This window comes from Andrena cerasifolii, chromosome 2 (genome assembly GCF_050908995.1).
Source record: "Andrena cerasifolii isolate SP2316 chromosome 2, iyAndCera1_principal, whole genome shotgun sequence".
Classification (NCBI taxonomy): Eukaryota; Metazoa; Arthropoda; class Insecta; order Hymenoptera; family Andrenidae; genus Andrena; species Andrena cerasifolii.
Window position 1 is genome coordinate 13,045,736 of NC_135119.1, and position 549,266 is coordinate 13,595,001.

At 38.7% G+C, this 549,266-nt stretch overlaps 20 protein-coding genes and 1 long non-coding RNA gene across 45 annotated transcripts; 10 read left to right on the forward strand and 11 right to left on the reverse strand.

Annotated features, from left to right (window-relative positions):
* Positions 1-50,206: 50,206 nt before the first annotated feature.
* On the reverse strand, positions 50,207-53,163 carry LOC143378807 (uncharacterized). Of its 4 annotated transcripts, none has more exons than XM_076830788.1 (9): positions 52,792-53,155; positions 52,616-52,699; positions 52,252-52,387; positions 51,932-52,159; positions 51,702-51,848; positions 51,515-51,623; positions 51,280-51,438; positions 50,914-51,149; positions 50,207-50,799 (listed from the first exon to the last, which is right to left on the reverse strand). In XM_076830788.1, the coding sequence occupies exons 1-9, from the start codon at positions 52,887-52,889 to the stop codon at positions 50,563-50,565; spliced, it is 1,434 nt and encodes a 477-aa protein (XP_076686903.1). In that variant the 5' UTR covers positions 52,890-53,155; the 3' UTR covers positions 50,207-50,562. The 4 variants fall into 4 exon arrangements, with proteins under 4 accessions (XP_076686903.1, XP_076686904.1, XP_076686905.1 ...); XM_076830789.1 differs by having other exon boundaries at positions 52,616-52,712; XM_076830790.1 differs by having other exon boundaries at positions 52,616-52,716.
* Positions 53,164-54,406: 1,243 nt separating this feature from the next.
* Vps2 (vacuolar protein sorting 2) lies at positions 54,407-56,848 on the forward strand. 2 transcript variants are annotated; one of them, XM_076807230.1, is made up of 5 exons: positions 54,407-54,569; positions 54,641-54,886; positions 54,956-55,131; positions 55,224-55,358; positions 55,435-56,848. In XM_076807230.1, exons 2-5 carry the CDS (start codon positions 54,719-54,721, stop codon positions 55,637-55,639), a joined length of 684 nt encoding a protein of 227 aa, XP_076663345.1. In that variant the 5' UTR covers positions 54,407-54,569; positions 54,641-54,718; the 3' UTR covers positions 55,640-56,848. The 2 variants fall into 2 exon arrangements, with proteins under 2 accessions (XP_076663345.1, XP_076663344.1); XM_076807229.1 differs by having other exon boundaries at positions 54,408-54,569; positions 54,695-54,886.
* Positions 56,849-58,821: 1,973 nt separating this feature from the next.
* Positions 58,822-68,199, reverse strand: LOC143366278 (putative fatty acyl-CoA reductase CG5065). The gene is made up of 8 exons (XM_076807209.1): positions 68,043-68,199; positions 63,936-64,228; positions 61,974-62,290; positions 60,886-61,133; positions 60,260-60,443; positions 59,514-59,699; positions 59,172-59,432; positions 58,822-59,077 (listed from the first exon to the last, which is right to left on the reverse strand). Exons 2-8 carry the CDS (start codon positions 64,191-64,193, stop codon positions 58,999-59,001), a joined length of 1,533 nt encoding a protein of 510 aa, XP_076663324.1. The 5' UTR covers positions 64,194-64,228; positions 68,043-68,199; the 3' UTR covers positions 58,822-58,998.
* A 5,129-nt stretch (positions 68,200-73,328) lies between these two features.
* Positions 73,329-135,911, reverse strand: Dsb (scavenger receptor class B member debris buster). 3 transcript variants are annotated; one of them, XM_076807208.1, is made up of 10 exons: positions 134,886-135,911; positions 105,217-105,963; positions 82,539-82,630; positions 79,335-79,495; positions 78,082-78,220; positions 77,586-77,789; positions 76,767-76,911; positions 76,105-76,359; positions 75,135-75,253; positions 73,329-74,685 (listed from the first exon to the last, which is right to left on the reverse strand). In XM_076807208.1, the coding sequence occupies exons 2-10, from the start codon at positions 105,395-105,397 to the stop codon at positions 74,254-74,256; spliced, it is 1,728 nt and encodes a 575-aa protein (XP_076663323.1). In that variant the 5' UTR covers positions 105,398-105,963; positions 134,886-135,911; the 3' UTR covers positions 73,329-74,253. The 3 variants fall into 3 exon arrangements, with proteins under 3 accessions (XP_076663323.1, XP_076663320.1, XP_076663322.1); XM_076807205.1 differs by having other exon boundaries at positions 105,217-105,968; XM_076807207.1 differs by lacking the exon at positions 134,886-135,911 and adding an exon at positions 106,318-106,431 and having other exon boundaries at positions 105,217-105,968.
* On the forward strand, positions 99,029-270,689 carry LOC143366286 (annexin B9). 3 transcript variants are annotated; one of them, XM_076807225.1, is made up of 7 exons: positions 99,029-99,041; positions 265,556-265,607; positions 267,609-267,990; positions 268,367-268,519; positions 268,755-268,928; positions 269,769-269,950; positions 270,257-270,689. In XM_076807225.1, exons 2-7 carry the CDS (start codon positions 265,578-265,580, stop codon positions 270,308-270,310), a joined length of 975 nt encoding a protein of 324 aa, XP_076663340.1. In that variant the 5' UTR covers positions 99,029-99,041; positions 265,556-265,577; the 3' UTR covers positions 270,311-270,689. The 3 variants fall into 3 exon arrangements, with proteins under 3 accessions (XP_076663340.1, XP_076663339.1, XP_076663338.1); XM_076807224.1 differs by lacking the exon at positions 99,029-99,041 and adding an exon at positions 265,165-265,427; XM_076807223.1 differs by lacking the exon at positions 99,029-99,041 and adding an exon at positions 265,165-265,421.
* Raga-b (Ras-related GTP binding A/B) lies at positions 146,316-149,424 on the forward strand. The gene is made up of 7 exons (XM_076830600.1): positions 146,316-146,625; positions 146,726-146,831; positions 146,933-147,032; positions 147,103-147,487; positions 147,561-147,776; positions 148,264-148,379; positions 148,445-149,424. The coding sequence occupies exons 2-7, from the start codon at positions 146,820-146,822 to the stop codon at positions 148,534-148,536; spliced, it is 921 nt and encodes a 306-aa protein (XP_076686715.1). The 5' UTR covers positions 146,316-146,625; positions 146,726-146,819; the 3' UTR covers positions 148,537-149,424.
* Cahbeta (carbonic anhydrase beta) lies at positions 150,153-156,677 on the forward strand. Of its 3 annotated transcripts, none has more exons than XM_076830548.1 (5): positions 150,153-150,289; positions 151,221-151,445; positions 154,160-154,347; positions 155,110-155,301; positions 155,887-156,677. In XM_076830548.1, exons 2-5 carry the CDS (start codon positions 151,385-151,387, stop codon positions 156,094-156,096), a joined length of 651 nt encoding a protein of 216 aa, XP_076686663.1. In that variant the 5' UTR covers positions 150,153-150,289; positions 151,221-151,384; the 3' UTR covers positions 156,097-156,677. The 3 variants fall into 3 exon arrangements, with proteins under 3 accessions (XP_076686663.1, XP_076686662.1, XP_076686664.1); XM_076830547.1 differs by having other exon boundaries at positions 150,155-150,289; positions 151,361-151,445; XM_076830549.1 differs by lacking the exon at positions 150,153-150,289 and adding an exon at positions 150,305-151,140.
* On the forward strand, positions 200,344-211,871 carry Ich (zinc finger protein ichor). Of its 2 annotated transcripts, none has more exons than XM_076807201.1 (2): positions 200,344-200,425; positions 208,142-211,871. In XM_076807201.1, the coding sequence occupies exon 2, from the start codon at positions 209,290-209,292 to the stop codon at positions 210,649-210,651; it is 1,362 nt and encodes a 453-aa protein (XP_076663316.1). In that variant the 5' UTR covers positions 200,344-200,425; positions 208,142-209,289; the 3' UTR covers positions 210,652-211,871. The 2 variants fall into 2 exon arrangements, with proteins under 2 accessions (XP_076663316.1, XP_076663315.1); XM_076807200.1 differs by lacking the exon at positions 200,344-200,425 and adding an exon at positions 203,348-203,360.
* Dally (division abnormally delayed protein) lies at positions 206,575-485,734 on the forward strand. Of its 2 annotated transcripts, XM_076807204.1 has the most exons (9): positions 206,575-206,579; positions 283,115-283,395; positions 299,459-299,599; positions 352,288-352,858; positions 359,735-359,936; positions 435,932-436,212; positions 475,775-475,919; positions 483,133-483,334; positions 484,449-485,734. In XM_076807204.1, the coding sequence occupies exons 2-9, from the start codon at positions 283,167-283,169 to the stop codon at positions 484,553-484,555; spliced, it is 1,878 nt and encodes a 625-aa protein (XP_076663319.1). In that variant the 5' UTR covers positions 206,575-206,579; positions 283,115-283,166; the 3' UTR covers positions 484,556-485,734. The 2 variants fall into 2 exon arrangements, with proteins under 2 accessions (XP_076663319.1, XP_076663318.1); XM_076807203.1 differs by lacking the exon at positions 206,575-206,579 and having other exon boundaries at positions 282,497-283,395.
* LOC143378615 (uncharacterized) lies at positions 238,256-240,698 on the reverse strand. Of its 5 annotated transcripts, none has more exons than XM_076830458.1 (5): positions 240,551-240,698; positions 239,575-239,856; positions 238,957-239,430; positions 238,659-238,890; positions 238,256-238,540 (listed from the first exon to the last, which is right to left on the reverse strand). In XM_076830458.1, the coding sequence occupies exons 1-5, from the start codon at positions 240,612-240,614 to the stop codon at positions 238,393-238,395; spliced, it is 1,200 nt and encodes a 399-aa protein (XP_076686573.1). In that variant the 5' UTR covers positions 240,615-240,698; the 3' UTR covers positions 238,256-238,392. The 5 variants fall into 5 exon arrangements, with proteins under 5 accessions (XP_076686573.1, XP_076686572.1, XP_076686571.1 ...); XM_076830457.1 differs by having other exon boundaries at positions 238,957-239,433; XM_076830456.1 differs by having other exon boundaries at positions 239,545-239,856.
* Positions 243,927-246,371, reverse strand: LOC143378653 (uncharacterized). The gene is made up of 2 exons (XR_013088330.1): positions 244,661-246,371; positions 243,927-244,203 (listed from the first exon to the last, which is right to left on the reverse strand). It is a non-coding gene; the product is annotated as an uncharacterized LOC143378653 (long non-coding RNA).
* On the reverse strand, positions 246,625-249,354 carry LOC143378651 (synaptotagmin-1-like). The gene is made up of 8 exons (XM_076830533.1): positions 249,254-249,354; positions 249,000-249,179; positions 248,674-248,864; positions 248,404-248,597; positions 248,219-248,326; positions 247,989-248,109; positions 247,543-247,889; positions 246,625-247,459 (listed from the first exon to the last, which is right to left on the reverse strand). The coding sequence occupies exons 2-8, from the start codon at positions 249,140-249,142 to the stop codon at positions 247,154-247,156; spliced, it is 1,410 nt and encodes a 469-aa protein (XP_076686648.1). The 5' UTR covers positions 249,143-249,179; positions 249,254-249,354; the 3' UTR covers positions 246,625-247,153.
* LOC143378652 (histone H3, embryonic-like) lies at positions 250,713-251,956 on the reverse strand. 2 transcript variants are annotated; one of them, XM_076830535.1, is made up of 4 exons: positions 251,803-251,956; positions 251,496-251,532; positions 251,212-251,378; positions 250,713-251,126 (listed from the first exon to the last, which is right to left on the reverse strand). In XM_076830535.1, exons 1-4 carry the CDS (start codon positions 251,826-251,828, stop codon positions 251,024-251,026), a joined length of 333 nt encoding a protein of 110 aa, XP_076686650.1. In that variant the 5' UTR covers positions 251,829-251,956; the 3' UTR covers positions 250,713-251,023. The 2 variants fall into 2 exon arrangements, with proteins under 2 accessions (XP_076686650.1, XP_076686649.1); XM_076830534.1 differs by having other exon boundaries at positions 251,493-251,532.
* Nd-13a (NADH dehydrogenase (ubiquinone) 13 kDa A subunit) lies at positions 252,611-253,337 on the forward strand. Its single transcript, XM_076830558.1, has 3 exons — positions 252,611-252,784; positions 252,890-253,066; positions 253,145-253,337. The coding sequence occupies exons 1-3, from the start codon at positions 252,650-252,652 to the stop codon at positions 253,208-253,210; spliced, it is 378 nt and encodes a 125-aa protein (XP_076686673.1). The 5' UTR covers positions 252,611-252,649; the 3' UTR covers positions 253,211-253,337.
* On the reverse strand, positions 253,282-255,951 carry Sys1 (Sys1 golgi trafficking protein). 6 transcript variants are annotated; one of them, XM_076830554.1, is made up of 3 exons: positions 255,708-255,924; positions 255,182-255,342; positions 253,282-253,971 (listed from the first exon to the last, which is right to left on the reverse strand). In XM_076830554.1, exon 3 carries the CDS (start codon positions 253,868-253,870, stop codon positions 253,388-253,390), a length of 483 nt encoding a protein of 160 aa, XP_076686669.1. In that variant the 5' UTR covers positions 253,871-253,971; positions 255,182-255,342; positions 255,708-255,924; the 3' UTR covers positions 253,282-253,387. The 6 variants fall into 6 exon arrangements, with proteins under 6 accessions (XP_076686669.1, XP_076686671.1, XP_076686666.1 ...); XM_076830556.1 differs by lacking the exon at positions 255,182-255,342 and having other exon boundaries at positions 255,819-255,951; XM_076830551.1 differs by lacking the exon at positions 255,182-255,342 and having other exon boundaries at positions 255,751-255,924.
* Bys (Bystin) lies at positions 256,600-258,501 on the forward strand. Its single transcript, XM_076807216.1, has 3 exons — positions 256,600-256,835; positions 257,080-258,005; positions 258,083-258,501. The coding sequence occupies exons 1-3, from the start codon at positions 256,692-256,694 to the stop codon at positions 258,309-258,311; spliced, it is 1,299 nt and encodes a 432-aa protein (XP_076663331.1). The 5' UTR covers positions 256,600-256,691; the 3' UTR covers positions 258,312-258,501.
* On the reverse strand, positions 259,072-263,841 carry LOC143366287 (ribonuclease H2 subunit B). 2 transcript variants are annotated; one of them, XM_076807226.1, is made up of 5 exons: positions 263,441-263,841; positions 260,763-261,001; positions 260,343-260,628; positions 259,961-260,181; positions 259,072-259,877 (listed from the first exon to the last, which is right to left on the reverse strand). In XM_076807226.1, exons 1-5 carry the CDS (start codon positions 263,526-263,528, stop codon positions 259,785-259,787), a joined length of 927 nt encoding a protein of 308 aa, XP_076663341.1. In that variant the 5' UTR covers positions 263,529-263,841; the 3' UTR covers positions 259,072-259,784. The 2 variants fall into 2 exon arrangements, with proteins under 2 accessions (XP_076663341.1, XP_076663342.1); XM_076807227.1 differs by having other exon boundaries at positions 263,362-263,495.
* On the reverse strand, positions 270,862-276,251 carry LOC143366272 (uncharacterized). Of its 2 annotated transcripts, none has more exons than XM_076807198.1 (10): positions 276,066-276,251; positions 274,737-275,154; positions 274,354-274,584; positions 273,311-273,726; positions 272,948-273,219; positions 272,635-272,789; positions 272,377-272,524; positions 272,075-272,303; positions 271,775-271,974; positions 270,862-271,270 (listed from the first exon to the last, which is right to left on the reverse strand). In XM_076807198.1, exons 1-10 carry the CDS (start codon positions 276,089-276,091, stop codon positions 271,230-271,232), a joined length of 2,136 nt encoding a protein of 711 aa, XP_076663313.1. In that variant the 5' UTR covers positions 276,092-276,251; the 3' UTR covers positions 270,862-271,229. The 2 variants fall into 2 exon arrangements, with proteins under 2 accessions (XP_076663313.1, XP_076663311.1); XM_076807196.1 differs by having other exon boundaries at positions 272,933-273,219.
* Positions 277,043-280,985, forward strand: Mcm7 (minichromosome maintenance 7). The gene is made up of 10 exons (XM_076807195.1): positions 277,043-277,228; positions 277,319-277,527; positions 277,851-278,014; positions 278,090-278,270; positions 278,337-278,474; positions 279,090-279,275; positions 279,360-279,573; positions 279,661-280,138; positions 280,208-280,359; positions 280,440-280,985. The coding sequence occupies exons 1-10, from the start codon at positions 277,189-277,191 to the stop codon at positions 280,853-280,855; spliced, it is 2,178 nt and encodes a 725-aa protein (XP_076663310.1). The 5' UTR covers positions 277,043-277,188; the 3' UTR covers positions 280,856-280,985.
* A 21,886-nt stretch (positions 485,735-507,620) lies between the features above and the next one.
* LOC143366517 (uncharacterized) lies at positions 507,621-517,996 on the reverse strand. The gene is made up of 6 exons (XM_076807656.1): positions 517,703-517,996; positions 514,425-514,566; positions 512,470-512,781; positions 510,829-510,979; positions 510,039-510,313; positions 507,621-509,013 (listed from the first exon to the last, which is right to left on the reverse strand). Exons 1-6 carry the CDS (start codon positions 517,909-517,911, stop codon positions 508,801-508,803), a joined length of 1,302 nt encoding a protein of 433 aa, XP_076663771.1. The 5' UTR covers positions 517,912-517,996; the 3' UTR covers positions 507,621-508,800.
* An 18,715-nt stretch (positions 517,997-536,711) lies between these two features.
* On the forward strand, positions 536,712-548,338 carry LOC143378690 (sialin-like). The gene is made up of 9 exons (XM_076830601.1): positions 536,712-537,271; positions 540,675-540,919; positions 542,118-542,354; positions 542,876-542,960; positions 543,938-544,043; positions 545,888-546,149; positions 547,208-547,582; positions 547,702-547,979; positions 548,056-548,338. Exons 1-8 carry the CDS (start codon positions 537,262-537,264, stop codon positions 547,939-547,941), a joined length of 1,560 nt encoding a protein of 519 aa, XP_076686716.1. The 5' UTR covers positions 536,712-537,261; the 3' UTR covers positions 547,942-547,979; positions 548,056-548,338.
* The last annotated feature ends 928 nt before the right edge of the window (positions 548,339-549,266 follow it).

A 549,266-nucleotide genomic window follows, 5' to 3' on the forward strand; every position in this document is an offset into this window, starting at 1 on the left:
TGCTCCAGTTGTCCTGCTATGGTCTGCTGGAGGTTCAGGAACATCTCCTGCATGGTGAGGTCTTCTCCTGCTCCTGAAGAGGACCTCGCGCACATAGCGGCACCGTGACCGCGCATCCCACTTCTTACAGCAGTGTTACACTTTTGTGTAACGGGGGTTGCTCGGTTTGACATAATAGTGATTTAATACAGGAACAGGGAATAAAATGTAAATAAGAACAATAGGCGGAAAGCAATGACTTATATACAGAAATAGTGTAATCTCAATCCGTCTGCTCGCAATGGCATCTGGCTTTCGAATGACAGCATGACAGGAGATCGATATCGCGTTCGTCTCCTCCGCCGTTTTCTTATCGTTGTCGCGAGCACCAGTAGGAGGCCTTGGACTCTTGTCCACAGGGTGCTCGCAACAATATCCTTTGGATGCGAACGTTTCCGAATCACTGAGGCATAAATATGAAGCAACACGAATCTGTTACTATAATTCATAGCGCAACCTCAAAGGGGATGATTCTTAATTCATAAATAAGTTAGAAGCGCAGAATGTTTCCTGAGCTTCGATGGCAGAGACAGGAAAATTTTTTATTTAAATAAAATTTCGAATAACGAATAATAATTAACAAATTATTCGCCATGTGTCGAACGAAGCTAACTCGGGTTAACAAACGAATGGCGATTTTTTTTTAACTTTTATTCCTTATTCCAAATTTTATTTAAATACAAATTTCGCCCATCTCTGGCTCATGGGGAATCCGAGCAACTTCCCTAAGCTTCAATTGTCGACTTATTTTTGTACCATGTAGATATGCCACATATTGCTACGACCACACAGCGCAGAAGAGTAAAGATATGTAGAACTATAACTTCATCATCGGTGACATAGATTTTAAAAAGTAAATCTCCCGTGGTAGAAGTCGACGCACCGGCTTGAATAATCGTATGAACAATGCTTTAATTGTCGTTAAAGCTGCGTGACACCGCGCCGAGGCCTTAGAGAATCGGAACCAGCAGGGAGCTGTTCAGCGGACAGCAGGGAAGCGGACGTGATCGCAAATTAGGAGCAAATGAAAAAGCAGCTCCGTTGAAAGGCGTGTTAAACCGACAGTTACGTCGGACCACGTGCCCGATGACGGCGTTCCCTATCGGCGTGACAAAAAAAAGAGGACAGGAAATTGTATCAAATTGGAGAGCGTTTGGATTAAGGATCCCTCGAAAGCGGGAGCGTGGTTCGCCGAGCGGCGGGTTCGCACATGCCGCGCTGATCCGACCATTGTTGTGCAAATCCAACAAAAACCAGCCCTCTAATCTCGCGAGCCCACTTGAGATCGCAACATGCACCCCGCAATCGTACAATTAATTTATATAGGTATCTAAAGTACTTGCGTCGCCATCCCCTTCCCCGTTCCCCTAGCTATTACCAAACGCGGAGCTTCCCGACCCTGTTTGTCCGTTGCATCGCTGATAATCTTAAATAATCTCCCAACGATCCTGCACTCGAAAACGCCACTTCTGCCCAGATAAGTTCCCCTCCATTGTATACACACGCGACAACTGTTTCTCCCCACGAAATTATTAAAAAATCGTAAGATATAATTCCTCTTCCGACGCCTGTACCTATCGCTCTTTTGCAGTACGTTCAAAGCTTCAGAGAGTGACAGAACAAAGTTATCATTGAATGTGCAAAAAATTTCGTGTAAAAATTGCTGAAAGGATAACTTGAACATATGCTGAGGGCACAAGAAGGAATAATAAATTGATTTCAGAATAAAAATATGATTGACGAGGTGACTCTGTTTACCTTTAGGAAGTTGTGAGTTTTATTAAGCCAACATACTTGGGTGATATTAACCGGACAAATAACGTATGTAGGTATCTACGTATCTCCTATGTTCTGACTTTACCTTTATTTCGCATGAAAAATACATTCATCTGGACCATATTTTCACATGCTAATATTTGTTGATTAAATATCAGGAGGAGCAGCAGTAACCCATTTTCCAGTGTAGGGGAGACCGGGGCTGGTAGGCCAGTTTTTCAGGCTTTGATTTTTAATAAATTATGTGGACGAAATACCATTAAACCGGTTGGTATATTTGATAGGGCATACATTTGGCTATCTGATTAAATTATTAAAGTTGACTCAATGTGAAAACAATTAAGGTACTTTAATGTTTTTCTAACACCTTCCATGCTGGTCAACCAACCCCATGATCGGGGTTGACTGTAGGTACAATCAGTTAAGAAAATGTTATTAGCAACTTATATCAGTGGTAGTAAAATAACAAAATGTCACAAGAGTTGTTTCATTATAAAATATTAATTTCTTTCTTTTATATTTTAATAATAAACTGAAAAAAAATTCAACTTAAACATAAATTATAATGTATTTATAACGTAGTGAAATTTAACCAAAAAATAAAAATCGCTTTCTGAATAACAAAATAACAATTTAATCCTTATTGATGTTATTAGTCAACCAGCCCCGACCGATCATTTTGACGTCAATAATCTATATAACCTTCAATGATTTATGTATAAACAAAAATACTACGTCAATGGATCGTCCAATAAACAAACTTTAAAATAGTCCCTTAACATTTATTCTATTGTAACTATATAGAGCGTGAACAAATAGAATTTTTAAGAAAAAATATTTACTTATATACTCAATATTTCGACAAACGCTGATAACTCTTAAAAAACGTGCGATCGCGGGGTCCGACATAAATGCATGCCATTGTAGAAGTGACTTCTTTCTAGAGTTAATCTTTCCCATTAGAACATATGTCGGTGCAAATTTATTAACAATTAGTCAACCTACCCCTTGAGACAACCAGCCCCGGTCTCCCCTATTGTTTTACATATTTTGCAATGAAATATTATACGAACACCGTTGACCGATGGGCGACGGCCTTTCCCGAAAGTCACGGTGATTGATAATTTCCACATCGATTATAATTTAGAACAATGTTCCATGATGCAGCCGGGGAAAACACGCGTTATGTAATTAAAACTAATATCGATTTATTTGGGTATTTCGTATAACCAACGTATCACACCGGTCCCGTTATAAATGATTTAATTAAACTCTCGCGTTGTGGTTACCACCGCGTTAATTTGATAACACGTTTAATTAACGCGGGATGAGTTGTCGACGGTACAAGTTGCTAAATCGTCGGCTATGCGGATGGAAATAACGATCGGAGTCGTTAAAAATGGGGACAAGAATAAATTATGATCTCGGGGGATAGTAAGGTCATACTTCGCGCGGAAACGGGGACGAAATGACGCAACGGTACCTACTACCGAACATCCTTAATACATTTTCATACGATCTATGTGTCGGACCTACGTTGGAATGTCTTGAAGCTGACGCGACAGTACCGCGAAGCAGTACGTATGTGATTCGTGACATGGCTCTTGCTCCCGATGCGTCCAATTTCGTATTTACATTCCAAATAATCCGAAATCGATGGACAAACCACCCGCTGTTCCCGAAACGTCATCGCACGACACATTTCGTTACGAACGTAGAAACGCAAATGTCGCTCGGCAAATACGAATAATCGGCGGGGATATCAGCAGCGGACGATACAAAACTCTGCCGAATTCTAGCGAGCGTCCCGAGCTTGCGCTTCCGGATCGGAAGCTGCGTTAATCGCAGCCAGGTGCCTTATGCGCCCGTTTAAACGACTATCGTACGGCGGCTGGTATTCGCTGCACGATAAACGCAGCCCAGCCGAATTACGCACGGTCGATAACACGAGCGTGCAACGGTGTTTGCACCGACGTCGCTTTAAATCGCGATCGAGCAGTCGTTGCCGGCCCACGCGACACGGATTCATTTCCGAATGGCATGCCCGCCATTCGCGACACTATCTAACTTTTCCACCGTGTCCCCGATTCTCCCGCCTCCCGTATTTCCACTTGTGCCAGGGAAACCCTCCTCCGTTCCTCTCCTATCTCAAACTTCACCCCTCCCGCCGTTTTCTTCTGAATATCTGCCCTTTTCGCTCTGTCCTGTCCGCCACTTGACTCTTCACCCTTCTTACCCTTTTTTCTGTACTTTTTAATTTCCCTGCCTTTGTGTTTTCTTTTCTGTGCCTCGCGACCCGCCTCCCCCGAAACGTTTCAACTTTACCTTCTCTTAACCCTTTCGCTCCCTTCTTCACCACCCCCGCGCTCCTCCATTCCCTCTCAGTCCACTTCGCATTTTCATTTAACTCCTTTCTCTAATTCCACTCCCCCCTTGGCCCTCTTCAGTTCCGTAGCTGCTAGCTGCTAACTGGTTCCACCTATATCCCTCGCCCCCCGGACCCACCCTCCGCGCTCGCCCTTCGTGATCCTCTTCTCTCTCCCCCGCAAACACGTCCGCGCGAAGTGTTTATACACGGTGTTGCGAGGGCGTGTTTATCGAACGTACGGCGGCCGTGTATCGCCGGGCACGAAAGCGACACGGTAGTGGCCGCTATCTTCCTGACTGGTTGGAATTACACCATTATTGTGCAAATTAGCGAAGACCCGTGCATGATAGGGCGGCCGGACGTCTAGCGGGATTAGAATTAACGCGGCTGCCATGAGCACCGGCGACAAACGCCTCGTGATTACTTCGGGATTGTCCGTTCTTCCCAGGACCTCTGGCGGCGATCGATTAATCCGCCAAGAAATAGAAGGAATCTCATTACTTTGATGATCCGGCTCGATCTGTTCGACAGTGGATGACATTAACGAGTGTACCAGTGAATTTCGGGGGTCGAAAACATTTATGATATCGGTTTCCGTTCCGGTTCTACAGAACCGATATTAAGGTGAACGTCCCAGTTTCTGCTCGCGTTTCCATTTCTGATTATTTCGTATTTTTTCTTATTATTATATGCGTTACGTTTGTACTATAGTTGCAACAAAATAATTCTAAATTATTTAAACATTTACGCGAGTGTTGCGCGAGCTTGGGGCAACACATACATCGCTATTTTTCATGAGCAGAAATAAGGATGTTTAGAGCATTATATATTTAATTACAAATTACTAATAGTTAAACATCTTGAAATATTTTTCTTAAATAGTTTTTGAATTGGTTGATTTATTATTGAAGAATTAATCAATTACTCTGCAAATTTTCATCGCAAACAAATTTTTTACACCTTCTTTATGACGAGTTACCTCTTAAATCAGCAGGTTGTATAGGTTCCATAACCGATATGTTCAATAACGGTTATACATAGATCGATTACACAGTAAACTCTCGTTATGGGCTGGGGCACTACGACTAACATTAATTTAACACTTAATTTAAAGTATTGCTAACACTAACAGCAATAACTTTCCTAATATGTACAAACTTACTACTAATTTAATATTAATTATGAAGATTATTCACTATTTTTTTTAAACGAACACAATGTCTCGTGAACGAGAACGTCAATTGTCGTGAAATATAATTCTTTTTGTATTAAATTCGAAATGCTCGCCACTTACTCAGGAATACAGTTGACTCTGGCCCATTGGTCTTAAACTCTCCAACCCAAAGACTTGATCTTCGCGTTTGTTTATAACAGGCCCGTTCAAATTTTGCTCTTGCCTTCGAAGAGCAACTGCGGGAGGTTGCGAGCGAAGGCAAGAGCGACGGTTGTGCCCCACCATTGAGACCTTTCGCTCTTGAGGAGCGCGAAGGGCCTGGCTCGATGCCTTCAAGAGCGAAGAGCAACTCGCGGTTGCTCGTGCGAGCAAATCCCTGGACAGGCCTGGTTTATAAGAGCCTTCACTACTGAGCCTCTCTATCAAGAGTCTCCCTTTTCAATACTTAATTTACAGGTGCTGTCTTTCATTTCGGTTCTTTCTGCATGGAATGAAGTTTTGAAAAGATAGACTCCTGGTAGAGAGGCTCAGCGATAAAAAGAACCCATAAACAAATAGAATTTCCATTAGAGAAATGTGACATTGTTCGTAAATATTTTGAAACTTGCGAACCGTATAGAACCGTAACCTAAATCGATATAGTCAGAAATTTCGTTTCCTTATAACAGTTATTCAGAATATCGGTTCTTCATAACTGTTTTAGCCAGAACCGATATATAACAGTTTGAAACAGTTATTTTCGCCACCGTTTCAACCCCTGGTGAATTCCGTAGGAATTAATTGCGATGAAACTATCAGGAGGAACTGTTAAAAGCAAGAATGATTAACCTTGAAATAGTGGCTCGCGATATTCACAATGTACGAAATGTTCAGGTCGGGAACATAAAATTCACGGATCTCTTAATTGCGCGTGGGATGTTCCCCGCTAAATTATCTCCTACCTGCAGGCTATTTATACAGTATAAAGTAGCTAACACGTGAGATCGGAAACAATTTCTGGGACGCCCGGCAACGATCGCGATTGCGGATCTACGGTGTTTTTCACTTAAAGCACGCAAATAGAATGCTGGATCGCGATCCCACTAATTCAGGAACGAGCCCGAAATACGAGGCACTTTTGCGCCCGCTCTCGTGCCCGCGCTACATTCGACCCTCGCTTCCGGTTCCCGGTTATCTGGCCGTGATTGCGCTTAAAATTCCAACGACGCCACTGCCGCCGCTGTATCGGGCTAATTATGCATCCCCTTGCTTTAACAGCCAACTAAAATCCTCCTTACGATAAACAACAACTATGTAGCGTGCACCGAGGAGAGGAAGGATTTAACAAGGATTTCCGTGGGGCGGACTCTTTCTCGTCGCCAATGGATTTCACTTCGCATTATAAAAATCTAGAAAGTACCACCCTGGTGAACAAGTGTTCTATCGATTCGGCGGCTTTCTCGATCTTCGACGAATAGAACAGCTCGAGATAGAGGGGGGCATTACTCGTCACTCTCGAGTAACTTCGTTTCATTCGCAATTCTAATTCGGGATCGCTCGATTAAAAATCTAGTCGGATAAAAATTTATTCGTTATTCTCGAGTGACTTCATTTTATTCGAAATTTATATGCGAACAATGCCCATCTCTGCTTCAAGATTCTGGCACACTCGCGCGACGCAGTGGAAATATGACTTATCAGCGTAATCGTGACGGCTCGCGTTCATGGGTCGTTGGGCGTTGCAGGGAGAGGGAAAAATTCGGGCACCGGGGGTGACGGACGTCGGTGCGTGTCCTTTCTCGGCTGCGGCCACAACTGGCAGGCTCACCCCTCCCTCTCTGCGCAAAAGTGCATTGTCCTATTGTAAATATAAACTGTGCATTCCGCAAACCATTTTCCTGACTATTTGTCGCGTTTCAGAACATATTGCGCGCCACGGCCATTTAACCGTACGCCTGCTTATTGTATAGAGACAGCATATGGCGCGAAAGTAACGTCTCTATTATGCGCCGCTGATAAATGGCCGGCCGTATTTAACGTGGCTAATCGTGCTGGTATAGGTAAGGAGCGCGCGTGGTTATACATTTAAGTGGCTGGCAGTTTTTAAAGGCGTTTCATTCGGGGCATCGGTCGTTAATCTTTCCAGCTGCGAACTCAGGTCACGTGATATTTTCCCGCGCCCGAGGAGATATTAAAGTCGCGAGTCCAGACGTCGTTTAAATGAATGAAACAAAAGTGGGACACCTTCTGTAGATAGATATTGCTAAATAGGTAAGCGTGACACGATTCCACCTACGTTATTTAAATAGACAGATGTACCAGCGATCAAGGCTGCTGATCCAAGGCTAGCGATCCACTTGTTAACGGCTGATAAAAATCCTGACCGACACCTGAACAGTTGGATCGGAGAGCACGTGCTCGTCCTTGTAACCGTGGGCTCCGATCGTCGAGGATCCAGCGAGTAGCGAGCCCAGGTGGTTTAGCAGCGAATTAATGCGCCCCGCGAAATCAGAGGATCCGATGTAACGTGCTTCTCATTCGTTTAATAGCGATACCAGTCCCGCGTGCAATCACGAAGGAGGATTAATATACGAGCACGCCCATCCAGCCGCTAATTGAAAGGGAAAGGACGCGCGGGCCGTGCACATTGTCGACGAAATCCAATAACACCGGTCAGGAGGATACGTACACGGGGCCGCGGTTTCTTTCGTATCGCGAAATCGAATTGATATACCCCGGCTGCCCCCCCAATGTATACAAGCGTGCTGTATGGAATCGGCACGGACAGAGACCGGCCTCTCCCCGCAACAAGATTATGGTAATTGACTATCCGACTTGGAAACCCCCATCAGGCATATCAATTACGTACGTATGCATCCCAACCGGGAATTTGCCTTTGATCCGCTCAAACTCGGAGGTAACACAATTCACGCCTGCGTCTAATCTCAAATGGGATTGCCTGATGGCACAAGGGACATCGAAATGGGCTTTTCCAACTTCACAAGAACGCGACGACCGTTCCGATACCGCGCCCGTGCCCCGGATACACCTCTTACGGCCGACGATAATCCGGTTACTTCTTCCCTCTGTGGGCGACGGCCGCGCGTATTCAGCGGGGAAATGATTTCCAGGATTTTCCTGGGAAGCTTCCTACACGGCCGTCACGCCTCCGTGCCCACTATGGGAGATTCTCGCGGATCCGCTGCGCGCTGCAACACTCGTGAGTAGAAGACGGATCGAGGGCCGATCGCTGTTAACGCGCCGATGAACAGCAACTGCGAGGGCTGCGACTCTGACCTTTCATGGAGGACACTGCCAGTGGTATTGAGTGATTTGCAGGCTAGTCCGGTAAGTGCCCCTGGCAGCATCTTGGAGTCTTCAGTTGAAATTCTTTGTGAATCCACAGTGAAGCGTTTCTACACTCGCTAGGAAATATCCTACTGTCAGGTATTGATGTTTTTTAAATAATAGAAAATAATACGCGACGCGTAGTAAGAAAGTAAGATAAGTTGTATAGTTTTGTCTCTAATTACGCACGGGGCAAATGTATCAGGTGGAAATAGAGGAGAATAAGGGGATTGTTGGATATAAATTATCCTTAGTAGAACTTTTTATTTTTAACATAATTATCGAACCTTTCTCTTATTTGCTCACCAAACAGGGGAGATAATGCAGGCGTTTAATAAGCGATAATAGTTAGATAACTTTGAGCTGCGAAAACTTGGTATTTATGAGGAGACAGAAAGATAAGGATACAGGGATGTCTCATGCGAGATAAGTTTGTTTCTTCAAAAACAGCACGACTGTTAATCTTATGCATTAATAACGGGAACTTCACGAACAGCCATGTGAAATTATCAATAGTTAACTATACACTTGAAAACACCTCGTGCTAACTGCTAATATACTTCCTGCAAAGCAAATATGATAATTGTATTAACACTTTTGTCAAATCATTCAATATACCTTCTAGTACAAAACAAATATGAAAGCCATTAAAAATTGCTAGATAAGCTGCAATATCTTCTTTATTTTATAATAGATTATACATAATACACTTTAGCATCTTTGTGTATTATTATATTTGGCACCGTCATGTATTAAGGCCTGCAGCAAACAGAACTTATTATGCAACTTACTATGCGTTGTGATCGCGCAACCGTGCGCACCGTGTACTGGCCATCGTGTAACTGCATAAACCGATGGTGCATTATACAATTCATATACATGGTTGAATTCACAAAAAAACACCACATATTTTAAGTTATTACGTAAATGTAAAAATTGTTAAAAATAACGCGAGGTCAAATTTTTCTTCTAAGAAAAAAAACTTTTTCAAGTATTTTGTTAACGGAAGTTTGTAACGCTTATTGCACCATTAAACTTTTGTTTGAAACACTTTTCTCTGTCTGTTGCACTTTGAGAGTTATACGGGAGAAAGTGGAAGTGCAATTTGACTTTGAGGTTGGTTTTCACCCCCTTAAAGGGCGACAGGGCCCAAATGAAGCACACCGTTGTTCTTGTTTCGAGTCCCTCCGAAAACCCACAAAGTTGCGTCCCAATCGGTGAGTCCGGGTTCGCGGTGTTCCCTTGTAAGTAATTAAAAAATTAGTTCGATGGCCGTCGAAATATTCTGCTCGATGTCTTTTAACAGCTGGGTACGTTGTTCGTTGGATGCGTGGGTAATGCATCCATCGCAATTGACGAAAAAATTTAAAGTCGATCTCGAATGATATATCATCTCAGACCACGTTTTCATATCGCGTTCGCCCGCAATCTTCGTCCATTAAGCAAAATGTGATAGCCAGTCACAAAAGCAGTGACAGTTATTTATAATAGTAGTTTTAATTAGGGAATCCAAAGATGCATGTGGCCGTGGGTCGGTAGTTCCTATGAATTGATAACCCTGTACTGATACCCATTATCTCGGTATTAAAAGAACTCTTTCGGGCGGTCGTTGTTTCATTTCAAAGACACCGCGGACACCGGGAATATGGCACGGTTCATCATTTTCGCGACTCTTCTGACCGCGCAATTCGCCGTCGGCCTTTCGGGTAAATCAACAGATTTATGGTTCTTCCCCGGCCCCACCCTTTCTCTGTCGGAGCGTAGCTATCCTCCCTTCATCCCTGCGCCACTCGAAGCGTCCCTCTGCTTTGCTCCAGATTTATTGCTCTCATCTTTCGACGTGAAGCAACTAAATCCAGCTGGAAAATGCGTGCCGCGTTCCCGATTCGACAGCTTCGCCGACCAACCGCGCCCCGATTTTACCCACTAATTTTGACGAGAAATAATAGCGAGGGACCAGTGACAGTGCAACGAATCAAATCGCGTGCTTCCAGAATATTTGGTGATAAGCCGTTGCGAGCAAGACAGAGTCAGTCTAAAAGTGGAAGGTGCAGCGGAAAGTTGTCTAGCCCAGCAGAATAACGATGCTCCATATAAATATACCCCAGGGGATTGGCGCCGTCTTCAGCAAAATGTGTGGTCTTTGGAGGGGTCTAACACCTGTACCCTCAAAATACAACCTGTACGACAGGAAAACACCGGGAACTGGACAATTACGACGTTCCTCGCACCACATAATACTGCCAATACAACCTCCTTCAAAGTTTGCAGAGAAAAGGTACCGTAACTCTTTGTACAATAATAGTACATCGATTCTCCAAGTTATTCTGTGACAGTTTTGAAGTTTCTGAAGAGTCTGACCTTGAGGAAATGCTATCTCGATGGAGCTAAGGGCGTATTTGAACTTACAATTTTTCCAAACGTCACGAGCAACAGTTAATTCAAATTTACGCGATAAACCAGCCCCGCTGCAGACCCCCCGTTCGTACGGCGAAATTAGTAAATCAAGATGAGGAAGCGAACGTGAAGCATACGCGCGCATTGTTGCCCGGTGACAGTGCCGTCCGCAGTGAAAAGAGTCGAGCAACAGGGAAGCCGTTTTAATGCATTTATTGCCGCGGTAGTTGAATGTAACAGCAGACATAACATTTTACCGCGAGAACCTCGCGAGAATACACTGGACGCTTTGTCCCGCGATGAAGCAGTGCAACCACGGCGGAACGGGCAAATATACGGTGGTCCCGCGGACTCGATCCTTTTTCCTTTCTTGCTCGTAATGCACCCCGGGCAGCCCAGCAGCGTTTTAAACCACGCCACTGCCGCATCTTACGCGATTCCTATATGCGTCCTGTTCTCTGCAGACGAGGCCGTTGATTCCAGCGAGCGAGCTCACAGTGTACGAAGGCTACTACGCGGTCGTCAAAATTGACACAACGGACCCGGCAGAATGCAAGGCGACCGCACCGAATGTGCGTATCCTATGTTTACGCTTTAAGCCGGAAAAATGTTCATCCGTTGAGAGCATGGTCTTTATTTCAACGTTAATTTATGATGGTATACTAGAAAGTAAATTCAATGTTTTAATGTAAAGTGACTCTCATTAATATTCGGACACTTTTTAAAATCGCATAACTTTTTTAGAATTCGTCCAAACAACTTGAGTTTTTTTGAGAAGCTAGAAGGATTAGTTTGCTAACTGACGCGATTCGTCGTTTTGAAAAAAAAATGTATTTGGTTGGAATAGCGAAAAGAATAGTAAAGGTCGATTTTTAAACTTTTTATGCTGATTTCGGGAATTTTCGCGATTCGCGACCTTATTCTGCGATCTTTAAACTTCGTAGCTCGGAGCAAGGTTAACCGATTTTGATGAAATTTTAGGCACGTTTACAACTTACTGCAATCTACAAACGGGTTTTTTAAAATTTTCATTACAAGCTCACAGAAAAAGTTTAAAAATCGACCTTTACTATTCTTTTCGCTATTCCAGCTAAATACATTTTTTTTTTCAAAACGCCGAAACGCGTCAGTTAGCAAACTAATCCTTCTAGCTTCTCAAAAAAACTCAAGTTGTTTGGACGAATTCTAAAAAAGTTATGCGATTTTAAAAAGTGTCCGAATATTAATGCGAGTCACTGTAAGTCGAGAAGTATGAAGGGTTGCAAGTTCCTACGAACAAGCATGCACCCTGTCCTTCAATGTGCCACTTGTATAAGATATAATTGCTTTCACTTTTCGAAGTAATCTAGTATTTAGAGTTTAGACTATCCGAGGAGGAACGTTCGCAAAGAATTTCACAGAAACCTGCGAATATTTCAGGGCACTACAATCGATCTATTAAACCTGGACAGACCAGACTTCTACAGATTCGGCCAGTGCGGTTTCCGTGCTTTACTGAAGAGTGTCGATTCCGGCACATGGACGTTGACTGCGACTGAAAAGGCTTGCATGATATACACTGGCGAAATTTCAATTGATGTGCTCCAGGAGATGGACGTAAACCGTGTAATGGTGAGTCGAAATGAGAATTGGGGGAAAGCGCAACGTCTACGTGGCGCGCGAAGAGAGGGTTGAAAATTCAAGGCAGCGCACAGTGGTGTATAAAACACCGAATATTCCTGCGCGAAGAATAATCACAGGTGAAAAATATCTGGGTTTCCATTGGATTTAATAAAACGCAAAAATACACTGGATCGGAAGCTATCAGGGATGATTGAACTGCATTGTATATTTTTGGCGTGGAATTGCCTGCATATCGATACTCGAAACTGTTTACAGGGCGAGCACAAGTATGTAGGTATTTACCGTCAAAGTTAATATCTAACATTTTCGATCCCCTCAGCCAGCGAATATTACTACTCTTTCCGCCTTTTTAACTTAACCAGCGCGCAAACTCTGAAACCATTTATTATACGCATGCAGAAATGGCGATTATTTGCAAGGCGATAAGGTTGCAGCCGCGGTGGCTGTGCACTAATAGCGTAGCTATAAGCTATGGCAAACTAACTGTGCTCGATGAACTTGACCGCAGCTACCCGGTCCAAGATCCGATCGATATTCCCAATATTTCCTGCATTGTCGACTAGTAATTAAAGCTCTCCCGTTGGCGCTCTAAATTAACAGTTTCATTACGAGTCACGCTTATTTGAAATCAAAGCGGAAGGTATTACGAGACGGTGCGCGGTATTTAATCGACTCGTACGATCCACGCCTAACCCCGAGGGGCGAACTGTTCAGCTTGGAAAAGGGGAAAAATATCGAACGTTCGCGTTTGACGGGAATTCCTTGCGTATCGAGGCAACTTTGTTTTGTCGTGCACGATATCGAGGCGAAAAATATTTGTTACGCGTTTATCGTTACACCCAGTTATCGGAATTCGTGTGTGTGCGTGGGTGGGGGAGGTTAATAAGTTTACGATAGGAAGCAAGCTGCCCAAGTAAATCACTAACCGCATAATTATCGTCAGTCGTAGCGGCAATGTTAATCTCGGTTTCGGTAACTACAGCCCCGCGTATCGACATCTGCTCTGTTTGGTTTTGGCAAATACCGCATCGAGTTAACTGAAGATTATAGGTATTCAGCAAGTATCGATTATCAATATCAGACGGTTGAGTCCGTGCAGGGTGAAATCGTTGATGGAATGTCACTTTACAGTCGCTGGCAACGTTTAGGGAATCACGATTTCAATTCTACCGCCCGTTCGGAGCCCAGATATATATTCAGAAATCATTATCATTCGATTATACAGGGCGGGGGGTTTAACCGACACGCGCGTGAATGTTATTTCGAATACATCGTAAAGGGTTTGTAGGAATTAGACAATTAGAGATGCGGAATAATGTATTTATTCCACAGGTCAAACGAAACTGTTAACTTTTATGAATAAAAGTTATTTATCGAATTTTTAAATTTTAAATCGTTTCTTTTCAGTTTTATGTCAACTTTGTACATTAATACTTCAACGCTGTTGTAAGAGTTCAGTTTTAACTGTTACTTTATGTTTCATTAATAAAAATTCTAGACGATCACATACCTTTTGAACAGATATTTAAGGATAAAATATAAAAGTTGGGAATCTTTTAATAATTAGTAGCCCTTATTTAAGGATTTAGGAGCAGGATAAATACAGAAGAGAAAGTACATTTTAATTTTTATATAACTATTTTCACCGAACGGTTTAAGGTTTCATTATCATATGTATTTACCCCACAACATTTCCAGGAAATCTGCTCGTCAGAACTTTAACATTTTCAGAGCGGAATAAATGTTCCTGTTTAACTAGAACTTTTTTCCTACTTCGCAGGAAATAAAAGTTTCTTAGTTAAACATAAATGTATGGAATAAAAGTTTCAGTTAATACACTGCATTTTATAACAGCTTTCCCGGAACAGAAAAGATAATATTCATAAAATTACACAGCCAGATATCTCGTTGGAACGCGGAGATAAAGCGGAACTGTATGTAAACATCAGAGCTAGGATCACCTATTGCCAGCTGGAAGATCCAACCGGGCTGGTGTTACCCATAACTCTCGGGTCCTGTAGGTACACGATACCAGTCGTCACAACTAGTCACGCAGGTGACTGGACCGCTCGTTATGGTGTATTGGGAAAAGCAGAATCCACGGTTCTACGCTTCAAAGTTATTACTTACGGTAATTGTTTCGTATTCGTGTTACAAAATAAATAAAAAAAAAGGCTAAAGAGGCAAAGTAAAAGTGCACGAAGTGTAGCTTGCGACAATGCGAGCCTTGCACACGCAAGTACAAAATTTGTATCCACCATCGAGTTAAGGGGTTGTGCCTACCTGCAAGGTCTGAAAACGCAAGTATATTCGGGATTTTTTGTCTTCAATTTGAAGACTTTTTTTTAAATTAACGGTAGTATATTCGAAAGTATATATTTTAAAGTTCTTGTAGTTTTTTTTGCAATGCGATAACTAAATAAATAATGGAATTATAAGCGATCTCCCGACAGCGATTTTTTTATCACGGTGATCACTATAGCTACGACCTGGTTCATCAGAAATAAAAAATTCGACCAAATTTAGTCAGTATATTAGCTTAGCTTGTCCTTAATCGTGGGTTTTACATTTCCGTTGGGTAGTTGTTATTTTACAGATAGAAAATGATGAAACATGAGCGCGATTCTGTGGTGAAAATCGATACTTTTGCTGTGAGAAGTTGCCATTTTGTAGCAAATTAATATCTTGGGATAATAAACGATTAAGGACAAGATAATCCAATGTACTAACTAAATTCCCGCGATTTTTTTATTTCAGATGAACCAGGCCAGAATTAGAACGTTCACCGCAAACTACTGACAAAAAAATCGCTGCCGAGAGATCGCTAATATTTTTTTTTTATTTGTGTATATTTTCCATCGCAAAAATTTCCACAAGTAGTTTAACATACACCCTTTCGAATACACAAAGGTTTATTTAAAAAAAAAGTCTTCGAGTGTTTGAAAAAAAATCCCGAAAATACTTGTGTTTTCAGACCTTGCAGGCAGGCACAACCCCTTAAGGTTGTTTCGATTGTGCTTACAGATCCGCAATCTATGGACAGCAGTGTTACAGTAATGGAGAATAATAGTATTCAGCTCCTCTGTCACTCTTTCAGCAGCACGCCAAGAACGTTACCATACTGCAAGTTTACCAGACCTGATGGATACGTATTGAATCTGACTCCTGGGGTTGGAACGGACTCGTACGTTCTGCCATTCACGTAGCCGTTAACTATTTTCAGCACAGAGGAGACAGTGCGGGCTCATATTTATTTGTATATTTTAGAAAAGAAAGGCGATACTATTGGTATCGGTGAAATATTCAGTGCTTCATTAACGGCGAGTCGCGGCCAGTTTGTTACAAAGCAGCCTGGCGGTGCAGGATATTGCTTAATCAACGTATTTTCCTTTCCCTTCCATAAACTTCACTAACTTGTATTCCGCGATACGCGCGCCTCCGACAAAATCGCGCTTACATATTTCAAGCCCGATCGGCGGGCAAACCGAGCGAAAGAAAATAATTTATTCAAAACTAAAAACACGTGTCTGATGCAAATGAAATTGGTTTATATACACTGGCGTGCACGCTCCTCGAATTTGCTAAATGTGACACATTTATTATGACAAGCACGACTTCACCGTATCCTCCCTGCGCGTTGATTTTTTTTTTATCCGCATATACATATTTGCCATATCCTATACCGTACTACCGAGTATTTTCCCTCGTTTTTATTTTCCTTTTTTTTTCTACTAGATGTTACGTGCCCTCCACTACACAATAGCGTGCCGTTCTATTACGTGCCACGGTCAACAACCCCTACAGCGTTTATTTATCACCGCATAGATTATTATTTACCGGAACAAACGGCTGCGCACGAGCGTTTCTGGCTTTTAAAAATTCGAATGGCTGTGCACTCCAGTCTAGTCATACAGGCTAAGTGCTTTACAATACAGCAATAATTATGGATCGACGCGTTACCAACGAACAGCGCCGCTCCGATCTAACCCGTAAATCAGAGCGAGCGTTCGAAATAATCCCAGTCGTCCAAGGAACCGAACGAGCTTTTAACCATTTAATAATTACGTTGCCTCGAAGGAAAGGAAGGAAAACACGAGGTCCTAGTAGATCCAATGAACCTTCAATTCTTACAAAGATATCAGATCTTATTTAAAGAACCACTTTGTTGTCCTCTGAATTGTCAGTTTTGGTCTAAACGATCTTATTCTTTGTTTTCTAACAGCTACAGCGGTTTTAACATGTCCTATAGTCCGTGGTCGAGTTTGGACTTGTACTGCGGTTTAATCATCCACAATCCGACAGGCAACGATTACGGAAGCTGGAAATGCGACATAGGCTCCGATGGTGACGATTACGCTGTTTTGGTGTTCCGCGTCCCTGAAGGCGAAGTGGGGGCAGATGTCAAAGTGTCCGCAAGAAATGTATCGGTGCAGAAGAACGACTCGTTTGAGGTAATTTGCATTGGCATTTGTTTACTGCTGGACTCCCGTTGTCCGGAAAAAGACGCAAGAGAATTGGTTCCAGGGAAATGTTTTTAACCGACTTCAAGAAGGAGGAGGATATAAATTCGACCCGTATGTATTCTTTTTTTCACAAAAAGGACCGATTTTGATGATCTTTTTTTTTATTCAAAAGAGGGCGATCCCATCCTACACTGCGTCAACATTGGCCCAATATTTTGCCAGTTCTAGTTAATGATAAATACTATTGTCACATAATTTTTATTGTTTTTAAAAAATTAAAAATAAAAAAAATTGAAAAATTAAAACCAACTTTAAAAAAATAAAAATGCACTAAAAAGTAGAAAATAATTTATATATATATATATATATATATATATATAAAATATATATATATAAAAGTATGAAAGTTGTAGATTAAATAAGGGAAAAAATTATTTTTATATATATATACGCCTTTCGTATGGAACTGTGACAGCAGCGTGTATATACGCCTTTTGCAGGCAAAGGGTTAAAATTGAAAAGTAAATGTCAAGTCATCCAACCCCATCATATTTGTCAACTACCCCCACAGCCGGGGTTTGTTGACTTATTCGTCTCACTACTCTAAATATAATAAAAACTACGACCTAGACACAATTAAAACAATTTTAAAAATTAAGCCTATATACATAATGAAATTTGTAAACTTTTGGCGTGCAACAAGTCAACAAAATACCAATGCTCTATTTATAAAAATTAGAAATGTTAAAAATTAGTCAACTAGCCCCGGTCTCCCCTTCATTTTAATTTTTTTGAAGTTGGTTTTAAAATTTTTTTAAATTGTAACGTTTCCAGATTAACTGTGTCGCGGACGCGCCGCTGAGCTACTGTTGGTTCCAAAGTCCCGATGGAACAGTTTATCCTGTCTTTAAGAGAACGTCGCAAACACCCTCCAGTCTTCCTTACGTGGGCTCTGGCTTCCTTTCCGGCGAATGCGGCGCGAAAATTGCCCATGCTGATGTCACGCATCGGGGGATTTGGACGTGCAATTTGGGAATTGTTAATGGCACCCAGAAAAATCGGACATTTTCTGTCACCGTCAATAGTAGGTCCAACTGTCATCAAAATCCCTATAATTTTAGTAAACATATAGATCCGCATAAATCTAGAAACATTGCCTTTCTTACAAGGGAAGTTAGGCAACCCGGAAATTCAGAAAATTATGCAACTTTGTGTGCGAGTAGAGTAGCTGATGCGTAAGAAAAAAACCTATTTTTGTGGGTGCCATAGTGCGGCTTTGAGGGAGTGAAATCAATAATTGTCTTTTCTAGTTACTCCCACCACCAATCCTTAATTCAATAATTACTTTTACGCAGTTTTTTAGATATAAGTAGAAGGTGCAACTTTTGTTTAAACTTCTTCTGAATATCTCTCACCGTTCTCGTTATATTCCACGAAAAACGAAATTCTGCTTTTTTCCAAGGGTTGATTGCACCTCCTAAAACCGCATTATAGCATCAAAAAAAAAATAGATTTTTCTTACGCACTCACTACTCTATTTGCACACAAAGTTGCATAATTTTCTGAATTTCCGGGTTGCCTAACTTCTCTTGTTAGTAAAAGGTACGTATTTCATTACAAAATAAGGGAAAGGAGGACAGTTAAAAGAGAAAGCATTCTTGTCAACCTTGTTCTTGAATTCTTATCATTGATTTGAAGAAATTACAAGTGTGCATGTTGTATAACCTTGTACGCCGTCACTTTGACATTGTCCATCAAAAACGAATTCCCCTTGTCAACTTTGCAGAAGCGTACATCACTGCGAGCCCGTTTCATCTAATGGCCACAAGTCAGGGTCGCATAACCCTGGGTTGCTACATGTATCCGACTGTAACGGACAGGGCAGTTCGTTATTGCCGGTGGGTACGGCCAGACAAATATGGAATATACGTTAGCAGTGGTCAATACACGACAAGAACCAACGTCACGGGCTGCGAATTAACCATCGCATGTAAGTATCATCTCTTTGTACATCCTCACTGTGTTCGCTAGTCGAACAGGGTCATGTCTACAGTATTACTAGCTTCACAACCCGGCTTCGCCCAGAATTTAAATTTTGATTTTATAAAACAAAGATATATTTTTCTCTGAAAATAGTCAGATTCATCTGGATTGGCCACGCATAAAAATACTCAGGCACATTGCGTGGCCCCAGAGTTTACTGTTCGAATGTCTTTAGGCGACAGACAAGCACACAAACGTATAAACTTTCTGCTTTCATTTTAAGATACGCGATCGTACCATTTACTTCGTACAACGAATAGACAGACCTCAAAGAGATAACGTGAAACGCTAGTTGCGTCTCCATTTAATACACGAAACACAAATTACTTAATCACTTTGTCAATAACATGGGCAAATTGGTGATAATGCGGTGCTCTCCAATCAGCATGATTAAAGTAACAAATGCAGTATCTCGCTATGTGTATCGTTACATAACCGTGACACGCGTTAACTTTGTTTGGCCTCCGCTAGTCTCGCAGCTTGCGACGTTTCTCGGGAATTTGCACGTTGCAAACTGTCCGCTCTTTCCACACGTTCAATGAAATTCGTATAACTTCGCGCGGACCGATCGTACCCCGTCCTCTGTTGCGCTTCGTCGAAAATTGGCTAATAAATTAAATCCTAGTGTCCGTTACAAAATATTAATGCCACGTTCCAGTGCTTTTAAAGTATTAACAGGCAGCTCTGTGCATGGAAATTTCATTACATTCAACGGTATATTAGAGGTTTATGTATTTTTGCGCGCGCACTTTCCTCGATACCACTTTAATTACCCGCGATCGCGATTTCTTTTATAAAACAGCGACGGTTATTTTATTTTGTGAGTCGTGTTTGCAAGTTCGTTGATTGAGATCGAGGAGCGCCGCAAAAATGATCGCCTCCGCGTAATATCATTTTTAAAATGGAACGACATTGCATGATCCAAGTAATCCTGCCCAATGAAAATGCACGTGAACGGAGATTTGGAACGAGGGGCGCCAAAGATACGAGAGGAGCGTAACGCTAACGTTACTGTTGCAAAATCGTAAAGAACTTGCTCGACGACCGAATAATCATGATTGTTACCTACCATTCCCTCGGTGTTCGACTTTCTGCCTTAGCCCGGAGCGGAAGTTTCAAAGGCACATACGTTTGTTCGGAAATCAGACGGAAACAAGTAAAGAACGGGGGCAGAAGTATCCGAGACCCACGCAGAACGAATACCGAAACGGTTCCAATTTGCAGACTCTTATCTCCTCGAAACGCAACATCACTTACAAAGAATCACCAATTTCGTTTTCCCTCCCCACCCCCTCCTATCCCGACGTCGCGGAAACTTTTTCCTCCCTTCATACCGGAATACCAACTACCACTTGATATACGCGAACACGCTCGAACAAAATCGATTCCCCGGAAGCATAAAGTACGAGGTCACTTCTCTCTGGCTGGAAACTCAAATTTCCACGTGGGCAGAACTTCTCATTGACCGTTCTTCGCCCCTAAGCTTCGGGAGAATCGAAGAAAAGACGGGGGGTGTATCGATCTCGAGAAGTTTCTTTGAAAGGTGCAATCTTGTTTTAACGAGCTTTTGTACAGCGACAGGGTGTAGATGTTTAATTGCAACGTGTTCGAAGAATTTAATTTTCCATTGCATACCTTCGCATTTGTAGACAGGATTTCAGGCTGGATTGGAAGCGTTGCAGGGAAGATATTTCTTTGAATTGTGAGACGGGTCGATTTTCGTTTCAGCTGTCAACTACACAGTGGATCTCGGCAAGTGGATATGCGTGGCAGGATTGCTCGGCTTGGACATGGAGGAGTCGCGGGCGACAGTGATCGTCACGAAAATAAACAATAACCTGTGACAAAACCTAAAGTATTGAAGTCGAAAATAACATCGTTTAAAAAAAAAAATAATGATCTTGAGAAGATCGCACTGTATTTACTGTGGCGAAAAATTCATTCGCCCACTTTCAGAGGATTGTCCGAGAAGAGTGGTGCCACGAGAATTGTGCTGATAGAGGCGGCAAAAAGCGGCAATTGTCTTCCGATCTGTGTGCTAAGTAGTGTCACTTGACTTCACTGTCATTAAATTAGATTTGTTTCAATTGATTCTAAAGGTTTTGTTAAGAAAATTTTTTTCAAAGATTTCTGGGTTATCCAGTTTCGGGACGAATCGGATATTTTTCACTTTTTTAAACCATTTTATTCAGCGTCGATCCTCTGTTTGTATGTATGGTTCAAATGTGATAACTCAAATTACACGTTTTTATTAAAAAATGCACTAAAAACTAAATTGAAATGCATTAAAAACTAAAACCTTTTTTAGTTTTTGAATCAAAATTTTTTAGTTTTTAACTAAAACTTCTTTAGTTTTTAACTAAAACTTTTTTAGTTTTTAACTAAAACTTCTTCAGTTTTTAACTAAAACTTCTTTAGTTTTTAACTAAAACTTCTTTAGTTTTTAACTAAAACTTCTTTACTTTTTAACTAAAACTTCTTTAGTTTTTAACTAAAATTTTTGTAGTTTTTAAGCAAAACTTTTTTAGTTTTTAAGTAAAACTTTTTTAGTTTTTAACTATTTTTTTTAGTTTTTAGTGTTCGTTTTTTGTTTTTAAAAGAAAGTTTTTTATGTTTAGGTTTAATTTTAATATATTAATGTTTAAGCCGAAGGTGTACCTACTGGTCCCGAATATAGGTAATACAAAATTAGCTTTTTAATGTTTTACCATAATTTTTTTACCATCAAACACAAAGTGATTCGATTCGCCCCGCTCTACCCTACAATTGTAATACTGCGCAGTGCGCAAACCTAAATAAACGCTCATTTTATCCCGACTGGTAAACACGTAGGAATTACGAAATCTATTCCCATAATTTCAATCGGCGTCTCATTGACCGCTACAATGATACTCATCGATTGATCTTTGTCCTTGGTCCACGCCCGTAGGACACGGCGAGCGCTGCCGAAAGATCCGCCAGTTTGCACCCCCGAGCCTGGTCTGCCACCAAAATGCCCAAAGCCAGAGTACGCCTCAAAAGAATTTCGATATTGATCCCGGCCGCGGGACGTCGACGTTCTCACCGACGCGACGTGTCGATGCCTGGCCGGTCTCAACGAATCAAAGTCCATCCTGTAATTGGAAACGGCAGCGACTCCGTTCGGCCGGAAGATTCACGACTGAATTACCGTAAGAACACAATTTACTGGGGAGCTATCTCGACGACGCCGGGGCTATACCTTCGATATTCTCCGGGAAGGAAATATGCTAACGATCTGCAAAGAGAAACGGGGCTGCGACGGGAGTTCTGCCTCGTCCCCCTCACTTTCTCTCCCCCTTCCGCGTTTCTTCCGCCTCCGGTCTCCGTGGCGATTTAAAATGTATAAGCCAAAGTGCTTTCCCGTAAAAATGTAAATAAAATTGATTCGATGCGTCCCGGGACGGCGCGGCGCTGCGAGGCTCCCGCCTTACGTTCCGTTTGTCCTCCGCGGCCGATCGTTAACGGCGGAAGTAGAAACGCGCCCGCCCTCCGCGGGGCCGGGCCGAGCGGGAAACAATTAAGGGTTGCGTGAAAATGAAATTATAACCGGTATATACGCGGCGGTTTCCCCGCGGGCCCGCGGAGAGCTTTCCCCATTAACGAACTCCGTCGCGGGCGAAAATAATTTCAGCGCAGACTGTCGTTGACAGTTTTTGTGCGTTCGTTAAGAACCAGATTTGTAAGCATTCGTTTTCCGTCCGAACTCGATTTTCTTTGCGCGGACGCGACGCGACGTGCCGGCGGGGGAGAGAGAGAAAAAAAAGAGGAGAACCCTCGGCAGGCGCGACGCGGCGGATGGGGAGAGAAAAAGAGGGAACAGCCGATGGGATGTTCGCGAGGATTTCAGGGCGGCGGAATTACTTCCATTTACAGCGGCCCGATAACGAGTTATTGGATTTCGAAAGATTGAAATTGTTATCTGACGTTCCTAAAGGCTTGTATTACAATACTTTTCGAAATGGCTGACGCCCGGAGCTGCCCCACAGATTAGCTACCCGCGTGATGTTAAATATATTAATGACACCCCCGGCATATCCTTTCGGAGACCACGATTTACCGAGATCGGCGAGCTTTTACCAAGCCAAGGTTTCCGCATTCGACGCCAGTAATATACATCCATTACGCTTCTTGTACCAGTCGAATAAATCCACCCTTGTGCATACCGTGTGCCAGTTAATTTGTACAAACGATTTGCCACGCGAAATACGAGACTGGACGCGTAATTGAGATCGAAGTTCGGGGCTGTTGGTCCATTTCGCGTTCGTTCCGCTAGGCTCCCAGCGAATCTTCGACCGCGATATGTTGGACGAATCCACGAGGAAGAATAATACCGATACCGGGGATCGCCTTTCGACGTTCGTCAACGGAGCATCCAGTGAACCAATTACAGGAGCGAACACGTAATCCGGATGTCCGGGACTGCATGGCTTTGTTGCGTAATATCTTGGAGTCGCGAGAGGGAACGTCGTTTGGTGGTTGAAGTGCAGGTAGGTAGGGGAGACCGGGGTAAAATGAGCTTCTTTAATTTGTTCTTTAATAATAGAATATATTTACAAATTTTGGTGATGTAATAAATGTATGTAATATAAGAATGATAATTATGCACATTCAGATATCGAAAAATGTAAATTCATTTAAAAAGTTTGAAATTAATGTTTAGAGACTTCCGATTGGTTTTCTTTTCCACTTAGTTTTTCGGGTAGATTAGTCATAAATGTGTTATTTTAACTCCAATTTTTTTCCGCGTGTTTAAAACAAGCTTATAAACATACACGTACACGCGTTTGCGAAATCATTGATCCTAACATTATTAAAGAATTAATTTTCCACTGAGTATATATATTCGGGGTAAAGTGACCGGGGTAAACTGAGCTGCAAATGGCTGCTCAGAACCGATGCGCAAATGATGTGCGCAATATCATAACCTGTTAGCTGGCTAGTAAACCACGCGGCGTGGTGGAACAGAAACTAACCCCCAAAAAATGAAAAAACTGTCACAGTTTTTGACAAACACGGTGCAAAAAAGCCATAAGCTGCCGTGCTGAACATGTCATCCCAGCGCAAGGGTTTAACATTTACTTATATCCTTAATTAAAGTTCTTATTTTATTTCAGCTCACTTTACCCCGGATAGGAGTTCACATTACCACTTACATAATTTCTTTCAAGTTGAAATTTAATATACTCTAAGTTTATTTTAAGTTCTGCTATTCGTCATTTATCAACAGTAATGTTTAAATTACATTATAAATCTATCACCACGCATTTTTATGGGAAGGAAAAAAAAAATTTTATTCGTCTTCAAACTTTTTCGGGCTCACTTTACCCCGACCTCCCCTACAGTGTTACAAATTGAAAATTTGCTTGCCAGTAAAGTATTCGATTAGCAGAGGCGCGGCGCCGTTACAGTGACTTTTCTTACGACCGATCTTCAATTTCAAAGCGCCTCAAACCATTGCTCCCCATTCAATCGCGTTGAAGTACGTCGCATGGAATGGAAAGGGTTCCTTGATTCTATTCTTATCCCGAGTCGTTCCACGGGCACGCGATACGCATTAAACAATCGGATTCGTTGCAGGACACCGCAATAAATTGCCGGGGAGGAAAAAGGGAAGGATAGAAGGAGCGTGTTCCCTCCTCGTGCTCGAATTACTGAACTTATTTGTGTGTCGGTGTGGTCTAGCCGTTGCTGGGCCACCGTGATTAAGACCCGGACGCCGGGACGGCCGATAGCAATAAGTTCCCCGATTTGCGAGCGAGTTTGTCGCGGTGTACGAGCATATTCGCTCGTTTCATTGCGGGTCTAAATTACCGGGGACACCGGCGGACGGGACAAACGCGTCTTCTTGCCCGAGCCCGGCTCGAAGCTCGCCGCGACTCGATCATGTTCTTCCCACACTCGCGTTCTTGTTCCCTACGCGCAGCTCCATCCCACGCATTCTAATGCAGCGATACTCGTCGATGGTGCCTTGGTACAGTTACAGACAAGCAGAAGAGAGGTAGTTCCGAGCTGTTGCCACGGGGAACGGTGGCTCGCCGCGAAATTATTCGGCTCGCTCTAATTGTGGACCGTTAAGTGGAAAATTTGTCTCGAGACACACATTGGTTCCTCGAGGGCTCCAGTTAGAGTTCCAATTTATCGAGTGTCAAAGCGGTAGCTCCCAGCAGCGGGTCGCAAGGCACAGAATCCACTTCGTGTTATATACTCTTGAGAACAGCAGTGCACAGTGCTCTGGAAAGCGGCGTTTTGTGGCCAAAAGTCAATTTTTCAACTTCAATGTTTACAGAAATTTTTTTTCTTTCTATGTATTGATAACCCTCTAAACCTTCAAACTCCAATCATATTATATATTTCAGGCAATTCTATAATCAGATATAGAGTTATAAAGTGTAAATCATTAAATTTTAAGTGAAACTAATTGTTGTAATTACTCAACAGTCCATAAAGTTATAGTACGTGGGAAACAAATTTTAGAAAAATGTATTTTACTTCGAGAATATTTATCGGCAGAAGCCGCGGAATCCAAAAATAAATGTTACAAACACGATAGACAGTTCCATGCTCGGAAATCTAGCCGAAAAAGTAATTTAGAAGATATATTTAACAGGGCTATGGAAACCTCCGATCCATTTATATTTGATATTAGTTTAAACAGCAGGATCTATAAACAGCAGCTCAAAAAACTCAAATTGCCTCCTGAAATTTTATTGTTGCTGCGTTCTCCATCTATCAAAGAAAAAACATCGACATCAAATTCTTCAACTTCATCTTTCGAAGAAACGACTGACGATGATGAGGATTCAGATGAAGATAATGAAGAAACATTGCCCATACTTAGGCATTTAAATAATTTAGAATTATATTCAGAAGACGTATAATAATCAGGCATTTATATGTATATTTCAGCTATATTTATCAATCAGTTTTCGTCTTACTTCTTTACTCGTACTTTCGTTTTACGTTCTTTCTTTATCTTTTTAATATTGTCTACTTTTCCAAAAATGCTAACTTAACTAAATGTAATCGAATTTTATTATAAAAGCAATTAATTTCGACTTACAAAATAGCCATAAACATGTCTAGAATTTAGCCGTGATATTTCATTCTTTTGTGCACAGTAACAATTACTATTCTTTTAATAATTCACTCTAAATAATCGTATTACATCACAATTAGTATAAACAGTCGTAATAGATGAAAATACGTGTGGAAAGAAATCGATATAAGTATTATTTGAATTTTGGCCACGAAACGCCGCTCTCCAGACTACTGTGCAGTGGTTCAACGGGCAGGTCTGAAGAATTTTCGTGGCGGCAACTAAAACACCGAATGCTTCCTGTACAGCTTCCTTGAGAACGTGGTTGTTCCTTCGGATTGCCGTCGCCTGTTCCCTCCGAGGAATTACATAGTCGCAATTGTCACTTTGCAGTCAAGGAACGGATCCGAAAGGAAACGTTGCAATTTCAATTCATCCGAACGCGAGCCATTCAATTCAATGAACGGCTTTAAAGAATCCCACAGCACCGTCACGCTAAGTCCGTGGAAAAAAGATTAACCTCCAGGCAACGGAGTACGGCGGACCGTTGATCTAAATTACAGGAAAAGCCGGGCAAACGGAGGGAAGAAGCGAGGAACGTGTTCTGTTACCAATGCCTCCATTTGCCCGCCCTGTCTCTTTGCCTTATCCACCCCTTATCCGCCGTCCACGAGGGATGCGCTGACATGACCATTCGGTCGAATTTACCGCGCTGATACCGCGTTTCTAAATACCTCCGGACACTTCCTCTCAAATACGTAATGAGTCTCGTCGCTCGGATGTCTTCAAAGTTCACCCACAAAATTAGCCGTTTAACTGTGCCAGGATATTGGAACTTGGAAGTCATCACTAATTCCATACATTTCTATTTCCCGCTTCCTGAACTTATGGAATATGTACGAACTATAAATGGTTATCGTGCGTGACAGAGCAGAATTATTCCTCACAGATACCACTGACCTTTCCCCCGACAAACTACACACCCGCCAATCCTACGCCCGATAGGATTTATTAAGTTCACGAGGGTCCTCAAGTGATCCCGGAAGTCAGCCTCGATAGGAGCCGTGCTAAGGCTAATTGGCGGATCAGCCGGCGAAATATTTGACCGGGGCGAAATTATCGTTAGTCAGTTAGTAATCCGGACGCCGGTGTCTCCGTGGTTAGCCAATTAATAAATTCGTGCCGCCGTTCCGAGGGACCGGAGGATTCCCGCGGGCTCGCTCGTTTTACGATCGAGCAGCCGCCGGGACGGCCGGCGATCGAACAGCGATATCACGCACGCGTACTTACCGGACGGACGTGCATACAGGGCGGTACAAAAGGGGACGGAGTCGTCGGCGGTCCAGGGGATCCGGCCGAGCCTGGAGTCGTAACGACGGGGCGGGACCCACGGTAAATCCCGGACTGATATCTTGAGCCCCGGGTTAATCCACCGCCTAGATTACTCCTCATTGCTTAGCGCGCCGCCAGCGTCGAGTGTACGCGCGTGTACGTGCACGGCGCGCTTATATGCGAGGCCCGGGCGAGTTAGAGATTGCGAGGGCAACAAAAAGGAGCTGCCACGGAAAGCGAAAGATTGCCGCCGCGCTAGTAATTTCGCGGGATTAATATTTAATATCCTGAAGAGCGAGCCGTGAAACGAGCGGGGGCTGCGGGGTTGGGGACGATCGCGACCCCCTTTCCCCGCTCGTTCAACTCGTGATCACCGTATCTCTGTCACCGTTCGGGAGCGAACGATAGGACGCTGCGCAGCCCCGTTTCGGTTCCTTCGACGCCTAACCCTTGACCCACTGTCGCACCGGGTCCCCGGGAAACAATGAGACAATCTCAAATGAGGACCGATCGAGCCTCGTGACGGCGCGTAATCACGCGCTCCCCTTGCGCCGCCGCCTTCTTCAGCGTTCTCTAGCTTCTTGCAATCATACGCGGCCTCAGCCCGCGCTCCTAGCACCCCAGCTCGAGATTGGAATGCCTTTCGACGTAGGAAACACTCTGCGCGGTGGCTGGGCGTCAGCGGAAACAATGAGGCGCCACTTTCGGTTTTGCTCTTTGATACCTGTGCCTCGTTTGCTTACTTCTATCCGTCCAAGTATGTGTGTCAGTGTGGTCCCGCTTTGATTCTTACTCTCCCTTTACCTTTGCTGGCACCTCTGGTAAGCGCGTAGATAAGAAATGGTCGGGGAACCGTAGAACGCGCGGCTGTCGGAAGGATTAACTCTAGCTCGCGAGGGTGGTTTAAGGAATTTAAACGATCGATTTATGAAACGGAATAGAATTCGATCAGCGCGGAATCCTCTATGACAGGGGAAATACTATGTCGCGGAAACAATTCGACAGGATGGAATTGCTGACCGATGAAACGGAAGTCGATCGAACTTTTCTCCATTCGAAGCTCCATGCAATCGTACGCGTTCACCTCCCCCGCCCGTCGTTCCCCGGGCTCCAATCACCAAATCCGACTAGGTCTCCGGTGCACGGTCACAAGTACCTACTTCTGCAAAAATCTTGGCATGTCGGTAGGTAGGTAGGTGGCTCGGCAGCACGGGAATTCGAAGAAAAGCGCGAGCGGAACGCGCGCGGAGTTATTTCAAGCGCAGATTATCAGCGATCTCTCGCGATTTAATCTAGGACCGCGTATCTAGGCCAGGCCGTTTCATTTACTCCGGACATTCCGACGAAATTCATTCCTATTTTTTCCGGCACGTTGTTCGAGACAAGAAATTCGTGCCCGTTTCCGTTAAATACAGAGGCGAAACAAGGAAACTTTCACTGCCTGATTCGGCGCTTTAAAACAAACTGCGAATTGATAATTAACCGCGAGATTACGGTGCACCATCATCGTATCCTACAATTTCACGAGGGATTTTATAAAAAGTTCCAAACGAACAGAGTCTTTTATAACAATGCCGAGCACTATTCTTACTCTCTACCTGTTACTAGATACTTCTAAGGGGCGTATATTCAAGAAAGAAAGATGTAAAAGAAGTGTCACTCGTTACGTAACCACAGTTACTTCAACATAGAATAGAATACAGCACCGCGACAAATGCACTATACTTTTGGAAGGTGAAAAGCATACTGTTAAGTCACCAACGTGGACGACGTTAAGGGGACAATTCAATCCCGCCACGGGAAGCTTGTAAAGGGAGAAAAAAAATCGTATTACCAGCGAGAGTACAATGCGAAAGAGTAATACGTGAAATGCATCTTCAGCGCCGTTTTCCCTGGGGCTACAAAGGAACGCAGAAATCGGTCTACGCCGGGATATCAGATTAAATCTCTGTCGAGGAGCGAAGATCGAACAATACCCCGTTGTACGGTGGTTCACAGGCGCCATGGCCACGTGGACAGGGGTCACGGAACAATCGAATCTCGTAGGAAAACCGATCAGACCGGGCGTCCCCCCGCGCTTGCCTCCTAGAGCAGTGGCGAGCAACCTTTTGTCAGAAGTGGACCAGAAGTGGAAACCTACTACTCTACGCGGGCCGCAATATTAAATGCATAAATATAACTAGTGAAAGAATTTTAATTTATGGGCTGAATTTGTTATTTCTGACATTGATTTACGATAAAACGTTTTTTTTTTTAACTTTGATGTACTATTTATTAGCAATATATACACATTAATATATACTTACGTATTATAATCTAAACAGGTGTATGTATCTATATTTTTCTAATTAAATGAACGTAAATAACCACTGAGATTTAAGAGATTTAGATCTCCATTTGGAATTCTTCAGGAATTCTTTTAGCTGTAGCATTTATATTAAAGGGTGGTGAAAAAATATCAAAACTTATTTGATTTTCGCGGAAGTTTTTGAACCGCAAACTGAAATCTTGTAATCTCTGTATCTCCTCCGCATATTTCTTCGTTTGAGATGGATTTTCTTTTTTCAGAATTGGAAAATGAACCGTATTATTTGATTTTAGTTGCCGATTCCAAATTCATAGTTTACTTTCAAGGGTTGCTTTTATCTTATCGAACATTTCAGTGATAACTTTGTTTTGCAAACAGCACTGTCCTTTATGTAAGTAAAAAAATAATCATATGTCCAACTTTCGTGAAACTGTCGATTTTCATTTTCAACTTTGCGTTTTCTACTAGAATTTGAACTCGTGGTGAAATAAACAAAATACCTGCATTAAAAATACCTTGATTTTTAGTGAAAATCAATCTTAACATTATCAACCTTCACGTTTGTTTTAGTAACTGAAACTAAATGAGGTATAAACTATAATGTAAATTGCCTAGCGACCAGAGAACCAACAACTTCAAGCCATTGAATGTGGTACTTAATATTTTCTCATCACCCTTTAATTTTAATATAAATGTTCAAAGAATTCCCGAAGAATTTCAAATGGAATTAATCGATTTACAAAACGACACAGAATTAAGGAATAAATTTCAGAGTGCTAATCTTATTGAGTTTTATAAGCGTTATTATCCGGCTAATAAATTTCCATTGCTAGCTACCCACTCCAGGCAAATAATGAGCCCATTTCACAGTACGTATGCGTGTAAGCAACTGTTCTCGAGAATGAAAATTTAAAAAAGTGATCGTCGTAATCGACTCGCTGACGAGCGATTAAATAATTGTCTTAGAGTAGCAGTTTCAAATACCGCGCCTAATATTGTCAAGCTCGTTCATAAGAAACAGATATGGCGATGTTCAGGTGGGCCAGAGGTCTGCGGCTGGCGGGCCAAACGTGGCCCGCGGGCCGCCAGTTGCTCATCACTGTCCTAGAGGTCGAGGGGGCGAAGTTAAAGCCGCTTTTGTAAAATTCCGGCGGCCTTGGTTCGCGGCGAGAACACGTGTGGAAAGCGCGTTAACCGTTCTCCTCCCGCTCTGCCCCAATTTCAATTACCTAATTGAAAGTGACGGCACCCCGACGCTTCACCCTCTGACCTATCTATCCCGTTTCCATTCTCCAGCGGCTCCGTGGCTCTCCTCCCGCGTACGTGGAAAAGAACGACCGCCAGGACCAGCCCCAAATGTAACCTCCGATAAATTGCTCTAACCTAGCCGGGCCCTTCTTCCACGAGCAACGACGCAGAAACAGCCACCGCCGGCCAATAAGTGTTAAGGATTCCCATCTGCTTTGTTCCCAGCACGAACGGTGACCAATGAAGGCAATAAGCGCCGCTGGAAACGCGTGTATACGCTTTGCCGGCACCGTTGTCCGCGCTTCCAGACCCGCAATTACGATCCACGCTGCATTACACGCGGCTTACCCTCGTTTCCGCCGCCTCTGTAGCGTGCACCACCCTTCCACACCCTAACGCCACCTCTTTCTTCGCGTCGCCTGCGTGCACATCCATCTCCAAGGAGGATCCTGCCACGTTTGCCCTCCAAGACCTCGCCGCCGCGTAACGGGCAAACTTTTCCGCTAGACTACGCGCAAATCCCGCCCGTACATCAGCAGCAGATACACCCTGTTTGCGATCCTCACTCGTGAGATCCGCTCCGCGGCGCGACGACCTCCCGTCGTTTATGGTTCCGTTGATTAAGAGCGAGGGTCCTTCGCCATCGAGTTGAACGCGCTGACACAGAAGCCTGCCAGACGTCTGCGGGCGAATTTTACTCGGGATTGCTCGATTCGCCTGAACACCGCGGTCGAATCACTCTGGTGAAGGATGTAGAACAGCGTTATGTTTGTCGCGGGGGTTTTCGACCAACGTCGCTGTGCAACGTTGTTAGGATCCTCTTGCTCAGAAGAACTGTGCGAAACGAAGCACTTATCTGACAAGGAGAGTATTTTAGGTGTCCGTCTCCGATCATTTTGATTTTTGGATATGTTATAGAGGACCGAAAAATAAGAAGTACGTGTTTTTTTATTTTTCCCCGTTTTCATATTTGGGGGGTGAAAACTGCGTTCAAAGTTAGGGTTGAAAAATCATTTTTGTGGAATATCTCGAGAACTATTAGAGATAGGGGAATAGGGTCAATGAACGAATTTTGTGTCTTTGAATGCGAAATATGACTGACTCGCCAGATTTTCAAAAAGTCAATTTGTTTAAATAATACATACAAAATTGTTATTTTTTGTTAATAATTCTTGTAAATCTTCATCTATTTTCATGCAAATTTATTTTCTCATACTTCATAGCCGAACCGAAAATACGGATAAATCAGAATTTGTATTTCGTACAAATTAAGAAATATAATTATTATTGAAGTTTACTTATAGTAAGGCGTCCTCCTACAGGGAAACGTAGTTCTCAAATTATCTAGAAATAAAATTCTAAACAAAACATATCTAATACGCATATAATTTCCCTTTGTATACCAGATATTACTTGTAGCGTGAACAAAATTGCCATCTTAATTTTGGCTCTTTTTGGCTTTCTACAAGGACTCTTCGACTGTTTCTCAGTAATGTGCTGTTGCAGTGAGTATGTCCAACTGGGTAAAACAACCACGACGCGCTCTTCCATCCGGCATCTCTCTATAGACTTAACTATGTTCTTTGACATTCAGCAGGACATGTTCAATCTATTCTATAGATCTGACTTTATAGAATATATCTATTCTATAGATCTGACGTATGTCCTCAGTTTGGTTTAAAGTCGCTGGTCCTATAGTATTCAATTGTTTGTATTTAGAACGCATCGGGCGCTTCAGTGCACTGTGCGCTAGAAAAAGGAGGCGACTCTGTAGGTGTTCAAAGTGCAGCGCAGAGGAGAACGTAAGGACGCAAGGAAACGAGGAACAAACAGCTGGAAACTTCGCTGCTAAGCTACGCGCGAATCTCGCGGTAGTTTCGCGCATACCTCGGCCACGATCCTGCTCGGAGAATTTTGTTTCCCAGAAAAGACGCGGTTACTTTACACCGGGATATCTTTCTTTAGCGCGCATCCGCGGAAGTGCATTCTATTACGGTGTTTCGTGCAGCACGCGCAGCTTCAGGAGGAATAGAATTTAAACTTAGCTGCGGGCGGCAGATCTATTTCGAATACTGGCTCGGAGGACACAAATCTATGACTGACCTAGATAGGCGCACACGATCGAAGCAGTCGTCCAGCAAATGACAGACGCAGGCTCGAATTCGAAAGTGAATTGTTCGGCCGATCCTTTCCCCCAGTATACGATACTCGATCGCGGAGCTTCCATAGCTGGAAGATAGAATAATACCCGAAGCAAGAAACAATCGAGACTTGATCAGAATTCGGAGGGCGGTAATCCGCGGCGTATCAAATTCATACGTTCAGCGGCGACGGGGTGCGCGGAATAACAAAAAGGGGGCGTATAAAAATTCACGTCATGCCGGCGGGAACGTTAACAAGAAAGTGTATGTAATCAAGAATTTCCGAGCCAGTCTCCACCACCGTCACGGACTCGCATTAGGTGCTTCCCTTTATTTGCTGCAACCAGACTCGCCCGTTCTCACGAAACCGAGAGACAGTCCACGTCCAGGAGCGGTGAAATACTGTACAGTAATGGAGGCAAAGACTATCGCGAAGCTTACGGGGCGCAATTCGGAGGAACCCGTGTCCATTCTTCCATTAACAGATTGAAACGGGCGGTTTCATCGCGGCACGGAGTGCTGATAGAAATGAACGACAAGTTACGAGATGTTCGTCGTTTAATCGCAGAGTAAATGATACGCGGGAAGAACGAAGACTCTGGTAAAAATATATGGTAAAAGAGAAACACCCTTTTGAATTGAATTTCGCTCGTTCACCTTACACCGATCAATCGACCCGAACGGCGCGAGAATTCTAGCGGGCGTTCGCGTGGTGCAATCATCCCCCGTTAGCTCTAAAAGCGAGCGAAATAAAAAGCAAAGTGCGAGGGGGGAAAAAGCGGGGGCAGAAGCGAAACGAGACACGGGGCTGTCTCATCGGTTGAGTTAATAACGGTGTTCATCGACGATATACTTCGAATGTGGGGGGCTTCCTCCCATAAACATCGAGCGTAGTTTCCAATAACAGGGCGCGCTGCGCTGCCCTTTTTTCCGTGTGTTTCCGGGAGCAGTGGCTCTGTGCGGGAACACCGTGCAAAACAGTCAGGAAATGTCGCGTGCAATTCGACGCGCCGCTGAAAAAGCTCTGTCCCGGCTATATTTGCGAAGCGCGTTTCCGTGTGCTTTTACGGTGATCAGTCCTGGCTTTCGCCACCCCTCCGCCCTGCCTGTAGCCAGAAAACACCCCCGCCGGGCCGCGACGCGGATGGGAGCGTGGCATTAAACGCAGATGGCGTCAGTTTTACGCGGCGAACGTACAATTCAGCGAGCCGCGTGGGAGAGAACACCGTGGGGGCGGCGAATGGTGGGTGGTGATGGAGGGCGGCTACGAGAATCGAAGGAAGAAAGTTCATCCTCTTTTCCCTACCTCTCCACTGGATTCCACCGAACCCCATAGCCGATCCCCCCCGAAAGTACGCAACCAACTCGAATTATCGTTGGAGCGAGAGATTTTTGTCTGCGCCGGAAGAGACCCTCGCGTTCTCTGCTCTCCCCGCCCGCGGAAAGGGTAAACTTTACCGAGCCGGGAGACACGTATAGAGGTGTAATAAAAATTCACGTTGCGTTTGGCTACACCGCGCCCGCTGTATTAACCAGCGCGCTGCCTCGAGCGTTTTTCGCGGGAGCGCGTGCGTGGCCGGTGAATAAAGCGAATCCCACCCCTCCGAGCGACGATACTCCAGCTTAATTTTATTAGTCGAGCGTTCGTCGTGCGCCTTGGACTCCTTTTTTCCCCTCGTTCTTTTATTAAAATATCGAATTAACCCGAGCAAACGAATTTCATTTCCCGCCGATCCCTTTGTTCCTCTCGCTCAAGGATCCTTCGACTCGCGAGCCGCCTTCCTCCGAACGTCTTTTCTGTTTTGTCCGCCGCAGCAGCGCTAATTTAAAAGAGTAACAAGACCGGCGTGTCTTCGGTTTCGACGGTCGACATCGAGGCGTGAATATTTATCGAGAACTCCGGGTCGACGTGCCGATGTAATTGAGACACGATTTCCCCATTTGTACTCGACCGCCCTTGTGCCGGGATCCAACGGTTCGCTCCTCTCTCCGTGGCCGGGCTTGGTTTTCGCGGCCTACTTGGATTATCAGCGAAGCGGGATTCTTTTGTCCGCGGTGACGCGGCGGAACGGGAAGCAATTCGATCGCATCTCACGCGTCGAGGGCGCAGACAGATGCCCGGGGCGAGCGCGGGTGAGATACGAAAATTCGCATTACCATCTCGCTGGTTTATCGGGGGATTAACATTCCTCGTTTAGCAGCTCCGCTAAAAATCCCATTTACTCCTCCACTGTTCGGGGTGCACCGTTGCGCGAATTCTTCCTATCAAGGGCGTTCAGGTGAATGCTGCCATCCGTGACCTACTAATCTCCAAACAGGAAAAAAAAAAGTTAACGAGCAACTGTTGTTTATAACTTTCCGGCAGCATCGTTATAGATTTATGTATCGCGAGAGCGCACCGCGAGCAAAAGTTTCCGCATCGGCGGGAACGTTATCACGACGCCCGCCCCGTTATTATCAAACACCGTTATACCTACCCTTCAGCCAGCGCGCCTCGCTCGGCCGTCCGAAATTTTATAACGTATTAAAAGCACCGATAATGTGCATACATAATTACATGATACAATATAACATAATGCCATCGTTTTAATAGCCCCCTACCCCCACCCCCAACGGTATCACCTGCAAGCGCGCGCGACCGCGTACGTACGCTCGACGTAACGCGAATCACGCGACCGTTAACAAGCGTGAAACAGTGCACGAGCTTAATGGTAACTTGCCGTGGAAACAAACTTCAAACCTCGATCAATTTCGTAGCCGAGAGAGCAAGCTACGGGGCTAAACGTTCTTACGTACCTCCTGCCGCCCCCCCCCCCCACACCCTCCGTTTTACGAGCTAACCGTTGTTTATCGAACGTTCGCTGTAAGTAATTGCGCGCTTTGTTGTCATTTCACCTTTCCACGATCTACCAGCAGTTTATCTAATTTATCTTCGCGTTCTTACACCCTCGGCGGCACACGAGCGCTGGTATATTTGGCACGTGACGCAAGTTCGTACACTTGATGTTTGATGCAGGCTGGCCACTCGATGGACCAAGTTCTCTTAATAGGTGTAACTAGTGTTCCTTCTCGAGAACGCTTTCTCGAGAATTTCTCGAGAAATTTTATAATTGCTTATTTCTTATTTCTCGAGAAATACTATAATTTCTCGAGAAACTTAAGTCTAGGAAAAATATTATAAATCTCATTTATTTTCGTAAATGAATGTATTAGTAGTTAATCGCGAACGTATAAACACATGTGCAATTTATAATACATCTTATTAATAACATTAGAACCTATATGAATTCTAAGAAAAAATCACAGTACAGAAGATTCGATATTAGTAACTGCTGAAGGTGCTCTTAAATTCTTATTTACAAATTTAGAAAAATTGTATACTGAATTAAGTACCTAATGAGTTTCTTGTGACTATTAAAGAAGAAATATAGAAAAGAGAAGATAAGACGATTGTATCCCGTATAAATTTCTTGCACTATCCAGAATTTCTTCCAAAAGGGTCAAAAGACGCATTTTTTCATTTAACAGCCAAGATAGATATGTATAAAACGTCAAAATATAACAGTAAAAGATTTTGTCACAAAAAAAGAAATAGATTCGCTGAATTAGGCGCATTGTGCTATTTAAAAATAAATTTTAGAACCAAAAAGTAATGTTCCGCTTTGTACAAATTTTGTATTAAATAAATAAATTTACCAATTATATTTAATATCTTTTTTTTTCATTTACACAAGTTTTGTACAAATTAGACAGGAATAATCATTTAGTTAAAGTTTTCTTGTGTTTTTGATCAAAATGTTTTAGAAGCGATTTCTGGAAAAATTTTTGTTTCTATTTTTCGTTCGATTTATACGGTCTTCTCCCCTTAAGATAATTAGTATTCTTCATTAGTTACTTTCGTACCCTCAGTTACGTTGTAATCAGTCCACTGTTACAACCGTCGCTACTATAATTTATTTGAAAACATGCTCGAGATTCTATGTAAATCTTGGTTGAACCTCAACATCCCCGAGAATCCTCCAAGCGAGAGTTCTTCGTAAAGGCCTAACGGGGAGTGTACGGAGATCAATATTTCTCCTCCGCGTTCGACAAACGTCAGAATATGGTCGTTCAAGTCCAACGAGCCGATATTCCTTCGCCCGTCGTTTCTTTCGCTTCCTGTCGCATTCTGATTCGGATCTCCCCGAAGAGAGGCTCGCATGTACGTCGCGTTTCTTCAGTGCTCAGCCAGTTTCAGCCACCCTACGCGAGGGGAAACCGACAGCGGTCCAGAATATCCAGCTAGAGCAGGCTAAGAGCATCCTAATCGCGTCTTAATCTAGTAGAGGATGCACAGGACTCGGCGTGATCCATAGGACCTACGGCTCGCAGGGACAGCAGTTAGGATCAAGGATGTGCCACGCCTACTCCATCTGCAAGGGCTAAGCCCGGGGTTTCATCCCTCGCACGTAAAACTAAGTCTCGAAATAATTCAATAACAACATTAGTAAGCAACGCCCCTTCTCCCCCTTGGCGAGGCGCGTTCCCTCTCGCCAGCACCGTCACGGACTCGTGTCCCGCGTCAGCCGAATTATTACCGGCCACCCCCGTTCTCTCGTCAGAGTAGCACGTCTCCCCCGAGATGGATTCGATGCTAATACTGGCCGACTAATTGCACGCTACTAAGAATCAGAAGGAACGCGGCGTGACAGCGTGCGGGGAGTCAGTGACGGCTCGCGTCAAACCATTCATCCTTCATAGGGGATCCACTGATCTCTTATGATGCGTAACGATTGCACTTGCTCTTTCTCCTCCCGAGGAAAGGCATACCGAGCGCTTACAAAGTTAAACGGCTGTCAAAGAGGAATCGCGACCGGGCAACAGTGGAAATTGTTATCGGCGGTAAAAGGCCGAAGCTTAAGAGTTTTGGAGTCAACCTCTGAGAGGCTCTGACGAGCTTCGCATGCTCGTACTCGACGCGTCGATCCCTCGCGGGCAGCAAGTGATCGAACGACTGATCAGAAATTTCCTTCCATTGAGCCAGGATCGCAGAGCGTCCCTCTGTCGAGCCGAAGCAAATAGAATATAGATGCATATCGTGATATATGAATGTGAGGAAGTGGAGCAATCGCATATAGCCGCGATCCACCTACAGGCACGTAAGTAAACTGTCAGCTCTCGCCAGGCACAATAAATCTAAGAAATGTCGGTAACCTGAATTTTCACAATAATGCGCCTCGAGCCGCGCGTGGGTGGATGTATACAAGAGCGGAGTGGATGCATTTCGCCGTATCAGGAACTCCGCTCGTGCATCACTCGCATAAATGTTCGTCAAATTACATATCGCCGTGCCGCGCCGGGCCCTAAGACATCGATCCGTACCGATATTGCTCTTCGATGGATGCACCGTGTGCACCTAATAATCCTGCCCGACGCGCCTGCTCCCTGGTGCACGATCGTCGGCGAGCGCTCAGCCTTTTGTAGTCGATTCTCCGTCGGGTTTGACTGTCTTAATTGAAGACACGACCGCTAGAAGCGTCAGCTCTGCGGTAGATCGCTGTCAGAGGAATCGCTAGCGCGCATCAGTCTTCCTCGGCAGGCAGGCCGCCCGGCGGAAACCGAAAGCGCCCAGCGCTAACAAGAAATTGCGCAATCGCCGCCGTACGTCTCCGGCCGCGTACTTTTGATCCGAGCCGGTTTTTGTCTCATAAATAGCACCGCTAGACAGAGTACAAGCAGGCAAACACATGGCCAGACAAGACCACCAGAAAGGCTCTCGTCCTGGGCGGCGCACACTCGGCAGCATCTGGTTCTGCAGTGACGATAGCCTCGTTAGTCACACCACTCTCGCTCTCTTGTAATCTTATTATGGCCCGGGCAAGCTGGCTGCGTCGAGGCGCCACCGCTTCCAATTTTTATTCCAATGCTTCGGCCGCTTTGTCATCCGAGCCAGACTCCGTGCGCGGCCCCTCCGAACTCAGAACTGAGACGTCCCGCACTTTACCTACTGCATCTCTTGGGTCCACTTCAAGGAGCCACTCGCTCCTTTCCCTTTGCCACCACAATGACACGCATACATATACAACTACGGTGGCCCTTATTTACTCTTCGTGAAATTTCCTTCCAAGATTTTCTTCGCGGCACACTCCGGAATAGTTGGAATTAATAAAAAAAATCTGTGTAAAGCTTGAGCCCGATTGGATAAGGGGGAAAGGAGCCCCTGGGGGTTTGAACATTTAAATAATTACTTAACCCTTAACTGGTATACTGTTTTTGGCAAACGTGACTGGTATACTGGGGTCGTGGCAGACCCCAAATAAAAAAGGACAGAGAAATTTGTAAAGTCGACACTAGAGCAACCGCTATGAATATTTTCTTCTTAGGTAACGTAGAAAATAATAGAAGCGTAGAGAGTTAAACTATTGTTTTAAAATTAATTAGAAATTCAGTTCACCAACTTAGACAACCGAAAATTGTACATCGAACTTTGGGTGCTTGGGGTCACGAGCGACCCCAGGATACCAGTTAAGGGTTAAAAGCGCACAAACGCGATTTTATTTAATTAACCTCTAAGTTACTTATCCAATCGGGTTGAAACTTCACACAGATTTTTTACTTTTGGAACTATTCCGGGAGGTGCCGCGAAGATAATTCAAAAGTGGAAAGTAAGAGCCACCCTAATGTTCACTTGGCATCCTTGTCTCTCGGCGCTGTAGAACCATCCGACGATGATATCGTCGGACGTGTCAATCATAGCTCTAACAACATCAACTGGTCGCTCAAGATCATCTGCCCGACTGTGAATCAGGACAGAGGAGCGACTCGGTGAGGAAAGCAGGAGACACGTGTGCCTGAAGTCAACAGTCCGGGAATTATGCACCTATCTACAAGTCAGCTGCTTCTGTCTTTTTCAAGTGTAATTATCGAAGTGGAGAGGTGGGAGAAATAATTAAGGGAATTGATACTGAAACGGGTAGCCCTTCAGTCGACCTAGACCGGTACACAGTTGATTCTGCTCCGAGTATGGATGCCCGTCGCGACGATTGCTTTCTAAGAGCGTTCTATCACTGTCTAAGGGACAAAGTGTCTTAATGACCGGTCGTTAGTATGCTAATAGACGGTGGCCTCGCATAATCCGGGCGAAGTATAAGCCGAAAGAATGGGAGGAAACAGGACAAGATGGCCGAGTCGATGTTCGACGCCTCGGGGCGATCCCGGGCGATTAATTATCGCGGCCAGACTGTCACGGCCGCGGATGAGAAATCATTAATTTCTTCTTGAAATTTTAGCGCGCGCCGCCAGCACGCCCGGCTCTAGACCCCGGGACGACGAACGATGCGTACGCGACGGGGATGCGCGAGATTCCACGGTGGATATTAGGTTGAGGTAATTACAGCCATTAGTTCGCGCATACATCAATTATCGATGACACGATGACATGAGTCTGCCGCTCGGAGGCATCCCTCACGATGGGAATGCCTGCGCGCTCTCTAGGTATACATCATCCGCACGGAACCGCTTCTCTCCGCGCATCCTCGTGCTTCGTATCCTCCATCGTAATGACTCGCCGGTATTGCAAAGCGAAAATGTGGTTAACCATTAATGGTATCGCATAACACAGTGAACGGAATAGTTCTTTCGCTGCAATTAATGGCGTTTAACGAATATCAGCTTAAGGGGTTATGCCTACCCGCATGGTCTGAAAACTCAAGAATTTTCGTGATTTTTTTTTTTAAATTTAAAGAAGTTTTTAAATAAACGGTTGTATATTCGAAAGTATATATTTTAAAGTTCTTGTAGTTTTTTTTTGCAATGCGATATGTAAATACATAATGGAAGTATAAGCGATCTTCCGGCAGCGTTTTTTTTTATTACGGTGATCACTGTAGCTTTGACCTGGTTCAACAGAAATAAAAAATTCGACCAAATTTAGTTAGTGTATTAGATTATCTTGTCCTTAATCGTGGCTTTTTCGTTTCCGTTGCGTAGTTTTTATTTTAAAGATGAAAAATGATGAAACAAGAGCGCGATTCTGTAGTGAAAATCGATACTTTTGCTGTGAGAAGCCGCTATTTTGTATCAAATTAATATTTTGGGGTAATGAACGATCGAGGACAAGATTATCCAATATACTAACTAAATTCCCGCGAATTCTTTATTTCAGATGAACTAGGTTAGAATTAGAGTGGTCACCACAAACTACTGAAAATAAAATCGCTGCCGGGAGATCGCTGATATTTTTTTTATTTATTTATATTTCCCATCGGAAAAATTACCACAAGTAGTTTAACATGTACACTTTCGAATACATACAAGTTTATTTAAAAAACTCTGCAAGTTTGTTAAAAAAAAATTCCGAAAATACTTGTGTTTAATAAATTTGTTGTACATCGTCTCGTACCTTTCTTTTGATTTCGACGGCAGCAAATTTTCCTCCGTCGCTTTTGCAGCTTCTGCTACTTCGAGGGGCGTGTGGTATCCCGTATCGCTATCACTCTCATTATTACTCATTTTATCTTCGAATAAAAAGGGGCGCTGTGACAGTTGTAATATCAAGATAAAGCACACATGATCGATAGCGATTTGTCGAACAATTGCATCTTCATACCACAGGGTAAAGGCTGATTCAGACACGTCGAGCAATTTAATCGAGTAGCGAGTAATTTAGTACTTTCTCGTGTGTGAACACTAAAATTTAGTCAAGCAGTTTAGTAAAACAATGGTAAATTACTAAATTACTCGCCACTCGACTGAATTACTCGACGTGTCTGAATCAGCCTTAACGCCAAACTCCAGTTTCCTTGGGAGCAAAGTAAAAAATCGCGAATACGCATGCGCGTAAAGTCTTTTTCCCTTCGGAGAAAAGTAGAAGACGCGAATACGTCTGAAATTGGCCACTTTGCTCCCGCTCGGCAGGCGTAAAAAAACACTCATTTTCATGCAGGTGTTGAAAAAAATTATTCTTCTCCTATTTAGTACAATTGAATAGAAGCATGTTTTTAAACAAAATTTTACTATAAATTTTTACAATTTAAACCGCAAGCAAGAATGTAGTCTCAGTTTATCTGCTTCATCTTATCGTTCCACCCCTAAACATTCATGACTACAGCAGGAAGAGTTACGTCTCTCGGCCCCAAAGATTACCCGAGTCTGATGAAAAGCTCATTAGCCCAAGTCGGAATTAGAGCCGCGCAACTAAAACACGTCTAATGGCGCTCGGCCCACTTTTCTTTATCGAGTCATTAAAAACCAATTTCGGCGCGTTCTATTAATCATGCGGGGTCGGAGCTCCGTTTCAACCGTGATATCTGCGACCGCGTTATTGGATGATCCACGTCCGTCTAAAAAAAAAAAAAAAAAAACACTTTTCCAGTCCAGCTCTTATCGCACTCGCTTCTCTGAATTTTTGGCAATTATTCTAAAATCGTGGTACCCCAAGATGGAACCACGAAAATCTCCATTGCGTTCGGATTATCAAATAAACTGCGAGAAGAAGATAATCCGACAGTGGAACTGAGGGTTGTTCTTCGATTACCTCTCGATGCCGTGCGACGTCCAGGTCTTCTTCTCGGTTTCCGGTCTCCGCGGTACGTGTAGCGCAAGTTGCGTGACCGAGGATGATCGTCGCCGGTTGCACGACTGCGAACCGGTTCAGCGATATTAAACTATCTTCCCATATTATACCTAGATGAGCAAGAAACCAGCGAGGTCCGCGTTAAGTCGTGCGGGTATAATTGGCGCGGGGTTCACTTTCCCGTATTTATGTCCCGGCTGACGGCGGAATTACTTACTTTGGACTCGTATAAACCGGTCCGATTTCCTGACGTTTAATCGCCTGCCCGGCCGATCGAACGAAATAACCGCGCCGCGGTACGACTAATTCCAAACGTCTATACCACGGCATTGCGGCCGACATTTATCACGTTTGTCCGCGCGGCTCGATTCTACGAAATTAAACGTCCGTTGTTAACGTATAATCACGTCGGTTCCGCTTTTACTCCCGGGCCAAGATAGCGCTGTGCCTCGCGTGGCTCACGGGGCGAAGAACGGAACGTCCCGAATTGGCGTCAGTGGATTTTCAGCCGCTCCAGCCCCGCTGACCTCCTCGCCCGCGGCTATTTCTTCGCCGTGTCCGAGCAGCCGTCAATAATTAGGGAAAGAGGCTGTCGAAGTCCGGCCACGTTTACACGAAGGCGTTCCACGATTACGGAACTGGCCCCGCTGGGTGAATAAACCCATAGATATAATGGACATCCAGTCGAGCAAGCCGTGCGATAAGATATAGGGAGACGCGGTACACGAAGTCCCCTGGGACCAGTTGAGGTCTTAATTACTACCCTCTCATGCTGGAATGCGGCGTTATCGTGCGGTTACTTTTGCCCGGCCCGTGGCACGTCCACGGGTCGGACAGTGAATTACACTTTCCTTTTTGGTTGGACCTTCTCCGACGGCATCACCGTCGGATAAACGTGTTAATTACACGTGACACTCGAGGGCTCTGGGAAAGAATGGGTGCCTAGTCGCGCCATGGTATTTAGGGACTCTGAAAAGGGGGTCAATGAAAGGAGTCGAGAAGCAAGTAAATTGCAGAGGGCAATTCTTAATTGCACGTTGATACCTCGGGGGGCAAATTTATAGGATGAACGGGGATAATACTATATGAAAGTTAGGTTGTTTGAGCTCTATTGTTGGTGATGAAGCGTCACAGAGGGAGTAGTTGATGCCGAATACGTAGAAATTGGATTTGAAGAATAATCTTAAGCGTTTCTGGCGTTTATATATTTTTTGGGGTTTTAACATCAAACTGAATTTGTCTGTGAAACGTTATACTACAAAGACAAAGTGATTCTAATCAACTATATGTAACACCAAGGCAGCTTTGATCTCAGGTACGAGGCTTGTCAATCGCCAGCTTTAATGGTCCACAGAGAAGCTATCTCGATATAATATTGCACAGAGTCGCGGCAGTATCTGTTCTTGCTGAAATTATTTAAGCCGCGGTTAGTTACAGACATCCTAAAATGCAGAATAATTGAAGGGTCGGATGCAATAAGGGAATAAGCGCTCGAAAATGGGAAAAATTAGTGTCCAAACGCTAAGATTGGAAAATTAAATGTTGTTAAAGGGGCGCGTTTGGGGGCGCGCGAGATTTATATATATCGTCATATCTTCTACAATTATTTATTAATCAGTGTGAAAATTAGTGAAAATCTTCCTTGTATATTAAGAAAAAACTTTGTCGCTGCAAGTTATATGTACCTCAAAATTGCCTCGATACTTTTTAGCGGCGAACGTTGAAAAACATGGCTTATGTCCAGTATTACTTTTTAATGAAATATTATTACATTTTTTAACATAAGGGTTTTGTGCATACATTTTACGGCTTCGCTAGAGTTTTCTGCATTTACTCAAGTTATCGCAATTTATGTTTAAAGAAATAATGATTTTGGACGATGAAAAATATTTTGTTTATAATTTTTAGCTCGAATAGTAATGATTGGATAAACAAACTGTAAATAGAAAAAAATGTGTGTCATGACGAGCTTTACAACACTATATTTTTAAAAATTCAATTCACCAACATTTAATTTTCCAATCTTTCTCAGCGTTTGGACAATAATTTTCCCCATTTTCGAGCGCTAGTCCCCTTATTGCATCGGACCCTTCAATTGCGAAGACAATCTACAGCCCGCTGGATAATATCTGCAAAAGATCCGCGTCCATTCTCACTCGCGGTCAAATATTAAATTCAACAAGTAAAGCTGCGATACAATCTATATCGCGCCCGTTGCGTCGTCTTGGTGCGGGATGCATAGTATTGATGCTGACAAACGCGGCGGGATCGTGTCGCACGTTGGTAATAGACAGTTTACATTCAGCAATTCTGGTGAACAGCGAAACGTTTACTAGCGGCAACCGATCGTTACACCCACCGTCCGTTTCCCTATGTCCAGCTCTCTCATGAGTTACCGAATCCACGATCAGCTAGCACGGAGCGGCGAAAATTTACAGGTTGACGATCAAAGCCCCGCAAGAACCAGCCATCATCCATATCTCGGTGGCCGCAGCGTTTGCGGGAACCGGGCGCGCTCTACGCTGCGCGATCGCTCACAGATATCACAACAGAACTTTATGTCCACGGCGTCGCGAAGAAGAACAATGAAAGAACGGCATTAAGATCGTCGGCGGCATATTCAGGAACGAAGTAGATACACCGCTCCCGGCTGGTCCCTCTCCGGAGGCAGAGGAAGTAAATCGGTTAAAACTTTGTCCCTCTCCTTTACCTCGCTTAATTATGTCCTAGCTAGGTATGCATTATGTATCTCGCTGTGTAGAAGACATTCGAGCGCCTCTGGAAGTTTGTCTTCCTCAGGAAACTTCGCTGTCGAGTTTCAATTGTAACGGCACCACTTAAAATGAATTATCGATAACTTCCTTCCGAAAATCTCCTTGGGAAATGCCTGGCTGGCTATCGATAGCGGGCGATCCAACTTTCCTCGATGCACAGAGCGGGGGGAGAAGCCCGCGGAGAATCGAGGTCCACGGTAGCCGGGGACTCGGATACGTAGGAATAATGGGGAGCAACCGAGCGATGAGCCGAGCAACCGCTGCGTTATTTTTGCGTCGGCCATGGTATCTCGCGGATCGATGATCGATTCGACGATCGTATTCGAGCGCACTGAAGGGGAATGCTTTGAGGAACTGTTCGCAGCGGACGCTGAAGGGCTACCCGACGGCCGCGGCGCAGAGCCAGCGGGCCAGGCGTTCGAGCTTCTACCAATTTTTCGCGGCTCACCGTCGACTAATGGCGGACCCAGGGACATCAATGAGGCAGATGCGGGGAAGGGTCGCTTGGCTTTCAGGTGAAAAGACCCTACGGTGCACGTGCACAGGGCCGATCTTGGTCCGTTTTAGACGCAGCCAGGCGCAAGTAAGGCACTTTGAAATGAGATAGGTTCGTTATTTTGATAGCCTGCTCGATGCTCGCCCCGGTGCGGTGCATCCAGGAGATCGTGGCCCCGCTTTAGGCACCGCGGAAACGGATTAAGCCACGGTGCAGTGAAGTTTCACGAAGTCGTCAAAAGTTTGCAGACTCCTCGCGCCGGTGTTCCCGGATGCTCGTTTGCCGCTCGTAACGTGATCGATAGGCGTAGCTGCTGAAACAATGGGGAAAAATCGTCTGTCGGGAGTGCGGTACGTGAAGTAATGAATTGAGTCGACTTTCACGTTCCCCGACTGACTCTGAACTTAAATTCGCAAAGCTCGGTACGATGTAAGCAGCTACTCAACGATCGAATTGATATTATAAACGCGGGAAGGTTCCATGCGCCTGTGTATTGCGAAATTGGAATACTGAATGTTCAAACAAGTACTTGGGCGTATTTGCGGTTCCCGTCATTGAAGGAGTAAGCAAAACGTTGGTAGCCTTCTTTGAGAAATATAACACACGGCGGGGAAACGACGGTGGTTTGCGGAAGCAGAACTAAGGGCTGAACATGTTAGTACGTGCGCCACGACCGCCTCTCTTAGGTATCATGTCAAGCATGTAATACATCTATAGCCCTATGGACCGAACCAATCCCCTACCCTAAATACGTATCCGTCTCTCGTAGTTGTAAACACGGCTGCCGTTTATGGGTCTGTGAACAATTTGAAAAAAGTTCCCGTACCGTTGTTCCATCCGATCGAGTCGTTTTAAATGTTTTAGTTGCCCAACTCCCTCGATTTTTATATCGAGCCAATAGCCACGCGCACCGAAGCATTGCATCTACATGTTACATCGATGTTTCCCCCTTTTTTCAGGGACCATTCAACACGAACCACGCGGAAACTGTAGCATTGAGAACAGTTTTTATTTTTTTTTTATTTTTTTAAGAGAAATAAACTCTCTGGTGTTTTTAAAACAAACCGTCTCCTTTATCGGAGCTAAGTGTTAAATCGAAATATTGTATGTATTTCTGTTTCTCTGGAGGAAAGGAAATAGTTATGAATTATTTGTGAATTCAATTCTTTGGAGTTTTTAGTTTGCTTCGTCGGGAAGCGCCTGTGGAGGAGCAACCGTCTTACAGTCCAGCGAGGCGGGTATTCAGTTGCTTTGACGTCAGCTGACGCACATGGGTGAAAGATGGTTGCCCCTTTACAGGCGCCTCGGGTCATGTTTTATGGAATACAGAGCAGTGTGGCGTGAGTAAACAATTAAGCGTTATCGCGCACATTTTCTTTAGCACCCTACACTCGTGACAATTACCAATTGTAATAATGAACATTTACAAATGATAATTCATTATTCGATCATTTAGGAGTGGCGTGCTTCATTTCTTAACAATACGGCTGTACGCTCCTCTTCAGAAACACCACCTACAGCCTACAACTCGTGTAATTACGAAAGTGCAGACGTTACACGGGCAGCAAGTTTCTGTTTACTCGCTGATCATTAAGCTGAGCTTGCGTTATTGTCCGTATTCCCTTCTGCAGATGGTAACCCATTGAGTTGCACCGGCACGGACGTAGGATAGACATAACATTCAATGTAAATTTTTGTTACAGGGGGGCTTCGGGAAGCCCCTTTACCATTTCCATATCGCATTCCACTCGAAGCAAAGAGATTTCTGGGATTTTTAACATATAAGATCCATTTACCCTATTTAATTAAAGCTCTTTGCCATCTCCAGCGTTCCGTGTCATGATTTCTAGAGAGTGTCAAAAGAATTGAAATCCAACTCTACGCAATACCCACCTAGTCCCAAAACCAAGTGCACAGCAACACTACTGGTTCATTACTTCCACAGAATTACCTCGCGATGTCTGTGCGAGTCCCACAACTTTCCTGCCTCATTGCTACTCTGTTGCTACATTACACTGCTTCTGCTCCACCCCACAGGTCATACATCGCAGTCCACACCGCATATCTCACATCAAACTTTAGGCAATACAATAAGTACTTATTTAACTTCCCGCAAAAAGCGCAACAAAGTTGCAAATGATCATTTTCAATATTGTTTCAATTGAAACCGTCGCGTTCGAGAAATACAGTGGCGTGCAAAAGTATTCGGCCGCCCTTTAAAATCGCATAACTGTTTTAAAATTAATCCAAACGACTTGAGTTTTTTTTTTAGAAGTTAGAAGGATTAGTTTGCTAAGCGACGTGATTCGTCGTTTTGAAAAAAAAGAATTGGTCGGAATAGCAAAAAAAAATAGTAAATGTCGGTTTTAAACTTTTTTTTGTGAGCCTGTAATGAAAATTAAAAAAAAAACCGTTTGTAGATTTAAGTAACTTGTATACGAGCCTAAAATTTTATCAAAATCGGTTAACGTTGCTCTGAGCTATAAACGCTTAACGATCGCAGAATAAGGTCGGAAATCGCGGAATTCACGAAATCAGCGACCCACGTATACATTTCGTCTCGACGAATCTTTTTGGGAGGACCACATACGCCCGGCGAATTACGATCACTTCGTGGACGTATGGTAATCTGCGAAAAAATACAGATAGAGCGTGGAAAGTGGCAATCACTTGTAGCGTGTGATTGAGAAGCCCCTAGATGGGAGCGACCCCTTATCCATAGTGTATACGTGGTTACCTGGAATGATTTATCGAGACACTTTGTACCACGAGGGTAAGAACACTTTTTACTTTACCGAGTTTACCGACTTCTGTAATTCAGTTGAATATAGTTCCCAGAGTCACCATTGTTTGTCCTAATGCGCGTGAGAAATTCATTGAATTTTCACTCGCACGGACGAGTTATAGGATAGACTTATCACCTTATGGATGTTTGTGTCGCTACCCAAACTGTATTGCCGACCCATAATTTGAGGTCTGAATGTAGTGACATCTGTTCATGAACAGCGTCCAACTCAGCAACTAGTCTGAAATGTGTTGAAATGCTGAAAGGTGTGTGCGTACTTGTATAGGTGTGACTTGTTTAGAGAGAGAGTTTGACATAGAGGGTTCGTGTCGCCACAGACGAGGTATTAGATAGACCTATCGACCAATGCATTTTTCTGTCACCGGTTTGGTGGGTCCTAGAACCCCCTTACCATTTTTGTGTCGCATGCAATGTTACCGATGAAGCCTCCAAACAGATTGTAACGCTACGCGTGGTAGCAATTAGAATTCAACACGTGTAAAACCACAGACGAGGTATGAATAAATTTTAAATTCGCGATAGGAGTTTTAATATTGCGTTTGAAACATTCTAAACTTCTTTTCTTTAATTTCACAATCATTCAGGATGCTTAATGTTTTGGATACGAGTTACATTTCTGAAGTTGAACTCTTTCGTGTGAGTTCTTTCTTGAATTAGCACAAGATGCTCGGGCACGATACACTCGCCTGTGCAAATTGTCGGCTTTGTGGTGGGAGCGCGTATTGCAGCTGCATGTGATTTAATTATGAGGCGGGCTGCTGTGAGTCTGCCCCTCAGGCGCGGCCGCGAGCGGGGAACTCCCGTTAATGGGGGGGCTGGATGAATGGTGGTCGCGTATTAGCGTTTTGTCTGTGCAACTGCAATGCGCGAGTGTATCGAGCAGCTCGAGATCTCTCGCGACGGCGAATCCGTGTCCGTTTGTCAATTCTTTTTCTATCTCTGCAATGAGATACTTAGAGTCTATTTGTCACCTCTAAAATATGCGAAAGAAATTGTAATGGCATATGTGTAGAAAGATCGACGAGAACCTCTCGTCTATCTTTCTTACGCGCGCATACTAACCCTTTGGACTTTAAAGTGAAGTTTTTGGAAATAATACTAGTAGTCTTTTACCTTATACTGCAATCACAGCATGCATTGGTTGATAGGTCTATACCTCGTCTGAGTCACTAGCATAAGTCGGTATTTTAATTTGTCGGATAAGAATTCCCATAAAATGCGAGGTCTAACTCACTGCTTGTGATACAGGTCATTGATATCGAGATCAATTAAACATCATAATTTCGTAAAAAAGTATGTGTATATTTAAATATTATCGATACAAGTACACTTATTTTTATATAATACAGATTCTTTTATTTTATTCTACAGTGCGAAGCGTATTAAAAACGTTTTTATTATGGTCATGATAAAAGTTTAAGGATAATGTCAGATGAATCATGGCATGAAATTAGTTTCTTACAATGACTTTTTGTAGCAACCGTTATAGACATAAGTATTATATATATTAAAATCGATAAATCTTCGAACGCAAAATTATGATAACAACTTGCAATTAAATAGTTACTTACTATATAAATAAAGAATATACTATGACAAGCGATGTACGCGGGCAAATTGTAATCGAAGAAGAAATATTAACCGTCCCCACGTCCATCATTCTTGCACATTTCGTCATTTTTATCATTGCTTTTCGAGAGTACAGTATTTGTTCTTGTATCACCACAGGATAAATCATCGTAAAGTTCGTGACAATCCCTTTCCTCGATAATAGTTTCTGCTTCTTCAATATTATTCTGTGGAATTTGGATAGCTTTCGGTTGTTCGATACTTGATGCACTTTTTATCGCTGGCACGCTGGTGCCCTGAGGGACCTAGAAAGTTTATCTTTTTTTATCGATGAATAGACGCAGAAGGGCGTAAATAAAAATGTGTCGCACGTATTTGAAGACATATTGCTAACCACGTTTAAGGGACTATGTAATTACCTGTAGGATTATTTGTATGGGATCTCGTTTGTTTACATTCTCTAATGAATTACCTTGTCTGTCATTTGTATTTTCCTTATCTTTTTTACGGCAATCGATTCCAAATCTGAATAGTGGCCCCAAGATTACACTGATAGAGGCACCAGATATACAAATTGGTAATATTATAATAACGAAACCTACACACAGGTAGAGTATGCATTTAACAAGCCATGCGTATGCCCATGGAAGGTTATCTGAAAGAGTAAGATAAATAATTAAAGACTGAAGATGGAAAATTATATTCGTAATAATGATAGATATATTTAAATGTATTTGATTCTTTCTACTTGTCTTTTGTGAAAATAATAACCATTGCATGATTACCTGTAGCATTATCTATAAAAACAGATACAACAGTTCCCATATGCGTAATTGGGTGGAGAATTACAGTGGTAATAAAATGCGATAGTGCGAATGCGGGTGTAATTTTTAATTTTGGATTAGACATTATTGCTTGATAATACTTTTCACAATCTTCATTGGCTGCAAAGAAACCACATGCAATAAAAAATTCGAAAAGCATTTCAGGATGTACTAAGCTTTACAACTGTACACTTACAAGATATTAATGAAACAAATTTGTCCCACATGCTCATTTTATCTGGCTGACACGAGATCGGTACATTTGCAAATTTCATTTGTGCTGCAATAGACGCAATTTCAGCTTCCTTTTAAAACATAACGTATAAGTTTAGTCACCGACGACTATACTTCTACAGCTTCAATTATCAATTAATGTCATTTACCTGTAGAAGTTGCCACCACGTCATAAAAAAGCTCATTACAAATATAATTTGTATAACAATGAACATAGGGAATCCTTGTCCCCTTTTAATCATTCTAAACATCAAACCAAGCATTATCATAGCAAATACTATTACAGCACTGTCAGGCTGAAACATTAAACCCATAAGATTCATATTAATACACATATAAAAACCACATAACAAGACAAAATATATTGAAATTTTCCTACATGCTGTTGTATGATTTCAAGTGCCACGCTGAACGATTTCAGTAATACATCAAAAATATGCACAGCCCCAGCTAAATGATCTGGTTGAGGTTTTCTTATAATGTTACTTAAAATTTCGTCGATCTCTCTTAAAGATATCTTTTGAATTTGAAAGTTTTGTAATATCTCCATTTGCGAATGAGACACCTCAATTTCCAATATTCCTACTGTTGATACTTCATCCTTTGCCTAGTTTCAAACAAAATAATTAGGTATCTCCTCTGTTTACTTCTTTATTGCTGATTTTGAGTTTTCAATATAAGTATTAATCATGTAATTACCAGTATTTTCAGATTAGATAACAACATATTAACAAGGCGCTTATAAAAAATTTTTTCACGACTACTATGATCATCTGTTTCTTGAATAGGTTTAACGTTTTCAATGTCAGTATATACTTTTATAGAATTTGATCCCCTGAAAATGTTAATATTCATGTGGTCTACAAATGTCTATCATTATTGCGTAAAACATGGACTTATTGGGATAGAAACGAGTTATGAATCATTCTAATGATACCTTGCTCGTTCTACTAATTAAAAAATTTATGAAACGACCAACATAATGCTTTCATGACGCCTTAAAAAATTCATTACTAGAATGTGCAGTTTGTTATCCTAATACAGATCACATGTTTATACATACGTTTCCACATTTATTTCTTTGACCATCTGCTTGCTGTGCTTATCATAATAAAATGAGTGTGGATCTACCATTTCATCTGAATTTCTGCAAAAGATTTCTTCCTTGTCCATTCGTATACAGAAGTAATGATAATACATTCGTTTATCGCAATGACAATGACTTATTAAAGTACTTACATTACATCTTCAAAATAGTTTTCGTCTTTACACTGAACTACCCAGATAATGGCAGAAACATTCATTATTACACAAATATAACCACTTAAATGCTTCATGATCACTAGCAGATAAATTTTAAGATATATATTACTGAAACTAAGTAGGTTCGGTTTGTAGCAACTCTAAAAATATTGATGTCGTCAATTATTCCGTAACCTCTCTTATAGTTTTCATTAAGGACACTGTATGTATATACGACAAAAAGACAGTTCTTGTCATAAAACTCGTATTTCCAATTTGTATTCCAAGCAAGTGGTTACAAGTGCTACCCACGTCAAGTGGTTCAGTTTCAAATCACAAATTGTGGTAAATTACGGTTGACAAAACAGTAATACCATACCAAAGATACCAAATCATTGAACTATAGAATACCATGGACCTAAAGGACGGTGCATAAAGTATACTTTAGGTCCATGAGAATACTGGAATGCGAACATCGTACGGAAAACCAGAAAACCGTGGACAGGCCGGGCCGAGGAAAATTATAGCGAATTTGGCAGACACGCACTTGCACTGCACTAGTGCAGCTCCAGCACCAGAACAGAACAATGCCAGTGCAGATTCCCTAGCATCGATTACATTTGGATTACATACGACCCAATCCTGTATCGTATTCGGCGACCAAGAGCTGCCCTGATGTAGTGTAAGCTTTGCATTCGGATCAACGGAATGACCTGCACGAGTGCAACCTTTCTGGCACTGAGGTTTTTGGCAGTGCAGTCAGTGCAGTTTGATGGCACCGAATAACCCCCAGATTACTTTCAAAATGAACCGAAATTTATTCGTTATGGAATTATTGGAAACGAGTATTAGCAATGAAGACACAGAAAATGTACTTTTAAGTTATCCAAAGGATTTTTTACTTAATTAATATGTATGTACTTTACAGAAGTAAATAAATTGATAATTATCGTTAATTATATCATAAAAGCTTATATTTTTATGAAAAAATAGCAAAATGAGCACTTTTGAAACGTTTTCGTATTGTTTAAAGTGAAGCCTCTAAAATGGACAGGGTTGTAAAGCTTGTCCGTATAATGTGCTCCCTCTGTACCTGCTAAACCTAACCTTATTTTCCTATCTCAGAAAGAAACGGAACGCTAGGGCTTTTAGGGAACGCTATTAAAAAAGGCACCATATTTGGGACAAAAACATGTACTTTTATTTCAATTAAAAAAAATAAGAAACATTAACATTTTTAACCAGAAAAAAATGGCTTAATAAAGAGAATAGTTTAAAAAAAATCGCATTCGAATAAAAATCCCCACGAGATCGCACAACAGGGGCAGCAACAGAACAGCACTAAAATAATTCAATTAAGATCAAGAATTACGATCACAGTAAACAATTCACTCAAGTTAAAAAAATCACAATTACGGTCGTGATTTAACTTCAATCACCACCGTGATTGTGATTCTGCGATCACTGTGATAAATCACTGTTAGTGATTTTGCACTCCATCCCTAATCCCTACTCATCACTGGCTCTGCGGTAGAGACGGCACGGACGGCGAGAAGTTGCATCAAAACCAATCAAAACGGCACTGGCATGCATGTGTATGAAGGTGGCGCGTAGGCGCTTCTGTAAGTGAGTCATCGGCTTGTCAGTTTTGAGTGATCAGATTGTATCCCTAATACTAAATTTGTAACCTAAAAAAGTCAAGTTCCAAGAATAACACTCTGACAAAATCTCTTTTTCGTGGATAGCAGCACCAAGATCGTACTTCGAGAATTTAGGTAACATTTTTATATCACGAAAGTGATGTAAATTATTTTTTATGCGTACAAGTCAGTGCTCACTCTTACAGTGAATTGCAAATATCGATACACAGCAGTTTGTTTCTGTTCATTTCGGAGGGTAGACCCAGCAGGACATTCTCACAGCCATGGAGTGGTTATTCGGAAAGAGGGTCACTCCCGAGGAGATGCTCAGGAAAAATCAGAGAGCTTTGAACAAAGCGATGCGTGATCTCGATAGGGAGAAAATGAGGATGGAGCAGCAGGAGAAGAAAATCATTGCGGATATAAAGAAGCTCGCCAAGGAGGGGCAAATGGTACTATCGCTTCTTCCCATGAAACTTATCAATCCCCTTGCCTAACAATTACCATTAATCATCCCATAGGATGCTGTGAAAATTATGGCTAAAGACCTCGTAAGAACTAGACGCTACGTAAAGAAATTCATGCTGATGAAAGCGAACATCCAAGCAGTTTCTTTGAAGATTCAAACGCTACGTTCGCAGAACACGATGGCGCAGGCAATGAAAGGAGTCACTAGAGCGATGCAGAACATGAACAAGTGAGAATATTCCTGTTTGATTATGATCGTAACTTGAAATCTGCTATGCACCACTATTGTTCAGAGTACATGACTATGAGACATTTTTACAGGCAACTGAATCTTCCTCAAATACAGAAGATATTGCAAGAGTTTGAGAAACAGTCCGAAATAATGGATATGAAAGAGGAAATCATGAACGATGCTATAGACGATGCGATGGAGGACGAGGGCGACGAAGAAGAAAGGTAATTATAACAGTTCCAGAATGTTGCGAACGTGTGATTACTAGCCGTTCTGATTGCACTTATTCTGTTCATCCAGCGACGCCATTGTGTCACAAGTTCTGGACGAGCTGGGTTTACAATTGACAGACCAACTGTCTGGCCTACCGCAGGCCTCTGGCTCGCTGAGCGTAGCTGGTTCGAAGCAGCCAGTCGCAGCTGCTGCAGGAGGCGAGGAAGGTGGTAACCTCGCGGATGCGGATGCTGATCTGCAGGCTAGACTCGAGAACTTGAGACGTGAATAAAAGTGCATAAAGTTTCATAGTTGAAAGATTGTATAAAGTATGTAAAAAAGGAAAGAAAACATTTATACGTAAGCATGTTTGATTTTATACGCTCTACAGCTTTAGATACAGGTACTTCAGCGTAGCGCATGCTTCTCCGTTTACTAATTTATATGGATAATCTGTAATATACGAATGGAAATGTTTCTACACTCGCTCGAAATGATACCTTGTCAGTTCATAAGACACTGATGATTCGCAAAGAGAGGAGCCTGCATTGCCTCGAGTATTTATTAACCGAATACTATTTTTTTTTTATAAAAACGAAGCAAACTTGCGATAATGTAAGGTCAGTGCATCTAAGTGTTCCTGTGCATATTTTCTCGCACAAGGAAATTTGTATAAAAGAATGTTATGCTGAAGCGCTTACTGAATATATTGTAACAAATACGTATTGTATTTTGATAATTACATGTACATAAGTTTACTTGGGAACTTCATAAGTTACGTACATGTACATACGCTCTTATTTTTTTAGCACGTATTGTACACTTATTGTAAACGTATGTAAGGAACAGTTTAATGATTTTTATAAGGGAGAAAAAGCGACTTGTATAATCGTCTGTGCATTAAGAGAGATATGATAAGCGACAAGGCTTCGTCGCCGTGTTTATTGAAACTTAATCTTTCAATGCTCGGCGTGATGCTTACCATCAATAACCGTATAAAAACTTTACAATTCAGACACTGCGAATGTACTAACGAAATTTATTTATAGACTGCACTAACCGCAGCGAAAGAACTTCTGTGCTAACAGGACTATCGAGTAATTCGCTAGTGAAATGTGGTTGTGCGATAACTTTGTGATCCTATACAGGGTGGTACTCTACTGAAGTCAATATTCTAGGGGGTGATTATACAAAGTGACCAAATTGCGGTGAAAGCTTCGTTTTCGAGAAATTCAAAGTCAGTTTTCTCGAAAACGAAGCCTTTACCGCAATTTCGTCGGTCTTGATTTTCGTCTTATTTTCGCCTGTATAATTATCGCTTAGGGTATTGACTACCAGTAGAGTAACACCCTGTATACTAAATATCTATAATGAATAGCGTATGTGTAAATATATATGTTACACATACATGAATTGCTTAATTTGAGAAAATGTTACTCCGAACGATGGAAAGTGTTTTAAAATTAAACGGATCAGTAAATAAAGCATTAATGTACAACAATTTGTGTGAGCTCATTTTTGTAGTACTTAGATCAGCGTTGTCGAAGGTCGCTTACACGTAAGCTCGGGGTTTTCCCACTCTCATCCGCGTTGTCAGGGATACCCATAGACTTATATAGACGGAGCGGAAGAGAGGACTGTGGGCGAGGGGAACATGAGATCGGAGGGGCAAAGACAGAAACTATATAGGCAATTCGGTGGTTAGCTTCGGATGCATACGGTTCGTGTCGGTTCGGCATTCATGACTGTGTTCGAAATACATAACCACTCTTGCCGTTCTAAAGCATCGTAGTGGTCCTGGTATATAATAATCATACATTAACTGAGTGTAACAATAACTTATTGCGTAGTAAGCGGTTGTGCAAATCGCAGAAAAAATAAAAACTACGAACAGTTGGAGAAAGAAAATATACTCAAAAGAAAATAAACTGAACGACAAACTTAACCATAAAAAAATATAAAACCGAATTCCGAACTCTGCAGAGCACAAAGCTGTGGGGCCTACGCTCGTGTCAGTAAGGGGGATGCATGATACAGCGCATGTGGTGGTGGCCGATCGGTGCTTGGTTAATAAAAGTGACACATCATTGATAAGAGGCATTGCCTGTTTTATATTTTTTTATGGTTAAGTTTGTCGTTGAGTTTGAAATGTTAATACGTAATTGCAACATTATATTTTGGTCTCTTGAGACTTGTTAAAACTTATGCCACTCGTCAGTTGAGGGGCTCATATGTAAGTACATACATATAAGATATAAGTATACATTTATATACATAGTTTTTTACATATAACCATATTTTAATACACCCTATATAAGCATTCCGTTTCAAATAAAGCACGACGCATGCGTACTACTCTGCCAATCACAAGCTGTCCACCACGACTTCTCTCCTCCCAATCGACTGGCTCGACCCCCTCGTCCATGTTGAGACTTTGTGCTCAGTCCATTTAATTCTTAGGTCCATGTTTTTTCTTGCCAAAAGCGAGAGCGAGTCTGTGGGACTGATGGCGGCCGGGGAGCAATGCGGGGCGGACGCAGTTGATGCTTTGTCTCGTTCTGTCTTTCGGGCGCGAGATATTCTATTCTTTACGTGCGCGATGGAGTATCAGGCATGAGAGGGACGGAGTGAGACGGGGTGCCAGCGCGCCGACTGCTTCGTGCCGTACCTCATTCGCGTTCGGCCAAATCTAAGTACTGTGGCCCGATGGAAAGAAGACGGTTGAAATGTCACAGGGGCAAGAGGGGTTCTTCGCTCGCATTGGCTCCCGCCGCCCGGGTCCCGTTTGCTTACTTTGTATTCGTCGACGTTGTTGCGCCGGCCAATAGGGATACACTATTCGGACCTGATATTCGGACCCTAGAGTTTCTCGACCGACTACTTTCCATCGAGGCACAGTAGTTTTAACGTTTAAATTCTGCACTCGGTCCGAAAGTAATCTCAGGTACGAACATCCTTTGTCTCCTCGACGCTATATTTATTGTTCGGATGTTGCTTTTAGTTTTGAAATTATAAGACGAAACATTATCTCCCATTTTCGTCACCCTTTTCGTAACACTCGACTTTTCGCGCATGCCCCCCAGTACTGTAACGATTTTAAAGACGTATTCACGTAAAAAATATAGTCCTTGCTCCGACGTAGAACGCAACGATATTAAAAATAAACAAATCGTCACGATAGCGTGTTTATCGTCGTAGATATCTCCCGGTCCTCATGATATGTTAGCCTAGGCTTCGATCCTCGCCACCCTAAGAATAGGCTACACACCATACGTCTAGGAAAAGCTTCGCACCCGACGAGTTACATTCATGTTTCCTTGTACAGTTTTACCGAGCATAGACTGGACAAATGGTTTTTCAAACTGTCTCGGGTAAAGAACGGTAATTACCCAGATTACCCTTGATTATCATAGACCTAACGAAGTTGCACACTTCGTCTCGTGAGCCACGCGTCGGGGGTTGAAATAAATCAAGTGCCAATATGTATTTTACTATCTATCTAGAATATCCACCGATAAGTTAACGGCAATGTATTCGCTTATAATTAATCCGGCGTGAAGGCGACGAGAACGAGTCACCAGGTTGAAATTAGATGAAAATTCGTTCTTCTCCAAAGGTTTTATCCTCTTTGGCCTCATCGAAGGAACGTGGTCAGTGAACGGCGAGCTTTATCATCGCCAATAAGATGATTATACTCGACACTTGCAGGAGTCGATGGACCCAGTAGAGCCTGAAATGAACGAAACCGAACTTGATTCACCGAACAACAATTAAATTCGCTTTCTACTCCGCTTGGCACGTGTTGCCAATATTACCATACGTACTTCAATAATCGGCTGCGAGCATTGTTTATGGTCTCCATTGTTTCGTTCAGAATGTACTTCCTGATCCCTAACGTGTAGCTGCTAACGTACGTGTCCCAATCGAAGCCGCGCATGTCGGTGTTGAATCGGCTGGAGTCGTTGAGCGTTTTCACTTTCTTCGACAGATCGTCCATATTCTCCCTATCGAACTTCCACTCCTGGGTGGAGAAGAAGGCGTAGGTGTCCATCGCCCGCTCGAATCGTTCCACGATCTTCATCAACCTGAAAGAACCCGCGCGACTGTTGCTTGTGACTGTTAGCTCGATATTGCCCCTCTCTACCGTTCGACGGATGAATACTTACATGGGTTTCCTGCCTAGAAGCCTTAAAAGAAAGTCCCCGACAAACGCCGGGAGAACATGCAGGATGGACGACATAACATTGTGCATAAATTTGTTGGTGCTAAACGTGACACCTGGGTACCACATCACGTCATTCGACGGCCACTTTACGGCGTATTTGTTGATAAGATCCATGGCCGGCCCCCATCTAAGCCAAAGAAATCAAGAATGTTCAGCATTCATGTATGGAGCTCGACTATACAGGGTGCACGTTGATTGGTGGAACTCGAATTAGTTGCGCCAGTTTCGTTTGTCTAAGGAATGCCAGGATGCAGATGTGTTTCTATAGTTCTATAACCCTCTGTGGTCATTGTACCATTTTGGAGTTGCCATTTCCGTATCTTTAAATCTTTTAACTTTTCAGTGATAATTGTACATTCGTAATAATCATGCAATCATGCTGCAATAGTCCTTTTGTAGAAATGTAAATTCTGATATTATGAAATTTGTAGTTGAACAAATAGTTGTGGAAGGAAGCGATTTTTTTTCTTAAAATTCACCAAATTTTTCAATTTGAATATTAAGGTCTAAAAATTTACAGCAATATCGGCAAGGAAAAGAATTTGCCTGGGGTGCGATACACCCCGCGTGACCACGAAGAGTTAGAATAGGCTCACTGATGAAGGAATACCCCCTATATTTTAATTCGCTAATCCTTACGAGTTATAGGGGTGAATAAAGTTGTTTTCTGTAGATCAAATCAGTTACCTGATTGCTTCCACGCTGGTCGTACAATTATATACTTTGATAGTGTTATTATGCTGCATTGTACTGTGCCACGAAGCGCATATCAACGTGTCGACGACGTAGTCGATAGGCACTACGTCCGGATTCAAATTCGAATCGCATATGACGGTCCTGACAACGCCTCTGCTAACCGCCACCATGATACCTGTAAAATATGAAATAGGACTGACATCCAACAGAACAGTCGCAATCTATTCAGGGATAAACAAGATACACGAACTCTAATTACGAGTCTAATAGCAATGAACAGAGTCTTCGCGACTGTTGAATGGCAGTGACCCCTGCTCTTAATTCTTCGACGATGGAACGGAGTTAAATGGATTTCAGCTTAGCAAACCGATTGATTTAAGCGCTGCTCGTGCTGTTCGACACATTGACTAACGTCGACGTGTTTCCACGCCGAGGACTTCGCGTCGATATTTCTGCAAATCATTGAAAGTGTTGCTCTGGAGTCCCTGAATGTTTATTTTGAACTTGTGCACGTTTTGAACAAAACTTTCCTGGTTGGAAAACCCTCGGTGGTGCGAACCCCCTCCGAGTATTTCCAGGTTGCATACAGTACTTTTATCGAAATGACGTAATAATACCTGTGATTGCGGAGAGACTGTCCACCCATCCGGGAAACGGTTCTTCTTGGGCGGCGCAGATGATGCTCGGCCGTACTATCGCTATTGGCAAGTCCTTCGCCTTCGTCAGGATTAGTTGCTCGGCTAAATTCTTTGTGAACGTGTACGTGTTGGGATGATTCTCCAAAATCTTCTTCTCGAGCATTTTCAGCGTCTCGTCGTCCAGGCTCTCGCACATATCGATCACCGTGGATGGTTTCACCTTTGTGCTGCTCCGTCATGAATAATACGCGAGTATCCTTATTAGACTGTAGCCACGAGAGTCACCAACGCCAGTTTTTATCAAGCACAAAGGGGAGCAAACGGGAATGGAAGAAATTTACAGGAAAGTGTGATAATTACTTGCAACATTACTTTATCGACACTTTGGCGATTTTTAATTAATTTCTTCGTAAGCGTATAATTACTATGAAAAAGCGTCTGGCGAGATTCAGTTGAGAGGGCAGATTTATATGAAGGGTAAAGGGAAAAGCAGGGAATGTTACAAAACAATGAGTTTATCTGCATTCTTCATAACATGAAGGCATGAAGCGTATACCCCAGCGCTGTCCAGCGTAGGGGCCCCTCACGCGCCTGCTTCCCCTTCCAATGTTTTTCTCGCACAGTGTGCCTTCCGTCGTCAAGGAGACCGCGCGACGCTAAGAAGGCTGCCATGACTGACTAGCGTCTTCGCGGTTAGCGTCGCGCGGTATCCCTGACAACGCGGACGAGAGTGGGAGAACCCCATGCTCCCGCGGGAACGACCTTGAACAGCGCTGGTATACCCTGATTAGGCATTAGAAAAAATAAGCAATAAAATAATAATTGTTTTACATTATTTTAATATTTTTTCAGATTTGAACAGGGCAACATATTGAAACGAAATAAAAGATGTCCACTTCTATTATTATGAAAACAGGAAAGCCACTCATTTTATTAATTGTGATTCGATTGTTATTTAGTCCCAGTTGACACCATCAAAATATTCCATAAATCGCAAAATCACAAAAAACGGACGTTCCCTGTTTTTTCCCCTTACCCTTCAGATACGGAAGGATATTTATGCTTACGTATAAACCGATTCCTTAATCTCGTGTAGATTCGCGTTACTGTAAGCTGTGCTAACGTGGATAATGCTAACTAGATTTTTCATATCCCTGCACAGCTCTAGGACAAGGTCCGTGCCCTTTGTATTCAAATTAACGGCCACTTTCAACGGTTCGTCGAATCTCACAGTGGCTGCACTGTGGAAGACTATGTTAACGCTCTGTATCAACGTGTTCCTGTCCTCTGGCGAGAGACCCAGGTTCGGTAAACTTACATCCCCTTGCATCGGGTAGATCTTATTGAACGCATCAGGCAACTCTGTTCGAATTCGGTCGAAAACCTGCGAACAACCATTACAACCTTATTCCAAACTTCAATTCTTCCAGCGTATTCCTATATACAGGAATGATGCGTCATATAAAGCAGCGCTGTCCAGCGTAGGGGCCCCTCACGCGCCTGCTTCCCCTTCCAATCTTGCTTTCCCGCAGCGTGCCTTCCGTTGTCAAGGAGACCGCACGACGCTCTAGCGTCACGCGGTATCCCTGACAACGCGGATGAGAGTGGGAGAACTCCGAGCTTGCGCGTAAGGAACCTCGGGCTGGCTCTGCTTTTGTTTTCCTAGTAAAATCTATTTTTTAACAGTGGTGGATTTAACGGGCGGCCGATGAGCAGATGACGCCTGGGCCCCTGCCCTGAAGGCCCCACGGCCCCATCCTCCAAAAAAGAAAAGTATGATTTTATTTAAACACCATATTTTTTTCTGTACTTCTACACTTCTTCCTTTTTTAGTAAACTACTCTCTACACCCCCACCCCTCAGAACTTTACCACCTGGGCCCATTTCCTTAAATCCGCCACTGTTTCTCAAATATACTTTTCCAGCCATCCGCATGCCTCACATTCAATTCGAAATCGAAGGTGCACCGAACAATCTTTCGAACGTCTACTTTCGAAGATGTACAGATGATTTTTACGTCCCTAGCCAAGCAAATAGTTATACAATCGTAATTTCATAATTTGTTCCACACATAACTTTGTGCGCAGGTATATCCAAACTTTTATATCCTTACTTGGCAAGTATACACTAGGGCGGCTCTTATTTTCGAGTTTTCAATTTTCTTCGCGGCATCCCCCAGAACAGTTTCAAATAATAAAAAAAAATCTGTGTAAAGTTTGAGCCTAATCGGATAACGGGAAAGGGTGCCCCTGGGCCCTTGAACGTTTAAATAATTATTTAACAGCTCGCAAAGTCGATTTTATATAATATCCTCCAAGTTATTGATTACATAAAAAAATATATCAAACAAAAACTGCAGATCCAGACAAGTAGTATCTTTAGTGTTTTATTACTTTTTCTCGTGCGACAAACGGTTCTCGAAAAAAGTCCGAAAAACTACAAAAAAATATTTTTATTTTTCAATTTTTGAAAGTTCAAATCCTTCTCGAACACTTTTTATTTATGAAGGCGAAAAAAATGTAATTTTTATTATCAAGGACTATTTTTTAAACATTTAAGGGGTGCATATACCGAGATATGCCAAAAAGATAAACATGTTTTTTTCATATTTTCAGTGTTTGATATATCATGAACGTTTCCTGAATATTTGGAACCGAAATTCGCAAAAATATCGAAGATATAGACATCACAGAGTAAATAAGAGCCACCCTAGTACACATAGGTACACGCTATGTAATCGATCGCACCGTGATTTTACCTTTTCTTTACTAAATTCTGTACTTTGATTACTTTATTAATTATAAGTCCATTTGATTAAACCAAAAATGGTGACAGCATGCTTTAGACAAGAATCAAAGTGTTTTTTAGCGTTCCAAAATTTCTGTATACAGTTACAGACGCGTTCACCAGATATTCTTCGACTTCGTTTTGACACACATACGAACAGCGATGGCTTTCTTCGATTAAACCTGAAGAGGCACGCCCCGCGCCCGGGGCGTGCTGTAAGCGATTCATAGAAATGTACGAACGGAATTTTCTAAGAGCTTTTTGTATCGTTGCTCGACTGTTTGGCCTTTCTTCGGACGGATCAGTATAAAGATCATTGCCAGACGTGGGCACGAGCGCAACAGCTTTTCCAGTAATGCTTTCCCCAGGAAACCGGTCGCCCCGGTCAGCAGTATCACCGAATTGGCGAAGAACGCCTCGATGGAACTTCCGTTAATGTACGCGTCGTCGTTCCCATGCATCGAGTTCGTTTGTGCATTGGTCTTACCACTCTTACCCATTTTGGAGGCAGTTCAACGAGCGCCGCTCCAAAACTCTGCAACCAAGAGAACGGACACGCGATGGTCTTGAGAAACGGCAACGGTTTCACACTTTCTTGTAGGAACGGGATAGCCCTAAGTACTCGTAGCAATTAAAGACGTTTTCTTTCTGTCACTCATTGCTTTGTAACGATTGATGACTTTGAGTGTAAGGAAACACTTTCTTTTTTACAATAAGAACATGTTCACACGCCCTTAAAGTCTGCTCGACTGTTTTAATTGAAATTTCTGAGGATATTGGTGTTGTTAGTTGGAATTAATTATATCAACGAAAAATGACTTCATGGTTATCACTGATGGCCGTTTTTCGTTGATAAAGTCGAAACCATACAATGGAAAAAAATCCCTCCGTTATTCAGTAGATTTTTATATAAAAAAAGCCCACAAAATTTTAGAAAGATTGGTGCAGTAGTTTCTGAGATATCGTGCTCACCGTTTTTAAAAAAGCTTCTTGCATGTCGTTGTATTTGTATTATAAACGTAAATGTTTTTTACAAAATAATTGTAAAAAGTTGCTCTTTTAAGTGCAAAAAGTTCGGTAAAATTATATGCTTCCGCTTTTTCAAAAAAAAATCACAAACATTCGCCTCTTCTCGGCCTCCTCACTAGGTATAACGCTTGAAGAAAAGAAAGTAGACCGACAGTCTTCTGCCAAGTGTATAGATAGAGGATAATCGTTACCATCAGTATTGATACACCGACCTGACTTATATTTAACACGTCGGGTTTTGTTAATTTGTATCGCAGTCTGGATTACTGATCCAGTAAAGAGACTAATGGTAAAGCTAACAGTAAAATTCCGCTGAAACGGATTGATTTATTATTAAAATTTATGTGCAGAAGCACGTTCATACACGTGTCCGCAAACAAATTACCAATTATCGATCCTTCTTTTACGTTAAACCAAGCAAGTAGTGCCTCTTGCATGAGAAAAAAAATAGATGAAAAAGCTTAGATGATCGCCAGATCGTTATAAACATATTCAAATTACATGTACATTATTGCAAGAGTTGCTAGTGGCACATAGGCCTGACAGTGTTGCGCGTTAAGTATGCAGCTTATATTTTTGAGAGAGTCGGTGTTGGTCGTGGTGGCTAAAGGCTGCCGTTCCAATGAGCGGCTGGCGACTGCGCCACTAGTGCAAGGGAGAAGTATGCATCTGTTTCTCCCTTGCACTAGTGGCGCAGTCGCCAGCCGCCCATTTGAACGGCAGCCTTAAGGCGGCTGATCAATGCTTAACGAATCCAAGGCCCAGTTTCCGAGGCACTCTTTTTTTTCGCTTACATTATGCACATTTTGCGTAATTACACTTGATTTAAATGCGAATGGAAATTAGGGCATTTTACCATATACATGTTGCAAACCGGAAAACTGTTACATGTATCTCATGAAAATACGAAGGTGGAAATTAAAATGTTAAGTAGTTCAAAGCATTTAACGTTACAAATTGTGCTTTTCTGTGATTACTCTGCTTCTTGAGTGGAACATTTAATTGTATATTCATCTGGGTAGTAAGTGTCGCTACTAATGGATTTTGCTGGCAAGTAACTGTGTGAAATATTAACTGGTGTTAATATCACTAGTTTACAAAATCCAAACGCTTATTTTTTATTCAGACGCATTGAGATCAGTTTCTCTTACAAGGAACCAGTTGTAGTCTCTCATCATTGATTCATCACAGACTCCTTGGTAGCGTTTCTCAATAGTTTTCATCTACTGATGAAGTCTCTCGCCATGTTCGTCGCTTACAACGCCAAGATTTGGTGGCAAGAAATCCAAATGTGAGTGGAGGAATGACATCATTCTTCCACCACTGCACATTATACTGGGCCTTATAAAAAATTTCGTCAAAGCATCGGACAAAACAGGTGTTGCATTCATATATTTGAAGCCCATTTTCCCGAAACTTTCCGACGCCAAGATCAAGGAAGGCGTTTTCGATGGGCCGCAGATCAAAAAGTTGCGGAAAAGTGAGCAATTTGAATTGCATTTATCGCGAAATGAAGCTGCCGCGTTCAATTCGTTTCGATTGGTCGTCGGTGGCTTTCTTGGCAACAATAAAAGTCCAGACTTTGTGAAAATCACCCATGATTTGCTTAAGAACTTTAAGAAAATTGGTATGTAGTGCTGTTTGTAATAATTTCATTTGTATCGACCTTCTGCTGTAATATGCTTTTTACTTCTTTATTCTCTCAACATAGGCGTTAACATGTCTTTGGAGATTCATTTCCTCCACTCACATTTGGATTTCTTCCCACCAAATCTTGGCGCTGTAAGCGACGAACATGGCAAGAGATTTCATCAGCAGATGAAAACTATTGAGAAACGCTACCAAGGATTCTGGGATGAATCAATGATGGGAGACTACAACTGGTTCCTTGTAAGAGAAACTGAGCTCAATGCGGGCAAAAGAAACAGAAAGAGCCAGAATTGTTTTAAAAAAATGATATAAAATGAAATAAAATATATTTAAATTTGTTTGCATTGAAGACAAATACGTAATTCGCTAAAAACGGGAAGAAATGCAAAAATAGGGGAAAAGTTGAAAATAGACACTCCCACTCTATCGCCCGTAACTTCCTTATTTGAGCATGGATTTTGCTGAAATTGGGCGTATTTTCTTCGTAAAGGTGCGCACTCTACGTAAAAAATAAGAAACTGGATAATTTTTATGTCTTCCAGGCTATGTAGTGAATTTTCGATTTCAATTTCGGCCCCAAAACATTACATTTTTCTTAAGTTTCGCTCGATTCCGCCTAAACTATGGGTCCGATTGGAAAACACTGTAAGAACGAATGGAACGAAATTTAATTGCCTTTAATTTAAGAATTGTCGCGATCAAATCGGTCAACCCTAACGCAAGATATGGCCAGAAACGTCGGGTCGTCTTCTTAAAAAATTACCAAAATATTCATCGGGCGATATCTCAAAAACGTACCCATAGGATTTTTTTTCATGTCGATTTTTGAGTTTAGGGGACCACCTTACATAAGAATTTCATAGTGGAGTCTGGATGAAAAATAAGTGTTTGGATTTTGTAAACTAGTGATATTTGAAAGGCGAAGTATGCTGTATATAATATTAATAAAAATAATTAATAATTAATCACTGCATAAATCATGTTCAATATATCTCGATAGATGTAATAGTTGTGAATGACAAGAAAAATTAATTAACCTCAAGAAAGCAGAAAAATGAATATTTGTTTGTACTTTCTTCTCAAATATTAAAATAAACTTTGTTTTTGCATTTATTATATTTCTTCACTTTTCTATTCATTTCCTATACTAATCGCCCGTGGGTAATTTACTTTTTGTTTGATGTATTCTTTCTAAAACGTGAGCACCTCTCCTAACGACAAAAACCATTTCTCCCAGCAGCTCGGGAGAGATGGTCAGATCTCATGACTTCAGTTTGCAACCTGATTTTAAGCAAGTATTGGCTTGAAGCAAATATCGACCAGTTTTTTTTTTGAAGTAGCATAAAATTCTGAATATATTACGTTTATATTGATAAAAGAAATAATATCATTATTATTTTTAATAGCCATTTTATGGTAGGTCGACCGACTGCCCCGGAGTTACCCTAATGCGATTAAAGCGCAGTAACTCGAGGGAGTTGTGTAACATTTGCAGAACAATAACGTAAGGTAATAACGTAAGGTAGTGTCCTTTCTGATCAAAGTTCATCATTACTTGTAAACAAAATGCTAGTAAATATAAATCCAATCTCTAATCCATAGATTGGTTATTAAGCAAACAAATGGTAAAAACACAGAATAATATAATGATATTTTAGCAATTCACTTACAGAAAGAAGTCTAAGGGTACGTTTATGCTCGAGCTGCAATAGAAACGATAAGAGCGTCGATCAGAGCGGCGATTATCAGCGGTTGGCGGTTGGTCATCTAGTAGGCGATGTCCTGCTCGCTGCTTTAATATAACCACTTCAAATCAGAGGTGAGCAGCATATTATTCACCGCGTCGTATGTGCATTTACAGTATGTCGTAAATGTATGTATACAAATGTCGTTTTTCCGACCATTTCATACGTGTCATTTGCCGCAAATGTAGTAAATAGAAAAATTCATTTTTTCAAGGTTTGAACAATTAAACTGCTACAGTTTTTTTTTTTAAAAATACGGGAAAGGGATATTGTTTTCAGGTATGTAATGTCAAAAATATAATCTTAGAGGTGCAATATTAAGGGGAGGTTCCGGTCTAAAAATCGATTCTTTTCTAATTTCATTTTTCGAATTTTCAACCTTTTAGGAATACGTGTTTAAAAGGACTTTTTGAAATTCATAACATTTCCGAAGTTATAACAAGTTGTAACACCCGGCCACTCGGCACTGGCGTAAAACTTTAAACGTGTTTTTCTCGGAACAGTGGTTCAAAATCGGTGGAATCTGTATCTCCAAGTGTTATTATCCTCTTCGACTGAAACTTTTTTATTTTGAAGAATATACTTTCGGCTCGTGGGCAGACCAGTAAAATTTAAAAAAAAACTGAAAGTCTTTGAAATCGATGAGGAGGTAGCTTTTCGACAACTTTACCAAAATGTTTTCATGTTTTAATCGGGACATGCCCTTAATATTGATATTCAATCACTGAATGATGAAATGTTGCATACAGAAAAGAATATTCAAAATTTTATGATTCCATAACGCTCATCAGAAAAATTGACACGCAATATAAGATTAATTTTGAAATTGGCGCCAAAACGTTAATCTGTCATACAGAAGAAACGTGTGCTGCCGTCCCACTTTCTCTTGGTTTCCTACTGTACCGTCGAAACACTTACTGCACAGACGAGGTATAGAATAGACCCATCACCTTATGGGACTTCGTGTCGCCACCCAATCTGTGTTACCGACCCATAATTTCAGGACTGAATTTAGCGACCTCTGTTCATGAACAGCGTCCAACTCAGCAACTACTCTGAAATGTGTTGAAATGCTGAAAGGTGTTGCGTACTTGTATACGTGTGACTTGTTTAGAGAGAGAGTTTGACATAAGAGGGTAGGCTTTTGTTACGGTATGCTTTGGCTCGGTTGGTCAACGACTCACGCGGATTTCTCTCCGAAAATCCATTTCGTGGATCAAGACACTATGGCGTTCAGAAATGGCATTTCTTCAAAGCCCGTGCAAGCTATAAATTGCAAGATGACATTGTTTATTAGCACTTTGCGTACCCTTGCGAACCCTTTCACGTATCGTGCGCCGAAAAAAGTATTAAAAATTCACGCTGTTACTGATATTCCCACAAGTTTCTAATGCACTGTTTAATCATTCCAGTGAAGTAATAATAATTGGATTCCGTTTGCCCCTAATATTAGTTTACCGCCAACACTGAAATTTACAGTAAAATCTAATTTTAAAAGTCTCGCAGAAAGTTGCATGATGCATGAGTGTCTTGTGGTGCATGGATGCAACTGCAAATCGAGTTACTTTTGAAACCCGCATTGTGAAATAAAAGTTTGTCTAGCCCTGAGAAATTCATCGGTTCAGTGAAGTGTGTGCATGGCATAGTGCATATTATCTCGTGATTTCTCAATTCGCGCATCAATTTCATCGATTACTGGACCATGTGGGAGGCCTTTTAATTTAACAGGATTCCATTCAGATATACCCGTTACTTAGAAGACTTTTTCAGAAACTGAAGGATGTTTAAAAACAGAAAATGATTTTGTAATCGTGTGCAACGCGATTGTTGAGTCAGTGCCTGTGCCTGCCAAAAAGTGTTTCATAGAGTACCGTGCCTCTACGTGTTAGTGATGTGAACGCGAATTCCCATAAGGTGATAGGTCCATCGTTTTAGCCTATACTTCGCCGATGTTAGTAACTAAGGGGGAGAAACAAGTATCTCACTCATATTTCTCCAAATATTCCTGCAACTATTCACTTACACTAAGTTCAACTAAAACGTATTTATACATTATAAATAATACTACGTGATATGTATAAGCATTAACATTAATGTATCGAACGATTAAACATTGAGAATAAAAGAGAATTCAGTCGGCGCAGAAAATCATTTGCAAATCCAAGGCCAAATGTTACAAATTGCTTGATATCTCGAGTTCTATCGATTATAGTTAATAATAATTTATACTGGGCGGTTAGTGTAAATGTTGTTAACATTATTTGTCACAGCAATAGCCACTGGAATGGATATTTTAGCCGAAAATCCATTTTTGCCGAAGAATTCGCTGGATTTCGCAATTGTAACTAACCGTCGACCTTGTTTTGATCGGGGGACATCATTCCTCGAAGTCTACATAAGGAGCTCACAGATCTTCATGTACTCAGTCGTCGTCGGTCCTCCGGACTTGAAGGACCTCCGGGAACCCTGGAGCTGCCGAGCCACCTGGATCCACTGGACTTCCTGGGGACCTGGTTCTTCCTCCCCCTCCCCCCTGGAGCTGCCGAGCCACCTGGATCCACTGGACTTCCTGGGGACCTGGTTCTTCCTCCCCCTCCCCCCGGAGCTGCCGAACTTGCTGGGGACCTGGTCAGGATTTCAACCCTGGTTCTTCCGCCAGCCTCTCGCCTCTCTGGCCTGGGTTCGTTTATTCGCTTGGTGCTGATGAAATTTTGGGGTTCGGTAAGTCATTTAAAATTTTATTGTTTTGCGAATGTCAAATCTGATTTCTTCGGTCGTTTTCCATCATCTGTCCTATTTCCATGCATACTTTCGAAAATTTTGCGCGAGTCGTTCTATTTTGTGTATATCTTCGATGGGTTTGCATGATTTATTTTATTTCATGCATTTCTTCGATGGGTTTAAATGATTTATTTCATTTTCGTGAATTTCTTCGATGGTTTTCTCTGATTCATTTCATCTCGTCGATGTCTTCGATGGTTTTCCCTGATTGATTTCATGTCTTCGATGGTTTTTCCTGATTTATTTCATCTCGTCGATGTCTTCGATGGTTTTCTCTGATTCATTTCATCTCGTCGATGTCTTCGATGGTTTTCCCTGATTCATTTCATCTCGTCTATGTCTTCGATGGTTTTTTGTGACTTCTGTCACTCTGTCATGCATCTCATCGATGGGTCTACATTCTCTGCTCTTTCCTTCAAGTACTTATCTCTGCGGTGGTGTTGCATGCTCGTGCGTGCTCTGCTGTTGGTCGAAATTATCTCGATCGTCTCCAACTCAATAAGCTTTTCCTTAATTTCTTTCCAGGCCGACCACACCGTTACTAACATATAGTAGTTGATTGTTTCAGCTTTTCAGGTTCACCGTTACTCGGGGAATGGAGTTAATAACACGATATATTTAAAAAGAAACTAGTGAAAAGTGATAGTGAAAAGTGATCGTGCAAAGTGACAGTGAAAGAAGACATCTAAGGTAGGCTAGGCTAATTTATTATAGTATGAAGTATTTAAGGTCCCATGTAAAATTGCCAAGCAGTCACTAAATCATTAACTTTGTTGTTCGTTTATTGGCTCCTCATGTGTGATGAGGAGGTTACCGCTGCTTCCGTTTGCGGAAGCAAGTGACTGAGCATGGAATCGGTATGGGTGGATCAGTTTCATCCCTTGGTGTTCTTTTCCAAAGGGAAAAGTTTCGGGCGTAGGGGGTGCACCTTTTGGTACACTGCCTGCGTAAGTTCGATTACCCAATCTCCGTGTTAGACGGCTTGAGTCAGGTCAAGTGTGTGCTCCTGACGAGTCGCATCGGAGCAACAGGAATCGTCTGGGAGGCGCCGAGCGCTTTTCCCTTTCGACTTGGACAGCAGGGTGGTAGGAACTGCGCCGTCCAATACTTGTTTCATGCTTACCCTTCGCCTTTCCTTCTTTCCTGAATTTCTTTTAATCGAGTGATTGCTTGGCAGTTCCCTAGATTCTATATCTAAACCGAAGGGATCGATGGAACTTTGTTTCCATCCATCTCTTTGGTTTAGTAGGCTTCATGTACAGGGAGATCGATGGAACTTTGATTCCATCTATCTCTCTACGGGTCTCCAAGCGCAGCTACCTCCTCGCGGTGAGACCTGGTAATCGGTGAGAACCGAGCCGATGGCTGCGATTGTCAAATATTCTAGTCGTATATAAGAATTTCTTTAACTTGCAATACTATGTAACTTAAAATGTTGTTCGATTGTTCCTACCGAACCCCAGAATACGAATATAGTGTTAAGATGGAAGAATAAGTGCAAGTTGGAATATTTCAGCGAGATACTGGAACTGTTGAGTTTTTCACAATTTTTAAAGTCCTCTCTGCTTCAACATTTTATTGAAATATACAAAGTTACAATTCCTTTGCGAGGTATTCCACGTTACATCATGAAAGCATGTCTTCCACAAATAATGTTGTTGTTTATATAAATTTGTATGTTAAATAAATTTGTTTTGCGTTAAATAAACCGGAATAGAACAGCAAGGTTAAAAGACGAATGTGATATCGTTTTATTTTCTTCCTCCGTTCTCTTCCATTGAACGAAATATGTTCATAAGACGATTTTTAAATTGTTACTCTAACAGAAACATTTGTAAATCACGGGCATTGACTCTCAAAACATAAACTTGTTTTACTCGTGCTTAATTCTAGTTCCTACCACGCGTAGCGTTACAATCTGTTTTGAGACTTCACCGGTAACGTTGCATGCGACACTAAAATGGCAAGGGGGTCCTAGGACCCCCTAAACCGGCGACACAAAAATACATTGCTTGATAGGTCTATTCTATACCTCGTCTGTGATATTATTTTGATTTAGAAGTGCCAACAGTGGTGGGGTTCGGTTAGCTACAGTCGATCAATTGAAATGGCGCGGCGGTGGTTCAGCAATCCCCTCGAATTACCTTCGTGATTCGCGGATTCGTCTTCCACGTAAAGCGGTTGCCATCCGAGGAATTTCCGGCGCGATTCGTGGATTCGTTTTCTCGCTAATAACGGCTGTAAAAATAACAATGCACATGATAGGTACATTTCTAATTTTTGTTAATTTAATGACCTACGCATACGGCGTATGTTGCTCGACGTATCCACGTATTTGTTCATATTTTTTAAAAATTATTATAATTTCGTAACTAAAATGATGATAAATTGTTCTGGTTCTCGGACCACTTTAAAATCAATTTAAACGCATTTTCATATACAATAACATCTTTTATTATAAACACAATCTGTATAGGAGTAGTATATTGTTCTCATAATTTTTAAGGAATCCAATTGTTCCAATACGAAAGCTTATATTTAGTACATATTTTCTATAAAGTTATATTAATTACTTCCCCTATTTTCTTTAACATTCGACTTTTGTAAACAGATTTTACTCGCCACCAATTACAAAAACATTACGCACGATATAACATAGCATACGCCATCTCCTTTCATCACTTAACTCGGAGTATTAGTAACATTAGATTTTACTCGTTTAAGATTAGACCCAATTAGAATTAGAAATCCTTGTCCAAAATTGGAAAATCTACAATTTCGTTTCTCTTCGAAACTCTATAATGAACAACTACTGTGACAGGCACAAAGGAGCAAACGTTGAAATATTTCCAACGTGCCGTTCGAATGTTCCGCTTGGTAATCGTTCATATTAACACCTAGCACCTAGCACTAATATTGCACTAGATTTTGATCGTGCATGAGCTGCTCGTACAGAGCCATACGGTAAATGTTCCTATAAAATGCACACTAGATTATTGAAGTAAACAAACCCTTCGGACGGCTTCCTGCCTTTCGTTACCCTTCTCTGCTCGTCCGACCGCGATCTGTTTCATACAGCGGTATATCGACAATATATAAATAAGAAGATGAAATCACAGATACGGAAAAAGAAATTAAACAACATTGAACGCCGTTCGTGCAGTTGTTCTCGGATATCTGCCAAAATACGTGCTATTGGATCATACGCGTCGTCGTTCTCTTCAGGTAATCGGAAGGAAAACTTTGGTGTACAGTATAAAACGATTATACGATATGCGAAGCTACCTCGACACCGCATAACGCAATATCACTTAAACGTATATCGGGCACTATCCACGCAATTATACTAAGCGAACTAGACCTCTGTCCTCGCTGGGTTTTTATCGTTATCGTGACCGAGCAGAACGTACGATTCCCGTGCGGCCAAGAATTTGTACTGTCCATTGACCAGCAACATCGAACCTCTTCTGATAGTCTTCTTGCCTAACTCGATGGCTTCGTGCGTGAATACCGTGTTGTTGTAGGCCTTCGCGAAGACTGTGACGATGATTATTATACCGACTAGAATTAATCCATACGAGGCACAAGGGACAGCGATATCGCTGAATGTCGTTGCTAAGTAGACCCATCTGCGGATAGAAGGTGTCAGCTCCTCGATACCTTCTTCCAGCCACATGACTGGGAACACGATGTCGGGGAAATTCGACACGACGCCGATGTATGGCTGACGTTCGACTTTTAAGTTCAATTGCAGGCGAACCTTTCCTTCTAACGGGACACCAAGCTTCTGTAACAGGAAAGAATCGTATTTTAAATATAGTTAAAATCATGGCGTATTCACTGATCTCCTTTAAGGAGGTTCGATACCGGAGCAAAAGTAATGGGAAATCTTTGAAAAGCGTTTTGATCTAATGTCCAAAGTGTAGTCCGCATTGTGTTAAAATTTCAAGTCGATTGACAGCACGGCTTATGAAAAAATTGAAATCAAAGTTGCGCTCTTGTGTACAGGCTGTTATGGGAGAAGCGATAAAATTTCTATAAAATGTTACACAGAGTCCTTAAAAAATGTCACAGTGGCTTCCCCCTTAATATTAAATCGGACGCTATCACCTGAATCGTAACAATCGTTCTTACTTACTTCTAATTTTCAGGAAGCTAACGATAGTCATTGAAATTGATTAATCCGACTATATTAAATCGATCTTCTAGGACAAACTATTATGAAACAATACTTACCGATTGAATTTTGAAGTAAGTTCCATGCATTTCGGTGTTTGGATTCAATCCGTCAACAGCGTCTAATAACTGACGGTCCGATTTATAGAAGTGTGGAAAAGAAAGGTAAACTGGCGCAGCTGGAAATAGAAGAAATATATACCTATTATAACAATGTAATTGCTGCTATATTTCATTATTAGTGCTTTGACTGTAACTGACTGCTTTGGCTGGTTGACTGGAAGAGCTATTTAATTTTTATATTTGTGATACACCGATATCTTGTGACAAACTGATATGTATCACATATTCGTGATATCGATAATTTTATATTTTACGTCCAATAAAACAATCGAAGTCTATTTCCTTGAAGTGTCAAAATCAGACACTCTAGGGGCCTCAGTGGTGGATTCAGGAGCCTTTCTTGGAGGGGGCGAAATATGTAAAAGTACATAAGTACATTTTTTTAATCTTATTTTGCAAGATTTAAAATTTGCTTAAAATTTATATTTTAATATCTCTATATGAAACTATAACCTAAATAATTATATTCACATTAATTATTTATACAGAATAGTACACAAGTGTCATAATATTTTTCTATTTTATTACTCTTGGGGGTGGGGTCACCCCTATCGCCCCCCTCTGAATCCGCCCTTGGGGGGCTACGGTACAAGGCTGTTCGAGTACTCGAATATTCGAGTAGCTTGAATTTCGGACCGAGCCGAGACTCGGTTTCTGAGTCGAGCCGAGTACCCGTAAAAACCGAGTAGCTCGAAAGAACCGATCGGCCCGAAAGAACCGAGAAACTCGATTTTTTTTGAGCGGTTCAAATATTATACTTGGAGCAGATCGAAATTTTCTGTGTCGAGTAGCTTGAAGCTTGAAGCTTGAACGTTTCGGGCAATACGAATGTTTCGAATACTTTAGGTTACGAAGAAAAAAGTAAGAAGACAAGAAAGATAACATAAAGAGTATACGTAATACGTACTGTACTGGCATGGACTAATATTTTGTAGTCCGCCTGAGGGACAAGTCGACATGTCGTCAGAGCAAAAGCATTCATTTTCCGGAGCTGTTTCGTTAGGTCGTCCAAAGACAACGTCGGAGGGAGTATAAAAGTCTGCTTTAATTCCTGATTTCTCAGTAGGGCCGCGATATTGTAAAGGTAAGGTGCGGCAAATATCCTTGTCCCAAAGATGAATGACATCGGCACCAGTTTTTTCGCGGGGTGGGAAGAAGGATCCTGAAATATAAGAACTATATTGCAATTAATGTTATAATAGTAATACAAGTAATAAAGTTGCTTTTACTAATGTTCGGGTATTGTCAATTTTAATTAGAACGATTGTACACAGAAAGAAGCGAAGCTTAAAAAATGTATAAATAGCATTTCTCTCGAAACTTAATCAAAAACTTGAACTAAGTAGTTGTGGAGAAAACACTGTATTTTCAAAAATTATAATTTAGGACTTTGCATGTAGAATGGCACTTTTCCTGAATAACAACTTTACTACTGCTAATTAGTGGTAGTAGGTACCTAGTGAAATGTAAACAGAAGACAAAACTAATGTTTTGCCAAAGTTTGTATTATTAATAATAGCTTCGCATAATTCTCTCTTTGCTATACGTCGAAATAAGTCATAGTATTACCTTCCGAAGCTCGTATAGAATTACACGGTGCATCTGCCCAATATGGCAGACGATCTAATCCATTCAACCGATTTATTAATCCAAACTCCTTCATGTCTGTATGTCCCGTGAAAATAGTAGACACTTCGTTTAATGTGCCATTTCTCTGCAATGATAATTATTATTATTTCCTTGCTTCTTAATCATCGTGTGTTTAATATACATGATGCGTACATTCGTTAATACAGTTCATATAACAAGTATGTATGTACATATTTTTGTAGAAAATTAAAAAAATGTGAAGAAATCTAATACTTGTGGCAATCTTTTTGTTTGATAAGGAAATGTTTGTTTTTAAATGCTGCATGTATTAAATACGGTGATTAAATTACATTCGGTTTCTTTCTCATTGCTGAGAAACATCTATCGCGAAATAGTAGATATAGAATTATTCAGATTCGTGTTTAAGGCCATTATATTATCCAGGATTTAATTTTCTAAACTTGACATAAGGTAATTTATATGACTACAAAAAAAGGGTGATTTGTAGTATAAAGTAAAACATACAGATGTAATATTGAAAACATTAATAGAAGTTACTATAGTTTTCAAATTTTAGTAAATGCAATACTCTGAAAGAATACCATTCTGTGCATTCTGGTGCTTTGCCATAATTATAAATTAAGATATTACCAAGATTTCGAGATTATATTAATATTTCTTAATATTATTAAATAATATTAAGATTTCGAATAAATTTTTTATGCACCTTGATTTGGTCCATGATTTGGTCCCAATTATGGACCATGATTTGTTCATAAATAATAAATTGTTACCTACCCCAAGAAGGAGCCCCATTTGACTCATAGGACGTCGCGTTTTCGGAAAGAATCGGTGCGCAATGCTAACTAATGGATCATCGTATCCGAAAACTAGTTCTTGAGCAGTTACAGGAACAAATGGACTCATGTGCATGCCACTCAAGAACACGGATAATCCTACAGTAAGAAATCGAGGTAGGCTCTTGCTTTGTGTTGTCAGAGTCTAAAAAGTACAAAACATGTTAATCATAGAGAAATTTTCATCAGCATGCTGATAAATGTTACGTGATACACGCGTTAATAAAACAAATATTTTCATTCTTTGTTTGTGTGAATTTTCAAACGGTGGGCTGCTATGTAGTAGTGCTGCTACAAATCAAATAATTAAAATTTGCAGTAGATAAAACAGATGCGAATATGACGCAATAATTGATAACACTGGTTTATATAATTAAGCCATTACAAATACTCTACGATGTCATATATATAGATACAATGATAAAAAATTCACTTACGAGTAAGGGAATGTTTGGTACCATTAGCTTCACGTCTTTGTCCTTGGACAATTCTGGTACAAAATTCAATATTTTTTTGTGTTGGTAACTGACTGTACCATTGTTATGGAAAACGATATTGACTTTCTCCATATCCTCTCTATAAAGTAGAAAGGGTTCGTCCATTTATTGGTTTACTTTCCCTTTTCTGAGGTTACAAATATAAAAGCTAATAAAATAACTTGATTCCTGTGCAAAGTATTTACGGTTCTAAATTGTGATGTAATTAAAATTAATGTAACTAATTATCGTCACAGAAACATTCTGGATTTGACTTTTTGGTACGTGCAGCTTTAACCATCCATGGTCGCATGGGGTTCGCTGCACCCCAGCGTCATTTTTGAGTTAGCATTTTCGTATTTTTGAATATTTTAACTTTTGAGTGATAATTGTACATTCGTAATAATCGTACAATCATGTTCTAAGTCTTTTTCTAGAAATATAAATTTCGATACGTTGAAATTTGTATTTGAAAAAAATAGTCGTGGCTAAATGAGATTTTTTTTTTGTTAAAATTCCCCAAATTTTTAAATTCTATTATTAAGGTCTAAAAATTTACAGAAATATTGGCAAACACATATACTGGGGTGCGATACACCCCGTGTTACCACGAAAGGCTTCAGTGTCTATGACCAATCGTAACTTTATACTATATCAAATAAATTAAAAATTTATGAATTAATTATTTCTTATGCAAGGATTATAAAGCATCATTGAGTAATAAAATACGTAGTAGAATGCGAATACACTGTGGATGTTGCTAAAGAGTAAGGGTGTTGCGACACTTAATCTGCTTAAACTGCTTTTTATATGAGGAAGTAATAAATTGCTAATAACGGTTGTTGTGCCTCGATGATCTCAAAGAATTTCGAAATATTTCGAAACAAGAGCATCATTTCCGTGTAAATATACAATCTGATACGAACAGGAAACCGGAAATTCTTGCATCCAAAATTTACAAGTTAAACCGGAAGCAACTGATAAGCTACACATAGGTAATTTTATTAAAGTCGTGTAGTTATCATATTTAATTGATGCAACCAAATATTCATTATATTACGCAACGCTTAAAATGCGGTAAACGTATTAAGAAAAAAATCATTAAAAAAATACAACATTCTAGTGTACAAGAATAATATCGAATATTGAAATGTGTATTTTATATTAATGAACGTATGACTTCGTTAACTATAATGTATGTTAGACAAACGTACCTATAAACGAACGGACCAATTTCTTGCAGTTTTGGTTTCTCATTGAATTGCAGGAAATTTTCGGTGTTCGTCACGTTAAATATGTAGACTTTGGTCAGTCGAACAACGCCAGGCTTTTGCCAATAGTGAAAAGAAAGTGAGCCATTCCACAATCGCAGTTGCTGAAAAAAAAAATGTAAATCACGTATATTTGCTAATTATTGAAATGTAACTAAACATAAAGCAAATACATACTTTCACAATGTAAGAATAAGTATTGTGTATATTGCAATTTTTAGAGGCAGACTAACAAGCACGAATCTCTTATTTTATTTACCATTTTAAATTAAAGGTCAAATTTTTATGGTGTGAAGTGAGTATTCTTATACTTGTGTATAGGGTGTTTAAAAAAGGGTTCAGGGATAGTTGGGTAGGGAGAACTCAGCAAATTAGGTAAAAACGTGGTTAGTGACCATAAGAATTAATGTAAGCAGAGTTCGAAATTAATTTTAGTAATATAATTTCTCCTTGCATATCAACAAATTACTAAAAAAGTTATTCTAAACACACTTCTTCAATTTTCGTGGAGGCTTCACACTTTTCAGTCCTAGAATTCCAATACCCCTTTATAAATTCGCGGCTGGGGGTGACAACATTTTCCACTCGCCGTAGCAAGAAAGTATTATTTTTGTAACATTACAAGGTCACGAGACCATAAAAATTATTAATTGTAATATTTAATAAACGGAACTGTTAACTATGCTTCTTTACTTTACAAAATTATAACATTCATTTTATATGATTAAGACAATTAGCTCGTGACTCTGGTAATGGCAATCCCCACAAAATTACCTTCCTTAACAAAAAAAGGTTCAAAAAAGTGCGCCAAGTATACGCGCAGACGAACAAAAAGAAAAACTGTCGTAAATTTATTAATGTGCTATATTTAGCTTTACAAAACTAATGATATACAAAAATTGCGCCAATTATAACAACGACTATTCGTACAAACAATCGGATTTAAATTGAATAAAAGATTCATCATTGGAAGAAGCAAAGAAGACAATAATATTAAGCAGATATATTTTTATGGAAATAAATATTGCAATACCATTAGCTCGTGACTCTGGTAATGGTAATTTTCCAGCCTATTATCACTAAACATTATTTACTTGGAATCAGTTCGGGAAATATTACAGTTACGACGAAACTAATATCGTACGTTTTCAACTTAAATCTGAACTGAATAATGGCAGTGCTCTCAAATCCATATTAAATCTGACTTTTAAGTTGTTGAAAGGCAAGATGCATCCCAAATCTCAGAATATGCAACAGACTGACACGGTCTGATTGCAGACGAAGAATTGGGTCATGACTTTCTTCCGCCGATGGAAGCAAAGTAACATCAAGGAAAGATTAAGGATTATTCGCTTGTAGAAATATAGGAAATCGGTACCTCGAAGCTGCGAACGCAAAAACTGGTCTGAAAATTTAATAGCCACGATTAATGGCACACATTGTGAGTGAAACGTGTGAACTGCGTAACTTGTTCCTCGAGAAAGTGCAAGGCCGATAACGGAAATCAATTCTGTTTCCTCTTGATACTAGTAATTCGCAACGTTACGTGTGCATCCACTGTACATGGTGTCCCATTTTAATCGAGCTACGCTGAATGCCATCGAAATAGTTAGTGGTACAGAAGAATTCCAATTATGCGAATTAACTCAAGGACGCGATATTCAAATAAGAGATTCCTTTGTAGATAACCGAACGATTAAACTTTCAATGGAATGTCCGTTTATTTCGTAATGGTGCATTTATAAGTCTGAAATTAAATAAAAATTCAATGGCTTCCATCGTTCAAGGATATAGGACAGCAATCCTTTTAGGCGACTAAACCGCAGAATTTTAGTATAGGTTTCAGTATTGCAATCATCATTCCATTTGTTTCTGCTCAATTTCATTACTGCTTCTAAATATTGTTTTTGAAGTCGACAGCTATTTAAGCCGTGCTATTTTTCGGTCGAATTTTTCTTCAGCTTTTTCCGAGAACTGACGATCGGATGACACGGGTGAATTATAAAAGAATCTAACGAATTGACCGCCGAAACATTCTGCTCGAGGCTTACAGCTGTCATCGCCTCGAATTCCCATAGATCACGCTTACGGATGTACGTACCACGAAAGGCACCCCGTGGAGCTCGTGATTTATATCAATTCACACGGTTCGGACACGGAATTGACACGCGCCTGACACGGAAGTGATATGTGTCCCCAGATCCTAAAGGTCCAAACACACTAATAAACACAGTGGCAAGAAGAAGAGGGGATGGAGATGGAGGATCTCTTCTTCTCACCACTGGCACTAGGGTTTATACAAAAACCGACTTTTGGAAAAAATCGGTTTTCTAATTCTACTATTTCCCCCGAAAAAGGTAGAACCGGTTTTCGAATTTTCACAAAAAAGTAATTGAAATAGTTAATAAATGTTTGTACTTATTTTAAAAATTTTCGGTTTTTTTAATATTTAGGTATGGAATTACAAGAATATAACAAAGTAAAATATACTCTATCTATACAAATCCAAATAAATGAAAACAAATTAAAATAACTAAAATCCGTACAAAATATAAATTATAAATCTTTATTTCATTTACTATTTTTCTTCCGAAAATATGAACTCATGAAGATTAGTTTTACAGTAAACTGTTGCCTACTACAATACGCTTGTGTCCGAGGCGATTTCAAGTAAAAATGTTAACGTTTTCAATTAAATAATTAATTCATTTTTACATATTAATTATAGTATACATATAAAACCGTTTTTTTTTAAATTTAAAACCGGTTTCCAAATTTTACAAATTTATAAAAAAGTTGTGTTTAAACCATTTTTAAGAACCGTGTTTAAAAGCCGACAAACCCTAACTGGCACGAAACTGTATGTTTCTGGACACTTCTTAAGGCAGTTCTTTTATTGAATAACATTGTTGGGATAATGAAACTTCTACTTGCGAGGTTTTGTAGCTAAGTAGTTGTTAGATACTTAAAATTCTACTGCATTAAGAAGTATTTCAGATGAAAATTAATGTTATTACGAATTGACAAATAATAGTCGGTAGCATACAAAAAATAATCGTATACCAATATTGGTATGACGCTCACTATGGGAATTGTTTAAGTAATTTGTTTTCGTTTAATTCGATGAAAAGTAATTATTTTACGTACCTTCAAAATAACATAATCCACCCAAGGTATGCTGCTCAAGATAATACCGATTACCAGCGTTAGAATTCCAATAAGGATTGCTGACACTCTGCCTGTAAAACATAAAAACAGACCCTTACTTTTTGTTTATTTTCATTTACTTTGTTAATTACCATTGCTTCTTAAATAAATACTTATGAAGAGTGCAATAAACAATACTGTTTCTTGTACCTTTGTCCTAAATACATTAACCCTTATGTCAGTAACCGGGTACAGCTATACCCACCTAACATTGCATCTGAAAATTTTTTGTTCCCGTTAAAAAAAATTTCACCCTGCCAAATCGTCGTTATTTAAGTCTTTCGCTATCAATATATGCCCCTAATTCTAAAATATCTGGTTTGAAAATATTGCAAAAGTGCAAGCTTGGGTTAACAAAATTTTGAAAAAAATGTTTCTTTCGTCAGGCATTTTTTTCCAAACTGTATTGAAAATTTTCTTAACGCAAATTTGCAGCGCTTATTGCGCGATTAAACTTTTGTTCTGCCTCTTGTGCTTCAGAAGTTGTACGCGGAATAACGGGTGTGTCTATTTGACTATGAGGTTAGTTTCTACATCTTTAAAGGGCAGTAGGGCATGAATGAAAACATACCGTTGTTCTTGTCTTGAGTCACTCTATAAACCCACAAAGTTGCGTTCTAATCGTTGAATACGGGTTTGCGGTGTTTCCTTATGAGCTCGAAAAACTAAGCAAGAGACCGTGAAAATAACTTTAAAGTCCTTTCCAGGTACACGTGAAAAGTCCTGTATACCTGATAAAGGTCCCCCGGCTTACCTCAGGGCTGCAGAAGTCAAGTACGATGCAGAGTGACTCCTCTAAAGAACCTTAAATAGGTACATGATTTCACCACGCGGGTACAGCTGTAGGTACACCGGTTCATTGAACAACGTCGTAAAGTTGGTTATTGACATAAGGGTTAATAAATCAGTATGAAGACATTTTGATACTTTCGTCATGTGCGAGTTCCAACACGTGTGTAATTTTAGATTTATTGTCATAATATTATATTCTCATTAGATTGCACGATTCACGACCAGTATAAGGGATAGAAATATCTTTAGAGACAAAAGTTATTTTAAAAATTCCCTAAATGACCATGTATGTATATAATATATTTCCAAACACTTTCAAGTAAAACTTGAATATAGGTTTGTTATAATTTAATATATAATTTAATTATACATATTTGAGGTAGCCAGTACGCAACAGTAGATTGATAATAACCTCTTACAACATGCAAATAGGAGTTAGAGAATAATTTACATCCTTGTTATAAAAAGAGAAACTTCGAAAGTGGAGTTCAAGTGCTCGTTCAGTTTAAAAAAAAAAAACAAGACTGTCAAGAGTGAAAAGGACATGTAAGTCTTCGTAAGGTGTAGGGCACTCCTTGCTGACAGATTTGCTGATAACATTGCTTTACGGCTAATTAATTTCCATTTTTTTTTTCAAGCTGTTATACCCACAGCCTCATTAGGAATGTCACAAACCCGTGTCAGTGGCATGAATGGGCTGCTTAATCTGCAAATGGGTACCTTTTTTTTCCTCTTTTAATGACTACAGCAACACACGATGAAGCTAACACAACTAATGAAGCAAATCATGCTCGAGCAATTTCCTAATTTTGACATTTGAATAAACGTGAATTCATAGGGAAGGTTAAAATTTGAGTATTTTGAACTTCGCTTAAGGGGTTATACCTAGTCAGGCGGCCGAAAAGAGACGATTGTTTGTGATTTTTTTTTGAAAAAGCGGAAGCATATATTCTTATAGAACTTTTTTGCACTTAAAAGAGAAATATTTAAAGAACAGGTATAAAGTCTCTTCGTGAACTTCGTGCTGTAAAATATACGGTTTCGTTACAACCCAATGGAATATAGAAGAATACAAATTTCTGCACAATTCTTATAAATATAATTCTGAAGCACGATAGATTTGAAGGTTACTAGGATTAAGGATCTGCGCCTGTTGCTTGTATTAGTTTACATTTGGATGTCCGTGTGAAGAAAGTAGGATAATATGAAGAAAGTATACGATCAGCATCCGTCAATGCAATTACATTGACCTGGTGTGCCCATTTGTAATTTGCAGCAGCGAAACACGCGGAAGACTAATATATTGTTACACTCGCTTCTAGGTGGTTTCGCTCGCTAAATATTAAAATGGGTCGAAATAAAAAGACACCTATTTCTTATTTTTCAGTCCTCTAAAACACATCCAGAAACCAAAGCAATCGGAAATGAACACCTGAAAATTTTATAACTTTGGGGGTTAGTTTCACCCCCTAAATATGAAAACGGGCCGCTATAAAAAACACCTATATCTTATTTTTCGGTCCTCTAAAGCATATCCAAAATTCAAAGCAATCGAAGGCGGACACCTGGGAACCTCTCCATAGCTGGCATAAGAGATCTTGTAAAAAAGTTTGACGGTCCAGGTGGAAATCAATCTTGTGACAATAATTTGAATTATAATACATACGTTGAGATACATTAAATAATAATTTAGGTAACATTTCTGGCTTGAACAGTGCATTGTGAATGTAAATTCACTGCCCTGCTTTCAGATTGCCTGCCAACGCTATTCCAATGCCTGGTCAGTGGGAATTGTGAATTTCCGATCCTTAATTCACTTTCAACGTGTTTTACTCTCACTTCAAGGTCGATTAATAGAAACCCAAAGAAGGACGATGAGATATTTCATACAATTTTTTAGGGTCCTCCAGACGCGTTTCTTTTTCTGCTAAGAGTGCCAGTATTTTAAGAACCTTGGATTACACAATATTCGCTGTACAACGCACCCACCAGGACACCGTAGGAAATTAGCCTAATAGATTATGCCAAGGATCTTTCGTTAACTCTGTATCAAGGACGTTACAATTCTGAATATTCAACTACTTGTTTGCTGAAATTGTTACCTATTTGCGCATTCAGCAAAATGCTGATTTACTCAGCCTGCGTAAAAAAAGAACACGACGAGGCAACGCACACGTTATATAGGTATATTAACCGATAGAAATCAACAGACACTTAAAACACATCGTGTGAGGCTTGTAGAGTGTTATCGACTTCATTAGAATTGAGTAATAAATCGTCCTGTAGTTGAAAATGAATCCGATGGTAAAAAAAAGGTGAACATGTTAGAAGAAAGGGGAATCACTTCTGTAATTTTGAAGGGAGAAGCAAGATGGTTAGGAAACTAGTCTCCACTTCATTAAAATAATAACTTTTGGGGAAGAAGATCGAAGAAATTGGGATATTTATTATTCTTCTGTAAAATATCTTGGGCGACTAGATTTATGTGTGTTAGAAGAACTTAAAAATTGTCACACTTAAAGCCCATACTTTCCTAATTTTTACTTACACCTCGCACGTTTATTTTTCCTACGAAGTGACAGAATAGAAACTTTTGACTTTCAATTGTAAAAGTTTTATAAACAAATAGCTAGATGTTTGTACACATGTAGCTCTGTATCGATAAGCTTATTATAGCCCATTTTGTTGCATGAGTGTCGAACTACGTGCCTACCTATGTTTCGAATGAAATCAATGATGTAGGTGTGTGTTTCGGCAGAATTTCGAAGAAATAGGGTGGCAAGCGCCAAGGAATAACGTATAAATTACTGACTCCAATGCCAGACAAAAATGTCAACATTACTTTTCACAGAACGGAAATTCCCACATTCTTACATCCTAATTAGAATTTTGAGAACGTGATGTAAGTGTGCTTAACTCTGACTCACTCCTGTGTACCGTCATCTCTGTTAACGACGCGAAAGTTTCCACGCGGTGTGAAAAAGAGCAAGACTGGATACCTATATCCTTAAGTTTAAAGATTACAATATACTAGCTTCACTATCCGGCTTCGCCCGGAATATAGATTACGATTTTATATAATTTTTTTTTGTGAAAATAGTCACGTTTATTTGGATTGGGCAGGGACAAAACTAAAGAGCTACGGCACCTTTCGCGAACCCAGAGTTTATCGTTCGAAAGTTGTGAAAGAACGCACAAATATATAAACTCTTTACTTTATATGTTAAGATAGTAATGTTATTGTGGTATTTAACTCCTCGCACTGTAAATTATCTGCTCGTCCATCGACCACAGGTCTTTTACTGAATGCTGCACTTATTAAATACAAAATTTCTGTACAGGAAAACCGTATAGTACAGTGATTTTTCATTAAATAATTCATTTGATTCGACAAATGAGAAATTCTTCTTCCACAAGACAAAGTAAACTTGCCTAAATCGTATCCATTAAGAAGAAATGGTTATTACTTGAAAAATAACAGGGAAATTGAAACAAAATTAGTGGCAATGAACTTTAGAACATTAGCTTCAACCCCTTTTTTATGGAATTCCAAACTTTTAGAATCTAGAAACTAGAACAACATTTGCAAGGAACCCCCTGCCATAGAATCTTTTGTGGTGGAAACAGTGATTGAGAGACTTAAATAAATGAAAATTAGAGGGTAAATTATCAAAAATGTATGGTGGGTGTCGAAACGTCTGAAGTTTAAGCTTCAAACCCTATAGTTTATCATACATCATTTACTTTATGCGTGAATAAGCATTGTCATACAGAAGGACTTCTTCTCCCTTAATCTTTTACGACCAATATCTTCTTATCTACGTCACGCGGGTAAACAGTAGTATTTTATGGGTATTCATAGTTTTATCCATTAAATGGAGCTTCATAGTTTAACTTGAAGTTCGGCCCGACATACCAGGATCAAACTTTGCGCATCAATACCTGTAATAATATTAGTGTGTAATTTTAATTTAATTTAATACTTGGAGTGAAAAGGGTTGACTCCTAGGTTCTTGCTCGATTCAAAATCCCGGCGCAAATTAAATCAAAATAATCCTTATGGTGTAATTGAGAGAATGCTAAGTAACTTGTTACTTAGAAAGGTGCGGTACATGGTGTTCCTTAGCCATTCGTGGTATAAATTATCGTAGCCGTTGCATAATTTTACGATCTCTCCTTTCTCGGACGCTGCTGTTCACCGCCTTCGTTAAAATTCATTTTCTTCGCGTGTCCTCGAATAAAGGACTTCGAGATGAAGATCTTTCGGCCAGTCGTGTCTAAATGCAAGCCTTCGAATCGTCGTTATGTCACTTCCAGAAATTTGTTTATCGTGCTTGACCAAGTATTTAAGGGTTGGCTGATATTCACAAAGTGGGATATCGATCTAACTAATGATTATATGTTCATAGTAATGTAATGTAATATTGGGTTTTTTGAGAAGTTGGCAATCGAACTTAAAAGTTTCAGTTGTTTCAATATAACTTGAACGAGAAACACCGTACGAGATAATCGACGAAAGTGACGGGATCATCAACAATCGTGCATTATTTCATTGCAGTGAAGAAATAGGTACATAATTTTATAATTTTACGAACTTAATAAATACTTATGGAGAGCATTGTAATGCTGCTGTCGAAACTTTAAAAAATGATAATATGAACTGATCGACTAAATGAATATTTCAGTTTTAATGGATTATTTATAATTATACAATACTAAATAGATATAGGTATTGTCCAACCTTAATGACCAGTATCTATTGAACATTATTAAAGACTATGTCAGTGTAATTACTGCAGTAACGTTCTAAACATTTGGTAACTAATTATATGTCAAAATGTAATCTGAAAATTAACTTAGTTTCTACTATTTTTCTGAACACTACTATCTGAACAATAATACTACATTTTTCTAAATAGTAAGAATTAATATTGATTAAGAACTATATCGATATCGAATTTGAACACATTCTTCCCTTTATTCTATGTAACATTATTATTTTTCGTAGTGCTTATATAGAGTTTCTGTACACATATTGTGCGAAGTCTGAATATTATTTACGATAGGCTTCGCCCCATCACTAAATAGCTGTTACTTAAAAATCTTTCCACAGACTGCGTCGTAAATTAGCCATTAGTTACATCTTCTGCATACCTAGCACATAATACCTATTTCTCATTTTTTAGCACTATTGCACAATTTTATGCTTTCCCGAACGAAGGAACTGATTGCGCACAGTGAGATATCTTCGCGTTTTACGACCACTCCGCATTAAGTGGACCGCCCATTATCGTCCAAATGCTGAAAGCTAACAATCCAACAATTCCTGTATCTCCAAAAGTTATTATCCGATTCGACTGAAACTTTTTTTACTTTGAAGAATATACTTCTGGCTAGGAGGGAAACCAGAAAAAATACAAAAATTGAAAATTTATAATTTTCAAAGGCGTTAAAAGGACGACAAAATATAGGGGAAAAGTGATATCAAACTTCAAGTGTCGTTGTTTTCTAAAAAAATATCATTTTTGTAACTTTTTCTGACACCCCCCTCCCTAGCCAGAAGTATATTCTTCAAAATAAAAAAAGTTTCAGTCGAATCGGATAATAACTTTTGGGGATACAGGTCCCACCGATTTGGATGAAGTTTTTGATACCTTGACTTTAACGACTCCCCAGTGCCGTCTGTAGTGATTAATTATGAAACAAAAAATATATTTCTACAATGTAAGACATCCTTAATACAATGCAAAAAGTCCCATTAAATTATATATAGTAGTTTCCCTTTAATTAATTCCTAAAGATCACCTATTTTTTGGGGCTCTAGACCCGAACCTCCCCTTAGGGGGTCATTCTACTTTGATCGGCCGAAAAATGAAGACGTTTGTAAGGATTTTTTTCTGAGTAAATACAGCATATAATGAAATAAATCTTTTTAGTACTTATTAAGCTACTCTTGTATTATACAACAAAATTATTAAAAAGAATTTTTGCAGTTTGTTTTAATTGTTTTTTTTTACAGTATCAATATGGCACCTAAAAAAAGAGGTATGATGAAATTCAATTTTATTTCTGTTTCACATAATACTTAGTTTTAGTGAAGTTCTAGTTTGAGAGAAGCATCAGCTGTGTGAATGACGGTTTTATATAGGGCAATGTACAGTTACTATTGTAAGAAAAACAAAATGAGAGAAAGACGCTGTGCGTAGGCTACAGATGATGGCATTGGTAATTTTATTATAAATTTGGCATTACGTCATTAGAAAGTTAGATGCCGTGAATAATTCAGTGTCAGCTGGATATGGGTATCTGCGAGGACTTATTGATTATTATGCACGCCCTAATTTCTCGTAAAATGCGGTGTTGCCCCGTTAAGAGAACGAGTTCTCCGTTCCGTTAAGGGGACCAGTCAGATCGCTCGAAAATCACGTATTTTTTGCGAATTAATTACAAGGAGATGAATAGAAATTGTGACTAGTACTTTTAGGTAATGTTTGTTAATATTGTAAACAGTAAAAAAAAATATTTGAATAATATATATATTATTCAAATAATTATTTTTTTACTTTTTTTTACTTTTTTTTTTACTTTTATATATATATATATATATATATATATTATTATATTGAACATTCCTATCCCCGCTACTTCTATAATCGCCGCAGCGAGTGCAAGAGACTGATAATAAGCGAGCGGGTACGCGATACCGACAAGCCATAAATTTCGTTCAAGATAGCGGCGATATCATATGTATTACTGAAAGAAGATGACAAAGAGAAAAGGCGAGTCGAATACATAGTATACCAAGACCCTTGTGCCCCGAGCGGCGTTCTTACAACGGGACACCACAGTACACTATATTTCAATTTCATTAAAATCCCTGACATAAAGTGCAAAAGGTGATAAACCTTTGTTACAAGTATTATTATGGATTCTCCACTGTTGAAGTATGAAGTTTTTGATTAAGAATTTTAATTCAGACAGTAAAGTAAATTTATTGAATAAATTTCTTAATAGACAAAGTAGCGAAGCTAAACCTTACTTTATATTAGACACATTGAGTCAGAGCTCCTAAATTTCACTAAGCAGCCAGTTATTGGTACAAGTATTGTGAAAGGAGAATGGAAAACCCTACTTAGTCTACGTGTGAATATTTAATATCAATATGAGGCAACAAGGTTGCTATAATTTTGTATCGATCAATAAATATACAAGAACGATGAATATTTCTAAAAACCTATACGTTTCTCTCTTTCGCACAAACGGTCAATATTTGCAATTTAAAGCGTCGCAATAGAGCAATATGAATAATACGTGGAAACATTAGGCAAGATATTAAGAAATTCGTTGATTTTATTTTACGTCATTGAATAGATACATCGTCCAAGTTAATAAAAAATCATTCTATTGTATTTGTAACCTATTAAATCATTCCATTTCCATACAACATATGGATAATGCTATTCCATACTATTTACCAGGAATTACCATCCGAAGCAAATTATTCACGTTATGCGATTATGTTCATACAAGTTGCGGTAATTGGAAAATTATAATGCGCGTGATATCGATGCTGTACAGGAGTAAGTAATTATTCAGTCCACTCCATGTGAGGTAATTTTTGTGTAATGCACTATTTACTGAAAAATGAGGAGAACGAAACAAGAGAGTTTCATGCAGCTACTTATTCACCGACAATTTGTTTGAAGAATAAGAAAGAACAGTTAGAGGAAGACTTTTTACTAAGAAGGTTGTCATTCGACGTGGAATTCGAAAAGAAAAGGTGGATCGAGTGTAACCAAGATCGTCCACGAAAATTGCTCACTCGTCAAGGATCGCTGCACGGAAGCTACGTTTGCAATCATTTTTGCATGCCTTAGGGTCGATGGTCTCTGGGGAATGAAATTCACAGTTCACTTACATTTTATGATATCTTCCATTTTACATCAACCGAGATTACTTTACTGATATCACTGGCAGTGCACACAATTAGTTCCAACTTGTTGTTAGTAAAATATTTTTATGAAGCTTGTGTAAAATATAATATCTTAGTATTCAGTTAGGTATGCATAACAACTGACAGCAATTTAATTGTGAATAATAAAACTGAGGATGATAATATTTTGGTCAAGTGAATCTTTTGTGTGTTATATTTCCTACCTACGTTTGTCACCGCGTTAACAAATTATAAATGTGTCGATAATAGTATTGATAAAATATAGTATTAGTAAGGAACGAATAAGAATAACAAATGATTTTTCAGTCGTTAATGATCGAACCGAAGTACATTAAAAAACACTGATCATTGAAAAATAGAAAGAAAGTTTGTTAACGTACAAGTGTATTGAGATAAGCAAACTGTAAATAAAATAGATTGAAAGTGTAGTAATATACTATGGTAACAGTACAAAAATTTAGTTGCTAATAAATTGTCAAGAAATTCCATATTACTGTAACAAATTGAAATTTCATGATTTTAAAGTTGGATCCTGTAGGACTCTATCCACATAGTATTAGGATTTTATGAACATAATATTAAAAAACGTTTTTGTAATCAACGAACGTAGAGAAGAAAAACTTGTTGTTCAAACATACCTAATTGAATAGATATGTGCATAATTAAAGAATAACATTGTAATAATGCAAAACTTTTTTCTTTCCAATCCAAGTGCATTCAACTTAGACTCGAAATATAAAAAATTGATTTCTTAGTCAAACATATTTAAAACTGTACGGAAGCTCTTGGTGATCAGTCTCCGTGCTGTACGGAATGCTAATGGGCAGAGAGGATGAATCACATTCCAGTACCTAATAAAAGGTGTAGACATCAATAACTGTTCAATTATGCCGCACGTCTACATTAATTACGGCGTACGTACATACATGTATACCGATCTTTATCTGTTTTTATCGAGTGCAATGAGGTACATTCATATCGTACTCTGTGATCTTTAATTAATTCAATAAATTACCATGCAAATAGCTAACAGAATTGTGTATTTTTTATTCCATATTCATACTGCAAATAACTGTTAAAGACGTAAATGTAATTCTTCCTTCCTGTGATACTATTTTGAATACGCCTCAAGTCCACCCCCTCTTAAACCCGAGAAATTTTTATATTATTAATATATATATATTTTTTATTCCCCCTTAAAATGATTGAACTATATATATAGAAGATTTTCTTTAAAAGGTCATAGTTATTTATTTTTTGTCTTATTTTTAAAGGTGATATGTTAATAATTAATTTTCCCTACATATTCCCCCTTAAAATTATTGAGCTATTACCCAAAAAATTTATTGGGTTATATATATATATACAAAATATAGAATACCTATATGTCTGTATATTCCCTATTAATTTCTAAACCATTTGACTGACTTGCGCCTTGGGTCTAGCCGGGTAAGCATAGTGAAAAGTGCCACCAAACCAAACGGAACTTGGTGTATAGCAATCGATAGGTTGTTAAAAAAACTATTCCATACGAATAGAAATGTAATTTAATTCGTATGGAAATCGAATCGTCATTAAATTTGAGAAGAAATATTCATTCGAAATCTATCAATTTTCTGTTAAACAAAGCGATTAAAAGCCTTTATTGTAAATTTAATCCTTAAAGATACTAGATACTTAAAAGTATAGCTGAGCTGTTATACTATTCTGCATATGTATGTAGGAAATCGTAAAAGACACCGAAAAAATATAAAATACAAAGCTTTATAGTTCCGAATGGCATATGGTGGTGAAGAGTTTGTGAAGAAAAAATATTTTCTCAGAATTCACCCCGATCATACATTTCTTTCTTCTAAACCATTAATAGCATTAACTATGCTCATTCTCTTACAAAATCTACTATTAACTCTACGCGGCAAATCGTAAAAGGTTTTCAGAAAGGAAGTGCATTTCTATGCGGCCTTATTATTGACTTTAACGTCGGTAGTTCCGTAGAAAAATGGCGTAATGAGGAACATCCTCGAGGAAGTCACGTGTCATTTCCTGTACCCATAGGCAGAAGTGGAGTGTTATCTTAGAAGTATGTATGACTTTTTATTGTAATAATACACAGATCACTAGTCTCACAAAATTACGTTTCTGCAAAAGAAAAATGGAAAAATGTTCACAAACCCTTACATGTCTTTTTATCATGTAAATTGCGAATAAATTAAGAATTATATTTAGATGAAGTACCTACACCCCTTAATGATACTATTTAAATTATTCTACACGATAATGAAACATAAAAATCCCTAATAAACATGTGTAAGGCTTTCTTGGTTAAACAAATTTCAAATACGAAGTGCGTAGCGTAATTATTTTGTAATTTTATTATTATAAATGGCTTTCACCTCATTCCACACAGTTTTAACTGGTGATTTTTACCAATAACACTGTCTTCGACTAATTATCACGATGGAAGCATATTTATTCTGTGTTTCCATTACACTATGTATAAAAGCGCGAGAAAGTTGGATGGAGGGCGGCCTCCGAAATGTTGAAAATGACACACTAATTTAATTATCTTTTCCTTATTGATTCAATAAATGTAATGGCTCACCTTGAACTATGACATTCTTGTTCTTTCCAAGGCTTGCAATTAAGTTAATGAGAATCAGTTGGGTAAATGTAAAAGTTCGGTAAACGTGTAACACAGCTACGTAGCAACCCTAACGTATTGCATTGCGTTAGTTTTCAATTAAGGTCTAGAAATCACAACTACTTATGCAATCACGATTGTAATTAATTAGGTGCCCGTTATCGTGAAACAATTTGGTTAAAGCATTCTTGATTTGCAGCTTTATAAACCGTAAATAGGCCACAAGTTCATGACTCTGAACACAGAAAACATACAAAATAAATTTCGTGGAATATAGCTCGTTAGAAACTTTTAACATTCGTAAACTTTCACGACGTACCATCTAATTTTCATCATCCAGAGTCATTTATAACAGGACAACAATTAAAAAAGAAGCCGCAGGTTGTTTCAATGGACTCGTATGCAAGATATAACTTATTAACATATTCGACCCACCTTTCTAAGCGCGTTTTACTAATTTTGCGTGGAGTAGATATATATTGCAATATTTCTAAATTCTTTACTTCACACTTTTTCTTTACTGTTATCATTTTTTTAACTTTATAGTACTCTTACGAGATTCAGAATTAGTTTTAACAATTGTGAAAAGCTGTCGCAATTAGGGCTGGGACTATTCGAATAATTTAATATTCGAATATTTTACAAGTATTCGAATGCTACGAATAAACTTCGAATATTTGAGTATTCGAATGTTATTATTCGAATACTATTCGAATATTTGTGTATTCGAATGTTATTATTCGAATACTATTCGAATATTTGTGTATTCGAATGTTGTTATTCGAATACTATTCGAATACTGATGTAATATCCAAGTATTCGAATTCTATTCGAATATTTAAGTATTCAAATACTGATGTATTCGAATAGTATGGTGTGAAGTGGATCAAAATTAGCTTACAAGCTTTCACCCTGACAAGTGAACCTAAAGAACTTGATTTATAATTCACACCATACTATTCGAATACATCAGTATTTGAATACTTAAATATTCGAATAGTATTCGAATACTTGGATATTCTAACACATCAGTACTCGAATACTTGGATACTTGAATTATATTCGCCAAATAATTGAGCAACTGAAGTATTCGAATATTCGAATACCGAAAAATTGGACAAATAGTCCCAGCTCTAGTCGCAATTAGAAGAAGGCGATTCTGTACAGATACAATGTGTTTTTATAAGAGAATATTCGAATAGTAGAGTATTTGGTTAAAGTTCTACTGTCCTTCGAAAAAATAAAAAAATAAGCGAAACTTTGCGAGACACTGTTCGTTGATATTCTTTGCTATCAGTAAAGCTATAAAGTCGTTTTTAAATGATATCTACAAAGAAAATGGTAAGCATGTATTAAATATTTATCTGTGAATTGCGTTACAAATATATTAAAAAATTTTCTAAGTCATAACCGTTAATTATATTAAAGGAAATAGTACTTCTTCGAACCGAGCTATTCGACGGAGAAACAGTTTTGATTTTCTAAAATTAACAACGTGAATAAAAAATTATATTTATAATGGACTACTGATTGATGCTTAATTTAATTAAAATACATGTCTGATTACAATTATCAGCTTGAGGGGATCTTTTAAAAAGTATACAATCTCTGTGTGCATTTTGCTTACCAATTTCTGCGTAAATATGTAGAAGTAAGTTGGCGCAAAAATTGAGAAACCTGTAACTATAGAAAGTGTGGAAGCTTTCAAGAGGAATAACGGTCAATGTATTCAAGAAATTCTTGTGCAGTAAATTGCTCGTATTTCATTTGTTACACACACCGTCTATGTCGAATCGTTCTAGATTTCCTTTATCACGCATTCAAACAGCATACTGTTGCAGAATGTTTTAACAATATTACAGAACGGTTTTATTAACCAGATGAACAATAAAATAAAATTAATGCAACACTCGACGATGCACTTACATGAAAGTTCATAATGGCATCTCGCACATGCATTTTATTTCGAGGGACTTATATTTACGATCACTTGTTTAGTATACTTTTTCCTTCCAACTTTATGAAAGTTCAATTTGAACCTTCGACGCTTCCGTTTCCGGAACGTCCAGCTCGTTAAAATTTTCACTTCCGTCGTTTACAGAACACATCACAATTTCCAATGACTTCCGTTACAGTTTCGTCGCCTATCACAATTCAATAATTCCACGATATAAATCCCCATCTTACGTTAATTTTCTGCTCATCCTACGTTCATTAAAGTTATTGACTTCTACCTGCAACGAGTTTATTGACGTTGAAAGTAATATTATATTATCTGCTCATAGTCTGGAAAATTAGATTCAAATGCAGTGAAACGAGTTAAACAATCAAATTGAAATAACGCGACATGCAATTAACATTGGAAGGATTTATATCTTTACTGCTGAGCACCTGCTCTCCTAAAATATTAGAAACAGTATGCTGTAAAATTGTAACTAAAGTATATGGATTTTATTTTCATACATTGCATAATCCTTTATGTAGAACTTTTAATCCTAATAATTCGCGAAGCAATTGGTAAATTACTGATACTAAATTATTATTAATTAATATTAATACTAACGATTTCTTAATATTTGTATTACTATTTGTATTATTAATTAATATAAGCAATAATTGGTAATAATATTGTTATTGAAATTATTGAATATTATTGAAGTATTTTCGTTTATTTCGTCGATTTTAGAATGGCAGGATCTAAAAAATTCTGGTACAAAGCACGTAGCTAAAAAAATTCATGCTACTCTGATGAAAAATCGTCCAATTACACTGCACCCCGAATACTTAGTTACTTTCGTCATGGTATAAAAATTTCGTCATTCGACGAGCAGACTGCACGTGTACTGCGTTACACTTCAAAGAATTCGAAGAGCCTTCATCTAACGAATCTAATCAGTATTTATATTCCAGCTCCTCCGTTGCTCGACATTGAACCATGGAATTACAGAAATTTCAGTGGAAGATCGTTACGTTAACGATATAACGCATTAGCATTGTAAACCGTAGGTAGCAGCATATTACCCAAGGAACGGTCAGCTGAACGTCAACCGATGTTGCATATTACAACGTTATCTCATCAGTGCGGTTACTTAACAGCCATCGAAATACGTAATATCGAAGACGTGGCGAGTCCAGTCAACCGTGCCAAAAATGGCCGGGTTACGCTGGACCGTGTTTCGTTCAGCGTTTCTCCGAACGGGCGAGAGTGAAAGTGATCTCAAAATTGTTTAAGCGCGCATACATGCGTGCCCCTTGGGTTTCATACTTCATAAGTAACGGCTCCCACGTTTTGCAACCCGCCGTGTAAAAATGTTTGGACAGGTGCGGTTTTGTAACCCTGACTGCATTCCGCTGAAGGGGTCTGCCATTGATCAGGGCACGAACATTTCGAGGCAACACGGCCCATCGTGAACTTTTTTCTCGGTGATTGCCAGTAGTTTTAAGGTGACTAGGGTGGATGTACCAGTAAATGAACACGTACCAGTGAATGGACGTTTTATATTAAAACGAGTAAAATAAGCTACTAAAATAAGCAATTAATTAATTAGAGACTTCTTTTAATTCCTTGCTTCATATCCAAACAATTTTTGCAGCACGTGGAACCAATCGCGCTGCAAACATAATTTTATAAAAGTGTTCATTCATTAGCCCTAAGTGTTCATTTATGGGTGCGTTTACCCTACTAGCAACGATATATCGTTGTAATTGTTCAATGTTACAATACAAATTTTGTTCAATGTTACATAAAAAATTTTAATTCTCTGAGAAGTTGGGCTGCACTTCTCAATTCTTTCGCCACAACCCTCATCAGCCACGAACACTGCCTCTTCGTTAGTTTTTGATTTTCACATTGGGAATGATTGTTACCATAGATCTTCACCCATGTAATTATTTATAAGAGTCTATGATTTATTGATTTTTTTGCAATTGTACGATCAGAACATCCCTTATCCATATGAGTATCAGTGGATGCCTTTTCCTCACTTTATAATAATTTTCCTCGTAAAAACAAAGCTCAATTCGAATAAATGGTAATTAAACACTAACTATTAATATAGAAACAGAGGAGAAACTGCTGTTAATTTTGATTTTATTTATCTAAAAACCATGAGGCGTTATAGAAATTCTATTATCACAGTTACTATAAATTCTATTATCACAACCGATCTATATGCTGTTTCTGAATTCTCCCATAATGGTCTGATACACAAATTTATCCATACCTACCTAGTATGGAGTAAATATAAGATTTTGCCAATAAACATGGTGGCTTTATGGAAATTTCGGGCATACTACAGTTTTACTTGAGTTCGCTTTTGCGTACAAGACCGCTCGCCGAAAAAGGCCTGTTCTTATACAGCTTTGCCGAAATGTATTTTAGTTACAGGGTGACTTGTATGCCACGTCCTGCGCGAAGTTTAAAAAGAAAAGGAATGCAACGGTGACTAATTTATTTTTTTAGCAGTAGCCAGGCTACAGTTATCAGTTAAAACAGTTAATGACTTATGGCCAACAGAAGACTGGTCATCCAACACTCATATCTCTAAACTCTGTTTTATTAAAATACATGTGCCTTCTTACACAGGCTTCATCCTCTCGGCTTTTCATTATTTCACCGGTGTCTCGCAGCAGATTTTCTTTCCTATTGCGTGTCAGGCGTCTATCCCTCATTTTCACATCCCGCGCCTCGAGCGCTCTCAATCACAAAACCCGTAATTATTTGGAGATTCGCGTGGGAATAGCTTTAGAGGTCACACATTTGCCGATGTTTCGACAACCGTGAAGCACGTCCTCCACCCGTTTGTGCGCTGTCACTGACATACTCACCGGCATTTGACATTTCCCTCGAATAGATTATAAACTTTGTTTTACGTCAGACGTCTATTAGGATCGCAGTTCAGTTTCGCTTTGTTGTGAAAACGAACAGGTAACGCAGTCTGTTTGCGTTCAATTAGTGTGTTTTGATCGCATTCTTACCGTCGCCGGCATTTCCTCCGAGTGATTAAAAATATTTATAATTGGGACCACCGTATGCTATTAAATATACATATCTATAGTTCATCCTAGCGCTCTTCAGGCTGACGTAAAAGTAAGAAGAAGTTTGTTTACAAGTATTAAACACTGGTATTGGAGCGTTACGCGTCTATGCTTGTGCTTCTAGGGCTAATTCTTACAGAGTTGCATAAAAGGATTTCATACCGTGTACATTTTTTTTATTTTGTAAAATTAACGGGAGAAACTTGAACAAGGAGATGCGAGAAATAATACAATTGGTGATGTTAGGAAATTTAACGAGAATCAAAATTTAGTTTCTAAGTTTATGACAGTAACAATTGAATTAATCTACAAAGTGTAAACAGTAAATAAAAATATTCTGTAACTATTGAAAATAAGTACTAAATTTAAATCTCTCTTTTTTCATCTTTTTCTTATTCATATACTTCTTTTTATTTTATCTTTCTTTTCTTCTTACGTTTCTCTTTCTTTTTGCCTTCTTTGTATGAGTTATATTTTTGTCGCGTCGCTGTTAACAAAGGGTGTTACAGATTAGTAGATATTGTGATCTTACATTAATTAAATAAACAAATTAAATTGGAAAAATGAATATTGCAAGATCTAGATATTCAAACATTTGCAAGTACCTCATAATCATTTATTTATTTCCCTTGTTAACAGTGACGTGATAGAAATATAGCCCATACGATGAAAGCAAAAAAGAACGGAAAAAAGTAAGAAGAGAAAAAAAAAGATAAAAGAAAGAGAAGTATGATGAATATGTTCATACATACATGAAAAGGATAAACAAAGAGAGATTTGAATCTTCTACTCATATTTGCAATAGTTACAGAATATTTTCATTTACAGTTTACATTTTAATTATTCGCATTATTTAAGGACAATTATTTACATTCCATTAGATAAACGTTGTTTAAAATATTCGAAACATTCGTACTGCCCGAAACGTTCAAGCTTCAAGCTAGCCGACACAGTCGGACTGCTCGAGGTATGTACCTACTTACATTATACCTAGATTCGAGCCGTTCGAAAAAATTCGAGCTACTCGGTCCTTTTCGAGTCGCCAGATTTTTACCAATGTACGACTCGGCTCCGTTCGGATTTCCGGTTGCCCAAATATTCGATTATTAGAGTACTGTAGTACTAGTACCAGAGTACTGGAGGCTGCTAGAACAGCCCTAATTGTACATGATTGATGAAAAGTGGACTATAATTTACGTTTTTAAATCCGCTTTGTACCCCACCATATGATGGACGCGATAATAATATGTAGTTATATATAAAAAAAACGTAGGTGACACTTAAATCTCTACAACATGATTTCAGAAAATGTCCAAGTCTCACAGCATATCTTCCGGTCAAAACGAGTGACATTCATGAGAACAACTTATATCTTCAATAGCTTATGAAATAATTATGCGTATACACGCAACAGGAAATGCTGTAGGTATATTATAATGTAATTCAAATTAATTCAAATAATTTAAAATATATTTCAACGATATTAAAGAAGGAAATGCAAGCAACAGCTAAATTTTCTCCAAAATTTACATCTCGTTTTGTATGAAATTTATAGTTAATTTATGTATGCAATAAAAAATGAATACACTAATACCTATTTAGGGATATTATTAACGTTCACAACTATTAAACGCTTTGGAATGGAATTTTTGGTTAATATCTCCCATTCCGTTCCAATGTTTGTAATTTCAGATTCAATATTCAAATTGAACAAGCAGCAAGCCACTATAAAACTAATATTTCTTTAAAATTAAGGGAAGAATCCTATTTTATGGACTAACAACATAGGAAAATTTAGGAATTTTTTTTTAAGAAACTAGCATTTGGATTCATCTGAAATTTGGATCATGTTTTGATGCTTCCTGGAAGAAGTTGCAGTTTTTTTATTATTCATTTTTAATGATAAATATAGGAGTTATTGCGTCACGCCGCACAAAACTCGTCGCCCGCTGGTGTGCATGATATTTACCTTCCAGGTAAACTGAAACAGAAAAATGAAACGGCGTTTTACTTTGCATATATGTAGCTTCAATTTGATGAACCAGAATACCGCTAAGTTCTATACTTCTTTTGTTACATAAGAAAATTGGCGCAAAATCGGATTGCAAAAATTAAAAGTTCAAACCTTTCAGTTTGAAAACTCTCCATACTGCTCAATAATTATTTTTGTTTTTTGCTGGTTCATCAATTTTAAGCTACACATGTATAAAATAAAACGCCGTTGCATTTTTCTGTTTCAGATTACCTGGTAGATAAATACCATGCACACCATGGCGAATTTTGCACGGCGTGATAGTCGATCATGCATAACTACTATATTTATGGTTAAGAATTAATAAAAAAAAAACTGCAGCTTCCTTAAAGATGCGTCGAAATATTGTCCAAATTTCAGACGAATCGAAACGCTAGTTTCTTTAAAAAAAATCTTAAATTTTGCTATGTTCTTAGTCTAAAGAATAGGATTCCCCCTTAAAAGAATTCTACACTATTAAAGCAACATGAATCGGAATATTATTATACTCAAAATTATAAGTTTTCCCAGTACCTCTATACCCAGTACCTCTACATATCACTGTTCCTCTCATAACGTAATATTTATTTCACTGAGAAAACTGTTGCTATATAGTGGATTTAACGTTGTAATATATAACAACGCCAAAAAAACTTGTACACCGTTGTCACTAAAGCATTCCAAATGGAATTAAATAACTCCTTATGGAAAATAAAATTTCATTGAAAACTATTAAAATATTCTCAATTACTTTTAAAGGCTATTAAGACAATAAACAGAAGAAATGGCTTCTCGCATCTGAATAATTTTCAAGGTGGCAACTTCGAAGGCGCACGCGGCTTTGACCATCCAGGAAAAGTCACGAGTCACAAGTATGACTTCATAGATCTCAATCGCGTTTTCTCTTTATACATCTCCAGTGGACGTGGACCATTGGCCGTATCAGGCCCACTGGTTTCCCAGACTTATCTCCTAGAAATTCCTATTTACTACTTAGTTTACTTTGCATCAAGCACAGGTGAGCAATATTCTCGATTTTGAACTATACAGGCTGCTGACAATGATAAAAAATTTAATAAAAAACAAGTCAAATAGATCAATTATTACCAACAAGACAATAAATGGTAACACGAAATGCATGAACTCACAATCAGCTGTATTGAAAGCACTGATTTATTTATATGTATAATCGAACCATTGCAAATTCTGTGTGTAATTTATTTATGATGCACAGAGGAAGGTGAACTTATATTAACATACAATAAAATAACATTGATAAACATGTAATGCCATACTGTATTTTTCTACTGCACTTGTAAGCTGCCACAAGAAATTATTACGAAGAAAAATAATGAGAAAGGATTTAACGAAACAAATTGTACAGAAAATTGCTCGCCGCAATTGGTTCTAATACGGTAGTTGCTTGTTGTTCGAACGCATTGAGAATGCACCACTGGGAAATTACACCGATTCGAGCAGTACCAATCACGAATAAGCTACACTTGTTCCTCATCATTAGTATTGCTTCTTAAAGAAAATAAAAATATTAGACCGGTTGATTTCCCAAATCCCTCATATATTCAGCCCGTCTACTGAAGAATATCCACGAAGACACTGTTTCGCAAAATCAACTCACTCCAACCACCAGCTCGTGGATCGGCCACTAAGATCGCGCCACAAAAACAAGCAGGCATTCGGACAAGCGTGCAATCGAGACCCGCATTCTTCTACGCCATTATACGGTTGCTCTTGGAAACGGAAAAGGTGGCATTTCCTTTCCGATCGTGAAAAGTTTAACGTCATACCGTCACACTTCTGCATCCGATTTCTTTCCAATCGGTTTCATTAAATACAATCTCGTTTAAGAAAGCGTCCATGAACGCATACACTTTATTTAAAGCTCTCCCAGTACCTACTCCAACATCTTGTTCCTTTACACGAATCACGCATTGATATTTCAATTGGCGTTAATAAAATTCCAAGAACTAAAATGAAGAATCATAATATTTCAATCAACGAATCCACCACTTTCACAACCTTGAAACGGATAATCGAACTTCAATGTCCGTCTTCGAAGAAGGACGCCTCTATGGAGAGATTGCTCCAGCAGGAAAGCGCTAATTCGTACCAGCAAGAAAGAACCCTTGTCAGCAGCTGCTGTCAAGTGAGGTTTCTAGAAATCGGCGGTGGCATTTCTCCTTAATATTCTCACGGAGAGCAATGGACGATGGCTGTCGATCGGACAATATTATATTGACAACGTGTAATAACGGAGGTCGGGGTGCAGTGGGTTAGTGAAACAGGTGATGGTGGTCGATTGCCCTACTATCGCTCGTACCGCATCGGCTGGATTATGGTCGGCTATCGCCAGCACACTTTACAAGTAGGATCGCCGTCTCTAGCTGAATACGATGCCACAGGTACTAATAGATACTGGTTCCGTTCTCTTCAGGCTGTTCAATCGAACCGAGAGAAACTCTCGGGAATAGCTACTTTCAATGAATGGGTAGCTTAAATAAAGTCGAATGATAAAAAGGAAATAGAAACGTCGAAGGAATAATATAATTCGGCACTTGTCGATAATGGTGCGTTATTATACGCTTCGGTTCATATTTTAATGTAATTTAACTCGTTGTTAAATTAGGGTGTTTTCTATGGAATTTTTAGCCATTGTGAATTTTGAAGAATGCGGGATTCCTTGGTTACTTTCATCATCGCTCTTTTATGTTTCGGATAAGTTACGAATTATACGTGTTGGTAATTATTAGGGACATTAGAGTGATGATTGCGCGGAGTAAAAAGGCTGAGTGTGCGTGAAAGGTCGATTTCAAGTTCATTGAAAAAATGTTACGTATGGTCGATCAAGCTTGTTCGTTGAATCAGTTCGTAAGCAGAAACCAGGTAACAGGTGCATTCGTTGCGGTGAGAAAACGAGATCTACTTATGATAATTCAAGTTTCTCTAACAGAGTGAAGAATTTCTTCCTGATTTCAAGGTAGGAAGGAGGAAACTGATGCCATTAGACATTTTAGAAGGAAGTGAGGACGTTAAAGAACTATTTCTTCAAACACTGTTAATGACCAAAATTTTTTACACGTTTAACTATGTGAAATATATATATTTTTTAATTAAATTGAATGGAAATTTTATGGTAAAAAATGGTGCAGCTTTTGAACATTGCAATATTTCTCCGTATTAATTTTATAATACTTTATAGAAGCGTGTATAATAATAATTATACTTTATAGAAGCGTGTATAATAATAATTATACTTTATAGAAGCGTGTATAATAATAATTATACTTTATAGAAGCGTGTATAATAATAATAGTAATACTTTATAGAAGCGTGTATAATAATAATTATACTTTGTAGAAGCGTGTATAATTATTATTATTAGTATTGCTCAATCGCTTATAAATCTTTTACCTATTCTGATTATGTTGTTCTTGTATAGTACCTCTTTAAGTTCTGCAAAAAGACAGCACTTTGAAGTATAAAAGTTGAGAATACTTCATTTGAAGAAAGTGAAATAAACTTTATTTTACAGTGTGTAGAGTGTGTCATTATATTGTTTATAATCCTTGAAATGAGTTTCTCTAATGTAAACCAATTAAGTATAAATTATTTCTAGCCAGGGGTACACAGGGTGATTCCGGAAAATATATCAAGCTGCAACTCTTTTTAACGTGATACTAGAGAAAACGAATACGGAGAAATATTGCAATGTTCAATAATTTGTATCTTTTTATGACCATATTTTTTCAAGAGCTGTACGATGCATCTCTACACGTAGTCCTTTTTTAGATTGAGTTTCTTCGGCGGTATGCGTACGAAAATATTAATACTTCGTGAGATAAGCTACTTCGTACCTACTATCTCTAAAGTCTAGATAGTATGCAATTTTCGATAGAAAATATAACATTGAATTCCGATTTTCCTTTAAATCATTATCCACCACCCTGAAATCATTTCAATTTCATCTTCAGCGCAGCGTTGAATGTTATTGCATATTACTGACATTCAAACAGAGATACGATACCTCGACCGTAGTGTTTCGCTTTGCGAAATTGTAATCACAGTACTTTCGCAATACAAGCCACGCGTTAAAGTCTCTGAACGGCATTTCAGCATAGTATAATGGAATCATGCATTCGGTGTGTATCATCAGGGCGCAACTTACCGTGTTTAAGCCTCCCGTTCTTGGAAATGAGGAGAGATAGTGGTTCGGGCACCTTTTCTGTACACACACTGTCACATTGATCTGTCCTTAGACCGAATAAAGCGTTCCTGCCCACTTTCATGTACTGCTTGCCCATCGTCTTGGGCGATCTGATCCCGAACAAAGACCCTATCAACTTCATCTTGAGCTCTTGAGCAACTGAAGACTTTTAAAAACCACACAGATGTCTACTCTTCTTCAAGCTTTATCACTGGCAGACTGGCTCATAACCGTACTCCTCCTTGAAGTCGTTTGGTGCCGCAATATCTCAGGATCACGAGGCTGATAACACGAATAATTCTTTCCTCTTTGCTCCACTATTGAGTTGCGATAATTAAGTTAATTGGCGATTTTGTGCTCTGTTTGTCGTTACGCCGTAGAAATCTCGTCACAGCTAATCTACGATGTGTTACGTTTGGAAAGTATTGGCTCACGTCACTTCTCCAAACATCGTTCCCAGGGGTACATGCGGCCTGCCCTTAAAACACAGTTAGCAGACATTTCGTTTTCTATATTTCCCTGTGATCTCGGCTGTTCCACCCTGACTTTTTCTTATTCCCCTCTCTTCTGGCTAATTAGTTTAATCAAATTGCACTTTCGATATAGTCTTCACTCAAGTACTGGTTGCTCCTCGCTTAATCGCTGTTCAAAATTGCTTCGGGGCTTCGGTTCCGACCTCGTTAGCTGAGTACAGATCCTTGAACTATTCTGTCCTGAAACATACAAGCAAATGGATACTATTTAAAGAGGGTTGTGGTCTCGAAGTGGTTCGAATGCGCAGTGTTTCAAACTGATGAAGTACATTGTCTTCTTTATTGAATCTTCCTTGCCAATCAATTATTATTTTATAAAAAAAAGTAACGCTTCTTAGCAACCAGGGAATAACTCTTAATATTGAGTTCTAAACTTCGTAACTCTATCGAAAAGACGGCAATCCCTCAATAAAAGAATGAATCAAAATCGCACAATAATATTCTTTTCGTCTGAATTTTAGCTTGAAATGAATTGGTTTTGAAGATTTATCTCGTGCATATGCACCTGGGGCTACGTTAAAGTAGTTACCGTTAAAGCGAGTAGAAAACTTCTGGAGTTGGCACCTAGCACAGATCAAAATGTAATGACTGATCGAATGTCTCTGGTCAACTGGACAGGTGTCTCAAGTTGACTTTACTAATTAATTGTAGCGTCTTGCTTTCCTGACTAATAACTATCATTCATGCGCATGTAAACGTATAGCTAGTTAAGATAAATGGCGTTCTAACGTCATCATAATGGAAATGTTTTCTACTGAAAACAGTGCCAGTTCGAAGTCTATTCATTATATAAAAATTAAGTTTCACAATACAATAATAATCTTGTTATTAAGTGACGTAAGAAATTAAGTGTTCTCCCTATAAAACACACCCATCACTCCGGAAAAGAATAGCCTCTATTAAGCACGGAAATCTCAAAGTGAGCATTTCTAACGTAGCTTCTAACAATAATGAGAACACAAAAAACGGCATGCTAGATGAATTCTAATGCCAAATGTTATATTGTGTCGTGTTAAACTTTGTTTCCCTAGAAAACGAAACAGTGGTAACATCTTACACCACCAATAACTATGGTAACCTTGTAATTATGAAAACGCGACGCACTTTTGACCATTCGATACATTTCTAAAATGTTCGCCGATGCTTCACTTCAAGAATAAATTACTACAATCCTAAAATGTAAATGATTTCAGGACCTCAAGTTTTGCCATTGTGATCACGTTGACTGCATACCTCAGCGAAATTGGAACAACCATTTTATCGCATTCTCAGTTTCACAATTATTTATGTAAACGTAATACCATGGATGGCGATGTACACAAAGCATTACATGTGTTCAAATATAAACAATGCATTGGCAGAATGCAATATTAAATATCGCACTACCGCCGATAAAATCAATCCTTGCGTGACAATAATTCGAAATTGTTGAATAACGTTTTTTTTCTCAAGAAAGTTTCATTTTAGTGAAAATTGCTGCAATTTTTCTCAAGAAGAAACGAAGCCTCGTATAACACATTCTTTTTATGTGTTCTACTTAATTTTCCAGTTCAATTACTAACTTTCTAATTGCACTATCCATTACTAGATATACTCTATGAAGTTAATCTTTCAGTATATATACTTGACTTACAGTGGGTAGCCAAAATATTATACCCAAATAAAAAGGTTTGCGATTTTGTAAGTTTAAACGATGCAGCGGCTGTATCTCTAGGAAAAATGGTCGCAAAAAATATTAAAAAAAACGCATTTTAACGCTTGAAGTTTCTAGTTTGTGAATCAAGGACTCCAATTTCTTTTCATCCACTATGGTACTCTTTTATCAAAATGAAGCGCAGGAAACGAAGTCTCAGAAAATTTTTTCTAGTTTGAACGTATGTACGAGCCAAAAAAATTGTTTTCTCGTAAATCCAACGAAGAGCTCTTATAGACCAAACATTTCTCCTTAATTTCGTTTTTTGAGTTTCGTTGCATGATACAATAAGTACTTTTCACTTTGAACACCTGTAACATGCGAACTCATGATCGTAAACAAAATTTCATGAGTGTTTTAGAAAGCTAACAAAATGTCCTTTCAGAATCTTTACTTGCTAAAGGATTATAAAGTTCAAATGTCCCCGTAAGAAAACGTTAAAGATTTGGCATACTGGTTAAAAACAGGAGATGTCCACTCTGCATTGGGAAAGAATACGGAATGTCTCCACTCTTTGCGTAAACATAAGCTTCTGTCGTTAAGGTACAACAAGAAATGAAGGTAAGGGAACGGAGATCTGTCTTACGAAAAAAAAATTGTCAAAAGATACACATTCCCCCATTCAGTATGCGAAGGAACTGCGAATATTATGTGATATTTTTATCGAACCATCTACAACGGTTGTTGGTCGAATACCCTCGTCACCATTAAAAAAGAAGACGAGACGGTAACAGAAACAAAGAGAGTTTGAACTTCCCAATAGAGCATACAAAGAACTGCTGCATATTTTCAAAACAATATGTGAAGATCGTATTGTCTTAAAAAAAATTTAACGATCCTAAGGTTCAGCGATTTTATGAGACGTTGTCTCGTGCATACCAACTAAATGAGAAGCAGAATATCTGACAATAAAATGTAAAAGTAGCTTTTCTAAAGTAGCTTTCCTTGTTTTGATAATTATAGCAGTGGAAATTTCTTATTTTGCTTCAGTATGCTGTCCTCTCCAAACTTGAAATAGTATTATAATAATGCAAGACAATTATTATTTTCTTACTTATTTTTGTCTGATACCTAAGTGGGGTATAAGCTTCATGTTACGAAGAATGCAGATAAATTCATGGATCCTTGTTTATTTACCAGTGGACTAAAGTATTGAAACTTATTTTTCTCGATAAAGCTGTTTTGTGACATTCCCTGAAAAATAATCGGGTGGCCCTGGCGTTGACGAAAAGTGCTGCAAGAGTTATCCGAAACACAAAAAGGAGAAGAGATTCTTAAACTACATGAATGTGGCTATGGGTGGTAGTAGATGCATTAAGAAATATAAAAAAATGTTAAAATGGCAGCCTTTTGAAAAACATGAAGCGTTCTAATAGAGTCTGAGAAAGGTTTTGCCTTAAAATCGGGAAAACTTTTTTAAATAAAATAGGACAACATTCATATACACATTCGTATAGTTTAAGAATCTCTTTTTGTGTTTCGGATAACCATTACAGTATTTTTCGTCAACGCCAAGGCCACCCGATTATTTTTCAACGCTCTCTCTGTATCTGCCATGTTTTTCTTTTCACTGCCACACAAAAATTCAGAACAATAGTTCACGATGCAACAACACAGCCTGCCAAACCTCAAATTAATTTGTCGCGCCGTTTTTGTACAAAAAATTCACAAAGAATAACTTTTTTTCGGCCCAACAAGGCGCAATCCCCCTTAATGAGATTAAAAGACAAAAGAAGGTAACGAAGGTTCAGAGTAAACAATTCGAAACGCTCTTCGTTTTCGATTACATCAGCAGTATGTAGTATGTACGTGCATACTACTAACTGGACTGAAATTTTTCTGTGACTGCTAGGCATTTTGCATTTATAAGGCATAAAGCACTATGCTTAGTATCCACTAATTGATCATTCAAGTGTAAACCGCAATGCGTTAAAGATATGCAGCCACGTAATCACTTATGAACTATGGTACTGCTGCATCCGTATAACTTTCGTTCTGAGAAAGAAAGTTGTCTGTCCTTTATATTATATAACTGCCTTTGGGGGTATCGATTCTGCATCGCATACGCGATTGCAGGGATCAAGGATTATCCAATAAGCGTCCAGCGGCCATTTCTTACAATATTATAAATTCAATAAACCCTGTTTGTAAAAATAATAGAAATACGTAACAGTATTTGTTACATTTTTTTTTTTAATTTATCATCATGATTTACAAAAGACTTTGAAATACATATTTAAATTACATTGTAAAAATGTTGAGAATACGCGAACCTGTCGCTTATAGAGCACACAACTTAATAGTTACTATTAATAAGATTATGTATGTATATGTATATGTATACACTCGGCGGTAGGCAAGGATCACTTGTATACATATGTACAAATGTGTACATAATATATATTTGCTTACTTATTTATAATAATTTTTCAACAATTTGGTTACACAGAGTAATCTATAGTTGTAATATGTTGTGATTTCATTTACTGTAAAATTCTGTACAATCCTTACAAGAATCGGTTCTATAACCGCTTTGTAACTTATATAGAACCTAAAAAATAAAAGTTATAGAGCTATATAGGAACCGTAACTTATACTTATATAGTCTTTAGGTTCTTTATAACGGTTATTCCGAATAAAGGTTCTTCATAACTCTTTCAGTCAGAACCTTTATATAACAGTTTGAAACAGTTATTTTCGAAACCTATTCGAGCCCTAGTTAAAACCATTGCCCTTGTGCATAATTTGATTACAGGAAGTATGATATATTGTGAAATCAGTCCCAGATTATGTAAGACCCGCCTTTTTGGCAAACTAGGGTATATTAATTAATTCGAAACAGAAAAAGTAGATTTATACATAAAATATCAGAGATAAGGTGCAACTAAACAGTGAAGCATTGATCGCGTAATAACTCAAAACTTTAGGAAACGTAGCATACCTGTTTGAAAAAATGTGTTCCTCAGTGTATAGTTCTCGTTACAGAATATCAACATTTTGACTCACAAATTTCTTGAAAGAAATTTCTGCATCAATAAATTTCGATTATTTTCAAGTTTCGAAATGAATTTGTGTGCTATAGGTATAGAAGATTAAGGAAACTATATATTACTTTGAATCAGACAATTGAGACTATCAATAACGGTTTCACTTTTGAGATTGAAATCTTTGTTTTACGGCTTGTAAGCTAGCTTTTCCTCTCTTATATAAGTTCCCAAAATTAACACACAATTTCCGCATCGTTTGCATTGGAATTAAATAAAGATTTGTTTAAAAAAATTCATAAGTGTATGAGTTGATAATTTTACCCCGGATAGGTTGATACAAAGTCATTTCCACTACCATTTTTTGCTTAGTTAGGAAGTGGAAAATGGGAACCTTCTAGACTGTTCGGGTACTCGAATATTCGAGCAGCTTATAATTGGGACCGAGCCGGGACTCGGTTTTCGAGCCGAGCCGTAAAATCCGGGCGGCTCGAAAAATCTGGGTAGTCCGAATCGTTTCGGGCGGCTCGGGAGAACCGGGTAGCCGGAATTGTTTCGGGCGGCTCGGAAGAAGGGGTTAGCCCGAATTGTATCGGGTGGCTCGGAAAATCCGAGCGCCTCGAATGTTGTTCGAGCCTTCGAGCAGTCCGACTGCGTCGAGTAGGTGAATTATTTCGAACGGTATGGAATGTTTTAAGAAATATTTTTCTGTATATACCTATATATATTTTCCTGTGCATATATACATGTACAGAAAAATATTTCTTAAAATATTCCGTACCGTTCGAAATATTTCACCGAGTATCACGAAAGTATAAAGTATAAAAACGAGTTCAGAAACAAGAAAGAATATTCGGCAATAGGACATAGTCGTGAAAAGTGAAAATCATTTTTTTATAGCGCATGAAAGTTACTTAAAGCCAAATAGTTTCGTCCACAGCGACGTTATAGGTTGAGTGAAATGATATTCGACAGAGAATTCGCTATGAAAAACAAACAAACTACGAAAACTGGTAGCACTCACACTTTCACTACTTATTAGCACAAGTACTTAGTATTTACTCACGTCCTACATAGTTCCGCATCTGAGAAAGTAGCCACACACATTTCTCTCACTATAATACAACATCACATTATATTACATAAGGCGTCAAAAATTTTAAAAATATTTAAAAAAAATTAAATCTGTTACTTTAACGAAATTTGTTACCTGCAACATAGTTAATAATTGATTCTTATGATGCACATATTATCACACAAGTATTGATTTCAACAATGCTATATAAATGTTCTATCGTTTCACGTAGGTAGTTTATGGAACGTCACGCAGAGTTCAGGATTGTTTTTTTTTTAATTTTTGGTTCATTTAATTATAAATAATCGTGCATACAGAATACAAAGTATGGTGTCCCTGTTATGATTTCAATCTTTTTGCGGAACGTAAATCCTACTATAAAGCATTAAGATTCTTTCGAGATGAATGTACTTTAAATAAATTACGTATAATACATATACCTACTTACCACGTTGTGGTAAACTTTTGCATTAATATAACGGCATTGCTGTTGCGAGCATTAAACTCTTTGATGTAGGTATTCCTATTATTTTTATTCTTTTTAAGAAGCAAAGGGTTTCAAGTTCATTTAACACAAGTGTAGTAAGTAAATAATTTCTATAATGAGAAAACTGATAATAATATTTTTAACAAGTACCACCTAACAAATAAGCACATAATTTTGTAGGAAACATTTTTTATTATCAATAAAAAAATCTATATTTCTTTATAATTATAACGAGTCTTGCTAATAAGTTAGTTTGAAGCTAAATAGTTTATTATAGTCAGTAAAATTGATCAAATACTAAATATTTTAATACCTTCTGCAGAATTCTATCATATCTGATTTACTGCATAGATTATACTATAACATCATATGTTAACTCTTTTGCATTCGCGTGTGACAAATCTGGAAAGAATTATAAACTCGAAGTAACTATTGGAATGACTTTTTAAGTTTTGCAATTAAATATATATTTACTTAAAACATTTTCTTTTTATTGCGTATTTTACATATAGAACCAATATTAGAAACAAAGAAGCAGAACAGAACATAAAACAGGAAAACAGCAACACCTATTAAGGATATAACCCTTAATTATCCGAAATTTTTTACCACCCGTTAGAAAAGTAAGCTAACACTGAATTTAGAGAATAATTTCAAATTTCCCTATAAACTATCTCCTCTATGTTGAGATTCTTTAATGAAACGAAGATAATAAGCAGCTTTAAGCAAAATCTATCATAAAACTGACCAAATTATATTATGTTGTTGATAAGCACTGTAACCAATTGATGTGACATTAAACATCCACAAGAAAGAAATAAACGTCGAATTGCAAATACGATCATTAGACGAGAATGATCCTTACTGGACGATAACCTTAACTCTTTTATGCAGCTAGTAATTACGAGAAAATAATGGTTTCGCTGGATTATTACTTAACTTAGTTTTACTACGCTCTTTAGCTAGCATAATACTTGTGTAACAAAATTATGACGCAAGTGAATTATGCATGTACCTACATACGTCTGAGGAATCTGAAATAAACATCGGTTTGCCACATACGAAATATTCGTTTTCAATTGAACTTCAGATTGTTTACCAGCTCCCACTCATTTTCATAATTATAATCAAAACTTTTCACACTTTCTCCAGCAATGAGTTAGCTTCATTATAACATTTTGAATAATATGCATATGCTGATTTCGGGAAATTTCGCGATTCTCGACCTTATTCTGCGATGTTTAAACGTTTGTAGCTCGGAGCAACGTTAACCGATTTTGATGACTTGCGATTAAATACTACGTATTAATCCAGTGAAACTTACTAAACTGGAAGTACTACAATCATCACGGTGGAAGATATATTAATATTCACGCGGTAAATAATTTTTTTTTTATACGAAGTCAGTGCCAGTTGATAAAATCTGCACATTTATCGAAGGTTTTTATCGTACTGTGATTCTTGTTTGTACCGTATTAATCACGTCCACGGTCATTAAATAATTTTCATTCTACAACCAGGTGGATATGGTGACCGCATCGCCACAGTTTGTAACAAAAACAACTGTAGTAAACAATAACATAAATTAATCGTACTATTTTTGTGTTTACTGGGGTTATTATAAAGCTTGCCCCTATAAATAAATGAGTAAGTGTTAATTATTTTGGAGATACCTAAAAAAAACAGATGTTGCTTTGCATCTTACTATCAGTAAATTCGTCATATTCGATCTAGTAAATTAAAAAGTGGAATTTACCTTGAAGTTTATAAGAACCGTCTTTAACGGAAATTCAAAAATACTTTATTTCTACGCGTGCCTCGTATCCTACATTGCTACTCCTAACTTTATTTTAATTTTAAACTATATTATTGGAACGTTTGTGCATCGGTACACTTTACAATTCAAATAACTTCGCGTGTACTTGAAGTATAATTGATGTACCCATTATTAGTGACATTAAGCACTCGATTCACCACATCCACAATTAATTATGCATCACAATGCGTGGATTATGTACATCGTATGAATTATTATCAAGGCTATTTTTTTCTGCATTTTAAGTTTATTTTTTACAAACCATTTTCTAAATCCAAAAAATGGTATTCAAAAATGATTTAACATTACCTTCGATGCAAGTGTTTAAACTACATATGTACATGCGTTGCATATTAAGTTTATTGAGTGTTAACACTCACCATCAATCAAGTTCATCAATATCAAAATAATTTGTGCAAAAGTTTTCTTTTTGGATGACAAATTGTTTTGGCTACTAAAAATGTTGACGTCCAAGGCTAATAGCATCCACTATACTCTATCATTTTCTTGAATTTTCATTAAAAATATCCGTATAACGACAGAATTCTTATGACAGCAAGCTTTGAAAAACATGTTCGTCATTTTCTGTGGACTTGATGAGTGGAATTTCGGCTGAAAGGGGAGTAAAATTTTCTGTTGTAATTTTTTTAATTTTTACTAATTAGTACCTGATCTAAAAATACGATACAGTGCCTGGTTATATCATTCATACAATTTTTACTGTACACAGCACCATAAGCTTTTTACCCAGGAATACATTTATTGAAATTTTAGCACTAATAAGCTAATTACCTGAGCACACAAAACTGCCGTTTTGTACCATTTACATCGCCCACCAAGCGGGGAAAACTGTTAATTTTAATATCCTCGTCATGGGAAAACCTATACGTAATGCTTTATAACACGGCATAATTTTCTTTCGAATACTAACAAATTAAACGTTACATTGTTGCTAACACTGAGGAACTATTCTCTTAAAAGAAACGTCACCTTTTAGCACATATTAAGCTTCAGGTACAAACGGCAGACAAATGTGATTCATATTACTACAAACCACTTGGGTAAATATAGTATACGCCACTTTCCATTTTAAAAACATCAGTGATTTTCTTTCTCTTTTGTCTCTAAAAATGTAAATAAATAAATACAACTAATAACTCGTATCTCAACCAATGTGAATATTTTTGTTGCAAGAGATATTTCGAACTAAAACCGCTGCTCTTCATATAGTAGGTATGCATGTTCTCCTTTGCCCATCAGTTTAGGAATTATCCAAAATGCTCTTAGACTATAAGGATACGAAATGTGAAGAAAGTGACTCCTTTATAAAATTGCTCATGTTTTCATTATTTCCTCCATTTCGTGCAAGAGTGCAATGTGCATTTAACGAGACCCTATATAGAACATTCTTCCTCTACTTTCTTCCGTGTACATGCATTAAAGTTCAAGACACGTGCACCAATGTAAAACACATTCGCAACTGTCTTCGTACGTAAATTTTATCCATTTTTATTGAGAGCAGCATAATCTCAATATATGTTCTGTTAAATTCTGTGAGAATACATTTGCTAAAAATTACAACATTTTTATGAACTCCAGCTGATCTAGAAAGTGTTTCTGTCTCATCTATGGACGTGGTTCTTGAAATTATTGTACACCAGTACCTACGCCACGACAGTTAATGATGCAAAAGGTGATGCGCGTTAAGTGCATACGAAAAACGTTATTAAGTAGTCCATTCGTTTCACGTAAACATCATTTCTGCTGCATGTGGAACAGCAAATATCAATCCTGTGTGTCCCTGAGGATGCATAAATGTGTAAACACCGAGCAAAACATGGGTGATCTTTAAGTTCTTCAAGAATCACCGTTACCACTACATCAACATTATACTAATAGACATTCTGCCTTCTTATTTGCGTTACAAAATAATTTCACAAGGAAATAATACGACATGAATCCGTACAGTTTCAGAAATCTAGTGTCAAAGTGTAACGGGTTTCCTGGGTTCCTTCAAGCAATGAATGGCACTTGACTTTCAGAAATGCTTTCTTTATTAGCACAATTTTCTTCACACGAAACGCCAAAGTGGCGGTATTTTTTGGTGCCACGACTATACGTATACTACTTAGCTGTGATCTCTTCATATTTCTACCGAAATGCGCAAAATAATTTACGCGATACGTAAAATCAAAATACGGGTGGTAATATGGCCCAGAGCTGAAAAGGTAAAAAAACACGTAACACATAGTCATTTTACACAGATATTGTATTTTAATATTAAAACAAATTTTGTCCGTGTTTAGTAATTACATGTCAAATTTCAAAATTTAGTTGGGCAAAAACAAATGAAAATAGAGAAACAGTCATCAAAATTTGAACTTCATTAAAAAAAAATATGGTAAATTAGTGAAATTTATCACCGCGGTCCATGTTGCCATCTCCGGCCTTCTTTAAAAAAAACCTATAAATCTCGCCGTAGGAAAGGTATTTCCCAATAACTAAACAAAGCATTTTGTAGCTCCACCTTATGACTAATTATGCCTCTATAACTAGCATACTACATTCGTAAATTAGCGTGAGAAAAAAATTAATTATTCTTACTACGAAAAACTTTTTAGACCAACACTTTCACTTTTTAGCTAAAGTAAACATGCCAGTCACACCAGTTCCGCCCGGTGGTGTTAGAAGACACTAATTGTTGGGTTCATTTAAATTCCCGACATAGCCCAACACTTACCGGAGAAACAAGCACTTGGTCCGTATTACAACCCTGGTTCAAATTTACACCTTCTCCCCTACCCATTTATTATGGACTTATTTTATTACAGACACCTCAAATTCGTTATTAAAGTGTGTAGTGTATGATGTGAATTAGATAAAACAAAGCTTCTATGATAAATGCCCAATGTTTGTTACCATCAATCATATTATTAGGAAATTTGAATTATGTTGCAGTATTAGGCACGCGCGATCATTACAACTAATTGCCATGACTTACGCATAAATCAGATGCAATCTAGATGCACACGTCACTGTATTACGTGATCATCATGGGCAAACCATGTTATTCTACGCTGCTGGACAACATTAAAGGCTTACTATAATTTTCTGAAAATTTTCATCAATTTGAAATATCTGTACCTCCGCGAAAATTGGTCGCAAAAAATATTTATAAACAGCAATTTAACGCTTGTAGTTTCTAGTTTTTGAATCAAGGTCTCAACATTTATTTTGCATCCATTGTGATATTGTTTCAGTAAGACGAAGCGCAGAAAACTAAGTTTCAAAATTTGTTGTCTAATTTGAACGTAGCAAATCAACATCTTTAAATTAATCAATTTTTTTCTCAAGTTATTGCATGTATGATATGGTTCACTCGTTTCGCGATAAAATACATAATACCACGGACTACTGAATTTATTTTATAAGAGTTTCTGACTTCCTCTAGAAGAGTATGTGGGCACTTTTATTGTTAAAAAAGAAATGGTAAAATACTGAGAAAAAAAATTATAATTGCATCTGATTTGTTTTATGAAACTATTCAATATTTGGGTGGCTCTAAACATTGTCTTTCGACAGATTTGTAGAGCGAACATGTTTTCGAATTCTGAGCGGAGAAAGAAAATAATTAAGACCGGGCAGTAAAAAACTTGTCTCATATATCTCTGCCTATGAATAATTCAGAGGTATATATTATCGCTTCCAGAGCCAGCATCCCAACAAGATACAAACAAAGATAAAAAACCTTATTCGAGAGTGATGACAAAGGATTCCACAAACAAAGAGAAGTATTTTCATTCACAAGACAGATCGTCAGCGGCTGAATCAATTCATCCGTTACTCACGAAATAAAAATAACTAGAATTACCTATTCGAACGTTTTAATAATGAAAAAGATGAAGTATCTGTTGTTGGTATTTTTATTTAAATTATTCTTTGTTTACATAATACCCAATTCTGTTTTCGACGAAAACATACACGTTATACCAAACAGCAGGTCGCAATTGCGCTGAATGCTTTACAAGACTCGATGAATTAGGGAAGAGTTACGTTGCATTGCTTCAAGGCCTTCAGAAAAGTTTAATGACATATACGTGGCTGCTACAAATACCGATTGCAGTGAAGTATGCGCGTACATATTAATGTATACATAGAGTAAAGCCGGGTGAATCGGTCGGGCAGGAGAGTTGGTCGAGTCGCTATATTTCAGACTCTATAGGTAAGTAAAAGCGCGTTAAGGTACAGTGATTTGACACGAGGTATGATAATGCTGAATTGGGATATATTCTTAGGAAAGGGAAAAGAAAAGAAAGAAAATGAATAAGGAAAGTGAACTTTTATTGTTAGTATAATGGAGCATTTAAACAAATGCAAAGAAAATAAAACAATATTGTATTGTCCCTTTATTTGTCTTCTCGGAAAGAAAAATTACTTATCGAAGAAGGGAATGAGTGTGCCATGTATGTATAGTACATAATAATATAATAGTAGAATAGAATTTGTAGGAAATTCTTACTGCAAAACTCTTACAAGTGGCTCAATATTCTCATTACGTAAGAATAATTTCATGAAATATCGGAATCGTAGTTGGATAAAGATCTCGAATAATTGTGCAATAATGCATGCCTACAATTTCTGCATTGAATGGGCATAACTCAACTCAAGCCCACTTCAATTATTCGGCACAATGTGTGACATCAATATTATTTCACTCTGATCGTATCCAACAATTCAGAGAAAGCTGTAATGCATGGCTGCGCCTGATTTCTGTCATTTTTTACGTATCTGGAGCGTAAACGGTTTCTGAAAATTTGGCAATAACCATGATCTTGTGCAACACATTCCAACGTAGTAAGTTCTGCCTACACCTACTGTTACAATTGTAGCGTAAAGTACTTTCAATGTTTAGCATCATAATTTTGAAAGACCAACAAAAATAAAATAAAGGTAATTATTTACAAGAGGGTAGTTCTCGCCAATTTCGATGATCTTGGGAGTATGTTGTCGGGGGCATTATTCTGAACAACTTTCCTGTGCATGTTGCTCGGCTTTAGTTTTCGAAATATTGGCAAAAAAAAACTGTGATGGGTAGTTGATTTGGGTTAGATGGTTTAGCGGCCCCCTGTGAGGTGAGCCGCCAACATTTCGGAGATTTACACACTTTCTTATCTTAACATCGGCGGGGGTCCGCCAAACCATCTAACCCAAACCCAACTACTCATCACATTTTTTGTTGTTGCAAATATCTCGAAAACTAAACCCCAGCGACGGTTGCAGGTATAGGAAAAAGACGTTCAGAATATTAACCTTGAGAACATATTTCAAGGTTATCGAAATCGGAGAAGACTGCACTTTTGTAAATAATTACCAAAAGAAATAAACGTCGTTTGAAGCGGTCGACCTCTATTATTCTTTTCGCAACCATTCAGCTCGAAATGATTCATGCTTGCTTGTAAATCAAAATCTTTTGAGAAAACCTGAATGTTTCTTTCGGACAAAATGTAAACGATGAGAACAGTAAGAAGACGCAAATCATCGAAACAGTGCATTTTAATATATTCATCTATCAAAACTAAGCAGAAATATTAATAAAATATCAACAGTAACATTTCACAAAATACCAAGTACTAAGTAGCCATTTAACGTTTTAACCCGTTGGCTTACCATTTAAATTCCGACGGCCCGGCCGGCGCCAAATCAGCACCAGGGTTCGGCTCAGCGTCCGAAGTTGTCAATCGCACACGTCTTAGCCCCGTTACGCAGTTGCGACAAAGGTGCCGGGAACTTAGCTAGCGGGGCTTGCGATGTGTAAATACATGTGTGTACGGCCAGGAATAATTGAGATGAAAAGACATCAGCGAAAAAGTTGAGTCGTAGTATCTACTAACCACGAGCCTGACCCTTGGTGTTTAAGTTTCGCCCGACCGACGTACCCCGGGTCTCACCCGTGCTTTCCATCTTTGGCCCAATCGACGTGCCACGGGGATCACCGGTGCTTTCACGAAAAAGAAAAAAAATCAAGAAATATAAATGTCTGTGTAGTGGGTGCTTTTTTTAATATATCGTCCACCACGTTGAATCGGCCATTGTGAATTTTGAAAATCTAAGTTCAAATTCATTGTTAGCAGTCAGCAAAACTCACAATGGACGATTCAATATGATGGACGGTATTTAAAAAAGCATCCACTACACAGTCATTTATATTTCATGATTTTTTTTGTGAATTTTGAAAATCTAAGTTCAAATTGGTTGTTAGCAGTCAGCAAAACCCCAGGAAATAATTGTTTAAATTATCGGACTGACATAAAAGTCCGTAGGTACATCGAAGCGTATGGGCTGCCGCGTTAACGAATTTTCAATTCTTTCACCTCCCATATCTCAGAAACTATTTGTCACCTGAACTTGAAAATTTCGTGTGATTGATGTCACATCGTAAGGCATCGTTTCGCATAAAATTCTGTTCCAAAATCGTGGGACCAAAAGAGGCTATTTTTTGGGTCACTCTTTCGGGCGAAGTCGAGTAGTAAAGCTATTTAGTGCTACATATTACATACCTAGTATTACATTTACCTACCTAGTCCCTTTGAACGACTGTAACTATTAAATTACGACAACAGATTACCACATATTGTCCGATGCAGAGGCATTGTCAAATACCTAATAAGCTAACTTGTCTTCCCTAATTAATCAGTTCATAAAGCTGTTAACACACTTTTGACCGACAACTTTATGCAAAAATTGACCCGTGCCACTGGCCAGTTTTCCATAATTGAATATTAACACATCAGCAGCGTGTTAATGGGGGTAACTAGATAGCAATAGTAACGAGAGTAGTTTCTTATTTTGTACTACGAAGCTCGCTAGGTCTCATCACTTCTCAATTCGTAAGTAATAGGTACTCTGCTGTTGAATGAATTTCGCGGAGATTAGAAAGTGATATTACAAAAAAATCGTAGGTAAGTAAGTAGTCATTGCGATCAAACTCAAACTGTTTTGTCTGCGTTTCATGGTCCGCACTACGGAAACATAATGACCGCAAGGACAAATGGACTGCTCGGCATATAGTTCCTGGCCATCTACTTACGAAGAAGGAACTCTGACTTCAGACTTTCCATTCGCGTCGAGGGTGGAAGGGGCAAAAACAAGTATGACGCACATTTCCTACTGTTATTGCATCGCGAACTTAAACCAGATCGTGCTTTCACAACCTTTCGGCGTTTCCAAAAGAAGTGAAACCATACGGGGTGATATATGCGTGCAACGGAACAGTTCCTTGCTATAATAATTTTTGCGAAATCGCTGAGACTTCCTGGCGTAAAGTGTAATTTAGAATAAAACGATACCAGCGCTCGAGCCAGGACAATAAACCTGCAAGTGATACAGCTATGGAACACCGGGATAAGTCTCCGCTGTACTGCTATTCCAAAACGGACAACTTCGACCAAAATAAAGAAATTTCTACATCAGTTTTTTTTTTTATAAAAATTTTCACATTATTTTATGGAAAGAAAAATTATTCGCATACGAAATTAAAAAACAAACTTGGGGCTGAAGGGGAGGAAAACATTTTTCTATAAATAATATTATTGAAAGACACAACCAAATTCATAGCTCGAACTTTACACTATTTATTTGAAATTTCAAATAGAGGCACAAATAACAATAGAAACCTTATTTATTTATTGTACGTGACAGCTTAATCCCGGTACTTAGTAAACTTAAATATTTACGTCTGTAAAGTATGTTTCGAAAAATAAATATTTATTTAGAAATATGCGAACTGACAGAAGTTTTTAGAACTACTCGAATTTTTTCTACGTATTAATATATTCGAGTTACATACTTGACGCGCTCAAACACTTAAGGGTACTAAGTAGGCAGTCGTTTTTGCCGAAATTGAAGCATTTCTATTTCAAGGAATTACAAAGAAATAAATTGAAACTGAAACTTGTTCCTTGGTAGAATGTTCAGTGACATAGATCATAAAAGAGGCTGCATAAAAAAAGTTTCTTCTGTTTTTCAGTGATAACTCAAAAAGGGAAGTTCCGATCGATTTAAGTCAAATTCGAACATATTAACAAAATGTATAGTTTCGGCCTGAACCTAAATTGAAGTTATTAAAATCTCTTATCTTTAATGAAAAGAAGCTAAAACCTCATCTTTGTCTAGCGAGTAACACACTTTTTTGAAAAATTGCCTTTTCGTAGGTACCTGTCGTTTTCATGATTTTGCTTCATTTATAGCGTCAGTGCCGAACCAGAGGTGTTCTGAAGAAGAATTTACAAGCAGGTCTCTGAATTTCGTTTCGTTTTATCGAAATCGCTGCAAAACAAAAGAAACTTTTTTCAAAAGACTCTTTAATGTTCCATCTGTAGCGTCATCTACACTGCCCATTTTTGGCGAAACAAACATGTTTTCCCAGAGTTTAGGACGTTATTAAACATTGTGCCGAAGAAAAAGTCTCGGCTTCAATATATTTCTTTGTTCATTGAAAAAGAAATGCTTCATTTCAGAAAAGAATCGCTGCCTAAGTAGTACCCTTAAGTTGACACAGATTTTAATAAAAAAAACTTCAATTTTCTTTTCCTGCGTTATTGAATATGTACATTTCCTGTGCATCAGTCATATAAACTGTATAACCAAGTTAAGATTGTCCATTAAAACAATTGAAAACCAAATATGTACATATAATAGATTATTTGGCAAAGGCCTAAAATGAGCGAATTGTTTAGTGTAAAAATGTAAACCACGTATCTCTTTTAAGAATTATATAAAAAGTTCTACCAGCCCTATCTTTTCAAAGTTCTATATCACCTGTTGAATAAATTTATAAAGTAGCAACAAATTAATAACGTTGAATACAACTTAAAATACTATAATACTTTGCTTATATTGCACGTTTTCAAAGTATTTGAAAAATCCTAGCCATAATTTTAATAACTTTTTATTTTGTTTAGAAATTCAATACGAAGTGAATTGATTCTTCGACGGCGCCCTTTGTGCATTAGGGCTAGGAGTATTCGAATAATTTAATATTCGAATATTTCACAAGTATTCGAATAATTTAATATTCGAATATTTCACAAGTATTCGAATAATTTAATATTCGAATATTTCACAAGTATTCGAATAATTTAATATTCGAATATTTCACAAGTATTCGAATAATTTAATATTCGAATATTTCACAAGTATTCGAATAATTTAATATTCGAATATTTCACAAGTATTCGAATGCTACGAATAAACTTCGAATATTTGAGTATTCGAATGTTATTATTTTAATACTGATGTATTCGAATAGTATGGTGTGAAGTGGGTCAAAATTAGGGCTGGGACTATTTGTCGAAGTTTTCGGTATTCGAATATTCGAATACTTCAGTTGCTGAATTATTTGGCGAATATAATTCGAATAGTATTCGAATACTTGGATATTCGAATAGTATTCGAATACTTGGATATTCGAATAGTATTCGAATACTTGGATATTCGAATAGTATTCGAATACTTAGATATTCGAATAGTATTCGAATACTTGGATACTCGAATAGTATTCGAACAGTTGGATACTCGAATTATATTCGCCAAATAATTGAGCAACTGAAGTATTTGAGTATTCGAATACCGAAAAAATCGACAAATAGTCCCAGCCCTATTGTGCACACCGGAATTTCGCTATCAGATTGCATATTGCCACGCATTCCACACTCAGGTGTTAGGCCAATCGAATATCTCATTTACATCGTGCATTAGCATCCGTTCGTGCTACCGCTTGGCGGCAAATTGTACGTTGTGATGCAGTAATAATCTGGCTTAACGTACACACCGCAGCGTTTGATGCAACTCGTTTCAGTATGAGTAACGATGGGAAGAGAACACTTTACGATGGTATTAATGATAGAGCGGTTTGAGGAGACATTACGAATCGTTTTTCGCGAGATTGCAGATTACTTCGCAAGCACTAGTTTTGAAATCGAGAAATCCCAAATGAATTTGGTAACGTACCTATACTAATTGAAATCTTAATTTCATAAGGGGGTTATAAATGGAAACCTGTTAAATGAAAAGTAACGATACTGAAATCCTTACATATTTGTACCTTCATTTTTTAGTATAATTAATAATTGTTTGTATTTTACTAAATATATATTCTTGATAAAGGATAATTTAAAATGTGACTATTAAAAATGTTAAGATACACCACGGTATACTATTCTTTCTTCTTAATCTCTTATCTACTATTTCCTTTTCCAAATTTATTGAACGTTTATGAAAAATTGACACTATTTATAAATTTATTTTATTTATTTATGACTGAATATATTAGCTCTTGATTCCATAGAACTATCGATAGTCATCATATGCGCGGTAAATACTGAAAAGGTGAAATTCCATTTGAAAGTAAAAATAAGAAAATTTACTTATTTATAAAATTCTTGCTGATGTAAATTGAACTACCACTGTTTCAGTTAGAAATGAACGTTATACCTTTGCTCAGAATCTAATGTGTTTGTTTACGAAACCATAATGTATAGCATTCAAAACACATGTGCTCCATTTATTTTTAAGTTTTCTACTAAAAAATGAAGACTCGTACAAACAAATTTTATTTAACAGCTTTTAAATATTTTTTCGGAAGTCATCACTCTTTTCGAGTTGTATTACCTATTCTAAAGTTTCCTTTTAGTTTATGGATGTTTTTTAAACTTAAAATTTCTCAGATTTACATTACACGAAATAATAACGGTTATTTGTCAACGATTCAATGAAAAATGTTCAGTCGAATGGAATAAATGTATGTTCGTAAGGAGCTACGTAGAATATATCTCGTTCAAGAAGTAAAAAAATAATTTTAAATTTAAATAAATTAAAACCAACTTCAAAGAAAAAATCGTTAAAAAATAAAAAAATTATTTTGTTCCTTATTTAATCTACGACTCCCAATTTGTGTATATCGGCGCCTCATCATTTGCACTGTGTAAATCTGGCGCCGACTTAGAAAAAAAATTGTGAGGCGTAGATTAAATAAGGAATAAAATTATTTTTTACCTTTTAGCTGATTTTTATTTTTTTTTTAAATCAGTTTGAATTTTTAAATTTTTTTATTTTTTACTTTTTAGTTAATTAAATTATATAACTACATTTAATTAAATAACGAAGTCGGTTAATGAAGCTGATTTCTTATTTTTTATGTAACTTCAAAACTACTTAACCGATTTTGATAATTCTTTTTTCATAACCTAAGTTGATCGAAGCTAAATTAAATGCAAGAAGTTTCACTAAAATCGGTCCAGTAGTTACTGAGAAAATTACGGACAAACATACATACGTACATACACATCAAACGTAGAGCCTGTTTCTTTTTGAAGACGGTTAAAAATAGAAATTCTACGTGTTTCGCGGAGGACTAATACGGAAGCATTCATTCTGGGCTTGTGGTTTTGATCTGTAGCCGCGGGCTCAGTATTTTTACCCGACAGCGGCGCGCAAAGGAGGGTATTGTATTTATAAGTCTACTAGCTTTAATACTCGGCTTCGCCCGGAATTTAGATTTTGATTTTATAAAAAAAAAAAAATTTTATTTTTTTTTAAATAGTCACATTCATCTGGATTAGTCAAGCATAATGAGTTGAGGCACATTTTGTGATCCCAGAGTTTATCGGTCGAAAGTTTTTAGGCGACAGACAAACACATAAACATATTAGAAGCTTTCTGCTTTATATATTAAGATGTATCAGATGTATGTCCAGATGTTACGCTCTAGAGCCTCTACGGATACAGTGATTTGGACAAATGAGGTGTCTTTAGAATTGGCAAGACCTTTCGAATGTCCCACGATATATAATTTTCAAAATTGTAAGATAGAAATAAAAAATGGGTTGGACTCGCAATTAGTGACCTGGATCCGAGGAAAGTTCTTAACAACCCTCACGACAGTGTTTCCCTTAACGAACTAAACAGGCTGCGGTCCTTGCCATACAATATTGCTATACATAACTAAAAAGTACAAAATAAAAAAATTAAACAAATTTTAAAAACCCGACTGCTTAAAAAGCGAACTAAAATGACAAAATCAAGACTTAATTTATTTACACCTTAAGATTTAATTTATGTATATATAGTATATTATTTATGATAAATAGGATAATAATAAGATGGCAATTTAAATTAACTCAATTGCCTGCAGTCGGAGGCCTTAAATCTTTTGATGCTCTTCTACCCCAAGCATGTACCTGCCGCAATGACTAAAGAAAGTGCTGCAAGCTGGTAACAAAAAGAGGTGAACAACATCAATTCCAATTATGTGTCAATGTCTCTTCACGCGTGACAACTTTTACAGCTTACTCAGAAGTATCAACCCATCAGAAGCGTATAATATATTTTACATATGCAGCCAATATTAACGCTAAAATTATCAATTCTAATTCACGTTAGTAGGAAGCTTGATTAATATACTTTCAATTAATATCGTCTATCAAAGAAATGCTGGAATAAATTTTGATAGAAGAATGTAATAAGGTGAGAACGAATTCAGCGAAAAAATTAGTTCACTCTAGATATGTGTAGCATACTAAACTTTGTAATAAATTTTTGTAAATATTTGTGTAAAGTAAATACTGAATTTGGTGGAATATTTTTGTGCACGTCCTTCGGTGTTTCCACGAATATCGATAATTTTTTAAATAAACTGAATATAATTATTTAATTGGACGCCTTCTAATCTAAAGTGTATCAATCAAAGTTTATACTAATATGAATTAGGATTGGCAATTCTAACATTAACAATGATTACACATGTAAAATAAACATGAAACATTGTGTAACAACATGTTAAGTATTTGGTGGACAGATTCTTTTGTGAATAACTGTATATTCACTTGACACAGGAAACGCTGGTTTGGAGAATACAGAATATAGAAAAGATGCGTTGAATAGAATACAATTGACTGCGAGGGACTACAGACGTACCTATACAATTAGTTATAACACGTATCATAAACTGAGGAACATGTTTGCACATTGGCAGTTACTTAGCATGTATTAAAGAATAAAACAAATAAAAAACATTTGGATGCATTTTGACACTTGTAGTACAATCACAAAAGATGCAATGTTGTGATAGGATAATTGAAGCAAATGTAGAAATGTGAATTTTTATATTACCTATCTAGTAAAATGTTCCAAAAGCATGCCAATGTTCCCCCAGTTTACGGTAGGTTATTAAACTTATAATTTTCAATTTAATTCCTCTTTCTGCTTCTACGCAACTAAAATCAATTGACAAGTAACAGTTTTTCTACTTCGAAGCTGTGAAAACACAGAGTTAATCACGTCCATGTTTGTAGTCTAACAAGTTAGCTTCTACTGCTTCTAGGAAGAAACTTCTTGCATTCTTTCTGTAGAATTAATTGGATCGATCGACAACTTTTGGTAGAAAAATGAGCATCAGAAAAAAAACAAAAGCAACAAAGTTTGTCACAAAAAGTTCAAGTAGCATAATTAAGCACTAACGTATTATCGCAATGTCGTCACTGGATGTGGTTAGTTTGCGGCATTTACAAAAAGTCGAACGTAATTACGAATATGTTACGGTAATTTCTACCAAGAAATTTGTTTGCCACCGGCACTAAAAGAGTTGTTTTTGCCCTCTGTTGAAAACTGCCACTGTATTGCAAGAAATTTAAATCAATGAAGCTGCAACGTGAGACCTGCGTATGGCATGCCGTTGGTAAGCTAAAAAGTTGTCATTTCGCGAGCCTCCTACTCACGTTTCGAATTTTCGTAAGTGAAACAGTACCCTAGTAGCATGTATTCTTGGCATTTTGATGGCCAACTAATTCCCAACTTGGGGACACTGTGAGCCGACCAGAAATGCTACTAGGGTAAGGTTCGACGTTTCATTTGTGTTGCACAACTGTCTATAAATTAATCACCTCACAGTCAGCTATGATTTCGAGCGTCCACGATAAATTGTTTAATCCTTTACACTGCGAACGATGGCCTCTGATTTAATGAACTTTCACGAATCGTTATGTGATCAAATAAAGTCCGATTGGTTTGTGAGCGTGAATTTTGTTAAGAACGTTTTCAAGATTTTAGTTTAACGAATATTGAAGATTTTTAAAAATATTTCAATGAAATTTATTGTAATACTCGGTAGAAAGGGGACGATGTGTAACATTAGGTAGAGTAAAGGTAGGTAAAAGTTCGCACTATGCGAATTTCATTGTTTGAGTTGCGGCAGTGGCCAATGGTGATTGACAATCAATTGCCAATCAAGGTAGAGTCACCAGTGTCGAGTTGTGTAGCTGTGCTTCGTTTTGTTATCGTACAATGCGGTAAGTACTGAATTCGTTTGTTCTGATGTAATATTCTCATTTTTAGAAATCAATATTATTCCTATAAATTAATCAGTAAATACTTGAATTCATATGTCGTCTGAAAGAGCTGAAATTCTTCTATTCCAAAGTGCTAATAGAAGTTTTCAATTCTCCTCATAGATAACAGGATAGATTAAACAATGGAAAAGTAGCTGTGGGGGCAAAAGTTCGCACGATGCAAGAGTTCGAATGCGAACTTTTGCCCGAAAAGAATTTGACGGGTGTTATAAATTCATTAAACTTATTTTATTTCTAATGTTTGCTAAATTAATAACGAAAACTGATTAAACCGACTATAAAAAATAAATTTCAAATTAACTATCAATCACAACATGGAGATTAATTTTGAGTTTATGATAGTTGAGCCACGCTGATATCAGCTTTTCATTTTTTTTTTTATTAATTTTTATTCCACAATATTTTTCCAACATCCTTTTTAATTAACTTTTTGATTAAAAAATCAGCTCGAAGTAAATGAAACAATGAAAAGAAAATCTGAATGCAAACGTGCAAATAAATAATTAGAAATTTAAAAAAATCCCCCAAAAATTACGTCTACTTCTGAAAAAGTTTGAAAGCAACAAAACGAATCGGTTCCAAAAAGAGAATTTGTCCTGCGTGCGAAGAAGAATACACAGATCCTCCAGAAGGTGGATGTGCGATTACTGTTACCTTGATTAACACAAAATTAATTTTAAACTATTAGTCCTTTTGCTATATTACCACGACTATTGCATGTTGGAAAATAAAACACTTTTGTGGAAGTTTCTCGTTCTGTTCTTTTACCCCGTAACGTGCGAACTTTTGCCCCACATGTCGGGTAAAAGTTCGCATTCGACACTTCTCGGAAATATTTATTTTATATAAGTTGTGACAGGTAAATTTACACGAAGTCTCTGCCTATCGAATAATAAGGGATAGTAGTCATTTCTCACAAAATGATATGTGCTATCAGTGTAATACCAAGGATTTTAGGGAAGTCTAAACTTTAAGTGCGCACTCTTGCCCCACAATACTCTACTCGTTTTTTTTTTTTTTCGGTAGCCACATCTAAAAGGGATTAACTTCAGTTTATTCTATTTATTGTAGTATCATCCGTTCTTTCAGATTTTCTATTTTCCCAACATAAATTCAATAATTTCTAACGTAACAGTATTGGATACCTATCTAAACAGATTATTTCATTGATAAATAGAAAATTGTTGATGCAAATCGTTTTCAATGAAGTTGTAATGTACTTGACAAATGATTAACTTGCTTCATACGGTACTCGGTTCCAGCATTGAGAAATTCCAGTATAATCGATTATCTCTTTCATCAGTGCGCAATTCACTTGATCCCTCTGCGCTCGCGTGTTTTTGCAACAGCAAACAAAATAGTCTTTTTCTAGAAAGTAAACGTGTTTCGTAAGTACTCCCAATACCGTAGCCCTCGTTCTATCTTACATCGCAATGCTGGCCAAGATCGAGATTTTCTTTTACGACTATGTTGAAACTATGGTGTCTGGTTAACGATATTCCAGCATTCCTCTGCTGCACACATCAATTCCAGATTTCTGTAAATTCTAGTGTTTATTTCCCCACTAATCCACCTTTGTTTATATACAACTAACTTTACCATCCGGCTTCGCCTGGAATTTACATTCTGATTTTGCATAAAGAAAGTTTTTTTTGGAGTGAAAATAGTCACATTCAATTGGATTAAGAAGCCGAGGCACATTTCGTGATTCCAGAATTTACCGCTCGAAAGCTTTTAGGCGACAGACAACACGCACGAAGATATAAACTTTCTGCTTTACATATTAAGATACATCGTAACACTCGAATTGCAGAAAAGTTAATTCAGTAGTATTCAACTGAATGATAGAAAATAAATGAGGCATATTTCGAAAAGTTTACACTTTATTAAAGTCAAATAATTAACAATAATCTATGTGAATTTAAACAGTGCAATTTGCATTGAATGAATATTTTGGATAAGATTCTAGAGGTGAGACTAAAAATTCATGTTTTTTTAACACATCCAATAAGTCCGCGTTGGAAGCATGTTAGACTTCGAAATGGAACTATGATTCTGTGCAAAATTAAAACATTAACAGTAATACTAATTGTTCGTTTCCAATTGGAGAAGTGAAAATTAACATAAAAATGTCTCTTTTTGAACATTATCTAACAGTTACGAATAACGACAGCAGATTAAATACTGCTGTCTGAAGAAAACGTATTTTAATAAAAATCCAAAATCTTTGAATTCACTAAAATTCATATTAACTGAGTTAATAAGTTTGCAAAATATTTGCGTGCGAATTCCCCTACTAATTCCTGATTAAACTTGTATAATATTAAATAACGCTTTTATTTCTTAGCCCTTTAACGAAATCAGTAGCAAACATGTAAAATATTTGGAAACTGTTATATTATTTGCTAACGTATTAATGAACCCCAGTAATTTCAATGGAGTATCTCTGTTGAAGGAACTCATGACAAAATGAAGAATTGAGACTGCAACGAGGAATGTAATCGTGAGAGATACAATTATCCTCCAAGCAGAAAAATACTCGACGGCATTAACTCCACGGAAGGGAACTTTGTAGTCGTTCAAATACCAACTGGTTCTAACGACAAGTTAAATTACACCAAGACGTACGGAAATAATTTTCGTAAAGATATATACTTTCCATGCACGTGTGGCTGATAAACGGTAGATCACGAAACGTATGTACAAACATCTTTTGGATGAAATCAGATTTCAAATGCAGAATCCTCTGAATATAGAGAAAACTTTAAGTAGCAGCTTCTGGTGGTTACTTAAAAAATATTCTCTGCTGGATCGACACACATTTCCTTCATTCTAATTGAATACTTGATTAGAAACAGATTTAAACACAGTATTGCTGATATACCCACCTATGTAAAATATTACCCCTTAAGAATTAAAATTTCATAAATTATTTATTTCTACACGGGGCAACTAACAGTAAGTAGCTGTTAATTCCATTTCCTACAAGTTTGTAACCACCACTTGCTAGTACCACAGATAGCCACATTCATATAGACTAAGAATCTCTTTTCTTTTTTGCGTTTCGGATAAACCTTAGAGTACTTTCCGTCAACGCCAGATCCACCCGATTTTTGATCAACGCTCTCAGTCAGCACTCTGTATCTGCCATCTTTCTTTTTTCACTGCCACAAGAAAATTCAGAACAACAGCTCAGGATACAATAAAACAGCCTGCCAAACCTCGAAGTAATTTATCGCGCCATTTTTGTACAAAAAATTCACAAAGAATTGCCTATTTTTCGGTCCAACGTGGCGCAATCCTCCCCTTAACGATCTACTATGTCCTATAATTTAATTACGTGATCGTAACTCTGCACCATTTTATGAAAATCTGTTATAAATTATAAAGTACAATCACCAGAATTAAACGACGAATAAACCAGTGCAGTTGGTAAAGTGACGTCAAAACCTTGTCGTTGATTAAAATCGTGTTCTTCGCTCGTGATGTGTCTGCAGTGCAGGTTATATAAGGGGACGTAATTTAATACGCCAAAATCATTTCGTATAAAAAACGAGAGAGGTCGAAAAGCTGCGTTGCGTTACCGAGGTACTTAAAAATAAAGAGAAAGTCGAATTTCTTCTTTTTCCCTGAATGTTGCTTTACCTTCATCTTCATTCCACTCATTTTATGTAACACGTGATATCATTTTGATATAATACTTGTGTACGTTTTCAAAATCACGCCGGTTACATAAATATTAATCACTTAATACTGTTCCATGGCAATTGATTATGCAAATTCGCGATTGCAATATCATAGTGGTATTAAAATAGGACTAAAAGTACCAAACCCATTAAAATCATCGATTTCTATGGTTTCAATCGTCCTGCCATATGAAGCAATCATTTATAATAAAATTGCAATCTTTAGTAAGCGTGTTAATAGGAAATAGTATAAACCACGTAAATAAAATTCCGTTCAATTCTAAAAAAATTCTTTGCGTACTCTAACATGCAAAAATTGATGCGCTTATATTCGCGTATACTTCGATCGCCTTCATCCTTTCTAGATTTCTGAATTTTCATCCGAAATTTAAGACGACTTGTAATTTTCCTCTCAAACTCTACATCTTCTACGAAATACAAAGAAATATCTTCCTACTGTAAAAACTTAGAAGAAATACATTTGTATAGGTAATTTTAGAAGGCAAAAATTCTTTGTCCTTTTTAATTTTATCAGAAATATATTTTTATTAATTCTCTCTCGCAAAGCTTAAAGCAGCATGGACCGTTTTAACAGCGGCGACCACGAGACTTGCAATTACGTTTAAACTGTTGGAGGGACCTGATGAACGCTGCGAGGCAGTTGAACTTGCCCTAAATATCAAATAATAGTTCCAGTAGCTCGACTCGACGTACCGTGTAATAATGAACCAAAACATGTCCGGGCAAAACAATGTGGAGGAAAGTGCGCTCCGATAGTTTCTTACAAAATCACCACAAGAACGCGTGACTATTCCCCGCTGACACGAGATACTGTTACACGCGAAAGAGCAGCAAGTGTTTCGCAGATAATCCGATCTTGATTATAGGGACCTTCAAAGATAAAATGTAGAGGAATAGTTAATGGAGAAAGTAAGCAGGAGAAATTGTAAATTGCAAATGTAAATTAGAAATGAAAGTCAGAGCAGAGCATCAAAGAGAATGTACTTTTCTCTATTAATTGTAGATTTAGATCTCTATTGATTCAGAATCAAGAGTGTCGCAAAATATTATTTCGCTTCTACTTACAGCAAGTCAATCTAACTTTTTCATGTTTCGATCGAATCAATCCTTTTGTGTATTCAACGTATGTAAATATAAGCGGCAAATTATTTTCTTCTTAAAGTTCTTATTACGACATATTTGCACACTAATAGATTACTTCGCGTATATTTTCATAACGCGACATCGAAGCCAGTTTTCCTTTTCATTACTCCGAACAAAAACGTTACCTGATTGTAACAGGGAAAAGATAGCGAAGAATTCATTAATGAATGCGTTCATTCATCGAGTACGCGTATGCCTACTCCGGATTGACTAAATCCCTAATTTTCAGAATCTCAACGTTTCGCTATTTTAATCGAATCAATTAGAACAGTATAACTCCTCGTATATATCTTGCACTTTCAAACTGAACGACTCAATTATTCTTATACTTCGAGTCACTGAATAAGCTCCAGAATGTCGTTATTTCAGTTTAAAGCGTTTGCTTGAACTCGCAGGAACGCAGGCAATAGCAAAACGTAGTACTACTTAGAAAAGAGCATACGAAAGTTTGTTGTAAACAGAAATTTTACTTGAACTTTACAGTGTTCGTAATGTGAAAGGTCACCCTCTGTAACCTGTTGCGTGTAACACATACGTAACGTAATGCTTAAATCTACGCCGAAACTTCACATTTCAGACTTGTGCAAGAATTTTACTAACCATACGAACATAAATCCCTTTAGGACCTGTCTACGAGAACCAAGTCGCTCTTACAATCAGACCATCTAAATGGCCCTAAAAATGCTCCTTCGAAGGTACCCTAGCTGTTCTAATACCCAACATGAACGAACACTTTCAAATACTCGAATAATAAATATAAAATCAAGTCAGTGTTCTATGATGAAACTTTTACAGGAAGGGCCACCTAAATTCTTAGAGGCTGTTTCCTAGAAAACTATTGGCCATACTGACTCAAATTTTTTGCTACGTTGTACAGCTCAGTGGGGCCTCTTATGTGATATATAAAGTACAGAGTATCAGTGTCATCACCTCTGGGGACGATGGGAACCCAACTTGCGTTGTTTAACTAGTAACGGTATATAAATCTTTACAAATTTGGGTAGCTTTTTTAGGGTCGAGGAAAGTGTATTTAAAAACTGTTTGCATAGTTTTTGCATTTCTTTGCACACGAATTCCTTCTGATTGTAAGTCGACGAAGACGTGAGAAAATCGTCGAAATTTTAGTTTGTATTTCAAGTACATGCATTTATCCATCAGCGTATCATTTAAAAATATCAGGAATTCAATAAATTACCCTTGAAAGTTTCGTTATATAATAATTGGAAACATAACACTGGAAAATTCAACTTAAACAACGAACCATAGTTCGTCCCCTTCATTTCGAAGTGTTTTGCTCTATTTTGAATTAGCCAACAGACTACGGAAACTTTCTCTGAAAACGCAGATGTAACTGACAAAACGCAGGGGTGTTAGGCACAAAGGAGGAGACATAAACAAACAGAGCAACGATAAACAAAGCAATTATCAGATTTCTGTAAACTGTTGTGAAATACTGATACGTAATGGATGATTGCCCCTTGTGTGATCCATCCTCGTGCTAAACTGGCATCAAACAATATCCACACATGCCCGAACACAAAAAGAAGAAGTGATTTACAAGCTTAGCAGCTGCAAAGGACTTCTTTCGTTCGTAAGACGGGCAAGTCTCCACTGATACATTTATCGCAGTGGTGACATCGGCTTCGCGATTTTAATATGTGAAGGACCAGGGACGTGACAGTCATTTGAAGATCGCGGTCTCATACGCAGCATCGTATTCGTTGCTCCATCCTGCGCAATTTCCACATTCTTCACCACTTTCGGATAAGAAATTATGCATATTTACTTACGTAAGGTCGCTGACAGACGCAGCCTACATGTGTGCACGACCGGGTTCATTAACTGGCCAGTAAAATCCGCGTTTATGTAACACACAACAGTTCTATGGTGGCGAGCGAATGAGAAGAAGAAAACCACGAGAGACAAGTTTCTCTATCGCCAAGGTGCTGCACGAACAGTTTCGTCCGCCGTGCCCGTTTAGAATGCGATTGCCATTTCCCTCGGTCACGATATCCTTTCGAGTATTTCCTCTTCAACGGCTTCCCATCATTTCCACGCTTCGGCGAGGTACGGTTATCACGGTATTGTCAGCCGGTTCCACTTCCACCGCCCGATGATTGCTCTGCGCCGTGCTGAAAATCCGCACCCCCGGTCAAAGCGTCGGCATTGCGCACCTTGCAGTCAACACCAAAACCAACAACTTTCACGCTGATAGGATCTCGGTCAATCGTCAGGGAACGCGGCTAGTGGCTGCAGCTCGAAGAGGGTGACAGTTAGGTGCTCGGCAAGTGCCGGGCGCTAAATCGCGACTGACGAATGAAGAAGAACGACAGCCAAGGTGGCGTTCGATTCGTCCGAACCCCCTCTGATTACACGAAGTCCCAGGATTATTCTCCCCGCGTTCGTTCCTTCCTTTTTTTCTCGTGCACTTCCCCAATGAGGACAGAAGCTTGAATGTAACTAGTGAGCAACACTTCGTGCCTCGTCTGCGATCAACGAGATCACCGATTAGGCTCCAGAGGGGTGGACTCTGCGTTGAATCGGTCACTTTCGCGTTACGAACATTTCGAAGGAATCTCGCGCTCCTGCTGAAGTCCGCGCACCGTGGGCTAAGGGTTACGTTTGAACGAACGTTCGCTCGTTCCCGAAAGCTCGAGTGTTGGAGCTCTAAGGTGAGCCCAGATACGCGCGTGCTCCTCGATCTTGTCGAATCACCAAGTGAATGAGGAGATAGTAGAACGGTAGTGCAGCGTGGACCACGGTAACGAGAACGCACTGCCCACCAAGCGGCCAAAGAAAGTGGTAGGGACGCCAGGTAAACGTACGACCCGTGGATTGCCTATATGCGCGCATCGAAGCCACGGCTCTGGTGGCGGCTTCTCTGTCGCAAAATGAATGACTTGTGTCGTTCGACTCTGCTGACTAAGTATACTTCGACCGATACACACTGGAATTTCCTCTGTCGCATACGACGAATGTAACCGATTTCACTAACACGTCCCAACCCTTGGAAGGTCGCGTTGCGGTTCCACGGAAACCCGCGGACCTTCTCTCGCACACGCCACGAACTCGAGTTACGTACAGCTCGGCCTGAACTTTGCGCTTTGAAAGCGTGCGGTCTGTGATTTTGACCGCTTGGCACGATTCATTTCGTTGGTGTTTATGTTACATTTTTGCAAAAGGTTTGCGTAAAGTGGACGTAGCTATGAGCTGCATACAGCTGAAAGTGGTGGATGCTAGTTTTCGGCTTATACACGTTACTTTAATGAACCTAAAGAAACATCTTTAATCTGTAAAAACATATTTCGATGCCTGTCGCTTGTTTCTGCAGCAAACGATTTCGACGAATTCTTCAGCATGTATGCAACTTAGGGGAGGCCGGGGATTGTAGGCCAGATTTTCAGTTTTTGATTTTTAATCAATTATGTGGACGAAATACCATTAAACCGGTTGGTTTATTTGATGGGACATACATTTGGCTGTCTGGTTGAATTATTAAAGTTGAATCAATGTGACAAGAATTAAGGTATTTTAATGTTTTTCTAATACCTTCCATGCACGGGGTTGGTTGACTTACACTTTACAGTATGGGGTAGGTTGACTACAGGTACGATCGGTTAAGAAAATGTTATTAGTAACTTAGCGCAGTGGTAATAAAATAACACAATGTCGCAAGAGTTGTTTCATTATAAAATATTAATTTTTTTCTTTCATATTTTAATAGTAAACTGACATTTTTTTAACTTAAACATATATTATAATGTATTTATAACACAGTGAAATTTAAACAGAAAATAAAAATCGCTTTCTGAATAACAAAATAATAATTTAAACCTTATTAACGTTCAATTATTTATGTATAAACAAAAATACTATGTCAATAGATCGTCTAATAAACAAACTTTAAAATAGTCCCTTAAAATTTATTCTATTGTAACTACATAGAGCGTGAAAAAATAAAATCTTTAAGAAATAATATTTACTTAGGTGGTCAATTTTTCGACAAACGCTGATAACTGTTAAAAAAACGTGCGATCGCGGGGTCGGACATAAATTCATGGCATAGTAGAAGTGACTTCTTTCTACAGTGAATCTTTCCGCAGTAGAGCATACGTCGGTGTAAAGTTATTAACAATTAGTCAACCTACCCTCTGAGACAACCAGCCCCGGTCTCCCCTACTGAGCTCTACAAATGGGATATTTAAATTTTCGTAACATGCTGAGATCAAAAAGTTGAAAAAGCGATATTCACTATTTATCTCGCTATTTCGACCAATTGCCATTTTTTTCATAATGATGAAGCACGTTATCTAGTAAACTACTACTTCTAGCTTCTTACGAAACCCAATTTATCATTTAAGGGGTCATTCTACTTTGATCGGGCGAAATATGAAGCTGTTTTTAAAGATTTTATCCTGAATAAATACTACATATAATTAAATAAATGTTTTCGGTATTTGTTAAGCTACTCTTATACCGTACAAAAACTTTAAAAGGAATTTGTTTAATTGGTTTTAATTGCTTTTTTACAGCGTCAATATGGCACCTCAAAAAGTGGTATTTTCGTGACGCATCCGTGATTTTGGTAATTAATATTCCAGGTTGATGATACTTCCAGGTGTCCGGGTGCCAGGGCACAGTTTTATATTTTAATTCACTTAGTACCGCACAGTTATGTGCCACACAGGATTGACTCTGTCATTCTGATAGTGAGACGTTCCGTTACATGTTTTCGTACTCATCATTAGTGTACTGTGTGCTAAATTCCCCTAATCTCGTGGGACTTCGTTCTGATGTTTGCCAGCCAAGCCGCGGAACAGGGTTGAGAAGTTTTCGATTACTGTAAGAAACACGGGCAATAGGAAGCAACAATCAATGAAGAGTTTTACCTGTAAATGAGGTTGCAGAATTTCATTAATTTCCTAGCAGAAATAAGGCCAGAGATAATGAGTTTCTCTTCTGACAGTCTGAAAATCTGGCCAATGCGATAGACTCATATTTGCGATCATATCGACACGAAAGATAACCCGCTTTACGAACGGCAGAGTAGAGAAACTTAAACGTCTGCGCACACATATTTAGTTCAGTGGCGGCAGTGTTAGTGGCACGAAATCGTTTCCCCGTTTTGGAGTCAGCAATTCACACTTACCCATGCCAGCGATGTCTTTTTCCTTCAGTGTCGGATCCATATTCGTACCTCTAAATTCGCAGGCCACTATATTCTGGCTTTCTGACTGATATTCTCTTAAAATCGGTTGAATGGGGGCATTTTCTATGACCTTGATAGGTACTCGAATCGAAGCTATCGGACGACGCTCTTCGAGAGCCCTACAAACTGGAGTCATATAAACAGAGACATCAATAGGCCATTTAGTATTGAAAATGACAATTCCTATATTTCGTAATAGATCTTCATACAAGTATCGCAATGGATTGCTGGTGTTTTTCTGGTAAAAATGATACCAAACCTGATATAATGCTGACTGTTAAATGATTTTACTTAGCTTCGATCCTCTGTATGTATGTTTGGTGTATGGTTCAAATCTGCCATTTCAATTTTCACCCACTTCCATCAATCAAATTGTTTTGAAATTTGGCATGCATGCGTAGATTGGATGACAATACAAATTTAAAAATAAAAGTCAACAATAAAAAATATAAAGAGAAATGTTTAAAAAATTCACATACACTAAAAACCAGAAAAAAAATATTTAAAAAAATCCACAAACACTAAAAACCAGAAAGAAATATTTAAAAAAAATCCACAAACACTAAAAACCAGAAAAAAATATAAAAAAATCCACAAACACTAAAAACCAGAAAAAAAATATTTAAAAAATCCACAAACATTAAAAACCAGAAAAAAATATTTAAGAAAATCCACAAACACTAAAAACCAGAAAAAAATATTAAAAAAATCCACAAACACTAAAAACTAGAGAGTAAAAAAACATGAAAAATGCATGCGGGCGTAATAATTTACTTAATTGAAAAATAAATATAAACAGTTTGTAAAATTCAGGCTTGAGAAATTAAATTAATGTTGAGGTATTTAACATGCAGCCTGCGCTATTTAAAGTTAACAAAATTCAGTTTATTTATTTTTATGGTTAATGGCAGACTTATATAATTGTTGATAACTATAGTAAAAATGCATTGCTACAACTTTTCTTCTCGCTGACTGTTGCGGACTAGTCCGCAAAATGAGATATCGGAAATTTATGAAATCTAATATTTACTCTCTAAGAGACGTCATTTTGTAGTTTGCTAATAATGAATGATTTCATGCGACAAAATTGTATGGTAAAGTTGTCCAACTGAAAAAAAGTGCTAATATGAACACAATATCTCAACTCTCATTTCCAATTCACGTAGAAAACGCCAACCAGAAAGGGTTTCTTGGAAAAAGTATGTACTATCGTAGAATAAACGCGTAAAACAAATATGGCTACGAAAACGAATTTGAACGGTGTGTTCTACATACTATGTAAAATTTCGAAATAAAACACATCACCAAATAATGTGGCCAAAAAACAATGAACGCAACCAACGCCTTTTTATTTAGTGGAAACACATTTCAAAATATGGACAGTTAATCGTTCATTTTTTATTGTTAATTACCTACGTTTTGAAATTAAATTAAATTGACTGCTATTTGTACTCAATTTTATACCAAGAAAAACTCTATAGAGTTTTTCTAGATATTTCGGTATTAAAACGTCACAAACATAATGGCCTCTTATCCAAAAAATGAGAAATTTAAAAATAGCACGTATTTACATAATCAATACCACTACGGTAAAACTTATTTTATCAGAATATGTAGAATATGTTAACCTTGAGTAGAAAGAAATGTCAGAATCTTTTTGCTGAATTTCCTATAACATTATCCTTGGGGTAACCGCAAAAATTTTAAAATAAAATATGCACATATTCGAGGTTGCGGTTTGACACAGTATCATATATGATGTATGTTTACAAAATTCTAAAAGTAAATTAGGCGAGAGAGCCAAACGTTTTTTTTCACAAAATCCACGAATGTTTCCTCGACAAAACCAGAAATTTTTAAGTAAATTTCAAGGTCACAGTTAAACAGAATTGCGCGTGTTCCTTTTTTACGGAAAGATTAATATTTATAATCAAATTAGAAGTGGTCGTTGGACATCTTTTTTACAAATCCCCGGTAATACTTTTTTCTGGGAAAAATCGTGAAGTTTTCGGACAAAGCAGGTAGCGCTTTTTAAATCTTCGTGTACTACAGTGACGTACATTACGTTTATACGCGAATTGTGTGAAGTTTCAAATTAAACTAAAAATGAAATTTCAAAATTCTTGGACGAATTCTTCGCGCACTAGAATAATTCACATTAGAATCTTCCTAGAATAATTGACTAAGCCTCACGTGTTCTTCTAAGTAAGTATGAATTTCATTTATCCGTATGTTTTTTCCAATCGCGCTGCTTCTGTTAAGAACAATTATTTTAAAGACAATTCTTGACAGATATAATAGTAAGTATTTAATTCGTAGGAAACATGGAATACTATAATCGATGCAATATTAGTTTGTTAACTATATAAATGATTTATGAATAATGTGTCTACATTGCCTTTAAAAATTTTCAACTATCACGTTTCTGTGACTTATAAAGATTTTTAACTAATGAAATTTTGAAAGAAAATGCATTTACATATTTAAAGATACTTAACTATGTCAGTCCGATCCTGTAACTTACATTCGAAGAGTGAACTGATAAAATGGCACTTCACCACACAAATTGCACGATACTCGCGCAAATGCAAATATTTCTTCCTAATTGTACATTATAAAAAAGTTGCGTAAAGAGATAAAGATTCTTCAGTTATAATACGACAGTTAAAATACTCTGGACCAAACAAAAATTTCGAACTGCAAAAATGTAATATTTAATATTACAGATTTCTTGTTTCGCTTACTTTAAATTAAGGAACTAACGGAATATTTATCCATTAATAAAATTTACCTCATATCACAAAAGAGAAATCGTCTCAATTACTTTCTTCTTTCGAGCAAAATTATGCGCTGTTCCGGGAATAAAGATAACCGATTGCATATAAGCCTTAGTTAATAATTTCCTGCATTAAATTTACAAATTTCTATTTCAATATGTTTTACGTGAGAAACAAAAGACATTAAAGACTTTTAAATCGCATGGAGACTTAAAACTTTTGCGGTTTGAACAATATTCGAAATGATTTGAGACAGGACACATATTGCGTTGATTAAACATTTAAAACAGAGCAAATTAATCGCCCATTACTACGTTCTACCAATAGGATGATTTATGAATATAAGTCGTAAGAGAGGAAGAAAAATATGTAATATTTTTTTTAATTTATCGCGTTGTTTTCGAGAAAAATGGTCTTTGAACATGAAATTAGTATAGAGTACGATAGCCATTATTAGTAAAATACTTTTGCGGCGTCGAGGTATCTCTTATTAGTACACACAGTATTCACGACAACTACTTTATACAATGCAATACTAATTCAAGTGTCTGACGGTTAATTAATAGCAACTAGAGGTGTGCGAGAACCCGAAAATTCCAGGGTTCCCGAGAATGTACGGAATTCTCTAGAGGGACGGGATTCTCGTGAGAGTCGGAATTCTCGAGAGAGTCGAGATTCCCGAAAATTCCAAGGACCCGATTGCCGTTTCGAGTCTCGAATTTAATGAATGCGACATCATACATTAAACACATCGTAAGAAAAAGTGTAGAGACATTGTTGATTTACCTGCAAACATCAATCACTTCCGGGAATCCCGACACTCTCGGGAACCCCGAAACCCTCGGGAACCCGTTCCGATCCCGAGGAAAAATCTCGTCCCGACCAGACCCGACATTTTCGGGTTCTCGCACACCTCTAATAACAACTTCTTGTGGTCTTTTCCGTCGGTGTTTTAAATTTTAATGCGAGCACCAATGGGCCAGGAAATTACACTCGATGATCGCAACAATACTAACACCAACTTTATTATAAATTATAGAAGATACTTTACCCAGAAATTATTAGAAAGAATTGCCATCTCAAACTTCTAATGCCAAAAGTATGTATATCAGTGCACTCGTGGTTGCTGCATTTCATGTTGAAAGACCATTAAAACTATACCTAGCGTAACAACAAATGAATACACTATTTGGTGTGGTACAAATAAATATCATAAAATTGTCTAAAGTTTACACTGTAAACCATAATCACTTCTAATAAGTATTTCACTGATTGAAAAATATAACTTACAAGTATACAACAACTTATTCTGACATTCAAAATTGTGTTTTCGGAAATACGTATAAGGTAAATAAAAACACTTTATTCTGTAGTTCTTATCGTTTTTATTGTTTATGTTCTTCTTTTATCTACACATATTTTTATTGGCTCCGCGAGAAACCACCCCTTCGTCGATTATATGTTTTAGCGAACATAATATATAATTATTCGTTAGAACTATTGAATGAAAACGTTTTATTATAACGCACTTGCTTCGCATATTAACTTATCGGGAAAGCAGAGGTGAGTATACGACAATAACGCGTTTAATCGAGGATCTATTCTGTGTCAGTCACTAGATTTGGTTACTTAACACAGTAGATTCAGCTGAAACAAAGTGGACGCCCTCGTCTAACAAGTCATTCTTATTGCCACATGCAGAACTGATGCTGCAGATGACGTGGACGGAAATTCCGCTTGCTGTTTGCAGACTTACAAGTTGTAGACTCAGAAAATTCATAGATCTGATTCGTGAGTATCAATTATTATGAAATGTATAATGGAATAAAAATAATCACTGCTCAGTTATCGCAAATTTTCTGCTTTTAATTCAATTGGGCTCGGATTAATTCAGAATTTATAGCTTATCATCACTTACAGTTAGTGTGCTTTATACTCTAAATTACATATGTTACTTTAACTTAATTTGTGATAAAACCACAACGGAAAATGTTCGAAAACTTTTAATGATACACGTAGAAATCTTTAGCTTCATCAAGTTCATGCGTCACTCGCAGTGACTATCAAACAGAGATATTGTTGTTGTTTTTTTTAAATTTCAGATCGAATCAATCGTTCGTCCTTGCGGTCCCCCCGAATACAACTTTCCTTTTTTAATTACATTAAAAAGGTGAAAGTACATCTCCACTTGCAGGTGTTCTTACGTGTATTGTATAATCATGATCCTTATTCGTAACCTACTTTTCAGAGGTTCAATGCGAACCAGGCAGATTTATCGATCACATTTTTACTTTATTTTCCACATGCATTACGTCTTCGTGCAAAAGTTGTTCGTAATTTGCGTGTTCGTCCCACCTGAGTAATTATTGAAGATAATTCATGAACCATAACAGGTTTTTTTGGAACCTCACTGTACTAGGTCACGATATATTAAAAATTAAACTTGAACATGTACATATCAAAAAGTCGTGGATCCAGAGGGAGGCGATAGAGACGACCGCCCCCCACCCCGGAGTAATAAAATAGAAATATATTATTACATTGTGTAATTAATGTGAATTTAATTATTTAGGCTATAGCATCAGCTAGAGATATTAAAATATAAATTGCAAGCAAATTTTAAATCTCCTAAAAGAAGGTTAAAAAATGTACTTATGTACTTTTACATATTTCGCCCCCTCCAAGAAAGGTTCCAGAATTTGCCTCTGCAGAAAGCCAAGTTCAGCAAGTAAACCAGTAAAGCTTCTTCAGATGTAAAAGTAAGAATCGAATACCTGACTCGTACAGTAGTTGTAAATTCAGCACATAAGGGATGTAAAGATATGAGGATAGAAAATTATATTCTTGGAGGGAAGAAACATATTTATAATAACTTAGAAATAAAAAATCATAGGTACCCTTTTAATTTGAAGTTAACAGATCTTGAACTTTATAGATATAGGAGACACTAAGGGGGTAACAGTTGTAAGTAAGGAATTATTAATTTAATAATACAATTACTTATTACCCCATTCAGCAATTGATTTATTTAAAGAAATTATTAAAAGATTAAAGTCGAAAATATGTAGTACTTCAAACACTAGGGGATATGAATGGGGGGCAGTGTTGACTATATTGACACAGAGTTAAAGGCCCCTGGGATGCATGTGATATTTATTTCCGATATTCAACTACGGTGGTTCATAGTCTGAATGAATGGCGCATGAAAAGTCCTCTCACTCGTTTTTGTTTTCTTACTCTCGAGTCTCGGCCTCGGAAATTATCATCGCGGGCTGGGTGTCGTCTATGTACATGTAGTCAGCATTTTTCTGTAGAGTACTCAATACTCGAAATGTTAAATGACAGACAGTATTGAGACTAATGCTGAGCGAAGGTTTAACTGCCATATGGCACCGAGAAAGGGGCCTCGGTCGTATGACATAAGAAAATGTAGGCTCGTTGCGATACTCGAACTGGTTCGAGCCGATGTCGGTCTTAACGGGCCCATTGAAGGGATGGCACACTGACACAGCGTGAACAACTGTAGCGGTACACCCCCTATCCCTTGTGCCACCATAACTTGCTGTCACCCATCCGATTGTAGAAGTCAAATAGTTAAAAGCAGCAATATAGGTAGCTCGAAGTTTCATCTATTCTTCAAATGCTTAAAATTCTTCTAAAAAATTGAATAGGTTGAAATAATTGGAACAGTATTGGTATATTCGTCACATTTATTCGACCTGAAAAATTGAACCATTTTTTCATGATTTCTATATCACTTTCTAATAAATAAATCGATATATTTCAATTGCCGTTCAGTGCGATTAGTTTGGTTTATTCCACACGTCTCGCATGGCATGTTCGTACTCCGAGAAGTAAAAATGCGATCTAGTGGGACACCCCTTATATACACAACTTTTACACTTTATCGGTGATAAGGTAGAAATATTTTCTCGTATACCTCGAAATATCATTTTCGTGTCGAGTGCAACTTTATGAATTCAGAGTGGAATTCCTTCTACCGGTTTTCGGAAGTTTAGCCGAATTTAAACTGAATACGATGAAAATTGCTACGAAAAACAGATGCGATGTCGCATCGCGGATCGCAACGGGGAAGATGCCGCAAAGCTCGGCGCAGAGGGCGCCACTAGCGCATGTGCCGTGGTTTTGCATGAGTACGCATGCGTGAATGGTTTGGGCGCGAAATTTTCATTTGTGGAATGTATGAAGTTGGTAGTTACATATTAATGTTTTATAACACACCGTTGACAAGTGGCACGTGCGCTGATGACGTTACGGGTGGGAAAAAGTTGCAGTCATCTTCCCCATTCCGACGCGAATGCAGATATCGGATTTACTTATCGGTGCGTGGCTTGTTCGATGCGTTTTCGACCACGGTACACACGTACGTTACCGTCTGTCGGGGAATTGGAGCCATCATCGACGAGGTATTGGGATTTACTTATTGCCGCTACGCAATCTGGTGACGAAAATTGAAAGCGGTTATATCGGGTTAGCTGTCACATCACAGACTTCGTCGATGCTTCTATTGACTTTACCGGCTTCTATAATTGACTTGAAGATAGTTCCCAAAGTCACCGTTATTTAACGTAGAGTGCGCGATATAACCATTTAAGTTCGACGAAGTCGATATTTCAGTTCCTGGGGCAGGAACTCCCATAAGATGTTAGGTCTACCTTATACCTCGTCCGTGGTGACATAAATTAACAATAGATATTAGGTCTATCCGATAGCTTATCTATGATTATATCTTTAAATTTGAAATTATGATTGGTTAATAATAAAATTTTGAAAATTTCTATACCAAGACCGATTTGTTGTCACGTTAACACAGCTGTATTCAAACATTGAATTTAGTTTCTACATAATGTATGTACTTACTACTACGTACTTAATACTACCTACCTATACTTAGAATTCATAAAGAATATTTTAATTGTTATTCATTCTATGAAATACACGAATCGTGAGAAACTTTGAATATTTATATAAGATTGTTATTATTATAGCAAACCTTTTATTTTCTAATATGATTAAAACTGAATAATTAAATGCAGCTACGGTTATATTACGATATCTGAACACCGAAATTTCAAAAAGATGGCATTTCATACGCACTATAGCGCTGATAAGTCCAGAATAGAAATATATTTGTTTAGGATTAATTTATCATTTAGAACAATTCGTGCCACCATCGTTCCTTTCTGTTATCACATACTATCTCTGTGGCGCTGGAGTGGTGACAACATGTGCGAAGTTAGCTACTACAGTTCATAATTATGTAGCAAGAAAAATAGAGGATAATCGTAATTTCTACATCACAAGACTGTTTACTATTGATAGCAATCACAATCCATGTTTCTAACGACCAATATTTTTTTAACAATCACATCGTTCTTAATCGTACTTGGCACTGTTTGGTCGTGAATGAAAAGACTGTTGCGTTTCAATTATCTGTCACAAAGTCGTATCTACATTTCTGATTCATCAGATAGTTCGCATATAACCTCGATATGAAATTTGACATTTGACCACGCATTTGACGTATGTATGCGAGCGATATACTGCCATAATGAAATTGGAGGAAGTTGTTTCACTGGATGACTACGTTACATTAGTCAGTGATTTGTTCCATTTGTTACAGGCAAGGCAGGACGACTGATTAATCGTTTGTCACGGGGGAACGATCATTTATATAAACTTCGATTAAATTCTACGTTTAATATTATTAATTCAAGATGAAGAAGAAGGTAAACATTTTTACTTCTACGAAATTAGAACGCGTAATGCTTGTTTATATTTAATTAAATTAAATTCCGCGATCCGTTTCCTTAACTATAAATTCTTTTAGGTCCTTCTAATGGGTAAGAGCGGCTCAGGGAAAACTAGCATGCGTAGCATTATCTTCGCCAATTACATCGCTCGCGATACTCGTCGCCTCGGAGCAACGAGTGAGTACTACTAACGTTAACCTTCCGTCGTTGTATTACGTATATTCTTATTTCTTTGCGCTAATTGCAGTCGACGTTGAGCACAGTCATGTACGATTCCTCGGGAACCTGGTGTTAAATCTTTGGGATTGCGGTGGCCAAGAAGCATTTATGGAAAATTATTTCGCATCGCAGCGCGACAATATATTTAGGAACGTAGAAGTGCTGATTTATGTTTTCGACGTAGAATCAAGGGAACTAGATAAAGACATGCACTATTATCAAAGCTGCTTAGAAGCGATACTGCAGAACAGCCCGGAAGCGAAAATATTCTGCTTAGTACATAAGATGGATTTGGTGCAAGAAGACCAGCGAGACATAATATTTAGAGAGAGGGAAGAAGACTTAAAAAGGCTCAGTCTGCCACTTGAATGCACTTGTTTCAGAACTAGTATATGGGACGAAACGCTGTACAGGTATGCGTTCGTAATTGCATGTTCGTTTCAATTTATAAGGACCCAGAATCTCATGTAAATTGTTAACATTCAGGGCATGGTCTTCGATCGTGTACATGTTAATTCCTAATGTTAAAGAGCTTGAACAAAGTTTGAAACAATTCACAAACATCATTGATGCTGATGAAGTACTTCTGTTCGAAAGAGCAACATTTTTAGTAATTAGTTATTGTCAAAGGCAACACCACAGGGATGTACATCGATTTGAAAAAGTCTCCAATATAATAAAGCAGTTTAAGTTAAGTTGCAGGTAAATTTGATAATAGACACATTATAACGATATTAATTTAACCCTTCATGGTCACACTGGGTCGTATAGACCCGCTTTTTAACTTTCAAGCTTCTATTCGCGACTATTCTATATTCTGCAATGTTCAAAGTGTGTATTATAATTTTTGGGAATCGATTGGACTGATACAGTTCGTACGGTAAAGGTCTACGCACACATATCCGTTCTGTATCCGTCGTGCCAGTGGTAAGAAGAAGAGAGGCGTAGAGGGTCTCTTCTTCTTACCACTTACACAGACCTAATCCAGACCTTAAGAAGAAGAGACCCTCTACGCCCCTCTTCTTCTTACCACTGACACGACGGATACAGAACGGATATGTGTGCGCAGACCTTTACTGTTTAAAAATCGGCTGGGTCCGTCGAACCGAGTGTGACCACCGCGGAACTTTACGGAAGTGTGACCGGGAAGAGTTAAGTTTAAGATATGACCGAGTAATCATAATTCTAGCAAATTGGCTGCGCAATTTCAAAGTATGGAAGTTAGAAACACGAACTTCGCCGCTTTTATCGATGTATTTACGTCGAATACATATGTGATGGTTATTATGTCGGATCCTGCTATTCGTAAGTATCCTAAATCACAAATTTCCTTCCAATATATAGTAACACGATTTTCCTCGATGTTTCAGCGTCAGCAGCAACGTTAATCAATATTCGTAACGCACGAAAGCATTTCGAGAAACTGGAACGTGCTAGTCAAAGCTCGGCATTAAGTAGATAGAAGTCAGTTCGGCCCAGGTGCGTTGTCGCCCGGGTCCAAGCTGTCAATCACTGTTGAGTCTAAGAGTTACTTTGAAACGGAGTCACCAGAATGCAAGTGCAGTTATACGAGATTTTTCTTATTTATCAATCAACGCGTATTGATAGTTTTTGCCAATGAACTCGTAATTTCCATGTGCAATTTGTGACATAGACCACCAATAACGATATAACGATGAAGTTTTCCAAGAGGCTTTTATTATTTCCCGATAAAGAAAAGAGTTTTAACGTACATATTCATAGTTTAGTTGATGTTAAACCTAAATGCATACATATATGTATAAACGCATAGGAATGCAATGATAAATACGAATGCAAGGAGTCCACCGACAATGCTACTCGGAATTTAACTATTGATATTGTACTAGGTGAATATATTTCATTATTCACTTGTGGCGAATGCTCTCTTTCTTGGCTCTTAGATCATGCATGGTTTCATGGGTTAAGCAACTTTCCTGATCCCATGTTATCACACATCTCATTTCTGTACAGCAATTATTCTGGCCTGTTATAAAGACATATATTTTCCTACGTTATATTCACTTACTATAATAGCGTACTTATTATAGCGATTGTACTACTCTATTACGGTTAGAATTAACTGAATCGCTCGCGATTGTATCTTTCAATTTATATAAACGATAGTATAGATGCTATTTGTACAAAATTTTCGTTCTATGATACTTGTAACATAAGGGAACGAATATTAAACTGATAAGAGTTTATGTATAGCTGTATCTATTAATAATACTTGAAAAGATAAACGCCGTATAATAAGAAATTATGCTTAAACATGTATTGTTAAACTGTATTTTTTAACTGTACGAATAAAGAGAAACGTGGAAATTGATTTGTTTCTGATATGTTTAAATAAGAGGTGAAATCTGTTAAGTTGAGCAAGCTCCGTCTAAATTTTAACAGACTTATAATTAAGGCTGATTCACACACGTCGAGTAACTTAGTCGAGTGGTGAGTAATTTACCATTGCTTTACTAAACTACTCGACGAAATTTTGGTGTCCACGCGCGGTAAATTACTAAATTACTCGCTACTAGACTAAATTACTGGACGTGTCTGAATCAGCCTTTAGCGCCGATCAGGACGAATTCCACTTACGCCCAAATCGCCCGCAGTGCCCGTGGTTTTCGTTTAAAAATTTATGAAAATCTCCTGAAATATGGAAGAGAAATCTGTGAAAGGGTCATTATCGGAAAATACAAGTCTTTAAATATAAATTACGACTCGAAAACAGGAACATATGATTTATGATATTCATTTTACTATAAGAACGGAAAATTCCTACGATCGTGGGCGCGGGCGATTTGGGCGTAAGTGGAATTCGCCCTGACGAGCGATGCGGCGTCGTGCGATATGCCAATACTACGGCAAAAAATTGAGTCGCGTGTAAATCTCTCTATATACATATGAGTATGTACCGGTGTGAGATCGCAACGAGCGACGCCGCATCGCTCGTCTGAATCGGGCCTCATTGTCAGTTTTATGCATTCCCAAGTGAATTCGAATTTCCCGCCATTCGACTGATAATGGCGGATTTATGTACCGTCACCAACCGTCACCATTTCAGGTTGACAAGTGCAGTTGGAGTGTTCACAAACGTTACTATGGATAGAATAATCAAAGGTATAATGCAATATAGAAGATGCCATAGAGAAGGAATGGTGAAACAGTTTCAAAAAGTTCGAGATCATCCTGAGGTACGAAAAGATTGTAATGTTCAATTCTTTCTTGTTAAGTTGTCACATACTATTTCTTGGTAACATAACATTAGCCTTAAAAATCATAGTTATCGTTTCTACTAAGAGAAATCGTGATTACCATTTTTGCCAACAATCGCGCGCAAAATTTAATACAAATATGTAAACAAATCTAATAAAAATAAATATCAATTGTGTGGATTGAAATACTTGTAGAATAACGCATTTTCACAACAGATCAAGTGTCTTACGATAGTGCCCTAATAGTTTGTCCTTGAACCAGGGAATGGCTGATAACGGGAGTCAAATATTTGTACACGTGCATTCAAAACGCTCGTGAAAGCGCGAGTTGATAATTATGCCTTGTTGGGTGTATTGATTAATCAGGAATAATTTAAGATATTAAACAAAATCAGACTCAACATTCGAACGAAAGATTTTCAAAACTTACGTTATGTTCGTTACGGTTTAAATGCTTTTAAATAGAATTCAAAGTATTTTACTACATCTGAAACGAGCAACTTGTGATCGATATTCACAAACGTTTTTTACTGTTTCGTGCGACTGATTATTATGCAGAATGTCTGTGCCGTTTTCACTTTTTCTTTTTTATAATAACACGTGGAGGTTATGTATACGTTTATGTTCAGTGTTGACGTTTTGTAATAAAGTTGCACCTGAAATAAAATCTGTGTTTAAAAAATTCATTAGCGAAGTGTGATTTAAAAGATTGAAACGTTGACACTATGGAAATATATATTGAAGTATTTCGCGCCGCATCTGTTACCGAAATTTGCTTATAATTACATTTTACAGAAATTGCTATATCTGAAAATGCACTCGATATCTTGGTATGAAATATTAATTGAAGACTTGCAACATTTTGAGCTCCGATTACGTCAAATGTTAATATCCGTTTTATTTTTACTAGTAAAAGTATCGAAAAAAACTCGTAATTTTACGTGACCGGCAGTTAAGCGAGAATATGGAAAATCGTATTTTTACTGGACCGGCGCAAAACGTGTTAACAATTACTGCCGTAATTGACTTGTGTCGTTACTCTTACCACAGCCAAAGGCAGTATTCTTTACCTGCATGGACTCCCGGATGATCCCAACTAGATTTACGGAAACGAACGTTGGAGATATGTTTGTCGGTACGAGACTTCACTATGACATTATTCAATTGGACGTGAAGTTGGCTTTTTTGGCATTCTCATGTGGCAGCACATTTCACTGTTTTCACGCCGAACCTAAATACGGGCGCTTCTTAAAAGCAGCCTTTCTCAAATAAATACCGCCGGGCGTAATACGATTCTGACGAAATTTGACGGAGAGAATTTAGGGGCCGAATGATGATATTCTCGAAAATATATGATATTAATCACTGAACAACTGTTTATATGTAAATGATATATTGAAAATGTTTGCAAAATAGTCTATTGCGTGGCAGCGAAGAGAGTCGAAGTTTGAATCTTGCCAATGCAAAAAAATACTCGCTCAACGTTTTTGTTTCAAATATTTCAATTTTATACAACTTTATTTTACAAATATTGTAACTCTTTTACGTAAACGTTCGCTCACAAATACGTAACAAATGTATGTAAGTGGTGCTCCTAATTTCGCCTATCCAAATTCAAATCGTTCTCAATTGAAGGGTAATTGATATTTATGTTTCTGATTAGTCTCAGATAAAAAAGAAATTGTTTGTGTTTCATGTACGGCAGGTTAGAAGTGTTGAAATCTAAATTTTCAATCGCGACTACAAAAAAGGAAGACAAGCAAAAATCGGGATCTTGGAAAAGTCCACATAACACACTCCTATCTGAGAAATATTGATTAATTAATTTATTTATGGGCTTTCTTGCCAAATATTTTTTTGGGGATTATGTTTAAAAAATGTCTTTATTATAAAAGTAAAGCAATATAATTTCATAATATTTATATTATTTTTTTAGACAATCGCCTTTACATGCCGGGCAAACGAAGGTCAGTTCTGTAGCTCCGCAAATTTCGTGTCCCCATTTGTAGCAAATACCACACTGAAATCACTCACTTGATGCCTAGGCTGTATTGAGTACACGCTGGTCAAGACACAAAAAAAAACTGTTTCCGTTAATAAAAATGTTGAAACCGATTAAATTGCTCAAGCATGTCAGTAATTAAATACTCCCAGTAAATATGCATGCATTCATAGACTTCTTAAACTTACCTTCTCCCAATGTGATGTAAAGTTATCACGGTTGAATAAATTTGTAAACTATCAAGAATCGCTAAAATACTTCTACTCTAGGACATTGCTCAAGTTACGGTGCAGCGTAGTATGTATATGTATCTCTACACATGCTTGCTTATTAATTCAGTTCATTACTAACACATGTCAGCACTTACTACACGAGATATTACGAGTGGCGATATTAAGTGCACTTACCCTATACTTGCTACAATGTAGGTTGCACATTATAAACTTAACCATAGAACACAAACGTTAATCAATATTCTTCTAACACAAACGTTCGAAAAATTTACTACTCCATCCGGCTTTTTATTTTTACGACACAATATTGTAAGTTTTATCTTTGCTTAATAGTTTTATGTTACAAACATACTATTTGAAACAATTAGTACCTATATACATATGACAAGCTTTGTCAGTCGTAAAAATGACGAGCCTTTATGTTTTAGGGTTAATATGAATTTTTCTTTACAATGAGTATATAATATAAATATACACGTGCATATTATATATAGCGAACAATTGTGTAAAATAAATACAATGTTTAAATAAAGGAGTATAAAATTTAAATTTGTGAAGCAAAAATTAGAGAAAGTATTTCGCGGTGACAGCATGCGAACCTCGGACTTCCCGCTGACGAAGAAGCAACCACCCTTTAACTTATATACGTATCAGTGATTATTAATAACTGTTTATAAAAAATGCACCTGTGGCACAAAATATTCATCATTCGATGCCTAGATTCAATCCTCTAAATTTCATGGAGATCTCTGGGGATGCTACACATATTGCAACATATGAGGGTGCCTCACATAAAGTGTTATAAGCTGATTTTTCGAAAATTGTTGGGGATAGCACAAAATTCATATTTTTATAGTTGAAAGTTTTCTGAGGCTCACTGTGCCACACAAACAGGTGGTTTCATTACCAGGTTAATTTTATTTATAGGGGTTACGGGTGACGATTCAAATATTTTTTAAATGAAATAGTGCAGTAAATCCTTGTTATGAGCCCGTTTCTACGCGTTTAAAGCCCGACGACTATCCCCACTATTTCTTGGAATCCTTCGGACGAGAGTGGGGGAACTTTCGCTCCTGTGTTTTCTCACTCGCGCCATTGGCCGCGCGGACTATTTAGTGTCCACAACGCGCTACGAGCCCGCCGCCGGCCCCGTTTGTCGGGCTCATAACGAGGATTTAATGTATACAGTATTTGTGTATTTTTAGTATCCAACGAGTAGAAGTAACAATTATGAAAATATCGTAAGCTGATTTTTTAGAAATTATTTGAGAGAACGGTGAAGATCTGTTTTTATATTCTGGAGCTCATTTAGGCCATTAAGCGCCATTGATGTCACTATATGTCTGATAAACTTTGAGTGGGGAATAATAACCCCATCAAAGTAGAAAACTTTATTGGAAGAAGTATAGGCGAGTCCTTAACAGTTTTCCAAAGAAGAGCTGCTAACGCTTTGTATAAGATAGGCGGCGTAATCAAATTTCTTATATCGATACATTGGTAACGGGGGTGGAAGGTGTTCAATTTGAGAATAGCCAATTTGGGGTACTGTTAGTCGCAGTGATCTTTTACAAAACGCTAAAATACCATCGATTTTATTCCCGTTTTATTTTTCAGTCAGGAACGCCGGCAACGTTGTTCCTCACTCTCAGCATTTCGTGGACGAGCTGACCATGTGCGAGCCGGCAGCTTTAGAGCTTGGCTGCGTAGTAAACGACATAAGGCATGTTATAGTTTGCGGGCACAGCGACTGCAAAGCCATGAATTTGTTGTACGCTCTGCGGGACGAGGAATTTGCGTCTAAAGTAAGCATCAGTGATCAACTTAATCCCCTACAGCATGAATCCGTTTGAAGCGCGATGAAAACGCTGTTGTTAATGCGAGCATAGCTTGCGATGCTTTAAAATTTTAAACTATGTATGAGTTACGACAATAAGTTGGTACAGAAGTGGGAGTCAGAGCGGCGTGCGTGCGCAGGTGCGAGGCAGGCTGCCTATCTCCAGGCGCTCAGGCATCTAAAAGCAGGCTCTCACTACGCCTCGGCTCATTTTATTCTTCCCATGCTTTTCTTATGTAGTTTGACAATTCGACTCACACTGCGCCTCGCCTCGGCGCGACTCTGAGCCACGGATTCTTGATTCTTGAGAATATTTTGAGGAAGAGAGGCGAGGCGAGGCGTAGTGGAGGCAATGCCACCGCACAGGAAGATGTTCTCTGAGCAACTGACCAAACACATAAAGCGAGGCAAGCTCAGATAAAGAAGAGACCTCGCGGGGAAGCCTCGCAAACTCGATACGCACCTTAACTTCAGGTACGGAAAAATTAGAGACGACGCGAGCCTAGGTGTGAGTGCTAAAAGAAGTTGCGACGAGGCGAGGCGTAGTGAGAGGTCTTTATTCTCAAAAGTCTGTAACTTCTTTATATGACGTCATATAGCAAAATGGAACTAAGAAAAAGTGTTTATTGTATAGTCCACTACAATACCCTACATTTATAACACGGTGATCCGGTTAAGTGTACTTTATTTTGATTCGTTTGTCGACTTCAGAGTAATATTTGGTTTGCAGGCAAATCGGAGGATATCACCATTAAGAGCGTGGCTGTGCGCACACGCTAGCAGCAGCTTGGCGAAGTTTCAGCAGCTCGAAGTCACCGGCTTCCATCAGCCGATACTCTTCCAAGCGGAGACGCCATTACGGAAGTTCGTGGCTTACATCGACCCCGAGGATAAATTTGCTATAGAGGACAAATTGTCACAAGTCAGTATAAGCATGAGAGCGAGATTAATTGAAATTTAACACGTTCACGGCTCCTGGCGCCTGACTCTAGGGACATTTTCAGCCCATTTTTTGTTCACTTTGATGGAAGCAGTTATTATTTTTATAAAAATCGTATATTTTAAGAAGTGTTCATTTTCAAAATACACGCTTTAGTAAGTACACACTTCTTATTCTCTAACTGTATCGCTTAAAAGACCTTATACGTGTATTGAGATTTTTGGTAGTACCTTTGATAGTATCTAGTTTATTATAGTTGCGTTTTTGACACTCTGTTTATGGGACTTTTTTACTCCATTTGATTGTCCAAAACGAATTTAAATAAATCATTATTTTCTGGGACATTGTAGATATATGCGATTATGTGTGATAATAATAACGTGTAATGAATATTAGTGGTAGAATTAATTAATGTACAATCTCGGATGTGTGAACGTGTGAATTCATTGATACGGTTTCTGTAACCAAGTTCATCTTGTCGAACACTCGATTAGGGTAATATTTACAACAGATCTATCCGCCAAGTGTAATTTATTTTCAACGTAGAAATATCGTTTTTAATTTCAGATTAATACTCTCCAGCAACTGCAAAACGTAGCTTCCTACGGGTTTCTAAAGAAACGTCTGGAAAGGCACGATCTACACATTCACGCGCTGTGGTTCGATATTTATACTGGCGACATTTATTACTTCAGTAGGGCGAACAAAAGATTCCTCGAAATAAACGAAACAAACGAACCGTTCTTGCTCGGGGAGATTAAGAAATATTATTCTTAAATGGTTTCGCTTATCAAAGGAGAAAATATCTCGTAACTTTAGGGATCAAGACTGAGCAAGATCAATTCCTCGAATTCGTCAAGAATGTTCGATCGTAGAGTAACTACGGGCTTAGATGTTCGTCCTATTGAAGACCACATAATGTACCTGGATGTGAAAGTAGTGAATTCTCTATCCCTTTTTTTTCATCGAGATTCATATTACAAACTTGTTTGCACAAAATAGACGACTACGGTGCTGTCAATAGTATTTATAATAAGTAGGTATGCTTGGCGTAGATTTATCTCGAGTAATACATGGTGTATAGCAGGGGTATTCCATTGTGTATCATATTGTTATTTATATACGAATTCTTGCGTGGCGTATGTTTGCAACAAATACTACGCGGGAGGAAATTATTTTTCCCTTCTAAACGAATGATAGAATAATAAGTGAAATATTATTTTTGGACGTATATAAATGGTATAATATTTTACATATTGTATATTGTATACAAAGTATATTTTTCACGATTTATATAACTCTGTATATACCCAGCTCTGTAACAGTACAAAATATATTTGTTGTTTCTCCGCTTGGGATCCTTGTCTCGATTCATTTAACGATTCAGCTGGCTTTCCACCGATTTGGATCGGTATACTTTGCGCGTGAATCGCGCAAAATTCAAGCCGAGAAACAAGAGGCGGAGGACGTACCGTACTGACGGATGGACGGTTTCGTGGCCAGGTGAACTAGAGCATGCCACTCCCGAAAGAGAAAGCAAAACAACGAACCAAGGTGTAGAATTAGGATGATGATAAGTACGGTATTGGACGTTCGAGTCAATTTATTGACGCAACATACTACAGGTATTCGCACCTGTTGCAAAATATTTTTATATTATCTATTTCCAAGATATTGTCCTTTAAATTAAAATAAAATCAACGGCGGATTTATTCCCGCAAGTCCGCTGGTCTCCTTGAGTCTAACCGACTTGAAATGATTTTTATTCGCAGGTACAAAAACAGGAATTTCAGAAAATGGAAATATAATAACAAGACAAACTCAGGAAATTTTAGAACAGCCTTTCCATCAGTTTTGTATATGCAGTAACAGCGAATAGAAATAATTTTTAAGCAAACAGGCTTTAATAAATAATCGCCAATTATTTTATAATGTAGGAGAAATTGAACAAAAAATCAATTTTTGTTTCCACTTTTTTAGAGTTTACTATTTTAAGAAATAAGTAGTTCAACAGTTCTTCGGCTGTGAGGCGGCCATTTTTCCCCACAATCGGTTCTCTTGAATATGTCCTCGGAAATACTCGGTAACTATTTATCCAATAGATTTGATTTTTTATCTTTATGTTCATAATAACATTCTCTAGATTTGCACTCTCGGATTTTTTTATTCCTCCATGATTTTTCGAAAATCCTTTCGAAGGGAAAGGATTTCTATTTGCGCGTATCTTATTACTCTTCTTTCTTCAAAAGCATGCTAACTTTTTAACAAATCAACAGTATAAAAAATTAATAAAATTCGAATTTTGTGTATTTCTCACCATGTTTACCAAAATGACATGTCCAAGGATAACACAGCACATCAAAGCGTACGTTAGATTGAAATTCTCATATTGCGTACATTCATCAAACCTTATATTCTCACAAAAATTGTTTAAAAACGGATACTTTTAACACTTCAGCTTAAAACGTTAAAAGAAACTTACGAGGGCTAAGTAGGCAGTCAAATCGCTCGAAGATGAAGTACTCTTTTTGCAAATTAATCCCAAAGAGATGAATACAAATTGTGACTAGTACGTTTCGGTAATGTTTATTAATACTATAAACTGTAAAAAAAATTATTTGATAATATATACATGTAGATGGCGCTGCTACAGTCGTCTGAGGTGTAGCCATTTTTTCTGCGGTTTTGCCCAGATTGTGAAAAAACCGAGGTTAGGATGGACTTGAAATTTTTACAGCATGTTCAAAATATACTCCCTTTTGAAGTGTACCTCAGCACAAAGTGTAAAAGCAATTTGAGATAATAAAACAGCCCTCTGTGCACTCTGAAAATCGAAATTTATTAGACAAATCGCCTTCTCCTAATCGCTATTTTAATAATTTTGGTTCAATTCTTTTTTCAGGGGTCTGAAAAAGACTGAAAAAGGTTTTTTCTCAAAATTTTCAGATTCTCTTTTCCCCTCCAACATTACAGGTTCTAAAATCTAGGAGAAACATATTCCAACGAAACCGTTGTGTCTTTATTTTTAAGCTGAATATCAAGGCAAGACCAAAGACACTTTTTCTGAGCCACTGTATAATGAACCTCGTGTGGCGCCATTCGTAAAACAGATATGTAAGCAAAAAAAATTTATTTTACTATACGCGATAGTAATAAACATTGTGTAAAAGGAAAAGTCCGTGCTTGCTTTCGTGTTCCTGTAATTAATTCGCAAAAAAGTACTTGATTTTCGAGCGATTTCACTTCGGACACCCCTTAAAAATTGCGCGCATCAGGATCTACATCCTGTATAGTCTATCAACAAACAGCTGCGCAAGTACGTACATACTCGTGTTTGCTGCTAGTACCTTTACGAAGCAGCCAGGCATCCCCAGATCCCGTAGCTATGCGCGAAAAACGGTTCGAGTAGCTCGCGCTTTTCAGTGTGTTTCGCGGTAAAAGTGAAGAGGACTCGCTTCTCTTTTCTAGGCGAATCGTTGAGTTGGGCCGGTTAGGCCGGTCTAAGGACTGTGACGAGCGCTGTGTACAGCATGGTCGCCGCGAACCGGAAGGCGCGGGATCAAACAATCTACTTTGGTCTCGGGAGACATACCGTGCGTCCTTCTTCTCCTTTCCGTTGGTATCTCGTACCTCGGACCCCGCGAGTCATGGTGGCACACTGGCCTGGATTACTCCCCGGTATCTATGACGGTGGGACTGAGTGCGCGCTTCAAATACACCATGGGATGTACGCGCGTACATTAAAAAGTAAAATCGTGCAAACTCTTCTCCTACCAACGGGAGCGAGAAGTTTTTGTCGAGCTAACAGTGCTTGGTTCCACCGACGAACGTTATTTTAAATAAGTTTATAGAAATAAGAAATAAGTTTTCAAGTAATTTTGTTATCTGCTTATTGTTAGCTAAATGTTCTGCGAAACCTTTATCGTCTTTTAGGATAATTAAACACCCGCGCATCTCAGACTCCTCAAATACTTCAGTTTGTAATGGTCCCTTTTGTTCCAAGCTCTTTGTACTTCCAATGAATTTTCGACAAGTATGGGAGGCTCTAGTTTTATGTTTCTTTTAACGATTTACCATTGAATGGTGCCTTTCTTATTTACAAATAGACAGAAGTAGTTAATATGAAGTCTTACCGCACGCAACAGCTACTGTATGCTTTTATTTCAAACTCTTTCAATTTCGTTCAAAGTTATTCGTAACGAATAATTTGAACAAATTGAAACATATTCTGAGGTTTGTAAGCTCCAAGAAGTGTTTTTATGTTTACGCGAATAAAATCAAGCTTATCATACAGCGGTGTAAGAGAAACCCAAGATTCTTATCTATGAACCTACGTCGTGCACATTTCTGCGGTTAATAAAATCACTGTGCCACGTGGAAAAGGAAGCTATTTTTTATTACACTGTACGAACGCACTAAAAATGCATTCTTCAAAGAGTCAAACAACACTGAAATCATCGCAAAATATTAATATAACAAAATATTAATACGACACTGTTTTGTCGTTGTCAAGATTTATCAAGATCTAAAAATGAACACATTGACATCAATTTTTCATGGTTTATTCTAAGATATATTGTTTAAGTAGGATCGTGATCTTTTCTTATTTTATGCTCTGTTCCCAGTTTATATTAAAAAAAAAAAAAAATGTTGAAAAATTTTATGTGAAAAATGAAAGTTTCATATTTCCGTGGTAGCTATTTTGTTGTAAATTATTGTTTCGCAATATGCACGTACAAAATGATTTCTTCTCGTACGGATCTCGTCCTCACACTCCGAAGAATGCATGTTTATTACATTAACGAACGACAGTAAAGAAAATATTGTCTACCAAACAAAGAAATAAAACGCACAGTTGACTTTATCTTCCGAGCCAAACACAGTGTTGGTTACCTCTCCAAATGCTTCTTTACTTTTCCCAGACCGCTGGCAACTTTTGTCCGACTAAACGGAGCTTTCCAGAATCAAAGATAGAAAGTTAAACATGGCCAGCAGGGAAGAAGTACCCACAAGGAAACGTTCCCAAATCGAGAATTCTGATTGTAATGCCACTCGCTGTGAATATAGACCACGTTGAAGCATGCAAGTGACATTTTTTCTGGAGAAATTCACTCTGAAAGGGTGAAATCAACCCTCAAAGTCATAGTGCTTTTTCGTTTTCTTAAATATAACTGTATGTTTCTTTCGATAGTTTAATAGAGTATAAAAAACTGAACAGTTCTTATACTTAAAGTTTTGTTCTACTTCGCACCGGTGCAAAGTTATAATTAAAAAAACGAAAAACCGCGATAACTTTAAGGGGTGATTGCACCCCTTCAGAGTGAGATTCCGCAGGAAGAAAATTGCTCTTTGCATACTACAATATGCTCTACACGCACACGAAGGTTCATTGAAATCAGAATTTTCGGATTGACAGAATTTTTGGATTGACCGTTTCCTTTGTCAGTTTGACCATAAGAAGTGTTCCCTCCCTGTCGAGCACCTGTACGGAATTACCCAGGACGGAATCGCAACAGGCGTTTTAAAGCGTGCACACGCCGACGAGCTTCCGTGAACGATGTCACCCTTAAATTAGATTCGGTTGCGAAATTCGGGTACACGGTAGCCCTCGAGTCCGTTTACCTGGCCCGCGGGGGACAATGTTGTTTACTGCACCGGATCGACAGACAATTTGCGCAGTTCTGTGGCCGGGCTAGGATAGCTAGAGCCACGGGGGGTGCTCCTCAGGTGAACCAGGAAGTCGAAAGAGAAGCTATCGGTCGTCTTTCAACCCTCTGTTCACCGCAATTCCACAACGCGCCGCTTCCGCGTCCGTTTTTGCCATTGTTCTGTAAATGGGCGGAACGAGTTTCACCGAAATATTGCCCGACAGTGGGCCTGTGAAAATCTCAAGGAACTGGGTAAAGGCCCAAATGTAAAGGGATGGCTCCATGATTAAATTTCTATGCTCTCCACGGAAACGAAATCGAACAATGCCTCTGCAATGCGAACTGGGAAAAATTTTATTAGTTCGTTAGTGATGGTACACCCTGAAGGCGGTGTTATTTCAAAAGTGTGGAATGAAACTTCTGCAAATGGGACCCTATTTTTTTTTAGGAAAAATGCCATTGTGCTGTGAATTATAAATTGGTAATGTAACATGTCTCATTAGAGACCACGTAGTACTTTCTTTTGCTTACAAGTAATATCCCGGCTGTTTTTTGGATTCCAAAAATCCCGGGATTTGATATAACTAATCCCGAGAATTTCGGGATTTTTTAAAAATGTGATTTACTTCATGAACACCTGAAAAATATAAAAATAAACAAAATAAATAAACATAGCCATTTCATAATAATAATAAGGATAATAATAATAATAATAATGATTTATTTAAATAATAATATTAAGTCGCATATAACTAGCTAAACTATATTTATTTTTAGAATGATATTCTCACTCCCGCTATTTCGAAATCGCGCGAGTCGCAAATCGCAACTTGTTTGACCACGTAAAGTCGAAACACTGTAGACATGTACATTAGGTGCTTTGCTGTTTCTTAGTTCGCATTTCCAAATATCCTCATAATGGTTTACTGATATTATCTACTTATTGAGAGTTTATTAATCTTTATCGATCTACTGTTTTTATTGTTAAAAATGATTTTAGCTTATGTTTCAGACTAATGATAGAAAGTAAGTTTGTTTGCGTTAAATGAAGATTTTAAACTTTAACACATAATAAATCATTTTAAGTACTGAAATTTTCTATTACCCAATTCCGGGGTTAGTCCCGGAATCCCGATACAGACTTTAAAAAATCCCGGGATAGTAAATAATGGCCGGGATTGTATTCCTCAATAATGGATTAAAAATATATTCGATAGAGGATGCCATAAATTAATTCATCTGACACAGTTGTGCATACAGTACCTATTTTCAAGAATCTCTATATTAACAAAGCTAAATTTCAAAACCGGACACGCAAAAACAACCCATTCGTATACAACTAAGTAGCCAAGGACCCGGCACCCATCTGTACTAATTGTAATGCTGTAATTACAGTGGAACACCTATTACTATTCTGTGCTAAATACAGAATGTATCGCGGCCGCCATAAGATCACCCCACCCCTGCAGGACAATTTCGACAAAGATAAGATAGACTACCTTATAGAATTCTTAAACGATCCAAATTATTAAAGAAAATACTATAATCTGATAAAATAGCTGACCCCCTCCCTACAGAAAAAAACTTACTGTAAGTAGCTGTCGCTAGTAACCAAGCAGTTGATGCGATTTTAAACTACTATTTAAACAAAGACAGCTAAATATCTGCGATTCTGTTCGTAAACAGAAACAAGCAAGACACTGCAACAGAATTTGTTAAATTATCTTAAAGCAACTGCCTCGCAATGACCACCCCCACCTTCTCGATATTTGTCTTTATAAGTCCCAAAGAAATGATTTGAACCTTCAGAATAATACAAAATCATGCTATTTTTCAGCAACAAAATTCTAAACTCGAAGTCGTGCCCGATATTATTAGACTCTCGAGTTCTTAACTTCGTAAAGACTGGTCGTTTGTTCCGTCCCGAACAGAAAAATATTCCTATTGCCATTTGGTCGATTTGCCGCGCATTCGATCAAACGATTTTCGCAGAAGGGATTGGATCATGCTCGTCGTACGAATTTACTTGGTAGGTTAATTAATTACGCGGCTAAGACGTCGTTAATTTTTCTACGGTCGACGGGCCTTCCTCGCCGCGAAGCACAGCGCTCGTGTAATACGGATTCGGAAAAATACACGAGCGTAACGAAGTAGTAATGCCATCGGGGGCTGTAGCGTGTTACGCTTCGACACACACCACTGGCCGTGCACTCTTTTTCTTCGACCGGTCTAAAACGAAAGAACAAAAAAAAAAAAGGAGATCGTGCGAAATCGTGACATCGTTACTGTCTCCCGCGCTTCGATTGTCAGCCGATACCAAAAATGCCAATCCGATCGAGAGCGCGTTTGACAAACCATTGCCCGATGCCGAAAGAAGCAAAGGACTCGCATGTTCCAGATGGCGCTGCCGGTTCCTTTTCTTATGATTCACTCGTGGACTAAATAGTTGAGTTCTTTTTTTTTTTTAAAGGATATCTAGCTTATGATGTGCGAAAACTGTGTTGAATGTTTGGTCTACTTGCGTTGATATTGTTACTGCGCAGAAGGCAATTTACTTTTTAACTGACCATCGCGAGGTCGAAGCCGGAACTAAACTTTCGAATCCTAAGAAAGAAGACGAATTTAAGGTCTCCTGGTTTCTGTTTCGTTGGTGTTTTTATTTGTCCCTGAAAATTCTCCATATTCTCCAGCGCACATAATGAATATTCTTTTACTATTGAAGATTCAAAGAGTGATAAGAACAGAGGAATTCGTGAGATCTTGAAGATTCGAATTTTAAACATAAAGTTAGTTGGCAGTGGTTGCTGTGCTGATTTTTGGGGAGGTTGATTAAAAATTTACTGTCTTATTTAAAATCGATATGTAGAATCTGAGTGAAACGTGTACGGTGGCGTTCAGTGAGTGGGGCGGAGTAATTGGAAAAATAAAAGAGAGGTTTTAGATCGCAACGAAAGTAACAATGAAAGTAATAATGAGAATAGTGAGAGATCAGTCTTACGTACTTCGGGAGAAAATTATAGTATCAGACGTTCAATTATCGTGATGAATTTTCTATTTAGTATCCCCTAATACACAGTGTTTAACAAAAGGGACTTTAAGAGATAAATAAAATAAAATTCAAAAGTGATAAAATGACCACGATTTTATAAAAAGGAACTATATATTCCTCGCTCTATACGACATATGAGGCATGGAGAGCAAAAACGGACTAACCCACATCGAAAAAAATTAATTTGTTCTATTTTATATGATTAGTACAGCCCATTGGAACACACTATTACTATTACCGCAATTTCACAAAAATGTGGGTCAGTCAATTTTTGCTTCCAATTTCTCGTACAATAGTACAAGAACCCCTTCGGCAAACGAATGATGCCAACATGATAATCAGAATCCAATATTAAACCCATTTATACACATACGTAAAAATATCAATTTTTAACATTCTCTTAATCACCTTTCTACCTATACATACTTATGTGTCGCTCATGGTGCGTTACTGTGTGCTCCTCTTCGCCATCCCCGCCATTTTCATATGCCAAATGTCAACGGTTTTGACAGAAATTACACTCCTGTTACTTACAGAATATTAACTCGCCTGTGAAGTGGTTGAAGAAGTGACACAAAAAACGAGAGGAGGATCTTTGTCCCAGTGGCCCTGCCAGAGGTGAATCCTTACGTGTCCATCAGTGTGCCCGTTTTCAGGCCCGTTTTATGCTCGAGTAAAAGTGAGTCCCAGATAAACAGTACATAAAGCTGTAAATACACGTGTCGAAGCATTAAAAAGACCCATATGGTTCCGCGATCCCCTCGTGTCTCTAATTAAATAAAAAAGGTGCTGGGGGGGGGAGGGATAAGGGGCAAAAAAATATTCCCCACGCGAGAGCATTTACGAACCATTGCCCTTTGCGCCTTTTCTCTCCTTTTCGTTTCGTCGTTTCCCCCCTTTGGGCCCCACTAATGCGCCTCGCTGGATTTAGGTCGAGGAAGTCACGAACAGTGTGAGTTTGACACAATTTTCTCTATTTGTCGGTCGAATGTCAAGGTGTAGGTTCCGTCATCGGGGCCCGTGTACCGCGTGCGTGCCTATTCGCCGCCCGTCAAATGCCCGAAATTCTGGGCACGACCGTTAGGCCAACGTTTAACTGTATAATCGTGGCGCAACCTGTACGAAACCTCCGCCCTCCCCCCCCCCCCACCATTCTTTCCCTTGCCCACTCGCATCGCCCTTTCTCTGACGTTCCGTGAATTAATGCGCGCAGAGTTCTCCGAAAATAACATCCGGAGGCTGTCGTTCTCCTTATAGGTACAGTGACTCACAAAATTATTGGCACAGATATATTTTTGGTTCCAACTCGCCGTTTACTTTCGTCCATGCTTGCTCGTGATTATCTGATCATCAGATAATAAACTTGTTCGCGTAGCGGAATATAAGATCACGCCGCACGCCAGCAGGATTCCATATGTATCCTTTAGCAAATTTTAAGTTGCTCCTCTTCTATTAACGATACTCGAGTACGGTTCTCATTGGAGTAAAAGTGTTTCCGCGGGTCTACCAGGCAATCGCGCGGTCTTTGCCACCTTTGGGGCGGGGATTTAGTATTTTTATGGAATCTTGAAAAAAATATAGTATTTTCAGGGAAATTTAGGAAAATAAAAAGTACAGATTTAGTTTTTTATTTTACTTATTTTTCCCAAGTGTACTTGTTGTTAGCTTGTGCTTTTAGTATCAAGGAATTATCTTTTACAAAGTAACTGTAAGAGTTCCTGCATTCCATGTTCCTGTTAATATAAACTAATAACTCATTTCTTATTAATTTAATTGTAGCTTTATTTCTTGCTTCTCGCCGTTTAATATTCATGTAAGAAAAACTTGACATTGACAGCTAACCTGAGCTGACAAAATAGATGTGTTACAATTTACCCCGGGACTGGGGCACATTGTAACAAAGCTTCAGAATTGTTTAAGATCAAGCTAGATGTCTAAGTGTCCGAGATTTTGTCACGCACTTTCACGCAATTAGTTCACCACGTATGTAAGTAGTGAATCACGCAAATTATTTCCTGATTGAGGAAAACACTTGCGAGAAAAAACTGTGAAAACTTTCTTACAATCTGCCCTTCTCTCCCCTAATATATTTTTACTTTCGATAATGATTTCGGTGCAATAAAGCGAACGAACCCTTGCAACGACCTAATAATGAAAACGAAGAGGGGGAAACCATTAACACTAACCTCTAAAATTCTTTTTTAAAAAAAGACGGTGTCATTAACATTGATCATAAACAAAAATTCAAACTCTTTGCATCCAAGGAAAATATCATTTTCCAAGAATATATCAGAGCCCAAAGTTCATTGAATCACGCGATAGAGAAGCTATATGCCGCGAGGAATAGAATGGCGATCGAAGTTGATATTTTTTTACGAAATATGTAGAACGTCCTTGATAAGTCCTTGCAGCGCGGGACGTTGCAAGCAGCCGAAGGACTCGCGCTCGTTGTTTCGCTTCGCTACTGTTCGTATCGAGAAAACATGATCGTATTTGTGTAGATCAGCGGCAATTGGCCAATTCCCGCCAGCGCGCTGCGCTGTGTCGAATGTCCCCCAATGATATCGTTTATTTTTGCGCGCCACTCGCAGAACGTAACGGTGGCGTAGCCACGGCGTAATTATAAAATGTTGCAACGCCAGCCGGTGCAACGAACTCACGAATGTGCCGTACCACGATTCTGCCGGTGAACAGTCCAATTGTTATGAAACATCTTTCCATACGTTTCGGGAACGCTTGCTTGACAATAGAGTTCGCCGCCGCACATATACCTACACTAATTGTAGAAAGTCTTTAAAGTCACACTCCGCCTTCCTTCATGGTCCACAAAATTTTGATCTTGCATATGCGCGAAAGAAAGTTTGAAATTGATATTTTTATACGCCTTAAACTGCAAGTCATTTTTCACAAATTTTTCAGATGTCTGTACACTACGTAAGAAAAGTTTGTTTTTAAAAAATTCATAAAATCTGGAATCATTCACCTTCTGTTATTTAGTCTTAATCGAGACTGTGTACACCATAATTTGCATGAAATTATTCAACTGGTGTGTATTACACAGTATTCTACTTTGGTGCAAAGTTAACCCTGTACCCACCACCACAATATTGGTATAATAAATCCCTCATAAACGAAAGATGCACAAAGGAAAACATAGAAAACGTATTTTAACATAAACTTTATTTATTTAAACTGAAAATTAACTTTTTTATTCGAGAAAGAATGTGTAAAGATTGAAGAAATTTTTCCAAATAACCCTCGAAACATTTAATTAAATTTTTAACTGAGACTTTATTTTGAAAGATTGTTAACACTGGAATAGGTACAAAATAAATTAAAGCCAGTTGTCCGTCACCTAACTTCTATTTGTATGTTCACGGTATATTGTAACATCGGAGAAAAATAAATGCCACAGCATGGAAACCAATATTACAGATATCACCACGATATACTTGTGAGTCAACTCTGGATTATGTATTAAAAAACAGATTTCAGCATGTTTTGAAAGTGGTGCAAAGTAAGTAATACCATAGCATGGTGCAGAGTAACAAGAAGTTTAGAAAATCTTCAAGAGGTGTTATTAGTTGATTTTAAGAAAAAGCTGATTATTAGAATTGGTAATCAAATAAATTTAAAAGAATCTGAAATCGTAACTTACTTGGTGAAATTACTTTGTATAGGTATAGATAGGTACATAATTTTTCCGCACATATAAACAAGATTTAATAATGACGTATTATACAATTAGTTTAAATACTGCTTTTGTTATAACAGATGCTATGTGGTCAATTTGTGACCGTATTCGGGGATGGCAATTTAACTTTTAACCTGTTTATTTTCCGGTATCAATTAGATTCAGTAAGGGGGCAGTATAATTATTAATCTTTTTATGTAAAGTAGCTTTAACAGGAGATACTGTTTACCATGTTAGTATCACTGGTCTGCTGGGGATTCTGATGTGCTAACGTGTTTAGTTCCTTTTCGCGAAATTATGGCACCCTTGTTACCGTTAGCTTTTAAACTCTCTTTTGGCCATCATTGTGCAACGTTTGTTCAGGGGTAATACAAAATCCTCTTGATTTAATATTAATGATGGCAGCCACGGTTTTAAAGGAATGATCGCAACTGTGCACGTCTACGATTTCGTATGAAATCAGCCTCGTAATCAATTATCTTCCAAGCCGAACGGGACATAAAACTTTCTAAAAATTCTGTATACGCAGTGTATCGCGGTGCACACTGCGTATGAATGAGTTTAACAAAGGTACTGACACAGGATATCTGTATTCCAATAATCGTCGCGACGTATCTTCGAATCTATCGGATCAAGAATATTTTGAGTAACAGATACGTAAAATTTTGTGCTTTCGAAAACTGTGAAATTTGCTCAGTTTCTCATTGAATGTGATGTTTTCCAAAAGGTAGGCACAGCCAGTGTAAGTCGCATACTTGACACAGACGATGGCGTTTTATCAACCCTTAGACTGCCGATGAGGGGGCAGTATTCGGCCCATAATATAATTTCATTCACATAGGTACATTTACATTGGATCTTGATCTTGTTAAGATCTAAAATTCTTACTCATAAAGAACTGATCAGTGGCGGATTTAACGGGCGCCCGATGAGCAGTCGACGCCTGGGCCCCTGCCCAGAAGGCCCCCACTCCGCTGGCCCCATCTTCCAAAAAAAAAAAATTATGATTTTATCCAAACACTATATTTCTTTTGTTTCCCATAATTGTCATACCACGCGCGCGGAAATTTATTTGTAATTTATGTTATGTATACAGGGTGTCCCAGAACGTTTGCCACCTGGGCCTTTTCCCTTAAATCCGCCACTGGAACTGACACTAATATGTAATAAGTAACAGAAGTAGCATAGTGTACATACAGGTTGGGTCCAACTCAAGGTGGCCATTTTTTTCTTGGAGTTTCCGGGAACATGAGATTTTTTTGGGACCACTCCTCGTACACTTGGTTACACTGTTGCCAAATTAGTAAAATTTTAATAGCAAACTCGTGGCTTCGGTTTCATATTGATTATTATCATTATCATTAAACGTCTTTACTGCGCAACACAAGCAAATAAACAAGAAAGAAAGAAAACAAAGACAAAAGCAAATGCGAAGTTCAGTCGGAGACTGTTTTTCAACCTAACCTAATTTTGTAACTTTAAAGAAGAAATAGAGAATCGGGGAGAAGTCATTACCTTAAATTGAGAATTGGGGACCAAATCGAGGACAAAGGTTACCGCTCACACAGATCCTGTCCCGGGGACTGCCCCGGAAATCGGGGCCGGTTGGTCCCTTATCCAAATGTCTCCTTTCTCGCCAGGCGGGGGTGAAACGATGCTCCGGTGATTCGATGATTCTGGAAAACCCGTCGAATCGTTCGTTTCGTCAATTTCATGCCATCTGCATGGGCCTGCCGACATGCTTTCACTTGTGCACGCATCTAACACGCGAAGCTGACATAAGGAGACGGATGAGAGCCGAGAGATTAGCAACCTTCCACCTAGGATCGTGCGGTGACATTTTCCTTTGCGCTCGTCCGTAAATGCGGCTTAAAGTAGGTACGTCGCCGATACGCTAAAGGGGGCCCGATCGGGAGCATATTTTACTGGGGGGGGGGGGGGGCGATCGTGGCGCAACGTGTGGCTATGCGGGAACGAACGACGTTATGTAAAATCCGAGCAAAAATCACCGCGGCTTACAAAAAGCGCGTTCTGCCGCGTTGCTGGGAACCTCGAGGATACCTACTTGCCTAAGCTACCGAGGAATTGGGCACCGACCTGGCCGATTGGTTACGATCGTTCGTTCGTGCCTCCTCGAATCGCCGCTACTTTTTTCGCTGGTTTCGTGGCGCGAATTCGTTGCTGCAATATATTGCGGCGCTCACGCATCGCGGCTCCGCACCTCGAAAGAAGTTCAGTCTTCGGCCGCGTATGCGTGGTTTCGCGATTCTCATTTGCCACTTTCCGTGAGCCCTAAGAAGTCAATTCTATTTCATGTTTCTGTCCCCGAGAAAGCTATAGCATTCAAAGATTTATATCCACGGGTGGATTTGGAGATTTGGCGCCTCTAAGCTGACAAGTATCTGCCACCCTTCCGCAGAAATATCATCAGATATTTTAATTTAAAAGAGTCGAGGCAATTTAAAAATTAATTCAATGTAGCAAATTATTGAGGCGCAGCTAGTAAGCTGTTACTATGCCTGATCTTAATCACGTGTTGGTTGACAAAATCAAATGGTCAAGTAACTTAATTAACAGAAAATAATGTGTAATCACTTACGCAATTACAGTTTAATCGTAATTTCTAATTTGTAATTAGATTACATTTTGCCAAAATCTGAGGAAATCCCCTACATATTCACAAAGTTTCAGGGTTTTTTTTTTTTAATTTCCGGGTTCGGGATCTTCCCTTGTCAACCCCCGCGTTTAAACCTTTCCCAATTTCTTTCGCTCGGAATTTTTTCGCTCCTCAAAATTTGTCGCCTCTAAAATATGCCGCCCTAAGCTACAGCTTACTTAGCCTATAGACAAACCCACTCCTGTTTATATCCCATTTACGATACGCTGTTTTCGTGGTTTTAAAAAACGAATGAATAGTTAGGAAATTTGGAAATGATCGACGTAAGTGTTCCCCAAAATTATAAGTTGTGTATTGAAAGTGTGACTCGGTCGTTCAAGCTTCTGAATTTTCACGATCATCGCGAGATGAAGTTAACTGTTTGACTGGCAGCGAGAATCCGGAAGTGGGTTTCAAGGCTGACACGCTTTTTCGCACGTTTATTATCTGCAAGAAGGCACTGTCCAGCTTAATTTTTGACTGTCAGCCTAAACCTCATTAAACTTAGGCGCTGCATTAAGACAGCTTTCGCTTCAGACAAGTTCAGCTACGCCAAAACTGATGATATCTACGTTGTAGTTAACGGTGGCCTCGAGTGTCTCTATTGGCGTGGAAACGCGCTACTGCCGGGGACGGAATGGAGACTTTTGACGCGAAAAGGCATCACTGCTAGGCAAAGACTTGAGAAGAGTACTACCTAGGCAGTGGGTTTTGCGGGAAATGAAGCATTCCTTTTTTAATTAATTACAAAGAAATCAGTTGAAGCTGAGGCTTGTTCTTTGACACGATGTTTATTAACATCATAAGCTTTAAGAAAACATGTTTGTTTCGCCAGAAATATGTATTATAGATGACGCTACGGCTGGGTCATTCAAAAGGCTTTTTAAAAATAGTTTCGACTACCTACTTAGTACCTTTAAGAGCTGACGTGAAGTGGTTTCAATGCAGCGCTATAAAACCTAGCATTAGGCATTTAATTGATGTACTAACGAAGGAAACTTCGTGTGCTTCTCTAATGCTATATGTATAGTTATATGCATCTGCTGAGTAGTAATTAGTTGCGCGTTTAGCGATAGATTCTTTTGAGGCTATGGCTCAGAAAAGAAGTCCTCTATGCATATATTGGAAAAAGTGGAGCATTTTGTAACTCAAATGTCCAATAATAAGGAAATATTTTTCTCCAAGTGGGTACTGTGAAATGCGGCTCCTGTGTCACAATTTGATAACCAAATGTAAAGTGCATAAACAACTGACATATTACAGCATCGATTCCTCCTTCATCGACGCTGGAGATCTATTTCGAATTTAAATTAACGCGTCGATCTCCGCGGGAGACCCAAAATAACAGTTATTTAAAAAAAAAAAGTGGAAAAGATCATTAAGTAGAAATTAATATTTATTTAAATGGTAAGCAGTTAACATTACATCTTCAAGGAATTTTTCAAAAAATGAAACTATTAAAAACATTAAGTCCTAACTCTTCTGATGACGAACAACCATTACAAATGATTAAAAAAATTGTTGGTTATACTGTTAATCATTATTGATAACGGAAATTGTTTTTGGACACGAATTACCATTGTTGACGATGGAAATTGTTTTTGATTACGAATAACCATTATCAATGACGGGAATGTTAGTTCGATTTTTTTTTTATAATTGGAATTAAGTTGCATTCTTGGTCGTTCAGCGTTAGTTTGGTAACATACGATCGTCGAAATTTCAATTAACACTGACCCTGGACCACCAACCATGCAACTTATCTCCAGCAAATTCACAAAAACTTATATTTGTACAATTAGATGCAGAATTTACACGTTAAATATTAATATACACAAGTGGTGAATAAAAATATTAAACTACAATATCTATTATTCTATTCTTTGTTGATGGATGCCAATCACCAGTAATGTTAATAACAACCGACGGCAGTCGGATGTGCCTAAAAAAAAATTTGGCCATTGATAATGATTATCGGTAACCAAAATAAAATTCCCGTCGTCGCGGATGGTACCCTATAACCAACAAACTTTAATCACTTATAATTTAAACAAAGCCATTAATTCTTATACCATAACTTTTAAAACTTGGGCTATAACAGTTATGGTCTCTGCTTTGCATATCTTCCTCCTATTTTGTCCCGCAGAAATCACCCCCTAAATGAATGACCATCAGCACTGGAGCACCCAGTATGCCACGCAGCAGAGTTTTGTAGTACAACGAAAAGGTAACGTTTACGCTACGCAACGACTTCCACATTTTTTAACGATCTTTCTACAGTTACAATAACGATCATATTGTACAAAACATCACTCACAGAGGAGCATCGAATGTAACTCGCACAGTGAACCTATTAAACGCGTAAAGTTACAATGATTAACACTCCTAAATACCGGACGCTGAAATTACCATTCCCACAGATCTCTCCCTCGTCTTACCGCAATTCGCAGGACATAAATTTCATCTGAACCGGTGCCCTGAACCGTCTTACGCTATCGGTAGAATCAATAGGCGGTGCACGTAAATCATTAGCACAATATGGTGATCGATCAAACCCGATGAAAAGAAGAAGTCCCCGGCAAGCTCCGAGCGGGCCCAATTTCTCCTTTATCAGGGGATCGCGCCGCTTGTCCCTGCTGCCTGGCGTGTAAAGGATACGAGAAGAGCCCGCGGACGCGTGGCGGTGCGTAGGTCGTCGGTGCGTGAGCGTGCAAGTTCAAGAACAATGGCACTTCACGATCTGTATAATGTAGGTAGGATTTTGCCAGGCGACGGTGCCGGCTGATTGTGGTGGCGGAGGCGGTGGCGGTGGTGGCGGGCAGGCTCTCGTGCCACTGACCCACAAACACACTTACCTATGTTATACTATGCCTGCTGTACACGCCGTTCTGCCGTTGTCGCTATGCCTTAATGCCCGTGCACACCGTGTTTCCGCCTCGCGGGAGCGCCCGCGTACGTCGTCCTTGGAAGATTTACTCGCCCGGCCTGATCGTGCTCCCGATGCCGCCTCTTGAATTTTTCATTCGTACGCCGCGCCACCGTGAACCGAAAGTGACTCGTTACCGAAGGGAGTCGGGTAATTGTATGCTAAATATCCGTCAGCGGCAGGACGGCCACGTTCGAGCGCCCCCTGTGGCCCGAGCACGTCGCGCGGATTAGAATTCCGGAGCGAAACAACAGATCTTGCCGGATCTGCCACGAAAGCTTTAGTTTACTTATAAATTTGTTTTACGTCCGTAAGACAGTGGTTACCGTGAAACGTCACCCCCTACGGCGGCATTGAAGTCCCCGCGAGACAGGGCGGCATTGAAGTCCCCGCGAGACAGGGCGGCATTATTGCACATTTACGCGTGTTCCTTCCTTGCGTGGGTTTAACCGTCGCATCGCTTGTTTCTGCGGTATCGTTCTTGCATTTGCTTTTGCCAAGGCAATTCTACCGAGGCTCTTAAAACGGTCTGTGGCGAGGTGGAAATTCCAGAGTCTTGGTAGGATTGTAAAAAGTGATGAGAAAAGTAAACTGCGATATTCGATTGTACAGGGAAGAGTGGTTGTGTAATATTCGCCATAGTTTCAGCTCCTTTTTATTCTAGTTTGATTTCGACGCACAGTGGGGAAATTTTGCGATTTTACGGCCAAAACTACAGAAATGAAATTTTTGAATTTCGCAAATTTAGTAGAAATGTCAATTGAAGAACTATATTCATTTTCGTGGTGAAAACCTGAACACTTATTTTTAATATATAAAATTCGGCACTTTTACGTTCTAATATATGAGAAACTAAATCATCCGAAAAGCGGCACTTACAGAAATTACGAACGAGAAAGATTTTTTTATTATTTACATTTATACACTTTTTTCTTTGTTAGAGCATGCCTACAGTGCAGCAGGGCATAGCAGAAGGGTTATCGCTTCTGACGACAAACAAGCATACATAATACAAACAATCAAACAGAGAATCGAAGCTGAATAAAATCGTTTAAAAAAGAATAAAAATATAATTACAAGATAATTACAAGATTAGCAAATATTAGCAATTAATAATTGCATTTATAGAATGAAAGTAGTCCAACGTAAAATAGGAATGAAAATCTTTGCAGGATATTATGGGATTGATAACTATTTTATGTATTGAAAACTGATTCTTTTATGAAAAGGTTATTTCTATAACACTACTTTAAAAATTGTACAAATTACGTATTAAAAACCGAAACATAATTATTTTGAGGACAAAAACATATCTTACGCACCAACAGGAACTCAATCCATGGCTTGAAATTGTTTTCAGATCTTTGGATAACACAATATAAGTGTCTGAAGCAACTTGAAAATCTGGATTAATTCTTTGCGATCGGTCTAACCTCGCATGAACATAAATTTATTTTAACATTAACTAAAATCCGCACAATTTTTTAGTTCATTTAATATTTATGGATCTACAAAAATATAACACAATAAAATACACTGCATACAAAACCAAATGAAAAAAAATAAAATCCCCACAAAATATAATTTCTTTACAATTCCCCAAATTATAAATCTTTATTCTATTTAGTATTTTTCTTCAGAAAATATGAACTCATGAATACAGTTTTACAGTAATGAGTAAACCGTTACAATACGCTTGTGTCCGAGGCCAGTTTCAAGTCAAAATGTTAACGTTTCTAATTAAATAATTAATTAATTTCTGCATATTAATTCTAATATACAAAACCGGTTTTTTAAATTTAAAACCCTGTTTCCGAATTTTACAAATTCATAAATAAAAACCGGTTTTTAAACCCCGTTTTTAAAAACCGACAAACCCTAAACGAAGGCTAATTTATTCCGACACATTTTTTTGACGATAAAGTTTGTCGCTGGTTTACTAGTGCATAAATTTAAAACAACACGCCATCTTCTTCTAACTAATAATCGATAATTTAAAATAGTGTAATCTACGTATCAGATGATACACTATTTACTTTACCTGAATTTTGTTTAACTTTTCGCGTGACCGATCGGCAAATAATAATATGCAGGGCTATAAAACATAGTACAGAGTTGTGTTTCAATATCTCCTCCTATCCGAATCAAACTTATTAAAATTGCTGTAAAAACCTGTTCAGTTTTATATTATAGGTCGGTAATAAATCTCCTCCAAAGTCCAACGGTGTTTTCACGCTTTATATCAAGAAGTAAAATTCATACCGAAAACCAATTTTCCATCGTTTCAGTCTGACGGTAATTTCATTCCAATGACCGTATCGAAGAAATTACCCAACTCTTGACTTCGTCCTTTTTCAAATCGCGCATCCTTTAAAGCGGTTCATAACGCTTCAAGTTCGATGTAAAAACAGGCGCTCAGTAAGAAGCTGTACAGATGCCTCGCGCAGATGAGAGTACAGGCGCGCGAGAGCAAATTCAGACCGCGTGAAACTATCGCGAAAAACACGAGCCCGTGAAAATTGCGGGCAACTGCGTAACTGTGCCTGCAGAGACGCGTACGCGTGTAATCCCCGTCTGCCGTCCTCCCGCGTTTTACTCTCCATCTCGATTGGCCCACTTGGTAAACAGGACAAAACTGGAAGAGCAAGGCTGGTCCTGCCGCGGCTCGGGGTTGCGGGAAAAGGGGGGCAGCCGATCCGCTCAACTTTTTGCCATCGTCACGAACCGAAGACGAGGAGCATCGCGCTGGAAGGAGCGACTCCAGGAAACGGCGGGGCGGAAGAGGAAACCCACGTTAAAATCGTGAGCGATTCGTTATCGCCGCCCCACAAGCTCTGAATGCCGCGACCCACTCTTGGTTTCTGGGGGAAAATAAACTGGAAGCAACCTCCACCCGCCACCTCCTTACCAACCTCTCCTCGACTTTGCCCTCCAGTCGATCAGGCTGCTGAGGAACAAAAGCTTCGTTGGTCTCGATAGACCACGGGCCGGATATAATCGCGCGTCACATTCGAGCAGAAAGCAGGCGGCGCAATGTTGATATAAAAATCTGAAATCTTCGTGCGTCGCGCTGCTTGCGTCACCATTTTCAAAATATGCTGTGCATACTTGAGTTTAAAAAGTTTCATAGTACCAACTTGGCGTTTTCACTAGCCACAAGTAAATTTCAATCGGGGGTGGGGTTCGATTTTCCCCCCCGCAACGCTCTTCGTTCCACTTCAAGTTGAGATTATAATTAATAACGAACGGTCGGTGGTCTCCTTCCTTTATCGTGGTATTCGGGACACTTTTTGCCGGCGGTTCTTGATAAAAAGATTTTACGAGAAGCTGCGGCGCCGCCATGCTTGGGGTTTACCTTTACGATCCCGCCGAGCGACGCCGCATACCAGAGATTGAACTAGTCATGCGCGGGTTCCTTCGTTCGCTCGGTGAACCCAACTGGGTCACGTTCCCGCCGCCCTGGCTAGAGCAATAGACGACCGACGGACCTTCGGCTGTTACACTTTCGAAAATTCGGACAGCGCTACCTCGCGCCACTTTGGGCGCCGCTCCGTTGCCCAAATTTCTCCCTCCTCCGCGCCGGTTCTGTCTACCCAAATCCGGAACCTCGTTTGGTGTACACCCCTCCCCCCCCCCCCAGCCGCCCACCCCCTCCCGCCCCACGCTCCACGGAATGTCCTCATTTTTTTCGGGAGGCCTCGGGGGCCTCGAGGATCGCGTGACTTCCTCAACGTTGTAAACGGGGAACCGCGATGTAGCACGACGTGAGCTTTCAGGCAAAACAGCTTTTTCCCTTCGGACATATCCACCTTCGATTATAGTTCAGTGACTCGGAGAGGAATTCGTTGCACAAGTGTCGTTAGTTGAAGTTTCGAGGGAAGACAATTTATACGAGGATAATTGCTTTTGGAATCGAAGTGGTTCCTAACCTCTAGTATTATTGCGTTTAGTATTATCTCAGTGCTTGCAACTGAAAGGCTTAGTATCTACAGAATTTATAATATGTATGTGGGTGTAAAGGTTCATATTTTGTAGGTATAAAGTTGTATGGGTATTGAAAGTTCACTTATTGTTTTTGTGGTTAGGATAATGATACTTTAAGGTTAGGTTAGTTACATTACTGCATGTGAAGCTACGCTTTTGAGGGATTTACAAGTTTTGTTATTGATATTACTGGACGGATATAAAGGATATAAAGGCGAATAAGTATGGCTGGTTTGCAAGTTTATCTAAAGTATTGTGGGGCAAGAGTGCGAGCTTAAAGTTTAGACTTTCCTAAAAATCCTAAAGAAATAGCTATTAGGGTAAAGGACCCAATTACTGACACCTAACCAATTACTATCACCATAAGCTATTTTACTTAAAATAACGAACAAATAAACGTTGTAAAGTCATACACAAAAAGAATTATGTAATTCAACCTATAATCTATACTGTAGATTATATACTATACTTTATTTATTCGTTATTTTAAGTAAAATAGCTTAAGGTGACAGTAATTGGTTAGTTGTCAGACAACACAATTCGACACTGATGACTCTACCTTGATTGACAATTGACTGTCAATCACCATTGACAACTGCCACAATTGAAACAATGAAATTCGCATGGTGCGAACTTTTACCTACGTCTACCCTACAAAGTTTGGAAATTGAAGAACTTCCAATTTTTCGGTTACAGGCTTTCATTGAACGTTTAAAATTTGTAATAGTACTATTTAGAAAATTATTATTGCTATACCTTTAACTATAAGTAGAACAGTGGCCGTCCAAGGTGTCGAATATATGTGAGACATATTTTTGCTTATTTAAACCCATCCGAAACCCAATACACTTACCAATGTCACTCATACCTTATCAGTGTCACTGGCTTAAGAAAATGAGAATTTTACATCACATTAAAATCTACCATAAAATCCTATTCTCAGAATAATATGAACGATATTATACTATGAATCAAAATAGACCCCGTAACCGCCATGCAGGAATTAATGCCGTTTTATTAAATATTAGACCTCATTATGCAGCAACTCTGCAAGCTACTGAATGAATGCCAATTAGTTTGCAGCGCGAGTGGCCAAACTTACGCGACGACGCACAGTGGTTCGAGTATACTACATAATATATGCTAGCTGTACAAAATTATTTTTTCGCGCATGGGGTTCAAATTGTTAGAAAACAAATCTGATTCATATCACAGTTTATTATGTCACTAAAAATATTAATAGAATAAAAATATAACTAATTTAATAAAGGAAAAGAAAGCAAAACGACAGTATTATAGTTTAACTGTAACTATAAGTGTGCCTTATAACTATTAATTTCTTGTTAATTACAATACACGCTAATCTTATTCACTACTTGAATCATCCGAGGAACATTCAGTAGAATGTGATGATATCTCATCTTCATCAAGCGGAATGGTGCTGGCAACTTCTCTTTGCAGAGCAGTTTCAGGAAATTATTCGTTAACAACTCAATTATTTCTGGGGTTAGTGAGCTGAGCTTCTTTGGGGGGGCATTTACGTATAGAGTCTGAAATATAACAACTGCGTCTCTCCTGCCGAGTGTCGCACTCGAAAACAATTCACAAAACATAGTTTTGAAAATTGTTGCAGATCGATCATTTGATTAAAACAACTAGAAAGTCTCCACTTTCCGTACAATCAACCCTTGTTGCGTGGAACATATAGTAAAACACTGTTTTAACAGTGACGCAGAGAAAGCTGGTTTGAAAAACCAGGTTTCAAACTTCAAAGCTCAGAAATTACAGGAATAGACAAACGTTATAACTGATAATTATAGTTAAAGTACAATACTGTCCTTTTGTTCTTTCTCCTTTACTGAATTAATCATATTTTCATTCCATTGATATTTTTAGTGAAACAATAAACTGCAATAAGAATCAGGTTTGTTCTCTAACAATTATGAACCCCGTATAAACCTAATACCGCGAGAAAATAATTTTCTCCAGCCAGTATGTAGTATACTCGAACCACTGTGCGACGGCGCGATTCTCATTGTCAGCCGAGTGGCGTCGAAACCACCGGCAGAAACAGCGAACCAGCGATCAACGGCCGACCGTCTCGGCGTGATAAACAATTACGAAACGGATTGTTAAAAAAGGAAGCAATACGGCTCGTGCATATTTATGTAACGGCGGTGGAGGCGCAGTACCCACGAGCGTGTAACGGCAACGCGAGTAAGTTTCCTCGTAAGTTCGTGGTAACATCCGTGTCGCGGGTGCGCGTGTGTGCAAGCGCCCACCCGGGGCACACCAGCGTCGTCTACCTGTTGCTCTTGCCAACACACCTGTACGCCGGCACGTAGGCCTAGCTGCCCGGTGTCCACGTGTGCGTCACACTTAACGCCTGTCTCTAGTCACCGACGAACGTGGTAGGATCGTCGCCGGCGCTGGTGTGCCGCGAAAGAAGTTTCACTCGGCTACGGTCCCTCGGTGTTCGTACGTATCTACGTCCGTGCCCGATACGTACGGTATATACGCGCACACGGGAACGTGGGCAGACATGCGTGCTACCGGGCGCTCGATCGGAGAACGGCCAGCCAAGTCCTTGGCAAGGCCGATCGAGACATCATCCGACCACCTTTTTCCAATTAGCGGACTTCTGGTAATCGACAACCGGCTTCCTACGAACCCGGCAACACTATGCGCGCCTCTAGTGGCTCTAGTACCGCCGAGACGGATCTGACACTCGTGAGTCAGTTGCGCATATAGGTACATTCGGGCACTGCGCACGCGTCAGCTTTTCTGGCGCTTGCCGCGTGTAGCTGTTGAATCATGGACTTTGAACACGATGACTGTATTTAAGGGGAGGTTCCGGTCTGAAAGTCGATTTTTTTTTTATTTCGTTTTTCGAATGTTCGACCTTTTAGGAATGCGTGTTTAAAAGGATTTGTTGAAAATCGTAAAATTCCCGAAGTTATAGGCATTTGAGTAGCGGCAAATGCATGGGTAACACCCGGCCACTCGGCACTCACGTAAAACTTTAAACGCGTTTTTCTCGAAACAGTGTTCTCCAAACGGTGGGACCTGTATCTACAAAAGTTATTATCCGATTTGGCTGAAACTTTTTTTATTTTGAAGAATATACTTCTGGTTCGTGGATAGACCAGTAAAATTTAAAAAATTTTATAATTTTCAAAGGCTTTGAAAGGACAACAAATATAGGGGGAAAGTGATTTCAAACTTCAAGTGCCGGTATTTTCTTAAAAAAATGTTATGTTTGTAATTTTTCTGGGTTCCTCTAGACAGAAATATATTCTTCAAAATAAAAAAGTTTCAGTCGAATTGGATAATAACTTTTGGGGATACAGTTCCCACCGATTTGGATGAATTTTTTGACGCCTTGACTTTAACGACTCCCCAGTGCCGTCTGTAATGATTAATTATGAAACAAAAAATACATTTCTATAGCTTAAGACATCCTTAATACAGTGCCAAAAGTCCCATTAAATTATATTTAGTAGTTTTCCTTTAATTAATTCCTAAAGATCACCTATTTTTTGGGGCTCTAGACCACTGTGCATAGCCTTACAATGAAAGTCGTCAACAGTTACTGCGAAGACAAAGATTTGTGTAACTTGACTGCAGTTGGCGACTTTGTAAATTGAACTAAACACTAGATAATAACTAAAATATAGAAAGAGGTAACTGAAGAAGCAGCAGAGAGTAAGGGAAGAAATATCATCATCGGCTATTTGTCGTAACCCAATAACTTCCACTTATCAATCCTGAATTAGCTTCATATCAATAACTCGTGCCTCTGAACTGAAATATATGAACTATACCTTGTGCAATATACCTTACTTACCTTGGCATCGAAAAAAGATTATCGCAGGGAGCAATAAATTTTTCCAAGAGCTAGGGACGGTGGAGGTACCGAGGCTCCGATTTGCGAAATTTATGGCGGCGATCCGCGGGGTTCCTCCTCGTAGCAGGCACTCGTCAAAATCGAATTGGCTAAGTGCACAGCTTCCTGGGTGTCGTAAAGCGCAATGAAAGGATGCTCGGTGGCCACATCTAGGCCCACAGACCGTTTTCGGTCGATTTACTACGGTAAAGTTTTACAACAGACCTGCGCCGTTTGCGGCAGCCGCGAGATCTCCTCGATTCTCGGCACCTTCGTCCCTCCACTGCTAGGGAAACATCATACTGCTACTGCAAAAATCTATGAAGATTTCAATGCTTTCCGCAGGTACTTATAAAATCAAAATAGCTGATATAGTAACATCAAACAGTCATCCCTGACCACACTTTTCTCCTAGATCTACCTGCAAACTAAATAGAAGTATATAATGATTCCTCCTCCAATTAAAATTACACTTAACTCACTTTACATGAATCCGTTCCTCCCATTGCATTTTGTAGATATCAGCTCTATTGCCAGCTTAGGTGAAGTCAATATTTTCTTATTCCCCATTAAGGGGAGGCTCCGGTTTAAATATCGATTTTATTTTATTCCATTTTTCAAATGTTTAACCCTTTAGGAATACGTGTTTAAAAGGATTAGTTGAAATTCGTATAATTCCTGAAGTCATAAGCATCTGAGTAGTGGAACATGCATGGGTGACACCCGGCCACTCGGCACTCACGTAAACGCGTTTTTCTCGAAGCAGTGTTCTAAAAATCGGCGGAACCTGTATCTCGAAAAGTTATTATCCGATTCGACTGAAACTTTTTTTATTTTGAAAAATATACTTCCGACTCGTGGATAGACCAGTAAAATTTAAAAAAAATAAAAACTTGTAATTTTTAATGGCGTTGAAAGGACGACAAATATAGGGAAAAATTGATTTCAAACTTCGTGTCGTTTTTTTCTGAAAAAATGTCATTATTGTAATTTTTTCTGGTCGAATCCACGAGCGAGTTTCATGCCCCCTATTATTATCCGGCATTACTTTTTATTTCAGACCAATGATTTTAGGATGCTTAGGTGCTACAGGTTCCACCGATTTGAATGAATTTTTTGACGCCTCGACTTTAACGACTCCCCAGTGCCATCTGCAATGATTAATTATGAAACAAAAAATACATTTCTATAGCTCAAGACATCCTTAATACAATGCAAAAGGCCCCATTAAATTATACGTAGTAGTTTTCCTTTAATTAATTCCTAAAGAACACCTAATTTTATGGGTTCTAGACCGGAACAACCCCTTAAAGAATGGTACACTGACAAAAGTACTAAATTCAGCACATTGGAAAATAAAGACCTGGTAGGTAGGTACTTAATTCAAAAAGTAGCATTTGCAACGAGGAAACTCTGAATATCAAGGCAACGTTATCTTTCCGCGCAGTATCTCACAGAGTCGCAGAGGACCGCTTTTTACGATTCTTTATGATATTCGTTGGAAGTGGCACATTATCCCTTGGCCAAGGTCACGGGATTCATATTGTCAGGTGGATTCATAATGGCGGTGCCGAAATGGTGTCCAGTGGCCAGATCGAGGGCCGCAAACCGTTCCACCGCGCAGAACCACCGTAAATTTTCAGACGCGTTTGCGGATGGAACGTCACTGTTTCGAAAGCCGAAATTCTCCTGTCGTGACGGCCGAGAAGCGTCGGGGGATTTAAGTGTCATAGAGACCTGTCGAATTATTTACGGCCATCTCTTCGAAGTAAGCACAACTGCGGCCTTGTACCTGGACCGAATAAATAGCCGACAGTCGGTGGACCATTTTATTTCCGCGATACGATGGCCGTTTGGGAGTAGAGCTTGCAGGGATATCAGTAATTTACAAACTGCGTTTCATGCTTGACGTTCTATTATATACAGTTAGGAATCGACTTAATCCTCGGTTGTCACACTGGGTAAAATTGACCCTGCAATTTTTTAAGCAAAAAACTTTTTGTCGGAACTCTTATTGCTTCAAACTTTTTTTTTTAAGCACGATGACACTTTAAATGTCGACTTTCAACGATGGGCATATATTCTACAATGTTCAAACTTTATCTCAGAATTTTTGAGCCTTAATTTAACAAATAGTTTTTAAATAACAACTGATTCGACGTTCGAAAAAGTAGGTGTGACAACCGAGGGTTAAGGGGGGATTCTCGTCTAACAGCCCCAAAAGTAACTGGTATTTAAAAATTTTTTTTGAAAAAAACTGTTAGTCATATTGGATTAAACTCTTTTGGAATATAAGGAGGCATCTTTGAACTTGCAGAAAATATTTTTTTTATGTTAATCCTTCTTAGTATTTATTAATTATTGTGGAATATTCTCCACCTGTTCGACGATGTAACTCCTGTTAGCGGGATGTGTAGCACCCATCGCAGTCACCTGATTGCAAAAACAATGGAAGTTTCTTAAAGTCAGATAGTTTACGCTGGTATTAGCCCACTTTAAAGAAAAAAAAATGAAAAATTTAAATTTATAGCGTTTGAAAGAAAAAGTAAGTTTTTTCCTTAGACAAATTTTTCATATTATTCTTAATATCGATGAAAAAAGTATCATAAATAAAAACTAAAATTAAAATTTTAGGTCCACTCCCAGCGTAAATTATTTAATTTTAACATCGTCGAAGAGATTAACACGATTCCACAATAATGACTAATAAATAATAAGAAGGATCGACATGAAAAAAATATTTTCTGCAAATTCAAAGATGCCTCCTTATATCCCCAAAGAATTTAATGCAATATTAACAATAGCTTTTTAAAAAAAAAATCATAAATTTCGGGGGCTGTTACACGAGAATTCCCCCTTAAAGGCTTGTCAATTTCTAATCAATTGATTGTTCATGTTTCGCGTAGGGAAATTTGTTAAAATGGCTGTTTTAAGTTTCTATCTGTAATTACCACAATTATTTCATGGGAACGTATGGATATATCTTGCTTTAGTCGTTGGAAAAGTAGGATACTTTGGGTTTTTTTTCAATTAAAAGCCAACAGGATATCTTTTACTTTTTCCTTAGACTGCGAGATGTTCATAGAATTATATCCCACAGATTTAGCATTTAGGAATAAAGCATTGTAAGGATCGTTGAAACGAAATAGTCAATATTTAAGCACGCTCACATTCAAAAAGTTATTTCAATTTCTAGGAAGCTTTTGACTATTTTAAAAATGTGTGTTATTCGCAGGCTGCGCACCATAGAATACAATTACTTAAAGCACGATTCACACTTGACATTTTCGCACGCGTGTAGCTTTATGTATGCGAACCTACTTTCCTGGCGTCGTAAATTTGTGATATCGCTGTTCGTAACGATAGACGGTCCATCGTTCGCCGTCGGCTTTCTTTTAGAAATGACTGCTTTCAACGATGACGATGCGTATTTATTGAAAAACGCGAGCTTCGTAAAAAAAGTGCATCGATTTTAAATGCAAATAACACTTGTACCCTTTCTTTAAATAAATTCTTTTTACCATTTGCTACATGAAAATGCAAAGGGATGATCACTGAGATATTTTATAAATGTTATTTATCACATTACATTGAAATTTGCAGTTGCGCGGTTTCCTCGAAGAAGAAAATTATGTGATAAGAAAGCGCCCTTGTCAGATAAAAAGATGCAAGATACACTGAAGTGAATGAAATATACTAAAGAGACACGCGAGCAAATGCTGAAGGGACGTGAAATAATTTTTAGACGACAATTTAGAAACGTGTAGGCGAAGGATGTAGTAAAAAAAGTAGGGTCGGGGTGAATTAAAAGAGACTGAAGGAGAAGAGGGTTGGAATACGCTAGAAGACTGTAAGAAATCCATAGTTACAAGGTAAATATGAAAGCACTAATTTAAAGAAAACAGTAAATAATTTGCAAATAAAATTATCTGTAGGTTTAAGTTTACATCTAAAAATTGAGGATAAATGATAAAAGGAAACGATACAGTTACTACTACTGTATAACGACTTTCAACTCTTCCCTGTACCAATTCTTCTTATCTCCCTGTAGAAAGTTGCCTGTTCGATTTTTTAGAATCACCCTGCTGTATGTACATACAAACCACTTTAAGGTTGAATAATCTACTGAATTCAAGAATTCTTTGAAATTTCGTGCAAAACTAATTTTGAATGCAAGAAACCCTTGTACAAAATTTAAAATCGATTTACCACATAGTTATCGAGAAATTGTTAATTAAAATTAATGCATTTTAACACAGTGGCATGTGGCAGAGTCGAAAAAAGGGTTATAGTTTCAGTTTCTCTTCTGAAACAGGAAAACTATATTCAAGAAGTGCACCAAAATTGGCAGCAATGTGCATCGAAGTGTCAGCAAATGAATTTATTAATTTCTGCAAAACTGACCGCATAGTTTCTTCGTAAATGCCCATAAAAAATAGGTTTACGTGCAAATTTTTCAGCAACTTCGTACCGCAGTCAACGTGGCAACGTCGCACTATCGATATGTTTAGACATTTAAATAGCGAACGACGATTCAAATTCGTATGGAGGCTAATCATATTGTAAGTCATTAGTTACCCGAAATTTGTAGATAAAATATTAAATAACATAATCGTCACTTCAATTTATTTACTGTTGTTAAACAATTTTCCCAAGTTTGTCGAATTTCCTTTTCCAATATTATTTTTTAAATAAATTTACCTTCGTAACGAAACCTTTCTGACATTTTGGTTATAAAAAACGCCCCCAATGAATGCGACGTTGCCAGATCTGCTGCTCCAATTCACTACGCTAACCAATTCAATATTCTATTTTCGTATTACAATTATTTATATTAACATTGAACTATTTAAAATACATACAAATGATGTAAAAAATTATTATTATTATTTCTTGAGTATCACACTACTTTATATTTATCATTTATTACCCAACTCTAATTTCACTGCCATAGTTGCTTATAAACTATCTTAAACAACGTGTACATATCTGCTTCCAATGTCAAGATCGCGACAACGAAGCTGTCGTCGGTTTCCAGACGGGGTCGGTTTCGAAATGTGAAGCATTGAAAATGGCGTGACGAATGCCGCGTGGCAAAATATTTTCGGTCGCGGACCATTGGAATCCCCGCAGCCGGGGCCGACCGTAAGAAATCGCGCCTCGCAATATTTAGACTTGTACTACTTGCCGCGCATGTAGGCGAGTCCCGTCGGCGACGGCCGATTATCCACGGCCCTTTTCGTCCCGTGACTTTTCGGGGTGCACCCGGAAGAGGCTCCCTTTCGGGTTCGTTGCACCGACAATAAGGAAGTTTCGGCGCGTTTCGCAGGTAGCCTCTCGCCCCTCTTTCTTCTGTCCACGCGGAAAACTTCCGGGTGGTCCACTGGCCCGAACTACTCCGCACATTCCACTCGTATCTTGGGTAATTGGATCAGGCTGATGCTTCGAGTCGCGCGTTGATTTACTCTCGCGCTTCGCTCACAGGTTTCTCACAAGTCCCTGAATCAAGTATAGGGAACACTAAACTTAATGGAAATTATGTGTAGCGTATGTTGTGGTATCGGTTCGATCTGAACGCAGTATTTTATACCGAAAGCTTGCTACCGGCTTTACGTGTGTGCATGGAGGGATTCGTAAAACAGCCTGTGCGAATAAAATATGTGTAATAGTAATCTACGAACGTGTTGTTGCTATTGTATAGTGTTATGCAAAAATCCAGGGGTTGTGGAATAATAATGCACGTGAAAATAAGTTGAATTTGAATTTAATAGTAATGTGAGATGTTCACTTCTACTTTTTGTTACTGTAGGATCGTTGATTGATTTTACTTGTGTAAATCCTTCTTCTTTCGTAATTCTTTAAAATTCTTCTCTTACCTACTTTGTGGTTTGTTTTGACACACAATTTGAAATGTGCGAAATATTTAATTGACCAAGTCAGCAAACTGTTTTCAGATATTTTTCAAAATATTTATCTAAATTTAATACCTTTTGCTTCCCACGTTTTTTTTTTTTATAAAATTAAAGGTAAACGCTGTATAATGTTCGGCCAACGAAGGAATACTATCAGTACGTCCAAAATATCTATCAAATCTACTGAAGTGTTCAACTGCAGATTTGGAAAAATCCCTGGCAGTAATCCACTATTAACGGTGTCTTGAGTTTAGTGCATTTCTTGCTGAATATTCGTCGAAGGAGAGGACGTAACAAAGATCAATTAAACGCAAATTTCCAAGCGTTTCGTTGCTCGCAATATGACTTCCTGGTTCGTTTGAACCACGCCTAATGGCCTGAGTTAACCGAGTCAGAGAAAATTATAGAAATTGTTGCGATTTGCGAATGAAGGAAACGCGTTTGATGAGTAAATGTTGATTTGTTTGGCCTGAATTGGTTTTATCGCCTCCACCTTGAAGCCGCATGTGAATTGTCGTTTAATCGCTTCGGCGATTATTCGAGTCGCCTCGATTTGTTTAATTGTTTCCTCGTGAGGTCCTTGTTGCGTTCCACGACACGAGGCTAACTTATCCTTCGATAGTTTTTACGTCTCAGGCGCGTTATTCTGCAGCTTATTGTTTACTTTACATCTTACTTTTTCCTCGATCGTAATTTTATTTTACTATTATTCTTCGATTCTGGCCCGGATTTGTTCGTTCTAGTGTTTTTTTTAAATTTTCTTGCGCAGTATTCCATCATTACTTATGTTCTATTCATTTATTTTACTAATATCAGGTATATAATTTCAAATCTTTATTTTCTAAATTCAAAAGTACTTGAGATTCTCAGCGCAATAGTGGCATAACCCAAAACTTTTGTTCTGAGATAACGGCTAATGAAATTATTGACGTTTTAAAGTCGTTGCTAAAATATTCTATTTTTAGGTACATAGGTATGATTTTTTACAAAATATAATTACTGAGGATGTATACTATTAGTATATAAAATAATGACCAGTGCTGCACAGGCCATTGCGCGAAGTAAATCAACAAAATGCTCAGTGCAAAAACACGTTTTTGTGCTGCCACTGTATGTATGTTTTTTAGGGTTGCTCAAGACACTATAGAATTAAAATTTTGTTGTATAAGAAGTGGTTTAGACTGAAACATCAATTCACCCAAAATTGTGGGTTACGCCACTATTGTGCTGATAGCCTCATTCATAATCCGTGGGATCAATATTAAACAAGTCATTGGTAATTCTTTTGCATTCTTTTATCAGATATTTCCGCACCATAAGAATGTTTATTGGCTAATTCTTTATAGGGAACTCTTGAAATAGATGCCTTTAGCAAACAGCATAAAGTATTTTATAAACAATGCATCTATATACCTACTTACATCTTCCATTATAAAATAACATCGTCCAACAGCCAAACATTCCAACTTCTACTTGAATCGTTTGAAACATCCGTAAACTTCATTTCATTACATTTCTATCGACTATTAAAATTATGTCCATTTACACTCCATAAGGGGCGAAAGAATGACGGCTGTAAAGTGCCATTCAGTTGGGAGCATCCATGGGGAAGCACGGGGCCTCGCGTCAGAGGTCCGTAGCATGTGGGAGAGGAGAACAGGGCCCTAAAGATTTTTACGGAATACCCAATTCCTCGCGGAGCGTAAATATTTGGAGGAAGTCGTCACGCCCGTCGTATATTTGACGCGTGACCATTGTAAACGCTGAAGGATTCGCAATAAATATCGCACCCTCGTCTGGGACACACGTGTTTCCCCGCGCGGACGGGCACGCTTCGGGTCGTACTTCCAGGATACCGTCCACGTGTCACAGGTCATGGGCACCTTAAGCCCAAATGCGTTTCCCTGAACAATACCTGCAATTCGTCTTCTCATCACCACCAGCAGGCACGGGCCAGGTATAGAGCGGACGTTTCGTTGTTCAGTCTCCAACGCGGCAGCTCGACTACCCCGCAAGCAGGGTGCGCGACGCGAGTAGCGAAAAAGTTAACGAGTCCGAAATGGCAAAGCGTAACAGCAAAAATTTGTAATTTTTAAAGGCATTGAAGGGGCGAAAAATATAGGGGGAATGTGATTTCAAACTTCAAGTGTCATTATTTTCTCAAAACATGTTATTTTTTAGTAATTTTTACTGCTTCGTCCACGAGCGAGTTCCACGCCCTTTAATAATCTGGCATTGTTTTTTATTTCAGATCAATGGTTTAGGTGCTACAGGTTCCACCGATTTGGATGAATTTTTTGACGCCTCGATTTTAACGACTCCCCGGTGCCGTCTGCAATGATCAATTATGAACCAAAAAATTGAAATTTTCTATTGTTTAAGAGATCCTTAATACAATACAAAATGTCCCATTAAATTATATTTAGTAGTTTTCCTTTAATTAATTCCTAAAGATCACCTATTTTTATGGGCGCTGGACCGGAACAGCCCCTTAAGAAAACTGAGCAGACTCAATGCTAATATCAAGGTGGTGACAGATCTCAGAGATTACCTTAAGATCCAGCATCAAAGTCATTTCTTTATTAATCTATTTCAACAACTGAAGCTTTGAAAATACCCTGCACTGACAAGAAGGGGAGGAATTAATCGAATACGATCATCCATGTACACCCTTTAAAACTTACTGTAGAATCAGTCCCTGTGACCATACGTTGATATATCTGCACTTGGTCCAAAATATTCTTAAAATTACGGTAGCGTTACGATGTGGTTCGAAATTTATGTTTACCAGGAGGAAATGCAATTAGCTAATTACGTTTTATATTCCACGGGTCAGGGTTGTAGATAAATATCCACCAATCTCGTTTGCATACAATCAAATAAGTGGGCGTAGTCGTAGGCGCGGGTACCTAGGGCATAAGGGTACCTAAATATTTTGACAGTGCCACCTCGGGAGATCCCGAGAGGGCGAAATTTATGGTACCCCCTTTTGCAAGTTGCTGTGTTACGGTCACCCGGAGGCCCTTCGAAGGACTCTACGAGCTTCGGAAGGACCGTTAGGATCTGCCGATTGCACCACTTTATTGGCAACCATAAACGCGTCCCTGCGCTGCCGTTTCTCTTGACTTTTATGAAGAATCACGAGTGATCCTTACTTATGCCCCCTTTTCAGCGGGTCCATTCTTGCGTCAATCGTTGAGAACGGCCTAGGATAAAAATTTCCCGCCGTAGCATTCATTGTCTTCGGCGATAGAATTAAAAGAAGCAGAGTAAATTACACGAAGGTGAACTTTTTACTTGTTTTCGTCAGGGCAGCGCGTCAGCTATGTATGCCGATCACTTGAAATGGTACTTCAGTAAGATTTCAATTAAATGATATTTGATTCGTAATATTTAGCTACACGCCATGTTTCATTTATAAAAATCTTGCGCACGATTTAATTTTTTGATTTTAGACATGGGGAGAAGCTGGGTTTTTTCTACGTGAAGCAACAACAAAAAATGATGGAGAGATAACTAGAATATCATAATGAGGAGTATCTTCTCGTAGAATCATTCATTTCTCGTGTGTAACAGTGGAAGCGTAATATGCACGTCAATCTCAATGTAATCTCCCGAAGAGCTACCCTCATGAAATCATAACTCATTGTGCAAGAACGATATTACTTAGTATCTACCTTTCATTCGAAAAGACTTCTGATACTCGCATATAGCAAACGTGAAGTATTGGGTCGAACATTACACAATTATTACATAATTCCTTAGTAATTATTCTTTTGTTCTTCATAACCTAATCTACTATTCTATCACGTGCCGCGTCTATATTCATATTTTGAGTGTTGCATTTTTTTTTTGTTCTAAAATCCGTCCAAACATGTCAGTTAGAAAAGTACATATTCAACAGATACCACTTTATGAGTTTCAAAGAGACACAGAAAAGAAACTAGGGTAAAAGAAACATTTGCGAAGTTTATAGAGGAGGTGACATTAAAGTTCGAGTGTATCAAATGCGGTTTCAAAAAAGTCCGATCTGGAGACTACGGGTTAGACTGTAACCGTTAGATGATAAAGGCAACAGATGAGGTATCACTACTAGAAGTACTAGAGAACTCGTAATGAAGTTTAATGCGTCTCTATGAAATGGTAACATAGTGATCTTTGAGAGCAACATAGCGATATATATAAAAGAAAAAGTCCTGACTGACTGACTGCCTGACTGACTGACTCATCAACGCCCAGCTCAAACCGTTTAACTTATTTAGGAACGTGAAATTTGGAAGGTACATTGTTTCCATGACATAGGCGCCCACTAAGGAAGGATTTTTGGAAATTTCATCCCCAAGGGGTGAAAAGGAGTAAAATATATTTTCTCGGACTCCCTAATATCTCTTAAGCCCGATTAGATATCAACGTGGTTCTTACTGACAAAGATTACCCACACAAATGCCTAAACAAACAATTTCAGGCTTTTTCCTTAACCAACCCCCGAGGAGGTGAAAAGGGGTGAAATATATTTTTACAGATCGCTCAAAATCTCTTAGGCCCTATTAGATATCAACTTGGTTTTCACTTCGAAAGGTTACCAACCCAAATACCTAAAAACCAATTTCATGATTTTGTTTCAATCAACCCCTAAGGAGATGGTGAAAATAGTTGAAATATGTTTTCATGGAGTCCTTAATATCTCTTAGACCCGAAGCGAAGCCGCGGAGGTATTTTGCTAGTATCTAATAAAAGAAAAGCACAAAACCTTTCCGTTCGAAACGGAGTGTGCACGAACCCTCGTGAGCACCACGTTCACATCCGTTCGCCACTTTGTAACACCAGAGTGTCCACCTCGCTAAGGAATAAACGTGAAGCGATCATTCAGGGAAATATACTGCTCGTGGAAGTCGAAGGAACCGCGGGAACCTTCCTCGAGCGCGGCCCAACGCCGTCTCTGACTCCACAAGAGTAGTCTCTCACGGTTCACATACTTTAAAATAAACTTGGAAACAATTAGGTCGATCTGGTTAGCGATCCCCGGCGGAGGAGGAACGCGGTCGAGTGGTACCACTAGTCGCAGCAACGAAAGTGTAACCGATTCGCGCAGAAGTGGGGCCCCCGTTCCTTCGAATCGACGGCAAAAAATGGTGGGGGACGGGGGAAGGCCCAACGACGAACGATCGCCTGTCTCGTCGTTACGTTGCGTCAAGGAAAAAAGGCCCTCCCCGACGACGCTCGGCTGTGGGGAGGAGGGGAGGAACGCAGTGGCGGAGCTGGGGCATTATTCGACGCCTAATTAATCGAAAGTTATACAACAATTATTATGACGCAAATGGCTGCGATCCATGGCAAGCGCGACGGTTATGCCGCGGCTCACCCATATCGCAATCACAAACGGTAATTAACGTTTGATTCAGCGATGCTCGTTAGAATAAATTGGGCGCCGCGGTGTTCCTGCCGGCAGCCGACTTCTTAACAACCGTGCCGGCCGGAAAAGTATGGCGGGAAAACTTGGCCGATGGCGAGTCGACCTTAATAATTTCGTTGGCGGGTAGAACGACTCGACGAAGGCTCCGGGTGCCTTTTGATACTTGCGGAAACTTTGGTCAATGTTCCCCCGAGCTTCTGGCTTGAAAGTGGTTACGCAGTTTTCGTGTCCCCCGAAGGAGCCGCGCGGTGCAGGACGATTGTGCCAACGCGGTACGGTACATACCACGGATGGTTCGTCTTGCTGGATTAGGTCGTAACGCTGGCGGACGGGAAAAAAATCTGACCGGAGATCCTTTCGTCAAGGACCGTGCGGATAGGCTTGGGTTACTGTATTTTGCAAACTAGCGGTGCCACGCTTTTTTTTTCATCCCGAAATCCTCGAAAGTCCCGTTTTTCATCTGGCAAAAACGGACGCAACTGTCACGGATTGTAGGGTAACTGTAAAAGGATTTCCCGTTGAAGGGTTACTGGCTGCCTTTTTTTTTAATGTCAACCAGGACTCTGTTACCTGGCGTGCAGTTTACTGCCTTCGGGGACCGACTTCGTCGTAGAGTAAAATTTCATGGAAATATATGGATTTCCCCGCGAAGATACAAGAGACTTGTTATTAACAAACTTCGCCTTTTTATAATCATTAACAATGTTACTCAGGCGATTCTAGAACTACTGCAAGGTAAGTCCATCACGTGAAGCGACAAATAAAATAATTAAATTAGCGTTCGATATTATGAATCATAATTCTAGTGTGGTATCAGTGGCATAGAAGTCACGAGTTAATGAATAAGCTTGATCCATTATTTAAGGTCTTTGTGTGGAATTTTCTAAATTTATTGAAGATCAGCGATTTCTCAACCAACATCTACTGTTTCGTCGCACGGAATAAAACTATTACCTTAACGTGTTGTACTAGAAAAATATACCGCGAAAGCATGCGATATTAATGTTTATTAATATCTGGTGCACTAACCGAACGCGGCGCGTCTTGGCGTTCAATACGAGCGTGCAAAAGCGCTTTGAATAGTTGCAAGAAATGGCCATGACGAGGTATGTAGGCGTTAAAAGCGCAGGAACGTCCCTTTGATCCTTGGACCTCTGTGTAAGGATCTATATCGTGAATCCACTTTATCGATTTCGACAAAAATCCACGAAGTGTATTCGCGCAGAAAGAAACACTTAATATGTCCAAGAGGTACAAAAACCGTAACTTTAAATGTATCTGTCATTCTTTAAGGACGGACACGTTTTTCCTAGCTGTCTTAAAAATTTGATGAGTTTACTCATCCAGATTACGAGTCTTAGAACAGGAGTTCTGCTTAAATGCTGTGAATTTAGAAATAAAAAAGGGCGTAGGGTGTAAATGTCAGAGTATAGAATATTGGTGAATTTTAATTCTAGTAGAGAAATTGGAACGACCAGTTTCGATTTTTAAAAAGATCTTAATAAACATGAATTCTTGGTGGAAGAACGTTCCTTTCCTAATATTATAATATACCGTTTATTTTTTTATATTTTTATTAATATTCTTTAAAATATTCTAATTAATTACACTACTTTACGTATTAGTAGTCTTCTGACGCACAGAATAATTATAATGCAAGAATTACGCGTTATAATACTTGGCAAAGACTTTTTGATTTTTACCTCTAGATATTAAAAATGCTCTCATTGCAGAATAGAATATCTTTGTGATTCTTGTAACTCCTACTCATTCGTACTACTTATTAACAATAATCGCGCATGTGTATACACGTGATATATACACGTCTTCAATCGTTTCATCAGAAATGGTTTTTTCAAAAAAAAAAAAAAAAACGTTCGAGCATTGCATTTAGTTTAGGAATACCGATTCTAGGATTTACTTTTACCTTTCGCACTACAAGACGCTCTTCTCATGCATTTAATAACTTCTTCTACGACACAGCACTGCTTCCTACTGTTCTCCCATTCTAATATCTTTTTATGCTTCTTACAGTACCAAAGTCGCTTTCTATCATTCCTTCCATTTCTCTGTATCGCTGACTGTCTTCTCAATGCGAAATTACAATGCTCGTTAACCATGGTAATATGTATTTACTTATTTAAAAAAAACTTTTACAGACCGTCATTACTCGACATCACTCAGTAATTTTCTAATCAGCATCCAACCTCCAGAGCAACGAGAAGAAACAGATCCAGAAGCTGCAAGTTCCTTTCTTGCTGAAACTTGCTACTTTCTGTCATTTACGTTTTATACAAAGCAATATCGTTTCGTTGCGCATATTTTAGAAATCTTTTATCTGAAACTTGTTCAGCAATCTTCTGCCCATGTCACTAATTTCATGATTTCGCCTATAACTTCGGTAATTTTAGGAATTTCAAAAAATCCTTTCAAACAAGTATTCTTAAAAACGTTGAACATTCGAAAAATGAAATAAAAAAAAATCGATTTTTAGACCGGAACCTCTTAACTACTGTAGCTACGAAAGGGTTAATTTTTTACCTGTGGACTCCACATCGCTACGAATATCGACGCCAGATTTTAACTGGACTTGAAACAAAAAGGGCTAACTTGGCACGACGGGGAGCCGCCGACGAACAAAAGAAATTGTTGTAAATCGACGAGCGCGAGGAAGGGTGATGCGTGTATGCGCTTTTACGCTTTTCCCTGCCCATTCGCTCGCGGCAGATGCGTGTAGGTGCGCGTCGACGTGCCCGGTGAAGGTAAAAATTGCGAAATCCTCGGCACTGCCAATTAGATTCAAAACTCGGACACAGACGGGCCGCGGAGCAAGCGCGAATTCCTCGTTGGCCAATTCGCGCTAGCCCGACGGTAACACGCGCGCCAGCGCGTTCGCGAATTTCCATCGCCGCGACTTTATCGATCTTCCCGTTCTGTCTGTGTCGAAACGAAGAAGGCGTATGTAGGTATCCACGATTTTCGGTACGACCGCGAAACTTCCGTCGAAAGCGTCGATCCGCTCGAATCGGTACCTCGAGGCTGCTTGCCGATCAGTCGCGCTACCAATACCGTCCACTTCTGGATCAGACAAATATTTAATTCATTTTTTATTTACACTGTTTCGTCCAAAGCAAAGCTGGGTATATGAAGTTCTAGATCATCCGCTGGGTTTAGACAGAGTTGGGCATTATTCGAATGATCTCGAATAAAAATTTATTCGAATAATGCCCAACTCTTGGTTGAGTGTCTGCCTCGATATGTAATTAAATTGCAGGGGCTGATTATTGTAATTGATGTAGTAATGCAATTCTAGGTTTACGTGTCGATTTTACCTAATTTTTAATTACTTCTGGGATTAGTTAATGAAATTGGCCTCTTTCTCAAATTAGGGAAATCGAGGACTACTCCCCGATTTATCCTAATCATTCGCGGGAGGATCTGGAGAAGACGAAACTTTGAACTTATTTTTCACGCGAAATGTAGAGTGCCACACTCTATATTCTTTTAATGCATTCTTGCGCATGGCATGGACGAATCGTATTCGCAATTTTGGCCAGATTAGCGAGCCTTGTGCATTCTCATTATTGTAGCTAATGTGAAGAAACCGGGCCTAAGAATTTGGAATCACTCGGCAATTTTCATTAAAATCTTATATGGTATATGATGAACTTTATTTGATTCGAAGTTAATATTTTCAGGGACGACTGCAGTGTTATTGAATTTAATAGCTATTAGTATCTCATCGCGTTAAATAGTTTCTTTCAATTTCGTGTTCAAAAAACAATATTCCTGCTTCCCTAAATTCACGGGCTGATTTTAAACATCTGGGCGGTCTTCAAAATATTTTCGGTGCATTTTGTGTTTTTTTCTAGGTTGCAAAAAATTCTATGTTTATTAATGTTCTTGTCGTTTTCTTATAAACTTCATTACGAAGTTGAGATTCGATAAGTGGAACACCTCTATAAGACGAAAATTCTCCTCATTCCCGTCCGCTCTGCTGTAAACACCTCTGGAACTGGAAATAAAGCTTCCTTAATTCGAACTATATTTTGCACGTTAAATTATGTATTTCACCCCTACAACTCGAATTTAGAAGAACTCCGACTTTTACAAGTCGAACTTCACTTCTACATATGTATTACGAAATTTTGTAGAAAGATCTGAAAATATTGAGGGAAATGTTTTCTCTGCATTATTCACGATTGAAAATGCTATTAATTTACGATACACTAAGAGAGTAGCACAAAGCAAAATCAATTTTTTTTTAAATATGTAATAAAGAGTAATATTTCGAGTATAAAATGTGTCTTATAATTATTTGTATATATGTTTACAATAAACAATTGCCCTTTAAAACTTGAATTTTTCTTGCTTTTCAGCTTCGCAAGTCGAAAAAATAACAGTCCTAAAAGTCTCTATAATTCGACTTTCCTTTGTTGAACCTGTCTCACTCGAAAACTCGATAAGCCGAAACTTCTATAATTCGAAGATTTTTTTCCTTCCCTTCGGATTCGAGTTATCGAGGTTCGACTGTAGTACTAAAACTCTCTGTACAATGTTCACGAGTATTTATAAATTTCTTTTGAAAGAAAAATGCGTAGACACAGAGAATCACACACAAGAATACGTTACGTTTTGTACACTTACAATTTGGATCTTCCCTAGATTTTTTAACAAACTACTTTAGACTGTTTATATAATTTACAAAATAGGGTCTGCTAATTAACTTCCCTGAAATATGCGTTTTAATTGTTGTAGTTGTTCTGATGCTGCTTCCGTAGATACAGAATTTTTATATCTTTTAAATAATCCTCGCACAATTTTCATTCAGAGCTGAATAAATTATAAAATACAGATGGGTGTCCTGCTGCATTTTATAAACCGCGAGCAACCTGAAAAATCAACACTATCCAATGTTTTGTCGTAGATAACACGAACATGTGGATTTTCATTCGCGGTGCCTGCCCGAGTCTTTACTGTTTTTAACGTGGCATCATCATTGCTGCCAAGCATATAAATGCCATGTTTGTCCTTCCATTTCGATGCCACAGGTTTCGTTCTATGACAAATTCCTGTTCCACTTTTTAATAGTTCACAAATACAATTTACATGCTACTGAATCACTGGCTATCGCTGAATGACTCGTGTTTGACACGCATGTCACCTAAATAAGTGGCAAGGAATATGGCGAGTGTGTTCATTGAATATCACCACACGAACAACTGTAAGCAACAAGTAAACCTCTCTCCACCCCTTAAGGGGCTAAATGAAAAACACAAATTAACTAGCGATTCGAAAATGCTTCCATATCGGGGGAGACGAGTCAACTCGTCGCGAAAGTTGAATAATTACGCTCGCACAAAAAAAGTAAATACAGTCGCGCAAAATGAATTCAGTTATTTCTAAGTACAGAGAGAACGTTTCTAGCTAGGAAAGTACATTGACAATCAAGTATTTTATATACAGGGCGAAGCACATCACACGTGGCAGTGGAATATTTTAAAAAATATTGGTTACATCAAAAAATTCTAATTTGGCAAAGTAAAAGTTATTTAAGAGGCTTATTTTTGTTCTGAATTCATTTTCATTTTTGAATATTATGGTTCAAGAATATATACAAAGCATCGATGTTTTTTTCCAATGAAACAAAGCAGGTACTTGATCTGCTATATTACTATTATAGTGCAGAAGAAGACGATCTCAACGGGATGTATACATAAAAATTTCAATTAATTTGTTTTGCACACGTACGACAATGGTATCGCAGTAAGTGTTGATAATGGTCACCGTTTACATTGAGAAAGAATGCCACTGTTTGAAACTTTTTTTTGTCACAAAAATAATGTGTTTACTAAATCGAATTTTTTTTCTATTTATTAATATGTGTTTTGAGAATACAATTTTATTTCTCATATTTTCTTAATGCTTGCTTGCCCCAAAATAAGGCGGTGTAATACGCGTTAAAAAAAGGCCTCGACTTACAAATCTTTTCGGTTCTTTTGTTTCAAACACACGGTTCCTCCAAAATCTTCCACGCAGTCGAGGCATCTTTTATTTTACAGCGATTGCACCCACTTATTTTGGCGGAAGCAAGCATTAAAAAAAATATGAAAAAATATGTTTGCATTCTCAAAGCACGTATTAATAAATAGAAAAAACTTCAATTTAGCAAACACATTTTTTTGTATAAAAAAAAAAGTTCCAAACAGCGGTACTACATCAGGACGTCACAGTGGAAAGAACCCTTAAACAGCGTCCAACGCGTAGCCAAACATGTAAATCTACATTTCACACACCCTCATGTACCCTTTCCGAAGGATTTATCCCCACCCCCCGCTGATTGATCAAGAAATCGGGAAAACCTTTATTCGCCAGTGGTAGGTACACTCCATCGACGTCACGATGCGATCCGATGTCAGAGGGAATCGGCAGACGGTGATTTAACACCGGTAGTGGACGATGCACGAAACGCCAAGGTGGTGGAAGAAGAGCAGCAACGGGGAGGAGGGTGTCGGGGGAGGGGGGCCGTAACGAGAGGGAAGGGGGTAGGTGAAGTTTGAGGTGGGGGGTCCACGGTCCCCCCCGGCTCAATACGCAAGGAGGCCTCTCGAAGTAGGGGCCCCTGTCGGTCGGCAGCACGTAAGGCCCCTCGCAGTAAGGGCCCACAGGCCATCCAGTTCGTTTCTTCCTCGCCTACTTTTAGGAATTAGTCGCATCTCGTCCGGCGCCAGGCGAGCGAGGCCTCTCTCCTGCTCGTGTCACATCGACAAGGCCTCCCTCCTTTTTCTCTCTCTCTCCCCCTATCACTCTGTCTTTCTCTTTCTCCCTATCTTCCTTTTCTCTCTCTCTCTCTCTCTATCTCTATCTCTCTCTCTCTCTCTCTACCTCACTCTCTCTTTCTCTTTCTCTCTCTCTCTCTTTCTCTCTCTTTCTCTCTTCCTCTGTCTTTCTCCGTTTTCCCCGACGTTATCGACTGGAACGTGAAATCGGTCAGAAGTCACGGGACAGAAGGAACGAGAGGAGTGTGCACGTTTCGAACCGAGGGGGCAGCCGATGCTCCTGTCGACGAATTTCCGCGCGACAGTGACCGTGATCGCCGATCTCGCGCAAGAGTGTTCCGGCGGGGTCGATCCACCGCGAGATAAGGATCGCGAGTGATCGTGCCCGAGGGACCGCGCCGATTCTGGGTCGCGATCTACGTAGCCGGGGATCGAAGGCAGCAGGGCAATTCCAGAGGTGAACGGTGCGAAAAGGGGGTGGCCGCGGATAGAGAGACGGCGTAGCGGCCGATGAAGACCACCGGGTGGCTGATGAACGATCGACAGTGCTCGTGGTGGCAAGGGAGGAGACTCTGGGCAAGGTCAAGGACCCTGTCCCGCGGGAATTCCTCTTCCTGATCCACGGCGGATCGATCACGGGCCCCGAGCTCGATTTGCGCGCCACGCTCGCGAAGAACGACGCGTTCCACGGCTCGTCCGGAGAACAGAAGAGAGGAGACGAAGAAGAGGAAGAGCGTCAGTGAAAGTTTCGTGGTCCTCTCCTAGCTTCCGGTTCTCTAGGGGAATCGGACGAGGTCGTTAATTGTCCTCGATACGATCGATCGACCAGTGCGTGGACCGACAGACTGACAGACTATTCGGTGATCTTGTGCCCCTCTTGACCCTCGTTGCTGGTTTATCGCGACAAAGGAAATACGTATATACATATATAAATATATATATACACACACGCAAATATACATCTTGCTGGCCTCTTCACGCCTCTTTGGTCGGTGCCGCGCCGTGAGAGGTGAAGTCTGTATAAAGTGATCTTATAACGAATCGTTGTCGAGGGAAGCGGATCCACCGGTGAACAGTGTCTCGTTCTGTGGATAGATTATAAAGAGGAGGTCCTGAGAGAACATCAACAACTCCACTCTGGATACCACGCTGCTCATATGTAAGTTAACAATGCCACGGCACCTCACGCCTTTCCTTTTACCATTCGTACACTCTACGCTGCCCCACGTTTCTTGCTCCCATTTTTGCTCCCAAAAGGAATTGTGTAAATACTTTTTATCCGCGCTTCGAGCCCCGGATACAACTCGAACGCCAACGTTTTATGCTTAATCGTAAATTAAAGCGTCGCAATCCCGCGAATATCACCCCCCTCTCATCCCCCCACCGCCCCGATTCGATTACATAATTGTTCCGCGGAATACCAAATTGTAAGCGACACCCGCTCGGTGCCGCAATATGGCCACTCGACGAACATTTAACGGCGGTGCCCTCCCCCGAAAACAATCGGGATACGATTCCGCGAACGTTTTGCAAAAGGTTGTTGCATTTTTATGAATCGATTCCCGCTCAGAATTTCTTGTACCACATACGTCACTCGAGTTACCACGCTTTCTAACGATAGAACCCGTGTCTCGTATTCACGATCGAAGTCGCGGATTCCGGTCGACTTTTTTTTTCCCTCCTCCGCTCCACTCGCGAGGAACTTTAACCAGTCTCGTTCAACGGCCGCGACCGGGCCCGTCTTCGCGTAGAAGAATTAAATCGTCGCTGCCCTGGCTGTCCTTGGCCTTTCGCAACGGCCGCGGACGGTATCGTAAGGAAGGTCAGGTCTACTTGTTTGAATGGACTAGAATTCTTCCGGAACAGAAGGAAATTCTTTAGAGAGTGCTCTACCGATGCGACCCAGTAAGAAGTCGAAGACACTGCGGCTTGGGAAATCGAGGGATCGCGACGCGCACGACCGTCGACTAATCGACAACACGCATTCCTTTAAATCTTCCGATTTTCCGAAGTCACTATAGTAGACGCAACCAGCAGCGAGATAAACTGGGCATTTTAAGAGAAGCTGGTTCTTATTATTTCCGTCGAAATGAAATATAAAATATTTTTGAAAGAGGCTAACTTTCGTAGTGGTACTTTTGGCAACTCGGTTCCTCGCTGGACGAAAGAAATAATCGGAAATACGTACATCGTTATCCTTCGAATGGTTTCGAGAGGCCGCTCGCAACGTGTCAGTGGGACCTGGCACTAAAACCTAACAGTTAGTAACGGGTACTGGTAACCGTGTCATAAAGGAGGATCCTCCGTAGCACGAAAGCATTTCGGTATTTCGGACCGCGTGTACTCGGTACGTTAACGGCCGAACTGCAACCTCGTCGTAAAAATTTGCCCCGAGGCCTGCGTCCGTCCTAGAGCGATGAAAAAAAAAAATCGCTAGCCAGAGATCGCGTTCCCGTTCCCGTATTATCCACGCGCGGATAACAGTATTCCACGCGTCCGCTTGCCGAAAACACTATTCTGCCCTAGTATCCACGCCAATGGCGAGTTTTAATCGCGCCATGAATGGGACCATATATTTAGTTAGGAAACCCGCGGCGAGCGCGCGAAGGGTGTCAAACTTGTTGCCCACGGTTGAATAATAACGAGCGTAATACGTTTCTGGGAGAAATTTATTTAACGAGCACCGCGACGTGGCGCAACGGTAGCCAGACGTTCCGAGCTTCTCGCCGTTTCTTCGGACAACAAATCATACGCGTGCCCGCGGAGGAACGTTCCGGGCCATTTTCCATCGAGTAAATTTTAGTCGCCGCTCGCGGGGTCCCGTATAAATCGTACGCCAGCGATTGGGCCGTATGTCTCGCGGCCGGGCCGGCGAGCAAACGTGGCGCTCGAGCACCGCGCGAAATTCAAATCTGGATGGACGTCCTTGCCCTTGGCCGAGACCGGAGCTTTTGGGGCCTCGACTCGAGGAACGCGAACGGATCTCCCCGGCACGAAAGTTCCCATTGTATTCTCTGCGCGAGCCGCGGCCCCTTGCGTCTCGTCAGTGGTGCTTTGACATTTAGAAGCCGACTCGGCTATTAGGTATTGGAGTATCGACGACGAAGAGGAGGACGGCCGCGTATGCACGTACGATGGAGGCGACGAAGACGGAGGCTGCTCGGTTCGCGGTGAAATTTCTCCGCGGCGAGTTGCCCGGCTGTCGCGAGTGGGGAATCGACGTGTTGGCGCGAGGTTGTAGACATCTCGCAAGGCGGTTCGTTGCTCCTCCATGGCAATTCACGATTGGCTCGAGCCAGTGTCAGTGTCAGAACGTCGATTTCTCGTGGCCACGATCATCCTTCGAAAGCTTCCACTCTCCAGCCAGCCGCTGGTCGCCGCGAAGCGCGGACAATCGCGACGGAAGGAGTTGACGAATCGCTCACCCGTTAATAACCCTATAAATCGCCCGCTATTATATCCACGTGATCGTGCCCGTTTAAGCGGAAACAGCCTCGCTATGCCTTCTTTCCCTCGCCCATTTTTTCCCCGACGAAGCTCGGGATACTGACAATTTCCTTTCCAGCGTTAATCATTTCCTGCGCGTGCACGTCGCGCGCGACGAAAACCTCGCCCGTTCGACTCGCATTTACGATTCATCTGCTGCTAAACACCTGCAGCTCCATTTCCCATGGGAAGCCGGTGCGTAGCGCCGATGCGACATCGAAGCATTCCAACTGAGGGACCGAAACCACCCAAACGCTTCCCACCCCAAAATTCAATCTCTCAGTATTTCCGTAACTAAATGGACCAGAGAAGATCAGCGGAACGGCAGGTATTCGAGTCCCTCTTTTTACGGGACGAAGAACCAGGATACGAGCGAATTATTCGCGGGAGAGGAAGAAACGAGAGCTAGGACTCTCGCGCGAGAGAAAAGGGGTAAAGCCAGGGGGGAGGGGAGTGTTACAGCGAGACGCAGAAAGGGAATGCCAGTGAGACGAGGAAAGAGAGAGGAACCGAGCAGCGAGAGAGAGAAGCTTGCGGGGGAGAGAAGGACGAGAGAATAACAGTGTGGTGGGGTACTACCAGTGGTACCCGCGGTGGCTGGAGAGTAGGTCAGTGTACCACATTAACCGGTATTCCCGCAGAGTAGGGGGGCTTCCGACTCGTCAGTTCCGCAAGCGCCTATAGTCGTATAGATATACCTACTCGCTGCTCCGACCACGGTCGCGTCCATGCTCGCCTCGCTTCTGCATCCACGGACATAGCTAACTGCTTTGTTCAGTTGCATGGTCGAGTACCGGTGCCCCGACGTACCTGCCCGAAGTGTAAGCACTCGTTGGAGACATTCCCGAAATGGTCCATTGCAATTACCACTGAAAAAGCAACTCTACCGCTCCAAGGAATCTTTGCGCTAGTTCCCTATGCTTTGGAGGACCATTGCGTCCCGCTTGGTTTTCAAGTCCAATGTATTTCCTTTGGGTACCTATATCGTAAGGATCTCAATCGTCTCTGAAGTTGCTCGTAGACGTTGCAGTATTCGGCGATAGCACTTCACGAGATACGCCCCCTTCGCGTCGCTCTTCGTCTTCTTTAATCTTTACCTTAATGGTTGCCGCACTTTCTCCGTTGGCAGCGCGGTGCCAGGCTCCCTTGTACACGCTCGTATGTAAGTACGCGCCTATGAGCTACGACGCATTTTGATGTCCACGCCATGAGCAACGTCCAATTTCCCTGGATCGAACGCCCCGATCCGAAGGGTGCAGGTCTTTCTCGAATCTTCTCGTCGTCGACCGTGCTTCGCGTCGTGAAACGTTGCTGATGTAACCTTCCGCTCCACGTTGAGATCCACGATTGCCATAGATGCGCGTTGAATTTTCTAATCGTATAGAAAAAGCGAATTTCAAGGGTTTCAAGCTGACACCCTTTTCGTCGTCCTTCGAGTTTCGCGTTCGTCCATGTACAGCTGGAAATTGTCTCGTGCGATCGCAGAATTCCGTTCGACGGAATATTAATGAGTCGTTACGAGCATCATGACTCAAACATGAAGTATCCGCGCGAGGAATGCGAAGTGTTGCGGACGTTGCGCTTAGTGCCGGCATTCAAATCTCCGATTTCCATGCGCGCGTAAATAAGTTGCCGCTACTGGGACGGATGTCTGGGAGTCCCGACGCCTTTGGGAATTTCGTTGGTCGGTACCAAGCATTCCGGAGCGTGATAGAAAGTAATCGATCGTTAGCACGATGCTGGAGGCGCGTACGTTCCACCGATATTCCTCTCGTGCCCACATAATGACGCTAATCGGTCGGCGAGTACTAATGAACGCGCTAAATATAACCGTGTTCGAGTATACCGCTATAATAGATAAAAGATAGTACCCTCATTTCACGTGTTTGCCTTTAAAGCGTATTAATGCGAAAGTCGACGACGAGACTGATCGGCGCGGTGCGTAGCTGTTGCCGTCCTGCATTCCTCGCCAATGGAATTCGAGTAGCCAACGCAAAGTGACTTCCGTCGTTAGGAAAGCTGTTCCTTGCTGGTATTTCCCAGGAAATCCTTCAAGCTTCGCTACTCCCTATTCCGTACCACCTAATCATTTCAAGAGCATACAAGCGACCCACAGTTTCAGAGGAGGATCAATTAGTCCTGGGAATTTCTAAAATCTCCAGGAGGCATAGAAGAAGAGGAACGGCGATTTGCATGCGTTTGTTGCACGCTGCCGCTATTACCATAAAATTTCGTGCACGTTGAAAAGCGAAAGAACGGGGTCGACCTCGTAAATTCGTCGAAACGCGCGAGCAATTCGTCATCCATGTCGGACGCGGAAGCGCGCGGAAGTGAATTTCACGTTTACTCGTTTCTGGTTTTACGTGTTACGGGGGACACGCCGTGTGTCGCTGCCTTCCCCAGCGTCCGCGGTGCGCCCGTACAGATCGAGACGCGCCAACTCGTTCCCCGTATGTGGGTCACCGTGGGGAACCGCGATTCGCACGCGCCATTTTTCGCAACGAAAAGGAAAGCCATGGCTCACGCGCCTAGCAAAATACGACTGGTTTTGCGTAGGCCTCCTCGCCGTCGAGCGCAACGCGTAACGGTGCTTCGACCTACTTCCGTTCCCCACTATACCACACGCTCGGATATAGTTTAGCCGTGTATAGTAGCGCGAACAAGTGCCGCCGTGTCACGTGACCACGCGCGTTCCTCTCGTCCAACTGTTCCAGAAAATCGAATTTCAAACATGCGCGTTCCTATTCACCGTTTCAACGACGCCCGCGCGAAAGATTTTTCTTTCTTAAAGATCATTTGAATATCCTGTAAAATGAGGGTTCTCCTTGCTCCTCCAAGCTTCCCAAGCGATAGTTCCTCATGGGAACGTAAAAATTTAACGACGTAGGAAGAAGAGCGATTAAGCGGAGATCCTTGTGTACAGTGGGTCAGAGGAGCCTTCTAATGTTGGCATATCGGCCGGCAAAAGTGGATCAATACGGAAACCATGGCTCGCACGCGCCATTTTTCACAACGAAAAGGAAAGCCATGTGGGCAAAATCTAGCAGATTTGCGTAGGCTTCGACCGTGCAGCGGGCTGTAACGGTGTTTCGGCCTACTTCGGCCCCCACTATACGCGAGAACGAGCGCGGTATAGTTTCGGCGTATAGTCACGGGCAGAAGTGCTCGCGAGCTGGGACCAACGATGTATGTAGGTCCACCTCGCTCGTGCACCAACAGCACACGTGCGTGCACTGACGGCCGTTTAATTTCGGTAGGCCAACACGTGTATCGTACGCGATCGACATCCTTGGTCCTCCTCCATTTCTATCGGTCACGATAAATAACGTAACGCGAGGCGAAATCTTGAGTACGTAACTACTCCATACACATATGCGTTACAGAAAAAAGTGGATATCAAAAATGTCCACATTCCCCGATCATCGTAATCGCAAAGGCTCGCCGCCGCCTCAGTGGAGCGATCGAAAACTATACTCCCTCCCACCAAAAGGGGACCACTGAACCGGCTACGTCCGAGATCTCGGCCGCGATCGTCGCCAAGAAATTCAATAAATACGTCTGCCAACGCGGACGGGTCCAGCTGGCGACTTAATGGGAACTCAAAACGCGCGCGCGAGACACGAGCACGGGCGCACGACGCGTATAGGTGGGCGCATCGTAAACCTGGATCGTGGGCCCCGCGCGAATCGATACGGCCGAATTGGTCGCGTCGCGCGGATACCCGGTGATCCCATTGATAAGTGGTTCACCGAGACATTGTCGTAGGCCCGAAAAAAAGTGGGACCGCGGCGCACGCGCGCGGAGCGAGCTGCCCACCGCCGGTGCCAGTGGTGACGGAGCCTACGAGGCTTCCTCGAGCGAGTTCACGCCACTGGATAACGGTACACGGTGAACACGTCACGGCTCGACGGGACCCCCGTATCCTCTCCCCTTTGGTCCCCGAAGTGGGGACCTCCAACGCGTCTACCATCCACTGGCAATCGACAAGGACGGGCTCTAACCGGCGACAAGGACGGACACGGCGGGTTCACTCGAACAGAAAGGGGCGGGAAGCACGAGGAGGGAGGTTGTAGTGGGGGGGAGGCAAGGAAGGAACCTCGTGGCGGGCACAGTCGGGGCCATATGTGTGTGCCGGCGACCATTTGCATGATTCCCATGATGTGGCTCCTACGGCCACGCGGATATGTCAATCGGAACGAGAGGAGAGAAAGACCCGATTCGCGTTTTTCGTGGCAGGATGTGGAGATCGCGGCCGCTTCTACGTCGATGTAAATAAACGTCCTTTTGTCTGGACACCTCGAAAAGATTCGGTTGTCACTGATCAGGAAGTGCGGTTAACTTCGCGGTACCGTATCTGGAACGATGTTCACGGATTGTGGGACTCGTTATCGCGGCTTTTGCAACACTTTTGCGGCGGAGGATGCGCGTACCATTCTGGGAGGCGTTTGCAGCCGATAGAAAAGAATCGTCCGGTTAGGTTCTGTCTTCTTATTAATTGCTTGTTGGGTATAGTAACTAACAAACGTCTACATCCGGTATTCGCGCGGCACGGCTGAGAATGAGACTTTCCGCGAGGCAGATAGGCGCGCGCGCGGTCTTTCGAGTTCGTGTTACCTGGAATGAGCGTTTTTAATGTTAATCTTGCCGTTTTCCTGATTAGCAATAGTGTATAGGACGGTGGTGGCTCGCTATTCGCAACACGAAAATGTATTTTTAAACGTGGCAATTTGGTTGGTCGAGTGTACCCGGCCGTGGCTGGCTAGTGTGCCACTAACCTAGTTAGCGGGAGCAAGTCCCTTTCTTCTTGAGAGAAGTGGTATCTGCCTACTTAACTTCACGATACACGCTGATATACATATGTATTTATACGTACGTGTACTGTACACCTTTATCCGTGGATACGCTTGATGTACATAAAAAAATGTCGTTTACAATGCCGTCGTGCAGACACGCGCAAAGGCACTTCGGTATATGTACACGAACATAGAAACTTATAGCAACCAGTCCACCACACGATGTTACTAGTATCATTCGCGACTATACTGTCTGATATCTTGACGTATTATCCCATTAAATTTTTAGATCTGTTTTCCGCTCGTCCTTTTGGAGATGAATTTACTGTTAGACTTCTTACGTGTCTTTTAGCAATGAACGTTGGCGTTGACTTGGAAATTCCAAGCATACTACTACCGTCTCCTTTTTTTTAACTCCCATTTAACTTTCACCTTCGTGTAATCTATTTCTCGATCCAGTATCACGGAAGCAAGAAACCTCTCTAAATGATTTTTAATTTATAAATCGGGCACTTCAGAGTTTCCTCGCATTTCACAAATAACGAATCGTACTTCAATTGACTTGTCCCTCTCCAAAGTCGAACTTCATGTTACAGGTCCCCGCGGCGCCGTTGGCGGTTGCAGCACCCCCGGCAGTAGAGTGGATCCCTGGTGGAATCCTGGTACCCTCTTCCCCTCGACCCCTGGGCCCCCAAGGATCGACGAGGGGGCACCGGATAACGGTAGCGGTGGTTTTCAGTTCTGCAGCCCACCGAGCCGTACCGCGAATAGTCCGTCCCAACAGACTCACCAGCACCATCAGCATCACCCCCATCAACGCCAGCAGTCGCAGCATCCTCAGAGTCAGCCGAACGCGGCCAGGAACGTCTGTACGGCTTACAGCATCGCCTCGACCTCGGCCTCTTCGTGCTCGTCGTCGAGCCTCGGTCACGTCGATACGGTAGCGCGAGGTGCTGATGCCGTAGGTTCGCCTGCCAGCGCGTACGGCATCGCCTCGTCGTCACCGGAACCATCCTCGGCCAGCAACCTCATACTCTCGGCTTTGTTAACAACCGCGTCGTCGACAGAGGGCAACAGCCAAGCGTCACGGAGCGGTCCAACGACCACTGGCCACGGCAACGCGTTAGCGTACACGTCCGCAGCATCCCTTAGCTCCGCGAGCACACGAAACATCTACAGCAGGAGCATCGCGTCGGCTGATTCCTTGAACGGAATCCTGTCGTCTCTAAACGTCCGGATCAAGACGGAGGAATACCCGAAGCTACGCTCAGAGGAGCGAAGAGCGACAAACGCGACACTATCATCAGCGTCACCGTCGCTGTCTTCATCCTCGGCGTCCACCTTCAACACCTCCCTGCTCAGCTCACTGCTGTCCACGTCGCGCATCTCGACAGGCCCCTGCAGAAACGACAGCGACGATATCCTCTCGAGGTCCTGCATCAAGCTAGAGTACCCGTCCACGGACACTCCGCACAGTCGTGACCAGCCGGAGGTGCAATCAGTGGTGCGCAGCATCAAAGTAGAGTACCCACTCAGGCAATCGTCGCGAGACGTTCTGGACGCCGGTGAGGAAGAGGAACTAGCTGCCACGTCGCCGTACGATATAATCGCTGGGAACCCTGGTCGGTGTTTACCGAAACAGACCACTTGCGGCGGTAAAAGCCAGGCGAGCTCGTTGGTGAAGGACGTCACCGTGCCACCCTGTACGAACATCGTCTCACCAGCCTCAGATATCGTGATCGAGATGAAGTACGAGACCCAGTCAGGCCCACCGGCCGCTCCACCGCATCTGACGTCCTCTGGGGTCGAGCCACCTCACAGTAGCCAGGGGACGGGCATCGTCGTCGGAGGTTCGCCCGCTGAAGTGGTCGGCGTCGACAGTTTGCTGCTGTCGCCCTGGGGAGCAACTGGGCCAGATTTTCTCGAGCCACCCGATGTCAAGCAAACGGCAGCTGGTCTGCACGATGCGTGGGACACTCTCCTCCTCGGCTCGTCGGTCGGCGTAGCCTCGGCGCAGTCGTTGGCGGAGCTGAAACCTCTTCCACCCTTCACGGGATACACGGGCCACCTGAGCATCAACGGAATACCCGGCCATCACTATCACACGATAGCGTCGTCCGCGCAGAGACCCTCGTTACCGTCCTCATCGCCGACATCATCTTCCAATCAGGAGTACTACGAGTCGCCAGTCGTGTCCTCCAGCACGCCCTGTCCCCAGGGTAGCCAGAAGCAGCAGCAGCAGCAGCAACAACAGCAGCAGCAGCACCAACACCATCAGCACCAGCAGCAGCAACAACAACAGCCACAGCATCATCATCACCACCAACAGCAACAGTTGCCGCAGTCTACGCAGCAAGTGGACTACGACATCGAAGACATAGCGGAGATCATTGGGTCCGCGATAGCAGACACGACGGTGCCCGGCGGTGGTAACGGGGCAGGCTCGGAGCACGATCCTGACGCGTCGCGCGATTGGATCGACATCGCCGAATGGATCGACACCGCGTGTTCGCCGAAAGCGCAAGAGACCACGTCACCCAGCCCGTACTCGCAGATATACGCCACCGCGACACCCTCGTCACAGGCACAGCAGCACGGCTCGACACTGCAGAGCTTGCTGACGCACGGCTACGCGCCGTTGCTGAACGCCAGGCTACAGTCAGCCAACGCTGGCCTTCAAAATGCATCCTGCGGGGAGACACCGTCGTCGACCAGCCCTTATCCACCTGTCAGCCCACCTGGCAGAGTCTCGACCTCGTGCAGCCCCGATCACCTGTTGCACTCGTCATTCGCCGCGCCGTCGCACCCCAGAAAGAGGTCACGACCAACTCCCGGCTCTCAGAATCCCTCCAAGAAGAGCCCAGGCACTGGAGCGACGGCTCTACCTTACGGGACGGAGTCCGGGCTAATCGGTGGCAAGGAGAAGCCCGTGCACAGGTGCTCCATCTGCAACCGTGGATTCCTTAACAAGAGCAACATAAAGGTGCACCTAAGGACCCACACGGGCGAGAAACCGTTCAGGTGCGAGGTCTGCGGGAAAGCATTCAGGCAGAAGGCACATCTGATCAAGCATCAACAAATTCACAAGAGGATCGGTAGGGATTAGGCTCGCGACGATCCTTCCCTCTGTTCTGGGAGTATGTTTTGGATGTACCTATATTACCGTAAGTACCTATGACGAAGTAACGTCGAAACAGATGTGACCCCCGATCGGAGATGGAGAGAGATTGGCGAACTGATCGTCATTGTCCACTGCGATCCGCGGATCGACTCGCTCGATGGCGATCGACGACAAGCTTTCACGTCACTGATGTTGCGCAGGGGGAGGAGGGCTCAGGCGACGAATCTGGTGAGTCGATGCACCCCGAGAAACTGTCCAGAACGCCGGTCGACATCGCGGAACAGGAGTTGACAGTGCTAAGTCCCAGGTGCAATATCGAAGGAAGATCGAGGCTTTCGTAGAAACAGGTATGAAACCTTCCAACGGGGGCTCGATCGCGCAGCGGTTCTTCTATGGGGCCATGGATGACGTATGAGAACGAGACAGGTAAATGGTGAGATGATCTCTCGTGCTGTGTTATAACGACTACTCCTGATAGCACGGTGTGTACATATATACGTATCGACGATAACAGAGCACACGTACGCGGGTACGTGCGTATATACACGTGGGAAGAAGCGAGAACGTTTAACGTTTCAAGAGAGAGGATGTTTGAAAAACAGAGTATATATACATTCATATGTATACATATACATAGTTAGGTTGTAACATATAACAGACGTAGAAGGAAGTGACGAAAACTACGCGAGGCGCGGCCATGCGCATGGCCTCGCTACGGATGTACCTAAGCTCTTCCAAATACGTTATCGTGTAGACTCTATCGCTTGTTCTTTTTTTTTTTTTTTTATTTATAACGCTTTTATATTATATATTTTCACGGTCTCATTGTCCGCAGTCCTTTCTGTTTCTTTGTTATTTATTTCCATTCGACTCGCCTACCTTTCTTGTTGGCTTGCCTCTTTGTAAGATAGTCGATCGTTTTGTCACTTCTTATTTAAGTTTCTCATCCTACCCTTTTCTATATTTCCTCCAGCCTCCCTGTTAGCTTTCGATCGTACGGGCGCACCGTACCGTTACATGTACGACGACAATTTCATAGGATCGTTCAAGGGCGTGTATACTTTTCGAAGTCGTTCGAACGATACGACGCTACGCTGTTCCCCTCTGTACGACCAGTCGTGTCTGTCGAGGCTTCTTTACGGGTTCTTTCTTTCCCCCTTTCCTCTCGACGAAGAAATTTTCATCCAAGGCAAGAGAAATCATGTACCCAGCGTATCTTCTACCCTTGAATCGTCGTCCAAGGACGAACTTCGAGATTTCGATGGATCGACCGACGGAGGATGACGACGCCCGCTAAATGCCGTTTCCGAATTCGCGTTACTTCAGAGAAATAATACTCATCGATCGACAGGAGTCGGGCCCAGGCCCTAACATTAACTTATTCGCTCGATCGTCCTTCCTCATTCGATCCAACGAATTCTCGTCGACACTGTGTCCTGCGTTGCAATGCTCGGTGGCTGCGGAATTGTAATTTGTATAAAGTCAGAAACATGTGGATTATTTAAAAAACTGATGTTCGATTAAATGATTGTTACCGTAATACGAAGTTTCCAGCTCGTTTTTCTTTTCAATACCTTCCGATCCCTTATTCATAATCTCCACCGATCCGTCTCCTTCGAGCAACGCCATTTCCCCCACAAATTCCGAATCGATCGTCTCAGAAGCCAAATTCGTCGATTCCATTTGAATCTCTCATTTTTAGTACTCAAAATCTGTCCTTAACTTATGAATTTTCATTTCATGGATTTGATCACTTTGGCTTCCGAGGTGCTCAAGTTAAGCACAAAGCTACTTCTTCCTATGAAACACCTACTATGTATTTCCTTGCAGAAAGTGGACAGAAGAATCAGAGTCGAAACGTGCGCTGATAATTTCCGAATCGTAATTTTAACACGTTATCCTTTGCTCATCGTAACAATTGCCATTTTTCGCGCAAGCTTAATCGAAGCGGAGCGCGTCGACATTGGCGAGGTGAAAGTTAGCAAGTTATAATCAGGTTGTAATACTTGACGACGAAAACGTACCCTCCGCGCATTTTATGGAACTAGCCAATCAGAAACCCCACAAACATCTCGGCTCCTCGTTGCGTGTCCCGCGCATCCGGATCTCCTCTCTCGTGTATGTGCTCGTTTTCTTACTTTTATTTCACTTTAAGTGTGGCAGCGGCGCGGAGAGGCCGGCGTCCGGATTCTGCGTTTACTTGACATAATGGTCACGTTGCCTGTATTGATTTCTCGAAAACCAGACTCCCTTCGACATTCAATTATAGCTATCAGTAATGGTCGAGCGACTAATTGAAGACTTGGATCTTTTCAGGGCCTAGAAGCCGGAATCACAACTCCCGATTTAATAACGAAGGTTACTAAATGGCATATTCGAAAAGTGAAACGAAAATTGGTGTATCACAAGCATATTTTCTGGAGAAAAATGACAAAAGTTGGTATTAGCTTTCACGGCAAATGAATCGAAATTTTACGTAATTTCGAACACTCACATTTTATTAGTATCACGAATATGAGTAATACGAAGAGTACGTTGCAAAATTCTCGATGTTTAATACACATTGATCGCCTAATTTTTCATTTCTGGCAGTTAGAACTTATATTGCAGTGAAAGTCGTGTCTTTCTTTCTTCTTAATACATAGGCATGCACACGTTCGCTAGAATCAAGACGATCTATCGGTGATGTTAATTATTCTACTCAGTCTCAGAAAAACGAAACCCGCGATGCGTTTAACCTCCCTTCATTTTACCCACAAACGCGCACACGATTACCTATTCCCAAAATCGTACATACATGGCGTCTTTTCTCATTTGTTTAACCGATCGATGAAACGATCATTTCGTGCCACTGATCACACTCCCCTGCACTCTGAATTTTCTTCTCAACCCCTACAAATTCGAATCCAAATTCGTCACCTAGGTCACCGCTAGAAACTTTTCCTTCAATTGCCACATTACCACTATTATTAGGTAGCCTTGCATCATTCAGTTCCTCCCACATTTATAGAACTGGTTTCGCTAATGTGGAATCTCTTCCTCGATCCCTTGATCATCATTCCCGGAACGTTGCAAGCTCATAGTCTTGCTATCAACGAAACGAGCCTACTTCTGCGTCGCGTGGTGTCACCGAATCATCGCGCGCGTGTCCCGCAAATTACGCGGGAAGTCATGACAGAAGAGTTGAAGAAGAAAAGGATGAGATCCGGCTTCGGCAACAGGTTGTAGAAACGGTGCATTGGTTAGAATAAAGACCGCGGACCATTGTTACATGTAATAATATAACGGGGTTACGGCTCCAAAGGTTATAAGGCCCCTCGTGGCGTTGTCTCCGCGGGTAGATACGGAGATTAAGGCAAAAAAGGAGCAAACAAAAGGGGAAATGAGACGGGCTGATATCCTTATTTTGGCCCGCCTCCCGAGACCCGTTAAAACCACAGGCGCGGATTACAGGTATGTACCTATGTACTATAATATACACAAATGGGCGCTTTGCAGTTCGTGTGGTGGCAGATGTCGTGCATTTGTAACGACAGGTTCGTATCAAACGCGGAGTGGAAGTCTGTCAACAATAACAAAAACAGATGGCGTAAAAAAAAATTGAAAATTTGAATTTATCACTTTTTTCGTATTTTTTAATGCGCGCGAAGACAAATGCCACTTTTATAACCGCCGGCTCAAATATTGAAGGATAATTCAGAGACTAGGGTACGCCACACTGCTCATTTTAAACGCTCCAGTTAACTCCAGAACGACTTCTGCGACATTTGACTTCTCGGACACTTAGATTTCGTCAGGTTTGAATTAGACGGATTTGTAGTATATATAATCCAGATATTGATATTTCTTGTACATGATACACGAGGCACTAACTGAGGGTAGTAAGTAGTAACGATCGAGTGGCCACGCGATATAAGTATTCGACTACTTTGCCTGACAAATTCTGCACCAGTAAAGTGCAAACTATTTCTGCAGGACTACCCAGAAGCAGTAGAAATAATTTCATAAAGGTGTTCGTACGTCGTAACATTCCGGAATAGTAGCAGTATTTAGCAGCAGTAAGAAGCTAATAAATCGAGGGAAGCCAAGCAAGTTGCGAGTAATATCGAAGTATGTGGGGTCAGTAGAGATCGTAGAAGTTGCCCTAGGGTTAAGTCAGTAACGCAGGAGCAGGAGATGGAACAGTTGGCCAGAGAAGGAGAAGACAAAGAGGGACGAGAAAAACATGGGATGGAACCAGAGGAGGTTTGTGATTCCGAACAGTTAGAGGCTAAACCGTGATGGAGGAAAGGGACCGGTGGTACCACGAGTCCCATCACGGCTTACGTAGCCCAGCCAGGCCAATGACCTAGATTTTTGGGGCCCGTTGGGCCAGGTAGGGCTTCCCACTCGCGATCGCTGGGTCAGCTTCGTAACGCGCGTTACGCCTATTCTAGGAGACTGGTTCCTTGGCTCCTGTAGCGCGGCAGCGTAACGTAAGAGGATTCCAGACGCTCCAGGAAATCGGGGCCTCGGAATTGACGGCGAACTCGACGCCAGGTCGATACGTTACTCGCTGCTCGATACATATCGGTGAATTCCGCTGCTCCCCTTTCACCGTTCCTTTTCTCCAGAAAATTCACACCTACCGGAGCCAGCAACACCGTCTTAATTAAGAAGCCGCGTTAATCGAGAAACAGTGCTCGATTCTCCGGATTCAATTACGACATCAGTATCGCCAGCGACGTTTCGCTGCAGCCGCGTTCGTTAGAATTACGAAAGTTCCAGAACACCCAGCTGAACATCTGATTTACTAGCTGGAAAGTGGCCTGGCTATGCACTCGTACTCGCGATTCACGCAACTCTGCCCACATTCCATTCCCTCTTATCGATACCTCCACAAAATCTCCCCGCAGAGGCCCCCGTTCCTCGCTTCTAAACCACCTTGCTACCCTTTCGGTAAACGCGCCACCATTTCCGCCGTTGGACCCCGAGACCGTTCATTTGGCAGCCGTCCTCCGCCAGTACGTTCGGGTCAGTGGCGGCAGCGACGCGCGGAAGTGGATGTAAGTACCATTTTCGTCGCGAGGATCCGCAAAAGTATCGCTCGTCCAGGAAGGAAGGGACGGCGAAGCGGATGCGCGGAAGATCTGGCTCGATTATGGCCTCGCCGAGAGAGACAATGGACATCCTCTTGTGCAGCTCGATAGACGGGTTTTACCATCGGGCAAAACGTGGCAGACGGTAGCGTGCCGGGCCCTCCGCTCGCCGCGGAGCCACCTTAAAGAAAGTCTTTCACCGTGTGTATACGCGGGCCCGGCTCAGGGGGAGTGCCCCGCGAGGGGCAAGGTGCCTGGGGAAGGGGAGAGGAGGAGGGTGGCCGGTGGTGGAAGGGCAAAGAGGAACAGCGAAGGAGGAGGACGATGTTATACTACGTTGGTATACTTGATGGTCGGTACCAGGCAGCGATGTTCCACTTACACGGCACACTTAGCAACCCGCCTCGGTTCAGGATCCTGAAGAGTGGGTCTATCCTACGGCTCCGATCGCGTCGCTTGCTACTCAGCCGTGTACAGGCCTCGGCTGTTCCGACGTGAAATTCGTGATAGAGCTCGAGAGAGGCGGCCGGCACGACGCGGACGCTTCCTTAGGAAATGACGAACTCGCCGCTAGAAACTAGGGGAATTCGCGTGCACGCGCGCTTGGGATAAAGATGGTTATCGCTGAGATTCATACTCGGTTGTGCTGAATTCTAGTTTCTTTCTTCTTCTTCTTCTGCTTTTTTCTGGTCGCTCAGCCAGCTATACAGAGCCAAACGTTTATAGGCTTATAGCGAGCTCGGGCTTCTTACGGGAGAATATTCCAGCGGCACACGCGAGCTCTTTGCGCTTTTGGAGAGCGACCGGTTGATGGGATCGTGCTTTTGTACAGCGTGTTTGCAAATTCGTGGTGGAAACTTTGCGTCTAGAGCTGCTCGGAATAAACGGAAAAGTAGAGTAGAGCTGATGGATCGCTAGTTTCCTTGGCGAGTATTGTCCTATCTTTCGGATTTTGGCGATTTAACGAGACATATGGAAAGGAGATATGATTTCTTCTTAAATTCACACGCGCTATTCGGTTTTATTAATTGGTAAATTGCACAAGTTTTTCGCAGATTTTACTGTGTGGAATCGGATAATAGCAACTCGTCTTGTAAGGCCATGAATACTTTTAAGATTTTACCACAGCTGTGGTAACGATATTTAACTATTCTAAAATTAGTGCTGTTGGTTATGAAAAGTTGTTTTCAATAAGGATATGCTCTGTTCAAATAACAGAACATTGAAGTAGACGAGTTTTGGTTGACAAACGTTCGGGTGATCGGGGCTGCATTAACAAATACCAGGTTGAAGATGAAACCCCTCCAAGTTATAAAATACAAATGTATTTATTTATCATAGAAGATATTCGATACGTTTTCCTTTTACTTCAGTGTACAAACTCAGCATGTTGCTTGATTAAAAACGATGCAGGCTCAGAAACACAAGATTTTCCCTTCGTCCCTCAATACCAACCCTAAATACTACAGCGATATAAAAAATGTCATACTTATTAACTGTTGCCTAACAGAGAAGGCATACAGAAAATTTTAATATATAAAGCAGAAAGTTTATATGATTGTGCGTTAGTCTGTCGCCTAAAAACTTTCGAACGGTAAACTCTTGGATCACGAATTTGACTTCAGCTCATTATGCCTGGCTAATCCAAATGAATGCGACCATTTTCACAAAAAAATAAAAATATTTCTTTTTTAAAAATGAGAATCTCAATTCCGTGCGAAGCCGAGTAGTGAAGCTAGTATTTTATAAATTCAAAACGTCTGATTTTGTGATCCATGTTTATTATACATTTATCTCTACTACGACCAATACACCACGCACTTAAGGGTTGTACTATGAATTTGTGAGCACTCTGTACAATATGGTATTTACAGTGACTCGCATTAATATTCGGACACTTTTTAAAATCGCATAACTTTTTTAGAATTGGTCCAAACGACTTGAGTTTTTTTTAGAAGCTAGAATATTTGGTCGGAATAGCGAAAAGAATAGTAAATGTCGATTTTTAAACTTTTTTTTGTGAGATTGTAATGAAAATTCAAAAAAAAATCGGTTAACGTTGCTCCGAGCTACAAACGTTTAAAGATCGCAGAATAAAGTCGAAAATCGCTGATTTCGGAAATTTTCGCCATTTTTTGGTTTTTTTTTAATTTTCATTACAATCTCACAAAAAAAGTTTAAAAATCGACCTTTACTGTTCTTTTCGCTATTCCAACTAAATATATTTTTTTTCAAAACGACGGAACGCGTCAGTTAACAAACTAATCCTTCTAGCTTCTCAAAAAAACTCAAGTTGTTTGGACCAATTCTAAAAAAGTTACGCGATTTTAAAAAGTGTCTGAATATTAATGCGAGTCACTGTATATAATTTTATATGTCGTACTTATACATATAGTATGCTTTGGTGGGAACTTCGGCCATCGTGTAATTAAATACACAACGAGATGGATTTACAAGGCGCGTCCAGTGATACTTGAAAATTAACTGGAACATCATTTAATTCGCGTGTAAAGCGCAGCTGTAATTTGCATCTACAGAGTGGCTAAGCATACATCGCCACGCTGCAGATGCATTTACCATTTACAGGTTGCAAATGATGCGCAGCTCCCGCGATAGACGCAGCGCGATTAGGCGAAGAGAGATTATTGTGTTACGAGCTGAACGTAATGTACATACGAACTGATTCTCACAGGTTGAAGGTTCTAGGGCATCGCTGTGTTTCGGTACACGAAACGCGCGAGGTAATTAACATAACAATTGCGTGTCGCAGAATGACGGCAATGTGTTCTTGCTCCAGTGGTTGCGTTTCTATACCGCCGTCTTTCGAAATTATGTGTAGTACGTGCATCAGATATAGTTGTATACAAATATGTCAAATTAAATTGCATTGAGAAGATCGCTTTTTATTAAGATTGTTGCCATTTGGATTATAACTATTAGGATTACTTACACTGGAATTACTTTTCTGTACTAGGGTCACTTATACATATTAGGATCGTGTACCTACATTCATTAAAATTACTCTCAATCAGATTACTTCCATTTGCATTACTCCTGCTTGATGTAAAATATTACAGTGGGTGGCCAAATTATTATACTAAAAGAAAAAGGTTTGAGACTTTGTAAGTTCAAACGATGGAATAAAATAGATGTCTCGGTTTTAATATTATAGTATTATTTTTTAATACTAGTACATGCATTTTAGAATGCAAATTAAATGCATTTAGAGATATAGGTTTAAGACTATATCCTGCGAGAAATACAATTACTCGATATTTGGTGACTCCGCCTTTAGCTTTTATGACGGCTTGGATTCGGCGTGGCATGCTTTCAATGCGTTCTGTGGCTACTTCCTGCAATTTTCGAATATTCTGCCATACTCTGATTTCTGTCTTATTTGTATCAATTTTATCCCCGCGCTATTAAAAACAAATGAGATTTATGTGTTGAAAAATTACTCACAATGTTGCCAGATGTTGTAGCTAATCAATAAATGAAAAAAAAGCAATAACATTCGTGCATTGTTACTTTAATTACAGCCACGACTTTCACAGATTTTGACGAAAATGTTTTGTATATAATAATTTGGCCACCCCCTGTAAGATTTTATTTACTCCACTTTCAACATATCAAATCCTCGCCGTACCATTCAAAAAAGCTTTCTTTAAATTGAAGACAACTTTTATGATGCACATACGTCATCAGCACATTACTCTTTTTGCAAAGAATTTTCTTTTAAACTAATATATTTCCCTGTTTCATGTGAAAATATTTTATATGAAATATCTTGCTTTGCATTTAAACAGCAAGTACATATCACTAAATTTCCCTTTAATTTTTCTGTAATTTAAGGATTAAACAAAATATACGATTTCATTTGAAAAACCACCGATGATCCTGAGGACTCAAACATGACCTTAACAAGAATGACCTTCGGGTCGTCATATTTTTCCAATTAAGACATTAAGGTGAACTTAAACAGAACACACTGCATATTTTTTTTATATTATATCCTTCCAACTCAAAGCTCGTTATTTAATCCCGACGCTACAAACTTTCAACGTTCCCTAAGTGATTACAAACTTTCATTAGACAAAACTGCGAAAAACGATTCGAGCAAAGATTTCAGCGGTTAGGAATTCATAATCAGCGACGAGGAAAACGCGTGCTGCGTCCGAGTTGCGGTCGGTCCGCGTCTCGAAGATTATACAGAAACTAGGCCAAGACGAAATTTGACACACTTCTGGCCGCGCGTTCGAATTCGAGTGGTTCCTTCCTCATCGTGGAACGCGCATTTAGGCATTATTCGAATAAATATTTATCCAAGATATTTATCCAATCAATTCTACCACGTTCCTTGAGCAATTCATCATTGATTAAACGAATAATTCAATCGAATAAATCATTCGAATTATTGAACAAAGCTAAGGTAAACGGTTGTTTATATAAAAAAAAATATAAAAATCCATGTAAAGCTTTATAACTTTCTATTGAAGGATTCTTTGAACCCAAATAAAAAAAAACATTCGAATAATTATTTAAGAATTATTCAAATAATCATGCAAAGAACAAATAATAATGCGAATGACGAATAAATAATTATTCCACCTGCCATGTTGTTAAAATAAATTCTAATTCAATGAAGAACTTATTTGTTTGCTGCGAAAAACTTATTCGTAGGTCTTGTCCTTTATTCGTCGTGTTAAGGAAACTGAGGGATGTTGGCTCGATAATGGGCGCGGCGCGTTCGACGATGTTCGGTGGCGTTTGACGGACCGCGGTGTCACGACGCGATGAAACAGCAACATATTTCGAATTCCCGCTGAGAAATCGAAATTACGTCGAATCGCTCGTTTCAAGTTCGACACGCTTTCGACCATTTAAAGAAAGTCTCTGGCAACGCAAAATTCTCTGCAGCCCGCGAGGTAGGTACTCGAAATTGTGAAACTTGAGGAAGATGTCGATACTCGTTGGTGCTTTCAGAATAAAGACTACCTTGGTCTCTGGCAGAAGCAAATCGTTTCTGTCGAGTTTTCGTTTGTACAGAGTTTTCTCAAAAGTTAACCCATAAGTTTGAATAATGGCAGTGCTGATTGAAAGGGGTGGAATTTTATTTGAATAATGTAAATCGCCTATTTGTTTCTTCATTGATTGTGGTATGCAAACTGAGAATTATTGTATCGTATTGCTTTAATGAGTAAATATTTGCTTGATTTCTATTATCCACTCCAATAAAAGTAGTCATTTTTTTTTACGAAATTCGATGATATGAAGATGTCGAGTACGCACTGAAATGGAAGGATGACGCACAGAAAAGTCAGAAAATGTAGGAGGTAGCGATTAATTCTATTTAGATATTGTGAAGATGTTTCGTCCATTTTAATGACTCCAAATGGATTTAAAATTAACTGGGATCAAAAGTGAGAAGTCACTGCATCGATATCTCACACTATACATAAGTGTGTCTCTAAAACTATTCCACCAAACAGTTTAAAATTTGTAGGGGCGGTTTTTTGTTGAAACTGCCAATTTTACACAATTTGAATAGACAGTTTTATAGAGCATAAAAAAACATTACATTTAATTTACAGTTTCTATTACAGTTTTCAAGATATAAACACAGAAAAACAGGAAAACACGAAATAAACATTGAGAAATGGTTTCACCCTGAAGAATTAAAAACTAGGAGAAAGAAATTGTCTGGAACTTCTATTGAGGTACCCACAAACCTGGGAAGTTGAAAAAAAAAATTCGATTACCGAAGTTAATAAAAGAAAGTAGACAATAAATGCTCAATCACAAATTGACCACACTAAACCTGCAACTTATCACCTTTCTGTCAAATGATCCACTGCACTATGATATTTACAAAATTACAATAAATGTTAAGTGAACCCTTTGCTCCTATTAAAAATTCTCAACCCCCTTCAGATTAATCATTCAATACCACGTGTGAAGAACAATTTCAAAAACATTAAGAAAATCTTCAACATATTAAAATTCCTGAAAGAATCTCAACTACTAGACAAATTACCAAACAATGAAATCACACCAACTGATTCAGGCGAATAATGTCTCGAATAATCACTGTGTACTAGCAGCAACTGTAACACTAAATCTCATTTAGAAAAAAAAGGTAGAAGAAGTAAGCACCTAATAACATTTAAAAAATTCAATAAAATTAAGTTAGCATTTCATAGTCAGTGTATTTTTTCTACTTTTAAATTGCATCTTCGCAACGCGTTAAAAGGGGGGGAAAAAGGACGCTTGCCCCGTTCATCGCCCCTCCATCCGTCCGTCGATTGCGCGTGCAACGGGGTAGGAGGGAAATTTCGCAAATGGACGAATAATCAAAGGCGATTCGGATCATGTGAGTGGCGCTGTTCACACAATTACGTTTTGAGTGCCTTCTCAATGGACGTCGGCGGGTTATGCCTCTTAAAGACGAAGATGCGCATACACGGCTGCATGTATGCGCCTGTGCATAGGCCCCCATCATACTTCTGGCTCCGTAATAGGATTCTCCATTCCCGTGGTAAAGTTCCCATCGCCTGGCGTATCGTTCTTCGGTGCTTTCAACGCAACCTCGCTCCGAGATTGTGTCAAAAGATTCGTGACACATTAGGCCACGGGTCGAGCAGAAATAAAAAAAAAAGCCAGCAAGATAATAGTTTCGCCTAGTGAGCGGTCATGTTTCACCTTTGCCTACCGGATACAGGATCTATTTCCACCCGTTCCTTACATACGAAGTGCCCCTGAAAATGATGGCCTCCTTAAGGGAGAATTAGGGCAGGCAAAGGGAAGTAAAAAAATCTCTTATTAAAATAGCGTCGAAAACGTAGATATATCTAATCAGACAAAAGTTACGTGAAATTTTCAATACGACCACTATATCCTCTTACGCAGAGCTAAGTCTGCTGTAACATGTCTGCAGTACTACTTTTACTTACAGCTACGATGGAATTCCATAATTCCTCTTGATTTTTTAACGCGTTTGTCTTAACTAATTGCCTCACAGTTTACCAAGTAACATTTACTTAATTAGATATGCGATTTCGACGGTATGTTGATATAAGATTCTTCTCTTCCTTGCAAAAGTCTCTTTCATGCAAAACCTGTATATCAAACTAATTATTTACATTCGTTACTTTATAACTTAATTTAACCTTTCTTTTGTTTGAATATATATATATATATATATATTAATTGGCGTTTAAGATGCCTTCGATTACTTCTTTGTACCTGGTACAACGATAAGGAAGATCCTTCCTTCTCTTTAGGCCTAAATTCTATGAAACCACATTGGATTGCCTTGATCCTTTTCTCACGAGTCACTTATTCTCTCAATAACGATGTCGGATTATGATCCCTGGATTTCTTCTCAATTAGGTGGTACCTACTGTCAGATCTTTCAGAAATTTCACGTAGAGAACTTTTATTAAGTATCGCGATTCCTGAATATACCTATTTTCTTGAAATGGCATCTTCCATCGAATGCCTCAATTGCAAAGGACCCACCGCGTAGCGCCCCGGGCATTGCCACTTTATTAAAAAAAGATCTTTTTAATCTTCAAGAGGTATCTATAATAAATGCCAACAATCAAATTTTCTATCGAGTTCATTATTCAAAAGAACAGAATTGCTAAATGAACATGATTTTCATGCATCCATAATGGCAGCCCCCTTAATCAAGGTTTATATTAATGTGAATAAGAATTGCCGATTCTTACTTTGAAGTCGATTTAATATGTAAAACTTGAACCATATAGAGTGGGCGGGTACTTTTGTGAGTAACTGTATGTCGTTGAGGATTCTGCTGTTTTTACAAAATTCCATTACGTCTTCCTGGTACGATACAGATCCACATAAGCAGGACCGGCGGAGCCCATTATGCAAGTTATGCGCCGCATAAGGGCGCCAGCCGAAGGGCGCGCTAAAAACCTATATCGCACACTTAATAATAAAAGAATCCGACTCGCACATAAACAAAATGTGAATATAATTCTTTTTTTTTTAATTGTACCTCGCAAAGACAAAACATATTAACTAGAAAACAGGTGCAGAAATTTGGGGGCGCCAAAAAATTTCCTGCTTAAGGGCGCCAACCATCCTCGCGCCGGCCCTGTACACAAGTACGTACATCGGTGGGGTTATCGTTAATATTACAATTTCTTCTATCTTGGGACTAATTTTCAATATCGTCTCTCGAATAGTTGAACCAAGATGCGCCACTCCGTAACCATCATCCGTGCCCCGTACGAGCAAACGGCCCCGTTAATTTTCGGCCTTACCGTCCCATCATCAGCCAGAGTTTTAGTGTCGCTGATAAATCTCCACCGTCAGCGTTCGAGTCGCGGCAGTCCCTAATTAAAGCGCCATTAAGCGTTACCACGAGCTTAGGTGGAATTAGCGGTGCGCCGGCTCGTGAATGGGCCTTAGAATCGGTGTTTGAGGCTGATCGCTGGGAACGGGTTTGGAAACGAGGGAGAAAGGGTGGGGTAGAGGCGAACAGAGAAAATACAGTTAAGAATTCGTCGCACGTGGAATGGCTATATCTAGCTGTTCTTGCCCTTATCTGATGCTCCATTTAAATAAGAATTCCTAATTACCATTGTGCGCCCTCCCCTCCACACGGGCCCCACGATTTGCCGTGGATCGGCGTATCCACACGCGGAATGACAACGATCGGCCGTCGGGCCGTCGTCGGCGTCGTTTAAGGGCCCCTGCGTCGACGGTTCTTCGAACGGCGTTCCTTTTTTTTCTCTCTCTCTCTCTCTATCGCCTCTAACGGTACCCTACGCGGGCATTAGCACATTTTAACGCGCGTGTAATGGGTAATTTATTACATTACGCGTGGCCGAATGATGGACGATGGATCAGCCATCGACCGAAACCCTTGATCGATCGTATGCTAACGAGGAATAGGATTGCCGGTTGACCTGTTAGCCGAGGAAGAGGAGGCAATTCGTCAATTAAAAAATGCCTTCAATTCGGGCGAAATTAATGAATTTATCGCGAGAACTTAATAATCAGGCTGCTGTAAATGGGGGAGGAGGATAATTTAGTAAGTCCTATGCGGCGTTTGGTGTCGTTAAAACGAATTAATTCGCGGCTGATCGCGTTTTAAACTGTACAAGTAACAGGTTAATGGTGCGGAGGATTTGTTTGAATATTAAGTAATTGAAATATACAGGTACGGGTAAAATACTTGTATTTTATTCGTGTGAAAATGAGCGTGGCTCATTTGAATTTGTCATTCGTTGAATTTGTTATAATCTCTAGAATGTAATACAAAAGGAATTTCGTGGCCCTATTCCAAGCATTTGGGGTAAGATCGATTCTCGAAGAATGGGAGAAGTATTTCCGAAATTTCTGCAAAAGACAAAATCTGTTTCTTGCAACTCGTTTTGCTACACGTCAAATATCGACACTAATGTTGGTCATTAAAATACAATTTGTGGTTTTATATATCCTGCACTCTGCATTCTAATTATTGTAAACTAACTTCACCCAACACGATACTGCAGGCATTTCGGGCACGCTACACTTGCAGTAGGTTGATTGTGTTTCAAACCTGCTAAATGCTGTGCTGTAAAATTATCAGAAAAAATCTTGAATGTACCTGCATACTGAACGATTAAAAAAAGATTTGCTTCTTGTCCGTGACCTTTGAAAACAATCTTGTCGCCAGAGCGCCTGTCGCGTTCCGTTGTGACATCTTAATGATCGATGAGATTAATTGTGAGTCCGCGTGATTCATGGTACTCGCTGAAACGCGATACGCGCGTTAGCAAATGTTTTAAATTGTTTCGATCTAGCGTGTGGTCAATGAACCAGTGATTCTATAACGATGTCTATCTAATTATTTCGAGTTGCATGGTAGGTTTCTCGCGTGTTGCTAAAATCTGCGATTTACAATAAAACGGAAGTAATGAAGTGCGTTAAAGCAATAGGAGCAACGTCGTTAATAATATTGCGCTACTCTTGGGGCATACGTATAAATCAGGTAAAGTTTTTGGTGGTCTCATACAACAAAGACAGGACGTTGCAATATATTCAGTTTGAGAAATCTGTTTCATCTTAAGGGGACTAGGCAGTCGAAAAATTGATTTTCTTTTATTGCATTTTCCGAAGGTACTATCTTTTTTTAATAAAATGCCGCTTGGTTTAGAATAAAATTCGCAAAATTGTAGATTTGGCAGCTAAAAACGTCAAGCGGCAACCTATAGCGTCGCCTTTGCCCAGAAACATTAAACGCGTTTCTCTCGAATATTTTGCTCTCTTCGTTTCTTCCCGATTGCGAACGAATTGAGGTTCAGATCGACTTGGAAAATTTTTCGACTAGGCAGTCAAAGAATCGATTTTTTTTATTGCATATTTTGATTTGTGCAAGGTACAAACGAGGGCCCCTCTTCCCTCAACTGACTAGGGGAATTAGGATGCGAAAAGTATTCGGGAAAAACGCGTTTAAAGTTTCGTTCGACGTCTTTAGGTGCCAAATCTACAATTTTGCGAATTTCACTGTAAACCAAGCCGCATTTTATTCAGGAAAGATAGTACTTTCGGATAGTGAAAAAAATCGATTCTTCGACTGACTAGTCTCCTAAGGGTCTAGCTGGGTAAGCACAGTGGAAAGCTCACGCAAACCAAATTGAACTCGGTGTAGGTACATCATCTTTCAAAAAATCTGAAAAAATTACACATTAATACCCATACGAAGACACTAAAACTGTAAAAACATAAATATCGTGCCTTGATAATTTGCATTAATTGCACTGTCTCTGCCAAGTATCAACCCGTTATCCTTACTACTAGGGTAGTTACGGGGTGAAACGTAATTTGCAATTTAAGCTCCATTACTTTTGTTCTAGCGAACAGAAACTTATAAAAAAAATCAGAGACATTCTACCCATTGGTGTACATGTCTGCGAATTTTTGCAGAATTTTCAGCTGCAAAACCGAATTTTATAAAATTCGAAAAAATTAAAACTGCCGATTTCATATGCAAATTATCAAGGCGCCATTGTTTATGTTTTTACAGTTTTAGTGTCTTTGTATGGGTATTAATGTGTAATTTTTTCAGATTTTTCGAAAGATGATGTACCCACACCGAGTTCAATTTGGTTTGGGAGCACTTTTCACTATGCTTACCTGGCTAGACGCCTTGTAAAAATAGGTTCTATATCTACGTTCACTATGGATGGTAAATATTATATACACAAATTTGTTACGAAAGGATAATAGTGGGTGGTTCTAGAGACTGAGACAAGCTGTGGCCCTTTTCTACCGCGAAATACAAAAGATTGATATTATGGAAAAGTTGAATTTCATAATGAGGATTATTTTTTCATTTTCAGCGAGTAACATAATTTTTTGCTTGAATACAACGGGACAAGTACAATGTGCACTGTTGTGCTACGACTTGCACTCTCGTATTCAGGAAATAAATTCTCGTGAAAAGATAGTCCACGTTGTAAAACTGAACATTTCCAGCAACCAACTTTTCAGCACCTACGCGTAAAAGAGCTGCAGCTTATTCTAGTATTTATAACCACCCTGTATGTCAATAATATATATACATAGATTTACAGGGGAAACGTGAATTAAACAGCATGAAGTGAATGTCGCAAAATAAAATACTCAGAAAATGTAAGTATGTATTTACATATAAATTAGTTGCAGGAAAGGAGATATTTTTACTTGGTAAAAGAGAAAGAATGTTTACATATGAAAAGTGAAGAAAATTACCGTTTGTGAGGCAGCGTATGTCCACAAAGAACAGAACAAATAACGATGGTAAGAATCATAGAATAATAATCAAAATTTGCAATGCGGAATACGCAATAAATTAAATGTATGACATTTCCCCTATTAGATCACTACAAGATTGTAACTTGATATTAAATTGGAATTGAATTAGGTTGTAACACTCAGACGTTAAAACAAAGAGTTGAAATGTCGAAGAAGAAATGATTTTTCTCACCTTGCTCTACAAGGTACCCGATAACTTTAATAATTACTTTAGTAATAGATTTATTTATGATTGCCATTTGCTACATTCAAAAATAGAACGAGAGAAACACAACAAGATTTAAGATTGAGCGCTAGTGAGGCAGATAAAAAAAGAATAGCAAGACAATACAAAAAGAAACAAAATAAAAACAAGCATAAAAGTAATTCGTGAAAGATTAGGAGTAGGTAAAAGAATTTCAACCGTATAATAATAATGGCCAATGGGAGTAATAGAACTCTCGATATGCGACGAGTGTAAAGTACATCTGCAATCGTCTAACTTTCGAAACCGATTCGATTAGTACTTTTTCTCTCATCGCGCGCGAATGGGAGACATTTCCTTTTTACTTTCTTTGCCTCGTATACATTTCGTACAAGATATTGGACTCGACATATTTGTCGATACTCGTATCGTATTTCTCTAGATTTCACCGACGATAATATCGTCACAATGGTTTCAACCTACATGTTTCTATAATTGTGTACGACAAGTGTTTAGTAATCGAGTACATCTGACGATGAATTACATCGCGCAGAAGTTCAATTTGCAAGCTATTAGGGAAATTGCTATTATCTCTTAGGAACTTCTCTTTTCCTAGACTTGTAACAAGAATACATGTACTCGCATTTAGATTCAGCTTTCAAAATCTTTCCCAACAAATACCTTCTCGAAACAGATTCTGCTCCAAAGTTAGAATTCTGTGTTAAATTGGGACAATCTTGATTAGGAATAAGAAGAATTTCATGCATCAGATTATTTATTAGTAAGTGTTAAATGTAGGTATTTATTATTGGGGTATAATCTTTGTGAATTTTTAATTGGATGCACGTGTATTTTATGAACAGCCAAACTCAGTTTCTTTGAAAACCAGACGTTGTATGAAGAAGTGACGAAAATGTTTATTTCACTTTGGATTATGTTGAATTCTATCATGATCACCAGATGCTCCATACAAGAGGAAAAAATTATTCAATAAAAATAGTCTAAAGATTAAAAGTATTTTAAATTGAACATTGTGTAATTCAAAATCGAGAATTTTAAATTTTTAACTTTAAGAATCAAGAATTTAAAATTTTAACTTTGAAAATTGGGAATTTAAAATTTTTAACTTGAAAACTCAAGAATTTTTAATTTTTAACATTAAAACACAAGAATTTTTAATTTCTAACTTACAAACTCAAGAATTTTTATTTTTTAACTTTAAAAATTAGAACTTAATAATTTTCAGCTTTAAAAATTAAGAATTTTTATTTTTTAACTTTAAAACTCAAGAATTTTAAATTTTTAACTTTAAAAATAAAGAATTAAAAATTTGTAACTTTGAAAATTAGGAATTTAAAATTTTTAACTTTAAAACTCAAGAATTTTTAATTTTTAACATTAAAACTCATGAATTGTTAATTTTTAACTTTAAAACTCAAGAATTTTAAATTTTTAACGTACAAGCTCAAGTATTTTTAATTTTGAACTTTAAAAATTAGAACTTAATAAACTCTCAACTTTAAAAATTAAGAATATTTATTTTTTAACTTTAAAACTCAAGAATTTTAAATTTTTAACTTTAAAACTCAAGAATTTTTAATTTTGCAGCTTTAAAAATTAAAAATGTTATTTTCGGACTGAACATGACATTGAAAGATTAAATATTTAATTTCAAACTTGAAGTAAAAATGTTTAAGGCACCGTTCCTCCCTCATACTATTTAACTTTTCATTTTCCCCGAATGTGGCGCTTTTTATCACACAAGTCGCGATCGTCGGTCTCTCAATCGTTTGCCCCGCGCGCGTTTTTGGGTTTCGCCCCACCGTGTGACAGGGCTCGTACCTCTTTGGTCTTTATAGCCCGTTCTTGTGCACGACAGAACAGCCTCGATCGCGGCTAATGGGCCGAGCTCACGTCGCGGCTCGCTTAACGATCAAGTTCGATTTCTCTTGGCACCGTGGCTACCATGCGTGCACACGCACGGTGAAAATCCTACGGTGTGCCGTCGAAAATTATTACCGTTTAAGTTCACACGTGAACGGACCACCTTCTGCGACTAGGAGCACCTTGGGCCCCTAGACACTGTCTCACAATGATGATCAACCCCGATCTTGATCCTTTACCATTTAACACTTTGACTGCCGTGTCGCCTATACGATTCGGAATAGTTCAATTCAATTTGAATTTCAATTTATGAAACATCATTTTTGGGCCCATTTCAATTCTACAAAGACAAGTTTCTGTTGAATTTTACAAAGAAAGATTTGTTGACAAATATGCGTTTACTTTATTTCACCTCCCCTACAATCTCCTTTAAGGATACCATCTTTTTCATACTCAAATAAGATTTATATCCCAGTAGAAAATATCGCTTCTCCTACTACAAATGCACGGCGAAGAATGTCCAACTTCAGATAGTTGTTATCCATTTGATAAACATTCCTACAACGGAACCTAGTTCGTGGGTTTGCGTAACACCAGATTCTCGAAATATTATACACGTGCTAGTGAAATGGATGTCAGCTATGTGAAGTGTTATGTGAACTACCATTTGTAGTGGTTGGAACAATATTCTTTAACCCTTTCGCTGTGTATTTAAATTTTCGGACGATTCTTGAAAAATGTCAATTATTATATCAATTATTTACAGCAATAAAAAAAGTTTTTAATTTTAAACTTTTTTTTACATTTTACATGTTTATCATAGTACAAGAGAATACATTTTTTTAATGCGTGGACTATAGTCGAAAAACGCAGCGAAAGGGTTAACCGACTATACAGTTATAAGAGTCATGGTGCATATTTTATAATTTTTCATGAATTGGTAAAAAACATATGTGTCCCAAAGTGTAGCCACTGCGAAACATTGAAATTACCTACCCCCCGCAGCGAACGTGTTAATAAGACTTTTGAACTGAGGCTATCAGAATGAAAAGAGCACCGCAAAATTCATAAAAAATGAATTTAAGACAGGCTTATGTGAAACCAGAATCACTGTGCACATTACATTTTCTAGAATAACATCTTAATTTGAAAGTGCCATATTACAGAAGATTAATTGCAGCTTGTTTAAGGAAAACGTATAAAAGTGCCCTGCAAATGTGCAACCAGAGTTACGTGGTCTATTTTAGTAGCAGTGAAAGTAATGCACTTCGCTGCATACGTACATAGTTGTTTTGACGATGATAAACTCACAAAGTAAGGTGTTGCTGCATTAATCATTTTAATATACAGGTTGAAGCACCTGACATTAAACTGTGTTTCTTACTATTAATTAGTCGAAAGAATATTTATAGAAAAAGTCTTTATTTTAAGATATTTTCCAAATGGGGAGCATAGTTTCATCACAGGAGTATTGAACTGATAAAAAGTGAAATTTAACCATGTACCTTAATGTTACAATAAGTTATAATTTAATATGGAGAGGCGATATCCGTGTCTATTTAATTATTAAAAAAATTTGCCTAACACGGGAACACTGGCACTGCGTTATTTCTCGTTTAGTCGCATCCTTTAATTTATAAAATAAGTTCTACTTTTTTAATTGTATTCGTAAATATTATGCAATATTTAAAATGTCATTGGTAGTGTTACCAAATATTTTGTTATTTTGATCCCCAGCTTCAACCAGAGACAGTATGCACATTAATATAAATTCTATTTTTTAATATCCTTAATAAAAAAAACCTTGTCATGTTCAGATCAGGTGAATGTCTCTCATTAATCGTATATAATATCATGCAACCATGATGGGAAATGTAGTGGTAGAGAATGATGGATGACTAAAGCTATGATTTAAATTGCTCGTAAACAGAAGATAACGATGGTGTTGCCATGTTTAATTAGAACTCTTCTAAAATGAGACAGACGTATACATTGTCCCTGTATAATAAAAAATGATTTATTCTAAATTACGATAGGTAGTTGAATTTCTATTTTCCCAGCTATAACACCCTATTCATAAAAATATTAGAGCCTCTGAAATCGTGAAAAATGTAATGTCAAGAAAAAATATTTCGCATCACACAATTAGCCTCCTTAAAAGAAAGATTTTGACATTTTTTCGTGTCACCAAAAAAAATGAAGATATTTTGGATCTGTAAAGTTAGATAACTGCATAATTCTCTACCCTTGTAACACAAGTTGAATATTTCTGTGTGCAGGTACTTCATGCATACTTTGGAAATGACAAAAAAATAACTGCTACTCAAGAAAGTAAAGGCACATCTGAATTCAACTTTGCTGCCATTTTCTCATAATGTCCTCCAAATAAGTTACACCCTCGTATAGTTTTTCAGTTATCCCTGGCGCCAATTTTGAAAACGTGGTTTCGAGAAAAGCGCGCTGACTCGCTAGGCTATATTATCAATTCGGAGTTGAATTTCGGCCTATAACTTTGAGAATATATTTTTTAAATGTTTTAGAAGCGATTTATGGAAACATTTTTGTTTCTATTTTGCGTTAGATTTATACGGCCTTCTCCCCTTAAAGCCTGGATTGCGAACTCGAGCAAAAGGTAGAATTATACCAAAAGGAATGCGGATTTCAATAAAATGCGAAATCAATTTAGCGATTAAGTGACGACGTGTGGAGTATTTCATCTAGTGCAACCTGCACAATTTCTAAACCGCTAATATGCAGAAATCTTAAGAAGAATCGAGTAGAGGGAGTGTCTCGTGCTATAATTCAGACTGTGAGAAGACCACAAAAGGAACTTAATTGCCTTTTAGCAAATACATATGAAAAAGAACAGAAAATCTTCTCAACTTCGAAGACTTTCAAAATAATTAAATAAATTCACTGTCATCCTGAACAAATACGTACATTCAGATGAAATACTAGAGAGTTCTCAAATTATATTAAACATTCATCCCCATGTAATGAATGAAATTCCTTTGCTTCGTTATCAAATGACAAAATATTGGTCATGGGCCCAACGAAGTCTCAAATTGAATTTTTAACTCTAGAACGTCCCCCAAGTGGATTTAATTGCACGTTTGGTCTTTTCACCCTTATGTAAGACTGCGGTGCTTCCCCTTCAATCTACAAAGAACCGATCGTCATTCAAATTCTAAGGCACGGAAATAAACCTAAGTTGTCGTTAAACTACAGTCTAATCACTCTGGCACGACGTGTAAGATGATAGAGAAACTAAATAGCAAATAGCAGACTTCGTTAGGCATTATAACAGTTAAACTCCTTAACTCTGCCAGAGTGGCCTTCGTCAGTGGCTAATCCACATTAGATCAGCTTATTAACCTAGAACCAAACATCTGCGAGGCCTTTGCAAACGGACAACGTCTAACGGTTGTCTGCACGGATACTGATAAGCGAAAATTATATTAATTGGACTAGCAATCCCTTCGTTCTGCTTAAATCTGCACTGACTGCAAATTCTTTTGGGTCCTATTGTGTACGAGGAATAGCATAGAAACGAGAACCCCCTGAATATTCAAGGGGCGATCTTATCCCTAGTAGCATTGCTGGATGGCCCTCAGTATCTCCAAGTTGGGAATTAATTGGCCATCAAAATGCCAACAATAAATAGCGCGTTGTGTTTATCAAGCTTAGTGGCGCACTCAGGATTTAATCTTGGGGCGTGCCGAGTTGGATGGATAAAAATACTTTTAATGTAAATTCAATAAAGTTCATTAGGTGCTTATAAATATTTATTTAAAGAATAAAATCCAGTTTTCTTTGCTTTTTACAAAATTGTTGAATTACTTCAGTCGTGGTTACTCTCCTTTCGTGATTAATCTCCTTTTTCCTTTTTCTTTGGGGGTGCCCCCACCCCCTCCCCTCTGGGCGTGCCGCTGATCAAGTACCTATACATCCCCAAAATGCCATAATTTATCGAGCAGTGCCAAGTAATTCGCATGTGCAATACATTATTTGTTTTCACAAGCACTGCAAATTCCTTAAATGAACGTTAAGCCTGTTTCACACGAAAAAATTGTGCGGCTTATAAACGCATGTAAAACAGTCGGTAAAAACAGAGATATTTAAACAATGTGGAAAAAAAAATAGAAAGCATGGAAAATATCAGTCGTGGTTTACACTTTACAGAAGTGTGTCTTCCAACCGGGCGGCCCTTGGACTTCGAATTAATCAACAGTGACGAGTATCCGTGCTGAAGTTGGCCCCACCACTAGACACTCCATATGAGGAGACAGTACGACACGAATCGTTCAGAGAAATGTGTGCCAATAAGAGAAGACAACGTTCTTCTCCTGCGATACTATTTGACTTTTTGTTTCCATAGGATCGAGCGCTATTGTGCTCACACACGTACACGCACGAGAGAGCGCGACGCCGCGCGTGTGCGGGTCTATGGAGGTGTATACCAAGCGGGGCCCGAGTTAAACGTACTATGTTCTCTCGTGCTCCTCGTGCTGGCGGGACCTTGTTTCATGACCCACATAAAGCAAGGCCGTTAACACTACTCAGGGCTCGCGAACGTATGGGTGCGGGCCACTGCGAGCTACTCGCCGCTCTATGGGACCCCACGTGCCCCCTCCCCGCCCTCCCACCTAACCGCAACGTCAGGAGGCCCGACCTGCCCCCACCGCTCCCAGCGATACGCTACCAGCATGTGCCTGCATGTACCTGCACGTACCTTCGTTATTAGTTGTACACTGATAAGCGTGCATAAGATGAACCAGAGAAGATGTATCCTTCGTGGTGATCCTACGCGTGAAACAACTGCAGCCTCGTATAGCGTAAGCGTCTATCAGCGAGAGAGTTTTGCGGGGCCTTGCGTACAGGTTCCATGACAATCGCCGAGAATAATGCTTAATCCTCTTCTACGGATTATGACGGGCCGATGCATGCCTCCCCAGCGAATCGCAGGGAATTCGTACTAATTAGCAGGCCACCGGAGGAAAGCTTGAGAAATGTCTCGAATAGCCCTGAACGCAGAATCGCGTATCCGAGGATCTACGGGAGACGAAGGAGGGGGAATGCACGATACTGGGTTTCGTGGATTTCGAGCTGAACGTCTGGATCCGTTGAAAAGAGAAATTACTGTTTCTGGGTGTTCCTTATATCGCGTGGAACGGCTCCGCGATGCCTAGCGCTGCGCCAAGAACGGCGAAGGAATCCTCCGTCTCCTCTCGGGAGCTCCTTAAATTACAGGGAATCTCGAAGTGGCGCGTGTCGAATCCGACTCCATCGTTTAACGATCGATAACGACGATCGGTCGGCGTGTATGCACGCTCTTCCCCGCCAGGGAACGTTCCGATCGCTATCGAAATTCCATCGCGCAGACATTCCGATTTCCACGGCGAAATCAGTGTCACTGTTACGTTTGCCAGGAGGCGATGCAATAAAGGATACGTAAACCGAAAGTCGAGCGGGGAGGAAAAATGTCGCGGCGTGTCCTGGGTGTTGTTCGTGCACTTATGTAGCACTTATAGGATGTGTGCGCTGAATGTGCATCCGCCTATGTATGTGCGCGCACCTGACGAGTTAGTAGGTCACCCAGACGTAAGTCAGGCGGCGAGGATGCCTCGGTGTGCGTGGCGCGCGCACACGCCAACACCAACGGGGTATTATCGTGCCCATGGAGAACTGTGACTTCGAACGAGGCTCCATGAGGCACCTTGATCTTGACTGGACGCAAGGTCCATTTCGCTGTCGACGCGCGTTCAATATCGCATTGCTTCTGTGTATTTAGTTTTGCGGTGCTCGCATCGACGCCATGTGCTGTACAGTAACCGTGCGCGTTGGGATGAACATGTCAAGAGATTACTGCTTTCTTGTACAATGATGATCAAAATGATGATTAATATGTTGACTGCCAGGGATGGGTACGTTGATGGTCTTGCCATAACGTGATATGTGCACCAGAATTGGTGCAACTGTAAGGTGCATACTGGGCTATATGAATAATAATGTATAACAGTTAGTCTGTTATATAAGTATTACTATTTGACCAAAATTTTTATCGATGGTAGGTATCCATGGCAGTCAACGTTAAATCCGATAATTTTATATATGTATGTAATTAACTTTAACACTAGGTTTGTCCATATATATTAGTATTAGTTGTCTTTCTTAGGAACCGCTTTTACTCTATGCGATAAGAATAAGTGTATAAATTCTCCTAGTTAGGTTATGGTATTTTTTTTTATCTTCACATCGTTTTTTTCGAGCACCGTTGTAAACTGACAAGTTTCTCGAAGAAAGTGAATACGGTAATAGAAAAGGTTTGATCACTTTGCATTGCAGCAGGGTGTAGTAGAAATTTTGTTAGTCTTTCAGTTTGCATCTTCTGCAATGTATTCAAGTTCTTTATAAATGGTGCACACGACAAAAAATAAGTCGTATGAAACTACCCCAAATGCATGAAAGCAAAAGATGGGGAAGATCTCCCTTCTCCCTTCTCCCTTCTTAGAGATATTTCTACTATTTTTTACGATTGATTATACGAAAAGTTGGCGCACATAAAATCAGTAGGCTGAGCTCTTAGGAGTGCGGATCACAGATACTGTAGTCTGTTGGTAAATCAGTGACTAACAGACTACTGTTTTAATTCATATTAAATCCTTCATATTTGAAAAAGTGTTTCTTAACTATATTTATATAACAAATTTCTCATTTTGTAACGATGATTTAATTTTTATGTATTGCACTCAAGGTGAACATAAGTTTGAATTTTAAGAATTTCTTATCGAAGAACTTAATAATTATCATGAATAACAAGGGTCGTAAGGAACAAAATCTACCATAGTGGATTTGCGTAAGGTGTACGCAACGACATCTTCCACGTAGAAACGAACAAGTTTAGCAGATACACTTCTATACCGATAAGCCATCGTACTGCACTAAATTTCAATTCGTGCCTCTTATATTCTATGTTAGCGATATGTATGAATCAATGTATTTGCGGCTGTACTTCCGAAAACCGGTCAAACCCGATTAGGCTGAAATTTTGAAAATAGCTTCATTTTGCATAAAAAAACGTTTGCAAGAAGGATTTTTGGCGACTCGAATTTTTTTTTGTAAGCACTAATTGTAAGCCATCGATGTACAATAGGAAATTTTTTTTAATGTAGGTTAGTCCGTTGTTGTTCTAACTGCCTGAATTACTATGACATAAATACGACAGCGATTTCAAGTGATGTATATGTAACGATAAAAGCGTTAATTTAGTAAATGTATACAATTCCCAGCAGTTCATATGTCAATGTATGCCTAAAATGAATATAACCACAACCTACAATCGTCCGAAAATGCATACATTGACTCCATCATGCTTTTATTGTGGCTCGTATATCCAGCTATCGCTTCAGAGTAGGCGCCATCTCGTATCCACTAGCTGAACTAAATTTGTCACGTGACTTGCTCTGTATTATCGCCAATATGGCGGAATTCGTATTTGGGAGTGCAGACACGAGAATACGCTTTTCGTCCTTATATGAGCAGATTTTGAGCTGGGTGAGGTCTCATTCGAAAGAGGAAGGTTCGGTGCAGCGCGCTCTGATCATCGTTTGAGTCACAAAACTCTTTTAGTGACCTAAAAATACTTGGATTCATGCGGGTGTATTTTGTCGACTTTTGCACTACTTTGAACACTCAGATTATTAGATATCAACACAATCTCGGCGAGCCATGACCAGAGCGCGCTGCACTGAACCTTCCTCTTTCGAATAAGACCTCGCTGGGCCCAAAATTCGCTCATATAAGGACGAAAAGCGTATTCTACTAAACCCATGTTTCGGGCCAGATTATGTCGGTATACAGCGCACTGCATTACCCGTGTCTACCCCCGTAAGGCGTCTACCTACAAGAGAGAACAATCGCGGTCGCTGGTCCCGTGACTCGCAGGAGAATAATAAAGAGAATGCATTGAATAACTGTTGTATCCGATTCTCCGCTCTGTCGGTAAGTTAGGGAACGACATTGAAACGGTAAAAAAAATTCGAGTCTAAAAGCATACAAAAATGTATTCATACGAGAATATCGGAAGGATTCGGAAGGTTATCAAGTGACAGAAACATATCGAGTTTATTATCGTCATTCAATTAAGAATTCTTTCCAATTATAAGTAAAAGTCCCCCCGATAGTCTTTGGGCTAGCATTTTTTCAAGATTCGAGTGGATCGGAAATCTGTAATCAACTACATCTCTTTTCAATGCAACAAATAGCCTTGAGAACATGATTTTATCGACTCGGTAATTGCAGAAATGTAAACGCTTTATTAACGTAATAACACAGAATAAATTGCGTTTATCTGGCAAATTGTGGTAATCTTTTATTCTGTTGCACGAATCTTCTGCATATTCATACTAGACGAGAAGCGATAACGTTGCCGATGTGCGAAACAGTGGTTTGATTAGCAGAATTAGCGATTCGCATCAACTCCTCGCGAGCTGTACAATATACATTCAGCTCAAGGCTTAACAGATACAGAGAACTTTTATGTAGAAAGTTACGTGTCAAGCGGGTGACACGCTACTGTTATTTGCGGTAGGGTAGCAGGGAGCGAGTGTAGGGGTGAATAAAACTACTGACGATTCGTGCAGTTTGCAGATGTCTTGTGTAGTTGATCGCAGGCAAAGAGTCTGGTTCACTCTAGTAGACAACGGTCGATGGTAGATGGTAAATGAAACAATAAATCCCTCGCAGCTTTCACGATCCGCGATGTCCGGTTTACTTAATCTTGCCCGCTCCTACTTTGTACGTGCCCTTGCCGCTGGAATCGATGTTGGCTGCACTGCTGCTGTAGACTCCCTTGGCACCGCTTACGGTACCGCTCTTGTCCACACCCTCGTCGATATCACCCATACGGTTGAACAGACTAATTCAATGATAACAGTAGAATTAATCGTTTAATAGTTGATTGAGTTGTTTCGAGTCCGTGACAGGCATACAGAATTAGTCGGTATGCTGTTTAAGCGCAAATGATTGATACTTACTCTACTCCATGGCCGCCGTTGCCATTGTAACCGCCTAAGCCTCCGAAGCCTCCAGCGCCAGCGTTTGCGTTCGCGTTGGCACTCGCGGATGCACCTGCTTGAGCGTTTGCGTTCGCAAGAGCGTTTGCATTTGCATTTGCATTTGCACTCGCGCTAGCATAAGCGTTCGCGGTGGCACTCGATCCACCGTATCCACCCTTGCCGCCGTACCCACCGGCTCCACCATCGTAGCCTCCGCTTCCAGCCCCACCTGCCCCACCTCCGTAGCCTCCGCTACCAGCTCCACCCGCTCCACCACCGCCGTAGCCTCCACTTCCAGCCCCACCTCCGGCGCCGTCGTAACCACCGGCGCCAGCTCCACCTCTGCCACCACCTGCGCTACCACCGTATCCACCGGCTCCTGCTCCACCTGCGCCGCCACCGTATCCACCGGCTCCTGCTCCACTACCGGCTCCACCGTAACCACCGGAGCCACCACTTCCACAGCCTCCAAGACCACAGCCGCCACCTGGGCTACCGCCTGCTCCGCCACCTCCGTGACCTGAACCTCCATTTCCACAGCCTGCGGGGCCGCAACCACCACCGGATGCTCCGGCTCCACCTCCAGCACCGGCGCCCCCGTAACCTCCCACTCCACCTCCTGCTCCAGATCCTCCAAATCCTCCAGCGCCACCTCCAGCACCGGCTCCGTGTCCTCCAGCGCCAGATCCTCCGAATCTTCCAGATCCACCGCCTCTGCCGCCACCTCCACCGTGACCACCTCCAGCACCAGCTCCTCCGTGTCCTCCAGCTCCACCTCCAGCACCAGATCCCCCGAATCCTCCGGATCCACCGCCATTACCACTGCCTCTGCCGCCACCTCCACCGTGACCACCTCCGGTATCACCACTTCCGCAGCCTCCAGGGCCGCAGCCACCACCGGGTGATCCGCCGCAATTTCCGGAGCTGCAACCACCTCCCTTGGAACCACCGGCGCCATAACCGCCACCGAAACCGCCCCCGGCACCACCACCGCTTCCAAATCCTCCGCCACCACCGAAACCTCCTCCACTGCCTCCTCCGCCGCCACCACCTCCGCCGAATCCTCCACCGAATCCGCTCCCTAGTCCACCACCTAGTCCTCCGCCCGCCAACGACTTCAGAAGATTCTCCGCTCCGTTAAACGCGATTGCGTTGCGTTTCGCCCTCGTCTCTGCATCTGATTCGACGTTTACATATTAATTGTGAATGACGGGCTAATTTTAGCAACCACTTAGCAGGTAAAACGCGAGACGCGTACTGCAACAACTTTATTCATATCAGTCTACCAGGTCTACCTCGTCGCATCGTGATGTAATTAAAAACTGATGTACGTTAAAAGTAATCACTGTTATTAGCAGACTAAGATTGAATTACAATTTCCCAGATAAACGGTTAAACGGAGGAGCGCGATGGTACGCGGTGTCGCGTTGGCAAAGGTATATTCATCTTACTACCTCCTTAGGTATATCTTCACCCGGGAAATATGGGCGACCGAGGGGCAAAAGGGGCAGTTGCCCTCTGGCTTTTGGGAAAAAACGTTTATTTTTAAAAATTAATCTTCATTAAATTTATACTAAAATAGTGAATATTTTGAAATTTTCGGGTTAAATTTGTAATGAAATCGGCACTACAAAATGGGTTTAAAGAAGCAAGAGGGATGCCCCACTCGCACCGTGTGTTTCATGATCCGATTCGTCGATGTCATTGCCAGGGGTTGTTTTTTCACCACTGGAAAAAAGTGTACGGACACCGTTGCCGGGAAAGGGGTGCACAGACTTCGTTTCTTCGCAATAAGAAAGACGCGATCGACGTTACGAAAGATTCTAATGTATGTACGGAGAACGCAAAGAAAGAAACGTGAAAAAGAATACCTTGTGCGTGGACGCAGACAAGAGCCATCAGTGCGAATAGCACGTTCACCCGATACCGCCACATGATGTAGGATCGATTCTTCTATTCCGCTTGTTCGCCAGCCGCTCATCTTTATATAGTCCCTCCCACTCTGATTTCCCGCGGTTCTTCCTCAAACTATGGCGTTTCTTCGAACGCGGATCTAAGCGCAAAATGGCAGGGAGGGCAAAAAAACACGTCCGTTGGCCAAGGCTAAGGTAACTACTGATCGTCATCCGCTAATCCCGGCCTCTGCCTTGTTTGCAAGCATCCTCCGACAAGCGAACGCGAACGCGATCGCCTCCAGCAAAAGCAGACGTCGTTGAACTTTCAGATCCACGCCGACGTCGGCCTTGTCATACGTGTTACCGTTTTCTCTTTCCTCCTCGAGCAAAAGCTTCCGATGCCGAAACGGCTGGAAATTGGCACAGTGAAAAGTTCGCAATTAGCAGAGGAACCCGAGCATCCCACGCACTTGCGTCGCGGCTTTTCTGCCGACTCGAAATCCTTGAAGCTATGTACATACGTAACGTCAGACAAGTATCCTTCTACTTTCTCGCGTCTGCTTCGTCTAAGCATTTTTATTAGCATAATCAAGAGACGCGGGAGTGTCTGGCATCAAGTTCACGCGCAGCGCCACGCAGCGCGAGACACCCAGTGCCTCTATTACGTGAGTCGGTTTTTTCAAGAACACTTCGATTATCGAATCTCAATAATGGTTGATCCGATTAATTTTTTAATGTTCTCAATGGATAGCTTGGGTTCGATTTGCATTAAAAAAGTGTCTTAGTTTTGTTCCTACGTGCATTACGAGCGGAGATATTTCGATGCAAAGTTCTATTTTGGCGAATTTGCGATTAAGATACTCCGTTTTCGTCAACGTCAAGTGTGGGCAAGAGGGGTGCGTGGAAAGTTCTCAGTTCTTTCGGCCCGCTCGGTTCTCTTTGAGCCGCTCGCAAAAATTCGAGTTCTCAGTTCTTTCGGCCCGCTCGGTTCTCTTTGAGCCGCTCGCAAAAATTCGAGTTCTCGGTTCTATTCGAGCCGCTCGGTTCCCTTCAAACCGCTCAGTTCTCTTCGAGCCACTCGAAAAAATTCAAGTTCTCGGTTTTCTTCGAGCTACTCGGTTCTTTCGAGCCGCTCGCTTTTTTCGAGTACTCGGCCCGGTTCGGTTCTTCGAGCCGACTCAGACTCGGCTCGCTTTTTCCGAGTACTCGAACAGCTCTAGTAGCTAGTCGCATCACGATTTTCGTAAATACACAATTTATATCGAGACTAAGGGGGCTAGCCACACCTGGCGACTTCGGCGCCCAACCCCCCGGGGGTTCGCTTAGCTCGCCCCCTTCGTTACTGGTACACTTTTTGGAAGAAACACTTTTACGTTGCGCAGGTGTTTACGTTTGCTGTTTTTTATATAGACAGAAAATATAAGCTGTTTTAAATTCAGAACATCTTTATTTACAATACTTCATTCCAAACAATATTTTCAATAGCTTTTGAACTTTGAATTTGTATACTATTTTTTGAGCGGCATCTTGACAAGGCAACATATAATTGTCCGTGGCTGAATAAAGGCCTGTTGAGGTATATTCCAACATAATCAAAACTCTGTCCTTGAGACTTATTAATAGTTATATCAAATGCTAAAACTGTGGGAAATTGCCTTCTGTGTAGCACGATTAATAACTTGCTTGCATTTGTATCGCCTGTATCCAATTTAATACGTGGAAGGAACACAGCTTCTTCAGCATGATCACCAGTCATAATTTTGCCGGTAATTAAATGCTTATGCAATTTAACTATTTGTAAACGTGTACTATTGCAAAGGCCATCCTTAATGCTTAAATTTCGAATGAGCATGACAACTGATCCTACTTTCAGATGTAATTTATGCACAGGGAATCCAGGAAAGTTTAATGAATTCAAATATTCAATCTGATATTCTAACTGCATATCTTCATCCGTTTGATCACCTCCTCGAGGTTTAGCTGTATCTATACTCAAATAGGTATGATCTTCTCCATCAACCAGTTGCAATATTTTCTTATTCAGTGCGCGTATATCATCGTTATAGTAGGCTAATATAATTCTGTCAGAAAATCAGTATTTCAGGAAATGGATTTGTATATATCACGAATGATGTCTAATGATTTCCAGGATTCTTGAATCTCCAAATTTTCAATAATGCCGTTGCCGATATCTAATAACCAGTTTGCATGTTCAACATCAGACGATCTCATATTTTTTGATAACTTTAATTGGGTACATTTGGAACATATTGTAGTTGATTTTAAAGTGGACTTTACAATTTGTAATGGTGGGGCATATTTTATAACAGGTAAAACTTGAAAATCTCCACCGAAGATTACAAATTTACCACCAAAAGACCTGCTATCATTACAGAGATCTTGAAGTAATTCATCAACCATTTCCAGTTCCCTACTTGGAAGCCTCGTCCCAAATAATTACGTCTGTTGCATATAAGTAAATTTTATCTTTCGCATTTTTGAAATAGCACTTTGAATACGTATCTATTTCTATTGGCAAGTTAAATACACGGTACGATGTTGCCTCCTGACATCAATATTGAAGCAATTCCTGTCTACGCAACAGTGATAATTTTTTTGTCGTTTGCACACAGAAAATGTATCAAACAATTATATAGATACGTTTTACCAGTTCCTCCAGGTCCATTCACGCATAGTACTGCAGCACTGATACCTGTTTTATGGGGTTGCACTGCGTTGCTACGCGCGGCGTCGCCGGAGCGAGCACGAGTGCTGTGAGCGGCGATGGGGAGGAGGCGGGAGAATAAGTTCTCTATAGAACTACCTGCCGTTTCCTCCCACTAACGCGCGAAGGTGGCCGTGGGGTCTTCCAATTAGTGAGTAAACTGCAAAAGTCCCACACTAAACCGACGCCTCCGTGCGAAACCCTCCCGTGAAACAGTCAGGGTCCTATGAGGATTTCCCCACGTAAAAATACGGGCTAGAAAGGATCGCCGATTTCTACATTCACAAGATTGCCTCACCAAAGCGACTTTTCCTCTTGGAACCGTGAGCCGCCTGGCTCGGTCGCTGCAAGCAGCGTTGCCAGGAAATTTTTCTACCCTAGAGACGAGGTGGCATTACACACAGTTACATAGACTACACTGCATTCCACTTTAGAGTAGACTCGTTCTGCGCAGGGATATACTGTTGATTGGTAGGGAACCGGCAAGGAAAGTGCTACGACCAATCGCGTGTGTCAGATCCGTGGGAGCTGCGCAGATCGGTCGCAAATCCGTAAGGGCGTAAGTCTATTCTTATATGGAATGTAGGATAGAAACTAAAAGTACATTAATGAATTATCGCTAGCGAATTAAAAAGTAAAAATAATGTAATAAATTCAATACTATAAAACTAATGAATTAATTTTTAAAAATATTTTCCTGCTGCTAGTAAGTAGATACGTATTGCTTAACGCTCGATCACAGAGTGACGAGTATCCACGCTCTCGTCACTGATCTCGAGAACAAATGTTCATTTGTTTATATTCCGCCTCCACTTTATCGCTGAGCCTCTCTGTTATTCCTTTCTGACATAAAGGACGTAAGAGAGACGATATAAGGCGGCACCAAACTACGTCGCTATAGGTACTTGGCGTTTGAGATCGACGTTCCGACGAATGTGATATTGTAACGTCGTGTTCGTTTTCACTCACGATCACACTATACATATTACCAGAAAAATACTGGTAATTTCTTTGGTTTTCATTCTCCGCTTACAAATAGCTTGAAAATTGTAATAGAATAGGAAAACCGAAAAAATTACCGGTAAGTATAGGTTAATATACCGGTATTTTCGGTATTTCGGTTTATGTGAGGGTTACGAAGGTACAACCGAAAAATATCGGTATTTTACGTACCGGTAGGAGTCTCTGCTTGTGGCGACGCTACTCCAAGCATGAACCTATCACAGGCCCATGACTCCAAGAGCAAAGAGCAACTCACGGCTGCTCGTGCGAGCAAATGATTGAACGACTCTTAATGGTTCCCAAAGTCATACGAAGAATAACTGAAAATTATGAGAAATATTTGTTAATCAGTTAGGAACTCTACAGAGCCACGAAACCAATAACACTATAAAATTTTGCTTAACGAACAACGAATCCTTAATTTCTTAATAAAGCTTTAATACACCTTTTTATCTTCTTGCGTTCCTAAAGACGCTCTACAATTTAGTATCAAGTTTTCGGTACACTGTATGTATATATACATAGGAATGCATGTTATATGTATACTAACAAATAGATCAACGGCAGAGCAAGGCTTCTTGGAACAAACGGTCACAGCGTAATTCTACGTGTAAACATAAATCGAAGATGTAGAATAAAAATTCTTTCGTATGGCGCTTGGTTCTCGAACAATTTAAATTTGTAAATTCGTTGAGGACGCCTACATTTCTAGGACTCTCGAATCTTAACGGATTCCACTATACACGAATACGTCAACAATGTCATGAAGTATATTAATTGATAGGATATTTAAGCAATTCTAATAATCGTATTTATTAACCTATTACATTTAATAATTATTGAATTGTTGCATTTAGTTTCACGTACAAATTGTTGCGCAACGAATAAAAAAATTATAAAGTGATTTCATAAATGATAATCCGCCATCCCCGCTACTTCTTTTAGAGTTGCCGCGGCGAGAAAAACTGAGAATGAGTGAGAGGCCACCGTAATTTATGGCTTGTCACTGTCACCTGCCTTCTCGGTCGTTCTCAGTCCCTCTCACGTGGCGCGGTAGAGAATAAAGGCCAGCTGAATAGATTACCCGACTTCACAGTTGAAGCTGTAATTGGGATCTGACATGGGCGCGGGGCCTAGCCAAGATGGCGCCGATATGGGTACAAGATACATGTTTTATATGCGATAATGTAGTTTTTTGCGAAAATATTCCTTTCTATGCAAAGTATTTATGATTGGGCAGGTTCAAATCCCGCTCAACGGAATTTCTGCAACGGCACGAGAACAGGCAGGGATTGATATGTACCCAACGAGCGCTTCTACTTTCCGCCACCAGATGTCGTGGTGACGGATGTCAGATCCCAATACTGTATTTGTTTTATTTCAATTGAGATCCATCGCAAAAGTTGCATTGATATTGATAATTCAATCGATAGTGAGTTTACTTAGAACTAAGTAAACTCGACAAATTTTCGAATTTGATTTTTCCGAAAACGAAACTTCATACCAAGTATTATTACCTTGTATTTTCGACATATGTTTAAACGAGGAATGATCCCCTTGTTTGGTAGTAATATTTGTCCCGCCAAACTGTATATTTTGTCACACAAAAATTCTCAAATACTGTCCACTACATGCACATTTAAACCACATATCAATGACTTTCCTACGAAGTATGGATATCTAACATAATATTAAAAAAAAATTGCACTATTTCCGGGCTTTAAGGTGTTGTTCCCCCTTAATGTAATAACAGATCCTTGATCCAGAATAACACATGTATAACAAACCTGAACTTTCAAGTTTTCCATGTCATCATAAAATTGCAAAATTCTTTACTCTTTCCTTAGAGCATATAAACATGGAGGAAGCATGCAATGAGCGAGAATGTGGACGGCGGTAGAAAGAGAAAGATATACATTGGGGACACCCTCTCGCTTTCTAACATCAAAAGAAAAACACTGCCGCCCCTGGCACTAGAAATAGAGAGGCTGTCCCCCGTGTATATCTTTCTCTTTCGACCGCCGTCTACATTTTCGCCTATTGCATGCTTTCTCCATGTTTATATGCTCTAAGGCCGGTATTCCTAGTCGCTATTTATTCTTAAGCAAATGCTTAAGCATTCGGCATCCTTTACTAGCTACTAGGTTAGTAGAGGATGCCGCATGCTTAAGCATTTGCTTAAGAATAAGTAGCGACTAGGAATACCGGCCTTAGACTCTTTCCAATGCTCTTTTGTTTTACCTGTCTCATAGAATCAATGTTAAAAAAATTATTCAAAAAATTTTGTTCAATCTTAAATGCAACAAAAGTTAATCGAAATATGTACCTTCCTAAATAAACACAGTAGTAAGGTTGCAGATTTCTGGTAAATCTAAAATAAAAATGAGAAAATACACGTTCAAAGATTTCTTCCGGTGTGCAGTATCTACGAATATATTTAACGATAAATTTTTAATTTAGACCCTCCTTGATTTATTTGCATCGAAGCTAACTGACGGTACTGATCGGCCACTACATCAGGAAAAATAACGTTTTGTTAAATGTACCTCCTTTTAATAAACTTTCTAAAAAGATACTGTTTGTATTACTATGTACAATCATTTTTATATGCTCTTCAACAACCAACTTAACTTAGAACACTGTCGATTTACGAAAATTGTAACGTTAAATATGTTAGTAAATAATGCACATTCACACACGCTTGATCACGTGTCCGATTATTTCTCGTTTTTTAACCCCAGCAGTAAAAAAAATTGACTAGAATTTGTGATTGCGCTGTTAATTAACCATTTTTTAAGTTAAAATATATGACTTTTCTAATTTGTAAGTGGGACGGTTTCTGTACGGAGTTTTTAATCTTTCGGTTCAGTAATATCACCACAATAAGTTTCTAGTTCAGATAATGGTAACCATTGTGCTGATGCACCCTTTCCTGATAGTACACGATAAAAGAGGTCTGTCTGACACTTGTTAGACACCTCACATTTAGCCACAAGTTCACCGTTTGCTCGTAAAACAATAAATTCTATTACACATTTTAATAATACTTTGCTATGAATATCAAAGTTTAAAATATCATTCCATACAGGACTAATTGTTTCACGCTGTATACTAGATTTCTTCTTCTTAATGCTTTTGCCGTCTTGAGTAATTTTTACCTAAAGGGATTAAAATGTGTAAAAACTACATGAATTAAAACATTTACTTTTTCATAGAATATCTGTAAATATTTTATACTTACTTTTACGTATAGACTCATATTTCTGGAGTTATTAAGAATAGGTAGGTGCTTTGCTCTGACAACTATAATTGTTAATTTCTCTGCAGATGGTTGATACGAGAGAGAAACCATAAGTTCTCCATGGACTAGGGGCCTGGCTCCACATTCAATATCGGATCGGAGGATCGGTTTTGTAATAAGGGTTACAGATGCATGCAAAAGATTAATCACTGAAGACAGAGGGAGTTGTACGTAACCCAAACTGCGATGTCTAGAGAATGCATCGAAGTCATAAAGCAGAATTTCCAATGTCCTTGCAGCCAATGATGACTCGGGCATAATTTCAAAAACGAAATCCTCGTCAAACACTATTAATCATAATTAAAAATATATTAAAGTTTATAATCATATAAATTTATTTCCGTATTATACATACAATTTACAATTTAATTTATATGTGTACTTACCAGGGTTCAAAGTCCGCCTATGTATTCTCGTTTGCCATACGTTGCTTCGATCAGGTAGCAAACGTACTTTAGCATAAGGATCTGCAATGCCACTTAGTTCTCGGGCATGAAGATCATGAGCCTGTATAAATTGAAAGAACTTTATATTTTTTTTTACTATATTAATTTGAGAATCTACTGTGAAGAATATTAAAAATAAGTATTTATGCAAACGATCATTGGAACATTACCTCGATAAGCCTAACAGTAAGAATACCAGCACTTGCATCGTAAATTAAACCCATTCGTAATTCACCTCTAATTTCATCAGTTGAAGACGTTGACGAAGAAGAGGACAGCTTAATCACATAAAAGATTAAAGTACAAATAAAAGCATGCTGGAAATATTGTTTAATCGTCGAGAAATTTTTCTTACCTTCTGACGCGAAGTTGCCTCAACTTCAATGTTACTGAGCCTGGAAAATGAATCAGTTAGGCTTTTCGGTGGTGGCTTTACAATTACCATACGCTTTTCCGACGATGCCACCGCTCCTTCCGATAATAGTGGTAGTGCAAAAGAGCTAATAGGTGATATTGAAATGTCTTCGGATTCTGATAGATATTGTAAAACTGAAAATAATGATATATCAAAGGTAAGTAAGAGAAATAATAAAAAGATTGTTATTCGTGTACTCGAGACATTTACCTCCTGTAGGTGATTCATTTGCGGTGTTATTAAATGCATAATTAGATTGGCATTCTCGAACGTCAGAATCACCGTTTTGTTTTAAAATGTTATTCGCATCACTTAGAATAACAGTAGATCCCACATTTACAAAGACATCTTTTGACGACTGTTGTATTTCTTCTGCTCTATTTAATAGATCTTTCTCAAACCTAAGATATATACGTAAATTTTAGAATTTATGTATTAATTTTAAGCAATACATTCATTTTCATCGTCACTAAAACTGCTTTGATTCCTCTTTAAATTTCTTTGAAAAGTGTTTGATATTATTAAGAAATACATGCCAATTGAGGGGACCTCTGCCTGGACTACGAGGCAGTCGTCTATGTCTAAGACAAAATGCATAGACAATAACTGCGGAAATAGCTCCAGTAGCAGCCCCGATTGTTCCCAAAACAGCAACAATCCCAACACCATGGACATCCATTTTCAGTTTAAGTTTGAAGCATAATTATTTTGTGAGCCTGCATGATTTGATTTTCAGTTAATAAAACGCAAAATATCTTCTAAAACTGTTTCACTTAATATGTTCATTTACGCTTCTATTTATATTAAGTTTTCACAGAGTTATTCTGTATGTAGATAAACACCCCATAACAAGGTATTGAACGTTCTACACACAGAAACAATATATTGTGCGATCCTCACTCTTATGTATGTGTATGTATTGCACGAAGGTAGTTGTAAGACATCGGGATATCGAGGTCCGATGTAGTGCGAAATTCAAACTCCTTTTATATGGGAAAGTAAGGCCGTCTGTCCACGAAGCGTCGCGCCATAGACGCGTACGCGTAGAGACCAATCGTACGCCAGGCATCTTGACAAATACACATCAATCCGTCGTACGATTGGTGTCTACGCGTACGCGTCTACGACGCGACGCTTCGTGGACAGACGGCCTAAGTAATTAAGTTACGGGCATACTGTATGCGGATTTAAAGCGAACAGCGCATCTGGGAGGTTTTAGATAGAGTCCAAATGGGAGATGGTAGAGAGGTAATCTGCTAGGAGTCATAAATACGTAGTGTGCGTTAATATCTTTTGGAAGGCTTTATTGTCAAGTTTCGTTAACGTGTTTCTGTGGCGTTAACAGCCGTATCTTAATCCGGGATGCATACAAAGGCCTAGGAGTGTATGGAAGTTTTTGAACTGGCAGTTAGCCTCGGGTGCAAACAATGGATAACGTTAGGTTGCCAAACCCTGGGTTGCCGAAATCCGAGAAACAATGAAGCCACAATCTGTGTTGGGAGTCGTTCTCCGATCCTAAAGATGTAGCTATCGCGAAGGACAGCCCAAAGAGGGAGATAGCATCGTTTTGATTGGACGAAAGGATCCGAGGAAGAGCTCGGAAGGACACGCCAGAATCGGAAGAGTTCAGAGTAGGGCGCTCGATGGCGCTCGACGGTTAGTAGCGCGGGAACAAGTTTGTACAAATGTCAGATCGATCGTGTGAGCGAGCTCTCTAATAGCTTACTACATATCTTGTAACAAATATACCGAATCCAAACTTTAGTCTTATCAGATCCTTTGAAAATCCGCACGCAAAGTCGCGAGCTGAATGCTTCAGTGCTCCACGGGCACGAGCCGGGCTTTTATTAGAAATCCCCAGTAGATCGTGCAACAAAATTGGTGACAACGGTGGGATATTCACAATTAAATCATTGGCGGGATTAAAGTGTGGGTGAAAATTTTAAACGGAAGTTTTCGGGCACGTGACTTTGCGGCTCGTGAGTGCACCTTCGAGGAGTTTATTGCGATTGGACGTTGAACTTTGTATTTGTGCGCGAAAAGATGTGATTTAATGTGGATGTTGCGGATATGGACCATATTTTCGGCAGCTAACCAACTTATGAAAAGTTCGGACAAATTCGGTACGAAGTGAAATTTACGAAGCTTCGACGTTTAATGTTGTAAGGATCCTGCCGTAAGAGTCGACGAAATATATATTTTACCAAAGTTTCGTAAAGTAAAAATAAGAATTTTATTGGACGTTTGAATGTTTTTCACAGAATAAATTTTATTTAGCAACATATTACTAGCCTAGTTGGTCATTATCACACATTCTCCTTTCAATGTTTTATTACACACCCCATGGTCAAATATAATACATTTTACAGCTTATGGGTATTATAACTATTAACTAGGTGAGAAATATAAATATCGTCATGAAAAAAAACATAGTCCATAAAGTATAGCAATATTAACGTTACATTCAATATCGGAAATACACATCACGAATCTGCTTTAATTTATGAACCTAGGAATTAAGATAGGTCATGTATTTATAACCTTATCTTGTGTCTTAAGCTCACGCTTTTTTTTGCATTGACAGTAATGTACAATCTTCAAAGAACTGAATTATATACGCTTCAGCTGCCTCTTGCAGTGCCTGTAGTGCACTAGCCTGCAATCTACGTACGCGTTAAACTGCACTGATACAATGTCCAGGGGATATTGAAAACATAGAGCTGGGTATCAAAGTTCTGATAAGCCTACCTGTTGACGTTCTCCTCTGCACATAGGTTCATTAAAATCTCTCTCACTAAACGGGTGAAGGGAAGTATCGGTATGAGTAACTTTATGGAGCGTCTCATATACAGAATTTCTTTTAAGACTGGGGCTTCTCTATGAACTACCCTGCGTCTATTCACTAGAACACGAGTCTGCGAAAACATTTAGAACGAATAATAACAACATCTAGATAGTATTATTCACTATATATTAAAGTGGAACAAAAGTGGAGCCGCAGAAGAATTTTCGACAATACCCGTACTTACGACGTTACATTTCTCACCACGCCAAGTACTGTCACGGGAACTATAACAAAAATGACAAATTTTTGCTGGTTCCGTTTCACAGATAACACTAACGATAATATTTCACGTAGTAAATACACGTATGACGCTTGCGATAATTAAAAATGACAGGCTTCGTTCAGTGGAATGTACAAATTCACACGAAACATTGTACTTTCCCGAACGTTAAATTCCAAAAGTATATTTTTCACCGACAGTATTGTTATTTCATACATATTAACTTGTTAAGTATAACATCGCATGTCCGTCAATGAAGGGACGGTTAACTAACCTCGCTTCACTTTTGCGACGCACCATTTTTCTTGCTTTTAACTTCACCCTTAGACAGGGTAGCAAGCAGTGATCGGCGGAAATCCCGTACGCCCATCAGTGATGCCAGAACCGTGGATTTCGCCCACGAGCACTACCCCCCATTCTACGACCAAACGTACCCCCTCCTAGCGCCTGTACCGCAGCACACAAGCATACCCGTCCCTCTATCCGTGTGCCGTACGCGCTGCCTGACCGGCGCTCTCCGGCGAGAATTCGTTTTATCGATATCGAAGCGCCTGGGTCACAAGCCAAACGTCCAGAGTTCAAATCCCAGCCCGGATATTCTACTTTTTTTCTTTAATTATTCTCTAATTTCTCTTTCTATATTCTCAGTAGAACAAAAACTTGAAAACTGTTAATTTACAAAACATTTTCGCAAGTGGCTAATGTATGATGTTGCTCTTCCGCCTTTTTTATACATAAACAGAAATAAATCTTATTTATGTATAATATTAAATCTCTGTTTACGTATAAAAAGACAGAAGACCAACATCGTCATTAGCCAGCTGCGAAAATGCTTTGTAAATTAATAGTTTTCAAGTTTTTATTCTACTGAGAATATAGAAAGAGAAATTAGAGAATAATTAATGAAAAAAGTAGAATCTTCGCATCGGGATTTGAATTCCCGTTTGTTTTCGAGCGATAAGAAAGGAGGCGAAGACAGATTTCGAATGTAATAAACTTCATCCTTAACTCTTTAAAGTTCGAACTTCGCGCTCCAAGAGCTTGCGCTAAACGCCGCTAGAGCGAGAATCGCATCACAAAGCGACTTCTCAAGGGGAAAATGGACAACGTTAAAGGCAAACATGGCGAGTAAGAAAATCGTTGGGCTTTTTGGAACTTCCAATAAAACTTTTAAAGTTTCCTCTGCAAATGTAATAACACGAAATGTACACGATGTAATATCGAATAGTGGTAAAAAAGTGACGCATACTGGTCAGGTAATAAAAGATTTTTAGAAATTTATTTAGATTTCTTTCTTAAAAATAATGTCACATAACATGGATGCTTTATTTATACTAAAATACATGTATTTTTTACGATAGATATATGATGAAGATGATTATCGTAATGCTAGATTCGTAAACAGGCCAAAAGAAGTTAATAACAATTGGGCTATAAAATTAATAGCAGAAGTACCACCTGCAGCTACAAAAGATAGAATTGTGGCTTGCAATGGTGGTGGTGGACCCCTGGGACATCCAAAAGTTTATATTAACTTAGTACGAATTAAAATGATTGCTTATTATTGGATTCACATAGTAATATCATATTTTACATATAAATCTGTTTTTCTTTAGGATAAACCTGGCAACCATACTTGTGGTTACTGTGGTTTACGTTTTTATAAAGAAGATCATCACTGAGCAACAAACTACAATGAATGCAAGTAGTGTTACATTTATGTATAAATAATGTAAATATATTAAAAGACACATTTTGTAATCAATAGAAATGTTTATTTAAAATAATAACAATATTTATTTAATCAGATTTGTTTGTGACTTTGATGAAACTTAAACAATTTCTGTATGAATTATATTTTACAACGCTGTCTTATGACTATTCATACCTAATGGTATGGCTTGTAATTCAGTTTTCATACAAAGGAATTCACCGCATACACACATGATACTTAAAGATACAATGTTCAAACACCACCAACTAAATGTTGAAGGGAAACTTGCATTGTACATCCAGCAGCATAATAAATGTATCAGGTGTGCTGTACATGCAAAATCCATACATTGTTTTGTTCGTTGTACCAACCACCACAATGTGAATGCTCCAACTAACGCATTTGCAATGAAAATGATTATAATAAGTTGACCAGCAAAGTCGCGTACATGTATTTCCTTATAATGAAACGCATAATCTAATGATTTTGTTGATCCAAGGAACGAAGCAACAATCCAGATCCACAATCCAAGGCAGAAGTACATGACAGTTTGGACAGCAATTATTTGAGATATTATAAGAAAAGGATCCCATATTGTTTTACGAAATTGGCCAGAAATATTATTCATTGTCTTTCGGTTTAAAAATTTTATATCTGTTTACTCAAAAAACGGTTCTCTCTTATCTTGTCTGCTTTGTGCTGTACTGTCATTTTAATTTTTCATCCAATCTAAAATAAAGGGTATTTGATGTATGAAAATCAAATTCTATATATCCAGGGTGAGGCACCTAATTCAACAACTTTAAATTGCTCGTAAAATGTTCGTTCTATGACCAAATGTTTCAAATAAAATTTGCATTACAATATGGGGTGTACATAATCCAATAGTTGATTTTTTGCTAACCTGTATTTTTATCCGGATACACCATTGGTTCTTTGGGTAGAACACATTAAATGATATATTAGAGTTTGAGAAAAGTATGAAATGCTTCATAGAAGGTATTAGCATGTATATGGTTAAAGATACAGAGATATCCATTCAACCATGATTTAATTTTAACTTGAGTACCATTACGAATAATTCAATACCTTCTATGCCTATATAGCTCATACTTGCTTACTCAGCATTAAATACTTTCTCTGGAATTATTCGGAATTAAAAAAAACGAAGGTAACCTTTGCAGTTCGATTGAATAGCAAAATAACGGAGCTTTTAGTTTACAGAGTTTCAATTTCATCCAAAGTTTATTTCAAATATTTTTTCACAAAACGAAAAGTTTTTAAGTATAATGTTAACTCGTAATTTGAGAAATTAAGATTTTAATAAATTCAAAAGCGTACTCCAAAATATTTCACTACGTGTCAAAAGAAGGTGGATACAAAGCCATACATAAACAAAGCACACTAAACGAAGAATAGTTGTCTGCCAAAAAATTTGTTTGTATGAACAAGCAACAGAGAATGATGCGTTTTTCCTATACAAGAATAAAGTAACATGTTTTAGTTTGCTAAGTAAAAAAGCAATGTAGCAGACCTCAAATGAGGAACACATATTTATGGCTTTCAAAACCGATCATGAAATGCAATGGCAAAAATTTGATCGTTGGAAATTATTTATCGACCCTTGAAACGAGTAAATTAGTTTACATTGGCAGTTTTAAATGAAAATAAATATTTAGTCTTTAAACTATAAAGTGAGCTTTAAATTGTATGAACACAATGATCCAAAACACAAATAAAGAAATTGTGAATAGTTCTACAATATTTGTTATGGTACTGCCTGTAGTTATAACATTCTTTGCAATAATCATCACATTTAAATCTGATTGAATATTTATGGACTATTTAGATAGTAGAGTTTAGGTAACAGCCATTAGCCCAAAAAAGAGAACTAAAACTACAAATAACAGAAGAGTTTGAATGTGTTATGTTGGATTACCTAAGAAAAACTATTTCTAGCATATTCAAACATTTGAAGCACATTATTATTGAACAAAACAGATAGTTAAAATATTACACTTCCTGTGATTTTGTTAATGCATACGTTTATTGTATATTAAGGTATTCTTCCATGAAGAGTGCCTGACTGTTTTTGTGATGCTAAAATTAGTATATAATAAATCATAAGTTTATAATAAATAAATGAAGCAATAACATACAGTATTGTCCCGTCAAGAGCACGGGTCTTCCGTTCCGTTAAAAGAACATTTCTATCTCCGCTATTTCTTATAGAGTCGCCGCGGCAGGTGCGAGAGACTAAAAATGAGCGAGAGGGCACGCGACACTCGCAAGCGACAAGCGACGCATAAATTTCATTTGAGATAGCGGCAGCCAAAGGCGAGTCAAATAGCATAACGTTTCGTTAAAAGACCGCCGCACTGTCCTCCCCGAGCAGCGTACTTACAACGGGACACCACTGTACATATTTATTACCACAATTCGAGTATTAACGCAAGTCACTGTACCTGTGAATAAAAATATAGGAAAAAAATATATCCTAAAAATTACCACATGGACACATCGACACGTTAATATTGACTATTTACACTAACTGCAAATACGTAATTAAATCGTACTTTTACAATATCCTTCTAGTTTCTTTGGGATGCGATAGAATATGTACAGTGTGCAAACGATGTAAACAATTCTCGGCCACACAGAGGATGTGTTCCATTTCGCGCATTGAGTGCATAGACTGCAGGCAATGGTGATTGGTGGTTCATACGGTCAGTGAATAGACTGCACAACCTAATTCGTAGAATTCCCTAGAATCCTCCAACTTTTAGCACATGATGCGTGCAGAAACTAATATACATCGAACGAGGGGCAGCCAATCATCGACATAGACATATGTTTAGGGACGGAGGAATAATAGTGCAACTATTGGCAAGGGGAGTGATACGTATTTGAGGGCGGGGGGAGAGCACCTACATCTGCCTGGATTTAATTGGTTGCATTCTACGCATGCTCCGTACCGCTAATTATGAAAAAGTGTTTGCTACAGATTAGTACATACAGACGTCTAATTGTAAATATATACTAACGAAGTGATTATTCACGAATATAAATTGTAAAAGTAATGAAAATTGAAGAGAAATATACATCTATAATTATTAAAATATATGAGGTGAATACATGGACATAGGAATATATGAGACGGATGAATAGTTGCGGTGGGTGATATCCTTGCGGGAGGGGCGACGATGTAACCCATGCCTTCTTTCTATTGACTGCTGCTTCGCACAAGCGCAGTGATGCGTAATGATGAACGTTTGCCGCGTCGCAAGTATAGATAGTGGCAGCCATATTTGAAGCGTTTCTCGTAGGTGTTTCCCCCTCCAATCACGGCAATTAATCGCTATGAACCTGCTTTTACATAAATATCTGTGAAGAGGTTAGATTTATCTCACATGTTTCTATTAATCCTGTAAACATAATTGAAGTGAAAAATGGGGAAGGCTAAAAGAGTAAAAGTTTCGAAAGGTGAAACGAAACAACAAAAAGTGCCCTTGGCAGAACAGATAGAAGATGAAAAAACATTGAAATCAAAAAACAGAAACAAAATTAAAATACGCACGGACGAAGATGAAGAGGTAACATTTTATAGCTTAATAAAATTTTCGGGATAATACAAATACATATTTCATTGTTAGACGTACTGTCTATAGAACCAAACAATAATTTGCATGAAGATAAGTCACTAATCCTGTTTGTTGTAGTATGAAATAAATACCCTAAGTCAGATTATTTATATTATTTCAAATAAAATTATTAAAACCTTTTAAAGATTTAATCAACGTGAATTTTAAACATATCTTTTCACTCTAAATTGTGTAGTTTGTGGACCCTACCCTCACAAGGAGGATCTTATCACAAGCCAGGCAACAACAATTAGAAATTGACGGAGAAAGTGAAATGGGACACGCATCAGATTCTAAGAAAAAACTACAAGTAAAGCTTGACACAGAATTTAGCGATACAGAGGAACAGTCAAGCGAAGATGAATGTAATGATTTACAGTATTATGAAAATATTGAAATTAACGAAGAAGATGAACGTGCTATACAAATGTTTATGTCTAGAAATTCTGCACCTATGAAAACATTGGCTGATATAATACTGGAGAAATTAACAGAAAAGAAGACAGAAATTGAAACTCAGTTTTCAGATATAGGTTCTGTGCAAATGCAAGAATTGGATCCAAGGATTAAAACGATGTACGAAGGTGTTAGAGATGTTTTAGCGAAATATCGCAGTGGAAAATTACCTAAGGCATTTAAAATTGTTCCTAGTTTAAGAAATTGGGAACAAATATTGTACATTACAGATCCTCCGAAATGGTCTGCTGCTGCGATGTACCAAGCTACAAGAATATTTGCATCTAATCTTAAAGACAAAATGGCACAGAGATTTTATAATTTGGTATTGTTGCCTCGTATTAGAGACGATTTAATAGAGTACAAAAGATTAAACTTCCACTTGTATCAAGCATTACGGAAAGCATTATTTAAACCTGCTGGTTTTATGAAGGGGATTCTACTTCCGTTATTAGAGTCTGGAACTTGTACATTACGAGAAGCTGTGATTGTTGGATCTGTAATCGCTAAAAATTCAATACCAATTCTACATTCTTCAGCAGCAATATTGAAAATTGCAGAAATGGATTACACAGGCGCAAATAGTATTTTTCTTAGGATATTTTTGGATAAAAAGTATGCACTTCCATACAGAGTTGTAGATGGTGTTGTGTTTCATTTCCTCAGGTAAAAATTATATTAGTATTTGAATTATACAGTCTTAATTAGTATTATTATATGTTGAAGATAACATTTGCTTGTAGGTTTGAGAGAGATCCTAGAGAACTTCCAGTACTATGGCACCAATCATTATTAACATTTGTACAGCGCTACAAAAGTGATATTAGTTCTGAACAAAAAGAGTCTTTACTAGGGTTATTGAAGAAACAATCGCATCATGCAATTACACCTGAAATACGACGCGAATTACAGCATGCCAAATGCAGAGATGTGGAAGCTACAGAACCTAAATCCGAACCAATGGTTTATTGAATCGTTAAACTATTTATATTTTATATCATCAAAATTGTAAATTAAAAATCTGTAAAGTCAAAACTGTTTCTACAAATTATTCTAATTTGATTAATTTCTATAGATTAAGTATGCAAACGTTCACACTTGCTAGCAAAAAAATTTCAATATAAATCACAAATTTTGTTAGCATTACAAATTGAAAAGTAAATTTTACAAGTAATAACAATTTGTGAAAAGTTATTTTTGAATATATATAAAAGCAGTGAACTAATAAATGGACAAGTAGTTTCGCATTAACTAGATTCTTAAAGTACAATATACTAATTCGTTCGTGCCAACATAAAACTGACCTGTAAATGTTGTATATTCATGACTTATATTTATATAAAAATTTTCTCTCTTCATTCAAATTCTATATACACATTTGAGTTATACTGAAAAAAGCTGCCGCATGTGCCTTATTCTTACGGTTCCCTCCAAAAACGGCAAAACACCTTTTCCTCGGATCGACGCGAACGAGAGAAATTTGTACACGAAAAAGTTCTTTGTACTCAAATCTTTCAAATTACCATCAATAATGAAAGTAGTTACTAAGGTCACCAACTTTGTCCGAGGAGGGACAATAATTTATGAACTGAATTTGAAAACTCGTGGTGTCAACATTTTTAAGTAATTACAATTACATAAATCAATCACAACTGTAAAATAAATATGGATACTTCTACATGTTGGCATAGCTAAGTACTTAACTTTTTGTAGATATATAAAAATACGAGAATCCTGTGACATGTCAAAATTTTATTTCACGGTGATAAATTGCGCGATCATAATAATATATACTAATTTTCAGAATAACAACATAATACTATTTAAATATACAAATGGACAAATATCGTTTAATATTATGTTGTGTTTGTTAAGCTTTTAAATCATACGTAAATTAAAACCATGATTCTTGACTATCACATAGTAAGTATACAGTTACAAATCGTTCAGAATACTGCTCAGTTTTGTTTCCAGGTTTTAAACATTTACACTTAACGTTAAAAACACTAAAATACTAAAATAAAATTAACTGCTTTCGTACCCTAAAGTAATAAATTGTAAAATAATACAAGCATTCTTCTTTTCACGTTTGGGATCTTATTGCTAGATTGACACGTTTAACTATTTTTATAGTACCTTCTTGCAATATATTTTATATATATACAGAATTTAAATATAATATTCAGTTAAAATAAATGTTTCTTGCATTTAAGTGCCCAGACATTGCAATGTAAAAGTACCTACCAATTAAGTATAAAAAAATTATCTCCCTATTCTTTAAATATTTGACAAGTTATTTTTTTATATACTGTTACATAAAATTTTATACTTATTCCTAAATAATCATGGCAGAAATCAATCATATTGCAAACCACACGTATACATTACAGCGCTCGAAATTCCACAAGTTTGAGGGTACTTTCAATTTCTACAACAGTTCAAAGTTTATTTTTTTTTAAAAAAACTGGTAATACTTTTGGATCCAGCTGCTGCTTTTTGCCTGCTTAACTCCTTCTTACTAATAGTAGTTTTCTGAGGCTATGGGAAATAAACATAATAAAGATTTACCATGGAAATATATGGGTACGTTTACACGTGCATAAAAAAAAAACAAATTTTACCTTTTCCGACTTGGTTAAATCGAGAGTTTTTGGTTTTAATACTGATTCGTTTTCAGTTGTATCTTTCTTAGGTCTCTTCTCGTCAGTATTTTCTTTAGGACTACTTAATTTTCGTTTCTTAATTTCAGTTTCGTCTGCTATATTTAAATGCTGTGCCAATTTTTTTGATAAATCTTCTGAAAGATATTCTGAGACTATACCATGTGCATACTTTAAATATTCTAGACAAAGAAACAAACATATTACGTACATTATTTTAAATTTCTATACATAGAAATATTTCTTCTCTTCACGAACTATTTGTAGAAAGATTAATTTCAAACTCGAGATCTAACGGCACTCGATTCATTTCTTAAGAAATAAAATGCAGTTTATTCCTTACCCATCTCCGAAGCATTCTCAAGCTTAGTACTTTTAACGTACGTAGCACTAATAGCACCTTGCGATACATGAATACCCTTTTGCTTTAATACATCGGCTACTCGTTCTACTTTCTTTTGCAACCAGATTAACGTCTTCTCTTCGTTAAATTTGAAGGCTTGCAACGACTCGTCTCCTTTACGATCAGCGATTAGCGTTAGCTTTAAATTCTGACACTGAGCAAGGCGAGCTGTCTCCGGAAAGTCTTCATCCCAAAGACATTGATCGAGTGGTTGCACTTGCTGCGACTACGAGTGCAATATTCAGATTTACTAAAATTTAAGGCTATCAAACCTATATAGTGAAGTAAATTGAACCACTATATTCTATTGAAACAGATCGACGCGTACATTAACATATCAAACGTTCGCCACAAGATTACCTGTCTTAAATAAGGCAGTACTAAAAATATTGGATCGATAGGAGTGGATAAATGCATCTTCCCATCGGACTTCACGTTATCATCTATAAACCATGATCTCTTATTTTCGTCGAATGTTAAAACTTCTTGTACTGTGAAATTGCCTGGGCTAAATACGAACATAGCAGCCTGATTCGTAGCCGGATGCCTTAACTTAATTACGTCAGGTGTACCTCCATCTGTACTATCTAAGCCATCACCTGAAACACACAAAGCATTTTATTATTATTATTTATTTAAGTATATCAACGGGATAAACCCTTTGTTATAAAGAGTACAAATCGCAGTCACACAAGTGTAGAACTAACAATTAGAAAGCACAAAACAGAAATAATTAAAAGAAACAAAAGCAGAGAAGTAAACGCAAAAGAACCATTAATGATAGTGACAAACTGGATATAAAAAATCATAGTAATAATAATGGCAGCAAACATAATAATAAGTAAAAGTTAAGGGGCATGAGAACTACGAACAGCGATCAGAACAGAGTGACTGAAGGAATTATAGGAATTATTAAAGAAGTCAACAGAGTTACAGTACCAATTTGAAGTTATTAGAAGTCGATTAAGAGGGTAGTGGACTATTGTATACGTAAAATCCATAGTTTCTTTGACGCTAAATTACTTTGATACCAAACAATCGTTATAGTCATGCTTTTGACAATCTATTGTGGGTATGTTTGCGAGTCTTTACAAAAAAAATCGTCGGAATGTATAAAATTGCCGAAGTTATTAATCGTTGAAGATAGTCCTGTACAGCGTGCAGCTGCGGGTGTTGTACATCGATTTAGGTGAACCAATCATCTGAAAGCAAAATGCTTTGAGGTGATTATTCTATACTCAAATATCTACAGTGTGGAAACTTGCCGATGAATTTGAACAAAAATTGTGGAAGTTACACACTAATCAATTTTCTTTCCACATTTTTACGGGAAAAAATCGTCTTTAATCAGTTATAAATTGTTTTACAAACATCCAGTATTGATGCAAAATTTCTACACGATAGAGAATGGAATTCTACAGCTCCATTTAAAATTTTAAGTGAAAATATTCATTCGTTCAAGAGTTATGATGTACACCGTTTCTGAAAATGGTGTTTCAAGAAAACCGGCTTCAAAGTTCGGGGTGTCACCTTTATCGGCGGTACACTGTGTTACGTTCGCTGCTATAACTTCGACAATTATTTGAATTTTTTCATGAACATTTGTTTAAAATGTTCGTAAAGGATAAGATTTTCAGAAGCAGTAAAATATCGATTTTTTTTAAGCTGAAATAGTCTACTACCCCCTTAAGACTATTATAGTAGCCGTAGAGTGTCCGATGTGCCTCAGGAAGGAAGAGAGTATGCTTTCTATAGCAATGCTCCGCTGCATAAAAAGTAAGTTTTTCAAGGATTCGAGGGCTTGAGATAGAATCAGGGATTGAAACGGTTCTGAAAATAACTGTTTCAAACAGTTATATATCGGTTCCGACCGAAACAGTTATGAAGAGCCAATATTCTGAATAACTGTTATAAGGAACCGAAATTTCTGATATATCGATTTCGGTTACCGTTCTACAGAACCGATATTATATCGGTTGTAATGGTTCTAAAACCGTTATTTATTCGGTTCTAGAACGGTTCTGGAATTGACTCTCACATCGATTTTACAGGAATTGAAATAAGTAGATATTACGCTTGCAGATTACTGTATATTAAGAATTTATTCTGAAGAAATATTTCTAAGAAATTCAATAATCTATAATTTCATCAGAAATGATGTTTCTATTTTATCGCATTGTTTCAACTCTCGGATGGCCGTGCATAGGTTTCTTTTGTGCAATAGCATCTCCAAACATCTCAACTCGCGATGATTGGCTGAAGCTAAAAATTGTTTACGTTAGGCCCATTTCGAAGTTCAGCGAATCGTCTGCGCTACGCGTGCGGAGCAAATTGCCTATACATCATATAAGAGCATTCGTCTGCCTCCGCACCACATGATGACTTTGAAACAAACGCAAGCTTTCACACTTTCACAGGCAAGCGGATTCCGCCAAGAAGTGATAAACAGCTACACATCAAAACACTGACGCAGATACGCTACTGAGATGTTGGCTAAAGCAAGAATAGACGTCTGCGTTCAAGTTGTGTTGACAAAATGAATCTATGCACAGCCATCGGGAGAGTTAAAACAAATAACAATTTCGTAGGAACAATATAAGAATCAATTTACCAACCGAAATGAACAGACTCCAGAAACGTTTTAGAACCGAAAAAATAACGATTCTAGAACCGTTATAACCGATATAATATCGGTTCTAGAACCGTAACCGAAATCGATATAGTCAGAAATTTCGGTTCCTTATAATAGTTATCCAGAATATGGGTTCTTCGTAACTGTTTGAAGAACCGAAGCCGATATCGTAACTGTTTTAAACCCCTGGATGGAATGGTTGATGAGTTCATATACAAATGAAAGGTAAAGATTTTAAAGTAATACTTAAGAAAATAACGCTGTAATAAAGGAAATAATCGAACTAAAAGGTATATTCAACACCAGAGAAGCAATCGTAGAAATTACCGGCAAATCGTTAACTAGCACAACAAACACATGCTACGGGAATTAAATGGGTAAAATCAGATTTTACGAATTCAGTCACCTTTCATAAGAAACACCCACGTATTTGTGCCTGGATATGAATTAGTTGTTTTGACGCATTTTTTTGGCGATGCTTTGGTACGCGGCATATTTACGCGCGTTTTACACGATCGATATCACGTTAGGTTATTTACTCTTCCCGCACGATTTTCACCATGTATTAATACATATACGTAAAAGAAATTTAGCGATCAGCCATTCTTGGTAAAAGAGATAGTCTTTAATTTTTTATTACTCTTCGATTGTAACACACTACGCTGCGTATCTCTTTCAGTAAACGGGCACGTTAAACGCAACATGCCGCCAGCGTTCTACAGGATAACATTTGAAATCTCGATGTGTAGTCGAACGTCAGTGAATGGTCGATCGGAGAACCGGGCCGTGAAGAGGCGTTGCCGCGCTACTAGCCATCTTTTGAAAAAGAAAAGTCCATCGAAATCGTACTCTAGCGTGAAAGATTTAAACTACAACGCAAATACTTTCTATCGATAAAAAATATGGTCGATTTGAATATTTTATTTTAATATACGGTAATATTTATATGTTTACATAACGAAAATCAGTCTACATCTTGATTATAATGTATTTCAATTTAGAAGTACGTCTTGAAATACACTATTATGAACAATGTCCTTTTATGCTTGTTCCTTCTTTGTACGTTTATTGCACGTTGCAATACAATAACCTTTATCGCTTTGTCGAGTTATTATTTTTATTATATGTGTATACATTTACAACAAATAGGTTAAACAATTTAAAATTGCTCGGTAGATTCAGATTTTGTAAAATGTTATGGGTAAAAGATTATGACATATGTAGATAGAATTTGTTTTCATATATTAAATACATGCTTTACTACTTGGCTTCGCCCGAAATTTAGATTCTGATTTTATAAAAAAAAAATTTTTTAGGTTTTTTTGTGAAAATAGTCACATTCATCTGGGTTAGTCAGGCATAATAAGCTGAGGTACATTTCGTGATATATATTAAAGATATATATATATATATATATATATATTCCAACATTTCAAACATTATACATTTTGTCAACATTAAGTAGAAATATTTTAAATATACAAAACTTAAATTTCTATGATATTATGACTCAGTAGTGAATGGGAGCGTCGTTTTTGTTTATAAAATTGTTTTCATAGTATGTTATTATAAAAATATAACGTTACTCTAAACAAGATTTTCTTATCTAAACGAAGACGAAAGCGAAGATTTATCGACAAAATATATGGCATTTCAGTTTATCTCTTTTTATATTGTTCCGTACATGTATTTGAATTTCTGATAAAAAGGTATCGCAGATATTGTGGCAAATACATATGTAGCTTAAAAAAAGGCCACAAGAGGTTATACTATATATGCACATTAACATTCATACATAATTATTACGCATCATTTATCGATGAATCATTCCACACGAATGCGAATGCACGATAGAATAAGCAAGGCAAGGGATCCTACATACATATACAGCAAGGGATCGCTGTGTATTAGTTTCAGGGGTATAGGCACGTATACTCTACTATTATAGATTCATATAATGTAGATGCAAAGAACTAATGTTTTTTAATACAAGAATATATTGTACCAAAAAGTGTAAACAAATGCCATAAAGTTATTACATCATTTTATTCTTAATATTATTCGAATTTTAAATTCGCACGGATATAATTAAGTGGATACACACATACGCGCACGCACGCGCGCGCTCACAACGTTTATATACATATACATTATTGAGTTCTTGCTGGAAGCATCGAGGCCTCTTTTTTTTTACTCATTACGGTTTCGTGCTGTTTTGTCAGTAATATACAAGGCACCTTGTGGCACCTTGAAAGAGTTACGGATGACGTGATGCGAAAGTGGGTGTGCCCACTATTGACGAGCCGGCTAGCCAACGCGTAGGATCTGTCTGTTTCTACTTAACGAAGGCAATTCTACAGTGAAATTTTCTTCGACATAGATCTGTCGTAAGTGTACGATTTCATCCGTTCTGAATAAGCTGAAATTATTGTGGAAGAATAAAATAATGCGAACTCTCTGTGTATATACATATAAATGCACAAGCAATCGATCGGTTGACTAGAATTTTTATAAATTCCAGGTTGTCGATTGTATAAACAAACATGTCACAACAACAGTATTACCCGTTTAAAGTAAGTACATTCTTATTATTTGCGTGGACTTTTAAAAGAAATTTCTTTACGTGACTACAATTAGATTAATCCATTTCTGGCTTGGGGTATTGATCAGTCGTATTTTTAACGGTGCTTCACTCGACAGATCAACCGACTCACGTCGGTTCAATTTATGCACGTCTCGTAGCCGCGTCATAGTACAACTTTCGATCAGATTTTATGAAAATGTATATTTAAATGACATTTAATTCCAAAACCTTGTTCAACATATTACACGAAATTAAATGAAATTCACATCTCTTTTGTATGAAAAATTTCTTTCAAATGCACGTTGTGAATTTGCAAATCGTTTTGCACGCTGTGAAAAGTAAAACTTTCGTAACACTTCCTTATAAGGTTTTATATATAAATGTTACAACCTTGATTAGTATGTATTTAATACGATAATGAAGCCACGGATATGGACAATACATCGATCTTAATTTTCATATAAAAGTTAATTTCTTTGCATATGTATAGTGATTCATACTTTATCGAATAATGTGTGTATATAGTTTCTAATATATATAATTTAGCAGTAGGGGAAAGGTGGGATAGATGATCACAGTTTTGCTTTTTATTAAAATAATAATGGTTTGCTTTGTTTGCATTTAATTATGCAAGTTGTGATTCATAGAGTATTCTGAATATACTTGCACAAATTTCAGAGCTGAAAACTAATTTTAATGACTGAATTTCAATATTTTCTGGCAGCGATGTTATGCACAAGTATACTCCACTGAAGGGGTTATGCCACCCTGAGGTGGCCGAAATGACATCAAAGTTTACGAATTTTTTTCTACGAAACTACGAATATGACAATTACTTCATTATTATTTATGGTTAGGGCATACATTAAAGGACATATCGTGTAAATTTGACAGAAAAATATTAAAACATGGCCGAGCTATCCGTTATCCTGCAAAACTTCTGCGTCAGGACGCTCGCAGACGGTGTAACGGATTGTGATGCCTAGGACTATCTGAAACTAAAAAACCCATAGTTTTATTGTTCATTGATAAAATATCTAACGTGTAGCATAGGGATTTAGAGAAAAAAACATTTTTGTACAAATGCGACCAACGTGAAAATGAACATTAAATTTTTACCAAAAAAGGCAAAATTCAAATGATTACTATAAACAATTGGGATATGGCATGAAAAGAATCCTATGTTGCATGATAGATAATACTATTAAGAATATGTGTACCAAGTTTGAAATCAATCGGACAAATAGTTTTGGAGATATTTGGTACACCGCTCACGCGGAGAAACTTCACGGGATAGCAAATAACTCGGCTATTTTTTATTTTTGTATAGTATTTATACAATATATGCACTAATACATGCTTTACGCACAATCTCCTATAGATACTTCTGTGTGAAACATTTTTAGCTACAACTAGCAATTTCCAAGAAATATTTCAGGTTTCAATTTTGGATGACTCGCTTTGTAGTTTGCATATATCTTGCACATATGTTTTATATTACGACATATTATATGTGCATAAACATCCGCAGTCTACTGATCAAGAATCCCTCAATGCACTCGATTTGAAAAAGATGAAAAATGAGACTTACCTTAAATATTTAGCTCAATCGATAAATAGCATTAATAGACCAGAAATTACTGGTTTTACTTAATATATTTCAAATCGTTGAAAATGCAACATTTATTCGAAAAGGAGAAAGAACAAGCAGACCGAAGTATTTACTTTTTGGCTGCAAATAAGATCGAAGCTTCTAACAACATTATTCCATGCTTCCAAAAGTAAAACTGCGCCATGAAGTATTACGAGACAATGTAAACATTACCACGATAGCGTGACAGCAGGCACAAATTGCCAATATATTAATTAAAAACTGATGTAATTATGTATCCCTGCGGATCAACTATCCCACCTTTCCCCTATACAATAACTAAATTAATAATTTCTTTGGTGTATGAAGGATATAAAGACTATCTACTTTGTATCTTAGTGTACCCCTACAGTATATCCTGCGGAGCCATTCGACGCAAATGCAGATGCCGGGCTGTTGCGTAAAGCAATGAAAGGCTTCGGCACAGATGAAAAAACTATTATCGATGTGCTTACAAGAAGAGGAATTGTTCAGCGACTGGAAATCGCTGAAGCGTATAAAACATTATATGGAAAAGATTTAGTTAGTGATCTGAAGAGTGAACTTACAGGAAAATTAGAGGATATTATGCTTGCTCTTATGACACCACTGCCTCATTATTATGCTAAAGAATTGCATAATGCGATTAGTGGATTCGGGACTGACGAAGAAGCTATTGTAGAGATGCTGTGCACCTTAAGTAATTACGGCATACGTACTATCGCAGCATTTTATGAAAACTGTAAGTTTACTTGTTGGTAATCCTTTTTAAGATGAATGTTTACCAAAGTTTAAAATACATAAACCACAGTGGTTCCGCGATAAAACAGGATTCCCTTGATCCAAGCCTTTTTTTAAATAATTTTATTTAAAGTAATAATTCGCTTACTTTAAGGTAATTCTGAAGGAGTGTTATTGTTGTTTTTCTCGCAGATATATTTTTTTTTAGATAGTTTTTCAGATTATTTAGATAGTTATTCAGGTTATTCTATAGTAACGCTGTTTAATGTGGTAATAGCTTAACAAACGAGCTGTTCTTCGTAAGAAAATTGAAACATGCTACTTTTCTTAACGCACATCGATATAATAATGTTATTTGTGTGTTTTGTTATTAACAGTGTATGGAAAAACACTTGAGAGTGATTTAAAGGGAGATACTTCGGGACATTTTAAAAGACTGTTGGTTTCACTCGTCCAAGCGAATAGGGATGAAAATCAGGGTATAGATCATGCTCAAGCTGCAGCAGATGCACAGGCACTTTATGACGCTGGTATGTATTTTATACTTATTTTCATAATTGTTCTATATTGCTTAAGAATGCATAAATGTGCGTGGAAAGGAATGCGTGTGGTAAATTTGACGAGGAAAGTACTATGTATAATTTGTTAATGTTAAGAAAATGTGTGGATGATAAGAAAATATTATGATAATTAAAATTAGATAAGTAAAATATAATTCTGAACGAACAATTGTATTCACTTAATACATACTTTATTTTATAATAGGTGAGAAACAGTGGGGTACAGATGAATCTCAGTTTAATGCTATTTTAGTAACACGTAGTTATCAACAGTTAAGACAAACTTTCATTGAATACGAAAAAATATCTGGCCATGATATTGAAGTTGCTATTAAAAAAGAATTCTCTGGAAGTGTTGAGAAAGGTCTTCTTGGAATAGGTCAGTATCTTCATTTATACAACACAACTTGTAAGAGTTTTCAATATTGAAAAAATGTTTAAATTGACTTACATATATCTATAGCAGAGGTGCATAAAGAGCCGCTCAGATCCGGCGCGCAGAATCGCAGAGCTCTGCGGATCCGAGCGGCTCTTTGTGCACCTCTGATCTATAGGGTGATTCAGTAACTATTCACATTGTGCTTAATTTGATTAGCTACTATCGCCTAATATTGAATCCAGATTATGTATTATTGGATCATCCCCTATACTTTTTGCTTAATGTTATCTCGCAGAATATCTTTATAAATTTAATATTTGCATGTTCTTTTGAAAATCTTATCTCAGGCATTAGGAGTGTGCGGATCGTTCCGAGGCTCGGGTCCCCGGCCCTCGGGACGGGTCGGAAAATTTCGGGCGGGATCTGGCGGGATCCCGATAGTTTCATATTGCTCGAGATCCCGAGACTCGATTCGGGCTACAAGCATGACCGCCATGAGTGGGCAATTTGATTTCAGGTCGGCTCGGCAAAACTCGGACGCGATCGGCTCGGAAGCCAGCTATTAACACGAGACCAAGACGGAAAGAATTATGTATCATTTATATCAATACCAGTGATAAGTTTTTACCTTTCTGTCTTCTGTTGAATCATAATTGAGCCGACCTGAAATCAAATTGCTTGTAGCCCAAATCGAGTCTCGGGACCTCGAGCAATACGAAAGTATCGGGATCCCGCCCGATCCCGCTCGAAAGTTTCCGGCTCGTCCCGAGCCCGAAATGTCGGGTGCCCGCACACCCCTGTCAGGCATATTAATTAAACATTGTACCCTTTGTGTAACAGTGAAGTGCGTGAAATCGAAAGTTGGTTTCTTCGCTGAACGATTATATGCTAGTATGCATGGCATAGGCACAAAGGATCGAACGTTGATTCGCATTATTGTTTCTCGAAGTGAAATTGATCTAGGTGATATCAAAAAGGCCTTTGAAGAGCGATATGGAGAATTATTGGAAAATTGGATTGCTGTATGTATTTTTACGTTTCGCTAGCTAATTTTTTATACTACGTAAGCTACAGGTCATTTTATAAAATACTATTGTGCAGGCATAATAGTATATTAATAACACATATTTAGAATATTCTGTGTATTTTATAAATATTAATGTCAAGACTCGTCAAGATGTATAACAGTTAGATTTGATTATTACACTTTTAAAAATATTTTACATTTTTAAATACAGCTACTAGAAGTGGGGTAGTGAACAATTTTGGATTACGAAAATTTAAAATATGTTTCTCCATGCACTAATTCGTGAAATTTAATATTTTAGGGTGACACGTCTGGGGATTACAAGAAAGCTCTTCTATCCCTTGTTTCTACATAATTGAAGCAAAATACTTCGTGATAAATCAGAAAGTTTTGACAATTTTGTATAGCACGTATGGATTGTATGGAAAGTGTTTCCTATAAATTTTAGAGTAATAAGTTTGCTTCAAGTGCTTATGTACACCAATTATATTAATCCTATACATACATGGGCATTAAGATTGTGCCGTTTAGTATAGTTTTACACGATTTTTGAATTTCTACAGCATGCTTTTCATGATAATACTAAAATTTATTTTTGATGAAATGTTCTACTAAATCGCATTGTTATACTATTTTTTTTATTAAAAAAGTGTTCACAAAGTTTACACTAAGAATCTCATATTTATACAAACTGTTGTAAAATCTACATGAAAATAAAAATATTACAAACGTTACCTTATATGTTTAATTGTTTAAAAATATCAAATAGTTACACACATTCTAAATACAACGCACAATTGACTTACATTATTGCAAAGTTCGTTTCAAATTATTTTTATTATCGATATTGATTTCGATTGAATTATTAAATGAAGTAAATTTAATAACACTCTCGTTAAATTAAAATTCTTTGTCCTTGAAATTCTTACTAATATTATTAGATTGAACTTGTTTTTTCTCTTTGTTTATAATATTTTACATCTTTACATACTAACATGCCATAACAGGTTTACAAACGTACAATTATATGATTTATATGTGCCAGTGAAAATAACGGAAAAGAATGAAAAACAAAATAAGTTATAAATTCGATTTGTCAGATATTTGACTTAACTCTGCGGCACCCGTTGGGCGAGAGTTAATTTAAGAAAAGTTGACTATAGCAATACAGTCTCATAAATGAAGTAGAAAAATATATTTCACTGTAAACGTTCATGAAATCAGATAACCTTTTAAAAAAATATTCAACTTACATCTGAATTAATTATTAAATATCATTTCTTTTTTTTATTCCTCAAACTTCTGCGTACCATTCCTAAAAAAAAAACAACTAAGAATCAATACATAGTTACAAATGTATATAAAGTACGAATTATAAACGTGGGGATCAATATATAGGTGGCAAAAAAATCTCTCCGTACAGGAGTATAGCGTCGGAGTCAACCTTGTCGTAGCTAAAATGTTTGAAATTGAGACAGGTACGAGACCAGTCGGTTTCAAAACATTGTTTTCAAACCTCATTACAGTAATCTGGGGTGCGAGTGGTAAACCGATCATAAAAGCGGAGAAATTCCGAATAGCTTTTTGGGAAGTTAATTTAAAATTATATATATAATAATTTAATAATTAAAAAATATAAAATATAATAATATAAATAAAAAAATAAAAATAAAAATATAATAATTTGTCTAGCAGTCACTGGCAGCTCTTCGAACGCCGGGCGGTGCATGGTTGTAGTGGAATGCGTCCGTTAAGCGTCGTTGCCATTTTATATGTTCGTCCGACCACACTTTGCAAGATTAAATGACCCTGTACATACCTGTGTCAGATTTTTTTCCTTTCGTAGGTTTTCTGTTTCTTGGAAATATTTTACCAATTGGTGGGTAAAACATGGCTGGCATTCTCTCAAAGCATTTATGCAATGGTGTTGGTATTATTTTATCCAGTGCAATCCAAGGAGGATTAAGTAAACTATGGAATTGTTCGTTATAAAGTGTTTGAATGTCAAAAATATTCTTTCTGCGAACAAGAATGAAACAATCAAAGTTAAAATAAATACCTCCTGTATGTTGAAAGAGTTAAGTTAAGCATATTTTACATTCTTCTGTAATCTATTTACCCTGGACTTTCCACTTCTTTATAAACAGCTGCAAATGCTCCATTCCTTACTGTGTGCCTCATAATATAACGCCCCGGGGATAGGCTTGAAAGACACTGAATAACATTATGCAAAATTGTCAAAGAATCTTCGACTTTTACATTATAAAGCCTCTTGATTTCATTGTTTATCGACATCGCTGTACGATGTTCTATCTGCAGTACTTCCGACGTGCTTGCAGATATTCGAACTACAATGTAAAATTGTTATATGATACTTTTTGCTCCATACATTTATAATTTTGCAGGGCATACATTTTTTACCTCGTGCAAGAAACGTGACAGGTCTAAATATGAGAGATATCCATTGTTTCAATGCTTCTTCTAACGTTACAGATTCAGCACCAAGATCAGCTTGATATTCTATTTTTGGTGCTAATATTAACAATCTCTGTAGATCTGTTTGCAAAGTCTGTAATAAAAATAAAACGTGTTATTCTAATATTATTCTTTACATCATATTGTATCACGTTTTCTTACGTACTATTTAACATTCGCAATTAATCACAAATATATACACACCTCAAACCCATCTGTTTTTGTTCGAACTAATATTTTATATTCTTTGATGACATTTTTCATCAATTCATTTTGCTCTGAAGCCTGTGAGCCTATGGTAAACAGTTTATACGATACATTATCTGCAGTATTTGCTTTACAGCGTTTCTTTTCTACACCTAATAATGACAAAAATTAATTACTTCATATAATCTTGTTTTTAATATCTTCCATTTTATTGGTAATTAGTGAAGCTTATTTGGTGGCTAATACGACCTATTAATTTAATTGTATTTTAACTATGACAATTTGTATTACAAACCGAAAGTATCTTTACCTTTGGCATTTGCTGTGAGATTAGAACTATTGCTATCTGAAATAGTATGCGAAGGTTCTTTACAGTTTAATGTTACATCTTGAGGAGTGTCTGTGTAATTTTTTATATCCTGTTGGTTTGAAGTATTCGCAGTACTCTGATGTTCTTCAAGTATATTTAAATATGACTCATTGCCAACGTGTGTAGAAGTATTTTCAGGTTTTTCTTCCAGTTTTAAGAGGTCTTCAGAATTAATGTCACCAAACATATTGTCATCGTTATATGTTTTAGTACTGTCATTACATATTTAAATGTATCAATTAAAATGTTACTAAACGATGAAGTAAAGTTTATACACATATAAAGAATTATTGTTCACTTTACCTTTCCGAAGTAAGATGCTTTGTACGGACAAAACAATACTTAAGAATGTACTTATATACCCAACTATTTTTTTCTGGTATAGTGCTGGTAACTGGTGGTGCAGGTTTATCTATATAGATAACATTTTTATCATTATGCCTTTTTATGACTAGGGGTAAAATCCAGGAATTTGAATAACTTGGTCCAATGTTATTTACTAAACAATTAAGACCACCGGATGAAATTATTAAATCCACATTATTACTTTCAGCCAATTTTTGACAATTTGGATCTTCACTTACTGGTAACTTGAAAGAAACTGACGATTCATTGCCAAGATAGTTTTTAGGAAGAAACCTTTTTTGTAATTTTTTAGAATTTATACGTAGAATAAATGGTTTTGTTAAAGTTGGTAGAACTATTTTTGGCAATTCACCCTATAATAAAAGTCTTTCATTAACAGTAACATGCACAAACACATTAACATATTAAATACATTAATAGATATATACATTAGGCTGTCCTGAAAAAAATGAAAATAATTGTAGCGTTAGGCCTTAGTGCGGGAAAGTTGTGTCTTGAGATCAATAACAACTGTGCGAAATTTCAGCCCTGTGAGTTAATATCTTCTGTTCTGGCAAGAGCCTTGAAATTTCGAAATTTGAGTAAAAAGTATAAAAATGACCTTGCAGCCCTTCGCCCACCCTATGGCAACAGAGTGAGTCAGAACTCACCACGTGAAGGTGGCTCCATGTGGAATTCCTCCCTAGCCCACCGCAACCACCTTAACTTGTGGACTAGAAGTTGAAATTTTATAAAAATGTCCTAATCACGAAAGGAGACTCGAACTCGGGTTTATAGACTTGATGAAGTGGAACAACATAATTGGAGCCGACGCAAGGGATGGCTTCATTCAGGCCTTGAGTCGCTCAGTCATATGCCCGCCTTGGAGTACAAATCTCATGTTTCCACTACAATCATTTTCATTTTTTTCGGGACGGCCTAATATACATGCATGTATTAAACATTGTTTATTAGTTTTATATGATTATATATTCACTCACCATCTGTAAAGGAACAGAAAGAAATTTTACTTCGATATTCTTATCTGCTACAAATGGTACATTTGTAACTTCAGCATAATATCTAGGTAATTTACGAATATATTGTATTTTTGATTTCCAACGTAAATTTATATAATCTTCGCACATAACTGTCAATGATCTCTCGTGCCATTTACTTTTTGCAAATTCTAAAAATTCATCTTGCTCTTGAGATATGATTTTTTGTAAATCCTATAAAAGATCAATTGGAAAAACTGTATATGTACTAAAGCAATTGTTAAAGTCTACAACAGTGTTGTTTTTAAACGCAGACATTGAAAAACATAGTATCGAATATATGATTAAGAATTTTTTTTTAATAGCAGTATATGTATTTTATTTACCATATATTTTTGTAATTCTTCTCTTTCTGTTTGAGTTATTTTTGGTTTATCAGATTCTGAAAATCTTAATAAGACTCTTAAACACATTGCTTGCTGTTCTTTGTTTAATTTCGACATTTTAGGAAACTTAAATAGTGGTTTGACGATACCAGGCACATAGCCCTTGTGCTTTTTTGCTTTTTTCGGTTCATTTCCTTTTTTCACTTCAGTGGTTTCAATATCATCACCATTATCTTCTTTATCCGTCTCGGATTCTATATCCCCCATTAAATGAGGTTTAATGTCTCTATAATCATCTTCAATATTTTTGAATGGGTCAACAAAAGTCCCAGTCATAATTTTATGCATAACACTCTCCTTTCCCAATCTTTCACGGTTAATAAAGGTATTGTTTAACATATCTTCCAAAGGAGGATTCCTAATGAATTAAACATAATCGGTAAACTCACGTGATAAACTATGCACGATTTTGATGATATTATTGTTGGCTGAACAGTAACCATTACTGTTTAAAATTATCATTGAAGTATTACTAACGGTCATAGAGACATTCGATAACAAATTATATCAATAGGTTTAAATGAACAACAATGTGTGATGAAACTAAAAAATTCATTAAAAGCTTATAAACAAAATATACATTAAATTTTATAAAACTTCTTAATTGCAAAGGTTTGATTTGAGTTAAAAAATTATTTTCTTGTATTTCCATTTAAATAAATGATGGATACAACGTGTGATATATTAACCCTCATCCATTCTTCATTTCACAAACTGTTCTGTCCCTTGGTGTCAAATTGACACAGTGGTAAAAGATCGATGAAATGACAAGGTAAACAGTTATTTTCAGATATTTTTTTTATGCAAATTGATAAGTTAACATTTACATCATAGATTTTTCACAACTTCCGCATAAAATAAAACGATGCGCAGGATATACTGCTTGTTTACGAGAATCACAAATAACAGAACGGTATAACTTATTACGGGAAAACTGTGTCAAATTGACACGAGGGACGGATGAGGGATAAGTATAAATGTGCAGTAGAGTATCGTAAACATTACGTCTAAGTTCTGCTATCAAGCACATCAAAATAAATTCATAATGTACATGGACTAATTGTAATCCTAATTTACAGAGATATAAAAATTAACTCCCATGTTTAAAAATGTTATGCGATTTTAAAGAGTGTACGATTTTGGGTGTGAGGCCTCTGTACATTACTATAAACAAACGTCAGTCATCACAACGTACAATTTTGTATTCGTACGTATATACGTATGTTCTTGTAAATATTACGTTAAGATATAATACAACTTTATATTTACCAATCAATATTTAAGAATCTATCCATGGTATATAAAATAAAACGAATCCTTGATGAACTATAACAGATTCAACGTATCTTTCAAAATTAAATTTCTTTTTCACAACATGGTTGACACATCACACAACATCAACGCATCAGCCTTTCATCCACTTCGGCCAACTTCGGTCAACTTCGGTACTTATTCCGATTCCCGTTAGTGTTGGCTAAAACCGTGATTTGTGAATCACGAGTGATCCGATCACGTTCATTCTCAATCACGGTGATTTTTCACAGTAATCCGTGATTTTCGTGATCGCTTCTGATTGGTGCAGGCAGAAAAGTGATCCGTGATGTTCGTGATCGCTTCTGATTGGTGCAGGCAGAACAGTGATTTACGATTTTCGTGATCTGATTGGTGGAAAGCATAACTGCTCTTGGCACGCGCCAAATAACCCCAATTTCTAATTTCTCTCAAAACATTCTCAAGTCCTCACTGTGCTCATAGAATCTCAATTGTATATTTTGAACCAATGTAATCGTTCTTGATCTATTTAAATTAACGAATATTTCTTCGCTTTAGGTAAAAAGTATAATGTATATGTGAATACTTTAGCCAATCAAATCAGTGCGTGCACACATTGACTATTTATGAATGTATATACTAGATATATATTCGCTGAATTAGCACGCTTTGACTGTAACACAAGCTATATTGAAGTATTTTATAAAAAATTATTCAATCAAGATAAAGAATTACGATGACAGTAAACAATTCACTCATGTTAAAAAAATCATGACCACGGTCGTGATTTAACTTCATTCACGACCGTGATCATGATTCGGCGATCACTGTGATAAATCACTGTTAGTGATTTTGCACTCCATCCCTACGAGTGACGCCTCTTATTATATCTCCTCTTTGTATTTGGCTTGAACGTAATATTTCAAGTTGGCGACCCTGATGTAGAGAGCCGTAAACATTCGGCCACAGCCGGCTCAGTTTAGGCGGGAAGAGCACAGGATAACTTAATGAACAGTAATCGTGTTTAACGTTATATTGTAGTTCTAGCAGATTGATTTATTCAGAAAAACGAACTGTGTAAATTAAATTTGAAGTTGGTTGTAGAAGTAAATTTACAAAAATGCCACCAAAAATAGCGCAGGATTATACGAAAGCTAGAGGTGAGAGCTTATATCAATTACTCTCTAACCATTGAATCTGTATCAAGATTTTTATAATTTAAACATATTTATTTTTGCATGTTATACTAGAGCAATTAAAGACGTTCTTAACCGAGTTTGTAGTAATAAATGACACGACTGGTGAAAAATCATTCAAATATAGAAAGCAACTCACTAATGTAGCGCATCGTGAACAAGTAGAATTTATCATAGAGCTAGATGATATTCATGAATTTGATGATGAATTAGCGATATCTATTGCAAGCAATACTCGAAGATATATCAATCTACTTTTAGAAGTAAGTACACACCTGATAGGGTGGAGCGATACTATATAAGCGAAAATGTAAATTTGAATTTTCAGTTGGTATGATTATATGATCATTTTTAGGAGAAATAGGAACCTGCAGACATGAATATTTTCCAAATTTTTTTTACAGTGGTGTTTGGTTAATCAAAAACAACTATCCCGCACCTAGGTCAACTGAAAATTCAAATTTAAATTTTCCACTCCGCCCTAACGTCTAATCAGTTATATGATTTTATATGTTTCTATAAAACAGTTTGAGATTAAGTTTCGTTTATCATAATGAATAAAAAATATATATTTACATATATGTAGCTTATTCAAGAGATGTTGCCCGATTTCAAAGAAAGACCTGTACCACCAAAAGATGCTCTAGACGTATATATTGAACATAGATTGTTGATGGAAAGTCGTAATAGACATCTTGGCGACCAACGTGACCCGAGGAATAAATATGCTCCGGAACTTATGAGACGCTTGTACGTTGAATATGTGTTTCTATTTTATCTTTATATAAACTTTCCTTCCATTCATATATTTTTATATATTTTTAGCGAGGTATACTTTAAAGATTTCGATGCTGCGAAAACATACTCAGTGAGAGATATAAAAGCGGACAAAATTGGAAAATTAGTTACAGTGCGAGGTATAGTAACTAAATGTAGCGACGTAATGCCATTGCTTGTCGTTGCCACGTATACGTGTGATCAATGTGGTGCTGAAACGTTTCAGCCGGTAAGGAAGTAGTAACACGGTAAAGTTTAATTCTAAATGAAAGTTTACTGACATTAAGACTTTTAGGTACAATCCCTGAAATATATGCCGCTACGACAATGTCCCAGCGATGATTGCCGTATAAATAAATCAGGCGGTGTACTAGATATGCAAACGAGAGGATCGAAATTTGTGAAGTTTCAAGAATTAAAAATACAAGAACATGTAATGTTTATGTATAAATGTTTACAAAGGGAGGACATCATGAGGAAGACACCGATTGTGATGAGCCTTGGCACGATGAATCTATGTCGAAAATAAGTAAACAGGTGTCCGAGCGTTTCTGCCAATGGGCCCTAATAATAGAGATATTTACATAGAAATTATTAAAAATTTCATAGTGGCCGTGGGGTTTTAGTGGGTAAAAACCCCACGCTACCCTGGCATCCGCGGGAGATTCCCTTGTGGAGGTGTTGGGATGCCTTTTGAAGATGTCTCCACATTAAAAAAAAACTTTATAATTTTTTTTTTTAACTTGGGGAAATTTTCAAAAGGCTCCCCGACTCCTTCAGAGGGGAATCCCCCGGGGCGCCAGGGTAGTGTGGGATTTTTACCCACTAAAACCCCACGACCACTATGAAATTTTTAATAATTTTCATGTAAATATCTCTATTATTAAAGCCCATTGGCAGAAGCGCTCGGACACCTTAAAATATTTACTTATTTTCGACATAGATCCATCGTGCCAAGGCTCATCAAAATCGGTGTGTACCTCATGGTGTCCTCCCCTTGTTAGTATTGGTAACTGACGTGTTATAATAATTACTATCATTGTTTCAGAGCGACCAAGTTCCCGTAGGTCATATCCCTAGAAGTCTAACAGTTTATTGTAGAGGCGAAACAACGAGAAAGGCTTTACCTGGTGATCATGTTCTTATTACGGGTATCTTTTTACCTATAATAAAATCCGGATTCACTGCTCGAGTTGGTGCAGCTCTTCTGAATGAAACATACTTAGATGCGCAGGTACCAGTTGGCAGTTTCGACGACGTTGTCTATAATTGGCGATATGTATTATTTAACTGAGCATAAATATTTTGTACGATCTAGAGAATCACTTGTTTTATGAATATGCAAAGCGCAGATGACGCTAGCGCTGAGTTGACAGACGCAGAATTGTCTATATTAAGGGAGGATGATTTTTATGGTAATTTAGCTCGATCCATAGCTCCAGAAATCTATGGCCTTGAAGATATTAAAAAGGCCCTATTGTTACTTCTTGTTGGTGGAACAGATAAGCACAGAGAGGATATTAAAATTAGAGGTTCATTTTTTATATAATTATACATATAATACTATGTGTATATTGGTTTGATTACTTCTACATGTTGATGTGCATTACTTATTATAGGTAACATCAATATTTGTTTAATGGGCGATCCAGGAGTAGCTAAGTCGCAATTACTTTCATTTATAACGAGGTTGGCACCTCGATCTCAATATACGACTGGCAGAGGATCATCCGGTGTTGGTTTAACTGCCACTGTTATGAAAGATCCTCTAACAGGTCAAATGATGCTTGAGGGTGGAGCGTTAGTATTAGCTGACGAAGGGGTCTGTTCTATCGACGAATTTGACAAAATGGCTGATGCAGATCGAACAGCTATTCACGAAGTGATGGAACAACAAACCATATCGATCGCCAAGGCCGGAATTACGACTCGCTTAAATGCGAGAGTTTCGATATTAGCCGCTGCAAATCCAGCTTACGGCAGATATAATCCAAAAAGAACGATTGAACAAAATATTCAGTTACCTGCTGCTTTATTGTCGCGATTTGACTTATTATGGCTGATTCAAGATCGAGCAGATCGTAGTAACGATTTAAAGTTAGTATTTACATAATATATATCAATATTCCTTTGTAACACAATAATGTAACTAACATACTTATTCAGATTGGCTAAACACATCACTTATGTTCATCAACATTGCATACAACCTCCCATGGAATCACAAGCGCTCGATATGAATTTGATTAGAAAATACATTACTTTGTGCAAAACAAAACAGCCTGTTGTCCCGGAGGATTTAACGAAATACATTGTTGGTAAGTGTTTTATTGGATTTCGTAAGTATCAATGCAATAACATGATATTTATAATATTCTTATTTAATTATTATCCTCAGACTCGTATGTGGAAATGAGAAGGGCGGCGCGTAATAGCCAGGATAAAACTTTCACGTCTGCACGTAACTTACTAGGTCTACTTCGTTTGGCAACTGCGCTAGCGCGACTAAGATTAGCAAATGTCGTTCACAAGGACGATGTCATGGAGGCGAACAGATTAATCGAGATGTCCAAGCATTCCATTAACTACTTCGAAACATTGCCAACAAACGCACAGCAAAATCCAATGAATCGAATCTTCCATCTGATCAGAGAGCTAGCCGGCGATAAGAAAACTGTCAAGGTATCGGATATTCTGGAACGATGCACCAGCAAAGGATTTAAGCCTGATCAGATCAACGATTGCATCGAGGAATACGAGGCGCTAAACGTGTGGCAAGTGAATCAAACAAGAACACAAATTACATTTATTTAATTGTTCTGTCTACAGTATACTTAGTGTGACGATATGTAAGATATTATTTTTTATACCTTGATACTTTCGAAAGTATTCTTACATATTTATATCTGTTTTTATAAATAAATTTCTTACGTTACTATTCTAACTATCATCTTAGAAACTACATAGTTACAAGGGGAGGACCGGATCTGTCCCCCGTGGATTTCAAACAAATTTTGAAGGGTGGTAGATCTTTAGCAATGAATACTTTTGACTTGTATTTTGGGCGCAGATAGTTAAAGTTGCTTACCGCTGCGCCACAACTGTTGTGGTTAATGGATCTTGCGCACAGGTACCTAAATGCCTGAACGGCTATTTCTCAACCTTAACCTTCATTTTTTTCGAATTCGAGTTGCCATCTGCGGCTAGAATAATTGACAAAGGTCTTCATTGGTAAAGATCTATCACGCGCCAAAATTTGGTTGAAATTCGCGTAGTCTCGGTCTTTCCTTTGTTAGAAATATGCTCCAGCAGAAAAGCCACAAGTTAGTCTTTTCGAAGCACTATATAAATATGGTATAGAATGCAGAGATTATATCCATCGTTACGTACAGTTCTGAATGGAAATTATGCAAAAATTATTGAAAAAATATAAGGATTCTGCATCCATAACAACTGCACAGTGGCGGATTTAAGAAAAAAGGTCCAGGTGGCAAACGTTCTGAGAAGCCCATTTCTTCGGGAAAATGAAGAGGTTTATTACTAAAAACTGGGCAAGTGTAGTAGAACTAAAAAAAAAAACATAGTGTTTGGATACCTACACCTAATCATAATTTTTTTTGGAGATGGGGCCCTGGGGGGCCTTCTGGGCAGGGGCCCAGGCGGCAACTGCTCATCAGCCGCCCTGTTAAATCCGCCACTGCAACTACACCAAGACAATTAAAACGATTTACAACAGATACACCAAAAATTGTGCAACTAGGTGATGCAGAGTGTTCCGAAGTATTGTTTGCTGTGCAGGGATGAGCAGTTGCAAAGGGAGCAATCAACTCCGTTGATTCCTCTTGACCCCAGTTTCAACGCGATTCGATTTGTAGATGTGACGGTTTCGGTCAATAACGAGAATCCGCGTGGCAGGAGGTAGGACTATTAGACTCTAACCAACTATTATACGTTAATCAGACCAGCATTCCTTTACCAATCCAATATCTCATCTCTGCACAGTAGTTTTGCCACTTTCGTGGATATTTCTCCACAATGTATAAAATTGCTTGTACACGTCAGCGAGCGAGAATCTCTGTAGAATAATAAGGTAAGGCCTTACGAGTAGACCGTGTGTCATTGGGGTGTCAAATTTCGTTCTTCACCAGCGCACAAGCGAAAATTGTTTTTGCCCGCTTAAGGGGTTGAATGAAAAGAAGTGGGTTATCCTGTACAGAGGGTAACCGCCAATAGCCGGTGGCGGCACACGACGTCTTCAAAGGGCATCAGAGCACCGCCGCGAGGAAGGTACCTGTCGTTCGGGTAGGTAAGCGAGTGGGTGGGCGAGTGGTTCGGAGCGGATTCAAAGTTAGGTGGGAGCGGGTATAGGGTAGCGAACGAATGTCGGCGAGGGGCGGGGGGAGGGGGAGCGCGATAGTAGTGGGAGAGCCGTCGGTCGGTCGAATTGTGTGAATACGCGGGTGCCGCTCTCGGCCTTCCTTCAGTCGCATCGAGCCACTCGTGGAACGCGCGTCGTGTTGTGCATGCATGCATGCTTGCTTGCGTGCGGTTAAACGTGCGTGCATGTGTGTGCTCATTATTGTGGTGTACCCGAAGTGGTCGGGTGTGCATGTGTGCGGGCCATAACACGGTGTCGCGCGCGCGATCTCGGCAGTACATGTCGTGATTACCAGAGCCGTCGTCTCGTCTGTCCGTCCATCGCGCGATCGCATCAAATGCACGTCTCGTGCTCCTCCTCGAGATCACGCAGCAGTAACACCCGCGCCCGTCTTTATCGCCCCGCCGTTTGACAGCGAGGGTGGCCGATTCGAAGGAGCAAGGGGAAAGAAGAAGAGCCGCGTCTTGTCTGGCGGTTGGTGACTCTTCGAACGATCGTGCCGAATACGCGACTAAGGAGTAGGAGGAGGAATTGAATCGTCTCGCTGCTCTGTACCCTGTCCTTCCCTCTCTCTTTTTCTCTCCCCCCCCCCCCTTTTCGCTCTCTCACTCTCTTTCTCTCTCTCTTTCTCTCTCCCCCGTTGTGTCTCTTTCTTTCTCTCACGATCACGATCGCGGAACTCACCGGTGCCCCAGACGGTTCCTGTTTTCCCCCGGCCGTTTCCGTGATTCGGACCATTCCGCCAAAATGAAAATAATACAGAGGTACCGCCGCGCAGTCCTGGCACCTGTGTCGATCCTGATACTATTGGGGGGCTGCACCGATTTTGCCTCGTCCCGATCGCCGCGCTCCGCCGAACGTCCAAAGAACGATACCGACTCGTCCGCCGACTGTGAGCATGTGAAGCCGTTCTTCGAGAGCAAGAACATCACGATCACGATTACCAAGGGAAGCACACCGGAGGACGCGGCGAAAAGTAAGTGACCGATTTCAATTGTTACAGAGATTAAAAAGGCAACCGGTGCCCCCTCTACGATCTGCGGTGTGCCAAGCTGTGCGCGAGTGTTTTCGATTCTTCGATTAGTTTATCGAGGCGACTAGGATCGCGCCAGAATTCAGCGGAAGTAATCTTATCGAATCGGGGCGAAGCTTTTACGTTTCGAATTACCCGGCGTGGCGCTGTCACGTTGGCGGATCGTTCTAATAATCCGCATTTCAGTGGGGGATGCCGGGAATCGAGGAAACTTGGCGGTGTTTCGCTCGCCATTGGAGGGAACGAACTGGAAGCCTTGATTATACCCGCTTGATTCTAATTACGAAGTTTTATTTGGTAGTCCTCGAGAGTCGTTACGTTAACCGACACTTAATGCTATTGCATCAAATAGCCTCGTTTGAGGACTTGTGAAAACCTACTTCAATTGACGTGAGACCGATAAATCTGTCTTAAGTCGTAGAAATCTTTTGCGGTGTGCGGCTTACCGTATATTCGTTGGTATTCATCGAAAACTTGACGCTACAGGTAACCTTGGAATGTTTACCTTCTTTAAAATTTTTAGGCTGACGGACGATTCGAGTCTTTCCCAAAATGTAGGCCAAATTTTTACGCTCCGATGGTGAATCTATGCCACTCATTTGTTAGTTTCAGGTCACGTAGGTTACTCCAAACCGTCGGAGCCATTGGTCACCATAGTGTATAGACTTTAGTGGGCAGCCTGGCGTAACTAGCTGAAAATCGAGGCATTTTTCGGGAATTTTTTTTGAAGAAAGTACTTAATCGATCTTTCTGAAACTTTCAGGATATTTTATTATCAGATTAAGGTAGATAAAAAAAAATTTGTATTAAAAAAGAGCGGCAAATAACGGAGTTATACGGGCTTATGTCCAGCCCGGTGGCGACGCAATTCTTCCACTGCGGGCAACGTAGCGTCTACTGTATTCATCTGAAACCAAACATCGAACAATTTTTGTTTAGTTTACGAGTGCGCGCACGAATCCTATAAATTCATAACTTAAAAGATGCAAAATTGAACAAATGGCGGCCTCTTGAAAAAAAGGTTCACTTTTTCCAACGAAATTTTGCCTTAGATGTGTAAAAACAGTTATTTATTTAAACAATATCATTATACCAATAGCTAAGCTCTGTGAAGAAAATGTTCACAAATATCCGTACACAAGGTCATGTCGATTAGTTGAATATTTTTGGAGTTACATTGCCCGCAAAAATATTTAGTTTGTTGGTTACTCTGACGATGAAAAATGGGGGAAATCACTCTGGTCTGCAGTTCTAAGGTTGATGTTATAGACAATAAGGGTGCGATTTACTCCTTAAACATAGTAGATTATAGGTACCCTAGTAAAATTCTTCATTGGGGTACCTATAATCAGGAACGAACCGCAGGCACTTCACTACTTAATTAATTTTATAATTAAAGTTTTAAAACGCATAGCGAAAGAAAGTTTAAGCAGGATAAGTGGGCGAAACGGGCGCCTGTAAAAGGGATATTTAAAGTTAGTAATTATCTAAAAGATAGATCTGATTCATTAACAGAAGTACAATAAGTAAGAAGGTACTTTGAATTTTTGCCCGATAAAAATAGCATTTTGGTTATTTATTAGTTGAAAAATTCCTTATTTAGAATCGATATTAGCTCGTAGCAATGGCAAAAATGGTTATTCCATCAAATTCAATGACCAACCTTTACCTGTAAGAGATTTTTTTTTTACTTTTCCCGTTTTTTTTTTTATTTTAAACCGAAGTCGTTAAAATAATTTAGAACTGCGAAATAATGTTCCCGTAATATTATAATAACACGCACCAATTTTCATATCGCTGCCCAAATAAGGGGATGATGTTTTTCAAAAGGGAAATCTATTCTACGAATGTTTTACTTCGTCTTCCGATTTTTTTTTATTAAAATAGTAAAGGTACAAGCGTACAGTTGAAGCTTACTCTTAAAGTTGAAGAAAAAAAGCCAATTATGAATTTTAATTGCATGGTACTGCAAATGGAAAAAAAGTAGGCAAAACATGAAGTACTTACTTTTCATCGTACGTTTTGTAGTTATATTAAGGATGTATCGGACGTATAATATTAGACAAAAGTATATGAAACTTGAAGTACTTGAATATCTTCATGTTACGCATAGTAACTCTAGATGTAAGGAACTCGAACAACAGTTGGAATCTTATTTTTACTCCTGGGAAGGTATTTTTCACTTTACAAATGCTTTCTCAAGCTTTATTTGCAAAACTTTTGGCAGTGAAAATGCCCTGAATGCACAATTTTCTCAAGTAATAATTTACTTCTTCAAAACGGTCTAGTGAAAACAATTGAAACTTGGCAGATATTTTCATCCACCCGTATACTACATGTAAAAAAAAATTGAAAACATTGGTAGTATATCTTCAACATTTTTTCAGCTGTTTTATTTGTAAAGGTCGCCTCTTTCCATAAGAGTACGTGTAAAATCAGTGGAAATTAAAATCGTTATAACTCAGCAATTAATTAGTGAATTCGTTTAAAATTTTTGGAGCACATCAGGAAGATTAGAAAGAACAATCTCACAAATTTTCATCAACTTGGTATGGTTTTGAAGATAGGTGCAATACACCCTTAGAGAGCAAACAATTGCGTGTTTAATCTGATGCATCGAGTTGAAGTTACGAGGAATATTAACAGAATTAAAAAGTCTTTGCCAGAGGATCGTTGATCAATAAATTTTACCGTTTTAATACTTAAAATGAACGAACGTTACTTCTCATAGAATAAATTTATCCGCTATCCAATTTTCCCTAAACGTGATTACGTAATGAACATTTGCAGGGTAGCCTGCAATTCGGTCGATATTCCTGTAGAGTTTTCCGCGTTGTTAACCAGCGTTGTTAGCTGGAATCTACCGCCAATTGAGTATTCTACGCTGCGTCGAGTACAAATTGACTAATTGCCTGTGTAAAATTACGATGCCAGATCAATCACCTTTAGCCAATGTCGATGAACATATCTTTAAAGATTTAAATAATTCAATAAACCTTTCAACATAGCAGACAAATTGTTCTCTAAACGTGAGCAATTATTCGTTAAAAAGTTTGATCTTCTAATTATAATAACAGCCCGGGGTCGCTTCCTACATTGATCTTTCTCACGTAAGGTGAATGTCCCAGTTTCTGCTCATTTCGAATTTTTCTTATTATTATAAGCGTTACGTTTGTACTGTAGTTGCAACGAAATAATTCTAAATTATTTGAACATTTACGCGAGTGTTGCACGAGCTTGGGGCTAATCAAAGTGCAGCATAAGAAGCGAGCAACTTTTAAAATGAGAGACACATGATTTTTCGACCGTGCTCTAGCTCACAAGGGAAGATCCCGAACCCGAGAATTCAAAATATTCTGAAACTTTGTGAATACGTAGGGGATTTCCTCCTGATTATAACGCAATTTTTGTTTGCTGCCCAAATTTACTCGAAGGGGGTGGAATTAACCCCTGAAAATTTTGCTATTTTCCGATTTTGCGTTATAACTCGCGAACTGTAAGAGATAGAAAAAAAGTTTTAAGACAAAAGTTACTTATTTTAATTAGATCTATCATCTGGTAAAACAATTATTTTACAGTTCACGAGTTATAACAAAAAATCGGGAAATAACCGGGTTTCCAGGGGTCAATTACACCCCTTTAGAGTGAATTTGGGCGACAAAGAAAAATTTGCGTTATAATCAGGAGGAAAATCCATACATATTCGCGAAGTTTCAGAATTTTTTGAATTTCCGGGTTCGGGATGATACCTTGTCAGTGATGAGCAACCCGCGGGCCGCATCTGGCCCGCCAGCCGCTGACCTGCGATCCGCCTGAACATTGGCATATATATGTTTTGAACTGTAAAAGATATCCGAATGCATTTTGCACCAAAAAATAAGATAGAATTATCCCTTTCTAATGTTGTATAATTTTACATTCTTTTTACGTTTATTTATTTTTTTCTCATTTCTGTTAATTATGATAAAAAAAATGAAAACTGTTTATTTGGTACTTTGTTTAATGCCCTTTTAAGTGGTTTCTAATACAATTGTTTAATCGTTCGTCATCGAGTCGATTACGACGATCATTTTTAAAAATTTTCATACATATACCTGTTTATATTATAATATGTAGGTATATGTTACTGTGTATATATTACTAATAAACAGTACATCAAATTTAAAAAAAAAAACGTTTTATTGTAAATCAATGTCAGGAATAACAAATTCAGCCCATAAATTAAAATTCCGGTCCGCAAAAAAATCCGCGCAGAAAAAGCTACCGTGCGTATGAACAAAATTGGGCATTGTATCCAGACCACAATCCTGTGCAATCATACAAACAAATCGTCAAGCCTCTACCTCAATTTTTTTCTGATTGCGTCACTTACGAGATAAAGTCGGAATGGAAGACTGATTGCCGCTACACACGCTTGAAAGAAGTCGTAAAAAGCAGACGAGTCATTTACTTGAGAGTGTGCAGCAGCCTTAAACGCAAATTCTAAGAACGTTTTTTTAATTCATAACAATTTCCTAGAAAAATAAGTGGGATTAATTGTTACAATTAAAGTTAAGTGAAGATTTTTAAGGAGGCAAAATTGTGTCGTGTTAGATTAAAACGAATCGTGCAAAAAGAGAATTTAATTTTTTTCTAGACCCTGTTAAATCAGAATCAAGTGTGTTGTATGTAAGTTTGGGTGCATCCTCTTATGCAGAGTTACCAGCTTCTGAATTGTACCAGAGAGATACTCTGTATGTATACGGGCAGAGAAGTTGTCGCGTGGCACGAGCAGGTTTCGAAGGCTGCGAAATCGCGAGTCACATAGTATTATCCGCTAAACCGATCGCATGCCGATTTCTGGTATGCTATTAGCGGTCGCGAGAGGCTGAATGAACGAATGGCTCTCTCTCTCTATCTCTCTCTCTCTTCGAACGATCGTATCCTAGCCCACTTTACACGACTGTAACCACTCGTCGAATCGAGGGCGAAGGGTCGCTGATGTAGCTTCCGGTTTTATGCACTTCCGTGCGTCAATTGCCGTACATCACACCTAACGGTGAAAATGGGGAGAGATAATCATCCGCAGGGTATCCAATTGGAGTACAATGAAGTTAAAGGTCTTAATTTAGGGGCGAATCTCGTGTAACAGCCTCAAAAGTAGCCGATACATGTTTGTGATTCATTTTTGAAAAGCTATTGTTAGTATTGGATGAAAATTTGGGACCGAAATTTGCAAAAAAATAGACTCTATATTTTTACGAATACCGGTCTCAAATTTTCAGGAAACATTCGTGACATATCAGACACTGAAAATAAGATTTTTTTTCGCATATTTCGGTATATGCCCTCCCCAATAAATGTTTAAAAAATAGTCCTCGAAAATAAAAATCCCATTCTTTTTGTTCGCCTTCTAAAAAGTGTTCTAGAAGCGTAAACTTTCAAAATTTGAGGGGAAAAAGTTTTTTTTAGTTTTTCGGACTTCTTTCGAAAACCGTTTGTCGCACAAGAAAAAGTAATAGAACATAAAAGATGCTCCTTGTACGGATCTACAACTTTTGTTTGACATATTTTTTTATTTAATCAATAACTTTGAGGATATTATATAAAATCGACTTCGCGAGCTGTTAAATAATAATTAAAATGTTTAAGGGCCCAGGGGCACCCTTTCCCGTTATCCGATCGAGCTCAAACTTTACACGGCTACTTTTTTTTTTTAATTATTTGGAAATATTCTGGAGGGGGCTCCGAAGAAAATGTTGAAAACAATTTTTACCAAGAGTAAATAAGAGCCACCCTACTGCTGTACCTATTGTCTGTTATCCGCAGTTATGCTCTCGTGTTAGGGCGCGGCGTGTTTAAAGATTGATCTTTAACTTACACGGGAATGAAGATGGGGGAACTCGACTCTCTGGCGGTCGACTGCTGCTTATTGGTCCGAACTTGATGCGCTTTATTCGCGCTTCGGTGTGTGGAATGGTAAACCTAGAAATACCGTAAATTGGAGTTTAACACGTGTTATGTCACTTGCCTTACCTTGTTCAGAAAAGCATGAAGTACACTTTCGATAATGTTAAGGCTAACATTGACTTTCACTGATGGATTCTGTGGTACCAGTCACTGCAGCTTAGCTCTTTAATACCTTCTTTATTTTTCATATTATAAGGCAAGTGATTTATTAACGAAGCACATGATTTTCGTCACTGCCCCATAATTATTTTTATATTATTTTAAATGCTACGATATTTAAAATTCTAAAGTTGGAAATAAATCTAAATGCCCCGAAATAAATCAGAACTCTTGGCAGATTCGGTATAAAAGGTTCATTTTTATATTGCAATATTTTAAGACCGTTATTTCATAGTATTTTTAAGTCGAAATTGTTGTTCAGAGGATTTATCTCACTGCTGTGTAAGTTCAAATGATTGCTGTTTAGTCAGTATGGGAAAAGTATTACAGCGGAGTGGGTACGTATCAGTGAACCGAATCTCGGTAAACCGAGTTTCGGCATAGATTCCGAATTCTGCTGGAAAATAGATAGCGCTAGCACCGTTCTTTTTGTGGATAGCTTTTTGTTGTTCAAAGTATTTTCTGTTGCACTGAATGTTCGTGAGATATGCGTGTTTAGTTTAATTCGGGAATCTTGATAATTCGCTGGTTTGGGCCCACTTACATCGGATCATTCAGGCTCCATTTCATTTACAATAACATCTTAAAAGCTGGACGAAGTAGCAGAGCAAAGAAGTGTTGCACCGCACTTGATATCGTGGATCGGAAACAGTCTCTGAAGTAAAGGTAGGAGGTTTACACCTGACGAGTGACTCGGCCGAGTCATCGGTCTGCTCCTCGGCCGAGTGAAAATCTTCCCCGCCGGATTACTCGGCCGAGTACTAGAATATGCGTTCAGACTAGGCGAGTGCTCGGCCCAGTGGGCTCACTCGGCCGAGCACTCGTCAGGTGTAAACTCAGCATAACGGAGTTCAGTAAATCGTCAGGGATCAACAGCTATTCTTCCTAATAACTAAAGATTCCAAACAACAATCGATCTTTTAATCGACCTCCTTCCTTCTCAGAAATTACTACCCCCTTAGAGTTTCAAATATTCTTTCAAACAAAAGCAACTTGTTGAAAATGCATTTATTAAAGCAACTACCACAGATTTTTTAACGCAAGAGAATAGAGTAGTCCACCGCAAACAGTGGCACACGTTGAGCACGGCATTTTAGATTCAGAATAAATCTGCAAAGAAATCTGTTTTTATTCAGTCTCTGAATATCGAACTGATAATAACATGTAACAACTTCTAAAGCGTAGGACATCCCGTTCCAGCTCTGGAGCAGATCCTCTGATAATTTGCTCAACATGTAAGACTCGCTAATTAGAGGTAGAATCTAGACTGCTCTCGGATTGCAATTATAAATTTCAATTTTCTGCAATCATATCTCGAACGTGTATAATTTAAAATTCTTTATGCGCGGATGTGCCATAAGAAAAGGGAAAAACGACGTGACGCGAACGCCGTGAGAACGGAGACGTTTGAAAGTTTGAACCGCGATGAACCGCACCACACCCTGACGCATCGTAAACCGTTCTTCCGAGGCATTCTCACTGTCGGTCCCTTTTATTCCTCTTTTTCCTCCTTTTCTATCTCTATTCGTGGCGCCTCCGCCATTTCGAATGATTCAGGGCGGAACTCGTCGCACAGGTACAAGGATTCTTGTCCTCGAGACATTAAAGAGGACCGATATACCTACATATATATATACAGGGTGTGTCAGAACTACATATACAGATTTTGCTGATTAATAGAGCTTATAAGGATAATAAAAATGTTTGAATGAACGCGAGACCATCGATTAATTGTTTTCGAGATTTTCGGTTTTTTTGGTTGAAAGTTAAAGATTCTGTGTATGATGGCATTCGCTGTATAGTAATCTAATATTTTTTGGAAAGGTGAATATTAAACGCAGTTTGCAAGTTCCAGAGATCTGTAGGTGGATCAGTAGGTTGTATATTTAGAAAATTTATTAGGAATCTGGAAATTTTGAAAATAAATTCTAGGGATTAGTGTTCCTTCTCGAGAAAGCATTTCCGAGAATTTATCGAGAAATTTTATAATTGCTAAATTCTTATTTCTCGAGAAATAATATAATTTCTCGAGAAACTTAAGTCTAGGAAAAATATTATAAATCTGATTTATTTTCGTAAATGAATGTATTACTAGTTAATCGCGAACGTGTATATATAACCACATCTACAATTTATAATACATCTTATTAATAACATTAGAACCTATATGAATTCCAATAGAAAATCACAGCACAGAAGATTCGATATTATTAATGGTGCTGCTGAAGGTGCTCTTAAATTCTTATTCAAAAATTTAGAAAAATTGTATACTGAATTAAGTATCTAATGAGTGTTCTATTAAGTATCTAATGAGCTATCAGTAGGGTTTGTCGGTTTTTAAAAACCGGGTTTAAAAAACGCGTATTTTTTATAAATTTGTAAAATTCGAACACCAGTTTTTAAATTTAAAAAACCGGTTTTGTATACTAGAATTAATATGCAAAAATGAATTAATTATTTAATTAAAAGCGTTATAATTTTTACTTGAAATCGCCTCAGACACAAGGATATTGTAGTAGGTAACAGTTTACTCTAAAAATAATCTTCATGAGTTCATATTTTCGGAAAGAAAATACTAAATGAAATAAAGATTTATAATTTATATTTTGTCCGAATTTTAGTTATTTTTTTTTCATTTGACTTTGTATGCAGTGTATTTTATTGGGTTATATTTTTGTAGATCCATAGATATTAAATGAACCAAAAAATTGTACAGATTTGTACGGATTTTCGTTATTTTAATGTTTTTTATTTATTTGGTTTTGTGTAGATAGAGTATATTTCTTGTTCTATTTTTGTAATTCCATAAATATTAAAAAACTGAATACTTTTAAAACAAGTAAAAATATTTACTTTCTATTTTAGTCATATTTTTTTGTGAAAATTCGAAAACCGTTTTTTTCAAAAGTCGATTTTTGTATAAACCCTAGCTCTCAGGAAGTTCCTTTGTCAATTCCTATGAGTATTAAAAACAGCTTCTCATATTTATTAAAACTCGAGACCGTTTAAAAAATTGTTTAGCAAAGAATGAATATTTTAAAAACAACGAGTCCATCGACTTCCGTTTATTAAAATATTCTTGACTTTACGAAGTCTATTATTCGAGTTGAGCTTGCTATCGGTAGTTCTGAGACACCCAATATACATACGCGACAAGCAAAAATCAGTACCAGTCTCGTTTTTTGTACGCCTCTTTTAGATCGTTTAATTAGACTCTGTTGAGATTAGTTTGGATCACGCCATTTTCTCGAGTAACCTGTAATTTTACCTCTAACATGATACACTATAAATTACAGTTTCAAAATAAGCGAAATGCGCGAATAGGCCGTTAGATATCCCGCAATGACAGTCAGGTTGTCACACAGGTTTCGGATAGAAAATATTTCAGTGAGCAAATTGGCTAAAAAAACGTTGATTAAAAATTCTCACGATTTCATAGAAATATAAAGGGGATGCGTGCGGTGGTGGTGGTGGGGGGGGGGGTTGGAATGTTTTATAGATGGGTCAGAATTTTGATTGCATTTTTATTGGAGACGCGGATCGTGTGTTTTCACGAGAATTAAAATACAGCAGAAAAGCTTCGAACAACAATTCCTGTACGGTTGTACGTATGTAGAGAATTGAACTAAAAAACAGGGCAAAACGGGGGTCACTTTATTTACCCTAGAGAAACAGTCGACGGAATTTTTATGTAATAGGCAACAGATGACAGAAATTTATCGAAATTTTCACTTCACATTTATTGTTAGTACCTACCTGGTACGTTTTATTTGGACAGCGACAGTGAGAGCTGCACACCACGCTGGAATATGTATTTGTTGAAGCTGGAAAGCAGAGGTGAACAGGGAACGTGGATATTTTATGTAAAAGTGTAAATAATTTGCACCATTAAGGTTTATGAAAATGAAAAGCCAAATTTAATGAAGGGGCATTGAAGTGCTGTAACAAGGCATAAAAAGTAACATCGTCTTGTTCGTGTCACCCGTGTAACGATTTACATAATACTTTGACAGTTTTATTGAAATTGTGATTGTATTATAATTTTTGAAAAATATTAATGTCTGCAGGTTCTGTTTTCTTCTAAAAATCATCATATAATCATATAATCATTTTTAGGAGAAAAAGGGACCTGCAGACATGAATATTTTTCCAAAAAGTTTTTACAGTTGTGTTTGGTTAATTAAAAGACAACTATCCCGCACCCAGGCCAACTGAAACTTCAAATTTAAATTTTCGCCTATGTATAGTATCGCTCCGCCCTAATATACATATAATCAACAATAATTAAGTTATTCTTCGTTATCCGAAACAAAATTAGTTCTACCCTGAATGTCGATGCCACACGTTCTCTTAAAAAATCGAACGATAAGTCTTCGTTTTCTCGAAGCTGAGAGGGGAATTCCAATAAAACCGGCGTGGAATCGTAAAGTTTCTGTCACGAAACACACCGTCCCGGTGTCCTTCCCTTTTTTCCGCACCCCAGACTTTTTGTATTCGTCACTATGAGTGCCTTGACCGACCTTAGGTAGCACCACACAGAACGCCCAGGTACCAAGAAAAACCTCCTTTCTCTCTGTTTTCGCCTCGATTTTTCATGATTCATCGTAACCTTCTATTGTTTAATATTTCTGGCAGACATACCTATCGGGCACCCATTCACCAATTTATCCTTTTTATTTTGTCTGCGAATGATTCATTAGCACAGGCGAATAACAGGGTTGATGTAGACTCGCCGTTTTACACCTGTCTTAATTATCTCCCCTTTTTCGATGCAAAGTGTACAAAAATACAAAAGGCTTGTATGCGAAAATACAGACTAATGAATCAGGATTAGTAATTGCAGGCTTGTTTAGTTTCATTAATTTCCTTGCCTAATTTAATTAACATCTACTTGAGCGTGAACATAGTCTTCCTCGGTCTAATTTATTTTGAATGAGTTCAGTAATTTTGAACTCCCCCCAGAGATGTAGTCCATCATTTTTTCACAAGGATGGAATTTTTATTTGGAAAGCGTAACGCAAAGTTGGTCGTATAAATTTTGCTTGACAACAATCCGATGATAAAAGCACACGCATGTAGGTCTATTTAATTTCGCTTATGATTAGTTAACAGTAACAGTGATTAGTTAACTCTTTCGCTTCAATTCCAGGAATTTATCACAAATCATAAACGCTCGCGTAGTTTTATCATTGTCTTTGTGCGGTGTTCGTTAAACGACTCCAAGAGGAATTAAATCAAACTGCACGTGGAGTTGTCATATCTAGACGCAGCAGGCAATTCATATCTGTGCGAGGTGTTGTGTTCTTTTTATCGCTCTCTCCAGTAGATGCAGTCATCTGATAAAAAAAGATGAACACGATATACCTCCATTTATGCATGTGGGTTCACTTAATTTTGCTTAACACTCTCACAAATAATTGTTAAATAGTTATGTGCAACGTAGGTACGTATTATCTGCACAAAAATATTTTTACACCTACTTATGCTTTCAGTATAAATATTTAGCGAATGTTTTATTGGATACAGCCAGAATTCTACACGAAAGTTCTAAGGTGAATGTCCCAATTTCTGCTCATTTCGTATTTTTCTTATTATTATATACGTTACGTTTGTACTATAGTTGCAACAAAATAATTCTAAATTATTTAAACATTTACGCGAGTGTTGCACGAGTGTCGCTATTTTTCATGAGCAGAAATACGGACATTTACAGCATTATATATTTAATTACAAATTACTAATAGTTAAACATCTTGAAGTGTCTTTCCGAAATAGTTTTTGAATCGGTTGATTTATTATTAAAGAATTAATCAATTACTCTGCAAATTTTCAACGCAAACAAATTTTTTACACCTTCTTTATGACGAGTTGCCTCTTAAATCAGCAGAAATTGGGACATTCACCTTATTGTCTTCGTGTCATACATATTATTCGTTTGTACCTATAAGTGGGAAAATGATTTTATCAATTTGCTGAATTTTTATGCAATTACCTTTGGAAATTTACCTATTATATTATTTGGCCACCTCGCTACATTACCTCTCACCTTTCGCGCTAACCTGCAGGCAAGCTTCTCTGTCCTTCAAGCGAATGGAGTACAAAGCTGGCACGGTATAAAGGTGGGAGTCATGTCTGGCGTGGCTCGCGGTGGGAAAATTAGGCTTGCGTGACCAGTTGATTTTGTACTGACTATAGTCCTGAAGTTCCCTCGCATTTTTGTTTGCTAATATAGTAAAACAATACTTATTAATATATTCTTCTGTAAATCGTCAGCCTCTTTATCCCACAGTTGGAAAGAAAAACTTATAAATGTGTAATGCAGTATTGCATCTCCTACGTTTCTTTTGCTGTAAATATCATGTATTATAAATTTTACACAAAAGATTTACGTTTAGTTTTTAACTTGTTTTAAACATTGCAAGGAGGAAGCATCCACTTTAAATTACTATATAACTATCGCACTTTAAATCCATATTATTAAGAAACCTCGCCCATCCCACATTTTCTTCGTGCAGAAGTTTTTCATGCAAAAAATTCGACCGCGCTACTTTTTTCCACTCTCGAGAAACTAGATTTTGCGCTTTGACCGTAGGAAACGCGAATTGTACGAAAACACACGCTTGCTATTGGTAGGTACTTATGCAAGCAAATTATTGCGCGTGCGCACGTAGGTGCAATAGGTTTGGAAAAATGGGGCGCACGTACGTTTGCAGTAAGGACGAGCGGGTCGGTGGTGGATAGGAAGAGGTGGATGAAAAGTAGAATGAGGCCAAAAGGACCTATTGAAACGAGCCAGGACCTCTTGAGGGTCCCGTTAGCCTCGTTCCATTTGTCCGTCCGTGACCCCTGCGACATAGATGCGAGTCTATCGTATTTTATCCAGCAATCGCCGTCGCACCGTAATTGTACGAGGCGACGAGACGCGAGCCGTCCTTCTCACTTTTTTATGCCACGCTAAATTGGGTTGTAGAAAGGAACTGTCGAACGATTATTGAAATCGTTTCTCCTCGCTCCGCCATCGATTAACATTTCACGGCGAACGAGTAGTTAAGTGTCTATGGCCTTTTCGAAAACAGCGAGCTCTTTTCGCTAAACTTTCGATAGAGCACAGCAATACGTTGAACGTAGGGTAGCTACTTTATGGTTTTAATCGTGTTACGTAAGTATGAGTTGTACGCTATCAGTCGTACCGAACGAACTTACTTTCAATGTCGTTTTAAGCCCCAACAAACGCAATGTCACAGCGGAACAACTTTGTTCTGTAAATTAGTTTTTGAGTAGGTACGACGCGTAGAACTATAATCATAAATGATAGTTAACATTCAATGATTTTGGACAGCTGTAGGATAGGATTCGTGTTCTTTAATTGCACAAAACAGATTTGTACAGTAAAGGCTCGACATTAAAGTTGCAAGCAAAATAAGCACGATCGATTAAGTGAATTTTTTTATTGGGAATTTTTTTTCCATGTCTTAGGTCTCAGGATTTTAATTTTGTTGCGGTAGGTTCGACGACAAGCCTGGTTAAGTTATTTATTTAAATCATGGTTTATCTTCTTTACGGGGTAATGCCACTGTAGAGACCGGAAAGACAGCCTCATTTTGAGAATTTTTTATGCGAGTATAGTGGATGGAATACAAAATCAGTCCGGAGGCGTTTATTGTACATATCTTGAAGTATGATCAAAATTAATTTGTAATTTTTTTAATACAAAATGGCGGCGCCCAAGGGCAGCGAAAGAAGCTTCTTCTGAAAAACAGTGTTCCGCGGCCGGAAAGATTTCTACTTCAATTTTTGACCTAGAACAAAAAATCCAAACTTGTTCAGTTCCATATAAGATTATCTCGGGAAGTACGCGAGGAAAATAAAAAAATACTGTCTTTTGTAAGAATGGTGCGTGATTAGATAAAACGTTTCAACAATTTCGAGGTTGTGGCAGTTCCATGTTTTGTTCAATCACAAACCATTCGTACAAAAATCAGTACTTTTTAATTTCCTCGTGTACTTCCCGAGATAATCTTATATAGAACTAACAAATTTTCGGTTTTTTGTTCTAGGTCAAAAATCGAAGGAGAAATCTTTCCGGCCACGGAACACTGTTTTTCAGAAGAAGCATCTTTTGTTGAATTGTGGCGGCGCCATTTAGTTTTAAAATTTTTTTTAAAAAATTGAGATTACACTTCAAGGTGTGTGCAATAAAGGCCTTCGAACAAATTTTGTATTCTATTCACAATACTCGCAGAAAAAAATCTCAAAATCAGGCTGCCTTTCCGGCCTCTACAGTGACATCACCGTCTAAAATCGAGAGGCTTTCGGATATGTATGCATAACTTCCGAAAAACAATAGTTTTTTAATTGAAACTTTTTTTATCAGTAGTTCATAATACTGTGTAAAGATAGGGAAAAAACGGAAAATGTTTATCAAGCCGTTGGGTTGTAAAAAAATCCGCAAAATGTACACATTCTCCGAGGGTTCAAACGGGTATACTCCCCTAAATGAAAATAAACGAGGCATTCTGCGTTTCGGGATCGGTCAGTCTGCTTTAGTTTTCGATTTTAATACAACTTTAATACGTGTTACATGAAGATTGGCGTGTGTTTCCTCTAAAGTAAAGAGAATATCACAGGACACGTTCTCCAGAAGATGTTTTCCTATAATGACGCCGGCTATTTTGCCCCAAGAATCTACTGGGGAAACTTTTAGCAATAAAAACAGCAAAATTGCGAAATTCGGGACATGAAATCCATAAAGGGAATGGACTATTTTCTTGAGGATAAACGAATGATGAACGATATTCTCAGCAGATGACTGAGCGGGGCTGTGCAAATATAGCGTGTCGTGCATTTCGCTAACGATGCATAAAAGATGTTCAAACATTATACAATCTTATAACCGTAATAGATCAAATTTGTGTACTTACAAAATATAGACTACCCTTATTCCCGAATAAAGTAATACTCGAATGGAGGAAAATATATTTCCTTGAAACTTTACACTGTCATGTCTAATCCAATATAGATTTTTATTTAGTGAGACCGCATTGCACTGTGTTTAATTATTTGTTACAAAATATTACACGTGGAGAAGGTGTAAAAATGGACAGGGGTGGTTGGGTTTTTTTTTAAAAAAAGTTTAAGCAATTATTTATTTTCTACTGTTCCTCATTCTCTCTTCTCATTGTCAACCTGTTGGGGATTTTTACTCCAATTTTAAATTTTTTAATTTTTTGTGTCTAAATAATTTTGGAATTTTAAAATTTGTTTTAATCTTAAAATACAAAATCTATATAAAAAAAAACTATTTCCTACGTGTTTTTCTACATTTTCAGCTCTGGTCCATATTACCAACCCAATTTCTGAAACCATGTTTCTGACGAAATTTTGTAGAAGCTTCAAAATAGTTGAATTTTATCTCAGATCTATGAGCTACCACTTCCACCATTTGTTTATGCAATTTTTACATTTCTAATATGTGTCTTCCTCGAAACAGGGGCCGATTTGGGATTTTCGAGAGGGGGGCTAGGTCTGAGAAATAAACCAGGGACCTTTCACGATATTTTTCTGCTAAATGAAAGTGTTTTTTTTTTGGGGGGGGGGTATCAATTTATCATATTTTCTCTCATATTGCTAAGTTAAAATAATATTTTGCAAATTAAAATAAGTATTTTTCCCTTGAGGGAGCCCCTCCCCCCTGAATCCACCACTGCCTCGAAACAAAAAGAGTGGCCCATATTTTCATCTACTCCCCTACATACTATATAGATAATTGCATGGTTAATAGAATCCGTATTTATTAGTATTATAATATTCTATTTCTACACTACAATGGCCGTTCGAGTAATAAATCCTGAAAATCTCATAGGTGCTCGGTGTTCAAGAACGATTTATTTTATTTCAGCGAGTTGCAATGGTCTGTGCTGCAATCGAGGGACTGAAGAACTGCTAAGACATCAGGCCAGGGCAGATTTTCACGACTTGATTCATCACCACAGTAGAAGTCTGCAAGGCCTTCTAGCAACAACGGCGGATGCACTGAGAGGTTGGTCTAGTTTATTTCATCACCGTAAACAGAATAACTGAACCTTATTGCATATATCAGGTTTGGAATATACGGAGCAGCGATAAATTCAGAGTGCGATAAAAACAAAACGCAAGCAGGGGATGTTACCGAGGAAATTAATTTAAAAAAAAAATTAACTGGTATTGATATCGGTCCTGGGAACATGTTGTTAACGTTATCGTGTTTACATGATGTCGATACAATTTTTACGATTAAACAAGAATGTGATAAGTTTAGTTGTTTTATTACATTGCAATTGAAGACGCAATGGCATTGGTTAATTAACAGGGTAACCGCACGTAATATGGAACACTTGATTTTAAAAGCTTGCCAAAAATAAGGAAACGTTTTTCTGATTTAATAAAACCAACGTCGAAAGTGCGATAAAATTAATTGAGATTCATATGTAAACAGTTGAGGATGTAAAAGTTTAAATGTTTTGAAATGATGGTGGAAAAAGTAAAAAGAGTCCAATTTGGCGATTCGAAAAAATGGTATCTAATGTGGAACACCTAGGGAATTTGTAAAGAAAACTCAAAAACATTTATTTTTGCTATTAAAAATGAATATTTATTTAAATAAAAGACACAAATATACAAATATCTTTTATTTGTTACAATATATTTTAACTTTCTTGGTCTTCTATGTACTTCCCCGTTGGGCACGTGAATGACGCGCCTGAATCCAGTTGCTTCGACACGAAAGTAAGAATTATACTACGCGGAAAATAAATTTCACGGTAAACTACTTTTGAAGAATCAAAAAGAAACATATTTAATAATAAATCATACAAGAGTAATATTTTTATCGTCACTAACATATTCAACTATTTGACTGAATTTTCAGAAACTTTTGAACACCTTGAAAAACAAATATGTTTCCCTTTCCACGGCAGATTTTTGACTGAAGCTCAAAGGTCAATATGTCTGCCTTCTGTCTATAAGGAAGTTATAACTCACATGGTTCCCAGCTCAGTTCATTACTTATACCTGTCGAGATCTTGCGGTGTTCCATTTTACGTGCTGTTCCATATTTCGTGCACCCAACCTGTCTGCCAAAGTTTCATTTCTTCAAACACTTCAGCAATTTTTCTGTCTTTAACCAAAAGTACAGGTCGGGAGAGGTTCGATGGGGTGATTTCCTACTTTACTGGGGTTTGTCGGTTTTTAAAAACCGGGTTTAAAAGCCGTATTTTTTTTTTTATAAATTTGTAAAATTCGAAAATCGGTTTTTAAATTTAAAAAACCAGTTGTATACACTAGAATATATATCTAAAAATGAATTAATTATTTAATTAAAAGCGTTACAAATTTTACTTGAAATCGCCTCGGACCGTCATTTCATATGTTTTCACCACCATTGTTTTGTATTTAAATCCAATAGAGCAACTAGATTTGTCGATGCTTGAGAAATCAATACTTGTAAACGTACACAGAAATGGAAGAACTGAGTTGTAGAAGAGTGAACCATATCGTTCCCAGTGGCAGCACGTGAATGCAACGCGACTTTCTAATTTAATTTTCTGCAAACTAAAGTGTCAGATACGAAACACATATCTTTGCTATTCCGAATTGCTGTTTCGGAATGTAGACAAAATTGTATCCACTACTTTCCCAACACTTTAATAACACTAATATGCTATTCCTATAAATTGAGTGCTCGATTACAGCACCACTTTACTTTACAAATACAAGGTAGGTATGCACGCATATACATTTCGACCCCCCCCTGAAATTCGTCTTACGATTAGTCTCGAAAATTATTCAGGAACTCGACCCCAGTGGTTTCGAGGCGGTTCGCATTGGCGGTACAGTTTATCGAGGGTTGGAATTTTTGATGAGGCGCGTGTATTCCTTGCGTCGATACGGAGGATAGCAATAACCAGCAAGTTGACCCTAAACGGCGGAGGGTAGAATGAGGAAAGAGAACAGTAACGACAGATCGTTCGAATGGAGCATTTTGTAGCCGTGCAGAGAGTTCCAGAAATGGGATTGAGCGAAACGGTTTCTTAAATTGGCAAAACCCAGCCGAGGTTACTATTTTTACGTGCCAACTGGAACGTGCGCTCTCTCCCTCTTTCTTCCATCCCCCTCTTCTTTCATCTCATTCTCCTCCATTGCTCCTTATCTGCCATTGAGACGTGTCATTCGATCTCGACTTTCGATGTGTTAAAGTTTGTGAATTATTAGATCTTTTTGTTGAGCCTTTAAAAATTGGTATTATTATATATACATCTGTGAAGGGAAAGAAAAAAAAGTGTTCCTTAGTTTATCCCCATGGATGATTTTCCTAGATTTTTGCCAGTTAGAATTAGACAAGTGCCTCGACAAATATGCTGTTTATGTTGAAAAGTAGGCTAGGCATGTGATTACATAAATTGGATAAGCACTTAAATTTCACCCGATTATATTAAAAAGGAAGGGCATTACTGGGAATTTTATTTATTGATTTCCTCTTGTCTCCACAATAAATATATATATTTATATATCTATATATAAATATAGATATTTATTGTGGAGACAAGGGGGAGTTGCACTTTGATTTTACTGGAACTGCTTATTTTTCGTTAGGTCACTCCGAACAGACTCCCCTCTCTAATTGGAGTATTTATACAAGAAATTTAGAGACATAGTTTAAATTTATATTCTTCTAGTAGTATAAACCATTTAACCGAACAGAAGTGTGAATCAATTACTTAACGTATTTAAACTCTCTGCAATTTAATAAACAAAAGTGTGTGGGGCACGTAAATCTTTAAGAAAATCGTTTCTTGACATTAGTGTCTTTATTTTTTTTAGGTATGTTACGTTACCTAGAATATAGAATTATCGGTGCCAGAAAAGTGAATATTCTATTAGTTGGAAATTTCGTAATTCGAACAGATATTAGATAATGTAGTTTAGTCAAAGAGTAACTTAAATAACTAATTATCTTTAAAAGGGTCCTTCACGGTCTTTTGATGTAAGAAACTGCATCGAATTAGCCTGTATCGATCGATGCACTTTGCTGATGACACGATATCGTAGATTGTTAGATACCAGAAATTTACTTACGCTTGCAAACACGACAATGGCAAGTATAAATAACAATGTATATACCAGAGATTACGTGTAATTACGTGTGTAGGTGCAAGCAAGACTTGGTAAATTAAATATTAAATACTACCATTTATACTAATAATGGTCTTTTCTCCAATAATGTCTTGTAGGGGAGGAAAAATTACATCGTTTAAAATACCGAAGGGTATAAACTTACATTCATAATCAGTGCCACCACTGTAGCCTCGCCTTTACTCTTTTTGTCTACGCTTGTAAATTATTATTATTATTTATTTCCACGGGTAAATACCTTTTAGTATACAATAACCGTTCAAAAGTTAGCAAGTAAACAATGTAAAAGAAAAGAAAAGAGAAGAAAAGCCAGTTCATACATAAACAAACAATAATACAATAAAATAATGAAACTAATAAATAAATTATGCGTTCTCTTTTCCATTAGATTAATAAAGAGGATTAATAATAACAACAACAAAGAAAATTAAAGTGCATTCGCCCGTTATAATTGCACAATTGTATACAACTACGTAATAGGAGAATGAGGAGCATATGAAGCATTTATAGGAAAATTAGTTAGAAATATAAATGTCAGAGTGTGTACGCGATGCACCGTTTGATGGTGAACACGATTCCGGACAGATGAATTACCTAAAACACAAAGTAAAGGCATTTTTATCATCTGTAAGACAGTCTCCATCTTGTGCAGGAAGCAAAATTTCGATGAGCAAATTAATACAATTTTTACGTTGATATTTCTGATTTTATCCTTTTTTTTTGCTGGAAAAATATTTTTATCTTTTTTTTTAAAGAATTTATATTGAAAATGTGCTTTTAAATCACGCAGGGGAATAGTTTCCTGCAGCTCCCTGTAAATTTTCATTCAAATCGTTGAAGCGGTTTTCGAGATTTTATGTTCACCGTTTTGGAAAACGTAGTTTCTGGGAAATCGCGTTTAAAGTTGGACATCGTTATCCGATCTCATGTGCAGGCTCGTACATTGTTTGCTGTAATTCCTTCAATTTTCAGAATTTCGCGGTCCGGTTGCGCTTAAAATACGTAGAGAAGATGTAGCTAGCGGAATATGCGAACATCCTGAAAACCAATTTTTGAAAATTTTGAGGGCAACCTACCCCTTCAATCAGGTTATGTATACTTTTGGGGGTATTTATTAAATTCTTAATTGAGAGCACATATCATGTACCTCCAATTTTGTTTTTTAAACTGTGCAGGTTTGTGAAGAACCTCGATAGAAGTATCAGGCGATTTTTCGTTTGTGCCCATTTTCGTCATTTCCTATTTTCCTGTATATCTTTAAAACCATGGTAGTTATATAAAAAAATTATTACAATGAAACCTTAATTTTATGCCCTACAGAACTATGTAATCGAAGTGATTTAAATTTGTAGTGAGGAATGTTCTTTTATTTAAACCACAAGATTTTTAACAATTTCTTAACAAAAACTTAAGATATCCAGGAAAGTAGGAAATCACACATTAACCCTTATCATATACCTCAGCTTAAAATGAACGTGATATAAGAGTTTCTACTTCCAACATTTTTTCTACGAGGGTTCACCAGTCACTTAGGGTAATTTTTAAAGAATCACCGTCTATTTTTTTTAGAGAATTTCGAATATCTCGCCACCGTTAATGAAAGCAACCCCGAAATGTCCATCATCGACGAGCAATCCATATGAACCTACACACACTTACGCCTTAGAAATCGACGGAACTCTGACTTCTGAATCCGGGAACTCGAATTTCTCTGGTCGTTTATTTTTTTTTTTATGGGCGAGCGTAGCTAGGTCGCGTCAGGATATCAGGGGAATCAAAAGCCGTAAAGGCTTTGAAGCGTCTTGGCGGGAAACGAAAACTCGTACGGTTAAATACGAATCGAGCTCTCTCGATACGAACGCTCCGCGGACTCGTACCGTCGGCGGTGGTTTTTCTGCCCTTTTCTTCCTATTTCTCATTCTGCCCTAGGCTCTCTGGTTTTCCCCTTCTATTCTCTCTTCCTTTCCAGACACGTACAGCTCGCGTTGCAGCTTTCGAAGTTTTTACTTTTGCCACCCTCCACTCTTCGTTTTTACCCTTCTTTCCAGCCCCCCGTTCCCCTACTGCCCCTCTCACCCCCTTGGCCTTTGTCGCCCCCTCTTTAGCGTGGCAGTCTCTCCTCCTCGTTCGCTCGATTCGTTTCCTGATATGACGTAAAAATGGCGCGGAGTATGTGGCCGAATTTCACGGAATAGTCTCCGTAAACGCGTGGCCGAGATAAATTTAAATTCGTAAGTAGGAACGGCGGAATAGTGAAGCTGGAATGGCGTGATTCCTGGAATAAGAAGCGCGTGCACGGGCGATTTTGGAAGTCTCGCACGCTCTTTTCGCGGAGGCTCGCGTTTGGATAGCAGCAATTTGGGGGGCGACGGGGAATTTTGAGGACGGATCGAAATAATTTTGCTTCCAGGGAATGTATGTGACTTTGATCGCGTATGGAATACTCAATGACGTATTGTAATTTATTGTGAGCTGGTTAGGGTTTGTCGGATTAAAAACCGGTTTTTATTTATAAATTTGTAAAATTCGAAAACCGGTTTTGAATTTAAAAAACCGGTTTTATATACTAGAATTAATATGCAGAAATAAATTATTTATTTAAAAACGTTAACATTTTGACTTGAAATCGCCTCGGGCACAAGCATATTGTAATAGGTAACAGTTTACTGTAAAACCACTCTTCATGAGTTCATATTTTCAGAAAAAAATACTAAATGGAATAAAGATTTATAATTGGGTACCGCCTTTTAAAAGATTTATATTTTGTACGGATTTTAGTTATTATAATTTTTTTATTTGGTTCCTTATATAGTATATTTTACTTTGTTATATTTTTGTAATTCCATAACATTAAGGAAACTGAAAATTTTTAAAATAGGTACAGGTATTTATTTACTATTTTAATTTTTTTTTTTGTGAAAATTCGAAAACCGGTTTAACTGTTTTCTTTTTTGGGAATAGTGGAATTCGAAAACCGGATTTTTCAAAAGTCGGTTTTTGTATAAACCTTAGAACTGGTCCCTTGAAAACTATCGCGCGTAGGGGTTGTATAGTATAGAAATTTCTTTACTGTTGGTATCTCTCGTCTTTATGTAAATTTTTATGACGTAAAGAAATAGTGGCCCCGATTACTTGTTAATGGACTATTTCGATTCTTTTTAATTGCTCAATTTTGTCTTGCTGAATAAGAATTTATGAACTTGAAAATATAAGGATTCTTGTTTTTGAAGAATCAAGCAACCCAGTTAAAAGTGTCGTATCGGAAGGAGAATAATTGTTGGCAGCGTGCTGTTTCGTGAATAGGATTTTTCTTGGAATTTTTTAAAGAAGATTTCATCGTTCTTACCCGCTGAGATGTTGTTTTGATTTCGTGGCTGAAGAATGCTTTGGGGATTTTCATGGTAGAGTCCGTTCGAGATCAAAGTCTTAAAGAGCAACGTTAACAGGCACCTTACAAATTAATGAAAATAGAGGCTAGGAAGGATAGAAAACGAAGCACAAGAAACAAACCGAAAATAGTCTGCGTCTAATCCTGGCGAAGTTCTTGCGTAGGTTCTCTCTCTTGACGTTCCATCGCAAGAATAGAAAACCTTTGTGAAGCAAAGATTGGGGATCTATTTACCTCCGTTCTTTGTTGCTCCTTTTACTTTAAATTCTTTTGTCGTTCCTTAGTTCTGTTCTCGTTCATAGCCCACTATCCTAGAGGAAGTTTTAAAGTTTAATAGGTACACACATTCACTTTGAACTTGTGTCAAATTTTAGCTCAATCTGTCCAGTAGTTTTTGAGAAAAATGTGCGCCCGATTTAACAAAAATTATTTCGAAAAAAAAACGCGTTTAAAGTTTTTCATGCAGTACGACCTATACGACTGAAGTTGCGGTAGATAACAACTAATTTCTGTAACTTACCCCTAATCTGCTATACCAGGACCGTAGAGGAAACCTTCCTCAGCTTCAAAAAAATCATGTTGCACAGCTCTCTCTTCTCTGCTAGCAGTCATAGCCTCTTTAGACACAGGGGTCGAAGGAACGATTGCCGGCCACGCTGTGGCCTTAAGCCTCTATAACTCTGGGAGTTTCTCGAATTTCACCTTAACAGGTGTTTTAGGGAAATATTTTCGAAGCCCTAAACTATTCGAAAATCAAAAAAAAAATCGAATTTTTGGGTAGAATACCCCCTTAAACCACGCTCCGTCCGATGCACCCGCCTCAGGTCTCAACTCTCGAAAATCAGGCTATAGCTCCCAGAGCTAACAAACGCAAGAAGATGGAAAAGGGAGAACCTACTCAACCTCCACGATAGAAGAGCATAACGCAAATAAAACCCGTTGCAAAAGCCAAAGGAACCCTACGTGATTTCCACCAGCCCCGATTAATTCTTTACGAATGTGTATTCCGTTCGAATCCCACGGCGCGCGGCGGTCGAATAAACGAATGCATCCCGCGGTTGCAGCGGCAGCGACCTGTCGATTGCACCTGGTTCAGAGAGAGGCTGTGAGAGTGGAAAGGAGAAAAGGTGAGCCGTGCAGTCGCACGCATACCAGTTCGGGGCTGCACCACAGCATATCTGGTCCTGTTTGATGTCCAGGACCAGGTTCCACGGTCTGGATCAGGAGGGTTGGCCGTGGAGAAGGGAAGGACGGAGGGGCCAGGGCTCGGTTTCTCGTATCCGTGGCCGTATAAGGCTATGCGTGCATTGCAATTTGTAATGCTGTTCGATGCTCTCTGGAAAGTGCAGCTTGCACGAAACCTCCGGGCCACGAATTCGAAACTGGCCGGTCCATTCGGCCACGAAATGTGCTAGTGGTAATTATCGCGAGGAGGCTGCTTCGCCCAGCGGTCGTGTGTCTGCTGTGCAACGCGAATACGCCCGCGCGGACGCGACTTACGTCTTGCTAGGTGGATACCCAATTAAGCAGATATTTTCGGGTGCTATTTCGGGTTCTGCGTAAGAACGATTACAAGACCGAGGAACTTGAGAATCTTAACTTAATATAAGAGTAGCAGTGAAAAATATTATGTGGTGAAATGGCAGCCTTGTACAAAAATATGGATGGTTTTTTGTAATCCGTCCGTCTTCTAGTGATCGTATAGAAAGCTTTTGCAAACGTTGGGTTAATTCTGTTGTCAGAAGAACTAATTAGAAGAACATCATTCCGCGAAGGACGCATTTAAGGGGTTACGCTCAGGAGGCCGGAAAATGTGTGATGTATGGGATTTTTTTTCTCAGAAACTATAATACTTTATTCAGAAAACTTTTTTCTGTTTGAAAGGTAGTACATTTAGCTATGTCCCCGAATTTTGGCGTTAAAAAATATTTATTGATAACAAAGTTATTTACAATCTAATAGAGTCCTGTTCGAAAGAGGGGTGTTCGATTGTGGTCGAAAATCGACATTTTACGTTTGAACATTTGCCATTTTGTCCTAAATCAATATTTCGAAACACTCTTCGTCGAAGGACTACATAATCTAATGTATTAACTAAATTTTTTGGAATTTTCGATTTTAAATAATCCACTTCCGGGTTATCGTGGTCACCGCAAACCCCAAGTTCAAACACGACATCTAGGAGATTGTAAATAACTTCGTTATTAATAAATATTTTTTAACGTCAAAATTCAGAGACACAGCTAAATCTACTACCTTCCAAACAAAAAAAAGTTTCTTGAATAAAGTTTTATAGATACTGAGAAAAAAAATCCCAAATATCACACCTTTTTCGGCCTCCTGACTGAGCGTAACCCCTTAAAGTAATTAATGCCACGAAATCCCTGTTTCCCCAACACAAAATAACAGCGAGCCCAAAAATCCAAAACACGTTCTTTCGTAACAAGCCCCATTACACACGTAATCAATTTTATGATACTGAAAATGTGGATTGCTATACAAAATGTATAGTAGCATTTTTAACAGCGTGAATCGCGAGGCGATCATGACTATTCAGAATTAAACCCGTTCGGTATTTTTAAAACGCCTTTCGCCACCCAACATCGCGAACCCGGTTCCCCAAAACGACCTCACCCATTCGTCCGCCTGATACATATTTTTTCGCCGCGAATAATAAGATTCCACGCGCAATTAGCCCGCCAGGACCCCCTTGAACCGTGAAACATCGGTGGCGTCGGCGTGGTTCAAAGTGTTGGTCTTCCCTGGCGTCGTTCTATTCCGTTTTCGCACGTGGGGTTGTTAAAACATCAACAAGTACGACCGCTGCGATTCTAAGTGCACTCGCTGTCCCGCCCAGCGGGAGGGCGTTGCTATTATTGTTGCTGGAGCATTCATGAACCCCCGACACGCGTGAGACACGTTTTATGCGGACGATATCGAACAATGGCAATCTTGCCTCGCTGGTAGGAAAATAATCTCGAGATCGAATTACATTAATGTTTCCAGCTTGTGTTTACGATCGACCTTGCGCCGGGTTCTACCGATATCGTCACGTTTCAAAAGCGATTTTAATGCCTATTTAGGGCCGGATTATTTTGGGAACGAGAATCCGTCTGGTTCGAAACATCCACGCGTTCCGAATGCGATTTTAAGGGGTTGTGCCTAGTCAGGCGGTCGAAAAGAGGCGAATATTTGTGAATTTTTTTTGAAGAAGCGGAAGCGTATATTTTTACAGAACTTTTTGCACTTAAAAGAGCAACATTTAAAGAACATTTGGTAATTTTTTCGTAGGAAAATATTTACGTTTATAATAAAATAACAAGCGACGTCCAAGAAGCATTTTTAAAAATTTGGTTTTGCCGTGAGCATTACCATTCGGAAGCAGGTTATCTAAAATCAAAAAACAAAATAGATTTCGTTAGTATATTAATGTATCCTCAGGTTGACGGAGAGATTTTTCCGAAATATTAATTTAAAACAAAATGGCAGCTATTTAAATTTGAAATTCTGATTTTCTCGCGTGATTTTTGCAGGAAAAAATCAGGATTTCAACTTTAAATAGCCGCCACTTTATTTTAACTGACGTCGTTTTTGTCGAACGAATAACACAGACTTAACGACGTCGTTGATGGATGCAATTAAAACTCAGCATATTTTTAAATAAAAAGTGAAATTGTTTTATTTTTTACGAAATATAGTGTAATTGTTTGATTTTTGCAGGCGCATAATTTTCGCTACAATGATTTCCTAAACTTGAAACTTGTGTTTTTAGATTCTACTCGTCAAATACTATCAAAAGACCCAAAAATTGATTAGAAATTTTGGGTCCCCCAAAATGAAATTTACCCTCAATTTCTATCGTATTCGTATCATTAGGCAGCACATATATATGACACGCGTAAGTGTGTGGTGACGCGCACGTTTGTTTGAACTTGCAGGAGGAAGTTTAAAGTTGGATTTGGGATACCTAAGCGTTTTATAGATAGAGTGAGACTTGAAATGTAGAGAACGACGAATGTAAACAAGTCTTAAAATATTAGCACGAGTGTTTAATTGAGAACGTCAAATACTTCCTGCGCGAGTTCTCATTTTTGAGAAGATCAGTTGTGTACGAAATATAAGAAATTCATTTATGATACTTGATACATGCGTTTGTTAATGAAAAAATTGTTGGATGTAGCTTCGCTTGTAATACCCACATAAAATTATTCCCCAGTGATATAACTTATTCTCCAGATATTCCAAGATCTGCATGGAAGAATATTATGCCTCTGTTCATTTTAAAAAATGCAAACCAGCATGTACAAAAATCCGTGCAACCTAAATTTAACTTACACATTTGCGGGTTTAACCCCTTCGCTATCTGGTGACGAAAATTAGAACCTGAAAGAGTAGGTCACTGGTTGCGGTTACATGTAGAAACTGTGTAAATAAGTAATTTGAAATATACATTTTATCTTGTTTGTGGTAAAATTTTTGCTTATCAATTTTTCTGCTATAATCAATTTACTTACACTGCGTTCCATATAAGAGTGTACCGACGCCCCTACCGATTTGCGACCGAACTGCGCAGCTGCCACGGATCTGACACACGCGATTGGTCGTAGCACTTTCGCGATTGGCCGCAGCACTTTCCCCGCCGGTTTACTGCCAGTCAACAGTGTATCCCTGCGCGAAACGAGTACGCTCTAATGTGGAACGCAGCGTAGCGTCTACTTTCAGTGACTGTAAAAATTCTTCGTTTATTATTCGCCAAGATGTTTTGTAAATTAATCTTTCTTCAAATTAGAACTACCTTGGTAAATAAACACGCGGGATATCTCGTCCGTGGCGTCGTGCGAACCATATTTGTGTCGCGGGATAACTCGTCCGTGGCATCGTACGGACGACATAATGTTGCGGCATAACTCGTCCGTGGCATCGTACGACAGATACCGTGCGGCGAGATATCTCGTCCACGGTCGCGAAGGGGTTAACGAATGTTCCAAAGCCATTTCCTTCTGTTAAAATTATAAAATGTCCCTCGCGAGAAAAGTTTCATTCCACATTTTACTACAAATTGCGGGACATGCCACGCATGTCCCTACCTACTCGCATCAAATGCATTGCAACAAATTATTAGCGTGCACGCTCCGCGGTAACGCACTCGAGTAGGCATCGTCGGTTGACGAGGGATATTAACGACACAGTTAAGCGTCAAAGTGCGACCAGCCGTGAAACGTTTCTAATTTTACGATCGCGTTATCCCTGTTGGCAAGTTTTCCAGACAAAGTGAACTATAAAAGTCACAGCGGCGTTTGAAAAACGATTGGGCAGGTCGTAGAGCGAGTTTACGCTTTCGAATTAAGGAGGAGCGGTTTGAGTGCTGTCGATGGGCTGGAAGTGCTCTTAATTAGCATCCTTGTGACCGAATCGTGGTGTTACGATGCCTTCGGCTCCGCGTGTGGCGCGAGGCAGCGCTGTTAGAGGGAGAAAAGGATTTTTGCACGTGCTGGGCGGGCCAGGTCATCGGCCTGCATCGTGGTAATTTATTTTAAACCCATGACAGAGGGCGTCCAACGAAATTTCTCTCAGACATTACGCAATCCCGCAAGCCTCGATTGCCCGCGTCGCGTGTATTTATCGTTTTGTCGCGACCAATTAGTAAAGTCGGGAATAAGACAGGCATATTTTACGTTAATCGCCGGGCACTTTGTGGCGTGGATTTGGAATTTCTCTCGGGTTACCAGCAGCGTATTAAGGTGGTGTACCCGTTTGACTCCTCGGAAAATGTGTACATTTTGTGGATTTTTTAACGAGTCAACGGCTCGATGAAGATTTCCCGTTTTTTTACTATCTTTACATAGTATTATGAACTACTTATAAAAAAAGTTTCAGTTAAGAAACTATTGTCTTTCGGAAGTTATGCATACATGTCCGAAAGTCTCTCGATTTTAGACGGCTAAACGGTGGGTCTGGAAACAGCTGTATGACGTGTCTGACGTGAAAAACAATAAAATCTTCTTATAAAGTATGTCAATAGCTATCGTCCAACGGGGCTGATTTTGAAAATTTTGAAAAATAAAGAAATGGTGAGAGATCAAAGGTAAAGTTTCATTTTTCTGAGAGAAAAGGCCACCTTTTTTCTTTATAAATAATAAACGGAGAATCGGAATAAAAAAAGCCCTCGTTGGGCGATGTGGAATCTTATTACGATCCTGCATGCAAAATTGGAAGTGAATTGGTTGAACGTAGCGCGAGTTTTTAGGCCCACCGTTTAGCCGTCTAAAATCGGGAGACTTTCGGATATGTATGCATAACTTCCGAAAGACAATAGTTTTTTAACTGAAACTTTTTTTTTAAGTAGTTCATAATACTATTTAAATATAGTAAAAAAATGGGATATCTTCATCGAGCCGTTGACTTGTAAAAAAATCCACAAAATGTACACATTTTCCGAGGGTTCAAACGGGTATACCCCCTTAACACTCGCCCACATTTAGACCTATTCTAAACAGCAAACTACCCGAGTTATCTGAGTATTACTTCTTAAAGAAGATAAGATTTTCAGATCGCAACTGGGTGAGAATCTATTACAAAAATTTATTTTCAGGAGTGCATGAATGAACATGTAGATGAAAACGGACCCTGTATTAGGTACAATCCGTTACGAAAGCCATTACAATAATTTTTAGATTCTACGGTAACACCGGTGATTTTAAAAAAAATATTCATTTTTGAAGGGATGCCAGACTTTGGAAGAAAAGGTATAAAAATCAACACGTTATTTCAATGTTACGATTAGACGAATTATTCAATCAAAACGCTTGTACCATTAACTCTCTACCTAACTCTAAACAATATATACGTGAACTTTTCGGGCGATTGACACCGAGTCACCTTTGCGTGCACTCGGTTCTGATCGCTGCGCTATACATACAAAACTTTCCGTAGCTCCCAGATTTTTTCAAGATCCCCTTTGAAACTGTGCAGGTACATTTTCGAGGTCCCAAGCAAAAAGTTTCACAGCGACTTCCCTCCTTGAGACGGTAACAAGTCGGTTTTATCGAAAATTTGGTAAAACAGGGCACGAAACGCGGTTGTAATAAAACGAAATAGAGATTATTGAAAGTGGCTTCGTTTAATTGCGGCAAATCTCTTCGGAGAAAGTAGAGCAATTAATGGAACGACGTAGTAAAACAAAGGGTACCGAAACGATTAAAACTTTGTTTAATCTACTGTAATTAAAGCGCAACGCATGACAGCTCAGAAATTAGGAATGCAATTAACGAAACCGTATTATCGTTTCATGACGAGATTGTGAAATACGAGAATGTTTCTGCAGCTCATCAGAGGGTGAAGTAATTAATTGCGTATATAATTGAAGCGTGGTAAACTATTACTGTTATACATCTCGGCTTATAATTTCGATATTGCATTCCGTAAACTGTTAGATAGATATCGAAACATTTTCAAATTCCTCGTGGATAAACACGGAAATTAATTTTTCAAAATATTAACGTATAAACAGAATGTACGGCACGTTTCATATAAAGTATTCCACTGTATCGTCGTGGAAGAAATATTCCGTAAAAGTTGGACGACATTTTTAGCGCAGATTTTTCACTTTAACGCGTCGATCGGCCAGCGTGAATCGGTGGAGTTTCTCCCGGGGCCCAAATAATTAGAAATAATTTATCGCAACTAATAAAATGTTATATAATATTTTAAAAACAAATTTAAATGTGGTATAAGTAATATTCTTAATTTGTTTACTTTATATTGTGTATACTCGTAATTGTGTTACAAATAAAATTATTATACCTAAATTACCTCCAAAATCGTGTTTTAATTAGACGAAGAAGAGCGTCACCCGTGACGGGGCACCGCGGCATCAAAGTCGTCACCCAGATATGGGTGACGTGGCTACCAACCTGTTAATCACGCGATCGTTCGTACGAAATGTCTCCTGTTTGTCAAAGTGGATCGAACACAGTTCACGTGATAATTTTGTTAATATATGGGGACGACGGAACTTGGAATGTCAAGCTGGACTTCTAAACTACGCACCTATGCTCTACAAGAATGGAGAGAAGTGGAAATATGTGTTCAGCACTTTCAGCAGTGCAACGATATAATTAATTATAGCCGCTGCAACTTGGTAACAGAAGAATAAAATTACAATCAAACTACACTGATATGTTGGCTCTAATATGTTCAAATAAAAATAAATAGATTTTGAATGATTTTATTACAATTAATGCGTTGCATTGTACCTCAGTCGCTTCAATTCGTCTATCTTAACGATATTATCAACGATAAATATCAAGGAGATATCGATAATTTATTGATAATCGATAGTCGCATTAAATTTATTGTTACCTGCAGTGAATATTAATAATAATGACACACGCGAATTATTTATCTGTATTTCACATTACACACGAAGAAAAATACAAAAAATACAAAATGTTAAAAATAAAGTCACATTCAGAAGGGAACTTCGGTAAACCGAAATTTCCTTTTTTTTTTTTTAAAAAACATTGCAGGTTTTTAGAGGATCTCAATCGAACAGAACCACCAGGAAATTATTCATTTGCTACTTTTTGATTCTTGAGGGTGGTATCACCCCTTAAGAGGGTATTTTCGTCTAAAGGGACGAGATCCTCTATTCTTTTTAAGGACGACCCACAACATAACGACGCAATATGCATGTTTCAATCGAACGATATAAAATAAAGGCGTAAACAATCGCGTGGACAAACATACTTAATTTTCCCATTCTCGCTAAAGTTGTACCAATATTTTATCATACTTTATTATTAATAATCAGTATACTTACATACGTCTACTTGAAAACGAAGATGCCTGTTGTTTTGTAACGTGGATCGAGATCTAGAATTGACACAGTGATTCATAAAAGCCAGCTGAATGGAAGAAATTAATTATCCTTCGCGCCAAGTACTCGCCTGCTCGAAATAGTATGTTACCTGCTACTGAGATCGCCAGATATACAATTCACGCGCGAAGTAGTACCTGGGGGTGCATTCTCTTGCATCGAAGAAGCGAAACGTGGATCCCAGCAGCAACAATAAATCATTCACTTTGAGAATTGACAGCGTTGCAGGTTTCTGGAACGATAAATGTTCTGTTACAGACGTAAATCATGTTCTGGGTAAAGCACGACTATTTCCATGATTTATGGAAGTGACATAGCGCAGTAGATTGCAGGCTGTTTCAGACTAAGTAGTCCTTCGACTGGTAATTTTTCTCATAAATGCCGCGCTGATCAGAGGGAAGAAGATTAAGAACCTGTTCGCACCAGACATTTTTCTGGCTCGCGAGTGGTATTTAAAAAAAATTCGCATATTTCCCATCCGATTAGTCCTTTCTTAAAACTATTGTTATCTCCGCCAAGTAAATGTACACCACCGTGGTTCAGGACTTTTTATAGTTATCACGCGTGAGCTACATCTGTAAAGTGAATGTACCTGGAATACTAACACATATTACATAGTGACAAATAGAAGCGTCTTTCGTGGAAAGGCCTTTAATGTCGCTTGCATGCCATTTCTGGTTCGACAATCATGCGACCTCTCGCAGACATTACTAAAGAAGCTATAAAACATAAGAGCCCTTTCATACGAGTCGTTTCTGTAGCTCCCAAATAATATATCCTAATATGTAATAGAAAGGTACTTATGGCACTTATATTCCCCAGTATCTGTTCCTTAATAACAGTTGGACCACCTACGATATTTATCAGAAGTGACGTAACAGTGAACTATTACTTTTCTGTAATCGAATACCACAATCCACTTTTCTCGGCACTGTTCATAATCCTACAACAAAAAAATCCGAATTTTCACCGTGGCACGGAACGTGTCAGCGAAGGTAGAAACTGTGCACGTCAATGTGCCGTATGAAAAGGCCTTAACGAGAAAATTGTGCTAATACGGCGTCAGTTAGGGATAAACGATGGAAAAGGAAACGATGAAGGGAGGATCGAGTGAATTCGGAGTGCAGCGTGTCCGTGAAGCAGTTTGGCTGATGAAGTGGATGGGATCGATGAAATAAAAGGGATTCATGGCTACTGCCAGGGTAATGGCCGTGACGCGTGACCAAGTTGCTCTTCGAGGCTGCATTCGGATTGCGAAGGAAGGGAGGCGAAGGCGCGTCTTCCTTGTGACGGCAATAAATCGGTACATCCGTGTGTTCACGTGTCTTGGCAACTCTGAAGTCGTAACCCTAAAACGCCTCCCCCCCCCCCGCACCTCCCTTGGTTTTAAGTATCGTCTTAACCAACATCAAGGATCCCCGACGTTGAACCAAGTGCCTATTTCGTCACGGCGCACGAAGGTACTTGCGCGATGCTCACACAGCTGGCAGAAATGGCGGTAGAATTTTTATAGTGGCCCGATGTGCACCTGTTTTCTTGCTCCATTTATTGTCTTCCTTTGTGCAACGGAACAAATTAAACGACAGAATGAAAAGAAGCGATTCGGGGCAGAGAATTTGGAATACTATGCGTGCGATGATGGAATATATTAATACAGTAACTGAATTGTAGAGTTCTATGCTTATTTCTGAAGGAGTTCCTTTTTTTTTAGCAGTTTACTATTGTATTGTATGTTTGAAATGAAATGTGGATGTTCGTTTCTAGAAAGAAAGGCATTTAACGGGAGAAAATAGTGTTACTGCATTCATAAATTCGAAGATGGGGGAAAATTATGTAACTCCTAGAACCTTTTTTGTAGAGAATTTCCTAGGCTATAAATTGTATAATAACTATTTCTGTCGCAAGACTGCTGGATAACGAGATATTCGCGAAAAACAGTAGTTTTTTTTCAACCCTCTGTAAAATTTTTAGCGGCGGTCGGATCGATGAAGACTTTTGATATAAAACGATCAAATAAAGGCACATACCAAAATTTAGCTTGTTGGGAATTATTCCGTAGATTCGGCAGATTTCCGTCTAATTTTACTGCACTACATCATTCCCTCGTATCAAGGACCCCATCTTGCCTGAAACCATCGTTTTGCATAGACTGATGTTAATTGTACAACAAATAAAAAATATTGCAATTTTTAATATTGTACATTAAAGTAAATAGAATGGAGATTATAATGTAACAAAAATAATTAACTTGTCGTTTTTAAATATATGTATTTATTATAAGTCTTTTTGGTACACAAAATAAGATCCACGCAGCATGTGGACGATTTCACAGCTCTAAACTAAAGACGCGTGCTCCCACACTCATTTCTACCAACGATCTAACTGTTACAATACAATGGTTTCCTTTTGGTACTTTCATCAAATGTCTAGCATTTTGCTATTATCGTTTTTTTTTTACGATACCCCATCTTACCTCGCTATCCCATCACGCCCCTCCATTCCCCTACCTACTATACGAGGAATTTCTACATGAATTCATGTCGCATACATTAATATACGAATGTTCCATTATCGGCAATTATAATTTAGAAATCACAAACGTTTATTTTGCAATAAAATGTTTCTTAAGTGGAATTCGCCAGCCAATTTACATTCGAGTTATTCTATTATTCTTTCCCCAAATAGAACACATTGAGTTATAGAGGGTTAACGTTGGCGACTGCATAATTTTCATTTTGATTCTACGATCTTTAAAGACTGATAAAATAATAATAAAATTCGTTCGAGCGCGAGAGGATTACATTAAAAAATATCTGCTTACCTTTCATTTGTAAATGGAATCTAGTACTTCCTGTTGCTCGATGAATCCATTAAACGATCCAAACATACGAAACAACTGCAAACACGGGGCAAGAATCTGGTTACGAAAGGCGAGACCAAATACGTAATTGGGTCTCAGTGTGTTTTCTGTGTGTACGTATAATCAGTGAAATGCTCGAGGAACATAAAAAAGGACACGAAAGATGTTTAGAGCGCATACAAAAGTTGAACAAATAGTTCACCCCTGAAGATTAAGCTTATCAGGTGACTGTAAGATACTGCGCTCATGCGGACAGGTTTATTCTTCGACAGCATATCTTGGAGAACACGAAAGGTATATCAAAGTTTGCTGTGTACACCCCCGTGAACAAAAATCATCCAGCTACAGGTCGGGAGTTTGAATTCAACAAGTCCAAAATTACACCTACTTACTGCCTTTATTATTTCTTCCGAGTCTCTAAAAACTACAACTACATGGTACATAATTTATTGACTACAGGTTTAATGTAAATACGAATAATTTAAATAAAAAATCAGCCCTTCGTAGCAACGGGCAATATCATAAATTATTCCCATTATTTAGGCCAAATACTATGTAATGCCCAACCGTAAGAAAACTTTTCAGAGACTTTACAGAACATCTCCTTTGTCACAAAGTAAAGAAAGTCTCTTCTGTATTCGGTAACGCTATTCCCCTCCAGTTTTCTGCATACCAGGAGGAGGAAGCAGGCACACGTGGAAGGGTGGAATGAATTCTCTCCGCGGAGAACCGTGACACTGATTCACGCTGTAAGTTTGGGCGAAGCGACTTGCGGCAGACAGATGCAAAAGAACATGGCAAATTAGCGGTGTGTAGCGTGTAATGGTGATGCACGTAGCCCGCGAAGCTGAGTGAGAACTGAGAAGCCAATGTAGTCGTCCACCCTCGAGACGTCTCAGGGTCGGGTCGGCTCGGTGACGATTTCACAAAGGCATGCACCTACCACGCCGTGGACCAGACAGAGGAGGACGAAAGCAGAGGCAGAACACGAAAGAGTCTGACTAAAGAACGGTCAGCAGAAGGGTGGAAGTGGTCAAGGAATCCGGAACGAACCGCCTACGCGACCGAAACTCTCGTACAAGGAATCTCCTATCAAAACCTCCTATCCCGAAGCCGTGCACTTTTCTACGTGCTTGCTCCCATTTCTTCTGTGCCCGCCATCTGGTCAATGGAGACGCGTTTTCGTGTTGATTAATTAGTCGTCGATGAGTTTACGGGTTTCATTCATAATAGTTACAGGATGAAAGAGTTTGATGGGGTGAACAGTCTGAAGCAATTTGATACGTAGGGAGTGGTCTTCAAAGTGCCCTAATCTGTGACAGTATTGATTGTATAACAGTAATCTGTAACAGTATGACGTAAACCACTTGTTCGTTGTATGCGATGACCTATTATACCTGTTGTGTAGTTAATAGTTGGGTGAAAATTGTGGTTTTAATGGGCGAGAGAAGTTGGGAATGCAGGGGAGTGTTGTTTACAAGTCGTATGAAATTAGTCGAGAAGCTTTTTCTAATTATTAGAAAAGTTCCATTTTGCTGATGATCCTTGATACCTACACAGCGCGAATGATATTTGGTAAATGCGTCAGGAACTTTAGAGGTTGAAAATTTGGCGTAGGTACTTTTACAATCACTGTGTTCTCCTGGTCTATTACCCTGTGATTTTCATTTTATAACTGTGCCTATTATAAGAAAGAATATAGAATAATTGTGAAAATATTTATTGATTATAGTGCTAAGTCTATCGTAGTTAATAAGGTACCTGGAAGACGAGAGAGCATACGATCACGTGTCAGTCAATTTTTTTTATAGATAACCAATCAAAGGATTCCAATTATATAGATATAGATATAATTTTTATAGAGATCCAGGTAGCTAACTATTTCAAATCAATAGTTAGTTCTCTTTTCTGCACTAGTGCACATAAGCTTCGTAAACGAAAACAATTGCAAGACCCATTATTATGGATTATTGTGGACTTTGCTAAGCATCATTATAAATTGCAACCCTTGTATGGAATTCCTGGAATTTACCATCTGCAATTCCAGGAGCACCCTTAAAAAGGGATTCCCTAACAATGTACCAAATTGTCCACTAAAATTACCTCCATCAATCACACTTCACTCTTGCACATGGAACTGGTTCTGACAAATAGCATTTCACGTTTTGTAATACCTCTTGGTCAATCTTAGCTCGACACACATCCAAGTAACATTTAGACGACGAAAAAGGGAACAGTGCACGGTTACGTCTGAAACGCTGAATATTACACTTCAATAATTCTCAAGTACTTATTTTACCTGTTCTCATCTACACTTTTCAATGGCTATCATTCAATTCAGTCAATAAAAAAGAAGTTAAGTCTTCTTGCTCCTTATATCCTAACACGACAGTATCAACGTAACTTAACTCAGGTTGGGCTGAAAAACAGTCTCTTTGCTGAACCTCAGCTTTGTGATTCTCTTGTTCTTTTTCTGCTCGTGCTTTCTTACATATATTTGTATATATATATATACCTATATTTGCTTTTGTAATAAGGACGCTTAATAATAATAATAATAATAATAATAATAATAATAATAATAATAATAATAATAATAATAATAATAATAATTAATTCCATTCCGTTTCATAGGTTTCCAACGGAGATAGTAAAATAGTACCTACCTGTTACTGCACACTATCATTTCGACATCCATCAATAAAATAATATTTACTATAGAAAAGTAAACAGAAATTCACGTCAGCTGGAATGTTTTTCATTTTTCACAATATACGTATTCTTGATTTATTTTATCGGAGCTATCAGTTTACATTTATCAGTAAATAAATTTTATAACTCTGTATACATACTCCGTTTTTTCTTTCCTTCTGTATCACCCTTCGTTTTATCGATTCAAGGATATTTCATTTTTACAAATTTCTCGGTCGTTCGCAATATTAATAAGTCATTAAATAATATTATAACGAATTGTATTTGTATTTTGGCGGAGGAAATTTCTCCTCGCGCGGCTCGGAGAGAATTTGTCTGAGCCTTGCTGGACGCGTGGAGGATATATCGCGTACCCTAAAAGCACATTTATAGATATTTGTAGAGTCGCGGAGCCATATTTTTCGATCTAGCGTCGCATCGACCAAACCTACCTATACATGCATGCATGTCCTCCACGTCCGACGGGAAATTTACTATCAGGAAGTTACTTGCTCATATAATATAACCTGTCCACCGTCGAAACTTTCTATGAATTGTATATGCACGTGATAGAATATACTTTATGGGGGAGCGAGTATCAACGACAGGGATAAACTGCAAAGAATAAGGTAGGGGGCTGGCTCTCAAAACGTGTTCCCCGATCTGCAACTGCTTCAAGAGTTTCGAAGTGAAAATGTATCATTACGTAAAACAGTATTGGTCAGATTCCTCCGGACAGAATCACAATTACCTACCTGCTGGGTATTTACATGCATTCCCGATGCTCTAATTTCGAAACATATTGTATAAGTTCGTGAGAAACTTTTGTTGATTCCACGCGCATAACGTTTAACCCGTTCTTTACGGACGTGGCAATTTATAATTGGTAGGTACCCTTTTTAATTGAGGGCTCGGATGCAATAAGGGGACTAGCGCTCGAAAATGGGAAAAATTATTGTCCAAACGTTAAGAAATATTGGAAAATTAAATGCTGTTAAACTGTATTTTAAAAAATATAGTGTTGTAAAGCCCGCCACGACACACTATTTTTCTATTTACACCTTGTTTATCCAATCATTAGTATTCGAGATAAAAATTATAAACAAAAAAAAATTCTTCGACCAAAATCATTATTTCTTTAAACATAAACTGCGATAACTTGAGTAAATATTAACGGATCGTTATGAGACTTGAAACATAAAACTCAGAAAACTCTAGCGAAGCCGTGAAATGTATGCACAAATCTCTTATGTTAAATAATGTAATAATATTTAATTTAAAAGTAATACTGAACGTAACCCATGTCTTTCAACGTTCGCCGTTAAAAAGTATCGAGGGAATTTTGAGGTACATATAACTTGCAGCGACAAAGTTTTTTCTTAATGTACAAGGAAGTTTTTCACCAATTTTCACACTGATTAATAAATAATTATAGAAGATATGACGATATATATAAATCCCGCGCGGCACCAACAGTCAGCAACTGCGTACAATCGCGTCACACTGCAAAGACATGACGTTCTCACTATTATATATTACAAAAAAATATTGCAATATTATTTTCGAAATATTTAGTAACATTTTTATTATAGTATTTACACGCAATATTTACAATATTTACACTGTTTTCTTTACAATTTTCTGTTCTTTTATAAGTTTTTCTTTTTCTATTAATGTCCATTCAACATATTCTGGCAAGCTGTCCCAAATTTGGCACCAAAAGGATGCAAGTATCTCGATGAACTCACTACAAATACTAAAAGAAGAAAACCCTTGCTGAAAAGAGCATACATTTTATAGTTAAGTGTATGTAGATGAAATTGGGCATGTAGCTTATAAATTAAATTACACTTTGATCACGTAACACGGTCACTAATAACTTACAAAGATGTATGTGACGTTGAACATTTATAATAATAAAAGAAAAATGTTGTGTTTATGCTTTTATCACCGCGGCGCTATTGGATACCTGTTTTTTTTTTTTAAATTAATAGATGATAATAAAAGCATCTCCGATATGTCCACTTCGAAGAGATTGAACGTAAATCACTGCACGTGTACAATTTGATGCGTATCACGCCGATAGGAATGCATGCTCCGCATTTCAATTTAATTCATTCGCTATTCGAATTCGTAATCAACGAACGTATGGATAATACGATTTTGTATTGTTTGACATTTTATACTTGGAGAAAACATAGGTGTGCTTATATTTCTTCTTTCCTTTCATATCCCATGTCAGCTGTTGATGGAATCATTTAAGCTTGAGCCATAATTAGAACATATCTGCCAGATTGCCAGAGAAAATTCTTGTCAGGTAGGATAAAGTCTGTCTCTCTATGAGCATCGTTCACTTGATTCTTTCATTTCCAAAGAATGGAGCAACGCACAGTGAAGACGTAACAAAAGTATATACAGGACAAACCCTTTTCCTGAAGATGAGTTCACATACAAATGTACGATGATATTGGCAAATTAATGGTTTGCATCTACAGTTTCTTCGACCGAAGAAAACAAATATTTCACTTTTATTACATATTGGTGAACTTCAGAAAACTAAATGTCTTATCTTCGCATACAGACCAGTTGTAAATTACTGAAAGTACGAGTAGATAGTAACACAGGGGGATTAATAGAGAAGTTACGAATGATGTAATAATCCTTCTTCTAAACACAGATAAAGTGGGAGATGATTTGTGCTGCATTTTACTGCAAGAATTGTTCCTTAACTGTATACGAACCCGATAGAAATTCGAAGTTTCTCATTTGGAAAATGGAGCTTTACAATCTTTACCTACATGCAGGAATCGCATTTTCCAATTTCGATGAATTTTTCTCACATGAACTCATTCTAGACTTTCTTACTATACAGTACCTACTAATCGTAACTACACGCGACAGCTATCCCATTCTGTGTACAGTGCGCGTGTAAAGTCGTCGTGAAAATATAATTTTTCAAGCAAATAAGACCTAGAAGAGTCTTGGAATGTGGATAGAGAAACGATAGACTCTCTAGAATTGTTCGGAGTGTGCGGAGCCTTGCGACATCTTTACCGTGTCCCGATGAACATGACACACGCCTATTGCATTAGCAGGGAATCGTGGATCGACTTTTAAACGGGCTATCCGCCGAAGGTGTCATTATTGCGCAGAAATAATCTACGGTTTCATTATTCATTAGAGACTGAAAGAGATGCAGCACGAACCTCTTTTAATTCTTGTCTGGCGGATAGCTCAACCTTCGACAGCAGACACGGGGTCCATTTTGAACCATAATAGTAGTATGTACTTCGTTAATACAATTCTTGGAATAGACTTTTATAGTAGATGCTGATTTTGTTAATGACTGATTCGAGCAATGATACTAATAAGTAACGAGTAACATACGTAGTTTCTCATGGATTTAAATGGACCCCGTATCCGCCACGCAAGGGTTAAAGTGCTTATTAGGGTGGCTCTTATTTTCGACTTTTGAATTTTCCTTGGAGCACCCTCCAGAATAGTTCCAAATAACTAAAAAAAATCCGTGTAAAGTTTGCCCCTGGGTCCTTAAACATTTAAATCATTATTTAACAGCTCGCGAAGTCGATTTTATATAATATCCTCCAAGTTATTGATTAAATCAAAAGATATGTCAAACAAAAGTTGTAGTTCCGGACAAGGAGCATCTTTTTTGTTGTATTACTTTTTCTCGCGCGACAAACGGTTTTCGAAAAAAGTCCGAAAAACTAAACAAAAAAATTTGCCCTTAAATTAGCGTTTATACGAACAAAACAGCATACATACTTAATTATAATGTACGCTCATTACCGATGAAATTAAAATACGTATTGTTGCAACAGTTTCATGTTAAATTAAGATTTCTATTGTAGGTCTCTCATTAAGTTGCTCCATTAAATAGAAGAGATTCGATAAGAGGAATGAAAATTCAAAAGTATGGCTATAAAAGATTTATGAAAATGGAGTCTATCCATTTCTCCAGCCTTTGAATGTTAAATAAATCAAACAGCGCGTAAGAAGTTATTTACCAAAAGTGAATCTTCTGGCATCATTGTATTTTTCTTTTTGCTTGCATTAAGAGGCTAATAGGCCTGTGTGAAATATTCCTTCACGTGGTTTATCTGAAACGTTAAACGTATAGTCAGCGTAGTTGATCTACATTATGAAAGTTGAGCTTATGAAGTGCAATTATCATATTAGAACGTTGAGTACGTTGTTTGCATTTTTGTATTTGCTTACTAGAGCGCTGCGTTCTACATCGTTTATCTCTTCCTTTTCTTGCGTAAGTGTTGACTTAGCGAGTATGATGAGAATGGCTGTTAGCACAAGCGACAGGCGCATCCAGAAAATGATTACAAAAGAAATATCAGTTACGTTTAACTGCGAACAAAGTACCCAACTTTCTAATATGATAATTGCACTTCATACATTAACTTCGTTTATTAGTGGGGTATGTTACCCTCGATAGCCCTAAAAAAGGCCTTTTTTCAAACGCAAATTGCAAAGTGATAAATAACAGTAGCGTAAACGTTTTCATTTGTATTTTTAATCGTTATTTTATAAGGTTTAACGCTAAAAAAGAAAAGTCTAAATATCTCTATGTACGTAAACGTTGTGAGTAGAAACGTAAAGGCGTGTACCCGGTGTACCGTTTGATGGTGAACATAAAATCTCGAAAACCGCTCCAACGATTTGGTTGAAAATTTAAAGAGAGATGCAGAAAACCATTCCCTACGATGTGCCGGGAGCAGATTTTCGAGATAAATTCTTAAAAAAAAAGATAAATATTTTTCATACAAGAAATCAATAAAATCGTATTTTTCAACATAAAAACTGTATTATTTTTTTTCTCGAAAATCTGCACCCGGCACATCGTAGGGAATGGTTTTCTGCATCTCTCATTAAATTTTCATCTAAATCGTTGGAGCGGTTTTCGAGATTTTATGTTCACCATCAAACGGTACACCGGGTACAGGCCTTTACGTTTTTACTCACAACTTTTATGTACACAGAGATGTTTAGACTTTTCTTATTTGGTGTTAAAGCTCATAGAATAACGATTAAAACTAGAAAAAAAACATTCTCGCTACTGTTATTTATCACTTTACAATTTGCATTTGAAAAAGACCTTTTTTAGGGCTATCTAGGGTAACCTACCCCCTTAACTCCAGAACTGAAGCGACATTACATGTATAGCAGACGTTGGAAGTCAATTTTTTTTTAAACAAAACCTGGAATGACATATTTCTTTTATATATCCGACGTAGGTACTCATGCACAAGTAATTATCTTTTTTTCAAGTTACAGTATGAATTTATCTTCGCCCTGTACAAATAGAACTGATGAATTCTGAACCGATCAATTAGGCAAATCGCAGTGGGGTGCATAATGTGCCTTATGCAGTTTAAGACATCGTCAGCACCTATGTATTTCGCATGGAAAAATTTCTGACGTGTATTTTCAATCTTGGTAAAAATCGTAGTTATGAACTTCATTTTGTCCTACATAGAAAACCGAAGAATCTTTATCAAAATTCAACCACCTTGACAAAATTGGTGTACATAAGTACACAATACTTTCTCCATTTAAATTGTCCAGAAACATGATTCCTCTTATTACATCCTGAGAACAACTAAGGATATTGTGCAAACCGCCCCAGTTCTCGACTTCCCTGTGATCAGTTAAATCGTTTGCCGTTCGAGGGTTAATAGTTCTCGTTTGCTAAAAATAAGTGATGGTTTCGGGTGCACGGTGGCTCGACACAATTGGCCGTATAGGATAGATCGGATCCTAAGGAAGGAGATTTAAACTCCAACTTTATCAATGAACGTTCTTGCCGTCGTAACTCTCTTGTACACGCGACGCAAGCTTTCTGTTTTCGTCGGCTTCTAGTCCTGAAACACTTTTGGCTGGGGATTCTGTTATCTAGCTGGGTAGATCAGCTTGATGAATGGTCCAAGATTACAAGACAACGAAATCCTCTCAGGAAAATAAATCCTATGCTAACTTCTTCAGCGGATTTGAACATTCCGGAAAGCTGCGCGCGAGTGTCCACGTTGGTTCCACCTGCACCTCTGGGTCAATTGGTTTATCTAGGATAGAGCCTAACTATGGGTCACTCGCAAATGGCCGTAATAGCTGGAGCTTGGACGCGCGACCATCTTCAAATGACGACAAAACGAGTGCGATTTTGAAGGAACAATAAAATTAGTAGGGGTGAAATGTTAGGATGAAAAAGAATATTTTAATTAAGAAAATAGTGACTAAGAATTGGGAGAATACAGTAATAAGTATCGTGTAACTGTGAATTAAACGAATCCTTGTGCAAAAGTACCTACATATATGGGGTAAAGTGAGCTACTGTCTGGGGTAAAGTGAGCTGAAATAAAGTATATGGAGTAAAGTGGTCGTTTTGGCATTTTCTTTTCAAGTTGAATTTTAATATACTTTAAGTTTATTTTAAGTATTGATGTTCGTCATTTATCAATGGTAATGTTCAAATTATATTATAAATCTATTTCCACACATTTTCATTGAAAGGGGAAAATTTTATTCGAATTCAAAACTTTTTCGCGTCACTTTGCCCCGGTCTGCCCTAAGTGAAGTTGAATCCAATGAAAGAGGTATAGGCACACTAACTTCGAAGTCAATATGTTGATAATTAGATATTCTTGATTGCTTACAAGTTAGATTTCGAAGTTGATTTGTCTACTTAATTTGTCAGACAGGTTAGGTTACAGGTATTATTTTACTGGAGTCTGAAGCTTCGTATTTCCGTCTGTTTCCATCAATCTCTGACCTGCTATAAACGATCTGTAATCTTAAACACCCTTGGCTTTTGAATTACGCGTTTCAATAGACGACGATCCAGTCAATTCTAGTAAAGTCAAAAAGGCAAAAGAAAGTATTCCTAAAATGCGTTTGCAGCGACGGATTGCGAGGATCGGAGTATCGAGTCTCGCTGACGCGTTGAGTTACATATCTCGTGGAAGGAGGAGATGATGAGGGCCTGGATGAGACGGGCGGAGGGAAATCTGCGAAATGCCGTGTTGGTAACGCACGGCATTAAACCGCTGGTGACAATTAACGTTTACGGGCCCATTAATTGCCGCGACGGTAGGGAATGGAAAAAAGAATCGAGGCTCCTGTCTTCTTTTCCAGCTCTCTCTCTCTCTCCCTGTCCCTTTTGTCACGGCGTGCCTATTCTGCCATCTCATACGAGTCACGTTTATAAGCGGACAATGGTCTGCTCTTATCTCTAATGATCCTCGCGGATCTGTTGTCCCCGAGCGGGAAGAAGTATCCATTGAAGTGATCCGCGGCGCTCGAAGGCGCGGATAAGTATCCTCAGAAAGTCGAGGCTCGCGTCGCTCTCTTCGAGATCACGATAAATCCCTCGCTTCGTGGGTTGGTGCATACCGTTGTGATTTTCATGTTTAAAGGAAATACGTATCAAGGAGACGTCTGGTAGGAATTTGATAGGAAATGGAAAATAGTTATATTTAAGGTGGTCCTTAAAAAAAAATGGACGAGGTCTTTGAGAAGCGTGTGAAGTGTAATACCTTTATACAGAGTATTTTTTAATTAGTATTTGTGTGGCGGAAGGTTTGAAAAAATACTTCATCAAGTTGGTCAGGACCGCAATCGCTTTAGCAGCGGCACTTATTTCCAATCTGCGATTTCTTTTGCTTCCATCCCCAAATATGGTTCCATTTCATAAAAAAATAGTCATTGAAAAAGATTGTTGCAGTCGGACAACAGGAAAGGGTGCCGACCAGGCCTTAAATTTTAGAATTCATCGATGATTTGAATTTGCAGAATTTTTCATGACATGATATAGTAGAAAATATACAAATTAAAATTCTCGTTAGTACATGACTCATTTTCAAAGTAGACATTTGGGGAGGTTCGCAATGTACTTTCGATACTGTCCAGAGATTATCGGTATGAAAATGCGGCAAAGCTGTGCAGAACACGAAAATCTTGAGAAATCTTAAGAAATCTCTAAAAAAAATTAAGAATGTTTTCTTAAAAAGTTATTTAACAATCACGAAATTTCTATGTAAAATATGTATTGCCAATGAGTGATGGATTCAACTTTCTAGCTGGTAACAATTTAGGCAGTTACTGCAAACAAAAAAATCATTTACATAGGTACCACGTTCTGACGGAACGAGGTGGATAGTTTTGGTAAGCGTTGTTGGCAAGGCAGTTTATCTGTGAAATGTTAAATAACATATGAAACAGAGACGCATTTTTGATAAGCAGTCACAATAACATACGTATGCCTACTTATTTTCGAACGAATTCTTGCTAAATTTACATCTTATCGAAGCCCGTCGAGAATATTAAGAAAATGGGCGATAAGCTATATCGCATAGGGGAGACCGGGGCAGATTGTAACAAAAAAAGTTTTCACAATTTTTTCTCGAAAGTGTTTTCCTCAGTCAGGAAATAATTTGCGTGATTTACTACTTACATGTGTGGTGAACTAATTGCGTGAAAGTACGTGACAAAATCTTGGACACTTAGCCATCAAGCTTCATTTTAAACAAATCTGAACCTTTGTTACAATGTGCCCCAGTCCCGGGGTAAATTGTACCACATCTATTTTACTCATTTAAATAAAAATATGAACAAAATTAAACATTTCTAAAAAATATAAATGAAAATACACATCATTATTAAACATTTGATATACACGAGTTAAACAATAATTGCTTATTCATCTGATCCTATCAAAATCTTCTTTTTCGTTTTCTTTACTTTTGTCTTTATACTTTTCTTTATACTTTTTGGATTCTCGATTGTTCTCTTGTGCGTCTGCAGCATCTTTATCTGGTGTGTCAGCAAACAGCTTGCTTTATCACCATTTAGAGCGGAGTAACTAGTAGCATGTTACAATTTACCCCGAGCTTGAATTTTTAAACATCAACTTACCAAAATGCGTACACATAATAAACCAATAGTGTACTGATTGGTTTGCGACAAAAAAAAAGCAAAAATTCAAACGGTTTCTAATGACGGTTAATTGAAATAAAAGTGTGGGCTAGAACCACAAATTGAATACATAACGCTTGTTTGTGCCACTAAAACCGACGGCGTTGATATCGTCAAGCAGCTCTCGGATGCTGCGGGTTACCAGATTTGTCGTTCAAAAGATTTTACTTATGTTACAATTTACCCGGTGTTACAATCTGCCCCGGCCTCCCCATAAACGATTTTATCACAAATCTCTCTGAACGATCCTACGTTTGATCGCGTGTAATTCCGTAGCCAAGAGCAATGTATGCATGAACATTTTACGATTATAAATTATATTATCTGTCGAAGATATATCGCCGCCGGGTTAGCTGTCATTGCGATGCTGTTGTGCTAATGTAACAGATGGTAACAAAAACAATTGATAGATTCATGAGAGCAGGTGCCAACGATGGAAAGCATGCATTCGCGCGTTTCGCCTATCGATGCGTTTACTATACAGGGTGTCTCGGGTTGAAATATCAACATCGTACTATTAGGGTCTGCAGGTGATTATGTACGAAAAATGTTGTCGACGTATGTAAGTACGTCTAGTTCATATTACATAAGTACTAGACTAGGGCCGGCGCGAGGGTGGTTGGCCCTAGAGCTGTTCGAGTACTCGGAACAAGCGAGCCGAGTACCCGTAAAAATCGAGTACCTACTCGAATTTTTTCGAGCGGCTCGAAGAGAACCGAGTACTCGAAATTTTTCGGGCGGCTCGAAGAGAACCGAGTATCCGAATTTTTTCGGGCGGCCTGAATATACTTCGAGCAGATCGAAATTTTTGACTGCGACGAGTAGTGGAGGCATCTTCAAAAAGCACCCCGACGCATCCAGAAGGGAATCTCCCGCGGGGGCCAGGGTAGCGTGGGATTTTTACCCACTAAAACCCCGCGGCCACTATGAAATTTTTAATAATTTCCACGTAAATATCTCTATTATTAAGGCCCATTGGCAGAAACGCTCGGACCCCTATTTAATTATTTTCGACACAGATTCATCGTGCCAAGGCCCATCAAAATCGGTGTCTACCACATGGTGTCCTCCCCTTGTAAGTGAGTCGTACTGTTGGAGTTTATATAAAAATAAGCAGTCAACAACCAGATACCATTAAGAACCATTAAGAAACGTTTAGTTCTTCGATGGACGTTCGTTAAACCATTTCTGTTTCTCTTTAAGAGCACTGCTGGCCTGTTACGCCTATACCCATAATTCAGAAACACCCTGCAAATTGTACGCTCACGCGATTCTCCATGTCGACTCGAAATTTCCTCCTAAAACCAGACATTAATGCGCGCACGATTGTACATGCGAAATGGTGGACCAATATTGACCATTATTGGCCGCGCGATAATCAAGACATTTGCGTAATCAATGTAACGAGCAGAAAACCCGACTCGCTCCAGAGGAAACAATGATCAAGCTTTATCTCGAGGGCGAGCTTCATTTAATGTCAACAAATTGGAATTATCGTGGCTGTTGAAAGCATGGAAAATTGTTCGCGTTTCCGGCTTTCATTTAATCTTATTGGCTATCGAGAAATGATGTGCTCGTTGGTGGAAGTGAGTAAGCTCCAGAAGGACTTTAACTTATGGAACTTAAAAGTAGTGGTTTATGATATAAAGATCTGGGTTGATTTTGTTTTGTACCATTCTCGGTTCTAATATTAGTGTACTGTATTATTGCTAGGGAAGTAGGAAAACTCTTTCTAACAATTTAAGTACCGAAGACTCATTATTTTCCTATTGGCGACATATAATTACATAGTACTGCAAAAATCTTCATAAGATGTAGGGAAATCTATTTAATTTATTTAAACCGAATTCCACTTACACCCAAATCGCTCGTGATTTTCATTAAGGTAGGTTTCCCTGTACGCGACTGGACGGAACGTCATGAACTTCAAAGTCGATTTTCTCGAAAATCAAGCGCGATATCAAAAAAAGTTACTCTTCCTTTTCTACTTATAACAAGTAAACAAGTCGAGGAAAAGGAATACAATTTTTTGATATCGCGCTTCATTTTCGAGAAAATCGACTTTGAAATTCTCGACGATGCGTCCAGTCGCGTATATGGAAACCTACCCTAATGAAATTTATGAATTCGCCCTTAGTCTACATTATGTAATGGCGACTGCTCAGCCATTGTGCTTCATTGCCAGTTCTTCCTTCTAACACCCGAGTCACTGGTGTCTGCGTTCACCCCTTGATAAAACATTACGAAACGACAATTTACAAACGAAATAGACCAGTAATTTTTCGATATCTGATCCACTGGTGCGCCCCAATGTCTCATCCGAAAAGCTGTAATTTCAAGTAGATTCGATGCCAGCAAACAAGAATACGAAGATATACGAAGGTATGCCTACCTACCCCAGCTTTCAAGATGGAACGGATTTATTGGCAAATGCAGGCGTACCTAGGGTACTCGATGGATTTTCAAACTCGATTTTCTTGAAAACAAAGCACCATTCGAAAGGAAAGTTTTCTCACTATCAATCTCTGCAAAAGAATTTATTTCATTCGCAGTTGTGACACATTCACCGATACATTCAGCTAATCTTTAGTCAAGTGGTCGCGTACCCCACGAATTTTCAAAGTCGATCTTCTCTCTCTCAAAAAATAAAAAGAACGAAGGCTCGTATCAAACAATTTTATCATACACTTCCGATTTATTTTTGCATAAGGAATCACCCTATACTCCGCTATTCTCCTCATAATCACTCACCCTGTACATCTCACATATCATGACCCAGAAAATTGTTTCACCCCAAACCCTTTAGGCATTCATAATACCGCGGATTGTATCAGAATTCTTATACTCGAGACTCCTCACGAAGAACGCGATCGGGATGAATCGTTGACCGTAAGAAACCCCGCGCGGTTCTCCCCCGTTCATCCAGTTGCTGCGAACCGAATGGGGCGAAAAAAACAGCTGGATGGGTGTTCAACGATTCTCGAGGAGCACAATTATATCCCATAATCTGCAAAGCGTCCCTGGCGGTGGTCGTGGCTCCTTTTCAATTCCACGTCTGCCCAAGGATAATCCTTGATACCGGTACAATTCTACGAGGCTCTAGGCACTTTACGTGGGTGGCAGCGCGACTGGCGCGATCAAGTAACACGTACAGCCGTAGTGAAACGTTGGGTGAGCCAGTCCTCCGCGTTACTTGTGTACGTGCCCCCGTACGTGTGCAACAGAGCTAAACGGCTGGTTAAGCCCGAGATAAGCAAGATGACCCGTGTCGTCGGTAGCTTACGGGGCCATCTTTCTCTTATTTCTTCGTTCTCACAATGCCAGCGCCACTTTTTCACTCGGCCGGTTCTATCTTCATTGCTGTTTCCCCGATGTCTATCGCGTCGTTTCTTTGCCCGATTTCGCCCTCTCCGCCGCGCCGTCGGACGGAGAAAGCTGTAATGGCCATCGCGGATCGCCGCGAAGACATTTTCGCAACGGTGGATAATTATTCTCCGGCGCAAAAGAGCTTTGTGCAACGCCGCGGTTAAAAGTTTAATGGAACTGTTAATCGCGAGAGAGATGACGGCAGCTTCTCTTTTTATTGTAATGCTTCTCGTGCGTGGATGGGCGATGCGATAACGAGGCCAAATGAGGCGCGTCTTCTTGAATATATTCTTAAGAAGAAGACCGAAAATTCAGATCGATATATCTTGATGCGCAGTAGCTACTTAAGGGGGTATACCCGCTGGAACCCCCGGAAAATGTGTGCATTTTGTGGATTTTTTTACAAGTCAACGGCTCGATGAAGATTTCTCGGTTTTTTACTATCTTTGCATAGTATTGTGAACTACTTTAAAAAAAAGTTTCAGTTACAAAACTATTGTTTTTCGGAAGTTATGCATACATATCCGAAAGTCTCGCGATTTTAGACGGCTAAACGGTGGGCCTGGAAATAGCTGTATGTCGTGTCTGTAATGAAAAACAATAAAATCTTCTTATAAAGTATGTCAATAGCTATCGTCCAACGGGGCCGATTTTGAAAATTTGGAAAAATAAAGGAATGGTGAGAGATCAAAGGTAAAGTTACATTTTTCTGAGAGAAAAGGCCACCTTTTTTCTTTATAAATAATAAACGGAGAATCGGAATAAAAAAAGCCCTCGTTGGACGATGTGGAATCTTATTACGATCCTGCATGCAAAATTGGAAGTGAATTGGTTGAACGTAGCGCGAGTTTTTAGGCCCACCGTTTAGTCGTCTAAAATCGAGCGACTTTCGGATATGTATGCATAACTTCCGAAAGACAATAGTTTTTTAACTGAAACTTTTTTTTTAAAGTAGTTCATAATACTATGTAAAGATAGTAAAAAACGGGAAATCTTCATCAAGCCGTTGACTTGTAAAAAAATCCACAACATGTACACATTTTCCGAGGGTTCAAAGGGGTATACCCCCTTAAGGTGGATTTTCGATTTTCCATTTGCAAATGTTAATTACTCTGTAATCAGGCATTCAATGGAATAATAATGGAGATTTGCGGGGAACTTTTGTTTCCATTCGCTAAAATTGTACACTTTCAAGAGTTACACTAAATTACTGTACCTATTAGTGTGTGCCCATTTTTTCAATGTTTTAATTTTAAAAACGACTAGTGGAAAAAACGTACAATTTCAGGTTTAAAATTACCTTTAAATTTTGTGTAGCACATTATTTACCTAGTTAGAATTGCATTTGAAATTATAGAAAAATACGAAAATTACTAAAATTATTAAAATAAAATTACTAATTGAGCTTATGAACCGCAACAGAAGCAAAGAAGATATCACTTCTTTGGTGGACTTTGTTAAATAGCATTAAATTTACTATATAGATGACATATGGCTAGATCTGTTGCTATAGTTAATAAGTACCCATTTCCATACATTTTCATGTGAATAAATACTAATAAATACTAATTCCCACACATTTTTATTTTCATTTTCATGGTTTTACGTAAGCAAGGCTCACTTTAAGCAGCACATGAGTATGTAATTTGCAGTTAAATCTTACTTAATTTTCACTTTTCTCAACTGTGATTTGAAGTAACTAAATCTCACTCAAATCAATTTCTGAAGATAGTTTAAGATTCGGGATCAAAAACAGCATTACTATGTCAGTGGTCATTGTAAAATTTTAAAAAATCTTAAATTTATTCACAAAATTGACACATCCTAGTAGCTACAGTACTATTTAAGTAGGTTGACACACCTCAAACAGCAACTTTTTCAGTGAAATTTCAGAGGTAGGTTCACTGTCTTTAAATATTTAAGTAAGTCAAAGTGAGCAAGAGATTTGATAAATTCGATGTTTCGTAGCTCGAGCTATATAAGAAGAGTAAATATGTATATAATATCGCGTATTAAAATTTACTAATGTCTGCGCAATTGAGCTTCCATAAAAGCGATTGCAGACACCAATAGTGGCCACTATCACAAGCTCAGGGATTTTGATAGCCTAGAGTTCCTTTTCTCCTACACGGTTAACTCTTCGGACAGGTTTCATCAAATTCCACAAAAGTCTGGCAATGATTTACGAACTTGCCCATGTGGATATTCGATTTCGTTAGAGAGACCGTTTTACACCGCCGAAGAATTTCGAGCAGCGGGCGGTAAATTCTGCCTGAATGGATTCGAATTGATCGCACCAAGGACGTTCGCGAAGCAACCACTCTTCTGCTGGAAATTTCGCGCCCGAAGGAGAAAGAAGAATAGTATCAGATTTCCGCATTTACATCATCGAGGCCCTCGGGGCCTCTGTCAGCTACGGTGAAGTTAGCCTGCTCCATATGCGAATATATGGGCGACAATGCGGTCCACTCCGACCCGAAGCAATCCAAAGGGGGATTGGGGATGTATCTAATCTCGTTGGATCGCGTTTCCCCGCGAAATTCGCGCCACGCAACTTTACGCCCCGCCGTATATCTCTATCCACGCCATTCTATATGTGCCTATAATCAGACCCACGCGCGGGAACGCTTGTTTCGAGGCGCAATTTTCGAAAATGCCTACTAATGTTCTTAGTTGAACTTTTGCTCCGCGACGCACAACGAGATAGATCGAGTTTTGTTTAGTCGTTCTCATTTATTTTCATAAGATCAATAGAATCCGCTGATGAATATCTGCATTTAGATTTCCTTTTTCCATTTTCTTACGGTTTATTCGGCTGTAATTTACGAAATCATCGGCCTACAAGGTTTAAGGAGGAGCACGTTATTTTTCTAATAAAATTCGTTTATTTGCGAATCTGTTGGTAAATTTGATCAGAACAGATTTTTTTTTGTGATGATTTTGAGGAGCTTGAATTCGTGTGACGTTCCGAGATAGTAGATATGTTTTTCTTGAGAAAAACAGCGCTCTTTTAGAATGTCACTTAAATCTAATGGATAAAGTGATAGTGGCACTCGGTGAAGGATGAATCACGTTAAAACATAGCATCGCATAGCATAGCTTAGCTTAGCTTCCCGGTGGATTCCCGGCTTTACTTTCTCAAAATCAAATAAAATCAGCTTCCACCAGAGTAACACTTAGGTAGGGCCTCAATTCCCATGTTGCAAGATAGACTTTTAATAAACATTGTGTTTTTTTCCTGCATTCCTGTAAAGTAGTTACCGAATTATAACTCACAAATAATCACGTGTGATTAGAGACATCACCTCTCTATAATGTTCACCTCGCATCGTTGCCGTTTTCAAAGGCCCAGTTGCACATCATGTGCCTTACAGAAAATATCATCCATTATCTGGCAAGAATTTGATATTCCTAAGTGGAGTATTACATTGTAAATTTATTTCCACCGTGAGCTAGGTACTCTATCGTAACTCCCTTCCAAAGAAAGCTAATATTCCCCGACGGAGGGATTAATTTGAAACTAAAATATGCGCGTGGAATATTAAAGTATCTCGTTTCAGTGAATTTCGGATAATATCGAAAACGCTGCAGCAAGTGTAGCCAAATGCCGAATTTGCAGGAGAATACGAGCCTTGTCTAATACCTAGCTGAATCGCTGAGCGCTACGCCCGCGGGGCCCTATATGTTCCCCGGAATTTATTTAAACGTATGATAATACAGTTAAACGCAAATCCGCATTCCGAATGTACCCCCTGCATTTTTCTATTCGCATTTGCCGCCACGCTGCTCGTCCAGGGATCGGCGACGAGGTAAAATACTAACCGGATAATTTTCGGATTTGCATTGAGAAAGGGCGGAGGGGTTGGTCGGCCGATAAAGTTAGCCTCGGCGGCGAATCTACAGGGTGGTTTAAAAAAGAGGTCGAAGAATTTGGAGGCACAGCGCGCATGGAAGTGAACGAAAAGTGTCGACTCAACATAGGTCCACAAGCCATCCTGAAAGCAGGTTTCAGCACTTTTTATTTGGAACCACAGTGACGAATAGAATAGATAAATAATGAAGTTGGAATTTCGACCGTAAAATTTTTTTAAAAAATTTAAAACATGATTTCGGCGCACCGTTTCGGCCAATTAAAAGAATAAAAGCTAATTTGCAAATATAAGAAATAAAAGAATAAAAGCTAATTTGCAAATATAAGAATTCTTATATTTGCAAATTAGCTTTTATTCTTTTAATTGACCGAAACTGTGCGCCGAAATCATATGTTTTAAATTTTTTTATAAGAATAGATAAATAATTGGAAAATAAATTTCAAAATTTTGTTTGATAAATACATTAGTTCCAAATGACTTGTTCGCCGAGTATCTTATTATTTTAAATAATAATACAAGGTAACGAGTAGTAATTCTTTCCTTATGTGATAAAAGATATTTGTTCTAAACAATTAACTGTTGAAACTATTTGGTACAAGAACATCTTATCAGATAATGTAAGTACTTGTAGACTCATTTAGCTCATTGACTCGTAGCAGCAAAAGAAAATAGTTTTCAGTTGGACCTGAAGAAAGAAGCCGAATATTTTACCAAATAAATGCTGTTAGATATCACTGGTTTTGGAACAGAATTTCTACTATATACAGAATAAATTTGTACCCTTCTGGAGCAAGTTAATGCTAATACTTAAATTCCGAATAAAATAAGTAATATTAAAGTAATCTAATGATTAAATACATTATTACTCAAATAATACTACAACTAAAATAAAGAAATGGAGTAAATAAGCAGTAAGGTAAAACTTTTATTTGAATAATCACCTGTCATAACAAATACATAAAAATAGACAGAAAAAAGTTATTTACCGATCAATTTTTTACTAAATGTGTACTATATATCCACCTTTTATTCCAATATATGTTTCAAATCTTCGATAGCAGTAAATGACATATACTTTAAAAGATTTCCAGCTTACCATTGTATTTAAACTTTTCATAGCATGAATTTGAGACGACGAAATTAAAAAGTAAGGAATAGTGGTCCTGTAAAACGAGATTCAGAGTTAGTAGCTCTGGAGGTCAAGAACATGACCGAGAAAGGAAACTACTGCAAACTAATTTCTGTATAATTAATTTTCAAAAAAGCAATAGGTGCCTATATTATCTATATTTCTGTCAAGGTATATTTGTGGACGTCTGTTGACCAGACATTTTCAACTACGTTTGTAAGTGGCATATGCCCCTAGATTCGTACACCTCTTTTCTGGATCGTCCTGTACAGGCAGGTTTGTGAACCGAGGCTTCACTGGCTTCTATCCTTGTTACGTCGCGTTTCACCATGAATTTCGCGCCACACGACTTTACACTCCAAGAGAATAGGCCTTATCTATATTTAGATAAATGATAGCGTGGGGCGTGTAACAGTAAATTACGAGAAATTCCGCGGAGTGCTGCGTAAAACGTACAAAGTAAGTAATCGGCCATATCTCTTCCCCTTTTTTTATACAGAGTGAACTGGATGTTGGAAAAAAAATATTCACAGCTTTAAAAAGTTCATATTGGTCATACAATTTCAGCTGAAATTTTCCTTTGTTCGCGAAAAGATTATTAAAAGTTTCACCAGTAACCAAGGCTGTCCACAAGTAGGGACACTTAACGTTCTATTGGCCGTAAGTTTCAGAGTAAATTTGCATATGCCACATTTTTTTTCTTAATTTTGCAATTATTCCATAATTTTTAAAGATTTTTATCGTCACTCATTTATTGAGAATTAAGAAACCGAAGATCGAGTGGATTCGTTTAAAAAGCTACGGATAACTTTGATATTTTTGTCAGACACGATTTGTTTTCAAACGTAACTGAAAATTATTTCTTTCTAACAGTTTTTATTGTCACGTATTAATCGCGTCATGAAATTTTATGTGATAACTGGTAAAATCTTTCCGCTATTATTTTACAAATTTGGGGGTTAGTTTGGACACTTATCTTAGGACAGAAGAAACAAACAGGGAACGAGTTTCTCATTTAAACTCCATATCTTACCAGATTGTATAAACCTTCCTCTAATTTCCGTGAAGAAGCAGACAATTCAAAGAATTACACGTGAAACAACGTGCATCGCGGCTGTATTAACGGCTCGGGACGGGAGAACTCTAGGTGTAGCAGTGTGGTCTGGTTGGAAACAAGGACAGGGGAAACACGATTCGAACTTCTCACCTCTGACAAGGACTGTACACGAGCTTCTAGTCACCAATTTGGTTCAAATTTCGCACAAACTTATTGCACAACATGTACAATAATCTATTAAATTCATGGACCTCACAATTCAAAAGTTTACAAACCAAGCACATCCAAAGTCTTGCTTTCCTCAGAGCCCCAATATGTGTACATACATAAAAACGAAACGATAATTAAATTGCAGTGGCAGCTGTTGAGCTGCAAAGTCTGCAGCAGCTTACAGACATACTTACACGCACAGTTAACTTTCAATTGTTTCTACGACCAGTTACATAAATTATTCTCGTCTTTGCACGTAGATTCATACATCGTTGCTTGGCATTAATAGTGGCATAACTCACAAAATGTAAATTTGACGGGAAAAGCGGTTTAAAAGTTGCATTCGAATAATAGTTGAGTAGCTACTCATCATATAAGTAATTTGTTTAAATTGACAGTTTTGGAGTTGCGTTACTATCAGTGCCAAGCAGCAATATAAGACGTGGAAGAGATGGAGCTCTGAAGCTAATTTTCTCTCGAAATACTAAATATTGCGCGCGATGCATTCAACGTATTACTATACACCAGAGATGGGCAAACAATTATTTGAAATAAAAATGTGTGTACGAAATTTTTATTTCAAATAATTTTTTTTTTAATAAATTTCGTAGACAAATTTTTATTTCAAATAATTCTTCTTTTTTTTAATAAATTTCATACACAAATTTTTATTTCAAATAATTATTTTTTTTAATAAATTTCGTACACAAATTTTTATTTCTATTATTTTTTTTTAAATAAATTTCGTACACAAATTTTTACTTCTATTATTATTTTTTAAATAAATCTCGTACACAAATTTTTATTTCAAATATTTTTTTTTAATAAGTTTCGTACACAAATTTTTATTTCAAATATATATATATATATTTTTTTAATAAATTTCGTACGCAAATTTTTATTTCAAATAATTTTTTTTTAATAAATTTCGTACACAAATTTTTATTTCAAATAATTTTTTTTTTAAATAAATTTCGTACACAAATTTTTATTTCAAATAATTTTTCTTTTAATAAGTTTCGTACACAAATTTTTATTTAAAATATATTTTTTTTAAATAAAGTTCGTACACAAATTTTTATTTCAAATATATATATATATATATTTTAATAAATTTCGTACACAAATTTTTATTTCAAATAATTGTTTGCCGATCTCTGCTATATACCTGTGTACGCCACGGACCAACTACATAGAGAATTGCAGCCAAATCGGTGAACCGACCCTCGCGCAGTGCCCATTGTGAGAAAATTCCACGGCGCATCGTGCAGATCGGCGAACTTAGTCCCGTACGTAAATACGCACGCGGGAACGTTTATAACAGTGGCCAACCTAACCCTAAGCATCGCGGAAGAGAGGAGAAGGGCGGGAGGAGCCCGGGCATAGGCACCTAGCCACTCGCTGCATCGCAAGTGCACCTATGCATCTCCGCGCGATTTTCCTGCAGTATAACTTTACAGTCGGATGTATAGCCGGCGCTGACTATATTCAACGGCGAGCATATAGTAATTTCACACGGCGCGGAGGGTAAAGCCGAGCCGGTAGCGGGGACCGAGTAGAACCGGAGGCCGCTAGAACGGACGAAGAACGATGGAAAAGGGAGAAAAACAAGGACGGAACGAAAGTCATGTTCGCGCGTGTCGTTGCCTCAGCAACCTAGTCTCTAGGTTTCAGTCTGGCCCGTTCTATTTTTGATGCTCCACGGAAAACGCATTTCCACCCCGAGTTCGGAATGTTTTTTCGTGTCGCGGGTCAAGCGTCTTCGCTTCCCTCTATCGAAGTTTTCGGTCATGCACAGTGTTTGGTGGGGGTGCAGTGATGTCTCGTAAAAGTAGCAAGGGGCAAAGTTGGTATGTAGTACCCTTAATTCTTTCGATGGTACGTCTAGGTCCCAGGGATACATGCAGCATACTTTTCGGACGTTAGTGACTCAACCCTTCGTTGACACTCTGGGTGTGAGCCACCCGTAAGCTAATTTTGACGTTCTGTACCTTCTATATTCGAACTAAATTCCTTTCCTCCAAAGCCAACTTATAAACTATTTTTTTTCTCAAAATATTATATCTGAACAACAACTCTGTAGATTTTTAGCTCCTAATATTCATGGAATGTGAACTAAAATACCCTGAAAGTTTGGAAAAAATCCGCTTAACAGTTTCTTAGAAAAAATATTCCCAAGAAGGGCTTCCCCCTTAATAGTGAATGATGGCTATGAATGATATTGATTCTCCTTATGATTTATCATAAAAGGAAAGCTCGAATCTCCATTAGATACAATTTAACTGAAAATTAGGGCGTGGAATTATGATTTATCTTCAAATTTAACAAAATAGCGTGTTAAATGTTTTCCAGGTTTTTTGTTTTCGCTATTTTTGTCCGCCATCGTGTTAATTTTGAAGGTAAATCATTAATTGTAGTTCGGGCGATAGCGGCAGCCATACTGGTCAAGAATCCTTATGGATTTCTGGTTCTGATAAGTCTAACAGCAGGAATCACCTGCACCAGCAAGGCATCGCTTTTCAAACACATCATCAAGACCGCTTTAAAAAGCATTTTAAAAACATTAATTTTATTGTTTTTATGTTCTTTACTTACTCTAGAAATGTAGTCTAATAAATAGAGAAAAGGTTTTATACCATTACTATACTTCTTTTCTCCGCAATAAATTGCGGACAATCGCTTAATTTATCGGCGCGTAAACCGGAATGGCCCCTTAATTGAAACGATATATTCACCTATCGTTGTACAAGACTCGAAAATATTTCTCTGCCGAGTAATTAATGCCATTGAAGCCACGAGGCACCGAGGAACCATTCCGAATAGTTCACAAGTGAGCGAAAATTGTCAAAGTAACCCGCGCCGTGTAATCCGATTAATTTTAATCTCGTTGAGCGTACTGCAGAGTGAGCCATAATGGCGCTGGAAATTAGATTCTCGCCGGGCTATGATAATGGGTAATTAATTATCCTAGTATTAATCGCGATCGAGTCTGCTGTTACGAGGCCGCAGACTATTTCGGTAATGATCATTCTCTTCTCGTCGAGTGGATGTGCTCGCAGCTCTTTGGAGGTTGGAGCCACTTGAAATGGAGAAGTGCCCTTCGCCAACCTCTCGAAGCGGTTCCTCTTTCTTTCTATTTTGCCTATCCGCGCATAATTAAACTCCACCGCTGCACTCGACTCATTATAAAAACGCCACTTCGCCTGGATGACAAAATGTGAAGGTTCCGTGGCCTACGTTTGCACACTTTCGAGATACACCTTGCCGTATCTTCATCTACACCTGATCGTTGGAGTTCAGCTCGAAAACACACGATAGTCTTTTGGCCTTTCAATCTGCGGTTAACGTGAACTTTTGCCCGATAAATGTTAAAACCGCTACGTGCTCCCGGATTTTTTTTTTTTAATAAGGATGCAGCAGCTTGCAGTCACGCGCAAGGCGCCTGTGGATATTATTGTCACTTCAATGTTGTCGAGATATTAAGAATTGGAAGAGTGATTGTATTGTTGGAATTATGACGGTTTTCAGATATGAAAATCTCATTTGTGCATTTAATTGCTTCGAAATGCTTCTTTGTTCCTTATAACAGGGTGGAGATGACGAATACGAGCAAAGGGGTTACTATTGCGAGAGTAGGAATGGTCGCCTATTTCAACAGCATTTCTCTCCACATAGAAATAGTTATCGTCAGATGATGGTTATCTTTTTACTTTGCAATACTTGCCCTAATAACTTTCACGTGTGCCTTTGTTTTAGATATATTGGAACAGTAATAATAATCGCACCCCCTCATTAGGGTTTGTCGGTTTAAAAAAACCGGGTTTAAAACCCGGTTTTTATTTATAAATTTGTGAAATTCGAAAACCGGTTTTAAATTTAAAAACCCGGTTTTATATACTAGAATTAATATGCAGAATTGAATTAATTAGTTAATTAAAAACGTTAAGGTTTTGACTTGAAATCGCCTCGGACACAAGCATATTGTAGTAGGTAACTGACAGTTTACTGTAAAACTACTCTTCATAAGTTCATATTTTCAGAAAAAAAATACTAAATGGAATAAAGATTTATAATTGGGTACCACCTTTTAAAAGATTTATATTTTATACGGATTTTAATTATTATAATTTTTTTTATTTGGTTCTTTATAGATTGAGTATATTTTATTTTGTTATATTTTTGTAATTCCACAATATTAAGGAAACTGAATTTTTTAAAAATAAGTACAAGTATTTATTTACTATTTTAATTATATTTCTTTTGTGAAAATTCGAAAATCGGTATTTGGGAATCGTGGAACTTGAAAACCGGGTTTTTCAAAAGTCAGTTTTTGTATAAACCCTACCCCTTGTATATGTACTTCTAATTATTTTATTATTTTTGCATGATGTGCAAGACCGCAATCAGCCTTGAATTTCTTGAAAAGTTCAGGAAATCTCAGGATTTCTGAGAATACGAAAAGGTTCTCTAAATTCTTAAATCATGAAAAACGTTTTCTTTCAACGCGTATTTGTTCACCGGATGTTTTGCGACGTCTCTTTTTATAGTCTCTACCTACGGCACAGGGAGAACAATTTGTTTTTCTTATATTGTGAATTCTAAATAATAATTAACGAATACTAAAACGCACCCAAACAAGATACCATTAAAACCTTGTTTTCTTGCATTAAATATACAACACATATTAGCGTAAGACCGTTTATCATTATACATATTTAATAATGACAATAGCAAAAAGAATGTTATAACGCAGGCAACGGTAATTTTATTTTTATAATTGACATAGTTTCTTACGTTGTTTTTGTTGTGCGTGTCTATTAACTATGCAAAAAAACGATATCATCGTTAATCTGTGAAAAATATGTCTCATTTGTATAAACAGTACTTAACCGGTATCATTGAACCGATATTTTGCAATGAAATAAGGATCACCCATATTAATTATTCATTTTGTATCAAGATAATTGTTTACAATATATTATGTAGGTACTTATTGTTAGCTATATTATACTTCGAGTCATGTAAACATGTTTTTTGCTATGAACAGTTTTTATGTATCGCTTTTTTAATTTTTTTTTGATAGTGAATAATATTCCGAGCACTTGTATAGCGTGGTCGTAGTAAGTACCTCCCTCTCTCATCAATCATCATTGTTGGTATTTTATTTCCTTTGGCATGATAAAATTCTAACTGATAATTTAATCCAAAATGCAAAATTTGTTCCATGAAATCGATGTACAAACTTTTGAACCGTAAATCTGGATTCAAATGTACCTTACAGATTTCCTTTGTGCAATTTGTGCTGCTCTCTCTTGCTTCATCTCGCGAAAGAGTGCGCTGTTTAACAAGTCCTGAAGTAAAAGCTGTTACAATGTTAATTAAAAGTTGATTATCCTTAAACAGTTCTATTAAGAACTCTATTCTTTTCGCAGCTAATTAGCAATTTGAATTAATCTCTCCCTTTACAACACATTATTCAACGAAGTTATAATTTCCTTTCCAGTGCGGTCAGAAATTTTTCATTTCGGATGTTACTGCTGTTGTAGTATATCTAATTAGCATATCTTAATATTCAGTGAAAATATTTTTTGTCAAGTATACCGAACTTCTTTCAACCTTCGTATTCACTTATTTTCTTTATAATCCTCCCTTAATTGTAGGCTCTTAATTATTCAAGTAGGGTTAGTTTCCACGGGAAATTTTCAACTACATTCTAAGCTGTTGCGTCTGTGCATTCCTTTGTTATTCATGTGGGCCAGCAAACTCCCGTTCTGTTGTTGTACTTCTCTAAATACGAAATGTAGAACGGACATAGCGTGCATGTATCTAAATCGACTGTAATTGTAACATTAGTATACGCATGTACATACGCTTGTTAATATAACAGTCACGAGTTTATTAGGGTGAACATAATATGTACAGTTGCCATCATTAATATTCGGACACCACAGTATGTACGTCTATATATATATTCCGTTATACAGGGTGTTCCCAAACAAGTGCTGCATGAAATAATTGCTTAGTAGTTAGGAATATGAAGAACCGGCAAAAAGCATTAGGGGAGACCGGGGGTAGCTGATACAGGGGCAAGTTGATACAGACGAATTATCTCGACACCGTATATATGTAGCTCCGTTTGAGCAAGATATGCGAAGATTGTTGTTCAATTCTTTCCTACAATCCAGCATACGTGTGTGTGTACATTGACGTTAACAATCGTTTTTTAACTGTTTTCGTTTATATAGAGAAAAAGTAAATAGTTTTGATACATACAAATTGATCGTCCAAATAACATTTTTTCATTCATTTTGTATGCATTTTCTCAACTTTTCATTTACCATATATCAAAGAGGAAGGACCAAAGTATATTTTAGCATATTTGTTTTCAAATAATTAATTCAAACAAAAATGAAAAACTTTGAAAACTGAAAAACGTATCAACTAGCCCCGGTCTCCCCTACTTCATTATATTTTATAAAGCACTTGATAGTATTATAGAATTTTTTTAAACAACAAATTTAATCAGTTCTTGAAGAAATAATTAGAAATTGATTAATTACAAGCTTTAAGCTTGTCCATTTTTTTTAAAATGTATGTCAACGCTTCAGTTTTAAATGTTTCACTTAAACATATTATTGCACTGTTTCTTAAATGTTCCGTATAATCTTCTGTGTATATCTAACTTATGAAGGTTCGTCAGTCCATGATTATTCCAAGATATCAATTCTATTCTGTTTGCTCTCTCCTTGCTCTTCTTGGATTTTTCTTCCTTACTACCGAAACAATATATTTTTAACTAGTCCCAATCCTTTTTTTCCATATCATATTATCTGTATGAACCTTTTGGTATCCTATCTCAATCCTTTTCCTTTGTTCTCTTTGCGTTGCTGCATATATGAAACTATTTCCTTCTGTATTTCTTTCTGCTCCGGCGTTACATCCTCATCAATGAATCTTCTGTCTGCTAGCCTGTCTTTTATTAATTGTTTATTATTCTTTGTTTTTATCTCTTGTATATAGTCTAGTTCCACTTCCACTCTTAGCATATCCTTTAAAAATCTCCTAGTTTCTTCTTCTACTCCATCCTTTATTTGCAGCCCTTTGATAATAATATTAATCTTGCTCTCCCCCCTCCTTCTATTTTCCTCGGTTTCTTCCAATATCGCAATTCTTTTCTCCAGCTTCGTCCTTTCCTCTGCCCATCTTACTTCCTTCTCCTTTATTTTTTCTCTTAAGCTTGATATCTCGCTTATTACGTCTATTAGGTCTGTTTTCCTTTCTTACTTCTTTTAATTCTTCTTTCATATTTCTCATTTCACTCGACATCTTCTCATCTATCTTATGTATCAACTGGGTTAACATCGTTGTTATACCGGACTCTGTTTCTACATTTCTTTTGTTGTTGCCTGTATTGTCTTTGCTTATGCTCAGTGTTGCCTGTCTTTCGTCCTTTGCTGCTATCTTACTCTTTGTTATATGCTTTAGTGGTCTTCCCCTTGAGCTCTTTTCCTCTGTCACTTTGGTTATATTCTATTGGAATCCTTTTGTTCTATTTACCTCGACTTTCAAACCCCTGTTTTCCTTTATCTACTCTCTTACTTTATTTGCTACCAGAATTTATTCCGCTTTTATTATCCTATTATTTTATTGCCTATTTGTTCCTTTATTGTACTTTACACCCTACTTTCTTCCTTTTGTTATTTCTTGCTTTGTTTTCTAATTACTTCTTCACAGTGCGCGCTTACACACGTTGCCATGACCGAATCATCTATTATCATGCACGCCGACGAATATTTATTAATGCAATTTTCATTCATAATTTGGTTACATATATTCAAGAGAGAACACTGCAAACTACAAGCTGGTTTTAGATTTGCTACTTTTCTTTTCTTAATATGATACTCTCGTGGCACTAAAATAAATGGTGATTTTGAAATGACGATTAAAATGTTGGAACAAAATTTTTTTCGTAGGCACTGTTAGATTTATCGTCAAACAACATGAAGAACAAGTTTCTAACGTTTCCTTGTACGTAAATTTGCCAATTATTCTATACCGCTTTTATCCAAATACAATTTGTATTTTAGTAAAATATATTTTAATAAAATAAAATATATATATCAACCCACACAGCACACAGACGTCTTAGAGACATCTTCAAGACGTCTTGTACGTACCACGAACGGCTCATATACGTCTTCTGAACGACCTAATGTTACAAATCGAGACGTCTTAAGGGGTTATACCTAGTCAAGCGATCGAAAAGAGGCGAATGTTTGTGATTTTTTTTTGAAAAAGCGGAAGCATATATTTTTACAGAACTTTTTGCACTTAAGAGAGCAGCATTTAAAGAACATGTGGTATTTTTTCGTAGAAAAATATTTACGACATTCAGTCGTTCAGACCTAAAACAGACATAAAATGGACGTCTTTGGAACGTCGTCGTGTGCTGTGTGGGTAGCCTGATGGACTTGCTCTATAAAGCTACGATAACTATTTTCTGTTCCTACTAAATACCATATAGTCACAATAAAGAAAGAAAAAACAGCTCACAGAAGACCTTCGGTTGCTACCTAATAGTAATGCTTCGATACTAGATCACATGCCGCATCTCCCATCTAGTTCATCACCAACCCCACGTTTCTTCCATCGTCCATTCAGTCATACAAATGGAAAATCAAGAGAGTTCACATGCCTTCAAAGCGAAGCTGCTTTCCAACTACAACCTTCTCATACTCAATTCCCTCTTAACCAGACATGGATTAAATATTTCAAACAGGAACTGTTTACTCGCGACGTTTTCTTGCAGTAAACGAACATCAACTAAGTACACATTCCTGCAAACTTCTCTAATTCATTTTCGATCTTGAATCAAGTAAGTGCAGGCACACGCGTGTCTCGCGGCAAAGTGGCAAGCCGTTCCCGATAACAAACAAGCACGCGTATGCTCTCGAGCCGAAAGGCAGTTCTTTTCACCGGTGGTACAGAAGAAAGCGGTTGAAATTTCGTTGAACCGATCCTGGCCCAGCGACGAGGCCGCGTGGTACAGTTCCCACGCACCTTTTGCACCCCCTCCGCCCTCCTGAGCGTGGCCACCATTGGGCAGCGTGCAAGCACACACCGCCATCAGTCGTCCATCGGCCTCGCACGAACAGGCCCGCGAAACGGATGGAAAGAGAGGCCTTCGTGGACGCAGAATCCAACGAGGGAACCAGACGTAGGGACTTGGAGGAAGACGGCGGGTGGCCGTGAGAACGGCAGAGGGAGAGAGACAAAGCAGCTCTCTCCCACACGGTGGCGCTAAAATAAAATGACCGGCGAGAGGAATGCCGAAGCTCTTTCCTCCGTGCCGCGCGGGGCAGCCTCAAGTGCCACAGGGATGAGCAGGCGGGAGAGCAAGGAGGACGATAGATGCGCGGCGAATTCGTACGTAGGTGAAAGAAGTCTCCGAGCGGACGAAGATGAAGTTAGAGGAAGGCGATGGGAATGAGAAGAGGCGCTCGGAGGACCCCGACGGATCGAGTTAGATCAGGATAGCAAATATTGCGACGTTGCTCCTCTCTCGTGGCGCTCTTTCGTTTCCCCACGGTGTTCCGTTCGGTCCTCTTGCTATCCCTCTCCGCGCCGCTTCTGTTCCTCCTTTTGCGTTCCTCCGGCCCGTTCTATTATTCCCCTTTTGCCTTCGATTTCCTCTTTCGTGCGGTATTTCGAGCCGCGGGCCCCCTATCAAGGAGGAAGAGGACGAAGGGAATGTTGCTTGGCCCCGCTGTGCGAGGGACAATTTGTTCTTAGTCATCGTCTGAAGGCTGCGAGATGGTCCTCCCTCAGTTTACACCGTTCCTGGCCGAGTCCATTATTTCTCTATGGCTAGCGGTAATGCGGTGATACCTATGTATTTATTTTCACTGTCAGATCCAACCGTGGCCTCTCGATGTTTGGATAGTGTTTTTACCGGATTTTCCTGTTGGCTACCAGAATCATCGGGATGGTCTATGAAACCACTGTACCGGAAAAACAATTGGAATTCAAACATCCGTGTGTAGCCCTAAAATGTTGTCAGCCCTGGGCTAGGTGAAGCTTGGCTGCCTGAATTCTATTCTCTGGTCACATTCTCTGTAGAGTGGACCTACGTAGATTGTGATGCGTGAATCTAGGTATTTGTCTAGTAAGGGATTCGAAAGTTTCAGTAGTTTTCAGCAATTTTCGTGTATCAGAATTATTGAGAGATGATTTTAACTTTTTCTTTGTATTGTACGTGGCATAGCAAGTTCCGCTAACAAATTTGCATTCCTGAGTGGGGGAATTGACTGGAAGGGAAGATTGGGAACTCGACAATTTTTAAAAATCTGTATTCAGTTTTTACTCCAGCAGTGACGTGGGTCAACAAATTATAGATTTTCATATTATCGTGCACATTTGGGAAATCGTAAAAGGTACCGAAAAAAAGCAAGGTTTTATGGTTCTCATGCAAGTAACCTGCATAAAGAATTTCGGATAAAAACATTATTTTTCCAGAATTCAATCCCATTATAAGCTTTTTATCTTAATGTATAAAGCAGAAAGCTTTTATATGTTTGTGTGTTTGTCGCCTAAAAACTTTCGAACGATAAATATGCCTCAGCTCATTATGCCTGACTAATCCAGATGAATGTGACCATTTTCACAAAAAATTATGAATTTTTTTTATAAAATCAGAATTTAAATTTCTGACGATGCCGAGTAGTAAAGCTGGTTATACATAAATTCAATTTGCCCGTCGATTGTGTGTTTCAAGGAGAAATTCATTATCGCATCAGCGCAAGAAGTGTATGTAGCTAACAAGTACTTTTAGGATGACACTTAACCTTTTAAGTACTGTTAACAATTTGAACGCTCAGCGCACACTGCGTGCGAAACATCTCTAGTTGTATCTCCTAATCGCAGTGTCTAAACGCCTTTGAGCGTTCCTCGCATTCACTGAGTGCACTGACCGGACGCATATGTGCGCCCATAGCACCTAAAGGATGAGTAGTATGAAATGACAGTACGAAAATGTCACTAGCAAAAACAGAACTTATCGACATACTTAAAGGCACTGCTATCTTGATAATCGTTACCAACCAACGGTGCATCAAGTCGAAATAGAACCAGAGAGGAGATATAATAAGAGGCGTCACTCGACAAGGACAGACATAGGGGAGACAGGGGCAAAGTGACGCGAAAGAAGTTTGAAGTCGAATAAAATTTTTCCCTCTCGATAAAAATGTGTGGAAATGGATTTATAATATAATTTGAACATTACTATTGATAAATGAGGAACAGCAATACTTAAAGTATACTTAAAGTGTATTAAAATTCAACTTGAAAAGAAAATGCCAAAACGACCAGTTTACCCCATATATGGGATAAAGTGAGCTAAAATAAAATACCGGTATTAATTAAGGATATAGGTAATTAAAATACCCCTTGCGCTGGGATAACGTGTGTAGCACGTCAGTTTCTGTTTTTTTTTTTTTAAAGCGTGGTTGTCAAAAACTGTGGCAGATTTTTCATTTTTTTTTTAGATTAGATTCTGTTCTATCACGCCGCGTGTTTTCCCAGCTAGCTGATAGGTTAGGTTATTGCGCACATCACTCGCGCATCTTTTCTTTGCAGCTCAGTTTACCCCGGTCACTTTCCCCGAATGTGTACTCAGTGGAAAATTAATTATTTAATAATGTTAGGATTAATGTTTTCTCAAACGCGCGTACATGTATGTTTCTAAGCCTGTTATAAACACGCAGAAAAAAATTGGAGTTAAAATAACACATTTATCCAAAAAGCTAAATTGAAAAGAAAACCAATTGGATGTCTCTAAAACTTCATTTTTAATTTTTCAAATGAATTTCCACTTTTCGAGATCTGAATGTGCATAATTATCATTGTCGTATTACACAAATTTATTACGTCACCACAATTTGTAAATATATTCTATTGTTAAAGAATAAATTAAGAAAGCTCATTTTACCCCGAGGTTCATTTTGCCCCGGTCTCCCCTAAACTAGGGAAATCACTAGACAAGCAATTTAAATGCCCATTCGGCAATGATCGGTGAACCACGGTAAGCTTCGGCAATAATCAGCAAATTGCGGTAAGGTACATTTAGTCGATTTGAATATCCCGCTCGAATAGACGACCAATTTAAATGCCAAGGTCAAGTAAGGACTTCAAAGGTTCCGCCCGGAGTGACGCCTCTTATTATAATCTCCTCTTTGATAGAACTGGGCATGAAGGATGATTTTTATGTTTACTGTCTTGCGTTGCAATTGTTCTACCACCTTCGCGCCCCCTCGCACTACCAATAATATATTCCACCCCAATGAGTCTCGATTACTTTAGCAAATGTTCTCGTTAGCGTTACTGCCTCGCCTTCACGATCTACGCGCTGTTGCACTAACGATAAAGTCTTCTCACCCTTGTAATTTCCAGCTACTTCGAGGAACTTTGTTACCGTGATACTTTTACGATCGATATGCCCTTGCGATAACTACGAAATTTTCGTTCGCGTAAAATTACCGCGGCATGGGAACGTCTTAACCCTTAACTGGTATACTGTTTTTGGCAAACGTGACTGGTATACTGGGGTCGTGGCAGACGCCAAATAAAAAAGGACACAGAAATTTTTAAAGTCGACACTAGAGCAACCACTGTGAATATTTTCTTCTTAGGTAACGTAGAAAATAATAGAAGCGTAGATAGTTAAACTATTATTATAAAATTAATTAGAAATTCAGTTTACCAACAACTGAAAATTGTACATCGAACTTTGGGTGCTTGGGGTCACGAGCGACCCCAGGATACCAGTTAAGGGTTAATATTTTGCAGCAATGCAGGATATACTTTACTCCTAATCGTTCTCCCGTATATACGATCCTAAGACCCACGCAGCGAGATTATTCACTGGACTGTTGTAAACTAAAAAAGAGAAGCAGCTTTCACGCAGAGAATGCGGGGGGGATTAGATTAAAAAAAAAATTATCATTTCCCGCGGCACTTTCGTGCCTCGAACTCGTCTTGCCGCATTCTTTCCGCGACAGAATATTGCCGTGCAGTGCACTTAATCGCAATGACGATGTTTTTGCTTGCAGAGACCGTGACAATGCTCGCCAGACAGTCGGAGAACAAAACCTTAACCCTCTTCGAGCAAGTGTACCGCACGATGGCGGTTTTGAGTAAGCCCTCGATAAAAGCATTGTACCAGGCGATGGTTGATTACGTGTCACCGAGCAACACGCCGGACACCTTGCAGCAGCCCCTCATACGTGACATGCTTCAAAACCGCTTCATCGAGTTCTTCACCAAGCTGTTCCCGATCGCCTATCACAACGCCGTGAACCCCCACATGACCGAGCAGGACTTCACGGAGACGTTCAAGACCTGCCTGTACAAGACGATGGACGAGATACAGCCGTTCGGGGACATACCGAACCAGGTGTCCAAATCGGTCAGCAAAAGCTTGGAGGCGACACGGGTGCTGGTGCAGGCATTGACGCTTGGCAAAACGGTCCTGGACAGATCTGACAGCGTGCTGTTTTCTGGCACCAGCCCCCAGCAGGAAGCCTGTTACAGCGCCCTGCTCAGGATGACCTATTGTCCCAGGTGTAGGGGCATCGGACCCGCTGTTCGCCCCTGCAGCGGATTCTGCACTAATGTCATGAGGTGAGCACAAAGCATCCAGACCTTGTAATTACGTTAACCTCGCCAGCTCATCTGCTCGCCATGGTCTTCCTTCATTTTTAATCGCATTAAACACTTTAATGGTTGACGCACCCTTTGGGAATCGTACCGGCGGCTTTGGAAACGGTAGAGATCAAGGGCGTGGGAATCCTTTAACCTGCTACCGGCTCACTTTTCGATAAAACTTTTCCCGGTATATTTAATGTTATATATTTAAAAATAATTATGGACGAATTAACTCGTTCTGCCCGTACCAAATGTATTGCACGACCTATTGCATCGTTTACTCCTTTCGTACGAATGAGGAATGAACTTCTTTCGTGTTTCACTTTATTTTATTTTCACCAGTTGGTGCCATATTTGTAGGTTTTAATAATTTTACAATTTTATCGAGGTGCTTTGTAAAGTTTCGCGGGTTTGAAAGCCATTGCTGCATTTGGAGATCATGAGGTTTTAAAGAAAAGTGTTGAAGGAATATCTTGGGATTTTATTTTTATTCGGATAAAAATTATATCGTTCCATTTTGAAACTCTGTTTTTTTTTGCGTTAAACAGATTGAAAGTTTTATAATTCATACTAGGTAACCCCGCATAACAATTTCACATTAAACACAATTTAATTAATAGCTATAATTGTTTAATGCAAAACGGAGTGCATGCTAATCCGTTCGTTTAGACATTGGCTGTTTATCTTTAAACGACGTTCACTGCAATTTCATTTACTCACCGTCAGGTCAAATTTAACGGCGCAGGTCATCTATGCTTTTAAAACGAACTCCTCCATTACCGTGAAATTAATTCAAACTTTACCCGAGCGCGGAATAAAATGTCGTGCCACGTTTAACTCCTTGCATAAAATGATCATGCACGTTTAATTCCCTGCATAAAATAATCATTAAACCGTCCTTTCTTTTTAATTATGTGGGCTCCCGATTTACTTAAGTAACTTTTTGTTGTTTTAATGATTTCCGCTATTTGGTACCTGCAAAATAAATTTTCAAACACACTTTAAAAGTAGTTAGAATTTTGTCGTAGAACTGTTGACAAAATCATCTGAAATTATCACGAAATCATAGCTTATGTACAGTGACTCGCATTAATATTCGGACACGTTTTTTTTTTGAATTTTCATTACAAGCTCACAAAGAAAAGTTCAAAAATCGACCTTGACTATTCTTTTCGCTATTCCGATCAAATACATTTTTTTTCAAAACGACCAAATACGTCATTTAGCAAACTAATCCTTCTAGCTTCTCAAAAAAAAGTCGAATCGTTTGGACCAATTCTAAAAAAGTTATGCGATTTTAAAAAGTGTCCGAATATTAATGCGAGTCACTGTAGGTGCCTCTTCGAATTGGCAGATTGCAACGCTGAGGAAAATGAGTATAAATCTTCTCGCACCGCTTGTCCCTTTTGTCGCTAACTACTCGCTCTATATTCAGCGCTAATTTTACTTACTTTCACTTTCGTCTCTCATGACTCGTTCTCTCCCGTACTTACCGACGTTCATAGAAATACCTAGGTCGTCTGGTCATCTGCACCTACGGGCTATATTTAAATTTTTCAATTTCCCCACGCGCAGCAACGTTGTAACGAATGATAATAAGCAATACCTCTTTAGTAAATTTACACTGCCAATTTGCATCGAAGTGTCAAAAAATACGACACTTCCCTCGAAACTTTAAGTGTTCCTTATTGTTAGTCGAATATCCAAACACTGAGGCGATAAATCTAAATATTAAATGTTTTCAAGTATCGCGCAGCGAAGTATTGGATAATTATTGGTAACTAAAGGAACACGTTATCCAATTTCGGAACTTATAAACAAAAACAAACTTTCACCAAATTCGTGGTGGGTAACAATTTATTTTCGTAATGCAATTTTTTATAAATATCATAGAATCATTAAATTGCACTGTCAACGATTTAATTGCCCGCTGACGTTTATGAAACGCGAAAATAAGGGTTCTCTAAAACTTTAGGGTCTACAGGATAATTAACAGCGACAATGAGATTATCAATAAGCAACTGTCTGGAGGCGGTCAGGATATGTGTGAAGAGCTGCTTACGTATTAAGTGGATAAATAAGACCAGAAGCAGACGCGTTTGTTGAAATTCATAAGATGTAAATTGCGAATAACCGCAAGCGGTTTGATCGATCGGTTTCCGGATTCCTGAGGTTAGGGTGATTCTTTTGCGGTTAATTTATCGTGCGCTGTGTACACGGCCGGCGAAACCACTGAAATCGCTCACTCGATATCTAAATATACCCGTGGCACGTGGGTGGGAACCAAAATGCATTTTGGGTCGTAACCACCGTGTGCTGTGGATGATTTCATTGCGCTCCTTTCGAGCTCCTAGAATCGCCCCACGTTTAATCTGCTCGTTATTTCCCCTTCAGTATCCCTCTCATAGTGTTATTACTACTTCTATGAAGGGATTCAAGATTGTAATACCACTACCGCTGTGTTATTCCAGTGTTGCTTTCCTCTCCTCCTTCCCTTTCCTTCATAAATGTTTAACACGTTCGGTGGCACTGTGCATGTCGACAACCATCCACCACAGATTGCAGTTTCTGCTAGCAATTATGAAAATCACCTGACAAGGGAACATCCCGAACCTGGAAATTCAAAAAATTCTGAAACTTTGTGAATATGTAGGGAATTTCCTCCTGATTGCAACGCAATTTTTGTTTGATGCCCAAATGCACTCTAAGGGGGTGTAATAATTGACCCACGAAAATCCGGTTATTTATCGATTTTGTGTTATAATTCGTGAACTGTAAAATAACTTTTTTAGCAAATGATAGATCTAATTAAAAGAAGTAACTTTTGTCTTGAAACTTTTTTTCTATCTCTTATAGTTCACGAGTTATAGCACAAAATTAGAAAATAACCGGATTCTCATGGGTCAATTACTCCCCCTTCGAGTGAGTTTGGGCAGCAAACAAAATTGCGTTGTAATCAGGAGGAAATTCCCTGCATATTCACAAAGTTTCAGAATGTTTTGAATTTTCGGGTTCGGGATCTTCCCTTGTGAGTCATATATTTTTCGTTTTAAGATATCTTGACTTTTGCCTGTATTAAAAGATACAAACAAGTGATAAATTCAGTGCTTCCACATTTTTTACTTATGCCACTTTCATAGTTACTACACATGTGTGTAGGTAGTCTAGGTATTCAGTAGTTTCATTCGGCGCAGTGCGTGGTTTTTAATTCTGTGAAAATAAAATGAATTAATGAGGACAGTTGAGTACTTCGAATAACTTGTCGCACACGTATGTGTACGAGTTCCGCAGAAGCTAGGGTTTGTCGGTTTTAAAAACCGGCTTTTATTTATAAATTTGTAAAGTTCGAAAACCGGTTTAAATTAAAAAAATCGGTTTGATATACTAGACTTAATATGCAGAAATGAATTATTTAATTAAAAACGTTAACATTTTGACTTGAAATCGCCTCGGGCACAAGCATATTGTAATAGGTAACAGTTTACTGTAAAACTACTCTTCATGAGTTCATATTTGCAGAAAAAAATACTAAATGGAATAAAGATTTACAATTGGGTTAGGTTGGGATTAAATAATCGAATGTCATTGCGAAAACCACTCTGAAGATAAAAAAATAGAATGAAACAACATTTGCAAGGAGTTAAGAAACAGCCACATTGAATCATAGAAATGTGGAAAAATATTCTACTTTCTATTTCGTTAAACATCGGTAGAATAAGTGTTCAAATACTTTTGAGCAGGTTTGTCATAGTTATGGCGAAATGATTTCAATAATTTTTTTATTGAATTTTCATCGTAATACGTATGTGCATAGTATTATGTATTATAAGTACTTACCTATAGTCGAGCTCTTTTAAAAGAACAGCTTTGAATAACGCGATCTAAATCTCAGACCAAACACGTCGGTTACCTACAGTATGCATTATACTGCGTTCTAGGCTACGCGATACTGGCAGCGTAGACTTTATTTGATTATACGTACATAGAATGAAAAATCGTTGCTGTCACGCATATGTGACATCGGTTTCTCACGAGAGTCGGTGCGTTGCAGCATGTGGTAACAGCGACCGTGTTAATATTGCATCAAATCGTTGATAGTGGCTATTAGCTGCTTGACAGGTTGGAGTCGGTTTTCATGATTTCATTTAGCATTGATTCGTCTAGTATGTAGTTATATCTCACTTAGCCGCATTAAATTGACACATGGAAGATTTATTAACTCTTACTGAACATGTTCTTTAATTATAGTCGTAATTGATTCATCTGATGGGGGGTTGAAACAGTTAAGATAGTCAAGTACATGTATGGTTACAAAAGTTAGTAACAGTGTAAATATCGGTCGACTATTTATGGTTAAAAACTGATGATATTTAACTACTTATGACAGAAATTTAGTAGTATGGCTACTGTTTATTCGGTTTAGAGTATTCAATGCCGGAAAAATAAAACAGATTTCTAAGGAACTTAATATCAATATTTTGTTGTTACTATTATCGCAAGCAGAAGGTCAATGAAATATTAATTCATTCTACTTCGTGTCTTCTGATTTGCGATAGGGATTATAAATTACTGTTAGTGTTCCTTCTCGAGAAATTTTATAATTGCTAATTTTTTATTTCTCGAGAAATACTATAATTTCTCGAGAAACTTAAGTCTAGGAAAAATGTTATAAATCTCATTTATTTTCGTAAATGAATGTATTACTAGTTAATCGCGAACGTGTGTATATAACCACATCTACAATATATAATACATCTTATTAATAACATTAGAACCTATATGAATTCCAATAGAAAATCACAGTACAGAAGATTCGATATTATTAACTGCTGAAGGTGCTCTGAAATTCTTATTTAAAAATTTAGAAAAATTGTATACTGAATTAAGTGTCTAATGAGTTTCTTGTGACTATTAAAGAAGAAGTATAAAAAAGAGGAGATAAGACTATTGTGTCCTGTATAAAATTTTTGCATGATCCAGAATTTCTTCCAAAATGGTCAAAAGACGCATTCTTTCATTTAACAGCCAATATAGCTATACATAAAACGCCAAAATATAACAGTAACAGACTTTGCCACAGAAAAGAAATAGATTCGCTGACGCTACATTAGACGCATTGTGCTATTTGAAAATAAATTTGAAAACCAAAAAATTATGTTTCGCTTTGTACAAATTTTTTTATTAAATAAATAAATTTACCAATTATATTTAATATCTATTTTTTCTTTTACTCAAGTTTTGTGTAAATTAGACAGGAATAATCATTTAGTTAAAGTTTTCTTGTGTTTTTGATAAATATTATCAACATTATTGCGAAAATATAATTTTTGCAATATGTTTTTCAATTTCTCGAGAATTTTCGAGAATTTGAAAGGACTTTTTGCCCGTGCTCGTAATGAAAATTTAAAAAATGCCTTTTGTAGATTTAAGCGAGTTGTATACGTGCTGAAAATTTCATAAAAATCTGTTAACGCAACTATGAGCTACAAACAGCAAACAACGTTTCTTTGTCCACGGTGGCATTCATTTTGATTTCCAATGAAACTCAGGAAAAACCGTTGCGTTTTCGAGAACGCATGAACCGCAGCTACGAAACGGAACGATATGAATGCGCACAGCGACTGAATCGGAATTATTAGCGCGTGAATCGGAACGGACCCTTAGATATGCCTAACCGAAGCGACATTTCGTGGTGAAGACATTCCTTGTCTAATTATCGCAGTACCTACCTATCATTATGTAACCATACCTCCGTACTCGCCACAGGAGGGCATTTCTATCGATCCCGCTCTCTCTCAAGTTCTTCCTCAGCTACCAATTCCTATATGTACCTGTTTCGTCCTACCTTCTAGGCAAGCTTTGCCGATGAGTCCACTAGCAGTTGCTTTTCTACTTTTCTGATCTACATTCAACACTTTCTATACACCTCGTCAACTATAGGACTAAGTAGTACAAAGTAGTAGGCACACAGACTGATGAGATTCAATGTCTGTAAAGTTGTTTTCGGTAAATGTTGAAGTCGGTTAATATTATTATCGGTCTAAGCTGTTAATCAAGGATGATGTTGTTGAAAGTAGGGCTGCGGAGGCGGCAGTCAAAACTCCTGATTCCGACCCCGACTCCGACTCCTGCATTTATAATAGATTGTTAATATACTCAGTACATGTGTGTGTGTGTATATATAGTAATAAATAGTTTATAAATTACTAATATATATATATTAATAAGTAATTTATAAACTATTTATTACTATATATATATATATCTATTTTATTACTATATATTATATTACTATATTACATAATAAAGTAATAAAGTAATGTAATATATAGTAATAAAATAGATATATATATATATATATAGTAATAAATAGTTTATAAATTACTAATATTTAATATATAGTATGTTTGAATATATCATATATCTACAGTATAAAAAGCTAAAGCTACGCTCACAGTAAATGCAAATAAAGGAAAGAACCGATAACGAAAAAAAACTTTAAATTTAACTAATACATTCAATGGCCATTGAAGCACTATTTATTTCAATAAAATACAGACTAAAGTAATATGGAGTCAGTGTTGGAGCCGGCATATATTTTTTCGACTCCAACTCCGACTCCGGTAATCAGCAATTCCTTCTGAACTCCGACTCCGACTCCACAGCCCCGGCTGAAAGCAGCGTCCATATGAAACCTGTCTCACAATTTCCAATGTAACCCCACCTCTCCGAACCATGCGACACTCGTATCAATCTTGTCGATGAAATAAAAATGCCCGAGAATCAGTAGAAGCGGTAGCTCTGTCTGGTCGAGGGGAACAAACTGCGAAGGTGAAAATCATTTGATTGCAGAGGCTGCTTGACGGAACCAGCCTCCGAGCTGGACCTCGCGTGGTCTGGCTACGTGGACGCAGTCGAGAGGCTCGTAGTGGCGTTCGACGGTCGTAACGATCCGTTGGGCCTGAATGCCGAGAAGGCCATCAGACTATTGGAGACCCGCATTTCGGACGCCATTATGCACGCGATGGAGAACGGACCGGCGCTCGTGGAACAAGTGAGTATCCGCCAAAATGCTTCTACGAGACACGCGTAATCTCTGTCCTCCGTATAGGTCGGACAGATTCTGCCTCAGTGGCAGACGTTTCCATCGTTTCTTTTCCCTCTCGAGGCAGCCTTTCACTCGCTCCTCCAGTTTGCCGGCTTTACATTAATACGTATACTCGCTCAATGTTGATACTCTATAATTACCTAAGTGTTTCGCGTGCGATCGCGTACAGCTGATAGCATTCTAACAATCATGGCGATCGATAAAGCATTCACCTTGTGCGAACCATTTTCACGTACGAGCACGAACGGGAAAAGCTCGTCGGGCGTTGCTCGTTTTCAGGCAATCTTTCTTTTCCAATGGTCATTTGCCATCGGAGCTGATTGCATAATTGTGGTAATTTAATTCATGACAGTCACGGCTTTCCACGGGGGAGAGCGTAGGATTGCGTAACTTATGATTAAATGCGTTTTGGCCACTTCATTTATTTGATACGCAACACTGAAATGGGTAAAAATGATATTGATTAAATTCGTGAAATCTTTGTTGAGGAGTTTGTTTTGTGCAGATTGAGAGCATCGTGGTTATAATAAATCGCGATCGACGATATTGCGCGGGTACTTTGGATAAAAGTGATTCGCCAATTTCGGATTAATTAATGCAAAAGCTGTTAGACTGTCATTTAGAATATGATTTCACTAATTTTTCTCTTTCGCGTTTTGACATGCATTCGTATAAATAATCACTTACTAATGGTACATCTTTTATGTGGATCGAGAGGAATAGATATACATCGCAATGATTATTATACATTTTTTATTTTGAACACAGGCAAAACTTTCTTTGATTTCATTTTTCGCAACTGGTAGAGGTGGAACGAAAGTCCGAACATCGAATATAATACAGAGCATAAATGAAAAATTATAATCAACTTTCATTTTAATATTCTACTTCGGCACCTTTAAAATGATATCTATCGATAATGTCCGTCAAAATGTTAGGTAATAACTAGAACCTGCAACTGTCCGCCGAAACTGACTAAACCCGTTAATAATTACAATGTACTAACTCTACAAATTCTTCTAAAATAAAAAAAAAACACTGATAACATGTGTATGTAAAAATGTCAGAAACAAAATTAATTTATTCCGACGCCAGAAAAAGCTTGAGGTATGCGATGTATGTAATATTATACTTTCTCCTTTCATAACAGTATAATTATTAAATTTTCATCCACCCACTTTATTCAAAGCAGTATGATTCCCCACCCATACAGGGTGGATCAATAAGAATTGCCACCATGAATATCTCCGAAATGATGGAAGTAAGAGAAAAATCGTCCATACCAAACAACTTCTATTCGAAAAATTTTCCTCCTCTTCAATTGGTTCTGGGAATATTCAAAGCGGTGATTTTGATTAGACCACCCTGTATAGCAGGTTGAATTCGAAACGCGACGAGCTTCCTTCTCAACGATCGTTTCGCGAGACTGGAAAAGAATCGTGACACGAAACACCCGGTATGTAAAAGCAAATCCCGGCGACAGCACGAGAAATTTTTCGGCGCTCCTCCGTAAAATAAATGGCGCCGCTTATGGGGACCATTCCACGCGATTTCTCGAGCACCGCTAAGGAATTCCTTCGATCCTGTTCATCCTTTTGTTAGTCTCGATTCGCATCGCGGCGTCTACCTGCGGTCTTGTGCGTGGCTATATTTTTGCTTTCATTGTTATTGATATTAGCGCCGCTAGCTAGGAATGCACGGCCCCTAAAAGGACAAGCTTCGTGCTTATTATGCGTCGCGGTGCATTGTACGGTATTTCCATAAATTCGCTTTTTATTTAGGCGGGAAACTGGCTTAGCCAATTTGCGGCCGGCGATATATCAAACGTCGCGCGGATTACAGCCTGTTAATATAAATGACTGCCAGAAGTTTGTGGAAACTGCTCCTTCGCTTAAATCTTGAATTTAGGAACGTTCACCGACGGCATAGGCGCCAACGCCCCGTATTGCGTTCCCGAGTTTCGGAACGCTGCATTTCCAGAGTACATAATTGTCGACTTATACCGGGGCACGATAGAATTTATAGGAATTTTCGCAGCGGGGCTGTGTCATTGGTCCGCGGGATCGTATATTCGAAGTTAGGTATATCACAGCGAGCAGAATATGGGGGAACCTTTGTACGTGACGCGAGAACGGGAACAGCGGTTTTTACTAATTGAATTGGACACATTTTTGAAACGCCTGGTCGCCAGTGAATGGAAAACTGGAGATATTGCGACACTTTTTTTCTGTTAGTACAAGTATAAATAACACAGTTCGACAGCCATCTGGACTTGTAATATTCAGTAGCTGTTTCTTATAGGTTTTCGTGCCCTGAAAACGAATCTGCAAACCGTTTGTCAGTTTTTGAGAAATTCGATTTTGAAAAAAAATTGACAATTTTCAACTTTGAGCATGTTTTGTGTCGAAACGGTAATACTTATTCGGTTGCTCGTAGCGTCAAATTATTGTATGGACCCTCCCGAATATAACGATATAAGTTATTATTGGATTATGAACATTTAAATATGTTTAAGCAATGAACAAAGGGAAAAGGACGCCCGAAATGCACCCATTTTTCCAGATATCTTTAAATTTATTTCGAAAATTAAGGGTCTAGGAGAAAATCTAATTGCTCCACGCGATGCAGCAGACATTTTTCCTTCGGAAAGCATCAACAGAAGTGGTAAGTCACGTTTTGTTTTCAATACAGAAGCGAAATAGTTTGGCAAAATGTGCGGCGCCGACAGTGGTAGTCAATGGAGGTGAGCGTGTCCACTGCCGCTCAGCGTCGCAGAATAGAGTACCGCGCGTGACTACCACTGGAGGCACCGCGCGTTTTGCCAAACTATTTCGCTTCTGTGTTGAAAACAAAACGTGACTTACCACTTCTGTTGATGATTTCCGATGGAAAAATGTCTACTGCATCGCGTGGAATAGTCAGATTTCCTCCTAGACCCTTAGTTTTGGAAATAAATTGAAAGATAGCTTCAAAAATGGGTGCATTTCGGGTGTCCTTTTCCCTTTGATCGATGTTTAAACATATTTAAATGTTCATAATGCAATAATAACTTATATCGTTGTATTCGGGAGGGTTCATAGAATAATTTGACGCAACGAGGAACCGAATAACTATTACTGTTTCGACGCAAAAAATGTTCAAAGTTGAAAATTTGCAGTTTTTTTTCAAAAACTGAGGGTGATGGCGACAACCAGTTTGCGGATTCGTTTTCAGGGCACGAACGCCTATAAGAAACGGCTATTGAATGTTACAAGTTCGAAAAAAAGTCAAATTTTATCGAACTGTGGAATAGAAAATTTGACTTTTTAAAAAAATCGGGTTTCAACTTCCACTATTTCCAAAAACCGGTTTTCGAATTGTCACAAAAAATATATAATTTTAATCGATCGAGGTAAAGGAAAATTTCCCTGAAATTTGAGAAACTTTGCTGTATAAGTACCTAACCACGTCATTCCTGATGAAGATCACTTTAAAAATCAACATTACCCAAATTAAGTTATTTTATTAAATAATAACTGATAACTTCATTTCTATCTCCTCTAAAGATTTATAAATGATTATGGCGTGCTGACACGTCTGTCCTACATGTCAGAATGCCATTTTCAGGTTTCAATAGTCACTGGAGCTTTTAACAGCCAACTTTAACGAAGTAAATTGCATAATTTGATTATCTATTCTACGAATTATTTTGGGTGAATACCTATGCGAGTACCTATTTAGGTACTCGAGAAAAATGTTCGTTACACATATTCGTTCCTCTTGTTAGTTCGTCCTATTATTTAAATATTTTCGAAACTGCCGATGTAGGCACGAATTGAATGCAATCGTCAACAATATTTAAATGAATTTATTTATAAAATTAAAATATTCTTCTTTGCCGGAAATATTATTCTTTTATCAAAGAGGATCTTCCTCTCCATTAACTTCAGTAGTATCGATTTTTCGCAGAATGCATGCTTTATGCATGAACAGAAAGTAGAATAATCTTGGTGAAAATGAATTTTAAATAAAAAACTCCGGTGAAACGGGTGTATGAACGTTGGCACGGGGGGGTTTCAAGAAAACGTTGGAACAGTTGATTAGAGTGTTCTACTTGGTGGAGCATCACGTAAACGAGAGTAGTCTGTTGTAAATGCACGTTTAGGCATATTCAAGGCGCGTGCAATGCGCGACATACAATGCTGGTTCGCGCTTGAATTGATACACCGCTCAAAGCCTTTACACGTCTGTACATTATGTCCTCTCAAGATTTAGATATGATGTCTACGGTCTTCTTCGACGAAAGACGTGTTACGAATGAATTAATTCCTAACCCAGGAATTAAAATGAATTTCCATGAAGAAACTTTCACCCCTCTCTGCAATTTTAATTTTAAATACAATTTTTCGTCCTTGTTTTAGTGCTTAATTTAAAGTCATCGAATAAATATCAGCACGAATTTTTCTTGGGAACTGAGACCACTCTCAAAAATAACAAATTCTAATGTCTCTTCGGAATAAATTATGAATTGTATGAACGTAGGTATCTTTCCTACTTTACTTCTGTTTCTTTTAAAACTCATCCATTGTCGTTCAGAGAAGTACGTTTTTCAATGTATTCAGCTTGTATAATTTTAAAATTGATAGAATCATGATTTGCATTGAATTTCTTAAAACACAGCAGACCTTACAACTACTTGCAACTTAACGAATTATGTAATAGGTGGATTGTATAGTTTATCATTCAGGTAACAATTCTATTTGTTAAATGTGAACGTACTTTTTAGTCTCTCACAGTTTATAAATTCAATAAAATTAATTGCGCCCCCTATCGCTCTATTAAAAAAAAATCCGGTGGTACGTGTTATCCATATTTGAATTATTAATTATTTAATTATTCAGACATTACGCAAATAACCGTTCCTTCGTCATAAAATGTTGCTGCAGTAAATGCGCATAGGTAGGTCACAAATAAATCGTGCTTGCCCTGATTTATTATCCAGCATTGAAAATTGTTACCCAGCTCCGGCTTAAAGTGGAATAATTATTTTCACATTTTAGGGCCGCGAATTTCATTTCGCATAAACGAACGAAAAATATTTGGCAAATAAATCTCGTTCGGACATAACGGGCTAGGACATTCATAAATATTTCCTCGCGCTGAATTCAAGTGTTTCCAATCGCGAAAACAAAAATATATGCACCTGGATATATTAATGGGCACTGTGTACATTTTTCCAACGCGCAATCCCAATTCTTCATCGGCATTTTTCTGACAATTTCTTTAACTATAAAAGTATGTAGGCATTGCCAATTCGAAAATTGCGCGAAGCAAAAAGGTCGCTTGGAGAGCGCGAGATGCTCGCAAAAAGTGAAGTCACTTTGCACGAGTTACGCTCATAACGTAGAAGGAAACATAGCCGCGGTGACATGTTTGACGCGTACAACATTTCTTAAATTCTTTACCAATGTAGTGAGGTTTGTTGCGGGTACATGTCTGTCATACGTTACACGTTGAAGGCGCGTGAAAACGCATCACACGCTCGTTGCACTCATCGCGCGTCTCAGTTATTTCTCGCGTCGTTACCTCCTTTGATATCTTTTATCACACAGCTAGCATATTGTGGCGGGTGTGTCATTAAAATTTATGAAACGCGAATCGCCGTAGGAAGCGTGGCTAAATAACTCACAGTGTTACCAAACTCGAACGAAAGTTGCGTGCTTTATGAAAATAATGCCCGGGATTCCGTGATATTTGCATGCGTAAAGCAGCATGGTTTGCATACTGAATGATGAAAAGGTCGAGAATATCGTAAATGCCACCCTTAGTGATTATAAACAACTATTTTTATGGGCTTTCTGTCGATTTTACTTTATTTAGACCGGCTTCACACGGCCATACATGTATGCTAGGGGTGCGCGGGAGATTATGGTCTCAGGCGGGTTCGGAAAATTTCGGGCGGGCTCGGGCGGGTACCCGCAACATACGAATGTTCGGGTAGCTCGAAAGGACCGTATTCAGAAACCCTATAAAAGTACCTATAGATAAAGACCTATAATCTTAATATTCAATCACCGATATTTATTAAAGCTAAACTACAATCTCGGCACAGTGCACAGAAAGTATATTGCATTTTCATCTTAATTGATACTGCGTTGTGTGCACCCGAATCTGTAGTATCATACTACTGTCAGTGCCGAAATGGCGCAAGGACTGTTGGCTGCTGCGCCCATGTACTAGCAATTATTTGGTATTTGGGATTTGGTCGTTACATGGATCAGGCTTCAACACCAGCAGACTTCTTAAATCAGAATTTTCCGTACATCAAACCAACATCCGAGGATACAGACGAGGATGAGGAGGACGATGAGTAACGTAAGTAATGTGAATGCGCACGCATATATGTTGTAAGACAATGAAAAAACATTTCACGCTTACGAACTAATTAAACTCGGTGGAATCATATAGTTTAGGTGGTTTATAAGCAGATGATACACTTCCAGATCGATGAAAGAATTAGTTCCTGTATAGGACATAGCTCAAATACTTCACCGCGCACACACACTTGTCTGCATTCTTGATGTTATATTTCAAAAACGAAATATTTCCCCAAGCTTTGACGCATACCACCTGAAAGGGCACAAAATAAGCTGCAAATACTGAGTTTTTGATTAAAATCAGACGATACTTTATTGGGAAATGCAATTTTTTGAATTTTCTGCACACGAGCAAACCGAAAAAACGCGTAAAATATATTTAAAAAAATATATATGATATATCAAACTCATATCGTTAGAAAGCTTGATGCTTTTGTGATTTTTTGACTTCAGTCGCGTCTCGATATGTTGATTTAATCAAAAGTTATGACTTTCGATGCGTTTGGTGGCCAGCGCACTTTGACCCCCTTCCCTTCCCGTTCCTGTGGTCCTGCGGCAAATGTAAGGGGTGAGATCGATCACCCGAATATCAATTTATTAATGTGCAAAACTTCAGGCAAATCCGTTTTGGGTACTTTTATAGGGTTTTTTATAGGGTATTTTAATCATATCTTTTTGTGAAAATTCGAAAACCGGTTTAACAGTTTTTTGGGAGAATAGTGGAATTCGAAAACCGTTTTTTTTCAAAAGTCGGTTTTTGCATAAACCTTACCGTCACATTGTATATCCTTCGAGATCATAAAATCCAATATCTTCAATGTTTTCCCCAATCATTATAAATACCAAATATATCTCAGGCGGACAGAGGTAGTTGCCCAATCCGTACAAATAAATGAGAATTATTCCGAGCCGATTACGTACACCCAAAATACCTAAGAAAAATAAGCGAAAATGCACAGTAAATTATCAGCTCTAGAGACCATCAACCTTACATCGAGTAATGCGCGAGTGTAGCTGCCTGCTGCGATAAACGGCCCACTGATAAACGTACAAAGTCTCCGCGAACTGAGTAAATCTAAAACCGCGATAAATTCGCGACGAAGTGGACGCATCTTCGGTCCGGCTGCACTGATTGAAAGAGCAAGGGAAACACACGAGCGGCCGTTGTGCCGATCTTATCTCGGATTCCTCCACTGGCATTTTCGCGTTGGGATGCACTATCGGTCGTTAGAGGCGTCAATCGATCACAGGCGCAGAAACGGAAAATCCATGCGAGCCTTTTGAATGGGAGACGAGCAAAAAGGAAGAAAGGGAAATATGCGACGAGAGGGCAACAGCTAGGAGCGCAATGAATAGACGCTATAAATTCTGATGCGCGCTATAAATTTCGCTGCGTGCGATCATCTGGCTCTGCGTGCCGCCATCGCCTCGCGTGTTGCGTCCGCGATAGGCGAATGACACCGAGGGCCTCGTAACAATGCACTTTGAACGACTGGTATCGAGGAGGTGGCAAGAACGAGCGATTTAAGAGGCGAGAGAAGGAATTTATAATGTACTGGGCGATCCATAAGTGCACGCCAATAGTTCGGGGGAAACTGGCGAGAAATCTTGCGCGAACATAGGTTGGCTTGGTGACGGGTACCAAGTTACAGAGGACTTACGAATACGTTTGGAGTGCCATGCGGTTTGCTTCGATACATCCAGCGGATATCTTGGATTTTTTATTTCCCGAGACATGTGAAATTTATCGTGTGGCTCGTGCAAGTTAATGATGTTACTGAAGTGCAAAGAAAGATATGGAATGAGGTTGAAGTTATCACAGCGAGGTCAAAACTGACGAGGGAGCGCAACGGGTTTGGATTTTCTATTTGGCACAAGTTTTGTATATGTATAACCAGTGCGCACTGTGTATAATAACGTGGTAAACGCATAGGATGAATTAATCATGATTTTACCACCAAATCCAGGCCAAGGTTTCTTAATTACAGTTTCGGATTCGGATACGAGCTCGTATACCGAGGGTGTCCGGGCACTTCTCGAAACTTTGAACTGGATAGCTCGACAAATCTTTCAGTAATGTGCTCTATGTATTTTATTGTGTTGTTACGCTGCGTGTGTGTGTGAGGAATAGGAAGCAAATCGGTGAACCAAATCCCTGCGCTAAGCTTGTCGGAAAGAAGGAATCAATACTCTGATGCTAGACACGTTCGGGTGATTTAACGCATCGAAATCCGGATATTTTTTCCTCGAACAGAGATTCGATGCGTGTCGCGAGTCGTCTGAAGAATACCATTGTCTTTGGAGGTGATTTATTCTAGATGAGCGACTGACAGAATAGCGTCATCCAGGTCGCTCAGGGAATAGTGCAATTTGAGCGACTTACACGCTCCGCTGAGCGAGACTAACGACAGATTAGCATTTTCATCGGTATCCAGCGCTTAGAAACTCATCAGGTCGCCGCGTGACCATAAACCCTCGCCCCTCCCTGCTCCCATTATATAATACGCGGGCTTGAATCCTATTTACTTCTAATACGGCTATGCTGCCGACTCCCGCGTTTTCTATAGCTCCGTTCAGGGCTTGAATAGCTGGCAGCCACAGGCGAAAGCATTTCCGCGATATTAGAAGCTTTTCGGTAGTTGATTAAATTGGAATACCTGGCACGAAGCATGTTTTCGGGGCGGATATCAGCGAATACCATCCTCCCCCACCCCCACCCCCTTCGCCGCTTTCTTATCTTCTCTTCGTGTATTTGAACGAAGCTGCTTCCACCTCTTTGCTAAGCAGTTTGCTCTTTCGTACCTTATACCGAACTTATCCCCCGCGACTCAATGCGCGAGGGTGTTTCTTTTTGCTAACTTTTAATGTGTTCTTTTATGTTCTGTAATTAAAAACACGAACACACGCGAGATGATAATTAAATAAATAGATACGATACAGCTTTGGGCGTCGCCTCGCGGTCATTTTTTTTTGAAAAGTGGGATGATTAATCGAATGTACGACATGGTTGAATATAGTGGGGAAAGGAATGAGGGTGAACTTAGCGGAAGTATTAAATGTTTGAAATTAGTTGAAGGATACACTCGGTACGAAATTCGCTGGACGGCCACGCAACAAGGCGATGGCAATAACTTTATGAAATATTCGTAATGGAACCTTTCAATTTTAGGTATAACGTCCGCTAAGAACTCTTCATTTCTGTGTATCAGTATGTGCACATAGTCCTGATTGAAATAACAGGGTTTATTATAGCTGGTACATAATAAAACAATTGTACAGAAATTGGGAAACCTTATGTAATGTTTACAGTGTACTTATTTATAATAGTTTTGAATTTTAAACAGTACATAACTACCTCATCTTTAACTGTATATATATTCTCGTTATACCCGTAACCACGTACAACCCGTTAAACAACAAATTACAAAACGCGTATCTCACGTTTGAATCTTAAACAGTTGCCGCCCGTAAACTCCCAATATTTAAAAAAAAATCCGTGAGACGGCGCTAGCGTTCCGCGCCGAGGATACATAACCTAGCCCATAACCGTACGGGGTAAAGTCGGGTACCCGGTTTTGGACAAAATGTGTGTAACAAAGCGACAAAAACGCGGAGGTTATCAAAATTAAAACTAAATCTTAACAAAGGACTGCAACTAACAAGAAAGAAACCTACAAAATTACCGAAGGATGATGATAATAGTGGTGATGAAAACGGTGAAGACAGTTGCATATATGTTGAAGAATCATATGGTTCATCGAAATTGAATGAAGGTTGGGTGCAGTGTACAGTTTTTTTTGTAAGTGGGCCCACGAAGGCTGAACTGGTGGGGGGGGCTGAAGAATTGGACGATTCCGTTGTTACAGGTGCTAGGGCCAGTTTCTAGCATGGTACCCGGTTTTACCCTGGCCACGGGGTAAAACCGTAAAAACAAACCATATTTTAAATCGTATTTTTTTTTTGTATTTGTTATTGTATTGAAAAAAATGGATATGTGCTATTATTTAATAAAGAGTTTATTCTAATGAATCCCAATTTCAGTTTCTTTTTTACATTAATAATGTGAAAGTTATGAGCTTTTACCCTCAACGTCCCGGTTTTGCCCCTACTTCCCCTACTATTTAGGTTCCACTGATCAAGGCAGTAGCTAGATTGTATCGGAGAACTGAAATTCAGTCATTTAACGCCTCAGCCATTCGCCATGCGGTACCTCTGCGTCGAGGAGCCCGCGTGATTCAAGCGGTTCCCCGATATAAGGCGCTCGTTCCATTTTCTTTGGGCACAACTCCTGCGCTTCGCGCTGGGAACGCCATTCGCCTCCACGGGAAACGATCTTATTTGCCGAGACAATAACGTTTGATGCTCGCGGGAGTGCAACGTAAGTATCGAGTCTAGCTAACCTCCTCGTTTCCCGTTTCCTCGGCCGCTTGGTCCCTCTTGCTTGTTTCCCTGCTTCCCTCCTACTTCGCCGGCCTCATCGAAGTGGGCGGCAGCGTGTGGAACGCAATTAAAAGTTTCTCACAGGGAACATCGCTGCAGAAACGACGACAGGACCGATTCCCGTCCGGAAGAGGAATTCCTCCCCGCCTGGTGTCCCGTGGGTGCAATGCTGGTTCGATTTATAAGTAGAGCTACTGCTCCACCCGTTTAAAAGGGGATTACGCGACCAATGCATTTTTAATCGACATGCTGGTGCGGTATGGCTTTTATCCTCCCACGGGGTGTCGGAAAATATGTGGTCGGTACTTATAGCGCAGTGGGTACTCCTCACCATCAGTAAACTAACGAGGGCGAGTGCGCGAGACTTGAGTCACCGATTTGCTTCAAATTTGGCATATAATTAGTGCATAACTTCTACAATAATGTGTTCACGATGTTGGCCAAAATAAGCCGGAGACTAATCGTTTTATCAATCATAGTGCTATAAAAATTGTGCGTACTACGTAAATTTCAGAGTGATGAAATAAATATCTCCAGCGGAAACTGTGTACATATAGATTGAAATTAAAATAGCAGAAGTTTAAATTTAATAAATTTAAATCTTTATTACCTTGTCACACCTTTACTCTATTATCTCATTTCATGTTTTCTGTGCTCACAACACAAGTACGACAAATGGAAATCTATTTGTAACTCACAAGGGAAGATCCCAAACTGATAAAAGTTATTCTCATTTTCAATGCTCCACACAAAAATAGACATGAGATAACACTTTTATGGAAGACAAAAATAGGTATACATATAAATTATATTACTTTCTTACTACGTGTCACGTATTATTTTCTAATAAATGTTAGAAGATCGTTGCTGGTCGTGCAGCTTAAGGTACGTTACAATGGGATCCAAAAGATCTTCGATTGTCGAGGAGCACAGTTGCGCAATACAAGAAAAGTTGAAATTGTATGGAAAAAAATACGGATTATGCTGTTTCGTAATTATATAAACACCCAGTTCAGATTTCACGCGAAAAAGACGAATTTTAGATAATATTATTAATATTTTTCTTTATAACTTTTTCCTAATTGTTTAAACAATTGATAAAACATTTACGATTTGATAGATCTAATTAAAAGAAGTAACTTTTGTCTTGAAACTTTTTTTCTATCTCTTACAGATTGCGCGTTACAAAATAAAATCGAAAAATAGCCGAATCTTCAGGAGTAACCATTGAATTTCACCCCCTTAAAGTGAATTTGGGCAGCAAACAAAAATTACGTTGTAATCAGGAAGAAATCCCCTACATATCCACAAAGTTTCAGATTTTTTTTGAATTTTCGGGTTGGGGATCTTCCCTTGTCAATATTAGACAAGAGTCACATCTTGTTATGGTTTATCTACCAATTATAATAATAAATCTTATTTAACCCTGCTACGGTCTTCAATTCACCTACACACACATTTGAGCCGATGTCAAGGGGCGAGGAACACCCGTACTAACTTCTTCGTGGCTTTTCCGAATTCGGAGAGTTTTCAAAGAAATGAAAACGCTGCTGGGTCAAAAAAGACCCGAGGACCGTAGTAGAGTTAAGGACATAAATCTCCGTAACTATGAAAGCCAAATAATCTCGAGAACACGGCTCATCTATTAATCCAATTACGTACACCGACCCTGATTACGTGTACTCTGCACATTCGTTTTCTTTTTCAATCAAACCTAGCCTGGCCGTCTCACGAACAGAGGTTTAACATGCGCACAAAGCCGGGCTCGCATTAACGCGTCTCGGGCCTGTCGAGAACGGATTACTCGTTTAAATGCACTTTCAACTATGAGAGATATCGCCGCTGCTTGGCTTGGCGAGGCATGAAAGAGCTTTAGTAGCTTTCACTGCAAATGATTCGATCGGCGGATAAAAGTTGCGGCTCGGTTTTTATGAAAGGCCTGTCGCAGTTTGATACGGTAAATCACGGCGGACGTGAATTAGTCAAAGTAACTGAACGATAAGGGCAGCGATTCTCGTCTCCGCTACGGGGTAGGTACTTTGAATGCTTCGAGCGTACAATGCCAGGATCGATTTAAGTCTGGATCAGTTTCCACGATTTCAATAACCCGCTCGTTAAAACGAGATTACTTCCTCGAGGGTTTCATTGTCGCAGACATTGAAAATTGCCTTTGCAATCGTAATCTGTTTAACCGAATACGTCGAGCTGTTTCTCGGTAGACGTGCGCCGGAAACGGTCGCGACTTGACGTACGTGTAAATAATTGATTCGTTCGTTACTCCAATATAATTCGATATCTTGCTCAGTTCTGATAATATTTATAGGTACCCACTCGATGTGCCAGTAAATTAGGCATTACGCTTTGCTAAAGATAGGTACTGAAAAAGGCTGCAAAGGGTGTTTGAAAAAGCTTACTTTTCTTCGTCCTAATTAAACCGTTCAGATGGGAATAAGTTCAGTTATGATATAGGGGCCTTCGAATTGACTGCTTTAGGTAGGTATCAATTTATTAAGGTTTAAAGCTTATTATCGTAAAGTACAGTGGATATAGAAACTAATTTAACAGTAACACGTCAGTTTTCGCATAAAAGTTTGTGAAAATATAAATAATTTCGATTTCTTTCAGCGGGTACGATATCTGAAAAAGTATCTTCTACTTCTAATACCAATTAGCTGAAATAGTACATTCCGAACATATGAACATATGCAACATATGAAAATTGATACTCTAATTACTCGTTTCACAATCCAGTGTTGGTGTTAATTAGCTGGTTGAAATTATTGTAACTTTTCAATCTTAAAAACAGTTTCAGGGATACAATATCACCTAAATCTACCTCTAAAAATCTCTAATTTACTATTACGATCACAGCTTTCATTTTATTCCCTTGCGAAGTGACTTGAATTTTTGAACCTTTTACATTGTTAGTCACTTACAGCTGTCTGCGTTATTTCATTAATTCGCAGTGACAGTATCCGCTTACCATTCCACAGGGCCTTGAACTGTTGTAATTTGAATTACTCTGCAGCTTCTTTAATCGTAATATGTTTCCTTTTCACGAGATAGCTATTTCGCTTATTATTTTATCCTTCGTTTGTGATGCCTGGGAACCTCGCTCTTTTGCCTCGATATAATATCTTGTACAGCAAAAACCGTCCAAGTCTAAATACTTGCCAGATGTAGCAAGAGTGCCCATAAGATAGTCCGGTTTAGTAAAAAAGTCGTGAACTCGTTTCACAGGCGAATCACTCCATCCTTTATGCACGGAGTGTTATTTAAATGTGTCCAAGTTTTATTATCTATCAACTGGAAGTGAAAGTGGATGGAACGTTTTTACGACGAGAAAATTATTTAATGGATGTGGTATGTAAAGATTAGGAGACACGGTGTATAAATCGTGGGACTCCGTATAATGTTTTACATTTATCTATACAGTGTGGTCTATTATTTCTGACAACACCCGGAAGAAGGTGATTCTTCCGTTAACAGCGCACGCAGCTGATTATGGGGGAACACCACTGTGGCGGCCGGAAAAGTAAGCCATTTTTAAGAATTTTTTTCAGGAATAATTTACAGTTTTCATAGAAAATTTTGATTACCTGCCTTTAGTACGCTGTCTTAAGAGACTATACAAAAAAATATATAGAAAAACATGCATAAATTTTAATATATTAATTAATCTTCTAGACCCCTCCACGCGAGCTGGTCGAATGTGTAACTATGGAACAGCAGGTCCGAAATCAAAATTCATATTTTTTTTTTTATAAACTATATGAGTGTAGTTTCCGTTGTAATAACAATTTTCAATGAAAACTATAAATTATTCCTGAAAAAAAAATCTTAAAAATGGCTTATTTTTCCGGCCGTCACAGTGGTGTTCCCTCTTAAGAATTAGCGGAGTGGAGTAGTGCGTATGGTGCGGCTGTATGTGAAATGAATCCTTGCGCAAAAATGAGTAAAAATTGTGGAGTAACGTTTTTGCGACTAGGCTTTTATTTCCGAGAAAATTAAGTTTCAAGGTGGAACCTACCCGGCCGATTTTCGCGAAAATCAAGCCAGATTCGAAATAAAGTTATTTAATAATTTTTCCTTATTTTCCTTATTTTCCTTATTTTCCTTATTTTCCTTATTCTCCTTATTCTCCTTATTCTCCTTATTTTCCTTATTTTCCTTATTCTCCTTATTCTCCTTATTCTCCTTATTCTCCTTATTCTCCTTATTCTCCTTATTTTTTTGCACAAGGATTCATTTCATCTACAGATTCACCATATTTACTCCAGCGTTAAACCAAATTTTAATTACTCAGCTGCGCCCTTTTTTTCGAAACTAAAGCCACGAATGAAAACATGTTAATTCCATATTTTCGACATGAAATCGTTCATACGGAATCACTCCTGTAGCCGTTCTACCACTACGGACAGGCCACCGCGTAGAATGAGAATTCAGTGGAACTGGGATGCACTGGAATTTTAGGGTCTCTCCGATGCGCCGGCGTAACGATTGCAAATGTAATTGATACGAATCGATCTGTTGGCTTCGGATCGAGGACAATGGCGCACCCCGAACGGCCACGTGGGTGTGTGCACCTCTGCGCGGAGGAGGGAAGAGGATAAACGTGCTACTTTTTGCTCGGTCCACAGCGACGTGGAATCGAGAGAGTCCGCGTACCTGTTCATACCTGGCGAGTCATTCTCCTGTCTGTGCAAGTTTATACTTATACGAGCCTGTTCATGCGGCCCTCTCTCGTCTGCACGGGAATTCGTGCACACCAGAATTCGTATCCTACGCGCGATACGCCGCAAGGGCTTCGTTAAAATGGCGACGGGCCCGTTCCTGCGGTAGTCTTAATCAACCGAACGAAACCGACAGATTCCGAACTACTTTTATGCATATAGAACGTACAGACGAAATTACGAGATTGGTTTCTTAAGGGGAGGTTCCGGTCTAAAAGTCGATTTGTTCTTTATTCCATTTTTCGATTTTCATTTAAGTACTTTTCCTAGTATTTTTGCCTATTTCCCACTATACAGGGGGTTTATGTTTGTAAAATTTAGGTACTTACTCGTATCATACCTATTCGCTTTCGTAGGTTTGAATGAAAACATATCGTCTTTTTAAATTAATTTAACACCTTCTTCGTTTAAACGCTTCTACCAATGGAAACGAATCAATCATATCCATTTGAATTAAGGTATTTGTGCTTTGTAGTAGTACCTATAGTTGTAGCTTGGCGAAGAAAATCAAGAGCTTTTCCATTCACTAATATCAGTTTTGTATGTATATTAGGGTGGCCCTAATTTTCAACCTGCGATTTCTTTTTCTCTCACTCCCCAATATGGTTCCATTTCATAAAAAAAATAGTCCCTGAAAAAGATGACTGCAATCGGACAACAGGAAAGGGTGCCGACCAGGCCTTAAAGTTTAGAATTCATCAATAGTCTGGATTTAAAGAATTTCTCCAAAATGGTAAGCCCTATCGAAATTTTGTTGAAATAATATTAAAAGAGCATTCAATTTCCTACAATTACTGTATATATAATTTTTTTCGTGCTTCCAACCATTTTTCAGATAATAGCGTTTGAATATAGAGAACTCTGCACCGCGCACGTATAGACAATACGTCACGTCGCACAGGTGGGCCGCGCGAAGCGCGGAGCTCTCTATATTCAAACGCTATTATCTAAAGAATGGTTGGAAGCACGAAAAAAATTATATATACAGTAATTGTAGAAAATTAAATGCTCTTTTAATATCATTTGAGCAAAATTTCGATAGGGTTTACTATTTTTGAGAAATGCTTTAAAACCAAACGGTCGGCACTCTTTCCAGCTGTCCGATTGCAATAAACTTCTTCGGCGACTATTTTCTCGTCAAATGACATCGTTCTAGGGGGTGAGAGGAAAGAAATACAACACAAAAATTCGACGCGCATAAATAAGGGCCACCCTAATGTACATCTATATTTCTCTAATTTTTTTATAAACTGTAAATCGATATTCTACCCGAAGCAAAGCACGCGATTACACTCACACGACGAAAAGCTTCATACTATCAGAATAATTAATCGATACATTCTCGATACATACCTCCGTTCGCCAGACATCGTGCCAAATGCCTAAGGCGTCGAGCACCGCGATACTCTTTGCCACACCATCGACGAGGGAGTTACATAATAATGAGTAACGACGAGGGGATGGTTTGAAGAGGTCACTCGACTACAATAGATCCAGCGAAACTATGGAAAAATAACGACCAGAATTCCTCCTTGTGACCAATTAATCGACTCGACGAGTATCGATCGCGTCTCGCTGCTGGGAACGTCAGCAACGCTTCTGACGCCTGCAAGAATAGAATCCACGGCGAACCGACCGACGCCATGATCCCTGTAATTGGCCGAAATAAACACTGTCGAACGCGTATAATATCAGCGGCTTTTTGTTGTTGTTGTCGATGTACACATGTTGCAGAAAGCGAGTGGTCCGTAGAAATTCTCAGGCGGGCTGCCTTAACGTGCCCGTACCTGTTCGTGGTCCACGCCCAGGGGGTCCCGTGGGTCCTCTCGAATCCAAGTAATAATTCCCCGCGCCAGCGGACCGTGAGCGCATTCTGCCTGCGTTACGTGTCTGCATTCCACGTGGCCTTTGGCCCCACCCCGGCGAGGGGCCTCAGGGATCGTTAAGGTAGCACCTTAACGGCCCTTTTACGAAAAGACGCCCGAGGTGGTGTTCTCGCGGGCCGGTGTCTCTCATTATTATTCACCCCGCGTCCTCCAAGCAACTTCCTCGGTGTATGCGTGCGGGTATACCTGTCTGCGAACGGTTCAGCTTCTCGCGGTTCCTGTCGCTGCTCGGCCCTCTTCGTGCGCGGCAGACGTTCGCTCTTCTTAATTCGTGCGAAAATTCAATCAGCCTGCTGGTCCTCGGCCTGGGAATGCCAGTTTCATAGAGTTTTCTACGACGACTTGAATGTCGCCTTTGGGGGGGCATCTTTCAAATCCTCTTTGGTACTTCTCGTAAGCAGGTAGGCACTGGAACGCAAACTCTGTTTGATCGAGGACGGCTACTAATTCGCGAATCGTTTGTCCTGTTTCTCACGTATATCGCTGAGAGTCGCAGTGTTTCAGGCGAATGAATCCATATTTGCCTCTTGCACATCTGTAATTTGTTGATTGGTTAGTGTGATGTGCAAAGTGTTTAATGAGAAAGGGATTCGAAGAGCTTGCGGCTGCGTAGCATTCGTAGAGAAAGCGATACGCATTCAACCGAGTTTGCGGATCGTAATGGTAGTAATCATGGCAATTTAAAGATCTTGTATTACAATTAACGTCGATGTGGCCACAAATTACTGAATGGGGAAGAGGAAATGCGCAAATGCCAGTTAATCTTCTCTCATTGGTGCGAACGATTATTATTGTATACTAGTATCTCCATAAATAAAACTTCAAACAAGTACAAAAATTACGCCAAGTACATGAAAGAAATAAAACAAAAAATGTTGTGTACACAGATGTATAATAATGTAAATCAGAAAAAAAATACAAGAAAAAGAAACAAAATAAAAGAAGATGTGAAATCAAAATGAGCTGCAAGTACATAAAGGTGCTTTCTAACTGCGCTTAAGATGACACAACTACATATCCACAGCTAAAATGCTGTGTTCATACATTTCATTACTCATATTGCGGACATTTTAATTAACCAAACAAAAAGAATCCCATTTAAAAACATTGTCGTAACTTAATAGCTTTACAAAATGAATTATAACAATGGCTACTTATAAAAAGAAAAAAATGTATTAAATAATATTAAGCAGATATATTTTTATACAAATAAATATTTTAATATACGATTATTATATAACAGGAAGTTGTATGACAACGAAAATATCTTAATATATAAAGCAGAAAGTGTTTGTGTGTTTGTCTGTTATAAAATCAGAATCTATATTTCGGGCGATGCCGTGTAATAAAGCTACTTAGTACACTATAGGAGACTCATCACAACATTTCGGCAACTTATTTCAGTTCCAAGTCCAGTAAAGAAGTAAGCTGCTGCGAATACCAAACAATAATGACGTCTCTAATGCGCATGACCAAACACAGAAACTCCGCCTACCAACCTCTTCAATGCTTGTTACAGTTATACAAGTAAAATCGTAGATTCTGAAAACACAGTATGCAAAGCAATTCCAGAATTGAGGACCTTGCAACAGGAGGGGTGCAGCTCCATCTTTACCAACTTCGAGTAAATTAGAAAAAAAAAACAGTTTATAAAATTATTGCTTTGACTTAAACTTAAAAAGAGAACACTAATTGAAAAATATATATTTTCACACAATAAGTAGTAATTATTGAGTTGATAAGTTTTTATTTCTATTTTCGGCGAATTTCTCAAATCTGGAGCTGCCCAAAACAAAAATACAGTAGGCACTCGTTATAAGCCCGCTTCTACCGTGCGTTGTACGCCCGGCGACTATTCCCACCATATCTTGGAATCCTTCGGACGAGAGTGAGAGAACCCGAGATCGAGCGAGAGGCTCTTTCGCTTTCGAGGCTCTTGGGTTTTCTCACCCGCGCCACTGGCCGCGCGGAATAGTGTCCGCAACGCGCCGTATGCCCGCCGCCAGCCCCGTTCGTCGAGCTTATAACGAGTGCGCACTGTATTGCACAAAACAGTAATGGGTGCAGATTGAAATTTTGCAATAAATCGCTCATTTCTTATCGGATTTGTATCAAACGTGAACCAAACGATGAAGAATTTCTTTTACATATATTACAAGTCATAATACAAAAACTGTCAAAAATGGAGCTGCACACCTCTTCCTGCAAGCCCTCAATTTTTAGTGTCTGTAAGATGACTTGCAAAACTATAGCCCATGCGAAGAAAATTTGCCGAAATATTTTTTATACAGAATGAACAACTGGGTTATATTAAGATTAGGCTTGCAGACCAATGGCTACTACGTTAGTCGCTGTTTAATCCTGTTTACAATATATTCGTTTTGGTCCGTTTCTGACCTCGTGTGTCTCTAAGCAATTTCACCCATAAGACAAAGAATGTTATCACCATATGATAGCTTTGCTTCATCTACAGCATAACTTTGGCTCCTCTTCCCCTTAACTTCTTCTTTAACCCTCCTTTAAATTCTCGTTTAACTTCCACAGTTTGGGAAATAATTAAAGTTTAATACATAATAGGCTCTTGTGTAGTTGCGCACCCGTCTGAGAGTATGTTTACTCTCGCTGCTAGTCCTTTGTGTGTTTCTTGCATGCCTGTACACACGCCTACGGATTCACCTGAAAATGCAATCAAGCTGAGGAAATATTTGAAACGTCATTCCCTGGTAATATTTCATCGCGTTTACTTTGCGTGATCTGAACGCGAGTCGAAAGCTTTCTCAGCTATTTTGCGCAGCATCGGATTGAAAGCGTTACAGCCGAGGGGCAAAAATCGTTGGAATTTGCGCAGGTACTTACAGAATGTATTAGCCAATTTCAATCGACTACTAGCGTGTTTCCCATTGAATAATTTTATTATTAAGCGGAATGCCACCGCGGGAACATTTCGAGCCACCCTCTCCATCTGTAATGAGTGTAATCATGTCATGTACGCTAATGGCATTGATGAGCGGAATTGAAGTGCCATTGAATGGTATTTTCAAAGTGATTTGACAATGTATCGCGGGTCTTTGTATTCTTCATAGAATTATCTTAAAAACGATCTGAACGTACCAGGCACTTTTATGATTAGCAACTACAAACTGCAACAGTTTCTATCTTCCTACATTTTATCTAAGAATAATATCTACCTACCACTAGCCATAGAAGTGTCCCGTGTGAAAACCTTTAATCTTCTTTTTTTTTCGGCACTACCGGGACCAAATTATCTTTGATTACAACAACAGTCATTCAACTCGATCAATTACTACTTGGAACGGCGTACAAAGCATTGTATGTAGGAACGGTATCGCCTATAGACCTCGTTTCCTGTATACCCGATCGCGCCCAGTGCTTCCATAGTCGCTTTTCTGGAGCGTTCCGGTAATTGGACAAGCGAAAAAGGAGCTATTGTCTCTTTTAACCCGTAGCTCCAGCAGAGGGATCATAATCCCTCGTTATTATTCCTAGTTTCTTCTTTTCCATTCCCTCCTCTTGGTTCCTCAAGCTCCCTCTTTCTTCCTCTTCCCTTATCTCCATACAATGAGAAGGTCTTCGGCGTTACCTTGCCCCTTCGTCCTATCTCCTTACTCCGAGACTTTTGCTACTCGATCCTCTTGTTCGTTTGAAACTTCTATCAGCGTCACTGGATTTATCGGCGGGGACAATAGCGAATCTGGATCGTGTCAGTTCGTGGAATCCTTTAGATGCCTTAGTTAGCAGTTACTTTAATCCACAGGTAGAAATAATTGAGGAGCTGAAATTGTGCTAAGTGCCAAGGGAATGAAAAATTATTTGTTTAGTGGAGAAGGATGTAAATTTCATGGTGAATACGGTGGTGAACGCTGTAACTGTTAGAAGAATTTATTTCAGTTTCTAGGACTGTCTAAAGACAGAGCTGAGATACTGGAACTTTTCATATCTGGCACTTACGTCATTTATCCTGATCCTTTTCAACCTAATTTCTATTGAAACCATCTCCTTGACATTTGGTAATGTTTTGTGGGGAAATTCTTGGAGATAGGTGTTGCTTCATTGTGTAACAGGTAGTTTCTTTGTTAGCACATAGTAATGGTAGTTCGCGTAATCCAGTTATTTGTAGAAGTGTTCTATGAGGCAATAACAAGGATATACGTGCAGTTTCTGAATTTACGTTACTCCTTTGCAATAATAATTAGTGTCAATTGCACTGCACGAACTGTCTCTCAAGACCTGTTTTCGACGATACACTGTTTTCTTATAATTGCCTGAAATAATTACGAGTCCATTGTGTGCAAGAAGCGCATGGAAATGAGAGAGTTCCAGAGGCGTGGCCCCGTTCGTCGGGGACTTGTACCAAAATTACATCGCGAAGTGTTTCATACGGTGAGTGAAACGGAATAAGGAAAAAATGAAATGTCTCGTCGAGAAATCGCAAGCACGCACGAAAAAAAAGAGCGAACCGTGCGTAAAACGCTGGCACAGTCCCAAGCTCGGGGAGATAAGTGGCATGCAACAATTACAACTAGAATTTTACTCGCACGTTCTTCAATTTTTACGTCTCGGCTTCTGAGACTTTTTAATGACCAATAGGGTGGCCCTTATTTTCAACCTGCGATTTCTTTTGCTCTCACTCCCTACTATGGTTCTATTTCATAAAAAAATAGTCTGTGAAAAAGATGACTGCAATCGGGCAGCAGGAAAGGGTGCTGACCAGGCCTTAAAGTTTAGAATTCATTAATGGTTTGAATTTGACAAATTTCTCAAAACTGGTAAGCCCTATCGAAATTTTGTTCAAATAATATTAAAAGAGCATTCAATTTTCTTCAATTACTGTATATATAATTTTTTTCGTGCTCCCAACCAGTTTTCAGATAATAGCGTTTGAATATAGAGAGCTCCGCACTTCGCGCGTCCCACCTGTACGACATGACGTATTGTTTATACGTGCGCGGTGCGGAGTTCTCTATATTCAAACGATATTATCTAAAAAATGGTTGGCAGCACGAAAAAAATTATATATACGGTAATTGTAGGAAATTGAATGCTCTTTTAATATTATTTCAACAAAATTTCGATAGGGCTTACTATTTTGGAGAAATTCTTTAAATCCAAACTATTGATGAAGTCTAAACTTTAAGGCCTGGTCCGGCACCCTTGCATGTTGTCCGATTGCAATAAACTTTGTCAGTCTCTATTTTTTCATCAAATGGCACCGTTGCAGGGGTGAGAGCAAAGAAATACAAAAAAAATTTCGACACATATAAATAAGGACCACCCTAATGGCCAAACTCGAACTATTTACATAAGAATAAAACGATGATTCACTTAGTAACAAGTAGTGTTCCTGATTTCTCGAGAAATCAGAAATGAGATCATATTTCTTGAGAATTCTCGAGAAATTGTAAAAAAAATATTGCAAAAGTTATATTTTTGGAATAATGTTGATAATATTTATCAAACACACAAGAAAACTTTAACTAAATGATTATTGATTAATGAAGCGTCAGCGAATCTATTTTTTTTTGTGGCAAAATCTGTTACTGTTATATTTTGACCATTTTGGAAGAAATTCTGGATCATGCAAAAATTTTATACGTGATACAATAGTCTTATCTCCTCTTTTCAATATTTCTTCTTTAATAGCCACAAGAAACTCATTAGGCACTTAATTCAGTATACAATTTTTCTAAATTTTTAAATAAGAATTTAAGAGCACCTTCAGCAGTTAATAATATTGAATCTTCTGTGCTGTGATTTTCTACTGGAATTCATATAGGTTCTAATGTTATTAATAAGATGTATTATAAATTGTAGATGTGGTTATATATACACGTTCGCGATTAACTAGTAATACATTCATTTACGAAAATAAATGAGATTTATAATATTTTTCCTAGGCTTAAGTTTCTCGAGAAATACTATAATTTCTCGAGAAATAAGAAATTAGCAGTTATAAAATTTCTCGAGAAAGCATTCTCGAGAAGGAACACTAGTAACAAGGAACGTCGCCCTAATTTCTGTAAACCATTCCTCACAATCAGTTTACTTTCTTAAAATTCAATTGTTCCCATACAAATACAGTAATAATCAGAACTACACTCAAAACTACCAGAATTTCAAAAGATAAAACTGCATCCCCCATCTACATCTTCTAAACGTACGAGATGCTCCCAAACAACCCAGTGACATTAGTTGCAACCACCACTGTACTCCATCAGATGGATACACAGCTACGCGAAAGCTAACCTGATGAGTTCCCCTACAGTAAAAATGAATCGTTTCACTTGCACGCGATCAGTGGGACGCGCATTAAGTCCGTACGCAGCGACACGACTTACCCCGGCCTTAATGCTGAGATAATTTGTTGGGGAATAAAAGAAGCGCGACAGGTACCCTGACGCGCAATTAGCGAGCTAGATCTCGCTGCGGGATCGTTAAGAGACAATGAATTATTTATAAAGTTCCCGCGGCTTCCGAGAATATTTCGAGCGGAAGAGTAGGATCGCGCGCGGGGTCGCCCGATCCGCATTCAAAGGAATGCCTCTCGATTAGATTCGGCCGAACTGCCCCGTTCCCACGGGGCACGCGTTATTGCTTATCTCCATCCGGCGCGTGACAATTAAAATTCTTCATTATTATTCCGGGCCCTAGTCGCTAGTGCCCCGCCGGCACTCGACCCCCAGCTTTTCGATGCAGTCATTACAAAAGGCCATTTCGGTCGTTCGGCACGGCGTTCCAACGGCTCTGGCACGACCGCGACCTCGCCGCGACATTTCACTTCACCGGGAGGAGGCGGCGGGACCACCACCGCCCGTTCAACCGCCGAGGAATTCGCAAGTCGAATTCAATTTGGTGCACCGACGTCATGTCGCCGTCATACGTGCACTGAAAAAGAATATGCCGAATCAGCGAGGACCTCGCCAGGATACACGCTCTTTATTCTTTCAGCAGAAGAGAACGGAACCTTTTTGTAGCCCGCCGAATGGACGCCATTCCAATCTAGGCTCCATTTATTGCAGTGCCCGGTCCATCCTGCCCAACCCCCCCCCCCCCCTCGCCCCGCTTCCTGAAATTCAAATAATTCGCTCTGCTTCTCTGGATGGAGGCAACGCTCTATGAATGTCGCGGTGCACGCGGCATCGAGGAGCAAAAGAGCGGAGAATTATTGTTTCATGACGGGCCGCGGAGACGTTTTATTTTCCGTGACTCGATTTCCCGAGTGGTTTATTCATGGCGGTGAATGGCAGCGTGAACAAACGTGACGGTTTGTTTCGCGGGGATATTACGTCTGATTTTGTTATTCAATCACAGACTCCAAAGAATACGATCGAGATAGTCTGGGAATATTTTATCGCTCGAACGAGGCCACGGTTTTTATAGTTTCGCAGGCGTTGCGGGGAGTGCGTTTATTTGCTTCGGGGCGAAATTGGGCACTGATTGTCGCGTATTTAAGCTCGACTCGAAAGTGCAGCAGAATCTGCGATCATTTAAGGGGGTAGGTAACCCTCAACAGCCCAAAATCAGACCCTTCTTCAGACGCATATTCTGGAGTAATAAATAAATGTAGAGTTAATTTTTGCTTTAATTTTTAATCGTCGTTTCGTTGACTTTAATGCACGAAAAGAAAATTTTAAATATATTTACAGGGAAAAAGTTATGTGCCCATCTTGCGACGGAAGCAAACTTTTGATAAACAAATTAATACAATTTTTATGCCGTCGTATATGATTTTATCCTTTTTCTGTGGGGAAAATATTTTTTATCTTTTTTTAAGAATTTATATTGAAAATGTGCTCCCGGCACATTGTGGGGAATAGTTTTCTGCGCCTCCCAGTAAATTTTCATTCAAATCGTTGGAGCGGTATTCGAGATTTTATGCTCACCGTTTTGGAAAACGTAGTTTCTGGGAAATCGCGTTTAAAGTTAGTTGGACATGCAGTTTTGTCGTTATGCGATCTCACGTGCAGGCTCGTACATTTTTTACTGTAATTACATAAATTTTTGGAATTTCGGGGCACGGTTGCGCTTAAAATACGTAGAAAAGACGTAGCTAACGGAATATGCAAAAACCGCAAAATCGAATTTTCGAAAATTTTGAGGGTTACCTACCCCTTTAACAAGGCATATTTTGTGACTTAATTCTGAGAAAATTCGAAAGTTCAGAAAAATTATTTTTCGGCTAATGAGATCGGTGCATATCTGGTTTATAATATGTTTGAGTTACAAAAGGGAATGTATCTCGTAGCGTGCATACATATCAGTTTACTAGAAATATGTTAGCTAATACTCCTGTACAGAGCTTTCAATTAAGAATACCAAATAAACCGTAACTCCTTTCTTTCCAAAATATTCCTTTTAAGATTACTCAGCATGCCTTGATAAGAAGACAAATCGTGAAACAGAATGTAAAAAACTCAAATGTAAAAAAGTTTTATGGTATATCAGGATTATTGATATTGGTAGGTTTTTGGGGACCATTTGCCCTTCGTATAACGAAAGCCTTATTATTAGTGATAAATGAGCACACATAATAAAATTGTGAAATATACAAAATATTAGAGTTTATAATCCAACAACGCTCCAGAGTTTAATTTTCAAAAAAGGGGTAGAATATAGATCATACCACACATGGGGAATCTTATTGTGTTACATTTATTTAAATGACACTTTAAATCAAATTCTACTCTGCTATAAATTTCCACACCACCAACATATAAAATGAATTTAAATTAAATTTAATTAAACACTAAAAATAACTGATTACTTAATAGAAATTACGATTCCTCTGATACTGAAAGCTATACGTGAGTTAATGCACGTCCTTATGCTCCATTGAAAGTTCGCAGCATGTAATTTCAAATAGATTTTTCCCAATGGGCTTGTGCCGCGATTGGCTCCTGAAAATCGCAGATTCGTAAACTTCGAGTCGCGTGTTCATTACCAGTGACCGCGCGAAATGGTTTTGAACGTTCGCGAACATTTGTATTTCCCAGAGGAAGCTTCTGGACGTGCACGAATATTCACAGCATGCACGAACAAACGTTTCTCAAGTTTATTTAGTTGCGTCAAAGAAACATAGCCCGCTGCTGCACCGTTGATATCGCGATGAAAGCAGGAACACGTTCAGAAACCATTCAAATGTGAATGAGGATCATTAGAATCGCGTTCCATGTAATTCACTTTCACAATATCGTTACCACGAGTCTTTACGCTGGGAAGTAAAAAATTTATGAAAAATTCGTCCCTCGAGATTTTCGAAAACTCCCGGATTTGATATATCAAGTAATAACTTATCCTGAGAATTTCGAGAATTTTTAGAAACGTAAATTACTTTATGAACAACTGAAAGATATAAAAACGGAACATGCTTATTGTTCGAATAAGAAGTATTGGAGTTTTGGCAAAAGTTAACATTAGAAGAATTTTGAATTAGTTCTTGTCTTTTTTTATATGTGCAGAAAGTGCGAGTTTCTTGAGAGGGAAATTCGATCATGGTAGGAGGGATATAGCAGACTTTAACAGTGTCTTAAAAAATTAGGAAAATAGGTATAAAGACCACAAGGAGTTGGGAAAGTTTTACTCTGCCTAACGCAATTGCGTTTCTCATTCTTCGGTCCCCACAGGGTACTAAAAACAAGAATTTAACCCTCGAGACTTTTCCAAGCAGTTATCCCCGCCTTCCTCTTCCCAATATAATTTAAAGTTTGAATAAACGCATTAAATAGTAAGTAATAGGGAGTGCTCAGTGCAGTGGTATTGGTCAGCCGACCGCAATAACGGAGCGCGCGGCTCGCTTACCTGATACATGGCGCACCGTCGTCTCTACCAGCTCATTGTGACTTGTGACGTTAATTTTAAAGATACCACCCTAGGAAAAAGATTAATTATTAATGCACTTCAAGGAATATGGTCATATCTTTTCAAATTTATAAACGCGCGGCCGAGACCTAGGGACGTTCGAGGCGAAATTTAGGCAAAATAAAAATTTGTTTATAATTTTCCATAATGCGCAAATTATTTTTCGATTTGGAAAAATATGGATTCAAACAGGCCAAACCTACTAGATTAATATAAAAACAGAATGAACTCAATAGGATGAATGGGTTTTGAGATAAAAATTCATAGGTAGATACAGCCCAGTTTCAGGAAAATAGGTGACAATTGCAAAGGTTGGCGGCCTGTATTTTTTAAATAAATTCTAAGCCAGCAAAATGATGACTTACCCCCAGCTCCCAGAGATTGTGCCAAAATCCCTCACATCGATTGCAAAAAGTGATGAATTTCGCATGGAACGACCATAATGCAATAATTATTAAAGGCAGCTGTAAATATGCGCGGTTAATTTCAATAAATTAGGTTACATTAACGTTCATTTCAAGCACAAGGTGTATCGGAATTCGTGATAAGACTGAAAACGAAGTAATTGCTGATACAACTATCAACTCAAAAAGGTAGAATTAACAGGGGAAGCCACGGCGACGGTCGAAAATAAAGGCTACTTTCAAGGCATCCTTTTATAATGAAATGTAAAACACTGGTACGTTTAACTGAAGATACTTTTATTACGAATATTCCCTGGAAATTTCAAGTGAATCCGATAAAAATTAGCTGAGTTATTGATCCGCCCGTTTGAAAAATGCCGTTTCGAGATAATCGCGATTAAAGTTTTGACAGAGGTTATTTTCTGCAACTCAAAGATCGCAGCTCGTGGCCAGTGATTCTCTACCTAGTTCTAAACAATATATAAGCTCATAATCCCTGTTATTAGATACATTTGGATTTTCGGGCGATTGCCATCAAGTTACGTAGCTCCCAGATTTTTCCGAGATCCACTTTGAACTTGTGGAGGAATATTTTTGAGACCCCAGATATTATGAAAATGCACAAAAAGAAATATCGGAAAGAAAATTTCACAGTGGCTTCCCCCCTTAAGTTTTTTTGTAATACAGTCCTGTGATTAAAAACTACCGCGTTGTTACTTTTTCGTTCTCCTTCGTTTGAAGGTTTACAGTTTCATTATTTAAAAGTGTGACAAAAATATATTCATACATTGTTCTCTGTAAACCTTTGTTATGTCAAATTCGTAAACTATTGAGCCTCCACACAAATGGTCAAGCATATTTAAATTATTTTTTTTTTGTTGGTTTTGTATCCGCCTGCAAAGTTTCGCTAAAATCGGTGCGCTACACTTCACGCGGCCCCTTTATCAGAGTTATCCTGTTCGTCTTGCAATCTCCCTAGGGTATCGTTCGATCGAATAATATCCCTACGTCGATTCCTGGCAGAAATAGAAGCAGGGACAGCACTACTTACTGTGATCCCTTCGATCGACTTTCGAGATATCGTTAATGGCGACTCCAACTGGAATTCTTTTATCTCTGATAATTTATGGATGAAGGAACGTGTCGCGTTTCAGTATCGGAATTATAAATCGCCTTGCAGTTCATTCGATGTCCAGAGCGAGCTCTGCTTCCAAGCAATTGGTAATCGCCTAAGTGGCTAAACTATACGAAAGCGATGAGTAATTTTAACCCGTGTTCTCTTTCCATCTGTAATTTAATAGAGGCGAAATGTAATGCGTTCAAGCACCAATAAAATACCAGCGAAATGATCGCTCGCGGAGCGACTGATACATTGCAAAGAACTCTCTGAATCATGATTTCGAGCTGCAGTCACTGAATTTCAATTTCATCCAGTTAGGTATTAGAGAATTAAGTGGATAAGAACGACAAAGCGTTACCCACTTACACAGAGAGCTTACGCTGAAATTATTGCAGGACAGCTGGAGAGATGTACAATGAGAAATGAATTTAATTTATTAAAAACAATGTGAGCATTAAATTAGAATTTTATTCTGAAGCGTGTGTAAAAAATCTTTAGAATTATTTTCCATTTCGGCTGCCCGACTTCTCAGTTATACTATCTCTTACTGCGACGAGGCACAGCTATTGCAAACAAATGGATTTCATATCGCTTGTGGACACTTTGTGAGTCAACCAGTTTGCTGGATATAAATTGCGCAAATACTTGCGATTGATAATCAGAAACAGCCAGGGAAGACCCGTGTGAATTTCCTGGGTGGTTCTGCTTCGCCAGCCCCTCGAGCTCGATAATTTTCAAGCGATAAAACACACATGTAGGAGAAGCTGGGGCAAGACGGGGTAGTTAAGGTTTGATGAATGAAACACAGATTTTCATAATCGACTAATCAATTTTATGTCTGAAGCATTCTTTGGTAATAAGTCTTTCAGTTTAACTGTGAATCAACCTAAGTTTTACAGGTTTAAATGGAATAAATAAAAAAATTCAGAAAAAGAATAAAACAATAATAAAATAATAATAAAATAATAATAAAATATATATATATACGACTTTTTCTGAATTTTTTTTATTTATTCCATTTAAATCTGTAAAACTTAGGTTGATTCATATATATATATATATATATATATATATATATATATATATATATGCTTAATTTATATTGTTTTTTAATTGGTACCTCATTTTACCCCACCCATGGGGCAAGATGGGGAGAATACAGTAATTATTTATTGGGTTGACAGAGGAGGCACACATGTATGGCTTCGTCGTCCTCATCTCCTACATCGACACAGGAGAAATGAGCCCATTTGCCAGATATTTGGCAGCTTTATCCACCTTTCCACAAGGCAATCAGTTCTTTTGGACTAATTAATAGAAAAGAAGTATCATTTTCCTCGGTCCGTCTTCCGTCTGTAGTTTTTAACCATCCTGGAACAATGAGAAATTTTGATTTTTATTTCTAGGTTTGTGAGGGGCATGATGGGGGGGTAACTCTCATTTTCATTACCCCATCATGCCCCTTCCCGTCTCGCTACAATCATATGAACACTGCCCGAAACATTATTTACAAAAGTATAAAATAACATATGTACCTTATAGCCAGCTAAATTCTGCCTCAGAAACACATACATGTACCGGAGATCTTCTATATTATTATATCACTGTCACGGGTGCTAAGAATAAGGAAAATGTAAGGAAGTCCCAATAAATTATAAAATCTGATCTAACTTCGTCACGCGTCCACTTGTTTCATTGATTCGCCGCTCACTGACGGCGCCGATAGCGACGCATCTAACGGGTATGCTGAATTTTAATTAGTGCGTTTGTATCACGAGATACGGGGGGTACCCCGTCTTGCCTCACCTTCCCCTACACGTGCAAACGTCGCGATTACAAGGTCGACTCTTTTAGGAGTCAATATTGAAGACGAATGGATCGTGGGACGCGCGTATCGTCGTAACCACCGACTCGACGTACGAATCAGACGAAGAAATCAGCGGGACGGTACAATTCTCACTTCACCGTTCATTAATTAATTGAAACTCGATAGTCGGGAGATTACTGCTTAATTTGCATATGTGCATTTACATGGCACCGAGTCAATCGGTTAATTAAACGTGAAACGTAATACGTCTGCCCTCCTGGTGCACACACGTATAATCGTGGCCAGGGTACTGTAATTTAGTTGGCTGATAGATATACAGATAAACAGCCGATTCCTCTAGTTGTTGATTCATTTGCCGGTGCACTTCGAGAGACGAGCCGAGTGCAACAATATGCTAATTAGAGGCCTATCTTCGAATGGATACCAAGTGCTCTTATAATACTCGATACTACCAATGACGCTGTCCAACAGCGATTCAAAAAGGAGGAGGTTATATAGATTCGACCCGTATGAATTTTTTTTTTGTATGTTTGTCCCCGCATAACTCCTCAGCATATGGACCGATTTTGATGATCTTTTTTTTTCTTCGAAAGAGGGCGTGCTCCGATGGTTGGTCCCATCCTAGACTGCATCAATATTGACCCAATATTTTGCCAGTTCTGGTTAATAATAAAGACTATTGTCAACTAATTATTATTATTTTATGTACCTACGCGCATATCTCCTCAGCATATCACCACAGACTATTCTAAACTTCTCAATCTATTAGTTGCTAGTATTATACAAGTTGTTAATACTTACCGGTTCTCACATTTGAAACCCAGATCTACCCACTAGTTAAATCATCTAGTTAGATATCACTCATTGCCACTAAGGTATCTAATGCTTGGCCTATCCTCTCCACCGTAGAATTTCAAATTTTCGGTAATACCATAAAAAGTAACAAAAAAGTTAGGTTACGATAATTAATTGCAGAAAAGTAATAATTGTGTTTTTTGTAATTACAGCTTTCTTTCCTCAATTTTAATTTCAACATCGAATTGAAAACTACATCTTTTCGTTTAATAAATGTGTCACATGCAATAAATATCATCGTCATCGGTGATCCACGTGGCGGAGGTGGAGGAGGCGGAGAAGGCGGAGGAGGCGTAGGAGGTGGGGGAGGTGGAGGAGGTGGAGAAGGTGGAGGAGGTGAAGAAAGTAGAAAAGGCGGAGGAGACGGAGAAGGTGGAGGAGGCGGAGGAGGTGGGGGAGGTGGAGGAGGTGGAGAAGGTGGAGGAGGTGAAGAAAGTAGAAAAGGCGGAGGAGACGGAGAAGGTGGAGGAGGCGGAGGAGGTGGGGGAGGTGGAGGAGGTGGAGAAGGTGGAGGAGGTGAAGAAAGTGGAAAAGGCGGAGAAGGTGGAGAAGGTGGAGCAGGTGGAGGAGGTGGAGGAGGTGGAAGAGGTGAAGGAGGTGGAGGAGGTGAAGGAGGTGGAGGAGGTAAAGAAAGAGGAAAAGGAGGAGAAATAAGAAAAGAAGGAGAAGTAGGAAGAGATGGAGAAGCGAAGGAAGAAGCAATAGAGGAGGTGTTGGTGAAGAGGTCGCAAGAGGGGTTGGAGGGGAACAGCACCCCGCCGCGGCGCGCCCATTGCATTCCACGCATCATTCGCCAGTTCAAGCTGCTTTGACTCGCCGACCATAGTCGAAGGATCGAACTCGCATACTATCGATTGTAGGTATTTTGCGGGGCCAACAATGCCTCTACTCTGCAGTCTGGCTTAACCCGCTCCTGCTTTACTTCACGACTGGGCCTCGAGGTCGCGGCAACCGTTGCCTTTCGAACTTCAGTTCTCCCAACGTTTCTCCTCTGTCGTCAAACGAACCGCATTCTTTCACGGGATCCCCCCCCCCCCTGATTCCCTGCATTTGTGAAAATGTCAATCCTTAAAAGTACATTCTCGATACTTCGTTTCCACTAAAGCGCTTCTGTCGTTACGATACTTGAAATAATTGGGGGTCAGTCTCTTGAGCGAAGCAATCAATATCTTGGGACTAAAAATATTTATTGACCATACTGGAAAAATATTACAAGTTTCAGAGTTTGAAATATTACAATTTTAAGCTAGTTAATTTGAAGAAATTTGATGAATTTTGTTTTCTATATTTTCGTGCCAGTGAAATGAAAATATAGCATTCCATTTAGGAAATCAGAATCACAAACGATTTGTAGATCTTAAAACGGGTTTGAAAAGAAGAAAAAAAGAATTTGTCAGGTAGATACCATCAAATTTATATAAAAAATTAATACAGAATGGTGTGTCACATTTTTTTACAAAATTGCGGCAAAATACGTTTCCTAAATACGGCCACCCGTCAATCAGCTATGATGTACGTTTTGCATTATTATCTCGTTAAAATATCGAATTCTGTGACATTTTATCTGAAATAGACGATAGTAAGTGGTGTTCCTGATTCTTTACGATGCAACACCATTCAAAATGTCGGTAACGTACGGCAGTCGACACGTTGGACGTAAATCATATTTTACAGGAAGAAACTTTGCATCTCTCTAAATTAAGCGAATTTCCATTTGATTAAAAATTTGAAAATTAATAATTTATCAGAGTTTTCCGTCTGAAAAGCAAAGCTAAAAATGTAACTGTTCAGAAGCTTTTGCACGCTACTAGATATTCGAGCCTGTATTCCTACTTTTACTGACACAAAAAAATTTCGTTACGTTGGAAGCGTGTACTAGAATTTTTTACCACGAATTCATAACTTCTCCCTAAACGCGCGCAAAACTTCGCGGAAGCTCTATTTTGCGTACCCACGTGAATTCACGTATTCCCTGGGCAAAGTTTTGAGATATTTTCGTCATTTGCAGAATGGAAGATACAGAAGTAACTTCCCTGGTTTTCTGTATCAGAATTGTACTATTACTACTACTACTACTAGCACTAACATTAATTGTAACACTGCAACATAATTACACTGCATAAAAAATAGAATACAAAATATAAAATCACAGCTGAAATAAATAACAGAAAGGACAAAATCATATAGGTAACAAAGGCAAAGACAATGGTGCAAAGGGTGAGCTTCGATCGAAGGCTTACGCTATTATTAAAACTAATCCCGAAGGGGATCGATTCGCTTGTCGAAGCTGCGTTTTACGCGCGCGTCCTAACGGAATGTAAATGCGATGCAGTAAAACCTTTAGTTTAAGTACAGAGTTGCGTCGAGCGTCTAATGCCTCGGCGTTTGCTCCGTATCGCTGCACTGCGATCCTATTTTAATCGTATTTTATATCCTCGATCCGATGCTGTCGATAATACCTAGAAACAAAGAACAGATGAAACTATAAATCGAAACTGCCGACAAAGTTTTCCCGTTCTATTTTTATACGGGGGGAAAAGTTTGGGCGGCTCTTGTCAGTGTGGCCTTCGCTTTGCTTCGGCGTAACTGATGCGAGTCGAATTACCGACTACTGTAAGCCACCTACGCAGCTATGTCTGCTGGACCGAAGTCGAGGGTGAGTTTATAAAACTGGAACGGGGCATAATGAAAAAATTACAAACTAAATAAGAGTTGGAGTTACGAACTCGAGCGGGCGGTTTCCGCTCACGGAACGCAGACGGGGATCGAATTCGAACTAGCAGAATCCCAGCTATACGTATCATCGGATCGATCGTAGCATATTCGTAGCCCGTTGGACTTAAAGGCGAGTTTACGCGGTTCGCATTGGTTGAACAACGGCGGTTGATTCAACAAAATAGAAACAATGATATCGAAAGGGGAATGTTCACACTGTCCAATGAAATTCACCAGACTTGATTCGCTTGAAAATTGTAGAACGTGACAGTGTTGAAATAATTTATGAACATTTAAGGGGTCATGCTCAGTCAGGAGGCCGAAAAAAGGGTGGTCTTTGGAAATTTTTTACTTCAAAGCTATAACACGTTTCTGAAAAAATCCTTTTGCCTTTGAAGGGTTGCATCTAGTACCGTGCATCGTAATTTTTTTATTTAAAAATATTTATTACTGACTGAGTTATTGTCTATCACTCGAAGGTTCTCTAAAAAAAGGGCTTCTGCGGTGACCGCTGCTGCTCGAAAGTCGATCATCTAAAATAAAAAATTCAAAAGAATTTACTTATTGTATTATATTATCTAGTATTTGAACGAAGGATTTATCGAAATATTGATTTGGGAAAAAATGGCTGATGTTTAAAGTAAAAGTTTCAATTTTTATCATAAATCCTGCCTGATTTTCGTCGATTAAAAGAAAACCAAGCATGGGATAAAAAAATCCTTCGTTCAAATACTAGATAATATAATAAAATAAGTAAATTCTTTGAATTTTTTATTTTAGATGATCGACTTTCGAGCAGCAGTGGCCACCGCAGAAGCCTTTTTTTTAGAGAACCTTCGAGTGATGGACAATAACTCAGTCATTAATAAATATTTTTAAATAAAAAAAATACGATGCACGGTACTGGATGCAACCCTTAAAAGGAAAAAGGATTTTTTGAGAAATGTGTTATAGCTTCGGAGTAAAAAATTTCCAAAGACCACCCTTCTTTCGGCCTCCTGACTGAGCATGACCCCTTAATGGCAGTTGGTCAGGGAGTTAAAATAAACCTAAAGAAAAGACAACAGAGAAATCGAGACATGGAGTCTGTCCATTTCTACCAAATTATAAAATCAAGAAGTATTATTATTACGATTATTTATTATTTTCAACGGGAGAACCCTTTAGTGTACAAGAAACATGGGAACAAGGAAATAGCGTAAAGTGATGCGAGTCTGGTAACCTAATCTAGTAACCTAAGCATATTGTTCTTTTGCACCGGGGACAGTTATTCGGAGAGTCGACTGATTGCGAGTACTTTGAACCGGAATGAATCACGCGATGTAGAGAGCACACATCAATCTCTGCAAGGTATTGGTTTGCCGCATCCACAGCTCTATTAATGGGATCAGCTGTGCAGTTAGCTGTGTTAGTATCTACTATAAATTATTTACAATGTTCCTATTGCGTTTAAGAGCAATCATCTGGCGCAAAGCAGTGAGCTCTGTTCACAAACAGTACATTGACGCAACTAAAATAAAGCCTTTCAATGTTCAAGCTGCGTGATTACAGGTGTTTCATTTGGATGAATCGTTCAGAATGAACAGCCTCGTGCAACAGGAGTAGGGACAAGGTTAATATCTTTCAATGTTCAATCTGGTTGAACACTTTGAATGGTAGTTCGCACTGTTCACCTTGCTTTCAATTTTGTTGAGTCAACCGCATTGTTCGAGCAAAGTGAACCGCGTAAAGTCGCCTTTAAGCTCGCTTCCTCGCTACATTTTGCGGGCAAATCTCGAGTTCAACTCCGGTTGGTACGTTGAACTCTTGCAATCGATTCTTAGAACACTTTCTACGATGATATTACCGCGATAGGTATTCTATAGACAGTCACGATGAAATTCACGTGTGCCGAGATAACAACGATCGAGCATTCCATGCCGATTCCGTTCCCGAGGACGCCTACGAGCCAGGTCGTTACTTCGTTTCCTAATTCACGAGTAATTGAAGCTTTTGCGATTGCGCGTGGGCACTTGGATAGGAATCGTACCGCGATTGCGTTGCCGTATGTGATTGTATTATTGGAAATTTGATTATGGATTGTATTATTCATAGGGGGTTGGGGAGGTTTTTGTTGCACAATTGTATATTGTTTCCAAATGTGTTCTTTTACACCTTGTATAAGGCAGGTGTATTTCTTTATATGTGAAAAGAAAGTCGTCGAGCACTTTTGTCCACTGTTTGTTGCTCAGCAGATGCAGGACTTAAGTTCTACGTAGCAATGGGTTGGTTTCTGCATATTGTCTTTGAGAAATTAACTTTTTTAATTGGTTTGCGACAGGGTGAATGTCCCAATTTCTGCTCATGTTCCCATTTCTGCTCATTTCGTATTTTTTTTATTATTATAAGCGTTACGTTTGTACTATAGATGCAGCAAAGTAATTCTAAATTGTTTGAATATTTACGTGAGTGTTGTACAACCTTGGGGCTAATCAAATTGCGGCATAAGCAACGAAAAACTTATAAAATGAGAGACTCGTGATTTTTCGACACTTCGATTCCTTCGCGACACTTGTTAGTTGATACATCACATTTAACCCTCTATGGTCGCACTGGGTTACAATAACCCAGTCCGTCCGGAAAACACCTAGCATTTCTAAACGGTCAAGTGTGGACAGTTGGGGCTTTGGGGGAAAAAGGTTTGAGACTAGTATACCTGAGGCAGCCGAGTGAAGTCATTACAAAAGTAGTCTGTGGATTATGCTAACCCATGTGTGGCTGAATCGGATGGAAATGATACCATCACCTTTGAGGGTTAAAGTTGTAAAGAGTAAAGATACGTTTGTTTTTAGAATAACTACTCAACATAGATTCTGTACTGCCAGTACTATTGTTTGCGATTGCAAACTAATATTGAAAAAAGAATCTGAAAGATATTGTACAATATTACCTAGAGAGGCTTAAAAATTGCCGTTCTTTTCGAATTTTTTTTAAGCAGTATCAACATTATTGCACCCGTAATTTTTTTTATTAATTATGTCACATCCTTGGCTATAATACTTAATTTTGTATGTAAAAGTATTAGTCGTATAATATAATTATAAGGGCTAGTTTCAAATGCGTCACTCGCTGCAGCGATTTGCGGTACCTACCCATTCCCAATTAAACAGATTTTACCTGAAACCAAAAAGCAAATTAGTTTCTTAGAATATATTAACAAATCCTGTTTTTGACAGGGACGATATAAAAAAAAGTCAATTTTCAAAGAAACGGCAGCACTCCGAATGAAACGTTCACTTTTCGGATATGGAATCTTGTCTTTCTGTGCAATAAAAAGGAACTATGAATTAAATAAAATATCCGCGCTGTCGAAAACAGCATTTGTTGATATATTTTAAGAAACTAATTTGCTGTTTACTTTTAAATTTGCTTCTGGTTTTCTAGCAAAAAATGCAATCGATTTTTTGCTAAAAGTGCGAAGTCGCCATTTGAAAGGAAAGTTTAGTAATTTTATTATTCGAAGGATATTTTATTCTCTCGTCAAAATCGGTGGACAAGTAGCCGTGGAATGAAGAATTGAATTAAATTGCTGGTTTGAATTATGATCAGGATTTACGTAAAATTAAGAGCGCGCATACACTGAAGCATAGCAAATGTTTAACGATATGAAGCTGCTATTAATTTCGTAATTTCGCGCAATAAGAAGTCTCCACCGACAACGTCCAGCTGTACCTACAGCATTTTATCTCGGCCGGCAATCATATAAATTTGTTGCGGAAATGCTCGTGTAAAGTAATTACACAATTAGAGTGTTAAATGTAAATGGAACGAACACGTGGAAGACGATAAGCTGTATCGATGCAGCATTGCATCTAGAATAGATATGATAGATAGATATTACTTAATTAAATAAATTGTTCGCTGCCGCGGTGTGGGGCAAACTAAAGACTTGGATAATTACATTAAGCAAACGGCCCAGCCGTGCAATTGCATCACACTGATCCGACAGAAATGATAGCAACTGTCCACATTATGATCAGCGATAGATGTTGGTAAGTGTGCTTTTCGTGTGGTCGCTGATACGCTCGTCATCGTTAGCAAGATACACGGATAACTGGAAAGAAGATTGCACGCTCTGCTATGATGTATGCTTCCGAAGTTCCGATTATACTTCCGTTTGCCGATTAAATGGGCACGTAATAAATAAACGTAACACATGTCTAAATACAGAAATGGTAAATATGAAAAGAAATTACAGATGTATCTACGTGCTACGTTACTAGTGAACTTTAAGTAATCGAGGTAAATAATGCGTATATATCTAAGTTTCACTTACAATTAGAATATATTCGCCTGCTTAAATGACGTATTCTTAGATTTATTTAATACATGACTAACCGTACTAAGATACTTTAATGAAATTCATTGTATCCAGTTGATTCATATTTTGGAAATGATTGAATATTAATTTGGCACGAATAAATAATATAAACCAACTTATTTGATAGCTGGGGAGAGTTTTTAATAAACTTTTGGATACCAGCTATCTTGGTTGACATAAACGGCATTCCAAGGGATGCGTTGTAATCATTAGTGAAAATAGTAACTCGAGAAACGATCTTCTGCAGCTGTAATTTAATAATAATAATAATAAGTTTGTGATATTTTTTCCCAATAAATATTAAATTGGTCATATGGAGGTTGACTAGATTAGTTTAACCAATTATTCACAACCTACGCTATTCACGGCTAAATACAGCGAACTTAACACTGCGTCATTAAACTCGAGAATACTAATCCCCCAGGGTGCTTCATTAGCATCAGGACACCTAATTACTAAATTTGCCATTAAAGGCTTGAAAAACTATTTACTACTAAAGTCAAATAGCATTTATAAATCGAATCAGATGTGAAAATATAGTTTTATAATGCAATAAGTGAGCTGCTGAGAAAAATTATTTTTCTTTTGAATATTTAACGAAGCTGACTCCTTTTTTTTATATCATTCCTTTTTCGGACAACAGTTGCGATTTTGCTTCCCTTAAAACATGTACATATTATAATCAATGAATTATTACTTTAGAACGTTTCTATATAATGAATTAGTTTAATTACATAATCTGTCAGTATTCGGGATATCGTATTTCTGCTTTAAAAACCTTTTAAAGGAATTCCAAAATCAGCGATTCTCGACCTTATTCTGCGATCTTTAAACGTCTGTAGCTCGGAGCAACGTTAACCGATTTTGATGAAATTTTAGGCACTTATACAACTTACTTCAATCTACAAACGGGTTTTTTGAATTTTCGTTACAGGCTCATAAAAAAAGTTTAAAAAATGACCTTTTCTATTTTTTTTTTTGCTATTCCGACCAAGTGCATTTTTTTGCAAAACGACGAATCACGTCACTTAGCAAACTAATCCTTCTAGCTTCTAAAAAAAACTCAAGTCGTTTGGATTAATTTTAAAAAAGTTATGCAATTTTAAAGAGTGCACGATTGTGGCTGTGAGCCACTGTACGTAGTGAAGGTCACGCATGCTGCAGTCTTCGTGGGTCTAACCCTTAAAATCTAGACATTTGAGATGATTCTCTCTCGAACAGCTTTCACTGAAAGGGTCCAATCTAACCAGACACAGACAATCATTATCATCTGACGAATTCCTGTCCTGTATGCTATTTTGCTCGCCCAAGTCATACATATGTTACTTTCATCCCCATAGTGACGTGTTACTTTTGTCCCCAGCCATGTTTTTCAGAATAGAACTGTAATAACAAACAAACTATACAAGACTTATTACAATCAAATACAGGGGCTTCTAAAGACATTATCTAAGAACGCCCTAGCAAATAATTGCATTAATATCTATAGTTTAACTAAGAATATTAACAAAGAAAAAAAAACAAAATAGAAGAAACCTACCTGAATGATCTAAACAACAATTTTAGCTTGCCCACAGTATACAATTTGTGTTACTGCTCAGCGTCACTCAGTACAATGAAACAGACACTATACACATGTAACTGTGTAAAGCAAACGTTTTGGAAATGATTGTGGAAGGGGGGAGAAGGCGTGTTACTTTCATGACGCCCCTAACTATACTCCCCTACCTATAACTCCCATCTTCGAAAACTTTCAAATTTACCTATTATTCATTAAAGATTGCAATTGCTATTAATCTCAATTTCTCGAATACGCTTGTGTGGAGGCAAACATTATGCCGAAAGTGGCTATTACAGTAGACTCTACATTCCTTCCAGACTCTTAATTCAGTCCTTGATGGGGATCGGAGCAAAGCCTTCTACATCTTCTCCACACATGTTATTATTAACATACACAATATAAACCACCATTTGGATTTTCTAGCAACGAACAGTAAGAATCAACGACTAAACCATACTAAAAATATAATCACTGCTTCCCCCAAAATGTAAGGTCATTCGATTAATAATGTCACAGATAACATCCACCTGTTATCGACGTGTCACCAGCTGAGAATGAATTCCAGGCTCATCGCGCGCAGCCAACGACAGGCGCGGTACTTGGCCCCTTTTTATCATTGCCAGTCAAGTGTTAGAGTTAGGACGCATTGGCATCATGTGTTTAGTAACGATCCAATCGACCTGTGCGATGCGCGACAGGCTTTACCCCGCGGTCATTCTCTTTTCCTGCCCTTTCTCTGTGACGATGAAAGCGGCCCGAATCGATTGAAAATCCACTCTCGGGGATATCTCGAGTCAAGTACAGCAAAGCGGCTGGAAATCGATTCTTTTCGCTCGTCGAGTATGAAGTAGTATGAACCCTCTTTTCCGGAGGACGGCCAGCAGGCCTGGCCTATCTCTATACATAGAAATGTCTCTTTCTCTCTGTGGTCCCCACGTATGTAAGCGAGTTACCGATCGTGCCTGCAATTTTTTTCCACCGTAACTGGGTGGACGGAAAAACGATCCAATGCTGGTAACTGAGGTGAAAAAAGACCGGTTTATTCGGTTGCTAGGCCGGCGATAAAGCCGACTCGCAGCCCGCCATGATATATACCCGGTGAAGTTACGCGACAGAGTCACTATACTTGGGAGAGGTATTGCGTTGCAACATCAAACGTCCTTTTTTTTCTGGCTTCAAGCACGAACACTTGCCTTCTTATTAGACGAACACTGAGAATGGAGCTATTCATTGGGCGAATAAAGGCAATTCTGCCAAAAAGGTTGCGCTACAGTTTGTAAAGGAATTTCTCCTAAACTTTAGAAATTCTAATCAAACGTTCTGTAAACTGTCTGAGAAGAGACTGTCTATTCTTTTGCAACGTCAAGTAAATGATGGGGAAAGTAGTAGATGGCGGAAGGTGGGGAGGAGGACTGATGCGAGAAAATTTGGTTGATTATGAAATGAGACAATTCAGATTTTTCAGTCTAGAGGATGCTGATAAATGCTGCTATGTTGATAAATGCTGTTTTATTTGACTTTCGTTGAGCCAGATCGTGCTATTGAATCTACTATTCCCGCTGATTTTCCATTGTTACCTTGTTATTAATTTCTGGGGGCAATTAAGCAAGTAGTTATGTATGGATTATACGTACAAAGAATGATATATGATTTATTGATGGTTTTATTGGATGCATCCAGTTCCTCTGTCTTTCATCATCTCCGATTAAATGCCTGGGTGTTACTATTGACGTTAATTCCCCTGTTTAATTAATTGCGATAGTAATTGGAAACTATTGCTGGGCGACATCGGTGACGTTACAAGCGTTAACGTTTCGTTCGATAACGGAGAGCTTCTAACAAAAGTTGGGAAGCTGAGGATAATTATTAAGTAACTACTAACTAGCTAACAGAAGTCGTGAGTTTTTTTCTTGGACTTACTACAGTATAATAATCTTATCTTTACAATTTATTACATTATTACAATTGATCGACTCTTCTAAAGTCTATATCCTCTAGGTAATTTATCTCAATCTGTAAACAACTATCCTGTCCTGATTTTTTCGCGTAATTTTTGCAAGGGTATAACCCCTCAACTGAAACAAATTCTCGAACCAATCGTGGCGTTCTTTCTTTCAAAATTGACACAAGGATCTAGATCTTAAACTATTGATATTTTGTTGCAATTTTTTATTGCGATAATCCTTGGTTTTGGAGATGCTTAATATAATACTTCAGTTCCCGCAAGTGGCGCAGCACATTTCTCTACCAATCGTATAAAACTTAAGTATAGTCAAAATAAAGTCAAGTGGACGTTTAAGGACACAGAAACGCAATCCCCATCATACCCTTTTATTCCTCGATTGCTCTGTATCTCGTCTGTTCGCATCAGTCTCTAATGGTATGTACGTATACGCCGGGCAACAATCGCCGGAAACATGTATCCAGCGAGTTGCCGACAGGTTTGTGGGACACACCGACTTGTATCCAGCAACATGTCCCCGGCCACTTGTGTCCGGCGGCTTGTATCCGGCAACTTATGTCTGGCTGCTTCTATCCGGCAACTTATGTCTGGCAACTCTTTCCTTGAAGGTGAAGGCTAGGTCTACGCACACATATCAGTTCCGTGTCAGTTCTGTAACCATACGGTGTCCGCTCCGTCGTGCCAGTGGTAAGAAGAAGAGACCCTCTACGCCCCTCTTCTTCTTACCACTGGCACGCCGGAACGGTACTAACATGCAACTGATATGTGTGCGTAGACCATAAAGGTACGAATAAACCAGGCAACATCGCTGCGGAATATAGCAACTCGCGCCTTGTTCCAAACTGTCTCCTAAAAACCACTGTTGACCACTTGTATCCGGAGAACTGGGTACAAGTTGACGATAAACAACATCGCATTTTGCTTGTATCCCAGTTCCCCATTTCGGATGAGAAACATGGGAAATATCGCTGAGTCAAAACATCGATACGTACCTATATTAACCCGCCGGGCTCAGACGTGTGCACGGCAAGCATGGTTCAATTTGGAACGAACACCACCAGTTTATTATTATTATCATTATGATTATTATTGTTAAACAGGTCAGTGTACACCCTGCTTCACAATAAATAGGAAATAATTACGGGCATGTAAATGCAACACGAGCAGGTAAAATGGAAGAATAATGATTACCGTGACCCGATCTACCTGGGATATGGACGTGACAGTTTCCCCTTTGGAGGAAGGAGCGAGTCTCTGTATCCCACAGAGATGTTGCCAATTCGCTGGATACATGTATTCGGTGACTGTAACCCGGTCTATTCGTACCTCGAAGCCTTAACCTTCAGGGGACGAGTTGCCAGACACAAGTTGCCGGGTACAAGGCGCCGGGCACAAGTTGCCGAATACAAGTCGGTGTATCCCGCAGAGCTGTTGGCAACTCGCTGGATACATGTTTCCGGCGACAGTTGCCCGGTCTGTAGTCTGCGCGAGGTATAAGACACTCGCTGGTCTGTCTTTCCGAAAGAGTGATAAAATGGTTGCAGTGTAAAAGTAAGGACTGCAGCTGGCATAATTTACAGTGGAACAGGCACCCGTTGCGGCCAGTTAATTCTGTTTCGATCATGGCAATGAACAGGACACCAAGAGCAGGCTACTGAACCTCGAGGAACTAGAACGGGAGAAGAACAAGACGAAAGAACAAGCAAAAACGAGATCGTTCCGCTGGAAGTTCGTCGATTGGTTGGAAAAACCGTCGTCGATGGGTCTCCGGAGTCATACAGCTACAGCAATCCTGGCTTGCCATTCTCCCACCCGTCGCCAGTCCTCCCCATTCAGCTGTTTCATATTCCGTCTTGGTCTCTCTCGACCGTCTGGCCGACCGATTAACGAGACGGATGAGGACGGCGCGCGCGGTCGGGCGGCAGGAGGGAAAAGGAATAGGAATGTCGAAAAGAGGGTCTAATGGGGAGGGGAAAGAGACGCGGGAGTGAAAAAGAAGAGAGAGACTTTCATGAGACAAGGTAAGGAGGCGCGGAGGAGAGAGGAGCGATAAAGATAACGATGAGGACCGCAGAAAGGTACAGAAAAAGGGAGGAGAGAACGACAGAGGGCGGGAGGACCAAGAGAGGGAACAGTTAGGTGCGTGCAAGGTTCCTTCGGTTATAACAGGTTCGCTGAGGCTCTCTTTTTAAGGAAGACTGCCTATCCGCCTCCCTGTCATGCTGCAAGCATGCCTCTCTCTCTCTCTCTCCCTCCGGCTCCGTGTGCGCACGCGGAACGCATGTACACATACGTGTCCCCCTGCGCTCGGCATCCCCTCCTCGGAGTTTCGCGTGCCAACGGCCAACATCAGGCCCGGTCCACAACTCACCGAGACTTAATATGTGTCTTTCGGGAATTCCAGCCGCGAGACCCGTGCGGGGACCCGGTTTCCTCCGCGAACACTCCCGTAACACCGGGAGTTAGCGAACGAAGGCAATTTCTTATCCCCGCGGAATTATCAATCCGCATGCCGTGCCAATTAAAAAGGATTGCAAGGTGGTCCCCGACTGTTTATCGTACGCGGCGTTTGTCCACGCTCCCGCAGCCAATCACCGCCGTTCGATTAAGCAGTTTCATCCTTTCAGATCGGATTCCAGCTGCTCCATATGCATTTAAGATAGCCAAGCGTAACCGTGTAATGGGGTGTAACCATGGGTTCTGGATATAACGGTCATAGAGTACGAGGATGGCCCACATTTTTCCGCGGCAACAACTTGGCGCAGCCATTACGCTCGTCCTGGTTATTACGGGTACGCGTTACATGCCTACCGTGTAAACGTGGAATTACATTATTCCCGGGCAGCGTGTAATTCCCATCGATCTCGGATCTCGTGAGATATGTTAACATCGCAAGACGAATATCTCAATCCCAGCGCGCAACCATTTGTGCCGAAACGTTCGTGTCGCGTATGCAGTCCAACGAGAGGTGGGGCGTCAGAAACTCAGCATCATTGAGTACCAGGCTGAATGGAGGATTAAGTTCATTAAGTACACACGCGTTTGGATTCATAAGTCGTAGATTGGATGGATTTTAGGATTTGGGCATTTTGTTTGCGGTAGTATCTCTCAGAAGCGATAGAATGTTAAGTTGGACGAGATGTTGGGATAAGTTGTGTAAGGCGAAGGTGATTATGCGATGAGGTATATCTTCGGTGCCGATTAAAGATCTCAGTACTGATGTTAGTTTCTATTTGTGTCAATCTGCTTTTAATTGACTACGCTCGCCAGCATCTTCGCGAGTACTTCAACGTCGTCAAACTGCAATCTGACATGTTATGACAGCACAATAATGCCCCGCGGCGTACAAGAATAGCGCGCTACTCCTTCGCTACCCTGTTATTATTACATGCTATCATACATCATCGTTACACGACCCTTGATCATACTTTATGCTTTGTCACATTTTGCCTCGCGCTGGCAAGCACAGAGCTACGATTTGCTTTATGGAACCAATAATTTCGCGAACAAACTATTCATATCGTCGTTCCGCAGCGTTACGGCGAAATGTTACTGTTTCGCTAGTAACCACGAGTTCCGAATAGCTGCGACTGTTGATCGATACACTTTCTCAGAAAAATTGTCTGACGAGGAGAGTATTTTAGGTGCCCGCCTCCGATCATTTTGATTTTTGGATATGTTATAGAGGACCGAAAAATAAGAAATACGTGTTTTTTTATTTTTCCTCGTTTTCATATTTGGGAGGTGAAAACTGCGTTCGAAGTTAGGGTTGAAAAATCATTTTTGTGGAATATCTCGAGAACTATTAGAGATAGGGGAATAGTGTCAATGGACGAATTTTGTGTCTTTGAATGCGAAATATGACTGACTCGCCAGATTTTCAAAAATTCACAAAAATGATTTTTCAACCCTAACGTTGAACGCAGCTTTCACCCTCCAAATATGAAAACGGGGAAAAATAAAAAAACACGTATTTCTTATTTTTCGGTCCCCTATAACATATCCAAAAATCAAAATGATCGGAGGCGGACACTTAAAATACTCTCCTTGCGAGTCTTGCTTCTCTTTGAACGTCATTCCATGAGAAGGTGAGGTGTGTGAAAATGTTATACAAACAGAATATTCGGTCTACTATAATTCTTTACTTATTTAAGTCGTTTCAGTACTTTAACGACTTAAGAAAACTTATTTGACAGTGTATGATCTAATAAATTTTTGCCAGGAAACGTTCACTTTCCGCTAATCACGAATTTACACGCTACTAGGTTCGTTTATTTTATCATTTATCTTTCTTTCTCTTAACTCTGACTGTTTCTATATATTGCTTTTCTAAAATTCCTTCCAACAAAATTCCTCCCATCTCTGTTATAACTTTTTTTTTTAAGAAGAAAAATTGAAATAGGTCTGTTGATTATATGTCTTCATCAAAGATTCTTCAAAATTAAGCAATTAGGATCAACTAAGTCAAAGTAGACATAATACACTATTGAATTAAATCGTATACGTCTATAATGATAGGGTTTCGAACCTTGACGAAATAGTCTTATATCACAATCCTTCAGCGCCTGTTTTCTACGCAACGCGAATGGAATACTGTCTAACCAAACCAGTCTTTGCACAGATTTTTTGTGCATTCTGGGACCGGAGGTATGAAATTCTGCGTGGTGTTCGTATTACACAGAATATTTGCAGACCACACGGTGCTTCGGTATCTAATCAACGTGCTCCTTGTGGTCCTACCTCCTATTGGAGTCTTCCTTTAACTTGAGTGCCAGTTTCTAACGTAATCGATCTCTGGAGTGCTTCAGATTCCATCCTAAATCGGGGACACGTAAACGTTCATAAACTGTGCCGGGTTGTTTGCTCGAGTTTTCGGGTTCGGCTAACTTCTACACGCGAAGATGCCCTTCCGAAAATCCATTAAAGTTTGTGCGAGGTTTATTTGCGAAGTGATGTTTGCTTGCTTCTTCACTCCTTTTCTTCCTTGCTTGTAAACGAGCAACGAACTTTCCCGAATCTTGCTTTTACATTACTTTTAAAACATCGCAGAAAATTTGCTTACCCGGAATTATCATCTGCAGGATATTTTAATCACTTCTGGTAATTCGGTAAGCAGAAGAACAACGATCGTGGAGGGGTGTTGACAGATATTATTTTTACGAAGTTAGAGAAATGTAAAGAGGTATTAATAATTATGGTAAGAAGAATATCAATGACAAAAGCTGACAAAATTACCAAAGGAGGATAAAATTGTTTAAAAGTAACTATTGTACGTTGTTCGTTTTCGGGTTGAGTTGATTGACTAGAAATGTTAATAGGAGGATGTTAATCTTCTAAAATATTCGTTCCAACACGTGTCATTAAATAAATCGTTAATTTTGTGGGTTAAAGTAAACGGATCATTAACTGTGGGCATACGGAGTGCATGCTATACCAGGGAGGCTCAATTTTGTGTTGCTCAACTAATTTGCTTTGCAAACTACTTTTTTTCTCGCCGCTTAATTAATCTGACCCATTTTAACCAAAGTGTAGCTTGTATAACATCTACATATTTGACTTTTCCGTTTGCTCGACATCGAGGATGCTAAGTAACTGAAAATAATGTAACGCTCAGTTGAGCCTATTCTATATATGCTTACAATATTATCTAGTTGAACCTGCTGAAGTTTAAACGCAAAGTGAATCTTATTTTTTTTCAGTATCTACGTTATACTTTTGTCAATTAAATGTTGCGTCATTGAATATTGAATTTCTGTAAATGCAATGAATTGTCACGTAATGAAAAATGGGGAAGTATATCAGTAGCTTCAGACTACGTACAGCTTTCCGTATAAAAGTAGAGCCCGCAGTTCCTGTTTGTCTTCTTTAATACACACGGAGTTTTATGACGGCACGAAATACACTGTTTTATACGTCGTCTGAACTTTAAGCTTCTTTCCACGTTAGGGTGTACTACGTTGAGGGACACCGTTACTCTTTCCGCCCTTCCTTTTGGCCTTTCTATTCTCTTTTATTCACATTTTATTGGCTCACAACAGACCAGCACTCCAGAACCTCAAATTCAAATGCACCCTTCGTTGGTACAATCAATCTGTAACAAGCAAATGAACACCGAAGCTAACATCCAATTGTACTTTTGGCGGCGTTACAAAGAACTCTTTCGAGTAATTGCCCAATCAACTGGATAAGGGATACGGTAGCGGCATTTCAAGAGCATTTCCTCCTACAGGGAGCAGTGTTCTTAAAATCTCGAAAAATCTGTCGCCACCCAAGTGTAAGTTGAGAAAGGCATTCGAAACAGAAATTCCTGCAAGGGTTCTCGGGAAAAAGGAGAACGAGATGTTCGCGTTTTCAGCGACTGGCAGCAGGCAGTAAGAGCGAGGTAGTAGATATCCGTGATTAATGTTCAGAAACGCTGTGGATTGCAAATTTCTTGCGTATTCGTAAACTGCTCCGTGCAATTACTCGAGTTGGGTACCGAAAATACCAATGGATGAATAGTGACGGAGACTTGGTTTAACTAAGTTTTCTCAAAAAGCTCCGACTTCATCTCTTGTCCTGAGCCTTGCGAATTCTAACAAGTCGTTTCGTAAACTACCCCATGTGCAACTATCTTTTCTTTTGTGTCGTTTAAATTGCAGAATAAATAGTACACGTTTGAAGATAAATCTGTGGAATGGAGTGGGTCTGAGGGCATTTGATTGATGGCGAACCCAGACCATCCAAATTCTATATTATCGGGAATGAGATATTTTCATTCTAGCATTTCTATGAAAAACGATTAGAGTACTTTACAGTGGCCAATATAGGCTGCATCTTTTCTTTCGTCAGATTTTTGAAAATTTCTTCTGTAAAGTGAAATAATGAATAACATTGTTGTTCCAGTGACTATTATTACACTGTCCGATAAAATTGAACTTTTCTTCCGTTCTGGAAAGTTCAATTTTGTCGTTTCTTATAGATTTTTGGTCGCTGAAAATGAATCCGCAAACCGTTTATCACCATCACCTTCAGTTTCGAAAAATTCGATTTTGAAAGAAAAACCAAATTTTCAACTTTGAACATCTTTTGTGTCCAAACAGTAATAGTTATTTGGTTCCTTGTTCCGTCAAATTATTCTATGAACCCTCGCGAACACAACGATATAAGTTATTATTGAATTATAAACATTTAAATATGTTTAAACAATGATCAAGTGGAAAAGGATGACCGAAATGCACCAATTTTTCTAGATATATTTCTATATATTTCAAAAATTAAGGGTGGAGGAGAAAATCTGACTGCACCACGCGATGCAGCGGATATTTTTCCTTCGGAAAGCATCGACAGAGGTAGTAAGTCACGCTTTGTTTTCAATACAGAAGCGAAATAGTTTGGTACAACGTGCGGCGCGGACAGTGGTAGTCACGCGCGTTATGCGATTCCGTGGCGCTGAGCGCCATTGACTACCACTGCCCGCGCCGCACATTTTACCAAACTCTTTCGTTTCTGTATTGAAAACAAAGCGTGACTTACTACTTCTGTCGATGCTTTCCGAAGGAAAAATATCTGCTGCATCGCGTGGTCTAGTCAGATTTTCTACTCGACCCTTAGTTTCTGAAATATATAGAAATATATCTGCAAAAATTGGTGCATTTCGGGTGTCCTTTTCCATTTGATCGTTGCTTAAACATATTTAAATGTTTATAGTTAAATAATAACTTATATCGTTGTGTTCGTGAGGGTTCATAGAATAATTTCACGGCACGAGGAATCAAATAACTATTACTGTTTGAACACAAAAGATGTTCAAAGTTGAAAATTTGCATTTTTTTGTCAAAATCGAATTTCGCGAAAACTCTGGGTGATACAGCAATTCGGCTGGCGGATTCGTATTCGGGGCGAAAAACTCTACAAGGACCACCCAGCGGATATTGCAGACCAAAAATCATGTTGGACAGTGTTATTACTCTTTTGGTAGATCATACTTGAAAGAGAAATTCCTGCATAAAGTCTCGAGGATAAGACAAACGAGTGCCCGCGATGTTTGCGTTCTCAGTGTCTGGCTCCAGGCAGCAACGTCGGGGTATCCGCGAGTGACGTTACTAAAGGTTATAGAGGTTGCGAATTTGTCGCGTATTCGTGGTGGCTGCACGGAATTATTCGAAGTAGGCACCGAAAATACTGATGGAGGAATGGGTCATTGATTCCTCGGCCGGCACCGTGCCAATACTTCTTCTTCCTCCACCTCCTCCGCCATGTCCACCTCTTCCGTCTCGTCTTCCTCTTCTTTCCGACGGCCTCTACGCATCGTTCTTCGTGGGTCGTGGATGCCGGATGATTATATCGACCGCGTAGGAGGCTGGAGCAAAGCCAGCAAAGTCGCGGCTAAGTCCCCTGTACATCCACTCCGCCAAACGGACCAATATACGCAGTCGGAGAAAGAAAAAGTATTTATTACTTGCCGCGGGATCAGCTCCCCTGGTACCGTTTCGTCGAACCCACAGCGAATTCTACACGGTGCTTGTGGATGGTTAAAGTGTTTCATTCGATGGTTCACCACGCAGATTTCTAGGCAATTATAACGGGTGCACCTAGTAGCTCCTGGTAATAGCAGTTCTGGGAAGTGCAAATGTCGCCACAAAGGTTTTTGGGGTAATCAATAGATTCAGTTGTAAAACTATTATTATATTTGTCAAATTACTTAATTTATATTACCATTTCAATCGTTCTTGCTTCTTAATAACTTGTTTACACGCGGCGAATTATTTGTTACTATAATTAGACTATAATAAGACTTTCTCTAATTATGGGCATTGTGACACGCTGAATAGTAGAATACGATAAATAGCTGAATTTATTTTATTTAGTGAGGTAGCGACTGAAGGCTGAAGGCAAATTTTAACTATCGCCGAAGGAGTGAACAAAATAAATTTTCTACAACGTACAGTGACTCGCATTAATATTCGGAAACTTTTTAAAATCGCATAACTTTTTTAGAATTAATCCAAACCACTTGAGCTTTTTTAGAAGCTAGAAGGATTAATTTGCTAACTGTCGCGTTTCGTCGTTTTGCAAAAAAAATGCACTTGGTCGGAATAGCAAAAAAAAAATAGAAAAGGTCGTTTTTTAAACTTTTTTTTATGAGCCTGTAACGAAAATTCAAAAAACCCGTTTGTAGATTGCAGTAAGTTGTATACGTGCCTAAAATTTCATCAAAATCGGTTAACGTTGCTCCGAGCTACAAACGTTTAAAGATCGCAGAATAAGGTCGAGAATCGCTGATTTCGGGAATTTTCGCGATTCTCGACCTTTACCATTCTTTTCGCTATTCCAACCAAATACATTTTTTTTCAAAACGACGGAACGTGTCAGTTAGCAAACTAATCCTTCTAGCTTCTGAAAAAAAACTCAAGTTGTTTGGACCAATCCTAAAAAAGTTATGCGATTTTAAAAAGTGTCCGAATATTAATGCGAGCCACCGTAGTTCGTTCTGCAGAATGATATGCAAAGCTGTATGCATAGTGTATTAATTGGCATCGCGAATCTCGAGATTTTGTTAAACGATTCGGACTACCCGGATTTTCCGAGGCGCCCGAAAAAATTCGAGCCACCCGGATTTATCGGACCGCCCGAATTTTACGGGTACCCGGCTCGGCCCGCTTTATTCGAGTACCCGAACAGCTCTACCGAGCAGACGTTGGAAACAAACACTTGCAATGTGGTTTAGCACAATTTGTTGCTCAGCTTTCTGTTTACTTATATCGAGGTACAACCAAAAATTCCTATAACTCTACCGCGACCACTACAACTACTAAACTAGAATACAATACTGTAATAGTAATACATAATACTATAATATTAACATATAATACTATAATGTTAACATATAATTGTAATGTATAATACTTGCGATAAATATAATTTTATAAACACTTTCATTTTCATTGTTGCTACCATAGTTAGATCTGCTTTTCTGTAGCGCCTGCTGAATGTTTCATCGTGTCGGTTACCACAGGCTTACAGGTATAGAGACCTCGCCTCATTACGTGTACGTAGATGTGCACAGCCACTGTGCTTATAAAGGGTTATCCCCAGAGCATAATAAATACTCCCTCTTCAGCTCTGTCCCTCTCGAAAAGGGAATAGCAGGATCGATGCAAGCTGCCGTAAAATTTTCGACAACAATCGGACCCTGTGAATTTTCGGTCTGTTCCTTCGCTCTGTCGCCGCTGTTGGTATTAACCGGAATAATTGAATTAGCTGCTCGATTGTTTCGAGGATCATTTGCACGGTTAAGTTCCGCGGCCGCAGTTAATTCTCCTGGAAGGCTTTGCATGATCTTGGCCGTGGCAGCATGTATTTAAAAACACAAAAATAGTATATTTAAAACAGTTTGCAAATACCGCGGTTTTGCATTTTACCAATTTTACAGGAGGAAGAAAAAACTTAATATTTCAGCCATTTTAAGGGAGATTTCTTTGACTGAACTTTTTTCGGTCAGTTTTAACACGCCTTGTAATAAATAGTAACATCAATTCATCATAAAAATGCTTAATTGCTGTGTAAAGTCACTTTCACGCACCAAACGTGCCGTCACTTCACCCGATTTCTCTGTAAATGCGCGGTTTTGTCGCCAACTTGCTATGAGAGACAGATTCACGGTATCCTTGAACCTGCTGGTTCCGTTGGTAAAAAGGCGGCTTCCTACTGGATATTTCACATGGCGTGACTTTTAAAAAAAGCGAAACAGCGCTTGGCAACCGTGGGCACGAAATCTCAATTTTGCTACTTTTGCAGATACGCGGTATTTGCAAACTGCTCATACGCGGCGTTGCAGTATCACCGACGATAGGGTTCTTGAAACACACCGTCTTACCGAGACCTAATGAAGGAAATACGCAGATCGGTGAACGGAGTTCACAAAGCGCGCCCGCTCGAGGGTTAAGGGATGATTCTGCTTTGACCGGCCGAAGATTAAGCTACTTTCAATGATTTTTTTCCGAGTAGATACAACATACAATGAAATAAGGGTGGTATTCCTCGCTTTAACGAAACCTCGATTTCTTAACATTTTAATCTACGTAATGCATATATTCGTTTGGCTGTTCAAACGGAGAGTGCAATCGCTTTATGAAATTAATAGTCGAACAATTGTTCGGGAAATAAAAGTCACGACATATCGATGCCATTTTATTTTCAAACAACGCAAAACGCTTCTACCTTAAAATGCCTAGTAAAATTGGGCTTGTACGCTGTTTTCATTTCACGAGTGTCGTTTCTCGAAATATCGGGATTTATTTCCACAGAAATTAGTTGCATAATATTCATTGCAGTACGGTATATTCGTAGACAAATTTGTAAAAGGACAATACAAAAACTACGCTTGTAGCGAAAGTTAAACCGACTGTATCTAAACAGCAAAAAGTTTGCAGATCCCTGCTTATTGGAACTTTTTTCTTCGATTCGAACTGTAGAATACACGTGACGTTACGTCAGAAGTACGTAGTACATTAACGAGGACCATACAGGGTGATCCAATGAAAATTACCACCTTGAATATCTCTGAAACTATGGAAGTGGGAGAAACATTTTTCGGATAAAAGTTGTTTGGTGTAAAAGTGGTTATGGCCATAAGATGGCCCCTTTCGTATCGAGCGACTTTTATCTGAAAAATATTTCTCTCACTTCCGTGGTGCTGAAGATATTCAAGGCGGTAGTTCTTATCGGTCCCCGCTGTACAGTGCCCATTCGAATCGTAAGTCCACTCATCGACACCTTCCCCCAATGTTCGCGTTAGGCCGCGGAACATGTGCCAACTGGTGGACGAGTGTCTCTGACGTCAACTCGGTTAAATTGACTGAACTTTGAACTCGTGAGTAATCGGCCTGTCACCGTTTCTCGCATTTCGTTCTTTACCCAGCTGGCTAGTGGCTAGGAACGGCTGCAGGACAGCCTGCGAAAGAACTTCTTCTCTGGAGCCACGTCAAACAGTGACGTGACTTCGAGATACAGCTCTCTGGTCCCCGAGTTTTCTGAGAAACCGCGATACACCCGGTCGCTAGGAAACTCGACGGATTTTGTTGGAACGTCCTATACGAACAATAGTAAAATATATTTGCACACACTGCTGTGAGTTTCATTGGGTAGATTAAGTGCCATCAAAAATAGACGCAAGGGAAATAACTTGCACCAGTGTAATTGTCTTTTTTCTATTTCTATTACATCAAGAATTTCTTCTCTGTGTGCTCTCGGGTTCCATTTCAAAGCGTTAAGGGGACTAGGCAATCGAAAAATCGACTTTTTTTATTGAACTTTCCGAAAGTACTATCTTTTATGAATAAAATGCCGCTTGGTTTGTAGTAAAATTCGCAAAATTGTAGATTTGGCAGCTAGAAACGTCAATCGGCAAGCTATAGCGTAAATAATGATGGTACGCTACGAAAATCCGGAGACTTCTTAATTTTTTTATGAAAATCTCGAATTCTTACGGACCATATCAGAGGTTTGCGCCGAAATGGCGCATGTTTTACACATCCTGTAATTTTTTCCAAGTCGATCTGAACCTCAATTCGTTCGTAATCAGGAAAAGAATATTCAAGAAAAACGCGTTTAAAGTTTCTGGGCAAAGGCGACGCTATAGGTTGCCGCTTGACGTTTTTAGCTGTCAAATCTATAATTTTGCCAATTTTACTATAAACCCAGCGGCATTTTATTCAGAAAAGATAATTTTTGAAAATGCAATAAAAAAACGATTTCTCGATTGCCTAGTCCCTTTAAGGAACGAAGAGATCTTTAGTATCGATACGTAAATGAACTGATGACTGATTGAACCAATGTAAAGCGGATATATAAGTGACTAAGTAGTAATTAAGGCAGTAGAAAATAAATAATATTTATACAATATAGAAGTATTATAAAAATGATCGAATTCTTAGGCCCACGTCCGAGAAAGAGATCAAAATCATCGACTCACCCCTAAACTAATGAGGTTACGACTTACGCGACGAGTCTCAATGAGAGCCTTGCCAGATTTTTCGTTTGTCTTTATTAAAACGTCGATCTTCTTAAGTTGTATTGTTCGTTCAGAACCATCACTACATATAGATCGTTTGATCCTTGAACGGTGTATACTATCTACAGCTTGACAGTAAATCGAACAGCGGATGCTGGGTTCATTTTGACCCACAATATCATTTCACTCGTACCTATACACCTCACAATTTAAACGCTTCTATTCAAGCCTGATTTCGACGCGATCTAAAATTCTTATGTTACACAAAAATGGATACCACCGAGTAATAAATGATACATCTAGTCTGACATTTAGGGTAGCTCAAAATGGACCCAATATCCGCCCGTCGAGGGATATATTCTCGACGCCACCAAAGTAAGTATGTAGCAATCGAAAATCGTATGACGCAGCGGATTGCGAACCGCGCTTGTCGACAATCACGAATTACCCCGCAGATAATAACGCCATTAAGTACTTTGAATAACAGGCTGGTTCTGCGAGTCGCGCGACATGTATGGGAAATCTTAACTGGATCACCGTGCATACATTGAGACAGGCCTCCGCAAATGGGGATAATCTGTAGTTCCCGCTTGGGCTATGCTTTTGTGAGGGCGGTTCGCATTCAAATTCCCCTAGTCGGCTGAGGGAAGGGGGACCCCCCGTTTGTACCCTGCACAAATCAAATGGGTTTAAACAACGTCAGGTTGATAAACGAGGCTTTTGACTGTGCCCGAGTCGGCTGAAACAGACAAATTAATTTTCACGGTTGGGACCTCGAGCCCACCTTATCGAATTTCGACGCGCATCCACCCCGCTTAATATCGCTCTATCCGCGGCTTCGTATATCGCCAGGCGAGGTTAACGACTCACGGATGGAATCTTGAATGATTTTATTTCCCACGGTGATCGATATTTATTACGGCAACACAGTTATCGCACGGTTATCCACTATTAATACCCCGTCCGTTTTCATCGTTAAGATTCGCCAATCGCACGGCCGTGGTTACAGTGGGAGCGATTTCGTGCGAAGCGACGTCGAGCATCGCGCCGGATCCGCGCGAAGTATTTCTAAAAACGTAATGTCCTATTTCAGGTTATTCGCGTGAAGGTGTGAAAATCGAAAATTATTAATTGTAAGATCATATAGTGGTATTATGTTAATGCTTATGGAACTTTAGATTTACAAGTTTGAGGCTAAGGAACAGTTTGGAAGCTTTTGCTCCGCAGCTTATGGCTATCAAAGTGCCTAAGACACTAAGGCCCGGTGCAGACGAGCGGTTTGCGGCAGTTTGCCGCGCGCGTTTTAGCAGAACATAAATTTATACGAAGCAGTTCGTTCGCGTTCGTTTTGACGAACGCAGCGGCAAACTGTCGCAAACCGCTCGCCCGCACCGGGCCTAATACTTGCAGGAATATACTTCGTTTTTAGAAAATATAACTTGAAGCGTGATATTTAATGTAAGGAGCAAGGATCAGGGGGCACTTAATTTCCATTTTTCTACTTTACACTATTTCCCTTTCAGAGGCTCATGTACTTATACAAAATGAAATTTGTAGTATTTAACGAACACAGTGTGACGTAAGGGTTGAAGAAAATACAATTCTGAAATACAATTTGGAGTTATTGACAAAAATCTGTACAAGGATAGGGACGTCGGAAGTGTGTAGAACACGATGTAATAATTCCTTCCAAGTAACTCTAAAAGATCAACTTTATTATTACATTGAGAGGATTCGAAGGTCTACTTCGTTAACTCCTTCATAGCTTATCCGTTTCCACGTAAAGCTCTTTCCGTGTGGATTAATCACGCCCTGAACATCGACTATGATACTACATCGTCCTTCGTCGCCTTAATAACCTTAATATTAACTTCCCATATTGCAGAATTATTAATCTTTCAGATGAGAGGCACTAATGAAGTGAACTTAAACGTCCACCTCATAGGAATAATATTTCTCTTATAATAATGACAATAATATTACGTCTTCCTTGCAACCACATATATATATATATATATATATATATATATATATATATATATATATATATATATTCTAGCTACAATCCTGAGCTAGAAATCATGTAAACTGTCGAAGAAGAAAAATTATACTGCAAATTCTCGAAAGTATCTAAAATTGACTCCTTGAAATTTTGGCTTGCAGGTTGCCACCTCTAGAAAAATTGCTGAAAGTGTAAAAAAAACTCAAGTAAAAACCTGATTCAGAAAACTTTTCAAAATTTATTAAATTTTATTTGCAGTCAGTGGCTGTAAACATAAAAAAATGAGTGGAATTGCCATGAAAAATCAGATTTGCAAAATGGTATGGAATCATTCCAAAATCGGCTGTTTTGCATTCGTGACACTTGATAGAGTTGTTTCTATTGAGTCTTTCACGCATTTTCTTCCCTATATTTTCACAGCGTAATTGCCTTTGCTCTTTGCCCTGAATGCTGTACCTACCCCCACATACGCATTTCCTTGTGACAAACGAGTGCCCTTTCGTCCCAATATCTCTCGGGCGTAGCTGAGTGATTGATCACTGGAACTAGCGTCGATCTAAAGTTTGTATACGGTAATCGAATTAGTCCCGTCTCCAGTTTCCTCTGTTGACTTGGTTCATGCGAAAGGTGTTCTCGCCGCTGACAGCCCCAGGAGTGCCTTATAACGCGCAGAATGAAGTAACGGCACAGTGTTGCACAGTCCCTGTGTACCCCTGGCCTATGAGTTTCCTGTCTGCCTTAGTCGAAGTACATATAACCGGGCTAATAGAAGTTTGTCGTGAAATAAACTTGTCTCTACTTATGCGCACGCAACGACGACACCTTCGCGTTCGGGAAAGCGGCAGGTACATATTATGTATTAACTTTGTTGGGCCGAGGAACGTGTAAAACGCGCCGCCTTAATAAATGCCCGGTATGCTGTGATGGAAATCCTTCAAATTCCAGCTTTAATCCAGTCAACTGAAGGAATTCGTGCACGGACAATCCGCACGAGTCTTGCTCCTGTGCCTGTCCAATAACATTTCGCTTCCTCTTCATCGCACCTAAAAATTCTTCGACGTGTGCCTTAACCCGTATATTTTAAACTAGCGTCCTCCATCTCAGCTTCGCCCGAGATATTAGCGTGACTAATTCATGTTTATTAGAATTAATATCTTTTAAGGAAATTAAGTATTTTGAAAAAAGCTTGATTATTTCTTCGTAATATTACGATTTTCTGACATTTGGATGAATTTGTTTTGTTGCACATCACCTGCCCGGAGCAATGATGGCAAATATCGCTCTATTCGAACTTCTCCTAAGTTAATTCCTGGATCATAATTCAATGCAAACCTTCCGGTAACAACATTCACTCTTTTATAAGACCAGTTGTATCTTAATATTATAAAGCAGAAAGTGTTTGTGTTTGTCCGTCGCCTAAAAACATTCGAACGGTAAAAAACTCAGGGGGGGGGTCACGAAATTCGTGTCTCAGCTCTTTATTACCTACCTCTCTAATCCACATAAACGTGGCCCTATTTTCACAAAAAAATTAAATAAATAAAAAACAATTTTTTTTATAAAATCAGAATCCAAAAATTTTGGGTGACACGCTGAGTAGCAAGTAAAGCTAGTATTGCATACATCGAGCAGGAATGGATGAATCTTCATCCGGGGCAGAGTAATACCTACACGAGGTAAATATGAATCTGCAACAGTAATTTCTAACCAGACGACCATTCTAACGTACATATATGTCCGCGGTGATCCACTTCCCTAGCGAGAAAGCGCGCGAAAAGCTTTGCCATCTGGTGGTGACATCACGGTACTGCTGCGGACAAGGTATCGCGCGGGCCGAATATGCGCATGCGCGTGCGGAGTAGACTGTCGTATACACGGGTCACGTCGTGTGCAAAACAGCCGTACACATGAAACGTTTGCACATAAATTACATGTTAATAACGCGTTTCTGAGACTCGTTACATAGCCCATGTCCATTCTAGAGTATGCAGGAATAACGTGTTAAAATTTGAGGATGATCGGTTCAATAGGTCTTGAGTTTTGCGCGAACATAAAAATCGGCTCTCTCTTTATATAATAGTATAGATAGATACGTGAAAAAATTGCGGATAACGTTTGCATTGCGTATTTATCTGTGATTGTCTCAGGTTCGCGTCTCCGATTTCACTCAGATTTTGTGCAGGCATATAGTTGGTGCACATCATGGTTTTCAACGTAGTGAGTGTATAGGGCATGTTTTTCAACATCTTCTGACAAAATCGAGTTCAAAGTTTGACTTTTTCTAGGTCCTCGATATACGGAATAGTGGTTCACACTACGTACACACCAGACAAAATTTGTGTTTTGGTATAGTATTAGGAAATTTGTACAAAACAAATTTCGCGCAGTTGTTTTTTATTTAAAAAAAAAACACTTTTTTCTCGAATAAAAATACATGATATTGCTAAATTGCGTTTATGAAAAAACCAGGGCACTTGGAAGTTTATAACAACGTTTTATGTGGGTATAACTTCGATATTGACTGCGTCAGCGTGTTCAGTATTCATATGTTCCAAAATTTCGTTGCGCTGGTCGCACATCAAAATTTGCATATGTACATACAATCTGTACACGGTGAAACGCTGGAACAATATGCATACGTTGACATCGATCTGTGTGATTCATATAGTTTATTGGATTCGTAGATAGAATTCTCGTTCATTTAGTCTGCACAAATTCAGCATACAGATTAATTCATATAAATACATCTGAAATAAAAAATTGTTTAATTTTCATTAACATCGGCGTAGATAATTTGTGAAATTCTGAATACAACGATTTGATTCGAACGTGCAATGATCAAAGTGGGAAGGACTAGGTACATGTATTTTTGTCTGCACTGTGTTCGAGTGTAAATCATGAAATGAATTTTTAAACAGTTAAAAATTCTTGAAGACCAAGAACTTTGAACGAAAGTCATAGGTCTAGTATAGCAAAAATTTTGTTATAAAACGAATGTTGAAGTATCAGAAGAATGTACTTTTTAAGATTTCCTTAAATGGAAAAGGAAAATGAAAAATTGATAAATGTAGATAACGTATTACCTGTGCAGTAATTCAGGCTTAATAGTCTTAAAGCATCGAAGTTATTGGTGATCCTTAAAAACTAAAAAGTAAAATTGAAAATATTGGAGATATATTACTTGGTACCTGGAACTAACAGACAGGGTTAATTAATGCAACTTATATTAAAAGGGATAATACAATTATGACAAATACGTCCACAAGTAGGTATACAACATTTTTAATTTGTACGTTTATACCAGGGTTGACTAACTGATGGCTCGCGAGCCATCGAGGGTTCCTCCGCTTTGCTGCTACGCTGAACGGCCCCCCTCCATACCTACCAGACTCTGACGATCGCAGTGGATATCTCCTTCTTTCCTTCTCTTTTCGACTGCGATCGTCAGAGTCTGGTAGGTATGGAGGGGGGCCATTCAGTGTGGCGGCAAGGCGGAGGTGACCCCGGTGGCCCGCGAGCCACCAGTTAGTCAACCCTGGTTTATACAATCACACATACTCTACTGTACAAATTTAAGAATATAAAGTTGTACAATAATAGTTTCTACAAAATATCGTGCTCAATCCTATATTGAGATGATTAGTCGTCAATTAAAACCTACATTTCGCACAAATAAATTAATACAATTTAATTTATAAACAAAAACTGCATCCACAGCATATAATTCTGTTATAAAAAAATCTATTGCATCTGCTATCAATTGAAAATTAAAATTGCTTCGTTTCTTCTTACAAATCCTACTGCGTAACTAATTAACTGTACACATAAGTACATAGGTACTTAAACATCCTTCGCGCAAGTTTTTCCTCAAACGTGGTATTAAATGATGTGTAAATATCGAAAGCGTTGCGTCCGTGTTACAATTCTACTGTGCATTCATATTTGCTCACGGCGGGTTGGTATTCATGTAAATGCATATGCACTTACATGCACATGAAGGGAATGGTGGGTCGTCTGACGTTTCTATGGCGTACTATAGGCGGCAGAGAGGGTTCCAATAGATATGGTATTTTATATTCTTCACCATGGCTCGATCCGTCTGGACAGGACATGTAGTGTGCGAGGGTGTGGATAGTTGAAGACCTTCGGTACGGTATTGTCTTGTAGATAGGGCAGGATGCGTTATTCATCAGTGTTTGAGGACAGGCCTTGCACTCTCTGCACAAGTTTTTTTCAATACCTGTTATAGGGCTATGAATCTTTCAAATTCCAACTTCCACTTGTTGACAGAAAGCACTCAAACACGATTCCCGGACGAGTTTCATTTATCTGCTACGCGTTCTGTGTTATAATAACAGGTACTGTAAACTGGAGGGACATTGGCATGTTTTTGGAACATTTTGCTGTATAATATAAAAATTAAAATTTGTGTCCTTATCCTTCTTTAATACATGTTAAATACCTGCCGATGTTACCCCGTAACCGGCACATCATTGGCACATCATATATAAATAGCACTAAAAAGTTAAAGTTTTACCACATCTGAACTTAAATTTGTTTCTTTTTATGTTCAATGTACTTTATTCTTTTTATTTTATTATTTGTTTATTTTTTTAATTAACATTTTTAAATTTGGTTTTGGTATCCCATTATAACATTGCATCGTTTGCGATGGTAATACAAGTGTGAAAATCTATAAAATCTTTTCCTTTTCCTTTTTAATAGATGCTAAGTAGATGCCAATGTTACCCCGTACTGCCAATGTTCCCCCAGTTTACGGTACACTTTCGGCAAATGTGTTACTATACCTTTCAAATAGTTTCCTATAGTATTGCTATATAATCATATAACACAGTTCATAGGCAAATATTTAAGGGGACCTTCCGGTCTAGAGCTAAAAAAATAGGTGATCTTTAGGAATTAATTAAAGGAAAACTACTATATATAATTTAATGGGACCTTTTGCACTGTATTAAGGATGTCTTAAATTATAGAAATATATTTTTTGTTTTATAATTAATCATTGCAGACGGCACTGGAGAGTCGTTAAAGTCAAGGCGTCAAAAAATTTATCCAAATCGGTGGGACCTGTATCTCCAAAAGTTATTATGCGATTCGACTGAAACTTTTTTTATTTTGAAGAATATACTTCTGGCTAAGGAGAAACGTACAAACATAACATTTTTTCAAGAAAATAACGGCACTTAAAGTTTGAAATCACTTTTCCCCTATATTTTTCGTCCTTTCAACGCCTTTGAAAATTATAAATTTTCAATTTTTTTAAATTTTACTGGTCTGTCCACGAGCCAGAAGAGCTGGTTTATTAGAAAAGTTGTGTTATAAACCAACAGTTAGAGAAGCTAGGAAAATGATTCGAACATAAGCGAGTAAAAAAGTAACAGATTTTATATACTCTAGGATATTTACTAACTGTTACATTCTCTATACCCACATCTTATTCAAGGTCAGACAGACCTTGAGAACCAATGATGGATGGTATCAATGTATCATTACTAAACTGCCATACCACGAATACTATACCTTTTTAACGAGATGAATAATACATGATCACCAACTTATAATTTCCAGAATCCCTTTATTTACTTTCTCCATGCCACCTCAACTTAAGAGGCGTTCATTTGTTCACGTGAAGGAATCCAAATGACGCGCTCGCAGCCGAAAGGGTGGTACAAACGGAAAGGAGGCGATTCGTTATGCAAAAATAAATCAAAAGTGTAGAATAAAATTTTCCATCCGAGGCTTAGTTTTCGAGAAAATCGATTTTCAAAATTCGCCGAGCACCTGACTAGAAACTAACATTAAATGCGGTACAACTGCGAATGGAATTATTGATCTAAAAAAATCCATTCGAAGTTGGAAACCATTTTTGACCTTCAAACTCAATTTTCTTGAACACAAACTTTCCAAACCGATTTTCTCGAAAACTGAGCTTCGGACGAAAACATTTTATTCTACACTTTTGATATATTTTTGCATAAGCGTTTTGTGCCACCCTTCGGCCGCAGCCTGTATAAAATACTCCGCTCCGAAGATGCAAGACTATCCTCAACTTTTACGAAGCTCTTATAAAATGAATTAATAGCAATCCTTGCATACTGTAAATATTCCAGCCCGGCATACAGTTTCTCCAATGCTACAGTAGGTACAACAGCAAATGACCTCGATAGAAAGCGGTACCAAATTTTGTGAAATTTTATTCTTGGCTGGGCAGAGTTCTGGAAAACCGTCCGCACGCGGCCGTCGGACGGATTATTTCCGTAGGAAGAGTTTCGCAATCGATTTCACGGGGACAGCAAACCTTGGGCGTAGAGAAGATGCCGCGAAACGACGTCGTTCGTCCAAAGGAAAGTTTTCAGTATCGAGCTCGTCTTTCATTCGCAATGGAATTCCTTGTTGCCCCGGGGGCGCGTTCAGCGTTCACGAACGTGAACTTCAACAAGGCTGGGATCGGGTTACGGCCGTTCCCAACAACCATGTACATTTTCCGCAATTATTTCACGGGGAAACTTTCCGGAAAGGAATGAATCTTCCGATATCGCGCCCCTAACCGGTGAGATTCTCGTTGTACAAAGTAATGATCCCGTATATTTTATGGACGATAGGAGTGGAAACTTGGGATATATTTCACGTCGCGAATTGAAAAATTGCATCGCCCTTTTGCTTGGAAGATACGCCTCCGATAGACGTTTCAGTTGCTACTGAAAATTACGCGAATTCCGAACGCGCCGCTGCAATTCACACTGTACCTAGATTTGTTTGGTGTGTCGGTGAATAATCGCCGGTTATTACGCTATCATTATTCCCGATTTCTCTCTCTCTCTCTCAGTTGCTATTGTTTGTCCGCTGTGGTACTTGAAACGTAGAATTGTACGCTACCAGAGTCGTAAACTGCGATGTAGGCTGTGGCCATTTTTGTTAATACACTTACGTGCTTCGGAACTTGAAAAAATTTTGGTCTGTATTTCGAATTTAGTTCCTGTGGATTGCAGAGGATGGTGATCATTGAAAATGGTTTTATTTTTAGTGTTCGTTGATGTGAATGAGGATCTGGGGAGCATGAAACATTTGCATATGTAAAGAAAAAATTGGTTAGAGAAAGTAGGGGAGAGGTGCTATAAAGGGACACTTTTGTTTAGCGTCAATTTCTGACAATGTCATTATAGGTATTTAAGAAGCATGTACATCAATGGAAAGCGTCTTTATTTCCCTTCAATAAAAGTGTATTACAAACTCATAAATTGTAATAGAAAATAACAAAATCTTGGATTTTCAAATAAGTGGGAAATGTCCCTTTTACGACTAGGTGGTTTTAAATGGGAAGTCATGAAAGTGACCTGTTCCGTCCCAACGACACTGTACGCTTCCTGGAAGCGCCCGAACGGAATTCGCCTCTTTCGTGGCAACGGTGCGCGCTGGCGACCGACGAAAGACGACGCTGCACGAAGCGACAGAGCTGCGCGATTATTGAAAACAATGCCATCTATGTATCAGATGGTACACTAATTACTTTACAGGAAAGTAAAATATAGTGTCCAGCGGTACATGTGTATGAGAGGGACAGCCATGAAATGGACGTCCCATTTAAGACAATAAGTGAGTTTAATATAAAATAACCTCAAAACAAAGAAATAATTAATTAAGCTTACCTGTTAAGTATTTTCGTTTCAGTTGAATAGAGGCTATTTTAATGATATAACACTTTAACACTTTGTATGTATCTTGATCTCAGAAAAGGACACAGAAAACCAACGAAAATTTTTCTTTTACTGCCGAAAAACATTACCCGCGGATTACTACTCTGTTGCAAGTGGGACCGCAGTGAAGTTTAAGTCAATTGACTGGGCACTTGTGTTCCTATAAACAGGAAAATAACTTGCATGCATAATGCGTTTAGAATTTTGGCAATTCGATTTGTCCCATTCAAAACCTGTCCCTTTTATAGCACCTCTCCCCCCCATCATTATCACGCAATTATTATTTACTATTATTTAATTTGCCTCTTTAATTTCTGTTGCTGGCATGCGTTCTGTACACACCTAGAAAAGCGAAGAATTCCATCATTGAAAATTTTACCTTGTATTTTTAAATCCCCTTCTGATGTAATAGAATAGTGAAAGAGAAATGTTTTTCCAACGAGGGAACATTAAAGGTGAATACGATTCACCGTTTAACGAAATAACTGGGAGGCTCTTTTCCATTTAACTGAAGAGTACTTTCGCATCTGTAAAAGCATTCATACTTTTCAATTCTATAAGCCATAAAGCTTTCATCGAATATTGAATATGTACGTATCTCCCATTCAGCCTTTCACGTTCCTTAATACACCGCCTATCTCTTCATTCATTTTTCCATCCGAATTAGTTATTAAATGTTCGAAGTACGTTCTACAAGTTAAAAACTTCTCTCAAAAATCATGCTTTCGAAAATAATCCTTTCCTGAAAGATGTTATACAAATTGAAAAATCTTTTAATTTCATATTTCCTCAGTTGCACAGGGGCGTCTGTGTTACGCAAAAATGGAGAATCATACATAAGCTTACATTTGAAAATTAAAGAAAAAAAAACATTTTCTTTGAGCTTCGAACGTGCTCGATTCAGTAGGACGTTTTTGTGGTAAGCTCTTCGATTCGCGGCATCGATTACCATTTTAGCGATGACTCACCTGCGAGTGAGTCTCGTCAGCGTAGGTGGTTACAGTGGAAAGAAAGTGTGGAGGGGGGGGGGTTGGGGTTGGGAGAGAGAGTAAAGGGGCTGGGGAGGGGGCAGGAAGGAAGTGAAGAAGAGGGTCTAAACGAGTCATCGGCACAACGCGTAAGATATATCGCATTACCAGCGAACAGTAAGATTTCACGTTGGTATCCCTTGTTAACGACGTGCACGATGCTCCATTACACTGGCATCGGTCTTGCTCGTTCACTCTCTCCGTCTCGTTATCGAAATCGCGTTATCGCCGACATCGATACCACCGCCACCCTTGCCGGCCTGATTTTGCGGTAACATTCGATCCGCGTATCGATTGTCCCACGGACCACCCTGGCAGTATGCAAACGAAGGGGGATAGTACGTATATCGCAGTTACCGGATTTCCCCGAGCAGTTCGGCTGTGTTCTTCTACCCGGGCCGGTGATCACGTGACGCGGAAGTTCTGATTTCGTGGCGCTAGTGATTATCGAGAACGAGCTTCGGACAATTATACGGGGAATAATTGTTTCCACAGTCGGATTGTTCGGCCGTTAAATGTTGGCAGCATTTAAAGGCGGGTCTCCACCGGCGTTCGCGAACTGCTCACGAACAGTATGGGAATTGAATTTTCTGTTCGCGAACTGTTCGCTGGCGAGGACGCACCTTTACACGCGCAATGGTTATTTATTTATTTATTTATTTTATTTATAAACGGACCGAAGCTCTGTTTACATAAATGTTTACAAGGAAAAAGAACTTTACCTAATATAACAAAAGATAGACACGCTAAATTACATGGTACGCCGGATAAGACATTATCCGATAATCCTACGTAACTGTCTTTTAAAGGTACGCGCAGATCCATTAAATAAATCAATACTATTATAGAGAGTACTAGAGTCAGCAATAATTCGATTTATTGGATTAATTGATCCATATGTAGATCTGGATTTAAGGGGTTGTAGTCCTGCTCTTGATCTCAATGCGCGTTCAGGTGCGTAGAAATTGATTTGCATAAGAAGAGAGGGACAATCAATATGGTTATTGATTAAATTAAAAGCAAATAAATGGTCGGATATTCTTCTACCTGCAGCTAATGTTTCGAGGTTGACTGTGTTTAATATTGTAGAGTAATCATGATCGAATATTGACATAGGGTTCTTATATGAACGAAATCTAAGAAATTTATGTTGCACCCTCTCAAGCATGATTTCGTTATAAAAAGTTTGCTCGCAACTTGCGAGCACTGTTTGCGAACAGTTCATTACCAAGGCACGTCTTGCGATATTAGGTGCCAGACGATACTAGGTGCACTTACCCCGTGCAGAGTAAATTGTTAAAGAACCCAAAGAGAAGACACTTTCACAGCGAAGAGCGCAGGTGTCCCTTGGGCACCGATGTAAATAAGCTTTTTGCGCTAGTAAGTGAGCGAGTCGTCGGAATCGTTATTTCCGATTGAGTTCCGTATAAAATTTCGCCCCGCTTCGCCTGAGGAGGCGGCCGACTACGATCACGGCCAGGCGGTGCGTCTCCCACGCGACCTCTCGTGTCACGAAACATCGTTCTATCGAGATGTGAAATTGTTTCAAAGTCTCCGACCACGCGGCCCATTATCATACATTACTGTCGGCCCGAGGAGCTCACGGGACGCTCGGTATGCGTGCGCTTATCACGAGATAATCCCCCAATCTTCTAATCTTCTTCATTTGAATCGCGGCGCAGAAACGGAACACATTATTATCGCTTATATACCGGGTCAAGGGTGACGCGTCTACTCGTCCGTCGAAGTAACCGACCGCCTCCTTTCCTTCCACGAAGGTGAACGAGGGACCACGCGGAGGAGGCGGAAGATTGTCTGCCCCGAGCCGGTACCCGACGTGGGTGTCGAAGGATACGCCATGTTCATGTAACGCGTTAGCCGGGGCAGTGCGTTTTAACGGCCCTGCTATAGTATCTCCGAGTGCCCTTGCAATTGCATAAGAATGGTGGCGGGCGGAATGTGCGGGCGAACAACCAATAGAGGTGACCCGCGGAAACCACGCGACGACGGCTCAGGAGTGAGAAGGAAGTAAGCGTCAGGCACTGACGGGTTCCCGTCCTGTCGCGCAACAGTGCGGATGTTCGGCGAAAGAAAGACACGGAAAAGAGGAGAAAAATGTGCCACCGTTTATCGTTCACGGGGGCGTTACTAAGCGTTTCAGAATTGCGATTCGCAGGAGTGAGGCATTCTAGGAGGTTAAGGGTTTGAAATTCATCGGGTTTGTCTATGAAATTGATCTTGGAGTTTGAGCACGGATTTCTGGTTAATACAAAGAATATGTGCCTACATTAGAGTGGATTTATGCGTGTCGAAATTTTTTTCGTTGTATTTCTTTGCTCTCACCCCCTATAACGGTCCCATTTGATAAAAAAAATAGTCCCTGAGAAAGTTGATTGCAATCGGAGGGTAGGAAAGGAAAGGGTGTCGACCAGGGCTTAAAGTTTAGAATTTCATTAATAGTTTGGATTTAAAGAATTTCTCAGAAATGGTAAGCCCTATCGAAACTTTGTTAAAATAATATTAAAAGAGCATTTAATTTTCTACAATTACTGTATATATAATATTTTCGTGCTTCCAACCAGTTTTTAGATAATAGCGTTTGAATATAGAAAGGTCCGCACTACGCGCGTATAGACAATACGTTACGCCGTACAGGTGGAACGCGCGAAGTGCAGAGCTCTCTATAGTTAAACGCTGTTACCAAAAAAATAGTTGGAAGCGAGAAAAAATTATAGGACGCGTCCATACACGATGCGAACTGTGCGCATATGTAAGTTACATGTGTAAGTTACGCGAACTGACGCCAGCGCCAAGCCAGCTAAGCGTCGCCAGGAAATATGTTGTCGACGCTGGTTCGCCGTGGTTAGCTTCGCGTTGGCGCCACTTAGCTGGCTTGGCGCTGGCGTCAGTTCGCGCACACATTACCACCACTCCTGTAGGTGTTTCCCCCTCCATTCGCTGCAATTAATCGTTCTGAACCCTGCAGAACTCTGGTAATATTGAAAGAAAAAGAACGTCGCCGGAATACGTTGCTACGGACTCCAGTATTTATTTGTTTCTCTCTCGATAGTGCAGTTAACTAACATTAGAAGCGAGATCTAGCTTTGGCCAGTACTGTATGCTGCCCGGTACTGTATGACTCTGCCCTATGTATCTGGTTCTTTAGGTTGAGATTAAAGTTTCGACCTTATTCGTTAACGAAAGTGTGCGTTACTTCATTCGAAATTATTACTAATTTGTAATTAAATACAATGCTCTAAATGCTTATACATCTGTTCACAATAAATAGCGATGTACGTATTTCTACTCACCATTTGTACCGATTTCTGCTCACATAATATGTTGCCTTTTCAGGTTAAAATGAGTTACATTTGTTATGGAGATGTTTTATAACAGAACAGCAAAGCATAGAATAATGAATAACAAAGAATAAAATGCCTTCGAATATAAATGCAGGTTACAGCATACATTGAATTGTGAGGTTATGTTACGAAACTTTTGGTGAGTAGAAATGCGCACATGACGGTGATTCACTTGACCCTAAACTGGCTCACCTGTTTTCTACTTAAAAAATTAAAAATAGTAAAAAAAAAAGTCTAAATCTAGAGCACAATACGGTATCTGTTTTCGTTATTAAATAAGAACTTCTGCTGCAAAAACTATTTTCTGCCCAATTATCGAATACCAATAGTGACGCGGTTCCTCGGCACAACCAGCTAGAGCACGATCGAAAAATCACGAGTCTCTCGTTTTAAAAGTTTTTCGTTGCTTATGCTGCACTTTGATTAGCCCAAACCTCGTGCAACACTCTCGCAAATGTTATACTATACAGACGTTAAAAATACTATACACATGTTACAAATACTGTATAATGGCGGGAAAAACAGTATAAGTTCAGTTATGTCGATGAATACGACACAGAAAATAATATCTCATTTCAAGCTAAACATTTCCTCTTCTGTTCTTTTTGTGAGTCGAAATTAAAGAATAAAATTTCCTTCGCTCAAATTGTAATTTAACTCAAATTTTATAGGAATTTCATTTTTTTTTTTCGAATATGATGTAGGTATATTTTGAAAGTTTGAAAGCACTTTAAATATTCTAAGTATGCTCCTGAAAAATTAAGAGAGCCGTCCACCAGATGTACATGTGCAATGCTTTGGAAAAGATGAAAATGTGACGAGGCAATGTCCATTGAATGCAGTGGATAATCCATGATTTCCCAAGAGCAGCTTTGCAACCTTTGGAATGTTTCCTCTGCGACGTCCTTGCATTATTCTGATAAAACGAAACTCTGCCATAATCAATGTTCATAATTCTTCTTATAGCGCCGACTCGAGACAGTCTAATTGCTGATAAATAATAGAACTGCTTTGTTATTGTTCGATAGTGAGGCAACAATTTATAATAAATATTCCCCTCTGTAAACCAGCCAACAGACAAGAAGCCTTTTTGTGGACGTGGTCGTGGTCGCAATTATGGTACTGAAGTTTTATTATACCTAATGTCATCAGCAAATAACACTAGGTACTTCGTAACCTTCATAGTTAATTGTTCTTAACAATTTGGTTAAATCTAGTTCATATTTAAAGTTTAACGAGAGTGCTGACCACACATTCATTCTTCACTGACCATTTATTACAGCTCGAGTTTAATACTCACTATTCGTGTTAGCAGGTATTTCCACAGTTTTTCAAATAAAATTTAAACTGTGAACTACGTTGAACTCGGCTCATGATTCAGTTCTCCAAAGTTTAGTTTTGCTAGTAACTCGTAATGAATCTTTAGTTAACTTCGGAAATCTCTCACAATCAGCAGACGAGAGGTATGTCGCGATTTTATAATTTTACTCCAAAACTATTTAAATCTTTGGCTCTCTCTTATCTTAATATAGATTTTTGACCCACGTATCACTTCTACAACAATATATTGGTGCAAATAAGCAAAATTATTAGTAAATTTAGTTGAAATTAACTTGATTTTAATTGGTCGCGTGAAAATTGATAGTCGGAGGAGCTGAATTTGAGTAAATTTAGTTGAAATTAACTTAATTTTAATTGATCAAGTTCAAATTTGTAATCGGAGGAGCTGAATTTGAGTAAATATAGTTGAAATTAACTTGATTTTAATTGATCGCGTTAAATTTTTTAGTCGGAGGAGCTGAAGTTTAGTTATTTTAGTTAAATTAAATACACATTCCTAGTAAAAGTATGCAGTGATAATATTTATTATTAAGGCCTATTGGCTGAAACGCTCGGACACCTATTTACTTATTTTCGACATAGGTCCATCGTGCCAAGGCCCATCAAAATCGATGTCTATCACATGATATCCTCCCCTTGTCAGTTAAAATTTGGCGCCACACTTCGTAGAGATGCAGAGTCTACAGGTATAAAAGTAACCTGTTCGCATCTCCATTCTCCAGCAGTTAAACTATAAACGCGTTTTTCTCAAAGCTGCGAAAGTTTTCCAACAAAAAATAATCAACTGATTTCAAAAATTCTTGCGGGATTTCGTTCATTACTAAATTCCCCGTGGCATCATCTACGTAAAAACTTACCCGTTTTCTCAATGTTTGTGGTCCAAGAATTGTTCGTGGATTGTTAATTTCACATACTTCTACGAGGCGTTAAAAATTCCGCAGACGAGGAACTGCTTTTTGTATCACCTGGACAGCCACCAACAGTCAGCAGTATTAGATAAAACTTAACAAAAATTGTATTTATTATCTTCAAAGGCGTGCAAATACAGGCCGAAAAGCTTTTTGAGCCTACGAAGTTTACTTTCTTTTAAATAAAATCGTAAAGACGACCTATTTCTGGAGTGATTTGACGGGAGGGAACCCTTAAAAAGCACGAAGCAAGAAACAGCGTGCAGAATAGGTACAGGGTGGATATAGAAGGAGGGGAATGTGAAATGAACGGACGAAAGACAGCAGTGGAAGAAAAAGAAAATCGGCCATGATGACGGGAGCGACGTTTGCACGCCCACGCGTGCCGTCTCAATTACAGCAACCAGGCCGGTTTTACGATTATACCGAGTTCGAGGAGCTCGAGCACAGGCTTACCTCCTTTTATAGCCGGCGTTAAAAACTAATTAGGACCAAGGAGCCGTGGAAGAACGGTAGGAGATGGGGACGATAACCTTAATGACGATCACGTATGCAAACGTTTCTACGAGCCCAGTTCCGAGATAAACGCGTATCGCTCGGCGCATGTAAATTCTACATTCGATATTGGTGGCGATAACTTATTTCTTCTTCGTTCTACGTCCATTTCAAATGAATGCACGTGCACCAGCTACGTGACGAATGACCAGTTCCACCCTGAACGATAGCTTCGCGCAATTTCCGGGGAACCAGGGTGCGGGGGCGCGAAGTGCGCACGATTTTGGCGAACGACGAATGTAAAAGTCGTGTCCGATTCGACGTACTTGCCTTTTAACACGGTACTGATACATAGCTCTGGTCGTCATTTAAAAAACGGTAATGTCGAAAAGTTCAGCACAGTTTCTGTGTACAGAGTGTCGTGGCATTTGCTTCCAGAGAAGGATGTTATTTGGAGGACGGCTGTAAGCGATTTGTCACAAAGCTGTAAGCAAATATTGAACGCAACATGAAAAACGTAACAACGGGTTTTCCACAATACGTGGAACATAAAAACTCGATCCCGTTTATTGTGTCTCCATAAAAAACTTGGGAAAAGTAAACAAATTACGCCAAGTACATGAAATCAAATAAATCACGAAAAATAGAAGATAATAATAATTGTAAAATAAAAAAGATGTGAAAGCAAAATGAGCTGCACGTGCATAAAGGTAATGATAAATACAAATAAATATTTTAATCTTTTTCTTTCTTTCTTGTGTGTGCGTTCATGAATGTGTGTATGTGTGCGTGCGCATATGCTACGTATGACATTAGAATTAAATATATGTAGAATAAATTTGACTGCGTTTCTAATATGTATATGTATATGTTTATGTATTTTAGATTGTAAGGGAGTTATTGTAAATTATTAATACGAGGACAATTAACATTTTTTCTGTTTCGCAGCGCCAAGTATTTTGAATAAAATGCTTATTCGTATTAAAATATTTGTTTGTATTTATCATTACCTCTATGTACGTGCAGCTCATTATGATTTCACATCTTTTTTTATTTTATAATTATTATTATCTTCTATTTTTTGTGATTTATTTGATTTCATGTACTTCGCGTAATTTTTTTACTTATCTGAAGTTTTTTATGGAGACCATTTCTGACAATTGAAATGCAATGCAATTTGTTAGTACAATTATTTTGTACTTACAATCAGTTAAGAAAATGTTATTAGCAACTTATCTTAGTGATAATAAAATAACGTAATGTCACAAGAGTTGTTTCATTACAAAATATGAATTTCTTTCTTTCATATTTTAATAATAAACTGAAAAAATTTTCAACGTAAACACAAATTATAATGTATTTATAACATAGTAAAACTTCTTTAGACTTCTTAAGACTTCTTTCTGCAGTAAATCGTTCCGCAGTAGAGCATACGTCGGTGCAAAGTTATTAACAATTAGTCAACCAGCCCCGGTCTCCCCTAGCATCTTATATGAAAATCCCAAGGATGTTTTCAAGCGAGGAATATATCTATACCTGCTCAGTTTGTGTAAAGTTTATGTGAGCGAAATGCTCCAGCTGCCGTACAGGAATATCGTCGCAGATTCCCTCGATGAAGAGTAGTGGATTCAGTGGATTGCTCTGTGTTTACTAACACCCATTTCATTTTGTCTTAAGAATAGATATCACCATGTTCCTGCAGCTCCGGGACCACAGCAGCATTGGAAACAAATTTTAAACTTTTTTGATAATACTCCTGCACGAAGTATTCAATGTTCATCGTCTTAATCTTAATTGCAAATTCCACGAACCACTATGTTATGTACGATCGAGCTTTCATATTCTGCACTGGAAAATCCGTTGCTACCTAAGTAGTACTTCATGTTACGATAATATCGACTTGCCACTCTGCAACAATGTATTTATAGCTAAGCTTTACATGTCATTTTTTTTCTTCGAAATATGCTTCTACAGTTTATGGAGGAAACCACAGTACACCCTATACGTACATGGAGCCATTGAACGTACAGTGGCTCACAGCCATAATCGCACACTCTTTAAAATCGCATAACTTTTTTAAAATTAATCCAAACGACTTGAGTTTTTTTTTGAAGCTAGAAGGATTAGTTTGCTAAGTGAAGTGATTCGTCGTTTTGAAAAAAAATGCAATTGGCCGGAGTAGAAAAAAAAATAGAAAAGGTCGTTTTTTAATTTTTTTTATGAGCCTGTAACGAAAATTAAAAAAGAAACAGTTTGTAGATTGAAGTAAGTTGTATACGTGTCTAAAATTTCATGAAAATCGGTTAACGTTGCTATGAGCTAAAAACGCTTAAAGAAATTTTTAAATTTGTCAAAAATCGCGAAATTCCCGAAATCAGCGATTTTCGACCTTATTCTGTCAATCTTTAAGCGTTTACAGCTCAGAGCAACGTTAACCGATTTTCATGAAATTTTAGACACGTATACAACTTATTTCAATCTACAAACGGTTTTTTTATAATTTTCGTTACAGGCTCATAAAAAATTTAAAAAAACGACCTTTTCTATTTTTTTTTGCTCGAAATCGACCAAGTGCATTTTTTTCAAAACGACGAATGACGTCACTTAGCAAACTAATCCTTCTAGCTTCTAAAAAAAACTCAAGTCGTTGGGATTAATTTGACAAAAAGTTATGCGATTTTAAAGAGTGTACGATTATGGCTGTGCGCCTCTGTAGATATACATATATTTACTGAAATGTTGGCTATAGATTTTGTACAATGTGATCGAATGTGTAACAGATATTTGCCTCTCCCTATATTCGAGAAAAATGTAATTTTGCCTATTAGTGATTTCTGTGATAATAAATACGTAATATGTAGATATATTAGATGTTGCGAAATAAAAAAAAACTAAATTATTGTGACTAGTAATTTTTATATACCATCTATATTTTTCAAGCATGTATTTGTTTTAATGGAATTGTGAACCACGCAAAGTGGGTTGTAATAAAAAATTTATCTTTGAATAAAAGGACCACCACCTCTCCCTATCTCACGTATACATATATAGAGCGATAAGAGCATACGTTCATAAAAAATTATGTATTTTATTTTATAGGGAAAGATACCCTTGCTGGACTAACGTTGCACTCTCGTATTTTATTGGTCTTTTTTAACATCTTTGTGTTCATTTTACTCCTACATTATATCATACGAGTTCTCTTTAATTCCTGCTCCACTCACTTGCTTTCAATGGTTGCAAATACTTATTTTCTTTTCTGTCTTTATTTCGCTCATTTTAACAGCAAGGGGGGTGCAACTCCATTTGTGAGAGTTTTTCAGTTATGACGTGCAATATATGTAAAATATATTCTACATCGTTTGGCACACGTTTGATGCAAATCCGATAACAAACGAGCGATTTATTGCAAATTTCGAACCTGCACCCATTACCCTGTTGCAAGTCAGGGCCAGCTCCAGATTTGAAGAATTCGCCAAAAATAGAAATAAAAACTTATCAATTTAATAACTAACTTAATAAAAAATTGAAAATTTATAATTTTCAAAGGCGTTGAAAGGATGAAAACTATAGGAAAAAGGTGATTTCAAACTTCAAGTGTCGTTATTTTCTAAAAAAAGTCATTTTTGTATTTTTTCTGGTTCCCTCCTAGTCAGAAATATATTCTTCAAAATAAAAAAAAGTTTCAGTCGAATCGGATAATAACTTTTGGGGATACAGTTCCCACCGATTTGGATGAATTTTTTGACGTCTTGACTTTAACGACTTCCCAGTGCCATCTACAATGATTAATTCTAAAACAAAAAATATATTCCTGTAGCTTAAGATACCCTTAATACAATGCAAAGAGTCCCATTAAATTATATATAGTAGTTTTCCTTTAATTAATTCCTAAAGATCACCTATTTTTTGGGCTCTAGACCGAAAGGTCCCCTTAAATGCGACTGTAAAAGCGATTGAGGCGAAAAATTAAGGAGATTGCACGATGTTGTGTTGCAGGTGCGAAAAGTGTGCGGTCGTTCGGAATTTCAAGCATTGAGCGGTGGGACCGTTACGCCTTCGGATGCAGCTGCGACGGGCAAAGCAATGTCGGGCAGCCTCGAGATGCACGCAGCTGCGCCGCCTGGCACGCATAGAACATTACCGACGCAGTTGCACGTGCAGCTGGGTAATTTCTTGGCCAGTGTCGTCAGGTCTCGGACCTTCTATGGCACTCTGGCCGACACGATCTGCGAGGAATACCCTGACAAACGATGTTGGAACGGCGAACGCGTCGGAGAGTGAGTACACTTCCCATTTTGCTGGACGATTTTCAAAAAGTATCCAGCGTCACGTGAATTATAGCGAGGAGCGCCTGGCTGGTTCGGTAGGGTCGAGGTTTATGCCGTCCACGAACGGAAATATTAAAGTCATATCCGAATCCGTACGAGGACTTTTACGAGCCGCGGCACTTTTAACGTCACCGATTCTCCTCGGAACGGCGGAGCGTCGCACGTTAACGCCGCACTTCAACGTCTCGCGTGCATTAGAAGAACAATTCACTTGTTCATACGCTGGAACTACCGTAAGGATGAATTTAGGATCCGAGGCGCTCGTAAAAATGTATTATTTCGAGTGGTATTTTTCTCAGACCGTTGCGCTTTCTATGAGGAACAGAGGTAGTGTAGAGCCACAGGTACTGGTCAATTAACCCTTAGACGATGTTGCGCACAGCACCGATTTTTATACAAACTGGATACCAGCAAAATACCCCCAGGCTTCGCTTGGGGCCTAAGAGATATTAAGGACTCCGTGAAAACATATTTCACAACTTTACACCACCCCTTAGGGGTTGATTAGGGCAGAATCCTGAAATTGGTTTTTAGGCATTTATGGGGGTAACCTTTCGAAGTAAAAATCAAGTTCATATCTAATCGGGCCTAAGAGATTTGGAGGAATCCGTGGAAATGCATTTCACACCATTTTACCAACTTGGGGATGGAATTTTCGAAAATCGTTCCTTAGTGGGTGGCTGTGTTACGAAAGCCATGTTCGTCTTCCAAATTTCACGTTCTTAGGTTAAACGGTTTGAGCTGAGCGGTGATGCGTCGGTCAGTCACTCAGGACTTTTTATTTTATATATATAGATTGATCTCGTTTTGATCTAAAATTCTTATTTTCTTAGAGCACTGATACTGATGTGTGATAAGTAACGTCATTTCGTCAAAGCCGACCCTGCAGCTGCCATGCGAAGGTTAAAGGTACTAGGCAGTCTTTTTTTGTCAAAAATGAATAATTTCGTTATCAATTAACTGCAAAGAAATAAATTGAATCTAGGACTTGTTCCGTGACACAATGTTTATTAACATCGTAAGCTTTAAAAAAACACGTTTGTTTCGCCAAAACATGCATTATAGATGAATTATTAAAGAAGCGTTTTAAAAAAGTGTCTTTTGTTTTACAGTGATAATTTAAAAACGGAGGTTTCAATCGATTCAAATCAAATTCGAGCATGCTGATAAAATGTGTAGTTTCGGCTTGAACCTAAATTCAAGTTAATAAGCACTCTCATTCTTTATGAAATTAAACTAAAACCTCATTTCTGTTTAACGAAATACTCGCTTTTTTTTAAAAATCGCCATTTCGTAGCTGTGATTTTCATAATTTTGCTTCTTTTATAGGTTCATTGCAGAAGCACAGATATTCTCAAGTAGAATTTACAAGTAGGACGCAGAATTTCGTTTCGTTTCGTCAAAATCGCTGCAAAACGAAAAAGCCCTTTTTTAACCACCCTCTTTAATGATCCATTTGTAACGTCATCTATAATGCATATTTTTCGCGAAAGAAACATGTTTGTTTAAAGCTTACGATGGTAATAAACATTGCGTCAAAGAACAAGTCTCATCTTCAATTTATTTCCTTGTAATTAATTGAAAAAGGAATGCTTCATTTTCAAAAAACGAGTGCTTAATACCCTTGATAGCGTTTAAAAACTCTTCCAATAACGTCATGTATGCCTACTCATGAGGATTAGGAGATATAGAAAGTTTCAGCGATGTTTATGGTATTTGCCACAGGACGTACCTATGAAAAAACATGTTTATCAATGAGTGCAGCATATGATTCAAAAGTTACACAACAATAAAGATGCCGACTTAATCGAGAACAGTAACATAATTATAAATAAAGATGAACACTGATTAAAAGCATCGAGTGATTTATATGGCAGCTAAACGTATTTCATTCTCATCCGCGCGTATATCCAAATAGTCGATGGATAATAAATTTAGAGCTCTAGGATTTTTATTAAATATTCCAGCTATTGAAATATCGATCAGCATACGCAAATACAACTGGCAAAAGTGTAAATCTTTTTGCAATTTACACCTCTATTTTCTCAACGATCGTACTACTTAGGAATATGTCGTCACGTGGAACGTTTGAAATCCTCTTGCGATTCCAGCGGTGGCAATTTCAATGTAGGGAAAGGCGAGAATTTATTCGTTGTACCCTATTCGCATTCGCGGTGAACAGGTGTATCGCCCAGCCAGCGTATCAGTAAGCAGTTCGGCGTCGAAAACGATTGGCAGGAAAGCGTGTTGGGTCACAATATGCGTGGAGCATGTTCGTCAGTGATCGAGTCATCGTCGGGGAACGATTTCCAAGCACGTACGTCCCCTTCTGCCCCTTGTCTCTTTTCTCGGTTTCTCTCTCGATCCGCTCCCTATCAGTAGTAAACGGTGTACAGTTTCAGCTCGAGATATAATCATACATCAAGCAAAAATGAGCTGCGTCAGATGTGCAACGACCAGCAGCGAAGCTTTTGCATCCCGTGGCCAGTCTTCGGATTTCAAAGGCATGCTTCTCAATCGCCCATCCAGCATTGCCGATCTGACAAGGGGAGTGTAAACGATTAGGGTCACACCAATTTGGCTGAAGTATTGCGTATACGCGTTGACCAGCTCCATGCATAGAGATTGCTCGCTACTCAAATTTTTCTGAGAAAATTAAGTCCGAAGTTTCGCCATTTCTAAATATTATACGTACATGGATCGAAATAATTAATCGTCAAAATAATTGAAGAATTAGTGAATCTAGTTTGGCCTGGAATTACTATAGGGTAACTCGGGGTAATATGCCACCGCAGGCAATATGCCACTTCTTAATAATTTTTTAAATAATGCGCAGCCGGCGTTACGTCTGCACTAATTCCGTTCAATTTAGCGCAACTGCTAAGACGGCAATAGATTTTGGCTTTTACCTTCGTTTGTAAATCCTGGTAAGTTATAAAAGTATCGCCTTGATCTAATTTCACACTTTAAGTAGAATGCAGATTATACATTTGTGTGAAGAGTTCTACAAAAAAATCAATAGATTATGATAAAGTAGGGGAGACCGGGGCTAGATGTTACAGGGGCAGGGTGTTACAGAGCAGTTTTTTTCCACCGATTTTAAGAACACTGTTTCGTGAGTGCCGAGTGGCCGGGTATTACCCACGCATTTGCCGCTACTCAAATGCCTATAACTTCGGGAATTTCACGAATTTAAAAAAATCCTTTTAAACCCGTATTCCTAAAAGATTGAACGTTCGAAAAATGAAATAAAAAAAATCGATTTTTAGTCCGGAATCTTCCCTTAACCTTCAGAGGACCGGACTGACCACTGTAGTGGGCACCGAAGAATTTGGATACTTTGCCGGCCATTTTGGTGGTATATATGCATAAATTGTATGCAAATAAAATTTACAATTTCAATGAGAAAATCCCGGCCCTCTAAAGTTTAATGGGCGATTGGGCACGAATGAAAAATACCGTTGCTCCTGTCCTGAGTCACTCTATAAACCCACAAAGTTGCTTTCCAATCAGTGAGTGCAAGTTCGCGGTGTTCCCTTGTAAGAGAATTATTTTTATAACTTCCGCTGTTGTAATACCCAATCATCAAGTTTTACCATATCTGACCTGAATAGAGAAGATAATTAACCATTTCCGTCTGAGCTAATCATAAGTAGCTATAATTTGTAGTTTCCCCATTCAAGTAAATGCAAAGAAACAAACAAGTACCTAAAACACGCGAACGCCAAACTCGTACTATTATTCCACGAGAAAAACGTCCTGCGCTAAACACCTAATTCGTAAAAATTACTCGCGAAGTAAGCTCCGATGGAATTATGAATAGGCGTATTATTCCGCGTACCGTTTCTTTCCTATCAGTCCGATCTCGTTCCAATACACGGCACCTCGGTGCGTCGGTACAGATTAACGTAATAATTTGCAACGACCGGTCCTCGAGCCTCGTACGTAGGTAGTGCTCGGTGAGAGAAACGCGTGTGAAAAATGTGTCCATCAAAAGGGGGGCAGAAAAATCAAAAAGAAATTCTGTCGCAGCATGTAAAAATCGTTTAGAGGAACAGCAATCCGGACGTCACGGATGACAAGCATGAATATCAAACATGTGTAAATTCGGTACAGGAAGCTGTCAGCTGTGTGTAGAGAGAAATGTGAAAGAAGCAGAGAATAGAGTACAATATTTCACTGTCGACAAAGCAAATTTTTTTCTGCTCGCCAGGTACGAGTTTTCGAAAATAAAATGCAGGAATATCGTAGAACAATGTTAGCACATTTTCATGTAACGTTTCAGTTAATACGTCCCTTGCCACGTGGACCATCGGTGACCCACGGAATTTATCAGAAGTGAAATTCTTATTCAAAGGAAAAGCGGAAATTTTATATTTTTCTATAATTGAATATTGCAATCTACCCTTCTCGTCATTCGTTACAGTCCTTCCAATAACACTGTCCAACAAAATTAAACTTTTCTTTTCTGTTCTGTAACATTCAATAGCCGTTTCTTATAGGTTTTCGTCCCCTGAAAACGAATCCGCAAACCATTTGTCGTCATCACCCGCAGTTTTTGAGAAATTCGATTTTGAAAAAGAAATGAAAATTTTCAATTTTGAACATCTTTTGTGTCGAAATAGTAATACTTATTCGGTTGCTCGTTGGGTCAAATTATTCTATGAACCCTCCCGAATACAACGCTATGTGTTATTATTGGATTATGAACATTTAAATATGTTTCAACAACGATTAAAGGGAAAAGGATACTCGAAATGCACCCACTTTTGAAGATATCTTTTAATTTATTTCCAAAACTAAGGGTCTAGGAGGAAATCTGACTAGTCCACGAGATGCAGCAGACATTTTTCCTTCGGATAGCATCAACAGAAGTGGTAAGTCACGTTTTGTTTTCAACGCAGAAGCGAAATAGTTTGGCAAAACGAGCGGTGCTGACAGTGGTAGTCACGCGCGTTAAGTGATTGTGTGACGCTGAGCGGCAGCGTATTGCGCGCCGCCGTTGACTACCACTGTCGACGCCGCACGTTTTGCCAAACTATTTCGCTTCTGTATTGTAAACAAATCGTGACTTACCACTTCTGTTAATGCTTTCCGATGGAAAAATGTCTGCTGCATCGCGTGGAATGGTCAGATTTTCTCCTAGACTCTTAGTTTTGCAAATAAATTGAAAGATATCTTCAAAAATGGGAACATTTCGGGGGTCCTTTTCCCTTTGATCGTTGTTTAAACATATTTAAATGTTTATAATGCAATAATAACTTATATCATTGTATTCGGGAGGGTTCATAGAATAATTTGACGCAACAAGCAACCGAATAAGTATTACCGTTTCGACACAAAAGATGTTCAAAGTTGAAAATTCTCATTTCTTTTTCAAAATCGAATTTCTCAAAAACTGAGGGTGATGGCGACAAACGGTTTGCGGATTAGTTTTCAGCGCACAAAAATCTATAAGAAGCGGCTATTGAATGTTACAGACCAAAATGGCTGTTGGACAGTGTAATTAATCTGAATCTCCACTGCGGCACGGAACGTGTCGATATGCAGACAGTGGAGTAAGAAAAAAGGAAAGACGAAAGAAATGATAATTCTGGAAAATAATATGTAAAACTTCCTCGCATCCAGTGCATCCTCGCAATATTCATCCGTAATCGAAACTCGAATCGGTTTCAGAAGGGAATCCGCAATTACATGCAAATTGCACCGTGATTAATGTATAAATCATTCGACTCGACGATTTTACATCGGGCATCAATATACGAGTTCTCGCCCTTGTGTAATTAGCACCTGGAACACTGCATTTTAATAATATACGAGGCGTTCGTTTTTGCCGTTGAAATTTATGAACATTAAGCTTATTTATCACAAGAACTTCATTAATGAAACTGTTTATTTCTTGAGTGAGTGCGGTCTCACCAATAATTTGCAAGACTCTGGGCTCAATTTACCTCTGTAAATGTATTTTTTCTACCTTTCGGATGGGGAACTGTTTCCATTTTTAGAAGATTCTTTGAATATTGGAGATAATGGTAGACGCTGAAAAATAAATCGTGGGATAATAATTTTAAAATTAATGTATGTGTTTTAATATTGCTGTGAACTGGAAGCAAGACTACTTATGGTAACCACTGTGCGTTGCTTAATTTGTTTTGGGATAAATGTTAGCTGTAACAAAGTGGGAATATGAAGTTACAAACCTTGAAGATGAATAAAGAGAAGGGGGAGAGACGTTTATCACGCATGCCTCGATATCGCATGCGCGAGAACTTGAAATGTAAACATTATAATTAGCGCGACAGATCAAAAGGCACATTGTGCTTTATTTTAAATACTTTTAATGAGAGGGGGAGAAAAGGAGTTTTACAAAATACATTCGGTATATATACATTGACGCGTCACAGTGAATTATTAATGAGAAACATATGCAAGGTTACGAATTACATAGTAGATTATACGATACCACTTTATTAGATTTTTTTATTATTATTTTTTTATCTTTAGTAACATTCAAAGAGTAATGTTCGTGACATTTTTTTTTTCGAATTACAGTTAGGATTTTCTGACAACTTGTTCACTACAAAATTTTATTGCCTGAATGTTTCCGTGATCCGTTGTATTTTTACACGTTCTGACATTTAAACGACTAGAAAAAATAGGCACAGGCACGACAGCGTGCTAAAAAATTGATACCATAATACATTTCGTATAAGGCAACGGCGGCGAAATTTTGCGATGGAAATAAGCATCGTTTATTATTTACGATACAAGCGACACAAGATAATGCAATAAAATTGTCCACGAAATAAATTAAGCCTGGCGGCAGAAAGCAACATATGCGAATAAAGTTCACGTGTTTTGCGCAAAATATCATCGGTTTTCTAGATTTATTCGAAAACATTAGATCAAATCACATATCTATATTATATTTTGTACAGGATATAATGGTAAACTAAATTTCTTCTTATGAGAAGTTTTCAAATTTTACTACTTAGTATGACACTTTATATCATTTTTAATGTATGTAAGTGTATTAAAGACTATTGATTTTCATTCATAAAAAATCCGAAATTTACTGATATATGAAGAGTGTTTCAAATTCAGTAAATACGATCTCAGAAAATCGTTACGCTTTTTTGGATTGTTAAACCCTATGTCTCCACTACAAACTACATATATGTACCATTAATATTAAAGATCTTATTTTGGGAATTTGTGTAGTTAATTATACATATCTGGGATGTGTGATGAAACAACAATACAATGAAACAAACAGTTTTGAATATAAAACGCTTTGGCTATTATACGAGGAAACAAGATACGTATATTATTATAAATATATTAACAGAGTATAAAATACTGTGCATGAAATTTTTTCGATCCAGGAATGAATTCTATCATTATTAGCATTATTATTTAACACGTTAGATGTTAAAGAAAATACTCTTCGCTAGAAAGCCATGGCAGACGCAGATCGACTTTTATTAAATAGTACCTATGTAATTTTTTGCAGATGCGTTACAGAACCAACCTTCGGTCCACTTGTCTGTCTGACAATGACACATACTACTTAGAATAGATTGGCGATGACGTCGCAAGTTAGTGGTAGAATCCATGAAGGACAAACATAGGCTGGGAGTGAAAACGAACTGTCTATGGTCAGACAAATTTTCTATTCAAAATTAAAAAATATATCTTCTTCAACCGATATATATATTATCAAACTTGTTGCAAGATACATTGAAAATAAGCTGTTTTTGAATTTCGGTTACATTCCATAAGTGATAACCATTTTTCAGTATGTAAAAAAAATTGAAACTTTATAAAGACAATTACACATTTGAAGTACTATGAAAAGTTTTGAAGTATATCATATTCCTCTTTAAAAACACGATTTCAAGTCATTTTAGAAACAAGTTCTTCGTGCTTGATAGTGCTTAATAGGATTCACGGTAACTATTTAGGAACTCGAAACATTGAAATCGAAACATTTTTCCATTTATTGTATTAGAAGTCCACATATTTCTCTGCCACGCATTTCTAAGTTTCCAGCATTGACAGAGAAGTGCAAAGTCTCGCCTGATCAATTTAAATTTCCAGATATCAGTTTCCAACAATTATTCCATTGACATTCAGTGCATTCAGTATCCACACCCCGCAGAAACTAACACAACTGAAACTAGCACTCGTTCCTCTTACCAAACAGAAAAAGCGCGGAGCAAAGTTAAATTAATGTATAGAACGTATTGCCCCAGTAATAATACTGTGGAACGCAATCGGCAGTAGCAAAAGGGGCGATATATGAGAAAGAGACGGAGAAGGTTGAAGAAGCGGGCGTAAGGGGGACAACGAAAAAGCGAAAAATAGCGTAGGGTATGTTGCGACATCGTGACCTCATAGCCGTTTGGGCACGTTCGCGGGAAACGCTTCAGTTCGCGCTGTGCATCTTCCTCGGTTCTTTTCATCCTCTCTGCCCCTCTCTGTTCCTCTCTACTGCTTCGCTACGTGCAGACAAGTGCGCATATATGTATGCATATGCAACACAAAGATGAAAATAGGCGACGTCGTGGCGCCCATTTGCTCTCGTTGCCAGACTCTTTGGCGGCTTGGCGTCCCACAGGCTACTCCGATACTCTCTCACCTTCCTCTCTTGCCCCTATCCCCTTCTATGCTGTCATAGCCTCGCGCGGTGCCTCGCTTGCCCCTTCCTTCCTCTTATTTCCACCGTGTCGGACTGCGACATCCGTGCCACGGCGTCGCATTTCGGCTCTCTCTTCCGCCAATTCATTCCCACCCACGCGTCCTGCTGCTCGAGGTGTCCCTCGTGCCAGGGCCTCGAGACGGTGTTTCGCCTTTCGGTCGACTCCACCGATTACCTCTGCCCTCCTTAGCTTAATTGTCCTCGATAACATTTTTGAATATCCGAGGAAAATCAGGTTTCATATAGCGGCGGGTTTTGGGTACAGGCTAAGTGGGCTCAATCTGGGACGGCAAAATTTGTGGCGCGATAAATTTTGGGGAGCGGACAATTTGGGGAGCGGCAAATTTAGGAAGCGGCAAATTTTGGAGAACGACAAATTTGGGGAGCGGAAAATTTGGAAGAGCGACAAATTTTGGGGAGCGATAAACTTTGGAGAATGACAAATTTGGGGGAGCGGAAAATTTTGGGTAGTGGCAAATTTGGGGGAGCGACAAACTTTGGAGAACGACAAATTTGGGGGAGCGGAAAATTTTGGGTAGTGGCAAATTTGGGGGAGCGGAAAATTTTGGGTAGTGGCAAATTTTCGGGAACGACAAATTTTGGGAGCGGAAAATTTTGGGTAGCGGCAAATTTGGGGAGCGGCAAATTTTGGAGAACGACAAATTTGGGGAGCGGAAAATTTGGAAGATCGACAAATTTGGGGGAGCGACAAACTTTGGAGAACGACAAATTTGGGGGAGCGGAAAATTTTGGGTAGCGGCAAATTTGGGGGAGCGGCAAATTTTGGAGAACGACAAATTTGGGGAGCGGAAAATTTTGGGAGCGGAAAATTTTGGGTAGCGGCAAATTTGGGGAGCGGCAAATTTTGGAGAACGACAAATTTGGGGAGCGGAAAATTTGGAAGATCGACAAATTTGGGGGAGCGACAAACTTTGGAGAACGACAAATTTGGGGGAGCGGAAAATTTTGGGTAGTGGCAAATTTGGGGGAGCGGAAAATTTTGGGTAGTGGCAAATTTTCGGGAACGACAAATTTTGGGAGCGGAAAATTTTGGGTAGCGGCAAATTTGGGGAGCGGCAAATTTTGGAGAACGACAAATTTGGGGAGCGGAAAATTTGGAAGATCGACAAATTTTGGGGAGCGACAAATTTTTGGAGCGGCAAATTCGGAAGAGCGACAAATTTTGGGGGGCGACAAAAGGTGAAATACATGTGGAGCTCGAAATATTTCAAAACACCCTGCAAAATGAAAACTCGGTAGGTACCGTGAATAGAACATTTTAGCTAAGGTGGTCAAATTTATCATCCCGATCTACGCCGATAGTTCACCGTTTGCAATCCCTTCTTCGCGTGATGCCGGATAAAATGTCACTCACAAAACTTGCGCCCACTTCCCTCAATTGCAGCCTCCCCGCTAACCTCTAACGCGACGCCACTAGAATATTGTGCCTACTGTTTTATGTGGTATTTTTACGCGATTTATTTTTGCGGCTGGGTGGATTAGAAAGGATAGAAAAGATCAGTGGGTTTCTCACTTGATGAAAGTATTATTAAGTCCTTCTTTTCTGACACGCAGCTTCCCTTAGAAACGCTCAAAGATGTGGTCCATTTTTTTTGGACACTGTATTGAGGTTCATACATTTCTCATTTTTCATTTCTCAAAAGCTTTGCTTGCTACCTATTTGCTGCTCATGCCTAATAGAATCACTGCGGGTTGAAAGTGTCACAGGTCTATTTATAATGTTTGGATATCGAACTTTTTAAAACTAGATCGAAAAATTCGATAGGTGGAAAATACGTACTATGCAATACGAATGGAATATGTCGCTAAGACGTGCGCGATACGACCTTTAAGCTTCCTATTTTCGTATACCCCTGCACAGCAATCTATTTTGCTCATCTTATAGCTCTGTTTTTCGCATTGGTGACCTCGTTGCCGGAGTTTTTGGTGGCCGGTCGTCCCACATACTGCATTCATTGGTGGCCCTTTTTCCCTCTTGTTTCCATTACGTCAAACCACTATCTCCGCAATGCAGTTCTTTATCTCTTCATACTTGTAGATATTTCCGATAAACATTAAACGCTAGGTCTTCTGTATAATATACAATTGCATATCCTATATCAGACAAAAGTGAAAATCACCAGAGTATCTTACTCATTGACGCATGAATACGTAGCTTTAAATTGAAGCGTTCATTTTGCGGACATTTACCCTTCTTTCCCTCTGCAATAAACATTAAAGTAACGAGTAACGCGAATATTTCTCAAATAAAATTTTTAAAAGTCACAATCACAACTTGAAGTGCTTTAACTACGTAAAAAAAATCATTTCTGTCCACTTCTAATTATTTATTTTTCCCCCAAATTGTTCCCTGATTTATTTTGAAAAGTAGACTGGATCTGCGTTCACATCAGCTGAGTAAGCAATTGGATTTACTTATGTACGTTGACTCGATTAAAAACTGAATACGTACCACGGGACAATACTTATTGATTTTTCCACGCGCATACTTTCCCCCGCGAAAAGAAGTGTCTGAAGTATAAAACAAATTAATCGTAATACAGATCTGTCACTTGAGATTTCCTTACAAAAATTTAATCAGCACCGCCACGCCGTGAAGGTGGCCATTATGAATTTAATTAACTTCATTGCTCGTTTCTTCACAAAGAAGAACTAGCCTCCGCGCTCCAGAAGTGTCTTTCGCCTTCTGCTTTCTCGTCCATTCACGTTTTCCTCCAACCCTCTTCCCCAGTCTATTTCACCGTTTACTTTTATTCAACCCCTCATCTTCCGTGCCATTACTCATCTTTACTTTCTGGGCCTTCTTCGTGAAAAACCTGTATATTATACAGCATCGTCGACACGTACATACATCCTTGCAGTCCGGTTTTCTCTTCGCGGCACTTCAACGGACTTCTCGTGGTCCCTTCTCTGGATTACAGGCTCGGCAGTGTAAGTTTTTAATTGAAGCCAGCCGGGCCATTTAATAGGACGCAACAATTTAATGATACGACCTTCGTCCAAGCAGAATAGTAGCAATCAAGTGTTGCCACTAGGAATTCGTTTTTTGCGCGGCAAACTACCTACCAGCCAAATGGCGCGGTGATTATCGATAATAATTGTCGTTGGCGCCCAAGTATTTTACGATTGATTATCCCCACCCAGTGATTTGCGTTGGACGATGAACCGCACGGAGTTACAACTTCCTTCACTTGTGAACGAATAATCTCTTGAGAACCAGCTTGGCGAATCGATTGCTTGTTCGATCATAGAGTTTATTCACATTACGTAGTTATTTTAGTGTGATTTAATGGAATCGTTGAGGGATGATTATCTGTAATAACTCCTGCTTTATTCTTGCCTTTGCTGCGAAGCCTATCCATTGACGGTGGACTAGGTTTGTTTTTATTGTTTTCAAAATTTCTTGTAACAAGTGTTGTACAGAGTTGCGAGAAACGATTATTTTCTGAAGAGTACGCTTTGAGGGTGTCTTTACATTCTTGTAATTTAAATGCAGTTAACGATTGTTAAATTTCTGTGCAAAGGAAGTTTTTATGTATAAGAAGGAGACGGAGGATATTTAAATTCTGATTTAAATTAGTTACGTTACCCCACTTCATTTCTGGATTTGCAAGATATTTGTCGTTTCTGTATTGAAAACAAAACGTGACCTACCAGTTCTGTTAATGCTTTCCGAAGGAAAAATGTCTGCTGCATCGCGTGGAATGGTCAGATTTCCTCCTAGACCCTTAGTTTTGGAAATAAATTGAAAGATATCTTCAAAAATGGGTGCATTTCGAGTGTCCTTTTCCCTTTGATCGTTGTTTAAACATATTTAAATGTTTATAATGCAATAATAATTTATATCGTTGTATTCGGGAGGGTTCATAGAATAATTTGACGCAACAAGCAACCGAATAAGTATTACCGTTTCGACACAAAAGATGTTCAAATTTGAAAATTTTCATTTTTTTTTCAAAATCGAATTTCTCAAAAACTGAGGGTGATGACGACAAACGGTTTGCGGATTCGTTTTTCAGGGCACGAAAACCTATAAGAAACGGCTATTGAATGTTACAAGTCTAGATGGCTGTCGAACTGTGTTATCATAGATAGGAGAATTCACAGAATATTTCTGGAAATACGGGGGGTCCGTTTTTAGAAGGAGCTGATGCGTAAAATGGAAACTGATAACGCATATACATTCGGTCGAACAGCTTTCCTTTATGTCCTCGTATAAATATGGGAACGTTTCCAAAGCTTGTCACGCATTTCTCTGAACGTATTCCTGGACTACACATCCACCATATCAGTATCACCTGACACCGTCTTCAGTTTTCCGTTCCCATCCTCTTCCTTTTTTTCCCTTCATTCCGCTTCCGTTTCGAGTCCCACGATCCTCTTTTTATTGCTATTCCATACCGTTCCACAATAGTTTCTATGGGACAGCAGAAATATTCTACCGCCCTGTTCGTCCGTTCAATAAATCTCGAAGCCTTCTTCCTTCAGAGATTACATTCGAATCTTCCTACGGGGGGAAAAAGGATACGAGCAAAAAATACAGGGGACGATAAAATGACGAGAATGGCATGGAGGATGTCCTCCCCCCCCCCCTCCCCATCCTATCTTGTTAATAGCTCGATAATTGCTGGCAGCAAGTGTGAATCATTTGGATGATGTAGAGTGGCTGTCGCTTATGTAAAATTGTACAGACCGTTGCTGAAGGCTTTTACTTATAAAATATTTTATATAAAACTGATTTCAGGGTAGGTAAAGACTGCAATATGTTATTTAATGTGAATTGCTGGTAAAATATAAATACCACTCCTAATAAATAAAGTAAAGGGAATAGAAATTATCAACCAATCATCAATAGACATTGTTCTAGACTATTTTTTAAACATTTAAGGGAAGGGGGCATATACCCAGATATGCAAAAAAATAAATTTGTTTTTTCCACATTTTCAGTGTTTGATATGTCATGAATGTTTCCAGAAAATTTGGGACCGAAATTTGCAAAAATATCGAGGATATAGACATCAGAAGTGAGGTATTCAAATGCATTTTTCTCGAAATCATGCATATGCCCAAATTTTTCAGAAAACATTCATGACATATCAAACACTGAAAATAAGGAAAAAAAAATATTTTTGGCTTGTCTCGGTAAATGCCCCCCCCCCCCCCTAAATGTTTGAAAATTAGTCCTCGAAGATAAAAATGAAATTTTTTTTCGCTTTATAAATAAAAAGTGTTCGAGAAGGATTGAAACTTTCAAAATTTGGAAATGTGTTCTTTTTTCAGTTTTTCCGACTTTTTTCGAAAACTATTTGTCGCGCGAGAAAAAGTAATCGAACATAATAGATGCTGCTTGTCTGGATTTACAACCTTTGTTTAACATATTTTTTTATGTAATCGATAACTTGAACGATATTATATAAAATCGATTTTGTGAGCTGTTAAATAATCATTTAAATGTTCACGGGCCCAGGGGGACCTTTTCCCGTTATCCGATCGGGCTGAAACTTTACACAGATTATTTTTTATTATCTGGAACTATTCTGGGGGGTGCCGCGAAGAGAATTCAAAAGTCGGAAATAAGAGCCACCCTACTATACGTATTTCAATGCTAACAGAATGTTTGCCAACAGGGGTTTACTGTATCCCAACGGCAGTGTAACGCATTAAGAAAATAGATACGTCAATGTGAAATATAATGCGCGACACACCCCTTGCTTTCATCCTGCGCCCGCTCCAGAACTTGGTGCTCGCCCTGTTTCGCAATATTTTTCCTCACCGGGAAGAAAAATGTAACGCCTTCCAATTCGTTCCATAAATCTCACGGACAGTTTTGCTCGTTCGTAGATTATGCATAGATCGGCCCATATAAAAGGGTGTCGGGCGTAACAGAAAGTGGAACCGTAGAAATGGTAAGAATAACTCTTCCGCGTGCTAACATTATGATCCTCGATTTCTACGAACCTCAGTTATTTCGATCGATCATTTGTATAATAATAGGGCGTATATCACTGTTTATTACTAACAACGAGTTTATCCACGAATAACGTATATAGTAAGTAAATAGTGGATTTTTTTAAATAAAATTTCATACAATATACGCGTGTCCATTTGGTATAAGTATTATATAGGGTGTCTCGCCCGAAATAGGTGACTTAATTATTTATCTTAATTGTCTCGTTGTGAGAAGTACTTCATGCATAATCTGAGTAGCTTCGAAGGGTAAACATGTTGCAAGGAAATTTTTTTCGAAAATCATTTTTGTCATTTTCGTTGTATGTGCCTGCGGTGTATTAATACACGTTGATCTACATAGAATAATATTAGCTTCACAATAATCTAAAGTCGTAGAGTTAAAATGTATGTTTTAAAATTGAACTTGTACGTAGAGAACTCTCTGTAAAAGTACGAATAACAGAGGAAAGTTTGGTAGTTGAAGCTACAAGCCTCTTTAATACGTTGACTGCCACCATAAAGATAGTTTCAACACCTGAGGGGGAAAAGTTATTTTATTTTTGCTTTTTCTGTCTACATAAAATGTGACATTTTTTTATAACAATAAAAATGATATCGGTGCTACTGCGCACCACACACAGGCAATGTTATCAATTTTTGCCTACTACGCGTATTAACAATGGAGCACTTTTCAACCCCCTGTATCTTTTAAACAAATTCGCAACCAGCAAAATGATGACTTAAACCCACCCTAATTTCACGAGCCTGAACGAGGTAACAATTTCCATCTTCCTCTAGTTCCCAGAATAATACTCCCCTTCCATTCGCAACACCACTCACTCTGGCCCCGAAGAATACATATTTCCCGCAAATATTTTCCACCCAGCCCCATGAACAGTACGGACGGTTTTACTGGCGGAGGATTATATGCCCCGATAGTTTCGCGCGAAAGAAGGTCGCGAATGGTCGTACACGGGGAAGAACCTGCGGAGCGCGGTTGGAAAGGGAGTGGAAAGGGGGTGGAACGGAAGACAGCCCTGCGGAAGATCGAATCGAATTACCGTGGAGGGCGAGAAAGGCGGTTTCACTTTTCCCTCGATTGGCTACGAAGATTGAATCGTGGAAGCTCGAGGCTTCCTGGACGGATCGAATCTCATTTAGATTTCCACCGTGAGATACTAGACGCTGGCTCCGAGCTTCTCGAGCCCCCGTGGCACGCGAACGGCATTCCTGTCTGCGCGGTAATCGTCCGCGATATATACGACAGGGTCCAGTCCAGCTTTTCGAGTCTCTCAGACTAGTTTCTCGCTTCCATCTACGTCTACTCTGCTGAATCAGGTAGCCGTTTTTCTGGAATGCTTCCCCGCTTCGTCCACCGCCATTTCGCTCTCTATCCTGCGCCGCGGCTGTTCAATTATGCGCGATACATTAATGCCGTTAAGTGCGCTTGTATACGAGCGTGTTACCGAGTATCGCGAAATTTCCGTATTTTCCCATTACAGCTGTGCCAAGAGTTAGTCATGGGAAGGCAGAATTTACGAATTTACGTGACACGTTCATCCACGGACTGGGGAACGGCCAGTTTGATGCGTATCGTACATGTACCTCGTTGTATGCACATGTTCCAGTGGGGAAATTTACCTATAGGGAAGTTTACTTCTATTATTTTACCTGTCACTTGTTAAATTAATTTTATGCTACCAGTAGGGTGGCCAACTTTTTTCGGGCAAAGTATAGCACTTTACGGCCAAATGTGATAAGAAATATAGTACATCGTGAAAAGATATAGTGCTTTTAAGAGGAAAGTGGTACAAAATAAAAGAACAGTAGAACATCTTATTTTTTAAACGTATACTTTTATGTGCATTTTGCATAATTAATTGATTGATTGTAGTTCGCATATATGTTAAGGGTTTGATTGCACTGAAAGTCCAAATTAACATTCTTTATGAGAGATAGACAGGCTTTGTTTCTCTCTTCCCCCCGCTTCATATTCATTATAGAAAACATCCTCTCTGTTAAAGTTTCATTTCGCAAATTAAAGTATTGACGCTGCTATAAAATAAAGGAATAATTAAGAATTGTAGAATTTTATCGGTGTATCGGAAATATAGTATTTGTGCGTACTATATCTTTTTCTAACAGTACAGTTGACTGGTAGAAATACATAAGAATTCAGGATAGGTACTGAAGTCATTCAAAGTCTTGACAGATTGGCAATTCATTCATATTCGATAAAAGCAATCACAGCGCAAGCGTTAATCTCTTCCTACGTACGTCACTTAATCACACAAGAATTCCAATTTTAACGAGCTCAGTGCAGTTCAGTTGTATTTGTAAAAATTTTAAATGATAAACGAGATTCCATTTGTTATCAACGTGTGGAAATGTTTATAAAGCTCGATGAATTCGCTTTTTTTTTGCAGCGCCATAGATGCCCGTACCACCTGCGGGCATTGTTTTCAGTGATTTATACGGATTATCTCGTGATTAACTATTATCCACCACGCTTCGTGCGAGGCGATAGTTACAAAGCGCGATTTAGCTGCAAAAATGAACCCCACCGAATGAAAGAATACAAAACGTGTAGTAAACGGAGATTTTGTATCGCGGAGCGGCACCGTAATTTCCTATCCGTGAATAACAACAGTTGCGTGGAACGGCGTAACAAGAATCTCAAGATAATTCTCACGCGAATATGTAATCTAGAATATAATACACGAGCAACTTAATCTTTGATAACGATTAACTGCTTAACATTTCTTACAACGCAAACATTTTGAGAAACTAACTATTTTTCGGGTACACCGCTGGATAAGTTATATTTCTCTTGTTTAATCTCTTTTATAGACTTCCGAAATAACCAAATGATTCTTGAAATATGGCTATTATGCATCCCTTGATATTTTTAAAGAATTCTCACGTTTCTGAACGACGGTAAAATTTGAAGGAATTTAAATTTATATATAATAAGGAGTAAATAATTATATTAAATAGACGCGAGATTATTGCTTTCATAACAAAGAAATTATAAAATAAAATGTGGAATTTAGAGAATCGTGTGTGTTTCTAAAATTAATAAATTTGCTAAATTTTTATGCTTCATATGAACTAGTCTAATTTCGAACTTCAGACACGATGAATAGTTTATGTGTGCAATGTGAAATGTATGAAATATGAGAACGTGTATCTACATCTAACTAATTATGTTTTTAAGATACAGATATTTATATATATATAATATTGGATGTAACTTCGAAACCCCGACAAAGTTCAGTGCCTAAAAAATGTTCCAAAATATGACAAATAACACGAATTTTTACCCATCCTGTATCTCTCTCTCAGAGAGAGAGAGAGGGGGGGGGAGAAAGAGTATCGACAACTGTAACTGAATTTAAAATAAATAGCTAGCAATAGAATGGGCGAAAATTTACCATTTCGGTTAGCTGCTGGATCATTCCTTTTTAGAAAGCGTGGAATAATTTACATCTGGGGGCCCGTCAACTTTGCTAAAATTTATATTTTTTTTACGATTTACTGATAATCACCGCGAATGTAAAACAGTCGAAGAAATATGGTATGGGAAGTGCACTTTATCAGCATTTCGCCCAACGATATTTCGTGAAATAAATAACACGAGTGAATTCGAAACAGTGCCGACGATTGATTTTTTCGATTTCCGCGGACATGCTCTCTCCCTCGCGCCACCATAAACGAATATACGAAAAGAAATCTGGACGACGCGCGTGGCGGATAAAATTTATACAGACAATTGAATATTATTAGCCACCGAATTTAAAAAAACTTGTTTATTATTACAATCACAGGCACAATTATTTCCCTTTTAATTGTCGATATTCCGATTTAAATCCGTTTCAATCATACAATATGCTAATACAACTCTTATACATAGTTATAATCACACCTCGCCGATTAATAAACAACAGTGGAGCACACTTTTCGAAGTAGGCATTTCCCTCATAATACAAACACATTACGACTAAATAAAACAGCGTTTCTCCCCTAATGAAATCGTCTATCCCTGAAGAAAGTTTTGACGGACGTCGAAGGCCTTTCCTGGTGAAGCGTCGAAGGCGTTGCCGGCCGCCAGAAGAAATACCTACGTGGCCCCCGAACGCAGGGATTTGCAGTCGCTGGCGGTGGTGCACGGGTGGAGAGAACGGAAACGAACGAAACTGCCGGGCGAATTTCTACTCGTAACTCTACGAGGATGTATTCCCGGTTTCGTCCGACTGGCAACGTATCGATTAGCGTTCGAAGAAACTACAGATGCAGCGCGGCTGGGCCAGTTAATCGCATTCCTTATCGATCGCGTCGCGGGGCTAATTTCGTGCAAGTCACCGGATGATTGGCTCGTGAGGAAGAATAAAAAGGAGACCGTGAGAGGTAGAAAGAGTAATCACCGTCGGGGTTGGCTCGTTTCGGTGTGACGGTGGCTTAAAGAGCCGCCGCCGCTGCCGCCTCGCCGTTGATTAATAATCCTACAGGCGCAAACTGCCTTCACACACTGCGCCCTTCTCTCTTCTTCCCTTTAGCACCGTCCTCTTCCTCCTTCTCTGTTCCGCTTTCTCCGGACCGCTTTCTTCCTCCTCTGCTGCCTCTCCTCCTTCGATATCTGCCTCTCGTTCGTATCGTACGAACCCTGCTGAATCCAACCGCTTCGTTCTTTCCGCCTCCCCTCCCCCTCTGCCTTCCGTTCATCCCCTTCGCTTTGTCTCGCTCGGTCCTCTTTCACAGCCTCCCTTCTCGCCTCTGCACCTTCGAGGCCTGCGACGCACTCTCTCGCGTCCTAGGATCCTCGTCGAGGACGCCGAGGCGCGGGTCATCGGGATCGAAGATGAGCAAGTTCATTACGCGGAGTGTCGTTAATTATGACGAAAAGGAATTCGGGCTATCGCCCTTGCGCTTAGCGCGGGAAGCCTCCCTCTTCGCGCTTGGGTGGCATCAAGGGCGTGCTTGATGCCACCCAAATGCCGCCATTTCGATACATCGGGGCGCGAAATGCGGAGAGACATTCGCGAACGAAATAGATGCGCCGCACGTGGGCTTATTAATTAGTGCAACTGTTTTGAGCATTGCAGACTGATTCGCTGGGCGCGGAGTATTCCCTAACGTGCGATCGATACTTTGCGGCTTCTTTGGATGAGACACTTTCGTGGCTCTATTGCTGTTTCGGTTGCTTGGCAAATCTTTCGTGAAAAGAGTTCATGTACAAAGGGTCCTAAACGTGAACTCAAGACTTGAACAGAGTAATAAACATACGATAGGTATATTCAATTCACACCAGCCTTTCGACACGTGACACCCTGCAAACGCAATTCAAGCTGAGAGAACGATTTTCAGCGCGCGATATTCAAATGTCAGATGGTAGAGAGCAGATTTAAAATATTTAGGGTAAAGTAGCCGAATGTGAGACGCATTTCTTAAAGACATCGTAACTCGAGGCTGAGAACACTTTTATTAAAATTCGATACTCGTTTTAAAAGTAGAATATGTTGTCTTTAGCAACCTACTGGAAAGTACTGTAACAAAAATTCGGTCTCTTCATAATGAAATAAAAACGAAAGTTATTCAAATAGGCAGATTAAAAAAATGGGTTCGTAATATGAGACCCCAGTTTGTTTTTTCCAGAAACTTATTTTTTCTTTCTTTTTTTATAAAGTCGGCATGTGAAGTCTATGTCTTCACTACCGCAGTCTTCGTGGGCCTACCACCGAAGTCTCCATGGGCCCATCATCGTAAAACTTTATACGTACACTTAACCCATTGTTCACCTAGCACATCTGAAGAATAAAGACCTGCGCAAAACGAGCATTCTGTATGTCATAGTTTTCTTTCTTAATCACTTTCATCATCCAGAACAATTTCTTCTTCACTCTCAACAGCAGAACTTTCACGAGTCTCATATTTGGAAACAATAACATGATAACTACTAAGTAGCTTCGAAGTTAAGTCTTCATCATTTTATGATATGCAACTAGTAAGTCTTAAACTCCATTGCAAGCACTACACAACAGTATTTCTGAAAATCATTATACACTTACCACTTTAGAGGTATTTGTAATTTAATCGAACCACTTCAAAAACTTTCTGCAACATACTTCGGAAATATGTGCTGGCTCAAGACGCCCAATTGATTACAATGCCACTGTGCAGACAAAACAACTAAGCTCGAAGCCAGATATATTGGCCGGTGAATTTCGCGAGGGGTATTCTCCCACCACACTGTTTGCCTGCCTCGGTGCTCCTTTTCTCAACGTTTTCTGACTCGCTCTCCTTCCATCTCGCTCTCGCTTTCGCAGAACAAGAGTGAGCCAGAAGTGGTGGGGATAGCGCCAAGCTTTTGGCGTGTAGGCCAAACCGAGCTGTCAGCGTAGAGGTACACACATCAGAATAGGTGTGCGTTAGCTGCGAAAAAATTCAGGAGCTTTATTGGTCAGAACATTGATTCTTTCTCGATAGCTTCATCTCGTAATTGTCTACGCATAGCTTCGTAACGCACACAACTATTGCGCTAAGAATAAATAACAGCCAAACGGCTAGATTCAGGCGGAGCCGAGCAGCGTTCCCGCTACCCCACCATACCCTGCGAGGGCCACGCAACTCCAACTACTGACAAATCCACGATCGTCAGGTGGTTGATTTCTCCTCGATCGCCGCTCGCGAAAACGAATTCACCGGCCAATATATCTGGCTTCGACCTTAGTACGCGATTAGTTAGTAAAGAAATAGCATCGCTATGACATTCGAGAGTTCTGTAGCGGAGATAAGCTGGGGTCTCGTATTAGGAGAGGTCGTCATATTCGGCTACTTTACCCTACGCTATGTATATGTATAGAAAATATTATATTATATTAATAAAATATTATATTACATTATAGAAAACATATAGAAATGTCAGGGACTACGCGAAGATAAAGCCCTAATTTCAGGTTAAAACTTACAAAGGTATTTTGTTCCGTATTAACTTTAAGGTGGGAGGGAGAAAAATGAATGTTTCAAAATTTGGTGCATTTACTATTCAGCGAGCGAACGGTACGACATTTTTCGCTGCTGCTCGGTCATAAATTTTTCAGCACAAATGACCCAAAACCTTGCGGTCAACCTCTTGCCTCTGACTAACTCTCCCCACTTTCTTAACTACCTGCCCTACATTCTTTGTGTATTCTGAATTTCAAAACAGACCCTGCACGCCTTTAAGGTCGAACACAGCTTCGAGCAGTCAGTATTACTTATTTTGGCAATGCAAGCGAGAAGACCTATGTACCTTGAAGAATATTCCATGACTCGCAGATGCTACTTTGAGCCAACGTTTTAATTGATACGATAGCGAGGTTATATGAAGAGTAAGGGGACAAAACGAGGAATGTTCATTTCTTTGATTTTGCGATTTATAGCATATTTTGTTAATGGCAACTGGGACTGTTGAATCACAAAGGGTTATAACGTTAAATATTTGGAGTATGTACTGGTTAACCCTTCGTTGACACACCTCCTTTTTCGATCAACTTTGACATACCTGGGTGGCTCACACCCAGAGCAATTTTTGAAAGACTGCCATTCTTGTGTAAGGATTCTAATCGTTATGTAAAAAAAATCATGGGTCAATTTCAAGGACTCTAGAATGCATTTCGATAGTTTTTTGATTGATATTTTATCACTGTTCTTGCAGAAAAATTCTAGATTACCATAACTTCTCACTATGTGTGTCACGTGTTACGCATTATGAAATCAAAAATAAACTGAATACAGCAATAAAAGATACCTATTTGTAGAAAAAATAAATCTAAGCTGTGAAATGTAAATCCACAAGCACTAAAAAGTAAAAAATAAAATAATATATATAAACAAAAATTTAAGTTAAACGATTTTATTTAAAATGCACCAAAAACTAAAAAAAAGTAATTCTTTTCTTGTACTACAATTTCGATGGTGACATGCCACTTTAAATAAAATCGTGGGGCAGGATATTTTTTATAACAGTATACGAATCACTTTAATACAGAAGCAAACGTCGAAATGAATTTGTTGTGAGCTTTCATTCGCATTAATTTAACAAAATATTTTAACCTCGGGATACAGATTGTAATGTGACAGAAATTAGATAACAGATGATTTTCCACTTGCCAATCGATATTTCAACTTCGTTTAGAGGTGAAAAATATAAATTATATTAACACAGGAAATTAAGAATACAGCTCCTTCGATTATAATTACTGTAATAATGAAGTTATTACTTTTGGGATTCATCCGTGCGCATCTGATAAACGTTCCTTGCGCAGGCTATTCAGAGGTAACAAAGCGTATCCAAATAGTGTTTCGTAAATTTTAAAAATTACCAAAGCCGGAAGTGTCCGCTGCAATTTTCATGCAGCCGTTTATGATCCACTTACAATGTATAAAACTTACTAATTTACGATCTTGAAACTGTTTACGAGAGTTATCAGGGATGTATCTATTTCACGTTTAAATAAATTCCGAAAGAATATTTAGATTACGAATTACTTGTGTTATATCAAATTACTAAGTATTAATTGGGGATTAAAAATCATAGAATCTTATCTATTTCCTTGGTTAACAGTTTCTCCTTCCAAAATGCATGCATGGTGCGATATAGTTCATTATAGAGTAGAGTGGAACAGAAGTAAACAGAAAGGTACAGAAAAAGTAACGTAAAGGCTCTACCAAAGAACACAGTTGTACAGCAATATTTAAGAAATGTAGCGTCCACATTAACAAGTAGCTAACAAGGAAACATATCGAACCCGAAAATTCTGAGTGTAATGAAACTCCGTACGATTGTAGAGCATGTCGGAGTATGTAAGAAACGATTTCTTTGTTTCTGCAGAAAAACACTCTGAGGGGCTGAAATCAGCCCCGAAATTTTCAGCGATTTTTCGTCTTTCGAGTATAACTTTGTAACGGTGCGAGGTAGAAGAAAACCGTAACTGGATAAAATGTTCAGTGTTTGATGCCGTATAACGCGCTGCAAAAGAAATGTTTGTACGTCCAACAATTTATATTATAGTAATAATTTATAGTATAGTAATATATCGTTACATATAAATAGTAAAAATAATAGTAACTTTATAAACTGTTCAACATATTTTTATACAGGGTATCCCCAAACACGAGTATCAACCGAAATATTTATAAATGTCTTGTGTAAATAGCAATAAAAAAATCCGTTACCATTTTGTAATCTGGGCCTCCATTTTCGACATTAAACAATACGTATCTTCACATACCTAAATTAAAAATAAATTCACTTCAATATACACGCAGAAGAATATAGAATACAAATTTGTGATATTATAATTTTAATAGGATCAGCCATTTTTAGCATAGCTCAACTATCAATAAAATAAAAGCAATCGAAAGACGACGAGTCATCATCACTGAACAAAGTATCCACATTTTCCATTGCTACCAGAAAATTTTTCTTCATTTTCGTTTTACCGGATGCGTGAATTTTACGATTACTAAAGTGGAAAGGAACGCCTTGAGATGAGAGATTATCCGTTAATTAGGAAGGTGGTAGTTAATTAAGAAAGCCGGAAATTCAGGTGGCTTTTTATGCCTGCTTATTTTTACGCAAACTTCTGAGCCTGCTTGAACTCAATGCGCTTATTGATCGCTCTGTTTGCAGAACGTTAGCAATATCTCACCACGCGCTAATACTGATAACATACCTGATTAACTGTGTTCGCAACGTATCATTTGCATCGATTCATTAAGCCTTGCGATCGGAATGCCTCGACATTAAATTCAAAGAAACGATCCATTTACAATTTCTCAAGTTATATCGTATGATCTGAGGTCTGGCAATGTTCTCTTTGTATAGAATTACATTAGTAGTTTGTATCGCATTAGAGTATGCACCTACTACTATAGTACATTGATGTTTACGAATCGCGTTAAAGTATGGTCTATGTGACATGGAATTCTCGTTATCATAATCAGTGTATCGTTTTAGAAAAAATACAGAAAAAGTATGCTTTTTGAATGCATTAAACTGTGCTTATATATATATATATATATATATATATATATATACCCGAAAATTTAAAAAATTCTGAAACTTTGTGAATATGGAGGGAAATTCCTCCTGATTATAATGCAATTTTTGTTTTCTGCCCAAATTCACTCTAAGGGAGTATAATTGACCCCTGAAAATCCGGTTATTTTCCGATTTTGTGTTATAACTCGTGAATTTTAAAATAATTTTTTTACCAAATGAGAGATCTAGTTAAAAGAAATAACTTTTGTCTCGAAACTTTGTTTCTATCTCTTACAGTCTGCGAGTTACAACACAAAATCGAAAAATGGCCGAATTTTCAGGGGTTAATTGGCAGCAAACAGAAATCCCCTACATATTCACAAAGTTTCATAATTTTTTGAATTTTCGGGTTCGGGATCTTCCCTTGTCAGTTTTGGTTTAGATACCTTATCCCAGGATTTATTCGCGAACCTACGTTGACTGAACATCTTCATTTATTTTTCATAGTATTACGTATTCCTAAATGCATTTGAATATTTTAACCACAAAATCTGGATGTACTTACAGTTTATATATTAAAGATAACATTAAGGAAAAGTCAAGCAACATAAATTAACTTTCATCGAACTACCTACAGCAGAGTTTCGCGCTGAATGTCTTATGATTTAAAACAGATTTTTGTAAAATAGTTCCATTTTACAAAGGATGTTCCTTAACGAACAAAAAGACATGTACGAGTAACGAAACTTTTCGAAATAATGGGCACACGTGAATTCGCCTTTGTCTTCTACAAATTTGTTTCCTTGTTCTTATCGTTGACGCGATGTCATCCTGGAAAGTGAATTTCTGAAGCGACAAACTGTCTTTTATGTATGCTTCCTTGGTGGTTTCCTGGCGGGTACGTAGTTTATAAAACTTAGACGGCGGCAGCTTTGCGCGTACGTGCACGACTTTTGCTCCTCTTTGTTCGCTGGTAATTGTGTTAGAGGAAAAGTACCTTGAACGGAAGTTTTAAACAGAAGCTTAAACAAGCACGAGCCACTCGGTGGCACAAATGTTTCATGTGCCGTGCACCTTTACTATATGTTGTTCCATTGAAATTGCGATCCATAGAAATTGCACGGAGCTTAGAAAGCGTAATTGCATCGACTCGTCTATTATTAAACATGGCTCAAGCTTCGCCTCGAGTTGCTTCTCGAACCACAATGCGTTATATTGTTAGGGGCTGATTTGTTTAGTGTCCAGCGGGAGAGATTGGATCAGTTTACGACCTTAAACGCTGCTAGGAACTAGTGTTTCTTTGTACAAACATTTTTTGCGTGAATGTTTAAACGCCTTATGCTGTGTGCTAAATGTAACGCAAAGCATTTTCTTAAAGATATATTAATTACCTTGGTTTAATTAATAGCTTGCTCTTTATAAATTATACTGTAACTATTCAAACGGTTAGATATTTATTTTACTCTCTTTAGTAAGTAGGAACAAGCGAAAAGTATAATGCCCCAATAATACACATTTTCTGTTCCCATTTGAGATTTAGTAATTAGTTGCAGCAAACAAAAAAAGATAAGTGATATATTGCATTGTAAGAGAAACTGTTTTCGGCCAAGCTGTCACCTGAAATATGTTTTTTAAAATGTAATTAAATCTAACCATTTCGGTAACAGATGGTTGAAACTTGAAACTAAAAATATTTTGGAACGTTAAGCGGACATTACTGAAGGTAGAATCTAGCAAAATAATATTCTCGTATGTCATTAATGAAAAGTCTCTATTTACTTTAGCGATTGCATAAAATAATTTTTATGTGTTTATATTCCATCCAGTTTCATTATTTCTTTTCACACAATCAGAAGTGGCGGCCTAAAGAAATGATCTGTTAGTGAACTCACCCTTAAGCTGTAGATATTAAATAAATATAAATAATTTCTAGAATATTAGCAACCACGCGTTAAACATTTTCATAGAAAAATGGCTTAAAACTTTGTATGTTTAAGTCATCTTAAGTCTCATTGGAATGTGAGTGATTCTGAAGTAACGCGATAGGGGTTGAATTAGAATTCGCAGAATCAGGGTTCTAATCCTGCAACAAGTAATGCTTATTTAACATAATTCCTTTCCCTATTTTGTTTCACATTATTCTTTATCTTAAACCAAAACTAAATAGGACACTTTTCAGTTCAACATTTTCATATGAAACATAGCAAACTTTGGGATTTTTTTTTTAAGAAACCAGCGATTCGATTCATCTGAAATTTGGACCATGTTTTGATGCATCTTTCAGGAAGCTGCAGGTTTTTTTTTATTAATTTCTAACCATAAATGTAGTAGTTATTGCATGATCGACCATCACGCCGCGCAAAATTCGTCGGCCGTTGTGGTGTGCATGATATTGATCTACCAGGTAATCTGAAACAGAATAATAAACTTTTTTAAAAAAGTAAGAAACCGACTTTGAAGGTGCGCTAAAAAAGATAAAATAATTTTTTTTAAAAATTCCTAAATTTTGCTATGTTGTTAGCCCATAAAATACGATTCATCCCTTAACAAAACAGTATTTCTATACCAATGAATAATTAACCATAACCTCTAGTATTCGGATTTCATACAATATCACATACATCATGAACTAGTTGTAGACTAATTTTGTGTAATAAGGATGACAATAATCTCTTAAGATGGCTAACAAGCAGGTGCGACATTAAATAAATAAATTAAAAGAAATATCTTAGGAATGGTCAATATTTATAACCTCCGCGATTTTAAGCCCTGATACTCTCAAAATGTGTATTCTTGTTTATCTTATAACTTCTTCTTTTGAAAAAAAAAACATCCGGTTTTGTAGAACGGCAGAATGTTTCCATGATATAGCCTTTCATCGTACATTCTAATTCTAACATCGATCCTTTTACAATCGTTGGAAATGCAACGGTGATGCCTTTCATTCGAATGATCAAAGATCGGCCATATTGGGAAAGAACCACCTCGCTCTGAATGTCTCGGATCAGGTAATACTGCTTCTACGAATTTTGATAGGGAAATGTGGACCTACTAAACAAAATTTCCAGGTCAAGTGAGGAGGAAGGAAATTAGACCTGGAAGCAACGAAAAGTAATCGTCGCCGCGGCTTAATTATTTAATGAACTGGTAAAAATCAATTTATGAAACTCCAGCTGAACTTTCGTCGCTCGTAATTAACATATCGCGGGTATGGAGGTAAATTTACGTAGAAAATAAGCATTGATGCATTATCGAAAGCATTTGTTATTATTATATAGATTACAATGTTTCTTAAATAATGTTTTAAGCGTAGGTGGAAAAACTATTGGACACATAGGTTTATAAAGATTGCTTTCTTTTAATATTCGTAATATTTTAAATGAAAAGTGTTGAAAATTGAAAATATGGTGGATAGTATTAAAAATACTTTCCCAAGTCATTAACAATCGTTTTGCATTATCGACGGTGGCCGTATTACGAATACGCATTAAGAAATCATACAAGCATAAAAATAATACAAGCATCGTAGATCTAGGTATAGGTTAGTAAATATTCAGTCTAAAGATTATATTATATTAAGTTAATAGCTTAGCTTAATTATTACAATTATAGCCTTTTCTTTAGTCCCCTTTTTCTTCTTCGCTAGTAAGGAAGTCGTCGTTTTCGCTCTTCTAATCAACTTAAAATTTTTGATCGCCTTAACAAAATTAAAGAAAAAAATTAAGTGCTGATTTTTCTATCGTATCCTATTACAGGTTTTAATCCTATGCTAATTTCTTTATATTTTATGCTATTACAACGGAGAGAGATCTGTAATTGCTGATAAATAAATGGAGCCCTAACTGCGAGGTAATTATTAGGCAATCTCGTTGGCTGTAATTCACGAAATCTCGAGCACAGAGATGCTCTGATCTGTGATTCGAAACCAATGGAGACCTTTTGAATTATACACGAGGGCGGAGATCTGGGGTTTCGAAGTGGTTTGGACAACGTGTCAAAGCTATTCCGGTATTGGTATTAAAATATTAATATCACCTAAAGCACACGCTATTCATGGATTTCCACCAGATTTCCACGAACCTGCATCACGCATGTGTTTTAAGTGCATGGTTCTATCTCGAATTTTTGTTAGGTTCTATCTCGAATTGTTTTTCATTTGTTATGAAATGTTTATTCACACTCAATTACATCCATTGCTTTGAAGCATAATAGAAGTAATAACGAGGCAAATGGATACCAAACGAGATATAATTATGAGAAAAATAAAAAAACGTATAACGATATAAAATGAAATCGTTGGACAAAGGAAGTATAAAAAAAGGAAGAAGCAGAATAAAGAAAAAAGAGAATAGTGGAAGAAAGGAGGAAGTCACTCCGATACACCCTGTACATACAGTCAAGGACCCAGTTCCTGATCACTTAAGAGTAACTACCGCGGGTTTTTAAACGTGTAAAGGGAAATCGTAACCAAATTAAAAAGCTCTTTTGTTATTTCACTAAATCTATGTTTTATCTTTAATTTGGTATTAAAAAAACTGCACACGTGATAATAATTATTTTATAATTTAACTTTGAAAATGAAGAATGCGAAGGGTGCAGTTTCTGATCACCTTCACACGTTTATACTGTGAGCTACCAAATTTTGCGTATAAATTTCAAAATACTTCATAATTATTTAGTAATTTGTTAGAATAAATTTCTACCATAACAAGCTTATTATTTGGTTTATTTTCCCTAAACTAATCAGGATTTGGGTTCTGATCAGGTACTAGGTCCTTGACGGTATAGAAGCGCACTTTCAAAGCGACTGCAATCTTTTCGTTTACCCTAAATTCTCTTCCGCATACTTTACTCATGGTCAGTTTCAATCTCACTATGAACTCTAATAGAAACTAGCGTCCGCGCCAGAATCACGGGAAATGGTGGACGTGCAAGGGACTGTATAAATGCACATATATATATGTATTCGAAAGGAAGCTGGAGACGCGCGGTTCGTATCGATGGCTTTCGATCGCGGCGAACCAGTTTTTGTCGAATCGCCTCTCTTCGTCCTCGTTCCTGGACGAGTGCGATTGCATCGCCGGCGAATTATGTTCGTTAACAGGCGAAAAGCGCGCGAGAGATGTCGCTGGAAAGGCGACGAGGCCTCGGGCAGGGAACGGGAAGGGGAATGGCTGGGGGGAGGGGGTAAAGAAATTGAGGAAGAGTCAAGGGAAAAAAAATCGGAGAAGGGGGTATCGAACAACTGACGAACTGGAATTGACACGAAGAGGGAAAAGGAAAATAATAGGGAAGTGTGGGGACAAAGGGTGAGCGAACACTCGGCGAACCCGGAAGTTCTGCGGAGCGGACGTGACAGGTTGAAGGACCCGCGGAACAGAATTCTCGAGGATCCTCGAAATGCACCAAGATCGACTTAATTAGGAAGGTAAATGATAATTCTGTACGTAGAGATGAATAATTAGATTAAACGATCTCATTGCAGCAATTCTTCTAATTAAATACGTGGAAGGGTATATTTCGGTCGATTTGTCGAAGATTTTAGGTCAGATGGGATTAAATATTCATTCTACTTTCTACCGTATATTCCGTTATTTGTGGTCATTTTCCCTTCTTTTTTTTTGTAATAACACGTCTTCGTTAATAATAAGGCAATCTGAAATTAATCATTCGGTAATTGTATTGGATATCTAAAAGTCGTAAACACAGATGTAGATATTTCCAACTATCCAGTTATTTCTCGATTTTCTATTACAACTCGTGAACTGTAAAATATTTTTTTTTATCAAATAATAGATCTAATTAAAAGAGGTAACTTTGGACTTGAAACTTTTTTTCTATCTCTTACATTTTGCGAGTTATAACACAAAATAAGAAAATAACCGAATTTTCGGGGGTTAATTTCGCCCCCTTCGAGTGAATTTGGGCAGCAAACAAAAATTGCGTTGCAAGCAGGAGGATATCCCCTACATATTCACAAAGTTTCAGCATTTTTTGAATCTTCGGCTTCGGGATCTTCCCTTGCAAGTATTATTGTAAATGCAAAAAACACTGCTAATAATTCGGGAAAAGCGTTTCTATTCCTACAATCCTATCGTTTTCGTTCTCAAAGTGAAGAGAATATGCTTGGAATATTTGATCAGTACCTACCTGTAATTAAATTTATACTGTAATGGTTAGGGTGATCAGAGTAAAGAATTCGTACAAACTAAAACGCCGAAAGAGGGACATACGACTCAGAAAGTTAATGCCGCATGTTATGCAGCAAAGTGTAATCCTAAAGCACCGACGGAAAGTGGAGAAGCGGACAGGAAGATAAATTAAGCAGCAGAACCTTTTTATCGGACAGCAGCATTAAAATCAAGGGAAGTGTATGTGAGAATTACGTACAAAGTAAAGAATAAGATACAAAATGATGCATGAGCAGGAAGAAACGGACGAAGTAAGACAGATGCAAGCAAAAGGACGAAGAAGTAAGAAGTTGGGTAGAAGGTTGCTGCGTGAATGGCCGCCATTGAGAAGCGCCAAGAAGTGCAGCTGCAGCGCGATGCTTGCACAAAATCTTTCCCTGTACCATCGCTTCCGCGGTGGGTCTCCATAATTTTTAGAACTTCTCGCTCCACCTTTTTAAAATCTTCTTCTACCGAGGTTAAACGCAATTCCCGCTGTGAATCGTTTATACTTTGACGTTCTAATACGGCGCCGGCTTATTTTAATTAAATAATATTCGGATACTCTCTACGTATTACAGGAACACAATGCCGAAGAAATAATTCTTGAAATATAAACAATTCGTTTGACTTGCAAATAGCGGGGTAGAATCTTTCTTCTTTTTCTGAATAAGAATTTTACCAAAGGTGCATAATTTTTTTTTTTTTTAAATATTTTTATTTAGCCGGGAACAAAATTATGAGTACATAACATTCTTACATTTAACCACGGGTATAAACTCAGGGGATAATGGCACCACGTTACAGTATTACAATGTATTAGGCAGCAGTATCAAGAGAGCGCTCGTAGCTAAAATAAACAGGAACTTTTCATGCTTAAAGTAATTTGTACTTAATTATAACCCTGCATAACCGGTGGCAGAACATTTAAAGGTAAGATCCTGGAAAAATCGGCGTTAAAACCAGGAAGTTCTCTTTGGGGGTAAGCGACTAATCTAGTGATGTTAACCCTTAACTGGTATCCTGGGGTCAGTCATGACCCCAAGCACGCAAGGTTCGCTGCAAAATATTTGGTTGTCCAAGTTTGTAAACTGAATTTCTAATTAATTTGATCATAATAGTTTAACTTTCTACGTATCAATTATTTTATACATTACCTACGAACAAAATAGGTATTCATAGAGGTTGATCTAATGTCGACTTTACAAATTTCTGTGTCCTTTTTTATTTGGGGTCTGCCACGACCCCAAGATAACAGTTACGTTTGAAAAAAACAGTATACCAGTTAAGGGTTAACCTACTTAAATCTAAACTAACATAACTTAACCCAGATTTATGTACACATATATATATATATATATATATATATATATACACAATAAGCCAAAGGTGTATAAGAATCGTGACACACAGGCTATTTTTCTCACAGAAGTGTCTAAATCAATTTTGAAATTCCGCATTAAACACAAGCACATGCGCGTAATATATAGCAGCCGCTGCAATTGCCGATACATAAAAATCATTTCAATTAGCGTCAGCAGTGTCATTCATTAACGGCCGACGCGGTTCGTTCCCAGCTCGTTGAACGTGTTAATTTATCAATGACGCGAAAATACAAAAAGAGAAGCGGACAATCAATCTTCGATTCGATACTAATTCGCATGAGTACAATGAATAAAGAATCGTGTGTCGGTCGGCGAACGATCCATCAAAATGTCGCCGGAAGCTTTCCTCGGGCGCGAGAAGAATGGGGGGGACCAACAAAGAAGGAAAAACACGAGAGAAAAATACAAGTGAAAGGAAAATAAAGGTACAGCGCGGGGAGGGCGTTGAGTGAAAACGATCACGAGGGAAACTAGAGGATAGGAAGTACGGTAAGATTCGTGAGGTGGTCGATTCCTGGACGAGAGGGCGAGAGATCTGCAGAAGGGAAAAATAAAAAAGAAAAAGCATATCGTAGTAGCTGTAACTGGTCATTAATTAATCGGGGATACACGAAGAAACGTCGTTCGGATGCGGGAGACTTGAGGGCGCGTGCAATGCCGGCCTAACGAATGGCACGCGCTGCCATCTGTGGGAGCGGGCGTTTCAAAACTGATGATCCGAGAATACCCAACGCAAATAGAACGGCTGTTCCTCCTTCTCCCTATCGCTTTCGCAGATAATTCTTTCGTCGCGCTCCTCGACGCGCCCGCGAATATCAAATGGTCGCAATGACGGCAACAAGATACCGCGGATGCCTCGGAGATTCTGGCTTTCCAGTTGATTCAACTTAAATAGCTTGGAATCGCGACTTGTTGCTTGGCGGGGCACGACTCTGCCCCGTCTTGCGCTTTATCCAGCTGCTTTGTGCTGTCCAGTAGTCTGTTTAGTAGCGTTAGACATCGTGGTAGTATTTGGGTACGATGAGGAGGGTGTCTGGAATCGAAATGGGTAGAGGAAGTGCAGTATATTTGGAATACCAGTTTGTTTAAGGGGTCATATGCTCAGTCAGGAGGCCGAAAAAGGGTGGTATTTAGAAATATTTTACTCAAAAGCTATAACACATTTCTCAAAAAATCTTTTTTCCTTTTAAGGGTTGCATCTAGTACTGTGCGTCGTATTTTTTTTGTTTAAAAATATTTATTAATAACTGAGTTATTGTCTATCACTCGAAGGTTCTCTAAAAAATGGGCTATCTTAAGATATCTTAAAAAAGATATCTTAAGAAATGGGTACATTTCGGGTGTCCTTTTCCCTTTGATCGTTGTTTAAACATATTTAAATGTTTATAATGCAATAATAACTTATATCATTGTATTCGAGAGGGTTCATAGAATAATTTGACGCAACAAGCAACCGAATAAGTATTACCGTTTCGACACAAAAGATGTTCGAAGTCGAAAATTTGCAGTTTTTTTCAAAATCGAATTTCTCAAAAACTGAGCGCGATAGCGACAAACGGTTTGCGGATTCGTTTTCAGGAGAAGAAAACCTATAAGAAACGGCTATTGAATGTTACAAGTCCAAATGGCTGTCGAACTGTGTAACTGTTAAAAAACGTGCGATCGCGGGGTCGGGCATAAATGCATGGCATAGTAGAAGTGACTTCTTCCTACGGTAAATCCTTCCACAGTCGAGCATATGTCGTTGCAAAGTTATTAACAATCAGTGAACCTACCCCTTGGGACAACCAGCTCCGGTCTCCCCTGCTAATTATAATTCATCAATATGCACTTTGAAATGTACATTTGCCGTGGATCTTTCATAATGACGCGAACTTGTAAATAATATTCATTTATCCGTTTCGAATCCAATATCGCGGGAGTATTGGAGGGAAAACATATCCAGGTATAAATTTCCTCAATTTAATTACACTTTCATATTTGATAAGCTGTTAATTCACTGTGTAACCGATATCCATTGAAATTTCGTTATTCAAACTCTACTTATGCCGCAAATGATTTAATTGGACTGGCCTGGGTGCGATCGATTTTGCACATACGCGCTGAAACTGCCCAGTGCCTTTATTTCGCGTTATTTAACTAATTACGACCGGGGCTTTTACCATGCAGTGATATCAGCAAAATTAAGGCTTCCGGGTATCAAATTCGTGCCGCCATATCATTATTCTATACATTTTTAAAAGGCATTAAACATCTTTTATTCCTATTATTTGAGGTATTTCTGAAAATAGGAAATAATGATGATCTTGTTACATATGTAGGAACAGTACAATTATGTTTACTGGAATAGGAAAACTGAAGCAATTTATAAAAAGCTAGGCAAAAGTAAATTCCGTTCAATATCCTTATACTTATTCCTTACTTCCTTACTAATATATAAAAGTGAAACGTTGTCTGTTTGTTTGTCCTCCTTTCGCGTCTAAATGGATTTCAATGATATTTTGTATATATAATATTTATAACTTTCCTATCGCCTCTAGGGTAAATAATTGTGCATTTCGAATTCCTCAAGACTTGCAGAAACATATCTTGCAAAAAACTTTCGTTGCCAGCTAGGCCCAAAATTGACCAATTTCTACCATTCTCCTTTCAATTTCATTCCAAATCTCTTAAAATAAAAGGGCGATCGTTTAATTCCCCCACTTTCATCAATAACTCCACTAATTATAAACGAGTGTACTTAAAAATTTCGAAAAGAGGCGAATAGAGGTCGAAAAGAGGCGAATATTTGTGAATTTTTTTTTAAGAAGCGGAAGCGTATATTTTTACAGAACTTTTTGCGCTTAAAAGAGCAACATTTAAAGAACATTTGGTAATTTTTTCGTAGAAAAATATTTACGTTTATAATAAAATAAGAAGCGACATCCAAGAAGCATTTTTAAAAATTTGCTTTCGCGGTGAGCACTGCCATTCGGAACCAGATTATCTAAAATCAAAAAACAAAAAAGATTTCGTTAGTATATTAATGTATCCTCAGGTTGACGGAGAGAATTTTCCGAAATATTAAGTTAAAACAAAATGGCGACTATTTAAAGTTGAAATCCTGATTTTTTCGCGCATTTTTTATATCACGCATTATGCATTTGGCCCCATCACTAAGAATCGTTTAATCTATGCTACATCCAGCTTGATAGACTTGGCAATGTATGCGACAGCGGTAATCAGAACGTGGCGAGTCGCTTTCGAAATCACCGTAAGGCCGGACATATTCGATGTACGATCCAATAAATTGCGCTACTAGTTAGAAGCATGTAATTATTCGTGATGCCACATCCAATTTAATATTTACGTCTGCAACCACGCGCGCAGTGTGTTTCAACGATGAAATAGCAGTTTCAAATATCAAATCAAGGTTTCGATACGAGTTTATTATCGGCAATTAACGTTTGGAATATCATTTGTACGGTAGTAACTAATTTAATAAGGCGATAATAATGTTCCAATGCTGATTAGAATTGCTGCATAATAAAATACGCGCGTCGCGCCATGAACATTAAATTATTACGAATTATGACCTAAGTAGTCAACATACACATCGCACATAAATGAAATGTTCTTTTTGTCAGTTACAGTACTTTTGACGAGGAAAATACGTATTTCCGTTTTAAAAAATGATGTTGTTTCTGAGATCTGTTGAAATGCAACCTGAAAGAAAGATACGGTATTATATTATAATTTAACACTCTTGAAACAAAGATTGTTTCACTGATGTTCTCCCGTATAATCAAAGGAAAGTGAGATATTTTAGATTCTAATGTTAGTTGAATTATTCTGTATAAAGAGTCCCATCGGATTACTTATCAAATGAGTCAACTTAAATCAAAGTATATAAATATTGCCTGAAAAGTTTTAATTACGTAGGTGGAAGGTTATTTCAAACACTCTTTAATCGAATGCATAATTAGTCGACGGACACTTTATCCATTAGTCACTAAAATGTTGCTTCAGGTTATTACCATTAACTCTTGTTGGATATTCGAATAAACTGTTTTCCACTGGTAATCCCTGCTCAACTACTATTGACAGTATTAACCGGGGAAGTGGACGAGATTCGGATCACAGCTTTAGCTGAGGTTTTACATGTAATTCGTACGCACCATGTGTAATAATGTATTAAACTATTAAACTTATAGGTAGGCTTGCTTCGCTACTTAAAATTTCACTAAAAAATTCATTCTATAATCCACATTCAAATAATTCCACGGATAATTGAATATATTATATATTATATAAATATTATATAATACAGTGGGTGGCAAAATTATTATACTCAAACAAAAAGGTTTGCGATTTTGTAAGTTTAAGCGATGGAATAAAATAGATGTCTCCTTTTTAATGATATAATATTATTTTTTGATACTAGTACATGTATTTAAAAATGCAAATTAAATACATTTAGATATATAGGTTTAAGACTATATTGCGCGAGAAATACAATTACTCAATTTAGCTTTTATGACGGCTTGGATACGGCGTGGCATGCTTTCAGTGCATTCTGTGGCTACCTCCTGCAATTTTGGAATATTCTGCCATACTCTGATTTCTGTCTTATTTGTAATAATTTTATTCCCGCCCTTTTAAAAACAAATAAGATTTATATTGCCAGATGTTGTAGCTAATCAATGAATGAAAAAAAAAACAATAACATTCCACGCATTGTTACTTTAATTACAGCCACAACTTTCACAGATTTTGATGCAAATGTTTGAGCATAATAATTTTGCCAGCCTCTGTATTTAACATACACTTAAAAATATTAATGAAATATAATAATATTATACTTATATAAGAAATGTAATATATTTGACCACGCTGCTTAAAATTAATTACAGTTTTATTAAAGTTAAACTCGATTTTTACAAACATAATGTGCGCTAACTTAACCACGTGTAAATCTTGAATCAAATCTGAAGTCCGAAATGCACACCCGTCGTAAATCAAACCCAGCACCCGGTCATCGAAGATCGCGTCAAATTGTGGCGCTCGTTCCAAGAAGCGTTATTACAAGAGCTATATCTATAGTTGGTTCCCTCTTTTGTTCATCAGTCAGCAACAGAAGTGCAAAAGATTACTGCAGGCGACCAATGAATCGAAGCGAGTTTGCCTGCCACGATGCTTCTGCGAACGCGTGCCAACGATTGCAACGTATATGTAAACCTATATGACATAGATGCATACACGTGCGCGTTGTATATGCACGTTCAAGCGAGGAGATGAACCGAAAGATTTATCGAGAAGAACAGACATAGCTGGCATTTGATATTGAAACGACTCGCAGTCGATATTTATCCAATTACCACCGCGTTCAACGGAAGTCGGATTTACGTTGCTGCGAGACGTTGCGCGTGGCTATGGAGCTCATTCGCTTGGAATGCTAAAGATTCCTGCGATATCTATGATCAAAACGTTTTGATTGAACGGACACGTTTGACACTCGATATTTATCCAATTACATGGCACTGAATCAGTGGTTCTCAATTTCACGGAGGGTCTGTTTACCCGTGGGGCGCTGTCGCTATTCCTCTTCGAACCATCTCCCCCGCTATTTCTTCACTTCATTCATACGAAATATTACACGTATATAATTCTTCTTCTTTACATGAAATTGAAGTTTTAGGAGTATTCTACTAACAAGGGGAGGACACCATTTGGTAGACACCGATTTTGATGAGCCTTGGTACGATGGATCTGTGTTGAAAATAAGTAAATAGGTGTCCGAGCGTTTCAGCCAATAGGCTTTAATAATAGAGATATTTACATGTAAATTATTAAGAATTTCACAGTGGCCGTAGGGTTTTAGTGGGTAAAAATCCCACACTACCCTGGCGCCGGTGGGAGATTCCCTTCTGGAGGCACCGGGATGACGTTTGAAGATGTCTCCACGTTAAAAAAAAAAAACTTTATAAATTTTTTTTTATAAATTTTGTTTTTATAATTTTTTTTTAACTTGGGGAAATCTTCAAAAGGCACCCTGACTCCTCCAGAGGAGAATCCCCCGGGGTGCCAGGGTAGTGTGGGATTTTTATCCATTAAAACCCCACGGCCACTATAAAATTTTTAATAATTTTCATGTGAATATCTCTATTATTAAGGCCCATTGGCAGAAACGCTCGGACACATATTTAATTATTTTCAGTGTCTACCACATGGTGCCCTCCCCTTTTAAGTTTATATGCTGATGTGACTAGGTGATCAGGTACGAAGGGACTTAGCCTATACGTATGCGAAACATTATTACATAAGAATATTCTTATGTACCTTGAATTTCCATAAAACTGAAAATAACACTGTCCAACAGCCATTTTGATCTGTATCATTCAATAGCCGTTTCTTATAGATTTTTGAGCGCGGAAAACGAATCCACAAACCGTTTGTCAAACCGCCATCACCCTCAGTTTTCAAGAAATTCGATTTTGAAAAAAAAAATGCAAATTTTCAACTTTGAACATCTTTTGTGTTCAAACCCTCGCTTTTGTGTTCTATCAACCCTCGTGAACACAACGATATAAGTTATTATTGAATTACAAACATTTAAATATGCTTAAACAACGATCAAAGGGAGGAGGACACCCCAAATGCACTTTCTATATATTTCCAAAACTAAGGGTCGAGGAGAAAATCTGACCACACCACGCGATGCAGCAGACATTTTTCCTTCGGAAAGCATGAACAGAAGTGGTAAAACACTTTTTGTTTTCAATACAGAAACGAAAGAGTTTGGTAAAACGTGCGGCGCGGACGGTGGTAGTCACGCGCGTTATGCGATTCTGTGGCGCTGAGCGCCATTGACTACCACTGCCCGCGCCGCACATTTTACCTAACTCTTTTTTTTCTGTATTGAAAACAAAAAGTGTTTTACCACTTCTGTTAATGCTTTCCGAAGGAAAAATGTCTGCTGCATCGCGTGGTGTAGTCAGATTTTCTCCTCGACCCTTAGTTTTGGAAATATATAGATATACATCTCCAAAAACTGGTGCATTTCGGGTGTCCTTCTGCCTTCGATCGTTGTTTAAACATAATTAAATGTTTAGTGTAACAGTCATTTTTCTTAAGATTAACCCCAAGTTTTCTTACAATCGCCATCGAAGATACTACTAAAGAGATTCTCTAATAGAAGAAATCACGTTTCGTCCCTATTGTCCAAAATGTATTACACGAATTGACGAATTAGTGGTTTCATCTATTTCTTCATAATTGCTTTCAGGTACACAAAGACCGTCGTAGACTCGAGTCTAATGGCACAGAGGTACAACCCCGAATTCACTATAACGACATCGTCACCGACGGCAACTTCCTATGGCTACACGAACACCAGCGTGCTCATTGACCAATTGAGGCGCATTAATCAGGTGAGTCCGCGTACTGTAATTGCTTGTTCAGCTCAGCCTTGGCCAGCCTTGTTTCCGATTGAATCGTACCTCTCGCTCGCATCCTGTTTTTAACTTGAACTTAAAGCTCGTCGAGGGGGAAGAAGCTTCATGGAGACCACTGTTCTTCCATCGTGGCGGCTGCTTGCGATAATGGCTCTCTCAGAGCTTCGGTCTAACCTTATTGAACATTTGTGGATAGGAAGTGGACAAATATTATGAACATGTGTAGTTACAAGTGTAGAAACCTTTAAATAATACGTTAGAAAACATTGGAACGGTAGGTGTAGAGCAAAATTACACATTTTGTTCGAAGAACGCCAGGCTGCTTGTGAATGCTCAAACAATACATTTGAAATTTATATACTTTTATCTTATACTTTTCTGTATTACACACTAGAAGTTTCAATTATGACAGTTGGCGTGACCCTTTCTATCACAATATGGATGTGGTTTGAAAGCTTACGTAACTTATAAGCAGATATTTGCTTCTGTCCTTAATACTTACCTTGCATTCTTTTTTGCACTTGAAATCATTTGAAATCAGACGTTTACTAACTGGTTAAAATTATCTGAAAACATGAAACACTTTGTCAAAATATAATAATGCGTATATGTACAAAAGTGGATTAATGTGAGCGATTAGATATAAGATCTTATTAAAGACTTTAATAACTTGGAAACGATTGATTTCAAACAATTCAAACATTTTATGCGGTCGTAAATCGTACAATTTTATTTCCTTAAAAAATTTGGATACGATTTTAAAGATATGGCCGACAATGTAAGTCTGGCTTGCTGGAAATAGAGTGATTGTTTTTTTTTAATTTCTTTATTTAATGTCGCATCTGCTTGTTAGCCCTTAGCGATCACAGTGAATTATGTGGGATTTTGATAGACGTGTATTTGACAGCCATGTAAAGTCAATTGTGTAATCATTCGTACATATGTATTTCCAACGTGGCATTACTGGAGCTAAATGTCGCTCAAACTTTTTGTTTTTGCTTGAAAGACTGGATTAATAGATTAATACATGATAACTTGGATTGCTACTTAAGGGGGGGGGCCCTATTTAGGACGTTAAGATTAAAGTGATTTTTGGGATTTTTTTTCTCAGAAACTGTTGAGTGGATCTTTTCCAAACTTTCAGGGCATTTTAGTCCACATTCAAACAATAAAAGTTAATTTTTTCGTTACAAAGTGTTCGGTAGAAATCGAGATAGGTATATGAGTAAAAAATCAATGTGAATTAAAATACCCTGAAAGTTTGGAAAAGATTCGCTAAACAGTTTCTTAGACAAAAAATTCTCAAGAACCTCCGTATCCCTAGCGTCCTAAAAAAAGCGCTAAGTGGAGCATAATTTGTAAAAATAGTTCATTCTTAAATTTCCAAATTTTAGTAGCAATATTAATTTCTAGACAAAATAAATCCAGTATCCTTCATTCGATCGATCGTCGAGCAGTGATCAGCAAAATAATTATTAAAAAAAATCCACGCGGAAAACCAAAATATTAGGTTATTGTTGCGTAGGAGCTACAATTGATACCCCTTGGCAAATCTTGTAACTAGACGCTTGTAGTAGAAAATGCTTGACGCAGGTTCTCGTCGAAAAAGTGAAATTGTTGCACAACATTCGTGTACCTAATCCACACCTACTTCTTTCTCTACTTACTAATTCTCTTCACGATTATCTCGCTCATACCTATTCTTCACTCTGGCATTCCAATGTTTGCGCCCATTTATTTTGCATTTCCAACCGCAGGTCGACAAAATTATTCTTTTATAAATCTATCCTTGGCAGCGTGATCCAAAGAATTGGTCATTTCTAACCATTGTCTTTTGAGTTAAATCGGTAACCAGAAGTCCGTATTCGCATTATTAGGAAGGTTACACACTAGCGGAAGTTAACGACTAAGCCAGGTCATAAATTACGTTCCAATCTCGATTTATTCATACGACGAGGTGTGCGCAGTCGTGCCTGTCGCGCGGGACTCGAACTCATGCGTGAATAGAAGGCGCGAAAGATCTGACTAAATGCCGCGTGGGTGAAAGATCAATTCCTCAAGTCGGTTCCGATTGTCTGTGATTGGCGAGCAGGTGCCACCTGGCGTATTAGGCATACAGGGTGTTTCAAAACAATTAGTATAAAATTGACTGATGAGTTACAGAATTCGAGAAGAGAAAGAAAAAAGTCCTGAGCAACATAGGTTCACGACTTAGGCCTATTTAAGGGGAGGTTTCGGTCTAAAAGTCGATTTTTTATTATTTCATTTTTCGAATGTTCGAACTTTTAGGAATGCGTGTTTAAAAGGATTTGTTGAAATTCGTAAAATTCCCGAAGTTATAGGCATTTGAGTAGCGGCAAATGCATGGGTAACACCCGGCAACTCGGCACTCACGTAAAACTTTAAACGCGTTTTTCTCGAAACAGTGCTCTCAAAACGGTGGGACCTGTACCTCCAAAAATTTTTATCCGATTCGACTGAAACTTTTTTTTACTTTGAAGAATATACTTCTGGCAAGGAGGGAAACCAGAAAAAAATACAAAAAATTGGAAATTTATAATTTTCAAAGGCGTTGAAAGGACGAAAAATATAGGGGGAAAGTGATTTCAAACTTCAAGTGTCGTTATTTTCTTAAAAAATGTCTTTTGCATTTTTTTTTCTGGTTTCCCTCCTAGTCAGAAGAATATTCTTCAAAATAAAAAAAGTTTCGGTCGAATCGGATAGTAACTTTTGGGGATACAGGTCTCACAGATTTTGATCAATTTTTTTTGACGCCTTGACTTTAACGACTCCCCAGTGTCGTCTGTAATGATTAATTATAAAACAAAAAATATATTTCTACAACGTAAGATATCCTTAATACAATGCAAAAAGTCCCATTAAATTATATGTAGAAGTTTTCCTTTAATTAATTCCTAAAGATCACCTGTTTTTTGGGCTCTAGACCGGAACCTCCCCTTAAAGTACATAGATACCTACTCTGATCTTTATGAGAAGGTTTCTAAAGAATCTTTAAATCAACACAGGTATTAAGGAAACAGCACAAACGCGTACTATAAGCGGAAGTTAATTGCAAAGAATGTGGTCGAACGAGATGAAACTTGGTGGGTATTGCGAGGGGTGTGGAAAGACCCCAAAAATGAAATTTTAGTTGCGGCAATTAATGGGTTCAAAAGATACAGGGGTAATTGTGCATAAAAGGGTACACCTTACCGATTTTTTTTTAATCACTTTACCACGGTAGGGTAAACGACCCAATTACTGACACCTAACCAATTACTGTCACCTTAAGCTTTTTTACTTAAAATAACGAACAAATAAACTATAGTATATAATCTATAGTATAGATTATAGGTTGAATTGCATAATTCTTTTTGCGTATGACTTTACAAAGTTTATTTGTTCGTTATTTTAAGTAAAATAGCTTAAGGTGACAGTAATTGGTTAGGTGCCAGTAATTGGGTCCTTTACCCTACCTCTTAACAATATTTCTGTTGACTTATACCGTCACAACGCATTCCACTTTCCAACTTGGCCCGAGTATTAGTATCGGTTGGGGCTAGATTAGTTCGGGGGGCGCGTGCCCGCTCGCGGACGCGTAAAGCGTCGTAGCGAACCGAAGTGAGTTTGGCATATGCTAAAAATGAGACTGTGGTTAAAAAATTTCAAAGATAAAAAATGGAGGACGGGATGACAGCCGGGTAGAGGGGCCTGCACCAAAGTCCAAAAAGAATTCCCAGAAACAAAGAAAAATTAACATTAATTTTTTATTAATATTTAAGAAACTAATAAATACCCGAAGCTACAATTTTAGATTTAAGGTCCACACCCCCTGCCCACCCCTCATCCCAAACCTCATCTCGATCGGCCACCGGTACTCTTAATAACATCCACATACGAGTACTTCTTTCTACACTTTTCATTTCGTTGCACCCAGTAGGGAATACCTCCCCCTCTACATTTGTTGAAACGACCTTTATGAGTCGATTGCACTATACACTAATGGTCATTAGGCGCCTATAAAGCGCAGAAGTTTCTGCTTAAAACGAGCAAAAGTTTCCCCCCCCCCCCCCCCGGGAAGAACTTATCCAATTTTAACGTACAGGCTGTACGCGATAGACCACTTTGCGCCCATCGCTGGTTACCTGTCAGTCGCCGAGACGCCATCTAACGTTTAAGTGCACGTTAATTCGCGTGCCTAGAAATCAGGCCGCCAACTTGCGCCTGTTGCGTGCCGAACACCTGCACACCCGTCAACTGCAGGCATATCGCACCTGTGTAATCCAATTTGAAATCGTACAGAGTTGGAAGAAGGCAGCTCGTAGCGATATGTATGACAATGTGCGAACTCATGAATGATTTATGGGGAAACAACTCCATGAGCGTTTCCAGCGTATCCGATCGTCGCCATTCCACTTTTTTCCCCTCACCCCCCCCCCCCCCACCCTCCCCCACCCCCACGCCCCCTTACGAATAAACGTTTATCCAGTTGCGATCTACATACGGCCAGCGTTTTGCATATTACATAGTTACTAAACGCAAACGAGCCCGTGCGCGGCGCGGTCGTGCATCACGGAAGACGTAATTAGGCAAGGTAACTACCTCCACATTTTCAATAACGTTGTTAATAGTTGACCGTTTAATCATGAGTTCGTTACAGCTGCAAAGTGAAACGAGCAAACCTCGTTTACGAGGTTGATTTGAATATAGACTGAAAATGGATTCAATCTGGAACGTTACTTCTATTTCAGAGCTATCTTCTTGTATCTTTATTTCGCATACAATATTAATCGTTTGAGTCGTTGATTGTCCGCTGGGCGATGAGTAGCTTGACCGCGCGTTGGATGCAGTGCCCATCGCTACTGATCATTTCATTCGTACACGTTTCAAAATATACTTCTAGATGTATTAGAATTGGATCCTGTTATGATCTCAAATCCTCATTTTCGTCGAGGAGTAGGTAGCACTAATAATTAGCAACATGTGTAGTTTCATGCTTAGGATGGGTCCATGCGGAACCTGTATCCGTCAAGCGAGGGTTAACGGGGACCACCACTGTGACGGCCGGAAAAGTAAGCCATTTTTAAGAATTTTTTTTGGGAATAATTTACAGTTTTCATAGAAAAATTTTATTACCTATCTTTAGTACACTTAAGAGACTACACAAAAGAAATAAATAAATTGAAAAACATCCATAAATTTTAATATATTAATTAATCTTCTAGACACCCCCACGCGAGCTGGTCGAATGTGTAACTATGGAACAGCAGATCCGAAATCAAATTTATTTTTTTTTTTATAAACTATGTGAGTGTAGTTTCCGTGGTACCTACTGATTTCTGAAACAAATTATTTTTGTAAAAATGGTGCGCTTTAGAAGAAAAGTTTCGAAAATCCGCGAATAAGATGGACAGTTTTTCGAGCGTATTTAAAAAAAAAATTGTTTTCAATCAAAGAATTCATACGTACTACACTCATATAGTTTATAAAAAAAATTAAATTTGATTTCGGACCTGCTGTTCCATAGTTACACATTCGACCAGCTCGCGTGGGGGTGTCTAGAAGATTAATTAATATATTAAAATTTATGGATATTTTTCTATTTTTTTGTATAGTCTCTTAAGACAGCTTATTAAAGGTAGGTAATAACAATTTTCTATGAAACTGTAAATTATTCCTGAAAAAAATTCTTAAAAATGACTTACTTTCCGGCCGTCACAGTGGTGTTCTCCCTTAATAAAGGTACGGTTAGCCTGCATTTCGAAATGATTCACTAACATGGGATATTGTTTGATGTTGTCATAGTTTACATGATGAAGTTCTTGTATGACAGAATTCATTCTCGATGATATTTGTACACCAGAGATAGAGCTTGTTGTGAGGTTGCCGGGGCTGAGATTCTCCCTGAGAATCTTGTGGGTTGCCGTGGTTGTCGTCGGAAGGGTCGTCCTCCGGGCTCCGGTAATTCGGGTGAAGGTGACGGGAACAGAGATTCGATCGGAACCGAAGATAATGGATCTTTGGCTGGTTTAAGAGTTGGAACTCACCGTAGAGTGAACAAGGATTTAGCGAGCTTTGAACTGACACTGGCGCGGCGATCACGGCAGTGATCGCTAATCGATTCGAAAAAGTGAGAGCCTGCCTCGTTTTGGGCATTGGGTTATATACGGTCTTTTTGGGTCGCGGTGGGGGCCTAATGGTCTCCGTCCGATGACCCGTGGCTGTGCAGCGTTCGATGACCGTGCATCGTTTGCGGATTCCTTTGCATCTTGCTGGCTCGATGCTAATCGGTGGTTGTTTCACAACAAGCTAGTATCTATTTAAAACGTTTTTCTGAACTGAACTAAATGTTTCATATATTTAAATTTATGTTACGAAATGAAAAACACAGTTCCACCCTATTCACCTCATTTGATCACTTTCACTAAACGCGTTCGTTACCACCATACATTCACAGAACCGCCTCTCCAAAACCACACTGTATTTCCGGAAATCTTGCCCCATACAGCTTACACTTTTAACTAGGCTCACGAAGAATATAAAAATGTGGCCAACTTGATCTTCGTAACGTAATGCGTGGAAACATATCAAGAATGGAACCAGTACTGAAACACGATAAAATAAATTGTAAACATACGTCCAGTTTTATTTTGTTTTCGAGTTCCAACGAGATCTATGTTCCAGTAATGATGTTAATAAGTTAGCGGGCTACATGGGTATTTCGGGGTAAAAAAATCGAAATTTTGTTTCGATTGTTTATGACAGCCACGAGTCTTAGATGTGTTTTTAAAAAGATTTCATTGAAAAAATCGAAAAATTGTGAAAGTTACAGCGTAAAAAGTAACGGGCGGAATATCTCGTGAACCAAAGCCGAGCGCCAAAAAGTTTAGAGGGAGTCCTCCCCTAAAGTAAACATTTACCATATTTTTTAGTGCTGAAACTATTCCTGAGGTATTTCCTAGATAGTATATTATACCCTATATATGACATGTGGTAACGAAATACTGTTTAATGTCGATTAGAATCCACGGTGTTGTTATTGCAAGAAGTGAAGAATAATATAACAGTTGTAACATGTGTTTCTGTTACATTCATAATGTATTCAAAACAACAGCATCACTTCTATTCGGTATAAATTGACTTCTTCTAACAGAAATAGCTTATAAACGCTTGCTTTTGTTTCTCGTAGATCTTGCAGTCTCATTTGGCATCGGCGCCTGACAGCGGAACACTGCTCGCCGACGAAGCTTTGGATGGCTCTGGAAGTGGTGACAGACCCCCAATCTGGAGGAAAAGGGGAAAAGAAGAAGACAATGACGATGAGGACGCGCTTGGCAATGACCGCGATGATGCAGAGGCGTCTGGATCAGGAATGGGCCCAACTACAGAAGGTATAGATTTCAGATCGTTATTGTCTTCTACAGTGTGTCCCAGAATTGAGGAACAATCCGGAACATGCAATTTCCTGATGCAAGAAGACACCGAAAAGTCCTTTACCGTTTTGAGATCCGAGGCTTCGTTCTTGAGATATTAACAGTTGAATACAGGGTCATTATCCAGCGCCACCTGTCAAAGGGATGCCGCCTGGTACCCCGTGGCGAGGACAACCCCCCGCAGTGCCTCACCGAAATTTATGACTTTCGACCCTCGAAGGAGTTGGGATACCATATGAAAAGTGAGAAATGTCCAGGATTTCCGCATTTCTCCTCAGATTTTTGCGAAAACGACGCCAATCAATTCCATATGTTCCGCCCATGAAACTGATACCAAGAACGACGTAATTCGGACCATAATGAAGGAAATTCCATGAAAAATTGATTTATATCATTTCAAGTTGACTTCGTTAATAATAGTCCGATTTGCATGAAACTTGGTACGATTTTCATCGGAAAAACATAAGGAATCGATTGGCGTCGTTTTCGCAAAGATCTGATGAGAAATGCGGAAATCCTGGACATGTCTGACTTTTTAATGGTATTCCAACCGCTTCGAGGGTCGACAGCCATAAAATTCGGTGAGGCACTGCGGGGGTTGTTCTCGCCACGAGGTACCAGGCGACATTTCTTTGACAGGTGCAGCTGGAGAATCACCCTGTATTGGCGGTGCAACTTCCGGGCCACGCAGTGTAAAGCCGAAACAGCTGACGCAAAGCAGTGACTCCTAGCACGCACACGCAGGAGGTACACGTAGGTACAGATCCACACACAGTAAAACGGCTAGAAATGGGTTAGTGCCGCGCAGGATATTGCATGTTCCGGATTGCCCCTCAATTCTGGGACACCCTGTATAACTGTTGAGAGAAATACCAGCTATAGCCAGTCACCAAGAGTCTAAATTCGCTCTATACATACTCTATATTATAGAAAATACTAAGGATAGTAATAAAAAAATGTGACTAACAGTAAGCAAATTAACAATCAAACAACATTCCGCTTCTTTCTACAATACCACACATCTCCGCAATCCATTATCGCTTGAATGAAATGAAATTAACTATTGTTCCAGATCCGATGATGAAGTTGAATCATGAAAAGACACCAACGGCTGGTTCATCGATCATTCTCTTGTCAACCGTTATCATGGTGTTTGCCGGTGTACCTTTGATCGCTTAAATCTCATTGGCACCCACATTCGAGGAAGAGAGAGAGAGAGGGAGAGAGGAACATCGATGCGACGACCCGCGACCTAGACGTAGGCAAGACGACTTTGGATCCCACGTTAACGAACAGGCTGCCTCCTTGTTCGACACGAAGGAGCGATTCGATCCTGGATCGTAAGAATCCGCTTTATAGGTATTTATCGTGCTGTCTGGACAAAACAGCTGCGAGCAACGTTGCTACCACAGCCTCTGGGAACACCGGGGAGCCTGTTTCGTCACCCGTGGTCGAGGATTGTTGGCGTGCCATTCGACAGGACGACAGCTGCCTCGTACGAAGCTCGAAGAGGTTCCAGAAGCAATATGGAGGTTGCTGCTATCGCCATTCGTGTTCTCCGTTCGAAAATGTCGATGCCGCGGAAAATCCTTCATGGTTCATTCGCTGATGCAGTCCGGTGTATTCAGGAAACGTGTCGCGGGACGAAGCCGAAGAGACATTTTCCAGGGGGACTCGTTGCACGGAGACACCGTGGCCTGGAATCTCTATTAAAGGAAGCAAAAGTGTAAAACAGGAAACCGTTGGAACGTTAGCCGGGTGTAGGTCGAAGGTAGCGTCTTTGCTGTGATGACACCCCGCCTTTGATGGTCTGCCAACAGTCGAGATGTCGCTGTTCCTCCCCTCGAGGGAAGTGGCCGGCACGGAGGGGCGTGAGAATGCTTCGACAATTCGGAACGCTGAGCGAGATATAAAGGAACGATTTATAAACGACGCGATTAATAGGGAAAATTTATATTTAGGAAAGCAAGACTGTTGTAGAGAAAATTGAAATTTCAACTTGTCAGGCAGCTCCCACGCGAAGAAGATACAAGTGATACGGTAAGAATGTTTGGGGTAATGCTCGTGGGAGAATTGTCCCTCGGCACGATATCTGTTGGAGAATGGAGACGGTGTTTGGAGGATGTTGGGTCCGTTGTTGCGTATGGTGAATGACAAGAAATGGAAGAAAGAAGAAATAGTTCTTTATGAAATTAGGCGCAATTAGGAAAATGTCAAGAATAGTTCTCGCAGAAAGCTAAGGCGTTACGTGCTGTTAAAGGCTTTGGTTTTCGTCGTGATTGAAAGAAACGACAGAAGAGGGTGAAAGATTATCGGAATTTTGAGTAGACAGAGAATAAACGGAGAAGAATGCTGGTTATGTATAGCAGGGGTGTCGAACTGGCGGCTCGCGAGCCGCAGTGGCTCCTTCCCCTCTTCGCCTGCTCCGTAGGAGCCGTAGGAGAACGGCCCCCACCACACCTGCTTCATTCTGATGAATTTCTCCTCCGAGTGCCGCACTCTCTCCCTGCGGGGTCTCGTGCAACGCCTGGAGACAAATAGGCGGGGGAACCAGCTGACCCGGGGGCCTGACTCGTGCGGCTCTCGGAGTGGGAAAGTTCGACGCCCCTGCAATGTATAGTATTCGCTGTGGTTATCGAAACATTGCTATATTTAATTGAAATCGAACATAGCCAACGAATATTAACTAAACCCCAAGGAGACACGACTGAAAACGCCTTTTGATGATCGTACGTACATATTTATTAAGAGTACGCAAGAATTTGGAAAGGGACAGGCAAGCGGATGCAATTTTGAGCAATAATTACGAATCGTTTGCACGCAAATCTCGCTAGAAACGTTTGGGGGTACCAGTAATTGCCAAACGGACACACACTTTTCGTATCCCGTGAAATTAAAGTGTCTTGCCTAATTGAAAGTATCAATCGACAGTTGCATTGTTCGCAGCAACAGCGCCCATGGAAAAGAGTTCGCGCTTCCACGTCGCGGCTTTGAATGATCTCGAACAAGAGCTGCAACCGAACAACGTGACTCAGGCTGCTGTATCTCGCGGTTCGCGCTGATCATCGCCACGAATTAATTGCCTCCCGTTCGCAGCGGCGTCTTTTGTTATCGACGTCGATACACAGACTAATGGCGAGGGACAGCCCTCGTTGGTGATATCGTGCGCGTGTGTATGTGTATGTGTGTGTGCATGCCACATATCAGAGCTGACTGCCAAAACGCCAGTTACGCGACTGAAGCTGGTCTCAGTGACACTTGGTTGGCTTCAGAATTCCGCGGGGAACGATTCTTGCCTGGAACTCGCGCCGCCCCGCGGCCCTGCGCAGCCTCCCTTCAGGGGAGCACTGCTTTGCACCAGGGAGAGGAATTGCTGCGGGCCCCTGCCGGCAGCTGGCGCGGACCGTGCGCGTGCATCCAGCATCAGCTTTATCGCCACGACAGCACCATTTCCAAGTGGAAAACAGGAAGCCATCGCGACTCCAACTGCTTTCCGCGACCAATGTGTGATCGAATTTTTCAGGAGGAAGATCGAATTTTTTGCGGTTCGAGTTTACGTGTGCCATCGTATTGTACACGACCGACGTCGATTGTTTCAATTTTTTATAACTATTCGAGTAAGATGCGTAACGGAGTACTTGATGCGCAATAACGGGGGTACTAGTGCGGACGTAGTGTGGGGTACTCTGAGCGGATCAAGGACTCCTCCGCGCCTTGGATGTCTAATCGTTGGAAGAGGGCCCGTGTTAATAATTTATAATGCGTTTGCAAGGCGATCTTTTCGAGAACGAAAAATCTGTTACCCGTTGTCGTTGCGCACGCTTCAAAGGTAATTAGGAAAACACTTGCGCGCATGGAAAAGGCACTCGGTTCTCGGAATAAGAAAATCGAATCATTAATGATGAAACGTTCAGTGCCATAATGTTTGTTACTATTCCGTTGAAATGTAGAAACGTTACATCCACGCTTTCGCTTTGATACGATGGCTTTCGCTGTACGAGCTAAATTTCGTGTATCCCATTTCGTTGGACATGTTTGTATTCTATGATAGTTGAGAAGTGCCAAAAGAGGACGAGCGGAACGCTGACTGGGACGGCACGCGAATTGTTCGCTCTGAAGCGGGAACATGTTCCTTGGTACGTCAACGTTTTAGACGTCTAAGCTTCGCGAGGCGGACCTCGGCTTTCGGCGGTTTGCTTTTTTTTTTTTTAGCTAAAAACGATTAGACATAAGGGTAAAAGTGAAGGGGCGCTATAGCGATACAGGAGCCTGTCGGTGGATTTCGTGCCCGCCACGCCGATTCGACGCCTCGACGGCCGCACTGATTTTGTACATTTGATTTTTTCGGATCTTTGAGGGTTAGTGCCTTTCTGAATATCTATAGCCGTAGCGTCGTATCACCTCACGCCCGACAGAAGGAATGAGAGAGCCACCTATAAATACGACTGTACAGGGCATTCGTGCTAACAAAAAGAAGGGCAGGAAAATGTGTGAGGGTGCGACCTTCTTTTCCTCCTTTGCAGTTTCTTCTGCCAATAGCTCGCCCTGAACCTGCGAGCGATCGTAAACCTCTTCAGTCAAACGACTCACGCTTCTCGAACATCCGTCAGAGGTATCAGGAATAAATCGAATTTCTTCTGAAACTCGGAAATATTAGCTAATGGTCATCTTGGAAGAGGTCCAGACTGTTCGATCGTACGATTCACGCCCACTTTTATAACGAAACAGGTAGTTGAACTGGAAGAAGGCTTTTCTATCGTGGAGCTATTATTCCTACGGTTAGTTGCTAACAATAGACGCGGAAGAAACTGGTTCATGGACCAGTGTTGATTAAATAAAATCAATTGTCCCGTTAAGTGAAACTTCGGTGTGCCCACACGGACTGCACACTTTGCGACCATCTTATATTAAGAGGCTGAGCATTTTTTCTTGAAATGACGATACTGGTCAGCAAGTGTCTTTGTCCATTCACCTGAGCTGCGTATAAGGACAAAGTTTCGACGAGTATCAACATTAATCTGTTAAACCAGGACCATAGATTAAGACGTCAGTTGAGAACTTACACAGGTTGTGTATAACGAGAATGCAGGAGAATATTTACCGCTAAGGACAAACAACAAGTCTAACGAATTGCATTAAAATACATTTTTCGTTATTGCCGTGGCAAAAATCTTTTAAGTTTTCACGCAACTTTTGTTTATAAAGTTGTGATGATGTTCTGCTATTGCTGTAGTTATCACGAAGTAGCTAAACGTATCAGTTTGCTTTTACTATTGAAAAAGAAATCCCTCGCTAAACAGGTTCCCTTAACAAATTAACTGCCAAATTCGCCTTTCGCCGCGTCTTGATAACCGAACTCGATTAATCAAGCTTCGAAACAAGATCACCTAATAGGATCGTAGTGTTAATGAGGATCTATAAACTGTTTAGAAATTAATGTCAGCGTTGACGCTTATAAATGGTCCAAAATACAAATCACAATTATTTGGGAATAAAATGTCACAACCGTGTACTCAAGCAGGAACGAAACCTGAGAACACCTCGTTTTCGGGGGATCGATACGGACGTTTTTAAGATCCAATGAATTATATACAGCTCATGCTCGGCGCGCCGACGAAAGTGCCCAATTTAGCGTGACTCAGGCACAATTGTCAGAATTTAGAGTTGTAATTCTTTAGCCCCGTGGTTCTCTTTGTCGGGCGAATTTAGGCAGCGCGCATTGAGATGGGCGTCGTTCGCGCGTAGGTCGTCCTTAAAACTCGTTTTGTTGCCCCCGGTACTGAATACGGTTCTCTGACCTCTTTAGTCGCCGTGATATGAATTTATGCCCCTTCTTTTTCGACGGCACACGTCTGTCGTGAACCTAACGGAGTGATCATCAAGCACAACATCCGCAATGAGAAGTAAATGGCCTTACAGTCCGATTCCTCCGATTCGCGTTGCCCCGGTTCGTTATCAAGGCATCCTTGACGCTCTATCGGACGGGTCAATTATTTATGCGGTACTTTTGTTATACGTACTTTGTGGTGCTACATTGGATAAAGTGACGATTTTATATACATATATATATATAAATATTTAAAGTGAACCAAGAAAAGCGTGACACGATCGCGATCGCGTTTCGGATTGTTCGGTTCGTCCACGTTACACCGCCATCAAAGCGTCCTCAACGAAATCATTTCTGTGTAATGGGTACACGCGGAATTAAAGAAACGGCTGGTCATTGAATGGGACTTATTGTGTTCGGTTAAATTGGCTCGTTGAACGTTTGAATGGCTCCGATGGCGAATTTAATTAAAGCGATACACATTACTGTCCGCTGCGAGCGTCCGTCGCCGACAGCTGCGCAGCGTTAAAAACAGAATCTACCGAGCACAAACGGTACGGCGCAAGAAACGCACAGAATCCGTACTTAATACTCAATTTGTCATCCCCTAATTACCCGTCGCGCTGCTGCGGTCTTCATTAACACGCCGCATGTGGCGCCGCGCTCGGGAGAACAAGTAAACCGCGTAAATCGCACAAATTTAAGGCCTAATTCAATGTTTCTCGTATTACCTTAATCACAGTGTAGCGGCGAATGCGTATTACGTGCACTTTCAACGTTTAAAAGACTTGCATACGCACAGAGGGCACGCGTGACGCGCGTAGGTACATACGCTAGGGTAAGCGTGGGTATTACTGCGGACTCTTAAGATAGGTTAACTTTAGAACGTTCGATAAAGCGCTCAAATGAGTGAAAACCCCTCCTCCTTTTTTTAAAAGAAAGTTGGGATCATAATAACTCCATAAAAAAAATGTGGGGGCGGGGTAATAGGCACGGTTAATCAAAAATACAGAGATTGAGACATCAATGTCATTGCAGGAGTTACTGCGGGCATGCATGCATTACTGCGTGCCAGTTACTAACGAAATACCAATTACTGCGCGTGTATTACTACGGACTGATGTTAGGCGAAATATTAGTATAAGAAAGCCTATTGACTTTTCTGTTATTTTTTTAATACTTTTTTCACTTTTATCTTTTCTTGGCATCTTTACAGAGTTGCGATTGTCACTCACGCACCGCGGCTCACTTTGGGCGCTAGGTTGACGTACGGTCGGAGAAAAGGTTAGGTTACGCAGTCGTGTACGCACATGGTGTAAAGTACTGCACCTAATGCTGCGGTGAGAAATAAAAATTAAAACTAAAATGTAGGTGACTGATTTACTGGTTTCTCTGGGAAAATAACTCTATGAAGTAATAACGCTGCATTATATGTATTACTGTTTATAACACAAATATAAATGTTTTCCAAGTAGGTGTTCATGACCGCCATATCGGGAATCGACCCAAGTTTCGCCATGACGAATTTCAAACTACGATAAAAGAATTAATAATAATTTTACTGTACATATTTATCAATAATTATCTGTAATAGAATTTAAAATAATTTTATCCAAAATTTTCAAGAGACTATGTACTCTCCAACGTTAAATATGTTCTGTTTTAGAATATCCGTAGTAATCGGGGCATCCGCAGTAATGCCCACACTTACCCTACGGTGTACACGGGACGGCAAGGTTTCGATTAACCATGCTACGGTCTTCACTTCGCTATGTCTGCATTTAATATGATGTCAAGGGGCGAGGAACCCTAGGAATCACTTCTCTATGACTTCTTTTAGAATTAGAAGAGTTTTAAAGCAGTGAACATCCAAGAGTGGACAGATATCAGTAGTGCAGAAATGAAATCACGGCTGGGTCAAAAAAGACCCGACGACCGTAGTAGGGTTAAGTAATTCAACCAATGCGTGCTCGCGAACGAAGTAAAAGCGGATACCGAATTTTACGGAGGAGGAAGTAATTTGCATGACACCTGTTCTCGCGTAACATGACGTGATTTATGTGCAAGTGTATCGACGCGTTTAATCGCGCGTAAACGACAACAGGAGGCGAGCTGCACAGAAGTAGCTGTTTCAGAAGTATTCCGGCCAAGCATTGAGACGAGTCGAGGGGAGTTATATTCTCCTCTTTAACGAACAACGGTCAATTGGTTCAACGTTACTGGTTAACCATTTGTGTTTTAATTACCGACGCTGTATAATATAACTAGTTCGGGTCGCGACGCTAAATGCTTCTAAGATTAACGAAGGGACTTTTTATTCATCAATTCTCGTCTTTCTGTCGCATTTAATTGTATCATTTAAGCGAACATATTTAATCGCGTGAAGTTGCATGTGAATATTACGTTGCCGAATACGTCGAATCCGATTTTCACTCTCAGTCTCACGTAAATTTCACGCGCACGCGTGAACGTTGTATGAAATCAAGCTTCTTTAGAACGAATAAAGATCGTGAATACTTATGCTGCTCGGCTTCATTATAAAATAACTGCTCCTGGTCGGAAATCGACTTGAACGTTTAAGCAATTGATAATTTGTAAGTGATCAGTTAGTGGATATTCAATTAGTTTGATTCTTGAATTTTGATTTTTGAAAACGTGGTTTTCTGCAATACCGAGTTTTCGATATTGCGGAGAAAAACAGCAAACACTAATAAATACGTTTCAGTAAATTTAACAATTTCGATTCCCTGACAATTTGTTTTAGCGATATATCGTAAGCAAGATGTAATTCAAAATATCATGGACCAATAAAAGAAACGTAGGTACTGTGCGGTAGAAGTTGAACTGCAATTTGTCAAATTCGGAAGAAAAACATATTCAACAATCTAATAAAAACACTATTCTGTATTACAAAGTAATTGCCTGCGCAATTATTTATGTAAATTTTTATCTCGCGTTTTGTTAAATTCTCACGGCGCGGTTAATAATAAAAACGAGCGTCTTTTACGAAGAGATTTTTAATTTCAAATGATCATTTCCAGTGCGGTCATTCATAATTACATAATAACGGCGAACATGAGACATTTATTAATGCTCCGCATTTAAAACCGTTAGTGGCAAATATCATTCAGCATTCCGTGCCAAACTGTGCGCTACGAACACCACGAAACTCGTAATACTGGTGCTCAGCTGGGAATTACCCTTCGAGTTTCCAGAAATCCTGTTTCGCAAACGTAATATCATTTTACGACCTAACGGAACTTTGTACGTATTATCGAGCACTTGAAGCAACTTGTTCGAAATAATTATTCAAACTCACGAAAAACAGATATTCCCTTCTGTCACGGAATAACATAAAACTTTGGTCAGAAATTTCAATGAAATTTCAGTAAAATATTTAAGTTTCTATGATCAGCAGTTTCGTAGTTCTGTAAGTTTTGGTCCCTACGTTTTTTTTTTAATTAAAGCTACTATTAACTCCTCCAATTGTATAAAGTATTTAGTATTTTTTACTTTCGACAGAGTCATAAAATTGCGAGTTACAAGGAAAGCACGGTGGCGCATGTGCAAACGACAGTATAAACCGCTTCAATGAACATCGAGAGATATCGAGGGCAAACGTTGCTCTTAATAGTAAGGAAATGAGTCCTGGTAAATATTAGAGCTGTTCAAGTACCTACCCGGAAAAAGCAAGCCGAGCCAGGTACCGAAATTTTCGGGCAGTCCGACTGTACCGAATAACTTTGGAGCTTAAACCTATCGAGCAGTGCGAATGTTTTGAATATTTTCTGAAATATTTATCTGGTGGAACGTAAATATAACGGTTCGTAATAATGTGAACAGTTGAGGCGTAAACTGCAAATGGAAATAAATTGTCACTGCTAACAAGGCTGTTGCTCGTTAATGGATAAATAAGTATAAAAGAATAAATAAAGAAATAGGTATAATATAGATTGCGAAATTTTATGCAAATGCATGTTTTGTAGTAATGGATTAAACAGGTGATTTTAGAAATATATTTTTGGTTTTGCATATTTTGCATATTCTGGCCGATCAGCCTGATTAATTTTTGGGAGCCAGGTGTGGTACACAAGTCAGCCTCTTCAGTTTTTACCTAAATATGCCAGATGTAAGAAAGTCGCCACCAATATAGCAATTAAAAAGTATTATCCAACATCAATACGCCTCGCGGAGAGACACAGGAAGAAAAGGGGTAGTTCCTCGTTAAATATACGTCGCAGAAGCAGTTACCTTTCTAAAGAGCTGGTTTGCGGAGCCATGTTTGCTTAGACACATTTATTTGCTGTGCGAGCACCGTTTGTCCTGAATATTACTGGTGGAGTTGGATCACTTGGAGCGATTAATTAAAAAAATACCTTCCATCGTTGTGTACCGCATACACCTGTGTGTTTTACGCGAAACTGATAACGGCATCTGTACGGAAACACATGTTGGAAGCCGCTCAATGAAGCATGAAAGTATTCGAACGTTTGCAATCGAAAACTTTCCCGACCACCGCTATCCACTTTTCGTTACTCCGTTATTTATCAAGTAATTCCACTTAAACAATTTCACCCATACGTCGCTAGTTTTTATTTCAAATTTCCCTTCGCCGTGACATCATTTTTATACTACTTCAAAGATTTTTTCTTAGGAATGTTTTCCACTGCCCAAAATATTTTTAAACGCGATAAATTAATTGAGAGAACAGTTCTCGCGAACAATACACATTTAACATAAAGCACGTCAAATACATCGGCTCTCGTTTAATTAGTGAAGTTGACATGGTTGGATGTTCAAGGATAGATTCGTTTAAATGTATTAATATGTGACATAACGTTCACTAATAATCCTACAGCATGTGGTGGAGTTTGAAGTAAGTACAGTTGGCTAAAAATAAGTATCGTGCCAACAGCCATAATCTTCGTGGAAAGAAATTATCCTAAAGAATTATCCAAAGAAAGTTCCTCGAGGACTTAATCATGGAAACTAGGAAAAATACCAATTAGTCATAAAATACGTAAATCGTCTTTGATAATTAGGTTGTTAAAATCAATTTATCTAAAGGTTTATGTGGAATAATATAATACTAATGTATTTAAGTCCAGTGTACGTACAAAATTAATGATTTCTTACAAATTTTGCCAATATGAGCCTGAGAGTTGCGCATTATTACCGCTGCAATATTCCAAAAACTTCGGTGTAACTTCCATATTCCATTTGGCTTGATTCTTGCTTACAAACATTTGAATACTTTCATGCTTCACGAGACATTATACCCGCAACACCAGGAACTTGACATGAAATACATCAAACTTGCACTTTAATTGTATCTAGGGCTGGGACTATTTGTCGAATTTTTCGGTATTCGAACATTCGAATACTTCAGTTGCTCAATTATTTGGCGAATATAATCCGAATATCCAAGTATTCGAATACTATTCGAATATCCAATTATTCGAATACTATTCGAATATCCAACTATTCGAATGCTATTCGAATATCCAACTATTCGAATACTATTCGAATATTTAACTATTCGAATACTGATGTATTCGAATACTATTCGAATATTTAACTATTCGAATACTGATGTATTCGAATACTATTCGAATATTTAACTATTCGAATACTGATGTATTCGAATACTATTCGAATATTTAACTATTCGAATACTGATGTATTCGAACGGTATAATGTGAATTATAAATCAAGTTCTTTAGGTTTATTTGTCCGGATGAAATCTTGTAAGCTATCGAATACTGATGTATTCGAATAGTTAAATATTCGAAGTTTATTACATCAGTATTCGAATAGTTAAATATTCGAAGTTTATTACATCAGTATTCGAATAGTTAAATATTCGAAGTTTATTACATCAGTATTCGAATAGTTAAATATTCGAAGTTTATTACATCAGTATTCGAATAGTTAAATATTCGAAGTTTATTACATCAGTATTCGAATAGTTAAATATTCGAAGTTTATTCGTAGCATTCGAATACCTGTAAAATATTCGAATATTAAATTATTCGTAGCATTCGAATACCTGTAAAATATTCGAATATTAAATTATTCGAATAGTCCCAGCCCTAATTGTATGCAATATGATATATTTTGAACCTAATACCGTAAAGTAATAGTCACTGGATAATTTAAATTCAATACTAGAATATAACCGCGAACAATTTGATAGAATACAATAACAACCGTTGCAGATTTACAAACTTCCAATCACAAATACTCGAAACTTGCTACGCAATTAATCAATTCTTTGATACTTATTATCTATCCATTGTGCTTCTGCAAACACATTACTCACAATTCCATTGGCGATAATAGTGAGCGTTACGCATTCTCCAAGAACAAGGTGACGGACAGTAGCAAGACTCGGTCGAAACGACCGAAAAATCCTCCCCCGATCTAATTCGGTATTCGCGCCTCGCACCGTGCTCCGGCGCACTTGCCGCTCCAAGGAATTTGGCGGTTGCTTGTTGCTCCACGCAGTTTCCTCGCACGTTTCGCCCGCGTAGGACAGATAAACCGCGGAACGAACACGCAGTCTGGACTTTCTCCGAGCATCGCGTTGAACGCGGTAAAGAGGAAAGGAAGGGAGGGAAACGAGGAGAATGTATATGAAAACGTAAGAGAGTGAGAATGTAAGCGAAACAGAAAGTACTGATGGAGCCTGTATATACTGAATGCGTGCTGTATTTATAATATTATACACAATCTATACATATACATATATAAATATATACATACGTATATTAATAACGTCGACCTAAAAGCAAACGTAACAACTAAAAACAGCGAAGAAAGTAACATTTGTCGATGGACCGATTAACCCCACTATAATTATCGCGTTAATTTTACACGTAAATCGTCGTGCCACAAACTGTTTGTCATGGCACCTTAGTTTAGGCGTCTGGAATAACACGCTACGATGTAGCAACCCACGCAGGTGAAGACGAACGTTTCTACGCTCTCCGTTCGCTGGTTCGTGCCAATTGTTTTAGAATGGAACTCGAAACTCGCTTCGCAATCGCGTTATTTCCCATCGCGACATCAGACTGTCTTCTTTGGTGGCGCCCTCTGGCGGCCGAGTTCATTTGGACATCCGCCTTTCTCAGCCGCGAACGAGAACGTCGTCGCTCGTTAATCTCTCACGCGCGGCAGAGACGCTTTTCGCTCTCCGAGCGATATACGTGTCGTCCGCTGCGCGACGTCGCAGCGTGCCGGACTTTTATTTTGCCCGGGGCCGCTGGCACGCGCGGCAAGTCGGTGGGAATTTGATCGATGAAGAAATCGAGAAGATGAACGTCGATTCGAGGGAGTTGCATTTGAAACTATGTTCGCGGAGTTCGCGTTGCAAAAGATTTCGCTTGGCAGTCATTGCTTCGCAGTTTAAGAGGGTATCTTCTGGGCAACTTCGAGTATCGTCTTGCGACTTGTTCAAAAAGCGCGCGCTGAACCGCGACACCGTTGTTCCCGTGCGTCTTCGCTGCGATTCGTGCGGCGAGAAATTCGCGCGGCGTTGTGCGCTCGTTCGAACCACGATGCTACGAACAGTCAATGAAATCAATGAAACCAATTCAAAAGTGTATTTGTTCCACGTTGGATCGATCGAGATCCATTTTCTAGAATCTGTAAATATATTGACGAACGATAATAAAGAAATGTTGAAACTGCACTCTGTATATGTACACACTGTAGGCTACATATTTGGCGATCACTTTATATTATTGGGTTGTCGTATTAGCCCGATTTTTACTATTATTATTTACAGTAGGACCTTGCGGAGTAAATACGAATATGGATAAAATTCATTAAACATTCATTTTTCTTTTTTTTTGAGTTACTGTAGATTTTAATAAATTTATTGATTGAAACTATTGGTGCTATTGTTATTATAGACATCACTGCTCTCCTCCGAGGAATTCGTTCGAGCGGGGAATTTCCGACTTCGGATTAAATGGGAAGTATAATTAAGGGTGAACTTCAGTAACATTCGAAATAAGCGAGAATCTTTGAAAGTTGGAGGGATGAATTTTTCTGCAATAGTGAAATACCTCGCAAATTTTTAGAAAAATTTATTCGGTAGTCTTCTGAATTATTTAACTTTTAATTTAACGTTTATTCTTATGGGGAAACGCAATATTGAGAAATATAACTACAAAATTAAGAGTGAAATAGTAGGCCAAAGTTTTTGAAATTTTTTGTATAGAAATATCAAACACCGAACTATATTGTCACGAGAATTCCGGACAATTGATTAATATCTTGGAAATTGATTAACTGTTGGCTAAGATTGTCACTGAAATTCATCCTTAAACAGGTAGTAATCATCACTGTTTTAACTTTTAAGCGTTTTCTTAACTGTCACTCTGTTTTTATTTTACAAATGCTTTGTTGCTTAGATAATTTTTTTCGAAACGTAACGATTGCGGAACGTTTTCGAAAATTGTTTTTATTAAATTGAAATATTTTTTGCGTACACTTGAGTAACAACTTTGAACGGTGCACTTCCTTTGAACAATCCAGTCCATTTATTTCGTACATGGAAATCACTTTCAAAATTCCACTTTGGAATTTATTTGGAAACGCGATTCTTTATAATTAATTTGTCGTTTGTTTCTCTACTGGGCGAAATATAACTATAGGGTTTAGAATGATTAATAGAACTAAAGACATGTTACCATTTGTAAGCTTTGAATTCAGTAACACTTTTTTAATAATTCCATCGTTCATATTAGCAATATGCCCACTTTAATTCTTTAAGAGGTGATACTCCTTCAAATCGTATAGGCAAAAATAATTGCAAATCCATGGTTACCCCTGTAAATGAATGGTGTACCAATTATAGTAATTGTAAGTTCTAACACTACGAGTAATTTAAATCGGAAATATTTTTATCGCTCGCTATGGGAAAGAAATCCGACCCAGAATTATTAAATTTCGTATTGCTACTCCTTTTTGCCTGATTTCTGTTGCTCAGTACTTGAATTTAGATTTTAATTGCAGATAAAAATAAACGTAGTGATTACCGCGTTTGAAATTCTCAGCCTTGCAAATAAATTGCGAATTACACGCTTAAATTTATCCCTTAATGTAAACATGCTCGATTTAAGCGAGAGTAGGTACTCCCTCCTCGAGGTAATTGAACAAGAAGTTACAGGCATTAACCGTTTTTTCGATTAAAAATCCTGCCTCGACAAACTTAATAATGTACATTTATTTTATCGATGCATTTTCCTTCAGTTTACGCTAACCACCTCGTTTATAAAGAAAACGAAGTTCTCGAATAAAAAAACAATAGTGATTCGTGCACCACTTTGCATGGCTTTTATAATTAACATATTTAAATTTCTAACTTTTTATCGTAGTTGGGTAGATCAAATTGTACTGCCCTCATTAGTTAAAACGTCCTATCTAGCATTTCGAAACATCCGAGAAAACTGAAGTTTAATCATTTCCTTTGTGCCGTCCTTGTTTTTCGTCATTTAATTTAAAAAATGTAGGTAGCCATTATTCGTAGCAGCCTAATATAATTTTTTGTCGCAGGTGTACCGGCATATAGTGTATTATTAACGTGGCAATTAATTAAACGTTTCAGATAGGATATTTTAAATTAGTAAAGAAAGCAAGGTAGGATATTTTAATATAGCAAACACTTGAAATCGTATTTAATTCATAATTTTAAATGTACATCTTAAACAAAAATAACATTGACATAATCTAGGCAGTTGAGAATAAACATACCAACATAAACATATACACATAACTTAAACATAAGAACAAATTAAACATAGCCATGAACATAACGACTTAAATAATAATCATCATCGTCATTATTAATTAGACACTTTTAATGATTCCCAAAAGGCAAGGCGATTTGCTGGCATGATTGGCTTCAATTTCGTAATTAAATTTTCTTTTCTCTCCGCTGAAGTTCCATTGAACTCTGGCTTTTGATTTCGATAACTTAGTTTTCATTGCTTTTGCATTAAGAAAATTGAACTCCTTAAATTCGGCAGAAAAATCATTTTTATATTTTAAGATTTTTCCCCCTCTTGACAATTGAACAGATACAAAATCATGACGATATGGTCTAGGAGATTTTTTTTTAATTTGTGCTGAGAAGTGAAGTCTTCCCAATCAAAAAAATTATTGATGTCCATTTCACAAACGTCTACTTTGGAAGAATGTACCTCTTGCACAGCACATTTAAAATCAAACACCTTACGTTTTCTTTTTAAAGAAAGTTCCACCTGCTGGTGGAAGGAATCGACAGACATGAATATCCAGCCTCAAAATATTTAACTTCTGAGCATACATGTTACAATAAAGTGTCCTATCTGCATTTCAGATGTAAACTTAGGACAATCTATTTTACTAGATAATACACAGGACATTATAAACTAGTAAAACGATCTGGAAAGCAGTTAGGATGAATATATTAGACTGTTTCTAGGTTTCTACGAAGCACGTAGGGTTTTCTAACTTTACCTAAAAGGTAAAAGACGTGTGGAACTACAAATATTTCAACATATCTTGAAAAATGAAAAAAAAGCTAGATAGGACGTTTCAACTAAGGAGAGCAGTGTAGGTATACTACTCTCTCTCTCTCTCTTTGGACTCCAATTTGCTTATTCTTTTTGCAACGAGTATTTCCATGTAATCAATTTCATTTTGCTTTCGCTACTGTACCTTAAAACTTAAGAAATATTTAAAAATATCGTTTAAGAATTTTTTCGTTTCTACCAGAAATGGCGCTATAAATGTTTCCTAGATCTCATTTTCCAATTACGCGAAATTCCGCCGTTTCCTGCGGCGTCGTTCGATCTTTGCAAATAAAAATCCTGCCGTTCTTGTTCAACACCGTCGATTGACGAGTATCGATGCAGCGCTATGCGACCACAACCGCAGCAACCGGCGATACCTCTGGCAATAACGATCGTGCAAACCATTCACAAACATTACACGCTTCTATGGCATCGAAGCGATCCGGTTGTTCTCGATATGTATGCATTTGTAAATTGTCGTTCATACGCGAGAAGCGTTGATGCACGAATCACTACGAAATCATCGATCGCCGCCTAAACGTTTGTCCGCATCCGTTTCCAATTTTCCGCGCAGCCACCAATAAATAAAGGCGCGAACGGAACGCCGCACAGTGGTACGTAATGACATTTTTTGTTCAAATCACCCTACAGGTCGTAATTTTTCAGGAAACTTGACGACTTCTTTTTTGAATTCTTCGCAATTAAATTCTCTATCGATCTGTCCGGCCGAAATGTTGAATTTCGTTGCTAATTTTTTTTATATTTAGCGAATTATACAGCACTTTTCGAAGATCAGTATCTGTGGGCTTATTTGGCCACCTGTCCCGAATTTAAAGTCAGATTTTCGAAATTGAAGGTGGTGAATCCAATATAGTTGACTTTTCTGACTCAATATTGACGAATAGGATTTTTAACGTTTGATATTTTTAAACACGTGCATAAACAAAGACACAGATACTGATCTTCGAAAAGTGCTGTACAATTCGCTAAATATAAAAAAAATCAGCAACGAAATTCAAAATTTCGGCCGGACAGATCGATAGAGAAATTAATTGCGAGGAGTTTAAAAAAGAAGTCGTCAAGTTATCTGGAAAATTACGACCTGTAGGGTGATTTGAACGAAAAATGTCATTACGTACCACTGTGCGCCGGGGTGGTTTAAATTCTGTAACTACATGCATATATGCAGGAACTTACGCAAGCGTATCCAGAGGATCGAGCGGCACTTGTTTCAAGCAAATGAAAATAACACTGTGCAAAGTGTGAAAAGAAATGTTTATTCTACCTGGAATGATATTGCGGTTTGCAAACCGTTCGATAACGGCTTGGAAACCCGGGTTTGTTACGATGTGGATTAAAGAATAATAGCCGCGTGATTTCGAAAGTCTGATCTGCGCAAATTTTTTGTATGGCAATCTTGAAATCAATTGAAAAATGAAGTGGTTGCTTTAAATAACAGAAAGAGCAGAACACAGAGTACAGTAAATATTTGTTAACACTTGTAATACGAACGCAATAAATCGAACATTTACCGTTCTTTGGTCGCCAACAACTCATGAAGCCATGCATAATAAACTGTTGAAGCGGTCCATGTATTCGAGTCTGAGGAATTCTAATAAACGTAATTACAAGATCGATCATTTCGACCGAACATCGGCAGCTGCCCTCGAAATGGCCCATTGGCTCGCCACAGGAAAAAGATCCCCGACCGCATTTAGAAGTCCAACACGCCTCACAAATGTCCGCGCAGACGTACAAACGTGTTCATTAATTTTTTTTTCCTCATCGCAACGTCCCCTTTACCAGCTTTCCCATCCTTGCTGGTCGTTTTACTTTCCCCGTTCTTCACCTTATCTGAAAAAGACGACGCAGGCGAGCGTCCCAGGAATGTTCCAGTATCACTGTGCTTGTCTTAATTTTCTTAAGGTTTGCAAATGTCACGTACAAGGTGGTCACAAAAATGTTGGACACTTTTTCAATATTGGTCACCTAGTGAGTCTGGGATGGTGACACAAACGGTTTCCTCTACTCTCATCATCTCATAGTATTTAATAATTTTATTATATTCATATTTATGCGCGCCTTTATTTTATTTACTGCTGGTTATTGTTCGACGCTATTAACAATTTACTATCCGCACTGTAATTATTATTATTGTCCTATCTACTAATAACATTAAAGTAACCACCAAGCAAATCTTCTCGTCGCTACTCGCACAAGTTGGTGACACGATACAATACAGCAAAATATAATAACTTTTATTATTTGTCTAATCGCGTATCATTATACGTGTTTATTATAAGCTCGAATAAATTACAATACGCCAGCAGGAAATCATAAAGGAAACAGAAGTGTGTATCAAAAATGATGGAGTAAAGGATGAGGCACAGTGGAGACAGATCACGCTACTATAAAATCTGACGTTACATTCTGATTTCCGTCATTCTGGTTTCTGTTGCGCGTTAGGTATCAGAGACTTTCGTGCCACTCAGAACGCGTAATTCAATTTGAGCCTCCGTAATCGCGTTTGCGGCGTGATTAACAGAATTGCTCGCCATTAATCGCGCTCCCAGCAATTACATTAGACACCGATACCCGCCGAAGGCTTTCTCTGTTCAGCCACTAATAATCGCCATGGATTTATCGAGCCCGCTGTTCCACGAGCGACTGGATGTACCGTAATTTACGGCATCAGGGAACGTTTTTCCCTCTGGCCCGGCCAGAAATGCATCAGGTGTTGGTGAAAAATTTATACGACGTACGTATGATCTTCTAAATTCACTAAGATGCCTGAGACAAGTAATGTTAATTGCACTTTGCTGTATCTCCTTAATCCTGACTGTTTCTGTTCTCGAAGCGCGTAAACAAATAATGTAAAAACTACGCGATGCTAAGTCGAAGGCTGTGGAATCGCTAGTGAAACGATCGAAACTTGAAATTGTAAGCAGATACGGGTGAAAAAGTAAGTTCATGTGTGCGTGACGCGTGTAAATGCAAGCAGGTGGGGTGCAATGTATATGGATGTACCGCGACTTATACGTAAATATAAATGTTATATATCTATACATATGAACCTGCTGCTATAAGCGTTACGAGGGATCAAACAAATTATGAATTATTATCAACTGATATGTCGTTCAGGTGCGCTCGTCTAACAATTCCAACGGCAATGTAAGAAGAAGGAAGTGTTTACGAGTAAATGGGGAATAAAACATTACGCAACAACTATTGAATATGTTCAATGACCTGATACAAATAATCTCTTTTAAACAAATTTTTACAGATATATAAATTACAAGATCGTACGTAAAGCAGGTGAAGGCATTAAATTTCTTAATTAATTTCTCCTACAATTATGTAGCTGCGATTTTTTTAGTATATATCACTGTTTCTTATTAGTAAACCGCCATTTAAATGACAGAAATCTTACAAATGTCACATCTAATCATATCCATAAATCCATAGTAAAATGAAGAAGCTGTGAGAAGATACAAAAGGTTGAAGTAGTAGTTTTGCCTTGCGCGTTTATTCGCCTAGTTATTTTCACTATTAAATCTTTTAATTTTAATTTGTAATTTTAATTACATTCTGGATGTTTTTAGTTTCATTCAGGTTTAGCTTCAAATTTGTGTTAATTTTGAATGGATTTCTTTCCTGGGAGAACTTAGGGCATGCCAGCAAAACATGTTCTATGCTTAAAGGTGTTTTACAAGACTCACATTCAGGGGGGGCTGCTTAGTTATTAAATATTCATGGGTCAGTCGCGAATGAGCGGTACGAAGATGCACTTAATGTTCTACATCACTCCTAATGGCAGTAATATTACCCAGAAGTTTGCTAATATACGTGTCTATTTATTCTATGAATTTCATGGAAAAGTTGTAAGTTCAAACAGTCAGCTACTGGGACCAACGTAGTTATTAAATGAGGAGAAAAAAAATGTAGCAAAACTGACACGTTTATATGTAGTGAAAGGAATCCCCATGATATTGTTTGCGTTTGCTCCTTCATAAATCATCAAGTTTTGCACTCAAATAACCCAAAACTTTCGAAGCTTCTGCTTCTGATCCCTTCACCCACCATTCTTGGTTACCTCCCGACATTTCTCGCACATTCTAATATACTTCTGACAGTGGGAGGCAGAGGAACTGTCCCAAAGAACATTTCTTAGGAAGTGCCTAACTAAAGGTTCAAACTTCGAATAACCCGACCGTGAAGTTAAACACTTTTCCATCGACATTCTTTGAGATACAAATGGAGTCGAGAACTAGCCTTAAAAACGAGAACTAGCGATTAAAAAATGGAATAAATTACAATCACCCCGAAATTTAATGTAAATGAGAAAACAATATTCGTATCTTCTGTTTCGCAGTAATTACTTTTTTTTTGTTTTATGCGATTGGATGATAAATATACTTGAAATCGCAAAATTAAATTCAAAGTACTGTCTTAATGTATGGGACGTAAAAATTGTATAATCCAACAAACTTATTGGTGCTACAATACCTTTTTTGTGCTTTTGAAAGAGACTATGATAATTTTCGAGTGAAAGTTAGACACCCGGTGTCAATACCCAGCACTAAAATCGAGGGATACGATGTTTTTACTAATGCGCAGTCGCGATAAGTGGAGTGCACGGAAGTATGCAAATGTTATGAGTACCCCAGCTGGTGCGAAACAATTAACACTCAATTTAGCTGCGGATAACGGAAACGTTGCGTGGAACATATAAAACAGCGATAAATATTTTCCTTTTCAATCGACTTGCGCTTCGACATGTTTCCGCGAACCGTTTTCCACCCCGTAACTGTGTTCACGCAGTAACAGTATAGATTAACGAGAATTACGACCTCCTGTTTGCAGCCCTAACTACTCCTAAACGTCACACGATTAAACTTTATTATGGAACCTAAGACGCAGGTTTTGCAACGCCCTTGCGATGCAATTTAAAAGGATGCCTGTAATATTCGCTTTTAAGGGGGTAGGTTACCCTCAACAGCCCGAAATCAGGCCCTTCTTCAAACGCACATTCTGAAGTAATAAATGAATACAGAGATAATTTTTGTTTTACTTTTCAAGCGTCATTTCGTTGACTTTAATGCGCAAAAAGAAAATTTTAAATATATTTATAGGGAAAAAAGTTATAAATATAAATGTGAGAACGTGTACGCGATGCACCGTTTGATGGTGAACACGTTTCTGGACAGGTGAAGTACTTAAAACACAAAGTGAAGGCATTTTTATAATCTGTAAGACAGTATCCATCTTGCGCAGGAAGCAAAATTTTGTTAAACAAATTAATACAATTTTTGTATCGATGTTTCTGATTTTTTCCTTTTTTGTAGGAAAAATATTTTTTATCTTTTTTTAAGAATTTATATTAAAAATGTGCTCCCAATAGATGGAGCGGAATAGTTTCCTGCAGCTCCCTGTAAATTTTCATTCAAATCGTTCGAGCGGTTTTCGAGATTTTATGTTCGCCGTTTTGGAAAACGTAGTTTCTGGGAAATCGCGTTTAAAGTTGGACATCGTTAACCGATCTCATGTGCAGGCTCGTATATTTTTTACTGCAATTCCTTCATTTTTTAGAATTTCGATGCTCGATTGCGCTTAAAATACGTAGAAAAGATCTAGGTAGCGGAATATTCGAACATCCTGAAAACCAATTTTCGAAAATTTTGAGGGTAACCTACCTTCTTAAATTGGGGTAAATATAGGTTATGGAACATTATCCTTGGGAACCAGAGACACCTCCGCGAATTTAATGAAGTTTCCAAACCCTTCGAAATAATTCAGATTTAGGGTACATTTGACTCTCCTCTGGGAAGACGCGCACGAAATCGATCATATTACACAATTCCAGCACAGTTATGTTCCCCTTCCGAGGAACTACTGACAATGAGTTTGTTTAGTAGGGCAGCATAATGTTCCTGCTTCCTGATAACGTCATTGTTAAAGTTGCTGACGTAATCAAGTCTAAAACTTCCGATTTCGTGAAAACATAAAAAATGACTGAAAAATAATGTAGCTACTCTCTTCACTAATTTCTTGTTAAATTTGTTATATCTTAGGGATTTTAAGTTTGTAAAAACCTATTACAATATATTAAATAATATATTGTATAATATATTAAATGATATATTGTATAATATATTAAATAATATATTTATAATATATTAGTAATATATTGTATAATATATTAGTAATATATTGTATAATATATTAGTAATATATTGTATAATATATTAGTAATATATTGTATAATATATTAAATAATATATTAAAAATATATTTAAAAATATATTAAATAATATATTAAATAATATATTAAATATTATATTAAAAATATATTAAATAATATATTAAATAATATATTAAATATTGTATTAAAAATATATTAAGTAATATATTAAAAATATATTAAGTAATATATTAAAAATATATTAAGTAATATATTAAAAATATATTAAGTAATATATTAAATAATATATTAAAAATATATTAAATAATATATTAAAAATATATTAAAAATATATTAAATAATATATTAAAAATATATTAAATAATATATTAAATAATATATTGTAATAGGTTTTTCATAGAAAGTCATTTATATGTGGCTGGTCGAAGCGGAATTTCTTACCCCTTTATGGGGCTAGTTGTTATTGCATTGGGGTAAGTTGTTACTCAGATATAAGAGTTGCCTTTTAATGAAATGTTTCATTTTCTAATAAAACAAAACAGAATTTTGTTAATAATGTTTATTTCTGTAGGTTCGGATCAACAAAAATGTATTATAAGGTTGCCGTCTCACCGGGCCTTGAATGCGTGCGTACGCTCGCACAAGTTAAGAAAAACGTGTACATATACGCGATGTAGGGTGCGCAAAGTGCTAATAAACAATGTCATCTTGCAATTTATAGCTTGCACGGGCTTTGAAGAAATACCATTTCTGAACGCCATAGTGTCTTGATCCACGAAATGGATTTTCGGAGAGAAATCCGCGTGAGTCGTTGACCAACCGAGCCAAAGCATACCGTAACAAAAGCCTAACCTCTTATGTCAAACTCTCTCTCTAAACAAGTCACACGTATACAAGTACGCACACACCTTTCAGCATTCCAACACATTTCAGAGTAGTTGCTGAGTTGGACGCTGTTCATGAACAGAGGTCGCTAAATTCAGTCCTCAAATTATGGGTCGGTAACACAGATTTGGTGGCGACACGAAGTCCCATAAGGTGATAGGTCTATTCTATACCTCGTCTATGGTGGTAGGAAGGACATAGTTGCCGATACGTATGGAGGGTCGCATCGCGCTGTTTCTGTATTTCCCCTATTACTGTTTTGTCGTCAGGGAGGCTTGAATTAATCATGGCGAAGCGGTTGGAGAACAGAGATGGGCAAAGATAATATATCTGGATAAACTCCTGGGATTTTGTTCAAATTGAAATATGTTAGAGTCCATGTGAAAATAAGGAGGATTTAAATAATCATTTTGCCAAATTCGAAAGGTAATTTTCAAAGAATCGATGAAAGTTGCGTACTTTGAGGGTCTGTATTTATGAAACAATTTTGAACGTGGCAAAATGCGACAACTTCAACCCCGCTTATTTTCACATGCACTATTTCCATGCTTTTTCCTTGAAACTGAGTTAAATATTTTATGCAGTAGAACTTCATTTCGTAATCAGAATATTCTGCGATTCGAACATTGTATTATCTAAACAGACATTACCTTTGTAATATTCCTCCTTTTATAAAAATATCGTTTATAGTTGACATAACTAACTGTGATCATAGATCATAACAAATTAATACCTATAAACTAGCAGTGTGAGAGCTCAATATAATAATGGCGTTAAAAGAGTGTAGCTTTAACCATTCAAAAATAAACACCAAATAAATAAGAAGGATTTCAGATTCATAAGGGTGCTGTAAAATAAGAAAAAATATACAACATCAAAGAAAACGATTCTTGGCATTGAAACCATTTTTATTATTAAAGTATGTCGTAGTACGCTTCACATAAAACGAATAAATTTCTGTCAGCAACCATATTTCATGGAAAAGGCTTCAAAGAATTACATTACACCTTTTTACAATGTTTAAAGAATTTCTATACAATGGTGAATTTTTCTTAATTAGAATAAAAAATGGTGAACTCCATTTTCGTTGCACTGTGCATAGATGCACAGCAGACATTGCAAAACACAATGGTAAGGTTCTATTAAACATAGAAGTACAAAGGTTGTTTTAAAAGTAGCGAGTATTTTCAATTCATTGTTATGTATAATTTAAATTGTTATTGCAGTAATCGCCCGTTATGAGTCCGTCGAACGGGACTGGCGGCGGACTCATAGCGGGTAGCGGACTCATAGTGGGTTGCGGACATGATTCCGTGCGGCCAGTGGCTGCGTCGACCCTCTCGTTCCCTCTCGCTCGTTGTCCGGTTCTCTCACTCTCGTCCGCAGGCTTCCAAGGAATGGTGGGGATAGTCGCCGGACTCTCAACGGGCGGAAAAACGAACTCATAACGAGCGATTACTGTAGTCGATTACCTCGATCGGCAATCAATTTCTACGCGCGTCGTTTCGGTTTCAACCGCAGCAATTAACATTACAAAGCAATTCACCCGCTCCTTATAGCGTTTCCTTTAACTAATAACCGTGCAAGCGATACAAAACTGTGTCGACTCCACTTATTAACTCATAATCACTTGCAAACTGTGCTAGCTGCACTCGGCTTTGTAACACGGCACGTTTAATATGTCAGTTCTATCTCGACACACATACATACGCTTCACGAGAAGAGCCAGCTGGAGAATTTTGTCTGTTTGCAATTTTCGAAAATCTCGAAAAATAAGTGCATCGGTATCAACTCCAACGAATGTAGGACGAGATTCTTGCGGTAATAGAGCGGAGGGTGCAAGCCGTCACTGAACGTGCAACAATTGTGATCGTTTGAGCATCTTTCGAACCCAGGCATCCATTTTGAAACAATAAATTTTCCAGTTATTCCTCACTTTCAGGCTCTAACGAGGCTTACAGCAGCGTACTACGAAATTCTCATTGTCGAGTATGCGATACTGGTGGTTCTTGTAAGTAGTGAAGTCCAATTCCCGCATTTGATTGGCGTGGTTGTAGATTTTCTTGATCACTGGCGGGAACCTGGCGATGTTCGCAGCGTCAGCAATCTCATCGTAATATGCCCACTGTCTCTCCTTTAGTTTGCTGATATGCCTAAGCTGAGAATCGAGAAAATCACCTGGTTCACTGAAGTGTCAAATATTTGCGCGATATAAGTATGTACCTACTGACAAAAAGCACAAAAGAACTGGATTTAATTACCACAATAGATTGCACGATAATTACTTTAATTCAACTAATATTAGCCTAATTTAACTTTACTTTAATTAACCTAATTTAAGGACGTTCCCTACGCTATATTAATACAAAATTTTGTTTATTATTAAGAGTTATTCTTGATAAAATTAGTAAGAATCTTCTAAACGTGCTAGTGAAATTGTTTCTTACCAATTTTCAAAAATATTTGCAAGATGATATTTTTCTAGCATCACTAATGTTTCTAAAATCTAAATAATGCTCCTTATTGAATTATATCGAAGGATTTCGGATTACCATTCGGAAATTTAAAAAGAACCAAATAAGTAGATAAGTAGAGCCATGCTAAAAGCTAAATTAAGTCTTGGAGAACATTGATCTGTTTTCATATTCACTAAACTCCTTGCGCACACAGCTACTGAATCGTTTATCGGATTTAAGTAGAGTGAGATAAACTGTCTGACTCGTGTTTATAGAATTGTTATATTATATATAGGCATTGTGTTCCAATGGGTTCATCCCGTTTATGTCAATAATAATACTAATAAATGAGGAATATTCTATCTGACTAAAAACGGCAATTGTAAAGAAAGGGACAGAAAAGCAAAGACTATTCGCGATTTGGATTCATTTTATAAAACAATATAATAGGCTAAAATAAACGTATCAAGTAGGTACCTATACAACAGAAAACTAAAAGCAAGGGAAAAAGACATTTCTTTCATGTTTGCTTTCTTTTTGTAAATACAGTTACATGTTATCATAGCGGGAAAACCAAACAGAAAGATAAAATTAAATCAAGGAACTAACACATAAAAAATAAATAAAAATACAAATTTATGTGACAGGCACTTCCTACGATTGTGAACAGTTCTTACGTGTAATTCTAAAGAAGATGTGATAAAATGACCATAAATAAAATATGTACCAGAATACCCTGATCAAGCAGAGCTCTCTTTTCTGCTTCGTATTCCTCGCGGATTTTCTCGGACGAAGGCAGCCGAATACGGCCTTCCAGAACACCTAGAATGTACTGTGCCTGTAGGTGAAACATCGGGAACGGAATTACGATTCCTGGTAGTCCCATGACAAATAAACTGGGATAATCCATGTGTATCAGATGCTTGTAAATCGGCTCGACATGGTTCTCATTTGTGCGCATCTCAACTTTACTCGACAGAAAGGGATACGTAAACTTATAGCCTGAAAACAGAGTAGTTCATCGAAATTGCAATATTAGTAGTAATCTGATCAGGAAAGTCAGGGTCCTACCAAGGGACAAAACAATCTAGCTTATCAAATTCAACCAATTTAATTGAGAAAAAGGACCAACAAAATTAAAAACAGTGTTCTATTTTCTGTACAATAAGTGTGCAGTATCGAAACATAATTTCAACATCTGGATTCATAGAAATTCGAAATTGGGGGAAAGGCGAGAAAAGTGTTTACCACTTTTGAGTGACTCACGCTTCAGAGAAATGCCCCTTCAAGTTGGTCAGACCTTTCCGAGTAGGTACTAATGAAAATTTCTAGTTCCGTATCATCTATCGAATCATCATGAAAGTACCTACTTCCAATGGATATTATAATGGTATTTTTGGTTTTGTTTCGGGCCTGAAGATAATTCGACAGGGCCCTGACAATGTTCATTTACTAGTGAATAATTAACTTGGAATACCTCATCACTTATATGTACGTAGGAGATCAAGTCTTTTTACCGGTGCAATATATGAAGTTGTCTACTTCGGCCTTGGAACCGTCGCGGAAGATGAAAATGTTTCCTTGAATGGATTGGATCCCAGGTCTCTGTTCGACGTTCTGCGACATTTTGGAATCGACTGGTTCCGGTAGATTGTGACTTAAATATACCTGCATCGTCAAACAGCAAATGCCAACAGTTCTATTAAAATAATAAACTAAAAAATTATTTAAAAAAAAAAACAAAATTCATTTATAGACCCCAGTTTCGTGAAAATGAGCAAAACATGCAATCTTTGGCGGCCTGTATTTTTTAAACAAATTCGAAGCCAGCAAAGTGATGACTTAAACCCCCCTTAATTTCACACATCGATCGCAAAAAGTAATCCATCTGGCCTGGAATGATCCATGTGTAAAAACGAGACTAATTTAAATAACTGATCATTGAAACAATTAAAAATTAGTAAAAATATATTATACTAGCATAATATGCCCGCGCTTCGTTGCGGGCCTAAGAGATATTAACGACTCCATGAAAACACATTTCACCCCTTTCCACCACCCTCCCCCCAGGGGTTGATTAGGGTAAAATCCTGAAATTGGTTTTTAGGCATTTGTGTGGGCGTTTGATGAAACGCAATCTGAGATGAAACGCAAAAATTCAAGCTCGGAGTAAATTGCAACAAGCTACTAGTTACTCGGCTCTATATGGTGATAAAGCGAGCTATTTGCTGACACACCAGAAAAAGATGCTCTAGACGCACAAGAGAACAATCGAGAATCCAAAAAGTATAAAGAAAAGTATAAAGACAAAAGTAAAGAAAACGAAAAAGAAGATTTTGATAGGATCAGATGAATAAGCAATTATTGTTTAACTCATGTATATCATATGTTTAATAATGATATGTGTTTTCATTTATATTTTTTAGAAATTTAATGACAGATGCAGAAAACCATTCCCTACGATGTGTCGGGAGCAGATTTTCGAGATAAATTCCTTAAAAAAAGATAAAAAATATTTTTCACACAAGAAATCGAGAAAATCGTATTTTCCAACATAAAAATTGTATTTCTTTTTTCGAAAATCTGCTCCCGACACATCGTAGGGAATGGTTCTCCCCATCTGTCATTAACTTTTCATCCAAATCGTTGGAGCCGTTTTCGAGATTTTACGTTCACCATCAAACGGTGCACTGGGTACACGCCTTTACGTTTTTACTCACAACTTTTACGTACATAGAGATGTTTAGACGTTTCTTTTTTTATGTTAAAGCTCACAGAGTAACGATTAAAACTATAAAAAAAACCTTCTCTCTACTGTTATATTTATCACTTTACAATTTGCGTTTGAAAAAAGGCCCTTTTTAAGGCTTACGAGGGTAACCTACCCCCTTAAGGGTTCGAAGTTTTGGGGATAGGTTGTACTAATGAAAGAATTGCTACATCCATTGAATTTGATCTGTCACTGCAGCTTATTCCGATTTTCGTTTTCGCGCGTGGGCGGCATGTATCAAGAGCCTAGAAACGCAACAGTTTGCACCCGATTTCCCGCAGGCTTTTGAGTGGCGCACACATCGTGCATTAAGTACGTGCGAAATTTGAACGAAACTGGTGATTCGAATCTCATGCAGAGCCCTTATGAATAATAGCGTTCCGCATACCTTTTCCGCGTACTGTGAGACCTCTATGGCGATATCGATGCCGGACCAAGACGCGCCGAGGATGCACACTTTCTTTCTAGCGTACAACGAGGGTATCCTGTACTGATGACTGTGTATGCGCCCCCCAGGAAAACTTTCAATGCCTGGAATGTACGGAACATGGCCTACTGTGTAATGACCATTACAGAGGACCACAGCGTCGAATGTTTTCGTGGTTTCCACTTTAGTGTTCAAGTCCTCGTACGTGACCATCCAGATTGTCTGTCCATTTCGCAGAGTCTCTGGTTCCACGTGCTTCACCAGAGTGTTTAGCTGAAAATCGAATGCGAAAGGTGGGACCGTGCAGAAGAAAGACTGCTCGTCGTAACAATGGACGGCCATAAACGCTGTATGGTGGTACCGTTTTGTATCACAAGAACGTAGACGCGATATCTGCGACACTTGATACCTATTGCGTCGGAGCTTGTATTTATGTAAACATAGGAAGCCTCCTCTGATACGCAATGGCCCGAGGTCTCTTATAATTAGTATCCTCTCTGCCATTGAAGAGTGGACACTTCAAGAGGATAATGATCCGAAATACCGAGCCCGCTTTTGCAAGGAATGGAAAACGAGTAACGGTGTCAACCAGGGATTGAAAAGGTTCCGAAAGTAACTGTTTCAAACTGTTATAGGTATATCGATTCTTACTGAAACAGTAGAGAAAACCGAAATCGTGTTAAAACCGTTTTTGGAACAACGGTTCTGACCTAATATCGGGTTCGGTTACGGTTCTAGTACCGGTTCTATATTGGTTCTATATCGGTTCTATTTCAGTTCTATACCGGCTGCGGTTAGAGTTAAAACTTTTTTTAAAAAAAGGAAAAAAACGACTTCAAGGGTGGGCTAAAAAGAATAAAATATTTTTTTTAAGTCGGTACCGAAATAGAAACAAAATTAAATCGGCTGGACGCGTGACGCGCCACTCAATTTTTGCGCCCTCTAATTACCGGGCGTTAGGGTGGTAATGGGCTATAATTGATAAAGGTTTAGAAATTGATTTAATTTTGTTTCTATTTTGGCACCGACTTAAAAGAAATTATTTTATTCTTCTTAGCGCACCTTTGAAGTCGGTTTTTTACTTTTTTAAAGAGTTTATATTTTTTTAATTTTATTAGAAAACATATATTATGGTACCAATTGGAGAACATACTCTATATAAAAACGAAAGAATCATTCAAATAGGTTCACGCGTCACAAAGTTATGCGCGAACATACATTAAAACTGGAATTCTAGATAACTCTAGAGTATCTAGATAATATTAAAAAAAATTAACATAGCACCAGCGGTTCTTCATACGCTTTCAAATAAAAAAAGAATCATCGAAATCGGTGCACCTACGCGAAAGATATGCGTGAACATACATACATAATGAAATATACGTGACGAATTGAGTAACCTCCTCCTTTTGAAGTCGGTTAAAAAATAGTATTCGCTCTAATATCGGGTCTATTTCGATTCTACACATTCGGGACACCCTATCCTACACGTTTGATATGTTGCTCTGCACGGTGTACGTACACCAAACACGTGTAAAAGTAATAATGATAATGCGACTTTATTAAATTACATAAATAATACAATGTAACGTGTAAGAAAAAAGAACCAAAAAATGAAGGTTTTAACAAAGGCAGAGACAGTGGTGAAAAGGGCGTGGTTCTGGGAAAATTATCCCCGTAAAATTCGAAAGATAAGTTAATATGGTGCTTCGAACTTCGCCCCCTTCAATTATTCTTTAAAGAAGATGACAGAAAATATGTATGTTTGGAAGGTAACATGTTAGAAAGCGTGAAGTTTTCAAGCTAAGTAGTGAGTTAACCCTCGAACGTACAATATTGATTTATATACCTTTTACTCGTTAACATGCATTTTTTAAGAAACGAATATATTATATTAGATAAGGTTTGACATTTACCTTTATATGGGGATACAAATTGAAATGTTTTGTGTAGTCGCAGAGGTAGTTTCGAATTACACTGTGATGAACAAATGACGGGCCATCGTCATGTTTCAGTGGAAAGTCAGGTATTTGCATAATTTCTCGGGGAAGGTTGGTTCTGTAATGCGACAGATGGAATTAGTCACCTTTTGAAAATATTTTACCGTTCTAACGTCGCGTCTGGGGTATCAGAGGACATTATATCAGAGTAACGCCTAGAAATTGTTTTGGGCCGAAAATTCGATAAATAATTAATCGGCAATGCAAAAACATGAAGCTACAATACTAAGTAAAAAATTCCCAATGATTGTGCAGTGTGTTATAAAAATTCTCTCGTTGCGTATCCTTGCCTTGCAATTAACGAAAAAGACAGGCAACAAAATAGCTCGGTCTTTGAAGTATGCATTTTTATTGTTCTAAAATGCAAGCTGCTGCAGAGATAATTACTGCTTTAGTAAAAACAGGATATATTACATATATTACACAGAACTTTTTATAATTCATAGATATACTTTTTGTACTAGTAAGTTTGTGAACCGTCTAATTAATATACTCGCAGTAAATAAAACGTGCAAGCTTCGCAACAATCGCAACACAGCAATGCTTTCCTCAATCTTTTGCAATATATCAAACGGAGAACTGTATGTCATGGTAAAATTCTATGTTACGATCGACACTTCAAGAAAAAGTACTAAATAAAAAATTATTTAAATAACGGATCGGATAAAAGTTACTTTAACTATAGATTATTAGACGAATAATGTTAATTTTTTAAATTCGACGAGAATTTATTCAATGAATAAAGTTAACCCGGATTCACTTTATCCAACACATGACGAGTCATTGTTTTAACTGTTAGGTATTCGTTATTCGAAAATTTTTATTTAAATGTGGGGAAAATTTTTTAAATAAATCATCTTTGCCTAAAAGTGTCAATCATTTCCTCACAGGTAACACTTCGCAAGCTCTGCTGCCATTTCACAAAAATATGCTGGGTGTCTTGTGAAATGTTTGGTATCAGAACACTACCAGTTCTCTTGGAAAACAGCACTGGGTTTCGACAACTTCCTATTTGTCGCCTAGTACAACGATTTATCGGCTGATTTATTAGCGAAACATCGAAATCTTTTATACCCCGGTACTGATTACCAAAGCAATTGTCTCGTGACTATGTCAAGGAGCGTATCGCGTGTCAGCAGAGTTTATCGCGCCAGACTAGATCGACTAGAACACAATCACCAATTATCGTTACGGAACGAATGACGTGAAATCACACACGACCAAATCGATTTGCCCCTCTGTTTATGTAGGAATAGCGAAATCATGAATAATTGCGTTATGAAAGGTGTCTGCTAGCGTGAGAAGTTTATTACGAAACGATGCTTTTTAAATGTTAAATAAATAATATAACACTAACGACTGAAATACGATAATTCCTGCATGGTAATCAAAATAGAAAACATAAGACTGTTATGCTTTTAAGCGGCTAAAGATTATACTGGGGACACGAGAACTTTTTTAAATTAGCTTGCACAGAAATAGAGTTGATACGTCCGGATAAATTCGCTGAATAAGGGAATAAGAACATCGCAAGGTATAATAATAGTCCGTGTTGTTTTTGACTCGTTTCAATGATTTGCTTAAATTTCTTTAAGAGGGTAGGTTACCCTTTATAGCCCTGAAACAAGCCCTTTTTTCAAACGCAAATTGTAAAGTTATAAATAAGCTCATAGAATAACGGTTAAAACTAGTAAAAAAAACGGTCTCTCTACTTTTATTTATCACTTTACAATTTGCGTTTGAAAGAGAGGCCTGTTTTAGGGTTATCGAGGGTAACCTACCCCCTTAAGCAATTCCTGTTTTTATGTGCATTAAATTTACACTTGCAAGTTTTAATATTATGTAATCGTTCATCCCTAGTTGTACATGAATTTTAATGCTTTGTCACAGCGAAATAATCAACTAATCATTTAAAAATATATCGCAAAGATTTGACAGAGCTGCGAGCAAGTTGTTATCGCGAGAAAATAAATTGAATCAAAAGAAAATCAACCTAACCCAGACCTGACTCACACCTCTCAAGGTGATTGATAATGTCCTATATATCTGTCATATCGTTTGTCTACCACGCCCCTCTCTCCTTTGTTTCATTACACAACCTGAAGACTCACAATCCAGATAGGATTTTCGATCTGTTTTACTGTAATCCTAGATGTCATTCTACGAAATTAAAATAAAATTGAAAGGGAATTCTTTTGTTTTTTTTTGCGATTTTACAACGTACTTCTACTGAACAAAAATGAAAGGACCATTATGTTAGACCAAGAACCATTTACCATTCCATACGAAATAGAAATATGTTTCCTGAATCTTGCACCAGATGGTTTGTAACTGCAAAAATAATCACGTTTGCTTTTTCAATTTTTTTAATTCCTGTGAAGCACTTTGCACGAACTGCAGCAACTGTTTAGTACCAGCACTGAACATGACCCTATTAAACAATATAATGTCAAGATATTGATTAAAGATCAACTCGTTATCCTGATATTAGTTCCATCAACGAAGAACGTTATCACACAGTATTTATATTACATCTTTATAGTGAACATTTATTTTATGTCCAGACGAACTTTTACTTTTCCACCAAAAAATTCCTAAAAAAAGCTCTATTTTTCGCGTCTGCGAATGAAAATACCTCCTTAATAGTTTGAGTTATAATCAAGGGAGAACATTCACGTGCGCATCAATTACTAGTAGTTTTTTAGATAAAATTTTGAAAATATGTATGTTTGCATGGACTTTTACGCTGCCCCATGCTTTTGGGGGTGCCCTCTTTTAAACGAATGATTTTTCATCAAAATTCACGAGTTATAACAGAAAATCGGAAGATAACCGGATTTTCAGGGGTCAATTACACCCCCTTAGAGTGAATTTGGGCAGCAAACAAAAATTGCGTTGCAATCAGGGGGAAAGCCCCTACATATTCACGAAGTTTAAAAATTTTTTGAATTTCTGGGTTCGGGATGTTCCCTTGTTAGCCAATTTCTTGCCTGGTAAATAGTGAGTGCATGCTAAAATGGGAGAGTTTCGCTGTTTTTATCATTACCAGCAACACGATAGGCTACAAAAAAGAGAAAAGAATTTCACCGTGACTCTAGGTTCCTGCGTACAGTAAACCACGGTTCAGTAATTATTGCATTAGAAGACTGATTCGTGAAATAATTGCCACTTAACAAATTACGTGCTACACTCACTTTAGGTTCTTGTACATGCTACTGTGAACTGGTAATCCATGCTTATCGACGTCGATTTCATCGGTGTAGACCCATGTCCCACCAATCTGATCGGTTTGCTCGAACAGAGTCAGCTTATAAGTGTCCAATCTCGAGGCTGTGTGCCGTGCAACCACCAATCCAGCTACACCACCACCGACTATGGCAATTCTGGTTTTGCTACTCGGCATGTTATCTACGGGGAATGCCTTGAGATCTATCGAAAGGAAAGCTATCGATGTGTACCTTGCCTCTATGATCGGCTGAAATTTTCGACTGATTCGCCTCCACTTAGCGAGGCGCGGCGTTCACATCGATATCGCGAGCACAATGGAACAGAATTATTATAATCTCTATCTTCGCATGCACTTTAGAATCCCCAGTTAATATTATGCATTTCTACGCCATCGTTCCACCAAGTGCAAGCACTTTCTCGTTTAAATCCTCACATTCGATCCCCGCTTTCGTTTAAGCCTATGAACCTTGCCATTTTCTGTTGGCAGGCCTATCTTTTTAAAAGGTTGACACGCTAAAAGGGGTGTAAAAAATGAGTTTTGAAAGCAGACGCGAAGATAACGCGACGGAAGGTCTCATTCCGCAACATTATATCTGCGGAATTTTTTGTTTCAAGCTGTTTCTGAATCGGAGTTGTAGCTGCCTCTGCCTTACGCTCACGTTCGTACGTATCGCCTCGATAAGTTTCTTTGTTAACGTTTCGTTTCAATATATTTCATGAATGATACAGGCGGGTTCCACCGGGAAATGCTCACTCGATAGCACGCAGTGTGTGCGGGAAGCATACACAGCCACTATCACGCATAGCGCTGACTTTCTAATCAGTTTACGATGCTGCTGCTAGACGCGTACCCAAGAAAAAAGCCATTAATGTGCGAAATATACCGAAGTGAAAGATTATCGGTTCAATTGGCGTCGGCGTGTTTTCACGCCCGGGGATTTGCAATCCGTGCACAGGTTTCGAGATACCTTCGCGTCGATATGTTCTGGAAAGCATCGGAAGCATTGTAGAAAGTAATGTTCACTTCGAGAACAGACCAATCAAGGAGTGCTCGCTTTTTACGCTCCGCACAAAGCTCTCCTGGCGGGAAAAGACGCGTTTCACAAAACGGTGCGCCACGCAAAGTGTCGAGGACAGAAATTTCTTTGGACAGCTATGAATCGAACCACAATTCCAAATTGTTTCAAATCACGTGAAAAACTGCTTGCACTTAATTGAAACGAAAGGCGTTAGAAGATAGCACGTTTGCTCCTGATTACAGAAATCTACTTAAGAGAATAGACACAGGGTCATTTCGGGAGAGACGCAACCTGAAAGAGGGATGCACAAGATGCACAAGATGCACAAGATGCACAAGATGCACTTCCTGTTCCGACCGCGCTAAACAATTGGCAGCATTGATTGAACTGTTAATACTAAGTAGTATTCTCGTCTATGAGCATAATCTCATTAAACGAAACACATCGATCGTGTTATTTAAGTGCATTAAAACTGGAAAAAAAACTTTTCTTTGCCTTGGATTTCGTACGAAATATTTCTGTGAACGGTGAGTAAAATTTTGATTACATTGTTATCGCGTAGCTTTAACTGTTATTACTCTTTAACACTATTCCTAAATGACCGTTTTTTTAAATTTCGATTAGAATTTCCTATATACAACGTAATTGAATCGCCTTTAAACTTCGCGACTTTTCCTTAAATATACGAATGTACATGATATACTTCTGAATAAAAGAAACTATATTTTTATACTGTCCAATTGGCTCTTATCTTGATTCTATATTAAAAAATTTAAGTTATGCTAAAGACAGGTCATTTGACAGGTCGCGGTAGGAATAGGTATATGTGAAGTGTCGGTAGGAATAGTGTTAAATAGTGGCAGTAGTTTCTTCTCTCGGCATAACAACGTGTTTTAACCTTTTTTCTGCCTATTGTCTTCTTTTGTGCGCAACATTGAGGAATAGATGCAGCTCAAAATCGGAGGATATATGTATATAAGACATTCGGAGGATATATGTGTATAAGAAAAGCAAATGCTCGTGTCAGAGCGCCATGGACAGAAGAACAGCTGAAAAAGCTATTCCATAGCTAAGAAACAAAGAAATGGGTCTAAATGCAGTTTCTGAGGAGTATTGCATATAAAAAAAGACTCTGTTCAGGGGGTATTCCACTGTGAACGGTCGAAAAATCAAGCTATATTTAAAGATTTTTTTTCTCAGTAAATACAGCATATAATGAAATAAATCTTTTTGAGATTTATTAAGCTACTCTTATGTTATACCAAAAAATTTTAAAAGAATATTTTTAATTTGTTTTACTTGTTTTTTACAAAGCGTCAATATGGCACCTAAACAAAAACGGTATGTTCGTGGTGCAGGTGATTTCCCGGCTTAGGCTTATCTGAAACAAAAACTTTGAAAAGATTCTTAATCTGTATGAGTGTCGCTATCGGCCGTAGCTCAATTAACAATTTTTGTTGAGAAATAACAAAATGGCTCCGGGTTGAAAGAAAAGTTCCCCAAAATGGTCCTTTCTCGAATGTTTCCCGAGAAAACTCTCGGTTATTTTTCGACAAAAATTGTTAATTGAGCTACGGGCGATAGAGACACTCGTACGGATTAAGAACCTTTTCGAATTTTTTGTTTCAGATAAGCCTATGCCGGGAAATCACCTGCACCACGAACATACCGTTTTTGTTTAGGTGCCATATTGACGCTTTGTAAAAAACAAGTAAAACAAATTAAAAATATTCTTTTAAAATTTTTTGGTGTAACATAAGAGTAGCTTAATAAATCTCAAAAAGATTTATTTCATTACATGTTGTATTTACTGAGAAAAAAAATCTTTAAAAATAGCTTGATTCTCCGACCGTTCACAGTGGAATACCCCCTTAAGAAGATATAGATCAAATACTGACTAGACTAGAAAATATAAGTAAAAGAAAATTATTGGCGAAAGTGAAACAAGAAAGAGTAGAAAAGGCACTACAGAAGAACAAGAAAACACAGTCTGGACTGCAGCCAGCAATGATTAGAACTATCAGGAGTGAGACCAAAAAAGTAAAATTTTAGATAATTTCAACTAAGGGAGGGACTAATAAGGAAGAATCGAAGATTAAACCAAAGCACAAGTCGATGAAGACTGATTAAAATGCTGATGACTATTGTAATGAATGCTTAGAAACACTGTGTAACATGTGTGGGAGAGAAAAAAAAAGAATAGGAGTAGGGTAGACCGGGGGCGATTGTAACACGTTAAATATCTCAAAACATATGATAGATATTAACACAAATTTTGGATATATGATGAAGAATGACAATTCGAACACACACATCCATATCCTAGCAGTATAGATACACAACAGACACGCACAGTGAAGAAAATAACTTTTCGATACCCTAAAGTAACTTTTCCTTACTGATTTAAAATTGTAATACAAATACTCCCTTTGCAAGCATGTGTTTTCTCTATTTTTAATATTTAATCTGGCCAATTTTAAAGCAGGTACAAATAAACGAAGCGCATCTCTCCCGAGTCTGAAGTGCATCTCTCCTTCCGGCTTAGGGAGAGATGCACTTTCTCGGTGTTTTTAGAAAGCTCGTTGCAATATTGAAATAAAGTTTTTATAGGCTAAATGTTATATTTTCTTAAAGAGATTGAACTAAATAATTAAACTACATTTCCCTATACACTCAGTTGTATTTATTTAAGATTTTATAAGCAATAGAAAAAGCGTGATGCGTCTCTCCCGAAATGACCCTACATACATTACGATTTCAAACGTAAACGTACATATTTCTGAACAATTCGATGCAACCGCCGTATAAAATTAACGCGAAGTTCCCCAAAACTATTAGGACATCCCATAAGTAATGCGGTTTCCTTCGACGAGTAAATATATAAGATAAAAATAAACAACTACCGTAGAATCAGTCGAATTCAACTTCTGGACTGATTCTTCAACAGTTTCTATAATAATTTAACAGTAATTTAGATTTTGTTCAACAGTAACCCGTAAACCGTGTTCGTCGAACTCTCCAGGCCTCTCGCGGCACGCAGTTCATTTTTCAGACTATACTTCTCAGCTCGAAATTTCTTCAACTATCTTTGACACTGCCTCGCTCTAATAATCTGTCCATACGTACACCTCAGACGTGCTTGTTAACTGCTACAGTTGCATCATCCCCTTTACTAAACTCACACAACGTAACACGCCGAATATGTTCTTTCTTTCCATTTCAAACGTTTCTAGTAACTGCAACATTCGATCAGCACCAGTGAACTTTTGATACAATACTGTCCAGAGGTTCCTATTTACGGTAGTGCATATTCCAAAACAGATAAGTGACGAACGCGACGAGTTCCATGACTTAAAACCTGGCTCGGAGAAGAACCGCATTACTTGCGGGATCGCCTAATAAATAAAATCACAAAAAATATAGTCGCTGCTATCGATCAATTTTACGTACATCGCGGGGGGATCCTATGCGCGTAGGCGAGTTAACTCCTTGCTCTCCCACGGTTATCGTTTGTGTATTAGAACGGTGGAATGCGGCAGGGTCGGCGCAAATCAAATAAACCAGTATGAAAAGCTTATCCAGTGTCTAATTAAGTACGATACGATAATATAATACTCTTGACGGCTTTCTCTTTCCACTGGGGGCAGGGGGGGAGGGAGGGGGGGAGGTTGTCAGTGAGAAGGAAACGGTGCAGCTTCGACGCTGTGATTACTATGGGCGCGAAGAAACGTCACTGAGCACGATGCACCACAAGGGGACTAATCACGAGGCGACTCGGCCAGAAGTTGAATTAAGACTGTCCACCCGAAAGCAAGCTGCTGGTTGCAACGACGTCGGTGGCCAACTGCCCCTCCGAGGATCGGTGGCTTACGTAAATGCGGAGAACATTTCTTTGCAGGGACTCGCTGTAGAACTTGCTACGGTGAAACAGCGGGGTCGAGAAAAACGAGAGGAACGACCGAAAAATCCACCTTCCAGCCTTCGTGTGAAAATAAGCAGTATTTTCATTGCGCGCGTTCCTTATGCACCAGCAATGATACAGCGAAAGTGGTACGATGAAAAGAGAATAGGCGAGCCAACTGCGAGCGACTTATATCAAATTCAGAGTGTGTGAAGGGCGAAGTTCGGGGAAAAGAGTGCGCTGCTATTAAACGTGACTGTTAAAAAATTATTAGTTGACTCTCTAACAAGGACCCGGACTCACCGATTGGAACGCAACCTGGCGGATTTTTAGAGTGACTAAAAATAAGAACAACGGTGTCTTTCATTTGGGCCCTATCGCCCTTTAAGGGGGTGAAAACTAACCTCAAAGTCAAATAGGCGCTTCCACTTTTTCGCGTGTAACTCTCAAAGTGCAACAGACAGAAAGAAATGTTTCGAACAAAAGTTTAGTGGTGCAATAAGCGCTACAAACTTGCGTTAACAAAATTTTGAAAAGAATTTTTTTCGTCAGGTATATATTTTTTTTTTAATTCTTTTCAAAATTTTGTTCACAGTATGCTTGTGTCCGAGGCGATATCAAGTAAAAATATTAACGTTTTTAAATAAATAATTAATTCATTTCTGCATATTAATTCTAGTATATAAACCCGTTTTTTTTAATTTGAACCCGGTTTTCGAATTTTACAAATTTATAAATAAAAACTAGTTTTTAACAACGGGTTTTTAAAACCGACAATGCCTACATGTGCTGCAAAAGCGGCTAAAAATTTGAAGCCAGAACACTGTCTGGCTTAGTGAATACATGGTTGCAAGGTTATTCATTAATAGAGAAGTGGAGAAGTTTTAATAAAATATAAATGTACCTATATTATTTAAATCGTTGTGATTGATATTGAAAGTCTATTAATTTATAACACTACTGTAACGATCATATTCTTAAATTGTCTTATAGTGGTGTCGTTTACCTTAAATAGCTTCTATTCGAGTGTAACGAAATGAACACCATCTCTGAACATTCATCTGCAAGAACTGCGGATTTTGAAAAATAAATCAAATCATAAATGCTTCGAGAGCACTTTAAACGCGGTGCCAATTTTAATTATGGTTTTTAAGCAGTTAATGTGTGTTTACATTTTAAATGCTGAGCATAATACTAATTTTAATGATACCTCAATATACAAGATGAGCCACCGAATTTGGCGAGTTCAAATGACACGTATATCTACTTACTGTATAAAAGGGGGTATCAAGGGGGCATATAAAACAATAGCCCCCCTTGATACCATGTGGCTTCTGGTTTAAACATTTTTTCACACAGCAAGTAATTTTTACGAGTAGAAAATTTGAAGTCTTCTACTTAGGTGCCTCTCGCTGTGTAATGAATCTCCCATTTAGAAAGAGAAAGCGCAGTGTAGACGCTAAGAAAAACTTGCAACGGGTATAATGAAAATGTAATTAACGAATGACCTATTACTGAACCCACGAAGAAGATTAGGAGAAGTGATTCCAGTTTGGAAAGTCAGACTAATGTCAGATAGGTGGAAAATATGTTTCTCCATTCTGTTGAAATATGCAGCATTATTACTGTGATATTTATTTATATAAAATAAGGTAAATTTCCCACTTCGATTAATTCTGTTTTTGCGGATTTGCAGTTTAACTAGAATATTACCGTAATCTCGGTGTATTTGTAATAAAGCTGAACTGAATAATTAATAATAATAACAGTAATAACAACGTCTATACTGCCCTGAGAGACAAGAAGAAACACACAGAGCATACCTACATCAATTTAATAATCGGAAACGCCGAAGTGTAAGAAAAACATTGTACTTAAACGTCACTAATAAAACAAACTAAAACAATAACTAAATATGTAAATTAAAATTAGAATAAAACTAGGACTAGCAATAAAGCTAAGTGGGGTTTCAACGTTGCTGACCTATGCGAGAAATTTTTGGACGAACCCTATTATAAAATCTAAAGTTATTAAATAAATCCTAACAACGTTAGCCGCTAATTCAGCGTTGTTACGTGAAGTGGCTGGTTGCAGAAGAACTAAGGTTGTAAGGTAAAAATCGCTGCACAGGTAGAGCCGCAGAAAGAAATTACACATACATGTCATCCATAAGTTCTCAAAGTTTATATTTATTGTAATTCATTCACGGTCTCGCGTAATCCATCGCGAATCGATGGCTTCGCGATTCGTTACGGTTTAAAAAATCCCTTCACTGATAAAGAACAGAGTGAGTTATAATATGAGTCACAATTAGAAAAAAAAAACAACAACAAAAAAAAACAATTGAACTGTTGCATTTCAGGCATTCGGTGTGGAGTTGCGCAAAGACACGCCATCGCACATCGTCGGTTTCTTTTGAAGCTCCTATCACCTTTAAGAATTTTAATTCGGTGCGTTTTTCGGTTCAGATTTCGTCCCACTACTCGTGGACCGCCTCGATCTGATGAAATCGCGGTGAGTATAAAGTCAGTGGGAACGCCATGGCACGCGACCCGCGTGCAACATGCGTTCCGAAATATACGTGCACGTTACTGCAACGCGCTGTGCGGCGTTCGTTCGCTGGTGCGCTTCTTTAAATCGCTCCGATTACTCAACGGGCGGCTTAATTTCATCAACCAGCTGATAAAGCTTCGAACCTCACGCAGTTCTCAACAACTGGCCTCTGATGGAATCACTCGAAATTCGTGCACACTGAGAACGGAACTGTTCACGTAAACGTTGAACGACGATTGCTGGCTTCTTGCCTGAATCAGTGCATCGAGCAGAGATTGGTATTTAAATTAGATACTGGAAGTTCATTGAGTTTCACATCGAGCTTCAGTTTCTAGATTATTTGCGATGCCAGATAATTGGAACGTCGAATTGGGACTTGGTGCAATTGTTCGATTTAATTTAGGCAGGTTCTGTAAAAATAGTGTTGACGTCGATTAATAGTATGTTGCAAGTGGCTTTTAAATTAGATGTGCGGATTAAAGGGTGTATGTAAATAATGGGGGAAACATCGTATTGATTGTTACAAATTAATGGGTGGAGAAAGAAGAGCGACCCAAAAAATAGCCTCGTTTTGGTCCCACGATTTTGGAACTGAATTTTATGCGAAACGATACCTTATAACGAGACCTTATAAATCACACGAAATTTTCAAGTTGAGGTGAAAATTAGGTTCTGAGGTATGGGAGGTCAAAGAAGTGAAAATTCGTTAAGGCGTCAGCCCATACGCTTCGATGTACGGACTTTTGTGGCAGTACGATAATTTAAACAATTACTTCCAAAGGTTTTGCTGACTGCTAACAACGAATTTCAACTTAGGTTTTCAAAATTCACGAAAAACAATCGAAATCATAAAATATAAATTTTGATGAAATTTATTAGTAAATTTCAAAAACAGTGACAAAAAAATTGCAATAAAGCGCACTTTGGAACGACTTAAGTAGAATTTGCAGTAAACATTGCTCTTGTTGTTAATTTATTATCTACGGGTATAAGTATAGATTACTCGATCATTAACACCAGAATATGTAAATAAGACACTGTACAGTGGGGAACAAAAGTATTCGGACGCACTTTAAAACAGGATAACTTTTTTAAAATTAGTCCGAGCGACTTGAGTTTTGCTGAGAAGCTAGAAGGATTACTTTACTGGTGCTGTGTTTCGCCGTTTTGAAAAAATTGCAATTTGTCGAAATAGCGATGGAAATGGAGAGGCCGTTTCTTTTAACTTTTTTATCTGAGCCTGTAGTGAAAATTTAAAAAATGCCTTTTGTAGATTTAAGTAAGTTGTATACATGCTAAAAAGTTTATCGAAATCAGTTAAGGTAGCTCTGAGTTACAAACAGTTAAAAGTGGTGGAAATCTCAGTTCTCGGCAGTGTTTTTGCATATTTCGATGACTTCTTTCTGCATCAACCGATTTCGACGAAATTTTCAGCATGTATACAACTTACTTAAATCTAAAAAAGGCATTTATTAAATTTTCATTGCTCAGATAAAAAAGTTGAGAAAACGGCCTTCACTATTTTCTGCGCTATTCGGACCAATTGCAACTGTTTTTCAACCCGATGAAACACGCCACCTAAGTAGTAAACTAATCCTTCCAGCTTCTCAGAAAAACTCAATTCGTTTGGACCAATTTTTAAAAAGTTATTCTGTCTCAAAGGGCGTCCGAATACTTTTGTCCTGCAGTGTACAGGGTACATTATTTCATGACAAACGAATGACGTTTTATCTTTATACTTTATGAATCCTAGATACGACCATGTTTCAATGGGAATGCGTGCCCGATTCCTAGAGTGTCGAAAGGAAAATTGTAAGTTTCTCCATATAAGTTGCGACACAGGAAAATTGCAGCCAGCATTAAATTTTTTGTATCCTGTGAAATCGCTATGGATTAAAGTGACGCAACAAAATTATATAACCCAGGAAATGTGACGATTGGAATTGCCAATAAGTAGGTATATAGGTACATACAACGAAAGTAAAGGTAAATTTTCTGGACAAAGTTTTCGGTAATATTTAATTATCATCCAAATATAATTTAAATGTCCTTATACTTCAACAACGATATGCGAAATAAATATTTCCAGTTTCACGTCGTATGCTTGTTCTGTCGTTGAAAAAAGGAACAAAAAGTTACAAGCTGATTGAATGTATTACCAAAGGATGACTACCACCACATGTTATGTTGAGATAATATAATTAATCATAGACAATAATATATGTATATCATCGTTGCATTAACTCAAACCAATTACCACTGAAGTGTATTTATTCACATAACATCCACAATTTTTGACATTTTGAAAAATCCTTCCAGATATGTTTATATATCCCTAAAGACTACAACATATCCAAGTTGCACCAAGATCCGAAATGTTACTCCGAAAAGTGTCCTACTTCGCGTGGAATGACCCTAATTGTCTGTTCGGTGCATGTGTACTCAAAGAATTTTCAAACTCAATTTTTTCAAAAACGAAGCACCGTGCTAAAAAATTTATTCTATATTTTCGATTCTATTTGCATGTAAAATCTCATAATTCTCAGTCGTATTACTTGCACAAACCATAATATAAATACACATATTATAAATAACGCTACAGTATTGAACTGTAACATTACGAACTCCTGGTACACTTTATTTATTGAAAATATATTATGACGAAATGTTTTTTCTTAATTTTATCGCGGTTCCCTAATCTTATGATGTTTACAGAAGTCTATGAACTCATAACTATGCGATTACCTTGAAATTAATAGAGCACTAAATTTGTCCTATCAACGCGAGTAAACAGTGATATTCATAATCGCATTCTTACGAAATTCTATCATCTTTCATCCATGTCTATTAGAATAATCCATTTCATATCACAACAGATCATTTCAACTATTACTCGTTCAACCTTTGAATTTTTGTACTAATTAATATAGTAAATCAATATACCAGATTAGATTATTACAGGGTGGTCACAAATTAATGACGTTAGAATCTTGGAATCAAATAGATAGAAACATAGTCTTTAAAAAATACTTAGCCTTTGCAATCCAAGAACTAGAGCTGTCGATTCACGGGAGATCGGGTACCCAGGTACCCGTGAGATACCCGGGAAGAGAAAAATTTCCCGGGTAGGCGCTACTCGGGTAAACTACCCGAGATATTCGAGACACCCCAGGTGTGGGACACCCATAATTGATGTCTCACTGAGCGTCATGGTTTTCGGGTCGAAGGCTTCGACCCCCGGTGAGACAGGAATATCTATTAAGAAGTCTGAAATCTCCAGTTCCGCATTTCTCGTCAAATCTTTGCGAAAATGACGCCAATCGATTTCTTATGTTTCTCCGATGAAAATAACACCAAGAACGACGTAATTCGGACCATAATGAAGGAAATCACACGAAAAAATGATTTGCATAATTTCAAATTGACTTTGTTAGAAATAGTCCGATTTACATGAAATCTGGTATGATTTTTATCGGAAAAACATAAGGAATCCATCGGTGTCACTTCCATATCGATATGATAAAGAATAAAGAATTATTTTTTTCTGAAACAGGTATGAATCCTCGACCGACCGCAGCGAATCGTGGTCGGCGCCCCGCAGTGGAGGGTAAAATATTCATTACAATATATTAAGGAGTTCTTTATTGTTCACCGTGTCGATATGAAAGTGATACCAATGGATTCCTGGCGTTCTCCCGATTAAAATTATACTAAATTTCATGCAAATCGAACTGCTTTTACATAAGGAATACAAATTCCATAAAATCCGGTGATTCACCACGGGGTTTACCTGGCCATGGGTGCCAGGCGGCATTTCTCTGGCAGGTTTCGCTCCAGAATCACCCTGGACTCTGTAAGTGTGTAAGTTCTCGGATATCTCGTAGTTTTCCCGGTTGCATATTGTGAATATTGAACACTTCAAAAATGCACCAGCTAAAAGTTTTTTATTTCTGCCAGAATTGCGATCCCGCATAATTGGTTAGAAATTTTACTTTTTTCATTTATTATTATAATTTAAAACAAAAAAAAAAACATTTTAATTCTGTAAAGTTAAATGTATGCTACCATCGACTCCGTTGCAACACTTTCCCCACTTCTCATCTTTTACTAATAACCTGGACATTACTTGACATACAGCGAAGCTGTTCTGACTCAATAATGTCAAGTGAGTAAGTAACATTTTCGTGTAAAAGAACTTTTGTCGTAAATGTAATAATTCTTGCGTAATCGTATTCCAAAGCCGAAATGTCACTACCACCCCCGGTCTACCTTACCTATATTGTCCATAATCGGAGATAATTTGTGGCATTTACATTATGACAGGCAATAGGGTGGGCGGAGCAAATTTTTGTGAGTTTAGAATTGGGTGAGAGTACAAATTCAAAGATCAAATTTCGAAAGCCTAAAAACGACAGTACGCAAAAAAAAATGGTAAAATGCCTCCGACATTCCAATTTTTGGAATTTCACATACATGTAGCAAAATCTTAAGTGTAGAACACTCCACACATTTCATACAACTGACACAGGCTCCGACTGGCAATTACGAAATACCTAGTGCGTTTTAAATGCACACGTTAGCTCTTATCAGGGCTCAGACACTTTGTGATAAGGCATAAACATTCAGTTAATTCTCCGTGCTTCTGTTCTTTTTTTCTACAATGTCGGTATCGTGAAGTAAGCGATAAAAACAGAAGGAACCAATCAACAATGTTTGAATTACCGCTACTACTCTCTTGTTTTTCCTCCATTATATCGTTCATCATTGTTATTTATGGGGCAATTATGATTACCGGCTCAAGTCAACTATTTACAGCAACTTCAAGACGATCTACGGAATGGACCGGAAATTTTTTGTGACAAGCATTTTGTCTCGCATGCAAAGTATGTTCGATTAAAAACGAATCCAAAATGGCAAGATTCATGTTAAACTTTTAAATGTTGTTATAGTATATAGTACGTAATATATTAGTTTTTAATAATTAAAGTTGCCATGTGACAAAAATGATCCAAGCAGAATTAACATTTAATTTTAAAGTTACCTATAATTAAATAAATTATATAATTTTGAATTGCAGACTATTACTGTTTACTATAAATAATTCACTCCTTCACAAGCATGATTAAGGGACTACGCTACATAAAAAGCTGTATTTTCTGGTTAAATTATCGAGCCTATGGCAATAACGCATAAAACTCTTGTATTCCTTTCATCAAGATTTATTTTTTAAAAGAACGAAGTCGATGCGATGACCGCATAATTTTAAATGTTCAGAGCCATTTTTTATAAAAATTGGCTGGCCATTCACAGCTAATGATCACCAACATTTTCAGCCTGGTTTCGTTAAATAAATCGCTCGTGGTGATCGCGCCCTCCCCTCGTAAGTAGCCCGTGTATCCGCTAGGCTAGACAATGATTAAAAGACGTACGAGCACAGAAATCTTAATGTCTCCTCATTTGTGTTGCGTCAACGGGCTCGCATTACGTTATCAGCAACGCATTTTAGCGGTAATCAAGCGAAGTCCTAAACTTTCACTAATTTATGACACAATACCAGATAATGCAACAGCAATATTATCTGTCGGAGATAAATAAAACGTTGACGTAATCGCGAAGCCTACTTATCTGGCGGCTGACACCAACAGAAAAGGGAATCGGAATTGCAAAAAAAAAAAACGATAATTACGCCCCGGCGTATAAATTCATACCTATATAAGTGTAATATATGTAGAATGCATTCATAGTATTTACCATGAAATAATAATTACTTTTACTTCATTAACAAATATCGCGATATTATAATTCCTTCCACGAATGTTCGAACTAGGCGCCAATAGAGAGATACCTATGTATTAATCGTATGTAAATCACTAACATTCGTTCTCCGTTAACGATTATTCAGTTAAGAATACCGTTGCCAGCTTACAGCTGTTGTGTAAAGCGCGATAATACCAAAATAATTGAGCTGGTATTGTCAAAGTTTTAAGCTAAATTTAGTTGTTATTATGAATGTTATTGTATCACTTTAGGTATACGTGAAAGAATATAGATTAGCAAATGTTGGTTGTCGACTGGAAAACCGTAGTCTACTCGCAATAGAATCTGCTGTGAAGTTATGTATAAACAAGTGGTTCTTTTTGCAAATTCCTCCATACAATATTTCCGGGTAATTATTATACGTAGAAGAGGGCACACGTCGCCGATTTTTTTTTTCCTCCTTTATTTACCGTCGCATCAACCACTAGATGGGTTATTAGCGACCTAGGGTCTGGGCTACAGTTGGTTGTACAATTTGGTATGTTTCAGATCCCCACCATTTCTTAGAAGCCTGCGGACGAAAGTGAGAGAACCCGACAACGAGCAGGAGGAAACGAAAGAGTCGACACGTAAGGATAATTTTGACGATTTCTTACCCCGTCCCTCCGCCAGTATAAAAATTCGTAAGATTTGATATTGCAACTTCCTCCTTACGTAATATATTTTACATTGAATTTTGCCAGTTCTTAAAATTCTTTTAAAGGTTTGTATAATAATTCATTTAACTAAGTTTCGGGAAATTTAAACAAAAACTACTTTTATGGAACATTAGTGATAGAATTTGTATTAATTGAAAATTATGTTAAAAAATAAATAAATACGTTAAATGCTACCTGACTCCCCCCCCCGTAAGAAAACCTAAATTCACCCCCCCCCCCTCAAGGCCTTACGTAATTTAAGACCGACCCCCTTGCACGCTAGTAGGTATTCGTCAACATTGATGGCAGTGGTAAGAAAATCCAATGAACGCATATTCGAATGGCGTCCCGGTACAGTGGCCTACCGCCTGGAAGCCCAAATACACTTGGCTTGGTCCGATGGCAGCGTCGCGGGAAGGACGCTACGACCTCGCCGCTAGGACGCGGACACTCTTGTACGGTCTTTCCGACACGCTAGTATCCATCACAGAAGCCCTCCGCGTCTTTTGTACAATTTTTGTCAAATATAATTTGAAATTATATTTACACCGTATTCTTCGCACTTTTGCCGCCCTCTTGTAAAATATTTCTTACACGGTCTAGTAAATAATACAACAAATTTTTTTTTATAAATATTTTAAACATTTTGGTTTTTTAATTTTAGAAGAACCGTTTCCTCGGAAAACAGTCAACCAGATTTTTTATAGCTTTAATAAATAGCTCTTATAAATTTGCTTCAAATAAATTTCCCCCCAAAAATGCCTGTAACTTAAATATCCATTATAATATCCCGAAAGTTTCAAAAAGATTCATTAAGTAGTTTGCTTTTAATAAATTTCCAAAGATACTTTTAATTTTCGGGAAATTACCCTGTTGCCCCCCCCCCCTTAATCGTGTATTCGTAACAAAAAATAGACCGAATCGCTTCGTGTTTAGACTCATTTTCATCGGCAGAATCTCACCAACCCATCGGTAGTACCGTCATCAAGCTATAATGGGAAATATGAAAATTTTCATATTCGATAGTGGATGACTCCAGTCGCACACGTGGCTTAATGCTCTTGCATGCCTCGCCGTCCACCGAGAGCTGCCGCTGGTGCATTATTTCACTCTACTCTGCGTTTATCTCTTCGCTCTCCTTGTCAAACGGTTTGAGCGAGGACCTTGACAAAGATGATTCTATTAGGTGCTAACTACGTGCCCTGCATTGGAGCATCGAAAATCTACGGTGCGGAATATTTCTCCGTAATCCGGGAGCACCGAACAAGTATTTGAAAAATGACAACGACAGTGATGTCTTTCATTTCTACACCTTTAATTCGCCAAACACAACTCACTGTGCGACCACAGAGGCAATCTTTTCCACGGGTTTCTAACACAATAAGAGAAATAATGATCTGCAGTTTGTATGAAAATAATTGTGTATCTTCTTTGAGCGATACCACCATCGATCTTTACGAGTTCAAATATATCAACAGAATTAATGTAAAACAATAGGTAGCCAAATCGATTCGACATTACGAATCTTCGACGTAAACTTTCTCGAAACCAAAGCCACGTACGAACAAAATTTGATCTCACTTTTACATGCAGAAGTACATTCGGCGAGCTCAGTTATCTTTAGGCACGGTAATTGACCTTGCTGCAGATGTGAAAGATCTCCTTATCATTCAACAAAATATTGTGTCATTATTTTGAATTTAACGAACCGGTTGCTGTATTTGTGTTTCGCATAAAAAGCACATACATAATCGTGCCATTAAAACGTTTCCTTGAAACGTTTCCATATTTCACGAAAGTGCGGTGTGGTCTTTCGAATACCCTTACATCATTGCCAGAAACTGAGGCGCGCGGCGCTAATGATTTATAGATTTATACACTCGCGAAAATCATCCGCAAATAATGCTAATCGTGAATTTGCCGTCTCATACTTCGTCTATAATTCTTCTACAAGTGTTTTGCACTGCACAGTTACGAGAACACTGTTTATTACGTCACAAGGAAATACGAATTCCTTGACATTCGTTCCTGAAGTGGGTACGATCGTTTGAATATCATGGCTGTGTTTGAACTGTGTTACTATTACGATCATTGGTGTAGCAGATATGGTAATGAAAAAATTATTTGCCTTCGAGATACAGCTATCTCCGCAACGTATGTTAAACGTTAACTATACAGAAATTCAAGGATGCACATATCCACAGTGCTGGCGTGCAGCACAGCATAATTTGACTTGCAGCAAAAGTTTCGAGAACTATCGTGACAAGCAAGCTGTTTAATAGCGTTCATCGACGTCTAATAAGTTCAACTATCGACATAGAAGTCCTTGTAATTAGTTTTCAGTGACTGTCCAAACAAACAAACTAACAGTTTGTAAATTATTCGCGAGTTATTCAATGTTGAGATAAGCCGACTTTAGACGGACAGCTTTCTCACAGTTTTGGGGCGCACGCCCCAAAACTGTACATGCAAAGTCTCCGATGCGATAAAGGGTGACCACGCGTTCACAGCGCGCGCGTCTGGAGTGCAGATCTTCACACGTTCAGATGCGATTGATGTGCCACGCGCTACGCGCCAGATTGCGCTTTATAGGTGCAGCAGTGACAATGTGGTCCAAAGACGGTATGGAACCATTTATCGCAATTGACAGAAGCTTCCTCTGCCTGTGGAAACTAAAACCGTGGCGATCTCTGTCTTCGCTTCATCTCTTGACCCATATTCTTGTTATAAGTTGTTGCTCTGCTGCTTCTTCGCTTTTTTTATCAAAGACATTTTGCTTGAAGCACGATGTCAGTGACGCAGTTGGCGTAGCCACATGCCGCGCTCCACGCGAAGTCTTGCAAATTTGGAGCGGACGCTCCAAACCTGCGGATTTGGCGCTCGCGTTTGGAGCGTTGCGCTTTGAACATCACGCTCCAGGAACGCGCGTTCCAGCGCGGCACGCCGGAAGGTTTGGGGCGATCGTGTAAAGCCGGCTATACACTGCATTGTTTTAACACTTTCAACCGATTTCTGTGGCTACATGACCTTCCTCAATTTATGTTACACGGGTTCTTTATAAACTCCGTAATGGCAATCCTTAAGTGTAAAATATTTGAAATGGAAATAAAATGTCTGATTCAATTACACAAATAAAAATATATATATAAGAAAAAATTATTTAAAACGCACTAAAAACTAAAATGTGATTTTTTTCCTTGTACTACAATTTCGACGGTGATATACTACGAACGCCTGCAAAGTTTTAGTTGTACTATTCGCACGTGCATACGTGACGGATCATTTCTCGATGAATTGTGTATTTTCGGTAATCGCGATGCGACTATATAGTGTCTCGAACGCAGCGGCTTTTTGTCGTTTTCGTAAAGACCTCGAGTGGCTGATTTCAAGTCGTTTGGATGTGCTTATGGGTTATATTTATTGATGACTGGGTAATTTTTTCATCCCCTCGAGGGATGAAAAGTTAATTTTTTTTTTAAATATTGTATTGTCAAAAACTAGGCACGCCTGCAAAATTTCAAGACAATTGGATAGTTGAAAGTGGGTTAAATTTGAGTTTCCAGATTTGAACCATACAAACATACAAACAAACAGAGGATCGAAGCTGAATAAAATCGTTTAAGAATGAAATATTTTGTTATGGCGACGATACAACACGAATTCGAATAAATTTATTTTATAAACCATTTTCAAGCGATACACTAATGCAAAGATTGGTTTCTATAATAAAAAAATATACCAAGGTTATTGTTCCAGCCTTCTTTTACAAAATATACCTACATTTATAATAGATAGATTGATAGCAGAACATGATTGAAAAGTTGCAGATTACCTACCATATAGCATTCCACCTAAGAGTAGACCTACGACTCTACCGATTTGCGACCGATCTGTGCAGCTCCCACGGATCTCACACACCCGATTGGTCGTAGCACTTTCGCGATTGGTCGTAGCACTTTCTCCGCCGGTTTCCAACCAATCAGCAGTATATCTCTGCGCGGAACGAGTCCGCTCTAAAGTGGAACGCAGTACACATACCCTCTGTACTTTCTAAACAACCCAAGGACAATAATTAAATTCTCCCCCGGAGGTATTCCTTGTAGAACGAGAACTATATAAGTCCCTTGTTTTCTTTCCTCCCTCTCCTTCGGGTCCCAAACCGTCCCTCTATTTTTGTTTTTCCTGTTAAACAGGATGGCCGTTCCAAAGCCTATCGCTTTATATTTCCCAACGAGAACTATATAAGTCCCTTATTTTTTTCCCCCCTCTCCATCGGGTCCCAGCAGCAGCGGCGCACCGGAAGAAAGGTGGGGTCCCGGTCACCCATCTTTCCCCAATACCCGCCCCGTGATGCTTAACTTCGGTGATCTAACGAGAACCGGCGTTTCCATCACGGCTACGGCCGCTGGTGTGCGACTGTTTGAATACACTATAAATGAGCACGAATTTTGTCGAAATGAGGGGCGAACGACCATTTGTTCGTTTGGTCTAAACGCACCTTCAGACGGATAGGTTCAGTATTAAAGCTTAACATTCCTTCCAAAATTGCTTCAAACGTTTCAACACAGAAAAGTGTACAAATTTTACAAATGAACCATTCAAAAGATGGCACTCTTTTTATAACTAATAGAATGATTTGGTTCTCTATTTTTATGTATTTCCACATAACCAACGTGATACGTATTAACGCATCTATACACAAGTTCAGATCTCATTCTGTCAAACTGACGGACAAGGAATGAACGAAATCGGGGAAGAAACAACTTCAGAAGTTTTGTTTATATGACACAATACGTTCTGTAACTGGATAGGGGAATGAAATGCTCTCGCTTTATAACGCGAGCAAATCTTTGTCCCCATTAACTCCAAGCAGGGTATACGGTATAATTGAAAGAAGCAATTAATTCCCGTTTGCTGAAAAAGAATTCAATTTCAACCGCGTCCACGAGAGATAAGTTCGATAGCGGCTGGCCGTATGACCGATTTAAATCCGCAGAAGGCTAATTAATGGCCGACGAATAGTAGATCACTGGATACCATCCGTTTGCATCGAACGCGACAAAGCAACGAATATGAGATCGTTTCTTTCTAAACGCGGAGAACGCATAATCCTCGTTATCACGACTATTTCTGTTCGCGGGTGGAGGTTCGCGCTCAGACTCTTCAGGGTTCGCGCGATTGTAAATGAAGAACAGGCATGCAGTGTTCTCCGCGACAGTAACTGACTAACACACACTCATAGATACGCGACACATCAAGCCCAGTCGGTCAACGAGGAAAATGCTGACGTGAAAATCGGTCACAGTAATCGAGCAACGACGGAAAGGGAATAGCTTTTCGGAAACCGAAGAAAAATTGTAGGGATGCCAGGAACAGTGCACTACGAACCGAGACAAATGAACGTTCGATCGTACGTTCCTCTTAATTAAGGCATTAAAGGTCCTCCGGATTAACCGACACATTTTCACGCATAGCTACAGTCTATTAGCGAAAGACATCCTCCTAACGCGCGTAACCGAATTCTCGTTACTTTCCCCGTGTGGCATTTCCGTAGAGTACCTACTTATCGTTGCCCGCGAACGAAGGGAACCAGCAAAATGAGCAAAAGTAAGTAGAATTTTCCTGCTCGTAATGACGTGATGCGCGTGTGGATAATTGCAGACAGGAGTGAAAAGTGCGACTGAACAACTCGAACGATGAATCTGATTGACTGAAACTTCAATTACATAAATTTATGCATATTCACGCTCTTTTTTTTTTTAATGGATGGAATTCGAATTTTATTCTATACCAGATATAACGCTTAGTCTCTTTTTGCCGGATCATGCAACCACAAGAAACCATGTGATACTGAAATTTTAGGTACTGTATCCACAGCATCGTGTTAAAGATTCATCGAAATGATAAGAGGTGTTATTATAAATTAGGAGATGAATTATTATTTACGTTCATCCCCCTATTTATAGTACAACAAAATAAATTTATATTAAAGTTTATAGTCTGATCCGGTTACATGTTATTGTTACGTAAGTCCCTTTTATACATTTCTCTTATATTTCTCTGCTGCGAACGTTCCCCTTCACATTATTCTCTTATACACATTCTATATCTTCATACATTTAAAACGTAGTATTGCGCAAGCTGCTTTTAGTTTAACTCAGTCAATGGAATCATTGACCCTTAACAGTAATTGCATATCTGCTACCTTGAAATAAATCCGTATTAATATCTCAAACTTCTCGTTCTTATTCGGATTCATTTTACTCTAATTCGTTTCTATTTCATCCCCGATTAATTTCATGGGAACAAATTCTAAAGATATTTACTTGAACCATTTCTGGAGTTAACTAACATTTGGGATTAAATAGTTACGTTTATTATAGCAACGTTCTTTTAAAATTGTAAAACACGTTTGTGGACATTTTGTGCTGAATGCGCTTGCATAATAATGTACTAGGGTTTATTTTCTTTTGCATTCCACTATTCCCAAAAAAACAGTTAAACCGGTTTTCGAATTTTCACCAAAAAATATAATTAAAATAGTAAATAAATACGTGCACCGATTTTAAAAAATTTCAGTTTACTTAATATTATGGAATTACAAAAATATAACAAAAAAATATACCCCATGTATGAAGAACCAAATAAAAAAAATTATAACTAAAATCCGTACAAAATATAATCTTTTAAATGGTGGTACTCAATTATAAATCTTTATTCCATTTAGTATTTTTTTCTGAAAATATGAACTCATGAAGAGTAGTTTTACAGTGAACTGTCACCTATTACAATATACTTGTGTCCGATTTCAAGTCAACGTAACGCTTTTAATTAAATAATTAATTCATTTCTGCATATTAATTCTAGTATATAAAACCGGTTTTCGAATTTTGCAAATTTATAAATAAAAACCGGTTTTTAAAACCGACAAACCCTATAATGTAGTTTCCCAAACTACGACATTTCATTCGACAAATAGTTAATCAAATAATACAGATCTAGTAGATTAAAAAGTGAATTCAATTTAAATGTTATAGACTAAACTTATACGATTATATGACAATGTAATTCAAGTTTATATTCCACATACATATGAAAAGTGCGCTCTAAGTGGTGACAAAGCTGAAAAAGAGGGGACAATCGAATTTGAGCCTGAATATATAAAAGATAATCATAAGTTTTGCACGTGACACTATACTACAACATATAAATCAAACTCATGTTCCGAACCGAATATCTTACCTCGGAATATTATGATCCCTTGTAAAAGCACGTAACATAAAAGATCCACGCAACTGATTACAATTTAATTTTCATACAAAAGCAAAAAAGGGGTAGAAAAATTTCCCTTCGTGTTCGTGTGCTTACCGAAATCGCAAAGTAATTTTTCTAGGAAACCAGGTTTCTACCGAAAAATTTCTACACTTTCAACTCGTCTTCACACGAAGTAAGTTCTACAGGAAAAATGCACAGATACGACATAGGTTCGGTACTTAACTTTTCGTTATCATGGTTTTTGAATATTTCAATGTGAATAAACTTCGGCCGTTAGAAAAAAACATTTCACATCGTTATTTGAATAATATGTAGGTACCTACCGAACACGAAATAACAAAGTATTAAGTTTTACTTAGTAAAAAAAAATAAAATATAGGCGTAATAATATTTTAATACAAAATAATTTAATATGGTTCTTGAGTTTCTTATCGCATCATTCTTTCTCTACTGTACGAGTATATGATTTTACGAAATAATTTAGTTTGTTCAAAATATGCTCGAAAACAAGATTCGCACCGTATCTTCTAATTCGAAACTGCGTGATTAAGTTATTAAAGGGTAATCACCGTATCAGGAACGACGCATTTCATAACAATGTTTACTTCTACATATAGATATTATAATTCTACTGCATACAGAAGCGCGCGCACGCATAACGCATGCATGTATACACATTACACCGTAATTTCAGGCGTGTACATAATTATATACTAGTCAACGCAAGTGTCATACTGAATCCTTCTGGATAATGTTAATATACACACATTATTATGACCTAACTAGAATACACCGGTAGTAACACTTTGACTTTGGAATACGATTACGCAAGAACTAATACAGTTACAACAAAAGTTCTTGTACGAAAGTGTTACTTACTTACCTGAAATTATTGAATCACAACAGTTTCGCTGTATGTCAAGTAATAACCAGGTTATTAGTAAGAAATGAGAAGCGGAGAAAGTTTTCAACGGAGTCGATAGTAGCATACATTTAACGTTACAAAATTAAAATGTTTATTGATTTAAATAATAATAAATGAAGAAAAGTAAAATTTACAATTGTGGCAACAATATACCTACATCGTTTTTACATTGCACATTAGGGCGGAGCGAAATATTTAAATTTGAATTTTCAGTTGGCCTGGGTGCGGGATAGTTGTCTTTTGATTAACCAAACACAACTGTAAAAAATTTTGGAAAAATATTCATGTCTGCAGGTTTCTTTTTTCTCATAAAAATGATCATATAATCATATAATCATATAATCATATAATCATATAATCATATAATCATATAATCATATAATCATATAATCATATAATCATATAATCATATAATCATATAATCATATAATCATATAATCATATAATCATATAATCATATAATCATATAATCATATAATCATATAATCATATAATCATATAATCATATAATCATATAATCATATAATCATATAATCATATAATCATATAATCATATAATCATATAATCATATAATCATATAATCATATAATCATATAATCATATAATCATATTATCATATTATCATATTATCATATAATCATATTATCATTTTTAGGAGAAGAAGGAACCCGCAGACATGAATATTTTTCTAAAAAAAATTTGCAGTTGCAGTTCCCATAGTAAATAAAGAAATAAAACCCAAAGATCAAAGAATTTATGGATCGTCAAGCATAAGCAAAATTTGCTTTTAAATTCGACTTTTGTTAAAGAGAAAGAATTCATATCATGCCGAAGCGTGCTTTGGTGCCTCGTTTTCTGTGGTTTCGCCATCAACTACATGCTGAGGATCAACTTGAATCTAACGATAGTGGCAATGGTGATGCCTCGTCCAAAGTCAGCTGCAACATCTCAATGCAATATCACAATTCCCCCGACGTTCTACAATAAAACGTACGATAGTAACAGCACTGTTGCAGTGACACCTACTTCAGCAGGCATCGCAGAAAATGTTACGGTATGTATACTCTTGCTTCGCGCAAATTAAGTATTAGGTAAAGCTACATTTCTAATTACTTCTCGAAGCAGCTGCTAATCGTTGGCACTATTTGACTCTCTATGATAATCATATTTATGACTCGAAGAGTGGACGGTGTTTACGTTCCTCCTACTCATGTAACTACGCCATAAATTCATTAATTTGTAACAAAGGAAGCCTCAAGCAACCTTGAATATAGATATCCACATTTTCATCGACGTAACCTTTCAGTTTCCTCGTACACAGGGTGTCCGCGGGAGGACTGAACAGCTGGATATCTCCTAATGTATTGGAGATAAAAAACTAAAAAAAATATGGCGTTGCATGGTTCGAGGGGGCCAATTTATTAGCGCAGACGAATTTTTTTTCGATTATTATTTTAAAAGATACGATGGTCAAGTACGGTTTTTTAAATGGAACTATTTTTTTCTGAAGAGATGACTTGATAGTGCGTTCCAAGACAAATTCAATAAGCATTAATGTATGCACTTGCTTTCCACTGGTTTTTTAAATATTCCGCTTGCAAATTTACTGATTTCCACTGGAAGAAAACCCGCTGAAATAGCAAGGACCTGGGACGGTTTGGCTGGCCCCACGGGTGGCCTTGCCTGTTGAAACAGATACCTACCTGCCAAAGGTCTGGGTTAGGAAATGGCAGGCCCAAAGGCTGGACAATTCTTTTCCGTCAGAAATACCACTTACTAATGTTAATGTTTCAAAACGTCATAACATTTACTCAATTCCCTCATTCAGACTCAATTTTCAACTTCAACAGTCTTTTCTTTCGCACTTGCTTCTACGCTCGGATGGCCGGTTCTTTTGACAGGGATGCAAGTTCGATTGGTTAGGTGGAAATTCTCGAGAAAGAATTCTTGAGAAGGAACACTACGCGTAAGTGTCCGGAATAACCCGGGCCGAGGGATGCCATGGGCAAGGGGAACGTTTTTCGACTCGAGTGTTGTGTTCGTCAAGGGCTGCCGGGCTGTACTGGTGCGTGTCAACGACACGCGACGCCTTAATTCCCTAAATGAAAATAAAAATAATTAATATAAATAAAAGAATTTATAAAATGAAAAATTACTCGTTATTCACGAATAACTTCATTTTATTCGTAATTCTTATTCGATGATTATTCGAATAAAATTTGATTTGTTCTCTCGTTTTTATTTACTTTCAGTATTCCGACCGGTTCGCTTGGAACGAGTACCACCAGAGTCTAGCATTGGGAGCATATTATTGGTTACACTGGGTGTCGCAGCTTCCCGGAGGACTTTTGGCAAGACGATACGGGACCAAGCTTGTTTATGGCACAGGAAATTTCTTAACAGCGCTCCTTGGTTTCCTCATTCCATTTATGACACGCTATCATCTCAACGCTCTCATTTTCCTGCGAGTCCTTCAGGGCATAGCCGCAGTGAGTAAACGCAACTATTGTAGAAATGGATCGAACGTTAATTTACTCTCTGCCCGATGACAATTTAATCCACGATTCAATAAGGAGGATTCGAACGAAACGTTATGTGGGCTCAGGAACCCCCATAAGAGGGAGCCCGGAATAAGAGACCTCGGGGAGTCAGCTCTGGCGACGCTGGTAAGGCGACTGGGCAGTAGCGCATCGGATCCGAAGATCGTGGATTTTGCTTCGAAACTTTCGAGTCCCATCGTCCGAGGCCCTCTTTTTCCGTGGCTCCCAAACATATAGGATTTACGAAACCTATTCCTACAGTTATGATGATAATTAATTAAAATTCATTCACTCGCGTTGCATAAATTATTGCGCGTACGATCGTACGAGAGATCTCTGCCGTCAGGAAAAACTTAGTCTTACCGAGTAAGCCAAGCGAGGCTGAAATACTTCAGCTTAATAACTTTTAATGTAATTAATGATTATCATCGTAATTAAAAGAAGATTTATAGGAATTAATGTGTGCTTAGGGCGTTGTGTGGCCTTCGATGCACGATATGACAGCCAAATGGATACCTCCAAACGAGAGAAGCAGATTTGTCAGTTCCTACTTGGGTAAGGCCTAATAATAATACTTTACTCATAATTAAAAGGAAATGTGACTGTTAAGATCGTAAAATAATAAGAAAATTCCCTTGAAAATTCTAAATAATAAGGGAAATAACTGGTTGAGAAAAAAAGGAATATGGGTACCTATGAATTGTACGCACTCGGCGTAAAAATTAAAGGTGGGTGTATTCTAATGCCCATTTCATTGAAAATGCAATAAAAGTGGTGAAAAAATCACGCACCAACTTTTAAGAGGTCGTTGTAAAGGGGAAACATCGATTTCCAAATTCATGGCGATATGAATCGCGAAATTTTATTTTTTAAACTAATTGTAAATGGAATCGTTTCATTTTGTAAAATATTCAAGGAAAAAACATCTTGAAGGAGGTTAAAATGACACCAGGCGGATTATTGAACGATTTTACTTCGCGTAGTTATCAGTTCTAAAATTCATGATTTCTCAGCGAAAATTTCTCGATCCTTTAATTTTGACGCTAAGTGTATGTTATGAAAATGCAGTAAATCAAGTTGATATATAATTTTGGCTTCCAAACGTATACATATTATTAAAAAAAAACAACTGTCTATACGGGCCAAATTTTCTGCTTTTCTTTCATTCCTTTTAACGTTCCCCTAATTAGAAACATTTTGTATCGTATTTATTTAACGCAGAGAACGGTTACTTGAGTTTCTTTCGGGTGTAGTTTTATACAAAACAGCTTGTAGCAATTTACTTGGACCACCCAGTATATTTTTATTGCTGCGTTTAAACCGTCAGAATAAGCATTGAGCAAAATTGAAAGTGAATTTGATTATCCTGTGTACGTATAAATCGACGCGCGTTACGAAAAGTAGCGCGGTTTCATTTTTTCTACATGCAGTTGTCCGTAAGATAATAAATGAAACATGCTACTCTTCGTAACGCGCGTCGAAATCAAAAATTGATCGACGTTAAGACAGACTGACAAGCTCGCCATTTTCAGGTAGTTCTGTGGGCGCCGCTATAACTTACCCACTTTGTGCAGCTGTTAGCAGCACGTTTGGTTGGGGTGCAGCTTTCTATGTAACATCTTCACTTGGTGTGATTTGGTAATAAATTTTATATAATTGAAAACAAGATTTTTTTTATATATCCAATATTTTAGCTTCGACACTTTCAAAGTCTGCCACGGGGGCGTCCGTAAATTACGGAAGGGTAATTTTGGCGATTTCTTACCCCCTCCCTCCCCCAGTATAAGAATTCGTAGCATTTGATATTGCAACCCCTTCTTTTCGTAATATTTTTTACATCGATTTTTTTCAGTTATTACATTTTTTTAAAGGTTTATATAATTCATTGAACTCGGTTTCGGGAAATTTGAACTAATTTGTATTTTTTGAAAATTAGGCTAAAAAAATATTACGTAAAACGCTACCTGACCGCCCCCTCCCCCCGTGTAAGAAAATATAAGAAATTCGCGACCCCTCCCCCCAAAGTTTTACGTAATTTAAGGACGACCCTCATCGATGTTCACTTCTTCCTTTGAATGGCATTCTTAATATGTTTTTAATGTTTATTATTCAAGAAACACGCTACCTAGTAGATTAACAAGGAAATATATGAATATAATACACATAACGCCGTAAAAAATTACGATCCGTTTAAATAATACAATAGAGCAGTCTGGTTTCACTTAATTTTTTTACAAAAAGTGACTTACAAGGGAAGACCCCGAACCCGGAAATTCAAAAAAATCTGAAACTTTGTGAATATGTAGGGGATTTCCTCCTGACCACAACGCAATTTTTTCTTGCTGCCCAAATTCATTCTAAGGGGGTGAAATTAACCCCTGAAAATACCGTTATTTTCCGATTTTATTTTGTAACTCGCAAAATGTAAGAGATAGAAAAAAAGTTTCAAAACAGAAGTTACTTCTTTTAATTAAGACTATCGTTTGGCAACTTGCAGTGCTTACAGTAACAAAAATTGCGTTGTAATTAGGAGGAAATCCCCTACATATTTACGAAGTTTCAGAATTTTTTGAATTTCCGGGTAAGGATCTTTCCTTGTTAGAAATATTTTAATGTTACAATAAACCGTGCACTACATATAGATAAATAAAACTAAACTCCAGCATTTCTGGAAAATGACGAATGTCAGGGAATAATATTGTTAACGGTTGTTTATCGAAGTAAAGCAATCTACATTATATTGTAAAAATATATTCTGACCGTAATAAGCACAATATTTTTTCCATAATTTCAATGGAAGTCCTTCATTCCGTCGACGTGTTGTCGTGCTACAAATTATAATAAAATTAGAATGCGATACTACTAAGTCTAATGATTTGTATTTATGATACAGATAGCATATCTAAACCACAGGTACACTTTTCCTATGTGCTCTTTACGCATAAGTATATTTTTTACTACATAAACTTTCATGTATTTGTCAAGAGGTATTCCCAATTGATATTAGTAGCTATTAATATAACAATATCATTAACTTCCTACCAAAATGTTAATACCAGAACTTGACCAAAAATCTGTAAATATTGCAATCTAATATCGAAGTAAAATTATAAAATTTTCGTATAAGAATCAAATTTCCCAGAATATAAAACCTGCAAACTACTTCAGGGGGTCATTTTTGTAATCACGCCGAAAAATTCATCAACATTCAGGTTTTTTTTTCTCAGTGAATAAAATGAATAACAATTTCAATTTTTTTTCATTTATTAATCTAGTTATAATATATACGGAACAATTTTTTAAATACGTGTTTGATAAATTGGTTGTTAAGGGTTCATTCCTGTAATCACGCCGAAAAATTTATCAAACAGCTCCACATATATTACGATCGTATTTAGTATATTGAATAAAAATTCCAATTATTACACTATCTAAACATCTACAATCTGTATGAAGATCTGACGCAAGTAATTATTTCGAAGGTACTGCCTCTGGTTATGCCTCATACATGACTCTCCTCAGCAACATCCTCGTATATCGAATGAAGAAAAGAAATATATCTTGGACAATCTTGCCGAGTCGGATGATAATGAAGGAGCTAAAATACCTTGGAAATCTATACTAACATCAGGCCCAGTTTGGGTCACAATCGTTGCGCAATGGAGCTCAGCGTGGGGTTTCCTCACATTGATGACTCAAGCACCAAGTTACTTCAATTTCATTCACGGATGGAACATTAACGCGGTAATAATACATTTTGTGAAATTCATGACAGAACCTATAGGCAGTATGAAGTGTTCCTTGGTTCGCTATGCATAACTAAGGTCGTGTTCAGACATATTGGCCGGTGAGTTTCGCGAGGGGTATTCTCCCACCACACCGCTTGCCTGCCTTGGTGCTCCTTCTCTCTAGGTTCTCAGTCTCTCTCGGGCTAGGCCTGCTCGTCACGCGGTGGGGATTCGGTGCCCGTGAGGTATATACGTATGCACGCAGCGACGCATCCCCACCACTTTCTCGTTTCTTTCTTGCTCTCGTTGCATCTCGCTCTCGCCTTCGCGGAACAAGAGCGAGTCAGAAGTGGTGGGGATAGCGCCAAGCTCCTAACGTGTAGGCCAAACCGAGTTCTTAACGTAGAAGTACATACATCAGAATAGGTGTGCGTTAGGTCCGGAAAAATTCAGGAGCTTTATTGGTCAGAACATTGATTCTTGCTCGATAGCTTCAACACGTATTGAGCTACGTAATAGCTTCGTAAATTTCACCAAGTCTTAAGACACCAAAATATAATGTTGCAATTACGTATTAACATTTCAAACTCAGCGACAAACTTAACCATAAAAAAATATAAAAGAGGCAATGCCTCTTATCAATGATATGTCACTTTCATTAACCAATCACCGATCGTCCGTCACCGCATGCGCAGTATTATGCACCCCCTTTACTCATACGAGCTTAGGCCCCTCAGCTTTTTGCTCCGTCCATTTAATTCTTAGGTCCATGCTCAGCCGGCTATCAAAAACACACCTTTCATGCAGGTGTTGAAAATAGTATTGTGCGTGACAAGGGAGAGAAAAAAATACTTCCCGAGCGCAGCGAGGGTAGCAAACTTAACGCTCGTCAAAATCGCTTTTTTCTCACCCTTGTCACGCAATGTACTATTTATTTTTTTTTTTTGCCGAATTTCATGGAGTGAAGAGTTCGCCGTGATTAAATTTCTTGTTTTTGCCCTTCGATTACTTTCCACTACCGCTTACCTTCACATTCAATCGCAACGACTTGCTACTCCGATTTCTTGTCCGCAGACTGGCATCCTTTCCGGGCTTCCACATGTACTGAGAATGATTTTCTCGTATTACTTCTCGGTAATAAGCGACTGGCTCATACGGACCAAGAAGATGACCCTGACGAACGTCAGGAAATTGGCTACGTTCGTGTGCACGGGGGTGCAGGGCGTGTTCATCTTGGGCTTAGGGTATAGCGGGTGTCATCCGATTCTCGCGGTGATCTTCATGATGGCGGGAACTGCCGTGAACGGTGCATGCTCTGCCTCGACATTAGCAAACTTCGTAGACCTCAGCCCGAATTATGCCAGCGTTCTCCTTGGCTTCTGCGGGATGATAGTGATATGGAGCGGTTTTATTTCGCCGGCGGTTGTCGGTGTTCTAACAAACAATAACGTAAGTAACAGACACGCGTTCAACTCCTTTACTGATTTCACTCTTACTTAATAACGAAGGTGTGGTACGTAATCCGCGATTCGTAACAATATTCATGGGAAAAAATTCTTCTTGTGCAGCAAACTGTATCACAGTGGCGTTTAGTTTTCATGATAGCCGCTGCTAATTCGATCGCGGGCGGCATCATATACACGTTCCTTGGAACGTCAAAAGAACAATCGTGGAAAAAGTTTGAAAAACCAAGCAAACAGAATGGGCACGAAATGCAGAAGTTAACAGCGCCACCGGTCATAAAGTCTGCGGAGGGAGATGAAAGGATAGACGTGGCGGAGAAGAATGGAATGATCGAAGGGAAATAGAAGGAAGAATCATACGGTGCAGAGCATGCCATGAAATTGTTCGTAAAATAGCATAAAATATAATCCACAATATTTACTTCAGGATCTTTTACATTCTTTTCTCATTATTTCCAGCTGCAGAAGCTTAAGAAGACGAGTCTCTCTTGAAGGGAAAAGAGGGACAAGTATAAAAATGAAATAGAAATATTTTCGTTAAAATTGATAAGTTAAAGTGAAACGTTAAAATGTGTAAACGGTATTTATACCTGCCAGTGATTCCCAATCGGTGGGTCGTGAAGTGTTTTTTTTTGGAGGTCGCCACGTTTTTTTTTTTAATATCATTAAGTTAGAATTCTATTCTGAAATACCTCTTTTTAATATGTTTTCTTTACCTTATTAAATTTGAATATTACAATAAGTGATCACGACTTTTTTGGATTCCGTTTTTATATTTTTCAGTTGTTCGTAAACTAATTTACGTTTTTAAAAATTCTCGAAATTCTCGGGATAAATTATAACTTGATAGGGTGTTAAGGACCCACTTACTGACACCTAACCAATTACTGTCACCTTAAGCTATTTTACTTAAAATAACGAATAAATAAACTATAGTATATAATCTATAGTATAGATTATAGGTGGAATTACATAATTCTTTTTGTGTATGACTTTGCAACGTTTATTTGTTCGTTATTTTAAGTAAAATAGCTTAAGGTGACAGTAATTGGTTAGGTGTCAGTAATTGGTTCCTTTACCCTATATTGAATCCCGGGAGTCTTAGAATCCAAAAAACAGCCGGGATCCCGGGATGGAATTCCCTACGTATGACGCTCCAGCGTGACCGTCCGCCGTGACGCAAGACAATTGTGATCGATCCTACATAATAACATGTTGCACGTTAAAACGTCGTCGAGCGATATCGCCACCACTGGCAACCACAACTTAAGCCAAAACATACAAAATCGTTGTATAAAATAAAAATCTAAAAACTCTGTACCATTTTTCAACTTGAGGTTTCGGTTTTGAAAGTATAAGCAAGTTTGAGTTCAAGAGTCTGATTTGAGGCACGTGTGATGTAAATATCACGTGACCAGACGAAATCCCAAATATAATTTCGAAATCCAGAATACTTTTAGAAAATTGCGGGAAACGCGAGAGAGAGAGTGTGTCGAGATACAGTAGATACCAATTTCGCCTTGTATATTTGTTCTTCTTGTCATGAGTAGGACTAAACACTGTGGTAGACACTGTCCAGATGGTTCCTAATTATATCTATGTGAAAACAGGGCAGGTTACAGAAAACAAAAGCATTTACTAATAAAACGAAACCCATGACATTTTGCACC

Excerpts from the sequence above, each read along its gene's own strand:
- LOC143378807 (XM_076830788.1), bottom strand. The coding sequence starts at position 52,889 with ATGAAGCATTTAAGTGGTTATATTTGTGTAATAATGAATGTTTCTGCC. Across the intron at positions 51,849-51,931 it reads TTGAAATCATACAACAGCAT|CCTGACAGTGCTGTAATAGT; the intron begins GTAGGAAAATTT and ends TTAATGTTTCAG. Across the intron at positions 51,439-51,514 it reads ATTTGTTTCATTAATATCTT|CCAATGAAGATTGTGAAAAG; the intron begins GTAAGTGTACAG and ends GTTTCTTTGCAG.
- Vps2 (XM_076807230.1), top strand. The coding sequence starts at position 54,719 with ATGGAGTGGTTATTCGGAAAGAGGGTCACTCCCGAGGAGATGCTCAGG. Across the intron at positions 54,887-54,955 it reads TCGCCAAGGAGGGGCAAATG|GATGCTGTGAAAATTATGGC; the intron begins GTACTATCGCTT and ends ATCATCCCATAG. Across the intron at positions 55,359-55,434 it reads GAGGGCGACGAAGAAGAAAG|CGACGCCATTGTGTCACAAG; the intron begins GTAATTATAACA and ends CTGTTCATCCAG.
- LOC143366278 (XM_076807209.1), bottom strand. The coding sequence starts at position 64,193 with ATGGGTAAGAGTGGTAAGACCAATGCACAAACGAACTCGATGCATGGG. Across the intron at positions 62,291-63,935 it reads AAAAGCTCTTAGAAAATTCC|GTTTTCGACCGAATTCGAAC; the intron begins GTTCGTACATTT and ends GGTTGTTCGCAG. Across the intron at positions 60,444-60,885 it reads CAGTCTCTCCGCAATCACAG|GTATCATGGTGGCGGTTAGC; the intron begins GTATTATTACGT and ends CATATTTTACAG.
- Dsb (XM_076807208.1), bottom strand. The coding sequence starts at position 105,397 with ATGAAGTTGATAGGGTCTTTGTTCGGGATCAGATCGCCCAAGACGATG. Across the intron at positions 76,912-77,585 it reads AAATGGGGCTCCTTCTTGGG|AGAAATGGCACATTAAACGA; the intron begins GTAGGTAACAAT and ends TTATCATTGCAG. Across the intron at positions 75,254-76,104 it reads TATTAGTCCATGCCAGTACA|CTGCGCCAGTTTACCTTTCT; the intron begins GTACGTATTACG and ends TTCTATTTCCAG.
- Raga-b (XM_076830600.1), top strand. Across the intron at positions 147,033-147,102 it reads TCGTCGCCTCGGAGCAACGA|TCGACGTTGAGCACAGTCAT; the intron begins GTGAGTACTACT and ends CGCTAATTGCAG. Across the intron at positions 148,380-148,444 it reads TATGTCGGATCCTGCTATTC|CGTCAGCAGCAACGTTAATC; the intron begins GTAAGTATCCTA and ends TCGATGTTTCAG.
- Cahbeta (XM_076830547.1), top strand. The coding sequence starts at position 150,197 with ATGGATAGAATAATCAAAGGTATAATGCAATATAGAAGATGCCATAGA. Across the intron at positions 151,446-154,159 it reads CGTTGGAGATATGTTTGTCG|TCAGGAACGCCGGCAACGTT; the intron begins GTACGAGACTTC and ends TTTATTTTTCAG. Across the intron at positions 154,348-155,109 it reads ACGAGGAATTTGCGTCTAAA|GCAAATCGGAGGATATCACC; the intron begins GTAAGCATCAGT and ends TTTGGTTTGCAG.
- Ich (XM_076807201.1), top strand. The coding sequence starts at position 209,290 with ATGAAGTACGAGACCCAGTCAGGCCCACCGGCCGCTCCACCGCATCTG.
- LOC143378615 (XM_076830454.1), bottom strand. The coding sequence starts at position 240,614 with ATGTGGCGGTATCGGGTGAACGTGCTATTCGCACTGATGGCTCTTGTC. Across the intron at positions 239,434-239,517 it reads CGGAGGTGGTCACGGTGGAG|GAGCTGGTGCTGGAGGTGGT; the intron begins GTGGCGGCAGAG and ends GAGGACACGGAG. Across the intron at positions 238,891-238,956 it reads TGGAAGTGGAGGCTACGGCG|GCTACGATGGTGGAGCCGGT; the intron begins GTGGTGGAGCGG and ends CTGGAAGCGGAG.
- LOC143378651 (XM_076830533.1), bottom strand. The coding sequence starts at position 249,142 with ATGGATGTCCATGGTGTTGGGATTGTTGCTGTTTTGGGAACAATCGGG. Across the intron at positions 248,865-248,999 it reads GGCAGAGGTCCCCTCAATTG|GTTTGAGAAAGATCTATTAA; the intron begins GCATGTATTTCT and ends TATATATCTTAG. Across the intron at positions 248,327-248,403 it reads AGGCAACTTCGCGTCAGAAG|CTGTCCTCTTCTTCGTCAAC; the intron begins GTAAGAAAAATT and ends TATGTGATTAAG.
- LOC143378652 (XM_076830534.1), bottom strand. The coding sequence starts at position 251,828 with ATGGTGCGTCGCAAAAGTGAAGCGAG. Across the intron at positions 251,379-251,492 it reads GTGGTGAGAAATGTAACGTC|ACTCGTGTTCTAGTGAATAG; the intron begins GTAAGTACGGGT and ends ATGTTTTCGCAG. Across the intron at positions 251,127-251,211 it reads GCAGAGGAGAACGTCAACAG|ATTGCAGGCTAGTGCACTAC; the intron begins GTAGGCTTATCA and ends ACGCGTACGTAG.
- Nd-13a (XM_076830558.1), top strand. The coding sequence starts at position 252,650 with ATGGCGAGTAAGAAAATCGTTGGGCTTTTTGGAACTTCCAATAAAACT. Across the intron at positions 252,785-252,889 it reads AAGTGACGCATACTGGTCAG|ATATATGATGAAGATGATTA; the intron begins GTAATAAAAGAT and ends TTTTTACGATAG. Across the intron at positions 253,067-253,144 it reads CAAAAGTTTATATTAACTTA|GATAAACCTGGCAACCATAC; the intron begins GTACGAATTAAA and ends GTTTTTCTTTAG.
- Sys1 (XM_076830556.1), bottom strand. The coding sequence starts at position 253,870 with ATGAATAATATTTCTGGCCAATTTCGTAAAACAATATGGGATCCTTTT.
- Bys (XM_076807216.1), top strand. The coding sequence starts at position 256,692 with ATGGGGAAGGCTAAAAGAGTAAAAGTTTCGAAAGGTGAAACGAAACAA. Across the intron at positions 256,836-257,079 it reads GCACGGACGAAGATGAAGAG|TTTGTGGACCCTACCCTCAC; the intron begins GTAACATTTTAT and ends TAAATTGTGTAG. Across the intron at positions 258,006-258,082 it reads GTTGTGTTTCATTTCCTCAG|GTTTGAGAGAGATCCTAGAG; the intron begins GTAAAAATTATA and ends ATTTGCTTGTAG.
- LOC143366287 (XM_076807226.1), bottom strand. The coding sequence starts at position 263,528 with ATGCCGCGTACCAAAGCATCGCCAAAAAAATGCGTCAAAACAACTAAT. Across the intron at positions 261,002-263,440 it reads GTGGGTGTTTCTTATGAAAG|GTGATGGCTTAGATAGTACA; the intron begins GTGACTGAATTC and ends TGTGTGTTTCAG. Across the intron at positions 260,182-260,342 it reads TGAGAATGCTTCGGAGATGG|AATATTTAAAGTATGCACAT; the intron begins GTAAGGAATAAA and ends TTCTTTGTCTAG.
- LOC143366286 (XM_076807225.1), top strand. The coding sequence starts at position 265,578 with ATGTCACAACAACAGTATTACCCGTTTAAA. Across the intron at positions 265,608-267,608 it reads AACAGTATTACCCGTTTAAA|TGTACCCCTACAGTATATCC; the intron begins GTAAGTACATTC and ends TTTGTATCTTAG. Across the intron at positions 269,951-270,256 it reads TATTGGAAAATTGGATTGCT|GGTGACACGTCTGGGGATTA; the intron begins GTATGTATTTTT and ends TTAATATTTTAG.
- LOC143366272 (XM_076807196.1), bottom strand. The coding sequence starts at position 276,091 with ATGGATAGATTCTTAAATATTGATTG. Across the intron at positions 275,155-276,065 it reads AGATTCTTAAATATTGATTG|GAATCCTCCTTTGGAAGATA; the intron begins GTAAATATAAAG and ends TTAATTCATTAG. Across the intron at positions 272,304-272,376 it reads TGTCACGTTTCTTGCACGAG|TTCGAATATCTGCAAGCACG; the intron begins GTAAAAAATGTA and ends TTTACATTGTAG.
- Mcm7 (XM_076807195.1), top strand. The coding sequence starts at position 277,189 with ATGCCACCAAAAATAGCGCAGGATTATACGAAAGCTAGAG. Across the intron at positions 278,015-278,089 it reads CCGGAACTTATGAGACGCTT|CGAGGTATACTTTAAAGATT; the intron begins GTACGTTGAATA and ends ATATATTTTTAG. Across the intron at positions 279,574-279,660 it reads AGAGGATATTAAAATTAGAG|GTAACATCAATATTTGTTTA; the intron begins GTTCATTTTTTA and ends TACTTATTATAG.
- Dally (XM_076807204.1), top strand. The coding sequence starts at position 283,167 with ATGAAAATAATACAGAGGTACCGCCGCGCAGTCCTGGCACCTGTGTCG. Across the intron at positions 352,859-359,734 it reads TTCTGCACTAATGTCATGAG|AGGCTGCTTGACGGAACCAG; the intron begins GTGAGCACAAAG and ends ATTTGATTGCAG. Across the intron at positions 359,937-435,931 it reads GACCGGCGCTCGTGGAACAA|GTGCGAAAAGTGTGCGGTCG; the intron begins GTGAGTATCCGC and ends GTTGTGTTGCAG.
- LOC143366517 (XM_076807656.1), bottom strand. The coding sequence starts at position 517,911 with ATGCCGAGTAGCAAAACCAGAATTGCCATAGTCGGTGGTGGTGTAGCT. Across the intron at positions 514,567-517,702 it reads AGCATGTACAAGAACCTAAA|AACCAACCTTCCCCGAGAAA; the intron begins GTGAGTGTAGCA and ends GTCGCATTACAG. Across the intron at positions 509,014-510,038 it reads TGCTTGATCAGGGTATTCTG|CTTAGGCATATCAGCAAACT; the intron begins GTACATATTTTA and ends CTCGATTCTCAG.
- LOC143378690 (XM_076830601.1), top strand. Across the intron at positions 540,920-542,117 it reads GCATCGCAGAAAATGTTACG|TATTCCGACCGGTTCGCTTG; the intron begins GTATGTATACTC and ends ATTTACTTTCAG. Across the intron at positions 544,044-545,887 it reads TCTTCACTTGGTGTGATTTG|GTACTGCCTCTGGTTATGCC; the intron begins GTAATAAATTTT and ends ATTATTTCGAAG.